Source organism: Melospiza melodia, chromosome 3, assembly GCF_035770615.1.
Source record: "Melospiza melodia melodia isolate bMelMel2 chromosome 3, bMelMel2.pri, whole genome shotgun sequence".
NCBI classification, from domain to species: Eukaryota; Metazoa; Chordata; class Aves; order Passeriformes; family Passerellidae; genus Melospiza; species Melospiza melodia.
Window position 1 is genome coordinate 51,741,695 of NC_086196.1, and position 576,716 is coordinate 52,318,410.

General features: G+C 40.3%; 8 protein-coding genes, 3 long non-coding RNA genes and 1 pseudogene across 15 annotated transcripts; 9 read left to right on the forward strand and 3 right to left on the reverse strand.

The window, feature by feature from the left end:
• Nucleotides 1–2,763: 2,763 nt before the first annotated feature.
• On the reverse strand, nucleotides 2,764–31,661 carry LOC134416584 (centromere protein J-like; annotated as a pseudogene).
• A 16,090-nt stretch (nucleotides 31,662–47,751) lies between these two features.
• CCR6 (C-C motif chemokine receptor 6) lies at nucleotides 47,752–54,078 on the reverse strand. Its single transcript, XM_063153477.1, has 3 exons — nucleotides 53,980–54,078; nucleotides 50,800–50,872; nucleotides 47,752–50,160 (listed from the first exon to the last, which is right to left on the reverse strand). Exons 2-3 carry the CDS (start codon nucleotides 50,806–50,808, stop codon nucleotides 49,075–49,077), a joined length of 1,095 nt encoding a protein of 364 aa, XP_063009547.1. The 5' UTR covers nucleotides 50,809–50,872; nucleotides 53,980–54,078; the 3' UTR covers nucleotides 47,752–49,074.
• Nucleotides 54,079–72,224: 18,146 nt separating this feature from the next.
• CEP43 (centrosomal protein 43) lies at nucleotides 72,225–95,485 on the reverse strand. Its single transcript, XM_063151750.1, has 12 exons — nucleotides 95,329–95,485; nucleotides 87,047–87,100; nucleotides 85,130–85,184; nucleotides 84,425–84,513; nucleotides 83,177–83,311; nucleotides 81,548–81,631; nucleotides 79,858–80,075; nucleotides 77,122–77,228; nucleotides 76,505–76,573; nucleotides 75,735–75,774; nucleotides 74,986–75,079; nucleotides 72,225–74,516 (listed from the first exon to the last, which is right to left on the reverse strand). Exons 1-12 carry the CDS (start codon nucleotides 95,416–95,418, stop codon nucleotides 74,442–74,444), a joined length of 1,110 nt encoding a protein of 369 aa, XP_063007820.1. The 5' UTR covers nucleotides 95,419–95,485; the 3' UTR covers nucleotides 72,225–74,441.
• A 5,423-nt stretch (nucleotides 95,486–100,908) lies between these two features.
• On the forward strand, nucleotides 100,909–122,694 carry RNASET2 (ribonuclease T2). Of its 3 annotated transcripts, none has more exons than XM_063151752.1 (10): nucleotides 100,909–100,944; nucleotides 105,313–105,427; nucleotides 107,339–107,405; nucleotides 112,475–112,530; nucleotides 113,461–113,518; nucleotides 114,355–114,425; nucleotides 116,753–116,866; nucleotides 119,055–119,100; nucleotides 119,316–119,390; nucleotides 121,478–122,694. In XM_063151752.1, exons 2-10 carry the CDS (start codon nucleotides 105,339–105,341, stop codon nucleotides 121,667–121,669), a joined length of 768 nt encoding a protein of 255 aa, XP_063007822.1. In that variant the 5' UTR covers nucleotides 100,909–100,944; nucleotides 105,313–105,338; the 3' UTR covers nucleotides 121,670–122,694. The 3 variants fall into 3 exon arrangements, with proteins under 3 accessions (XP_063007822.1, XP_063007821.1, XP_063007824.1); XM_063151751.1 differs by having other exon boundaries at nucleotides 105,323–105,427; XM_063151754.1 differs by lacking the exon at nucleotides 100,909–100,944 and adding an exon at nucleotides 101,180–101,221 and having other exon boundaries at nucleotides 105,323–105,427.
• Nucleotides 122,695–146,728: 24,034 nt separating this feature from the next.
• RPS6KA2 (ribosomal protein S6 kinase A2) lies at nucleotides 146,729–421,904 on the forward strand. Of its 2 annotated transcripts, XM_063151755.1 has the most exons (22): nucleotides 146,729–146,821; nucleotides 149,968–150,012; nucleotides 328,305–328,421; nucleotides 332,262–332,343; nucleotides 353,907–353,987; nucleotides 354,760–354,839; nucleotides 357,772–357,878; nucleotides 365,667–365,704; nucleotides 366,409–366,551; nucleotides 373,493–373,563; nucleotides 374,389–374,477; nucleotides 381,794–381,858; nucleotides 389,629–389,731; nucleotides 394,347–394,477; nucleotides 396,140–396,265; nucleotides 410,377–410,466; nucleotides 411,938–412,096; nucleotides 413,258–413,419; nucleotides 417,334–417,410; nucleotides 419,936–420,053; nucleotides 420,975–421,112; nucleotides 421,489–421,904. In XM_063151755.1, the coding sequence occupies exons 1-22, from the start codon at nucleotides 146,759–146,761 to the stop codon at nucleotides 421,612–421,614; spliced, it is 2,211 nt and encodes a 736-aa protein (XP_063007825.1). In that variant the 5' UTR covers nucleotides 146,729–146,758; the 3' UTR covers nucleotides 421,615–421,904. The 2 variants fall into 2 exon arrangements, with proteins under 2 accessions (XP_063007825.1, XP_063007826.1); XM_063151756.1 differs by lacking the exons at nucleotides 146,729–146,821; nucleotides 149,968–150,012 and adding an exon at nucleotides 265,608–265,819.
• A 20,225-nt stretch (nucleotides 421,905–442,129) lies between these two features.
• On the forward strand, nucleotides 442,130–452,941 carry MPC1 (mitochondrial pyruvate carrier 1). The gene is made up of 5 exons (XM_063151757.1): nucleotides 442,130–442,275; nucleotides 447,161–447,164; nucleotides 449,406–449,502; nucleotides 451,113–451,245; nucleotides 451,941–452,941. The coding sequence occupies exons 1-5, from the start codon at nucleotides 442,205–442,207 to the stop codon at nucleotides 451,957–451,959; spliced, it is 324 nt and encodes a 107-aa protein (XP_063007827.1). The 5' UTR covers nucleotides 442,130–442,204; the 3' UTR covers nucleotides 451,960–452,941.
• A 6,024-nt stretch (nucleotides 452,942–458,965) lies between these two features.
• SFT2D1 (SFT2 domain containing 1) lies at nucleotides 458,966–479,598 on the forward strand. The gene is made up of 8 exons (XM_063151758.1): nucleotides 458,966–459,077; nucleotides 465,143–465,229; nucleotides 466,976–467,058; nucleotides 470,435–470,516; nucleotides 472,926–472,961; nucleotides 473,720–473,778; nucleotides 475,142–475,171; nucleotides 477,370–479,598. The coding sequence occupies exons 1-8, from the start codon at nucleotides 459,015–459,017 to the stop codon at nucleotides 477,407–477,409; spliced, it is 480 nt and encodes a 159-aa protein (XP_063007828.1). The 5' UTR covers nucleotides 458,966–459,014; the 3' UTR covers nucleotides 477,410–479,598.
• A 772-nt stretch (nucleotides 479,599–480,370) lies between these two features.
• PRR18 (proline rich 18) lies at nucleotides 480,371–481,593 on the forward strand. The gene has a single exon (XM_063153478.1). It carries the CDS (start codon nucleotides 480,416–480,418, stop codon nucleotides 481,226–481,228), a length of 813 nt encoding a protein of 270 aa, XP_063009548.1. The 5' UTR covers nucleotides 480,371–480,415; the 3' UTR covers nucleotides 481,229–481,593.
• An 18,874-nt stretch (nucleotides 481,594–500,467) lies between these two features.
• On the forward strand, nucleotides 500,468–513,672 carry LOC134416753 (uncharacterized). The gene is made up of 5 exons (XR_010027363.1): nucleotides 500,468–500,506; nucleotides 502,979–503,172; nucleotides 507,261–507,376; nucleotides 512,037–512,172; nucleotides 513,417–513,672. It is a non-coding gene; the product is annotated as an uncharacterized LOC134416753 (long non-coding RNA).
• Nucleotides 513,673–526,991: 13,319 nt separating this feature from the next.
• On the forward strand, nucleotides 526,992–530,472 carry LOC134416754 (uncharacterized). Of its 2 annotated transcripts, XR_010027365.1 has the most exons (4): nucleotides 526,992–527,290; nucleotides 527,930–528,153; nucleotides 529,710–529,854; nucleotides 530,114–530,472. It is a non-coding gene; the product is annotated as an uncharacterized LOC134416754 (long non-coding RNA). The 2 variants fall into 2 exon arrangements; XR_010027364.1 differs by having other exon boundaries at nucleotides 529,710–530,472.
• Nucleotides 530,473–538,458: 7,986 nt separating this feature from the next.
• On the forward strand, nucleotides 538,459–545,901 carry LOC134416755 (uncharacterized). Its single transcript, XR_010027366.1, has 3 exons — nucleotides 538,459–538,618; nucleotides 539,436–539,515; nucleotides 543,718–545,901. It is a non-coding gene; the product is annotated as an uncharacterized LOC134416755 (long non-coding RNA).
• Nucleotides 545,902–556,776: 10,875 nt separating this feature from the next.
• On the forward strand, nucleotides 556,777–564,686 carry TBXT (T-box transcription factor T). The gene is made up of 8 exons (XM_063153479.1): nucleotides 556,777–556,982; nucleotides 557,062–557,326; nucleotides 557,823–557,957; nucleotides 558,712–558,773; nucleotides 558,868–558,929; nucleotides 559,853–560,029; nucleotides 561,281–561,410; nucleotides 562,713–564,686. The coding sequence occupies exons 1-8, from the start codon at nucleotides 556,777–556,779 to the stop codon at nucleotides 562,978–562,980; spliced, it is 1,305 nt and encodes a 434-aa protein (XP_063009549.1). The 3' UTR covers nucleotides 562,981–564,686.
• Nucleotides 564,687–576,716: the final 12,030 nt, after the last annotated feature.

A 576,716-nucleotide genomic window follows, 5' to 3' on the forward strand; every position in this document is an offset into this window, starting at 1 on the left:
AACTGAGGGAAGTGGAAGGTGGAGGAGAGATGGTGTGAGAATCAGCCTGTGAAAAACAAAGTGGGATGTGTCAGAACTCATCTGTGAAGGATTCTCAGTTATACCTGACAGATATTGTCATTCATGCAGGTGAATTTGCTGCCTCCTTGTTTCCAAACCAAATGTGTGCCCTTTGTGTCAAAAATCCATTTATTATTATGCTATAAAATAACACCTGAAAAAAGCGCGTGTTGGTAAAACAATGGTCGGACACAGGTTGGCAAAAAGCGATCAAATTCTTCAGCAGGGTCACCCTTGTGCACAGCTCTAGGGACTGCCTTGCACATATTCCCCATGTGTCACACATCGTGCAGGGCCAAATTATTCCAAAATGTTTCCTGCGAGTAGAGTCAACAGTGCTTAATGAATGAAGCAAGCAGCAAGCAGCATGATAACAAAATTGTTGCTTGTTTAGTTTACAATTAAGAGGGATTACTTATCCACAGGATTCAAGGATTCAGTAACAGGTTATTGAATAGTAAACAGTGATTTAAGGCTAAAAGCTGTGAGCAAAATCTGTTTTCTGATTTACTACAGAAACAAAAAGAATGTCAGCATTTTAACTGGAAAACAGGGACCTTTTGTTAGAGGAATTCTTGGAAATAAAAACAATGATCCTTTATAGAACATTGGTATCATATCTAGTTTCTCAACCAAACTGAAAACACCAGCAACATTCACTTTTTTATGATGCTTAACTAAGGAAAAAAATCAACATAGATCTGTTTTTGTCAGCATATGGTAGAACAAACTGAAATTCTTAGTGAAACATGGAAAAGAATGATGTTTTGATTTTATTTTAGTTACACTTTTCTTTTGCAAAACAAAATATATTAACTATTACAGTAGTTGAAAGCAGAAGTACTATGAAGCAGTTAAGGGAAAACAATACAAGTTTATCATTACACCAGCTGATATCAAACTGATTACAGCTTCATAATTAAATTGATAAACTGAAGTATGTGTATGATCAATATCAGCAATGCTTCTTGCTCTTTCTTTGAAAGATGCTCTGCAATTTGAGTGGTGATTTGTTGATTGTCTGTGCCTCTGGAAACAGAAAAGAGGGAGCAATTCCATAATGTTGCCATTTTTGCACTTAGGCGTGAGAAAAGGCTAAAGCAGATGCTATGGGAGCAGGTTTGTTACTACAGGAATTTGAAGAGCATAAGGAGATAATCAGATATCTCAGTCAGTGGGCAGGTAATGAGCTGAGCTCTACAAGAGAAGAGTTTCAGTGATTTGGAAAAACTCACTTGACTGGAAATGTTGAAGGCCAGGTTGGATGGGGCTCTGAGCAACCTGATCTAGTGGAAAGTGACCCTGCCCATGGCAGGGGGAGTTGGAACTGGATGATCTTTAAGGTCCTTTCCAACCCAAACTATTATATGGTTTTCTGACAGGCAGTCTATGGGGAAGGCAGTTGAAAGCAGCATCTGATAAATTATTAATCCCTCTAAGTATCAAGTGCCATCCAAAGAACCTTACAGATGGAGAGATTCACTGACCAGAAATATTTTTGCACTATGGGAACAATAAAAACAATAGTGGGAAAGGTTATTTCAAAGACAAAGCAACACAGAGGAAAGACTGTTGGAGGAAGAAGAAGGATTCAGAAGATCCAGATCTTTGATCCAGAATAATCACTAGGATGCAATAAATGTTGCATTTTATTTTCAAATGTATGAGGCAGAGTTTTTAGATTATGATCATATAATTTTTTAATAACTTTGGTTTCAAGGAGCATCCAGAGCTGTGACTGTTCTCCACACTCCTGCTCAGGTTTTGGTCTAATGTCCAGCTCGGGATAAGCCTTGATACATGCTGGAAAATTTTGCTCCAAAGAATACAAGCAAACAGAAAACATTAATCATTTCCACAAAAATTTTGATGATTAACTCAGGAAATAAGTACCCCATGTAGATTTATTTTGGTCAGTGTGACGGTGGTCACAAGGGTTGCAGATGAAGAGAGAGGCGAGAATGTTGGTCCATGATCAGAAGGCTTGATTTATTATTTTATGATATATATATACTACATTATAACTACACTAAAAAGAAATAGAAGGAAAGTTCTCAGAAGCTAGCTAAGCTAAGAATAGAAAAGAATGAATAACAAAGTTCCGTGTCCCAGCAGAGAGCGAGAGCCAGCTCTGCTGTGAGTGGTCAGTAAATCCAAACATCCACAGGACACCAATCACGGATCCACCTGTTGCATTCCACAGCAGCAGATAACCGTTGTTTGCATTTTGTTGCTGAGGCCACAGCTTCTCAGAAGGGAGAAAAATCCCAAGAAAGGATTTTTCACAAAAGATGTCTGTGACAGGTCAGCATAAGGCAGCACTGAATATATTTGGGGTCATACAAATACTGTATATTTGGGCTTTTTACAACATAGTTTTTCATTGTAGTCACTTTCACAACAAATTGCAGAAAAACTAGAAAAAGTGTGATCAGTACCATGAAAGAAACCCTTTGGTGAGAAATACTGTGGGCATTTGTTTTAGTGTTGACTGCACAAAAAGGGCATGACTGCCTCTCCTTCAGTCTTCATTTCATTCAGGTAATGTTATTCCAATCTAAGCAGCAGTTGCTGAGCCAAAGTAATCTCAGCTCTATGGATCCATCCATTCATTTTCACAAGTTAGATCATCCTAACAGTTCTGACCTGCCAAGAATATGCCTTAAGCTACATAGGTGCAGTGCAGCCTTCTGCAGGGAAGAATCACCTCTTATCTCGAATGAGATTACCCTCCTCATCTTTGATTTGGAGTCGTCCAGTGGAGAACTTGGTTCCCTGTCTGCCATTGCAGAGCAGAGTTTTCACGGTGCCATCCAGGCACTCCCTCCTGCTGAACTGTGCAGTGTGACTCTCCCTTTGGCCATCACTGAATACCACTAGTTTATCTCTGTTCCTGGAAGAAGTAGCAATGAATTAAGTGATGAGAAAACACTGTCTTTTATAAACCTGTCTTGCAGAGCTGTCTAACACAACTCAATGAAATAGGAAAATAATGTCAGGTGGAAAACCTCAGGGTTTACATGGAATGGCATTAGAAATCTGGTCTCACAAAAAGACTTCAATACGTAAAATAATAGCTAATGGATGGTGAGATCCAAATTTTACATGACTTCATGCAGGGATCTCAAGGCATTTTGCAGGCAGAAAATCCATTTTACAGCAGGATCCTTCCTCCTCCTCAGAAGAGATTTGTAAGAGCCCCAAAGCTGTTTTTCTCATTTTGCATGGAGGAATAGAGAGACAATATAGCTTCACAGAATGTGACTAGGAAGAGACCCACAAGGACCCTCAAGTCCAATTCTTAAGTGAATCCCTTAAGTGATACCTTTCAGGGATCAAACCCACAGCCTTGGTTTTAATAGCAGCACCATGCTGTAACCAACTGAGATAATCTCAGTCCTTGCCCAATATTAGAGGGGGAGCCAAACACCTGGGGATAGAGCTCAGAAGCCCTCATCCTGAGTCCTTTAGTGCCCACATTGCTAACACTGACAACTGCTGATCTCCAAGCTATTGTAAAGCCAGTGTAAAGTTACATAGAACTAAATGAGGAATATTTTACAGTCATTTTGCCAGTGGTGAATTGTCACCTATCATTCAGGTGGAAGTGAATTTTCAGTGCTACATTCTTGCAAAAGCCTTGTTAGATAACAAGGGTTATCTCATCAATCCTTTTCCCCTTCATCTGGAATTTTCCCAGCTATTCAAAATCCAGCCACAGTTCTAAATGTCAGTGTTGTTGTACCTGTGTCCAAAATGTGGTCCCTGTTAGTTACACAGGACTTACTTTTCTACTTTTACTACTGTGCCATCTGGGAAAGAAGTTTCCTTCAGTCCATCACTGTAGAGGCATTTCACTGGGTGATCTGGGAACACAATTTCTTGTGTGCCATGGGGATGATGTTTTTCTGTACAGAAGATGATGTAAAAGTCTGTCTAGTGTTCTTTCAGGTTGTCTTACACAAAGCTAGGTCAGGATTTTTTTTTTTTTTGACAGTGTAGTGAGGATGTAAATTATATTTACAATACTGGTAAAAGAAATTAAAGAATTGCATAATCAGATAATCAGAATTGGAAGAACTACATTTACATTTCATTATTATATTTGCTTTGTAGGAGGAAACTCAGAAGTGAAGTGATGGAATATGCTGAAAGTGAAATGCAAAAGACAATGTGAAATGACAAGAAAACATCCAATCTGCTGGAGTCAGAATTCAAACTACACTTTCATAATAGAAATAAATCTGCACATAGAGTTCACATAGTGAGGTCTTGCATACCTATCTGATTATTAGGGAACTGCAGCACCTCCAGGCCATACGGATAAGCAGTGTGAGTTGTCTGTGCATCTGCATAGTAATAAATCTGGAAGGAGAGTGAGATGATAGCAGCATATTCACAATATTTGCATAAGCAGATTCAACCATAGCAATGTGCTCAAAAGTAAGCCATCTTTAAAAAGTCATTTCAAGGTCATATTCTGCATCTGTCATCCCTAAAAGTAGCTATGTTCACATTGCTGTTCCTTCCTCTCGCTCACCCTCATGGTTGTGTCCAGATGATGCTACTTTCACCTCTGTAAAGTGCAAGAGAACAGTGTGCACATGAAAGTCATCGTCCAACCTCTATGCTCTCATCCATGAACTATTAATTTTTAAAAATCCCAGTGCTGCAAAGGCCTCACTAATTTCCACTTTAGTCCACACTGTTATTAGCTATTTTTATTTACATAATGCCCACATGGAAGAAACCTCCATGCTACCTACTCTACAAATGATGTACGAAAAAGTATAAAAACCAGTCCTTGCTTCAGATGGCTGCCCATGCCCCTTGCCTTTGTTCAGTCTCCTGCTTGACTACCTACCTATTTGTTCCTTCTTTGACTGTTACCTTCATGGCTTTCTACTTTGTCTTTGTAGATGCAGTTTCACTGCTCAGGGTTGTTAAACACCCTTCCTCATCAGTTACTCTCAGAATTGATAGATATAGATAAATTATAGAACCTTGCTGGAAAACCAGTTAATCGTTTTATTTTCCTTAAAGAAAATGAAAAGTTACCCACCACCTGGGTCTGGCATGATCTTCTTCACATCTCTATTGGAAAAGCTGATCATTGTCATGCTTTCATCAGCATCAATTTCCTTTTTAGTACTGTTGTGGAAAGGGAGGATTAGGTGTCCATCAGAAAGCTCCTCTTCTACCTTCAAACACACAAAGCATCCAATGCAGATGAAGTCAAAGGAAATGAGCAGCACCACACTCACTGCCTTCCAATTAAATTGGATCTTGAAGGAAGTCATGCTACATCTTTGTATTTTGAAGGTTATCTCTGCAGAACAGCATTATTTTTGCCTCCTTTGTGTGTAAAAGAGGACAAAAGAAGTTTTCTTTTCACAAGATGAACTTACTTGTAGCTCAGGTTCCAAGTTCCCACCCCACCACTTTGTTTTAATGTTAAGCACGATAAGGTGCACAGCCCTGTGGCAAAAGGGAAAACAGTCAGGTTTGTTCTTGACCAACATTAGTGAGTTATTGACCAGACTCATTTCATATATGCTTGTACATCTTCCACACAGGTACACAGATCACTTGAGAGATGCATGGTTCTGGACTGTGTGAATCAAAATGACTGAACTTGATGAATTAGCGCAGATTGCTGATGTGGTAGGTTAAGAACCATTTATTTCCAAGTAGTCCTGTATGGACCTTCAGTACTACAGAATTAATTTTGGCTGCACGCACAGACCTAATATTTGCTTGACACTTCTTATCGACAGCAGGCAATAATGTCATTAATATGCTCTTCTACAAAAAGGGCACTAGTCAGAGAAGACTTCATACCAAGCATAGCCTCTGGTTAATAATTTTTCCTGATGATTCTGTAGCAGTTGTTTCTGTTCAGGATATATCGATTACCATGGTATAACTCTTTTGGTAATATTCAAAGAAGAAGGCAACCAGAAGATGCACTACAGCTTTGTCATACTGTTCCAATCTAATCAGAATTTTCACAAAAAAGGGAATATCTCCCAGCCAAAAATAAAAAGCTATTTTCTCTTACCTTTCCATCATAATATTCCATTTTTTCCTGCACCTCTTCCCCATGCTTTCTCCTTTATTGATGTAACTTTGATGTTCTAGATAATATTGATTTTGGAGGTTGTATTATGAAAACTTCAAGGTCAGTGTTACATAAATAGAAATGTTTTAAAAATATGTTCACTAACTTAAAACAATGATGCAAAAATTTTATTTACTTTCACACACAGAGGAAAGATTCTCTTCTTTCTGGTATTGCCTTGTATTTGCAATGAATTTTTATATTTTATTTGTAACTAGAAATGTTGCACATTAATTCTAGTTTTCTTCCATTTGCAAAGCAAAAGATAGCAAAGCAGAAGTCAAAAAATGAGGTGATAAAAGTGCATTCTGACAAAATTCTGCTGCACAAAATGGAGAGAATAAACACAGGAACAGAGAGCAGAACTATCTCTGGGTGTTGGGTTACTGATATGCAAAGAAAGGTATTTGTATTAGCTAGAGTCACTCTTCCAAAACAAATTACATGGCTGTTAGCTGTGAGGTGGTGCTATCTCTGTAACTAAGGGCTATTCTGGATGCTACAATTCCAGTTTACCATTACCATAAATGCTCTTTGCAGTCTGGCAGTGTGAAGGAGCCTAAAGTCAAGTGACATCTGGCACACAGCATCCAGGGCAGTTACGAGCTGATGTTAATTACAGTTTAAAGATGTGGTGAATTTTGAATTATGGGATCTGAAGGCATAGGGAGAACTGCTCCCCACAGGGCAATGATATGCTTCACTAAATAACTATAAACACCATGCTTAAAGTTGCCAGATCCATCTCTAAAGCTGTGTCTACTGCATAGCATAGGAAGCGGGAACAGAATACTTTCTTTTTCTTAGTGTGCTTTATTTCTCCTCACAGATGGGAAGAACACAATTGCTGCTCATGTAAGAACTGCAATTTTAAGTAGCTCAAAGCTTTATTTCATCATCCAGAAAAGCAGGAGGACTGTCTGTACATACTTTGTTTTCATAAGCAGTTATGCCATTTCTCTAGTGTGGGGTCACAAAAGCCACTTTATTCTGAGCTCTTAGCAATTTTCCTGTCTTTTTAAGAGCTTCTTCTCCTTCCTGAGACAAAATTAAAATGTTAACTAACAACATAAATCTATTAATGTTCAACAGCTGTGCAGAACTATATTGACAAAGGAATCCAGCCTATTATTTGAAGCCATTGCAATATTGTTTTTAAGACTGCACTTATATAAGGAGTAAAGGCAAAAAAAAAATAAAGACAGGAGAGTATTGCTGCCAAATGAATGGGAGTTAGCATGCTGTTTATGAAAACTAATACCACAGACTCACTGTAACTCTATTTTATAGAGTTAAATGGTGAAATACCTCTGTTTCTTCATTGTTCTTGCAGGGTGCAAAGCTGTAAGTGTCTTTCCTGAGGAAGACACTTACAGCTTTGTGAGAGGAAGATGTCTTCTAAGCGATATGAAATGGGCAAAAGTGTCCCTGTAAGAAAAATCAAAGCAAAAAGGGTCATTAAAAGCACATGAAAATTGCTGAATAGTATTTCCATACATATCTCAGAAAGGCTTTTTAAAGATGCTAGCTCTCAGAATCTTGCAATATATTGCGACTTGCACTGATAAGGTTTGCTAACAGCTTGTCCATCCTCCCAAAGGTGCTTTGTCCTTGACCAAAAGGAAATGCAGTCCACATCCATAGTCCCATCTCCTGAACCTCTGGGACAAGAAACTCAGTAAGTAGGTGGCAGCACAATCTGCTTTCTCTCTCTTGTAAAATACAAATTTGACAATACTTCTAAGAATCATAGATGTGTTTTAGTGGCTCACATTCTCTATGAGTCAAGAGCTGGGGGACCAGTTTCTCCAAGTCATTTGCAGACCACTATAAGCAGGCAGGTGATTTCCACAGATCTTACCTTTTACACAGGAAGGTGAGCTGGGCTCCTTAAAACAACCACTCAGATGTGAGAGAGCTCCAGGTGACTTCCTACCATTATGCCTTCTTCTAGTAGGAGAGGTCTGATGTACAACCTGAAGAAAAATGAAGAGGCCCTGGCTTACAGTCGTGCTTCACTTCAGTATGGGAGCTATCAGTGATGTGGCAAGAGCATGCTATACACTTCTTCCTAGGAGCTTAGCTCTCTGTGTGTGGATATTGTACAGGTATCTAAGCTTGGTTCAACTTCCACAGAGAAAGAATGGAGGATGGAAGAGCTGGAAGAAGCCTCAGACAGGGCCAAGTCCCCCTCAGTTCCTCCATCCCTTCTCTTGGGAACTGCGTTTCATTGGCTCCATGGTGGATTGCACTGTAGTAATGTCTGTGCCTGGTCACACACCTGGCTAATCCAAATCCCAGCCCTCACCCATGGGATGACTTCCTGTCATGACCCCACGTCTGTCTCATCACTATGGGCTTTGACAATTGGGATTTTGGTCTGGCCCTTCCTTCCACACCCAGCCTGCCCTCCTCCCAGGCTGTGGGAAAGGCAGAGCCCTGCTGGACTCCATGAGCTGCCCCTGGTTCTCCAAGCCCCTGGCCTCGCTGGGAACCACTGGCCCATGCAGTGCCCCAATTCTTGGTGCATGTGATCACCCCTGAACTTGTTCTGAGACAATGGGGGCAGGTTTTAAAGCATACACTCACACTCCCCATGCAGGTGTCTAAATAGCTCAATGTATGAACAGCCTCTTGGATAATTACTGACAAAAAATCTGCAGTTCCAGGGAAAGAGGGCCAAGCAGCAGCCATGTGAGGATCAGGATCCCAATACAGATTCTAAAAGATATAATAAAAAGGAAATAAAGGTAGTTTAAATAGACCTTGCTGATGGCTTACTTTGTCTGTTTCAAAAGGTGTCAGTCTTCCCTGATGAAGAGTCCTCCTGCCAGCTGGTACTGTGCTTCTACCAATGGAGCAGTTAGATGTTTTCTCTTCTTGATGTTCCTTTGTCATTGATCTCAAAGGATCAGCTTTTTGCACAGAGCTATTTATGTCCTAAAAGGTGTAAATACATTTGTATTAGGTTAATATAAACATCTTCAAATCATTAAGTGGTTAAAACTTTGGGAAAATTTTTAATTGTGTGTGTGGGTGTATCCACAGAGACACACTCAAGCACACACACACATTTTATGCATAACTCTGCATTTGCTTCCCACATTTCTCTGTGCTTGGACAACAATGCAAGTCAAATCTAATCCAAGGGGCAGAGTGTGAGGCCAGCAGCTGCTGAAAGGCTCTCATCCCTCAGTCCCACCACCCTGCCAGCTCTCTCTAGGTTAGCACAACAGAGCTGAGCCCAGTAAAATAAGCACAACAGCTCATTTTTACTTGCTGCATGTCCAACCTTTCTATGTTTTGATCTCAAACATCTCCATTAATCAAGGCTGATACAAGACTTGTAGGACCCTAAGGGGTGTGTGAGCCACAGAAGGGAAATGAGATGCAAAAATTTTCAACCAAACTATAGCAGTTATTTAGACTGAAAGATCAAGGAGACTCAAAAGCACTTCCCCAATTTTTTATGCAGACCTTAGAGCAGGGCACAGAGTAAACAAAATATTCCTGCATGACCACCATGAGATACTTGGGATTTACAGGACTTACACAATGACTCTCAAGTGTTTGCTTGAGAGTGCATTATGCATTTGCATAATGCATTTGCATTATGCAAAGCTTCCAAGTACATTATGGTAAGAAACAAAGAAACAATCAAAAAAAAAGTTGGAAATGGCACCAATAACTATGATTTTGAAATTACTCACACACTGAAGAGTGGCTGCTTGAGAAGATGTGTGTAAGCTATTAATGGAAAGAATATATTTGCCATCAGCTTAATTTTTTCAAGTCCATGAGTTATTGCTCAAGGGACATGGGTCTAGCAAAGCAAAGACAGGAAGACTGCACTGCTCCTTCTCTGATAACAATGGTCAATGTTTGGTAGCTGTAAAATTTTCTCCATGTGATCAGTGAAATTTAGGGTATCTGCTGCTGCTGTGGTTGGTGATGCCTTATTTATATTAATAGATGACATTACAATTTAATGTATGTTTACAGGGAAGAAGCCAAGAAAGCAATCCTATTGCAACACCAGAAAACTGTAGGATTTTAAAAGGCTAAATTTTTCCTCCAAGCATAAAACAGTTTTCAGCAAGAGAAAGGCAACTGATTACCTCTTTCAGACAAGGTTGTTGGAAAGTACATAAATTAATAGAATTTATTGTTAAAAAGAATATCGTTTATATTTGACATTTGGTGATATTTTCTCCAGGCAGATTGTGTGGATATGCCTGAGTTCTTCAAACATAATCAGGTTTTCAAATAAAAGTGGATGGACAAACTGTCAAAATATGCCTGGGACTTCAGCTTGAGACAAAAGGTATAGAACTGAGGACCTTTAAGACTATTTCTGATGAAGAGATATTAGCTCAGAAATTGCAGAGAAGAAAGAAAGAAAGAAAGAAAGAAAGAAAGAAAGAAAGAAAGAAAGAAAGAAAGAAAGAAAGAAAGAAAGAAAGAAAGAAAGAAAGAAAGAAAGAAAGAAAGAAAGAAAGAAAGAGAGAGAGAGAGAGAGAGAGAGAGAAAGAAAGAAAGAAAGAAAGAAAGAAAGAAAGAAAGAAAGAAAGAAAGAAAGAAAGAAAGAAAGAAAGAAAGAAAGAAAGAAAGAAAGAAAGAAAGAAAGAAAGAAAGAAAGAAAGAAAGAAAGAAAGAAAGAAAGAAAGAAGGAAAGAGTACACAATCATTTCATTGCTAAATATCTCGAGACTGAAACTGCCAAATCATTTAAAAGAACTTGAAAAGCCATTGCAGCAGTTTCACAGCAGCCCAAACCAATTTCAGCCCAGATTGCTGGAGTCTCACTCCTTTTCTTCTATCCCCAGCTACGTTTTTCCAGTCACTCCTTTATGAGGCAAGAGCAGCTACAGAAGGAAATTAACCTGGTTCATTGAGTAGAATCAGGCAGAGATGAACTCTTTTCCTGCTCCCTGGTTAGTTTTGAGCCAGCTGGATGACCATCTTCAGAAAGTGCCAATAGGGCCACAGCAGCTCAAATATTCATGAGCTTCAGAGAGACACAAACATGTGGCAGCATTTGTTTTCCTTGTGGTTTGTTATAGAAAGAATGTTGCAATGGAAGCTTGTAAAAACCTTACCCACGACTTGTAAATAGAAGATACTTTATGGCCAGATGTAGTCAGAGAAAGTAGCACTGTTTCCATGAACATGATGAGATGTATCAGCCAATTCAGCTGATGGAGCATCCATGCAGAACAGTTCCTGTTACATATGCCATTGTAAAAGCCAGATTTCATTTTTTATGCATTGCATACACTAGTATACCTATTTTTAAAGCAATAATGTCAAAGGAATCCAGACAGGCTTACATGAATCACATGCAGTCTCTGTTTTCATTCAGAGGAATGTCAGTCTAAGAGATCATTTGAAAATTCAGAGCCATCACTGTACCCCGGGCAACCACTACAACTTTGCTCTGCACTTTTAAAGAAACTCAAATACTAAGTATTTGGACTAATCACATATGACTGGTTCTTGATAAAGATTCTTTCAATTCCATTGCTTTCATAAACAAAGCCATCAAATTATCTCAATTTTCTTCATTAGAAATATGTGGATGACTAGTAAATGCAGACCCTTGATGCAAAGGGGCTACAGGGTTAGAGGAAGAAGGAGTGTCCCAACATGCACAAGGTAGATAGGGTTTTTTCCAATCTTCACAGAAAACAAAAAATATTAATCACCATATCAGCTGGTGACGAGAAAAGAGGTGTAGTTTAGTAATGAAACTCAACTTCATAAAAGAACATACAGGCAGTTCATTCTGTATCTTTGTCATGGAAGCTTGAATTGCCACCAATGACACTGATCAGCTCTTGGCAAAAGCAGGGACCTCTTGAAATTCCTCTAGTTCTACAGATCTATGCTATCAGGAAGGCAGTGGAGAGCAGGAGGAAGTATTGTTACCGAGTGTCCACCTAGACCAAGAAATTCTAAAAGTATGTTCTCCTGGATCGTCATGCTCAACAATAATCAGTTACATTTTGTAATAAGCTTTTGCCTCTCAGCTGTTAATATCTACAATTCTTCAACAAATTGTCCCAGAAATCTCTCACTGGTCAATTCTCATAAATAAGGGCCTCTTATTAACTTCAAAAATCACAGTTTGTGTCATGTAAGATTCACATTCCCTCTAACAAATCAAAAACCTGAGAAAAAGCAGCAAGTACTCATGGATGAAGCAAAGTTCAAATGCTGTGAAAGTCTGTTCACATATTCACAGACCTTTCCTACTTGAGGGTTAGTAAACTGTCAGAAGAATGTTCACAGGCAAGGAAATAACATGCTCAAAGGTCATCAAAACCCCTTGCAAGATTAGACAGCAAAATCCATCTAAGGCTGGAAGTAAGCATATTTGACCTTGGCTGAAATGTTAAAAAGTGCTATCAGTATACCTTTCAGTGGAATTCCCCATCCCTCGCACTTCCAACCTGCCAGGCAAATAAACTCATCTTTTTTCACAGAAATAATGAAAATCTATCCACAGATGCATGTTGGACAGGAAACTGGCAACTTGCTCTAACTAATGAGCTGCATTCAGAAATCAAGTTGTTTTCAGAGTATACATGTTACTAAGCATTAATAATTAATAAATAATAACTATTTTGGCCCATCTGTTCATAGTCTGAAAGAATCATTAATGATGTGCAGTTAAAATGGACATTTCTCTTGTCTCACTAAAGCACAACTTGAATTGGACAGTTCCTCACCAGCTAGGTCATGTTACAGCACAAATAGAGGTCTTCCTTAAAAGTATTATAGGTAACCAGAATACATATTTTTCAGAGATGTGGGCCAGCTCTTGGTTGTTTTTTTCTTTTACTTCATAAAATCATGTTTACAAACTATTTGTACCTTTAACAAAGATGAAACATATAAAAACTGATAATTATTCAGACTTGATCACCAACTGTTTTTGTGCATATCCTCAAATTCTATTAGATTTGACAAAAAAAAGTCAGATGGCAATTTTTTTGTGGTTACAGCTGATTAAACTCACCAGTCCAAGCTAGCTTTAACTTACATATGTTATAGAAGACATGCACATTTTCCAAGCCTAGAACCATAAAATTTTTAGGTTGCAAAAGACTCTCAGATCATCAGTTCCAACCATTGACATAGAACTGTCAAGTCCACCACTAAACCATGTCAAAAAGTGCCATATCCACCCATTTTTTAAACAGTGCCAAGGATGGTGATGCCACCACTTCTCTGTTCAGCCCATTCCAATCCCTGACAACCCCTATTCACTTAGATGTGTCCCTATGCTGTTTCTCAGTTTTGGATAGAAGTAGTATGATAGGGTTTTTTAATCTACATCCAAAATTCAGAATTATCCAGATTCACAGGGTCTGTGAGGGAAAGCATCCACCAGCTCGCAAAAGAGCTCAAATGCAAAGAAAATGCAAGCGAGTCACCATGTGCAGCTCTATTGCTATGACATGGATTTTGGGCTTCTGTTTAATGTTCCATTTACCTGAGACTTCAATTCTAGAGTACAACAATTGGCAGCCACTCTATTAACTGTAAAGTCTTTCTGTGCCATCAGATCAGATAAAGAGCATGCGTCTCTGTCAAACATTTTAGAGTTCACTCAGGACATCTGGGCACTACGCCCACCAGTCTAGCTCATGCTTGTGCTGGATTCCAGTTGGACTGGATCCAACCCTGGCTAGATGGCGAAAGCCCAGATAGCAGTGAGCCCAAACGTCTGCTGTCCTCAACTTCCCCCTTCTCAAAACTGTTGCTGAAGTCACAATTTTTATTGCCCGTGGCTGTGTGCCACAGGAGGAAATCATCAATATCTCTTTTCATATCTGGAACCGTATAGAATTCATTGAAATTACTGTCTAGTGACTTTCAAACACAGACACGCTGTCATGCTCACTATGGTGGAACAGTTGCCTCCCTTCTCATCTGATATCTTTTACATTTTATTTCAGTCCCTATACAGGCAGACAGCAGAGTGTGTTGGCTAATCCAAGTTTTCCTGTAGCCAAAGGAATAGTTTCCAGTAGAGAAGATTAATTTCAGAGAGATTTTACACTTGAACACAGCATAGATTTCAACCAAACCTGACCAAAAGTGAGAAAAGGGACTTGTAATATCCAAGGTGTCCATAATATGAATCAAGAAATGCAAAGCCAAAAGAAAGAAAAGCATAAAGAGATATTTATATATCTAAATTCTAAACAATGAGATGTGTTAGAATTGTGGTAAGCTGGCTGTGGAGGAGCAGTCATGGGCACACTAGCCTGAAATAAGCATCTGACTTGACATACTGAGCTAACTTGTCACAGCTTGTAGAAATCAGAGTGGTTTTCCCACTGAGTTGAACTGGGAGAAGGACACTGTTACATATTGGCAAGTAAAGCCTCAAATGGCAAAATACTAGATTTATGGTTTGCCAAGGCTAAATACTAGATTTATGGTTTTACAGGGCATTCCCTGTAAAATCAGCCTATGGAGTAGCAGCTGCAACAAGTTTGGAAAACTCTTTGAAAACAACACACAATTCAGTTAGGTCTAGAAAAGAGGGGGGAAAATGTTTTTTTCTCCTGTTACTGCAAAACCAAAAGAAAATATACAATTCATAAATTCAATTTATGCACAAGCAAGAAAATATGATCATGCTTATACACACTTACATTTGTGGAAATTTTGATTCCAAAGAACGTTCTCTTAAATATGTATTTGAAACTCTGGAGAAGTGACTACTGGTAGCAAGGATGCATATTTTATTATTCACAACATTAAGGAAGTGTTTTTGCAAAGATGTCTTCAGCCCCACATGAGAGATGATGTGGCTCTTGTGATTATCTCTCCATGAACTTTCTTCTGGTGTGGATGAAGATGCTGTCCCTCACAGAATAGCTTCTGAAACATAGTGGAGAATTTGTTATAAATATGTAATTTTAAGTTCAAGTCACACCTGGTAGAATCAGACCACCTTCAAAGCCATCTGACTCAAATTTAAAGCCATTGTCTTTTCATAAAAATTATGATGTTTAAACACAATAAATGAAATTCCACATGCTGTTCTGCTAGGGTCTGAAAGTCCCCAGTGTCAGACCAAAACTTTTAGGTGCCATCCTAGCATCTTCATATCGTGTATCTTAGTATTACTTTCACATAACAAAAATATTCAGTGTCTTGAGTAGTAGTTTTACATCAGCAAAGTGGTAGAAATAAAACAGAAATCTGGCCAACAGCAGAAGTTACTTAGCTTTTTTTATCCTTGCTTTGATTGGAATTTTTACATATTTTGATTTTTGTGCCTGTGACTAATCTTTTTTTTTCTGACCTTCACAATCTATAAAATGATGAGTCATAAGAGCAGATAAGTTTGGGAAAAGTAAAAATAGAGTGAAATTTAACTTCAAATTACATTTTAAGTGAAATGTAAATGTTAGGTGAAAAATTTCATTCACAAATCCATTACAATCAAATAAAAAAAGAGAAACAAAACTACACTCCAATAAAGCAAAGGATAGGTTTGTTGGTGGTTGTAACGTTTTTTGAAGATACCTTACTAGAAATTAGATTTAAAAATTAGAGAAATGCCTAAGAGAAAATGTCTCAATTTCATTTTATTCTAGGTTCAGCCATTTCATTTCTTCTAGGTTCTGCAGAAGTGTATGGTTCATCTCATCAGACTAGACCACCTAGGAGATAATTGTTTTTTCTAGTTTCCTTGACACACACAGGATGAAACTGATCCCTCAAAGCATGTATTTTTCTCCCTTGAATACACACAAGGGAATAAAACAATCCACTCAACCCAAATTTCAAGTTTCTTTTGAATTCTAGTGTGAACCATTTAATTTCACCAAGACTTGCTCTCTCCTGTGTAAAAAGTGAGTAACTTTCATTTCTTTAACTCCCCTACAAGAAGTTACTCAGTTATACACTAATAGAGCAAGTAAAACCCTACAAGTACATTAAACAAGTGAAATATTGAATAAAATATTACAAGACACTCTGTAAACCTGTGATTAAATCATTTTGATTTCCAGAGATTAGCAAAGACATTTACATTAGCCAGCTGTATTTTCCACTCTGTTTATTCCTCCTGCTTCATCCTAGTGTAACTCCTATTCAAGAATTCAACTTGTGCTTCTGTAAGGCAAGCCACTGATGGTGTTTCCTTCCAGAAAGTTTACAGCAGTTTAGAATTTACAGTTTAAAATAAGAACTAAGATTTAATAGAAGGTCCAGCTGTATTTTTTCCAGGCTGAAGAGATGTTTTATGGAACAGGTAAATGGCACTATATATATAAAGAGTAGAATTGTTTTCAGGAGGCTTTTTAGGAGGCTTTAATTTAGTCACTGAAAGTAAATTAGTTATCTAGAGTTCCTTCCTGGTTAGTGGAGGGAGATATCTGACCTAAGTGTCTATGATAGGCTGGCTGTGTCACCTGGCAAAGCTGCACACCTCCTGGATAAAAAGGCTAGGTGGAAGAGGGCCACACAAAGAGTACCTTTTAACATGGCTCACTGTAGAGCTGACTTTCCTACCTTCAGGCTAAGCAGGGAAGGAGGGACAGTATTCACACATGACAGCTCCAAAGAAAAACTACTGAATTTTTCAAACAGTACTAAGGAGAAGGTATCTGCCACTACCAGGGTCTCTGATTTTCTGTCCATGAGAGTTATAGCTTTGTGGGTTTTTTCTGCTTTCTGTCTCTGATATCCTGAAGCTCTGAGCTCATCTCAAAGCTCCATATTCTGCCTGGTCAGCAACTCAACCTGGTCTCTCAGTTTGCTGCAGGCAGCACGCCAGTAGGACTCAGTTCTCTGGAACTCTTCCTGCAGTCCAGCAATCTGCTCTTTTAATATCTGTCAGTGAAAAAATAGAAGTGTGCCATAACATTGCCTGCTCTGACCTAGGCATGCCCACCTTACGTATCCAGAAGCAAACATGGAGCCTTTTGTTCTACTTATAGGTCTACAGTATTAAAGTATGCAATTAAAAAAAAAAAATCACATTTGAAATTATTTCAACAAAGAAACCCACTCCCCAAACAACAACAAAAAACTACTTTGCAAACTCCTATATTTAAAACAAACCTATTGTTACAAAATGAGCAGACACAAGTCCGTGCTGAAGAAAATTCAAACTAATCATGCAAATAATCAGCATTAAATGTCAACTAATGTCTTTAAGAAAAGGCTAGAATGCAAGCTAGATTTTAATGACAAGAATGTCAGGTAATCAGATCTTCATGTGGTTAAAAGGGGACTGGAATACTTTGATCCTTCTCACAAACAGCAGGGGATTGCAAAGACATAATTTTCAATTGAATTGAAAATGAAAGTAATGAAATTGGGAGATGACATTTCCATATGCTTCCATCTCCATTATTTTTGCCTTCTCCCTTCTTCCTTCACCCATGCTGATGCAAACACTGGGTCCTTCTCCTTCAGGGCACTAATGCTGGATAGTGCAAAGAGAATACTGGTGGAGTCGAGCTAGAAATGTGCAGTTTGCTCTGTAGTCAACCAATTGTTGAATGCAACCCTTTCTCACTTTGCAGACACTTGTGTGTCTGCCCATTTGATCCTGATTACATTCCTTTCTTAGCTGTGAGCTGCCACCTCTGAATTTGGCACATCCAGCCATTTTCTAGAAGCAGCAGACTTCTGAAGTTGGGAATTACAGAGATAACTAACCTCAAAATATTTTGGTTTTGTTTTGTGGAAAATGCAATTTTTGAACCGGCCCTCATTACGTATTTCAGGTGGGAACAAAAAATTAAAGCAATTCTATCAAATTCCATCTCTAGAGCTAGGCATAGTTAAGAAACACAACTATTCCCTGGCAAAAATTCTCATTTTTTTTCTAAACCCCTGTGAAAAGAAAACTGATGTTTTAAAATATTGTGCAGCGAGTACATTCAAAACATTTAAAATCAAAATACTAAAATGGCCTCACTGAAACATTTCCTGTTGAAAATGCAACTTGTAGACAAATATGCAAGATAAGGAGAAAAAACATTTACTATATGTATGGTCCAAAAATATGTATCTCAAAAATGTACAAATGAAAAATAAAGTATAGAAATTTTGAACAAAGTACTATGTTGCCAGTTTTAATTGTTCTGAAACTTTTTTGATCATGAAAGTAATTCAAATTGTCAGTTTGCTGTCAGATATATCAGTTTGGTTTAGATATCCTTTTGCAGCAGAACATTGTTCCAGACATTTCTGAGCTTTACTATTGCCCATTCTTTTATTTTGTAAAAATATGTCTTTCAGCTGCCCCATCTCTGTCATTGGCTTCACATGGCTTACCTTTTTTTTCTCTGTTTATCAGTGATTCTTTTAGAAAATTGCCCCTTAAGTCATATTATGTCTAGTTTTTTTTTAATAGGGATAATGGCCACAGATAATCAGAGATGATTTTATCACTAAGAAGTCTGAAATAAAAATCTTTAAAAAATGGAAACCCCTAAAGGAATTTAGAAAAAAAAACCATAATAAATGACTTGGGGAGGTAATTAGGCAGGTTAGATTGTTAGACACAGGGCTAGATAGCATGTAAATACCTCAAAGCCAAAGATCAGGATAGTTTAAATAAAAAAATAATAACAAATATTCAGCACAGGAATAAGAATGATGGCAATTAACTGTGTTGCACATGGCATAATGAGTCCTAATATTTACAAGTAGGAAAGTTCACTATGCAGGAGTTGGAAATTTTTCAAGAGTCAGCTCAGCTGAGCAAATCAGTACAAGGAAGTATGAGGAATGTGGGAATATTTTAACATCCTTAAAAAGTGGTAGGCACAACCTGATTTTTTTTTCTTATACAAAAGAAAGGGATGAACATTTAAAACACGAGACAAAGCAATATATTATTAAAATTAAAATCTTCATTGTATATCTAACTATTCTAAAGAAGTGGCATCAATTATTTGCCATGTGTAGAAAATGGAAAGATACAGGCAAAAACACAGGATGTTTGTGTGGAAGGATATTAATTGATAAGAACTGCATATTTATTCTACAGAAGAGAGCTTACTTGCATTTCTTCTGATTTCACATGTTCTCCAATGACTCTAGCTGTTCCTTTCAACTTGCTCTGGGCAATTTTTTCTTTCTGCAGTAAGTGAGCTTGATCTCTATTGTATTCCAAAGTGCGAGTCAGCTCCTGGCTCCTGACAGTCTCGAGCTGGTCTATTCATGTTCTGTTCACAAAATAAACAAAGAGTATGAAATTGGCATATGAAACTGTAATGAAGGACTGACTTCAAATGTATCTTCTTTGGGCATGATCTTTGCAGGGCTTGGGCATGTCCCTCATATGCTGATACTGCTGGGAGTGGCAAGCAGTTATCAGCACTTGTCAAAATTAAGGTACTTCCTCCCTGGGAACACTCATGCATGCGTTCACCTGCAAAATTTCTTCTATTTAGCAGCTGGAAAGAATTCTAATTGAAATTTTTGACAATATAATGACTGTGAACTTAGAGGCTTTTAAGCATGTTTTGTATTCAGATAGCTAAATTAGGGCAGACCTGTGGAAGGCACAGCTTGTTGCCTGCCAGCACATCTTTGAAGCCCTGCAATCACGCAAAGCTGGAGATTGGGCTGTACTTTCATCTGCCCAGTCATTACTACAAGTCAGATTAGCCATGGACCCGAATGAAATGGGATAGAGTATTGACTTTCCACAGGTAAACATGCTCCAAGAGTTAAATGTGGGTGTTCAGAAGAGATTTGCCTTTGAACTCAATGGCTCAAAACAGGACTGATCTGGAAATGCACTAAACACTCAGAAACATGAGTCAAATACAAAGAAGAACACAAATCTTTCCATGTCCTCAAGCAGAGCTTATTTATTTGACTGTGGTCTAACTTCTTAGTTAATTTTTAATCTGACATGAAATTATTTGTGAGCTTCCTACTAACAAATAAAAAGTTAGCTTCCAGCTCCCTTCATGACGTACAGCCACCATGTGTCCTTCACTATTACTCAAAAAGAAACATGAACTACAGGCATATAACCTCAGCCCCGAGGCAGCCATGACCTCATGTTTCCCTCTCAGTAACAGAGTTTAGCATCTCAGGAGCAAAATGTGAAAGTTCTCACAGCTACTAAGAGAAAAACAAACTCCCTATATCCTGCTGCTCTTTGTAATTAATTACCTAATGTCATTGCTGTTGCTGTTTTCTATTCTAAATAAACTTGACTAATATTCTGGTTAAAGGCAGGATGGAGAAAGCCTCAGCAACAGTCAATATAAGTATTAATTCTCCTCAAAATAATCAAACTGAATGAGCAAATAGAGCCCATGTGTGATTATGTCTAGCCTCCATATCCAGACTAGTTACTCTGAAATACAATGCACTATAAAAACAGTAAGATGCAAGATCTATGTATGCCATTTTCCACTGCGGATTGAACAGTACTGTGTAAAGTCAAGGCTAGAAAACAGGCCCTGACCAGAGGAAATGCAATAACCAAGGATACCAGAAGCACTTGTTACACTTCTTTGGAGCTGCTGACGAACAGTTCATAACCCAGCTATAAATTACAAATAGGAGCTAGGTGCAGAACACAGAAAATACATTAGAAATGGCTAAGCACTTTGCATGGACTGAAATTCTTGCTTGCATGCCAGGCACACCTCTGCATGAGGAAAATTGATACAGGGCTGCCTGGGAAGCAAGAACATACGTGAAGCAAAAGTCTTTTTTCTGAGACAAGGTTTTTCAGTGAGATGCAGGTAGGAAAAAATTAACCAACCACCAATACGGTGGCTGCTGCCATTGGTCCAGAAAGTATGCAGATTCCGTAGTATAAGGAAATTGTGCATTAAAAACGGCAAATAAGCTGCACTTGTTGGAGGAACAAGAGAATAACCATCACAGAATCCTCTGGCTGACACCCAGTGCCAGCAGAACAGCCTCAGTGCTGCAGGGGTGGAGACACAGGCTATTGCCTTGAGCACTGTCCAGGCTCTCTTAGGCACCAGACACACACAAGACACTGCATCCCAACTGGTTTTACCCTCTTGCTTATATTTGTGCCTGGAAAGGTCTGAAAACAAAGTGCTTGGAAACAAAGGAATGGATAGGTTTGGGCAGGTTTGGGCACGCTGTGCTGCTCTGAAAAGGATTTTCATTGCTTCCAGAGAGCACAAGTTGTCACGCGGCTCAAGTCAACTGTTATCAATGGGCAGTCATCTTATGCTCCTAACAGGGTTACTGATTTAAAAATGCAAAGCAGATTCTTGGATTGCATAAATCAGCACGGGGCCAACACAGCCAGGGAGGACAAGCTGCCTTTTGCAATTAGTTTTAGCTCATAAATTAGAAAAAATGAGTGAAAAGATGTACACATTATACTGGGCGGGCATTTTTGGATAAACATCTGTGTGGAAATGCTAGAGGCTACTGTGGCTAATGACATGAATAAATCCATGCAAGCTCTTTTAAAAATATGTGTTATTATGAAAAAGCCAAAGTAATTGATTGGTAAGGCAGCGCAGTCAGCAGGCAGAGAATACAGTGCTGGCAGAATTTGGCACTGCAGTAATTCTGCACCAGCAAATCACTCCACAGTCAAAATTTACAGCAGTAAAAGTAAAAGCAGCACTTAATTTCATTAGTAGTTTCATGAATTGCCAGATCCCACAAATGCATCTGGAACACCTATCATGGTCAACAAGAGATACAGGAAGGATCTTTAATGGAATCATTAATTTTTAATACAGTGCGAGCAATTTGTTGAAAGGCAGCTAGAGGAGAAAATGATACAAACCAATAAATGTAAAATAGCCTTCTGCACTACTCCCATCATCTTTGAAAAGAAGAAGAATGGACAAGCAGATCTGAAAAATAACATTTTACTTTGCATAATTTACTTTGCTCCAAAAACTAAAAAAGCCTAAAAACTAAATACTAAATACTAAAAACTAAATACTAAATTATGCTAATTTTGCACCAGTTAAGAACTAATTTTGAAATGCAAAGAGGAAAAGAATCGCTCCTGTGTTTATAGTAGATAGCACCTACTAATTTCTAATAGATTTCATCACATTCAATATTCTTATTTGATTGTAAGTAAGCTCAATTTCTATTGAGGCATTTGTTTAGCCTACACTAGTTAGTGCTGCGAAGACACTTCCATTACAAACCCCATAATTCCAAAATTATTCATTGCAGGGATTTTGTGCTATTTTTCTTCCATGAAGATGTAAACAAAAACCAAAGCAAACTAAAACTTTTACAGCATTTAATAATTACAAATTACAAAAGTGGCTCTCTTGAATTTTCAACTTGAATTTATATGGTATCAAACACATCCTCATTCTGATCAAAAGATTAGTATTCCTGAAATAAGAATGCTGTTGGCATGGATGTGTGCTCTACACTTTTTGTTAACCTCAGAAATATGTGCTACCCTGATGTGAATGTGAGAAGTTTATCCTTTACTCTATCAGCAGCCTGATTTTATATTAAAAAAATTAGCATGACTTCTTACTGCTCTCACTGTAATCCAAAGATATTCAGCAAATTATGGGAAGCATTTGTCATTACTCAGCTTTAGACCCTAACTGCAGAAGTGTTTTGAGAGCTGGCCTCCTTCAGTGAGGTGCTTTACTTTTAATCTAGATGGCTAAATAAGTGTTTCAGTTCAAAAACAACACAGATGTCCCTGGAAAGAAACTAGCTGGTAAGTCAGAATTTAGCAACCTGGTTTTAAGGATACTAAAAGAAATATTTTATTCACTGCACACACAAATCAGTTTCTTGTGTGTACACATTTACCTGCAAAAATGTGTTGCTTCCTCGTGTTCTTCTCTCACCACAGTCAGTGAAGGGATTCTTCTGTGGCGTACATCAGTCTCTAATCCTCCCTAAGGTTGTTCCAGGTTTCTTCTGGACAGGTATCTATGATAATACCCAGAACCTTCACATAAAGGTTCTGGGTATTATCATAGATACCTGTCCAGAAGAAAAAGACTTCATAAGTGCAGTAAGATTTATTGTTTAATCTATCAAAAAGAATTGATGCGTTTTGCCTAATTATGCAAGTATTCCCTTCCCATAGGTCTTAGTAGTGCAATCCAAACCCTACAAATTCAGCAAATGAAACAGATTTGGTGTATATTAGTGTCAGTAGCTGAACTCCTTTTTAGCAATGTGAATGCCACGTGATGGGTCCTCTTTAATACGAATGTAATTTCCAAAGAGGCCTCAGGAAACCTTTCCTAACAGCAGTCTGACACAGAGTATAGTGTGCTTAGTGGATTGTGACAGAGCAATTGAGAGCCATCAGAAGTGAATATTTCTGCCCTGGTGATTATTGCAGGTAGGAAAACATATTCTGACTGATCTTACATAAAGAGAAAGCAAATGGATCTAGGATGAGGAATCAAGGTGTGGGAAATCATTCAGTGGAAACTAAGAAGTGTCAGGAACCTGTTTAATAAAATGGACTGCTGAAGCAGGATACCATTTCATTACCAGAAGTAAGATCAAGAAGCAAGGGTCCAAAGCTGAGAAACATGGATTGACCAAAAAGCTGGGACCACATTAAGGAAAAACTGAGTGAAGATGCTCTTAGGAAATTGTAACATTGTCACTGATCTGAAGCTTTCTGCGTCTTAGGAGAAAAAACATGCAAATTTGGGAGGTAATTTACCCATTTTTTTTTAAAAGTCACGTATGGTATCTCTGAGGAACTTAAATAAAAAATGTGAACATTTCACTGTCAAAGGGTGAGTCATACCTAAGCTACAGAGAAATCTAGCCCTGACTTCAAGGATTCATTCAACACTGCACCCATTTCATGGGATCAAAAGTCTGCACCTGAAGGTGAACCTCCAACAACAGACTTAGGAAGAATGGCTAGCAATGATAGAAAAGCAAAAACAACAAGGAGCTTGCAGATGTATTCTTCTCTCAGCTCTGTTTTTTCCAGTATTTCTGAGAAGTGGGCATATAGCTAGGGAGCACAGGCACAATGAGTCATAAATCCAAGACAAAAGCTTTTCCCCAATGAAAAGTAAACACGAACCAACACTTGGGTAGCTCTTACCCAATGTCTCTGTAAACAGGATTTTTCTGTAGTTCCTCTACTTCAGGGGTTTCTGTAATTTTGAAAGTAGGAAACTCCACTCTTGAAGATGGCAGATGTAAGCTTTTAACATTGCTGGCCCTATTCCCATTCTTTGACTCAAGCTCATGCTCTCTCCTTTTCAATCCTGTGAAATGAAATAGGGACTGCTGAACAGAAGAGCGAGCCTTGCTCCCTTTCAGACCAACAGCTCCCGCACTAGAATCACTTCTGCTTCTGCTGCAGGAGACATCTTGTTGACCTGAAATTGCTTGAATATATATTGTTTTCCTGGTGGTGATCTGCTGTATTTCCTAACAGAGATTTTTCTTCTGTTCCACTGGGTTTATTGCTAGGATAATCACCATCAGAAAGATCCAAATGTCTGTCAGTGTGATCTGCTCCCTGAGGCACATGCTGGGAGGGATATTGAGCATGGTGAGATTTGGGGTCATCATCCCTTTTTGGGGGTAAGCAAATTGACTCACAGGAGAAAGATGCAACTTCCTGTGTCGAGAAAACTGTTCCCTTCCTTTTCCACTCTTGCTGCAAGGTTGAGGATGAACTTTCCTTCTCCACAGCCTCAGGTGAGCTACAAGTAATTGATATTATCTTGTCATTTACCATCTTAAGCCCAGTACGGATTTGCCTTGGGTTTCTGAGTTCTGGCTCCCCAGAACAACTTCCTGTGGGCAGACCTGAACCCACTTCTGACCTTGTGTGAATGCAGGATCTGTTCTCCACTCTGCCTCCTGGATGTGATTTGTATCTACATCCTACTTCCTAGGGAGTTTTTGCTCTCTCTATGAGATGACCTTCCAGAGGCTGATCCCCCCTACCTAGGTCCTTTTGCAGAGTACCCTCTACAAATCTTCCAGCAGTTTTGCCTGCTTTTCCCAGAGGATTCATGTGATGAGTCTCTATTTCCTCACCTACTTGTAGGTTTGTGTCTGTCACTGTCTTGGGACATGGTTGCAGGATTTCAGGCTATCTTCTCTGTGGTGAGTCACCAAGATTTTCCTTTGAGTCTTCATCTCTCCCATCTTATTTTTCTTCTGCACTTTGTTCAACTACTTTTTTATCACAGTCAGTCTTAAACTTTGTCTCCCTGTCAGCCAAAGCACAGTCAGCTTTTTTTTCATGTGTATCCATCTGCATGGAGCTACTGACCTGCAGACTTAGCTGAGCACATTCCCCTGGCTGCAGTATGCCTCTGTTCACTTGGTCAGACTAGGAGAAATGACCCCAGTAATTCAAACAAGCTCTTCTGGTTTGGAATGCTTGCTGTCTTCTTTTAAAGGCTTCTGTTTAATTTTTCTGAGCCTTGCTATGCCTTCTCTCAATTTCAGAAAAAAACTATGGAGGTGGTTTTTTTTTGGCTTCCTCTGGAAGAAAATAAAAATTAAATCCTGACAATCACAGACAGAATCATTCTCCAGAAAGGAAGATATTTACAATAACTGGAGAAACTGAGACACCAGAAATCTGAAAGACTCTGGGTACAGATCACTAAGTACATAAGAAACAGTCCTGACATTCCATGGAAGGTGGGAGAAACACTGTTTTAGAAGCAGTCTCTATGTGATGCTTCCATTCACTCATTCATTAGTAGAGTCAAAGGGTTAAGATGGTGCTAAATGTCTATATGATAGAAGATAAGAAAAGTTCTGTCCTTCTTTGTTTTCAGGGGAAGTTTCAGTAGTTTTTATAATAATTTTTAGAGTAGTTTTCTCAGTAGTTTTTACAATAGTTTTTACATAAATACATCATTTTGAAATGTTGTTTTGCCAAGGAGACCTGGAGAAAATTTCTGAGTGATGAAACACACAAGTGATGAAACTTCCAAGTCACCAAGCTGAACCAAATGCCGAGTCTGACACCTAGAGGTGTCAGGCATAAGCTCATCTCAAACTGTACCCACAGCAAAAAGCAGAACACTCCCACTGTACATGACCTTTGTATAAAACCTGTATTTGGAAATGCCCCCATTCTCACAGCAGTGGCACATAAGAGACCGGTTATTATGGAGCAAACAGAGTCGACCTTGATGTCTAATTTAACTATGTGTCTTGAGACCTGGGCATAAACTATGACCCAGAAAATAGGTGGAAACAGAGGAATTCAGTGGGAAATCATGGAGGAATGGATTGTGATACAGCCTTTCTTCTTCCAATATCACATGAATGAGCAGTGGAAAAATGTGTTAGCATGTAATGAACCCAAACAGAGCCCCCGTAGTATCTCTGTCCATGAGGATTTGCTAAAAACCAAAGTGAATACACCAATAGCAACAGTCCCTGTTGTTCCTTCTGCTGTTTTTATATGAGAAAAGTTTTAAGTTGCTCTTCAACAAATTTTTCACAAGTCTTCTGTCTAAATACCAATTGCTGGTGTGATTTGCCTAGGCAAGGAAAAGAGAGGTACTTATTTGTAACATTCTTTAGTTAGTTTTCTTTTGATAATTTGTGTGGAGGTGATATGGAGTTAAGAACTGTAAGCAGTCTCTGCAATTCTTTTAAAATGGGAAGATTGTTAGTAAAATCTCCCTATTGTGTGAATCCACCTCTCACTTTAAAATATCTTGTCTAGACCAAGCATTAATTATGCTTCCAGCAAGCAAAAGTTTTTGACTGGTGTCAGCTGGTCCTTAGAAATAGGTAAAAAATAGTCGGAAGAAAAAACATTTCAGTCATTTTCTTCAGAGTAGGGTTGATGACAATCACAAAGAACTCACTGCATTTCTGATAGAATGGCTTGGATTAGATGGTGAAGAGTGATAGAGTAGAAAAAAATAATGTCTATAATGTTGTAAAGGGCGATAATGAAAGCTGGCTCAAAATGAAGCATAGTACAGCATACATGAACATATTTCAAAGGAAATGTACTTGACCCTTAATTTAGTCACTTATTAACAATTTCTACTAAATATTAAAAAATTATTGGGTTAACAGAAGTGCTGGTTGTGCAGCACATCACTGTCCTCCCTACACTCCATCTCTACCCAGCACCACTCTACCATGGACAGCCTTTTCATTTGTCAGTCTGTCTCTATCACCACACCATGAGCTAATAATATTAGATTTGCATGGAAAACTCTTGCTAAAGAGGACTCAACATTAGGCAATACTCATTTCAGTGAAGCTTGCTCCAAACCAAATATAGCCTGGTGGCACAGCAAAAATGCCATGAAGAGCTGGAGAACATTCTGTGCTTTAGCTTCATCCAGCTCACAGTAACGTCCCAATGTGAACCAAAGCACAACAAGTAGGGGTGACTGGGAGACAGACTTCAGAAGCTCACTGCTGATCCAAAAATGCATACATGGACAGGGCCACTTGCCCAGACATGCATATGGTCCTGCCACATCTTCCCAGCCTTCTGCTCTGGAGGTCTCTGTCTTCCTTCTCTGTCCAACTCCCCATATGGTTAACACATGAAAATTCTCATGACATTTGCTCTCAGTCTGTGCTTTCCTACAAGTTTGCTGCTTCGTTTTTATACTTGATGAGAGGCTCAGCATGCCAAACACCTGCTGCTTCTATGTGCATCGGTTGAGGAAAGATAATAACTCTGAGCATTTTTTCCATCACCAGTGCCAGCCGAGCTATTCTTGCCCATTGTGAGCAGCCCCACAGTGCTCTTTTGCAGTGTAGTGATGAACCAGATCAGAAAAGTGATCCAGGTTAAATGTTACACTTCTCTCCAGATAATCTTAATAAGGGTTATTTCACTGCCCTGTTCAATACATAGGCATATAAAAATTGGCCTTGGCACAGCTGAAGAGGAAGAAGAACGACAGGGATGAATGAGATGCCATCATAAACTGATGGCCACTGCAGAAGCAATGGCATATCAGTAGATTTTATCTCTCCCTGCCAACTTTTGCCTTCCTTCTATGCTTTGAAGGTCACAGTTACAACACCCGTTCATTCATATGGGCTAGATCAGCATTCCATAATACAGAAGTAGATCAGCTGCCAGGCCATAGACCTGCCCAATTTCTGCCCGTGCACACCTGCCACTCTCAAGCAAAGGAAAGAGCTGCTGTGTTGCATATATAAAACAAAGAGTGTATATACACCATCAAGGGAAACCATGTGTTTGCAGGCTGACTGACTGATAATTTCTCACCTGGCTTCTATATTTCCAGTCTTCATCTTTCTCTCTATGCCAGAGTGAGATGAAGAAATCTCCTCCTTTAGTTGTTCTCCTTATTCTTCTTTAGTAGCAGAAAAAGTTTCAGAGAAATGTCTGTCTTTTAATTGACTGCTCTCTAAGCAGCAGGAAAAAGGACAATGTAAACAGTCTTTACAGAATGAATAAATTTAAAATAAACATCCTAAAATAATTAGAAATGTTTGTGTTTTCAACAACATACACAAGGTTTTGGTTTTTGAAAACATTTTACAGAATGCAATTGAATTAAGTAGGTGGAAGGATGTAATCTGTGAGAAGAAAATAGGGTTTTGATCCTCAAATCTAGGGCTGGAGTCATGGAAAGGATAAGGTAAGATTCATGTTCCCTGCCTATAGAGATTTGTAGTGCTTGCTTAATGTGTTCACTACAGAATGTGGCAGTAAGGCACTGCTAGACCGTACTGAATGACTTGTGTGTCTGTAATTATGTGACTTGTAAGCCAGTTCATTAAACAGTTTAATAACCAATATTTGTACACATGAGAATTTCTAACCAGGAATTTTCTATTCTATTTCACAAAATTGTAAACGTTTGCATCTTCCTATTGAAGCTCACTGGCTATGTTCACCACAAGAAGGCAGCTTCTGCTTCAATTATTTTTTCTTCTGAGTGTCAGCTAGTGGTAAGTTGCTCTTTTAGGTCAAGTTAGGGCTGACAACTGGAGAAAAAAGCCTTTACTTGCTCATTCATACCACACATTGTTGCTTTAGCAGGAACTATATAACTCACTTCATCATGTCAATACAGCCAGTGCTATTGAAGTCCTTTGCAACATACTGGAAGGACTTTCTGGTCCAACAACAGGAATACAAAAGTTTGTGTTCATCCCTCAGTCTTCCCCAGCTACACACCAAATATCCCCAAACATCTCCAGTCCCATAGAAGAAATGCAGTGCTGTTTCTGCAACCTTCCCACCTGCCTTGCACCAGAATGTGGCTGAGGAGGCAGAGGTGACACAGGAGGTGGACAGCAGCAAGAGGTGCAGAACCCAGGTGTCCCTTCTGACAGGTCTCACATGTGGGGCTGTGCCACCTCCAGAATGCTTTAATAGGAGAGGTGCCCAAGCTCTTTATATTTCAACCAGTGCTTCCCAGTACAAGGCAAGAGCAATGTGTCAAAGCAGCTGTGCAATTTTCTCTTTTCTTTTTTTTCTTTTCTTTTCTTTTCTTTTCTTTTCTTTTCTTTTCTTTTCTTTTCTTTTCTTTTCTTTTCTTTTCTTTTCTTTTCTTTTCTTTTCTTTTCTTTTCTTTTCTTTTCTTTTCTTTTCTTTTCTTTTCTTTTCTTTTCTTTTCTTTTCTTTTCTTTTCTTTTCTTTTCTTTTCTTTTCGTTTGCTGTTGATACTAAACTGGGGGAATGGCTGTGCTGCCATTCAGTGGGACCTTGATAGGCCGGAGAGTTGGACAGAGAAAAACCTAATGGGGTTCAACAAGGACAAGTGCAGGGTCCTGCACCTGGGGAGGAACAACACCAAATGCCAGCACAGGCTGGGGACTGAGCTCCTAGGGAGCAGCTCTGCTGAGGAGGGCCTGGGGGTATTGGTGGATGGCAAGCTGACCATGAGCCACCAGTGCCCTTGTGGCCAGGAGAGCCTGAGAGATCCTGGGGTGCATCGGGAACAGTGTCAGCAGGTCCAGCCCTAGTGAGGCCACATCTGGGGTACTGTGTGCAATTCTGGTCTCCACAGTTGAAGAAAAACAAGGATTAACTGGTGAGGGTGCAGCAGGGTGGCCACAAAGGTGATGAGGGGTCTGGAGCATCTCTCTTATGAGGAGAGACTGCAGGAACTGGGCCTGTTTAGTCTGGAGAAGACTGAGAGGGGGCCTCACCAATACATACAAGTATCTCTAAGGCAGGTGCCAAGAGGATGGTGCCAGAGTCTTTTTTTTTTTTTTTTTTTTTTTTTTTTTTTTTTTTTGTGGTGCCCAGAGTCAGGACAGGGAGTAATGGACACAAGAAGTTCCACCTTAACATTTCTTTAGACTAAGCATGGCAGAACACTGGAACAAGCTGCCCAGGGAGGTCGTGGGATCTCCCTCTCCGGAGGGGTTCAAAAGCCATCTGGTTGAGTTCCTGCGTCACCTGCTTAAAGTGACCCTGCCTTGGTAAGGGATTCAACCCCAACTGTTCTGTGGATCTATCATTCTGTGATTCAATGATTAATCCATGCACAGGCTACCTCCCAATTCCCCTCACCTGGGGATTCAGAAATATTGTCAGAAGTATTTCTGAAGCTCTGCTGTACTCTTCACTGGACAATGGATCCAAGTTCAGTGTAAATCAGCAAGAAAATAATAGCTCCAAGGACAAGGAGGAGACCTGACTCTTTCAGTGAGAGTACCTGAGCTAGCTTGAAGAATATGAGATTAAAATTTCAATTGTACTGTGGGAGTGGCTCGTGGTATCACAGTCAGGTTTCACTATAGAAGTTCAAAGGAATCCAGGAATCTCTGTCTGGATTACATTTATATTCTCTTCCCTTTTAAGCTGTTTATTCCAACTTCTTTATGCTCCTCTTCCCCCCATTTTGAAATAAACTTTTGATTTCTTGCAAATTGCTCTTTTATTCTTTCTTACCCTTTGGTATTTTCCCACAGAAGACAAGGCTGGCAAAGTGTTGCCAAGAGAAGATGCCAAGTAGCAGCTTACATTGTTTTAATTCTCAGTGATGCAACTATATATCAGTGTGAGAAAAACCAAGCTTGCTGACAGAGAAAAGGCCTTCTTAGCTACAGAAACATGTTCTCATACCTTTGGAAGCTATAGCCACATCCTACTTATGCTTTTCCTCCTAAATATAACATATTCCTTGCTTCATATAACTTAGCTTCACAAGTTTAATGACTTCTCCATTTTTATCTACACGATGCAACTTCTCTGAATATAAGAGGCAGGATGACTGTGATTTGAGAAGTAAAAAAACCAAAACAATCAAGTTTACAGTACTTTAAAAGCTTTTATTACAAGCCACCATAAAACCCAAGCACATTCCCCTGACCTGCAATAAAATCAGTTAGAATCACCATCAAAGGCAAAGATTCACAGGAGTTGCACAATAGACTTAGGTTCAGATTTCCTTTCCAGCACTTTTTGCCCAGCTGGACCTGAAAGCTGCACGTGCTGTCCTGGGATTTCTGAACTGCTCTCGTTTGGCATGAACTCCAGGGATCTGCTTTGCCAAGCAGAGCACATTGCCAAGGGAGACCTCTGTGAGAATTCCAGGCTCCCAGCCTGGGAGCAATTTGTGATGGAAAGTAGACAGGAATTAAAGTATCTGGAAAGCATGGAAGGAGTTGCATCGTGGCTGCTAGGTGAGAAGGAATCCCAGGAGAAACAGAAAAGCCTAAAAGTAATCACCAGAGAAGAAAAATTAAGAGAAGCCTAAGACAAGTATTTTTGCATTGGACTAAAAATCTCTTGCTAAACTGTTAAGACATGAAAAAAATGTTGCTTTTATGTTTCCTGGTGGTTTGCATGTTCAGAATGAAATAACCAAAATCTGCTTTTGTTATTTTATTTTAATTGTAAAACCTGCTTGCTGTAATCATAACTTGTAACAAAAATTATTATATGATACAGGAATGTTGAATTAAAGAGAATTTCCAAAGTACTCCTGAGCATGCAAAAAACCCCCCATTCACCCTAAGTCTTCTCAAGTCCACTAGCAGGTAAAAGTTATGTATCTGAAAATATTTCTGAGGCATACATTAGTGCAAGAGTGGGGAAGGTTTTCCTTTTAGCTCTGGATGGAGCTAAAGAATGGCTGGTTACACATTCTGTTAAAGAATTACCAGGGGAAAAAACATAAGCAGTTCTGCATAGGGAACAAAGTCCACATTCACTACTTCCAGGAAAAAAAACTCCAAACCACCTTTATGAAATAGGTTGGCTTTTTATTTTCTTTCTTGATACCATGAATCCTCTCTGTCCTGTGACCTAACTTCAACAAGTAGAAAGAGAATGGCTAAGACTGAAAATGCCTCACCCCTCAGTTAAGGCATTTTTTGGAAGAAGGCTGACCTGTGGATTTGAAACCTGTCTGGCACAGACTCAGGAAGATCCCTACTCACCACTCTTGAATGCTGTCTTACTTCTTTAAATGTATGGCAATATTAAAGCAACTACCTTTACCTTGATAAGATACATCATAGTCCTACTAGTTCTTCATATTTTATGTCTTTAAAGCTTAATGGGACCAAATTAATGCAGTATCCTTTGCTATTCTAAACCTACACTACCTCCAGTAACAAAAGAGGACTTTGAGTGCAGTTTTTTCTTCCTTTTAATTCAAGTCAACATTTTGTCTGCAGCCTTATATGTTAGCTAAAGGTAGCTGGATATCTAAATGCACCCAAAGAGAATCCCATAAATATATTTCTTACTGTATGAGCTTTGTCCTGAGTTCATAATACTAATTGTACTTGCTTTCTTCAGAAATGCATTAAAGGATTCACAGCACTGGGAAAGGGAAGAGAAATTTTTATGATGAAGCATAGAAGACTTAAGACACTTTCCTTCTCACGCTTCAGCCCTTCCTGAGAACCCAAAAAAAGTGGCACAGCCACAGAACAGTTCTGCTCCCAATGAACTGCTGGCAGTAACAACAAACACCTTGATAATTGTGGCATTTGGGCAGAGATTAATGAGCAAAATAATTATTCTGGGGAGGTTCTGCTTTGATTAGAAAACTTGGAAGCCGCAGACTGTGTACTTGTTCCACCTGGTCACCCCAGACAGCTTGATGGATTTTGCCTGCCATTTCAAGCAGCCCTTTCTCTGAGGCAAAAGGAACAGGATGATGATCATCATCCTGCTCTTTTACTCAGAGAAAAGGCTTGAATTTGCTCAGCCCTAGTCTTCGTCCTCTCTCATTCTCATTGTCTCCCTAGTGTGGAGCAACGGCTCTTGACAGCTAATTCATAGTGGCAAACTCAATCAGAACATCTGGTAAAATGACAGCCAGGCCTGTTTGTGCCACTGCTGCTGTGGCTTAGCTTCGGGCTGCAGGGTCAATGGCTGAAATCCTGCTTATCCTACCGGATTGTCACACACCATCAAGTTTGAAAACAAGACTTTCAAACAGATCTGATGCTGTGTTCTTCCTCAAGTTTCTCATCCCCTTCAGTCTCATATTTCTTTGCACTGCTGGCACCATCAGGAAGTTCAGAAAGGGCCCCACAATGCAAGCAGACAGCCCAAGCTGCAGAAATCCTGGTTTTTGGTGATCTCTGTTGGGGTGGTGGTTGGCCCTTCCTTCCCACCTGGTGCATCTACCCCAGCATACACCTCCTGCCTGCACATGGCTCCACAGCTCTGACAGACACACAGCTTCTCCAGCTGCTGGGAACATGTTCAGTGATAGCCCCTGCTGACCCCAATGCAGCAATGATCTGCTTGTCCATTGTTCATCCAGCCCAATATTTTGTCATTCCTACAGAAGGTTCTCTGAACCCATGAGGCTGAGAAGAAATGAAGCAAAGCCCCTTTTATTTTGTTAGCTAGCAACAGGTATTATACTCATTAGTGAGGTAGATGAAACTTGCTAAAATTTCATTTTATTTTATGAAAGTAATAATGTAAGGTCATATTTCCCTGAAAAAGTGCTAGCTCCAAGAGTTTCCTGGATAGAGGACAAGGGGATGGCCATAAACTCTTAGTTTTTATTGTTACCTTTAACTGTGCCTAAAGTAATGCCTATTTTCTTGAGTGCACCTTTGCAAGATGTTCCTCATGTCACAACTGAAATAAATAGAATATTGATTATGAATTATTCCATCCAAACTGGTCAAACTAGATGTGCTATGAAGTATTTTTATATGTGCATGGGGGAACAACAAGAGACACGGCTGTCTGAGATGACTTAGTCACATCCTTTATGATTAGAACGTGGGAAGAACTTTGAAAAAAATACAGATTTTCAATTCTAAAAAGCTCTTGCTGGAGGACTCACTCATTCTCTCAACCCAACTTGGGTATAAAGAAGATAAAATCCTCTCAGTCATACTGGAAGATGGTACCCTGCTTGTCAGATCACTGGCAGTCTGCTGTGATGGATGATCTTCCTCTTTAAAAGTGTCTACTTCCATGCTCTTACTTCCAAAATCCATTCTAGGGAAGTGTGACAAAAGTCACCATGAACAAATGTGTCATACTGATACAGCAAAACCTGTGGTTTATTTTCTTTATCCAAGAGAGGTTTTGTTTTAGCCCAGGCTGAATGCAGAGTATCTTCAGACTACAGAAACTGTATGCAAGTTGGTTGTGATTTTGGGGGGAATTTTGGTGTTTGTTTTGGATATTTTTACATTTTTTTTTTTTTTAAGTACAGAAAACAACACATGCCCACAAAAAAACCACTAAACTGTTCATAGGTTCCAACTTCAAATGGTGAGCAGTTGTCAGCTGCCAGCATAAAGGTTATGGTGTGTAATAAGGCTTGTCGTGGCTTGTCACACTGACCTCACATTTTGTACCAGGTGCATGGAAATTCCATGTCCTGGTCATGATTTCCCCAAAGTATAAATGAAGGAAATACAATCTCAAAATTAAGCACAATGGGATCGGGAAAGACGGAACATTTGCCAAGAGTCTCTCTCAACAAGTACTTCTCTTTAGGCACCTCAAGTAAGGCATTATGACAAACTGGATTTTGTGAGGCAATTTCTTGACATCATCATCAAGGAAGAGTCCAAACTTGACATTGACAGGGAGCTGTCTGAGTGGCAAATGTGACACTCAGCTTTTATTCCAGGAAAAATAAAAGAAATTCCAGTAACAGTCCATCATAATTTACCTTCTTCATCCATTTAATGTATTTTAAGTTCAGGAAAGCAGAGGATGTACTCTTAAGACATGGGGTATCATACCTAAGAAATTGTTTAGGCTGGTAACTGCCTAGGCTGGTGGCTGACCTTAGTTTGCAAAAGAAACTGAGCACGAAAACCGGCTCTATGATGAACCTTTTCAATGTTTGCTTTCTCATTGTTGCTGGTTGTCAGGGAGTTATTGAATAAACAGAAGTTCTCTAAAGCCCTGATCCCTGCAGTTCTTCCTGGTCTGCACCTCTCAGTCAAAACCACATGAAGCCACTCCTGCTCCTGGCAACACAGTAGTTCCTCAGCAAATATGGCCAAATAAGTCAAAGTGCTCCCTGTGAGGCAGAAGTGCCACTTCTGCATGGTACTGAAGTGGTACTTGGCACCACTACCTTGGCAGCCAGCAGGAGCAAGCAAGGAAGAGTGGTACAAGATGATTATTGCCTTGTGAAGTGTTTGTGGGGAATATCTGCTTTAACAGACATTTTTTCATTTAAAAACTATCACAAAGAGCAACATGTTTTATCTCAGGCAGTTGCCTAATAAATATTAGACAAAGTAAATAAGAAAAATATTTTACACTTTCACAGGTCTTCCACCCTGGTGATTTTAAAACATTTGATGTGTTAACTGCAAGTGTTAACCAAGCCAGTATGTCCATGAATCCCTGTTCTTTTAATGCTGCTAAAACCTCACAAATTCCCCTGAAAAAAAAAAAAAAAAAAAAAAGTATAAATCTAATTCAAAGCCCTAACAGTATTAATCAGGTCCCCAAAACAGCATTAGGAAGTTAACCCCATGTACCAAGGCCTGCAGACCCCAGCAGAAGCTTCACAGCCAGACTCATAGCCCTGAAAAAGAAGTGACAGGGACACCCACAGGAATCCCCTTCCCATTCCACTCTCTGAAGGAGTTTTAGGAGAAGTAGCAGTTGCACAAGTTTCTCCCTACTGGAGACAGCAATGAGAAATTATGATTTGTAAATTGCTCTTTTTCTTTTTAAAATCATATTATTAACAGTGAAGTAGCAGCCATAAACTTAAGGCATATAGATGAACAGAAAAAAAAGGACATAAATCAGTAGTGGCAATTTTCTTCTAAGTAGCACAGAATATAAAATATCCAACAAGCATTGAAATGCTGGACTTAGCCTGCAATCACTACGTTCTCCAAAAATCTGATAAATGATTTATCATTCTTCATCTTCACCTTCACTGCTCTGATACCTAACAATCCAGGCACAGGTCTTGATCCTTCTGTGTTGATATCATGGAACCCCAAAACAAAATTACATTTTATTTTATTTTATCTGCTTATGTAAATAAGTACACAACAGCTTCATGTGTTATATTGCCCTTCTGTAAACATGGACGTGCATGGACTGTTGGAGCAAGTCCAGAGAAGGGCCACAAAGATGATTACTGTGAAGTCAGAATGACAGGGATGGGGCTGTTCAGCCTGGAGAAGGCTCCTTACAGCAGCCTTCCAGTACCTCAAAGGAGCCTACATGACAGCGGGAGGGGGACAAGGGCACATGGTGATGGACAAGGGGAATTTGCTTTAAGATAAAAGGGTTTTAAAAGTTTAGGTTAGATATTAGGAAGAAATAATTTACTTTTAAGTTTGGTGAGGCACTGGGACAGGTTGCCCAGAAAAGCTATGGATGCCCCATTCCTGGAAGAGTTCAGGGCCAAGTAGGATGCAAATTTGAGAAACCTGGTCTGGTGGGTGGTATCCCAGCCCATGGCAGGAGGTTTAGAACTTTAAGGTGCCTTCCTACCCAACCCATTCTATAATCTCGTACAATATAAAACTCAACAATAACATAAAACTGAAGAAGTCTGGCATTAATTTTCATTAACTTGTGTCTGCTGTGGGAAATGTCTAATCTGACACAATGAAAAATACTGACACAATGCACAAATACAAAAATCCCATTAAATATTTTCTCTTAATAGTACTGAATAGTTTCCAATAATACTTAGCTAGACAACTGCTTTCATAGAGAAAAACAGAGCTATCAGTAATAGCAGAGCAATATCTAGCACGTCACACCTCAGTGATTTTATTGAAAAGCAAGACTGGTATCAACTAAACAAAAGGGAGTTCCAGATGGTTCCTACAATTAATTAAATTTAGGATTTAATTATAATCTTCAAGTCTTTTGTCATAAGAGATGGACTGACGAATACATTTAGAAAGTGTATAGACTGGTCATGCTTTTCGAAATTATTAATGGGTTTGTGATATATTTTTAAGGTTTTGAGATTCAGTCTTCTTATACAATATGCATTTTTGATTACGTAATAAGAAATCACAATTTATTTAAGGTGAGGAACACAGATATTTATTTGTATAAAGTTGCTATTAGCTCCATGTGACCACAGTGGCTGGTGCATTTGAAAGCCACTCTTTGATAACTGATAACATTTATTACTATGATACTGTGACTACTGACATCAAAGAGTGGCAAATTATTTCTAACCTATGGCCAGTTCTGCATGTGTTATTTGTCTCAATATTTACTACTAGAACATCCATCATGCCACTGAAGTCAAGAGGAGCATCACTGGAGCCCTTCCTGTGTGGTGGAGTGATAATGTTCATCACTCCTAGCTGAGAGCAGCTTGGTTGAACTTGGCCTGCTGCAACATTTTTCTGCAAAGTGTGAGCACTTTAACATTGGCCTTACTAATATTTTTTATTCTTTCTCCAAGTGGATGACAGGTCCTCTCCTGGCGGGATGCTGCCCGCTGCTTAACTAGCAAGCTGGAGTCTTTAGAAGCAGCCACAAAGTAGAGCATAGACTCATTTTCCTCTTTATTTTTTTTAAATCCCTCCTTTTCACCCACCTGGACAGCTGTCTGCCCCAAACAGCCTGCTCAAGCATGAAACAGTGGTGTGACCTCCAAACTCAGCTTTATTCTGAGTAAAATACCCAATACCTTATCCAGTACTTTCTTCTGGCTTTTTGGATAAGCAATTTCAGACTGAGCTCACAACTTCCCCTGTTTGCGACAGCACAGCTTGAGGTCTGGCTCTTCCTGAATTAGTACTTGTTACTGTGATTTGTTTACTAGTTTTGAATGTACAGTACTAACAACTTAGTAACAGTATCCACAATGCAGTGTAATAATTCAGCTGACATGAGCTACTCTCAGTTAAGCACGGCTCATTTACTGTCTACCATTTAGAATACTCCAGGGTGCTTGAATTACATGTAATTTATCTTAGCCTCTGTAAAAGCTCCCATGGAGAGATTCCTGTTGCCTTGCATGCTGCCCATTCAAGTTTCACCACAGCAGAGTTATTGTGACAGTGGCAAACTTCCAAATCAGTTTGGTTTGGAACTTCTTTTTTCCTCATTTTTACACCATGCCTCCATTAATTGTAGGATGGTTTAACCTGTTAAATATTATCAACATTCTGAAAATGTTCCAAATTACATGAAACTAAAGAAGATCAGTCAGCATGTCCTAGTAAAGTTTTCTCTGGAAATGAAAAAGCACCCTACGTTTTTCCTATGGTCTCTTGTTGGATATATGCATTACATTTCTCTCGCTGCCTATTTCCTATCCAAGCTTCTGATGCCAATTTTTTGTCCCAGAGTGGAGCAGTGGCTGAGCTGCCACATCATTAGTATCCATGAGACTAACATGGTGAGATGTTAGCAATCCTCTGGTATTCAAATACATTCATATTCAAGAAGATAATATAATGAGTGATTATATAATGAGAGTAAAACTCAGTCAACAAACCACATGAAATCTACTCTGTTGTACTGTTAGTAAGGGGCTGACTAGCAGAGGAAGTGATCCTGAAGTGACCTGCTGTCACTGTGATATTTTCTGAAAAATCACTTCACCAGGACTTCTTCTCCCGGGAGGATGAGAAGCCTCAGCTTCTCCATGTTTTGCTGCTCTGGAATATGGTCTGGAGAGTGATTATCCAAACATGTGAATTGTTTTTAATTAATGAGCAATCACCATCAGCTGTGTCAGACTCTGAGGAGTCAGTCATGAGCTTTCATTATAACTCGTTTAGCGCTCTGATGTATCCTTTCTCTTTCTTTAGTATATAATTTCTTTATAATATAGAATTTCTTTATAATATAGAATATAGAATATAGAATATAGAATATAGAATATAGAATATAGAATATAGAATATAGAATATTATACAATACAACATAACGGAACATATAACATAAACATAACATAACATCATAAAATAATAAATCAGCCTCCTGAGAACATGGAGTCAAATTCTCATCTCTCACCTGATCCTGAGGACCTCACAACACCACAACCTGCAAAGCAAATAAATATGAAAGAGCAGGATGCTTAGGACTTCAGTCAAAGAAATTTATGGGAGATAAAAGCTGGATGAAAATGAGACCTGCAAATTCACACATTAGGAAGCACTACACAAGTCTACAAATATATACATAATATATAAATACATATATAAATATATACATACATACACTGCTTGGTTACACAGAGTTTATGAAGAGGCCATGAGTACCATGTACAAATAAATCTGGAGAGAAAATTCTACGCATACAGACACTTGCCTCTGCAGTGGACAGCCACAAGGTGAGTGCAATTCTTTCCAATGGTGCTGCTTAATCCCTGGCAATAAAGTTTATGTGGAATTTTCTGGGTGGAACAAGGATCAATTTACCTATTGGCCAGTGCAGCAAAACTAGTAACTCCCTAAGACAAAACAAGTAGGCGCTGCTCACTGAGTATGAGCAGGGAGGCTGGACCAGCTGACCCACTGTGGTCCCTTCCATCCTTACCCGTTCTGTGACTGTTATCATTTAACCCCAAAAGATAACAGTAATTAAAAGCAGTTTCAGAATGGATTTCAAACTTCCTCCTCTATTGTTAATTTGTATAAATTAATCCTAAACAGAAGAGGAATTCACCAAAGAGCTACCAGCAAATGAGCCTGGAATCGACCTGCAATGTTTTGTCCCTTTTGTTATATGTTGCTGTGTCTTAGAAGAACAGAAATTTACAGGTAAAAAGAAGAAGGGGCAGAGATTTAATTCTCTGGAGGCACTACTATCTGCTATGAGGAAATTAATTTCTGCTTACTGGACAATACTCTCACATCTGATGGAGAAAGCTGAACTAACTGGTAACGTGTGCTGTTATAACTGAGTTCAGATCCTCTGTTACACAAAGACAACTCCAGCCCACAATGAAAAAAGATCTGACCTGGGGAAAAAGTAAAACATGTGACTACATTGGGCTCTGTGATATTATTCTCTTCATTCAAGAGAATAATATTCCTGAATATTAGAGGTAATCTCTTCATTCATGATTACCTCTAAAAAGTAATAACATCTATTTAAGGTCTGACCTACATGTGCATTCTTTTGGTGTAAAGTAACAAAACTCTAAGATAGTACAGATACGACATTACACTTTCAGACACTTTGTGCATGTTGTAACCACCAGAGGGAAATCTTGCACCAGACTGAGTGTGCAAATAAACTAAAATCGAAGCACACAGATTATTTTTAAAAATGAAGCAATGAAAATAATTTTAGGCCTAAAAGAAATGTATACTCTCTGAACAAATCCTACGGGATTCTTAAGAAAGTAGCAGTGTCTCACAACAAGTTATGATATTAGATGTGAAATTTCAAAAGTTTGTACTGAATTGGTACTACTGTATATCCTACTGCCTACTAAACTCAAAATGAATCCTGAATCTGGGATGAGTTTGGGGCTAAAAAGCGCAAATGGTTTCCAAATACATCCAAGCATCCACCCTTGTGTCAAGACAGCAAAAGAGATTTGCAGACAGTTTTTAAGCTGGAGCAACTTTCTGTTTCTGAACTAAGTGATACCACATAATGGACTCAGTTGTTTCATACCATTGCATCCACTTTTCCATCTTGAGTGAAGCTCACCTTGAGTGAAGTTCCCAAGACAAATGCTTTGCCTGTGCACCTACACTGGCTGTAGCAGACAACAACAGTAATAATGTGGGTACAGCTCACGGCAACAAAACTGACTTTCTGCCACTTATCACTAACCCCTACTTCCTTTGCAAGACAGATTTCCATGAGCAGTACTACTTTGACAGCTGGATTCTTGATTCTTAATTAGATAAAGATATTTTAGAACCTCACTCTAGCATACTTTTCACACAATGCTTATGTTTATCTGCATAAGCTTAAAGGGTTTTTGCAGAGTTGTATCATTACTACAAAGAAACAATATGTGCCTTTATGAAAATAAAGAACAGAAAAAGTGAACAGGAATTAAATCCTCTAGTTCAAGCAATAAATCCATCTTAAAACCATTATTTCCATGTCTGTCTTCAGTAACATATTTCAAAGCCAAATTACAAATGAACAGATACTTATAGAAAACTTGAGAGGGATGAAAATTGTTTAGAGAGAACAACAGCAATTAGAAATAATTTTTTAAGGAATGCTGCCTCATGCAGCCTAAGACAAGAACAAGAGGTTAATGAAAACAAAGTAGAAAGTGTTTTCTGCATTGTCAAGTCTGTTAAAAACCCCCTGTTTTTATGAAAATCCCAGAGCACATAATACATTCAACAACAAACACTGTGCTCATGCCAAATTAACTTCAATGTAAAAAGTACATCGGGTTCTTCGATCTCTGCTTTCACTATTAATATGTCTGCTGATATGGTTCTTTTGTATAAGAAATTGTTTTTGAAATGCAAACCCAACATATATATCCACTAGCCTGAAAATACCATAGACTGCAAACAGTACTATTTTTACCACTGTTGTTATGAGCTGAATCCAATTTGAATCTGAATCAGAAAAAAAAAAATAGGAAGTTATTACAATTTTCTATTATAATCTTGTGAGAAAGATTGTTAAAATACATTATAACTCACCTGAAATACATTAATAAGATTATTTTACCTTTCATAAATAAGTTTCTCTTAGAAATCAAACTATCAACCATAAATACTTATAATTCATGCATTCTTCCCAACAGTACATTTTCTGTGTCTTAGTTTTCCATTCTGTATTTCTGTAACTGAATACAGTACCTAGAAATTGTTTTTATAAAAACATTCTTGATCTAGCAAAAAAAATAAATTACGTGGACTGGAAGCAAAACTTGTCGTGATACCTACAAGAAATTCATGCATTAAAATCTGAATAGCAAAAAGATGAGCAAAGAAAATCAAGAACAGCAATTAGAGTTCCAGTAGTAACTACTTTAATGGCTCCATATATTTGTAAAAGTTTTTCAGAAATGGGACCAGAAATCACAATAAAAACAGTATCTGGATGATCTAATCCAGGATAAGAAACAAACAAATGAAAGAATGACCAATTTTATGATAATTAGATATCTTTTTACTATATCATTCCTAAACACTAGAAAGGACTAAGCACAAATACTTCAGAAATAATACTACCATGTTTTGTCCTGAACATCACAGCTGTCTGTGGTTGCCATAAATACAGATCACTTATTTTCTATTTTGAAAAAACTTTCATTTCAGTGTTCAGCCACTGCTTCTTGTGGAAGAAGCTGTTGTTCTTTACTTCCCCTGATCCTCAGTGAATCACAAATTCATAAATTAAGTCCAGCTGTTGCAAACAAAATACATTAAATACATATTATACATATTATTACATCAATTTGTCTTGACTTTAATAAATATCCAGGAATGATAAAGCTACAGTAAAATGAAATAAGAGCTCCAAAGACTTTTGGTAGAAGAACATTAATTTGAATTGTTTAGCTGAGCCTAATATATATAGGCCAAATTGATAACATAATTTATAATAATTCAATAAATATTTCCAACACAAAGGGAGTAAATGTAAATGAAAGATGAAGATTTCATGAGAAATATGAAAGGTGCATCAGTATTTACAGTTGGGTTCCATAATATCATCAGTTCAAAGAAAACTGACTATGAATATCAGCTAGAAATTTGCACAGGGAGTGGGTTTTTTTGTAGGGAAAGCAACCCTGACTAGGTGGATAAGAATTTTTACCTTCAAAATAGCTTTTTTATTACTAGATTTTGTGTTCTAGAGTAAATAAAACTTAGATGCTTTTTGACTTAGATTAGGCAATGGAGTTCATTCAACCAAAAATGAAGAAATGGTTTTAAGGAACTCATCATAAAAGGAACTGAGCTATGCTCCAAGTGGTGAAGAGAGCAACACTGCTCAGTGGTCACATCGTTACCAGCAGGTCTGGTGTCATTCATCCACACTAGAGGAGCTGTAATTTAATTTCCTCTTCAGCCTGAAGGACATGCAGAAGAGAAAAATGATCTACTGGTGTAGGAGAATTTGATGGTGAAATTTTCACCTTTTTATTAGCTGTACTTTGCACAAATTTTTCAAGGAGGCTATGAGCCTTAACTCTCAAGGCGTAACAAAGGATTGGTGCCCCCTGCCATAGGAGGCAGTTGGAGGGAATTACCCTGATTACTTGACAGCAGCATAAAATGTAGGTTAGGAACCACTTTCAGTGGTTTTGTGAAATCATTTCCTTGGCATTTGTTATGGTATCTGAAAACTAACCAGAAATGTCAAAATATTTTAGATGCTTCATGAGACAAACTATTTTGACGATTTGAAACTGTTATCATTTTCGCTTAATCTGAAACTCTTTTTTCAAATTTGTCCAAATTTTTAAAGCTTCAAATACCATCTCTTGCTACTCTGTAGCAAGAAAATTTCCCCAGAATTTCCACAATTATAAATAACAAGATTGCCCTACAAAGATCTAAAGCAGTTTTATCTGTTATGTACTTAACCATCAATAATAATCTTCCATAGCAAGATGTTCTCCTCTAGACTGTTTTTTCAAGTTTCCCTTCAGTTTCCACTAATCATCACCAAATGCTATCTACCTTGCTGTATAATTTAGATTTTCTTTCCTTTGCCTTTCCTTGCTAGAAGCAAGGCACAGGTTGCTCTGTACTTATCTGCCCACTTTGACTCTCTTGCAGGCTCACCAATTTACAGTAATCACTCTTCTAAGAAATACAATATGTAAATAGAAAAGACACCACATGAAATTTAAATTTCACCCTGTGAAGAAAGTTGTCATTTATTGTGGGGAGAAGAATAATAAATCAGATTCACTTTCATGAATGATATCAGAAAACAGATTTAGCTTTAGACTGTCTGCACTGACTTTATTTAGCAGTGTGCACTGATGACCTATGTCCTTCTAAACTGCTAGAACAGAAAGCATCAAGCAAGGCCACCTAAAGCAGAATGGAACCTGCCAACAAGAGAGACCTGTAGGTCCAGCCAATACCACAACCCAGCCCCAGTCCCCAGCTGGAGGAAGATATGAATCAGCTTCTCAAAGCTTATCAGCCACATCTTCTTTGTGCAAAACATGGTGCAACTCTGCATATGTCCTTCTCTCTTTAGATGTGGCAGGAAACAAGAACCTGCACAAAACCAAGTCTTATCTTCCCAAAAAATCCCAGATGGAGTAACTGCAATGAAAATCTTTCCATATGTTTGTCATACACAGCTAAAACAGCACAGAGAAAATTATAATAAAATGCAGGGTGCATTGTAAGCTTTGAAATGTTGCTCTATAAGCATTAAAAGGAACATCAAGTTCCCAGGCTCCTCTAAATCTGTGCTCTTTTCATGCCCTGAACTACAATATCAGCCCCAGCTTATGAGCTGGTTCTGCTGACATGCCCACCAAAGGCATGATGGAATATCTGAGAGCCCACTAGCCATATCCACTTGCCAGCCTGCTGCTGTGGCCATCTCCTTCTGGACATTGAGCAGAGTAATCCTTCTCTTCCACTGCTTTTTCTCTGAACTGGTCTTTCTCTTTTGCCTTATGGTAGATTTCACAAAAATGTCAAGAAGGTATTACATATAAATTAAATTTCTACCCTTCCATCCTGTAGTTACCCTCAAAATGTATGTAAAAAGGCTGGAGCAGTGGTTCTCTCTGCACAGCAGCCCCTTGGGAGATGTATTGAGTTTGTGTGGTCAGGTTTTGGTAGTGTAGGAGCTTTAAGCGTGGCTACTCTGAGAAGCTTCTAGAAGTTTGTCCCATATCCAACCAAACCAATGTCAGCCAGCTCCTCCAAGATGGACCCACTTCCAGCCAAGGCATGATAGTAATGCTAAATAGGAAAAGTTATTGGGACAGAATTAATTGCAGACAGAGAAGACAGAAGTGAGAATATGTGAGAGAACCAACACTGTAGACACCAAGGCCAGCAAAGAAGGAGGGGGAGAAAATGATCCAGGCACCAGAGAAGAGATATTTGCAGCTCATGATGAAGTCCATAATCAGGCAGGCTGTCTCCCTGAAGCCTTCAGAGTTCCACAGGGGCTCAGAGATTTACCTGTAGACCCTGGGGGAGCCCCACAGGAGAGCAGGTGGATGCTTGAAAAAAAGTTGTGACTTTGTGACTCTGTGGGAAGCCCAGGCTGGAGCAGGCTCCTGGCAGGGCCTCTGGCCCTGTGGAGAAAGGAGTCTATGAGATCTGGTTTCCTGGCAGGACTAGTGACCTCACAGGGAACCCATGCTGGAGCAGCCTTTTCTGGAAGAACTGCAAACCATAGAAAAGGACCCATACTGAAGCCATTTGTGAAGAACTGCAGCCCATGGAGAGAACTCATGCTGAAGGAATTCATGGAAGACTGTCTTCTGTGTGTGAGGGACTCCAGGCTAGGGCAGGGGAAGGACTCGTCTTCCCGAGGAGGAAGCAGAGGCAGAAACATGTGATGAACTACCTGTAATCCCCATTCCCCTGTCCCTGCTAGCTGTGGGGAGGGAGGTAAAGCATCAGGAAAAAAGTTAGGTCTGGGGAGGAAGATGAGTGGGGGGAAGGTATTTTTAAGATCTGTTGTATTTTTCATTATCTTACTCTAGTTTTGACTGGTAATAAATCCAATTAACTTCTCCAAGTACCATGATAGCAATCAGTGAGTGATCTCTCCCTGCTGTTATATGAACTCATGAGCATTTCTTTACATTTTGTCTCCCCTGTCCAGTTGAGGAGGGGAGTGATAGAGAGGCTTTGGTGGACCCTTGGCAACCAGACACGTTAAACCATCACAGGAATCCATCCTGTCCTCTACCCTCATCTTTCCAGGGACAGAGCACTCATTCATGGCAATCAAGATTTTGGCTGCACCTCAAGCAGCACATTTGGCAAGGACTTGGCACCAGCAAAATTTGTGCTCCAAGCGCTGTTTTATTCCCACATGAGTACCATGCTGCTCTTCACTCAGCAGGACTTCTCTCCCATATGCATTGGGGATTAGCTGGGTACATTTTCTACTGTTCAATGTCATTTCCAGTGAACATTTTACCCTCACACAATCCAAAAGCTGTGCTGCTCCTGCCTGAGGCAGCTGTCCCACACCACCATTTCCAGCTTGCCTGGGTCCCTCACCATTACGAGGGGCTGGCAAGGCCCCAGGCTGACCCTGCTCTCTGGGGAAGGCCCAGGTCCTCCCAGGCCCAGGTCTTCCTGCTCCTTCAAAGCAAGACCCTGCTTTGTTCTCTTTCTCTGTCCTCCCCGTGAGGGAGGATGCTCTTCCCCCAACCACTTCAGGAAGGCTATGGCACACTTTCCCTGCCCTCTCCCGGGTCCATCAGCAAGTCACTGCTGGTGGGACTATAGCTGTGCTGTGAGGGCCCCAATAAAGGAGGAGTGATGAGGAGGACTCCATTGATATCAGAAGGCTAATTAATTACTTTATTATACTATATTATTCTATACATCTAAAACTGAACCTGCCAAGCACTCAACCCTGCACACAACTGCTCTGCACTGCACTCAGTCTCATGATTGTCACCCCACAGTCCCGACATACACACACTCTTGGCCCTGATAGGCCAAGGAAACAAAACACCATGACTTTGAGTAAACAATCTCCATGTTGTATTCCACTTTGGCACAACACAGGCACAGCAAATGGCAAGAATTGTGTTTTCTTTCTCTGATGTTCAGAGAATGTGAAGCCCAGAAATATTCTTCGGAAGACTCATGCCTTGCTTTTCTCTGTGAAGAGAAATGTGGGGCTACAGTGGGACAGTGCCCAGTCAGTGACTGTCCCTTGGCTGCTGTCTGGCCCCTGAACCCCACTGGGGCAGTGTTTGTGTTTTTCAGAGGCTGAAGGCCAATGCAGGCATGGCAGTGAGGTGGCAGGAGGTGGGGGATACACTTTGGAGCTTTGGGAGGTTCTGCCCAAGAGCTGCTGCAGCTGCTTCAGCTCTCAACTTCCCACCCCGGGGCACATTCACTCAGGGAGCCCATGATGGACAGACTGTACAGATGTGACAGATTTTGCATGGGGTAAAAGAATGTTTCATGGCAACACAGGTAGAACAGAACTCTTAGATATGAGGGGATTTTTTCCTTTTCAGTTACAACTTTTATTTGCTGACTTCTCTTCCAGAAAATCATCATTGCTATGTACAGCAAATGCATGCATCTGTATTTACATAGTTTTCTATCATATTCTTGCAAAATTGCTATTCGGTTATGATACATATATGCAATCTTTATCACATCTGGTACTGATATTTAAAAACCTGACACTGGAGTGGAAACAAGGATAGATTGTACCAGCCAAGGCAGTACTAGTTTCATGTGCCCTGTTAATGATTTCCTCAAGGGATCTTCATCTGCTTCTGTCTATCTCACTGTCCCACAGTGATTGCAACAGTGGTAAAGCTCACTCAATAAGCAGAAGATCCACTGAGGATTTGCTGAAGAGTCAAGGCTGAGTAAAACAAATTGCATTTATTATAAATATTCCTATATTCATAGTGAGTCAAATACTGCCTCAGTAAAAATTTTGGCTGAATTACATCAGATTCTGCTCTTTTTTTAGACAATAACTTCTAACTAACTTCTGAAACTATATATGTGCACATTTGAGCTGGTAAATGCATTCCTAAGGAATCTTTGCTAGCGGTAGCTAAATACAAAGAAATGCTTCATATTTCATCACTTATCACATCCCAACAAATTGTGTTGGAATAATTGCAGTTTTATCCAGTTAGTTGCCATTTAAAAGACAGAGTGTGAACTTCAGCTAGAAAGAGGCAACTTTTCACAGAGATATTCATCATGTTATCGGCTTTGTTGGATTCCAGCATCTGAATCCCGTGCCAACAATGAGAGGAAACTCTAGCAAAGCTTCACTCTCTGCTCAGAATAGCATTGGTCAAAGATTTATAAGACCAAGCACTCAGCTATGTCAGCAGTCCTGAGCCTGTTTGTTTTCATTTTGCAGTTTGCATTCCTTGTCATACTTTGCTCAAATGCCATCTCTTTGGGTTAGTATTGTCACAAAGTGACCTGTCTGCAATATAAGCCCAGTGGACAGCTACACTTCACTAGGATTTCCAGGCAGAAGTAATTAACAGAAACAACATAAATGTAAGAAAAAACCTAGACATAACCGTATTCATTTACTTATTATTTTGGGGATATTTCAATGTTGTGGGACAGATGAGATGCAATTTTTCTTTACACAATGACAAGGGTTCCTCTTTAAATTTCACTTTCTTTATAATTTCTAGAGAATGTAGTTTAGAAGAGCATTAAGAGAAGTGAATAGCTTTAGTTTTACACAGAAGAGTATTATTCCTTTATCTAAATTAATTTCCTGAAAGAATGGTGTAGATCAGTGGATCTCATTTAGAGGCACAGAGAAGCTCAGATGACTTTCTGTCACATGCACAGTGACATTGGTTTGGGTTCCTTGGTGAGAAGACTCCTTTAGTCCTAATGTTGCTCAAATTGTATTATATAGTAAAAGATGATCCATTGTCAGTCAGAATTTCACTAGTCTGTCTTGAATGATAAGTATCAGAGTTTGTCCTTGAACTACGTTTATTGTCTTTCTTGTGTCTCTTGCACCATAGGTCCTTCATTAGCTTCACAAAATAACTTCTGAACTTCACTCCAATAAACGCATAGAGCACAGGGTTCACACAGCAGTGTAAAAATGCTATGGCTTCAGTGGTGTATTTTGCGTAAGCCATTATCTTGTCACTGTCACAAGATTTGTCAATCTTGCCCATGTTGACAGCTGTTATGAGAAGAACAATGTTATAAGGTACTTGGCAAGCTAGGAAAACAGCTACAATTAATACAATCACACGAATTGCTTTGTTTCTTTTGGAATTCTGAGCTTGTTGTAAGGATTTGACAATGAAGGTGTAGCAAAAAAGCATGAATATGAAAGGTATAAAAAATCCAAATGCAACTTGTAGCCATAGCAGCAGCGATTTCAGCGTTGTGCTTTCAGACATTCTGGCAGATCTGTGATCACAAATCTCTTTGGTTTCATTCATGGAGAAGCTGTAACTTTCATTGTACAGAAAAGAGGGACTAGAGATTAAAATTGATGATATCCACACTGCCAAACAAATGAGTTTACTATGTGCGAGGGTCCTTGCCCTGAGTTTAAAGGACTTTGTTGCCTGTACGATAGCAATGTACCGGTCCACGCTGATGAAGGCCAAAAGCAGCATGCCACAGCTGAAGTTGATTGCATAGATACCTCTAGTCATTTTGCAAATGAAATCACCAAAAAGCCATTCATCAGCAGCGTAATTCACTGCCCACAGAGGAAGAGTAAGAACAAACAGTATGTCTGCTATGGCCATGTTGAAGAGGTATACATCCGTCATGGACTTGGCTCTTTCATAAAAAGCAAAGGTCATCACCACAAAGATGTTGCCAAAGAGGCCGATGATACAAATCAATGAGTATGCAATTGGCAGAAATGCTTTTGTGAAGTTCCTGACTTCCAGCTTAGAACAAGGTGGCGTGATCAGAGAAGCATAGTCTGAATAATAGGGGTAATCCGTGGTACGAAGGTCTGTCTGTAGCAAAGGAGAACACCAGTCAACACACAGATGGTAATCTTTATCTTTATGGTAGAAACATTACAAATAACTGGCCACACATTCCAATTACAAATGCATTTAACACTACAGACAAGGTTCGTAAGAACTATCTAGGCAATTTCATTAAATCATACTTAAAATACAAATGTGGAAATAATCCTTTTGCATATCCCAAAGGCCCTAATATTTAAATACATTGTGCAGAAAGGACAAGTCTGCTGTCACAGAAGACTCTACAGTGTAAAATTCGGAATTCAAATTAGGCGTCTAGTCTTCCTTTACCATCACACAAGGCAAACAGGCCTTTCTAGCATGCTATGCATTTCATACTAATGTAGCTGACTAAATCAAGCCCAAAACTGATTACTTCTCTCTACCAGCTAGAGAGGCAGTCTATGATAGCTAGCCTGACATTTACCTGCACCACAAACACCACACCTGTAGTGAAAATCCAATAAACAGTGTGCTTTGACAGTGAACTCTGCTGACAGAAACATCTTTTCAGATTTTCACTCCTGAAATTACAGTGTTTGGATCTGCAGCCTCAAGGAACTGGGTCTTATAGAGTCATTGTTTTATTGCTATACTAACACAGTTTATCAATTAGGTACTTACAAAATTCATTTTGACAGTGCACTTCTCAGAAAAATATGTTGAGAAGGACCTCAAAATATTTTCCCAAGTATTTCTGAAAAGAAAATAAAGTAGATTGGATCAGAAAACCAGCATAAGAAGTCTGAATGAGTAGAAAAACAAAACTGGGAATAAAACCTACTCAAAACAGAATCTCATCACTGGAGCATGTTAACAAATCACACATCTCTACAAAATGTGCAGTTGTAGAAAGAGAATAGGTTTTATCAGTATTATTAAGGGCGCAGACTTAAATATTGAATGTTTTTTCATAGGCTAATAGATGACATATGAGAATATGTGACCGCTATTTCACATTAAATTTGCACACAAGAAATTAGAATAAATTAAATTTTACTTTGAGAACTTCTGTATGACAATGGCAATCCATGTATTGAGGGAAATATGGAAAATATAAACAGCACTCCCTTAGTATACTTCATAACAGTAATGCAACAATTTACCCTTTTTCCCAGTCTGACCCTTTATCAGTGTCTCAGCACTTTCAACATATTATTTGTCCTTTTTTATTACACTAATGAAGTAATAGAAGAGCAAAAGAATAATATCTTCTTATAGTGCAAAGGATAGTACCCAATGTATGAACAGACCAAGTACTCCTATTTTATCTTTGCTCAGTGCACAGATTTACCGTGCAATGTTCAGTGTGCAGTTCAGACAGCACACTAAGAAAAATATTGGGTTTTTTATCACTGTGATACCTAACTGTTTTACAGATGGGGCTTACTTAATTTGCACAACGCCCTGTGGTGAAGAAGTATTACCACCTTTGTTTAAAAGGGAGAATCTGAGTCATTAGAGTTAAGTATCACTTAAGATGTTCAGTTTGAGACATGTATCCTCCTCAACATCACTTCTAAGAGTACTCAAAATTATGAAGGACTTCAGCTAGGTAAAGGATTAAATCCACTGACTGTTTGCATCCAGGATTAGACTTCTGCAAATCAGATCACAGAGTCTAAAGCCACAGAAAAATAAAATGGGGAACATGCCATTGGTGACCACATGCGGGAAGCTGGGCTTAAATAACTTGTTCCACCTCACACAGGAGCTCATGGACAGGAGATTTCATTCCTCAGACTCCCCTTGCATAAGTTCAGTCCTTTCCTTCTTTCCACTAGCTGCTGTCTGAGAGCTGCACCTACCAGAAAAGCAGTGTTTAAGCATTAATTTCAGGGACAGGATGACATGAGGTCCCATATTTGTCAAGGCTGTGAAGGCCAGTTTTATCTAGAGTTTTTCTGCTTTTTTGCTAGCTGTGTCACCAATTGGGAAGAGCACATGGGTCAGCTTTAAGTCTACAAAACCAAAACCTTCTTGTTTGGGAATTACCTAATGTTGAAAATGAGAGAGACTTTGTAAAAGTGGAGCAGATGAAGTCCAGATACAACGGGGAAATTGGGGAAGGGAAAGGACTGAACACTCTCCAAAAGCATAATGAGGATGACTCATGTGGGGATGCTGGCTTATTAACAGAGGGCTGCAACTGGGTAAAGACCTAAACTATATGATGCAGCTAAGGCATCACAGCTTATCTGGATTTCCTGCCCTTTAAACAAATCTTTAACTATCTCTCCAGCTTTGTCTGTTGGCTTTTCAAAACTGATTTTTAGAAGCTGCAGGAATATGACAGCCTGAAAGTGGTTGAGCACCTTCTGAAGAAAATCTCAAACAACTTAAAGGTGTCTGTCAGAAGTGCAGAGATGTATAGGGCCAGCAGGCACGTTATGCAATTAACCAGGGGCTGTGGTCCCCAAGCCCTTCTTTGCACAATTTTAGTCACTGTCCACTGCTTTACACTTTATGATCTCATCCAGACACTCATGATCTTGCTTGGTGTTTCTGTTACTCTTTGTACTTGGCAGCTACAGAAATTCTTCAGATGGACAGAATTAAAGGGGGACCTGTCTAGGTTATTATTTTAGAAACTGTTATTTTATTGTTGCAAGAAAAATATCATTCTAAGTGTGTGCCATTCATGTCTTTTTAAGACCAACATGGTTAAAATATACAAAGAGAGTCTGACAACATATCTTCTATCTACAAGTCACTCTTCATTCCACTTGGACAAAGCCACACTGAAACATGAGCATAACATACAGAAGGAAGGTGACTGGGTGAAGGCATTTAGGAGAAAGGGAGCCATGGGTATTTCCCACAGCCTGGAAGGAGGGCTAAGAAGGGAGCTCTCTTCAGATGATTACTAAGAAAAGGCTCTTTAGTTCGCAGAAGAGCTCAGCAGAGATCATATGGGGAACAACAAATACTCATTAAAACAGAGATGCATGTCCTCCTGATCCTACGGGAATTCAAAAAGGCAACACCAGCCACACACTTATTCACAAAAGTTTAGGCCAGTAGGAGCTTCCTGAGGATGGCTAGTATGAGAGTTGTAGCAAAGGACTCAAACTGAAATCAGAATTGCAGAGATCAGATTTAGACCTGATTTAAATCTCTTGAGTTGACTTCCTTTTCTGAATTTGAAACAGCATTCGCAGAAGTTGTTAAAAAGATGCACTGGCTGCTGAGGAAGTTGAATCATAGCTCTTATAAACAAAATATCCTTTTCAATTTAAATCTTTCTAACAGTGTTCCAGTAGGCACTTTATAATTTATAATCTGCATATTTACATCTTCATTTGGCATTAATGCATTAGGTAAATACAAAAGTAAATTTTCATATATTTATATATAAGATGGTGTGTCCTAATATTGGTTATATAATATATATGGGTAGTACATGTCTGTGCATGTGCACCTCAAAACCACCTTTGTTCTGAATATTAAATATATAAGCCTTGAATTTTTGGGCTTAGTATGTTTTCACTTTATCCACATCATCACATTTCTTTTCATTATGAAAGCAGTGTGCAAGTATTCAAACATAAGACTAAACCACAATCTTAAGAGCAAATATACTATTTGAATTATACAAACAAAACACAATGAATAAAGACTGACCTGGGGGAAAATACAGAATTCTGAAGAAAAAATGAAGAAAAAAATTCAGTGAAGAAAAAAATTAAGTACTTTTAAGAGTAGTCCATCCTTGTAAGTAGAATCCCATTTACATGTTCAGTTTAACACATTTGCCAGACATATGAACAGATTACAGATTACCTGTTTTATTTTAGTACTTACCCAATTTGAGAATCGTCTAATGGCCAGGTGAAAGAGGATGTGTGATTCTTTTGACTGCCTCAAGCACATTTACCATCAGCCTCAACAAGTGCACACTCTAATTTAGAAAACAAGAAATAACAGCATTAGTTAAAGGTACAGAGATAAATTGAAAATAACCACCACTTCCTCCTCACAAGCAACAGTAATAACCTGTTTTTTTATGTAAAGGAAAATTTTGCTGTGCTGAAAAAACTCAAGCTGGAGGCTAATATGTTATTAATTTACTTATTAGCCTACCTATGTAATGATATTATTTTTAAAGTGATCAAGCTAGAATCAGAATCATAATAAGCAGGATGTTAATTGTCATTGTGCTCAGAAATGTCCTGAATGATGACCTGGTTTTGCAAAGGGTGCACTTAATGTCATGCAGATGAGTAGTTTCAAGATCAATAATTTAAATCAACAAGACTGCTTAGAGTAAAACTGTGAAATGAGACAAGTAATAATTACCAAATTGATTAGCAACTGTTTTAGAAGAAAAAAAAAATCTGTTACATGTCAAGGTGCACACAACCCAACTGTTTGTCCAGATCTGCTAACACAAAATATGCAAATGCAGGTAGATAAGTAAAATGTGGCTGCATTTGCCTGTTTGGCACAAGCATTTGCTGTTCATTTTCATGCTGTTCAAGTCGGTTGCCAAAATTAGTTGGAACGAATTTTAATTTAATTTCATGATTCCTGAATTTTAAAACCTAGAAAAGTTTCTTTTCTAGACCTGGGTTTGAACACAACTTTGATATTTGCATTAGCAGGAAAGAGGAAAAAAAAGGAAAAAAAGGTAAAATGGCATGAATCTAGACAGTCTTGTAAGATTCTAAGATATAATTAAATTAATAGAACCCTGGACCTAAAGAAATGCAGGATGACAGATGTTCTGCTCACTCACTTTTTTCCTAAACAGACATAGCACAGGAGCAGTGGCTCCCTACCAGTTTCAGTCTGGGGCTTCTTTCCACTGACCACACCCAGTGAATGAAACAAAAATACTGTCTGGTGTCAAAAAGAGAAGTACTACATTTAAAGCCCCATGTTGTAATGGCTCATAATCATCTAAGCAGGCACATATCATTTTCTCAATTACTCATTTTCACAGGATCCAAGACTTTAGCTATTACCAAATACATGTGTGCATGGAGCAACATGTATAGAGATGTAACATGTACAGAGATACCTGAAATCCCTGAAATGACAGTCCTGTTTTACTGAAATGTGCATGCATATGTGGTAAAAGCATGTTTTGACTGTTATTACTGAACAGTTATCTTCACTGTTTGATGCATACAAAGCAAAAAAGTGTGAGATCTATCTATGATTCAAATAACTTCAGCAGGGTCAATATAAAATTAATTTGGCCTCCTTATCGCTGTGTGAAATAAATCACTCCCTGTCACCACAGATCTGGAGCAGGTTGTGATTAAATCACATAATTAACATAGTTAAGTCCTTGAAAATGGTTTTATAAAGTCCAGTAACACGGAGGAAAGAAGATGTGGGAGTTTCAGTGCAGAGACAAGTGGTGAAGACAGAAGTCCTTGTGAATCTTTCAAGACATCCTTAATCACAATGGAGAAGTACTCTTCACTCTTTAGTTATAATTTTATAATTCATAACAATTTTCATCATTAAAACTTCACAGGTTTTTAAGCCATCCTTTGAACCTTTCCTGAAAGGGGCTTTGACTTTTCTTTTAACTGCATTTTTGTGCTTGTTTGCTAACTTGTTATTTGCACATCAAATTGTAATAATGGAAATCTTCTAATTACCTTGAGATGAGGCTTGGAAGGAACTTTCTGGACTTTCTTAGAAAGAAAACACAAGCTTCATTTTGAAATCTCCTGTCCCTCAAGTGCTGCAAGGCGCCGTACATTTACTCCTGATAAACTGAGGCGCGTGTACTCTTTGTAGTAACATAGCTACATGTAGCAGCCTCGATCCTGTTTACAGAGAACTCAATTTCTGTAAACACGGTCTGAAGAAAACCACAGATTCCTCTTCACAGTCTCTGACAGTTTGAAACAAGGGCTCAAATCCTGTTTAAAGCAGCAAACTCAGAGGAGGAACACATTCTGTTGGTAATGTAATTTGCTGACATGTCATTGTGGGATATTTCAGTGAAGCATTTCTAGTGTTTCTTTCTCATAACTTAGTGAAGAGATGGAGCTGAGCAATCTTTGTGCACTGTCTTCATTGCACAAAGACAAATGTAACACATGGCAGTCATTTAACCAGCAGATAATGAGTAACAGAAGTAGAAAATCCCTCTCCATTACAAAACTGTCTGTGACTCCAAATCACCAAGTCCATCATGATTGTAATACATATTCAGAGAAGCACTCCTAGTAACAGCTTCCAACATCTCTCTGAGACAACAACTTACCTTTGGAATACCAAGATTAGCCTGTGAAAAAACTGAATATTATCAACATATTTTCACGGAATGAGAGCCATCAAAAATATACATCAGATTTTTAATGCTTAAAGATTAAGCATTAAAGATAAATCAGAGGCTGATCCTTTACAAAAACGATTGCTCACCTTGTTCCATAATCAGGTGCTTTCTAATTTAAATGTATCTTGCGTTTTTAGTCTGCAATACATTCAATATCCAGCTCAAATAACAATCTTTCAGAAGGCGAAGCATTCACTGTTTGGTGAATTCTAAATTTACCACAAGGTACCTAGTCCAACTTACCTTGTAAACACAGTTTCTTTCAATTAGCCAGCCTACTCCACAGGTGCTTTGTGCTTCACCTTCACACTGTGGCAAGTGGAAAGAGTTTGTTCCTTTCAACACAACTATTTGTTAATCTGTGTGTCAGCTATTTTTGGTTCATATGTTAGAACTCTGAAAGGAAATCTGGTCTCGCTTAGCTAATATGGCAATTGTGGTTTTTCAAATCTCACCGCATGTTAGTTTTCTGCCACCAGTAATTAAGGAAAGAAAATATTTAAAGGTCGGGAAAGCTAAGCCATTGTCTGAGTTGTTCCAGAATCCACAAGTTTCTTCTGAAATGACACGGTATGTCATCTTTTTTAATTCTAAAAGAAAGGCAGCATGCACACCTATGCTCTTCCATCCTGATTTCATGTTCCTTCAGTTAAATTTAGATCAGTCTAATCTAATTTAAAAAACTTGGCTATCAACTGAAATTTTAGTCTCTTCATTATTCTTTTGGACTATAAAATGTAAACTATCTATTTACCTTCGAGTTGTTTATGTTACCTATTTAATTTTCTCATCATGACCATCCTACATTGTCAATATATATTTTTTCATCATTAATTCTATCAAAATTTCCTTCTTTTGTTTGCATATAGCTTTTCACTTCTTGTTAAACATTTTTGCTGGTTTTGGTATTTCTGTATTTAGTTTTGTGTTCTCCCTATTTCTTCCTCTTTCTTTGTTCAACTTTTCTAGATTTCTCTTATTCCCATCCCTTGTTGTCTTTATAATACTCTTCAGCATTATATTTTGTAATTCCTCTCACTTCCTTCCCCTTTGATCATTTTTGTTCCCCTTTTACCTCACTCCCATCTGCTTCCATTATCCCCTTGCCAGATGCAGCCTTCCCCTCACATTCTGAGGTGCCAGTGACTGATATCCATCTCACACTGAGCAGCATCCATCAATGTTTTTGTCACTCGGTCGCCTCTGTCAAGCCAGTCAGGGAAGACAGAGCCCTCCTAAAGGCCTTCTACAGGGCTTTTCCCCCCACTGGAGCAGCTATGGCTCAGGGATTAAATGTGTGGCCTTGCAAACAGAGCACTTGGGAAGGAGCCTGCACAGTCAGTGCCTAGGGCTCGCCTCCAGCCCAAGGTGTGACTGTGTTTGGCAGGTATCACAAGCCATCACTTTTCTTCCACCAATGCACTCGATATTTATCTTGAAAATGAAGTGAGGATGAAAAAAAAAACCTGATGGGAAACAGTTTGCTGGTCAGGGTAAAGATTCAGATGTTATTTCTTGTCAGACTAAAGATGGAATTTCTGAAGGAGTAGCACAGTCATACTCAGAGCACTCCTCTGCTTCACTGCAGCATCACTTCTTAGAACCAGCTGAGCTCATAGTGGGCCTGAGTTCCAGAAAGAAGCATGAAGAGCAGTAAGTGCATCCTCCTGTTGATAATCAATGACTTCAGAGAAGTTGCTTAAACAGATTTTATTGGAGAAAACGTTGGAGAAAATGTTGATAAACCAAAGTTGTAAATTATAAATTTTCAGTTTAAAATTCAAAAATGCTCATTTATAAAATGCACCAAGATGCACAGCTGAGTTATCATATGCTTGTTTATATTTTTATCATATTTTGTAGTCTCAGCTTATCAGTCAGGCTAGGTTTCCCAGCTTTGGACAGACAAAGTAGGTGGTGAGTAATGTCATTCCATGGTCTAAGATCTCACAGAGGTTTAGACAGGAAAAGGAATAGAAATCATAAGACAAAGGACGAGCTTTTTCCAATTATCAATCTTAATTTTTCATCAGGATGCTTCTGGGATAGCTAAAGGCATTCTGAAGGAAAATCTGGTTTATTGAAATAATGGGGTTTTCAATTTAAGAAAAAGCTTTTTCTCAATTATGCTGTATTTGGTCTGTTTCTTACTATTCCCTTTTGACCACTTATCTTATAAAGGTTTAAGAACCATTTCTGGTAAAAGCATCTCCCCAGGTTATGCCAGAAGTAATGAACCCTAACAGTGATGAACACAATAACACAATCCTTGTACTGCCAAGGGCGTATTGAGTGAAGATGCCAGGCACTTTCCATCTCACTTTTTTACCTTTTCAACCCAAAAGAAATTATTTTATAGATCATAAAATACATTTGTTCCTGAAATCCCAAGAAAGAATGTGTAATATAAATCGCAGTCCCTTATTTAAGGGCTTAAGATCATGTAATGCTAAAGTGGATGCAAATTTTTTAAAAATTAAGTATATCACCTCAAAGAAGACAAAATATTGCAAAATATTTCCAAATAGCTGCCTTCTGAAGTCAATGGTCTACTGAAAGAAAATTCTGCTGAATTGTTTACAAAGTTCTAGCAGTGTTTACTGGTAGAACTTTGGTTCTACAGTAGAGGACAAGTGAATTTCCGTGTCAGAAGTGTTGCACACATGAGACAAAGATACAAGCAGAGCTGAGTATGCAGTTGCTGACATAATTCCTGTGTTTTAGATCCTGTAGTCAGATCATACCCATTGTGGTAACATTTCTTTATTGCTTCACTCAGTCATTCACTCTCTGTTTCATGTCTCATTGAAATAACTACCTGAAACAGTAGTTTCTCAGAGCCTGTCATCACTCTGTACTCCCAAGCATTTATATTTTAACCTGAATATGTTGAATTCAGTGACCTGGTTTCTTTTTATACTTGTACTTTCTTCATATGACTCTTTTTTGCAAGAGACCCACACCATGGAATGTCCCAATGCCATCTCTCCAGCAGTGGGTGTCATGGCCTGAGTAAGAGCTAAAGATGTTTTAAAAGTTGTTTATATACCTAATGCTGCAACTGGATGTGCAGTATGGAAGTTTTAAGGCATCTGTGATCCCAGCTCCCACTTAAAGCCACAGATGATGAAATGGAAGAATGAAATTTGAATTTGTGTCTGCACAATATGCAGTCCCTGCATTGTCTGGATACAGATCAGAGACAATTTCTTTCCTCCTGCATGGACCAAGTTACAGCATGTACCTTTCAGCATGTGAGCTGTGATTTTGCTGATTGCAAAGATAAACTGGAGGTGCTGGCTGGCCACTTCAATGAGACAATGACTCCCTCATTTTACATCTATACCACTAACCACACCAATGATCTGAGGCTACCCAGAGAGAAACTGCCACAAGAGATTGCTCTGCAAGGAGGAAAATCTCCTTCCAGGTCTTCTGGACAGGAGGAATTACTGCTCCCATACAGTCACCACTGAGATGCCACTTGTGCAGGCTGGTATAGGAAGGAAGCTGTGTCCTAATCATACATCCTCTCTATGGTCAGATACTAATCAGTGAGACAATCAAACATGTCTAAATAATTTTGCTTTTAACAAGTTTTAAATGTTTCAGGCACTTAACTTTCACAGCGGAAGAGCTGCACCGTGATCCCTTTAGAGCATTGAGCTTAACTACTTATTTCTGTGTGGATTAGGAGGGAAAGGAAATGCACAGAGCTGTGTTGTGCCAGGGAGATGACAGGGAAAATACTTGCTGACACAGGATCCTCTGCTGTGCACAGCTGACACATCTGTCTGAATTCATACTGCAGCAGAGAGATAACCTTTCACTTCCCTTCTAAGAGTGGGCAGCTGCTGTTATCATTTGATCTCTAGTGTGCATGAAATCACTGGTGGTTAGGGCTTTAATGACATTGATTTTTCCACTTTGATTTCATAGGTGGTAAAAAAAAATTAAAAAAAAAGAAACAAAGAAGTAATGGGAGGCACATTACTGAATGTTTCCTCCCAGGAACAACAAATTGGAAACTGCAGCTGATTAATTTTGTGCTACATAGAGAATGCAAGCACGTGCTTACATCCATTCCTGAGGGATGATGCATTTTTTCCTTAAATATAATCTAGCCTCACAAAGGCAGGAACTTGCTAATGCTGTGGGACAGGTATGTTAGAGAATCAAGCAGCACAGCTAAATCTATTGAAATTATACTATTGGGCAACAGCCTGGAGAGTGAAGAACAGTTAGCCCAGTTACTCAGTAGAACTGTCCTGGTGACACCAGGAGCACAAGGGGACAGGTCAGTTCTGTAGGCATTCTGGCACTGATTTGAACTTCAGTGTTGGTTGGTGGGTTGACCCTGGCTGGATGCCAAGTGCCCATCAAAGCATTTCTATCACTCCCTTCCTCAAATGGGCATGGGAGTGAAAATATAATGAAAGGATCCTGACATAAGGGGAGGGAGAGATCACTCACTGATTGCTTCACCTGGGCATCTCTAGACTGTTATGTTCTCTCATATATTCTTATTCTTCCCTTCTTTGTCTGCCATTGTTCTTGTGAAGTATTCCAACCCCCCTACCCCCCTTCTTAAATATGTTATCCCAGAGGCTCTGCCATCACTGCTGATAGACTTGGCCTTGACCAGCAATGCAGCTGTCTTGGAGTGTCTGGCATTTGGTCTGTTGGACATGGGAAGCTGTAGCATCCCCCAACCACCTCTGCCAAAACATTGCCATGCAAACCAAATATAACCTGGAAAACCAGAAACTTGTTTATGGCTCTTAGCCTTTTCAAGGAAATTTCTTCATCGGCAGCAAAATTTCTTAACAGGTTATTTCTTAACAGTGTATTTTCCTTACCCAGTGCAAAGGTACGCCAGTTCAGGTGGCAAGAAACAGTACAGCCCCCAAAGGATCTATCCATCTTTCTCCAAGTTAGATTATTTTTGATAACTGCCCAGGCACCTTGCTCATCTCTTCATGGTACTATCCCTGCTTGTTGCAGAGGGATTGGACTAGATGACCTTTGAAGGCCTCTTCCAAACCAAAATATTCCATGACTTTAGAATTATGTGATTGTGCTGTGTGGCACAAACATGTTCTTTACTGAGGGGGAAAGGTATATGTGTTTGTGAGGACACACTGGAGAAAGTTGGCAACCCATGGTCCTTTCTCCCCAGGATGTTTTGGTTGCCTCCACTGCTGAGATTTTGAAAAGTGAACTAGTATTAACCACGTCCTGCTTCACTTCATCTTCCTCCCAGTTTGTTGGCTAGGCTCGACAGGCATCTAAATTTGCACTGGTCCATCACTCATCCCCAGTGGGCTCTCACTACTCTGAAGCTTTAGTGTTCCAGAAAGCACCACCTGAATGCTAACTGGGACACCCTCACCAGGATCGGCTGCTGCTCCCCATTGCTGCTCTCTGTGGTCCTGCACAAACTCTTGGCTCTATCTGCTTCCTCCTACTAAGATGACCATCTGACAGACATGTTTCTTTCTCTTGCCCTCAAAATATTCTTTCTGTCCATGTTCGACTGACCTCACCAGTCTGTGTTTGGAGTGAGGATCACAACTCAGCTGGCAATATTTGGGACAGCATTCTTGTTCTTTCATTACTTCAGAGTCACAATATTCCTTTTACTATTTCCAAGCTCAGTTTCTTCCAAAACACCTCTAACCTGAGCCATTGCTACCTGAAATGCTGAAGTGAGACCTGGCCCAGCTAGTAATTTCCTTCTACCTGCCGTCAGCTGTAGGGGCAGAGGTGCTGCTCCTCTGTACCTTTTGTCCTTTTGTCTCAGGCATACCTGCTCCCTGTTCAATCCAGAGTGCCAGCACTAAGTGTCTTGACTCTCAAGGCACACACCACAAGAACCATTTGCCAGACAACCTTAGTGTCAAATACACAAAACTGGAATCCAAAAAGGCTCCTCAAAGCAGTGTTGGTTGCATGAGGTTTGTGTGATCTGTTCCTTGACTTCTCAACATTAGTGTGAAGGCACAGGGTCAACACACCCACAGCTAACCACTGCACTGCATTTAACACTGCAGAACTGACTCTTCAGCCCCTCCTGAGCCAGGAAAGGCTTCACACTAGTGAGGTGTCTAGGTCTCTGCCTACTTCTAAACGCAAGGATAATCTCAAAGATGTTTTCCAGTCTGGTTTTAAATAGCATATGGGCCAACATGTCAGCTGCCACAGACACTTTCTCCTGGGCTCTAGCACCTGCCTTTCTCTCCTCATTTCTGTCTTAGTTTGGCAAAACAACAGAAAAGTGTTCATTCTCTTTTTTGTTTTGTGCTGTGTTTTGTTGGTTTGTTGTTTGGGGTTTTTAAGTGAGGAATTTTCCCCATGTTTAGCAAACCAACTCTTTCCAGGATCAGGCAAAAGCCAACAGGAGCCGAGACCTCGATCCCAAATATGGTTGGGTCTTGCTTAACTCCTCTCCCGATCCCAAATATGGTTGGGTCTTGCTTAACTCCTCTTCCTGTGCTTGTGGAACAAGGGTTCTTGTGAGAATTGTCACTCCTATCTGCAACCAAGAGGGAAGGTCTCACCAATGTGACTGAAGTTTGTCCACACTAACCCGCAGTGACACATAAAAATCTGGAAAGGGTCCCTTAATCCTCACACTGATTGTGGAGAGAAAATGATGTCTTCCTGGCAGGACATGACGTGCCACGTGTGCCAGTCATTCCTGGGTCACCCTGCTGTAGATGGCACAGAGTAGCCCATCCTTCAGGAACACCCTTCAGCCTGTCCAACAGAAAGAGAATTCTGTTACACTGGCATCAAGGCTGGCATTCACTGCCAAACCAGGTCTCTGAGGATATCTTCATCACCCACCCCCACAGTGGAGTGTGTTTCTCGCATCCAGGTTCACACAGCAGCCTGCTGTCAGCCAGGGTGTGTCCAGGGGGGTTGTTTCCTTTTTCCTTTTTGACATACACAAGAGTTACATGATGCAAATTTTACTTACTGTCTTTTGGGAGGAAGGAGGGAAAATCTGCTTCGCTGTCATCAGGGCTTCAGCCTTCATGGCTGGAAAAGAGAAAGACGCCATTTCACAGCAAATGTAGGCAGCAGGACCAGAGGTGTTTGTTCTGCATCAAATGCTGCCAGACCTGTCTGACCAACCTGATCCACACCACCTCTGGCTTTAGGCTGGCTTGTATCGTCGTCAAATGATCCTTCCTGTTAATACTTCAGTGGGGCTAAAACAGGCGAGCAGTTTTCACTGATATGGGGTTTTTGCTACACTTTTCCCAGTGATTTTATGAGATGAGTACCCTGCCTCAGCTGTGCCAGAGAAAGGGATGGACTCCTACTTGTTGAGCTCAGTCAGAAGGTTCCTGGATATCCCTGAGTGATAGTTTTGTGGTCTCTTAAAGAATCTAATACAAACAAATATAACAAAAATGCTTGCACTGTGATGCCTCACTGAGTTGTATTACTGAAGAGAAACTATGAAAGAAGCCACACTGTAATTACTAGATTTGTGTCCTCTGCTGTTCAGATGCTACTGCCTGATAACCTTGAGTGACACCTCAGAATTCTGAAGTTACCTCAGCTCTACAGAAGTGGAACCAATAACAGAATTAATGTCTCAAACCCAAAATTCTTGTTAAGATATGGTATTGCAACAGTAATTTGTAATTTCCTCATCATCTGAACCAGCTGCAAAGTTTCAGTACTCAGGTAGACACTTCTTAGTGCAAGAGGCTGGTAAGAGTGCAAGAGGGTGAGAGAGAGGCCATGCCAGCAGCTGAAGAGAAGCCCTTGAGCACAAAATGAAGTTCTCAAATGCAGCCACTTTGCCTGGATAACTGAAATGGAAGGTGAATGTGAGACTGGTCCAGTGTGAGACAAGAGGTGTATTGGAAGAGTCAGTATTTTTTAGTTCTCCCTGAAGGCTTTTTTATGATTTAGAAACAACTTCTCTTTACACTAATTTTCTTTTTACATCACTGTTGACTGCACAAAGACTGAAAAAGGAAAGACAGAATGATAGACTGGAAAATTTTTGCAAGCAACAGGAGATACACGGTTAAAAGTTATTTTGAGCTTCTGCTGAGGAAGATGCCTCCTTAATGAAGGTAGCACAAGGCTTTATTTTTTAAAGCTCCCCTGTGATTGTAAGGTAATTTTAAAAGCTGCTGCTTGAATAAAGAAGAAAGAAACTGCTAGAGTCCCATTTTCTATAATCTATGAACTAAGGGTGCTTTTTTTTTGGAGAGGGCCTGAGAGAATTTTAAATGGAGTTAAAGTCTTATAATTCTAATAATTAGAAAATACCAGAACCATTGGAAAATACTAGATTTGTATCTTCTAATAGTCATATATACAGAGACTTTTGATTGTTTTTGACTTTATCTTGTTATATCTGAGGTGACATCCTACTCTAAAAGTCTTTCATCTTCTCTCTTTCTGCGCTCCTGCAAGGCCCAGGGTGGTTATCAGTCTGTGTTAGAGTACAGCAGCATCCAACTCACAGCGAGACTTTGAAGCTGTCGTAAACAGCAGCTTTTTCATGGGCCCGTTGCCAGCCTGCTCTCCCAAGAAAGAGCTCTTCTGTCCCTCTAGCACTGCAATGCTCTGAACCTCAGAGTGAAGCACAGCCCCTGCACGAGGGCAGTTAAGCACATTTCTGGCATGCCCAATTCTGCCTCACAGCCCCTCCTGAAAGATCAGCCTCTCAGTCTGCCTGATTCCAGAATTTCTTCTCACTACACTGCAGCTCTAATGTACCACCAAAAGTGCAACTTCTGTTGTTGATTCTTTAGGAGCTATACAATGTTCCTAAGGGGAAACCCAATTCTGCTTGATTTGAAGGCAATCAAAGGGTTTTCTTCCAGTCCCTGAAAGACCAGCAAATATATTTAGTGAGGCCCCTTACCCACATGCAGAACTATGTTGAGCTGTCTATACTCACATCGAGGGCCTGTTGTCTCTTTCTCCCCTCTGACTTGTTCTTACAGCTCAGAACAGCACCAGAGTAGGTTTTGTTTCCTTCTGAGCAACAGCATTGCCATCTCCTCAAACACAAATCAGTCACAGGATTTTTTAAGTAACCATCTTGCAGTTACCCGTGCTGTGCTTAGAGTGACACAGTTCCCAGTTTGACAGGCTTCACAACTAATCAAAGCAGAGGGCTTTTCTGAAATCAGAGGTTTCTACCTTTTCACAAGCCATCAAACTACTGGGAAAGAAGAATAGCTCAACTTCTTTCTAACACCACAGTGCAAATCTGGAAGTGAGGAATGTTCTGCATTACAGAGCTGGAGTGTGCCTCACCATGCTCCACCAGGACTTCAGTACTGGTCCCACACTGCCTCACCCCTGCCCGTTCCAACCCCAAATATACAGCAGAGGGTCCTCAACTGCCCTTCATCCATCTCCTTTCTGTGCCTGAGACTAGATCTAATTTGTGCTTGTGTAGCTTTATCTATATGTGCAGTTTTCTGCAGGTAGAGGTTAAAACTAGTCCATAGGACACATCAGTGTCCCTGCATTTAGTAGGTTTAATATAACAATATTAAATTCCACTTCCCTGTGCAACTTTGTGTACAGAGAAAATACTGCCCCTTCCCAGACAAATGATCAGTGGGGCCATCCTTTCAGCACCTTGTGCTGCTGGGCAATAACTGTGGCAAAGCAGCAAAATTTCTGTTCTCCTCAAAATGTTGGCGAATTCTACACCCCTGAGACTTTTCTGCACTGCCACATCTTGAGATGGAGCCTTAAATGCTGTTAAATATCATATTTACTAAAAATAAAGCACACAGTTCACTAGCAATCATTCCAAGTAACTGTGTACTCCAGGCTGGCAGCTAACAACAGACTGCTGTGGTTTTAGATTAAACCCCCAAGTTAAGTACAAAAACCAGGAGAGGAAAAGGGCAATGATTCTCAAGAAAGAAATCTGTCTTTAGCTATGTGATTAGCTCAACTTCTGCTCTCCTATACTGTTGGAACAAAGGAGGAAAAAAATAAACTCCAAGCAATTAGGTTTGATTGATTTGAATGATCTCTTTTATTTTCTTTCCTGTTGAAAGTTTGTTTCAATTTCCCTTCTTAATGCCTCAAGGATGAGACAATCAAGTAAATATAAAATTATTCATTAGCAGAATTTGATTCTTTCACACAGAAAAAAAAAAAAGGCAGGTAATCTGTGTAAAAACACAGTAGTGACAAGAAAATGTATAGATGCTATTTGTTGTCAAAGACCACACAACTGGACAGTGTTCAGTTTGCTTCCTATGACAAACAGATCCTTTTATTATACAACAGCATGAGTCAGGATGCATAATTTTTTTAAAAATTCTAACTACACTAAGAGACAAGTAAAAGAAAAAGGCTGTTCTGCAAGATTTCCTGTTCTGTGATGCATGGGCAATTGGCCTACATTTGTGACCCCATTTTTCTTTCAGCTCTGTAGCTGTACTGCACAGACCCAATCCTTTGCTTCAAAGTCTGCAGGAATGGGAATGGCCAATGCCAGGTCCAGACTGAGTCTGGAATGAGCTGCACTGCTCTCTGACCCACACGCTTTCTAGCTTCCACATGGCTCCAAGCCTGAACCAGACCTTACGTGCTGCTCTTCAGCAGAGGAAGACATAGAAAGAGGCAGTCTCCTCCCTCGGGCACCTCTGTGAATGGCACTCAGGCTGGAGCCCCAGGCAGGGTGGGGCCGTGGTGGGGAAGGCGCTGTGCCGCAGGAAGAGAACCTCTGTGGCTCTGCTCCCACCATCGACACGGGACAGGAGTCACTGCCCCGAAAAATCACGCGTTTCACAGGCCCTCCACATGGCTTGTACTGCTAGAGCTGCAGCATTACAAGGTATTTCTGTGACAAAAACCAGTGGGGCAGAGCTGTGAGATCATGTAGTCTACATGAGCTGCTACAGCCACACATCTCCTAAGCTTTTCCCAATTTGCAAGCTCAACACCAGAACACAGCCAAAACTAAGGTCCACCTTCTGAATTTTTGTTTACAAATGGGATTATGACCTCTTGGAGGTTTTGCTCCTGGTTTTTGGTCAGAGTGCTCCTCATGGTTAATCTCTAACGTGATGCAGTTATTTATTCAGATTTTAAAATTTTTTAAACTCAATCCTAGCACCTGCTTCTCCCTGCTGTAAACTGCCCAGCTTGATATCTGCTTCACCATCAAGAACACATGCCCCAGGGACAGGAGCACGGCCTCAGCCATCCCCTGTCAGTGCAAAGGGAATTTCCTGCACCAAGCCACAGCTCTTGTGCGGCTGCCAACACTCTTACTGTGTCAAACAAATGTGCATAACTTGCTCTCTACTACCACCCATTGCCTTCTCAGCTTCATTATTCTTTGGGTTAGTCTCAATTTGTGTGCATGTGCTTGATTTAATGTTCTGGATTGACTTGGGTTCTTTCAAAGTGGTACTTGGCACTGATTTCTGCCTATATTTTTGTGCCTCTCTGGGTCCCTTTGCATTTTTCCACAGTTCATCTTTAATACATTTTGATATTTAGAGCAAAAGCATGCATGCAAGGAATCAGTGCAGAAGAGCTTCTATGCATTAACATCACACTAGTGTATCCGAATCTCTCTTCCCAGGCTGGATGAGACCCATAGCCCCAAAGCATTTGACTGGCACTTCCAACTCCTTCAAATCAAGTGCCATCAAATTAGCACACATTCATTGAAATCAGAAACTCATGAAAGTATTCATTAATTTTCTCTTTCATGGAAGAAGACCATGAGAATTTGTCCTCTTTTTCTGAGATCATCAGCACCTCCCGACATCTGTGACCACAACTTAAAGAGATCTGCACTGTCAAAACCTGCTTAAAATTCAAACCTTCTTGTACAGTCAATAGTTTCTGTTAGGGTGACTAATTCCAAATTTTACTAGGGCTTAATTAGCATTAGTCTACTGAGTGAATGCAACTGACAAATACCAGGTTTGCACTGCTACAGTTAACAGTAACTCCTATATGTTTGTGTTGCTTTTTAATGACAGAGCCTATTACTTAAATCTACAGTTTATTCCATAAATTACTTTAAATTTCATATTTCTCCCATGAATATGTGCTAAATTATGAAGTTTAAGTGTATGTAATTCTCACCTCCAGGACTGCTTTAGTCTCTGAAACCCAGAACCTACATTTTGTAATTTCACCTTGCCTTGCTTGGAATGCTTTGAACTACTTACCTTTTAATTTTATCAGTTTCCTTTTATTGAACAGAGCACAGACCTCTTACTTTGCAGTGCAAAGGAGATGAAGAAAACATCAGTCAGGATGTCAGGTACTTAGCACCATAAAGGTGTTTTTCTTATAAAGGCTGCCAGAATAATATTGCAAAACCCAATCTCTGTCTAATGTTTCTAGGTAGCCAAGTATCACATTGCTTTCAAGGAAATTAATGCTCCTAGATTTTGCTGAAATTCATCCCTAATTTATCCTTAGATAGACAGGTTATTTAGCCTTACTTAGACAGTTTTAAGCATTTTATTCATGTTTAGAAAGAACTGGACAGAATTATCAGGGAGAGCAGACAGCACTGTGAGGGGTAGGCACAGCCAGAGACACTGCTGAGCAGCAGCCTGTTTGCCCACAACTGCCCCCTTCCCTCTCTGCCCACGCTTGTTCCTCTAAACCACCATGACCCCCCCTTTCTCCCCTTTGGGTTTGGCTCTAAGTATCCCAGAACAGGATTTATGCACCCCCCCAAACAGTCTTCTCTAGCATCCCATGAGCCCATGTCTCTGTAGATCATTAAGCCCATGAGGTGACCCAAGGGCTTGCCTGGGGGCACCTCCCCCGAGACGGCCCAGGAAGGGAAAAGGCAAAGGGGGCTCAGCTCCAAGAGCTCCAGTTCAGTATTGGGCTTCCTGTTGCCCTTGCTGTTCTGCGCTCCCAAGAGCTGAGCCTTAATCCCAAACCCACCGTCCAGCACTGTACAAAGCAGGTGGGCTGCACCATCCCCTCTCTTCACGGGCCGCGCTCCCCGCGCAGGAGGCTTGCTGCCACTGCGGGTTCTGAGGGCTTGCTGATGTGGGTGGCTCCAGCGTGCTGAGCACACAGCCCCACACCTCAGGAGAGGAGCTGCTGCATCACAGCAGCCCCCAGCAGTGGCAGATGCACCTGCACAAGTTGCCTCTTTCCTCTGGTGCGCTTTCTATTTGTGGAGCTGAGCTTTTAATCACACAGCCTAACACAAACCAGAATTACATGTCTGAAACATGATGGCAACATCAGTTTAAAAGCAAGTATGCCACAATCACCTAAGCCAAAATGATCTGGAAACACTGCTCTGCCACATGCCAGCCTTTTCCTAATAGTTCCCCTTGCAGCATGGCCTGAAGGACACCTGTCAGTCAAAACAAACTCTGTTGTGAGTGCAAGGTAAAAACTTTTCCATCTCAGAGAAAAAAAAAGCTGAAGCAGTTTCTTGCTATGAAAGTGCATGTGACACTTCTACATGGGAACAGGGCAAATGACCTGATTTTACTACCTTGTATCTGTTGTGGTTTCCCTATGGCACAGAGCAATTGAAGCAAAACACTTAAAGTTGTTAAGAAACTGAAAAACAAACTGAAAACTTCTAGAAACCTTATGGTTTGTTTTTAAACTTAGATCCAAGTGTAAGGATCAGCTGCAGTTATTCACACAGCACACTATTTGATTATGTTCCAAGTCCACATTTCCTAAGAGATTTCTTCAAGGACATAAGATATAAATCCCTACAGTAGAGTCAATGTTAAATTACTACATTTGGAAATGTTGGCCTTCCTCTGTGGGAGGGTTAGCATGAACATAAACACCTGCACTGATAAACTGTAGCAAAACTATTTCTACCTAGAGAGTGGTTTGCATGCACAGAGGCAGCCAGATGGTCTGTCTATCCCCTTAATATCCAGTTTTCCACACAGAAGTCTGTTTCTCTAGAATCATGGAATAATCTAAGTTGAAAGGGCTTGGTGGAGGTTGAGCCTACTACTCAAAGCAGAAGTGACTTCAAAGATAGATCAGGTGGCTCTGAGTCTGTCCATTTGAGTTTTGAAAATTTCCAGTGATGGAGACTTCACAACCTCTCTGGGTATCTGCTCTAAGTCCTGGACCATTTTCATGGTGATTCTTTAGACTTTATTTCATGTATGCAACTGGAATTTCTCTCACTGCAGATTGTTGTCCTTTTACTGGGCACCTGTAGGAAGAGTACAGGTCTCTTTTCCATATGGTAAGCATGGAAGTTCAGTTCAGCCACCCATCTTTACCTTCTCTTCTACAGGCAGAACAATCTCAGCTCTTCATGGATCACACACCCCAGCCCCCCCCCACCCTCTAAGCTCCTGTTCCAAAAAAAAAAAAAAAAAAAGAATCCATGGGTAGAACTCTCACCCTGGGGGAGCCAAGCTGAGCACAACACTCCAGGTACTGGCCTCACAAGGAAGGGGAAGTAACCACTTCCCTCAGCTTGCACACTGACCCCCACGTCCAGGCTTTCACTCTTCACACCTGCCCCCAGGCCCTTTTCTGCAAAGCTGCTTTTTATCCAGCCTACCTGTCCACAATTTGGCTACAGAAATGCTTTGGGAGATTCTGGCACCTAGCCTTAGAAGATTTAGCTTCAGTATGAATGAGATCCCTTCTTAATCTTCCAAAACTGCACCTTTCAATTTCTTTTGGCTCTGCCTTAAAGGAAAACATCAAACTAAAGGGCCTGCCAAAAGACATGCATCTGTGACGCCACAAAGTTCTACCCATGGATGAATTTCTTTCCCTGAGGAGAAGGCTGGTCTTCGTTAACAGCATTTCATCAGTGAAAATGACTGTACTAAAATGAAAACTAAGTAGTAAATCCTATCTTTACCAGGATCACCTAATCATGTGTTTCAGTTGTCTCAAGAGCTAGGTGTAGTGTCTATATGTTATCAAAACAGTCTAAAGCTGATAGCAATTTTATTTTATCTGGGGAAATCACTTGCAAGGAAATATTTTATAAGATGGGCTGTGGTTTCCCACAACTTAAAAAGAGGTGGAACACAGCAATTTCACTAAAAAAAAAAAAAAAGACAGGTATTATTTTTATAATTCATCCTTATTAAAGAGCCATGTTAATGCTATGAAACTGTCAGTCATAGTCTAGGTTTTACTTCTGAAAAACCACAGAATTTGTTAAAAAAATTACCAAGAGCATTTAACAAAATTTCTAACCAGACCTAGTTGATACAGAACTGCACAGAGCAGTCATCAGTGTCCCTCTCCAACACTTGCTTCTCTGCTCACAGAAATGTTCCCATCTTTTTATGACAGGCTCTGGTTGTCAATTCTAACATCTGAGGTGGGGTACCCAACTACATTGGTCCTTCTGGGAGAAGCCTATGTGAAATACTGAACAATATGGTTTGAAATACACTGTGAAACAAGCATTCAAGGGAGCTTAACTTGTCACTCATGTTTAAATACCTCTAACAATGGTAAATGAGACAAGATTTTCCCAATCAAGATTGTTGGGTTTCTTTCCTTTGTTGAATCATAAACCACCTGACAACTTGGGCTGATACCACTAATGTAATTATGTGAAGTCTTAACCAGATTCATCATCAGGAATTGCAAGATCCTTTGGGCTTAAAAGGATTCTCAAATGCAGAATGGACTATAAAAAGAGCATTTTTCATAAAACCCTCTCAAATCTCATAGAGCTTCCTTAATTTATCTAAATGTTAAGACTTCTGGATCAACGAGTCTCAAAACACAATTTAGCCAGCACAATAGCTTTATTTTACAATTTGAATTATTATACACAATTCAGTAAAAGTTCACAGGAGGAACAGCATGGAGACGTACCACTTTTTGGTATTTCCTTCAATTAGAGCCAAAGTGCAAGGTCTCCAATTAACTCCCAAGGTAAGAGAACAATACTTGGCTGTTAACACAAATCATGTTAACACTTAAAATGTCTAATTAGTTCATGAAAAGGCCACATCTTCAAATGCAATTAGAAGTATTTTAATAAAGTTTTGGTTTCTTTTGGTATGATAAACTGCCACATATCCTACAGCTAACAGGTAATGGAACATCATGTTTTCCCAAGGCATGTAAGAAAGCAAACAACACTGCCTCTGCATTATTCCATACACCTTAAAAATGAATGCCAAAAGCAACTGTTCATGTGAAATTTTATTTCCTTCAGACATGCTGATACTCTTAAGAAAAAAGAAAGGAAAAAATAAAGGGAAAAAAGTCTAATCCAAACTTCTCCATATACATTATCTTGAGGCACAGGTTCCCCTAACCTTAAATGAATTTTTTACATAGGCTATATCATATGTTACAGTATTGTTCCTATCTGAAGTTATGGCACATTGACTTCCTGGGGTGAAAAAATTTTCCTCTGCATTCAGCTGCTACAATATGGCACAAAGTTACAAGTCAACACCATGACTAAATATTCTGATGCTTTTTCGCTGGCTATTTTTGGGGTGCACATAAATAAAAGGCACACTTTTGCTGTCTCCTCTCAAATCATTTATGTAATGTACAAGCCTAACTTCATAGCACTGCTCCAGGCCTGCTGGCCCAGTGCAAAAAAAACATTTAAGTCAGCTTCTAGGGCTAGTAGCAGCTTTAAATGCTTAACCAATGGCTTTAGTTTAGCATGTTACTTCCACTGTGGTTACTACTGATGACAGGCCAACAGTGTTTCTGAAAAATAAAATTACAAATCTTCAAAAAAAGAAAACTAAGTTAAAAATAAAATTATTTATATTCACTTACATGTCTATTTTCCAGGTGTGTTCACAATGTTCAAAAAGTGCACATTTTGAAGTCTTGTTTCAATATTACAAATGTCCATGACCTGCACTTGCAACAGTATCATTGAAGAACTGTCAACCTTGCCAGGACCGACCCTGTTCGGCAAGAGCATCGTGAAAATACAAGAATTTGCTCTTAGCTTGAACTTAGTGTCCATGATGTCTTCAGTATGGTATTTTTAAATATTTGCATTGAACTTTGTACAGCAGTCAGAATCTGAAAACCAGAAGTTTAGTAGTTTCTCTTTTTGGCGCTCATTTTTACTTAAAATATTTTTCAAGAATGAAAATGATCTTACAGCACATGAAGAACCCTCAAAAATAAAAGCTCCACTAAGTATTACACACTGTTAAAAACTTACCCCATAAGATTTAGTTACTGATTTGTGAATCCTTACAAAATTACTTTTCGTGATTTAACAACAAATAACATTGATGAAATTATCATATATAAAAACAGCTTAGGTCTTAACATCAATGGTCTGACAAACATATTTAAACAAGAATATTCTGGGTTAAGACTAGTGCTAAATTTAGCTCCTAAATATAGCTAAATTTAGGTTAAAGAGTTTAGATACTCTCAACTTAATATGCCTTTAAAAAAGGTGAAGTCCAACTTTCAGAGAAGTCTGTAAAAGAACAGTTTCAAGTAAGTCTTGAGTAATCAGGTATTGTGGCTAGAGTTACCATAAATACGGACTACATGCTGACTTGACAAGGTTGTGTTAAAAGAAGTGTGAGTTGAACCACTACCTTTGAAGGTTCTTGCTTTGGTTATCTTAAAAAAAAAACTGACTGTTAAAAAAACAGTGCAAGTTCACTATAAAGCCACATGCCTCTTTCTTGATGTTCTCTTACCAGTTGATTTTTATTATGTCCACTGCCAGCAATGGACATTCCGCTTGGAAAATCCACCTCCTTCTGTGAAAGGTTTGGCTGAATCAAATGAAGAAAGTAATTCTGATATCAAACTCAAATGGGAACACATTATTTCATGTAGTTCTTGTTCAGAATATTTAAAAACCTTCTTCACCTACAGTATTTCTGAAACACAAGGCACAAATAGGGAGTGGACATTCCAGCAAAAGGTGATTGTCTGAAATTAATAGTCCACAGCAGTCTTCTAGTCCAGCACAATGAAAGGTTTTTGCTGTCCAATTCTATGCCACGTCTTCTAGATAATCTGCAACGTCGCTTAACTGAGAAATGGTAAGGTCTTGTGTGATGCTTTCGAGCTAGAAAATAAATAAAATTGCAAACTCAGAAATCACAAAAACAGTAAGTATTGTGTCATGTATTCCTTCATAAGCTTTCATCTATCTTTTAGCCTCAAGCTCTTTCAGTGAGATTACTCAATCCTTTAGCAGGTGCTCAGACAGATCTGGAGATACTGGGGTAAACCTTGGTATGCTGGGCACTGAGCCAGTTTAAAATACATTTTACACACCTAGAAAAGCCCAGTGAGTTGTGCTAATGAACAACTGTTGCAGGGTTTTTGTTTTGTTGGGATTTTGTTTATCAATATAGCATCTAACTTAGCAAGGATACTAGGCGTAAAAACCAGAATGTAACTAATAATGGACCTTAACATACAACCTAGGAACTAAGGATAACAGCATGTTACTTCACAACATAGAAGGTTGGAAACAAAGTCAAGAAAAGATCAGAAGAATATAAAAACCAACAATTCAAAAATAATCATACTTTATCACTGGCATTTGACTCTTCTGTTCCCACAGAAAGTTCATCTATTTCTTCACCAATACTGATGTCACTTTTTTCTGAGCGATGACTTGTACTAAAGAGAAAGGAAACCATAAGCACAGAAATAAGACTTCCTTATTAAACATCCAGGTATGATATTTACTTCATACCAGGCATTTGACTGGGGCTGCACTTCCTAGCAAGTCAGATGTGAAGTTACTTAAAACTTCATAACAACTAAAGGCTTTCTACCTAAACAAAGCCATAATAAATAGTAAGAAATATTTAGGCCTCAATTGTGCAATTTACAACACCAATACCTTCACATCATAAGCATGAGGTTATTAAATATTTGTTACCAACTACTCATGATGCCTTATTTTACAATTGAATATCTCAGCAAACAACATAATTATTGACTAACTGCATTAATTGCTAAAACGTTATTAAGTGCACAGTTCAGGAAAAACACCAAACCTCTTCCAGAAAAAACCCAACATAGTATCATGCTGAAGTTAGCAGTAGGTTTTAAAGGAACTCATTATCCCTATATAAAAAGATATATAGCTTTGTTTTTTTTTTTTAGCTGGTAACTAAATCTATTAAAACAGCAAACTGAAGTTTAAAGGAGTTCAGAAATACCCAGTGATAGTGACTGTCTGCCATATTATGAAATAATTCAAATATGCTAGTGGATATGTTTATACTGCATAAAATACTACCTTACTGAAGTATGATCCTTCTCTTACCTGTTGAAATCATCAGCATATTCATCATCATCTCCATTTCCTAAATAAGATTTAAAAGCTATTAATCAAACAAGTTTCCTCTTCAGGAAACACAAAACCCCCGAATCTATTCCTGCACCAAAACAGATGGTTTGATGACCAGCAAAAGTGGGAGCAGATTAAATTACTTACACTGATTAGGAAGAGTTATGTTTGCCATTATTTAATCTCAATATTATCAACATAAACTGTTTCAAAACTGAACATACATTTTCAGGAAGTTAGCTGCATTGCTGAATACAAAACTTAAATACTTGACAGCTCTATTTTGAGAGAATTCTTCCATCACACCTTCTTCATATTGCACCAAAAGAAAGGCAACTCTCAAAGGTGTGAAGGGCCACTAAAAATGCCACTGAAAAGCAATAATACTTACCAGGCTACCTTTTACCAAAAAAATAAACTTGCTTTTTTCATAGCAATCTCAACCACAAAATTCATCACTTCGTATTAGTAAATGCATGCACAGAATGAATCAAATTTTTGCTCCATGTGTAAAATATTAACCCATGTGACACCAGTTTTCACTTTTCTGGATTTCTTTAGATCACATCTTGCTTTTAACTTGCTTCACAATCTATGTTAAATAAAATAATGTGAGTAAAACTGAAGATTTTAGCTCAATATGTGCATTTGAGTTTCTCAAGATTCCTTTAAGAATCTGGGCCAGAATTTATCAGTTATGGCAAACCAAAAATATCAGAGCTTTCTCATGTTTAGCAGTTACTTGCCTAATTCTAGTGATCCCAGCTTTGCGTTTACCAACCGCAGGTCTTTTAAAACAGAGTTTCTATCCAAATCTGTAAACAAAAGCACTTATATCAGAAACTGCACTTGTCACTCATCAGTAAGATCCAACTTACACATACAAACTTACAATTTATAACACTTGTTCTTTTATATCAACCTTGTGTACTTTTATAGTATAGTACAGCAATATCATATTATATTTTCATAGCTGAACTCTGATAACATTTAAAAACTTGAGGAGTAAACAGGAATAATCTCCCACTACTCAGGGATTTACAACATGAAAGCAAACACCTCTAAAGAACTGGTACAAATAATTTAAGATAATGCAAAGGAATAAGCCAATTTCAGTTTAACACTGAGTAGTAGAATTATATACTCCTTTATATACAGACAAAAAAGGGATGTAAGTAAGTATTTCATGTTCCAAAGCATAAAATGCCCCAGTGGTACAACATATCCAAATCAGTATGCCATCACTAAGAAAGCACTACTGTAAAGCACATTACAACCAGAAGGGGGCCACATACTCTATCATTCTTCCATTACAGAAATAACTTCTACAATCATCAAAACACAAAAAGATATGAAAACTTACTATCAGAATCCTTTAGCAAAGGTGCACCAGTCAGGGAGCTTAAGCCACTTTTTAGAGCTGGTGCATCAGAAAGGGATGCGAGACCTCCTGCTTTAGCCTCAGTTTTCCTGTAAAAACCAAAGAAATAAGTACTCCACTCCCAATAAGAGCTGTAAAATATGCATCATTACTTTCCTTTCTGTTATTAAATTGTCAAAAAACTAAAATAGCAATACTACAGCAAAAAAGAGCAAGGAAAAAGGCCTATTCACTCTGCAACCTTAAAAGCAGTAGCATTTCACTGGCACAAGTGTCAACCACAACACTGACTGAGAAAGCCACTTTCTCACCCATGCAAAGACTTCCGTCTGTCTTCTCCCACAGACAGAGCACCTTCATCGGCATCACTATTTATGTCTAGGGGCCTTTCATCATCCCCACAGGTAAATGCAGCCAAAAGAAAAAATATTCAGACATAAATCAGTACTTCAGCTTGTTTTACATCTTAACGAGATTACGTCTGATGAAGCTATTAAATCTAAGAGCAGTTAGTTCACAGAATGAAAACCTCTTTGTTACAGGAAGATAGATCTCACCACATGTTAAAGTTCATTTGGTACTACCTAGTTCAAAAGGATTTGAACTTGCAAATAAAGAATGAATAAACACAAATTAAGAGACCAAGATTTTCACATTAAGTATTGCCAGAATTTTTTGCTATTTTGATTCCATTCCTATTAATAATGGGCATCATTTAATCATTCATTATATCTAGATCACCAAAATATCATGTATAACATCACATGTTAAAGTGTTTCAAAATTTTGAACAATGGGTCAGAGACCTAGAGATAATGAGTGCCTGGATCATCTCCCACACTGTCATTAGCAACTGCTTGCTCTGAACCTGTCTTAAATGAACAGGCAAGATTTCCATAAGGAAATTACCTTTTTGCAAAAAAAGCAATGCTGGCAGCTGTCCTACTTATTTACCCCTTGGGACTCCAGCACAGCAGCACAAAGTACCACAAAGGGGATTCTACATGAAGAATATGGGGGTTTTTTGCCCTCTAGAAGAGTTGTCAGGAAGGTAAAAAGGAGCAATTCAGCACACACAGCTCAGCTACAAATTCTAGCTCATTTGTTGTTAACACATTCCGCATACCTTATTATGGGATGTTACTAGAATAACTGCATCACAGTAACATTATGTGCTACAAAATACTACATGCGGACTGTGACTCTACTACAGACAGATGTAATCTGGAAGCAATTTTTTCTGTAGGGAGTTTCTCCACTAGGAAAAAAAAATCCTTACTTTACTAAATAATTAGTCTTGTCTTTTGATTGTCTTTTTTAAAAGAAATTTAGTTTACTCATTTTCTTGCTGTCATATGAAAATGCTAAAAAAATAAGAAATTAGTAAATATTATTATTATTACACAAAAGTTTTTACAGACTTTTCTAATTTACCCAACTAATCATTTAGACTACCTCCTACAATGTTAACTTTGGTTAAAGGCTAGCTAAACAAGCTCTCAAGCAAGGAGGTGTAAATGCATTCAGATGCAGTTTTAATCTTGGTATTAACAATTAGAAAATAAATATTATAGTAGGGTTAGTTGTGACACACAATATTTTCCAGAGTACAGTCACTGCTCTTTGAGGAAAAAAGTCTACTTCAACAAAAAACATCCAACAAAAACTGTATTATAAATTATGTTTCACAAAGAGTCCATTAATTTACTAGAGAGAAACCTGGTTTACCTGGCATGATTACTTTGTGCTCGAGCAGAAGGATCCTATTCTAAGACTAAGCATCTCCACAGCAGTAATACAAAAAACCTTATGCTGCTCTGCTCACTATCAGCATAGCAGGGGAAAGGTCAACAGCTAAAGCAACTTACAAATGATCCTGCAACCTCTTCCTAATGTCTGCTAAGCTGGAGCAATTCTCTGATTACTTAAGCACAGCAAAAGAACACCATGAAATGATCCTGCAGCATTGCTCAATACAGTGCTATCTAAGCTAAGCTTCAAGATAACTGAACCTGATAACACAAAGATAAATTTTTCAGTTTTATAACAAGGGTGCTATATAGTTCAGTCACTATAGTTCTTGTTTCAAATGGCATTTTTCAGTCATTAGACTCCATAGATGAACGATAAAAAACATCCTTCTCGTGCATCTGCAAAACTGGCACACGCAGAAGTAACAACACTTCACCGAAAACACGAAGTCTTGCAATGCAAAGAGAAACTCCTCTGCTCTAAGGAAACTTGCCTTATTATTACAGCCTGTGGAGCCTGTTTAGAGTGGTTTTTGTATTCCTTACAAGGCTGTATCAATATTTAATGCACTGTCCCTGTCATTGTCCACTTCCTTTAGTGAAGATCACCACTGCAGGTCTGTTCCAAGAAGAAACACTGATGTCTGTGCATCACACATGTTCATTCCACCAAAGAAACAGGCAAGGGACATTGGACACCCTACCTGATGCACCTTAAAATAATACACTCATACTACCACTCATTCCACTCATACTACCTCCAAGAGATACCAGAGGACACTATGCATAGAATAGAACAGAATCATGGAATAGAACAAAATCTGAGATATGAATATTTTGGAAACAAAATGCTCCAGATCCGAACACTTACAAAATAAACAATCAAATAACAAACAGCTCTCAAAGGTCTGCAAGCATACAGAGGACAGAATAAACTATGTATTAAGAAGAACATCCTCTTTACCTACCAGCTGAAAGTTTTTTCTGGTTTGGGTACAGGGTCATCAAAGAAAGAATCTCCCTCTACATCATCCTCATCCACAACTGGATCACTTTTTTCTTTGGTATTCAAGTCTTTGTTTTCTAGTTGAGGATCTAGTTTTGTTTCATTAGGCAAAAAATGAATACTTTTTTTGCTTGCTTCCCCTGATGAGATACTTGTATCACTCTGAGTGTTTTCAGCAGCCTTGAAAGATAAATACAGGAGTGAGTATTCATGTCATGTAATACTAATACTGTAGTGTATACATAAATGCACAACACAACATACACCAAGCATCACTTCTTAAAGTATTACCCCAAATTCCTGAAAGTATGAGGAAGTTAATTAGTATCATCAAGAACCAGAAAAACACTGTTTTATAACTTTACAAAGTTTTCTTTAGTGCTGCTGCCATTAAAATCTTTTGTTCCATTCTGTGCATTCCTATGCTATCTACATCACTTCTATTATAAAAGCAATTTTAAAATATCTTGGTTATCAAATAAAGAAATTACAGACAGACAAATTCCTATGCTTTATTCATGTTATTTTGTAACATCTCTACAAACAAAGGTTCTTATTTATAGCCACTGTCTTCAAAAGAAATCAACTTAAACCCATGAAAATTACTCTAAATTTCATATTAAATGGTAATCTTTGCAATATAGTATCAGGTTTTAAAGTAATTAGCATAAGAAAACTGGATTTACTGACACATTCTCTTAAATACTAAAACCAAAAGTGACAAAAGTGAGACTTTAAAAGTACATAATTTTCAGTTTTCTTCTCATGTTCATGACTCAGTCCTAAAGTCTGTAACATAAGGACAATTCCATGTGCAACATTTCACATCAAGTCATACAACTCAAGTGTAACTTTGCATGGCTTTGTGGCCCAAACAACAAGATTCTAATTTACCTAGATAATCGAGGTGCTGAGAAAGAAAAATGTTTTTATATTATTACCTAGCAAGGAGTACTGTTACTTTTATTTTCTCCTAGACTTATTAAAATTAAGCCAGTAAAAGATTTATTACATTAGCTTCCTTTCTACAAACGAAGAGCAGCACAGTTTTGAAATAAAACAAAAAGTATTATTTAATCCAGATAGCCAATATGTATGCAGGTTGTACTGCCTGAAGTATTTTTTGTCAGTCATTAACTTTTTGTTCAGAAGGCTGAAGCCAAATTTTCAAGGCCATGAAAGTTAAAATCACCTTGGGTAGGACTTCTTCATACCAAGGCTTTTTTATCTCAGTCACAGAACCACATTCAATCGCTGGCAGTAGCTCAGTTTTTCTAGGGCAGGAAAAAGTACTTAAACCCACAAGTGGTAGTAATAAAAATATTTTGATTTCTTATCCAGAGGAACTGAATTGTTTTTGAAAATTAAGAGCTTGATGATAGCCTGGCTACAATAAAAGGGAAGTTACAGCTACTTTTCTATTTTGGGGCCTGTACTATGTCACGCCAGGAAAGTATAAGCACAAAAGTCCATCTTGGAATCAAAGTTGAAAGTTTTGCTGAGTGGAATAAATATATTCAAACTGCAGATCATTTAAGTGAATGCTGCAGTTTCATTGGAGTCATATGCTGTCATATCTGCAGTTTCATAGGAGTTCTCTCTTTTACTCATCTCACATATGTTACAAAACTTTTTATTATGTATAGTCTTACCTTATTTGGTATAGAGTGTGCACTTGACTGTCCATCAGATGATTTTGATGTGGGGCACTGGCTGTCACTTAGAACTGGTGCCACCTAAGAAGATTCAAATAAGCATTTACTAAAACTTATATTTAATTTTGTAATAACTGGAACTGCTGAGGTTGCATCTCAACTACTGCGTTCAGTTTTGGGCCCCTCCCATTAGAAAAGATATTTTGGTGCTGGAACATGTCCAGAGAAGGGCAATAAGACTCATGAAGAATCTAGAAAGCATGTCCTAAAAGGAACAGTTGAGGCAGCTGGTCTAAACAAGAGGAGGCTCAGGGGGCATGTAGAGATGGGGACCAGACTCTTCTACTGTGCCTGCAGTGAGAGGTCTAGAGGAAATGGCCTTAAAATCAGACAGGGGGGAATCAGATTATATGTTAGAAAAAAATGTTCCACAGTTACAGTGGTCAGGCACTGGAACAGGTTACTCAGAGGGGTGGTGGAGTCACCATCCTTGGAAATGTTCAAGAGGCATCTGGATCTGGTGCTGGGTTCTGGGGGTTAGGGGTTACAGTGATGGTGCTATGCTGATACTTGAACTGGACGATCTTTCAATCTCAATGATTCTCTGATCCTATGATAATTGCATCCAACAAGAAACAAGGCTACCACCCTCACTTGGACAGTATGCAAACCTTGACACTGGGAAGAGAGCTGAGGGTAGTACAAGAGAAGATTGGGAAGTTATAGTCACACACAGTATGGAAATCACAGAGTTAAGAGATCCAGGAGGGGCTCTCCTTTCTAAATTGCACTATGGGATTTGACTCCAATACACTGCTGGCACATGTACCTCAGCAAGCTATTCAAACACCCTCCAATAGAATGGACTGCTCAGTGGAGTCCCCATAGCAGGACACGGACAGAATGGCAGGCACAAGGGTCTTGGCTTTCCTAGGGCATTCCCAGACAAATCAAACACAATGAAATACAAGGGTTCAAGGAAATCCTGCTTTCATGTGACAGAAAATTGCTATGTTAAGAAGTCTATGGCAACTACCCCTGAATTTAAGCTTTCTTTGGGACCCTGGGTACATCCTGGTGTAGAGAGCTTTCTTTTAAGTCACAATCAAATGCTATTGGTTGGGTTTAATTCACCTAATCAACATATTTATTATCTATTCCATTCAAATACTACTGTCATTGCCTTCAAATAGTTCAATACTGATATATTTAGTTTTAAGTACATAAGTTTTCAGTAGAGCTTTAAAGCTTCTGACAAAATTCATTCAAGGCTTTTCAGGTCATATTAAAATTATAAGTATGCCAAGGAAAACAGGTATAGATAAGAGTGTTATCAAACCACACCAGAAATGAGAAAATAAGTGACAGTTTTGTGTCATTTATCTAGATTCACTCTGTGCTACTATGTTGTAGTAGAATATTAACAAAGAGCCCTTGGGTGGTATTAAAAGTAATAGTCAAAGTTTATCTCTTGTCTGTCTGATTAAGCTGAAGGCATAATATAATAAAGACCTGAAACAGTATAATAGTACAACAGCCAAGTGTTCATAATTTCAATTTCTTTTTCATCATTAAAAAAAAGAATAAGCAACTATAAGAAAGAAATTTCAATTTAGTATTACTAACTTCTCCACCACCTGAAGTCTTCTTCTGCTGACACTTCCTAACAACCTCCAACAACAGGGGGCCACCCACAGTACTTTCTGCTTCCATAATTCCCAAATCTCGAGCTAAGTTTTCTCGACCATCAAGGCCATTTAGCTGGGGAGATAACAAAAGAAACAAGAATCACAACATCGAAATAATTGCCAGAAAACAAAAGATAAATTTTGCAATACAAAAAAGTCTTATTTAACACAGCTCCACCTGAACTAAACAGTGAAATGGACACATTTACTGGATAACAGAAGGAGGTGTTTCAAAGAGCATAATATGCCTTTACAATGCAAATGAAGCACTGCCCCCAAGAGTGGGTGGCAACACAACACAAAGTGTGGCTGTTTTTATTTGTTTCTATTTGGTAGCATGAACATGAATCTCTGTACAGATGTGTTCTAGTAATAGCTTAGAAACTAATTTGGCTAAGGATATTTGGCAAAGAACAGAGTTGTATGGGATTTTGTTTGAATAAGGGCCTAAAAAGAAACATGAATTTCTGAGAAACAGAAGTCAACTAATTGATTGATTTGAAAAAACTGCATTTTTAATATATTAACTATTTAAACCAACATCAAGAAAAAAAAAGTACTTCAGAAATAATGAGAAATTCTGCAGTGAAATGAAACTGCCTCAAACACAAAATTATTATTAAAACCTTCATATCATAAAAAGAGACAAAGATGGTGAAAACCCTCTAATTCAGTACTAAAGCCTTAAAGCAATTAGTTGGGCCACATAATCACTGTTGGTCCCTCCCAACTGAACTATTCTATTCAATCACTTTTTGTCAAGTATATCTGCACAAAGTCCTTTGTGTCACTGAATTTCTTTCAGAGCAGATGACTGACATTTTAGTTTTCATGTAACAATACTAACTTAATATTATGACATAGTAAAGTAAGTGGTAAAAAATGTTGCAGGCGTATGAAGGATTCATATACCATTATATGATTCCATAAAAATTATCAGCTTGTTAATTCAAAATTAAATTACTATCTTGCATTGATTTTGATAAAGAGAAATATTCACATTAGCCCACTTTCCTGAAAAATGTATTTTCATGACACTAAAGCACCTATTACAGACAAAACATAAAAACAACATTTTTAATAAAAACAAATAAGTGGTTTAAATAAATCTGCCACAGCTTCAGCATTCATTGCCATGCACTTCAAACAGTGAGCATTGCACACAAACAAACAAATCAACAATTACCGTGCTTGATTCAGGCTGAAAAACAGCTAAAGTAAAATCAAGATTGAAAAAACGTAGAAATTCTGCAACAAGACCTGCTACCAAGCGACCTAAAAAAGAAAATAAGAAGAGTTAAAATACACCAGAGACAGAAGCAAATCAAATTTCAAAGATTTAACACCAGCACACATGGCTTAAGTATGGACATAGCTTAGACATTCAGCAAACTATCACCTCATAACAAGCTTGTATACAAACTCCCTCATTTTGAATTGGCCATCATATAAAAATCATTTAAGCCAGTAATACTGCAAGAGCTTCACAGACTGCTTACAGAATTTATGTGCAGCATTTTTTAAACTATTCAGCTGTTTTAAAAAAATAATTTTGACATTTGTCACATATGTGCATTTACTCCTGCAGCTCTACTCTTAGTTTTCACTGGTTTCTATTGGTCTAGAACATCTCTGAGTCAGCACAACCATAAGGCATTGTGAAATATTAACTTCAATGCCTTAATCACCTTAATTAATAATATAACTTCAGCAATATTAACTTTAAAAAATATATATTTAATTCTATTCTGAACAAGTAGCAATTAGGACATCTGAAAGGAACAAAAGCATACTTAGTGTAATGGAGACTGCAGTATTAACAAGAGTCAAAGATTTAATCCTTTGTCTCCTATTTATATGATCAGAAGTACATACTAAACAAAGAACTTACCATCCTTTGTACCTAAAAAACTTTTCAAGCTTTCATTTACCAGAGGTGCTTTGTTCTGTGAAAAAGCAAAAACCAAACAGCAATTAATGTCATCTACATGCTAGCAAGAAACTGAAAACCACAGCAAACTAATGTTTGGGTGTACTCTGCTGCACAGTGATGCCCTGCCCATGTAATCAACTTCTTAAAACTCTACCTTTGTATGCATTCTATAACTACAAATAAAAGTTATGCAGCAATAAATTTGTTGAGGCAAATTAAATTTGTCTTGGAGCTAAAGTAATTTCACCAAAATTCTTAATAGCATACTGATTTTTATTTATCTAATAAAGACTGAAGAAGTAAGCTAAGCAGGTAACTACCCCTGTTCCTCCTCTAATACAGTGCAAAGTTTAAGGCAATTCAGTCCAGCCTTTTAAAAACTGGAATTTTACAAATCTTCCAGACGAAGCGTGGACGATGCTAATTATTAGAACACAAATCAATACTAATCATCTATTAATTAAAACACCTTCAAAGATATTATGAAAAATGCTTTTTTCTCCCTTGTTAGATTTGCCCTCTTCAATTTTTAAACAGAAATAAATCAATATGCTATGTCTGGGTTTGTCAAAATCGTTCCGGGATTTTTCAAAACAAATTCTAAATGCCATTCCTAAGATAGAATGGGTATCCTGCGTAAGAAAAGGATCAGTTACAGGTGTTTATCACTGCAGTTGCAAATGCTAACACACAAGAAAGTGCTACCTGAAAAAAGGAAATATTGCTTAATATTTGAGAATTCAGAGTCATGGTGAGTATTAATATGTCACCAGTATTAGCAGTGTAAATTTAAAATATCATGATACTTCTGAGCTTTTTGAGAAATGGTGAGCTGAAATGTACTGCAGCAAATCTCTCTTCACGTTACTTGAACTATTGCTGTTACTCTCCAGGTAGTGTGGGAGGTTGTTCTCTGGGTGCTCTATAATATCCTGAAGCTGCCCATAAAGAGATGGCACCGTTCTTCAACATTACTGTTCCACCATATCTTCAGCTATCTTATGGTAAATTTCTGGAATATGGAATCTCATATCCTAGAATAACTACTTCCCATCCTTACTAACATCCCAATATTGTCTGTTTCAGTAAGCATTTTTTCAGAAAGAGCTCAACCATCTAACCAGCATAGGAATAGAACATTCCTCTCCTTTTGAAGCAGAGAGGCTGGACATAGAGCACTCTCTACTCCCAATTCTAGAAATTGGAAAAACAGAGGAAATGAAGGAAAGTCAGCAGTAGGAGAGATGACAAAACTGGTATCTGTATACCACAGCAGTACTCTTATGCAACCATGGATCAGTATCTCATTCCCTTAATATTAATGTATTGCAGAGGTGTCAGTACATAGTCCATCTCTTTATTAAGAATTCATCCCTAAGTATTAAAGCAAATTATCCTGAAGCAAGCCTACAACATCCTTATGGGAAATACCATAAGCATTAGCATAGTTGGCATTTTACTGGACTAAACTGCTTTTGAAATACACTTGCCAAAACACCCCAGTAAAATATTTTCAATTCCAAAAGAAATTATTCTGATTTGATAAAATCTTGATCAGTCAAGTAGATATCTTTTTTAAAATATGTATTTGATGGAGAAAACATTTAGCTATTCTGGTCAACTGGACAGACGTCATATAAACTCAGCAGATACAGACACTTAAAATCATAATTTCAAAAGGCTATTTAATAATTCCTATTTTTAAACATCAGGAAACACCCTGATAGTCCTGTTTTGAGTTCTTCATACATCTTATGCAGAAATAAATCTTTTTATCTTGTTACATTTTACAAATAGAAAGCATGAAAGCGATTATATTTAATTCTACACAAAGGATGTTTTTTGTTTCTGATTTGTTTTTTAACGTTCTCTTACCTCGACTTTCTCTTGTTCTTCTAAAGCCAAAAACACAGCTGCTCGTAACTCTGCCTGCCAAACAAAAAACAAAACAAACAGCATTTCTACAAGCACTTTTTTCCTAAGCAAATAGGATGCAAAGAGCTAGCAAGTAGCTTTATAGCTATTTGTTTCTCCTCAAGCAACTTGGCACGGACTGTAATCTATATCAGTGCAATTAAAACACTTATGATTACAGGCAATGTTACTTGAGGCAGAGAAATAATAGTTTCCACTCTGAGAACAAGGCAGGGGCCAGCATAATTTGATACAAGACCTCCTAAATTATTTCTTTGTACATAAAAAGATTCCAAAGTACTTAAATTATCTTGTATTAGTTTCTTTGACAGTTAAACATCCATGTGTTTCAGGCAGCTCCAAAACACCTACTCTTCATTTACAATTCACTTGGGAAATATGAACAAATAGGCCATAATAACCTGTTAAAAACTAAACATTAAGATATACAAATTGCTATGATTTCTTGTCAGATTACACTCAAAATCCCAGAATTTCTCAAGGAAAAGAACATGATCACAGTCATTCAAATACTCCTGGTAGTAATGGTTTACCTACCTGATTCTAAATGTATTATAATAAAGAATCAGAATTCTTCTAAGGACTACTTTAAATATTGAAGCTTAAACCTTGCCTACTTTTTAAAATTTTTTGTTAAGCCCTACAATTCTTCTACTTTGAATGAACATGTCAAATGGACAGCATACATTTGATGAATTAGTCTGCCACTTTAATCAACTCTTAATCTTGACATTTTGAAGTAAGTCAGTAGATAACACTGCAGTAATAAACTAGAAAAGACACATATTAAAGTTTTCACCACAGCAAGAAAAAATACCAGAATTTAAAAGAAAGATTTCTTTACATAACTAAGAATAAGACCAATACAAATAGTGTCTGGACTTCCTCATATATATTACAAGAGGTAACTAAACATGAAGTAACTGGTCCCTCCCACCAAAAAAATAAAACCAAAAGGAAATGCCCACCCATAAAAAACCCAAAACAAAAAACCCCAAACCCCACCAAACAAAAAACCAACCCACCCAAAAAATCCAAACCCAAACACCTCTCATGGGAATAACAAACACTTCTTTTTTAAGGAAACTCCTCATTGGACACCTTATTGAAAGACAAAAAATAATGCAAAAAAGCTAAAAGGATTTCCCACCAAAAGAAGAGTAAAACACTAACAACAATATGCAATGTCATACTGACACTGTAATCACATTTTTTCAGTTGCTGGGATTTTCAATCAGAAAATCCTCTTATATGTAATTCATTAATTAATTATTCTTACCTTTTTTACAGGTGTTGGGGTACAGTTCTCAATCAGTGAGACCCTTTACACACCGCATTAACTTAAATATTGCTCTTACAAAATCAGTTTTCATTTACCTTTGCAACCAACAGCTAACAACTTGTTTATTTAGTCTTACCTCACTAAGACAAACCTGAAAGCAAGGCTTTCTTTGTCACTTAGGCCACAGAAACCAAATATATTTACATAAGAGGATAATAAAAATAACAAAGCATTCCTGACTGGCTGTTACAACCGTTCAAAATAAAACACAGCAGTCAATGCATGTGGGTAGGGGTAAACCCCCCTAAGGGTCTGGTTCATGTGACTGGAGAATTAAGTTGTCTGAACATAGTTGCCAGTACATCAGCTAATCCAAAATCTGACCTGTTTTAAGATTTTGGAACAACATCAAACTGTCTTTTTTTTTTTTTTTTTTTTTTTTTTTGGTTAATTGGGATTGTTTGCCTGCTCCACTCGTCTAGATCCAATTCACTGGCTTTTAATTACTTACATACTATCCCCACAAGGGAAGTTTACACCACTACTACAACACACTGACCTTCATCCTTTGTGGTGGGTGCTGGTCAGATCATAGCACAATACTCTCAAAATATCACCTCAATAAATTTAGACAAAGAACTACACACTGGAATTTGTGCAAAGTTAAAGCAGTAATGCTCAACTTCATGCAGAAGAAAGTAAAAAGCAACAATAACAAAGCTGAGGCCAAAGGAATAATCACCCTACTACAAGATGAATCATACTACACCAGTAGGATGGACAACGTCATATCGGCTTCTCAGGACCTGAGGCCAGCCATAGAGAATTTGAACACCAGAGACTGAGATCACCATCATCGGGTACGGCCACAGCAATTTGCTCCCACCAGCAGATAGGAAGGTTATAACTACACAGATGAACACTGTAAGTGGATTAATCTCACACTTCTTTTGTTTTTAATTGGTATGAACAGATTGCATTTCTCTTTGCCCTAGTACCCTTTGGCATAAGCCCAATACTTGTCTCATGCATTGTTACAATCAACTCTTGTCATTTTCATAACTTCACCATTCCACACTGCTTCATTCTGCTAGCAGTATTCACCACAATCCAAATAACATTCTGAAGAATTTTGTTCACCATCTAGTAGTAAAGCAGACCAAAGCCTGATATTCTAATTCCCCGCCCATATTCTAAGTCTTCAATAAAACAGGATTATGTCAACAGAGACAGATGTTGATGAGTAAGTGTCTATCACTTCTACATCCATCAAGCCTACAGACTTCTTTCTCATACTGTGAAAGACACCCATTCTCTTCTATCTCTAAGAAGTTTTATCAGGCAAGAGCTTGTGTCAATGAAACAGCAATTTGGTCTCACTGAACTTGGCTAAAACAAGTAAAGCTATCATTGTATTTGACAAATACTGTCTGTGTTAGAGAAATGGATGGGTCAGTGTTTTGAAACAAAATTAAATTTTCCCTTTTCCTCCCAGGCATTTACAGCTCATCAGACAACACTGGTTTTTACTGATTGTTACTGTACAGATCAGAAATTGAAGTCCATGAAAAAAAGCATGTTTTCTGCACTGAGCTACAGTATCCCTCTTTAAAACCTGGGTAAATTTACCCTATTCCAAACACAGACCCTTTTGCATGCACCCTAAGCACTGTCCATGAAAAGAAGCTCCCTGGAAAAGAGGATAGCAGCTCTCACTCTCTCAAGAGTTCCCCAAACACACTTTTTAGGTGGCATCTCAAAAATGGAAATATGCTTTTAATTTGGAAATAGCAAATATTGGATGAAAAGTGAAAGGATAAGACAGAGACCATCCAGGACTGAGTAATTACCTGTAACCACCTCCCACTTGCAGACTCCAATATGTATAATATTTAGCAAGTCCATGGAGTTTCTAGTTGTTTTTTTGGGGGTTTGTTTATTTTTTTGTAGTATTTGTCTTTGATTGTGCTAGACTTAAACAAGAGATCTGATTTTCCTAAGACAAAACTTGAGACAATATTTTCCAGCAGGAAAATACTTGTAAACTTCAAACACATTCCTACACCTCAAAGCACTTAGGCACATCAGTGGCCAAGATTATTTCTTATAATAAGGAAAAACTATGGCTTGCTCCTTGCATCCTCTTTTGTACAGCTACACAATTCACTTTCAATCCCAACATCTTCCAAAGAGACCTCATCAAAATATTTTTTCCTATCAAACTTTACCCATATTTTCTGTTGCTGGGGCAATATTTTCTATTGCTGGGGCAATACTTCATATGAATGGGCAATAGTTTCCCAACACTCATCTCCAAATGCTGTGGAATACTAGGTAAAAAAGTGAGAACTTCAGCTTCATAAACTGTTTTGTACCTATAGCACAGCTGAGTAGGATGCTGTCTGCTAGCTAACAGAGCCTTGCTGTCTGCTTTGTTCATCTCTCAACATTTCTACAAACCCTTAGAGTTCTGCAGCTTTTGCAGAGGAAGTTCTGGGCTTCTTTTTTCATCCAAGACTCATTAGCAGAAACCATAATAAAATTTCAGCCTGTCAAACAAACGCATATGCTACCACTCTTCTCAACCCACTTCAGCAAGCTGAACACAATTTTTGAAGCCATACAGGCAAACGTTGTGTATTCCCTAAGAAACAAAGGGTAGGCAAGTTCAGCAAGTGCCAACATGGGAGACACTTTAGGGATCTGCTAAAGGTGGGCCAGTTGGAGGTGCAAAATCTCCTGCAAGCTTGCACTCACAAGATGTCCATCAGAGGATGGTGTGGCTAAATGTGTTGTTTAGGGAAGTGAAATGATTAAAGTAATGTATAAGATTTCTCAAAGACCTTCCAGCTAAAGCCCAGGAATGTGTAACCACCATCTGCTCCAGCACTGTGGAACAGCCCCATGTAAGCCCAAGCATAAACAATCTCTTGCATTTGTAAAGTTTGGTAGGGCACGTGGGCACCTTCCTGCACAGCTTTCAGTATCTGCACTTCCTAACTCCAAAACAACTGCCATACCCCTTCGTAGATAGAGAGCAGATGCATTGCTCTGGAAAGAAACATGGCAGAATGTTGTATTCTTCTTGTATTCATATTTCTCAAGTCCCATAGTGTACCAAGCTGTTCTTCTCTGCAGCACAGTCCTTTGTGTGTCTTCTCAGGGGCTCCTCCTGGGCTCTCGACCCACCCCTATTTATTCCAGTTACCTTCATGAGCCACAGCTGCTGCCCAACTAAGGACTTGGCAGCTGCAGCTCGTGTGGAGTAACTAGGACCCACACAGATCCTACAGGGACTCTCTCCATAAGGACACACTTATTTAATACACAGATCTTACAATACATAGATCTTAACAGAGACTCTCTCCATAACAATACATATATTCAGGCCCCCACAGCAGAACACTGACCTGTTTAACTGCTGGTGATCAACCCCGGCTAAACCTCTGTGTGCACCACAATAAACACCTCTCCCTGTCTGCATGCATCACAAACCCAAGGCTGGTGTCAAACCATAACCAGGAACATCTCTGCCACCATTACTCAGTAATACCCTCCCTGTAATCTCCATCTGCAAAATCTGTAAGGGTTCTCATCCTTGAGCACATGGTGGGTATGCTCTCCCCCACTGCCTGCCAAACCTTGGAACCTTGGCTGAGTGACTTAAAGGACTGATTGTGCACACAAAATCCCCTAGACATAAACAAACCAAGTCCTGGACTAGGAGTAGAACCACTCAGACTCCTCCCTGAGAATATGATGAGGACCATATTGACATTTAAATGTTAAATTTCAGTTAGTTTATTTGAAATTAAAAATGGTTCTATTTCACTTGACTTATAAAACTAAAAAGAAATAGATATTAGGTTGGCTTTCTGTTATGAAGTGCTCCAAAACAAACAACACACCACAACATGCAGAAAACAGGAGGTTACACTGCAGTGCACAGCACACTCATCATGACAGTTAATAACTAAGACATTTAAAAGCACTATTCATTACCGTACATGGATTGAAGATGCAAAAGCAAACAGGAGCACGTGCACACGCTCATAGTAAAAAATGCTACTTTTACCCTCTCTAACATCACAGCACTTGCCTGTACCTCAGGTGTCCAGGTTTTGAAGCAAATTAGTAAGAAATTAGCAGAACCACCTGGCCAAAAGCTTTACTAGGCATGTGACATCAATGCCAACCCTCCTCACATAACTGTAGCAACAGTAAATTCCAGAGAAGACGCAAAATTCAGGTAATATACAGTTAAATTATTCCAAAGGAAGAGATTAAAATATATAAACAAAAACAAGAGGATAACAAAGAAACACACAAGAAGCATAATGGCTCCTCTTGCTCAGATGATGACAGCCTCCCTAGGAGAAAGATCACATTCTCTTCAAGACAGAACACCCTATTTGTACACTATCACACAAAAACAGCGATAATTTTTACTGAAATACAAATATCTACAGTTACATTGTGTGTTTATAGAATTCACTTGAAAGCTGTTTCATTCATCAGACTAATTCTAATGATCAACAAACTATATACAGTATACATCTGTACTATGTGCATATATTAATGTGTGTGTAAACATATACACACATATTGCATTTTAGAGAGCACAGGAAATTCTCAACTGCAAGCAGTAAATGCATTTATACAACTTCCAGTTTTTATGTTACTTTATTAATTACTTCAGTGCTCAAACTTTAAGACAAATATAAAAATTATAAACAAGTTTTTAAAATGTCATAAGTACATTTTTTCAGCTAAATAATTTACATCAACACCAATGCACCCAAGAAATTAATCCCAAAATAAGAATAAACTAATAAACTGCAAGCCATTATAGAACTGTCTCTTATTAGAGAATTAAATTATGACAGTAAGTTTCTTTCTAAAAATTACTGTCATTATGTTACAAAACGGGACACCCTGATACATTTCATCCACTGAAATAATTCCCCTTGAATTCTAACCCTTCCAATGCCTCATACCAATGCAGCTATACATTCACCACATATTTTTCTCCTTAATGTAGATACTTCAATAAATCACAAATACTTCATTTTAGCTTTCTAGCCTCATCCACCTTGAAAAATGGTCAGTTCTCATTCTAAAGTATGAAACAAGCATCATTTTTGATAACACTTAAATCTTCAGTCCTACCACATAACAAAAAAAATACTGACACATAATAGATAAGCACTATTGAACAAAATCAAGTTAAACTAATTTTAATAAAAGGATGACTGCAACTTTTTTAAACGGATAGTATAATCTAATTTCAATTAAAAGATGAAAGTTTAAAAAGCCTTGTTCAATCTTAATTCTTCCAGCAACAGGATTTTGTCAAGCAATAGAAGAACAAAATCTCTAAGTCATTAACACTGCCAAGCAACACTCAAACTCCCATGCCAATTAAGGTTTACTGCTAAGAAAAAAAATCAACACGAGTTCTTCCAGTCAAAAGCCTCAGCCATAAGCATACCAGTCATTAAACAGTAACACCTTGTATTAAGGAGAGACAATCTGGCAAGGAGGCTGCATTTTGTATTTTTCTAAGTCATTTGCTAATTTGCCATAACAGCAAAACCTTGCACAGTATTGGATACTGCACACTCTAGGCATTATAGAATAGTGAACTACAATACATTGACTCACATAAAACTCAATGGACTGGCAACCACAGTATGAAATTTTACATAATACACAAAGACAGGAATTAAGAAATTTCATGAGGAATTAAGAATTTCAAGGTTCATGAGCTCAAGGTGACCCAATTGCCTTTCCATGCTTTTTTAAATTACAATTTTACTATCACCATACTTGCATTGTTCAATAGTAGGTGAGTGGTTAACAGCTAGGTCTATCTGACATCTATTAGAAAAGCCTCACTACTCAGAACACAGTTACTTGAGCTAGAATCATCATTCTCTTACAGAACTTAAATAAGGATCATCCATTTGAAAGGGAAGAACAACGTGATTTTGAATATTATTTTGCTGAAAAGTCTGACTAGTTCAAAATACAGTAAACTTGAAAGTAAACGCACAAAGATGCTCTCACTTCCATAAACCACTTCACTAGCTAAACTGTTCTTGAAATATCAGCAATGACCATCCATCTCCGGAGACCTAAAACAGCACTGTGGATAAACACCACCATCCCTTATCTGAAAGCTACACTTCATTTCTCCTCCAGCCTTGAAGGAAACTTGCTCTCTATTATACACAATAATAATTCCTACAAGAATCCACGGAACTGTGCACCACAGACTCAGTAGTAGCGTGCACTCCACTATCATCCGTATATTTTCTTAACATAGCGCTATTTGTTCCCTATGAACACGCAGCATCCCCCGAGAGTTTCCAGACTTAGCAAGCCTTCAAGGCACAATTGAAGCAACCCACACTGAAGAACAAGTGCTTAAATAGCGACCCACAACTCCCATCATTTCCCCGCTTGAAATTTTCAGTAAGGGCTTTCCCCATCGAAGCGGGGATTAACTTCACCCACCGCGTCCCGCACCCCGCTGCTGCCCATTGCTTCCAGCCAGCCTGGCGGCAGCAGGGGAGCTCCCGCGGCCACTCGCTACCGGAGAGCGAACGCGCACAGCCGGGGCCGGGCTCCCCGCGCTCCGCTCGCCCTGCCCGCCCGGCGGATCCCCAATTCCCGCGGCCGCGGGGCAGCGCCGTGCCACGCTCAGGCCCCGGGCCCTCGCACCGGCTCCACCACGAGCAGCCGGGGAACACCACGGGGAAAGCAGGCGCCACCACCAGGCCGCGACGCCGAGGGAGCGCTCCAGCCGGGAACTGCAAGCGGGAGTGAGAGGGGACGATACACGGCAAGCCTCGGTCCTCCCACACTCCGCAGGGCCGCGAAGCGCCGCCAGCGCCAGCCAACGCTCCCCGGCGGCGGGAGGCTCTTCTCAGCCCACCTTGATCTTATTGAGCACCCCGCTGCTCTCCAGCGTCTGCACCAGCAGGTCCCGCAGCTCCGTGTCCTCCTCCGTCGCCGCGGCCGCCATCTTGCTTCTCCCTGACAACCGCCCAAACCGCGCTAGCGGCGGGACCGGCCCGGCAGATTCGCCGCCGCCGGAGGCACAAGTCTAGGGCGGACCCGAGGGAACGGAGCGGACCGGGACAGTGACCGCCCTCGGCACCACCCCGAGAGGGGACGCAGAGAGGCCGCGGCCACCCGGCGCTTTCGCCGCCCGCTGGCGGCCGCCTGGAAACTGCGGCGGCGAACGGGCAGCGCGGGCGGCGGCGGGAAGTTCAAAGCGGGGGGGCGGTAACGGCTGAACCCGCAAGCGGCCCATCAGAGGCGCCCGGTGCGCCCCCGTTTCTCCCGCCAGGCTCCAAAGCAAGCAGCCGTACGAGGAGCGGCTGTGCCCATTTGGTGTGTTCAGCCTGGAGGAGACTGAGGGGACATCTCAACAGTCTACAACGTCCTCGTGAGGGGAAGCAGAGAGGCACGCAGCGATTTCTTTGTGGCGATCGGAGACAGGACCCGAAGGAATGGCATGAAGCTGACGTTTAGGTTAGATATCAGGAAAATGGTTTAATCCAGAGAGTGGTTGGGCACTGGAGCAGGCGCCCTGGAAGTGGTCACAGCGCCGAACCGGTCAAAGCTCAAGAAGCGCTTGGACAGCTCCGGCAGCTGCAGCTGCTCTGTGTCCGGGCGAAGGGGCGAACAGGGCCCCGATCCACGGCCACGCTCCATCCAGCAGCTCCTGACGGCAGAGCGGGCTCCGGGAAAGGTCTCACCTGCCTGCGCTGCTGCCCGCAAGGGCACCTGACGCTGAGCAGCACCAAGAGGTGCTTCTAGAACCCTCGCTTAATAGCAAGCAAGTTCCTTGTTGCTCCTTAAAACAAAAGTAATAAAGCTTGGTAAATTCTGATGCCTTCTCTGCAGAACTACATGTGGTTTTTTTTTTTCCCATGGTTATGATTTGTCCTGAATAAAATTCCAATACATGAAAAATAATTTCCTAAGTTAGGAATACTCCAAGGGAGCACATACTAACCTGGGAGAAGCAGGTAAGGCTGGTTTTAAAACACGGGGTCCACTGACTGTTCAGGGATGCTCTAAAGACTTGGCCAGGCCTGTGAGGACAGGTGTCCATCCATCCTACGTCTGCTGAACACATGAGAGGTACTGCTGACATCCTACACCCCTCCTGGATTTTTTCCCCCTACGTTTGCAACAGCTGTGACGTTACTTTTGGCATATTTTGGTCCTTTGCACTACACCTCATTTCCTCCCTCCATTTTCTTGTAGTCACTCAATCTCCCTATTTTCTGGGTTTTTTTGGGATTTTTTCTATTGCATTTCATTTGATTATATCTCCTTTCCAGAATGTTTGGCAGCCTTTCTTTTCTGTTTCACAAGATTTCATTTCCCTTCCAAAAGGAAATCTCATTTCATCAATTTTTGCAAGCTTTGGAAGACACAGCTTGGAGGGGGAAGAAATGAGAGACATGGCATGAATAATCAAAAAAAAAAAAAAAAAAAAAAAAAAAAAAAGAAAAAATCTTCACCAAAGTGAAAGCCATCAAAAGTCATGGCATGCCATCAAGTGCAGGGATGTGCACCAAAGCTTGCCAAAAGTGATCCCCACTGAAATCCTGGAAACAGAAAGTAAGGACTTCCAAACACTCTGGAATGGAAATACCATCAAAGAAAATGGAATTGAAAGGGGGGAAAAAAAAAAAAAAACCAATAGCAGGAAATTTAGTAAATTTAGTGACTACAAGAAAATGGACTGAGATTACATCAGGTGCAGTGCAAAGGACCAAAATGTACCAAAAGAGTCAAGGAGAAAAACACAACTTGGAGAGGATATTGTCATCTTATTGCAGGGGTTCCACACTGTTGTCTCCTTATTACAGAAGTTTCAAACCCTCTTGGTGTTTCTTGTGGGCTACTCCTTAGAGCACTGACTCTTTCTTCTTTATAAAGTAGCAACCTGACTCCTTTTAACTTCTCAACCAGCCACCCCACTCTTTTATAGCATTCTGCTTCTCATTGGTTACAGCTGTGGCCTGTTAAATTCAGGCCTGTTTCCAATCTTTGATAATTGGCCCAGCTGCAACTCCTTAGGGGTAAGATTTCTTTCTATATCATCTTTATTTTCTTATATTCTATCCCCCAACAAGGGGAAGAGATGAGGGACATGGCATAGATACTTAAAAAAACAAAACTAAACAAAACAAAAATAAAAAATAAAAAAAAAAAAAAACCCAAATCTTTGCCAAAGTGAAAGCCATCAAAGGCATGGCATGCCATCAAGTGCATGGACATGGCCCAAAGCTTGCCTAAATTGATCCCCATTGAAATCGCAAGATTTCATTTCCCTGTAGGGGGATAGAATATAAGTAAATAAAGGTAGTATAGAAAGTAACCTTACCCCCTAAAGAGTTGCAGCTGGGCTAATTATTAAAGATTAGGAGCAGGCCTGACTTTACCAGGCCACAGCTGTAGCCAATAAGAAGAAGAGTGCTATAAAAGAGTGGGTTGGTTGGCTGAGGGAGACTAGAGTCAGCTGGCTGCTGTGAGGGTAAGGAAGGGCTAGTGCTTAGAGGAGCTGCATGCAAGAAACATTAAGGAGGTATGAAACTCTAGCAATATAGAACCCTTGCAATATAATGATAATAGAACTCTTACACTATAATGACAACATTTCCCTTCCCAAAAGGGGGAAGGGAGACTAATGGGGATCTCTCTCTTGGCAAGCTTTGGTCCATGTTCCTGCACTTGATGGCATGCCATGCCTTTTGATGGCTTTCACTTTGGTGAGGATTTTTCTTGGGTTTTTTTTTTTTTTTTTCAGTATCCCTGCTATGTCTCCCATATCTTCCACTCCCATAGCTGCCCAAAGAATAGGGTTTTGTGTTTTGAAGTACTGAAGTTCGGAAACATTAGCAGTCTTTCACTTCTCTATAAAATAAAAAGTAAAGTAGTCCCAGAACACTGTACTTAAAACAACAATGCTTTCCGTTTAATTTTTAAAATCATAGCACAAAGAAACAGTAAATGTTGGAAGATAATGTCTGGTACTACAGTTATTTTCATTTATTCAGTAGATCTCTAAGCTGAAGGGAAAGACAAAACCCACTTGATAAAATAATTCATGAAGGAAATATAGAGCAGAGGAAGACAAATCAATACACTTAGAAGATAGTTTATAATTTGTAGTATTCATTTAGCATTTCATAAACAGTGCCTTTCAGCTTTCAAATACCTGTAGAATACGAGTCCATTCTACAGATAATGTTTTTTGAGCTCTGCAAAACAGCAGACTATTACATGACTAAATATCCTTCAGCTTGAGGGCTGTAAAGCACAGTCTGGCCTTCTATTGCAATGCATTCCTTCAAACTGTCTCATGTTTGAAGCAAATGTTTCCATTTTGAATTTATGTAATTCCCGTCAACTCTGTGGAATTCTTCTTAATAGCTACAGCCTATTAACACAACTTAAATCAAATTTAAGCTTTCAAAATAATCCATGGATTAGTCTATTTACCTAAAATTAGCACATGAGAATATACATATATTCCAAAATGTGTACATCTGCCCAGAGTATTGTAAATGTTTCTTTACTACACTTTTAGGAATAAAGTCAAGCGGGATTTGTTTTTTTCAATTTATGCAATGGGAATAATCAAAGCAAAACAACAAATTTTGCTATGGAGAAAAAAATTTGAAAGTTGCTATCGTGATTTTTAAATCCTAATGTAAACTGCTGAAAGCTGGAAAAATGTATTCTTTTGAAGCATTTCAACTCAATTTGGGTTGGGTTTTTTTCAGGCCACATATTTCAGCATATAAACATATAGAAATCTAGGGTACTACCACATTTATTCAGAGTTTTTTGAGAAGAACATAATTTTCATGAAATATAAAAGAAACTTTTCAAACACTGACATTTCTTCATTTTTTTCATTGCATCATGAGGGCCAATAGGCAGCAATCAGGAGATACAACAGAGAAATAAAAGATCATAGTAGACAGATAAATATTAAATGGAAAGTCTTAAGGAGATAGTTATCCAATGTAGCTGTCTATTGTGCATCTTTGCATATTTCACATTCTTTTTAATAACAGCATCCATTAACATGCACTATCTTATGATATTGTAACATAAAAATGTGGCCTCTTTGTCCTAATATATTAAAGGCCTACGTTATTTCTGAGTAGTTTTGGATCTCTCTTTGTAATCACCCTAATGGGAAATTTGTCATTGAGCTTAGTTTTCACAAAGTACAAAGCAGTAATTTGGCACCCTCAGAGAGCAAAGTTGCACCTCAAACATGATTAGCATGGAAGCACATGACCCTGCAGGCTGGAGAGTATGTGCAGTACAGCCCAGTGTTTCCCCCCTAGTATGCAAAGATAAAATCAGTCTGAGAGGCCAACTCAGTGTGCTTATCTTCTGCTTTAATGGGCAGTGACAAAGACTTTAGTGCCACGTGGAGCCCTGGTGTCCTCAGCAGCAGGACATGCTGCACTGCTTACAAGGATCTGGAGAGCTTCACTGTTTTTAACTCTTGGAGAAAACTTCAGAAACTTTTGATACCTCTTAGACACCAACAGATGGATCACTAGTTGCCTCCAGCATGTTTTCATGTTTCCACAGAAAGGTAGGCAAAGAGATTATTTTTGCCTCATCCTCCTTCCTAGCATGTAAATACAAAAACATAATTAATTTTTTTTACCAGTTAATAAAACCGAGACGTTGAACAAAGACCTTATTACAAAGACTGCAATTAATCTGTTTAAAACAAATGTTGTTTTGCTTGTGGAAGCAGATCTGCCCACATATTTCTTAAGTGCATTAATGTAGGATGGTTGTAACGTACCCCCTGTAGTTCAGAACTACATAATAGTAATTAAAAATCACACTTTGTATTTATGAGTCATGCATCGGCACAGAAAGAAGGGTCAGAATATGTTTCACAATTTAACATACCGCTGAGAAAATACTGAACCAAGTTCTGACTCATCCTTTTTGATTCCTTCCTCGGAGACTTCCTACTGCTTCCAAACACGGGTTGGTACCATTTCAAACTTCTCTATTTGGAGAAGCACGCCACAGACGCCTGTGTCAGCTCCTGGCCTTGCATCAGTCAGTAGACTCCTATGTAGATCCCCATCGCACTCCCTAAGACCTCTGTGCCCCGCAAATGCTCAGTATGAAACCATCTTAACTAAATCTTTGACTATGCTAAAGAACCAACCAAAACAGCAGGACGAGCCAAAACATCCACATAAACTACTTTCCCCGCAGCCCGCCGCTCCTTTCTTGCCCGCGCTGGCAGTGCCCTGCTCCCCTGGTACCCGGCTGGCCGCGGGGATGCCGCGGGGCCGCTTCCCCCGAGAATGGGCGCTCCCAGCAGCCGCCAGCGCCGGGGCAGGCCGCGGGCAGCCGCCGTGCGAGCGGCGGTGCCGCCCCGAGCCGCCCTCCGGGGCGGGGCCTGGCGGGCCCGGGGAGAGGGCGGGCAGCTCCTGCGGGCAGCTCCTGCGGGCAGCGCCGGGGCAGCGGGCCGAAGGTAACGCGGGCGGGGGGGTGGTGCGTGCTGAGCTGTGGTGAGATCTGAACGCGAGGCAGCGGAGGTCGGATTTGACGGTGTCCCTGCTCCGGCCTCTCTCGGCTCCCTCTTCCCGTCTTCTGCCCGCCATGGGGCTGCGCTCCCGCCCTGGCAGCTGGGCAGGCAGGAGCTGCGGTTCGGCCCGCCCGAGGTGTTTCTGAGTAGGCTTTAATGCCTGGCAGAGTGTCTGTCAGGCAATCCTCTGCCACTGGGACCCTCACACGCGCGAACAGCTAAGGTGGGACTTGCAGGCCTGGCGCGGACTCAGCTTGTGTTTGCTTTCACTTCTTATGCTTTAAATTCCACGCGTAGCAAATCGAAAGTCAGCCAAATAAGTGGCAGCATTTCCCAGAGGCGGGAAAACTCTTAATATTGTTTTTTGGGTTTTTGTTTTTTTTTTTTTTTTTTACACTTTACATGGGCTTTGGCGTCCTCCTGTCGCCTGGAGGCCTCGCGCTTCCGGTGCTTGGGAGATTTGCGTTGTTCACAGTTTGGGCAGACGCCTCTGTAATGATTGTTTATCTGCAGTTAGGGCTGTCTGCTGTGGCAGTGACACCGGTGGGAGCCGAGCCCTGCGCTGGTCGCCGTGCGAGGAGGGCGAGGAGTCGCCGTGCTCGGCGCTTCCCCGGGAAGCCGGCGGGGCAGAGCGCGGCCCCTGCTCCCTCCGGGTCATCCCGACCCCGCTCAGAGAGAGCCCCCATCGCGCTGAACGCTGTGGGAGGGGCGCTGCTGAAATCGTGCCGTGCCGGTGGGCGTGAGAATTGGCTCTGAAAAGGCTTCGAAGAGCCTTTTGCAGTTACTCGAACCAGTACTTGGGCTTGGGATGCACGGCTAGCTGGGAGTGGGCAGTGGAGGTAAAACTTGCCGGAGCTAAGAGTGTTGTTGTAAGTTAAGTTAATGCTTCTGGCGCACAGTGTTGTAACTTGGCTTGTCTAACTCGTTGTGGCAGATGCAGCGCATGCTGATTTATTAGGGATGGTACCAAAGCCTTGGGTGTTCGTTTTTGTGGCTTTAGATGCCAGGCTAACTGTCCTAAATCTTATCTCTGAACATTGTTCATTTAGCTGTGTGCATGCTGTGCCATAACCATGGGCATCTCCCGTTGATGCTTGAATGCTCTTCTGCAGCATCTTCTCTTCTGATTTTACATGCTGAACTAAACTGTAGAGCAGGAGATTTTATATTAATGATAGGCTTGCTAGTCAAGCTAATTGTTAAAAGCAGAACGGAAATAAGGGAGTAAAATAAGAGGTGACTAATTGCTAGTGTCCAAAGGAAGCATGTGCTACATCATTACTTCCCTCAAGATGGTATTTTAGAATTCAAACTATAATGAATGTGTTAAAGGAGGATTTCCTCAATGTTTATTACAGGTTCTCTCTAGTGTTTGATAAGCCTGGGCAGGTAATTTTGAAAACAGCGTGGAACAGTGCTAATATTGTTAGTGACCTTGCCCTGACTGGGTTACTAACACATAGAAACATACATAGAAACACGTGTTTTGCATTCCTGTTCTAGGTACAGTAAACTAAGAGTAATCCCAAAGCTGTTCTTGCCCTTTGGAATTTTATACATAATACAAGTGAGTTGATAACCTAGTGTCAAGTAATAATTTTATCTATGTGTGCAGGTTTCGTTTTGAAGTTTTAAGTTTTCTACGTTATGAAATCTTTTGGAAGGTCTTGACTTTTTTTTGTAATTAACTTTCATAATACAAAATCCCTGTTTCTTACTAGAGAAAAGTTGGTGTAAAATTTGTTAAATCTGTTATTTATTGTATTTGTGAAATTAGTAATCTAGTGTATTTTTAGCAAACAGAAGCAGTTTTTATTAAAAATGTATGTGCTCTATGCATTTTAGTTGTTAATGCAGTTTTCATTTGGATGTGTGTATTTCCTCAAATGCACATCATTCAGCTGCCTTTAAGGTGAAATTGATGCATTTTTCACCCCCCACCATCAATGTCACAGACAAAAAGTCAGCTTGAATAAATCACTCAATCTGTCTTGATAGCGTTGTGGGACCTGCAAGGTTGTCTTCTGAGCTAAATCCTTAGAGAATTTATGTATTGCTTGTCAGTGGAAAAAAGTGAAAGTTACAGACTGGGGGCTTTCAAACCTGCTTTGTTGCCCTATGTTCTGGTTTCAGGGCTCAGAACAATATGTAGAATAAATCAGCACCTTCTGCTGCTCTGATGGCAGCATTTTTTTAAGCCCCTTTCTGTTCCTGGTAGTTACTTGGTCAAACATAAGAGTCCAGTGAGAAAGCCAACAATTACCTTTATGCTTTTTTTGCTGCTTAGTCACTGAAAAAAAAGCTTCTTTCCATCTACAGACTTACATCAAAAGAAATGCTGTAATGCTTGCTGGGTTGTTTTTCTTTCATAGTCCACTTCCTTAAGATGTTTCTTCCACACCTTTGTGGAGTGCAGCTTTTTTTTGGTGATGTGTGATGTTGCTGTCCTTTAAGTGGTATTTCCTGCTTGTTGTAGGTGGGGCAGAATTTTACATGAATCTTACACTTCTTATATCTCTCCAAATTTTGCCTTTATAGTTTTTCATGCAGAAGAGTAGTCTTGCTTGGTTGGTTTTCAGTTCAAAAATAACAGAAGAAGAAACCATTAAGCTGGTCTGTAAGGCAGAATCTCACATCATTAATTCCTGTTGTTCAAATGGTGAGACTGGAGATCACTTAAGGTGCAGAACTCTTGGGGAAATTGGCTATCCAGCGCTTACTTGTGACTTTTTTTATACACTGTACAACAATATCAATTTCTTTAATACAGCATATATATCTTTCTTTGGCTAGCTTTTGCTGAAGATCAGTTCTGCATTATTGTTTACTTTTCCATAGAAGTAGCACTCTCCAAATGATCTTCTAAAAATTATTATTAATTTTTTCTTATTTTACCTGGTGAAACTCCTGGTATTTTAAAGAAAGTAGATCAGGAAGATAACAGTTGGCAGCTAATATTTATCTGATTATATCTTCTGTTAGGCTGAGTACCTTGATAATGTGCCTATTACAAATTAGAGAGGCATTTATGTATGAAATAGAAGAATGTCTTAAAAGTGTTAGCTTCCTCACAATTTAGCAAGACCTTGTGATAAATTTAGCTGGTTCACATTACAGTTATTGCCCAAGCCCCTCGTGAGTTTTGAAATCCCCACAGATTTTGCAAGCGGGGAAGCTCCCTCCTTTGTACTTCAGCTCTGGCACAGCATTTGCAGAACTGTGGAGTTCTGCAGGCTGAGTCCAGAGCCACATAACTGTGGGAAAATGTTCTTTATAATGTGCTGTGAATATGAATTACGCTGAGTTTTCTCAGTGTAATGGCTGGATCAGCCATGTCTTTGCTGGTGTCAAAACAGGCTTTACTTGACTGTGGTAAGAATGAATTAAAAAAAAACATCCATAGGAAAAAAAAATATGGCCAATGTAGTAAGAGATCTTTGAAAGGTCACCTAGGTTACACACAGTGTCTTATGGTGTAGGGTTGTCATTTTAAGAAGGTTGGGAAGTAGTTTTGGTGAGGCTTTAATAACTTGCATTGCATTTAAATATGTGCATGTACATCCCTTTGTAGAAGGTAGCGTTTGAAATGCTGTGAAATGGCTGGCAGATCTGGGAGACACTTGGGATTTTTGACCTGTGCCAAGTAGAAGTCCTTCTGTTTGTGAAGGTTGATTTTTTTTTTTTTTAAATTTTTTTTTTTTTTTTTTTTATCCCCTGACTTCTAAGATCCATGAAGTATTAGGCAAATTGTGCGTGGTTCCATCGAGGCTATTTCAGGTTCATAACAAGAACAGAAATTTCATGTCGTTTTAGCAGCATTTAAAAAAAATATTAGCTTAGCAGTCAACTGGGAGTTAGGCAGAATTTCTGCTTTGGAAATCATCCTTGGCTTCCTGTGAGTTTCTGATTTCAGCCTTGGCCAATCCAACACGAATATTCAATATTAAGTTCAAAGTTTCTTTAATGAATCACTTTGGACATTTGAGCTGACTGCAAGTGGAGTCTTCAATTACAGAAATATAGGTCTGTAGAAGATTTATATATTTCTGTTAATTGGAAGGTGGCTCTGTGGCAACTGTGTGCAAGCGAAGGATAAAAAGGAAACAGTGATCTCATCCTTGATGGCATTAGTTTATGAAAATTACCATACAAGCTGGGCAATCAGGCACAGCCCTGAAAGACATCCCTATTTACCCATGGTTGTAAATCTAATCTAGAGTTACCATTACCTCCTATTTCTGGCATAGTAGGTTTCTTTTGCATTTTAACATTTAAGTGTGTTGGATAGGTGTAACAGATTTCTTCTTTCAACACCTTTTTACAGCTATTTGGATAACAAAATGAAACCTGCCAAGCTGCACAATTGGATTTTGGGTTGGTTTTTCATGGCACTATGTTGTTGGTGTACTTCAGATACTTTTACTCAAAGGTAAGTTGTGCTTTTAAATGAAACATCTGACAACTCACTCTTAAATGCAGATCAGAATGGTTTAACTTCTATGTAAATTTGTTATTATGTACTATTTTTGATGTGTTATTCTACCCTTAGATGATTTATAGTAAGGTGACTACATTAACAGGAGGAGCAAGGATCATGCCTGAGGAAACGTTTAGACGTGTCTGCATGAAGAAAGAGGGGGAACTTAAATTCCGTTTGTTGCACTTGAAACTTTTCTCATCTTCCTATACATACATCACTTGGAGTTGTGATGTGGTAATGACGAAAACTGAAAATTATTTTGACACAGCAAAAAAATCTGGAGTCATCCCTGTGGCATGAACTGCACTAACTGTTGCATTGTTTACTCTTATTTATATTTTCTTTTCCTTGCTGTTTTCTCAATTCTGACAATATAAAATTATTTTTCATATGGCATCTCAACTGAGGCTATGTCAGATTGCTGCACCACCTTTTCATGGTTGTTGCCCCTTGGCAAAATCTGAGTTTCAATACCAATGGGCCATGGGAGAAACCACACCCCAAGTCACATTTCTGTGGTCAGAGTTGAAATTCCTATTGCATTATATGAGGAAATAAACTTTTCTGCTTCCTTTTAGTGCTTTGGCAAGACAATGGTTAGGGGTGATCAGTTCAGTGATGAATTTTTCAGTGCCTGCATTGCACTTGGTGGGTAGCTTAGACACTGTGCTGATGTTTCTTCAATCCCCAGGATTTAGGCTCTAGCTTGGCCATCTTGGCAAAGAGTCAGCTCTAGAGGTGCCTTCCTGAGCTGCACAGAGCATGAGAACTTAGGTCCTGAGAAGGGAGAATATCTCTGCAGCTGCATAGGTATTGAAAATGGCTTTCCTTGGATTCCAGCTCTGTTTAATGAGCACAGTAATAAGTACAGTTTTCTGATCTTCTTTAGCCACAAAGTGTGTTCTGGGAGAACTCTGGCATGATTGACATTGCAGAAGTTCAGCTGCTATTTCAAATACAGATGAAAGATCAAATGAAATGTCTAATGATAGATCATTTCTAAGCTAGGGCTTTTTAAAACCAAGGAAATAAATTGCTCTGCAATATAGGGCAATTCTGCTATTCAGGTTTCTACAGCAACAGTGAAGACCCCTATAAAAGTGTTAATAGTTTTCATTGTGGCTATGCCTGGTAAGCTGCATAGCTATTCTTCTAAATTGTATAGAAAACCATAGATACATGTGAATGCTTAAGAGAAAATGTGGCCATTGCAAAGTAGAAAAACTAGAGGAAAAAACTGACATGTGATATAACATGGAAGCATCCCTAGGTTGTCCTCAAATTGAGAATTAGCTTGGTCTTTTATTCTTTTTTTTTTTTTAATTTTTCTTTTGGTAATATATCCTCTAGCAAGAACTAATGACTGACAAGTGGCTGTTAGCTTCCAGAGAATAACAACTTATTTTGACAGTTCTGCATGTAATGTTGTCAGTTGAAATAATTTGTAATTCCGTTTATTTTTTCCCATTTGCTGTTCTATTTATTCACTTTGTCTGGTTGCTTAATAACTAAATATGTCTACTGTAGTGTCTGATGCAACAGGTTTTTTATTTATATCTGCTTAACCAGAATAGATCTGCTCCAAACTGTTGGAAAAGGCCTCTATAGAAATGATGTGATACAGGCTTCCAACACTTCTTGAACAAATTTTTGAGGGTTTTTTTTCCCCTCTGCATGCTGAAGAAATGGAAAGCATATGGAGATAGGGTGGCAGAAGGAGAATTTGTTTAACAATGTGGATATTAGCATGTTTCCCTATGTGTTGTTTCTCTCTGAATCATTAGTTTGGAGTTTGTGCCTGAAGGTGTTCCTCTTTTTTAAAATACTTGTAGAAAAATAAATCTGTCTGTCTCTCTCCAGTGACATCCACCCTCATGCCTGGAAAAAGCTGTACTTTGCTCATCATTGGCCAGTGACTGTATGTAAGGTGAGATTTTTGTGTTTCTCTTTTTATCCTAACAAAGGTAGCAATGGATAATAAATGTATGAAAACAGAGTGACTAAAGCCCATTAAATGTTTAATCTTGGTTATGCCTTTATAAAGGCTTTTCCTGATCTTAATGCAACTTTTGCTGTTTCTCCTGTGATGCAGGGCAGCCATAACAGGAAAGATGGTGGCGAGTTACAGATAGAGTTGTCAGTGTAGGGTGTACTGTACCCTAAGCCTGTTACAGGATTTGTGACATTTTATTAGTTATAAACTTAATCCTAGACTTTCATCAGACTCTGTAGGAAGACTTGCCTTGTTTGGCTGATGACAGTTCAGTATTTGAACTATCTGCTGCACAATAAGTCTTTTAGCTTTGTAATTATGACTCCAGTATTTCTATGATGTCATCAAATATGGATTCAGTCAGGAAAGAGAGCTATAAAGGTGTTGTGGCAGGTGTCTCTGAGGATTTCTGCATTTTTTGCTGTATTTGAGGTGTATGAACCCAACCTTCCAACATGGATCTGTCAAAGCACAGCTAAGAGGGGATACTGTTGCTATTAAGTATCTACTACCATCTGATAAGTAGAAGACTTTTCCTTTACTGGAAAAACTCAAAGGTCTCTTCCTGTGCAGTTAAGTAAAAAATATGATCAGATTTACTGACACAAGGTAGAAGAACCTTGTGGATAATGCAATAGCTTCAGGTCCAGCCTGATGAATGTGGAGGGTAATATCAATAACAAAAGTCAGATGTGTGTGACTGAGACCACTGTTCTGTTTTTTGCCTGTTTTTGAGTGGAAATAAGGAAAGATTTGATGCAATTTGTGTCTGATTTTCTCTTGATTAAACATCGCTGTTACTGACTTGAAGCAGGGATGTTGGTGTTGAAGAGTTTGTAGTGCCTAGCACGGGTCAGTGTTCAAAGTCAGTAGCAGTGAATGAGCTTGCTTACAGGAATGAGATGAGAGCAATTGGGGAAAAAAAAAGAAAGATTAAACACAAAATAAAAAAAAAACCCTACCAACCAGTTTTCCCACTGTATATTTATGCTGGTTACTCCTCTGAATTCCAGGGTAGAGTAATTGATAAATTGACAAATAATTTGCATAACTTGCTAGTGAAGTTGAAGTGAATAATTGAAGGTATTGAGCATCAGAAAATGTAGGCTTCCTTGCCCTTTGTTGATTTCTTATAATATTTTGTAGTAAGAAGTGGACAGAGGCATTCAAAGAAGTGCAGAGAAAGAGATACTAAAATCATGTTAAGTAACTTTTTCCGTAGTTTACCATCGAGTCTTATGACGACACAAGATCTCAACTGTACTCCTCTAACAGCTTTCTTGTTTTACATAAGAGGAATTCCTAAATTCAGGAATTAATTTAAGTATTAAATTAAATTATTATTAAGTATTATTAGGTATTAAATTAAATTATTATTTTTAAGTAGGTAGATTCTTCTGTGTGTTTGGTGTATTTATATATGATAACTGGTGTTTTTCTGGGTGTAAATATTTTTAGTATTATTATTCAGTTTAAAACTCTTGACATGATTTTGAAAGGAAAAAGCCATGAAAGAAACAGCAAAAGTCATTATATCATTTATGGCAAAAACCTGTGAGATACTTTTTGTTCTGAAAGTACTACTTTGTTTATGTCTCCTGTGTAAAGGAGTCTTATTAGAGAATCTTTCATACACAGTGTGTTCTTAAGGTATGTGGATGAGCTCCTTCTTAACTCCTGTCTGTTTTGGAGATCTGTGCTTGAAAAGTTTTTTAGGCTTTTGAAGGCCCAAAAATTTAGAGGGCACAGATCAGCATGCCAGGAATTTGAGAGTACATCTCTCCCAGCTCTTCCTGGGCTTTAAAAAGTAACTGTTCAGCTGATGCTCTTTAATATTGAGTGTGATTAGCACAATTAAATTGGAAGGTGTTTTGTAATCATATCTTCCAAACTATCTCATTAAAATAAAGTGATACCATGGCAGCAGTGATAACCCCAGGACCTAATTACTGACTACTACAGTGAAAAGTGTGAAGGAGGAAGAGAGATTTTCTTCCTTGTAATGTGATTAAAAATTCCAGTACCATATAATTGACCTAAGGTGACTATGTCTTATGCAAAGATATCTAAGCTAGACTCACAGACCTCAAGTGACTATGAAATTCATGTTCCCTTAAAAAATTGTGCCTGTGGCTAATTCATGCCACACTTTTCAGTAACAAATGAGTGTGACTTAAGAGCAACTCAAGGCCAAGAAGAGGGACTTTCCTGCTCCCTTTTTATAGAGTTGTGAAAACCTTTTATTCCAGAACTTACAAAGAGAAATATTATTTCAGCTTTTACATCCTGGGGATTGCAAAAAGATGAATTTTTTAATGTGGTTGGGCTTTTTTTGTGTGTGTGAAATGTGGAATATCCAGTGCAAGTTTGTAAGTTCCTTCTCTCTTAGGAATGGGAAGGACAATAAAGAAATGGTACCTGCTGTCATCTGCCTTTTTCTTCACATGTGTCCTCATTGAAGGAAAGAGTCAAAAAAGGACAGTAGAATAATGAGCAGAAGAGCCTGAATTCAAATTTGAGTGTTAAGTAACAGATTTTTTTTTTTAATTTTTATTTTTCAGTATGAGATAAGAAATTTTCTGAAGTTCAGGCTTTAATAATACTTTTATAGAAGAGGCTTAAATGAAGAATAGAAATACTAGTTTTCCATCTTCTTTTGGTAAAAATGGAAGTAGTCACATAATACAGGAATAATTAAAGTGACTAAAGGAGGAAGGGGAGTAATTGCACACTGTTTGAGGGGAAGTTGCTGAGGAGGTGAACTCTTTCCACAGTTTGAAAAGCAAGAATTTTTCTTTGCAGTTGCCATGCTTCATTACAAAATAACTTATAATTTATCTTCATTAAAGAGATGACCTACTTAAGTAAGATGGTTGGAAGGGAGAAGAGGAGTAAATATTTCACTTCCCAGAAGCTGATTTTTTATTTCAATTTGGTGTATCTGTTTGTGATCCAGTAGCACTACTCTCACATTTACCAGCTGCTGTACCAAGGGATTTGTAACTTGGGCAGCTCAACAGGTGACACTTCTGGGACACACCAATAGTATTTCATTTTTTTGGCATTTCAGAGATGATAAAAGCTTCCATGCTTCTGGCACATGCTGTTTGGGCAATGAATGACTTGCTGTTACAAATAGGCTAATCCCTCTGCTGAAGTGTTCCCTCTCAGCATGGTGGGTGCTCTGCAGCCTCACCAGCCTTTGCTCAGTTTTATAGGTCATGTATGGCTCATTTGGATTGGTTTGATTATCAGATTGCTTTAAAACAGGAGAAAACAGTGCTTCTTTTTCAGTTGAATCTAGATATACAGGGCTTTCTGGGATCCAGTGCTCCCTTGAAAATAAATATTTGTACCTCTCTTTCTAGTCAGTCAATCTCTAGAGATTGAATTAATCTTCCAGCAGTCTGTGATAAACAGGAAGGATGACAAGAAGTGGTTTTGCCCCAGCAAGCAGGGGTACCCAGCTTTGCAGACCAGCATTTGCATTTTTTATGATACTGATTTAAAACGAACATTGGAGTGATACTAAGGTTAGAGTGAAATAGGAGACTGAGTGAAGCTGGCCAAAGCATGCCGAGTGTGAACTAAAGTGTTGGAGGTTGCACTGACCTCCCAGTTCTGCCAGGGCACAGGGTAACACCAAGAGTGATGAAACAGATAGAAGAAACTGCTAGGAAGGTTAGTGCCATGATTTTAAATCTGAAATACTCTGGGTGTTCCATTAGCATGTCTGAGAACTGCAGTTAAAGGCTGAATAAAGAGCACAATTGCACTGTTCTTGTTGCCACCTCAGTTGAGCAAGCTGTTGACTATTAATTTGCTGTACTTTGGGCTAGATAGCCAAACCCCTCCAGGCCCACAGAGCTTGTGCCATGACAGAGCAATACTAATAGGCATTTTCAGTGTGTGTTTGTTCAAAATATTCCTTTCAGGAAAGAAAGCTTTTGCTGGGTGTAAGTGCTTGTATTCTTGGTGGCAAGAGAGGAGAAGAAGGACATGGACACAGAACAAGAAAGTCTTGCAGAAGTTGCAGATTGGCTGCCACTGGCCTGTGGCATGTGGAAGGCAATTAGTGAGATTACAGGCCTGTCTCTGCTCCTCTCTACACTCTGCTCTTGCTCTGGCATCACATAAAAGGCATTGTGGCATAATTACAACAGAATGCAGAGCCAAAAAGGAAAGCTATTATTATGAGGAAGGAACGTCTGGGGAGGTTGTTAGTTAATGGCAAAAAGTGTTTACTAAGAATAATAATCAGGGAAAATACAGTAATGGTGTTCTGTGATGTGTGACATGGATTTTTTTTTTAGTTTGTTCTTTTCTGGCATATGTCTCTGCTCTAAACAGTAATTAAAGTGTAGGCTATTTCTCCTGTATTATCAGCAGTTTTTATTGGAGGCTCTATTTTTATGTTTTTGTAGGAAGGTATTTCATCTTTTATTTTTTCTCCATTCCCTTGAACCTCAAGTCAAAATCATTAAAGCATAAGTCTGTTTTACTTAGAATAAGCAATATATTTAATCTCTTCTTTGTATTTTTCACTTTTAATACAATGATAAAACTAGTCCTGAATGCTTAAAGAGTTTTGTCCTTGTCCAACAATATAGTTTATTTTGAATGTTTTCACTTTAATGGCTCTGCACTCCTTGAAAAGATGTGGTTATGAGAAAAATACAGAGCTGCCACCTGGAGAACTATAAATGCAGATAAAGCTCTGTTCATTCAGCGTGGATCAGGCTACTTTCTGTTACCTCAGAACCTGTCCTTATGTTTTCTCTTTACCCTGTCTGTTCAGATTTCACTGATCTGATTCAAAATTCTAATGCCAGTGGTTCCCTACGTGGCATAATCCATGACAGCTTCAAGTAACTGGAGTTTGCCAGTTCCTGGTTTGGCAAGGAAAAGTTGGCATGCCACAGTAGAACCTCAGACCATCACTGAACGATGTTTTACTTTTGCCTGGATACATGCAGCAAATACTGTGTTTTTGTTTCCTACAGATGAATGCTAATGATTGTCATGACCCTCCAAAGTACTGGACAATCCATGGATTGTGGTATGATCAAAGAGTGGTTTTATTTCAGCCTGAAAAGGAAAAATTTTGTACCAGGATATTCAGTGATTTGGTTTTGTTGGGTGGGGATTTGTTTGTTTGGGGTTTTTTGTGTGTTTTGTTGGGTTTTTTTGGTGGTGTTGTTTTTTTTCTTTTTTTTGGGTTGGGTTTGTGGAGTTATTTTTGGAGATCTTAATCTGTCTCTTCTTATGATTGACACAAAAGTGAAACCTTATGGTTTGACATGAAACTGAAATTCACTTCTATATCTCATGACTTGTTGAAATCCTCTGGCCACATAAGCATTTTATTTACACGCCTCCTCAATCAGAAATAGCCTCAAGCACAAAGGGAACTATTGTTTCCCTTCTTTTCTTTTGTCTCTCTGAATAAAAAGAATTTGTTACTATCTCATGACTGCTTGTGGCTTTAAGTATCTTATCACCACACAAATATTGCACAAGTGGAAGAAAAACTAATTTGCTTCAAAAGAATCACCTCCCTGGAATTGATGCCAATGGCAGCAATCCAAAAATTTTTCAGACAGATACAGGTTAAAATCAGTACAGGAGTTTAAGCTATGCCTCTTGGAAAAGTGAACATCATTATGTATTGATTGCCTGAGAGTGTCTTGGTGACACTTGCATGAACATCAGATGGGACAGCAATTCAGGAGGTGACGTCAGTAGTGACACCAGTGACATCATGTGCAAGACCTTTCCAAGTCATTGGCACACCCAAATGACTTTTACATAGAATGAAGGGGACCAAAGGTTTTACTTCTAAACCACTGTAGGTTCTTATGGTTTACTTGCATTTTTAAGTAAGATCTTCAGCTCTAATCCTGCATACTTAAAATTTAGGATAATGATATGTTAGTTACCCGTAGTGAGTTAAGAGACCCCTTTTTTCAATTTTATTTTGCTTCCCCAGGCCTGACAGAGCTGAAGACTGTAACAGAACATGGCATTTCAATGTCACCGAGATCAAGGTATTTAAAACAAAAACAGACGTACCAGGCAGAGCTAAGTGCAGTTACTTTTACACATCCTATATGCAAAATCTGCAGTTCATAATATCACTCCTAATGCTTACTGAGGGGTGTGGTTTTTTAAGGACTCCTGAAATTCTTTTAGTGCTTCTGGTACTATTTGAAGTTGCCATCCTTGTGATCATTAGCATCTGTACCTGCGTGATTTTGTGAACATGCAGTTTGGCTCATTCAGCCACATCCTCCTTAATAAAATCTAGAGGTCCACCACCACATAGGTGCTGGATCTGCAGTGACAAAAAGCACCTGTGAAAAGAAAGAGATTCAGTCAGTTGGTGTTCTCCCTTCACATTTTCTACTGCAAAATCAAAATAAAGAAACTAAGAGCTCAGAATACTGTTTTCTGTGTGTTTTCTCCTAGGCCATTAGTCCTCTTTTTGTTCTTTTTCTACTTAAAAAACACCCCAGTGTACTTAATTCAACAAAATTCATTTAGATTTTATAAATGCAGATAAGGATAGGGGACTTGAGCCTGACAAATATGAAATACTGCATGATTGAACAACTTCTGCAGGTACAGTTGAAGGAAAGTCTTGCTTTGAGGCAATGTGTCAGTAGTAGTATGTTCAGATATTTAGGTAGGTGTACCTGTTACCTCCGACGACAGCATTTTCAGAATATGGGGTAAAAAGATATTTTTTTCTTCAAATAAATGTTTCAGTCATGAAAACTGAAAGATGAGGCTTCAGTTGTAAAAAACTTATCAATATATGTAGATTGTATAAGAAACAGCTTTTCAGTGCTGTAGGTGCATTTATTAATTGTGGTATTTTTAGGATCTTTTGTCAGACATGAGACACTACTGGCCTGATGTGCTTCATTCATCTCTGAATCGCACTCAGTTCTGGTGAGTACAAAAAAGCCCTAAAAAGCATTTTGGGTATTATTTTACAAAAATCTTTCTGAGTAGTTCTTCAGGTGCACTAGAGGAAGTGTCCAGGTGGCCACTGAAGCAGTGTGTCTTGCCAGTCTCATTTATAGTATAGATCTGTTCTCTTATAAAATACAGCTGTTGAAGAGAGGGCTATAGCAGAAGTTTTAGAGAAATGAAGCTTAGTGAGAAAATGTTTCCTCCCTTTATCCCCAGGGAAAAGAAACAGCTGCTGTTGACACATTAAATCTGAGTAGCAGTAACACTCCTGGGATGTCACAGGTAGCTGCAAGAGCGGCTTCCAGATCTCTTTCCCTAGCTAGTTTCACTGTGTTGCTGGTCTTGAGACAGCTTTCGTTTTGGGCTTCCTTATAGAAGAGAAAATAGAGAAATAGAATGCACTGTGCCATGGTAGCCACTTCCCTTTCAGTGAAGTTACTGACAGCAGCTCTGTGCTACCACCAAGCTCATTGGTGCAAGAGGTGCAGAAGGATGGAGGCCTTGATGAACACCTGTAGCTGTGGTCAGTATCTTTTTTTTTCCTTTGAAATGGCTGTGCTGCAAAATAGTGTGACATTGTGAAGAGTATAATCTTAAAGTCTTGGTAACTATTTTGTGGAAACTGAAGTCTCTGTCCATTCTGGAAGCTCACAGGATTGATTAAAACACATGGGCCTGGTGCATTCTTGGCTTGCTGCAGATGATGGTTCACAGGCACTGTCAGTGCAGACTTCCCCAAACCACTCCAACGGCAGTTCCATGGTAGCAATAAAAGGCTTCTTGAATGCCAACAGGTCTTTGGCCCTCTGTTTTTTGCCTTCTTTATAGAAAGAGCAGGACACTTCAATATAAGTACTACTGAATGCCTTCAAAAGGCAGGTACATCACCATTAGTTTTACAGACATGCATGTATACACTCCCTCAATTGAAATTGTCATCCTTGTCATTCATGCAAGGCCTTGCTTCTAGCTTGCTGCTGTTTTAGTAGCCCTTTGGATCTGACTATTATCTGCTTCTGATCCAACCTAACTATATTTCTTGCTAAGTTTACCTCTAAAAGAGCTTCTGTTTACTTTAAAACTGTGATGCCTTTTCTCATTAGTAATTTAAAATCCCTTATGGAGAAGTCTGCCCATGGAAACTGGATTCTTCTAGGCAATAAACAATTCATTTGACATGGAGTTGTTTTGAATGTTACAGCCAAGATGAGAACTCCACAAGGCTAAATTTGGAAAGATACAGTGAAAATCTTACAGTAAAGCGTCTTCTCCCCTGCCTCAAATCTCCTGACACCACAGTTGCTGTATTAATTTTTTGCTGAGAAATAGTACACTATTTCTCTAGATCCAAACATAATTTCTTTTAAGGTGTTTTAATTCCTTAAGAAAAAACTGAAGTTTTTAGTATAAATGGACAATTCCAAGGTAGGCTTTCAAGTGAATAATAGTTGTCCTTCTCTGCTTTTTGGTGATGTACTTAAGGCATCATCAGGTCACAGGATGCTGTGATGATGGCAGGAGTTTGTGATTAAGTAATCTTTGTGTACATCTGCTGAACTGATACCTGTATAGTACAAATGGATTGTGAAAATTTGAAAATAATTTTTAAAAAAGACATCTGCAGGCAGTGTCACTAAAGGTTATACTGCTTAGTCTTTCAAAGGACTTTAGAATTGATAAAAACATTTGTCTTTTTCCCAATTTTTGTCCTGTTTGAGTTTGTCTGCTGTGCACTGCAAGAATTTCTTTTGCTCTCTGTTCCTTGCTTTTAGGAGAAAGGATAGTGGATTAGAAGCAAGACTTGAGAGGAGACCTATGAAAATTCTGCCACAGGCTAGCATAAAAGCTGGTGCTAAAATCTAGCAGCTTGTGCAATTTCACTGTTTCACACAAAATAAGGCTTAATCCTCTGAGTTCAGAAAAAAAAATTAATGCTTTGAAAGTGCATTTAACACAAAAAGTTCCACTAAAACTTACAAAAACCATAGAGGTAGTAATTTTCTAGGCAAATTCTGTGCATTCTGACCTTCAAATGTCTTTGTGTAAATCCACTGATAGGGCATTGTATCATAAGAGCGTTATATGTCTTTACTTCATGAATATATAGATGTTGCTGTAATTGAAGTAGTGGAAGTGATCTTGTTTGGGTTTACTTTTTACATGTGTGATACATTTGAATGCAGTATCCTACTCCACATGTGTAGCCTTTTGGATACATGATTTAAGTACAATGGCTAGCTTGTACAGCACATATATCTACAAACAATGTGTTCTAAAATTTACATTTTGCATTTCTCCTGTAGGAAACATGAGTGGGACAAACATGGCACTTGTGCAGCCACACTTGAGGTCCTTAATTCTCAGAAAAAATACTTTGGTAAAGCCATAGAACTCTACCAGCATGTTGATCTCAATGGGTACGTAAATGAACTCAATGATCTGGCTTTGATTTCAAACAGTTCCCTAAAGGTTTCAGATCTAGCCTCAAATGAAAGTCTAAAAATCTGATGGCAGAGAGGAAATGAGAATTAGCATAAATTATTTTCAGTACTGAAGTTCAGAGGAAGAGTTGTTACCCTCAGAAGCAGTCTCTGGTCATTTCAGTCAGATAAGCCAGCATTATTCTTAGCAGCATCCTTCTAGACAGCATGAGCCAATAAATTTTTGAGCAGCTTTACAGGCTGTATCTTGATACCAAAAGCTATAGTACCTGTAAAGTTCTAAATCAAATGACAAACTCCCCAAACTTCTGAATCATGCTGAACCCCAAACACTTGTTTTTAAGACAGTGCTCTGCTCAGGGGAAAGGACAAGCTGCAGGCAAAATCATGCAGGACATTCTGGGAAAAGGCTGAGAGGCAGCTGCAAGAGAGGAGGTTGTGAAGGGGTCAGTCACTGCAGGCAGTCCTCTCCTGTTCTTTGTGACAGCCCTGATGTGACACCCTTGCTTTGTTCTAGAGGCTGATTTCTCCTTGTTCCAAAGCACTGGCCATTCCAGATTCAAGGTCTTGAGGAGGCACTTGTGGCTTGTCCAAGTGCTGGATGCATGTGTTCTGGCTGCAGTTGAATGCCAGAACGTTAGAGTCCTTTCCTGATCAGTGCTTGGTATGGGTGAGAGGATGTTTGACTTAGATTTGTTGGCCATGAGGGTACAGTATCTGAGAGAGGAAATAGTTTCATAAGAAGAAATATAACTTTAAAAAATTCAAGAAAACAACCCCAAAGAAACCCCAAACCAGCTCATCCTGTTTATGCTCTGCCAGTATCCTTTTCACAAAGAAAATAAGCCTTTCTTCCCTCCCATCTTGGTTTAGAAGATGTCTTTTAAAACTGGCAGATTTTTCTAAAAGGGTTTTCAGTGTTTGAGCATGTCATATGTAATGTTAAAATTAATGATGTCTAAGTCAGTTGCCTAAGTAGCTGTGATGGCGTGACTAAAACATTTACAGATGGCACAGTGACCGATGATGTGACTCTGTATCAGCTTGTGCAACACTGCAAAAGAATAGAGACTGAAGCATGTTGAAATTAATTGCTCAAAGCTTATTATCTATTGTGAAAATAAGTATAATTAATTTTATCTTTACTGAAGAGAAAAATGACTGAAAATGTTCTCATTGTATATAATTTCTACTTGAAAGACAAAAAATGTCAGTGTTAAAGAAGCTCTTTCCACAAATCAAATTATTAAAAAGAGGACATCATGCAGCCTTCTGTAAGAATTAACAGAACATCATCTATTTTATTGGTCTCCTTATATCCAGTGTAAAACGACAGTGAAAAACTGCTTGTCCTTTCGTCAGCTGGATAAAATCTTCCTTGTGCCAAAACTGACCTTGGAAGGGAAGGGTTGAGCATTATCAGCATTTATGGATTAAATCTTGCAATGTACTGACCATTCCCACTTCTTACAGAGGAAGCTGTAGGGACTCACAGACTCATCATGGGTCCTGAGTCTTGTCCGCTTGTCAGGAAATGTGAACTCCTCTCAGGACTGAGCCTAAAGGAAGGGGTACACAGGCTACAGGTTCTTGAGCACTTCCTCATTTCTCATGTGACCAGCTTTTCCTCTTCAAAAATGTATCTATTAGGAGCAGTTTCTGCCCTGACAGTAACACTGATTCTGATTGACATGCTGTATCCCTCTCCCAGTGTGCTGTGGGTCTCCCACCACAGGAAGCCATCCTGTGTTTGAATGTGAGGGTGCCTGGAACACCCTCACAAGTCTGCCCTGTGCCCTCTGCAGTGGCAGGAGCACAGGGGAATGACTCAGGGCTGGTGAAAGTAAGCAATTAAACTGCATTCCCTACCTGGCACTGAACAGAGCACTCTGAAACTCCCTTCCCCCTAGCTGTCTGAAGACTGAACTATCCTAGTTCCTCATGTTAAGGTGTGGGAAAGTGTTCTTTCTGACCCTTCCAAGTTGGATGGGAAGTGTTCTTTCAGAAAACAGCCTTTCCTAGGCTGGCAAAGAATGAAAGACAAGATGTCCTTGTTTCCATGGACCATAATGCTTGACAGGTTCTTAAGATCTGTTTTACCTAATGGTTATGAAGGTGTCTTTGCATAGAGGAAACATGGAAAAATGTTTTATCTTTGTTTCAGTTGTCTCTTGAAAGCTGGGATAAAGCCAAGCAGTTCATATTACAAGGTAAGAGGCAGTCTTTAATAAAACAAAATAATGTGCATAGACCTTTTTTTTGATTAGGAGTCAACTAGTTTATGTAGACCAAATGATCTTTTGAAATTTTAAAGTTCTTTAAGGTTGTGCTTTTTATGAAAGTTTTTGAGAGCTTAACCAGTGTGGGAGCTGTTGGAAGATGTGCTTGTGACCTATTCATCTCTATAAGCTTTTTAATTTTTCAGATGACTGCTATAAAGGAAGCTCTTACAAGATTTTATGGTGTAACACCAAAGATCCAATGCCTTCCTCCAGAAGAGGTAAAAACTCCCCTAACTTCCCAAAATGGAAGAAAAACCAAACAAAAAAACAACTTACTTTTTTTAAGGAGCACTTTCTATCAAAGATACAGCAAAAATAGAGTGAAAAAATTTTTGGTATGGTGAAATTTAAGTCTAGGTGTTCTTTGTGTATACAACTGTTTCCACATAGGTATTGTTTGATTCTTGGCCTTGGGTTTGAAGGTCTCTTTGTCTTAAAAGATTTAAACCTGCATCTCTTGCATGAATGCTGTAACCACCCTGCTGGAGGTATTGCTGTAGCTGGACACTTTCCACCATGCCTGCTAAAGTTTAGTTGCTGCATGGCAGATTCCTAACACCAACAAGAGTGAGCTGAATGGAGGCAGTGAATGTCAGCCTTGGTGAGGGTGCTGCTGTCAGAATCCTTCTGAAATAAGGCAACTCAGAGGCTTGTCTCTGAGATTGTTCCAGAGAGCCCATACCTAAAGAGGTCACTGTAGTCTTTCCTTTTGAACCAAGCATGTCTCAAATTTCCATGTCTTTTTATTTTTCCTTGCCAGTAATTGTGCTGTGCATCATGATGCAGTGGACAGGGTGCTACCCAGAGACAGTGTTCTGTAAAGCACAGGTCACCATATCTGAACTAAGAGTGCCTCTGAAGGAACAAAATAGTGTTCTGAACAATTACATGTGTAGGTTGTAGAGCTCTTTCTTTCCTTTTTTTCAGCTAGGTTACTCTGTTCTTATAGAAAAATAAAGCAAGAAACAAAACCCACAAGGTTAGCTTTCACTCTTGTAAGTGGTTCCTTCTTATCTCAGCTTGTTCAAGGTGATTTACTGCAGAACTCTTGGCAGAGTTACTGCCCATACGCAGGCAACAGTTATGAAATCCTGCTAAGATACAGTTGCTATTGGAGCGTGTTGTCAACTCTTGCTTTAGTAATGCTCTGAGGTTTTTCTACTCATATGTTTTTTAACATGAAAAAAATCTATACCTTACAATATTTTTAAGATGTGCTTATAACTTAGTTTAAGGAACAAAGGAATTTTCGTTGAATGTGGGTTGTATACTCCCCCACCTTTTGATATGAAAGAAATACAGAGCTAACACAAACCCCAGTTTCTAGCTCTGTTCACTCTAGTTCTGCCATTGCTTTTAGTACACTTGAGATACTGTTCCAATTGCATGAAAGTAAGGTACAGCTTGGGTGTCCTGTACTTAACTGCTGAACGTATTGGGTAATAAAAATGAAAAGTTACATATCAGGTATTTGAAGATAGGCCTTTTTCAGAGTTCTAGACTTGTCCATGCCTGAAGTGCATGATGGAGGTACTTCCATGTTTGAAATGGATTAGACACATTCTCTGTTCTTATGTTTCTTAAAAAAAAAAACCCCAAAATAAACAGCCCTCCCAACGACACAAATTCAAAACAAACAAAAAAACCTCTCACCTCAGTTACTTTTATCTTGTATGTATCTTTTTGTCCTGCTTAATTGTTTCAAAACCATTTTTTTCCACATTTTGTTAGACCTGAGCATTGGGGGGGATTTTCTGGTAATCTTTTTACCACATGGAAGGTCTCTATGCCTGCCTGCTTTATTCGTAGTCAGCATTTTTCTTCCTGGCCTGTTCTGTAGTCCAAAAGTGACACTTCTGCTCCTTCTGTCAGCTTGCTTCTGTATTCTTCTGTGTAAAAGCTATTATAAAATTTAGTTTCTCTTCTCATGTATGGAGAATTTTTTTTGTCTCAATCCCTGTCCTGCTATGAAGAATTGGTGAAAAGTGTCTTTCTGGTCACATGTGCCCTTCAGTATTCACAGAGTTCAGCCAGAGTTCATCATTGTGCAGATGAGTAAAGGCCAGGATAATGTCACGGCATTTCACAACAAGGCTTACTAGTTAGACAAGTCCCAGATTGGTACTGAGTTACAGTATGTACTATAAGCTGTTCAGAGTGCTTGCCTCTTGTACTTTTCTTTGCATTTTTCATCTGGTAAATGTACAAAAAATCACTTCTGTATTGTACAGATAGGGCAATGTAGCTGAAGAATTGATTTATTGTCTCCTTTCCATGAGGCTGATCTTACCCTTCATGTTTCTAGGGTGAAAATGCACAAACAATTGGCCAGATTGAATTCTGCTTCACCAAAGAGCTGCAGCTGGTGAACTGCACAACGCGGGAGGGTGGATCCAACGCAGTGCACGCTCACTTGAAGCTTGGAACTTCAGAGCTGTCAGTCTGCAATGATACTCTCCCAACCTATTACCCTTCAGAGGTCCAAATTCACAAATGAAGCCATGGGAGTTTGAAAAACTTTTTCAACAGCAACAAAACCCACACTCATGTAACATTACGAGCCCCTGTCCACAGACCTATAGTGAAGATTTCTGCTAGAAAAGAGAGTTATTTTGCTATTAAAGAAGAGTGGTCCACATTATGAGATCAGCATCTGATCTACAGCATGGTCTGGATTTTTTGGCTTGCTTATGGTTTGAATCAATGTTCAAAAGAGAACTGTGACTTCTGTTTGTCAGGCAGTTGTCTGCCACTTTATCTGCTTTCTGGTTTTTACCAGTGAGTCAGGGAACTTAATTCTTTGTATTGAAAGGATGATTGTCTCTCTGAGATGAGGTGGCAGTTTCTTGAGAGGGAAATATTGTAAACAGAACTCTTGAAACCTGTCTGGAGGTCCATTCCCAGAAGTAATAGCCACTGCCTTGCATAATTGCTCTCCAGAAGTGCAGAACAGAGATCATGTCCTCTGAGGTGTTGAACCTTTCTTTGCTGATAGATCACAGTGGACCAAAGACAACTTTGCATAACTTCTTAATGAAGTAATAATGTTCTCCAAGTTTGGGCTTTTCTACCTTAAAGATCTCAGGGAAACTGTATTTGTAGCCTTACCTGTTCTTTGAGTATTTTCATGACAATAACTCTGTACAGACTTGGGGAACAACCAATTCTACAACTTACATATTAGTACAGGAGAATGTTAGGCCCTAGAAATACGTTGTTATTAATTTTGTGTTTGAGCATTCAGCATTACTACTTGTGAGTGCCTGCACTTGTATATAAAAACAAGATTTTCACATTATTGCTTTGTTCCAAGAAACATCTTTTTATAGATGAAACAATAAATACTGCCAGATTTTCAGTAAAAAGTACAGATATTGGCAAAAGTGCTTTTCTACCCCATAATGATGAGTAACATGCCATGAAGATGGATGTTTCTAAAGGGAACCAAATTTTGATGATGTCTTCCCCGAAGTGCTGTGTTGATCTGTGTGTCCCAAATAAAGACAATTATGGCTCAAGGAACCATCTGTTTGTTAGAATAATTTACTGTGAAAGCTTGAAATGCAGTATTAGAAACAAATTTGTTGTTTTGAGGGGGTTAGAAACCATTTACTCTCATTTTTGACTGTCCCTATTTCTCTACCACCTTTCATTTAATGCTCTGTTAACTTTCCATTCCAAAATGCTCTCAGTTTCTTTGGTCTTTCTTGAAACTTAGATATTTATTTTAACAGCCAAGAAATTATTATGGTCTGCCAAACAAATGAATGTTGGGTTTGCCTGTTTTTCTGCAGTTGCTTGAATCCCTCAGTCCTGTTTCTCAGGCACAGGTAAAGCTGAGTCTTGCCAAAAGGAGTCAGCAGCTATGCACACGAATAACAAATGACCAAACTCTGCAGCAGAGTAGATAGAATGGATTCCATGCATTTTTCAGCCTCATTTTCAGATGCAAGAAATGTGAAGGAGCTGATAAGTCTTAAAACTTTGAGGAGAAAATAACATAATCCAAAATGAGTGAGGGAGACAACATGCCAGCAACTGAGTAAAAATCGACTGAGAAAAAGTAAAAGCTTGGGTAAACAACCTCACATACTCTGAAGTCCCATTTAAAGGGACATACCTGAAGTACAGTGTTTGCCTTAAAAAACCTGCACCCACGTACTTTTTATTACAGATTAAATAATTAAATTTTTGATGGTGAACTTCTGAGTAGTAGCACTAAAACACTATATAATTACTCATGCCTGGGTTTTGGCAAACCCATATGGAAAGATACAAATGTCTTTTTAAAGCTACCTACTGATTTTTGTAGAGAGATGTGCCAAGACATTATGAAGTTTGAAGTGATGTATTTAAGGGATGCTTCAAGGTCTGTATCTGGGCAGCCAGGAGAGCAGATGAATGAATGTTACCACTACTTCAGACCAAAGACCATGTCCAGCTCTTTGTGTTCTTTCTAGCAATGGCTCACAGCCAGGTGTGAGCCTTGTCCATTGCTTTCCATCAAAATGTGTATAATTTCAAGGGTTGGATTAAGGCAGTTTAAATAAAAGAAGTAAACAAAGGTATATTGGGAGCCATAAAATTCACTTCAGTTCTGAAAAGCATCACTTCCTTGTGCAGTATAAATTCTGTCAACCTTGAAAATTCAGCACTGCATGGGGATGATCGGTTCTGTATTCTTTTCTGCACCATTGAATAAATTAACTAAATTCCAGCAGAGATGTGTGCAGTCTCAGTGGTTTAAAACACTGCTCAACTCCACAAAGGGACTTAGCTTGTTTATACCCTTAGTCTGTGTGCTCTCTCATGCAAAATGCTTAAGCATCCCCTGGCATGTAGGTTAGAGGGTGGGTGTGTGTCCCTTTTCCAAGCACAGCCCCTCTTCCTGGGCCATGGGCAGGTTCTTTTCTCTCTGTTGTTTTTTTCTCTCTCTCTTCGTGGCCTGCACCGAGCCTTTCTCAGCTGCACAGAAGCCCAGTTTGAGCCAAGTTTATGGTGGGGTGGAATAGGGGATTGGGAAATCCCAATCAGCTTCTGCTCAGCTTCCTGAGGTACATGCATCTTGTGCTTAGGGGCACATCTGTCTCTCCCTACCAGCAGACAGCTGACCTGCCACTGCCAGCCTGAACAGGCGATGGGAGAAGCAGAGAGGACCTGTCCCCATCACTCTTGTTCTCAGTGGGGTCAGCAGCTGGCAGCAGTTGCCCAAGGGATGGGCAAAGCTACCTCTGCAGGCTGGAATGGAGGTGGCACAGGCCTCTGGCTGAGTCCCTGCTCTGCGCCCTGGTGGCTGGAGAGGGCTGGGCCGTGCTACTGCCCCAGCTGCTGCTGACTGGAGGGAGTAATGGGGGCAGGACTGCCATGTTCACACAGCTTGTCAATAGCTGCAAATTAAGTCCCACCAAGGGAGGCAGGCTAGGTATTTACAGCTGGGAGGTTGGGAGGAAGGATTTTGACCAGAATGGGTCCTTGAATTTGGGCTTCTTGGTTCTGGTGTGGTTCTGCTTCAGTCAGCTGTGCTCTGGATCTGGCACTGAGCACTGTTAAGCCAAGGCCACAGAAGGTTAATGGTGCTGCTAACAGTGTTATTGATGCCTGATGATGCAAAGAGAAATTGTCAGGACTTTGCAAGTTGCTTTCCCAGGAATGGAGCAATCAATGATGAGGAATGTTGTACTTATTGTAAATTCAGAATCATGCTGATACGGCAGCTTCTTTCACAAGGGTTACTGCATGCCTCCTGTTCCTGTAAATATTTCCTGTTCCTCAAAGTTGCCATAGATCACCAAGAGTTGATACAAATAATTAATTTTAGAAAGAATTTAAATTTCTCATGCTTTGAAGAATAAGAGGTTTTGTATACAGGCTAAGTGATCTTCTATATAAAGTGATGTAGGAGATGGGCAGACTATTTTGTGTTTGTGCTGCAATTTTCATTATTCCTTACCCCAAAGTACACTGGAACATCAAAGACTGTTGGAGGAGGATTAAATAGACCTCGGGGTCAGCCAAACCCAACCATGCCCACAGATTGGTGGTGTAAATCAATACTTCATTCAGCATGAAAAGCAGAGTGTTGACATTCATTTGCAATGCTTACTCTAAAGGACTGATATGTCAGTAATCTTTTATAAAACAAAAGAAGTAAAAATTACTGTATTTGATAAGAATTTTAAGGTGTTATATAATTCTTAAGCAATCTGGAGCATAATGGTGTTTTGCAAGAAATACTTTTCTGAGTACAGCTGATTTACCAGAAAAGAGGCTGTTTGCTTAGGTTTTTTCCATAACTCACACAATTTTTCCTGTTAGAGACCTGTGCTCTGCATGCAAATCAGGAGAGAGGAGCCAAAACAAAATTACCAAGAATTAAAAGCACAGCAATTACCTTGTAACAATTACAATCTCTGTAAGTAAGCATGATGCATCCCAGCAGGTACCTGCTGTTGCATCGCTTACTTTTGCTTAGTATTGAATAAAACTTGCTGCTGTCAGCCTTGGAGGGACTTCTCTCTATCCAAAGTGCTCAGCTGAGGATAGAGAAACTGTGTGTGCTTCTAGCAGAGGTTGGAAGAGCTGTCATGTCACCTGACTGCTGGGATTTTGGCCCATCAGCCTTCCACAGATCCATCTCCCTTCCCAAGATTTCATAGGTTAGGTTATGAAGGCTGCACATACCCAGCTGGCTTGTGCTAACAATTCCCAGTGCCAGCTGTTGTGGGCTTGTGTTCCAAAGAACATTGTGAAGGGACTGCCCCTCCTCATAAACCCTAATTTGGAGATATTTGCTAAATGCCTGGGCTATGCATTTGTCGAGGATTTATTAGCCAGGAGGCTGACTGGCTGTTGTGTGAAGTGGGAACCACTTTGTTTTCTCTCAGACTCCCAGATGTTAGAGGCTTAGAATACTCATATCCTGCTGAGGGGGTTGTTTTATACATAACAGCTGGCCCTGACTTATTTTTTATCCTTCTGCCCCTGGATACCTTCAGAGATTTTAGTCTCACACTTTCTGTGGGATTTAGTGAGCAGCTTGTCATTTCTGAAGCCTACTGCAGGATAACCACTATAATAAAATAGCTCTGGGACAGAAACTACCCTCTCATTTCCAATGCCTTGTGTTGCTTTCTCTTTGATTCCCTTCATTATCCTCAGTGACTTGAGAGATGAATGGACCATGCTTTTGATCTTGCAGATTAACTGAAGGCACAAATTTTGTAAGAGAGAAAAATCTCTTGAATCTCATGGACAAAATATTCTCAAATAAACACCTATTTTCTCTCCCCATTTTTCCCCCTCTATGATTTTAAAGGATTCTGACTGCAAGGAGCCCTGCAGGTCTGGAAGAAAGTAGGTGTATTGATGGATAGCTCTTAATCCTTTATTTGTTATGTGTTTGGCACCTGGTTTTTGGCCAGCCTAGCTGATTAACAGACTTGCTGTCACACAGCTGACCAAGAACAATGTCTCAAAAACTGAATTTAAAAAGGTGGGGAAAATGGATATTTATTAAAGTAGTTAACAGTCTTGAATCCTCCACAATCACTTACACAGAAATATAGCATGACTAGCCTGGTCTGTCTGGGCACATGTGAGAACAGGGAAATTGGGGTGTGTTTTCTTACTTAGCTCTGCCACCATCCCCCCTGCAAGTGAAATTCAGCTTGAAATCTGATGACAATCTTAAATCTCACAAATTAAATAAGACTTCCATGTACTTGCTGTCTGCAGAGGACCATTTCATCCTCCCTAGCTCTGGATAAGTATCTGAAGTCTAAATGCTTAAAAATATCATGGCTCTTAGAGGTAATAGAACATGTGGTCCCTACAGTGGTCAAAAGCCTGTTTCAGCAGCTGAGCTCCTTTTGCTTACATGGTGTGAAATAAGCAGCACTGCAGAGAGATGCCTCTTGCAATAGCTGGACTGCGTCTTAAATCCCGCTTCTTCCCAGGGTGGCAAGGATGAATGTCCTGCTGCTCTGCTGCAACCCTTCCTAAGCCTTTTTGAGATAAAACTGGTACGGCATTCCTGGCGGGAGTGCAGACAGCACTGGGTGGTGCAAACGAGCACTGCTTAGTCATGTGGCACAGTCACACTCTTCCAGTCACCCCAAAGAGGTTCTGCTGCTACAAAAGGCCTCTGGAGAAATTGCTGAAGCAGGTTTTGTAGCAGAGATGAGAACCAAGGGCTTCTCCCCACTTCAGGCAATCTAGCCAGTTTTCTTCACAGCTTCACAAGGAAAGATGTGGAGGAGACCTGTGCAGGAAAAAGCCCTCAGTCTGGTGGTTTGGATGCTCAGAGGGGAGGAAGAAGTCCCTGTCCCTGTTTGTTCCTGCCAAAGGGAGAGTGCAAGGGACCTCCTCTCCTGTGTCTGGGACTATTGCTTCACTTGCTGGCTCCTGCAAACAGCTCCAGCTCTTTTAGCTGTATGTTAAACACAATGGGTATTGTAGTTTGCAATGAATTCTATCCTGTTGGGATAAGTGACATGGACTCTTAGAAAGCTGCCTGAAAAACTGATAGGTGAAGGAATAACCTACCTGGAGAGGAAGGAGTGCACTGGGTGCTGAAACTCCTCCTCACCCAGATGGATGAACCTCAGCAGTACATATCCAAGTGTCTGGAGAATGTTAGAAGAAAATGATGAGAGGGAGGACCTTGCAGAACAAAGTGCCAGGTGAAGCAGAGTCTCATAAAATGAGATTTTATGCTTTTCATGCCTCAATTTCCCCAAATTTCAAAGAAGCACACATGCTTTTTCTCATCCATCTCTTAAAATTTGCTTAGCAGTGTTCTGTGCATTTCGCCTTCTCCAGCTGAATTCTGCTGGAAGCCACTAGTGGTCAGTGGTGGAAATCTTAATTACTGGCAGCTTATTTTATAAGCCACAGGGAGCCAGACAGAGACAATTCCATAACCCTAAATTATAAATAATGTATTATCTAATAGAGAGGCTGAAGTCCCTTTAGGCTTGCAAATCAGCCAGTTAATAACTTTTTGGCTTAGATGTACTGAACACTGTAATAACCTGATGTCATTTTGAACACAGCAATTAAGTATTCAGTTTACAAGACAAATTGAGACTCATTAGAGTCAATCAGGGAGAATTACACAAACTTAAATTGCAGCTATTTATCACAGTTTCTCAGAAGAAAATTTTATTAGCTATTTTGAAAGAAAAAGCTGATGCTTTGTTATTCTGTAAAAGTACTGCCTTCTTTATAAAGAGTTTCTAATATCTCCTGTTCCAATCCTAATGTTTTTTGTAATCTGACTGCACCATGTCATTATGCATCATTGTGAAATTAGAAAGTGAGTGTGACAAGTAGATCACACTGGCAATTTCTTAGCAATTTATTTTAAGATTTTGCCATTGTGATGGCTAGAAGGAGGCAAAACTTTATTTTAGATAATGCAATAGGAACTGACTCAGAAACCAGTGACTTCCAGTATCCTGGACAGAACAAAACCAAATAACCAAATAAACAAAGAAAACACCAACAACTCAGAAAAAGAAATAGTGAGAATTTATATACTTAGTTCACCATGTTTGCTTAAATTAGAAAATGTTGGGAATTTTCTAGTAATTTAGAACTCAGTAACATAAGTTATTCAAAGACCACTTACTTAAATACACAACACAGATATTCAATTATTTATGACTGCAATTTTTAATTATTTTAATACCACCCATCTCTGTAAGCTTTGTACTATATTTCTTTTTTTTGCAAGATTAACTAAGCTGTAATAAAGCTGCCAAAAGTCAATTACCAATTGGGGTAATACTAATACTTTGTAGCAGAGGAATCAGAATAAAAGTATTTCCATTTAGCCAAGGATTTCAGATGAAATATTAAGTAGCATCATGGCTAAATTTACAGAAAAAAGAAACCAGGCTGAGGCTGCTTTTCAGAAACTTTCTTAACGTATTTTTCCCCCTCAATTGCTTTACAACACAGGAGCCCAATGCTATTGGCTCCACCTATAGCACTTGGGAGTCTTATTGCATTAAGGCTAATTTTTATTATCAGTTGAATAAATCACAGAAAGACTCTGTTCATTCCTAACCTTGGCATCATTATGAATGCCTGACAATAATGCTCCTGTTTCATCTCTCTGCTTTCAGTAACAGCATGTTTCTCTTCTGGGTTAGTTGGCATCATTCAAGTTTAGGCTGAGAGGTTGTGTTCTTTGTGAAGACGTAATTTACATGAACATTTCTTGAAATGTCACAGTCAACTTCAGTTCCATTAAAGAACATTGGTATTATAGAAAACTGGAATTTGCATTCAAGTAACAGTGCAGAAAGGTTTGCAGAGAAAACTATCTAAAATGAGGTAATTTTACCTTAGAAAAGTAGTTATCTTCCATAGAAAGTTTTGTCTTCATTTTCTTTATTCCACACAGAGAATTAGATGTAAAGGCTCTGAGATAGAAAACATGCTATGATGCAGCCTGACTGCACCAGACAGTTTATTACAAAATTTTATTCCGGACTTTATGTATTTTCTGGAATTAGCTACCATGTAGCCTTCTCTCAGAAGCATTTCAGGGTAGTTTATAGAACAGAAAAAATTATACAAACTATTATAAAAAAAAAAAATAAAAACCAAAACCATTTGGTGTTATTTTTATGAGACAATAAGCATTTCCAGATTCTGCTAGTTGTGACTTTTTGGGAAACATTTTACTTTTGAAAAATCTTTTCCAGTTTGTCAAGTGAAAAGTGGGATTTGGTTAGAAGAGGAGACTGTCAATCCAGCTAACATACTGGATGTGTCCAGGTTGGCCAAATAGATGATTTGTTCCAGGATGCATCCAGAACATTTCAGAATCTCAGTTATCCATACTGTGGTCATTGGCTGCATTTCTGTCCCAGGAGAACACTTTTCAAGCCAACCACTTTCTACAGATCTGACTTTTATTTCCCAGTGAGCCTTTTTAGACTTCAGCTACCACCAGAAAATATCCCTAATGCAGCCAAGATACTTGCAGCTCCAAGAATATCACAGTACACAGCTGTGCATTGTTCTGTTGTAGCTAGATCAAAACATTAACATTTCAGACAGTTCAGTTCCAAAATTCTGAGACTACTTGTACTTCTAATCTGAATTTCTGCCTTGTTTACATTACCCTTCCTAGTCTAGATTTTACAGAAGGGGGAAAGAAACCAAAGGACCAAGTGACTTGCTGCAGATTACAGAGAAGTAAAATCAGCCATGACCAGAACCTCATTTAGTGCTGCCTGTATTAGCTTAAATTAAATTTGCAGCATTATTTGCTCTGTTTTGTTACACAGTATTGTTAGGGATTTGGCAGAGGATTTGTTTATGTGACAGAGAGCAGAATTATAAATAGCAATGTTTTGTTCCTACAGGTGCTGTTTCACAAATATAATGACTGCAGGAGAAACTGAGTCTGAAAATAATGTGCCACGTATCTGCTTTCAAAATATACTAATTTATAACAACAAGGCAGGTCAGCGTGCATTTTCAAACAGTTCTTATAAGACTTCCAATTCCCCCAGACAACTTGCATTGCCCATGTGGAGATGAATCATTGCTGTCCTTGAAAACCTTGTACGCCGGAGCTGGTGGGAAGCTGTGCTGCCAGTCATCCCAAAGGGCTTCTTTCTGTGAAGGACCCACCAACTAAGAACACTGGCCCCTTAGAAAGCTTTCCTGCTTCACAAGTTTTCCTATCTAGCAAGCAAAACAACCTCTTTTATCAAGTTCTCCCCAAGACTGAGATGCTCCCTGGAGCCTCTGTCTGCAAAGCCTGATGCACATGTCGGCCTTTTTCCCTAAAGCTTTGTTAGAGGTGTGAGATTTTCTTTGAAATAAATTCTGCAATCTGAGAGCTGCTGTGAGGCAGTACTTTGAGACTTGGAGGGACTTCTTGGTGGATGTTTTACTCCTGGTTCTAGGTCTCCTGAGTGTTAGAGACAGTGTTAGAGTGTTAGAGTTTAGGTGGCAGACTCACAGGGATTTATCCAGTCAGTTACATCTGGAGAGAAAGAAGTAGAAAGAAGAACTGTAGAAAATTTTAATTGCTATTTGCTTACTTTGTGAAGCAGGCATGACTGCAATTAATAGGCTGGGCCAAATGTAAAGTAGTTAATTGACTCCACTGGTGATCTGTGGTGGAATTTGTATCTATTGATCAAGAACAGAACCAAGCAGAACAGGAGACAAAAGAGGAAAATTGTCTCTGTTAAAACTGTTTGGAGAGTGCTGTCTGAGAGGTCTAGTAATTAGGTGTACATCTGAGTGGGGGCAGCTGTTTGCCTGGTAATGTTTTTAGCTCTGTGACTTAGCTACTTGGTCATGTTATGTGGCAAGATAATACACTCACAGAAATCCTTTAAATTGCTTTATGTAGGAAACTTCTAGTCAACCATGTCACAGCAGTGTCTTAAGGTAAATTGCAGCAAAGCTTTAAATAACATTTTGCAAATTACTTAGGATGTCATAAACAACAATTTTCTGGTTTTAATGATACTGAGAAATCATAATTATTCAAGTAAGCCTTTGCCTCTCTGGTGGTAACCGACAGGTGATTGAGACACTCTTTGAAAATACTGTCTCATATACTACTCAACATGAATAATATTTTTTTTTCTTTCAGCAATATATTGAGGAGCTGTGTTATTGCTCATAATGGGATTTGTGATATTAGAATGGAAATTGTACCAGTAATTACTCAGGTCAGAATATCCTGACATGAGAAAATAACATTTCTCAAACCCCAATTAACTGAACTGAATGATGATTCAGAGCAGTGTACAGGATATTATTGGTGACCTATAGAAATGAAAAATGTATCATTATTTCTAGAACATTTAAGCCATCAAATACTCAAGCAGTAGAAACATATTTATGACTATTTCCAATAGGAGCAGTAAAAGGAAGTATTTAAAACAGCAGGTTTTAAATATGAGGTAGACCTTAGGGGTTTCAAAAACAGCAAAATTCTAAGATAAAACTACTTTTGTGGAGCCATTTAAAACCTGAGATAATGCAAATTCACTATTAACATAGCTATAGCAAATATAATTTTTCCACATTACACAACACACAGATCAGCAATCATTACAATATTAAAATCAAAGGATAAATTAGAGATAATAACTTCATGTGTATCTACTTAATTGAACAAGGTGCCTATGAACATGTATCCTAACACTAAGCGTGGCAGAATTGTTGTGGAAACCATTGCAAAATGACATGCACATATAACTAACTGTTATTAAAAAAACCCAAGCAAAAACCCTCAACAAAAGCATTAAGAGTAATACTTTTTAATAAGCTGTGGGGAAATGACACAAACCCAATTTCTGAAAAACTGCCCTTATTTGGAAAAGGTCTGGATTTCATGCTTCAGTGTATCAAAGCAATTAACTAAACTAGGCAGAACAAAATGTGTCCAGGAATTTTATAATTGGGCCTATGCCATCTGCAAAGTAGTTCTGGTCCCTGTGAAACTTTGTCCTCCTACAGCTTTATGGGCTAGAAATAGTATATGTAGCACATATTGGTTCCTAGCATCAAGTTTTTATCAATGTAATTCCAGATTTGGTTTCATAGAAGTGCACAAACTGCTGAAACATTTGAAGGTTGTTTGGCCAGTCCTGTTCAGCTGCAAATCTACAAATCTTTACATACAAGACTGGTTTACTAGTGAACTTTGACTTCTATTTTTCCACTCCAAAATGTGAGGAGTGAAACCAGCTCAGGTTGTACAGGTGACCCCTGAGGTCACTTCAGGAGTCCATTAAATGCAGAAGGTTACCACAAGGGCTAATGATTGTCTTGGCAAAAGTATAATCCTTGAAGCATCTCAGCAAGAACAAAGGTTTCTTTTGGTTTTAAAATGGTTGGCACAGGATATCTGGTACAATAGGAAGGGAGTGGAACATGAGCTTCTCATTGCATCAGTAGAGCTTCAAGAAAGATCATTGAGACATTATGAATCTGTACCTAAATGGATTTCTAGAAGCAGTGATTCATACATCTGAACAGTCCCTCCAGCATATACATGAGTCTCTATTCCTATTTTAAAAACTTCTAAAGTGTAAAAAGGTTTTTTCAACAAATCTGATTTATGCTAATATATTGCAGCATTTGAGGAAATCTGTGCAAGATATAGACTTGTCTACATAGGAAAAAAATATTTCTGATTGCAGTGTGTTGGGTATGTATGAAACGAAGCAAACCATGAAAACATAGTGCATTTTCCTTGCTGTATTTCTGTCTGAAACTGAAAATGTAGATCATGTGATAAAGGTACTTCTGACCTGCACTTTCAAGTTCTATTTTTAGAATCCTCAGGCAATAATTAAATTCAAAAACTTTTGAGGATCCCTTTGTTGTATCCTTATGATACTAGGAAAGGTCTAGGAAAGTTTGAGCATGTGTAAAACCAGTCTCAGTCCTAACTGGACACTGATTTCAGACTGGATTACAATGATTTACATAAAAGTTGGGAATGAACAGTGGATTGAAGAGTCTTTCTTTACTGGACAGAAATTCCTGCTTGCTCCTGGTGGCTAACCTCATTTTACAACCTTCTAATTGTAATATACTCTGATCCTAATGGTCTTACTTGGACTTAAAGCTCATTTTCAAAGCCAAGATAGATGGGATGTAAACTGGTTTTCACTATTATGTAATACTGTGTGCAAATGTTCTGTGAGATTTGGGATGTTAAACTGACATTTAAATTGTGACTACTTTGGTAAGAAGTCTGAAGATGTGAGACAGAGTAACACATTTGATGCAGAGATGTGGAAAAATACTCCAGCTAATGTTGAGTGAAAGCCATAGGATCCCAATGGCTTCAAAAATAACAAATTCCCATAGAAATCTGGATATTAAGAAATTGTGCAAAAAAAGTAACACAAATACTAAAAGAATCCCCAATGAGGCAACACTTTGTTTTAGTTAAGGGATCACTTTGTTTAGTTAAGGATCACTTGAAATGTTGGGATCCTTTATTTAGCTCCATTTTTTGCCCAAGAGGACTCACATTTCCCACCACTCATGAAAGTCCCTCACCTGACAGAACAGTCTGGTTTGGATTGCATCTACTGTTTTTATTGCTCTTTCCTTTTGCACAAATCAGCACTCTGCTGACAGGACTGGGTCTCGGGACTCCTATCCATCTGCTGAACTTTTGAGACACTACACACAGTCATTAGTTGCCTCTTCTCTTCATCTTGGTGAAATTTCAGATCTTTTATGAAAGGCTAGGCAGCTTTTCAGCAGGACTGAGGTGATTCTCCATCCAGAAAATAACAATTAAGGACACGTGGTGTGGAGAGTGGGAAGAATGGGTTAAAGTGTCTCCAGGGCAAAAAAGTGGCAGTGAATCTTCAGCGCTGAAAAGGAAATGCAAATTCTGCAATACACTTCTGTCTGTTTGCTTCCTAGAAAACATTTTAATATAAAAGAATACAGTATGGGGTAGAAAAGTACTGGGGGTAAGCTCTGTATATTCTGGATGCTCATTATTTTGTAATTATTTTGTTAGAGGTGAACACAATTTTTCTGTCTTCCTGTGTGCTTGTTTGCTTGTTTATTTACTTGTTTTAATCTTACAATGGATGTCATTCTGCTATGCAAATAGTTTAGAATTCAATTCCTCTTCACTGACCTTGATAACTGCCTTCAGGAAAAAAAACTTCACAATGCTTTCTAGTTGAGAGGATGGAAAGAAACTCAATGCATTTATTGAGAATTTCCACAGCAATGGGCTGGGCACTGTGCACTTGTCACACGAGGTGTCAGACAGCTCACACCTGGCAGCCACCTGAGGAGCACGAGGGTGGCAGCAGGTTGGTGTGCCGTCCTTTGAGGTGCCAGCTCGATGTGTACAGCCCATAGAAGCAGAAAACTGGAGCTCATTCCAGTGAAAGGCTGTATCCCAAAGGGATCAGCTCAGTCTGCTGTTGGAGAAGGCAAGGGGATATTCTCTGTGGAGAAGAGTTGGTTGAATACGGAGCTCCAGCAAGGAGGTGCCCAGGACTTTTGTCAGCATTATAAAGGCCCTAAAAGTCCTTACCAGTGGCACTCATGGGATGGTCCAGGTTAGCTGAACAGATGAACATTCGGGGTTAATTCCCAACTTCAGCCTCCAAAAATCAGCTGAAGGCAATAATTCTGTGTAGGAGTTAATTGAACCCTGAAGACCCAGATAGGCACAACAAAGCTAGAGAGTGGGGAAATACTAGACCTCAGAGAGAATGAACATGAGTTCATATGTTAAGTGAAGTTGAGAAATGAGGGAGGAATTATCCCTTCCATTTTGTTTTATTGCTTATTGAGTATAGATGAAAATGTGAGGGACTTTTACCACCCTGTTCCAGATTTGAATTGACTTGAGAGACTGTGCAATCAGCTTGAGAGACTGTGCAATCTGTTGCTGCTCTTTCTGCTGCTACCTCAGTCTTATACAAGTCTGCTAAAGTTTAAAAAGCAAATTGCAGCTCTAGTGGGTAACAGCAGCCAAGAGCCCTGTATGTCTGTTTGAAAGGCTCTAATAAGGCCAAGGGAGCTTTGTTTTGAAAACTAGCAGCATGACTGCTCTTGCAGAGCTCTCTTTGCAAGGAGAATTGTGTCTCATTTGCAAATCTAAGACTGGTTTGCCTCTGGTCAGCACTGCTCTGCGCTCTCTGGTTGAGTACTGCTGCGGAATGCCTGCAACCCCGGTTTGATTTTTGTCCCTTTTAAAGTCCTTGGTCAGCTGGTGGTCAGGCTCATTCAGCCACCTGTGTGTGAGGCCCTGAAACTTCTTTGGAAGCTGCTTTAAAAGTAACTCATGATAATGAAGTCTGCTATTCTTGTGGAACAACTGCTCTTCTTTTCTAATACAAATAAAATTTATTGATTAGTACTCATACACTGAGTTTGGCAAGCTTTTGCTCTTCATGCCTTGCTCCATAAATTGGGCATTAAATTCTTTTGAGAAACACAAAAGCAAGTTAGGAACATATAATGGTTCTTGAAGCAGAACACAGAAATCATGACATATAAGGGAATATCAAATATAACTGAAATGAAAAGTTCTACTTCAGGCTTAATTTTATTTACAGACAAGAAAAACATTCATTTTGGAACAGAATAATATACTATACTTGTTTCAGAGCTTTTCCCTTGATGGAAAGATAGCAAATGGATGATAAAAGAAGACCCAGGAAATCCGTATCTTGAAACATCAGGGTCTTTCTAGCTGAGATTTATGCTGTTGTACCTTCCTTCTCTTACTCATTTTTTCTAGCAACAAAACCCCACTGCAAGTAAGTTACCACAATTTAATACACATCAGAATCAAAATATCAGTCAGCCAGTGCTGATCTGACTGACAGCCCCATGTCAGATGTGAGACCACAGGGCTCTCTGCATTTCCTCCACTACAAACACTCTGTGCCTTGCTCAGGGCAGGATGTGTCTGCCCCACAACAAGAGGTCAAGAGCAGAAACTGTTCTCTTCTTGCCAGAAAGCCACTCCTGGAGGGTCCTCCCAGCACTAACAAGAACGCTGTTCCTTCCCTCTGGAGCCTAGGAGCACCTGGCTCTCCTCCAGGTGGCCCTCACCCAGGTGAGCCTTGTTACATGAAGGAGGGGCTTTAAATTAGTGCAGGCTGGGTGTATAAAACCCTTCTCTGCCTTTGTGGCCCTGGGGTTTTCTGTAGTCTGTGTTTCTGTATTCTGGGGAAGCATCATTATCTAGATGGTGAATATGGAAGTACACCATCCCTGTGCGCTCCTAGAGCTATGGTACTGCTGCACCTGCACCTGTGAAGGTAGGAAGGTGGCCTTGAGTAACACAATTTTCTTACTGCTTCTCAGGAGGCGGGAAAAGGGCAGCTAGAGAGAGGCTGCTAGCACATACCTTCCTGACTTACTCTTCTTGAAAAGTGATAAATGTTATGGAAAGTGTATAGGCAGGCTTTTTGTTTCTGTCTGGGCTTTCCTGCTGTGCTTTGTGCAGTGTGGCAGAACAGGCTCACCTGGGGACACCCCATCCCAGCCTTGTGTGTTTCTGCCTCGCCAGTATGTGGGAATTCTGGTTTGTGTGTGTAACTCATCTCAGTGATGCTGCTATGGAAAGCACTTGCTTGAGCTCCAATGTCTATTTTGGAAAGAGTTGCATCTGGTGTCTCTCTGCTAGTGGGCACTGGAAGTGTTAAATGGTTTGGTCCCCTGTGCAGCTTGATTTTAACTTGCCCATCAATCTGCTTTTTTTGGCCTTTTTAAAATCTTCCTGAAAGGGATATGAAATGTGAGTTCTGTGGGGGTGGTATACAGCTGTGCTGTGTAGCCTGGCTCTCTGCTCAGTCTCACAGCATTAGAGGATTTTAGCTCTGGTCTATTGCTTTCTGTCCCCAGCTCTCCCCTGTGCCCTTGCTAATGGCAACTGCCATGATGAGGGGGAATTTTTTCTGGAATTGCACAGTTGATAGATGCTGGCTGGGCTAGAACCAAAAGACCTTTAATCATCACCCATAATATACTTCATTTCTTGAGCTCAGATATTCAAATCTGAATCTCAGTTATCTCATACTTGTCTAGAAAAATAAGCAGCTACTGTGGTATTCATTTGGAAAAAGTAATGAAAATACAGTATGTCACATGCTTAAAATAGCAAACTAAAAAACTGTTACTTCTGCCTGCTTAAAATTCAAAACACTGGAGAAATTAACTCAGTTTGGGGTATGATTTGTTTTTTACCAGAATTGGATATCAAGCACCTGCAGAGTCAATCTCACCTTCAAGCTAAAGTCATCTTTAAAAAGATGAATGTGAACTGATTGAAGGGGAAAAAATCATACTATTTAGTTTTGGATTAGATATTCTTGGTTCCTGATTTAATTTGTGTGTATGCTTTCTGAAGTCTTTATTGATTTGAATGTCCTGTTTGAGAGGTAATAATTCCTTTTGATACTAAAGACACTCAATGTTGCAAAGTTCCTGTAATAATGGAGGATTGGTGCTGTTTATGTTGAATAAACTTTGTTAGTTTCCAAACTATAGGTTAGAACCCTTAAAGAAGAATTTATGAAGCTGAAGTGTGTCAGCTTCAGTTGGTGCTGCATTCACTCCTGTTCTTAGTGTGTGAGATCACGATTTACTGAGTGAAAACCTAGCAGCATGCACAATCTTTCAAAATTAATTGTAAATCTTCTGATCCTTTCCTCTGTTCAAGGTTGTGGCTTCCTCAGGCTCTGTGGGAATCTTATAAATGGAGGTGTTTCTCCATTTTTTCTTCTAATATCTTTGCAGTTGCTGAAAATCTCACATGTATGTACAGATTTGATAAGTGTTTTGTCTGAGTAGACATACTGAAATAATAAAGTCCATTTTTCTTGTTATTTATCAATTTTTTATTCAATTTTAGGGGAAAAAGCTAATTTAGGAAGGCTTTAATTCAGTTATTACATATGTTTAAGCAGATCTTTAGCAGGATCTGAACTGAAAGTCTGTCTACAAATGAACTAGTGACTTTGTCCTCAGTCACCTGAAGTGTCTGTGTCACAGCTGTTGGGTAGCTTACTGTGAGATTTTCTATGATGTGTAACCTTACATCAGATTAATGTTACTCTTACTGAATAATGCTTGAAATATTGCTTAGAGTCCTCTCTCTGTATTTTTAGGCAATCTTAATCTATCTCCTATCACAATGTTTCCTTATCTGTTACAGAAAGAAAATTATGGAAGTAAGCTTTTTAGTTGTAATTTTTTTTTTTAATTTAGAGAGTTTTACTCACACAAAAGAAGTTCCTGAACATTCTGTCACTAGAATGCTGTTCTAGATCTAAAATAATAATTTCATTATGTACTTAAGTTGACAATTTTCTTGGACTTCTAAACATAACCAGTGACAGAAACAGTGACCTGTATGAAAGTAGCCTGTTTTGTCAATGAAAGCTAAAGAAGGCCTAAATTTATTTCTTGAGGACAATTCCCCCTTTGCTGGAGTAGGACAGGTGCTCTTACCCTGTTCAGTGCAGCCACGTACACCCTAGTGAGGTTCTAGTAGCAGTGCAGCCCTGTTACCTCTGCCTGTTGGTGTTTCTGATACTTCTGCACAGTCTAATTGAGGTACCAAAGCTGCTCTTGCTCCTTTTAGTGAGGAGCTGTTTAAGGAGCTGGAGAGACTAAGTCTCAGCTACCATCTTTTTGCTGAGTGCCCCACTCCCATGGCATTGAGGTGACATGTGGAGGGATAGAATGTATGAAAATAGTGCAGAAGGTAATCTCACACCTGAGGAGTTGCAGCTGTACCAATCACCAAAGCTTAGGAGCAGGCCTGCCCTTATCAGGCCACAGCTGTGTCCAATAAAGAGATGAGTGCTACAAAAGAGTGGGTTGGCTGGGGGAGAAGGGAGCTGGAGTTTGTTGGCTCTGCTGTGGAGGGAGTTGTTGTTTGTTGGTTGCTTTGTGAAGAAGAAATCAATGCTGTGAGGAGCTGCACATGAGAAATCACTGAGAAGGTATGGGACTTTTGCAATAAGATCACAACAGTGGCAGGGAAGAGTTTTTCCTTGGTTTTTTGGGGAGGGAAGAAGGGTATGTTGGTGCAGGGATTGAGAGACACACACTATGCTGTGCAAGCAAAACCAGTTTATTACACTAGTCACCAGTATTTATAGTTCCCTAGATTCCACACAAAATTTTCCGCTGAGAAAATTTTGCCCTGTTCTCTTAGTAGCACAATCTCTTTGGTTATCACGTCCCTGTTACATTCTTTTGTGCCAGCAATGTCCTTGTTCCATCTTCTCTCATCAGAGCGGTCAGAGTGACCAGACATGATTTCTTCACTTTTGTTCTTGCCTTGAGTTTATCTCTCCCATGGCTTCCACTGTACCAGGGCCAAGAGGTTGGTGGTGTGACCCAGCTCAGCCTCTGTAGCTCTCTGATCTTCCACACATTGGGGTGGTATTATCTCTGGATGCAGTGAGTGCAGCAGGTCAAATGAAGTGTCAAATGTCCTCCCCCATCATCCTGAATTGCTGTATTGCCTCCAAATCAGTTTTTCTGGCCCTGAGTTGAGGGCAATGCGACTGTCCTCCTCCTTTCCCATCCCCTCATTTTGGTTGTGCTAAGTGTTCAAGCTGTGCTGCAGCTGCTGAGAAGCCTTGATCCAGCCTGGCTGGAGCTGTTTGTGTTCAGCTCTCCAGCCTCTGACACAAGAGGCTGCGTGCAGCAGGCAGGTGGAAGCCTCTTTGTTCAGCCAAGGTGCTGCTGCTGCAGTAGGAGCTGGCAGAGATGGGAATGTGTCCTTGGAAATCTCTGCTCTAGGACACGTGAGCTTCTCCTTGAAGAGCTACATACAGTGCATTGTGGGGGAAAACAGTCTCTTCTGTGCTTGTAAAATGACAATAGGAAGTCAAAACAGTCTAACCTTGCCCAGCAGGAAAGCTTTTGCTACAGCTTATCTTTATTGAACGTTTTTAACTAGTGTTTACCACCATTTTTAACTATTTACCAGAGTATTATGGGGAATTACTGATTTAAAGAAGAATATCCCAGAAGTTTGCACAGGGAATTGCTGTGTAGAACATTACTTGAGTAAATGTTTTTGATGGTCAGCATCTTTGCCACAAGAATCCTTTAAATTTTTTCAAAATTAGGTACCGGCTGTAGCAGGAAAGGCTATTCTGTGTTTGGCAGCTCAGCCCTGAGAGGGGTTAATGCCTTGCATGGTAAGGAGACTAACAGGCTTTGGATTTCAAGCAAACTGTCAGGAAATCAGAGCAGGCTTCCTAGCTGTGCAGGCTTGCAGTGCAAACATGATGCAGGTGCTCAAAAGGCTTCTGGTAAAAACAGTCCACACCTGGTTCAGTGTAGGTGGCCCCCAGGTGGATTGTGGAGCTTGGCTGATGCCAAGTGATGCTGCTGGGTGCTGCTCCCAGTATTCTGCACTGGCTCAGCAGCCCCAAGGCACTCAGGCTATTGAAGCCAGACCCACTATTATACTTCAACTAAACTGATGGGTCAGTGCAGGAACAGAGTGAGGGCTTTGCTGTTCTAGCCAATTATCCCTGCTGGGGACATCAGCTAAGCCATGTCTGTACTGAAGGAGGCTGATCTGCTGCAGATATCTGAACTAGGTTTTCTGTTTTCTAAGTTAAATCCTGCAATATTTAACTATACCATAATATTAAGAACTGATTAATGTAGGATGTGCTAAGTAGCTGCAGCCTTAATGCAGATAACTAACAAACGTGAAAAGTGGTTGTTTTTCTACAGCTCCTAATAGCCCTCATCTGTGTTTGGAGAGGCACTGGGATGGCTTGTAATAGCTCTGTTGCCCCCTTTAAGCTGAAGGAGTCTAATTACTCTTGCTGCTCTCTAAGCATATCGATTTTAATGTTCAGTCTAGACCTTCTCATTAAATACAAATGGTGAAGCCAGACCATTGTAAAGGTTAGGAATTAAGCTGACTTCCTCTCCAGTTTTGAGCATTTCTTACTTCAGGGGACTCATCAGACGTGATTTTAATTTGAAAATGTTAAGTTATGAGCTTTGTAGGGGAGAGATGCACACTGCTCTGATACTGACCACCTTACCTGCCACTGTTTCCTCTTGTGCTTCTCAGGCATGCACTTCTCAACTAAACAGTAAATTGTTTTAGCAGCACCAGGGATGCCTCTCCTACTGTAGCAAACACTCTTTCCCCTGTGTGTGGCACAATAAGCAGTGGGTAGATACTGTTTTGTGTTTCTCTCAGGTTCTGCCCAAATGGTGGTAGGCTATCCAAATGCTGAGCTTGAAGTACTTAATGCTGAGACACTGAATAAATAAGCTGAGGAGAAATGTATTCATCTTGTTTAGGAATGAGCTTAAAGGATTTCGACACCTGCTCTCACAGAGAAAAAGTAATGTGAGGGATTTTGCTTTCAACCAGAAAGTGTAGCTTTTTGTAACTTTAGTAAAAAACCAAAGAAAAGTTTAGGCAATTTAGACTTCCCTCCATCAAAGAATCTGTATAGATCCTGTTTAAAACCTGCCCTACCTTTAATAGTTACTTCTAACATTTGACACTTACCCATTTGCCACAGATTTCATCCATCTAACCCAAGTTTGATAATACAGATGTCAGGAAAATAGTCATGCCTAGTGTGTTTCCTTCACATGTGGGATGGTGCCATGAAAGTTCCATATGAGCCTCAAAGACCATGCTTTCTACTTCACTGCCATAAGGCTGTGTTTTAGGGTAAACTAGAGCAGCAGCTGATGGATATATCATGATGGATACACATGATGACAATGGTCTGTGTGGATCTAACACCATCACTGGGATGTGCCCTGGCCTTTCCTTTGGCTTGTGCATGGTCTCTGTATGTCACCTTCTGCCACTGTGTGTGGCTAGCAGTGTTTTTGTCATCATGGGGTGCCAAATCCTTTAGCTGAAGGGTCTCTATCAACAGGACTTCTAGAGTGATTTCCTTCAGTTTATGCCAAAGATGTACTCTCAAGTGAGATATTTTGAAGTATTCTTTCAATGTGTCTTGGTCTTTTTATGTTTAGGACAATAGGAGGAATTTTTTCACAGAAAGGGCAATTAAGCATCCTTCCTCGTGTACTTATTCCATAGTTCCAAATATGCAACAGAATACAGAGACTGCAAGAAGACAACTTGCTTGGAATGTGTTTATGTGCTGCATGACAGAGTTCTTTCTGCCTCAAGTCCATCCTTTTTTGCCTACAGCACATAGCAGGAACCATTGGAAAGGACCAAAGAAGATCCTTTTTTGTGCCTTGGGAAACTGGACAATATTATCCAGTTATTAATTAAAATATTAATAATATTTTAATCTGCAGGAAATGTTGCTGGTCATCTACTCTGATTTTGTTCTTAAGGGACCTTTGGGGGAACTTCAGTGCACATTATACAGTCTGATTTCTTTGGAGGTTAGGGGGTGATCAGTGGCTGGGTCTCTTGTAGCTGAGGATTCAAGGCTTTCCAGGAGTCCTTTAGCAGCCAAAAATGGCATCAGGCAAGTAATGCACTCTACATATTCTCTCTAGTGCAGCATGTGAAAGGGACGGTGAAGTGTTACTACTTTGCTCTTGGCAATTTTTTCCTAATTCACCAACCTTTTTTACTAATGCTACTGGCATTTCAGAGACCTGATCTCTTTTCAGCACTGGCATTTGGGGGATTCCATCTTTTAAGACAATGTTCTGTGTAGCTCTTGTTTGCCTGGGAGTTACTGAAAATGAAGCTTAAATTTCGTTTGTGTAATGCTGCAGATGAGCAGACAGGCAAGTGGTCAGTCCTGTCCCAAAAAGTTATGTGTAGGAAAGGAGTTTTCAATTGAGTCAAAACTTGACTGAAATTAGAGAAGGGGGCAAAAAAATCCCAAAAAGGTGGGCAGGTGATGCTGGTTTGGCAGTGCAGCCAGCCTAATAGCAGGTGATGTTTGTGGCTACCAGGAAAAGGCATTTAAATGCAGATGAGGGAATGCCTTTGAAGGAGAGAGGATTTTTTGCTGACTTCTGCATCAGGTAGTATCTCTTTTGGTTTTGGACAGGCAGAAAGTTATCTAGCTCAAGCTTTGAGTGAGCTTTGGGCTCAAGCCGCATGCAGATGAATGCATGTGTTTGGCCTGAGCTGATTCCATTCAACTCAACACTGGAGTCATGAACTTGGAAGTGTGTTGAGCTAGTGGAAGAGAATTTCTCTGTGCTTCTGTCTTGTGCATCAAATGGAGAAATAGCCCTTTCCTTTTCCACAAAGCAGCAGATATGTGAGTTATTAAAGTATCTTAATGGGATTTGTACACAATGCTCTTAAGAAACTTTCTTCTGTACTTGTGTATCTTCTGGTAATGGAGGAATTACTATAACCCAGCAGGATATTGATATGTCTAATCTCCCATGCTGTATCTGGCAGCAATCATTAGCTACTAACTCAGGAGACAGGTAAAAATAGATGAAAAATCACCATGCAAGTAGTCCAGTGCTTCCTGACATAGGAAATAAAAATGCTTTTATTCTCTTGATGCAGCTTGAGCTAATCTCCTTACAATTCTCAGCCTAGCTAGCATATCTGCAAATATTACTTCTGTTAGATTTTCAGTGTGGTTAACTAGCATTTTTTCTTAGGGAAAAAATCTAACTACTTCTTGCTCTGATCAGATTTCTTGTGTGTTCTTGGAGACCAATTTCTTTGAATTTGTCTGCTTTTTTGTGTATGGGATTTTTTTTTTTTTTTTTTGCCGCTATGTTCCATCCCTCTCTTTCCTTCTATTTCTTTATTCTACTTCTAATGAGGTATTTTTGGAAGTGGACTACTCCTGGTTTTGTGATGCTGCAAAATAAAGGGCAAGGGAAAATAATGCAAACCTGTATTTTCATCTAAGTTGAGGTTAAAAACTTTGGCATTTGGTTGGGTAGAGATAAGAAATGGAGTATGAGATACGTGCTCTGGCTAGTCCAATTATTTTTGAATCTATAATTTGGGTCCAAGTCATCTTGGTGCTGGAAGAGTATAGGCAGTCTACTGCACAGTCTATGTATCGTGCTTATAACAGAGTCAAAGCAATGTATGTATGTCAAAGCAACAACAAGTTCTTATCACTTGTTTTTCCCTGCTAATATTTTATGCATGTTTAGACTGATCAACCAGGTCTGGAAATAAACTTGTGAGTTTTGATGTCCCAGTTTGATAGATTAATGCTTAAGCAAGCATTTAACTGCATGTCTCAAGAATTAAGTGAATTTCATGGAAAAGTTGTAAAAACATTAGATCTGCGTGCACATGTTTTTTACTTGACTGGAGTGCAATGACCCCAAACCTTGGATTTGCCTCCCTTGGGATTGTCTGGACCTCCCCAGTTCCCTGTTGTCACAGACACTTAGCTCTTGCTCTCAGCCTGAAGCATCCGAGATTTCTATCTCAAAGGTTAAAACAGAGTCCTGTAAATTGGAGTTAAATGTTTTTTTAAATATAAAGGTGAAACGTGATATAATCATGTACAATCTTCTCGGGGTTGATGTGTCTGGTTGATAAAGGTCGTGGGGTTTGTGCTCTGAATTTGTTGTGCTTGGTCTGGTTTTGCCCTCACAGTTGTTGGTGCTGTGAGGCTGTTTGGGAGTGCCTGGATGTCAAGTTAAAGGCAGGAACTCGAGTGTGGCTGGGAGCAAACAGGGACAGGACACGAGAGCCAGGGAGTGTGTTACAGCTGCAGCTTCTGACCTGTGTCTGTTGTGTGATTAACATCACTCCCACTACACTTTTTTGGTGAGCAGTGAGTAAAGGCAGTAATCTAGATATTTAATTGCTCAAACTGTAAAACAGATGAAACTGCATAATTGGTGTTACAAGTTGTTTCTGAAGTGTTGTCACGGATGTCAAGAAAAGTGTTCATATTCTAACACAATTAAAAGACTGAGTTCTCACAGCAGTATCTGAATACATGGCTCTGTTTGTAGCTCTGGTTGAGGACTAATTTTTTTCTTTATTGTGGTTGGTGAATTTGATTTTCCTAGCAGTGTTTAGCAATTGGACTCACAGGAAGCTTATTCATGTTAAATAGAATTTGGGAAAGCTGAGATGGGACTGGAGGAGGAACACTTCTCAAACGTTCCTTTGTAGACTGGTAGAAGAATTTTTGTTGTTAATGAAAGCTTGTGTTGGATTTGTACAGCACTGCTTATATGGAAGCAAACCATGGCATTTTGAGCATGGAACAGAAGAAAAATGCATGTTGACTCTTCATTCCAAATGGCTCTTTGAAGAGCACTGATTTATTTAGCATAAAACCTTTTGGTCCCTGATGAAGTTGCCCCAAGTGAAAATGCATGTTTTGTCCTAAATTTGAGGGGAATTGTAATTAATATCTGCATTACAGTCTCTGGCAGGTGGTGTGTTGTCATGCTTAGTAAGGTTGTAATAGCTTATGAGAGCAGAAGGAGAAGGGCATGTGAATAAACAGACTTTACTACGGGCTTTGTAGTACAGAGATAAAATAGTAAAGGAAGTGATAGTCAATACTTTCAAGACTGGAATAACACTGGGCTTTGTAAACCCCAGATATCCTGCTGTCAGCTGCACACTGTCACGATTCCAGCGCTTAGCACGGTGCTTATGAACGGGCTGATTTCCTGCAGCCCCTCCAGCCGCGGCTGGGTCTCGGCGCCGCTCTCGCCCCCGGCCCCGCCGGTCCCGGTGCTGCGGGCGGGGCCGGCCCGGTGAGGGGGGGATGCCGCGCTGCCGTTGCCATGGCAGCGCCGCCGCAGCATCCTCCGCAGCAACTTTCCGCGGCTCCGGAGCCAGCCGCGGCCGTCGCGGCGGCCCACAGGGACGGGACGGGGCGGCGAGGCTCCGTCGGCGGCTGCGGAGCGGCGGCCGCTGCCTTGTCCTGCCCCCCGCGCCTGCGGAGCGCCCGCGCCCCGCCCGCGGCTCCCCGGGCGCAGCCCGGAGCCATTTTGCCGAGCGGGTGGCTGCAGGGTCCCGGTCCCACTCGGCTCCGCGTCCCGTCCCCCCCGACGCCTTCCCTTCTCCGCTCCCGCCGGCGGCCGACGCGCGCTGCTTCTGCTTGATCCCGTCCGCAGGCAGGAATCGCTCAGCATGCCGATCGCCCACTTGCTGGAGCTATGGAAGGGGATAGAGGTGGAGCCCATGGAGACGGAGGTGAGCGGGGGCGGGCGGCAGCGGCGGTGCCGCCGGTGCCCCTTTCCCGCCGGGGGAGCAGCGCGGTGGTGCCCCAAACCCCACGAAACGGGGTGCGGTGAGCATCCCTCGCCCGCTCTGCTCGCCGCTGAGGGCGGGCAGCCAGGGAGCCTCGGAACCTGTTGCCTCCCAGGCGGAGCGGCTCGGAGCGGCAGCCCGGGCAGTGCGGGATGTTCGGATGCTGATGCCCGGAGCGCTGGGGCAGCTGGAAAGGAAAGCGCGTATGCAACAGATGGAAAGCCCACAAAGCGGGCTGAGTCGGACTCAGGCTCGCGTTTAAGCATGAAGTATGTGATCTGTAATTTGAGGCTCGAATAGGTCCGTGGACCTCGCTTGGGTTCTGGTTACCCGTTTGCCCATTAGCTCTCAGCGTAAGGCTATGCTTTCCGGATCGCGCTGGAAACACGATGCTGTGATAATTAGCTGGCTGCTGTGCGGCGTGTGCTCGCAATTTGTCTTGCAGCGTTTTCATTACCTTCAGTCTAGGGTTATCTTGTGTCAGGAAAGGCATCGTTCAAGTTCGAGAAGTGTTTGGACAGCGCTCTCAGTCACATGGTGGGATTCTTGGGGATGTCCTGTGCAGGAGCTGAGCTCTGTAATCCTTGTGGGTACCTCCCTGCTTGGGTTATTCTATGATTTTATGGGTTTTGTACTGTAAGGGGACAAGGTAGGTTCCTGAGTGTTTCTGGGGCTATTGAGCAGTGCAAAAACCCCAGAGTATTTCAGGTCAATTTTTCATAGCACAGGGATGCACATTTGTAACAGACAGGTGGTCGAAAGAGATGAATGAAACTTGTGAGGTGGGGGGTGTTGGTGTTTATTTTTTAAACCCCCCTCACCTCGTTTGATTGAAATAGTGTAAAAGGGTTTTGGTGAGAGGGAAAGATGGGAGTGAAACTGAGCCAGACAGGTTATGGAGAACACAAAACACTTGACTCAAAAGGAACTGCTGAGCTGCAGGAAAGGTTTCATGCAAGGTGTTGGTTTGTACATGCAAACAGTACAGCAGAAGTGATAATGTCGTGTATTATACCAGCACTGATAATTCTGGAGTCCCTAGGTTAAAAACAAGCTCTGGGGGGCTTGCAAAGCTTTAAATCATATAATTCACTTCTGAATACTGTCACTCGTTCTACTTTGTGGGATACAAGGAATATGAGGGTTAATAAACAGGCTATAGCTGGGAAACTATGAATCCTTCCTGATTTTGTTTTGAAGTCAGCTGACGCCTTGTTAAATCTCTTTCACAATGACAAGACTTGTATAGCTATATTTATGGAGAACAGTTTTCTGCTGAATATTGTAGAAATGGTGCTCCCTTCCTGTCTACCTTTCTGTTGACTGGTATTCAAAGTGCATATACATGCCTGGTTTTTTTCTTCCTCCTTCCCTCCTTTCTAAAATGTTTGTTTTTTGTGGGCCCAGTGTTTTTCTTTCTGGTCCAGAGAGAAAGCACTTCAGTCATTGCTTTTTCTGTTGTCAATTTCTGGGAAAAACTCCCCAAGGTAGATCACAGGGTAAATCCTGCACTAAAGCCCAGTGTCCATCACCTGGAACGATGTCATTGTATTGTCACCTCTTTTGCTGGTAGAGATTTACCCAGACCTTTCTTTCAGAAGAAACTGTGTAGATCTCCTTACCAAGGATATTTGACGTACTGGAATTATAGTTAGTCAGATGTGTGGGTTTGTATGTTTTGGTGGGGCTTTTATTTTCCTTTCCTGCTTGAAAGAACAGGATAGCTGAGCTACACTGCTCTATCAGCTCCTGAGATTTCACTTGCAAGAAGTTGAGGATTAAAGAATTGAAGGCATAAGCTCCTGCAGTTTAAATAGGAACAAGACATAAAACACCATTTATTTGTTTCATTTATTGCTGTCTCTAAACACAATAAAGAGATGCTATAACATTATACCATTTTAGATCATGCTGTAGATAGAATTGCTGAGGTACTGTTTGCTCAAATCTAGTAAAAGCACATGTAAATTAATTTCATCTCTTGTGGGCTCTTGTCCATGAAGACATTTTCAAACAGCAGAAACATTTAGTCTTTAATGAGCTGAATGCAGCTTAAACACTAGTGGTTGTACTGATTCAAGAGAACTGTCATGGTCTCTGAGTCTGTGTGGGATAAAATGTTTTCATGATTGTCTGCAAGTTGTTCTTTTTCACAGAAGCTTTCACAGTTAGTAGACAAGGAGGGAGACAGTTTAATTCTTTGATGCACATGGACCTCCTTCTCCTTCCCCTCCTTAATGCCAAAAACCCTTTTAAAACAGACATTTATGAGTGCCTGTGCATGACTCAGGTGAATGACTTGCAGATATTAAAGACAGCTTTTATAGTAAATCAATCCCTTGATAAGGAAGAGTGCATCAAGGGCATGTTCTATATTATGTTTGTGAAGAGGAAGAGTAGGGTGAAATACTGCTCCTTTGACGTGTTGACTCAGGAGGTCATTAGTTGTGTTTGACAGGTAAGCAAGAAAATTGGGATATTTGCTGTTCTAGAATTTCTTTGAGAGTAGGCAAAGCTATTGATCCCAATCAAGCTGGATGGATAGGATAGTGAATTACAGCCTTGGGAACATTTTTCCTGAGACAGGGTTGTGTGATCAAGCTCTATGTAATCTTTCTACCTGTTTTCCATTGGGTTCATCACTTAATGATTTTAGGTAAGCACAGCATTTAAATGGAAGCTGAGTGTTTAGAAAATTTGCTCTTATATTTACACACATATTCTCTCTTCCCAGCAAGAAATAATGTTTCATTCCTCTACTTCTTTCCAGTAATAATCTTTTGTTCTTTATTGATTCTATGACAAATGTGGCTTGGCTTCAACTATTCATCAGTAATTTTAATAGTTCTTTTATTGTGCTTTCTTCTCTTAACATTTTGTATATCTTGGAGAAAGCAGGTCCCTATGGATTCAAAAGTTAATTTACCTGTGCAAAGTGTGAAAAATTGAACAAGCCTATTATAGTAGGATAAATTGAAAGCAACTTAACTGCCTAAACATAAATTGACTAGGTCTTGGCTTAAAATTTACTTTCTTGGTGGCATATATTTACAGGATTTTTCTTCTCTTTTCTCCTCTCTGTTTACTAGACTGTAGTGGAAGATGCTGCCCAGGATGAAGAACCTGTAAAAGAGGTAAATCACCTGATTCATGGATCACACAAATGTTAAATTATTATTATAGTCACCTTCCGTCTTCATGAAACAAAATGTCTCTGGTGCATATTTTCCACATGCTTGTAGCTGTCAAGATACAAACCAACCCATTTTTGGTCTCTTATTACGAGGTCAAGTGAGGAATATAAAGATGTGTTCAGCTAGAGCTTAGAGAATTTTATTTTGCAAATGTTGGCTGTGCATTCTTTCCAAGAAAGAATGGTATATAGTTTTCTTGAGGTATATAGTTTTCCTGCAGAGAAGATTTTGTAATGATCTTAAAAGGAGTATCTGTCATAGTAACAAGGTTTGTGTATTGTAAATTGTGCATGAGTTAATTCCACAAACTGTTAAATTGAAGTCATTACTGCTTGTTCCCTTGGCTGGCTCTTCACCACAGCAAGACTGAGCTAACCCTTTGCTCCAAGTGAATCTGTTGTTTATATTATTTTGGCACTGTGCTATTGTGCTCATTAGGACAAACAAAGCCAAACCAACAGCAAAAGGTAAGTCTTGCCTCAGAGCATTTAAATGCCAGGTAAGTCATATGAAGATACAAAGCAGGCAAGATCAAATCATCTTTCACTACTGTAATGAGCTGAGGGCAAGGCTGGACCCTGGTCCTGCGTGTCAGTGCAAGGTGCTGCTGGTTTGTGCAGAGCCCCAAGGGGTGCCTGATAGCTCATCAGCCTTTTGCTGATGTCCAAAAGCAAAGCAGGCTGAATCCCTTGAGGAGTGAAGGGAGGCTGCAAAGATGCATGTCAAAGTAGCCACCTTTTGAAGATCAGCTTCCTGGTTATCTCTTACCCCTTGAAATCTAAGACTTACCTTTGATGTCTGGGTTTCTGTGCAAGGATGTGTTTTTGTTCACTTTTATTATGTTAAAGGCATTGTTTAACCCCCTAATGATAGGAAGGAGGAAGAAATCTCAGCTTTGATCTCTGAGATGAGTGCAACTTCCAAATGGATTTTTTTTCCCCTTCCATTACAATTTCTTAACAAGAGCAGTTAATTACTCTTGAAAAAGCTTGGGCAAGAAATTACATGCAGGTAGCTTGGCTCATCACTTTTTTTGAGGCTGTGGCTGACAATAAAATTTCTGGTTTGTGGGGTTTAGGAGGATTTTTGTGAATATAGCCTTCATTTCCCAAATTAATTTAAACCTAGTTAATTTTCATTAGGGATGCTTCTTATACTTTGTAAGGTTGAAATTTGGCAGAAAAAAATGGCATGTAATCAGTTCTTGAACAGAAGCCTTAATCCTGTGTTCTCATTTTCTGATGTCAACATTCCAGTGTACAACTTAATGTCTGTAATCTATTTATTTCTGATTTTTTTCTCCCTTTTTCTGCTACAGCCATGGTATTTCAGCCCTTTGCTGGCTCAGTCTGTAAGCCTCTTCCATTTCCATGGAACTTGTATCCTGCTGTAGTGATATTGTAAGGAAGATCAGTCTACTCCTCAGGTGACTGATAGCTGTACTGCGCCCAAACCCAAAGAAATTTTTTTTTTCTTCAGAGACATTGAAGAGTGACTTAACGAGTGAATTTAAATCGTGTAATGCAATTGTTCATACCTGCTTAAAATATGTTTTTTGTAAATTGTCTGCCTTAGGCGACATTGGGCTCCTGCTGTTTCTCCCATGCTGTGTATAGTGTGGAAAAACGAGATGGTGGTAAAATGCATTGTAAAACCTGCACTTCTCATTGTTTTCCTAGGTCTGATTTTCCTGTTGATGGATAATTTCTTTAAACGTCTTGGGAGCATAAATTAACAGGCTTGTTGGATAGAACAAGTGTTCCTGAGACACATCTGTGTCAGCTCTGCTCTAGAATTGTCACCCAGATTACTGAGGGGTGCCACTGGGGCTTTTTCCTAGGATGAGAAACATCCCACAGACCCTGTTAGTCCTGCCACAGAAGCAAGTAGATTAGTGGATGGAAATTTCCTAAAGGGGATTTTATACTCCTGCAGCAGTTATTGCTTAGACCTGTGGGATGCAGTTTTTCCTTAGGATGTTGTTTTTGACAAAATGGCCTTTTATTGGTAGAGAAGGATAAGTCTGACCAGCTGTGTTGGTTAGAGGCTCCAGCATACTTAAGGGTGATGTGTCTCGTGGGCTAGTCTAGGTTAAAGTGTTGACATCCTGTCTGAACTTCCTTGAAGGTGCAGCTGGCAGCAAAATTTTGTCACATTTTTCTAAAATAATGAGTATATGTGCAAAACAGCTCACAGTCCTTTGAAATTACAGCATTCAGAAGCTATCTTGTAACATCACTTTGAACTGTTTTACCCTGTCAAGGGAATTTGTCAGCTCTAGTTCAAACATTGCACGGGGCTCTTGGGGAAAGTAGGGCAGATATACAGTGTAAGTGCTGAAACACAAACACTACTGCACAGCAAAACTGAAAATAGCAGTACCTAGGCTTACTCCTAATTCCTGTGCAGTTTCCAAAGACATGTAACTTCTGCTGATACTGTGTGCACTGGTGAAAATGTGAGTAATAAAATTGGAGGGAGCAAAGGCGGATGCTCTGTGTGTAGGTCATGGCAAGCACGTGTTGAAGGCTCTGCCACCATCTATAGCGAGGATTTGAATTTATTGGATTGTCAATGAAAGATTGAGTTCCTATAACTAATGGCAGTAACAGCTCGTGTGATACTTTTTAGGAAATGAAGGAAAACTTCATTGAATGATCACAATGAAGAAAAGCTCAAATCTGCTCATCAGTGGAAATTTTTACTTTTATTGCTCTAATGCTACTGTTATCAAGGCAATAATGTTAATGGCAACATAGAAAACTGATGTTGGAATGTGCCTCTGGAAGCCCAACTTTCCCTTCCTTGCTGAAAGCAGTGTCAGTGGTGGGAAAGTGTTTGGCACTGCATCCAGCTGTGCCTTGAGTGAGCCCTACAAGCTCTCTGGGACCTGGTTCCAGTGTTTGATCACCTAAAGAGGAAAAGAAAGCATTCCTGGTTCAAATTTCCTGTGTTTTGGCTTGTGCTCACTGCCTCCAGTCACTTCACTGGAGATACCATTGCAAATAGTCTTGTTCTGTCATTTTTATTCTCTCTCTTGGGTATTTATATACATGAATAAGACGCATTCTCCATTCTTTCCTTGTCTCCTGCATTGTCTTCAGGGAGTACAATTCCGGCTTTCTCAGAATCATTTTTGTAGGTCAGATCTGCTCCTCCAATGTTTATTTTTGTGTGATTCACCTTCTCTTGCTTCAGTATGTTCATGTCTTTTTTTTTTGAACAGCGTAAGCCCAGAACAGGGCATCACTCCACATGTCTTAGCAGTGCTGAGTGGAAGAGAAAGATCATTTCACTAGACCTGCTGGCAACACCTTCTCTAATACAGCCCAGAGTGCTGTCAACTTTCTTTGCCAGCTGGCTCAATTTAACTTGTCCACCAGGATGCCCAGGTCCTTCTCTGCAAAGATGAATTCCAGCTGTGTAGCCCCTGGCCTATAGCATAGGGTTATTTTTCTTGAGGTACAGAACCTTGCATGTTCCTTTGCCAGACTTCAGGATAATACTGTTGGCCAATTTCTTCAGTCAGAAAAAGTCCCTCTGGACACAGCTCAACTGTCTGGTGTCACCAGCTGTTACTGCATTTTGTAGCATCTACCAACTTGTAAAGTGTGTACTCTGCCCAGTCATCTGAATGATTAATGAAGATGTTAAGTAATCCTGGGCCTAGTCTTGATCCCTGGAGTCTGCCAGTGACTGACTCCAACAGATCTTTGTGCTGACCACAACCCTCTGGGTATTGTAGTTCAGTTTTTGATCCATCTCACTGTTCACTTACCCGATTCAATCAGTCCTTCATCTGTTTGTGTCTGAGCTGATTTAGGAGACACTGTCAAAAGTCTTACTTGAAGCCTGCACCTTCATTCTTCAAAATTGTGAAGGCTGTCAGGTTGTTTAAGCACAATTTTCCTCTTTGCAGATCTATGGTGACTACATCAAATAATTTTCTTGCTATTCATGTGCTTGTGAATTCTTTCTAGAGAGATTTGATTCACCACCCTTTCAGGTATTGAGGTGAGCCTGATTGGCTTGCAATTTGTTGGATCTTCCTTCTTGAAGAGAGGAACTACATCCTTTCTCACACCTCACAAGAAGCTTTTCTAATTACCGTGTGTCTTCAGAGTGCTGAGAGTGGCCACCTACACAATTATATTGGTCAGTTCCCTCAGCATTAATGGATGTGTCTCATCAAGTCCCACATTCTTTTCATAGAGTATGTTGTGTTTGTTTAGATGCCCCCTAACCTGACCCTCCTCCACCAAAGCCAAATCCTTCTTTCCCACCCTTTTTCAGGGGCTTGGGAGTCCTAAAGGCTCAGAATTACCAGTAAAAACCATGGCAAAGAAAGTACCAGGTACTTCACCTTTCCTGTATCTTTTGTTACTTTATCTCCTTCCCTGCTCAGTTGCAGGACCAAAGGTATTCCCTTTGCTGCTGCTGGAACTACAGCAGTCCTTGTTACTCTCTGCCTCTGTCACCAGATTGAATTGCACATGGGCTTTGGCTTTCTCGACACCTCCACTACATGCCTAGTAGTCTGCCTGCTGCTCCTGGACACTCCGGTGTCCTTCATTTAGATATACTTCTCTTGCATGTCTGAGGTTTTTCAAATGGTCCTTGTTCATTCATGCAGGCTTTTGGCTGCCTTTGCATGAGGCAAAAGTGGTCAGGGTGGCCAAATCCTGAGCTAGGAGGAGTGGTGATCTTTGAAAATTATCCAGCTGTCCTGTACCCCTCTTTCTTCCAGGGTCATCTGCCATGGGATTCATCCAAGCAGGTGCCTGAAGGGAACAAAACCTGTTCTGATGAAGTTTGCAATTGTGATCTTGAGTTTTGCTTTGCTCTTTTGTCTTGGGATCTTGAGTTTCTTCTCATGAAAACTGCTCTGGAACTTCAGTCTTGATCAGTTCTTTCTTGTTTGTAGGGATCAGGTCCAGCAGAACAACTTCCCTTATTGGCTTGTTTATCACCTGTATCAGGTACTTGTCAATGCAGCAATCTCTTGGATTGCTTTTGGTTTTCAGAAGAAACCAGAGTGGATAAAGTGGATTCTTTGAGAATTAGGATCTGTGCATATGAGGCTTCTTCCTGTTGTCTGAAGAAGGCTTCTGCTTTTTCCTGGGCATGTTGTCTGTAGTAGGTATGCACTACTGCAGATGTGCTGAGGCACATCTGTGCCAGTGTGATGTTGAGCCACCAGCAGCAGCCTCTCTTTCAAAGGGGCTGGAATCATATTCAACTAGAGATAAGAGGGAGTGCTCCTAGGCTGTTTGTTGTGATTTTCACTAGGATTATGTCAAAATAGCTCAAGCAGTGCACACCAACACTACAGTTGCTGGTGTGTCTATGTCTCATGAAAAAACCAGCAGTGAACTTAAAGCAGTTCAGAACATTCTGGTTTGCCATTGAAAGGGTTGCTTTTCTGGTGAAGTTGGAGAGGTGTTTTTTTTCCAGTAGTTTCTGGTGAGCTTTCACTTGTCTCCTAGCTCAATTAATTAAAGGTTCTCAATACACCTGGTATGGAATGTTCAATTCTTTATAAAACTAGATGTATGTTGGTGATGATTTTTAATTATAAATGACTGCACAGCAAAGGAAAAAAACTACATCTCTGTGGTTGAGCTTGTACGTCACGGGTTAGCATGTGTATTGAGGTCCTTCAAACAGAAGAACTTTAGTTTTCTGCTGCTTTGTGAGTTGTGTTTTAGTTGTCAGGAATGGTCACAGAACACAAGACATTTCTTGGTGTATATATGTTTATACACAAGAAATCTGTAACTTATTAAAAAACTTGGCCTGCAAGAGGAGCTTTTCCTTTCAGAGAAAAACAAATAGGAAGCTTATTTGATAAGGAGTATGGCACAAAGTGTAGAGAAGTAAAATTTCATAATATGATGTAAAAAACTTTTGAGGAGGGAAGCCTGGCTTGGGTTGATGGATGACAACAACATGTTTCCTGAACATACTGGTATTTTTCTTCCTTCAAAAAACCAAGCAACCAAACCAAACAACAACCAAACACTCAGAATTAAGGAACCTTGTTTAAGAAAAAGGTTTGAAGTAATGAACTTTTTTTGTATCAAGTAATGTTTTATAATTACAGTATGTAATGGTAAGTTCAGATGTTATGCTACAGGTCTTTCTAAAAGAAGTATTTGTAGGCACCTATCTGGGATGACTATTTGCTCTCTATACAAATAGATGCTCAATGAATTCAAATACAGGCCCTGACTGGAAAATTATGGCCTTGCATAGATTCTTACAAAATTGCTCTGGTGATGTATTTAAGAAACAAATTATTTCTTTTTTCCACATTCTTTGAGCATGTGTTGTAGGCAGTGTAAGCTGTTTTACTTAAAATTTTTCATTTAAAAAAAATCCCTAGTATTTAGCTCTTATGAAGGATTTGGTAGGTAATAACTTTGTAAGTTGATTTTTAGAAACTGTTTTAATTCCCAAAATGTATTCCTCTACAGTGCCTATTGTCTAACACTTTTTAGAGTGAATAACTGCAATTTACATTGGAATGAAATTGATCAGGCAACCAATAGAATATTGGTTTCTATTTAACTCCATAAAAAAATACTGTATAATAATGTGTGTCTTTGATAAAGGCTAAAGGTTTTGTCATTGACTTTGTGTGGTTAAAATGTGAGAGGGGACAGCTGGGGTCATGGAATGAATGAAATGTCTCCTCCTTCTCTTGCACCCCAGAGCCTGTGTTCAGAATCCCAGCAATGAAGGGGAAGCTGGCGGGGTGACAGCTGTGCTACTCTTATGGAAATAAAATTTTGTTACTTCTGATTATTTGTAAATTGGTTTCTTCTTGTCACTGTCTCAACTGAATTAAAACAGACATAGGGGAGATATCAATATAAAAGGAAAGTCTGTTATTTTTTCTGTCTGTCCCCTTGTATGTTTCATAAAGCAAATAGAGACGTAGAAAATTTCCAATTTTGGCAGTAAGCAGTGTGTAGAAAAACTTCTTACATTATCTGAAAGACTTGTGACATTTGAGCCTAAACATGTAGGTTTAGCAACATTTATATATGATATCCCATTCACGTGACACTTATGGTTCTAGCTGTTGTTATTGCACTGTCACAGCTGCTTTTTGGAATTACTGCTTTCAGCAGTGTGCTGCTATGGCTCTGATGCATTAGAGAGAAGACAAGAGCACTGTAAAAAAAACTTCTTCAAAAAAAACTTCTTCAAAAGTCTGAACCCTTTTCAGGAGTTTTCAACCTCTCTGGCTCTCTGCAGTGTTTGCTAAATGCTGCTGTCTGTGGTGAATGTGGGTGAATGGGAACCTTCATTGGAACTCTTCTGTCTGTGGCTAAAGGGTGGCAGATTCTGTTTCTCAGAAACCTTAGTCTTTCACAAGCAAAAATGAGCTGTCTCCATATCTCTGGAGACCCTCTACTTTGTCTGGTCTCCATCCTTGGACTTTCTCTACCAGCTAAAAATCCATCTCAATGATGGATTTTTAGCTGGTAGAGCAAGTCACTGATAATTACATTTGGCAGAACAGCTTCCCTTGAGAAAATAGCTGGTGCTCCCTCCTACTGAAGTGTAACTTCTACCTGTGTTGGCCTTGATCTTCTTGAACCTGTATTGAATCAGGGCCTTGGTGTGATGGTGATTCCATCTCTGTTCTGGTACTCCAGGAGGTACTGATGCAGTGGGGTGGTGCAACCTGCAGAGTTCAGGGACCATGCAGGGGGTGTGTGAGTTTTGTTGGTGTGTTTTCTGCTGTGTGTTGGATTTTAAAGTTTGCAGTGTTTAGCAATGGAAAAAATAGCTAACTAACCAAATGTTTTTTTGCCAAGTGGACACTAAAATGACCAACTCCGATTTAATTAATTAGACAGGCATGTAGCTGCACAGAAAATATATTGTGTTCGGAAGCTTTTAACATGAACATTGCAGACTGCACTGCAGTGGTCACAACTGAGCAAATGTAATGCTGGACAGGGAAAAGAGGTTCTGACAGCATTTGCAAGATGTAAAATGCTTCATGGCATTAGGCTGCTTGATTTTGAACAGGGGTAATTGCTGAAGACAAATGAAAGTTCATCTGGGGGAAGCCATTCCCTCAAGAAAAATAATCTTACACCGTAATGGACATTGGTGCCCAAGAGCGTGCTGGCTGTGAGTGAATTGTGTCATCAGGAGAGATGAGTCACTTGGCAGCCCCTAGAGCCAAGGATAAATTGTTTCTGTGATGAGTGTGGTGCCTCCTAGGGAGATGCGTTATTTAAAATGGAAACAATCTACAATTTACACGCAGATGGTTACAACTCTATAGTGGAAAAACAAAATCAATTTTTCTTCATTACAATGAATTTGTAATTCATTTTAGAATTGTTTTAATTTTTTTTTCCTACTAGATTGCTCTAATTTTCTTGCTCACTCTGTGGTTTGTTCTCTCCTTAGAACATGATGTTTTGTATTGAAATGAGTTATTTCTTTGAATTTTCTACTCTTCTTTCCTGCTACTTCCAAGGTTAATAAATAAATTTCCCATAAAGAAAAGTTATGTGACACAGAAGCAAGATGGGCACTGTTATTTTGGAAGAAAGTGTTTCTCTGACTGCTTTATTCCAAAGATTTCATAGGAAAAATCAGAAGGTAGCTCTAAATTGAAAAAAATTGAAAATATATTCTCAAAGGGGCATGGTTAGAGGCAGAAGAGTTATGTTGTTATTGGAGATGTCAAGTATTAAGCTTCTTTTTCTAAGTAGTTATGTGCTTCATGGTGTAGTTTATTTTTTTCAAGACTTGACTAGTTTTCCCTGCTGACTAGAAAGGGAACCTTTTGGTAATAAATTAGTCTGGCTGCATTTTGAATGACAAATGAATTACACTTGCACAAGTTTTGTGTTTATAGAATGTGTGATCAGTTCTCGGGCATGCTTATTGCACTCAGGGTTTCACAAAGGTTATATTGACAATTACAAGTGGCATGTGAAGTATTCAGAGCAGCAACAAAAACACCACTGCACAAGTTTTGGAAGTCAAGAAGAAAGGCAAATTACCTCTTCTCAGGCACCTGGATGCTTAAAACTGCCAGATGCTTTGCCTCATTCAGGGAATTATTTCTGAGAGGTGGCCACAAAAGTCATGTTGTGTATTGCCTCTGTGGAAGAGGGTTGCTTCAACAACTCTGAATATTAAGACCTGTTGTCTAGGGTTGCAGGCGGGTGTTTTTACAATATTGTGTCTGTGAAGCTAACTGCAAGTTCCCAGCTGTTCAAAACTTTGATCCAGCATCTATGTAGAATTCCTGGTACATCTAAATTTCTTGAAGTGTTGGTATCATGAGCAAATGACCTTTTTGTAAATACATAACGTAGAAACTTGAAGTCTTCTAAACGTTTCAGTTTTGGGATGTAAGGAGTTCTGTAAATGACAAATTCTGCCTCTGCTCAGACTTGTCTCATCAAAAGTGGATGTGGATTTCTTGATTGCTATTTTAGTCTTTATTTTGTACATGTTTTCTCCCCTTTTTGTGTGAGGTCAGTAATTACAGTTATTACTGGATTTGTTTGGCCTGGTCTAGAAGTATTGTTTCTGATAACAAACATCAAACAAAAAGAGGGAAAGCATAGTGGATTCCAATTAGCATTCACATATATGATGGATGATTGAAGTACAGTCTCTTTCATTGGTGTTTTCATTGGTACAATCTCTTTCATGGGTGTCTTCTGTTATTTGGGGTGGTCTGGGTTTTAAGTGTGCAGATTAGGCATATTTATTCATATTTAGCACTTGAACAAGTAGTCTGATCCTTTTGTACACTAGCAACCACAGTTCTCACCTCCAGTAATCAGTAACTGAGAGGTCCTCAGTATTTACTAATCAAAAACTTTATCTTTTCAGTCCAATTCTCAATTTTCAGCTGAGGTGAAAAGGAAATACATAAATTTAACAATACCTCTTATGGAAGCAAACATTGCAGACAGAGCAGTGAGCAGTAAGGTACTGTTAAAGCAGATACACTCTTGTACATGAGACCTGTTATTTGAGTGGATTGCTTCCTGCTTTGTGCTATTAATCATGCATGTTTTATTGGTATAATCTCCTGCATTTTCCTATAAAAAGTCTTCTATTATGATGAACAGTCTTGAGAGACTTTTTGTACAGTATATATTACAGCAGCTTTTAATGTGTTTTGCTTTATTTCTTTTTTAAGAAAGCTAAGGGTTGTGAGTCACCCTTCCTATAAAGGAAGCTGTGACAACAGAAATAAACTGCATTAAGTAATGTTTTGGTTATGTCAGTGAGCCACCTCGGAGAGTCTGTCATCTGAAAACTGTTTATGAAACCCTGCCTGAAATGCTGGAGGTCTTGAAGGCTGCTCTGAGCACTGCACAGCTGAATAGGCAGGGCATGGGGAGGGAGGTGTTATTTATTTATTTATGATTACAGTTAAAGGCTTTGAAATGCTTGCTCCCTTCATCTCTTTCAAGTCAGTTTGGGAAGCTCTGTGGAAAGGGCAGTGTAGCAGTAGAAGGAGGGCTGACTTCTGTTCCTAAAATGAAAGCTAGAGCTAGGGGATGCTTGTTGAATCCCAGCTTCCTAACTGCAGTACTCCTGACTGCACCTGGCACAACAGAGCTCTGAGGTGAGGTCTGCTTGGAGCTGTCCTGCAGCAGCACTGCAGAGAAGGTGCTTGCAGAGGTGGAGATGATGGGTTTTCTCCAGAGGGAAGTTTTCCCAGGGCAGCATCCTGTGGGCTGCCCTGCCTGTCAGAAGGAGCCTTGGCCCCGTGGTGGCCAAGCAAGGGCAGGGCTGTGTGCTGGGTGCCTTGATAGCACACAGGTGTTTTTGGGAGTTCCTTCTCCAACAACTGTCCAGGTTCTCCACAGAGGCCTAAAGTGGTCTCCTGTACTGTTAGCACCAAATACTAGAGGAAAATTACAAACCTGAATGCCTAAGCCAGGTATGTATAATGCTGCTAACTTCTAGGAGAAAACAGAAGGTTTACTCATTTCTTTGGTATTTGTTAGGCTGTAGATTAGATGCACAGGGCACATCTGACCCAAAGGATAGAACTGGAAGATCTGTCAAGGTAGGGGATTTTAGGTGTGTGTCTGCATTTATTTCTATAGTTGATTGTTTTATTCTCTTGAATTTCCTGCTGTTGGTTTTTCCTAGCCTGGCATAAGGTTTTATCACACTTCAGGGAGGGGAAGGCAGCCCTAAAGCTCCAGAGTATGCATCTGGTTTCACAGAGAGATTTCCTCTGGAAATGGTGTATGAGAAGCAATCTCACTGCAGGTATTAATGTGTTTCTGTGGGTGACAGCCTTGTTGAGTAAAGGGAGATTAACTTAGCTCAGAAATCTAAGTAGTATTTGTCAGCTTGCAGTCTGTAGTTTTGAATGGTATTTGTCAGTTTGCACTGTGTAATATGTTTACTTCTGTAGACAGACAAGATAAGTGATCAAATGCTATAAACATCTGATTCCAGTATCCAACAAATATTTAAGCAGTAAAACACAATACTAAATAAATATGACTTGATATCCTGGCTTGATGTATATCTTGTACAACATTGTTGTGGAAGTAAAGGTGAAAGAAAAGGTATAAGAAGGTGACAGCCTTTGCCTGAGTACTTACTGGTTTGAATTGTGCTCAGGGTTGCATGAAGAGTTTTGCTATTTGATAGCTCAGTGTTGGTAGCTATGGCAAGGAGTTCAACATTGTTCAGATTAATAGTATGGGAATGGTTGTAAAACCTCTGCCACAAATACCTCATTTCTGAGCTACATATTTAACCCTGCCCTTTGACTAGTGGAGGGCAGTAACTGCATCTGGCAGGTTGTTTCTTAATGGTCTCAACTTGACCAAGGATCAAATCCAACCATGCCTGTGAAAAACCAAATCTACTGCTGTAATGGGGACTTCTGATCTTCTTGTACCTCTGTTCTGCAGAATGTATGCCCTCATCTGTACAGCTTTGTGCTGGCTGAAATGATAACAGTGAGATCCTGACTGTGTGAGGATTGTCTGTCTGTGTCCCTTTGTCTAACATGGTAAGCTGGTCATCCTGCTGCAGGTCAGGATGCTGGGGATGGAGAGGAATGCACTAATAGATCTGTGGGTGTGTGGGAATTTAATTATACACTGCTGTGCATATTTCATATTGTAAGAGGGCAGAGGACAATGACTGTGCTTTACTTGTATATCCTTGCAGCCAGCTAGTCGTGTGGTATATGTTTTTATATGCTGCTTTTATGTGTTCTACGTTTTTTTAAAGGCATGATGGAGGCTGATTTGTAGCACATCTAATGGATGTTCTATACATCCTTCTAAGTGTCTATTGTACATTTTTCTGTGGTCTTGTGAGGCCTCAGAACTCTCTTCTGTGTTCTTATTTACTTTAGCTCATTGTTGTCAGCAGTGGGAGTGGGCAACCTGTGGATAACAGGGTAACACATATATGTGCATAATGGTTTTTATTTCAGCATCAGGACTGTTTTGAGCAAGTTTGATCTCTTTTACTAGTAGTCTATCTCAGCAAAGGAGCTCAAGATACTGCAGTGTGCAATATGCCAGTTGACAGCATGGTAGCCGCTGAGTACATGCTGTGGCGTGCACAATGATGACACCAAAGTTGTGCTAATGACACCATTACCACTGCCTCCTCCACTGTCATTAATGTTCCATCCTTTGTTGGAAGAAGGCATCTCTCTTTGTAGAAGACAGGGAAAGGGGGAGCAGTAGATGGGTGTTGCAGTGTCAGTGGCAGCGCAGGGAGGATGAGCTGAGGATTTGATGTCAGTGCCTCAGCAGGGACTGGTGGGTGCAGCCTCTGGGCTTTGAGCCATGGCAGCTCTCTTCTGCCCCTCCTTTGCTTCCTATCCATGCCATGCTGGCCTGTGAGGTGAGGAGCATCCTCCTGGATGCCTGCCTCAGCAAGCCACTGCTCAGCTCCAGAAGTAAGCAGTTAAGTTCTTGTGTTGCCTTGAGTGTGCTCCTGTAATCTGGCTTCCATGATTCACACTCCTGCTTGCCAACTGGAGTTAGCGTAAGGCTTAATTAAATGTGTAAAACATTTTGAACTTAGTGAGTCATTTTCCTGAAATATGCTGCATGTAATTGGCAGACTTGCCCACCTTTTTGGTTCTCAGAGCCAGCTTTGAATAAAGAATTGACTTTAAGCAGGTGAGGTATTTGGTGTGCATACTGACAGCTTTGAAGCATCGGTGTAAAAAGAATATTTAATAATTTAAAAATGCTCAAGATGAACAGGTGTATACTTAGTGGGCAAATGAAGAACATGGGGTTTTTTTGTTTGCTTTGTGTTATAAAATTTGAAAATACCCCAGAGGCTTTGATGTCTAGGTTATTCAATCCTATTGATGAAGAAGCTAGGCTGAATCCAGTTCTTGTCCCTGGAGCCATCCAGGCTTCTGGAATTGAAACAGGAATTGAAAAACTGATCTTGCTTCCAGACAGGTAAGCAGGAGTTCTTGTGCACATTAGAAGATCAGCCAGGAGTCTGATATTGTTATACTTCGATCCTCATTTTGACTTCTCTTACTCTTTGGTTTTGCAGTAAGCTCATTTGTAAAAGTATCTCTGTGAATATTTTCAGATGTAACTGACAAGGAATAAAAAACTTTCTGGAATTGGGAGAAAAGAGATTTTAAGTTCAGCTTCTGTTTATCTCTTTACATGATGAGTCACTGTTGTGACTGATGAGATCAGTACAAAATTATCCTTCTTTAGTCTCATTATTACAGTGTTTGCCCAGTCCTACCTTTTTTTTTTTAACTATTCTCCTAAGTTGCTCTATCAGCTTTGGGGGAAAATTTGACCAAGCTTCTTTGAAAAGCCTGTAATATGCATTTACTTCTAAATCTCATAGACTGGAACATACTGGGGGGACCTGAGTTTTTAATATTTAACTTTTCTAATAGTATAGATGCTAATTAACAGTACACTGGGCTCTGATTGCAGGTACAGAATGGTTTGGTATGGCAACTCTTTGCTTCTCTTGCCCATGAAATGCTTTATCTTTAAACCAGAGCTCACTTTCTGGGATGTCTATGAGCTATGGGAAGTTCTTGCCGCACGTTTGAAGTGATGACTTCATCAGTTTGCCAGGTTTGGTGCTGTGCCTGTGGTGGTTCTGGGAAGGTGCTGCAAGGGCATTGGCACAGCATATTCTAACCTGACTCCTAACTCCCACCCACTGTGCCTGGAGTTGGAGATCTCCTGGCTATTGCAGAATGGGTTGAAGCAGGCTTAAATGTTGCTTTTATGCTATTTTGTGTGGGGTTTATGATTGTGTGGGGTTTTCTTTATTTTTGGGAGGTGTGTGTAGTTTTGGAATTTTTTTTTTGCAGGGGGACAGGTTTGACGTTTTGTGGTTTTTTTAAGTAGTCTGTATCTGGTACCTCCTCTCTAAATGTTACTACCAATCTTTGCCTTCAAGTGTTGCAACTCTTTCATTGTATTTCTAAGTATCTTGGTGGCCTTTAAAAGCACATTGCAAGCATAGTTACAGGCAACAAGTGGCCAAAACAACTGTTACCATCTGGTTAGTAGCTAAAACAACTGTGACTCTCAGAGACCACTTTGTGAGCTTTCTTTTCCTCTGGCTTTTCTTATGACTCAGTTATAAATGTTGGGTACAGGTGCTTCTGGAAGCTTCTTGTTTGCTGTAGATCTTAAAAGAGAAAGCTTGTCAATCTACAGGGCCTCCTCTTAAATTTGATAATTGGTGCCTGGCATAGTGTTCCCTACACTTGGTGAAAGTCTTGGACTTCAGTTTGACTCTAGAAGGCCAGCAATACACTTACTTACATGTCTCGGACCAGCAAGAAGAGCATGTGTGCAGACCAAATGCTTCCAATGTACTTGTGGGGCTGATTTTAGCAGAGAATTTTCCCCTTGAGAATCATACAGATTCTCAGCTGTACAGCTTGACTGACGTGAGGCCCTGGGAGATAAATGGATCATTAAAATAATGTTTTGCCAAGCTTGTTCCTTCTGCCTGTTTTTTTTATTCTTTAACTAATATGGATGGACCTTGCATGAAGCATTGGAAGAGCTGCTTTTTGTGAGATGAAGCAGCTCTGGGTTCCTGGCTGACAGCTGGGGGGAAGCATTTAATGGCACAGTAAGTGCTGTATGAGGCAGATGCTGACAGCATGAGAAGCAGAATAAGTCTCTAGCTGTCTGGAAATAATGGCTTGTGCAATTCTGAACAGGAAATCTAACTTGGATTAGGGTGTTTCTTTCATAATAATAAAAAACTCTGGAGGATGGGGGAGCACCTGCAAATTCTCTTCAGCAAAGAATACAAGTGCTGAATGCCTTCCCTGTGGTATCTGCAGGGTGATTACAGTCTGAATCTCTCTCTGCAGCTGAGAGGGAAATTGGACTTTTTATCACAGGGGGTGGAGAAACCCTCTGAGATTTGTGATATCGTTTTTTTTTTTTGTCAGAGTATCTGAAGATGTATTGGAAAAATTGGGGGAGTTCTTCCTGCAGTGTTTCTTTCAGCTGCAGTTATTTCTTTGGGAGTTATACTTAGGCATCATGCAATGTCCAGATATACTGTTGATCACTAGTATTTAGGGTCACTAACTTGCTTTGTTAGAACTCTTTCACCTCTCTGCAAAAATAAAGGAAATTTAATATTATGTAGTAGAACTGATAACTTTTTTTTCTTTTAGGCTTTCCACAGATGAATAAGATAAACAGTTTCAGAAAATACAATAACTGGAGTTTGACTTGATCTTGTGACTGCATAGTTTAAAGATAAGAAATACTGGAAGATTAGCTTATTAGGGATGGGAATGCATAGAGGTTTTTTCACAAGTCTCCTTGCTTTTGTTGTCATCAACTTCAAACTCCCCTTTAGCCCTGTCTCTGACATAGGATCTGTTTCTGGGCCTGAATAGCAGATTCTTTGTGATGACACTCATGTCTGAAGACTGTGTGCTGCAGCTTTTTAAGGGAGAGATAGTTGTTCTCTCTATGAGGAAAGGAGACTTGCCTTGGGGCCCAAAATGTGACATGGAAACTTCAAGAATAGCTTTTCCCCCTTCTGTTATTGTCCTTATGAATTAGGAAAGTCAAGAGTTTGGCATGCTGTTCATGGGCAGTCAGGTGACTGCTGATCTGAGCACCTGAATCTGTCTGCACGTTGTGGATGGCAAGTTATTGTGATCCAATGATCTATTCAAGACTGAAATGAGTAACATAATGGGTTTTTTTTCTGAAACATTTTTTTCTTCATACATAGCAGTATAAATACTAGACTAAATCTGAGAAATAAATGCAAAAGAGATTGCTGTGTGACTTTTCCAATTCTTGCAGCAAAGCCAATGTGTGAGAATCAACTTTCCTCATGTTTTGAAGACCTGGAATGAGCATAACTCCTTCCCCCTGTGAGCATCTGGAGGAGACTGACTGCCCTTTGCTGCTTCAGTCTGTGTGGATTAGCAGAAATATCCAGTGACTGAAGATGGTACCAGCTCTATACAAGGGATTAAATAACTTTCATCATGTGTTGCTGTGGCACAACATGAAATTTCACAGGCCTACCAAACTTAGTGTTCTGACGGTTAGATGTGAATTTTGTTTAAGGAAAGCAGAGATTTGAGGTTTCTGAGTATCACCCTGATGACATGAATTCAGACCTACTCAGGTCTGTGACCTTTTTAGCATGATGTGGTACTTGGAAACATTCATAGGCAAGAGGGCCAAATGAAGCCAAGTGCCTGCTGGGCACCTCTGTCTGTGGTGTAGGACATGTTGCCTCTCTTATCTTCTGTCTATATTAGTCACAAACATCTTAAGTAACTGGGCTGTGGATTTTTTTTTTTTTTTTTTTTTTTTTTTGTGGGGATGAGGTAGAAATGACTCAGGTACACTGTGTGCACTTTGTCTTTTATCTGAATACATCATATTCTTGTAAAAGTGCACACGGAAATAATTTCAGATAACATGATGTGCATTTCCTACCAGCTGCTGCTCTGCAGCTGGTTGTGATATTTCTGCAGCTGTGAGACAGAAAAGTTCAGTCTCAGGAGCAGATGAGTGATGACAGCAGGAGCTTTAGCTAATGAGTGTGTACTGTGTGTGGAGACCCTAACCCACACTACTTAGGATGTATTGCAGCATTTTCTTGAACTAGCTTGATGAGCTGGAAGCTGGCAAATGAACTGCAATCCCATCTCCTAAGTGGGCTGGGGAATGGTTGCATGACATGACAAGACCATCCCAGCTTTACAAGAACACATTTTAAAGACAAAGCATGCAGTTTGTTAATGTTTGTCCATGAGAACAGAAAGCTGATTTTATTCTTGTTCTCTGTCCACTATGCAAGCTTGGCCCTTAGTAATCGCGAAGGAAAATGCAGTGCTTTGGGAATACCTGTTCCCTGTATCCCTACATGCCGGCCGTGCTGGGGCAGGACTGACACCTAGTGTGGGCTGGGTAGAACTGAACATTCAGCTCAAGAAGCTACTGCAAAGCTCAATGGAATTTACTTTAAGCTTTGGATGTCACAAAGCTTTTGTTATGTAAGTTTTCAGTCTCGACATCTGAGAGCTCATCTTTCCAGCTGCTAGAAGAGATGCTGCTGTAGTGAGGAACCATGGCAGCTCGAAGGTGTGGTCCCTTTTTTACCTGACTTCCTTTCTCAGCTGGCTGATTTTAGGCCATCAGACACATTTCTGCGTTATCTAAGACAGTAATTCACTATATTTTCTACAGATGGAACTGCCTCAGTTATGTTACTGTCATACTTTAGGCATTGAAAATTGCGCTTATGCTGCTGGCATTAATGCAATACTGTGCCTTTTAATGAGTGGTAACTCTGGAGTGTCTTACCCTCCTGAAGAAAAGAGAACAGGTCTTGGAAGGTTGAAACAAATCCAGAAAGCAGGGTGAAACTTAAGCAGTTATGTATTTCTAGTATTGAACTTAAGCTACTCCAAAGCTTCCAGATATTTTTTTTCATATCTATGTTTTGAACTGCTGTCATGTGTCTTGTATCTCTACACCATAATAAACTGGATGTAGTGTAACTTTGTTGCAGATGGTAACACTGAGTTTTGTTGTAGAAAACAACTATTATAGGTGTAATTATTTACTTTTTTGTAGCAAGACTTTAATTTTCTGGGTAAACACACCCCAGCCAAGTATTCAAAGAAACAGATATCCCTTACTCCAGATCCTGCCTCTGAAACATGCCCTAGCTTATAATTATCTAATTTCTGCCACAGAGTCTGAGTCAAATCTGACTTTGGACTGACTCCTTTGAGCTTGTAGTTTATCCATTTTGCCTGGTTAGTGCTTGCTTCCAAGCCAAATGATGTTATCAATGAGGATTCTAGCCTGTTTCCCTCCTGCTCTTGCTTTGAACAGTGAGGAAGGCTAATTCTGTTTCTTAAATCATACCCTGCTATTTCAATGGAAGGCTTAAGGGGAGTGCAGCTTGTTTCTTAACCAAATAAGAAAGCACACTTTGAACTCCGGTGTTTGGATCACCATCACAGCAACGCTGCAGTCCACAGTAACTGTGGTGCAGCACGGGGATCTGACAGGGAGGCTGGCACTGGGCAGCCTGAGTACAGCTGCAGTTTAACTCTGACAGGGTTGGTATGCAGTTTGTGATGCTGTGACTGGCAGATATATGTTAGTCCCAGTGTCATAGACCTCAGTTCAGGTCAATGGAAAGCTGACCTGAAAGCAGGAATTTTGTTATTTATGGAATATGCATTTGTTTTAAATCTTTAAATTTCTTAGTCTTGGCAATTACATCTTTTAGTTCTGCTTGTGGGATCTATAGCACCTTCTTTTAAGGAGCAGCAGCAGTGCCATGAAGGGTAGCTTTTTATGACATTCTGAGCAGGTTTGCTTCCATGAGATGGGTGCCTTAGGAAGAAATGTACTAGGAAGGAGGCACTGGCCACCTCATCTTGTGCTTGGCAACCTCTGCCAAAAAAGCCACCTCAAGTGCCACTAGGGTGCAGCAAGAGCCATGCTTTGCACTGCAAGCCATAAGCTATAACCAGCCCAAGGGAATTATTCTGAGGTAATGACGAAGCTTTGTGAAGCCTGCAGTAACTTCATCCAACAGCAGAGGTCTGTCTTGTTTGGGAAAAGGGTTTTCATCACTTAAGAAGGAATCATTGTATGAGAATTCGGGTGGATTTTCACTCGTTTTTAGAGTGACGTTTTCTTTTTGTTTCTTTGAATATCAATTTAAAGTTATTTTAATGATAAGAACTGACCCAAAAGTGCAGCCTGCACTTAAGTGAATCGCATCTGCAGTAGCTGGGGTACTCTGGCAATCACTGAGCTGCTGTGAGAAAAGCTCTAACTGGAATCTGAAGCCTGTGCCCCCTCCCCAGACCCAGCACTGACAGCAGAGATGGAAACTGCTGGCAGATTTTTGGGAGTGTGGGAAGTGATATTTTAGGGGCTGGGAAATGAGTTTATCCTTCTCTTGTAATTTTCAGGTCTGAATTCAATTCCTTTCTAGAAAATTTGCTTTAGTCAGACCCCAGATATTTGGCTTCTGATAGGCCCAAGTTCATGGCTAATGTTAGACAGGAATTAGAGCAGGTGAATGTAGGATTTTTTTTTCTTCTAATGTTAGCTCATAAAACTGCAAAGCTTCTACCAGAAATTGTCTTTCAACCTGAATTACCTCCAAATATTCTCCATATCCAATTATCTGTTACATCTGTGAATGGAGGGATTCTGTACAGTCTAAAAATGGTTTCACAAGATTCTAAAAGCACAGGTCTCTAATGTGGGTTTTCTCTTACTTAACTCAAACCATCTCTAGTTCATCATTATCTATTAAGGCGTGCAATGTTTTCTTCAGGTATTTGCTTGCACTGTTCTGGAATGATATTTTCCTTTACGTTGTGGTGCTTTTATCATCAAGCTATTGGAAGCTTATGTTTGATTTTGCTAAAGCTGAATGACTTCAGCCTAAACACATAATTTACCATTTATGAGTCAGAACTATGGTAATTTCTGCAAATCATCCTGTAAAGCATCTTACAGCTTGAGTAACTGCACAACCTGCAGATGGTCCTCTTGTTCCCTCTGTCCAAACTTAATGCAAGTTTGCTGTTAATCAATATAAATTTCAAAGTCCTGTTTCCACATTCCTTTGTAATTTTGTAGATAAGAATTTGAGAGGCAACTGAACTGCCCTCTTGCATCACAGACCAAATTAGTAAAGTCTTAATGGTAGTTCTTTGGGTACTTGTTCATATAGAAATGTTGAAAGGTAAACACAGTAGTGTAAAATTCTGCATAAACTCAGTTACAAAATACATCAAATGTAGCGGAAAGTTATTCAGTTAAAATACAGTCCTGCATTTGCTGATCGTTAACAAAATAGATCTTGCAGTTGCCTAAATCAAACTGCAGCTTTTGTAGCTCTTTTCTTTTCTTTTCTTTTTTTTTTTTTTTGCTTTAACTGAATGTTGTAAATATAACTTTAGCATTGATGCTGTACTGACAGTTTTGCTGCCTTATTGCTTTTAAAATTCTGGATCCTCTGCATCACCTGAAAGATAAAACTCCTGTGAGAAGCTCTACATTTTCCAAGCATTAATCCTCTAGGACATTGTTTTGAGTGGACTTTTTTTAGCCGAGTTTGTTTTACAATAAGTTATGATCAACTGCAGAAATTACTGGAATTATGACAAAGAGTGTTATTGTGCTACTATACATGAGATGAGATAAGATAATAAAGTCAGTGAGAAGATGGATTTTCTTAAATCCATGAGCAAAGATCTTTTATGTTGTCATTGTGATATTATATTCTACATTCAAGTTTTTGGTACATCCACATAATGTCTTAATAAAAGAATAATAGCATCTTTAATCAGATGGAAAAGCACTGAATGTGAAGAGAAAATGGCTTTTTTTTTTAAAGTCAGTAGCGTAGCTATTTCTAGAAATCTCTTTCAAATGCTAGCAGTATGCAGGGAAGGCATTGTTGTGCCAAGTACTGTGCCACTGTGGGAGATGCAGAACACAGGCTTTGGAGCATCAATTCTCTTTCTGTTTGTGAAGTCACTGGGGGGGTACTGTGGGCAGGAGGAGGTGAATAGGCAGTACCAGCAGAGCTGTTCCACTGTGCTGATTTTTCTCAGTTGGAACCCTCTCTTCAGTTCCAGGCATTTCACCTTTGAAAAAATATAGAGAAACATGGTTATTGAGACCAAAGAGTTGGTGGAAAATTATTAGAGCAGTGGAGAAAAAGGTATATGAGGAGATGGGAGGAATATTAAATCACTTTTAATTAAACGTGAAACAGATAGGAGATGGTTCTTTTGGTTTGTGTGTTTTTGCTGTTGTGTGGGGAAGTGAAGATCAATTCATGTAAGGAATTACAGCTTTTTTCTTCCTTATATGTATGTCTAAAATGTGCTAGAATCACAAATGAAATTAAAATGCAGGAAGATTCAATTGCATACTAATAAGCGAAGATAATAGGATCAGGCTTGTATTTTATTCTAAAGAAAATTTGTGACATATTTCCAGTTGTGGGCTTTTCTGCTTTTCTCCAAGGTCTCTGGCTTAAGTAATGTGTTATTTCTATTTTTATATTCTTTATAGCTATGAACAAGGCATAAGAGTCACCAATACAATAAATGTTTTTCTAAATTTGGAAGTGTATGCTTTTAGATACTCTATAAACTCAGGACATTTAAAATGTCAAAAAAACCTGTCCAAGAGACACACTTGTTAGAGCACTCTAATCACAGGCTGAGATCTTAGTCTGGGTCTGAGGCAGTCACTTTGGGAAATAGGCTTTGCTGGTTCACCATGCTAAGAAATTGCCCTCAATGTGAGTTAATCTTTACAGTGGTAATTGTATTGTAATAAGAACAATTTATGGTATGAAAGCTTTTCCATTTTCACAACAACTTAACTACACAGGTTATTCACTTGAATTTACTCTGTCTATTGGAAAGGTCAGGTGAAGATATGAATCTATTTCCAAAACAATTTGCTACCGTGCCATATTTCTAGTATATATCTAAATTGCAGATCTACCATGAGGATATGAAAAACCAATAGAAACCCTAGGCAATTTTAGGTTGCAGCCATAGATGAATCATCAGTTACTCCTCCTGCAGCCATCTTGCCTTTTTTTTTTCTTTTTGTCCAGTGACTTTGTGTTTATGAAGACATTTTGAGTGCTTCCTCTTTTTTTTTTTTCCCTGCTTTGCTCTGCTTGTCCCTTTGGGATGCTGTAAAATGTATTGGGTTGGTGTAAAATGTATGCCTAAAACTTGAATCTGGAAGTAGAATGTGTCTCCTTCCCAAGAAGCACTCTCTCTCCCTAGAATCCTGGCTTCATGTACATGAGTCTGCATGTAAGAGGTCAGAACCATCATACTGGTGGGAAGGTAATGATTTGACCTGGTACTTCATGAGTTTCTTTTTGCCCAGATGCTTCTGACTTAAGTTCTCACTTGGAGTTTTGGAATGATTGTATTTTTATTAAAATTAAGAAAATAAAAGCATGCTGATTCCTATACCTAAGTGAAAGAAATGGAAATGCCCAAAGTCCAACTTATTTTGTAAATTAGGTTCTCTTTTCCCAAGCCATCCTAGCAGTGGGCTGCAACAATGAAAGCACTGGCTCAAAGTATATGCTGCTGAAGGTGCAAGTCCAAAAAATTCAGTGCTTCCTCACAAATGTTTGAGCAATTTCTGTCTGTGATCAGAGCTTGAGCTTACAGTGTTATGTCTCCTTTGACATGCTACTTGTTGGCATGTTGTCCTGTTCATCACGATGGCAGTGGTTCCTCTTTGTCTGCTGAAAGTGCCAGATTTAACTTTTTTGTTGCTGGAAAGTTAGTTCTGTATGTAAGATTAGGATGGAAATTAACTATCAGGGTTCCCCAAATTGGAATTTAAGTGTTACCTGTAGACAGAAATAATGCTTTAAATTGCTCTAGGTTGCTGAATTATAGTCTCCATTGTTTGTCAAAGAAACCTCTACCTAGAGAGAGATTATATCATACTGAGTAGTGATCTTAAACTTAAAAACAGAGAGAAAAGACAAAGGTAGGACTCAAAATAAACCCCCAACAACCTCCCACCAAACCTACCAAAATTTGTTTGTCAAGAGATCAGAGTCCTTTGCATGTTCCCAGTGCTCAGAGCAATTCTGCTAACTTGGGTGTGGTACTTATCTGGTGGAGATGGTGCATCACAGGCTTGATAAGAGTAACTGCAGAACCACAGCGTGTGTGATACTGCAGAGCTGGGTCATCAAGAGAGCAGAGCTCATCAAGGGTGCATCTGAGCTTTAAATCTGGCAGAGCTCAGCCATCTGCATGCAGCCTCCTCTGGAATGTGCAGCTGCTTGTGTGGAAACTGGACCTTTGCTAGGGACTCCTCATTGTGGGTGAGGAGTAAAACTCTAAAATGTCAGCTGCTTCCTTGATGCTCTTCCTATATGTGAGAAGATGTAACTTGTTTCTGTTCAGAGGTAATTCTTTAAAAGTCAGGGTCCTAAGTGCAAGTAATTGCAAGGTTTGTACTTCTCAGAAACTAAATTGCTTTGGAAGCTTGATAGGCATGTAACCTTGTCCATGAGTGACTGGTCTGAGGGTCCTTCTCTGAAATGTTGTCCCATGATTCACACTGAACCCTTACAAAGAAGCCCTGGTTTCAATTTCAGGTTGAAAATTTAGGGTGCTGTCAAGACTGAGCTCTCACAGCATGGCTATTGGTGTTGTGCTGCCTAAATCACACTAGAGCTTCATGACCTGTCATCTGATCCCACATTTTGATACATCTTGACTCAGGCGTATTTTAAAGTGCAGACCTTCACTTAGAGGAAGTCTCTGACAATTCTGTTGAAGGGCTCTCTAATGAGAGCATTTATAAGGTGACCTGGATTAGGTTTCCAAATGTAAGTAATTTCAACTCTATACAGTGTTACAAACCTCACCTCATCAGTGGAGGTGTTTGATCACTATGGGTCATTTAGTGGCAGTTATGAAATGAGAGCAAATTAGTGCATTAGAATATACTGAAAGTACAATCAGAACTTGTAATTTCTCTTCCTTTTTTCCACTGATCAACACAATAGAAACTGAAGAGTAAAATGTGACTGGGAATCGCCTATGAACATGTGTGGCTTTTGGTAATCAAGTAAACTGCATGTAGAGAAGCATGGTGTCAAGGACTTATTTGTGCCTACAGCCTTTTGTTTTCCCGTTGCTGTGTTCATAACTTCCATCCCTTTGTTCTGCCTCCAGCAGGGATGTTTCTAGTTGTGTTTAAGTGAAGTTATAGGGAGAGGGAGACTGAGCAGAGCTGCATGTGTATGGACATGGATATTTCCCTCTGCTAGGCTCCTTAACCCTGTCACCTGCCTTCTCACCAATGCAGAGGTGCCCCCCTCTCTTCTTCCAAACTTGAGCATAGGCCTTGGCTGTGTTGGAAATAAGGGAGGGTTATCTAATGATTTAGCTAATGTGAGTTCTTTGTAACCAGGTCCACAGTGTAGAGTCTGAAATAATTTGAACTTGGTTCAAAGCGGATCAAAATCTCAGCAGGGCCGTGAATTGTTACGCCCCTTTTTAGGATAATCTGGTTTTTGTCTTATGAGGAGGGGAAAAAGAGTATGGATTATTGTGAGATTGTGTGAAATAATCCCCCTCCCCCCCGCCCCTGCCAAAAAAAAAATCTTGACTCTTGGAAAGATTTGCAAAAGACTAAGTTAAACTTTAATAGCTGCTGTGTACTGATGTTGCTTAAAAAGGATTCTGAACAGAAATCAACTTGCAGGTGGCTTGCATTTATTACAAAGATTTAGAGAAAATGCTGGTTTACCCTCATAGAAGTATAATAAAGAAAAATCTTGATTGGACCTTGATCACAGTATCCAAATTCACAGCAGAACTTGAAATGAATCCCTTAAAAACTTTGGCCATAAATCTCCTTAAGCTTTGTGCTACAGTAAGTTTCAGGAAATAAAATGCACCTCTTTTCTAAAACATTGTCCTCCTTTCCCATTTAGTTACTACTACATCTAGATCTTTCTTAGCTGTGATGTAGTCATGTGTCTTCTTTCTGTTTTTAATTGCAGAGAACTGTTGTTTGTTTCTGTTATAAAGGTGATGCAGTCATTTTCTCAATGAGAGCATCTCAAAGGGTAATTCAAGAATTCCTCGGGCAGCAAGGAGACAAAGCAGGTTCTGTGGAGAAAAAAATTCCTTGCTTTTATTACAATAGTCTGTGGTATCAGTCCCCCAGGAAACTGCCTTGGTGTTGGGCAAGGTGTCAGGGGAGCAGGGTTTACATGAGAGTTGTTTTAAAGGCTTGAGCAGGATCTGCCAGGCAGTGATGTTTGCTAATGGGAACAAGAGGGGAAAATCAGGCACTCTTGCTGCTGCCTGAAGTGGGCACTTCCAAGCCTAAACTGCTGTGGGTTTTGGCACCACTTATTTTCCAAAGGGAGTGGAGTTCTGTTTCCCAAGGTCAGTGCTTTTGACTGGCTCTCATGTGCTCAGTGCTACCCAGACCACAGGCACTCCTTGTTTATCCCTCAGCGTGGCTCTTGAGGAGATGGGGTTGGTGTATCAGGACCAAAAAGAAGATGATATGATCATACCTTTAGGCTTTTGAGGAGTGGGAGGAGAAAGAAAATTTTTTTTTCTGTAATCCAAACTTTCTGATCAAATATGCTTAGTTATTTTTAGGTTTGGGGGGAAAAAAGTGTTGGAATTCACTTGGAATCTTTCCTGATCTAAGTTACCAACAATCTGTAAGAGAGTTGGATCAGTCATTTGCTGTGCAGCACCAGGAAGCTTAAACAAATTTGCATTAGCTAGTTGTCTGGAGAAATACTTTCTGCATCAAAAAGGAAAAAAAAAAAATCGCTTCTCTATGTAATGACTTCAAATAATTGATGCGAAAAGCAGACAGAAACGGCAGTATTGATTTTTGAGTATGCAGAAACTAACTAGTATTAAACAATTCTCCTGGTGTTTTCCAAGTCTGAATTTGTAAATCAAAACAGGAGGCAAAATGGAAACCTGTCAGTTATAAGACTAACATTTAGTTAGAATTGCTGATAAAACCACTTATTTTTTTTCAAATTGTGCTTCTTATTCTTTTTTATCCATGTGAGTTAAAGCAGTGAGGTATTTTATCTTTTCAGATTTGAGTTACTAAGGAAAGTTAACTTCAGTGGGTGTAGAAAAGAGTATTTAATACCACCTACATTTGCATGGAACTCTTTAATACTGGTTCCAGTCAAGAGTAATACTGTATTGAAAGAAAATTCTGAGTTATATTGTTCTTTAATAGAAAATGTTGTACATATGTTTTCTATGAAGATCTAAATGTAGCCACAGGATGTTTTATTTCTTCAGTCTTGAAGAATTTGCTTATGGATAGGCTCCTTGGGATGCTAACAGCATCTTTCTAATATTAGTGAGAATTGGTATTAGATGGGAGCAGGCCTGCTATGAACAGTGTAGTTCATAAACAAAAAGAAATAAACAGCAACAAAAATCTGAAAAATGGTGTTCCTTTTCTTGGTTAGGTCAGAAAGAGGAGGTAAGCATTCATCAATTAATGAAGAATATTTCCTTTAAATTGCCCAGCAAAGGCTGTATAACTGACTTGAAAAGGGCAGGTAGCTGTGTCTGGAGGGAAAGGTGTTTGTACACATGGAGTTTGGAGGACTTGTTTGCATGTGAAATGTTGCTTTTAGCTGAGAGGATTGTGGATAAGCAGGGACTGTATGTGTTATATCTGTTCGCTGTCAGATTTAACAAAAAGCAATTATCTACCATAGTAACCATGACAGAACTCAGAATCTATTCTGACATCCAGACATAGATAAATACCTAAAAATAATGCTGAAGGTGTGTCTTCAGTCCTCAGTGTTTTTCTCAATTTTAAAGAAACACTAAGAAATGCAAACAATGAAACCACAGCAATTCATAACTACAGCCAAAAGTCTACCTTTGACCTTTGCTGTAACACAGCTTTTTTCCAAAATCTGGTTATGTATTAGAAGCCATGGAAGTGTCTTTGTGGTATTTTCAGCTTAAATCTAAATGTTTAGCTTGAGCTCAACTTTAAAGAACAAGATGAATATAGAGTCTGGGATGATTATGTGTTATCTCAAAGGAAGGAAGTCTTGAATTCAAGATCTCTTCAAAATATCTTTATTTGCTCTTATATAGGAAAATCTTGCAACTTTAGTGCATGTGAATGAAGAAATGAAAATGCAGCCAAATAATTACAATAGGAAAAATGAAATTCTAAGTCACTCTGTTTGGCTCTGGGGAATCTCCTTGACAGAAGTTCAAATCCCAAGAAATTGCAGAGGCCCTGGTGATCTGGAGTAAGACTTGTTAGTTTTAAAAGTAATATGCTTCTTGGTAATGCATACCCCAACACCACAGGGTTTTTGAAACTTCAAGGCTTCAGGCTGCAAAATGAAACTTGCCCATTTGCAGCAGAGAAAGATGATAAGGGCTATATAGTATATTAGATATACTATAATATTTCTGCTACATGCATCCAGGTGGGTTTTATGGTGCGTTCATCATCCCTTTTGTACCAGGATCTTGAATTCTTTTCTACCTTACACAGTATCCAGTGAGAATTTCCCAAGAAATATTTTTTCTAACTTTTATTAAAATTGATCCCAAAGGCTTCAAACATATAATGCACCAAATAATTACCTCATGTCTTGCTTCTTGTGTTCCCCAGTTGTCAGTTTTGGAACAATTTCTTGAAATTGGATTTGGAATTATCTTCTCCATGTTGTTTTGATAAATATCCTCATGGTGCAGAATGTTTCTCAGAAAACAAGTCTGGAATTCTCCATCAGTTTGAATGCCTGATGGTCAGAATAATCTAAATACTAGGTCTACTGCTTATCTTCAGCTGTTGGTTTGTCACAGTAATTGTCCTGGGTCTCTGTCTTTCCCGACTGATATTTTGACACATGTTGTCCTTCTGGTCTGTGACATTTTCAGTGTGCTGCCTCTTCAGCTGGACTTGGGGTGCATAGTGGCACTGGTCCTCAGAGTTTGGTTCTGCATTTTACTGCAGTTGTCATTTACCCGCAACATTTGGCCTTGCCTTAAACACAAACTTCTGGAGCTAAGCTGAGCTCTCTTAAACCACCTTTTTCCTTGGCTTGCCTCAGACCTTGCCCCTTGCTGGAGGTTAAGCAATTTGGTGGAGTGAGAATTTGCAGTGACATTTGATAGGGCTTGTGGTACTGAAGCTCCTGCAGAATGGGCAGTGAGAGGAGCAAAGAACAAACGCAGTCCTTGTGGTAAGAAGATTATGCAAATAGCAGAAAAATGATACAGTTGGAGATGTACTATTAGAGATTTGAAGCTTGTGTGAAGTAATATTTATAGTATAAAAATAGGAGATGGAGATTTGGGAGCTACTGGTAACGTTTGGAAGAAGTTCTCATAATACATTTCTGTGTATTCTTACACAGACTGACTCTTCAAACGCTAGTCAGGGAGTAGCTTGATCATGGAATGATTTTTTTAAAACTGATTAAACTAGCTGCTTCAGCATGTGCTTAATTCTTGAACATAGGGATTATCCCATTGGCATAACTGGGAGTGAGCCCAGTGTCTGAGATCAGATCACCCGACAGCACTTGCTGTTCTAGGACAGCAGCGGCCCAGGAGTTATGTAGCATTGCTTGTGTGCTGCTGAGCCCTGTCCCTCCAAACATGAAGCTGAGCTTTATTTGCAAATTCCCAAAGGGAAGGCAGCAATGCCCACGATTGCTGGTTCCTATGGTATTAAATCAAACCCAGCATTGGTGTGCTCTATAAATACCTCCATGCGTATCTGTACATAACATCTTTGTGTGCAATCTCTCTGTCTAGAGTTTTTTCTGAAAACTATTCAGAGGAAATAAGTCTTCCAATGATTTGAAGAGAACACAAATGACAAGCTCTTTCCTGTGCTTGGCTGAATCACATACAGTGTGCTTAATTAACAGGTGCACAGTGACAAGCTGCACTCAGCAGGCAGTGCTGGGTTGTGTTCAGAGTCCTGGACACTGAGTTTCTTCTGTAGCATGGGATTCGAAAGGATCAGTGGGATACTGAGCATCTCTGTGTGTCTTTCATCTTGCAAATTCTTGTCCCTGTATAAGCACCTTCTTTAACTTTGCAGTGGTTTTTTTTTTTTAGGGGGCAATTCAGACCTCAAGCCTGTTCTCTTACTCCTTGTGCTGTCAACACAGCTGAAGTATTCAGCTGGAGCTGGAGTGTCTGTATTAGAGCTTGCTTCAAAAATGAGATCCAGCCTAGCTCTTGCCTTTTAATCTGTTTTGGGGCTGGGCTGGTGTTTGGTGACGCATTGGGCTAAGCTGACTGCAGCGAGTTAACAGAGGAGGCAAAAGGTGTCAAGCCCCTGCAGAATGGCTCAAGGACTTGCACTGCCTGACCTGTATCCTGGATGGTGAAAAAAGATGATAAAGCTGCCTCACAGGAAATTGCAGAAATTTTTCCTTAAAAAGGTAAAGTGCATCTTTTTTGCTTGCTTGCTTGCTTTAGTTAGGTTGGTGACAAAGTTTGATAATTGTATTGTTTTTGTGCTGTCAGCTTTGTGGTTTCTTTGTACTGAAGTGCCTCAAACTGTTCTCTCAATGTAATGTTATTCTTGGCTTGTGGTCTGGGACACAATTAATATCCATCAAAAGCAGACTTCAGCAGCATGCTGCAGGGGTTAGTTTGGTTACAGATACCGTTTACAGGTTCTGTCACCCTGTTGTATTATGCTGGCTTTTAGCAGTGCTCCTTGACTCAGTGGCACTGTATATTCTGAATCTGCCAAGCCATTTAGTGCTAAGTTTTTGCAGTGTACAAGACAGAACGCTGCTCATTGACTGGCTTTCATTAAAAAAAATTGGTATTACAAGACATATGTATATGTTAAGTGTAGGCTGTATATTTCCACTCTTTTCAAATATATTCACAGAAATCAATTGAGATATGGATAAATCTAACAGAAAACTGTATACTTTCAGGTGGGACTCTACTTAAAACTGGGTTTAAAACTATCCCTAGATCAGATGTTTCTGAAAAGCACTTTACCTAGCTAGGTATTGAATGCTGTGGTATTAGCTGTCTGAAATACCATTCTTTAATTTTAATGTCTGCATTATCTGGATCTTGTGTTCTCAACATACAAGGATTTATCCCATAGGTTTTGAAAACATAGTGGGTTTTTTTTCCCTCCCCCTCCTTCTCATCTTGGCTACTTATGCCCAGGGTTTATTAGTGGTTGATTAGAAGTGCAGTCTCTTTATTCTGTAGAGCATCTCAATTTTCAAGCAGGACATTTGCAGTTGTAGTCAATTGGAATTTTGTATTTTTACCATGCTGTGTAATTTAACATATATGATATTTCATATTAATGTCTGCAATATGGTTCTTCAAAATTAAATACTCAACTTGGTTGTATACTAATTAAAACAGTTTTAAAAGGGCACAAGAGAAGACAGTTGAATTTCACTGCAAGTTAGATCTGGCACACGGCTCACTGATTTTTGGCTCGTTCACAGATGCAGATGGCTGGTTCTACCTTTTTCTCTGAAGTAAATTTTTAGTATTTAAATGTTGATATCACCGTTGTGCTGTTGAACTGTCCTTTTAGAGTTTCCTATGCTGCCTAAGAAGAATTTTGCCATTTGCTAGTTTATATATGCCTTAATGATGGCACATCTGATCCAATGGCTGTAGTTTCACTGGTATATATTAACAATGGTGGGGTTTTTGTTATACTCTTCAATATAGGACTGAAAACATCCAGTCAGTTAAAGTGAATTAAAGTGCAAGAGAGAAGAATTATACTAGATTTTAAAGTAGCTATCAGAAATTTAACTGAGCTACTAGTCTGAACTGACAAAGTGGAGGTGGGTACAGCCAAGGTGGTGATGAGTGTAAGTTAACATGATATTAACAGTAGGTTATTGATAGTCTCTGGAGTCCTGTAGCAACTTGCTCTCTCAAAAGGATGTCTGTATGGTCCCACACAGCAGAAATCATGTATCATTCATGTACTCATCTGTGTTGATGGTTCCTGGTATTTCTCTGGAGGTAACGTGAAGTATTTTAAACAACCCGGTTTTATTTGTGATAATGTGCAAAAGAAAATTTTGGATGGAAAACATCTGTAACCCTTCCAAGAGTTATGCACAGGTTCAGTTTGGAGAGGCCTATTTTCAGATCCTGGGAAAGGGAGGCACCACAGAAAAGTGGTGCCTTAAATCATGCGTGCATACTTTGTGCTCAAGTGAGTGCATGAGCCTATTATGACTGCATCAAATTTCTGTCCTATGCTGTCATTTGAATCACAGGAATCAACAACCCATGTCATCCTAGAGTGCCTGAATATACCATAGCTAGTTAGTATAGAGAGTTTTGTTTCTCTTATTCTTTAGTGAGGTTGTAGGGCTGTGGTTAGAAAAAGTAATCTGCAGTAACTAGAAGATGAATCAGATGAGCTAAGTTTTTGCATGGTGACTGGGAAGAAATTATGGATTTTTTTTTGGGGGGGGATGTTGCTGTGATAAATACAGAGATCAGCTAATGATATCTCTTTAATGTGGCCACTTTCACTGCAATATTTTTGAAACAAGTTTTGAAAGGATCTATAGGTCCCTTCTTGCTTTTTGAATATAGCATCTACCTGATGGCTAGCCTATGTGAATATTGTTTAGATGTTGGTGCAATTAAGTAGCTAAAATAACATGCTCTTAATCTTACATATAAAAGAATTCCCCAAATCGACAAGTTGCTTAATATAAGTAGAGCAGAATTAAGCACAGTCTTGTATTTTCTGGGAAAAAAGTATCTACTGAAGAATGACATTGATTTTGATTATTGCAGTGAACACCTTCAGAGCTTACTCTTCAGTATTATATACTGAAGCAGCAGCCAGACACCTTATCAGATATTATTCAGCTTACTGTTTGTGTAGGTACCAGCAGCCCTTAGACAAGTGAATGATTCTTCTTGAATACACGAGGGATGGTTTCAGAGCTGGGTCTTCAATGGCTGTGTTGAAAATATGACTTTGCCCTGGAGAGTGAATGAAAAAGGACACGTTTCAAGCTCCCAAAATCACACTGTGGTTCCTAAAAGAAGTTTTTTCAGAACCAGAAAAAATTAGTTGTGAAGAAAACATTTAACATCCTTGTTGCCTACTGATCCTTGAAATAACAACTGTCCTTCCAAAGAAAGGGCATCTGCTTAACATGTGAGAGTAAATTGTAAATTACATTTTCACGTAAACTTAACTGTGCTGCTCAGTTTCTTCAGAAAGCTTTCTGTGAAACAGTCATGTAAAGACACAGAGGTGTTCCTCCTGTAGTGCTTTATCATTGAATTAGTATGCTTTACAAAATTGGTATGCATAGAAAATACAGTATCACCAAAACTGTTTAAGGAGTTGATCTGAAAACAGTTGCTTGGAATAAATTATAATTCAGTAACTGAGCCAGCATGAAAATAAAAAGCTAGCAAAAACCATTTTGAACAGCATTCTGACAGGAAAAAATAGCTTTTATTAAAAATGGTAATTTAGAGTTTCCCTATTTAAGAACAAGATGTAATGTCACCTAATAAGAGAGAAGCACTCAAGGAAAACAAATTAAGACTTCAGCAGGTGCATTCTTTTATAGGGATCTGGTGCTGTAAATACTGATTGCATGATTTACGGAAATGCGTATGTTCTTTGTAGCATTAAAAAGGAGGACCTTTAATTTTTTTTCAGCATTGTGAAAAACAATTTGGTAATGACTGCAGTATTGGCAGAATATTGCTCTGTTGTAGCTCGTGATAAATGCCTCTGCCTTTTCCCCATTGCCACCAATAGAAGTTTCTGTCCTTAGAGAATATGTGACTGAGTCACTGATGCAAAGGACAGCAGAATGAAAAGATGCCTAGCACCAAAAGAATCTGACAGCACGGACCTGTTAAATGTCTCTCTGTGCATTCTCACATGGGAGAATCATACACATGGGCAAGGTATTTTGTGGTTTTTGTTTCTGGTATTTGTTTGTATTTTATGTAGAACAATATATTTCATACATGTCTATAAAATTAGCTGTTTGTCATGTTGCATGCTCATCTGTTGTGTTCCCAAGGACCCAGTCAGCCTGAGGGAACTGCTGTATCTTGGTGATGATGCCTGTCCAGCTTGGGTGGAGGGCTTGAACCCCTCATAATGGAAGGGTTTTCAAGGTCTGTCCCCCATCCTGCATGGACACCACCTGTAGTATTCAGTGTCATGGTTCCTGTCCTCAATGATGATGTTGTTCAGTACAGGGTAAACTCTTGTGGGAATGTGGGGCATTCTAGTCAGTTTAAGTGACTCATATATTACTGTGTGATTGCTGCAGGACCTGTGCGTTGAGGTTGGGAAATGTGCCTGATCTGGCAAATAGCCTGCCTCTGTCATGACTGGGACAGTGTTACAGAAAAAGGGGGAGATAGTACTCCCCAAATATGTTGGAGAGCATAGAAGGCACAAGAATTAACTTGAGGAGCTGTTTCAAATGTCTGTGTGGGGTTTCTCTTATGCTTTGTTTTGCATATAACTCACTAATAGGGGGGGTGTGTGTGTAAGGGATTTCTGGTATCTGGTCCAGAGAAGGTACAGGTTGCCTCAGCTGGAGACAGCCTTCTTGGCTTAGGCTGCAAGGACCTGAGCTGTTTGATTCATGAGGGCTTTGCTTTGTTCATGAGGTTGGCACACCGTGACCTCCATTGATATTGCTTTGTCTTGTGAGTACATGCTAATGAATCTTCATTTTACTACTGTTAGGACTCAGACAGCCAAGCAAAATTACTTCTGGCAGTTGTAGGGATGCTTTTGAAGCCAGATATGGGAAAGGATTCTTTTGTCACACTCAAATTACAGTGCCTCAGACTGCTAAGCTGCCAAGAGCTGTTGTAGTCTGGGGCCAGCAAGGCTGCTGGGTGGGTTTTGAGGATGACTGTTGTCTCTGAGTATGAAGATCTAAGGCTGGTCAAGCCAGGCATCTTTCTCCACATGGTAAAGGGAGAACAACTGGTTGGAGCTGGGGCACCAGGTCAGGGGCAGAGCTTTGCAGAAGCAGTCTTGGCTTGTTGCTGCAGCTCCTGAAGGACTTGAGGGATGGGACAGGTTGGAGAGTACTCCATTTGTCACTAATGCAAATATGAAGCAAACTGATGCCCTGTGATCCCTATCCTGCATTTTGCAGGAACATCTGTGTCTGGCTGGAACCATGCTGTAGGCAGGGTTGGGCAGGAGGGAAGACTGTTTTGCTGCATGCACTGGCCTGTTTCTCTAGGCAGCTGCATGCCTTGATTATGCCTAGAGCTGACAGCAATGCTATATTGTCTTCCACATGTAAAACTGTGTTAAGGAATAGCTGTAATCTTTTGAACATGCCGTATTAGCTGTAAGTCCATAGATGTTTTTATAAAGAACCTTGCTGAAAGTTGTGCTCTAGAAAATATGTAATTATTTAAAGTAATCTAGGTCCTCAATTCCCGCAACAGGTAATGGATAGGCATGATCACTTTGAGTAAGAAATCACAATATACAGAAAAATCACTGTCAAACTAATTCCTGAAGCATGTGTTTTATGAGGAGAGGAAAGAAGGAAAACCTGCATATTATTTCTGGTTGGGCTTTAAAAAGAAAAGTTGCAAGCAGAAGCAGTTTGGATCTCTTACTGTTGGTGTGAAACATTAATGATCCATTAAAAAGACTTGCCTACTTCACCATGAGAATACAAGTCTTGGACTTGTCTGTGTGGCACTGGTGGGAATTAAGGCTGAGTTTTTTTGGTTCATGTGTTTTTGTAGCACTGAGTGGCAGAAAATGTAACTGTGTTTTGTTGTCAGCTTATTGTGAAAAGTTGCAGTAGAAGATTTCTGAAGTGTACAAGTGTCTTAAACTTCACAAGACACCAATAAGACAAGTATGCTTTTGAATGTGTAGTTCTTGTAGCTGAAGTACTTGTTCAGTTCTTGGTGTCACAAAGAATGAAGCAGGCTGTTCACAAAAGAGGGAATTTCTATTCAAGTCAAGGCAGAGAGTTTTATAAGGAAAGCAATATCGTTCTGAGTTTAGCCTGGCTGCAGTTGGGTATTATAATGCAGATAACATACATACATGGAACTAATATAAAGACAAATGATATATTAATATGGCCTTCAGTCATGTATAAACACTACACCTGCTTTTGCATGTTACAGCCAAAAAGCTGTATCACTATATAAAAGGAATACTAAGACTGAATATAAGACTCATGAATTTAAATAGTTTGATCACTTTTGAAACGACAATGGGAGCTCACCTTTATGCTTCTATTCTTTTTCCTCATGGAACAGATCCTGTACATATTTCCTGCTCTTTGTACTCATCTCAGTGTTCCAAAGGAGTATTTTATTCGAGGGAAGCAAGGAATGGTTTGTTTTTGTCCTAAGCAACACCTTATTCTCAGAAATAGCTGAACTAGTTAAGCTTGAATGTTTGCAAAAGAACTGAGCCTGAGGCAATATTCTGGCATCAAAAAACTTCAGTCTAGATAGACCTGAGTTGGTAGAAATAGAAGCAGCTGAGGCATAGCTCTTTGCTAGAGGTGCGTCAGTAAATTCTAGAGGAGGTGGTGCCTTGTGGAGGTGTTCTGGGAGCCACAACACGGAGGCACAGCGCAATCCAGCTCCTGAGCGCTGTCTTTGCTCTTTCCTCCTCCCCCAAGCTGTGTCTCGAGCAATGACATGCCCAAGTCTGTGAGCATAGCTTAGAAGTATCTACTGACACATATCACTAATATGCCAGTGAGACGGCTCCTGCTGTCCATGGGTTATGTAACTGGATTGAAAATGAATTGAGAATTCATTTGAGCTGAGAATTCATTCAGTTAAGAATTTTTTGTGGTGAATGGGCATCTGTGCAACCTGGGTGGAGTTGTGTTGGTATGTCACTTGCTACACATCATCTAGCAATTATTTCAGGGCCTAGAAACAATAGGAGACACAGACAAGAGTAGCACATGGACAAGAAACTTTTTGTTCTTGGACTTGATGTGGAGGAAAAATAGGTTGCTTTTTAAACTGGCACACTGGTCCTAAAGAAGGGTTTGGATGGAATAGCAGTAGGTATGTTCAACAGATCAATTAATAATAATAAAAACTTCCTAGATTTATGGTACAAATCAAGGAAGTAAAATATTAGCTGTACTTTCCTAGTCCAAAGGCTGGATGAGGCTGATCCGTGGTTCTTTAATGATCACTCCCTGCAGGCTTTATTCTTGCTTCTCTTAAAAAACAAACAAACAAAACCCCCCAAACAATAGAGAGAAATAAGTGCAACAAAAAAAAGAAAAAAACACAAAACCAACCCTAAAATACAACAGTGACACAAGAGGATCTGTGGAAATGCCAGCAAACATCCATCTCCTAGATGTACCTGTTGACCTATAAAATTGCTTATGTGGAGCTTAACCCTCTCTTAATGCTTCAATAAGCTTGTGATCTAGTGAGACAGACCTTGGCAGTGCTTTGAGCAATGAACTCTTTTGGCCAGGGGAAAATCCTGGAGATGCTAAATGCTACCAGGTGATCTCTGCATTCAGCCTGCCACAGCTGCTCTGTGTTCCTTGCTTGCAGCATGGCTTGGGCTGTGTTGCCAGCCTGTTTCCTGCCTTGCTGTGCTCCACTGGGCACCTCTCCTGGCTGTGACACACTATTGCCTCCCCTGGGAGAGGTTCTGGGGAGAGCAGGACCTCATGCATGTGCAGAATGGGGATTGGCCATTGAGATTTGTGAAATTGATGTGAATTTCCTGGCTATTGCTAGCCCAATATGTCTTCTAAGTGTGTCTTGTAGTTTAACTTCTTTAAAGAATTTGTAGGTAAAGAGACACTACTTGAAACTCCACTGTAAGATTAAATGCAAGAAAACAAACAAAAATAATTATGTGTAGTGTCACATATTTACATACACTAAACTTTGCCTCACATAGATGTGTATCAGAACAATATGATGTGTTTCCCCCCAAATCCTTCCTGCACAGCAGTGACATTCTCCCCTGGAGCACAGAATTGTAGTAATATCCTTGAAGACGATTTGCTAGAAATACTGCCTGAGGGCTTGCTGCTGAGTGTGCAGAAAACGTACCACTTCTCTTACATGAAGCTCTCTGGTATTGTGCAGATTTTTGCTCTCTACAGCAATTTCTTGAAATCTGCAGTCAAAAGTTAAAATTCGTGTGGAGGTGTACAGTATATCACAGCTTCCTCTCCCCTTTGTTTTCTTACACATTTCTCTCTCCTTTATCAATGTACTTGTCTTTGTGCCTCATCTCTTTAAGAGATTGTATGACCAATTCACTGTTAGTTCAGGGAAGTTTTCTCTGAAATACCTTTTCCTTTTGGCTGGAGGCAAGCACAGGTGCTTTAAGCTCCAGGTTCTCCTTTGGGAAATACCTCATGGCTTCAAATATGTCCCTGTACCCCATGTGTTGGGGCAAATGCTGGAGCAGTGTAAACCCTTTAAATAACATTTCTTCTGAGTTTCAGGAAGAAGCTCCCTGTGTGTCACTCCTGGTTTCACTCTGCTGCCTGCTGCCCACCCCCAGGAGCACTGGCTAGTTAACTTTTACTGCAAAGATATACACAAAGCTAGATGTATGTTTTTTAAAGTGAAATCAATACTGTTTTTACTGCTATGAATATGCTTTGAATCTCAAGTAAGAGAAATGTGCAAGAGAGGAGGACTTGGCAGTCTGAAAAGTGCTACTGCCTCTGTCTGCTCAGCTACCCAGGATGAAATACCTCTGAGTCTGTGCTGGACTGTAATTGCCTTCTGAAAAGCTTTTCCACATACCTGTGTGTAATATCAGATGAAAGCACAGAAACCAAGGAAATATTGGATAAGAGTTGTTCTTCTCCCCAGTATACTTGATTTTGGTGTGTTAGAAAAATGGTAAAAGTGGATTTCTTAGTGCACGTGATATGGTGCCATTGTCACTGTACTGTAGTCACTGGGTGTGTTTCTGGAAAACAGCTGACATGCTTTCATACCAAGTTGAATTTCTCCATAACTTTCATTATTTTTTGAAGGTTTTTGTGAATGGATATATGACTCTCTGAGAAGAGAAGTTGTCATGGTTTGACACTGGTGCAATGCCAGTGGAGCCTTTTTTTATTTATTTCTCTTAATGACTCTTGATTGTGGTTGTGCTCAGGTCGGTTACTGCAGCTTGTTGCAGAAGATTCTGAGGCCCAGTTCATAGCAGAAATGCTGAACAGAATTCAGCGTAAATTTTGTCTTTTGCCTGCAGTGTGTTTGGCCTAATTCTGCACCTCTCATGGCAATTTTAGAATAGCCCTATGCCATAAAGGGCTGTTCCCCTCTGTAGCTTCTATGGATACCAAGGCCAGAGCATTTCTTATGCCCTGCTCTGTTGCAAGGTTTTGCAAGGGTCTTTCAGGGTGAGAGAGATAGACGAGAATCTTGATCTCTTGATCAGAAGGCTGGATTTATTATTCTATGATATAAGTTACATTAAGATTATACTAAAAGGAATGAAGAGAAAGTTCAGAAGCTGCTAAGCTAAGAATGGAATAGGAATCAATCAACAAAGTTCTGTGTCGAGGCAGAAAGCAAGAACAACTCTCCTGTGAGTGGTCAGTAAATCCAAACACTCACAGAAGACCAATCACAGGTGCACCTGTTACATTCCACAGCAGCAGACAACCAGTGTTTACATTCTTTTTCTGGGGCCTCAGCTTCCCAGAAGAAGGAAAAATACTAAAGAAAGGATTTTTCACAAAAGATGTATGTGACACTGCTCTTCTGAGCTTGGCTGAGTGCTGTACTTGCTCAAACTTCTGATGTACCCCTAAATTCTCCCGTTGCTGAGTAATCCTATGCTGTCCACTTCCAAAACATTCGCTGAGAATTGGTGAGGACTTGTGATGAAGAGGCATTTGAAAGGAGCACAGTGAAGCAGCAGAACTTGACATCAGGACATGCACAGACTTGGTGTTCAAGAACCTGACTCGGACTGGAGTAATCACCTTATTCACTGGGGCTTCTGTGTTTGCCATGGAAGTACAGCAAAGGAGTGCAACTTGTCTGCAAAGAACAGCTCAGCAGCTTTTCTGGGGACAAAGTCAGTATGAAACAATTGATGTACTTTCCTCCCTCTTATTCTGCGCCCTTTTTCTTTCTGAAGCCTATTATTTGAGCTTGATGTGTATAGTGCATTTGTATCACCTTTCAGAGCAACAAAATGTATTATGGCTTGGAAAGTCTTAGTAGAAAAGTTATCTTCAAATGATTGAGAAATCTGCAGCCATGGAGGAGAAGTGTGAGGCAGAAAACAATGTTTGTGTAAAAGATTCTTGAAATAGAGAAACTCTTCTCCAAAAGTGTAACTTTTAAGGAATTAGAGATATTTTAGTTCAGGGGTGTGCACATTTCTGCATAAGTTCTGGCAGTGTTGGCATTAGTGAGTTCTTATTTTCTGCACAGGTAGTATGCTAGATTCTTGGTTTTAACTAGGCATAATGATGATAAATATCAGTTTCTTGTTCTGAAAATCAGAGCATTCCCACAAATGACTTTATCATCAGTGGTTCTAAACTGGTACTTTTCCCTGCATGGAAATTTGTCTGTCAGAAAATGTACCTGCAAGTCCTTTGTGCTCTGTTGTCATTCAAGTTGTTGACCTGCAAAGATCATAGTGTGCTTTAGAGAAGAGAAGGAATTAGCAGCTTCAGAAACAATTATTACCTTGTGTGAACAAGTTTTCTTTGCAGAACTGCAGTTTCCTTTGCAGGTATCTTCAGAAGCAGTTAGTAATGTGGTTTTGATTGTTTTTTAAATCCTCTTCAATTTATTGCTCTACTTCTTGGCTGACTTTTTAACATATTTTTCTCCCAGCTTTGCTATATTATACTTCATATGTTTCTTTATCTTGATCTTTTTAGCAAATGTTCTTCAGCTTTAGAAAGAAATAAAGTTCTAATAGCATAGTCCAGTGAAGTGAATTTACATTAATACCAGGATAGTATAAATGTTCTCAGTTGTCTTTGAGCCCTTTTAATTGCTCTTCCTCCTCTGATAACTTTATTTTTAACTTTAGGATTACAGTATTGTGCTAAGCCAATGGTTGTTGTAAATGATGGATTTTATCACACGAAACCTTCAGAGCCACAATATTCCACTTGTCACTGGCTATGACCTAATCCAGATCCTTTTCTGTTCCTTTTCTTGGCATGCTAGAAAGTCTTTCAGGAGTTTGTTGGTACCTGGTACAACATATGTGACCATTCCAATACTTCACCCTTTGTATGTGGCGCCTGAGTAGATTTTTCGAGCTACAGAACTATACTAATGGAGGCTTCAACTTTTTCTTTCTGTTCTTAATGGTAGCCCTTCTTTAGCTATCTTTTTGATTATACCTGGTTCTATGCATCCATTAGAAAGGAACCAGAATTTGTACCTTGATCTGGACTTGTTGAAGACTTACAGGACTTGTTGAATAAAATGGGGCAGACTGAGAAGGGGAGAAGACAAGAAACCTCAACTGCTGCATGATGTTCAAGCATAATCATTTTGCACACCTGCACTTAAAATTCAAGTATTCATAGAACTAGATGCAAGCTAAATAATGTGTGGAGAAAAACAGTGTCAACATACAGAAATTCAAAAATTGATCCTGAGGACATTTTTTATCTATTATATGCAAAATCATTTAAACACTACTTGTAGTTGTGGTGCAGCTGGATGGCTACTTGCACAAAATTTCTCATCCAGTACAACTCCTGTTGAAATTTTTAACAATAACTATGTCTGGTCATGCCAGTTTTTAGCATGTCTGAAGGCTCAGGGCCTTAAATATCATTGGTGCCTTTGGGCTTACTCAAACTTGGAAATGTGCAAACAGCAGGGTAATTGCTGGTATTGTAATAAAGCAATGTTAAGCTGACCTTTTATTTGTTTGTTTGCTTTTAAAAATAATATTTGTGGAAAACCAAAAGAGAGGAAAGAATCGTGAGCTGAAGTGAGTCATTGTGGTGTCATTGCTAGCTTTGTTCTATTTTGGTTTAATGCTTTTGCATCCTGGACCAAAACCTCCTTATCTTTTGGCTAGTGGTGGTTGTGCTTTTATGAAATTAAATTTATGGACGAAACTGTTAAAGAATAGTTCTTGTTGTTTTGAAGCGTTGCCCTTCTTCTCAACTTACTTTTCCAGGTATCTTCCCTAGCTAAAATTTGGCAATGCAATGTCAGCAGCATCCTCCAACATGTGTTCAATGTCAGGTCCTCTGAATGGTTTAGATTCAGTCTTGCATATGTTGTGGTTGATGAAGAGTTGCTCTTTTGATGTGCAGCAAACACAGATTTTGTAGGATTCTTGTTTTGCCAAAATCTTTCTAAGTCCAAGCAACTTTCTCCTGCACTCATTCAGTACTGAAGCCTTCTCACAGAGACAGGTAAAACTTGACTCCTTTTTGCTTAAGACATAGACTCTTTTGGAAAACTTGTTTCTCTGATTTAAGAAGAAACATTACTCCCAGAATGAATCTCAAAGTACCAGTGTTATAATTTATTTTTTCTTAAGGAAAAACTAGTGGCTGAGCATGGAGATTTTTGTGTCAGGTCTATTGTACCTTCTCCTTGGATTACACCCAAGGGATGCTGTTCTGAAAGATGGAGCTCCCTTTTCTGCACCTAAATGAGGCTTTAGCTTCTTCCTTTGCGGAATATTCAAGTTGTTTCTTGTCCTCTGGCATAATCCCTGAATTCTTTGCATTGATTTCCCATTTGTTTTGTCTGTATCCAGGATTCAGTACTGTTGCTAACAGCAAAGCACACATGCTGTGCACCTTCTGCTGCAAGCACAAGTCATCCTTCCTGTTATTAGCTGTTTCAATATTCTGAATGCCGTTCAGGCTATGTTAATTTTTCTTACACTTTTGCCAGTGTGATCTGCCTTCACCTTTCTGCTTTAATTAATGTGGTCTCCCACTTAATTAATGCATCCCCTTGAACATGGGTATCAAGTGTCTGCAGCAAGTATAATCTATGTATATTTTCACACAGGCAGCTGCATTTTTTCCTTGCCATACTGGGACCAGTAGCACTGATGTGTTTCACCTTCTTTGTAGTTTTCCAGAGTGATGCAGTGTCGTCTTTCAGCAGTCATTGCTGACCTTCAGAAATTATATTTAAAAGGGTGAAACATGCACATGTTCAGTTTTCAAACTCTCAGGAAGTAAAAGCAGCAATCTTGGCAGAGATCTCTTCTCAATGACTTCTGGTGCTGCTATATAAAGGAAGGTATGAGTCATGCAATGAAGGTAGGTTCCTGTACATTTCCATGCAGGCATAACTTGGCTTGTTTCTCACCTGTCCTAGGCTTGATGCAGGCTACCCAACTGGGTGAGTCTTAGAGGGAATATAAGCATATATACTGTGTTTTCTAGAGAGTAATAAATCTATACTGTAGTTGTGCAGGTGTAGAGCTAACTTACCTATTTCTTACTAGCAGTTGTGTCAGGTCAGCACTGCCTAATTTAACCTAAAGAGTAAGTCTGAGCTGTATCCTCATTTACAGCTCCCTGATGGATATTAGCTGCATTCAATCTCTAACTGGTCTCCTGCACCAAGCAAAATAATGTTCCAACCAAACCAGCAACTTTCAACATTACATTTGGAACTTTGCATATAAACTAGGATTTAGTGTTTTCTAACTTGTTCAAGCTTTTTGGTCCTGTAAGCTGTATTTGCAAGACTCTACTAGTTTCCAAAAGGCACTGGTAGAAGTGAGTAATGATAAGATGTGAGATCAACATTAGATCTCCAGTGACGCTCTGTGCAGAAGCTGTGGGATGGGTCTTTGGCACAAGCTCCCACAGTAGGTACCTTGGGAAAAGCTGTAAGACAAACAGTCCCTAGAGGGCAAAGCTGGGGTGGATGCAAAGCTGGATGGTGTGAAAGAAATGTAAGATTGTTATTTTACTAGCTCTAATCCAGGATGCACTGTTTCTGAGTTCATATTGGCAAGATAGTTAACTGAGATTTGAAGCATAGGTCATATATTTTGTTTCATGTGAATACCCCTCCCCCTTTTAATAAATTTGGGGGTTAATTTCAAATGTTTCGGCCTTTGGCTAGAGTGAAGTCAGTGCACCATGACATGCCCTTATATGAAAAATAGCTTTCTGGCCAAGTGGAAATGGAATTATTTTCTAAAGGAGATTATTACAACACCCTGAGTGGGTCGCTGGAGGTGAGAGAGAGACGGTGAATCTTGTTTCTAGATCAGAAGGCTGAATTTAATGATGTATGATATCTAATACATTATAACTATACTAAAAAGAAATAAGAAAGAAGGTTGCAGAGCTGCTGCTAGGCTAAGAATAGAAAGAAAGAATCTAAAACAAAGTTGTGTCCAGGGACTCAGTCCCCTAGCTTGCACTGGTGATTGGCCCTTAATTATAAACATAGAAAATGAGCCAATCAAGGTGCATCCCATTGCATTCCACAGCAGCTGATAACAATTGTTTACATTCTCTTCTGATGCCTCTGCCCTCCAGAAGATGCAGAAATTTGAAAGAAAGGATTTCTGTGAAAAAATGTCTGCGACAGGACATTATTTCCCTTCAGGTCTGCCTACAGGCTGGTGAAAGTTGTGCCATTCCCAAAATAAGCAGTGAAGCCCTTTTCAAGTAGGCACCCAGGTCATGTTCAAAAACCAGCTCAGAAAAGTGTGTGGCCTGGGGAGCTCATTAAGATGGGGGGTTGGAAGTTTACAAGTGTGGTTTTTCCTTTGTTTTTGTGATTATCTCAAAATCAGGGATGTTTACTTAATCTTTAAAAACATAAAGGGAAATAGGCAGAGTTGAAGGAAAAGCAAATCTTAGTATGTCTTTTGTAGCCATCTAATAAGACAGTCTTAAAATGGCATGGCAATACTTAACTGCATTACAATACTAGAATCCAATAGATGTATGAAGTTATCAGTGAGCTACAATGCATGCCTCTAGCTTGAACTGTAGTTAGCTTTCTCTTGTTTAGCCATAAAGTTTTATGTTGCAGTTTCCTGCTTTGCTCACAGATCTCAGGATTCAGGTATTCCTCAGCTCTGCTTTCAGAGACGTAAACTAGCAGGAAGCCATACAATTAGACAACATGACTTTTCCTACCCCCTTTTCTGACTGTTGTAGTTAAGTAAAAAAGGGAATGTGGATGGGCTTCACTGTGGCTTTTTACTTACATTTTTTTTTTATAATTTGGACTTGCCTTGTCTGTTTTTTCTGTGGTAGATTATTTATTCCCCTCTCCATTATGTTGCACTTCTAAAACACACAAAAACCCTTGAAGTAGTCTTAACATATCTTTGCTAATAGAAAGTTTCTCTGTTGTTCTTAGTCCACTGCTTGATGTTGTTTGAAATGAGATTCTGTAAACCAGGTGATAGACTTGTATTAAAAAAATCTTCTGTATGAATGTTTTCTCATCCCAAATTGGTTTAAAATTCTGTTTTATGTCCTCTATATTATAGATATAGAAATATATTTATGAATCACTCTAGCAACCAAAATGGGAAATGAATCTAGTCATTCAAAACAAAGCTCTTGCGTGAAGTTAGTCATTTGATGGAGCTCTTAGGCATCAGCTGCAAGGTGTTGGTTCTGTAATACCACGGAAGACTGATGCAGCAAGCAAATAGTTCTGCTTCTTTATGCTGTATGTTTATAGGATCTTGTTCCCTTTTAGTCTCCCTTCCCTTTCTGCCTTCTTATTATTCATATTGTTTTTCTCCTTCCTCAAGGGTAAAAGTTGAAAAAAAAACTGTTAAAAAAAAAAACACAACAAAACCAAAAATAGTCTTCCTAGCTGCTTGCTCAAATATAAGAACTCTAAGTCTGGAAAATAAAGGTACATTTGCATATGTCATGAAATGACCAAGGCAACCATTACAGACATTGGCATTTCCTTAAGCATTTTATTCAAAAAGAAAATGGATGCATGTTTAAATTTTATCTCAAGGGGATTATTTCTGGAGTCTTTAGCTGAATATGTTGTTGAGTTCTGAAAATCAAGGAGATCTTGCAGCCATGTGCCCTTTTCCTTTTGTTGCCTCCTCCTCAAAGAACAACTCCTTAGCATGGGAAGGCATCCACTATATCTCATTTCAGACCCTGGTAGTAGACAAAGTCATCTTAATACAAGACTAATAACTATTGTAAGCAGAAAGAAACCTGACTAGAAAGTCTAAAAATAATATTTTTATGCTTCTTGCTTAGGGAATAGTAGTTGTTTTTGTTTAACAGAAAACAATTGAAGGTACAGACTGTGTGGGGTAAAATGAGCTATTTGTGAAGGCATTAGAAAGTCCAAGTGCATATCAGCTTGAAGAGCTGTGAAATACCATGGCTTTGTGTGCCTGTTGTGCTGTATATGTATTCATAAGCAATACTGTATGTTTATTGTATGCTTAAGATTCAGCCTCTAGTATTGATTTGTCTGAATTATCTTGCAGGATGGAATTGTAAACATCTTCATTTATCTGGGAAAGAACTATCAGCTCAGGGGCACTGCAGGGATAAAAGGTAGTTATGAAAACAGCTTTCCTTCTATAGATGAACATGTATAGTGTGGTGGAGGGGGACAACAGAACAAACAACACCCCCTCTTCTTCCTGCAAATATCTAATGAAACAAGAACAACAAAAAAACGACAAAAACCCAAACAACCTCCCCCCCCCAAACCAAAACATGTAAAAAACCAAACAAAAAAACCCAACAAAACGTCAAAGCCAGAAAATCCCCTAATGAACTTTTGAAACCTCTTTTATTATCCCTGGAAGGCAGATGATTTTCTCGTGCCTCAGATTGTGTCGGAAGGTATCACTGAAATATTTAATCTTTCGGAGTTATATTTACATAAGAGTGTATTATTTACACTCTTATGTAAATAAGAGTGTAAATACACCAGTATTTACATAAGAGTGTATTATTCATTGAATGACACAAAACATCTGTAAAATAGCTGAAGATGGCTCTAAGAGACCTGTTAAGTAAAATAAGAAACAGGGATAAACCTAAGTAAGATGTTTACTGTATTTTGGTCTTGGCTCTTCTATTTGATGGAAGAGAAGGTTTGACTCTCCTCACCTGAAATGCTTTCTGATTTATCACATTTAACTTTATGTTCAAAGAGTTTTTAAAATAACTTTTTCCTACTAAAAGCTGCAGCTGTGTTCTCCCTCTTAGTATCGGGCTGTAGTGAGAGAGACAAATACAAGTGCAGAAAACAATCTGCTTGATTCAAAGAGTCCTTCACATGGTTGTGCAGTTGTATCTGCCCACTTAAGTAAGTCCAGGCTAACAAAACCTATGATTTCCCCTAGCTCAGAAGCAGAGTACTTACTGTCCATGTCCCACTATTGAATGCTTCTGAGGAGGCAGTCAACTGATGCAGGTGATAAAGTTGGTTACCCAAGACTGGTGTGTGCCTCAATCCTCATGTATAAATGTTCCACTAAAAACTAGATGACAACTACTGGTCTGCAGCTGACATTTGTCAAGTCTGTGCTGAAAACCTTGCAGTTTAATCTTGGCAAGTAGCCTTATGGGCACAAACAAAAAGTGGATGTTCTGTCTGAATAGGTGGAAAAACCTTTACTGTGAGGGTGACAGAGCACTGGAACAGGCTTCCCAGAGGAGTTGTGGTCTCTTCTCTGGAAGTAGTCAAAACCCAGCTGGATACATACTCTACAACCTGCTCTGGGTGAACCTGCTTTAGCAGAGGGATTGGAATAGATGGTCTCCATAGATCCCTTCCAACCCCAACCATTCTGTGATTTTGTAATCTAGGACTGAGAGGTTAAGGCAAAGGGGACCAAACCTCCATTATTAAGGCTAGGCATTTACTTAATGTAAAAGAAAGTAAAGAAAAGAGGTTAGGACTCTTTTAGTACTGTTTTCTCCTCCTGCCTGAGAAGTTTGTTCCTGAATCAACTAACACTGATCTATATTGATAGACTTAGAAAAAAACTCCAGCTAAATTAGTAAAGCATTTCCAGATTTTCTCGTTCAGTCTGCTATGTACACGAATTTGTAAGGAATAAATAGAAAGTGAAGTCCTTCCTGTATTTCATGTTCAGAATTCAAAATAGAAAGGTTTCTTTTAATATTGGTCAAAATTTTGCATGATCATGATGATAGAGAAATAAAATGGGAAACTATGTCAGGATGCTGTTGAACATTGGTGTTTTCAGATCATCTTTTCTGCAGTAGAATACAGATTGAGTATTGTAATAAAATCTCAACTTACAGCTATCATGGAGAAAGTTAGGAAGCAAATACAGTCATAGTCCCTGATGAAAACTTTACCCAGGCTCCTTTTGTGACTTGGCAGCAGCAGCCTGTCACAAGCATTTTACCAGCTCTCTCCTGTTAGACTCCAGCACTCAGTTTCACTTGTGATCAGGGTAGATGTGGTTCTTGGGTCTGAAGCAGTGTGCTGTTGCTGGTATGCTAGGGGAAGAGTAATCTCTTGTTAATTTTCATGTTAACATCTGATCCAAGTGCCTATTCAGTATCAGCAGTAATGAGGAGTAGTTGCTTGCTATGCTCTGTGTGTGCGTGTATGGGAATATCAAAGCTGCTCTGTGGTTTGGTGCTGATCTTTAGGAGAGAAGTTAAAAGAGCATAATAGACGTTCTCCTCAAATAGCTCCAGAGCTGGCAGGGCTGCATCAGCAACCAGGCTCGTGGACAGAAAAGGTGTGAAATGCAAACAGCCTGCTGAATAAAAAATATGCCCAGCTCCTGGTTTTGTCCTGTGTTTCTATGGCAGCATGGGGCACCATGGCCTGGTGCCGCTGAGCAAACTGGTCTCCTCAAACCTGGCTAATAACTCTTTTAGCTTGCCAGGGAGTAAAAGGAGAGGCTTCCCCTTTTGGGCTTGTTGGCAGCAGTGCTTCTCATGGAAGCAGCTTCAGCTTATAGAAATTATTTTATGGGCTGTTAGAGAGGAGGAGTGAGAAAAGATAGTGAAAACAAGGCAGAAGGGCCATCAGAGACACAGGTGGCTGACACTAAATATCCACTCAAAAAGACATAAAAGTAGGAAGAAAAGGTGCAAAGGAAAGATGTCAGCAATAGTCTTCAGAGGACTGAGCTGGGAAAAGAAGGCATGGTGACCGAAGTGGGGATGAATGTTCTTTTTGGGGAAATGAAAAGGAAGGTAGGAAGGAGGATCTGTAAGCTGTTGTGAGGATTGGGCTGAGGTTGTGGCTGTTTTTGTAGCCTCCTGGGAGCTCTCCTTTCTCAGGGACATATCACCAGGCAGGGTGTGAATGGAGAAGGGGAGCCAATGCTTTTACTTGCTATTGCTTTACACACCCCCACCCTGCATCACTGTATGAGGATCAGTATATCTTTAATGAAGAACTTGGGTTTGCAGTCCTACAAGCTGATTTGAAAACCAGTAATTACAGATGAGTGACTTTAATTTTCCTCTCATGTTCTCAATGAACAGCATATGAAAGCAGAAAGAAAAAAGATGCTCTGTCCTGCAACTCCAAGTAATGTTATAGATGTGGGAAGAATGCTTGTGATGAAATTTCTAGTGAAATTTCATCTAGTGCTAGAAATTTCATTACTAGTGCTGTTAGACTGAGACTAACAAAATTAGAAATCCCACATAATTATGGTAAGGAGTAAATTTGGTACTATTGTAACTTAATGTGTGATAAGGTAAAATAACCAAGTCTGCCTGTTTGAGAAGACTCCAAACAAGGCAGATTTTGACCTTTTATTACTTGCAAAAGTTTATTCACCTTTGCAAATAAGCAAATGAAATATAAAGTGAAAGTGACTCCTAGTGATATGCAGTTACTTGGAGGTCAGCAATGAGATAATGTTTCACATTAACTGAATTGAATGAAGGATGAGTACAAAAACATAAAAAATTTGCTAATTCCTTTTAAGCCCCCACTAATCTATGTGATTGTGGATAATCCTTCAGGATGGCACTAAAATGAGTATGTGGAGTGTAGTCATAAGTATGATGTTCAGCCTGCAGCATTGCTTGTAGCCCACTAAAGATTTTAGGACACTGCATTGCATATAAGTTTTATTTGACCAAAATAGGAGTGTCTTCAAAGCTAGAAGTGTCCCTATCAACCTCTTCTCTGCTTTAGGTTTCTTCAAGATTAGATTGGATGATGCAAAGAACACAAACGTGTTTTTCCAAATCTAAAGACACAGGTTTGTTTAGGTCCTGGAGACATTGAAAGCAGGAAAGTTCCTAAATTACTGGGGAAAAAGGCAAATTAACACCTGCATATCGTCATACCTCCTTACAACTTATGTTCTGGGGCTATGTACTTCAGAGTTAATGTTCTTTACCAAAGACTAGGAATGCTCTCTCTAGTCCAAGGATCATTTGACCTAACATGGTTTCTTCTCATTCCTTCTGTTTTCTTTTCCATTTCTGCAACTTAGAAATCTTTCTCAAGACAAGCAAGCTGAAAAATGCAAACCCTCAGCTTAGCAAGCAATTAAAAGATGCCTCAGTTATGCCTAGACAAGCTGCTCTTGTTACATGCATGTCATTCTTCCTTCAGTCTCTAGGTTTAATAGTGAGTATTGTTTTTAATAAAAAGATGGAAATGTACTTCAGAGTAGTCTTGAATGTGTGACACAGGAAAATGAAGGGGTGTAGATAGGGGGAAAGTTCCTTACTGTTGAAATATCCCATGCTTCATTAGGAATATAATTTAATTGAAAGTCAGGTTTTTTTTACAGTTTAGCCTCAGAAGCTTTATTTACTCTGTGCAGCACTGATTTCTGTGCAAACTGCTCCTTCTAAGCTTTAGCAGCACTGCCACTGTGACTTGTTCAGACAGACAGATGGTGTGCTATTAAATCCACCTGCCTGCCTCATCAACAGGGGCTGTGGGCAGTGGATGGTTTATCTGCTTTTAGGGAGGGGGAAGAAAAATCCAGCATTGATACTAAAGCAATTTGGTGCAGCATTGTTTATGACAACCCTGAAAGTGATAAGGGGAACTTCTAAAGGACTTGCCTAGATTTTTTTTTTTCATTTAGATGGTCATTTATCTTCATTGTTGTTCTTATTTTCATTGTGGACCTTTGATTGTTTAACCTTGACTAGAACACCGGAACACTTGAACAACAGATGAAAATAAGCCTTGTGCTTAAAGACAAAAGCTTTTATTCAAATGAAAGCAATTGGTTTCTAAATATGATATCAAACTGAGTAAGAGATCTTAAAAAAGTTAACAGCAGCACTTAGAAGAAAAAAGGATTGTTCTTGTATGTATGAATAGTTTGTAATGACTCATGCAGGTCACCAAATAACCTGATTCAAGAACTTTGTTTCTGGCAAAAACTGGCCTATGAGAAAAGCCCATGGCTATTAATCACTGCCCATTCTTGACTTGTCAGGAGACCTTAAGGCAAATGTACAAACAAAGAAGAAAAAAAACACCCCCAAATCATAAGTCTATTTAGTCTTTTAAAAAAGTGTAATATTAACTTGGTGAATCTAGATTAGTTCTTTGTTTGCCCCTTCTGTAAGTGGTTGTTGATATTTGCCTGGCAAGCAACTAGCCCTGTTGCAAGTTTTGATTAGCAGGGATGAAGGGCTTTTGTTTTGGTTCTATTTTGTTTGCTGTACTGGAGTTCAGTATTATGGGGAGGAATGTTTGCCCAGCACACATTTCCTATGGTCTGGGAGCTTGGTCACATTTTTACATGAAACTAGTGATGCAGGTTCCTTTTTTCTAATAAATTATCACTGAATTCTACAGCAGTGCAATGTAGAGCAAGAAATGACATTGCACAGATTTATGGGATTGTTGTATCTTTTAAAACCTAAGAATTAATGTGATTCTTACATCTACACATGTATCAGTTATTTCTGTCTGGTAGCTCTCAAAATTTCCTTTTCTTTATGTTGGAGAAGAACCCTATTTTATCATTCATAAAAGATTGAAATTTCATGATTAATTCTGAGATAAGACATTTTTGGATCTATTGATGGATGGCAATATGTGAAAATAAAGATCAAAAGCAAGTGTCATGATATGGAAGAAGGACAGTGGGAAGAGCTTAGGTTTTCTTTATTGAATGACTAAACCTCAGTTTTAGTGGAAGAATTCCCACTACTTTCCCATGATCCCTTAATGGTGAGGCAGGATGGAGGACTTAAAAAACTGGATGGTAAAATGCAGTACATATGAAAAACCCACAATAGCTTACAGAGATATTGTTCAAGTATATGAGCTCCATAAGTAGAAATATTATGGCCAGATATTCCTATGAATTTAGACATTCATGTTCAAAGTAATAGCTGATGGTAAAACAGAGGGCCAGAATGACTCCAAGCACGTAGGACTGCAGCATTTTCAGTCTGTGCCAAAGATCACCTCTCCACCCACTTCCTCATGCCTCTAACTTGACTATTTTGTGTTGGTCTTGGGGTTCATATACATAAAATGTCTTATGGATCTCAGCAGTGATAGGTCTCCCGCTGTGCGGGTACAGGGCAGTATCCTGGACTTGAGCAGAACACAGGGTTGATAATGTGGAGATGTTTTTATTATTGCTGAGCAGGGCTTGCACAGAGCCAAGGCTGTTTCTGCTGCTCTTATTGCCACACTGATGAGGAAGCTGGCGCTGCATGGGAGGCTGGGAGGAGACACAGCCAGGGCAGGTCACCCAGACTGACCAAAGGGAAACTTTTACTCTTCCACTGCTGGGGGAGTGATGAGTGTCTGCATGGGCTTGGTGGTTGGCTGGGGTTAAACCACGACACACCCTTAAATGGTTTCTATGCTTCGCCCATAGTCTGCTTCACCCTTAATTTCACTTATTGGCACACTGTCTTGCACTATTGCTCTCCATTACCCGAGTTCTCTCCCAGGTGTGTGGTTAAGAATGTGGATAATACATGTCATTAACTCCCTGACCCTGGGTTTGTGATGTATAGAGATGTTATTAAGGGTTTGAGGTATTAACAATCAGAGATGATGACAACCTTTCCAAGTAAGTGCTGACCTGATGTACAAGGTTAATATAACTGTTTGATCTGCTTAATGATGACTGATAACATTAAATATTTGCTGAGTAAACTTCCAGGAATCTAAATGGCTATTACAGATCGCAGGTAAAATGTGTGCAAGGAAGCGTAATTCATATTGGTTTAAGAGGATGGCCATGATAAATGGTCTTTTAGTTGTTGCACTATTTACCGGCCCTTGGTTTGGGGCTTAATATCAAACACCATTGTAAAAGACACAGTCTTCTAACCTGAATAATTTCTCAGATAGTGTTAAAAGATTTAGCTGTAATATCTATTATTGAGGAAGCTGTGTTCAAATCTAGCTGTGGTGCCTCTTTTGCTTTTATATCCCTTTTTATGCAGTTCAAGACAAGTATTTAAAGAAATCAGCAGCTTCACTATGGCCCGAATGGCCAGGCACTTACTCAAATACTTATATTCCGCTTTGGGATTGAAACACATTGTGTTTCCAGCTGGAGACGAGATTACAGTTCAGTTTCCTCTGAAGGAATATGCTATACATGCATCCAAATTGCTAGGTGGTCTAAACCAGCATGAGTTTTTGTGGATGATGGCAGGACTTGCTTCATGGCCCCACTACAGCTCTTAAATAGAGCAGCAGCAGGCATTGCAATGGGAGCAGATGAATGGGTGTTTTCTAATCTCAGGGAATTAATATTGTGTTGTCATTAGTGCTTCCCTGCCTTTCACAGCAATGAGATGATAATTTGTTTTCTACTTACTAATATGGGCAGAACTGTCCCATCATAACTTCTATGCCTTGGTCTCCTTTTCTTTGCAGCTCATTTGTATGGAGCATGTGGATTGATGTGGTTTGTTCATGCACATAATGGTTTGAATTGACTTGTTTATTCCCCGAATTCTCTTTATGGACTCATTTTAAAATAAGTTCCTCAGCTACTGATCTGAGAAGTTTGTGAGATGGTTGAAACGCTATAATTTTCCATTTCAGAAATGGAATGGAAAGTGCAGCAGCTGGACTGAAAATGTTCAGGTATGTTCACAATCATCAGTTTGCATAAACCAAAAGCTTGACACTGATGCTCTGCATCTGGGGATCTAGGCCATTAGAGAGATAATGTACAGTGAATAAAATTTGATTGAAGTGTGCTGTGAGATTCACTTGAGAAAAAGGTGTTATTTACATAATACTCCAATACTACAACCATGCAGAGCTGAAAGTATTGCTTAGGCAGATTGTTTTCTAAACAGATTTAGTAGCCAGCAAATGTGAAGCATAAGTTGTAGGGTTTTTTTTTATTTTTAAGAAAAGAAAATGTACTTTCAAGAGCCTCTTTTTTTTTTTGTTATTGAATTTTATACTCGTTCATAATTTTATTTTCGAGCTTCATGGATGTGATGTCACTTCCCATAACAGTGATGAGAGAAGTTCCCGAGCTGCTCCTTCTAACAGTTTTATAGGACTGATAACTACCTAAGAGCTTTGCATGGCTTTCTTGCCCCCCACCCCCCCCCCCCCAATAATTTTCTTCATTTGTGGAGGAAACTCATTTCTCTCACTGCTACATTCTTCCTTTGCAAGGAAAAAGTGCTTTGGAGCCTGGTGCATTGCTTTTGGGAAATTACAGCCTCCATGTCTGGCTGATATTTGTTTTCCATGCTCTTTCAATTTTTTTTCTCAATCTCTGACAGCAGACTATTGTGGTGCACATAAACTTTTATGTTCCTACTTAATTCAGTTGCACCTAGAACAAAGTAGTGCTGCTTTTGTTCAGTCTTATTGAAAAGCTTTATGCTATCAGAATGCTGTGTAGATGGTGAGGAATATGATACTTGGCTAGCCATAGGTATTTCAGCTCTCAAGAGAAGGAGGAGATTTGAGGTGCCAACAGTAGAGAGCTTTTAGAAACAGGTAGATATTTCTTGTATTTCTGATTTGTGTTATTGGAATGCACATGCATGCTAAAGAATATCCATTTACTTATTTAAATAACCCAAACACCTCTATTTAGAGGCTTTTTCTGAATTTTCTCTTTTACCTTACACATTTCAGCCTAATGCTCTGTTCTGAGTAAACCTTTCAAGCCTGCATGAAGAGGTAATGCCACTGAGGTGAGCTCAGATCTAATAACACCGACGTTGTGGGTTTGATGCCCATATGGGACATTCATTTAAGAGCTGGGCTTGAAAATCCTTGTGGATCCTTTCCAAGTTAGAATATTCTGTGACTGTGTTAATATAAATATTCTCTTGTATTTCATGCTTTTGAAATATGCTTCACTGGCTAGCTTAACTCTTCAGCCGCCAGAAGAAACAGCTTTTCCCTGATGGGTGGAAAAAGTTCTATACTGACAAGTGCTGAGATGTTCTTGATTTATTCATGGATTGGTTGCTTGATTTGAACTGTCTTCTATTACTATAGATACTCAGATCATAGTAATTTGTTATCAATCATCAAACTAATTTTGGAGCATTTCTTCTGCATTTTAAAATAATTTAACAAATAGCAAATAAGAATTGCCATTTTGTTATCCTACGATAATATTTTGATACAAATGTGAAAATAGGGACTGCATAAAGTCAGAGTTACATTATATTTTGGGTTAATTAAATAGCAAAAGGTCTTAAGGGAGAGTATAGAAAATTGCAGTGTGGTTGTGTTTGTATCCCCCTCTTTTCTCCTTGGAAATCTGCCCCAATTTGAAAGTCTCAATATCTTTGTAAGATTGCACCTTAGATAATTCTCTTAAATGCTGTTCGTAACTGTGTGAGCACTCTGATAGGGTTATATATATATACATATATATGCTTGAAAAAGTGTAATATTTGTTTTGGTTTAAGTGTATTGTAAGCCTCCTTAACAGGTTCTTTACACTTCAGCATTTCACAGTTAATTTTCTTTCTTCAATTGCACTGCATCAATTTTATTGCTTCTTCATAAACTGGAACTTTTCTGTTTAAATATATAAGCATTTTTTAAAAGATTAATTTTGCCTACAGATTTTCTTGATCACAAACCTTCATCCAATCTTAATTTTCTGTAAGCCAAACCAATTTTTCATAAGAGTTGAAAGGCACATATATCATGCGCCTTGTAACTAACATATAGTTATTGAACATATCAGCAAACTTTTAAGAGGGGAACTCAGTAGAGTATGGAGTACTGTAGTATTACCTGGGTAGATGACTTGTGTGGCAATGCTTTTTTTGAATGATTTCATGCAATACTTAAACTATGCAACTGCTTCAAAAATTTTTGAGTGAAACACTCTTGAGCAAAGCTAATGCCTCACTCTTTGAAGGCTGTTTGAGCGTTGCTATTTGAATTTGCATGGCAGGACATTAAAGTGTTCCTTTTGTATGCTTCATCCATTGAAGTAACTGGTGTTTTCAGAACTTTATTATAATTATAATGACTTTTTTCAGTAAAAAAGGTATATAAACAGTACAGTCATTTGTATATTGTCAGAGGGATTTTCTACAATATTAATCACAAACATGAGAATATCCTGGGAAACCTAAAAAGGACCTGTCAAGAAATCATACCTAATACCTACTTGAATGATTTTGTATTAGCTGATGTACCTGACAAAACTAAAGAGTGCCTATGTAAACTAGAGGATAATGAGGCTTCCCTTTTCTTGTTCTTTAGAAGTTTTGGTGTGGTTTTTGATTGTAATGTAATATGCATTTCTCACTTGTTGTTTTTATTTGAAGTTTATGAGCTGCAGATCTGATAGTGTTGAACTCTTGCATCCATTTTCCTATTAGTGATGATAGATATTTTTAAACTGAGTGCCAGTAATGATGCACATCTATGATGATAAATGAGCTTTTATGAATGTGGGATTTTACAAGGTGGGGATGCAGCAATCACCAAGCACCTCCTCGAGTCCATGCCATGACAGCTCTTGAACACTGCTCTATCTAATCTCATTGCTGCTTTTTACAGCTTCCCTCTTTACAAGCCTCTTAACTTTGTCATCACACACCATCACACACCTGCTCTTGGAAGATTGCAGGTTTTCCTAACTTCCTACCAGCAGAGCTGCATATACATTTTGTGACAAAGGATGCTCTGCCCCTAAAATGCATGTGTAATTGCAAGTACTTCTCTAAGAATGCTGAGCAGTACTCAGTAAACCAGTGTATGCCATAGCTCCTGCTGCTTTGGGCAGTCAATTGACCATTTGTTGTTACAACCTGGGAAGTTCTGGAGAGGCTAGGGGCAGAAAGGTGCACAGTGAGAAATCTGCATATTTCCAATGTTTGTTATGCTACTTCTCCCAACAGGTTGTATGATCATCTCTGAGGCACATGTTGGCCTAATTGCTCTGACCCAAGATGATAGCCTCTTGCTTTTGTGCCTGTGTCCTATTTGCTCATCACATGTGGCTGCTTCACTGGGATAGTTTTAAACACAAGCCTGAGGGAGACATAACCAATACAGCCTTTTTGAATAGCTTTTCATTAAAGTTGCTGCTGTTGCAATTTAAGTTCATTGCTGTTAGGCATGGCTTCTGTTCAGTGTGTGCTGTAGTGATATGTTGCTTCAAAGTTGACTGTACCTTTAAGGGCAGCAAAGTTCTTTTACTGCCTACCCTGCCCCCAGCCCCCACATTTTCTTCAGGCTGATGTGGCTTTTTTCCTGATTGAAAATGGCATCAGACTTCTGTTTCTGTGGCAGAAATACACCTACACAAGAAGTCTGCATCCCTTAATTTCAACAGGAACCACTACATAGACTTGCTTGTTTGTTTGCTCTAGCAGCTGTGTTTGGAACCTCAACTATCTGTATCCTACAGTCCTTAAGGAGAAGTTTTTATTAGTTTTAAAATCATATCCATTATTAATTTTGGTTTAGTATTATCTGCTGTAATGTAACTAGAAACTAATCCCTTCTCACTACCAATGTAATCCCTCTATTTCCTCTGTAATAGATGCCTTTCAGACTACTATTGCATGTAATTAGAATGGCACCATTTGTGAGCTTGAATCACAAGTAATTGACGTTTACACCATATGTTGTTTGGTGCTCTATTTTGGGCAAGCAATTTAAAAAAGCATTTCTGTCTGAGTATGCTATAGAAAGAAAGAAAAAAATCAGCTTTCATTACCTGTTCTTCTTACCCATTGTGAATCTATGCTGTTGGTCAGCAGGCTATTCTGTACAAAAAATTTTTCAAATTGTTTTCTACGTCTCCCTATGTGAATTGTTTAGGCTAAGTTAAACAATCTGTCAACACATGCAAGGAGTTTCCTTCAGAAAACAATCCATAAATCTTTCAGCCCTATTCCCACTGCAGTTTCACAGTGTCAGTATTGAGCAGAAGAAATTGTGTTCCTATTTCTCTGTTCTGACTTAAAATTCAAGTTCAAGACTTAAAATAAAGTTCAAGCTCCATGTTCAGCAGCAGCAGTAGGTCCTTGCTCTGAGAGGCCTCTTGGCTGTGTTCACAGTGCACCCCCTGAAGCCCTTGTGGGACAGGAACATCACCTGCAAGCCCCTGATCCAGGCAGGCAGTGTTCCCTCAGCCCATGCAGAGATCCCAAACACATCCACCTGTCCTCACAGCACTGCCTTGCTCCTCCTGGGAAGCCTCATACCAATGGCCTGGGAAATCAGAATGTGAGCTGGTGTTTCCAGCCTTCTGCAGGATGATGTGCAGGTGACTGGCACTGCAATTCCGGTATGGCCAGCTGTGGCTCTGAGCAGCAGGAGCAGGATCTGTGCTCTGTGAGCGTGGGACAGTGTGAGCAGTGGGGTGGGATGGCTGGAAGGTCATCATATGTGACCAAATGGGCAGCTAGGCATCTATTGTTCATTAAGTATATTTTAGGTAGACATACCCCAATTCTGACTGTTTGTGAAGGGAAAAGAGCACTCTATAAAAAAACTTAGACATCTGAATGGTGATCTGACAAGAATTTACCATTAAAATAAAATCAAAACAACCTGAAACCACTAGTACCATACTGTAGATATTTAAATACACCGATTGCAACTTCAAGTGCTAATTTTGCACTCAAAACAATTGAAACAAATGGACAAGAATTGTTCATAAATTCTAGGAACAAATGGAAATTACTGCCTGCTAGACTACCTGGGCTTAGAGAGCGTATCTTTTTTTGTCTAATGGATACACTGAAGCCAGTATGATTCCAGACTGATGTGTTTGGCTTTCTAAAATCTCTCAACAGTTTAAACCAAAACCAAATCACCTTGTTTCTGTTACCTGTCCTGTCAATCCATGTATTTTCTCCCCACATTTCTTCTTCCCTCTCTCTAACCTTTTATCTCTGACTTTGTTATTTCAAGCTAAGGAATGAGTTTGCCTCCTTTATTTTACTGAAGCAGTGCTCCTGTCAGATATCTGTGCAACAGTAATGATGGTAGTAAAGTGGTGATTTTAAGAGGAGTGATGTTTGCTGATAAGTGCTAGGAACCATTGTTCTGCATCTTACCTTACCCAGGGTTACCTGGCAGATGTTCAGAGCTCAGAAACTCATTTTTACTATTTGGCTTCCAAAGATGATGGATGAAAAACATTTACACTTCTGAGTCAGAAACAGATGAATTTAGCTCTTAACCTCAGTACTTATTGCTAATTATTGAGTTTTACAGTGCTATCTTTAAAACCTTAGCAACTAGTATTGTGGTAATGCATTAGAGGAGTGCCTTTATCTTGTTAAAGTAAAATATTTATTTGCCCATCTAGAAGAAGCTTTAAAAGTGAAATTGGATGTGTTATAGCCTGAAGAGCTGGAAGACACATAAAAAGAGTGCAGTATTAATTTCAAGAATACTTGGTTGTTTTTAGGGGAGTCATGTGGTTTCTGGGAGACAAGTCTCCCATTTTGAATTTCTGTGTTGAGCAGCTGAGCAGGCTGAAGGCACAGGAAGGGGATGAGGAAGCTGCACAGGGCTTTCCTGTGTCCCTTGGAGCTGCAAGGGCTCAATCACTTTTTCCCTCCACCCCTGTTACGTGTCTGAGCCCAGTGCTAGGAAGAAATAGTTTTAGAACAGAGACTTCTTTTCCTGAGTGATTCAGTAATATGAAATGGCAGTATTGCAAATAAAGTAGCTGTCATCATCAATAAAATTTTGACTCAATAGAATATTGGTCCAGGACTGGTGTTTACAAAGAATGCTGGCAGTGCATGTTGTATCAAAGCAACTGATATCCAGTTCTTATTTTACAACAGTTAAACAAATGTGTATCTTTATTTGTGGGAAAGATACAACTCTTTACTAAATAAAATCTCATGTTAGAAAAGGGATATAATTTTTTTAATCCTTTATCTTATAATCCTTTATCTTATATTCATGCTTCACAGCTTGTACTGTGCTAGAAGGTATCTAACATGATTCTAGTCTCAGTTATTCAAAGAACATTGAGTTGCAATATATTATTTGACCACTAAATGTCTCTGAAAACCATGTAAAGTGTCAGGAGCAAGCAGTAAGTGCATCACCAGTAGGGAGAAGAAAACCCACATAATTCTATTGAATTCCACAATTGTCACTAGTGCTGGCCCTCCAGCAAATCTCACAAATTACACTTCCTGGGATGTAGCATATTCTGATAATTTTTTTAGAGTTATTCTGCTTCTTCCTACTTCACAGCCAGAGTATAAGCCTGGAATCATCTACTGCACTGTATCTGGCTCTCCCTGGGTTATCCTGGATAGCTTGCAAAGAAAACGTCCAGAATGCAGCCAGGCCTCACTGAAAGACTTCAGGGGACAGACACATTCTTTGGGTCTCTCAGCAGTTCATTCCTCTGTGTAGTAACTCTAGCTCAAGATGATTTTTGCTTTGCTGGAAGTATGAAAGTGGTGGGCTTTGGCTTCTGCTATTGTTTTTTGATGTGTCTTCCTCATTTCAGGTACGAGTATTTTGGAGCATCAAGCTGTCCTTACAGTTATGAAACCTTCCTTAAAGAGCTTGTTCTATCAAATTTATCGAAAAGGGGTTCTTGGGAGTGTTCTCTAGCTCTTCTTGCATACTTTCTGCAACTTTCTTATGTTCTCTTAGACATGTGGAGACTAGATCTGGACCAGACCCATTTGCAGAAGTAAAATTCTGACTGCAGAGTAGTGGCAGAAGCAAGAATATGGTGTTGTGAATTTGCTACTTAAATTTCCTTCTGAGTCACATATTCTTTCTTATGCAGTGGTGACTTTTCCTTTTGTAATCTGTTGTCCATAGTACTGCTCTATCTGCTATATTTGTGTGCTTCTTATTCTCTAAATTTTCTCCTAAACTTCTCCACAGAAGATCCAAAGTTTCTTGTTTCCTGAGATGTATTTGTAGTAACCTGAGTCCATTCTTTTTGATCTAGCAATTGTTAAGCACCTTGAAAGGCTTTTCACTAATATTTTGTCCTAAACTGATCACCCCCTCCAAGGTTTCATTTAAACCTCTAATCAGGTGTAATCTCCTTGTTTCAAGTGTGAAAGTTTTCATCAAGCCTTTGGTTTGGAGAGTGACACAGTTATGATGTATGAACCTGGGCTGTCTGTCTCAAGTCTTCAGCTTACAGGCACATGCCTATCTCAGAAGGGTATTGAGGTTTTTTTATACAAAAAAATGTTTTTGCAGATTTTAAAGGTCTTTGAAATCCCATGAGAATGGCTCTTGTATTTTCTTATTTCTGACAAAAACAGATTAGAAATTCCTTTTTTCTTTATTTGAACTTTGGACGTTATTGAGCAGTTTTGTGTGAATTGTTTAATTGCTTAAAGAATGATCTATAAAGTAATGAATAAAGAAGGAAAAAAATATCCCCAACGATAAAAAGAGACAAGATCTAAAGAAAATTGTTAAACATTGATAAAAGGCATGACTCACTGTGCTTAAAAACATAGTTGACATTTACTATTGAATTTTAGAAGAAGAAGTTTTAGTGGAGCTGAGTTTGTTACCGAATTTCCAACTTTTCATGTTGGTTGCAAGGGAAACATGTCTATTTTGGTTGATTTCCCTGAACAATCTCCTCGGAACCAAAGCTTTTCGCACAAGCATTTTGTGAAGAAAGCTTCCCTGGGGTCTAGGTGGGGAAGTGTTTCTGGGGGCTGTGGTAAGGAAGGTGAGGAAGTGTTTCTGCTAGAGCAGGTATATATGGAGAGATCCAAAGCAGGGGCCCGGCAGAGGGCACAGGCTGCACTGGGCAAGCCGTGCTCACCTGGTCCCTGGGATCAGGGCTGAGGCAGATGGCACTCGGGGCAGGACGAGTTCCTTGGCCAAGTGTTACACGTGTTATGGTCTTTCAGTTGTTTGAAAAAATGTAGGGAAAGGCTTTACATGCCTAATAATATATAATTTCTGTGTGAAGACTGTTGAGTTGCCTCTGATGGATGTTGCTGACAAGTGTATGTATGTTTGTAAAGGCTTTTGGACACCGTGGTGTGCCTGACTGTATTTCACAAAAGACTGACTGCGGTTTATATCCTACCCTGTTTTTCATGTGTGTTGAGTTCTTTGTATAAAATACCTGAATTGCTGGTTTCAGCAGTGACAGTAAGTCCTAATGCTGCTAGAATAACATCCTTCAATAAAGTTTTTCTCTTACAAATAAATCACAGTTGCATTTGACCCCAGTCCTTGGGAGGCAGTGGTAGTGTTTCCATGGCCATGTAAGTGGAAAATATGTAGAAATGATCCATGTGTGTAAGTTCATAGAAGGGTATGTGGGCAGATACAGCTACTGGGTAGGATTTTCTCTCACTGCAGTTCTAAAGGCCTTCATTTTTCTGATCTATGTATGTTATAAACACTGAAATACAGATTGAAGAGTAACTGCCACAGCATTAATGATTTGCAGTCCATGATATACAGAATTTGGCCTAGGTTGGGTGGGTTTATCGTCAATAAAAGGACAATATTTCTCTAAAGGTTAACTTTTTGTGTTTGCACATGACGTTAATAAGATGACAACCTTCTTGCTCTCTGCCTCTACAAGACCACTGGCAGTAGGTGTTTCCTGGGGCAAGAACATGCTTTAGGAAAGCAAGGAACATGCTGAAATCATTAATATTAAATAACTTAAGCTAGCAAAGCTTAATTTGTTTGTACTGTGGTGGTGTGGTTTATGAATGGCACTACAACGTAGTGCTCCCACTAAGACTCTTCATACCATGCTGCCATGTGCTTGCTCTCCCTTCTCACTGGGGTGGCATGGAGAGGAGAACTGGAGGCACAAAAAGGTGATGGTCGTGGATTGGGGTGAGAACAATTTACTGGAAACAGCAATGCCACAAAAAAATGAACAGTAACTGCAAAAGTGTATAAAAGAGAGAGTGAACCACATGCAAAAATGCTCACCCTAGCACTCAACTTGTCCCTCACCACAGCCATGTTACCCTGGGTGCTCCCTCCAGCTCAGAATTGGCGTCACCTCGCCTCTTTCTCCAGGCTCAGGTGTCTGTGCAGGGAACATTTCCCTGCCTGTCCTGCTTCAGCAAAACTTAAGTGAAAAGAGCTTGTGCTACCTGCTGCTGCTGAGCTGGCAGAAGTTTCAGCAGTTAGGAATTTATTTCTTTTGGATAATTTATACAACAGCTGCTATTTATCTATCCCACTCATTACGCAGGAGACTTTGGATGGAATATGCTGTGTAAAAACAGTGCCAAAATAAGAATTGTACCAAGTATTTGGTAGTTGGTGTTGCATGAGTAATAGCACTGAACTAGAGTTGTGTAGAACAATGCTCCCTGTAACTCTTTTGATCCTTTAGAAATTGTTTACAACTCTCTAATTAGATGTATTTGCATCTAATTTTAATTTGGTAATTTATAGAGCTAGCTGTAACTGACACAAGCTAAGTCACTAATAACCTTGATTTTTGGTGCTGCCTCTTTCAGTCCTCATGATAAGCAGCTCACTGGCAAAAGTTATGGACCTGTGCTTGCCAAGAGACACGTTCTTGTAGTTTTGAGGAAGGTACTTCTAGATGTGATCTTGAGGTGGGGGAAAAAAAAGATGCCTCATTCACTATGAAGTTTGTAGCTTTACATATTATATGTTTCAAATTTATCAAAATAATAAATTAATGAAGGCTTTAGGGGAAGAGCTTGACTAATAAATGTTTTTTCTGTCTTGTTTAATTATATTTCATCTTTCGGTCTGAACATTTCCAAAAATATTTTCTATTTCTGTATTTAGAAAATACAGAAAAATTACTTCATAAAATGATGGTGGTAATTTTTGGAATTAGGCTAGGCACATGTGTATTATTTTAGATGCCTCAATCCCCTGTTATTTAGGCAGGTATCCCATCCTTATGTCACCATTACCATATTTTTAGAGACCAGCAATTCACAGGAAGATGGTGGTTTCTCAGTGTTGCACAAGGAGCTGGTGTCTGAGAGGGAATTGAATTCAGGCTTCTCAAAGTCTGAATTTGATGCTGTTCCTCCTGCCATGGTAGGGAGAGCAAATATAATGCATTCTGCCAAAACTAAAGAGACAGGGAAGAGTTATTCTATTTATATATAATTCAGAGAGCAACATCAGGGTTTTGCCCTCCTCTAGTGTTGTGAAGTTTAAGAAATCTTTCAGAGCTCTGTCTGGTTTTGGCATTTATTGTGCAGAGCAGAGCTGGGCCCTTTCCAGACATACTGGGAGCAGTTGAGTGATATTGTGTAGCCTTTTTTTCTTCATTCTTTCCTTAAGAATATCTGAAATAAATCTAGTGTTCCAGAACAAAGAGTGAGGATTTGCAAGAATTTGGAGCCTGTCAACACATAAAAGTCCTGTCACTGCTACTTTTGCCATGGTTTTGCCTAAGCAGCGCAAAAAGAGTAGCAAATACTTGTTTTAAACATATGAAAAAAAATTCAGAAATTTGTGACTTGGCACTAGGACAGAGATCCATGTTGGTTCCAAGATTGTAGTCCTCCTCTTAACAAAATGTTGGATTTTGCTTTCATTCACACTGCTGTAAATCTTAACTCTGTGGAAAGCTGTTGATTTATTCCAGAATTATGCAAGTGTGACAGAGTAGAAGTTCCTTCATCAGTTTTGTCCAAAAGCAAAGGCTGAGTGCCCAGGTAACTGAGTTGTTGTACCTGAAGAAGCAAATTATTCTCTGTATTGTATTCTCCCTCTAAGAAAACCCTTGTAAGAGGTTGTTTTGCTTGTTTAAGATTTGGAAGGATTTGCATCCAGCCTCTCTGTGTCAGCTGTGTGACACTCACTGCTAGTGGCTTATGCTGTGGAGCTGATGGCCAGGGGGGTGATTTGGATGTCTGCACACTGGCCCGGGTCCCTCTTTGTTCTTGCCGTCACTTTTTCCCTTTGCTTATGCCAGAATTATCCTCTGTGCTGGGTATTGGCTCTCGTGTCCCAGGGAAGGAACAGTCACCCTGAGGCACCTCCTTGCGGGCTGGCACCAAGCGTGGTGTGTGAAACACTGGAACAAGCCACGGGGAGACTTGGGTGCAAGCAGTGAAGCAAGTCTGCAGCTCCTCTGCCCCTTTGCCCTTCACTTCTCTCTGTTCACTTACAAGTTCAGAAGAGCAAAGCTTGACTTTTGCATTTCATTTTATCCAAGGGAAGTGGAGCCTTGCAGTACATTCATATTACCTTTCTATAATATCTCATCTTCACTCTTGTTACCCAGGGTTTTTGGAATGGCTTATCTGTATAAATGTGTTCAAGCATTGTAAGCAGTGATTTTCCTCCTAACAGTATAATAATCTTTATTTATTCAAACATTTTTAGTCCTTAGTTAAAACCTTTTAAATTAACCACTTTAATAATTGAAATAATGTCTGTGTGACAGTGTAAAAGTGCCTGTTAGGCTCCTTTCTAGCACAATGGGAAATTAAGGAAGTGAGCCTCAGCTTTTCCTTAGAAGGATAAGAAAAATAATGCAAATAAAATCAAGTTAATAAAATTTGAAAGTAAGCATTGACAACATTCCTGTAAGTGATGCCTGTAAACTAATGCAATTACCTCCCAAGTGCTACATTTCATGCTATTTGTTTCCTTTCAAAGCAAGCAACAGGGAAGACAGATCTTGGAAATAAATTGCAGTTTAAATATGTGGCTTCTTACATTCATCATTTTCTTTTAAGTCCTGACAGTGTACCTGAACTGTTTATGATACAGCATGAATTTGACAGCAGAAAGAGATGACAAGATTTAGAAAATATGTTATTTTCACCAAGCTATGAGGTTATTCCCTTCAGAAGGGTAACTTGTTTCCTTCAGCATAATTCTGTTTGAATCTTTGACACATCTGTTCTTCTTAGTGTTGAGGTGCTTTTACACGATGATTTATATAATAATTGCAGAGTGCCAGGGCTAGATGCTGCCACCAGCTGGGTGTAAATGGTGACAAGGACAAGCAATCTGTATGAATCGCTGCTGTCTTGCCTTTTAGCTTGGTGCACACATCCTGGGGAGTCAGAATGGAAAATGAGATCTCCCTGCCTGATAAATCTTTAATTCTCTTGGCATGGAGGGATTGGTGTTGCATCTTTCACTTTGTGATCAGTCCAGTAAAATTGTAGCTTCAACTAGAGATCATTGAATGAACCTGTTTGGCTGGGGGAGCAGCTCTGCCTAACAATCCTAACTCGTTCCTATTTACCAGGACAAGTTTGGGAGCTTCATTTTCACTAATAGGATTACTCATGAAATAGTATTTCCTTTTGTGAGAATTCAAGTTATTTTCCATCTGTATGCTCTTCTATGGCTCATAAAAAAGCCCTTACTCATAAAGACTTAGCAAATATATTTCAATGATCTTTTTGGCCTGCAGAAGAGAAAATGAGGGTAGCTACAGTGAGCAGAAAAATTGGTGTTGAGGAGTGTATAAGCTAGTTGTGCTTTACATGAGTGAGAGCTAGGTAGTTGACTGAAGTACTTTTCAGGAAAAAATGTTTGAAATACAAATATATTTTTCCCCTGTAAAGAAGAGAATAAAACCAGCTCTTTAAAGGTTTGTTAAGCTTGCAGCTCCTCCTTTATACTGGAGGAATTTAGATGTAGATTACCTTAGTATATGCACTTGTCACTGAAAATACATCAGTAGGAAAATATTGGGATTTTTAATTAAAAATTGTTTTACTAATTATGGCCATTTACCTATAAGCTGTACTGTAAATGAATAATTAAGGAGTACAGAAATAAATGTATCTTGTTGATTTAAGTGAGGAGCTCTACAGCATTGAGTGTGTTTTAGTTCACATGATTTTATAAGCTGAAGCATAACTTAATATATCTTACATTGGGAAAAGATACTCAGCTGTTTCTTAGCTTGGACTGAAGGAAGTGCAGTTTTTCCAAAACCCTGACTAAACATCTGTCCTGAGTATGAAAGTATTTGATGAAGCAAAGCCACATAAGATGTGAATAACAATGCCTCATTAGCTATCATTTGTTTCAGTTCAATTTTGTCACTGCAGTCTGTTTCAGTTCACAAATTAGCATGCCAGTGGCCTTTTACTGCATTCATTTCCATTTTTTCAGGGAGTAATAGCCAACTGATTGGGAGGTCTCAGACCAGATGGCAAGAAACTTGGAACCAGATTCTGATTCTGCTTACATAAGTAGAAACAAGAAATAGTGTTTATATAAGTGAAACTTCATGTAGAATAAAATCATTTCACAGGCAGCAGTAGGAAAACCATAGTGTTTTCCCTACTCTCCAGAAAGTCTCACAAAGTCAGGCTTCCAAATTTATTCAATTTGAATTACATTAACATGCATTTGAAATTTCTAAGTGAGCTCAACCTTTCAATGCTTCAGTTAATGTTCTGAGACAAATCTTACCCTGGTGTAACTCCATTGAAATTGGTAGACTTAAACTCAGAATTAAATTGGCTCCTAAATTTTAATTTGTTTTAGTCTTTCTAGCTCAATGTAAAACAAGCTCCTACAGAACTGGTATGTTACTTGTATTTACATTTTCTTTTAAAATGAGCTTGAGTTGTAATGTAATCTGGATTTTAAGTGTACTGGTTTTGTTTTCTCTTCTGCTTTTTATTCTGTTCCCTTGTCTAGTGGTATTTGTCCTAATGATAGTTAGGCTTTATGTGATTTCTTGCAAGGCAAAACATTTCAAAAGCTATAATTAAGCTGTGCAACATTCTTTCTTCATAATGATGAAAGTGCTGTCAAAACCTTTGGGAGTGATCAATGTATCTGCTCAAAACAAAGATTGATTTTTTTTTTCCTGTATTTTAAGATCTGGGAAGTTCAAGCATTATCTCAAAGTAGTAGCTGCTGATCCGGATATGAATTAAAAAGAACTGAAATTCAATGCATACATCAAAAATTGTTCTATGAAGTAATCTTTCAAAATTGTAATTTGTATATTTTATACCTTTCAAGTGTGTAAACTGGTGAGAGATTAACCAGGTAATTGTGTTTCCAGCATCTTGATGCTGATTCCTGTGTGGAGCAGCTGAGATGAGGGAAGCTCCTGTAACATCTCGATGTTGCTTGAGATGCCCACCCATAGAGACAGGCAAGACTTGTGTGCCCCACCTGAGTTACAGCCAGTCACTGCACATGGGTGATATCAGTTTTTTGGGAATACTCAGTAAATCCCTCTGTTTGTTGAGAAGAGTACTGGGGAAAAGAAAAGACATGAGATGTTTGATTCCACTGAGAGCTTTGCTATGAGTTCTTCTCTTGAAGGCTTCTGTTGGCCTGAACTTACCTACCCAATGTGTGCTTTTGTCTTCCTTCTTCTTTCAGTCTGTAAAATGAACTGCCAGGCCAATAGTGTTGCTATTTAAGAGCGACTTGGAGGATCAGGGATGTGTTTTGTTGACACTGAGTCAGCAGTTGTCTCTCTGTACATATGTCAGAATGACTGAGGCGTCGGCAGGCAGCCAAAAGCCGTTTGTAACATATTTCTTCACAGAAATCTGACGTGGTAGGAAAGAGTTGGTAGACTTTAATTGCCAGACTCCCAGTTTGTGAAATATGTCTCCAATGTTTTTTAACTCTGGCCTTTCATAGTAACTTTTATTCAGCTGTCTACAAAATCCAATTATTAGTGATTTAATTAAATGATAAAGAGAGAAACCAACACAGAGTGACTTCGTGAGAAAGAAATCTTGAGTAGGTTTGCCCTGAGCAGATATTTAAAGAGAGCTTGTGCATGCCATAGCCACCTCTCCATGAGGGCACCCGGCTCTGGGAGCACAGGCAGACTGGTCTCACCAGGAAATAAGAATTCTGCTCATGCAGACATGGATAGGGATAGGTTTTAACAGCTTGTTTTGACCTGCAGTGGAAGTAGGCACAGACATACAGAAATATTTATCAAAAGTACCTGGATGGAGAAACACTTGATGCAGAGCAGGCATCAAGTAAGAACCTGGCTTCTCCTATAGTCCAGGTAAGTAAGAGTCACAGGATTTCACCTATGCTCAAAGAATTCACCTTAAAAAAATAATACTTGGTAAAGTTGTCCCAAATTTAAATGGTGCCAGAAAAACTGTAGATATTCCGGCCCTGCTTTGAAACTACAGTGGGGTTAACTTTGAATGAACTCATAGATAAAAAGGGACAAATTAAAATGTTGTCAAATTCCATTTGAATTACAAAAAGGCACCAGAAGGAAGTAATTTTATTGTTCTAAGCCGATACTTTCAAAAGGTTAGGGTTAAAAAGACAAACTTGTCATTTTTTGAATACTTGTGACTATGTGGTCTGATACTGCATTTAATTACATAGCCACTAAACACTTCTATTGGAAGTGTGACATTGATTGAATGGAATTTAGAGTGCTCAGTTAATTGGTGTATGCTGGTTTTTTCGTCCTCTTGCAACATATTTGTGAGGTTGAACATACTACATGTTACTGCTATCTGCTCTGAAGGTCATATTCATTTCTTTCAGGTGCATTTACATACTCTGAAGTTAGAATCTGGAATGCTTTAGCAAAAACACAGTTATGAGATAAATGGGGCTGTTCTGCAGCTTGAAGAAAGGGAGACTATGGCATTGATATGAAAACAAAAATATTCTGGAAAAAATAATAAATAAGCTGAAACGTTTCAATTCAAACATGTACAGAAGACCTGTGGCAGGAAAATGACTCTTTGGAGGGGATCTTCACATGGCAGTGTTTGTTGGTTAAAATGGGCTGAAATAAGCTCACATAGAAGAAGCATCATTCCCAAATCTAGAAAATGTTGTAGCCCTGCCTTATAACAACAGCACACCTGCTTGTTGATGCTTTTAACATACATAGTTTTTCATTCAGCATTTCCTTCCCTTTTTTGTTTGCATATTTTATCTAAAAAAAAAATAGAGTAATATTGAAATTATATTTAAGGAAAAAAACCCCAAACCCCCAAATATCTGTGGGGGTATGGCAGAGATGACTCACAAAATCATATGTCAGTTTATGCAGTGCATACTGGAGACACTTTGAGGCCCTATTGAGTAGCATATTTTTACAAGAGGATTCTAGTTGAGTGACCAGTGTTGTAAGCTATGTTGTACTAAGCTTTTAGCATGGAGATGGAACACAAGTTGATAGCATGGTTATGCTATGCTGTTTGCAATACTTGTTGTATTTTGCCTTGAATCACATCAGACCTGTTGCTGTGCTGCTTTCTATGCTTTTTCAGCTTTTAAGAGAAGGGTCACCAAAAATGTATTGGTTCATTTGGCTGAATTAAACATGTAATATGCACAAGAGCTGAACTAGTCCTAGCAATTGCATGAAAACCTTTAGTTTTTCTAGTCCTTTAAGGTGGTGAAGGGTCTAAGCAGTTACCATTTGGTCTGGGATCCTATTGCTTGAACTCTGACAAATCTGTTCACAAGAAACGCAAGAGGGCTGGTACTGAAAAAGATCTCTTAGTGTTGTTACATGTCCCAGAATACTTTTAGATGTCGATGGAGGTGTTACTCTCAAAGGTGTTTGTAATAACAGAAATCAAGATTAAACGCTTCAGTTCTTCCCCCTAAGAACAGAGGCTGTTGACAGTGGTGCCACAGTCAAGCCCTCTTTGGGTAAACCATTTGGACTGAGGTTCATTTTCTTTTAATGAACAAAGACTTGCAGTGGTTTGTTTCATGAAGATTTGTGGGAAGAAGGATGTTGGGATTTGCCCACATAAGGATATGCAAGTAACTGTCATGGTTTACAGGGGAGTCTGTGGCAGAGCACTAAGTTGAATTTGGGCTTTCTGAGGAAGTCTTGAGTCCTTTCCATAGAAACAGCCTAGGTTTACTCAGAATAATCTGTAGAACTGGAGGAGACCTCCTCCTAAATGTTTATTTTTGATTGTCAGTAGTAGAAAAATGGTAAAACTTAGAGCACAGCCTTTAAAAGAATCTCTTGGCATCTCCATGGTGCGTGTCATTTCTGACTTACCAGTATCATTAAGAAAATTCATTATCACAAAGTAGCTGAGCCTTTTTCCTGAGCAGCTGAATAAACTGCTTTCGTGAGGCAAATATTGTTGTACCGTGAATGGAAATCTTTATCACAGTTTAGTCTGGGGCTTAAAGATTTCTTGCCTTCCTTTCCTCTTCCCCTCACCCCATCTGCTTCCATTCAGCCTCTTACCAAAAGGCTTTAGTGTAGCAAAATATGTGAGATAAGCAGTCTTTGGAAGCTGGTGTGTGTATCAGAGCAAAGGCAATGTTTTCAGTTGCTCCATGTAGAGCAGACCACTTCTGCAAATCTGTAATGAAAGGGCAAGAGTGTTTCAAACACCCTGACACTCATTTTCCTGACAAAAACCTATTTTTTGTCTGTTTATAAGAGATACTAGTTAATGGCCATTCTTCCTTTTTGGCACAAAACTTATTGATTGTTTCTTCGTGAAGTCCATCTGTGGATTTGACGAATGAAGAAAGGAGCAAGGGAGACCATAATTTAGCAACTGTTAGTATGAGAGAATACAGGGTTGCTGGAAAGGCTGGGGAATTACTAAGAGCAGGATGAAATACATTTGGCAGTCCTTGACACCCAGTGTGTTCTGAATATACCATTTAGCCTGTCTCCAGCCAGCTTATGTGCCTCAGCAACTTTCCCTGACAACCAAAGCTGCTGCCTTGCACACACCATGACTCTGTGGAAATGGACACAGCAAGCACCCTACTAGATTTGGTGCTTTTACACACAGTGAACTTCACTTTCACTGGTTCAGTTTGATCCTTTGAAGCTGAAGATGGGTCTGGGTCTTCAGAGTTGGAAATGAATATCAACTTGCTTTCCTGGAACAGCTGGAACATCATTCAATAGGATGTCTCTTGTTTTTCAAGAGACCCATATGCCAGAGAGCTCTATATTCTCAATTAAGCCACAACCTCTCTCTTTTTCAATTTCCTCTGATTAGTGAGAGGTGGTTTTTTGGTTTTTTTGTTTACTTGTTTTCATTTCTTTTGTTTAGTTTAGTTTTCTTCCTTTCTTTTAATTAACTGAATTCCTCGTTGAATTTGACTGTGTTAACTTGTTTGCAGGTATCTGGATAAAGTTGAAAGGTTGTTTATTTTTAAATCATTGCAAATTAGCTGTGTTCCAGTTCATTTGTTGACTGGGATTGTAATTAAGAGAAAAGAAGAAAAATCCAGAATGCAGTAGTATGAAAGTGGGGAAGACTGCCACACCTGCTTTTTTAGTTACCATCAAAGTAACACATATGAACACCTGGATCTCCTTTACTCAGAAAAGGGACAGTACAAAATTGTTAGTAAAAGAGGCTCCAGGCCTGGAACTGCTTAGAGAAAATCCCTTCTGCAAGGAAGATACTTTTGTCCCTTGGTATCACATCTCAACAGCCTTCAATAGCACAATGTGGGTTTGTGTTCTTTCCACTGTTCTTGTTAGGCGTTTCCTATACTGCAGAGAAATACTGATTTTTTTTTATCCTATTTTTGTTTAGTCATTCTAGTTTATTTTTCATTTAACAAGTTTTGATTACATTTTTTTCTTTGAGCATATAATTCTTTAGCCAAAAAACCTCAAAATGACCACAGTGTGGAGTCCCTGTTCATCACTCACCCCAAACCAGGCTCTTCTCAAGGTGCGTGGTGTGTGCTCATTTTGATCAAAAGTCAGTCTCATATATCCCCTCTGTACTCGCCCACTTGTCTGCGTTGGTGTGCCAGGGAGGAGATGTTTTATTTGGCAGGCTGTATTTGAGGGCTTTCCCTGCAGAGGTCTTCACAGCTCCCTCCCCCAAACAGTCTTTTGCAAAGGTGCTGCTCATGTGCCAGTAAAACTGTTTTCCTTGTGGTCCTTCACAGGGATGTAGGAGCAGGCTCTGAGGAGATGAGCAGAACTAATTTGAGTGCAAGTGACAGCAAATCTGTGGCTACAGAGAAACTGAGGCGGGAATGTGACTCTCTGTGACTGCTGAGAGGGCTTGACAGAAAGGAGGGACCTGATAAAAGTCTGAGAACTCTTTACCACAGTTCAATATTTCTGGAACCCAAATAGCGATGGTTGCGTCTTTCTTTCTCTGGGTTAAATACAGACATCTGTAACTTCAACTGCAGAATGAGGAACTACTCAGGCAAATAATTAAAAATACACACCAGACAGAAGCAATTCAAAACAGCTGTCTTCCCTTCTGAGGAACTTTGAATGAGTCTCACTTGTCAAGGATTACTTGCCATGAATAGGGGGCAGGTAATGCAGAATACCAAAAATATTGATGAAGCTTGTTTGTTGTGTTATTAGAAAAAAGAGGGTGAAGTGGAGAACCAGAAATGAAATTTAAAAGGAGGGCTTCAAATTCTACATTGAATATTTTTTTATTTAATAAAATAGTATTTTAAAAATGCTATTAGAGGAATGTAAAACATTGAGCTGGGAAAGGATAAGACAAGTAGTTTCTGAATTTGTATTATGGCTATCAGTCCAACAAAGTCAAGACAACACCAGATAAATCAGAACTTCATGGACCAGTAGTAAAGGAAATGTTTCTTATTATTATGTGTACAGAGTTTCTGTAAAGATAAAGTATTAATAATCTCTAGGTATCAAATTGTGTTATTTGAATACTTTTTACTTTCGTTTCTTTATTTTGTTGTGAGGCAGGATGCAAATATTAGTTTTAGAGAGCAGGAGACGAGTTGAAGTGAAAGCAGGTTCCAACCAGGTAGATCAGCCTTGGGATGGGAACACAGTGTGCTGCATTGCCCACACAGTGCTGCCAACGTATGTGAGTCATGAGCACCAATGCCACTTCCATTTATAGATTCCTTAGGAACAGAGGCAGCTATAAATGCCATGGAGTGGCAATTTTTTTAAAAAAGGGCTTGGACTCAAAGTGTTGAGCTCCACAGAGCTAATTAAATCAACACAAGATGTCCAAAGTAATTCCCCTTTGAGAAATTATTGAAGTTGCCAAATACAGCTCCCATCCTCTAGGGAAGTGCCAAGGCTTCAATAAATGCTTTCATCCCCAGAACACTCAAGCCATCAAAAGTGTTCACATAAAACATTAACAATGAAATATGAAGTTTAGAATATCAATATTTTGGAATACAGACTTGAAACAAAATGTTTGATTCTTATTTTTCTAAGGGAAAATTCCAAAATTTCAATAGCAAGTTGTATCAGATTCACCTTCTGAAAATTCCCAGTCTAAAAGGTTGCTCAGTTAAAGTTATTTCACCTGTTAAGGTGGTCATATATTGAAAGAGTACGGTACCTTGAACTATATGCATATACCATATGTGGAGTGTAAGCTGTGAGTAACCATGTAATATAACACACTTCCACCATATATAATGTGCATATATTAACTTATTATTTATGCACATACTTCATATATATGCATATGTTTTGGGTAAATTAATTTACATTTCTACACAGCAAGTTTTTATTGAGAAACCAAGGAACTAACAGAGTAAGAGTCCCAGATTCCTCTTCCATTACCTTACAAAAAGAATGGTCTTCATGGTCTACGTAATTCAGACTGCAAAATATCCACTGTAGATGAGACCTTTGCGCTTGAAATAATTCTCAGGGACTCCAATGGGGTATTTGTTGTTTCTATTGTTTCCATTTAGATGAATATTCTTCTTCCTTCCACAGTAAAAAAGAATTTAGGGCATACTGCTGTTCATATGCAAATACATTTCTGTATATCCATATGTATATTTTTATAGTTATATCTACATCTAGGATTGTCTCTCAACATCAAAATTTATTACTTCTCAACAGAGAAAGTTTCTGGCATCCACATGGGAACACCTGTCCTGGCAGAGCACACAATTTAAGTCCTGTGGATGTAGTTCAGGTTAAGAACTTGAAATTGTCACTTGTGTCCTATATGAATGTCTTAACCTTGAGGCAATTTTTGGGATGTTAAAATTTCCGTCTCTCTTGTGAAAACAGCTCTGCTTTATGTAAGTAATTAAAATACTAATTGAATCTGGATCTTTCACAACTTGAGATAAGTCCCATAACTAGTGGGCTTGGAAAAACAGCCTAGTTAGCCCTGTGAATGTGTAATTAGTTATACAAGATGAGGTTACTCCAGTAGAAAAATTGAGAGCAGCTCACTTGAGAGTAGCAGAGAAGCTGGTACTTAGTGCACTCACCTAGTCTATAGGAGAACCACTTATTCCTGGTAGGACTTAGCCTGTGCTGGGGTTTGAGGTATGGCATCTTGGATTTCCAGTGAGGCTGTGACTGGTTAAATTGTGGGAGAATGCTTGTCTAGATTTTCATAAGAATTTTCAAATGCTGTGGGGTTTCTCTGGATGAAGCAAAAAAGAGATCCCTAATTTTTTTTTGTAGCAGAAGAGTTTCTTCTTGCATAGCTCTATTAAGATTAACAGCATAAGAAATTCAAGAACTTTAAAAAAAGTATCAGTAATGGCTCCTGAAATATTCATTTGTTAATATTATAATTTATGAAGATGCATAATGAAATTCATTCCTGTTGCTGATAGAAGTAGAAAATGGGAAACATGATGTTTCCATTGGCCTGTATTTGTGTCTTGACTTCTCGTAGTGTTTACATGTTTTTCTTTCTCCTGAGCTACGGAAAAGCCTTAGCACTCTGTTTATAACAGATTCTGCATACAGCAGTTCCTTTGGGAAAACAAAACTCAAATCCCTAGGAAATGTTTCAACCTATCTTGCCTTCCATAGGATGTGACAAACTTCCTCTTCACGCCGTACGTGGTGTCTGCCTGCAGTCCTGCAGTCAGGTCCCAGACACTTGTGATATGGGCTTTTCCCTTCTATGTGTTCCCTACCCACCAGGATGGATCAGTGGGGAGTATTGGCAAAACATTGTGGAGTAGCTTGTGCTGCCCAAATTCTTAACTGTATTTGTTCCTTGGAATGAAGAGAAAGCTCCTCTGCAAAACAGACTGGGGCTGTGTACAACGTATGCAGTGACAACCTGAGTTCCAAAGTAGATTAGCTCCTTACAGTACTTTGGCAAAACACAATCTCACAAAAAGTCTTTTTGCCCTCTCTAAAGGTGCACTATTTGCACAAAATCTATCCTGCCTTACAAAATAAGAGGGTAAATGCTCCTGCAGTTAATTGGTAGCTTGGGAATTTAGTTGATAATATAATTCTACTTATGCAAAATTGTGCTGTAGTAGTCCAATACCTTAAAATGCTGAATCTGTCTATAAAGCTGATCTGTTCTGTTACCTGCTTTGCTTGTCTGAAAGTGGTTCGGCTCCATAATTTATTCGAGGGAATGGATACATTGAGACTGATTTACGTTTCTGTTATCATGTGTTGCATATTAAATCAACAAATGTTTGCTGTCCTTGACTGCAAACTCTCTTGGGTCTATAGTCTCCTCTCTTTAATATTTTTTATTGAAAATTCCATTGTGTTGCCTGGTGCCAGTGAATCATCCCAAAATGTGCTCTGTTTCTGTCACATAAGCAAAACTCGGATGCTGTGCCAGACTTGACTGGAGCAGCCTTCTGACCACGACAGAGCAATCGTAGATGGCTCCTTCTGCGACAGTACATTAATACTTTTTGGCAGGTCTTTTGGGCACTGAGAGGAAAATATTACTGAAGAACTCTTATTCTGCTCAACTGCTCTATCAGTATTGGAAGTAATGGAAGTATTCAGTAATGGAAGCACTAAAGGGAAGCCTAGATCCATTACAGTGGGTAGGTTGATTGATGTTCAGTGGTAAGATAAACTTATTTTTGTCGTAACTCCAAGTTTTCTCATGCCTGCGTGTCAGTATCCTCATTTGAGATATTTTGAAGATTTGGATGCAAGTTGTTTCTACTTTTGCACCTGTGGGCCAGTCAGGAGACCAAACAGTTTCTCCAGTGTCACAATCCCGTAATTTTCTCTTTGTCAATTAACTGAAGAGACACCTTTCATTCTGTTATTGTTCTTGTTCTCCTTTGCACTTGCATTCACACTTCAGGCTATCGCTTGACATTCTTAAAGCATGAACAAATGTCATCTGTCACTTCCTCCTTGTTAGGCTTTAACATTTTATGTTCATGTGCACAGCCTGTAATACCTGACCCCTTTTCTATCCAAGGGATTCTGAACTTCTTCCATAAGGTTGTTAAGTTCATCTTTTATCGAATGCAGTTGTAGAGTTCCGTGACTTTGCATTGGCAGGGAGAACAGATCTGACAACATGACTAAATTTTTTTTATTTACTATCAATTTTGATTCATGCTTCTAATTTTATTCCCCTCCCTAAATTTTTAGAAGTTTATCAAAGACTCTTTCTGATCTTGGTTTGCATTGCTTGAATTGCAAGTGAGTTTGTTCATCATCATATGGTCTGCTTCCTTAAAGATAAGATGATACAAATGTAAAAATATTTCTTTATCTGCTGTGGAGTTGATTTGAAAAAAATTAATAGCCATGGGTTTGGGCCTGACTCTCAATAAAGTGACCAACATGTATTGCTATGTCTGCTAATAACTGATTAGTTTAGTCTGTTTAGTCTGCTTGGGACATGAAGTGTGAAAGTCACCCAAACGTGCCTTTTGTCTGTGCAACTTCTCAGTTGCTCACTGGGCTAATTTTGTTGCACCCCAATGATGACCAGTATTAATAATAACAGGGATATTATACATTCTGGTCTTGTTCCAGTTATGGTAGCAAACAACTGGACTGTTTGACAGCACAATTGCTATCACAGGCTTTTGAAAATCTTTAATATTTTTCATGAATGGTGCTTGTCACTTTACATTAGCTGTATAAAACAAGAACAGCCACTTGACACTTGGCTTAAAATCTGCTTGGTGCTTTCTGGCCTGGAAACACGCTTGCTTCTAAACAGGTTGTAGAAGGAAATTGCTCTTGATTTTTATTTTTCCTGCTCCCTGATGTGGACAATAATACAGGGTTTTGTTAGATGTTGAGGCTGACAATGCTGCCATCCATCTGAAATGCCTGCTCTGTGTCTTAGTTCCGTTCCATTGGTGTCTTCTGTATTTTCCATGTTCTTAAAAGCATGAGATGACTAAAGGTTTATTTGCCCCTTGTTTAGCAAATGCTCTCTATTTTTACTTTTTGTATTTGCTCAGTTTTATAATTTCTGACACTTTGAAGTTTTTAAATTTGTCTGTCAGAAGATCTGTATTACTGAATCTAGTCCATCATTTAGCCTTGATCAGTTAACAACAATGTAAGCATATTCTGATTGTTAATTTTCATTTGAGCTTGTTATTTTGAGAATTTTCCTGCTCATGTGTTGGACAGGCATGCTGATTTAAAAATCACCCATTGGCTGTTTGGTCTTTTTTTTTTAAATAATTTGCCCTTTCAAGCTATATTTCTCTAGAGTTTTTGTCACTTGCTTTTGGTTTGGGGTTGTCTTTTTTTTTTTTCCTCCTATATTCTTGTTATCTAGATTTTGGTGGTTTTTTCCTTGCTGCTACTAAATAAACAATAGAAATGTATTCCTTCCTTTTTCATTTAATTGTCTTTGGAAAAATATTTTTACTTTTCTGCTTGTACTATGAATAATTGTGGTTACCACAAGAGGCATAAATCTTCAAGGTAATTTTTACCTTTCAGGCTTACAGCTATGAATTGTAAACTTGAATTAATTTTTTTGAGACTATTGTCCTTGATTTTCACTTTAGCCGTGCAGTGATTATTGTTGCAGCCTGTATTTGCTTGTTTATGTGCATAAATATTTGCTGAAGGATTGTGGAGTTTACTTTAAATGAAGTCATTTATATGAAATGTTGTACATGGATTACAGTTTTGCATTCTATTTTCCTGCAAGAAAATAGAAATAGACTTGTGAATTTTCTTTGAGGAAGTCACATAATTTTTTGTGAGGAAAATATTTTCATAACCAAATTATCCAGTAAGTTTATAAAATTATCCATTACTAATAAAGGCAGCTTGAACCAAGAATATCTGCACCACCTTGGAGGCACCAGCTCTTTTGTCATGACGGAAATAGACTTCAGTGTTGATGATATCTAAATGCATTTCAGCTTTTTTGTAAAGTGAATTCTTTAAGTCTTCCAGTGATAAACATTTGGAAACAAAATCTCTTTCTTCATTGGTGTGCTGGAAAGGTTTTGTTCCTGCTGTATAACTGAATGTTAGTTTAAGCTGTTGTGCCAGGGTGTGTTCATATTGATGTTCTCAAGTGCCATTATAAAATCCAGCAAGTTCCTTGCTTTTTCTGGCAACATTTCTAGTTATTTAAGATGCTTAATTTCACATTAAGGCAATTGAATTCTGTTCCTCCCTCATACCTGGTATTCGATTTCTCTGCAAAGAATTTGCAAGTATAGACACTCCTGTTCTAACAACAGGGCAAGGTCAAGGAATTTTTATGCTCCAGCACCAATTAAAGTCTATGCAAGGATGCTTAGTATTTTAGAGAGAGACCTATTTTGAAAATCAATTAACTGCTGTCACCTCAACTCACCCACCTACCAATGCTCCCTTTAGTTCACTGCCTGAGAGAAAAATAATAAAAAGGAGCATGGTGTTTCTACTGGGAAATACAGTAGTTTCACCCTTTCACATGTTCCTCTTCATTGTGCCTGGGCCTTGCTGCATTATGATTTTTTAAATTTTTATTTTTTAAGTATGAGAGGTGTGCACTGTTACTAGGAATTCACCCACAGTGGCAGTGACAATGCACAGGCCTCCAGTTCCACAGCCCCTTGCAGTGAGAGATCACCTTAAGCCAGCTCAGAGCAATTCCCTGGATTATGGAAGCAGCTGCCAGAGCTAACAAGCCTCAAGTGCTCATTCTGACAGTCTGCATACACACAGTGCCGAGCTGCTGCTGAGGCTGTGCTGTGCTGAGGATGCCTTTCTATGGATAATGCTATATGTGGGTCAGTTGCAAATACTCAAAATCCAATTAAGACTGAGGGATTTCAATTTGCCCTTCAGCTACCATGAGGGCAAAATAATCTCGTTTTTGCAAAGAAAACTGTCATTATAAATGTTTGTCTTGGCATTGTCTGTGACAGACATTTTTTACAGCAAACTGTACCTTCCTCATTCTGTGCATAAGCAAAGGTGAACGTCAGTGCAACACTGGGGTTTGCGTACTTAAAGAAAATACACTTACTTGGCAATATAATTAAAAAAAAAACCAAAACCAAACAAGAAAATTTGGTAGTAAATGTTTTAGTGTGGATTTTATCTATCTAGACTGCTCAGGTGATCACATACAAACTTAGTACACATGTAGATGGGAACATGCAAATTCAATGTTTTGTTGTTGCTTTTATTATTGCAAGCCCTAACCACACCATCCTTAGCCCACTCAGCTTTTGTATTTTCCCATTAGGTATGCACCCAGAATGTGGTGAATGCAAATGCTTAGTGAATGGCTACAGTAATGCAGTATACTCCAGCAGTAATGTCCTTTTTGGTCTCTTGAAAACCTCTTGATGCAGTCGGTACTCATGTTACAAGCATCTCTCTATCAGAGACAAATTGAAGCATCCAAGCCACATGAAAGCTTTCTCCTTATCTGTGGGTGAATATTGATACAATCCAGAAAGGTTAGGATTGAATTTGCTCACATAAAAAAAAAAAATCAACACACAAGAATTTCTCTGGCTATTACAATAGCTCATAAATGGATTCAGAAACCTGATTTATCTAAAAATTCAATATAGAAGAGGGGAGTTATATTTCCATTTGTCTTTGTCTATAATAATTGTCTACTATGGCCAGTTGAAATGTTTTACATTCAATAAAATGAGTATGAGAGTGTCAGCATTTGCAGCACTTCCTACGCTTCACATGAATGGAACAGCAAATGTTACAGTAATTTGGCTGAGTTGTCTGAGATATTGACTGATCCATGGCTAGGACTTCCAGGTGCTGTGTGATATAGTTAGTAATAAGCCAGTTTCAGGTAAGGTTATATCCCAGCTGTACAGATAACTTTCCATGCTGGATGTTAATGGTAACCCAGTTCAACTGATGGTTATCTGACAACCAAAACAAGGAAAAAGCTCAGATGAAGTAAGACTGGGAACAACTGAGAAATTAGGTGGACTGTTGATTCAATAGTTAGTTCTTTTTTTTATGCAGTTACCAGGATTATCTCATTATCTCCCTTAATAACATGAACTTAAGATATGAAGCTAATGAAGTTATGCCTTCAGGGATAAATGATGTGAAAATCTTGCAAATGGCTCCTAATGCTTCTGACAGTCTGACTAGAGGTTTTCCCTTGGGGTAGTAGTTATGGTTTAAAATTGTGCATTTGGTGCAAGTTCTGCAGTAGGAGAATCATGTTTGAGCTAGTGTATGGATAACAGAAGAGTCATGATTGTTATTACTTGAAATCTGTGACTGTCTCTCAGAGGCTCCTTATAAAATTTAGTAGAGAGAATAGCAGTAAGAGGATCCTTTCAATAAGGAAGAAATGTCTGGAAAATGAGGAAAAGCAGTGAATTAAATGGTAAACTTTCTCAGTATAGGGAACTCAGAGCTGAGACCTGTGCTATTTATAAATATACAAAAAAGAGAGACAAAGGAAAACAATTGTTGGCAATGAAGAAGTGGCAGGACCTTCATGTGCAGTAAAATGGCAGATAACGTTGAGTACAGATAAATGTAACCTGCTACATGTGTGAAAAAAATAGTACCAGTTTTATTTGCACAGTGATTTGTCCTGTGTGACTATTGCGACTCAGGGGAAAAAAGGGTGCTGGTGTTATTGCCTCAGTTCCATGAAAATGTCAGCACAGCACATGGTAGCTGTCCAAAACACCACACACTACTAGAAATTATCAGTGAAAAGCAGAGAACAAAATGTCTTTTTGCCATTGTAGGTTGCCATTGTATGGTGCACCTGTGGATCAAATTATGTGTGGATCTCTTGTCCTCCTGTACTTCAGCAAAGAATGGTACAGAAGTGAGAACAGCATAGAGCCAGGCCATTAGGGTAATCAGAGATGTTCCCTGTGATGGACGACTAAATAACCCAAAACTCTTGACTTGAAAAGGAGACAACTGAGGGAGATGAGATAGAAACCTACAGAATCATGGTACTGGAAAAAGGTTAACAGAGGCTGGCCAACTTCTCTCCTACTGCAAGGGCGGGGGGCTGCTGGGTGAAAGCAGTGAGGGCTTCTGTAGAGCAGTGAAATAAGTCACTGATTTACTGTTTTGTGTAATTAAGTTGTGAAACTCCTTGCTACCAGAAGCTAAAGAGTATGTGGGTTCAAATGGGGCTGTACAAACTAGAGGCATAAGAAATTGTAACTGGCTGTTGAATTTAGAATGATTTTGTCTCAGGAGTTCCCTGACCCAGGGAAAAGTACAAGAAGGATATTCAGGAAATATCAGAACACTCATGCCATGTTCTCTTGCTTTTTTGACTACTGTTACAGCCTGCTGTGGGAGAGGAAATACTCATCTATGTGGGTCTTTGGTCTGAGCCAGTGTGTTTTGTTCCAAGGCTGATAAATCCCTTGCTTCCATCTTTGTTGACTCTTGCCCCAAATGTAGCAAGCATCTCAAGACTCCTAACCCATTTCTACATCTATGCATTTACCTGGGACTTTTAATACCAAGATTACCAAGGGTTCCTATTTTGACTGCAAAAAAAGCTTAGAAAACCTAAGATGTTTCTGAGAAAACATTAGGGGCTAAAAAATGGGTGTCTCTGGATGCTCAGTTCAGCAGAAAACATTCACTCAGCTCTAGTCTCCAGGTGTTTGTAAAGCTCAGCAGCTTGTATGCTGATAAAGGGCAGAGAGGTAAGGTGGATGGTAACCCTGCCATGTGTGTCTGTAGGCTGCCCTGGAGCTGAGGCAGGGCAGCAGTGCCATGTAGCCAGCAGTTCTGTTCTCTGCCCTGTGGTGTGAACACCTGCATCACTGCTTCATCCTGTGAGTGAATGGTACTACATTTTAGGCATTTTCCTTCCATAACAATGCCCTTTAGTACAGCTGTTGAAAATCCCTGAAGCAGTAAACCTACCTGTTCTATATTGTTCAAAGCTACCTGATGGTAACTATTCCATCCACTGTTTCTTTTTACTGTAAAAATGTGGGCATAATGTTTGAAGCATAGACTAAGTGGAAGTCTAGTAAAAAGAGAGAGACTGTGGGGTTTACAGGTAAAGGAGAAAAAGAGAACATGTGTCTACTTCACCAATTCTGGCCAGTCACTTTATTGGCACACTGTGCATCTGAACCTGAAAGCCCTGACTGGGAGCGCATGACTGGCTGCACAACTATTCAGATTGTTCTCTCTGGAGACTGATGGCATATTCCTTGTGACCTGAAGCAGCTGTCTGCATCCAGTTACTATTACTACTGAAAATCCCTTGTTATTAATTAAAGCAATGGATTCATCTTGGTGCATCTTCTTGAGCAACTTTTAGAGTGCTGTCTTTGGTAGAGTTATTCCTGATTTGCTGGAAGGAGAACTGAATCATGCCCAAATTATTTTGTTTATGTGGCAACATCACAGAACTGTTCCCTAGAAAACCTTTGCCTATCTTACCCATCTACAACCAGACTTGAAACTGTAAACACTGTACAACTCTTTTGTGGTATAATTCTCTTCCATTTTTTATCCCTTCCTTCATTTTTCTGTCAATGTCAGTTTTGCTCAGGGTATTTCGAAGCCTGATCAGAAAACAACTAGGGTGGAAGATTACTTAAAATAATGTGCTGGTATTTATTTCCCCAGTCTGTGCTTTACTGGTGATGCACTGTATTGCTGCTGAATTCCCTACATTTTGTGTGCAAATATCAACCCAGCATCTGACCCATTTGTTTCTACAAAAGTAACTGTGTTAACTCAGTATCCTGACCAGATTTCAACCTGGTAATTTCATACTTCTCTCTGTAAGTTACCTTTTGACTTTCATTTCAATAGATGTCTTGTTCAGCCTGTTGTATTTCAAGCCCTTTTAGATTCCATTTTTGGTATTCAGTTGTCCTCTGTTACTTGAAAGTACCTTCATTCTGAATTCCGTGGCAATCCATTAAAATATTTTCTCTTGACACACAGTGCGTATTGAAACCTTCAGGTAGGGAACGTACTTCTATGTGTCACTTTATTATTATCTCAATTACAATTATATAAGAGAAAATATGAGCATATTTTCAAGTTAAAACCAAGGTGAAACAGCAGAGGACAAACACCAAGAAGAGCTGTTGTAATTAAAAAAAAATACAGGGCTATAATAATTGAATATTAAATGTTTTCAGAATTTCATAATACACAGAGCAAAAGAATAGCACTTTCCTAAATAAAAAAATTTAAATTGTATTCATTTTTTTCTTTTTGTTTTTATACTATTCCACTCTCATCCTTGTACTGTTGGCCCTGAGGAAAAGAGTAGATTCCACAGAGATTTTTGCTAATTTCCAGTTAGATAATTTCCTTTTTTCAGGAAGTCATATCTTTCCTTTAGTTCGTGCAATTAGAGAAATAGGAAATGGTCTCTACTTCCAAAATCCTTGTCATTGTTCATCATTAAATTTGCAATTTGCTTCCAAAGTGGATACACTTCCTATCAGGCAATAGTCATCATGGAAAGTGTGCTGTGTTCAAGGGCTGTTATCTGTTATTTGGAATTAATTACACTTATCCTCTCATATTTTTAGCAGATTATTTTGTCTCTGTAGCAATAGATCTCTCTACCATAGCATGTGTACACATAAAAATACACAGCTGTAAAGATGAACAGGCAACAATGTGAAATCAGTATCTGTTTTTACCTTGTCTTTAATTACCAACCTAAGGTGCCCGAGGATATTGTGTAATTCCATTTTGTCTAAGGTGTATTGCTCCACTTTTTCATCTGCTGTTGTGCTTTCTACTTCTTCAATTTGTTCTAGACTTATGCTGATTCACTCATGCACCTCAGATGTTGATGAACTAGACCTATTTGTTTTCTGGTGTATATAAGGACTAAACTTTTATTCTAGACACTAACAGCTGGCATCAATCTCTTTTGGGGGAAATATCACCTGTCTGCAAAAATCTTCGAGTTATCTGCCTATATCAAAAAATCACCGGATAGTTGTTTCTTTCTCTACCAGGAGATTATAGAACGGTTTGGGTTGGAAGGAATCTTTATAGGTCATCTTATTCCAGACCCCTGCAAAATGCAGGGACATCTTCAACTAGATCATGTTGCTCAGAGCCACATTCAACTTGACCTTGGATGTTTCCAGGGATGGGGCATCCACTGTCTCTCTAGGTAAACTTGTGTCAATGTTTTACCACCCTCATTTAAAAAATTTCCTTTCTTATATCTACTCTGAATCTATCCTCTTTTGGTTTAAAACAATTACCCCTTGTCCTATTGCAACAAGCTCAGATAGAAAGTTTGTCCCTTATGAGCCTCCTTTAGGTTTTGAAAGGGCAAAATGAGGTCTCAGAGACTTCCCTTTGTGGGCTGAACAGCCCCAGATCTCTTAGCCTCTCTTCATAAGAAAGATGTTCCATCCATCTTTTTTCTGGACTTCCTCTAGACCTGCTCTGACGGGTCCATGTTGTTCCTGTGCTGATGACTCCACAGCTGGTTGCAGTACTCCAGGTGGAGTCTCACAAAAGCCAAGTAGAGGGGGAGAATCGGTTCCCTCCGGCTGCTGGTCAAGCTTCTTTTGATGCAGCCCAGGATGAGGCTTTCAGAGTCACAAACTCACAATGTCGGCTCAGGCTCAGCTTTTCATTCACCAGTACCCAGAAGTTCTGCTCAGCAGGGCTGCTCTCAAACCAACTTTCATTCCTCAGGCGTTATTGATTCTGGAAGTTGCCCTCACCCACAACTGCCCTCACAGTTGCCAGGTGCAGGACTCTGCCCTTGGCCTTGTGGAACCTCAGGAGGTTCCCATGGGCCCTTGAGCTTGTCCAGGTCCCTCTGGATGGCGTCTGATTCCGCAGACATGTCAACTCCACCACTCAGCTTCATGTCATCTGCCAACTTGCTGAGGGTGCTCTTGATGCCATTATTGATGATTGATGGAGATATCGAAACAGTCCCAGTATGGACCCTGAGGGGACACCACTTGTCACCATTTGTCATCTGGATGCATAGTTAGTGTCTACTACCTTCTGTATGTGATCATCCAGCAAATTCCTCATCCTCTTAACAGTCTGCCCATCAGATTTATATCTCTCCAGTATAGAGAGGAGGATGGGGGACTGTGTCAAAGAGCTTACAGAAGCTGGGATAGACAACATCCATACTTTTCCCTTGCCCACTGATCCAGTCACTCCATCATAGATTGGTCAGTCAGGATTTGTCCCTGCTGAAGCCAGCTGGCTGTCTTGTATCATCTCCTTGTCCTCCATGCACCTTAGCACAGCTTCTAGGAGGTTCTCTTCCATGACCTTCTCAGGCACAGAGGTCGGGTCAGCAGTTCCTGGGGTCCTCCTTTCTACCTTTTTTTTTTTTTTTTAAATAGGTGCAGTGATATTCTTTGAAGTCTAGGTAAGATGGGTCAATATTCATTTGTGACTATTTTATGTCCCTTTAAAACACTATGCAGTGGTGGTATTGGGGCTGTTATTGCTAAGAAATATGATACTGAGAAGGAAATGTTGGCATCTGAGGCCTTGTAACCTGCAGAGGCAGATTTCATGATTTAGACCAACAACCACTGAAAGTGCATGGGGAGCAACCAGTGCCTGATGGAAGAGAATAGATGAGGTTCCTTTGTGCCATGCAGAATTTGTAATCGCCCACATACTTCTCTACTTAGGAGCTGCTTTCAGTCCTGTTAATATGATCACTAAGCTTTAGAATTTCATACTGGTATTCTCCAGGCTGTTCTTTAGTAGAACCAAGTGCATCAATGCTGACCCTCAACCAGAGCTTTTTGCTGAGTGTTGTGCTGGGAGCACTCAGTCTGTCACCAAGCTTGGTAGGTATTTTATAGTTCCCCTAAGGAACTGTTGATTATGTAGAACAAAAGAGTAAGGCAATCATTCATGTTCCTTTTGGCAGGTTAATTTACATTAAATGAACATTGGATGGTACCTTCTGGGCACATTTTATGTGACTTGGTGGTAGTTGAAATTCACTGCCTTGAGGCACTCATCATGACCTAGCATAAGCAAGGGTGTATGACTCAAGGAATGTGTTGGCTGCCATCTGTCCTGGCTGGTGCATGCTTTCAGATGTGTCTCCTAAGGCTAAGCAAAGGAATAAAGCATCTGGAAGGTTTTGCCCAGTTTTAAATGCCCTCCTATTATCTAGGCATGACTTAATCTTTTGACCATTAATTTATTATGCCAAAACAGTAAAACATCTGTTGTTAAAATTCACTGGAATTCACATGTTGTCTATAAACTTGTTTGAAATAGTAGTGCCTTACTTTGAAGCAGTTATTCTTAGTAATTTTCTGTGAAGAAGGAATTGACCAATCCACTTTATTTACAGTTGCATCAATGTTAGGATATCTGTACAGTTTACCACCACACTCTTGAAGCAAACCATCTGTCAGTGTGATTTACATGAGAAAACTGCTTCCCCTCTGAGCCACTCCTGTAAGGAGAGAGAGAGAGAGAGCAGTACCATTGCTGCAGTGAGCTTTGTACTGTGTCCCAGAGTCTGACATAGCTCACAGAAACTCACTGTCATGTGTAGCTGTGCATGCCTGTCCTTCATCAGAGCCTTCTTCCCAAATCCCAGCAATTTCCTCTGCCTGTCTTCCCTTTCACTTACCTGTGATACCGGGCACTCAGGCTGTAGAGAATGCAGAGGCAAAAATAAAAGCAGTGTATGTACTGGGTTGAGTGAAAACTGAGCTCCTCAGCCTTTCTGGGAAGACATATATTTAGAATTGTAGTCATTTGTCAGCTTTGACACTTAAGCAGCACTGGCAGTTACAGTCTGAGGTACCAAATTATAGAGTTACATTTACAGTTTTCCTGTTGCAGGTAATTTCCCTCAGTTTGTGAGGAGAAAGGGAGCCTGTTTTGAGGATTCGTAGAAAGAGACTTCACCAGCCTTAGGGCACTGTGGACCTGGTTCTTTCTGTCCCTTGGTCCTTCCATATGTGCTCTTCTACAAATTACTTTTCTCTTCAGGGAATAATTCATGTAGCAGTAGGTGTGATTAAAGGAGCTAAGCAGATCAAGCTTAGGGTGATCTTGTCTGGCCCTGAAAATGATTTAGGTGCTTTCAGGTGCTTGATTGAAATTCTGAACTGTCTCCAGAGTTATTCTTAAAATAGCTGCTCTTGTTGAGTGGACATCTAGATATCAGTGAGTACTGCTGCTATTTCAGTGCTCTTCCTCAGACAGATTTTTCTCACCACAGAGTATCTTTTTATTTTCTTCTTCTCTACATATGCATTTCATATGCTTCCACACATTGTGTTGCAGACTCTAAGGGCAGGAAAACTGTTTTGCAAGAGGAAAATTCAGCTGTTACTTGTTTTGCACTGTAACAAGTATTGTAAAATATGTTTCTAGGTTTTACGAAAAGTCTTCAATTTACAAACCACTTGTATAAATATGAATTACTTTCCCAACATATTTTTTTTAAATTCTGATTTGAGTTTTGCCTTTCTGAATAGTGAAGACAGTGGAATGACAGAATTAATACCGGAAGAGCCATGAACAAATACTGCAGTCCATGAATATTGCATTGACTCTGAGATGCAAGTTTACAGAGTCCCTGAAGATGTTATTTTGTAAACAGTGCTAGTGTAAACCAGGTTTAGGAAATGACTACTGTTGCTTAATGGCTTTCCAGCAACATTAAGTGCTCTTTTACCCAGAAAAACAAATGCACAGCAACTGGAAATTTAGAGTGGCTTTTATTTATATGACTTCTATCATTGTCAAAGCAGAATTTTTTAAACATTTAATGATCCAAGCAGTTATAATTTGATGTAAAGTATTCAAACCTCCTGTTGATGTAATTGGCAAAATCTGATATGCCTAAGTACTCCCCATTAATTTAACCATATTTATCAGTTCTGATACACACATTCTTCCCTAATATCTCCCTATTACCATACCAATGAGTTTTGTCTTGTTTTTGTACATTTTAATTCTCTGTCACCTATTTCTTAGTTGTCTACATATGAAGAGAAAAGTAAAATAGAATTGCTGTCATCTCATTTAATTCTTTGTGCCAACCTTTGCTTTTGGAATAGCAAGTAAGGGCTGCCCTGGCCCAGAGAGAAGGTGTGTTCAAGGGCTTGCTACCCTGTGCGTTTCTCCAGGGCTTCTTGGGAGCTGCAGGGCTGTGGTAGTTTTGTTGGGTAACAACACTCAGGATGGTCAGCAGTGGGTAGGTTTATAGCTTTGCCCTGAGAATTTAACCCATAGCAGCAGCAGCTTTTGTCAGAGATGCTTTTTCAAGGACTTGGGAGAGGGTGATGTGTGCCCTCCTCAGATGCTGCCTAGAGGCTGCTTAGCTCTTTTTTCCAGTTAAAAGTTGGAGTTACTCTCCAAGAGATGGTACCCCAGCTCTCCTTAGATTGTATGATCTTACCATGCCACCAATGCATCGTAAAAATGTTGCAGAAAAAGTCCTGAACTAAATAATTTTGTTACTTGGGCCGGGATTTTTAGGTTTTTTTTTAGTTCACACAGGCATAGAATAATAATTGCAGTTCTAGGAAAAGAAATGTACTACAGATGTGCCATGCTGAACCTGTATTGCAGACTCTGGTAGCTGTGCCTGTGCCACCATCCCTGCGTGGGACTCCATCAGCCACCTTGCTTCTGAGGAAGAAATGATCAGGAGATAGTTGGTTCTTTATGTGGCGTCTCTGATACCCTCCTAACTGCAGAAACCTCCCTATTAAAAACACCCCATACCTGTCAAAGTAATTGAAAAATGCATATAGCTCAGTATCTGGTAAACTGTGTGTGTCTAGGTACCTGGCATTTCTTTGGAAGGAATCAGCAACAGCAGAGCCATTTTGTCTTGTTAACAGCTGAAATTCCTTCTGCAGCTTGTGTGATAGCTGTGACTCTGCACACCAAAAGAAGCAATCTGCTGCTCCTGCTAATCCTTTCAGCCTCTCCTGAGTAATTCTGGGGCTACACAGCTTGAGTTCATCAATGTTAACATGAAATCAAACATTTTTCAGAGAGTATTAAAAATGTTGTTTATAATAAAAGTCCCGCAATTCCCTTCTTAGTCTGTTTTGAATGTGCTAGCAGATGGAAAGCTCTCCATGCAGGCTGTGCTGGGAGAACACCATCTGCTTCGCTGGGCCACCATCTCTGTGCCTCTCTTGCCAATCTGGTTCTGAAGTGTTTTCTGTGGTCTGAAAACACTTAGCTTTTTGTCTCCCTTTTGTGGATCCTATTCCAACTGTTGTGTTTGGGTCTCTTCCTCCTGCATCTCTGTGATTCTGTTTATCCTCCTGCATCTACAGATCACAGCTCTGTGCTCTTGGTGTCATATGTCCTTAGCAGTGATGACAGTCTTGACTCTCCAGTAGTTTTCAGGATATCCTCTCCTAGGACACATAATACTCCTGGTAAAGCAAAGCAGTTTTGAGACTTTTCAAGCTTATATAGGCTGTACAAAGTTGAAAATTATTGTATTCCTACTTTGAGTATTTGGTTCTCTAACCTGGAAATGTGATGGAGGTAGAGAGTGTTGCCAGCAAAATCTGAAGTACAAATGCAAACAATTTGGTGTTTTATTTCTAAAATGTCAAACTGTAAATTGAACTGGCATTATATTACCCTGCTGATGGCACAAGAAAACATCACGATAGATACTTGCTTAGAACAATTCCCTGTCTCAGAGGTATCATGCTGTGCCCTAAGATCTTTACTGATATACTACTTTACTCACCACATCTACCAAATAGGGCATGAATATTAGTTTCCTTTTCCAAGACATTCATTAAACAGCATAAATATTAAAATGTATCAACAAACCGAGTCCCCCAGTTGTACCCATAGCATTGCATATTTTCATTTCTCTGCTCTAGAGCAGAGCAGGGCAGCAGTAAAATTGCAGCAAACTGCTGAGATTCAGTTTCTGGCAAATGACCTTGCAGGGATGCATATTCATTAATTTTCCAGGATTATGACCTATATCCCTGCTTCGCCTGTGTTGATTGGGCTCACTTAATCACATCAGCTGTCACCCAATTCCTGGTGTCATCACAGGTTGATCTGACCTAAACCCTGTTCTTGAAACAGGTAAGTAAAATGAGCAGAAAAGAGCAGCAACTGGAAAAAGACAAGCTGGCAGAGATCCTTCAGCTTCTGTCTCTTTTCAGGAGTGTAGTTTTAGAATGTTTAAGGAAGAGGCACAGCTCAAGGAGTAGCTCTGTGGGTTTTCTTCCCTTCTTTAAATGGTCTTGAATCTACATGGTCTTCCAGTATCTCCAGCCTCCTTCCTAGGGTGCCTGCCTAGCTTCCCTCAGTACCACCAGGTGCAGGGTATATGACTTGGGCACTGCTCTCTGGTGTAGCAGGGTGGCCTAGATTGCACCCTAAAGGCTTGGAGACTTCCATCATGTGTTCTTGTTGCTTTGGCCCAGGTGTGAGGAGGGCTGCACGGGGTCTGCATCCTCAGGAAAGCCTATACTTACTTTCTCAGGTGTAGTGGTCAACAAACATGTGCTAGTGGTTAGATTGGAAAATTCTCATTTTATTCAAGGGAAAAGGCAAGCCTGCACCTTCAGAAGTAGTCAAGGGAGTAGTAATTTTGATGTGAATTCAAAGTGTACTGCTTCATTTTCCACGGTGTAGATAGGCTGCCTGCAAGGTTTCTTCCTTTCTGTGAAAAGTATGGAAAACAATTCAGTTCTTCTGCTGCTCTTCAGCCAGTCCTGGTCCTTTTCCTGCTCACCTGTGCTGGGGCAGAATGACAATATCCACTACAAGATTCTCTCTACCTAGAATGGACCCGGCCTGTAAGAAGCACATGCCACAGAATGTGGTGTTTAGTTCTGAAAATTATTGCTCTTGTTATCATCTGTCTATATTTAGAGTATAAATTCTTGAAAATTAGTTTTCTAACTAAAGTCAGGAAGAACTATTTAAAATTGATTCAATCTGTGTGATGGATTTATAAGTTGATTTGGGATTTTGAATAGAGTAGGGTTTAGAGGGAAGATAGTTAAATGCATGTATGTATACTTAGATTACTAGCTATGCAAAATTCATTTTGTGCTGCTTAAAGTTGAAAGGTAAGTCTTGGAAACATTGGTTTAATCTTTTTCAGTCGGAAAAAAACCATGATTGTTCTGTGTCCAGAAAAAAAAAAGCAACTGTGTGCGAATTTTTTGTCACTCAGGGTCACCAATTGTGGTGGTGTTCACATGGGTCCCAGGATAACAGAAGGGATAAGAATGTTGACTCCATGTTTCAGAAGGTTTGATTTATTATTTTATGATATATATATTATATTAAAACTATACTAAAATAATAGAAGAAAGGATTTCATCAGAAGGCTAGCAAGGAAAGGGGAGAATGGAATGATAAAAAAATCCTGTGACTGACCAGACAGTCCAAGACAGCTGGACTGTTATTGGCCATTAATTAGAAACAACTACATGAGACCAATCACAGAGCACCTGTTACATTCACAGCAGCAGATAATCATTGTTTACATGATTTTGTTTCTGAGGCCTCTCAGCTTCTCAGGAGAAAAAATCCTAGCAAAGGGATTTTTCAGAAAATATCATGGCTACACAACTGAAATTGCTATGTTCATAAATAGTGCATATCTGGTAGAGTGTTTATTGTACGAGGGCCTGTCTTCATTTACAGTTTCATGAACAAACTAGCTGGCAGAGGGGAGAGGTCTGTAATGCAGGCATTGCTTTTCCTTTTGTATTTAGCCACGAGACTGTGCATTTCCTTCTAAGCTCCATAAATTGTGCTGGGGCTCTGCCAGTGGATGGCAATTCTGACGAGCCCCAGCCGGGTCAATCGCTTCCAGCAGTGCCCATTCCCGCGCGCTGTGCTCTCATGTGTGGCTCACCACTGCTGGCCATGGTGTGACCCACATGGACAGGGATTCTTCCCACTTCCCAAGCAGGAAATCCTCTTTTTGGCTGCATCTTTTGGCTGCAAGGCCACAATGTCGTTCATGACCTCCAGACTGAATTTTTATGTTTTATAATTTGACTCTGAGTCGGTGAAGAAAAAACCCGGGGTAACTGCTTCATGCCATGATGTGCAGTAGGAAAGTCACTTGAAGCTCTCTAGACAGATGATTTTTAAATGCCTTTTCAGTGTGTATTAAATAGTAATTCAGTATGTATTTAACTTAATTCCTTCATTGATTGTTTTACTTTTGAGTAAGAGGTCAGAGTCCTTGAAGCAAATATTGGTTTAAGCTATTCCTTTCATCATGTAAGAAACAATAAGGAATGGTCAGGCCTAAAATTGTCAAATTGCAGCTTGTTCTCAAATTTTCTTCTGCTTTGGATTGGAGTTGATTTGATTATGTATCAAAATAAAATTTAAAGATATTGCATGCTGTCTGCTAGTTCACACTTTTTCCATTTTGACCAGCTAAAAAGATCTTATTATAGCTTCTGGCTGCACGTTGTGTGTTTTAGTGTGATACATACTGCAGCATTTTACAACATCTTGGTTACCTGTTACACAGTCTACTCTTGCTTTGTAGTCTCTGACCCCTGAACTTCTTCATACAGATTGAAAATATTTCCAGCAACAGTGTAAGGTCAGCTGGTTACTACTGGGGCTGTGCTGGGTTTGCTGAACAAGCTGAATCCCACAGCAAGAAGAAATTGCACAAAACAAGTGATGTCAGATCTCCGATTCCCTGTTATACACTGTAGCTAGTCCTGTCATGAACAAGGTTGTGGAGTCCTGAGGAGCCTGTGAAATATTCCTGGAGCTCTGCCAGATAAGTAATAGGTGCTGTCTGGACTTTGACCATCTGCAGATTTTCTTTTTACAAGTTATTAGGTCATATATAATGCCTGACCCAGCCAGGTTCTGTAATAACTGTTTCCAGCAGTAGAAACTTTTATGTTTTAAAGTTGGGAAGATATTACTCTCCTTAAGTTGCATTGAGGAGAAAAGGGGATAGTGAGCAAACTGAAGCAGTTTCTCCAGTTTCAGGTTCTGCCTCCTGATTTGCAGAGAGGATTGCTGGTGTCACCCTCATGAGGTCATAAGTGTTTCCCAGCTGCTGGTGTTTGGCCAATTTATTTTCACTTCTGATGATTCTGTGGGGGGTCATCACAAATACCTTTCTCCTTCTCCTCATCCAGTGGCTCTGCAATGCTCTTGCTGCCAATTGAATTCACTGCTCCATTTTTTAATCTGACAAAATATGCAAACTGCTGTACTCTTCATTAACTGACTGGTACTAGAGGAACACGTCCGAGTTGGGGTACAAATGACAAATATGAAGTTAGCATATTGTATACCACATGTTGATGAATGTTAATGATCTCCATGTTTTCCTAGCCTTGTCACCTCTGATTCATTCAATAAATGACAAGACTCCAAAAACTAAAATAAATCCAGAGTACCAGCAATTTGTTTTCTACCATCAGAGAGGATTAATCTCAGTCCATCTTTGGAAGAAAATCAACTCAAATTAAATTTTGTATTTGTCTTATAGGGGATGAAATTACAGCAAGTGGTAGTATTTTCAGGACAAGGAGGGACACATCCTCCTGCCTGGAGCTGATGTCTGGGAATAGAGCTTATGTGTGACCCAGTGTTCTCTGGGGGCCCATGGCCATTGTGGTACTTCCCCTTGTCCTGTGTATTTGCTGCTTCTTGCCCTTGCAGTCCTTTAGAGAGGGAGAGTAGGCTGTGTGGTTTGCTCTTTGAAGTTGAGGTGATACAGATAGGTCATGCTAATGGCTGGAGTGATCCAAGCCTTTTTTCTTTGTCCCATGTGCTCTGGGTCTGTCTCTGCTTCAACACAGTTTGCTGGAGCTGCTTGTGACCAAAGACAGGACCTGGAAGCAGGAGGTGGCAGTGAGGGGCATGTCTGTCAGCAGCCTGGGCAGCTGTGAGCATGGTTTAACAAGAGAGAAGCCCCTTCCATGCCCTGGTGCCCCTGTTGGGGACTGGCCTTTATATCCATCATCTGCAACAACACAGGCAGGCATGTGCAGAGTCAAACACAGACAGAATCTTTTTGTTTTCCAGTCACTGTTAACTTTATACTACAGTCTTAGGTGAGGCCAAGGCTTTCTGTGCTTTGCCTTAGCCCAAAACTCAGTGTTTCTGGAAAGCTTGAGCTCAGGCACACAGCTGGTCAAAGTATTGTTTTTCTGTCTTTAGTTTGGTTTTGTCTGTGAGTCTGTTTGAATACAAGCTGCATTATCAGCAGCTCATATTGACACTATTTGTGACTAATATATTATTTAGGATGAAGATGAGAGTAAATGATCATGCATTCCCTATATAAATTAGAATTCAAGTGTATTAGATTATTTCATTATTTTAGGAATTTTAATTACTGTGAGATAATGATGTCTTAACACTATGAATAAAACCCTAAGTAATATGCAAAAGAAGTTATATTTGTTTTATATCACTCTGATAGATACTTGGCATAATGTAGAACATAGCCCAAAGCAACAATTCTCCTTCAGTGGTGGGAATTCAATTTCACATAATTTTTCAAGGTCACACTAGCTCTTCCACTTGGGATTTTAAAAAAATAAATGAGGGTGAGCTCATAAAATCATATTGAATTCATATATATACAGGTTTTATACAGATGTTGGATGACTAGATAAAGTAATTGTAGTATATTAGAGATGCTATCATTCTTTACTAGTATTCATAATCAAAATGGGGAGTATCTTGAAAATGTTGTGTTCAAATTCAAAATTTAGCCTTTATGGTGCGCCTGTTTTGGATTTGAATCTCTTGATGCATAGTATCCACATATCTCTTTACTTTGTTGCATGTCTGCAACTAATCAATAACTTAAAATTTGGCTCTTGCATTTTTTATACTTCCTCTTTGATAGAAACTTTTGAGAAACACATTATGCAGTCTCTCATACTCCTCAGAAAGGCTTTTCCACTAGATTTCTGAACAATAAGGGAAGATATTAAAATTAAGACATGTTTTTGAAAGACAAATTCTCTCTTAAAATTGTGAACCGTTGCTGTTGAGCAGTTTCTGCATTCAAAGTGGGGTGTGCTCGTGTGCCCACATACGTGAGTGTCCCAAAAAAAGACACGGGTGTTTTCAAAGGCACAGATGGCAGCAAAGCTGTTCAGTCTTTCTTGGCCCAACCTAGGACCAAATGTTCTGCCACAGCTGTGGGAATCGATAACGTAGCAGGAAAACTGATCAAATGTTATAAATGAGTCAGTTTTCATTTCTAAGACTCAAATAGAAAAGAGAAATGTCTTTGTGAGTAGTGGAACTTCATCTATTTGAATTGGCTTTTTACTTTCCTTCTGGTGATTTGGAGGAAGTACAGGGTGCAAACTGTTGTTCCATCCACTTTTAGGTATCCTTTTGCTGATGGGGCGGGTCAAGGGAGGTTTCACTTAAAGGGTAATGGTCCTATTAATTATAATGTTCTGCCCTGTGTTATTTTAATGGAGAGAAATTTCACATGGGAGTGCGAATTTGCTCAGCTGTAGGGGATGTCATCTTTACTGCCCTTTCTTGAAGAATAACCATGGCTAATGTATGTAAAGTGCTTTGATTAGGGAAGGGGCTAAACTTGGAAGGTGCTAAAAAGCACTCTTTGATGGATGTGGCAAGTGAGTTTTATGAAGGCACTTAGAGACCAACTTCCCCGAACATCACACACCTCATTGCCTTTGTGTGCAAATTATTTTTTTCATTAAAATTGAGGTGCAAGGGGGAGTAAGTGCAATTCAGGATCACTTCCTAAATCTGCAAGCAGGGAAGCACAGAAATCTGAGAGATCTGGTGATAGGGGACTGAGTACTAACCCTGTTTTGCTTCTGAACATCTCTGTAATTGTATAGCTGTCTTTTCAGATGATGTGCGTATAATTCTGCTGTGTCATCTGCATCGTGGTTCAGGGAATTAGAAATAGATTACAGTATTACAGGACTCGGTGCAGCAAAGATTTATGTGGAACGTTTTGCTCTCTTTCATTATGGGGTCATCTATGTCATTCTGTAGGAACAAAATTTGCATTTGTTTTCCTTAGTAGGAGACTATTGCAGGAACAATAGTGAAGAGTTTCATAAGAAAGATACTTAGTGACTGATCCTCGAGTTTTGTTTCCAAGACAAACAGGCTTAAGTACTATATTCTGAAATGAAGTTTTATATTCTGATATTTTCTTTTAATGTGTTTGTACTCCTCGGTCTTTTTAAAATTTGTTTTAATTTTTTTTAATGAAAAGTAAAATCTGTAGTTTCATTCCGGAGCAGAAATCAGTAACCCAAAATTTTAATGACCTAGAACTTATCCACATATTCTTCTCTGCAACCCTTTCTAATCTTCACTGTTCTTCTGCCCCTCTCTGAGATGCCTGGAGAAAAATAAAAAGCAGTGCTTTCTCAAGGACTAATAGGAAACTTGCACTTCTCAACGTTTCTCTAGCAGAAAGTGAAATTTGCTGCTGGGTAGCTCCTGAAAGCTGTGGCATTGAGAAGAAATCAGTCTGACTTCCTGAGTGAGTGCTAATACTTGTTGGGTTTAGCAATCTAGTAAAATGAAATTAATATTTGAAGGTGCCTGTATTGCTTATAATTACCTCACTGACAAGAAGTACATAAATCACATGGGAAATCCTTAAGCTATTTTCTTTCTGTGATCTGTTTGGATTGTTTTGGGTTTTTTCCCATGAAAATACTTAAAACTGTAAGGAAGCCTCAACCTGTGCATAGAGACTTGCTGGTTGCATTGGCTTCCAGGAGGACTCTCTAGCTTCTGAGCACAAGCACAAGCTACCCTGCATGCCATACCTTTTCTGACCTTGCAAATTTATGCCCCGTTTTCTGAGCTGGGAATATGCCTTCCCCCATGGTTGTCTATCGAGTAAGTCCAGTGATTAGCATATGTCAAACTTCTGTGACTTAGAGAGGGAAGAATGCTGCAAATGGAAATTGTCATTCCAGCGGAGGAAATTTCCAATGGAGGCAGAAGACACTGTCCTTGGTACAGAATTAAAGCATTGCTTTAACTGAAAGTCTCATTAAGCTTGAGAACAATGGAAACCTGAAGCAGAAGTGACATTATTTTCACTCACTTTCTGTCTGCAGCAGACTTTTGGGGATTGCAGAGGAAAGAGGAATATTTGTGCATGGCTTTCCATGCAGTGACAATGACATGAAATTTAGATGTGTTGGTCACTCAGAAACAAAATGAGTAGCATTACTGCTCCCCTGCTCCCTTGCTGGTTTGTTGATTCATGTTCTGTGGACATGAACAATGCCCTCCACTGCACTAGCTGACTTTGATTTCAAGCAGACTGTTCACAAAGTTATCTACTTAACATAACTGCCCAGCTGGCAATGTACTCAGACTGAAGAATATAAAGCTAATTCTTCTTGTGTGTGCTTTTGAGTCATTCAGCCTAATAGATTCCAGTGGTGTTCTGAGCCCTTTATAGAGCCAATTAGTGTTAGTGAAAAGTGAAAACTGAAAAACTTAGGAATTTGTCTTTGAAAAATTGTTGACATTATGTGAATGCTTAGCAGTATTGCCCAAGCAGCAAGTGTGACAGCTGTACACTGGTCCAATTAAGTTTTTCAGGCCAGGTGTGCAAAAACAAAGTATCAAAAGCTCATATATTTTAATGAGTAAAACATCTTCTAATCTTGTGTTTACCAGTCCTGTGGGCTGAAATTAAAGGGTTACCTTTCTTTATTCTGGACTCTGTCTGATCCCCTCCTTGTTTAATTTGGACATGTCTATTTTACACATTCAGCTGTTGTCATTGGACCACATATGGCTGCATATAGTGTCTGTCATATCTATATCACTGGGCAGAAATTCCTGTTAAAGGAAGAGTCCTTAATTCATGGATCCTTCACAACAAAACAGAGTAGCAGTAAAGTCTTTGATGTGACAGAGAATGAGGACTCCACCCAAATCCAGCTTTCTCTTTGGAAAAACATAGTTATACAAGGGCAAAGGATGATGGTGGTGGTTTTTAAAAATTGTCCTTAGATGAAAACAAAGTAGTAACTGGTAAATGTGTGTGTGATGTTATCTGTTGTTTAATTATTGGTATCAAAAGACTCATCTTACCTAGACCCAGGAAAGAGTCTGGAACTGATAATGTGGACAAAAGTAAGACAGGGTTTCTCCAAGGGGAATTTTAAACAAAAGGTTAATCAAACTCAGCTTTAAAATTAAGTGTTACCATTCCATCTCATTCTCTAGGAGTGAGAGATACTATTTATCACTTAGAGTATTTTGTGCTTTTTCTGACCTTTTTCAAACCTAAATCCTTCTGAGCACTGAATCTTTAGTGCCTGGATTGTTAAGAAAGTCCCACAGGAGCTGTCATGAGCTGAATGCTGTGATGACATGAGTCGGGCATGGCAGCTTTAGAGTGACTCTGCATCTACTCAAACACCTTGGTGGAGGTCACATGTAGGTATCTTGTTATATGAAGAGATTATATGCTAAAAACACAAGAAAATAACAGTCCTGCAAAAGCTAATTCTTTCAGGAATTTATGTTTGGTCTTTTTAGTGTGTCCTGACAAACCTCTGTTCATCCATAAGCAGTGACACAGGAAATCTTAAATATCATGTCCAACGATAGAAGTACTCATGTATAATGATTTCTTGTGGTAGATTTAGTATTTTTGTTCTTTTCTTTTTTTTTTTTTTTTTTTTTGTCTCATGGAGAGATTAGGAAACTATAAATATTATTTTGGACTCCATGTTTACTCAAAATTTTTATAGACTGAAACATAAGGGTACTTACTACCACTTTTCTCACATGCAAGCTTATTGCATCTGCAACAAATTTTGGAAAATGGTTTATAATGAAGCTGAATCATCAGTTGCTTGCACAAACCTTTTTAAATATAAAATGTATCTATTGGAAAAAAATATTTTCAAGTGGCAGCACATAAAGACATAATGATTTTTGAGAGTTGAGGGATTTTTCAGCCACCTAAACTTTTCACTGAAAAACCAAAGTCTTCAATTGAAGCTTTAACAAAGTTCCAGTGATAAATTAAAAATACAGTGATGATTATGGTGGTTATTGAGCATTAGGTGTGCTTGAAAGCTGAGTAGAACTTGCACTCAAGCATGCTTTCATTATCTTAGACTTCCCTGAATTTTATTCAGTTGGCTGTTAACTTAGGTTAAAGAGAGATTTTCTTTAATTTGGGATCTAGTAAAATTCAGATCAATGAATAAGACAAAAAAGCATTTGAAAGCATAATCAACTGCTATTCTAGTGAGTGAAAAAAAAGAGATAAGCTCATGCTATTAAATATAACATGTCATTATTAGATATACAGTGAAACCAGCTATATGAAAATTGTTGAAACATGCAGTTATTAAATAATCTGTAACTGTTTTCCCATATTTGAAATAATTAAAGGTTCTGATTTCTTTATCTGCGCTTTTCTGCATTAGTGGTAATCTTTGATTAGTTGTTTCTGTGTGTTATGAAATGTTGTAGTTTCTCAAATTAGGTTGCAGCAATTATTGATTTTTGCACTGTTATTTGTGCATTACTCAAGCAGCTAATATGTGCTTAATGCTGATGCAGAAAACATGTGTCCTCTCTGAAGAGCTGACTGTAAAAAGGCCATGATCCTGGGAACACTGAATGATGCAGGTTGCTTTTGGCAAATGAGTAATTCCTTCCTGACCAAAGTTCTACTTGTTTATATTTCACTCCATTGAATTAAGTGAAAAAATACCAATGTGTCTTGCTATGAGTCCTAAATGAGAAGTAAAAAGTGTAAATATTTGCATTTATGTTATGTGTACTCTCTTTCCTGTCCACTTAATTTATTCCAAGATTTAAATCTATGTAAGTTTTGCGGGGAGGGGAGGTGGTGGTGTTTGATGGTTGGTTGGTTTGGATTGAGGTTTTCTTTTGTTTGTTTGCCTTTTTCTGGATGCACTACTGGATGTGGAGATTGAGAGGGATTTGGCTTGGAGGTTTAATTATTCAAGATTTTCATCAAATAGTGCATTACTTTTCCCCCAGTAATTTGTAATATTGAATCCTGTAAATTTATATAATGGTAAGAAATCTTAGAGAATTTTGTGGTGAAGTTTCAGAAGACAAAATAGGAGTCCAGTTAAGCCTACCCCATGGGCAGCTGCTCTGGAAGGGCACAGACTTGCCCATCTGCTCCTGCATGCTCCCAGGATCTCCTTTTGCTCAGGTACTGAAGCTCAGGGGTCAGTTCAGAGGAGCTAAACCAGCAGAAAATGTGTGTGTGTAGAGTATCTCTGTCCCTTGGACCAACACACTGTAAGCTCCCCAGCAAAAGGCAAGAGAATGTGTTAAGGGAAAGGAAGAGGGACGGTGACAGAGCATGGGAGTCCCTTTATCAGTAGCATTGGGTCATTCCATGTGCCACTGGAATGATGACAAACTGTAATGATCACAACTAAAGCAGGGAATGCCCATCAGTGTAGCAGATGGTGCTCTGTGATGAGGCATGGAGATGTAAGGGGATAATCCTGTATTTAAAATGAACTTGGTTCTGTTCATAACTCTATCACAGACTTACTGAGAGGCCTTGAGCAAGCAGCTTCTCTCCTCATTGTGTGTTTCTCCAATCACAGAGACAATAGTATTGCCTTCTTATCGACAGCTGCTATTCAGGTGCTTAGCTGTCCTCTGCCAGAGAACATTATGAAAGTAAAACTATAAAGTGCAGAGCTCTAAATATGGAAAATCAGTAAAAGATGCTAATTTTCTGTGCTTCAGTATTGCTTGGACCTACAGGCTTAAAAAAAAAAAGAGCTTTTTCTTTTAATTAAAATTAAAGCTTCATTACTCCTGAGTACATAAGAGCTCAATATGAAAATATCATTGCTATTCAGAACTACCATAATCTATTGCAAGTCATCTGTGAATCATCTCTAATTAACAAGGTGCTCTATTACAGGGCTTTCTGAATAATGGCAGGCTATTCTTTGCAACCCTCTAAGCTAAAGCCTATTAGCTTTTCATTATCTAAATTACTTATAATATTCTGAAAAAAAAATGTTTGTGGGGTTTGCCTGATGAAAAACTCCAAAAAGCAAAGTTGCCACTGGAAAATCACGGCATGAAATTTGTCTCCCAACTCTCCAAGAAGGATATGCAGGTTCCCTTACATGCAAGTTCCCAAAGCTGATGTGAAGTTTTTGTAGAATCTTGATGTACAAGCCCTAGACCCACTGTTTATTTTTAGATGTATCATCAGAAGGTGGGCTTTGGTCACTGAAGGCTTAAGGCAGCTGCATTCCCACTGTTACCCATTTGGTAGCTGTCAGATGTACCTATATATGTTGTTTTTGTGTTTTCCAAACTATGTTTGCCCAATCCTCATGCTGTTGTTCATAGCTGTTCTCAGTTTCTGAAACTTTACAGGACATTTTGCAAATGTCTCTTTTGACTGCCATCTCATGCATATTTTTAATACCATCTTAACCAACTCTGACTCAGAGTGTTCTACTAAGCCACTGGCTTTGAAATTTCCAAGTTTTAAGAGTGATTTAATAATTGTACATTTATCTGAGAAATATTAGATGGTATTATTTATACTGTAATTGCTTAGCTTCATTCTATTTCAAATAAAACTCCCCAGGAAGTATCCAAACAAAACTCAAATCAGGGTTAGGGGAAAATTCAGATTATGCATTAGTGGTTGAGCGGGGGAGTTTTCTCACAGCTATGTTGGAGTTGTCACCAAAACAAGCACTGCTATGTTCCAAGCTAATAGTATGCTGAAAAGATCTGGTTATTTATCAAGGGAAGAGAATGGAATCATAGAATGGTTTGGGTTGGAAGGCACATTGAAAGTCATGTAGTTCCAGCCCTCTGCCACTTCTAGAGGTGCCACCCACTAGATCAGGTGCCCAGGGACCCATCCAACCTGGCATTGGACACTTGTAGGGATGAGGGAACCGCATCTCTGGGCAAGCTCTTCCTGTGTCTTATCACCCTCTGAGTAAAGAATTTCCTCCTAACATCTAACCTAAATAGTCCCTCTTTTAATCTAAAAGAGCTTTGCTTTCTCCTATCACTACCTGCTTATGTAAAAAGTCACTCTCCATCTATTTTTATCATCCCTCTTTAGGTACTGGAAGGCTGATGTAAGGTGCCCCCAGAGCCTTCTCTTGTCCAGGCTGAACAACCCCAGCTCTCTCAGCCTTTGGAGGAGAGGTGCTTCAGACCTCTGATCCACTTAGTGGCCCTCCTCTGGACTTAGTCCAAGAAGTCCATTTGCTTCTAATGCTGGAGGATCCAGAGAGAGGATCAGAGAGCTTTCTGTCTTATTCCATTGAGTACACAACAGGTTTAGAAGTCCCAGTTAGCCAGTCTTCCTTGGTGGTATACTCTAGGTTTCCTGATTATTTTACAGGGCCACAGTGAGCTACAATTTTGAAACAGCAATGGAAAATTTGAAGAAAATCCTAAGGTATTTCTTGTGTTGAAGAGTTACTAGTTATTGCTTCTACTGAGGCTCCAATAAAAACTCTTCTTTTCATGACATCTACAAAGAAAAACATAGACATCATGAAGTCTAGGACAGGGCTGTGTATTGGGACACAAGCAAGGAGAGATGGTGGAGTGAGGGGAGGTTAAAATCTCACTCTCATTTAGTACAGCCAGTCAAAGCTGTGAGGAGATATGATTACCCTTTGAAAAAGAATCTGCCTGCAAAGGTGCTAGTATAAGAGCAAAGTATTTTAGCCGTGGGTGCATCTAAGGCAGGCACTATAGTGAATAGGAAGGTGGTTTTCTAGACAGCCTCTTGAAGAGACCAACAAGTACTGAAAACTTAAATAACTGTATGATGATTGTGTGATGTTATTAAAACAGCTTCATAGGAGTTTGAGAATGTTGTGTGTTGACTGGCTGCCTGTGGTTCCACCCGTGTTGCATTTGAAAGGGGTTCTCAAATTCACTGAGCAATGTGCATCAAACACATCCAAGCTGTGCAGCTCAGGTCATGCTCTTTGCATTCACACAGGTGTCTCAGACCTGCAGCACCCAGCCTGAATTCAGGTTCTGCATATGTGCTGGCATCAATACTGCATACCTACAGAAATTTCTAAGAGGTGCGTACTTGTGTGTGCAGTTAAATGGTTCTGGGAGAACATGTTGTTGCCCACAGGAGATTAAACAGAGAAGTGCCAGAAAATACTTTCAGAAAATCAGTTGAAGTGGTGCCAGTTAACACCACTGGAGCTTGCAGTCTTAGTTCTAGGAGTCTCACCACACTCCCAGTGGGCTTCAGCATTAAAGGGGAGCCCAGTCAGTTCTAGCAGGGTTCTTGGCTTTAAACAGTCTGAATTTCTGCAGTGCAGCTATGGGTTACTCTCTCACCCATTTTGGGATCCTCTTCCTTTTAAACAATCCAAGAACCTTTAATAGATTCAACTTGTTGGAAAGCACATTATCTCAAAGCATAATTCCAACTTTTGCATGTTTTTAGCCAATTCACCTTGGCTAGCTTTATAATAATAATAAAAATACTTCAGGACATTTTAAAATGTCCTTTCTATACCAGAGCTGTTATTTTAACTTTCACTATGATTGAAAGGATAGTTTGACGTGGCCTGCTTGGTGATTCCAGCTGTGCCAGGCCAGGCAGCTGCAGATGCCAGGTCTGTGTCAGGGAAGCAAGCAGGCAGTGTTGGCATCAGCCATCCCTGCCAACGGAGGAGGCAGAGCCGCCACACAAGTGCACACATTCCTGTTCCCTCCACTGGAAAAAATATTGAGTAGGCACAGATATTTGTTTAGCAATTCAGATCAGGGAACTGAACTGGTTTAAAATTAGCATTCTGGGCTGGTATTTGGACCAGTTCTCCAGTCTGGTTCCTTCTGTGGCTGTGGGAATACTTGTGCCAATAGAGAGGAAGTAGGAAATGATGGCCTGGAGATGGCAGAGTGAGGCCACAAGCGAGGGCTTATGCCAGGACTAATGATATTCCTTTAATGAGCCAAGATACTTTTTCTAAAATACAACAAGCCTCTACACAGCCTCCAAACCCATGTTTATCTCTTGAGAAGCAGGTGGCTTTAGCTCCACTCCTCCTTCCCATGAAGAACCTGTTTCAATTCCTGTTTCCCAGCATCTCTTAGAACTGCACCCATCTTGCAACAGGTTAGCTGGGCCAGGGCTGTTGTATTTCCATTTCCAGTGAAATCATAGAATCATTTAGGTTGGAAAAGACCTCCAAGATCATTGAGCCTAATCATTAACCTGCTACTGCCAAGTCCAGAACTAAACCACATCCTAAGTGCCACACTTACACATCTTCTAAATACTTTGAGGGATGGTGACTCAACCACCTCTCTTGGCAGCTTGTTCCCGTGCTTGACAACAATTTTTTTGTGGAAATTTTTCCTAACAGCCAATCTGAATCTCCCCTGGCAGAGCTTGAGGCCATTTCCTATTGTCCTATTGCTAGCTGCCTGGGAGAAGACACCATACAAATCCTTTCTTCAGGTACTTGTGGAGAGCAGTGAAGTCTCCCCTGAAGCTCCTTTTCTCCAGGCTGAACATCCCCAGCTCCCTCAGCCAATCCTCCTAAGCTGTGCTCCTAACCCTTTTCCAGCTCTGCTGCCCTTCTTTGGACTCGCTGCAGCACCTCAATATCTTTCTTGCCCAAAACCTGACCACAGGGTTGGAGGTGCAGCCTCACCAGGGCTGAGTACAAAGCACTGCCCTCATCCTGCTGGTCACACTATTCTTGATATAAGCCTGGATGCCCTTGCCTGTCGCAGACATTTTTTCACAGAAATCCTTTCTTTGAGATTGTCCATCTTCTGGGAAGCTGAGGGCCCCAGAAAGAGAATGTAAACAATTGTTATCAGCTGCTGTGGAATGCAATAGGATGCACCTGTGATTGGTTCATGTTCCATGTGTACCATTAAGAGCCAATCACAGGGCAAGCTCTCTGGAACACAGGGACAGAGAATTCTCTTGTTTTTAGATTCTTTTCTATGCTTAACTTAGCAAGCCTCTGCAACTTCTCTCTTTATTCCTATTAGTATAGTTATAATGTATTATATATCATATATCAATAAATCCAGCCTTCTGATCAAGAAACAAGATTCTCGTCCATCTCTCTCACCCGCAGCGACCCCCTTAGGTAGCTGTAATACTTGCCCTTCTTGCCCACCTGGGCACAGCTGGCCCATGTCCAGCTGGCTGCCCACCAGCACCCCCAGGTCCTTTTCAACCAGGCAGCTTTCCAACCACTTGTCCCAAAGCCTTTAGCAGTGCAACAGGTCAACACTTCCCCCTGACTTGGTGTCATCTGGTGCAAACATGATGGGGGTGCACTCAGTTCCCTCATTCCCAATCATCAATAAAGATATAACACAGGATTAGCCCCAATACTGAGCCATGGGAGACATCACTGGTGACACAGCTGGATGTTTCAACTCTGATGTTTCCCCTGTAACACTGTGACTCCAGAAGCCAATAGATTTTAAAGCTTTGTGTGCTCAAAGACACACAGTAATGCTTTAAGATTCAGTCATGCTGCTAAAAGGATTTCTTTCCATCTATTACCATTGTAAGTGTTACTACATAACAGGTACAGCCCCTTGAATAACCCTTTCTGATTTGTTCTGTCTCATATTTCTTCTTGCATGTTTTTGGGTCTTCTGAAGTCCATGTCTCTGGACTTCAGAAGATTTAGGCACAAAATAGTGCCTAAAAATCAAGTATCAGGAAGTAATCCTCTTTTGAAGCTCAAGTTTTACTTTTTAATTTTTTTTAAATTGTTATTTTTATTATTTAAACTTTCTCGAGTTAAGAGGAGTGAGTCATACGTTTGAAGAGAAGATTTGGGGAGTAGGAAGTAAGAACAGATGAGGAGAGGACTCTGGAATCAAGGGAGCGACTAAATATGTAAATATTAAGAACATAAAAAAATAACAGTGGAAAAAAGAATAAACCATTTTTCAGTCCCCAAGGCATACAATAGCAAGGTTCTGCTGTGCCTTTTTGAAATGCTCCTTGATGTCCTTGCTTGAAGTTCCTAAGCAGCCCAGCTAGACCAAGATGCCCTTGAAAAGCTTTTAGGAAGCTGTACAAATTCTCTTTTTTCTGTGATGATGGGAGGGAGAACCTTATTACAAGTTTGTGTAGTAGTTACATTATTTGTTCCTCCTATCTGACATATACATCTGTTTTCTCTTTTGGGAGTTGAAGCAATAGAACAATCTCAGTCTCCTAATTGGTACCTGTTCTGCCCTACATCACAGTAAGGTTTCAAGTGTTTCAGGTGTTAAAGGAAGTATCAGAAATATGAAATCAGATCCCAGTATCATATTAAGGCAAAGGTGTCCCGTTCCAGTGGATGTATATCATGTGAATCACGCAGTATTCACTGCAAACTTTATGTATTTGGTATGACTGCTTTGTGACACTAACAGAAGTTTATGGTTCAAAGGAAAGTGGTTCTTACAGGATTTTTGACTGGTTAAAGAAAAAATGTTGGAGTCAAACATCAGCATTGCTAGTGAAATAACGAATTCAATATTTTTGTTGTATATGTAAAGATGTTTCATTTTGTTTGAAGAAGGTCACTGTATTTAGGCAGACAATATCACTTGGGAAGTGTTTTTTATCATCTTGGCGACAACTGTATGTCTTCCCTGTATATTGAAGGATATGAATAAGTATTTGAACCTTTATCAAGTACCATGGCTTACTTTAAGATATAATTAATTGCACACTTTAATCTCTAGTTGATGAAAAGCAGATAAAACTGCCATTTTTGTGTTGTGCATGTGGAGAGTTAGATTCTTGCTTTGTGTTGTGCATAGTGTTGCTTATTTCTCTGTATATCTCAAAGTTCTTTCAGGATTTGAAAAGATATATGAAATTCACAGCAAGATGTCAAAGGATCAAATTGAGTTAATATGATGAGTTGCCCTTTTTTTATTGTCCATTAGGTTAATCAAGAACTTGGATGTTGAATATTCCACATGTGCTCTTTATAACAAATTTTGCACACTTGTTAGGTGAGTAGGAAGACATATACAAGATGTTGCAATTTCTTGCAGACATTTGATGATGCATCAGCAGGGCAGAATCCCTTCCAGTGTGGGCAGGCTCAGTTACGCAGGAAGAACCTCATGCACTCCCTGGTGACTTTGGTGAGAGAGGTGACACTACACTTAAGAGAAGGTGATACTTTGTGTATCTGAAATTAAATAAGGAAAAGGTCATCTAACATACTAAATAAATCCAAATAGTAGTGCAGTCTTATGACAACAATCAGTCCTAAACTGAGATGTTTTATGGTGTCTTTCTTTCCTTTACTTGTCAGCAGTAATATAGGACCTTGGGCTATATTGTTCTCAGTGAATTAAGAAATCATTATGTGTCTTGGTGAACAGCACTGGAACCTAACTAACTTTTTGAGGGGTAAAATGATACTGTATTTTTTCCAGTTTCACACTTCCCGTGTTGCTGTATTAGACACAGAATTTAGACTTTTTTTTTTTTTTCCTGACAGTTTCTTCAGGTTCTGTTTCAAAAACCGGCAGAGATAGATGTGCCTGTAATCTGGAGTTAAGTACTGTCACTACATTAATTTAATGCGATTCTTCAAAATTTTTCTGAAAAGCCATAGAAGACCCACAAGAAGGAAATTAATGCTGAAGATTTCAAGAGTGATTAATGATTTTTTAATTTACAAATCTCATTTTTGTTGTGTCTAGCATGCTGTAGGTATTCATACAACCTTAAGCCCAATTTCCAGTGTGTTAAGTTTGTAATATATTTTGAAAATATTCCATATGCCGTTTGTCCTGCTAGGTATATTGCCTACCCAGTAAATTTGCATGTCCCATTGGTTTATTCTTTGACATTACTCACAGTTAATCTCTTTCTGTAAATAAATCTAGCAAATGTGTGACAGCCTTCAACTAAAATTTCAGCTGTGAAACCCATAATATCAATCATTGTGTTTTCTCTGAAAGAGCTGTCATGCAGTGGCTGAATACTCCAGCCCCATTTTATGGGAGGAGATTTGAAGCAGAGTTTTTTCTCTGAGTTGCAGTTCAGGTGCAAACCTTTATGATCCTGAGTTTACATACCCACTTGTCAGAGTGCAATCTGTCTCCTTCCTAGCTGAAAATACCAGGAGGTACTTTCTTCACTGGGGACAGGAGATGCCAGTTGGGAAGAATAAGAGGAAAACCCCTGTAAAGGATAAAGGATCCAGGATGTGGCTGGATTTTGTACAAGCCCTGGAGCTAGGCGTAGCTAGCGAGTTTAAGGTTCTTCAAGGTCATACAAGTAGTTTCAGATATAAAAGAATGGCATTAATTCAGGTCACTCAGTTCAAGTAAATATGATGCTTTTATATATCTTGTTAACCTTTGCACCTTACGTGTGTGATTTTATGAAATAATTAAAGAGAAAAAATGTACCTAAAATTGGTACTTTGCTGAATAAAATTTGCAAGCCCCATTATACACTTTTCTATTTCTTAGAGTTTCAATGGCAAGCAGTGGTCTGGTTTTTCTGCTCACTTTAGTGTCAGCTTGCTGTGTCAATGATTATTAGAAGAAGAAATGGGTGCTCCAGTAAATGTTCCATGCTCTATTTGTCCTGTTAGGTGTAGGATATCTTTCAGAGCCTGTTAAGGGAAAATTGCCTATTAGCAGATTTTTAACAAATGCCTGTCTTTTTAATATTGTTCACAGCTAGTCTGAATAAACAGTAAACATATGCTGTGCATAATGAAGTTCTTCCATCCAATTTTCTATTGTATAACGTTGGCTCAAAGTGATATTCATAAATATTCATGCGATAAGACCGTTCATACTTCAGTTATCATCCTTCCTTCCAGAAAACTTCCAGTCCTTCATAGCAGAAAAGTGTGACTGTCTGATTGTCCAAAGAAAAGAAAGCAGAACTGTATCTTCAGCAATCTCCTTCATGTTGGAGTAGATGCTTACGTAATATGAAGGAAATGAGATTTTTGCATTCTTTGTCTTACATTTCTATCTAAGCCACCAAAATCCAGCAACACCAGTATATATTATCAGCCAAGAAAGTAAAATGCTCAGTGACACTGCTAAAAAGCAAAAAAAAAAAAAAAAAAAGATAATTGAGGCTGATACTCTTCCATGCAGATTGCTAGATGTTGTAATCTCCATCCTAAAAGCAGCCCACATTTGAGTGACGGGTGTGTGGCCAGTGAAGCTGCTGCACGTTCCCCTGAGTCTGTGAGCAGCCAAGCACATATGGGGGCAGTCAATACAGCAGCTGTGACACCTGCCAATCTGATGGTCCAGCACTAACACAAGATGCTTTTGTGACAGTTAAAATGTCTGTCCTCTGGTGAAAACTCAATCAAATATTGTTTTCTTATTTCTGGAACTGTTATTTCTGCAGCACTCGTGAGTCCCCCTGCACAAATAAGAACAAGCCACATGTTCTCATAGTGCAGCTCATTTGGTAGTCTGCAAGTAACACTATAACCATGTGCCTGGTGGGTGCTTAGGAAGGATTGAGGAAGATCTTTGGGCTACTGAACCAAGGAGACCTCAATGGCAGGAAGCTCTGTCAGGGGAGATTTAGCTTGCACATTAGGAAAAGGTTTGTCACCCAGAGGGTGGCTGGGCACTGGAACAGCTCCCCTGGGAAAGGGTCACAGCACCAGCCTGACAGAGTAGAATAATAATAAGTGTTTGGACAATGCTCTCAGGCACCTAATGGAATTCTTGGGGCTGTCATATGCGAGGCCAGGGGTTGAACTCAATAATCTGTGTGAGTCCCTTCCAACTCAAGACATATGATGGTTCTGCTCCAGCATGGCACAGGGATGGTTCACCATCTTAGTGCAACTGTGTATTTTTTATCTTACTGTTGATGTAGTCTATTGAAAATTCTTCAGGACTTTTGTCTCCCGTCTAAGCCACTTGCATCTCTGCAAAACACTGATTTCAAATCTGTCAAGAACTTATTTTGATGCCCATTTTTAGGAATGTTTAAATGTGTTGAAGAGAATCTGCTAAATGGAATATCACCATATCAAGCAAAACAGGTCTTTTTAGAGTCACTCTCCTGGGGCTGATGCCCTTCTATTTATACTAGTTTCTCTTCATACAATTGCCAGTGTTGGATGTTGCTTTTAGCAACAAGGGAATTACATAGATGTGGATATAGGAGATACTCTGTTTTTGCCTTGAGTTTACAAGTGCAAGATTAAACAGGCAGTGTAGGGCTGTTATGTTTCTATTGGGATTAGAGAAAACTGTGTCCAGGGAGCCTGTGTCCTGCGTTTGTCAGACCCAGTTAGACAAGGTGACTTCACTTTCTCCTTCCTTCCGAGCAGTGATTTTAATTTGCAAGATGCCTGAAGGGGCCTGCAACTCCACTGGAATAATGCATATACAGAAAAGGATCAAAATTGCTGAAGCTTGTGATACACAGCCAGGAGGTGAGAGAAAGGGGAAAAAGCACTTTCTTTCCCTTGTATCCTCATCCAGCCAACGTGGTTGATCACTTGTCAGTGCTGGTTTGGTGAGAGATGTTAAGTCACTGCCTGTATTCTGCGGTGCTGGCAGGGCAGTGTGCCTTTTTGAGAGAGAAAACTCCAATGATGTAAGTGTGTGATAAACAGGACAAGGTACTTAGCTGTGTACAGCAGCTGGAAAAGCTGAGACCCACATTGATGCAATGAGAGCAAAGCCCAAGCACCTCTTTGGGCAAAGCCCATCCATATTATTGAAAGAAACATCAGTAAGAAAAATAGCCACCTTACGTATTCACGGAGGAAACAAAAGCCATATGGCAATTTGTCCAGCATTCAAGATGAGCAAACAGCAGTCACTGAAAGAGTCATGCACAATCTGACCACCGGGGGGAAAGTGCTGTTCCTTACTCAGCTGATTGGTGTCCCTTGGAAACATCTGCTTTGTTCCTGAGTTTCTTTGATGACAGCATAAATGGCGCTGCGTAATTCACCTTTTCTGTAGCAGTGTCTCTTGGGCCTCCGTTGGGGGAGTCTCATTTTCCTTTTCTCTGCATGTTGTGTTCTGATAATCTTATTTGTTCTGTCTGTGGTGTCTCTGCTTCTGATGCTTCCTTATTTCTCTCTGGATTTTTTTCGGTCTTTCTGATAGACTTACTGAGGAAGGATTGGTAATACTGATTGCATTTGCAAGGAAGATACTATCAATTCATAGTTTTTACTTCTACAGTGATGGCTAAATTTACTCAAGTAGCAGAGTCATTCTGGGTTTGCTCATAAATTGTTATTCACATAAAAAAATAGATGATCTGATTTCAACATGGGGCTTGATGTTCTGTGTAATACAGTAATACAAAATTTCTCTTGGTTAATTTTATCTTCCAGTTTGTGGTAGATATCTTGGACTTGCATGTTCTATCATTTAGAAATCGATGACTCATCTGGCATTGGCTACTGGCATCCTTCTCACTGGGGTGCTGTTCAGGCTGTTGTGCTGCCCTCTGTTAATTTTCTAAGCCTGGGTCCTTCAGTCTGTTCTTGGTCCTGGTATGGTCTGTCTGTATGAGGAAAGGATCTTTGGTTTTCATTACATATTAATTGGGAATTCTCCATTTTTCTTGTAAAAATCAAACCTTAAGCTATGTAATATTTAATTTTGGTGATTCCTGGTGGAGAGTTTGTCTTGAATCTTGGCTATGAGCTTTTTGGTTTGGGGTTTTTTTTAAGCCTTTTTCCAGCTGAAGTAAACTTTATTTTGCTATTTACCTCACTGGAAGAGGGGCAGCCATGATATTGTATTTATTTATTTTGTGTTACAGCATATATGAGTCTAGTTTTAAAAAGCATATTTCAGAATACAGATGAGTATTACTGGTTGATGTCAATGTGCCATATGTCCCCTCCACCATTTTTGTTGTTTATTGTTGTCTTAAACAGAGACATTTGGAGATTTTTTTTCCTCCATTAAGTTCCTCAGCAGTTAAAATTGCTGAAAGAAGATAAATAATTTTAAAACATGAATTTCTAAGTCCAGTTAATATTTCATGTTGTAGATTGATCTGACAGTAGTGTGTTTATAAATGTTATGTGGAATGTTCCAATTTAATCAAGCTTATTTTTTGCCTTGCACCTTTTAATTAGAACCACTGGGAAAAGTGGTTATTGTCTGACTTACATGAAAGTTTCAAATAATGTTTTTGATGTCTCTTATTTGTTTTTCTGAGAAAAAGTTAAGTTCAATGTCTTGAAGAACATGGAACAGTAGTAGAATTTGCTTTTCACATATCTATCCCTATGCTTTAATTTTACATGCATGTCTATTTTGTTTAATTATTGCATTTGTAATTTTATGTAAATTGTGCATCTCAGTTGCTTTTGCTTTTTTGCAAAAACTGGAATATATTCTGCAATATCTCTGCTGCCCAGTAGAGTGAAGGTGGTTGGTTGTCCTTCAGCATTTAATCCCTAATTCCCTGTCTGAAAGCAGAATAAGAAAACAAGAAGAGCATGCCTATTTCCACACCTGTGTCCTGTCAGGGATGTAAGAGAGTTACTTCCTATCCCTGGGCATGGTGCTCAGTGTTTTAGTCTAATCTGTAGCATACAAGGCTAGTTTCTGCTCTGATGTGGACAATAACTTGCCAATACATTGTGATGCATTTTAAAAAAATTTATTTTTGTGGTAAAGAACAAAATTCTGAATGTAGTAAGTGTACCTGATATTTAGGTATTAAGTCATGGCCTGTGTAATTTTACTGGAAGTTTATTACAGTGCAGGCACATTTAATGGTGAATGCAAGTCCCTGTGTGTGAAATCACCACTGATGTAATGAAAAGGGAAGGTTGTGATAAATCCACCAGTGCAATTGTAACAGGCACTCATATACTTCATGTTGCTACACACAGCCTGTGTATTCAAAGCTGGGAAGTTATCACCTACTCTGCATTAATAAAGATGTCAGTGACCAGGGATGTATCTGGGACAGGAAGGGTTCAGGGACCTCACCCTGGACTGGTTTGTTTGCTCTTTAAGGCTCAAGTGGCTTACACAGGTGGGAATGTGTGAGGCTGCCAAAAGCCAGCACAAAGCCTGGTCCAGCTCGTGCCAGGACACCTCTTTGCCAGGGAAAAGGCAGCACAGAAGCAGCAGCAGCAGCTGTGTGGTGTGTCAGGACAGGTGAGGGCCAGGTAAAGTAATCAGCTGAGTGCCTGAGGCCTTTGTGACACTGCAGATTTTACTGCAGCAAGGTTGTGAGGAGACACAAAACTTGACTAGAGAGACTGCATCAGCAAGTAATTTTGGCATTGACCAACTAAATTGCCTTTTAGCCTGTTCATTGTTTCTCCTGTGTAGGGTTACCTATATATACCTGAGGTTTTCTTCTTGGGCACTTGCTTTTGCTCCAGGGTCTTTAGTTGGGGAAACAAGGGAACTGTAATGGCAAAAGGCTCCTGAGCTTGACATGGGGCAGCACTGGGGCAGCACAGTGAAAGCAACGCCCAAAGGTACTTTTGTTGCAAACCAAGAGACTCGGAGAAGCATTCAGAGGGTGTGCTGAGAAGGGATAAGGAAGAAGCAGACTGTCACTGTGAAACAGTCACCTTAGGCTGGGGTAACACTGGGGTCCACGCACAGCAGAGTCAGGCTCTATGAGGTTACAGAGCCCAGAACTAATGGCAGCCTTTCCCATCTAGCCTCCTTTTTAATTAAACCATAAATGCCAAAATATTATTTTTCTTTTTTCTTGTTAGTACTTCTTTGGGTGCATATAGACCATTGTGAGTCTGAGGCAGAAGAATAGGACAGGGAACCTCAAAAAAGCAGATATTGACTGGCATTACTAGCCAAGAAAGTTCACAGCCCAGATACACAAGTAAAGCAAAATACACCTCTTCTTTTAGAGCAGATGGACTTGAGAGGTGTTGTCATTTACCCTCCATGTCTTCTCAGGCTGTAGTGATGTCTGAGGTTATGTGAGAAAGGCATGTCTAGGTGCTCCTTGGTAGCTAGAGAGGAAAGGCTGCCATGGGAAAAGAACCTGAAGTTTGTGCAATAGGCAGAGAAAGCTCTTTGGTCTCTGGAACACACTGAGAGTCATTATTTTTTGAAGAACAGCTGAAAAATGTGATTTTGTTGCGGGGAGGTGGGGGTGCAGCTGTAAGTCTGCATGCTTGCCGTGCAGCTCAAAATTACAGCCCCTAAATAGATGTACATACTCAGCCTCCTAGAAGGGCTGTAGCTCCCCGCTGTAGTACAATAAGAATAGTAATACTTACCATTGAGATTGTGCTTGCTATTTTCAGAGCTGTGCCAGTGTTGGGTATTTCAATGCAAAGCGGGCGGGCGATTGTGAGCAGGATATGGTGAGCTTTTCAGTTTCGGGGGCGGAGGGGGGACAGTGCTGTTTTGCATACTCCCCGGAATAAAAGGAGATTCAAACCTTTCTATTCTGGCACTGGGGGCACGACATCTTTCAGCTTTCTTCCAGGAGCGGCTCTCACAGGGGAGCCGATTTCTTCTCGGATCTGACCACCACAGCCCTCAGTAATTATAGCAGCGTCTGAATTCTGAGCTAAAAACAGAAGTGCAGCATGTGCCCATTCCCCATGTGATTCAGAAAGCAGGAAATTGAAAGAGCCTGACTGAGAGAGGAGAGGGAGCGCAAAGCAACAGACACATGCAGTATTCGTCTGGAACCTGCTCCGCCCGGGACGCAGGAGCTGTCATCCGCCGCCGCCGCCGATTCTGCGTGCAGCCTCCGCCCGGCCCCGTTGGGCGCAGCGGCCCCGGCGGCGGGCGGGAGCGGCGCGGCCGGACTTGGGCTCGGCGCTGCCGAATGTAAACAGAGCGGAGCGGGAGCTGCGTGCTCCGAGGGGCCGGCTCCGGGCTGCCCCGGCTGCGGCGGGGACCGCGCTGTGTCCGGCTCCATGAGCAGAAGCAGGCACTCCGGAGGCTCTGCTGCCTGTGGATATAAACAGGGGGCAATCGGGATGCGCTAGCTTCCCCCGCCGGCGCCGCTGCTCCTTCGCGCTCCGCGCCGCGGCTGGGACAGGGCGATGGACATGAACATGAAGAAGTTCACGGTGCGCCGCTTCTTCTCCGTCTATCTTCGCAAGAAGTCTCGGTCAAAGAGCTCCAGCCTGAGTAGATTTGAGGTAAAATTCGCCTTAACTTTGTTAAACGTAGCAAATGCTGTTAGGTGCAGGTAGCGGAGGTACAGGAGAACGCCTGCATTTACTGATGTGGTAAGTAGTTAAAGGTGCTCTTTCCCTGGAGGTGGTGATACTCGCACCTAATGTTCTTTGTTTCAGTGTAATTCAGTGCCCTTTCTCGGTAGCATTCAATACATTGCATAATATATTTAGTGTGTTGCCAAGAGTCCTTTTATCAGCCTTGCAGGGGAGGAGGAAGCTGGTTCAGGACATCATGAAGTTGTAGGAAATAATGACAGATCCACTTAAATTAGCCCAAATGACACCACGGTGTGAAATAGCCTCATATTTTAGTCTTCCCCTGCACACGTACCATTCGTTCTTAGTGCTAGGTTTCCACATAATTAATCAGTTTGCTAGTGCCTTTCATATATATGTGGTATGTGAGACATGGATTCTCTTGATTATTTCTCTGTACGTTCTCATGTTTGCACATATTTTTTGCATTTATCTTCTCTCCCATACATCTCTCCTCGTATCTTTTCATCTACTCTGTTTTAGGAGAAGTTGTTCTTTGGGAGCTAGGGGGACAATGTCAAACCCTTCAAGATTTAGCAGTGTGGGGAGATGAAGGCAGTTAAAGTAGGAGGTATTAGCAAATTGGAATGTGTGAATGGGTTAGAACCTGGATTTCTGCCTGCCTTCCTCAAACCATTGTTCTTCAGCCCTCTATTTGGAGCTGTGAATAGTCGGCAGGATGCGAGATCAATTGAATAGATGTCAGTTATATTTATGTTGTTCACTTTACCATTGCAGATGATCTGCAAGCTCTGCATTAATATAGAGGTAGATGGGGCCGGATTCCCTTCTGTCTCACGTTTATTTTGTGCTGGTGTACTTCAATTGACCTCTGAGGAGTTACTCTGATTTGCACTGGTACTCCCAGGAGGAGGATTTGTCTTATGCTGTGTGAATACATTTTGAAACGTTATTCCCTTAGTGTCCTATTTAAAGCACCAGGTAATTGTTTGAACATAAAGTTCTTCATGTGTCATTGCTTAAACAGGGCATGCTGAAAAGCCAAGTTTTTCACCTGTGTGTTTTGTTGGTTGTTATTTTCTTTCCTAACTATTTAAAATCAACTTCCTTGAAAAATGATAATGTAAATTTTTATTCTCATCATCAAACAGACATGCTATGCATTTAAAGTAAACTAATAACTCCCTCCTTGGAACAGTCGCATCCCAGTAGGATTGAGGGGAGAGATGGGGATACTTTTCCTTTCCTGACTGTGTAGTCAGAATCAGAGAGCTTAAGCTGGAATAAATGTTCTTTGCAACACATTGTAAATTCTCTAAGCTCCTGCTCCAGCAGAGACAAGTAGACCTGGAGTTACTTGAAGGAGTTCTGACACAAATGAGTGTCTTCACAGGCCACCAGTGGCAGGATGGGATGTTAGGAGGGGAGTTGGTTTGGGAAGAGCAGAGCTCCAGCAAACCTCATGGAGAGAAACAGATTCCGCCATACTAAATGTTTAACTTACTGGATAATCCAGTGTGAATGACCAGTACGACTCAGCACTTAGAAAAAAAAAAGTCTTTGCAATCCCTTTGACCACCAGTGCTGGATTTACTGGGCTTTCTCAATAATTATGAAATAGTTGCCCCTTATGTGAGTTGTATTGTAATGATTTTTTTCTGATTTTGAATAATTTGCTTCAAGAAGCAACCTGATACTTACCCGGTCGCACATGTAGCTTCAGAGCACTTCATCCACTTCCCTCCTTTCTTCCCTGGCTCGTCAGTAATGACCAACTTGATGCAAAGTGACTCAATATTATAATGGAGTGGAGAATAGGGGCTGTTCCAGCTATGAAGAAAAAATTATTCATAAAATCTGTTCTGCTATTTAAGTGTGAAAATCATCAGAAATGTTACTTCTTTGGACAGGGGGTGACGGCCAAACATGAACATCAAGTCCCCTCTGTGGTTCTCATCCCTGAATACTTCTGTGTATAAATTTGTAATTGCAGGCTAACAAGTGCTTATCAGACAAACAGAAAGTGTGAGGAAGCCTGTTAGATGGTTTTTTAGAAGTGAGAATTTTCTTCATCCTAGTAGGTAGATATTTTTAAAGATGCAGTAAAAAGATACAGGGTGTTACATCATAGAATGAGTAAAATTAAAATAAAGAAATTTGGAAAAAACACATGGGGCATTGTTTTGCTTAGTGTGCATTAGCTAATGTACCTGGCAGAAATTGTGTTGCACAATGTCATTTAAAACTTGGAAGGGAACTGATTTTACTAGGTTGTGTGGGATTTTTGTTATGCTGTTCTTTTGGCAAGTCGGGAAGGAGGATTGAAGGGTTTAAGATAGATACTCCTAGGCTCAAGCATTTAATATTCTTAAAATACCACTATTAGAGTAGATTCAAAAATAATGCTGTATTAGTTATTAATATCATGATTAATTACTTTTTCTACTGTGTATTCTACACCTCAAATTCACTTGTAATGAGAGTGGTAGCTTACAGGGCCAGGATACAGCTGCAGAAAAGGACTTAGGAAATCACAGCTTGTAACCTGACCTTTACTTGATTGTTTCAGATGCCAATGTCATTGCTATACCTGAAACAAGATGATCACCTTGTGTAAACAGCTGGGTTTCACACTTTGTCCTGCTAAAAGAGGCAGAGTGCACTCTGGTAAATGAGATGGTATTAAGGTTTCATTTCATCTTGCCTAAAATTCACGGTCTTTTTATTATTCTGGAAAAATCTGGCTGAAATTTGAATTTATTTGGCTACATTTTACGGGTTTCAGTTTATATTATTTTTCAGTATGGCCTGCATTGCCCTTCATTTAAAAAGTATCTAGTGATGTAATTTTATTGAATGTGCAGAGCCAAGTTTTGCCCTTCTACATGCGCAGAGTTCTGATTGAAGTCAGCTGAAAATCCAGCAAAGTCAATGGGAACTGCATGTGTGCATCTGAGAAAGGGCTTTGTTTATGGTTCTTGCTGAGTGTTGATGAACATGAATGTGAAACCATCAGGATAAAGTACACACAATGGGGATCTGCTAAAGACTTTGTGACCCAGCGGAATGCGTCTTAGGGCAGTGAGCAATATCTCTTAATTTATAAATCAAAATTTAAATATGCCATTGGAATAAACTAGGAAATACCTAAGCTTATAAAGAATTTGGTAATATTTATTCCAATTACGCAGGAGCATCTTTTCTTTTTTTTCTTTTGAGAAAACAATCAATTAAGACATTGCCTTTTATTCTTTTTGGAGATGCTTGTGAATTTTGTGTTCCTGACGTATTTTTAATTCATTATTCTTCCACTTTAATTCTTCTAATTCGTTTTTAGTCTTACTGATAATGATGAATCCAAATTATGTTTAATTTATGTATGGGGCTTAGAGCCTAGCAGAGTTCTTGGAAATTAATTCAGAATTAATTTGGAGCCTGATGTGCCTTGGCATGGCCAGTTTGAGAGGCAGGATCTCCTGTGGATGATTCAAGCTTGGGTCCTCCTTTGGTTCCAGCACTGGCACGTAGGAAATGGAAGTGAGCCTATGCAGGCTTGTAAGTAGTAGTAGTGCAGAAGGACTGGCACTGGCTTTGTGATACTTTGTTATGAGAGATTTTTGGTGGCTCTGATTCTGGTTTCCTACAAGCTAAAGTTACAGCAGCCTTAGGAAAAAGCCCACAAAATGCTGAGCTAGACTGCTTCTTTTCCACGCTGGGCTGGAGCAACAGTGCTCTGCTTGTGAACACTTGTGAATTCTTCTGCACTTGTATAAGGAGAAATTCTGTTCCTTATCAGCAGTATGTCCTTTATTCTTTTTTATTCCTTTTATAGTTACTCACTTGGTAGAGGAATAGAGTCTTTCTGTCAAATGTTAGCCAGAATATAAGCAAGTTAAAGAAAGGAGATGGGCATTATCAGCCCAAGAACATCTCTGCAAGGTGTAAGTCCTGAGGCAGCTTTAGTTTTCACTTTTTTTCCTGCTGGTAATGATCATCTTTTTTGATGTGTGTTCTTGTTACAGCAGAAGGCACAGACACTGTTGTAGTGTCTGACTTCCCCAGCTGCAGGCAAGACTTTTACGTGCACTTCTGGAAGTCTCACAGCTTGCTGGGGGAAGGGAGGCTGGGAGGGTAGAGACAGCAAGAGCAGGAGGAGCGTGTAGTCCCTCAGATAGGTCACTTGAGGAGCCAGGAAATCCATTTCTCAGGCTCATTTTGACAACCTGCTGTGTCATTACAGATGGTTCATACCTTTGTGCTTTGCATTTCCCATTTGAAAAAAGGAAAATTTTGATAAATATTGAAATTTGAAAATTTTGATAAATATTCAAGTCCTCTGTTACTATTCTACCTATTTACCCTGGGTTTAGGGGCAATACCCATATGTGTACATTTTCTTAATAAAGGAATTGCTTCCAATTCCCTAACTGCTTCTGACTTTATCCCAAATAAAGTTTTATGTGCCTCAGGCTTGATATGTGCTCCTTCCAACAAGCCTCAAATTAACTGCTGAGGTACAGAAAGGGAAAATTAAGCAGGTAGATGTAGGGATAACTTGTATACAGGAAAATCACAGAAAATTGGGACTGGAAGGCATCTAAAAACCCTTGGTCTGGACTCCTCTTCCTCCTTAGGCAGCATCAGCTATATCTAAACTCTTCTACCAAAGACATTTTTCTAACCTCTTATTGAAATTCCCATAACCTCTGTATATGGTGTATTTTGCATCATTATCCTTAGCATCTAAGGGTTTTCCTAATATCTAACAAGTTTCCTTAAGGCAGTTCAAGCCTGTGTCTTCCTATTCTCCCCACTGTAACTGTGAAAAGGAGTTTCCTTTTCTTTGCAGCATGATTTTTATGCATTTGGAATCTGTTTGGGTCCCTTTTCTCAGTCTTTTTGGAAGGTTGGGAAAAAATGTATTTTCTCCTTTCTGAAAGCTAGGGATTTCCAGGAACAAGACGCTGGGCCAGTTACAGTGACATTGTGAGGGAGTATCCCTTCCTTTTTTGGATGCTAGTTGTCCCTTGTAAAAATCAATTATATCTCAAAGGCCCCTACCCTGCCAAAGACCCATCCAAATTGTCATTTCATGCTCCATTTCCACCATCTCAGTGTCTGCATGATTCCTTGATCTGATGGTATTTGGCATCCAAGCCAACGCTGGCAGAGCTGATCCATGGGCTCTGGTGTCAGATGAATTCTGACATGGATCACACAACTAAACGCAGGCTCTGGTCACACAGCCAGGGCACACCAGTGTTTGGGCAGAGAGAGGGGCATGGGATCATCGTATGACAGAAGAGGTCTTATTTCTTCATTTGGTTGTGGGATGAGTCCTGATGATGTCTGATCCACAGATGGGGCCCACACGTGCCTACAGACCAGTGACGGAATGAGTGAAAGGGCGAGGGCAGTGCCCTTCCACGCTCTGCGCCACGTACTGCCCTGCTTCCCTGTGCCTGGAGCATCTGTGTGTGGGGGTGCAGGAGATGAGGAGCTGAACTCAGGGACTGGTTGGAACCTGTGGGCAGCTGAGCACTTATTTGCAGTAATGTGGCTTTATGCAAGTGTAATTTTATTTGAAGTTTCAGCTCATAGCATGATGACCTGTCTGACCCTGTGGCACAAAAAGTCCGTTCTCAGAGGGTTTAGCTCTCCTACGTCTATTTTTGTTATTAGTGGCATTTGCTTCATTCATTTTTCTGCTAGTCTCAGGAGCAGACTCCTTTTGTCTGTGCTTTCTGCATTTGTGTCATCACAGGTAACTGGAAGTATTTCTAAAGTAAGATAGAAATCCGAACAAAAGCCCTCCTTGATTTTCCAGTTATTCAAGTACAAATATTTTTCATCTAAATATTTTCTAGTAATTTCCTTTTGTTCACTTAACAAGACCTACTGTCCCAGTTCAGCGAGGATTCCATGAAAGTGTTTGCTGTTAATAAAGTCTCCAAGTACTGCAGAGAAGCAGTAGCTGGTTCTGCAGACAGGACACACTCTGTGTGTGTGTGTTACTATCAGCTCTTACATGGAGCTTTCTGTTTTGCTTCCTGGAGAACAAAGTTTCAGAAAATGAAAAAGAGCAATGGGATTACTAAAACTGCCTTGAAAATAGCTTTCTGACTGAGGATGTGTGAGGAAGCAAGGGATCCATCTGTTCAAGGTCCTTGCATGACAGCTAGGATTCACATGCAGGGAAGTGCTTCCAGGCAAACAGTTTGGGGTGCACATTTCCTCAGTGAGTGCATGGATGGTTATGGAGTGGCCACAGCATGGCTTTGGAAGACTTGGAAGGGAGCAGTTGTCCTTTGCTGTTCAGTCTCTCTCACTACTTTGAAGTGCACTGTATTTGAAATGTATCAGTATTTCAGCAGAGCTGCTTTTACTGTGGGATGTGGGAGAGCTTACAGCTCTCTTCTAGCTGGGAGCCAGGAGATCAAGGGTACTGGAAATGCAAACCTTTTAGAGCACAGGAGACAAAACCACAAAGTTTCTATTGAAGAGAACCTTTTCCTCAGATTGCAGTGTATTATTAGACATTGTGTAGCAGTGTATAGGCAAGAAGAGAAGATAGAGTTTGCCAGTGTGCCTTCAGGTGGTAGGTAATGATATTAATTGGTAAAATGACAGTTGACTCATTACACCTTAGCATGTGAACTCATATAAAGTCCAGATGTAATTCAAGAGTGTCACGCCTCTTTCCTGCAGGGCCAAATCTGATCCTGGGTGTGACTGGCAGAAAGCAGTAAATAGTTTTACTTTACAGAATTGTTGTGAGTAAACTGGGGGTGAGCCAAGTGTGTGGGTTTATCTATAACATTCACCTTTCTTTTCTTTTGGTAGAAATTTCTGTTCCTTTTTTCTAGTGAGTAACAAAGAAAACCTACATCACTTCAACTTTTTCTCTACTTTCACATTGCCAGCAACTAGTGAACAGGTTCTGTGACTCTCAAAGATATCTTAGTCTTAAACTTCTGCATCAGCGGACCTCCATGGCAATCTTTGGTGTATTATGCAATCTCTGTGCCTAGAACATCTCTGGGACAGCAATTAAGCATTGTAATTGTGTTAATTGAAAAGCCATCTCTAAGTATCTGAAACCCTGCTGGATCTGCTGCTAGTCTGCACAGTTCCTACTTTATCCCTGTATGGTTATGCATTGCAATTATCACTAAAGGGTAATCTGACAGCAAGCCTTTATGTTAGATTATTTCTGTGATGCAATTCAAAACCAATTCATATCACTAGATTTGAATTTTTTTAGTGTTTAGTGTGTGCAGATGTTAAATAAAACATACTTCAGAAGTTTTTTTATAACATTTCATTATGTCGTAAAAACTTGAAGCTCTTTTCTGGCAAGTAAAATCACTTATTTTTGTTCCAAAACAAACTCCTTAATATTCAGTTAAATCAACACTATTAGGATAGCTAAACCAAGATGTTTTCAAAATGCAAATGATGTTCATGTGTTGGCATTGTATGGCTGATTTCAAACACATTGCAGTGCCTAAATTTGAAAGAATGGAGAAGATGATGTATCTGTTCTTGATTTCCAGATTCTTGTACCCTTGAGAGTTACCTTCTTTGTATGTGGCAACCAGTGAAATAGGCATAAAAGGAGGGAAAGAAAGTGTGCTAGTTAATCTTAGCTCTTACTTCTGCATTCTGTCAACTTCTCTTCAAAATCTGCTTCCAAAGAAGGACCACATGGCTGGGCTTACTCAAGAAATGGGTGAAAAGTGTCTGATATGAGTCCACACAGGAAAGTGCTGTGAGTTGTAAAGGCAAGAAATCCCCCACTGAAGTAGGCATAAATTAATCCCTCTCAGTCTCTCCAGCACTGTGAAGTTGTCCAGGTTTATGATGATAATACTGTTCTATTTTTGTTATTAATCCTCTTTTGTTCATGGTGAAGTTTTAGCAATTGTAAGGCAAAAAATACATAAAGCTAATAAAGCAGGAGTTGGGTCAAACTAAGCTGAGAGAGATTGAGGGGAGGCTTTGCCTTCTCGGTTAGAAAGTTTTAATGTGCATTATCCTTAGCTTTGGGGCTAAATCAAGCTGTTATGTCAAAAGGATAAGCACTTTGGGAACATTTTATCTGGTCTGAAAAAAGACGGCTGTGCATACCATGTTAGCTACAAACTGATCCAAGACAAAAATTCACCCATGTTAGCAGAGCTGGAGACAAACCAGTTTCCCAAAATCAGTTGCTGAGATTTGTTTTTTCCCCCCATGATTTCAAGTCTTTATGCATTTGTGGAATTGAAGAATCTGTACTAAAAACATACTTCAAGTACATCTACCTTTTCTTTTCATAATTTTGCAGAAAAATTAATGTCACAACATAATATACCAAGCAACAATGCTGATAAGGATGGTGGGCCACAGAACTTAGTCTACAAAGTGGAGACAATTTATTCACCTGCTTTCGCCTGTTCCACCAGTACAATTATGGCAGCATCCAGATGTTTTCTTTTCTCTTCCTACAGCTGTTAATGCCATTTGTGCTACACCACCCCTTCTTACACACCAGAGGAACTCCATCTGTATTTGCTTTTCTCTGAAAGACTGTGTGCTGAAAAAAAAGCCTAACAGCATCTTTTGCTTGATGGTATGAAATGAATTTCTGAAAGTCTTCTCTGCAACAGGGATTTTTTTTATTCTAGAAAACAAATTTTTCATTTTTCCCAGAGAAGAAAACCTATATGGGACATTAGAAGGGACACCGTTAATGATTCTGAGGATTGTCACTTCCAAAGCACAGACTACCTCTTGTGATTATCTGCCAAAAGATACATGTGTTATCCCAACTGCCTTTTTGAAAATCTCTCCCCACATCAGGATAAAGCCTACATACCAATTTACTCTTGGAGATGGGTATTCTGTTGTGAAAGGGTGTAAGTTACCCATAACAAAAATAATTATGTGAGTGGTGCCAATTGCAATTTTTCCCTTGCTTGGTTTAAAAGCATTTTTTCTCCCTTCTCTCTCTAACAGGTTGTAAAAGAAGCCATAAAATTAATTTGAGTAATGTTTGTATTGAAAGAAATGCTATAATAGGCAGACGTTTGTGATGTTATGGGAGGGGTTGTTTCCCTGAAGTTGTAAGGAAAGTTTTAAGGTTTTGACTTAGTGTCATAACATGCGTAAAATGAGTGAATTAAAACTGTAATCTTTTCCAATACAGGTCATCTGGGTCATTTCAAAAATATAACTTTTATGAAGAGTCTTATTTATGCAAAACAGATCAGTCCCTCGCTTCTGCTCTTGACCACTTTTTCTTCTATTGATCAGTTTAGGGTTTGCTTTGTGCCTCCTTTTTTGTGTCCATCTCTTCCTCCTCCTTGTTAAATGCAGGCACAACCATGGTAAATATAACCCATCCCCAAGGAAGTGGGGACTTAGAAAACATTTAACAGGCTGTATGCACCACAGCCAAGAGAGCGTTTGCCCCTTTACCCTGGCTTTTAAAATCCTTCTGCTGTGTGAAATTCGTGGGACAGAGAGAGAAATAAGAATGGAGCTCTCTCCATGGAGTACCTCTATGGTCTACAAGCTCTCATTTATCTTTCTGGTCATCAGAGCTGCTGTTGTCTAGGATTTTGTATCATCTCTTCAGGGAGACACATCAACTCCCCATTTTTCAATTACTGAAGAGAAGAAATTAAGTTGTTTTGCCCTCCTGGGATATGATTCTTTACTCTTGTCTGCAGGCTTTTCTTCCCTCTTGTAAATAAAGGTTGAGGATTTGAATGTGCTGTGCTCTGGTGTAGAATCGCGCAGCTGGGCTGCGGAAACGCTGAGCTCCACGCTCATGGAAACTGTGCCCTTGAGACCAGGCTCTTGCCTCCTGGTGTCTACTGAAACTCACTTTGCCTTCTCAGATGTTTCCCTTGTAAGGTAACAGTTCTGCTTTTTCCTTCTCCCTCACCCTATCATTCATCTCATTCAGCTTTTTTGTTTTGTGCTTTCGACTCAAACAATGCAATCACGTGTTTTTGCTTTTCTTGTACTGCCTCCGTTTTGGTACTTTCCACCCTCACTTTACTGAGGTAACAACTGGGCAGTCGTCAGTAAAAACAAAACTTTGTGTGAAGAAGTGCTGATTCAGAGATGATACCTCTGAGGCTGGGCAGTGGTCAGATGGCTCTGGAGCACATCCCAGATGCAGCACTTAGTGTGCATCTCAGAAATGTCCCCATCTCATATACTTCAGTCCTTGCCTATTTCTCTTCAAATGTCTCTGCATTCTGGCTTTCTGTAGTTTAAATGTCTTGCGATCATTTCTCCTTCAGGGAGAGCAGCAGAAGAAACTCTTAGGGAGTCCCCTTGACTCACAGCTCCTGTGTGTGTAGCTGAGGGTTTCATGCCTCTGACTCAGCTCTGCTCCCAGTTGAGCATGAGCGTCTGTCTGTCTGGGATTTCAGCTTTATATAGTACAATTTTCACAGCACCTCTACTCTGACTTTGAAGCATGGTTACTATGGCATCCTCAATATCTTAGAAAATAGTGAAACAAAGACATCAATGTTAACATTTTGTGTTGCATGACAGCTTTTGTGCCTGTTTTGCCTCTACGTATTTTACCCTCTGTGTTTTCTTTTTGATGAAAAAACTCACAGTGAAAATGAGATGATGATTTGGTCCCTTCTCATTCTAGATACCATGCAAAGTCTCATGACTCTGAAATCATGCAAAGTCTCATGGTTTCTGCTCAGTCATCATCCATTTCAACTTCCAGAAAGAAGTAAACAACTTGTGTAGTTGTTCATCTTGGGATTTCTGTGACAAAGTTAAAACTAGCCTGCATTAATTTATTCATTTATGATAAAATGATCTTTGATTGAAAGCACCTTATCCTTGCAGTTAAGGGCTACTTCTGTTAAATTTACAGTGCCATAAAGCCTAAACCAATGCAAACCTACATGATTAAAAGGAAAAGCAAATCAAGTTGCTCTTTTTCCCCCCCTGGAACTGTTCAGAAGATCTGAATGAGAAGAAAACTTGTATTGCTTTTGTTGGGCCATTTAACACCACGGTAGGCTGGCGTTGTTGATCATACAGCATTCCTTCATCACTTCCAAAATTTGAGATATAGCAGAATGCTGTAACAACCTACTCTAGGTAAACTTCCTTGACTTCTCTGTCTTCCGGCTGGTGGCTTCTAGTTACCAACAAGGACTATAAAAAGGGGAAAAAACCAAAAACCAAGAAAAAACCCCCATGTAGTTTAATGTTTAAGCACATCTTGTATTATTACCAACTTTTGGGCTAGCACAAAATTAGTGTCCTCATAACTGAATGTGTAAAAGAGGGTTGTCCCCTGGCCAAGCCTGTGAACCTAGAAGCCTAAATTCGATAGTGTTGGAGGGCAAAGTGCCCATGGCAATACATCTGGATCTGAAATCACAATATTTTATCCATGTGGCCTCTAAAATATATTGAGACTGTGAAATCAGGAATCTCTAATTTTCTCAGTGTAATTCAAACTCTTGTCTTGGATCTTAGAGAGTGTCTTGGTCTTTCCTCCTAAACTAAAACCTCTTCAAGGCATATTTCCTGAATAAAACCAGCAAAGCGAATCTTGAACTGCTGACGTTCCCAGCTAGTAGTGGATGAACGAGGTATTCTGTTATTCCTGCAGGGATGCAAACCAAAATGTCAGAGTATTACTCTGGTTTTCCTTTACTTTTCTGAAATGGTGATGTGTCAGTGTTCTGTGTGTCTCTCATGTAATCATCTGTGTGAACACAGGAAATTGACTGAAAAACTGAATTGTTGATTTGGATTCATTTTTAGCCCAGGTTCCTAAAAATATGAGGCTTTATACATGCCCCCACACCCCTTTCTGACCCTTTGCTTTGAAAGCACTGTCAAATTTAATAGAGAAAGGAAGAAAAAATAGTGTTCTTGAAGACATAATGTTCCTGTAAGATTGTTGAAAATAGGGACCTAGAGAAAGGACAACACTGCTACCCTAAAACGAAGGAACAGGGAGTGGGAGCAAATTTCTTTGCCACTAAAGAAACCAAACAGAGGGATGTGGTGGGAGAGAAGGGGACAGCTTGATAAGAAATGGGGATTTCTCACTCCCCTCTTTTCAGAACTTTACTAGACTTTGATGCCAGGAAGCAAAATAGGATTTTTTTCATGAGAAGTGTGTTTGGATTTGTTGCAGAAACAAGTGGGTTCGTCTATTTACCTGTGTAAATATTTGGGCTTTGAAATACTATAGTCCCAGCAATGATGTCATTTATTGTAATAGTGCATCTTTTACTGATGTTTTTCCCTTAGAATGAAGTAAGCAAGCTCTTTTGTTTTATCTATTCCTGCTTCTAATGTAATGGGTGAGGCAGAAGAAGTTACTAGCAGTGCTATTTTATCAAGGTTACTGAGATGATTTTGCTATATGGGGAAGGCAATGTAGTATAATACTGAGTTTTTTCCCCTTTAGAATCCAGTGGTCATCTTTGCGTGGAAATATATTAAAGATATTTGCTTGAAGTCACTAAAAATGTGATGTACCAAGCAGGAAAAAGAGGCATTTGACTACAATTTATGTAGTAAAAAACTCACAGAACATTAAAAAAAAAGACTGAGTTATCAGTAGAATTATTTCAAAAATCCTATAGAAGTTAATAGAAGTATAGGCTGGTAATGAATTAATCAGAAAAAATTATCATAGTATAATAACTTACAGGGTTTTAGAAACCTTGTCACAGAATTATAGTAGAATATCAGTGTTTGCTTGAAATGTCCTGTCTTGATAGCTCATTGTTGCTTTGATGACATTAATAATTAATTTCTTTGGATAAATGTGGATATTTAGACTGGCAAGAGAGGCTTTGCAGGTGCAATGATGAGTCCTCAGGCAGGAATATTTGAAGTACGGGAGTCTGGGAAGAATATTGGTGTTTACTGATGCTGTAATTGAAATAGTACATACTAACAATTGCTTTTATATTTTGTTGTATATAACTAACCACTATCAAATTACTTAGTTTGGTGTCTCATATTTGCACGCTGGACAGTCAGAAGGGTCAGTCTGCAAAATTTTCTGATGTTTTCAGGATGTGTAAATAGCAAAGCAAGATTTCTGCTTGGTGACGCTTGACATGGTGAAGCTGCTAGTTTTTTTAGCCAGGACCTGACTACAGACCTGTACCCCACAAACTGGAGTTAAAACTGATCATTTCTGCACAGCCTCCTTACAATTTGCCTCTGAATTGCAAATGAGGCATCAATGCATACAGGAGAGAAGGGGACTTGTGTGGGCACGTATAACAAATGTTTTACACTAACCAGATTATGCACATCTTTTTAACAGACAGTCTGTTGTTGTTTGCCATAAAGGGATGATAAGCAAATAATGTCTAGTGGTCTTTGCTCTTTCTCAGGCCAGTTTCTGAGCAGGATTCAGATGATACAATTTCTAAGGAATGTGTTGTAATTACAGCTGTATTTTGTATGTGTATATATATGAATAATGCATTTAGTGGTGTAAATACATATAGTATGGCAGATTTTCCATGGAAAATACTGCTAAGAGGATTAGAGTTTGATCTCATAATACTGTACACAGCCTCTCATTGACTCAGAGCAGAGGATTGTTTAGTTCTGGTGGTCACCAAACAGATCAGCAGCTCACATTCTTGCTACTGGCATTCTGTTTGAACTGAAATTGCTAAAAAGATAACTTTTTTTAAAAAAACTCCTGAAAATCTCTCCCCAGAATGATATTGTGCAACTTATTTTAATTTTTTTTTCCGTTTCAGGGTTTAAATTCCTCTAAATATGATTTTTAATGCATAAATGAACAATTTCTGACCTTGTTCCTTCCCTTTTGTTTTCAGGGTTGAGCCCTTTTTCTATATTGTCTCCTGTCCCCACAGGTGTGGATTTTTTCCCTTTTGGTCTGAAAGAGGCTCTTCCTGTCCCTGAAAAGTGCTGCTAATGAAATCATCTTTTTCCCAGCTGCTTGAGATGCATCTTCTGTTCCACTGCTGAGGCCCATCCTGTAGACTAAGCCACTTACCTCCCCTTGTTTAAATATCTTATAAACAACCATTCTTGCCACTAACTGAAGCAAACAAGCTCAGCAAATCATTTCATGCTGCAAATGTACTGTCCTTGAAACTTCTGAGGTTTTTCTTCTTCCCTCGCTTCCACTCTGCAGCCCTTTCCTTTCTCATAGAATGGCTTGGGTCGGAAGGGTCCTTAACCATCATCTTGTTCCAAATTCCCTGCCATGGCCAGAACACTTTTCACTAGACCAGATTGCTCAAAGCTGTATCCAGTCTGGTCTTTAACATGTCCAGGGATGGGGCATCCATAACTTCTCTGAGCAGGCTGTTCCAGCCTCAGCACCCTCACAATAAAGAATTTCTTCCTAATATCTTACCTAAATCTAGCCTCTTTCATATTCTCCCTTCTGGTGTTGTGCCAAAGGCTGAGGATCCCCTTTGGCCAGGAATGTCTGCAGGTCAGGGAGGGCATGACCTCATTTCATCATTCATATTTAAGTCCTAACCACTGAGAGATGTTTTTGCTTTTGCACTGAAATCTTCTAGTACACACTGTGCACCATCTACTAGTGACACACATGGCTTAAATATGAAATCACCAGTTGCCTACCTCTTTGGTTTTTCAAATATCTGTGCTGCTTTACAAAGCCTTCAAGCTTTTCCTTTCGCAGTTCATCACGCTGGGGAAGTGAATGGCTTGCACCCAAAACACTCTCTGGGTTGCCAATGCATTTATTAGCATAATGTTAAGAACTATGAGTTTTTGATTCTGTATGATAATCAGAACTATCTGCATGATTATAATAGTAAAACTCCAAAACACAATTCAGACATTCTTTTGGTTCAAATAATAGATGTGTGTGTTCTCCACTGGGCTCCATTTCTTACTGATAAATAGCTCTCACTTACAGACAATACACACATTATCAATCTTCCCCACTGTTACTACGCCAGTGTTTCATTTCACAACCAGTCCATTCACAAGCTACTTATTTTTCTTAGAAGCTTGAAGATGGGAAACACTCCATCTATTTGTTGTGCAAGTGTCCCTCAGACCAGACGGACACTCCCTGCTCACTGCACTGGAGTTCTTTGCTGTGTCTCCATGGTGAGCTCCTGTGCTCTTACCTGTCCTGATTTCAGTGGCACTGCAGCCACCTTCTAGAGAACCAGGTTTGTGCTTACTATTCAAGCTTTTCATACTCTAAAAGCACTTTGGGTCTGGACCAACCAACACTGACCTCCCCAGCAGTCTTTAAGTACACTTTCCTAGAGCTTACTTCATGTATGCACTCTGGATTAATATTTAGGGGTTCCTGGTAGTTTGAGCAAAGAGACACAAATATTGTAAGGTTTCCAAACCCAGAGTTTTATCTTATGGAGAAAAAACCCCAAAACTGCAGTGTTAGAATAAATTCTGCATGTGTTTGCTTGCCTTTGTTTCTTCCCCTGCCTAGGTATTGTTGGGTTTTGATCAGGGTGCTCTAAGGGGTCTTATGGATTTATATTCAGATCTCTGCATCTGATTAATCTTAAAATGGTTTTTATCCTACCAAGTCCTGCACAGCTTCCCATCCCAGATACTCCTCTGAAAATATTTGTGCTCTGACCACATTGTTTCTCTTCCTGACTAGTCACATTCAACAATACCCCTCTCTGGAGGGGTGTATAAACAGGAAAACAACTAAATATAGATCATAGAGAGAGAAGGAAGAGAATGCAACAGTGTGCATAAAGAAAAGGACTGCTTGCACAGATGGTGTAGGGCCTAGAGGAAATGTGGAGGGGGGGAGAGAGAGAGAGAGGCATGAGAATGAACAGAGATGGGGAAAAAATTACCAGTGGCATAAACTGTTTATGAGAGAAAGGAGGCAGGCAGAATATATCCCCCTGTTGCCTGGAGCAATCTGTAATGAGCTGGGTTAGCATGATCAGAGAGCAGAGGCCAAGCTAGACTTGAGATCTTGTTTCCTGCATGATTATCTGCTGCCTTGATTAGAAGCTGGTCAGCAGAACAGTCTTGAGTACTGCAGCCACCTCCTTGGGGGCAGCCTGCTTTGATGGAGCAGAAAGCAGGGGAGGTCAGCCTTCCTATGAAACAGAACATAAATATGATCTCATGGAATGGCACACCATGAGAAATTTAGGGAGGTGCTATTTCAGGCAGTTTCCTGCCTTGGTCTATTACATTTTTTAGTTTTATTCTCTTATGTATTAACACAAGTTGCTGACCCAGAGCACTCTAACAGCCTCTGGTCAACAGACTGGCTTACAGGAGAAAGAGGAACCTTACATCTCTCCTTCTCCTTCCTGCAGCCCTTACCCTTCCTGCCCAAGCAGCTGAGATGTGACTGTGGCACACTGCTGTGCCCTTACACATATGCAGCAGGAGCCATCTGTATTCCCAATTTCCACTTTCTCAGCAGGCCTGCATTGCTTCGAGTGCCTCTATAAAGTGGGAGGATGAAGTGCTTCTCAGGTAAATTACCCCCTGTGCAGCAGTGGCAGCCAGAGGGAATGGGTGGCCGTGCTTTGCGGACAGTGCCCTGGTGTCTCAGCTCAAACCATGGACAAAGCAGGGCTGACACTGATACCCCGGGCTGTGGACCAGGACAGTGAGGGCAGATCTCTATCTCTACTGCCTCTGACACGGGAGCAGTAATTTTCTAGGGAGATGGAGGAACACATTTGATTGGGAAGCAGAAACATATTAGATTGCCATTCCTAAATCTGCAAAACCATAATGGTTGGAGCCTTGGTTCATTTTTGGAAGGATACAGAGGGATCTGTGTAAATGAAGGCTGGATTTAAAACCTTCTGCTGCTTCGTTCTGTGCACAAATAGCTTCTCTACAAATAATATGTTGTTTGTCTTTCTCTTCCCCAGCATCCTTCCAACAGTTCTGCACAGGCTAGACTGTTAGTTGCTGATGACTTTTTTTTTTTTAATTGATGGTTATGTGGGGCTTTTTATATTGCCAAGCAATTTTACACTGTTTTGTTTTCTGGTTTATGTATAAGTCTGCAATTACTCATATTTTTTTGTTTAGAAATACATTTGGAAAAAAAATATAATGACAAAAAATAGCCATCTAAAATCCCATTTCAATGTTAAAACCATTCCTCATTCTACCTATTATTTCTGAAATGAGACACATGTTCATTTGAGGAAATTTGTTCTTGTTTGAGCAAGAATCAGGTAAAAAAAGACCAATGTAGAAAAGCTGTAAGAGGTCTATTTTTCTGGAGATTAAACAAACAACACATTTTATAATGTTTCAAAATGGGGAATAAGTTGTGGGGTTTTTTGGTTTTTGGTTATTTTGTTTGTATTTAACCAACTAATTTAGAAGAATATTATTTGACAGATAACTTATTTTTACAAATCAAATATATGTGTATTAGTATTGTTGGATTTAAAGCACCAGAGAGCGAAGTCTGATATTAATCTGTTTGTGGAAAGAAAATGTTTGAAGAGATTACACTGCTAGTATTTTGGTGAGAAATATCACTTATTATTGAGAAAGAGCAAGTAACTGTATTGATACTACAGCAGAAAATTATGGGGAGCAAAAGCAATGTATACCAACTGTTCATTTGTCTTCAAAATACTGCAGACTGACTCCATTCTTCATTCTCCTGCATGGTAGAATCCATTGTACAGTATACCTGCATGGTTTTGCTTTTATTTTGTTTCTTTTTCTGACTGTCAGTAAAGGTATCTTACTGTTTGGAAAGATTAGACTGATTATAGCACAGTACTGAAAGATGACACATCTCACCCCTTCTGTCCCCAGCAAGACCAAGGTGGCCCAGCAGTAGAACCAGTGCAGAGAAGGCTCTACAGAGAGTGCTGTACCCATCCAGTGTCCAATAGAAATATCCTGTTGGTCCTTTTTTAGAAATGGAGGTCTGCTGCAGACTTCAAATTGTTCTATGAGTTTTGTTCTTTTTCTTCTAACAAGGAGGTTCTATAAGGAAAAATTGGATTGTTTTTTAACATCTACAGGTATTAACTGGCATTACTTCTCAGGTGGAAGCTCTTTAACGGCAATACTTGCCACTTAGGTCTAACCTAATGTTGGTTAGACAAGTAACTATGAATTAACAATAAGGTAAATGGTTAAGAATCTGTTTTATATATGCCAAATGAAGGCTATTTTCAGTTATTGTTAACAGATATCTGCATTTTTGTTCCTTTACATATTATCTGTTATTCTAAAAGTATGTAATGTATTATGCAGCTTTGAATGTTCTACATTTCTGAGAAATCACAATTCAGACGGACAATTGGGTAATGATGAGTTGATGCCTTCAATTTCTTTATTTAGCACATACAGAGAGCTGTAGATTCTCCATGGCCCCTGCCTCCTTTCCCCAGTCCTGGCCCGTGCTGCAGTCGCTGGATGTACACAGGTGTGTGCACACAAACTAACACACACATATACACACACACATGTGCCTGTCCTGCCTTGTCCGTGCTCCAGACAGCTCATTTCACAGATTTCAAGCTTGTCCCCACCTCGGGACCACAGCCACCACAGCCTGAGCCCTTTGGTCCGTACCTGTACCTTTGGGTGTGTCTGAGAAGAGGCCGTGATGCCTTTCTTTTTGGGATGTTTTGCCACACCAGAAATGCAAGAGGAGCCATGGCCTTTCAGTGCATTTGAGGAACTATTTCTGTAGCTGCTCTGTGTTGGTGCTCACCAACAGGACGTGGCTGTGCCAGATGCTTTGATTGTGAGTTAGAAAATGCCCTGTGGACTTTGTAAATAAGGGGTGCGATGGTAAGGCTGGCAGTGAGGGGCTACAGCAGAAAGGGGGGAAGTTCAGCAAAACTCAGAGCAAAGATGAAGTGCTTCAGAAGGGAGGAAGGCTCCCTTTGAGCTCTTAGTTAAAATGAGAGGAGAAAGGAGGAGAGAGGAACATGGCAGAGGGAGGAAAGGAGACACACTGAAATAGAAGACAGAGAAACAAGGGTGTGGAGATGATTGGAGTGAACACTCAACGCAAGACTGAGATGCGTGTCAGAAGCTTGTGGAATGCTGGATGTCTGGAAAAAGCAAAACCCTGTTTTGACTGTTTCAGCAGCTGTTCCTGCCAGCTGGTTTTGTGCTCTGCAAGTCTTGCCCCCCTCCCCCTGTGCCTTCCCCAAAGTGCACTGTGGTGAATCACAGCTGGTAACTCCTCCAGCTGTACATGCAGTTTGAACAGAGGAAGGCTGATATCCTCTGGTGTTTCCACTCTTTGGCTGGAAATCCTGTGAGTGATAGACAATCTACAGGCTCCTGGTTTTTCTAGCACAGCAAGGTCCAGCGCAGAGCATGCAGATTGTGCCTGCAATATTAAGGAGGAATGCATCAAAAATCTCCCTGGAAAAGGGAAGCAAACCCAACAGAAGGACTGTGTTTGGTCAAAGTTACATCTCTGTACCAGACAATGTTTCTTTTTCATGTTCATGAATAACAAAACTAGGCCAGCAAAAGCTTGGTGTTGCAGATAAGACTTAAATAATAGTGACATAGCCCAGAAAACTCAATTTCCCCTTTTCAGTGACATGTTTTTCAAGTTAGATACTGCTGTTCTGTAACACCTTCAGGAGAGCATCACAGGCAATCTGCCATTTGAAATTTGGTTTAAGGGCTTTGCTGGAACAATAACCTGTCTTTTACAGCATTCACTGCATGTGCATGGTACTACAGTCACCATGTGGAAAATATCACTATCATCATGTTACTAGGTTACTGTCCACCTGTGTTTTTCTAGATTATGTTGTTCTGTAATGCAAAAATGCTAATAATATTTGCAATCTCACTTGCATTATTCTTTTTGCATGGTTCATGTACTTTGCATTCCCCAAAACTTGGATAATGAACCTAAGTTGACAGATCTGGGGTTCGGTTCGGTTTGGTTTGGTTTTCTTCAGAGTCAAAAGCTAATTTTCTGGAGAAAAACTGGGCCCACAGACTGAAGGGCTCATTTCTCAATGTGTGGTCCATGCCAGTTTGTAAATAGATGCTGGGCTAATTTCTGTTGAGTATATGAGACTAGAGAGAAAAAATATTTATGTACCTCCACTGCTACAAAGTGTTAAAGATATGCACACATGCAAAAAAGGTCCCTTGTTTAACTCTTCAATAATTATTTCATTTATTAAAATTACCACCAAAACTCTGAAAAGTAATGCTCCTCTTTTCAAAGCCACTTCTACTGACTTTAAAAATCTATTTTGATATAACTGCAATTTATTATATGTTTAAGCCAAGCCTTCAACATACAATTTTAAATTCAAGGTGTAAATTTTAACATGCATTTTCAAGACTTAGGCCAAATTTACTTGCTGAGACCAGGCTGCATTTAACATGGGATATAAAAGTAGTACTTTAGAGCGCAATGAAAGCTGAAGCTTAAGCTCAGCTGTTACAAAATCAGTCTGAGGCCCTGAATGAGGCTTGGACCAATATGATGGCCTTTGAGATCAAGTTTTCATCTGAGGGCAACTTTTGTCCTCCTTTTGTGTAGTACTGCAAACTGTAAAACAGCAGCAGTAAATTACAAATGCACGCTCCCAATCCTGCGTTTCCAGCGGCATGCATGGCAGTAAGCAGCTGATCGCACACTGGAGTGTGTACCGAGTAATGCTTGCATTTTCAAGTGGGAAGAATGGGTTACTTTTGGTGTGCATGAGGTGTGTGCAGATGATCAGTTTTCTGCTGGTTCGGCAGGTTAGGGTGCAGTTGTTCGCTGTGCTGCCCAGGGAAGAGACTTGGGGCTGCTGACCTGTGAGTTCACTGCCAAAGGCAGCATGGGCTGGGCTTTTCTAAACCTTCCCCAGCACTTCAAGCAAAATATGATTCTCCTCCTTTGAGCTCTATGTCTGTGAGATCATGAGGTCTGTAGTGTCGTGTGAACTTCGAATTAATGTGGAGAAACAAGTCAGTAACACACAGCACACTTGTGTAAGCAAACGACTGCCCAGTTCTTAGGCTGTCCTGTGCACTAGTTTTACACCAGTTAATGTAAAAGCCTAATGCATCCTCTTCCTGGTGGTTTTCTCCCTTCATTGTCGACAGGATGTGCTAAAAATAGTCTCTAGTCTATAGATATCTAAACAATGAAACTACAAATACAATTTTGGGAGTGGGGATGTTGCCACTAACTATTTATTTACACTAAGCAGTAGCAGCAGGAGGCAAAACTAGTTTCTGTAGATGTAGCTTAGTAGTAATGTCTCCTGAGGTTAGAATATAATTTCTTCCTCATTTTGTTTTCAGAGAATAGTTGAGATAGGGTAGAAATATACTTTCCCCCTGAGGAGTGGAGCAATTTGTTTTAAATTTCCATGGTAATCTGTACACAGCTCAGAAATTTATCTAGAAGACCTGATGGATAACTCAGCTCCAGCATGCTGAAATTAATGGAGTTTCAAGTTGTGCTTTGGACAACTATGGTTTTTCCAGTTATGGTTCCTGATTAAAAGGCTATAAGTCCTAAGGGGTACGAATAAGTTTACCCTAGAATTAGGTGAGTTGTTCCTGGTTCATATTCTAAAATTAAATAAGGTAGGGATGAATACCTCTGCTCACCTTGAGACAGAGAGCAAGATTCTGCCTTCGTGTACCAGTCTCTGTCAAAGAGGTTTATACTCATTCCACTTGTCGTATTCCTACTACTTGCAGTGAGCATGATTAAGGCTTGAAAGCTCTATGCCAGTGCTCCAAAAATGGCTAAAACTGAAGTCTTTGGCCATTTCCCACCACTGCAGGTCAGTGCTGTGGTATGTCAAGCCATTATTATTATTCAAGGGTGGGAGGGAACATGGGAATGGAAGCTGTTACCTGCTAACCCTCTGGAGTGATGCTCGGAGTCCAGGCAGAACTGCAGAGTTACCAAGCTGTGGCCATGGGACAAATGCAACCCATATTGAGCAGTTTATGAGAGAGGCAAATCGGTTTTTTCCCCATCATATTATAAAAGTGGATATAATGTATGTTGGAATGTATAATCTGAATGTATAATCTGATGGTGAATGGGAGATGGGAAAAATGTTTTACTAGGAAAAGCAGTCTGTGCTCGTGTAATGCTATTTTTATGCGTATTATTAATGATATTGCCTGTTGCATACTAGGAAAAGAATGCAGATTTTACACTGCTGCATTTGTCATACAAATCATAATCCCTAGGCAAGTCCAGGCAAAGATTGCTAATACTTTTATGAATAATGCAGAACTATGTCTTATTTGTGTCTGTCTCTCTACAAAAATTTTTACTAGTTCAGGAAAGTGAATGAGCTTCCTCTTAAATAACACTTGCTGACTCTCAGAAGGAAAAGGATTTGTTGGTCTGCACATCCTGTAGCTCTTCTTGCCGTCACCCACTACTTTGTCCAAGGGCTGTTTCATTTTATTGTTGGTGGGTTTTTTTTGTTTTGGCCTTTTTTGGTTGGTTTTGATTTTGTTTGGTTGGTTTTTCGTTGAACTCAGGCTGTCTTTTCTGTTTCGTTTTCTTCTTCTGTTACCTTCTGAATGGTCCCCTGTGCATTCACCACTGCTGATTTCTCTGTATTTCCAGTAGGTCAAAAACATTTTCCCTCTTGTGTGGAGGCACATGGTGTTAAAGCAAGGAGACTTTATGTGGCATGCAAGCTTCTTACTATCTGTACCCGTGAGTACCAGTGCTAGGCATGAGAGGGAGAAGGATGCCTGAGCATTTGTTTTAGATACACAAGCAGTTGCAAGCCAGAAGCCTCCTCTCATCAGTTCTGCTCCCAAATTCATTTATGTCATGAGGCTGAAGAGATGCAGTGTCACCCTGTGCCCCAAAGCCTATCTCTGGCCATGACTGTGCACAGCTTGATGCCATGTCCTGAGACAGAGGCAGGAAATCTCAGGAACCCTCTTTGCCCCAATGCAGTAGGCATACAGGCTGACCTTAAAAATTCTGAGCTTTCTTTTCAGGCAAGATAGTAGAAAATTAAAACTGAAGAGTTTATTTTAGCAATAAAACATTAATCTGGATGTAAATGAGACTGAATTTTGGAAGCAGCCTAAAAAAGGGAATTTTACAAGAAGGGATTTACATCTTGATGTTAGGTCCCAGTGTTCTCTCTCTCTTTCTTCTCTAGTTGTTTAAGGGATTTCCTGCAGCATGTGTCAAAAACGTGCTTCTAAGCACTTGGCTGGTGAATTGTTCGTTCATGATGAAGTGTGCCTGGAGTGTTTTACTCTTCTGCTGTCCTTTGGTAGAATGGTGATTCTGGGGAGTGGGTACAAATTGTGATGAAAAGCCAACTTGAGAGCATCTTTTAGTGTGTCTTAGAGTTGGTCTCATTTCACTTGACCTCATCACCTCTGGCAATGCCTTTTGCAGCTCAGGCTTTTCATTCAGGAACACTTTGCCTCTGGTTCTCACATGCTTTGCTGTGCTCTCTGTATGGATTCTGTATGCTGTGGTGGGGTTCCCCTAGGGGATCATGAGGAAGGAATCCAAGTCATGGGCTGCTTCACGCCTTCTGCCCTGAGGAAAAGTACTCAATTCCTAAATCAAGTGACAAAAATCACAGTGAAATGAAGGACAGTAATTCCTATTGACAGGTTCCCATGGGAGATGAAATGATTTGCCTCTTTATCTAAAGCTGTGTACAGCACTGTGACTGTTAAAAAAATCACATGAACTAACTTTAAAAATATGTTTGGGAACATCTTAATTCTGAAATGGTCAGCTATTACTTGCAAGCTTCATCTTTTTTCTGTGTTACTGAACTTTCCTCAGTAATAATTGTCATGAATCATTGAATACAGGGATTTGCCTGGCAAATAAATATTTATAGTATTTTCATCAATAATAAGGCCCATTGTTTTCTACTGTGGTTTTTTTCTTTTTTTTCCTCTTGTCCCTTGTGAGGACTGCAAGCAAGAAGAAACATTTTAATTTAAATTTTTGAGTGCCGTGTCGCATCTAACTGCCTTGCAGCATGTTGGTTCCAATAGACATATGAGTAGTAGCATTGTCCAAAACTGCCAAAACAGAATAACACATTTTAATACATCATTTGGGAAGTGTGAAAAGGGCAGCAGTGTGTGGAGCGCACAATCAAAGAACTTGGGGTTTCAAAGAAGGAATGATCTTTAGGCAACCATGCCTATTGTTCTTGGAAGGAGTTGGAGTGGGGAATGTAGCTATTCAAATAAGTTGGAAAGTGCAGGAGATTTTTACTCTTGCAATTTCTTTTCCATTCTTCATCCCTTTCTTGGCATTTTTGCTCACCCCCATCTTTGTGATGCCTTTTACAATTGGAGTTACCGTCTGTTTAAAAAAAACCCCAAGCTAAAATGATGGTCTCAAACAAGCAACTGCTGTGCACATAGATACTGGGTGCACAAAAGCAGCACCTTCAGTAAGTCCAGGGCACAGGAGACCTAGCACAAATGTGCAAACTGACTTGCATGTTCCTGGATTAACAGGCTGAATCCTGTGTGCCGACCCAAAAATCAGCGTGGCTGAGTGACAAATGGCGAGGAGGCGCCTGTGTGTCGCTGTTACAGCTCACGTAAGTCAGCGCAAGTTGCCTGCACAGGGGCCCTTGTACTTCGTGAGTACACGTGTTGTTTGCTTAGAAAGTAAGCTGGTGATGTTGGGAGCTTTTTCTCTGCCTTACAAAATATGCAAAAGGCACCGAAGAACTTTGCCAGCTACAACAATGAGGTGGAATTGCCACTCAAGCTGTCCCACATTTCTGGAAGTGATGGATGAAAATCAGGACATTTTGAATTGATCTGAATGTCCAGCAGAACACAAGGAGGATGTTGTAAGGTGCTGTAAGTTGCCTCAGCTCACATCACTTCCCAGAGGTTTACGCAAGCCTTATGAACAGTGACTGTTTTCTTCTCTCCTTGTAGGACTTTAGTGTGGGGAGGGAAATTCATGGGTTAACAGCTTTAGAAACCAACAAATAATTTTCTTTATGAAGAGCAGAAAAAAGCATCTCTTTGCTATGTTACCATTGGCTTCTAATAGAAACAAGACAAGATAGTAATTAATTTTTTATACCCAGTCGTATACCTGCTGCTCATATGCCATGTGGTAGTAGTGTTTAACAGACACAAAAATTTACAAGGAATTCATTGCAGAGCATAAAACTCATCTCCACAGATCAGTTTGTTTCTGATAACTACAATCTGTCAGCATTTTATGAGTGATAAAATTAATATCATCAGTCAGTTTTGTAGGCTTGGCCTCTTAAGGTAGCAGTCTTGCTTTATATATTATATTTCTATATTCAGAAAGGGGGAGCTGGTTCTGAGTCTCAAAAATAGTCAGCAGCTGCAGCAGAAAAAAAATCAAAGTATTGACACTGTTTTAGAGGATTTTATTCTCAATTTTTTTTTCTTCTGTTTCCCTGCATGTTGCTACTGTCCTCCCTCACTATGGTCTAGGGAAAAAACAGCTGCTTATAGTAAGCTGCGCGCAAACTGCAACCAGGACCTGGAGGCAGCTGCTCATAAACATCTGGGGGGGTTATTTTTTAATTTTGCTTTTATTTTCCTTCTTCTCTTTTTTTTCCTTAATCTTCCTGGCAGCTTGAAAGTTCCACAATTTTATTTCAGAGGGTCCAGGATAGATAGCAGCTCATTAACAGTCTTCTTTTGAAGCAAGTCATATGCTGCTGGTGACCTCTGTCACAACACTTTTGTTCTTTGTGACTACTGTCTGGGCTTGCTAATGAAATAAGGCCTTTGAAGGTTCATACTGTGCTGCTAGCAGTGCTTCTAAGGTGGCAGCAATTACAATCACAGAGCAACAGAGTGCAAAATTTGGGGATTTTTTTTTTTCATCTTTTGTTAGTGCCTCTTTAATGAAGTAGTTAAGAGAGATTCGCAATTATGAATAAGGTTGTTGTATTTGGCATCAGGATCCAAATTACAAAAAAACCCCCAAAAAAACACAAAAAAAAAAAAAAGAAAAAAACCCCCCCCCAAAAAAAAAAAGAAATGTGGAAATACAGATCTTTCATGTGGGCCAGGGCATGAAGGAATAACAGAAGCCAGTTGTGAGCCATTGGACAAGCACAGTCATAAAACTGGAGAGAGAGGGCCCTCAGTTTCCTCTTGCGTCACTGGAATTCTTTATCTGCTTCATGGCACTGAAAAATAGTGAAAGGTCATGGAAAAAATGTATCCCAGCTCTCTGTTTCTCTGTTCCGTAGATGAGAAGGATGAATGGGAGGTGCCCCCTCGGAACTGATGACTGAATTTGACTCATTGTATTTACTTAATTTTTTCAAATGTTGGTTTAGTGGTGATTTTAACAGCTTACTTGAAGCATGCAGGAACTAGGGATATTCTGTCAGAATTGCTGAGCTGTGCCTCACCCTCTTGGTTCCCATGAGATTTTGGTGTGCTGAACATTTCTGCCTCTCAAATATACCAAATTAGGCAGAATTGGGGAACTGTTTCTCAGTACATTTTATGATACAAGTTTATCAAATTTGTATTATAAAGTGTTGTTTCAACGCTGTATCTGCCATTTCCTTTTATGTGACAATATACCATCACACTCGTTTCCACCAATTGATTTGCAATTGATTGCTTTCTTTCCATGAGCTGGAAAATGAGCATACACATGAAAGTAACATTTAAAATACAACACATTTGTACTTCAGTGGATGGGAAAAAGGCTTTTGGTGAAATTACATTGAGTATCCTCTGAACATGTCTTTTAGTAAATGCAAGGCCTTTGTTTTGTTGCAACAAAGACAAATTTTGCAAATTTTTTGCTCCCTTGTTAAGGCTGTGGATGAGGAGGTGGGAGTTAGGCATTCTGCTGCAAGGCTGTGATAAATATTTCCAGGCATATATAGCAGAAAGCACAGTGTGTTTCCATGTTCTTGTAGTGGCTGGAGTCTCAAGAACACTATAAATCATCAGCCTAGGCCTGCACAGTCTGGTGTAGAGACAGGATTAATGACCCTGGCAAAGCGTTGGCAATAATGTGATCCGTGCTTTTCAGTCCCAAGCTGGAGTCTTTGGTTTATCTCCACGAGGTACTCGTGTCCCTAATTGTCATGCAGTTGTTCATAGAGTGATTTGGCGCTCTGGTGTACTGTGAGTGACCCGGAGTTATTTATTTTTGTTCTGAAGTATGGATGTGAAATATGAGTGGATTGAAAGGAGGCTGGGAATTAGGCCCATATCCTGCAGATATTTCTGCAGATGTAGCAGATGAGTAGGCATGCTTGTATTTAATCATGTGCATAAATGTTTACATGAATAGTGCTTCAATTTCTATTTTTAAAGAGAGGAGGAACTTCTAAATTGTTGCCTTTTCTTAATTCAGTACACTTATTACAAAAATTTAATATCTTTATAGCTTCTTGAAAAATCTGCTTGTTGCCATAAAAAGACAATTCAGTTTTATTACAATATCAAAGGAACTAGAATAGAGCAATGAACATTGTATAGTTCTAAATAAGTAGTGGAGATATCAAAATTATCCAGTATAGTAATTTTGGTCAAATCAAAGTCAGAATTCAGATGCATTTCAAGGAAAAGGGTGTACAGCGTATACTTACTGACTTTCTAAATGAAAGCCCTAAATACTTGCAAATACAGACACACAAGATGCAGGTAAGTTGCTCCCTTGAACTTCAAATTACTGCATGTTGCTTTGAAGGAGTCAGTTTGGAACGTCACAAATATGTGAATGTGGTGGACTGACCTGGCTAGATGCCAGGTGCCCACCAAAGCCGCTCTATCACTCCCTCCTCTGCTGCACAATTAAGAGAAAATACACTGAAAAAACCTTATGGGTCAACATAGAGGTAGTTTAATAAAAGCAAAAGCTGCTTGTTGAAGGAAAGGAAAACAGAAGCTGTGGTCTCTATTTCCCATCAGTAAGCAATGTCCAACCACCTACTTTCCTGGAGGCAGCGCTGCAGTACACGTAGTGGTTGGTCTGGAACACAAATGTCATTATAGTGAATATCCTAGGACCAAAGTCTAGTGTCTGCTCTTTTGTGACTACCTTTGTAGGTAGAATTGCGCAAAGTAGCTAGTTCCATACCTTCTTCCAATAGAACTGGTTCTAAACATCTCTCATTACTTGGTGGAAGAGGTTAACAGGTGGGTTATTAAATAAACATACCAGTTTTTGATCAGACTGCATGAGCTCAGAAAGTTGATTTTGTCTAAGCCTTTACATCACAAGTGATCATGGGGATTCACTTACTCTGCTGGCTTGAATCAAATATGTATGTATAAAACAGTCTCTGAACTTCATTTTAGGGTTGGTGGGCAGGCAAAATACTTGTAGAATTTATTTGGTTTTAAGCATTAAGTTTTAAATAGAGGGAGTTGACAGCATGATTTATTTTCCTACAAATGATTTCTCAAAGATATGAAAGATAAGGGAAAGCAGCAGATTTGAAGCAGGAAAAGTATGAGTTATGATAAGCAGACACATTGCCTGGAATTTACAGAGGACTCCCAGGAATTAGTTAACTCCATTGAAAATCCTGGCCATTGTATTTATATAAGCTGTTGTACATTATATCACATTATATTTTTTTTTTCCAAATGTGCCTTCTGTGACTCATCATTCTTAAAATAGTTCATCTCGTAATTCAGCCAAGACAATAGATCACAGAGATTTTTTTTTCCCTGCAGGTCTGCAGGATGATAATGGCAATATAGTGTTGATTTGGGGGAAATTGGCGAATTTACTGATCTGTCTACAGAAGAGAGGAGAGCTGAGGCTGGCTGCAGGGAACAGTAAAAGTTATGTGTCCTGGATAAAACTCACGTAGAAAAAATGTCTGTTTCAGTATTTAAAAGAAGAAAATTGAAGTATTTAGCCAATAGGAGACTGCCAGACAAGTGAATCAATATTTACTTCTGGTATCAGTCCATCTAAAGGAAGAATATGTGGCCAGAAAAAAGAAAGAGGACTTGGGCTGTTTTGTGATTTTAATTATCAAAATACCACTGAAGAACAAGCCCAAATCCTGCTGTACTCTAATGAACTGCAGAGGACAGCAGAAGCAGTAGGCAGAGAGAAAGCAAACAAGGGCAGAGAAGCAAGTTACAGGAATGAAAACTATTTTCAGAATCACATATCCAGTGAATGAGTTCAACTCATACAGAGACAGGGGAAAACCAAAGGATAGAAAACCTCTGTTTATTTGTTGTTGATACTGTGCAGGATATTTAAATTTCTAGCTTGTAATAGGACCACAGTCTTGATGTTTAAAGCATGCAAAGTAACACATATATCTATCAGCATGTATAACTTTTACGTTTCATGTTCTGATTTTACTTGGAAGGAATTTTTTTTGATGAAATCTTTATGAGGAAGTAAAATCCGGATTAGAAATTACTGTCAGGCAAATGCAGGGAGTTAACCAGATGTCCAGCTGCTGCAAGAGGCTTAGAGAAAACTACCTAGTGTGCCAACTTGGAGTTACAGGGTTGGCCTTTTGTTTGTCTGCAAGTTTAAAAGCTCAGGAATTTAATTGAAGTAACCTACTATAAATTAAAATAGTGAAGCTACTGTCAAATGTTATCTTTCCAATATCAAATTAAAATCACTACAGTGTGCAAATCATAAAATATATTAAATATCATAATTGCCACTCTTTTCCTCCTTTCTGTAAGATGTAGAATCTGTCAAAAAAACCTTTGCTTGGAACTCAGATGCATGGCTGTATTTAAAGTATGGTCTATAGTTTCCTATGTTTTGAGGGTATTATTTGAAATAATACTGTTTTTAAACAGCATTGTTTCTGTTGGATAAAAGTGTGTAGAGTCTTCTGAAAATCTTCAGGGCAGCAGAAATCTAGGTAGTAGTCACAGTCAGTTTCAACATCACTTCTGAAGGCACAGTTTGAAAACCTATCCACCCTTACTTTTTTCCTAGCTGCACGTTTCCACCTGGCCACATTTTGAGATACAGTGAGTAGTTTTAACATAACAGAATATGTTATTTGAAACAAATTGAACTGTGGAAGTTATGACATTCAAGGCTTGAACTGCCCTAGTCTTGACTGTCTATTGGACGCATTGAAAAAGACTATGAGAATGTGTTTGTGTGTCATCCACACTTTGCTGTGGCTTGTATTTCTCTGGAAAACAGTGTTGGTGCAGTGAGCAGGGGTGTGTTGAGGACCAGTTTATAGTGGTGTGCTGTAACTGAGTGTAGTGCACTGTCTTCTAGCTCTTGTGAGCTTCAGCACTCCTAGCAGGTAATAATAATGCAGAGTCCTATGGACTTCAGCAAGCACTTGAATCGGACTCTAAATCCCTTTTTAGGCACATGTTTAAAGACAGACTTGACAGTAGCAGCAGTTATCTCCATGTAGTTAGTTGTCAAATGTATTTTATATTTGCTTGGCTACAAGTACAGCGTTGCTCTGCATATTGCTTCCTCTTTCCCCACCTCCCCACACTCAAGAGAAGTGGCAAGCTAAGTTATCTGTCAGACTGTAAACAGTTGTGACATTTTTGTGAAAAGATCTTGCTTAAAGGATGAAGCTGCTACTTCACAAAACAAAGTATTTGAGTTCTTTATCATCAAAATGTTGGATCATTTTGTGGATTGACTTGCCAAATGCATTTGTAAGTGTGTATCTCTCACTAATAATTCAAGCTAGCCTGCTGTTGTTGTCCTACTCACCTGTGCTTCCAGTGTACAGGACAGGATTTATATGCACGTCTCTGGTGAGGAAGTGTTAGGTCTGAATCATGTGATTGTCTTCTCTTTCACTCTGTAGAAATGTGCTGGTGGACAGCATACGCCTAAGTGGTTTATTCACTCTACATTAATAGCATATTTGCATATACGCAGGGTGTAAATGAAAGTTGCCTGACAACATTGTATGACTATAATTTCCCATTCCAAGGTGGGAACCTTGAAACAAAGTCAGAGCTGGAGCTTGTAAATTCAGGAGCTCTGTATGACCCCCCAATACAGATTAGGTTTTGTTTTAATAGTGTGGGATTTCTTTACAACAGAGGAGTAAAAGAGAATTTAAGAGGTCTGCAGTATGTGTCTTCCATGGACGCCAAAAGGAGTACACAGTGGAGACTTCCAATGTTTTATATGCTGGGAGGGTTTGGGGCTTTTTTTACCACACTGAGAAATGCAGTGCTGGGTGTTAGTTCTTACAAGTCATAGAGCTTGTTTGGCTTTTGGATCCAAGTACAATATTGCCACCTTTTATATATACAGAGTGATTCATGTAGTTACTTCTTTATCATCATTCAGAAGTGAAAATAAAATTAATGTTTTGTCAACTGATTGTACTCTCTCCAGGAATTCCTTGGAGTAATGTAAAATACTGAGGTGTTACTATGTATATACATATATATATGATTGTGGAGAAGGATCTACAAGCTAACAGATGCAATGGCAAAAGTTAGGAAGTGTTTTGCACATGGTAATTTAATTGCTCAGGTGGATTCCAGGAGCACCGAGTGAAGTACCTTGGTTAGGCTGCACAGCCAAAGCAAACAAGATTGCCAAATACAGTCCACCTTTTTTTAATGCTTTTCAGATGAAAATCAGCACAGCAGAAAGAACACTAGAAGATGAAAGAAGACTATTCTAGGTTTTGTTAATCACTGGAAAAAAAATCTTTAATGTTTTAGCCTCTGAGAACTACTTTCACCTTTTAAAGAAAGGGAGAAAATCTCATTGATATGGATGCACAATGACTCTAGTTTTCTATTTAAATATTGATATTTTGTCCAATTAAATCAAGACCAAGAGCCGTGCTTGGATTGGGATTTAGATCTGTATGTGAGTTTCAGAGAAAACAAACAAAATAAAAATATTTAAGTAATGTAAAGTTTGGTGCTGGCCATTTGGGTTTTGGGCCATGAGATTTTTATTTAAGAAAGGAGATGCATAACGTTGTGGGAGGAGGAATAAATAGTAGTTGACCCAGCAATGACTGAAAATAAGCTTCATGGTGTCAGGTTAACAAAGTATGTTAGTAACAGCTGCTTTTCATGTATGCCAGAAAGGATCCCTGACTATCAGCTATCGACTTTTCTAACAGGCATCTGGACTTCCAAACGTGATATGCAGCATCCCATTACTATTTTGAACAAGACCTCATATTTCTTCTTCTGGTGATATATGAGAAACTGCAGTTCTGGTGACCTCTAGGAGACCTGTATGACTTAAGCACCCAGGATCTCATTTCTTCCCTGATAATTGTTTTTCTGCTCCATATCTCCCTTGAAAATTGAAGGTATTAGCTTGTTTCAATCATGTGTGACAGTGGTACTCTCTACGCTCTGCATTAGAAATCAGTGATCTGAAGCCAGCCTGGCCTGTCACATAAGAGGGGGTCCTAGGGGATGGAAAGTGGAGGGGTCTTGGCTCAGAGTCCCTCCTTAGTAATCCCAGTTTGTAATGAAGAACTTGCTGAAGTGGAATTTGTGTATAAATTAGCTAAGTTTTTAGCATGGAGCATGTGCAGCAGAGTAATACCAGAATACTTTTAGAAAGTGCCTTACAGCATCTACTTCTATAAATCTATTTCTTATTCTGTGCTGGAGTAATGAGAGAAGATGAGGGAGTTGCAGCAAAACAGGGAAACATGAGTTGCTTTCCAATGGTTGACTCTCTTGAGGCAGCCAGTGAGCTCTGTTCTTGGGCCCAGACCCTACTCAGAAAAAAACATTTTGTTGACTCTGGCACAGATGTGTGTCTGTAGCTCTGGGAATAACCTGGCCCTGAGTGGCATAGAGGATTTGCATTCAATTTTTATGAACCCTCATAAGGCCATTGTTCTCCAGTTTCTGATTGATTGTCTTTATGTAATAAGGGCAACTGATATAGACTTGTCAGAGTGACTGAGGAAGGTCAGCTGTCACTGGTTCAGTTTAACAAAGCTGCTAAGGTTGCAGGATGAATTACGTTTTGTTGCCTGCTGCAAAAAGCACATTATTTAAGTGGAATTTTTTTTCACTGATGCCTGATTACTTGTGTTTTCTCCCTCTAAATCTTATTCTGTTGTACAATAGTCCTAATCACAGTTTAATTTATGTTGATGGAAGTCCTCTGGCCACAGTCTCTGTCAGTTATGGAAAGCTGATGTGGAGTAAATGTTTTCAAATGCTTCAATGTTTCCTGATTAGGGGTTCTCATGAGGAGGGGTGTCAATTTTCAGAGCAGGTAATCAGTCACAGCTTTGAATGAGCATGATCTGTAAGTATTCAGCATCTCAGAAAGCTGAGTCCAAGTTTTTTCTTGTGGGCACCGGATATTATTCATTATTTGCTCTGCCAGAGTGCAGGGGTTGGAAGGTTGAGAGACCACAGACTCTGCAGCAAAGTCATTGTAATGCCAGCAACTGGACTTTGTACCATCCCCAGCTCAGCTGCATTGTATTAATTAGAGAGTAATGCCAAAGGGTGTTTTGATGTGGGTGTGACAGTGGTGTCTGAAACACCTGTCTGGACTTCTGCAATCAAAAAATTCCTCACCTCTGCCAGACTGTCTTGGTCACAGACCCAGAGCCCATTGCATCATCCCTCCACAAAACCTAAACACAAAGTAAACAGTTCTGCAGGAAGTAAAATAGTCTTGGGTGCACCCTTGTTCCCAGGCTGGAGTAGCAGAAGGAGGTACTGGCTGCAGTTAGCTCTGACAGGATTCCCAAATGTCTTCTCATGGAGTCTCTTCTGTTCCTTCCCCTTCCCCCTACCAGTCCCAGAGCCTCCCAAAACTTCCACCTGTTGTGAACTTCCCCACTGATCCTAGCATAAACCTATTCATAGTCCTTGAGCCACCAAACTCAGCCACTGTACGTTCCTCCCAATGGTTTCCATCCACTATTTCCTCTTCCAGTCCCAAGTCCTTGTCCACCTGCACCATCATCCCAATGCCAACCTTCCTCTTGCATTCCTCTCCATCCTCATCTCTAGGTCCCTGGGGTGCTACATCCATCTTACCCCTCTGCTTCTTTGCTGCTGCTGCTGTACTTTTGGTGCCCACTGCTGCACTGCTGTGGCCACTGTGAATTCTTTCTTTGCCACCCCCATTCTGGGCTTCTCTTCCAGGAGAAAACTCTCTCTCCTGCTGTGAGGCTGTAGGAAGCCCAACTGCACCCACCAAAATCGTACAAGACAGAATGCAGATTACTTGGAGGTTTGCCTTTCTTTCCTTTTGCTCTGCTTCCTGTTCATTATCTGCCTCAGAGAACTTTGTTTGGTGGGCCAGTTGTGACTGTGGAACAGGTCATTCAGTTATTGAGGCTCTAGAGCCATCCCATGGGTCTCCCCAGTTGGTGAGTGTTCTTTATAGCCTGAGAGTTTCCACTCGAGCCTGAGTCTGCCTGTCCACTGGGCAAAGCCGCCCCTTGGACAGGATGAGAGGCACACAGCCCTAATGTCTTAAAGGGAAGGGACTCTTCCTCACTGAAACTCTTTCTTTCCCTTGAGGAAAGGACTCTTGATGACATCTTTCTTTGCCTAGCAGTTCTTCACACCAGTAGTGGAAACAGCAGCTCTTCATGACTGGAGCACAGACAGAGAATGGTTTGGGGTGTTTTTTTTTTCTGATTATGACTATAAATGTCATAGTTTTGTGGGCAGCACTCAGCTGTTTTTAGCAGAAAATTACACTTGATGTGGCAAAAAGTACTGCCCTTTGCAAGCAGTTCGTCTTTTTCAGGAGTGGCCAGATAAATTTGCCTCTCACAGTGCATAGGAAGGATTTCATTGCCTTCTCTGGTGATAGGCTGCTAGTCTTGCGTAAAGCATAATAACTTTGTCTTTCCACACTTTAAATATATAATTCTGAGACTATTTCTGGTGATCTGCTTGAGTTTCAAACCCTCAGAGTAGGGAAACTGGAAAACCATTCATGGAAATCTTGTCAGGGAAGGAGGCTTTTTATGTGGATGGAGAGAGTTCCTTATGAAAGGCATGTTATTGTTTCATTTTTATGGCTGACTGGATCTTGGTTCTGTTGTAATGTGAATTACTGTTATAATCTAAAATCTGCTATCAGAGGTGGGTGCATATTTTGGGGTAAGGTGTAGCACTTAAGTTGGCTTTTCCTCTGGGTCTGTTGCAAGGAGGATTTAGATTTATTGCAGTGGTGGGTAGTGACTGGTATCCCAGGGTTTGGTGGAAAAAGGTTCAGGAACCTTATTGGACTCTGCCTGTACAGCATGGCTGCATTTTTTTTGACGCCTGGTGACCACAGCACTTCTGTCTGGACTATTTCTCTGTCACTATAGAAACCTTTGGTGGCAGACCTGTTCACACAGGTGAATAAGAAGCTTAACTGCATAAAAATGAAGGATGAAATAGGTGTTGCCTGTAAATGAAACCTCTTTTAAAATAATGGCATTGATAAATCCATGGATCGCTGCTTGCAAACAAAGCTCTGAAAAAAACCTGCCTGGATTAAAGTACTGTTGCATAATCCATGGGTGTGTTGTGATAATTTTAGAATGAGGTGATGTGTTCTGTACTGTCCTCCTTTACTCTGTAAATAATGTATGAAATTGTGAAGATATATGTAAATATCTTTATCATGTGTAAATATGTAAATATGTAAAGGACAAAACATTTCTAACAGTAGGGAAGAGATTATTGTGTGGAAATTGGTGTAGTTTAGATGGTGGGTCTGGATTCCTGTACTTGTTGTTGGGACCCATACTGAGAAAAAAAATAAAAATATACATATGTTCCTGCTACAGTGCCTTTTTACATTTCCATGTAAATGATGAGGAACGTGATAAAACAGTGTGTTATTAACTCTGAAGTAAAACTTTCTCATAGACATTAATTTTCATTTATAAATAAAACAAAAAAATACTATAAAAATGCAATTGAATGTAGTAGAGGAGTTGAGAAGCTGAGACTGGGAAAGGGAGAATTTATTTTAAAAAATCCCTTTTCCTTACAACACTGCTGTCAATGTCATGTCCATTCCAGCCTGTGACCCTGTCTGGTCACAGAGACTGCTTCAGTGGAAACAACTGTATTTTCAGCAATATTTCACACCGGGAAGCTTTTTGGTTTGTGTTATTTTATATTTCTTCTGCCTAGAAGGAAATTTAGTTATAATTCTGTTGATAAATTTATTTTTAAGTTTTCTTTGAAAACGAATGTTACTATTTGGTATTGTTGCACTCTTCTGTTCTGCCATCTGTGGCTTTTCTATGCTGGCAGGATAGAGGCTGACTAGAAAATCTGATTTAGGATTAGGGTCAGTTTCTAGCTAAATTTGACTGGATGGCACTGAATACTTTAGGACTCATTGTTAACAAAAAAATGATCACTTTTCTTTGCAGAATCACGATGAACATTGTCCATCAGAAGATTAATTAATTATTTTAGCTGAAGAAACTTGTAATAGAAACTTTGAAACAAAAATTCAAGTATGTTTTATCCATCCTCTATTTCTACAAAAATTTAAGAATTTTTTTAACTTGTAATTTTATCATTCAAAAAAGAAAATAAAATATTTGATATTGACAAATTGGTATGAAGTGGTTTGCAGCTTAGCAAACCTAGCTATAAAAATAGTTAAAAGGTAGAAAACATTGTAAATGCAAAGAATATCAAGTACCCTCTCTAATATTGTGTTGTCTCCTTGAATAAAATCCATGCATTTCAGAAAAGTGTTTTGTCACTTGATGTGACTGTTGCTTTGTGCCCAAAATGCAGTTTCTGCAGCACAGGGCCTGTTCTGCACACGTGACTGTGCAGTGTTTGTAGGTGTATGTACTGTTCTCAGTTTTATCTCTAATAGAGTTAAGTGCCTTTGAAGCACAAGGAGAGTTTTTTAATGAGACTTAATCTCATTATTTGCTTTTATCTGATCCTATCATTGCTTGTTGCCTACATAGTAGGAAAAGAAAGGTCCCTGGAAATCTTGTTCTCAAGTGTGGAATTGGTGTGAAATCAGTCTTTCTTTTTAACAGGAGGCTGGCAGGGAGGGAAGGGAGTGGATAACAGATCAGAAGCAGAGTGCACCAACATTTGGCTTTGGTTTGGGGTTTGTTTGTTTACTTTGTTTGCTTTTCCCAAAGCTGCATGGGTAGAGGATTTCAGTTTTCAGTGTAATTCTCGTTAATTGCATTGTTAATCTCTCCACTGTAATTTAAAGCTCTGGTTCCCCTAAAGTTACAAACCAATTTTTGATGTATCCATCGTGCCTGCTAAGGATCTAACTATAGCAATTTTTGTGTGATATTACTTGCTTTAGTTGTGCTGAAGCCTACAGTGGAACAGATACATTACTCAGCAAATGTCTGTGGCAACAGTGGGTTGTAATTGCTTAATTAGGCAAATGTATAGTCATTTAGCCAGTGAAATATTTTAGCCATCCTTGATTTAATTCTATGCTGTATGAGTTTGAATAGCACATTAAGAACTGAGGGGGAAAGTGCATCACAAATTGATCAGAATGCTTCATTAAACTGAGTTTAGATTTTCCTGAGGATACAGCTGTAATAAACCAGTTCAAGTAGACTATTTCCTCTAGGAATTCAAGCATAAGTCACTGTCAAAAAAATGTCATTAATTATTCACTGCACGTCTCAGTCATTGCTGCACTTTGGTCCCTGCTTAACAGGGTGCTCTCTTTCCATGTGTTTGCATTGCTAGAATTCCTGCATTTATTTTTCAGTAGGCAGGGAGCACTGCAGATTTGCTGAATTTATTTATTGTTATTTCCTCCTTACATGTATAACCTGTGAAATACCTATAATCTCTTTAAGTAGTGGGTGTATTCTTTTCTTCCAAAATATATTCATGGTGTGTGGGGGACAGGAGGAGGAAGAGGAGAAAAGCAGCATGATCCATTTTAATTTAGCAACATTTTTTAATATAGTGAGCTGGGTACTCCAAGAAGTTTCTTTGCAGGACACAACATGGTGTGCAAGGAATGTGGAAGACAAGTGGAAATCCTCATGGAAAACTTCCTTATTAGGGGCATGTCCATCTATGTGGGGTCTCTTCTATGGAACATCTCCTTCCTTCCCCCTCTTGCAATAGATGAGGCAGACGACGTGATACAAAGATATGGTTTCTCTAGTGGGGCTGCTCTCATATTTTGCCAGAAAGGGTGTTTAGAGCTCAGGAACCTGCCAGCAAACCTTTCTGCTTCTGAGGCTGCTGCTTGCTGGGTTGGAACACAGCTTGGGCAAAGCAGAATTGAGTGTGTTGTTAACTTCAAGTGGGTGTGAATGTTTTCTAGCCATGAGGTGGCATGCAGAGATGATGGAGCTGCACCTGCCAACACGGCTGCATTAGGGCTTCTCACATCACAGCGAAGTCCTATTCTCGTGCAGTACAGTATTGCTACCTGGATCTAGTGGATAAAACATTTTTATTTTTGTCACTTTTGCTGGGAAGTCACAGCAGAACAGAGACAGCTCAATGCCTCACCCTCAGTGCCCCACACTTCAGGTGCCCTTTAGGGAGACCCAAAGCACTGGATTAAGCATGGAGTCTCAACTCAGGGCAGGAAAGAGGAAATTGAGAACAGATTTTTGATCTTAAGTTTCCAGAAGGTAACAATATATCATGCTACTAGTTTTATGTTCCATGAAACATATGTCCTGTAAAAATTTGTTATAAATTATTTATTGCAGAAATCTGTTTTCCCAGAGTTGTATTCTCTTCCCCTTTGCTTTTCTCTGCCTGATGTTTCATTCTTATTCATAAGAAGCATTAATGAAGCAGGTGTATAATGTAATTTTGTTTGCACAAGAAATACCTGCCTGTAGTACTCATAGTTCATTCTAGTGAGGAAGAGGCATGGAGGTAGACTGTTGGAAATGAAACCTGTTCTCTCTGCTTCTGGAAGGCGTAAATAGGTTTAAGCATTAAACAGAAGAACGTGATTTCATCAGGTTGTAGCAGTAAATAGTGGCTGCAATCAACCATGAGAAGCAATTTATTTATCCAATAATTAGGAATCACTTTCCTTTATATGGAAATCAAAGGTTAACAAACTTTCCCAAACACTCAGTGATCTGAATCTTGGTTTGAAAGACAACTTCCATGTCCCAGCTTCAGGCAGCTAAAGTTTTCTGTAGCAGGTTTGCTGCCAGACACTGAGGCTGAGTGACAGCTCCTTATTGGCAGCAGGGCTGCAGATCTGCGTTTTCTCTTTCTCAATGTTTTCTTTTCTTTACTTTCTCAGTCATACTTCTGTTTGTGCTTCAACTTTCTGCCATCTGTTTGTTCCTGTCTGACAGCATTTGTTGGTCTTGCTGGCAGGTCACAGGTAGATGGCTAAGGGGTACTTAAGTGCATTCAGCTGGCTGTTTTAGTGGTACAATTTTAGGATTTTGAAAGGTGTTTCAGTACTTGGAGCTTGGTGTGGTATTTTCAGGGTCCTCCATGGCAGGAAGGAAAGATGAACCTGACCCCATGTTCTTAGAAGGCTAATTTATTATTCTATTCTATTCTATTCTATTCTATTCTATTCTATTCTATTCTATTCTATTCTATTCTATTCTATTCTATTCTATTCTATTCTATTCTATTCTATTCTATTCTAGAATGCTATATTAAAACTATACTAAAGAATAGAGAAAGGATACTTACAGAAGGTTTAACAAGATACTAATGAAAAACTCATGACTGGTTCCAGAGTCCTGACACAGCTGGACTGTGATTGGTCATTAAGTAAAAACAATTCACATGTTGGATAAATCTCCAACTACATTCTTAAGCAGCAAAGCACAGGAGAAGCAATCAGGTAATTATTGTTTTCATTTTTCTCTGAGACTTCTCAGCTTCCCAGGAGAAGAAATCCTGGTGAAGGGATTTTTCCAGAAAATATGACAGTGACAGCATGGGAACTGAACTTTTTCAAATATCATTACACATCTGTGAAACATGACACATAAAATCCTGATTAATGATTCGTAATTGCCAGGAGGTTGTGATATTAAAATATAGACATCTGTATATTGTCAAATGTGTGTAATTTTTATAAGGGAAAAACCCCCAACTAGGTGCCTAGTGACAATGCTTCATTCAACCTGTACTGCATAAAATCAGGTCGTATTTATTTTAGATTGACTTCCAGAATGATGTCTCTTGGAGTCTTTCCAAAAGATAATCAATACACATGATGTGATAGACTGTTTTAAAAATGTGCATGACCATTTTTCAGTTTCAGATTGGTCATGATAGGCAGATTATTGGCTCTCAGTGAACTCCTAAGCAAACTAAATAATGTAGCAAAATAATGGGGGCAAATTCCTATGACTGGGGGCTGGCAAAACACAAAGTGGTTGCCCAGAATGTTTGATGGGAATAAGCAAGAAGTTTTCCAACCTGCAAGGTTCCTTGTAGGGACCTTCTCCCTTCCTGCTCCTCTCAGCTGTACTCTGAATGGGGGTTTGGGCAGGATTTTGCCCGGGGACAGAAAGCAAATATAAACACAGAGGAGTAACAGTCAGTGGCTCCACTAGATGGAGTGGAATTTTCCATCATTGTTATTGGTTGCTGCACGTACTGCCAGGATGAGCAGCATCCCTGGCCAGCAGCCATGGTCCTCCACTCTGGGCTCCCAGGGGACACTGGATGACCCTACCCGGGGAACTTGCCAGGCACCCACAGCACACGGAAAACAAGGCAAGACACACAGACACTGCAGCAGATGGGAGCAAAAGGAAGCCATGAGAGAAAACTGAGCAAGCTGAAAAGCAGCCACTAGCCCTAGTCATGCGCAGTTTTGATTTCCTTTCTTCTTCTTTTTTTGCTCTTTTTATTTTTCTTTTTAACCATAAAATAGGTGTTTGATAATGCTTCTTATTTTTCACTAGTGAAACGTTAATCCTGTCAGTAAATCTTCCTCTTCGTGTCGGCTCCTACGAAGTAAATTTTGAGACTTTTCCAGAGCACAATGCCTGTGCTGGAAAAATGAAAATATTAGTCTGGATGTGGGAAAAACTTGCATACTTGACATTAAGAAAATTAATAAGAAGATGAAAACCTCAGTAAAAAAAGGATATCATGGATGGCATGTTTTGGTAGTTTTGGTAGTTTTCTGAGAAAAGGGTAGATTGTCAAGAATAGGGAAACAATTGTTTTGACTCTCTGCATCTTAACATTTTCTCATCAGTGGTTTGCCTGAATATTTCCCAACATGTGTCTGATGCTGTTAAGGGCTGCCACAGTTGCAGAAGAGCTTGAGGGCTGTTCTGTTTTGCAAGTGATCTTTCAGTTTTGACAACTTTTGAAAGTCACACAGAATTTATGACGGCTTGTAAGGAATGTCAATAGTAAATATTAAGAACAAATTTGGGGATATTTGAGGAATTTCCTCCGGGAAGGGTAGCTGCCTGCTGTGGAATGTTTTATGCCAATATTTCTGGGCAAAAAAATAAGTCCAAGGACAGTTAAATGGTTAAGAGGCATCATACAGGTGTAAAAGGCAAAGAGTTCCCATTCTCTTAATTTGATCCTTGATGAAAATTGCAGATTCAAATATTAAAATATTTATTCTTAACCATGGGGAGTCTCATAGATCTTTAAATTTCTTTAAGATGTTTCTGTGAGGTGCAGTAGAGATTTTCAGTGGTGAATTTTTATTTCATGTTCAAAATGATAGTGACCTATATGAATGATCCAAAAATGTAACACTGTGGATCTTTTCTGCCAGATTCTATTTCTATTTCAGTTTCAATTAGAAATTCTTACTCAATATATATTTGGATATGCATGCATTATTAAATAAAGAGACTTTCCAAGATGCTAAGGGCACTTGATAGTGAGCTAATAGATATTGTTAGGAAAAGTTCTAAAGTCTGAGGGAGTGATATGAAAAGATTATAATTTTCTAAAAATGAGAAATAAAACTTGCTCATAGCTTTCAGCTTCTAACACTGAGGGGTACTCATTGTGTAGGTGTGATTATCAGCATAATAAAAGTCCATTTTCTATGTAGAATGAAAAGGCAAGTTACTTTGCCCTTGATGATAATGCTGCTAGACATGAGTAATCTTTAGGGTTTTATTGAATTTATGAACAATCATCTGAAGTAGCTGTACAGAGCTTTTAAAATTCAGTAGAAGTTTTTAATTAGCTTTTTTAAAAATTTTGGTATTAAATTCAATTCCCTGTGGAGAAAGCTAATATGAAATTGGCATTTGTGTGTTATTGAAATGTTACTTTACTGAGAAGTTACCCAAATATTTAATTCTGCCAGGAGTTAAGACAAATCACTTTGATACTGGTTGACTGGAACAGATAAAGGATTACAGCATTGTGAACATTGTGCTACAATACCTGTAGTAAAATTTAGACAACAGTATTTGTCAGATGTGTGCCACGCTTTGCTTTCTGCTTGTTTATTATTTTCTGCATACTTTATAACTCTTAGGGAAAATTAAAAGTTTGATTGATTCTTCAGGAGCTCTACTGAGTAGAAACCACTGTTGTGCCAGATTCTTTCCTATAACTCCAGTTCAGACCTTAATTCTCTGACAGTGCTGGACTTCCCTTGTTGTGGTGAGCTCTGCTGTGAGCTGGGCCGTGGAGCACCTGCCCCTCCAGGCCTGGCTGGAGGGGATGGGGATATGGGGATGGGGATGGGAGGGCTGTGTGTGTCCTACACAGCCTGGGGCTCCTGCAGCCAAGGCAGCCCCTGCTCGTCTCCCACTCATCCCAGTGGGAAGGAGCTCAGGGGTTCAACCCAGCAACACAAGCTGGCCTGGTTCACGTTGCTGTCAAAGTGCACGTCCTGACTTTATTTACTTTGGGCCTAATGTGAGGCATTGCATAACTTTAATTTTGTTCTTTTTGCAGTGCTCGGCCAGTGGCACTTCAGGCTGGGCGAGACAGTGTCCTTAGCTGCCTTCATATGTAGGTTTTAGGGCACTGGTTTTTATGTAACCCACTTAAAGGAGTTTTTTTTTCCTTATATTGTTGCCAGATGGCACCCCTTGTATGTATTTGCCCTTTCCAGCTCATTTAGCTTTGCTAGATTGGGGCTCTGCCTCTCTGCTGTGCCAGCAGGGCTTGCCCCCACCCCACAGAGGGCAAACAGCTCAGGAAGGGAAAAGGGATGGTCTGCTGCCCTGAGAAAGGGCAGTGAGGCAGGGTCCCACCAGTCCTGGCAGTCATTCCACAGCTCTGGCCAGTTTGTCCAGCTGGGAATGAGGAGGCTCTGAATCTCCTCCACGCTGTCACGTTCAGACTTGAGCAGGGAAGAGCTCCCGTGCTTTCCACAGTGGCCACTGACCCACATCAGTTCTGGGGGAAAACAAACCCCTGTATACGAGTTTCTGAGTGCATTGACTCCTGTAAAAAGTCTGTCAGTTGTGAGCAGTGCATTTTGTTTGTTTTAAACAGGTGCATTGTCATGTCTAAAATGCTGTCACAAAATTTTCCAAGAATTTGAACTTTATGGAGGGCTTTAAGATTGTCCCTTCAAAAGTCCATGCCTGTGTCCCTGTCCTCAGCTGGTAGGGTGGCTGTGTGCAGGGCTGCCAAGTGAACACCCACTTTCCTGGGACAAGTGTTCAGTACCTGCACCATTCAAGTGACTCCATCGGCCCCCAGGTGTGTCCAGCAGTGTGACCAGTCTGGTCTCCCCCAGGGTGGCTTGGTCCAGTCTTATTTTTCTAATTTGGGAGTGAATCGGTGCTGTGCTTGCATTGTGCTGTTTCCCATGTACAGAGAGGTGCTGTGAAGTGATGCCATTTGAGGTAACAACAGAACAGGCCTGGCAGATTTGTGTATGTGTGGCTTCCATCTCAGCCATACCCATGTCTCCTTATCTTTACTGATACAATACCTAATTTAAATTGCAACTACTCAACCAACATGATTTTCTGTTCAGACATTTTTTCATTTAACTAGCAGAGTCACCAAGTTAAAGTTTTTAAAGTCATCAAGTCAATGTATTTCTAACAGTTCAAGGTTATTTTAATTTTGCAAACACTTCCTCAGAATTTTTGCTTCAAAATTTTATCATGATTTTTGTATATAATTCTTCAGTTTTTGTCTTAGGATGTTCTTAAAAAACAACATCCTAGTTTTTTCACTTACCTTCAAACTGAGATGAAAATAGAATTTTAAAGCAGGAATGAAAACAAGTTTTTACAGCATCTTTAAAAGATTTTTTTATAAAACTGCAGCTCAAAAACTGTTCTCACAACATGCTTGATAAGAAAAATCTAGTTCTAGTTTTGTATATCTAGATCTGTATATCTCAAGTAACTTTTGTAATGAAATCCAAGATAGTTAAATAAAATTTGCATCAGAAAGATTCCATCAGCTGAATACAACATTCTTTCCAAAAAGTAGATGTTTCAAATTAAAAATGAAACAGGAATAAGTCTAGTAGCTGTTAAAGAGTTATCTAACATGAAAGTTGAGCTGGAGTTCCTCAGGAAGGAATGTCTTTTTTTTGGCATTGTCCAAGTAACTGGGATAACTGGATGCCTCTGTCTCTGGTACAACTGTACATGCAGGTATTCCCAGACATTCATGGAGAGGTGATTGTCATTAAGAGCATAAGGTGTTATTTTCTAGATGTCTTTTGGTTTTCTTTCACTTATACTAAGTTGTCTCTATTCTGGTTAATCCCTAGAAGTATGACATAATTTACATTTAATGGCATTGCAAGCACTAATTTCACTGTTTATTTCCTGAAATACAGGAGCTGACATTTTTGGAGCTAGAGAAACATATTTCACTGTGTGTTCTACTTATAAGATTAAAGTACTTTTTCTATGCAAATACTGCCTTCCTCTAGGATTACTGTAACTGATGGCTCTGTCCACTGGATTTGTGGAGATGGCTATTTTCAGAATGTCTGCAGGTAATGACTGTTCTCTGACTTGTTAATCTCTTCTCTTCTGATTATCTGAGCAGATGTTGCTTAACCCCTAAAATGGATGGGACCACTAAGAGCAACAAACCATGCAAGTCAGGGAAAAAATTTGCATCACAATGTGGGGAAGCTGCAGTCAGTTAGCAAGGGAAATGAAGGAACAGTGAAGACAGGGAAGGTAAAAAGAAATTTTGAAACTGTATTTTTTATGTGATAAACTTTCTGGAATGGCAGTCTTTGGTTTTGAGTGAATACTGGAGGTAGTTTCTGGACACGGGAAGGGATTGTCTACTTGTATGGTGGTCTGAGACATGTGCTTCTCTGTGCTTCTTCTGCAAGTGGTGTAAATGATGAGTTTCTGAAGTGTGGGTACCTACAGCTCGTCTTAGCTCTCCACATCTGGATGCTCTTGCATCCACCAGAAGGAAACAATTTGGAGTTCTTCCAGAGATGTGTTGAGCACACACTTGCGTCAGCAGAAATGGGGCTGGGGAATTGAGGCAGCTGAGCCCTCTGACAGTTCCAATGAGCCACTGTTTGATCTGCTGGAGCCAGAACATCCTATGCCTGCAGGCAGCTCCCTGCCAAACCCACGGGAGACCCTCCCACCCAGGTAGGGTCTGCTGAATCTAGTGGGAATGACCTCTCTTGGTGGCATTTCAGGCTGAGCCAGCAAGGTTGGGTCAAGATTACCCAGAGAGGAGCTGTGTGGAAATGTCCCAGGGCAAAGCTGGCCTGGGCATTGCCTTGCCAGCTCTGATGATGGATGGTGGAACCCATCAGCATTCCCATACAGTTCTGTAAGCATCAGCATGCTCTAAACAGCTCAGTGGTTAGAAATGGGCCAGTTCATTTCCATTAACCTAAAAACAGCTTTTAGTGTTTGTTGTACTTTTGAACCTGAAGTAAAGCATTAATACCTGCTGGTACAAGCTCTGGAGAATTAGAAACATGAATTGTACAGACCATTAAATTAAAATAAAGCAATTACATCAGTGTTGCCTTATGATGGGGCTGGGGAATGAGGAAATTTGGCCTCTGTTTCTGGTCCTGTCAAATTCACTGTGTGACCATAGGCAAGCGGCTTAACCTCACAGCATCTGAGGTTAATACTTACCCAACTTGCAGGGTTTTCTGAGGCTAGATTAATGTTTCTGTTGTTTCTTTGGCATCCTGAAATTGATGGTGTTTGCAGTGCATATGCTGTTGACAATAGCATGAAACAAAATGAAATGTAAATTACTTTTTCATTTGTTATAGGTGAGAAATGCAGAACTCCCGGCCCGTGTTTTAACATTTTGAAGAATGCTGCAATGATTTGATAAAAATAATTGCAGACAGTCAAGCAAGTAAATTTACATAACAATTTTTTGTTTGTTTGTTTAGGCATGTGATTAATCCCAGGTTTTTGATGACCCAGATTAGGTCATCATTGCAGTTACTTCAGCAATGCAGTAATACAGAAACTTTCCAATGGAAAATTATAGCAATGGATTCCCTGAGGAAAGAAACGTACAAAACAGCCATTTCTATGGCAGTCAAAAGGAAACCATGAATTTTTCATTGCTTTATAGATGCAGCTCCAAATTGCAAAACTCATCTTCTTTCAGTGTAAGTGGTTTTGAGGCCTTTGGCATTAGTGGTCAGTGGAGTAAATCCTGTATGTAGATTGTTGAAATGTTTTTTTCAGTGGCAACAGAAATGCTCAAGGGAATTTAATTTCTCTTTCACAAAGAGAGAAAGCAAGATGAGGGGACATTGCAGGACTAATGCACTGCTGGGCTGTTCCTCAGGCATTACCTTATGCATTTATCAACAAAGGTTTTATATTCACCCTCTATAGTCAAGCGGTTCTGTTTGGCAAATCATTTTGCACTGGATTACTGAAGGTTCTGAGTCTTTCATAAACCAGGTGAACCATGCAGGTTCTCATTTGGCTTTCAGCTGAATTACTGGATTTTATAGAGCTCTATATTATTGAAAGATTTTTGTATAGATTGCCATGTCTACTGGCATCCTTCATAGGAACCTTTCAAATCTGGATGAAAACCTAGATTTTCTTAGTCATTACCTGTATAAATATATAGGCTTCGGTTTTTTGTTGTTGTTTAAGTAATTATGTGTTCAGACCTGTATCACTTAAAGAAAAGTTTCTTTAAATACCTAGGCTATTTTTAATCCAGTTTGTTTTCTTGTTTTGTTTTGTTTTTTTAATGGCTGTTCTTTGCAAAGCATTCTGTTCTATTACTGAGGTTTTTCACACTGAGGAGTGCCAAAATATAAATGGATATGGTTCTGGAGCTCTTTTGAGGGGGCTGGTGTATCAGGAGCTGTGGAAATTCTCCCTTGAGATTTTCATGTCAGAGATACATTGTCCAAGCAAGGTGCCACCTTTTGAATACCAAAGAGTTGGCATTTAGTTATTTCAGAGAAGATTCACATTCTGAAGGAAGATAAGCTGTTACAATTCTAGGTTTTCATTCTGCTCCTTTTTACAACAAGAGGTGAAATAACACAACATTATCTGGTTGTTTAGTCAAGCAACAAGTAAAATAAAAGCCTAATTCCTCAGACTTTGATTTCTTCATCAATACAGTGAAGTCCCACTGTTGAAAATCCACAATTAGGATCTAATCATTTACTATTTCTCAAATAGCTTTTAAACACCAAGTGATGAATCTCCTCTTCATTCCTGACTTTTCTTCATGGAGTGATGCTATTTATGTGTTTTGATGATGCTCTGAAGTCTGTAGGAAGTCCTTTGATGGTTGAGCCAGTGTTTTGTTAACAGGATGTTTCCATCTTCTTTTACTGCTTTAAACTTACCAAAAACAAATTTAGAAACTCTCCCTGTTTATAAAGGAGATGACAGTGCTAGCTGATTAAAAGGGGCATAATTTGTTGCCCCACTTATCTCGTGTTGTTGATTAGCTGCAACAGATACTGATGCCAGATTCACTTTTTATATGAGTTAGTTTGGCACATATGCATGACAGTTCTTCCTCTTGTACCGTCATTAGCAGACTCAAACTAACTGGCATTCTGCCACTGGGGAAAAGGAGAATTGTTTTTCACTTAGGGTGCATCTTGTGTTCACCATCTGTATCCTCTGTTTTTAGGGTCTGATCCTGCAAAAGTATTGCAAGAACTGTTAGTTCTCTAACATCTCCTAATGTTGCTGGCAATTAATTATGCCTGTTTATAAAGAGAGGGGTTTTAAGAGCTGGGGCTTATATTTGTAAGGTGGATTCTGAATATCTCGTATAAATCTTGTAATGGTCACCATTTGTTAATAGGATTTGTTGTATTTACAGCCACGTGGAGATCATTGTGGGTTCTTGAAAAAAACACAACAAAAGAGTGTAATATCAGATAGGACAAAACAGAAAAGAGGCAGTTGAAGAGTTAGGACTCAGGTTAGTAACACATAAATGGCATCTTTTCTGATGTTTTTCTGCCCTTCCCAGGGACGGATATTGCCCGTGTCTAACCTGAATTTTTCATGCTGTGGTTAGGTTTATTGCCCCTGAATGTGTCCATAGTATAATTTAGGTTTGATACAGTCCAGTCTTGCACAACTGACAAAATACTGCAGGTTGACATTATATCAGGCTTGGTTTAGGGCTTGTGTTTCCATGCACACATTTGATGGTGGAAAACAGCTTTTGTTTAGGCCGCCATTGTTATCCCCAAGTCCCGCAGTGGCCTGGGGGGGGGGGGGTTGCAAGACCCAGTCTGAGAGCCACCCATGTGCCTGTCGGCAGTGTTCATGTGGGTTGCAAACTTGTTTCTTGCCTTGGCTCAGAATTTCTGTGGCCTTTACCCTGCAGAGTTGAGCAGTTGTGTGGCTGTGACAGGCTGGGAGATTGTCAGCTCTGCTCAGTGTGGCTTGCCACAACCCAAGCCCTCCTGTCCTCACTCTGGGGGCTCGCTGCTGGAATGTGCCCTGCGTGTTTTGCCTTACATCTCTCCCAGAGCTGGCCACAAGTACAAAACAACCTGGCTCCTTCCATTACACCTTGTGAGAGCTACCACCTCGCTCACCCATGGCTCACTTCCAAACTGGGATTTAAAAGATTCCTTATAATTTCCCAGGAGCGGAGCAGCTGGAGACCTTCCTGAGGCAATGCCTCTCTGGGTTTGAGGAGCTGAGGATGGGCTGAGGGGCAGCAGCTCTGTTCATGATGCTGGTGTGGATCCCAGGGATCTGCAGCTGCATCCCACCCCAGTTCCTGCCCAGCCCAGCCCTGTGCTCCTCCTGGCACTCTCCCAGACTTAGCTTGCCACCCAAGGATTCATGATGGGGTCACTGGAAGGCAGCAGGAGGTTTCCAGCTGGGATGGGCAGTAACTTGGTTTGCTTCATGGTTGAGAAGAAAATACTGAAAGGGATTTTCCTTTCATAGGTGACTTCTGAGGGAGAGAGATTCAGTAGCTAACTTGGCTGATAGGTGCTGTTTAGTGTGCAATGGACTTCTTAGGTCTTCAGATGAACGTCTGTAAAAAAAAGAAAAAATTTTTCTGATTTTGCTCCAGACAAAACCCAGCATATTCATGTGGATATGCATCACATACTTTTTCCTTGTTAAAAATGGGAATAATGTTGTGCACTTTCTATAATATTTATTTGCATCTGGTACACATCACCCTGGGTCAACTTGCAGCAAGTGTATTAAAGTGTTAGATTCTTCTGCTCTCTGCAGTTCCAGGAACCTTAGTTATAGCTGCACCTAGTCAACCTTCAGTGTCCTTAAAATATACAGTTACAGCTTGTTGGCATAGCAGTTGGTACAAAGATGAGAAGCTGATATGAATTTTTTGTTTCTCTTTACTTTTAACCTCCAAATGAAGGCTATTTACACAGCAGTCTTATATGTCAACCAGCTTCACTTGCTACTTCATAGAACTGGAAGTTCAGATATTGCAACTATGCAGAACTGTAATTCTTATGTTACTTGACATTTTAGATGGTTTCAATGACACAGTTTAATTCAGACTCACTGATGACATCCATCTGTATTTTCACAAGCATAAGGAGTTCTATGAAAACAAAAGAATTTGGTATTGACCTGTACAAAAAAGTTTCAGTTGTAGGTTCTGGATAAAATTCAAAGACAGTAGATGACAATTTATTCAGCCTTTGTGGGTAAAGAAACATTCTGAACATGGAAAAAAAATCAGAAAAAGCACAGTCCAAAAATAATGTTTTATGGACAACGGAGCTTTTTACAAAGCGAGCTGGAACTCTGCTTTGGCATAGCAGGACCCTGCAGTTTAGTCAACAAGAAAAAAAGAATGCTTTTCAATGCAAATAAATTTAAGATGACAAATCAAAATTTATGGCAAATTGATAATCAGCTTTTCACTGTGTTTTACATTAAAGAGTTTTTTCCTTACCATATTGTCTTAAATTGCAGAAACTTTACCTCCCATGATGTCTTTGAAACACTTTGGAATTACTCTTCTTTTATCACAAAATGGGGAAAAAAATGAGTGTTGGACTTGTGTGTTTGATTAAACACTTCTTTAAAGTATCACTTTTGTGTGGTTTCAGCTTTCCTCTTTGGCTTTCACTTGTCATCTTCTGGTTGTGTTGTCTATTTTTCCTTTGTCCATAATATTAATTTCAGCTTCCTCTCATTACTGGTTGATTGAATTACTTCACTTACCACTCAGTTGTCTTCTTGCTGTTGTTTATAAACATCACTATAGTTACGTGTGATACAGATATGGTTGGCTGGCGAGGGTTATAAAGTCTCAGAAAGGCTATAATATACTGTAGCCAAAATTTTCTAGGACTCCCTGAGAAGCACCATAAATGCCTTATCTGTAAAGGAACAGGAATAACTGTTCCTTGGTGTCCTGCATTTCATACACAATTACTGAATTCAAGTGGTTTTCAAATTTTCTATGTAGCAAAAAAAAATTATTGGCGATTATAATGTGTCATCAGATTCTTCTTCAGAATTCTGTCTCCCAGCTTCATTAAGGATTTCACTGATATTGCAGCCCAGTGGAGCCAGCTGGTGATTCTGAGTTTCAATGGGATAGCATCCACCATATGGAGCACCAAAATGCTTTTTTATTTTATTAGCCTGATATTTTAAAAAATTGAGTAACACCTGTGTAAAGTGTGGCACTGTATTTTGATGTTCATTTTTCTTTGTTCTGGTTACTAATAGAAGCTGTATCCAAAATGAATGTTAAAAGTCAAATAGGAAGAACTCATTTAATCTGTGCCCATTCACTTTTCTCTGAATGGCAGGTTAGTCTCTTCCAGGAGTCCCAGACAGCTCTGTGGCTGCTCTGAGCACAGGAACCATCTCACTGTTTACTGTATAGTAACCTTTAACTTCTGCAGCTCACTGGGGATAAACTTGTGAGAGAGGTCAAGATGTTGCACTGCAAAGATCTTTATCTGTGCTCTGGACTTTTTGTAGTTCTGTAACCACTGTCATTTCAGTAAGATGCCAGATATAAGTTTGTCTTCTCTTTCTACCTTCTCACTTTACAGTGTGCAGCAAACTGATTTTCAGCAAAGCCGTTTGGATTATCTTTTATTTAAAAAAACAACAACAAAACAACAAAGCCTTTACCAGTTAAGATGCCATGTAATTTTTTTAACAGTTTCCAGCCAGAACAGAAAAATATTGAAATAGCTGCAGATCAATGAAAACTGCCTAGGCAGGAACTTGGTAATCTCCATTTGACCTTTTTCTTGCTTGTCTATATATTAAAAAAATACTTGTAGAATGGAAGCAAAAGCAGTAAATTTGCTCTAAAACTGGTATATTCAATATTTTAAAACCCCAGAAGCTTCTGCACAGAAATGGATTAAACAGAAAGAGCTCCTTTCCACTGCCTTCCTTCATCATCATTGTCATCATATACCTTTGTTTTAAGTAGGGTTTTTGTGAATAAGGTGGCTGAAGATAAGAACCAGGACCACTTGATGTAACTGTCCCTTTACACAGCTGGGTGAGTAGAAGAGCTGCAGGGCAGGTGGAAGCCAAGCCTCACAGTCTGCAGGAGCGTGGTGATGAGCACTGCAGCTGGGCTCAGCTTTCAGTTGTCTTGGCAGATTTCTAAATGATGCCAGATGATCTAAAGGGTCAAATGGTACAAGGACTGTGCAAATAAGTAAAATTTATTTTGAATTAAGGGACTGAAGGCGCTGTTTTTTCCCATACCTGTTGAAGTTTCTCCCTGTGTAAAAGTTTGGCATGACACCTGACACAGGGTTGTGGGTTTGCTTCCAGTTTCATGGCCAAGAGCCCTGATTTCCCTGACTTGTGGTGGCAGTGATCATGATAGTAGCCACAGGGGGTAAGAGTGTCCCTGCAGAAGGATATTGCAATAGTTTCTACAAGTATACATCAGGCCAGAAAAATGAAACTATGAGAGCATTATTGCCTGCTGGAGACTGTAGAAAATCCGTAGTGAAAAAGGTGGGTTGATCAAAAGCTGGCCTGAAAATATCCAGTATAATGCAGTGTATGTCTTTTGCAAAGTGCATATGCTCCATCTAATGCTAAAGGAGTCATTGAGGAATGAGGGAAGGAAGAATTAATATAAAGCTGAGCCAATTAGCATAGACTTCCTTTACAGTCAGCAGAAAGAGGCAAGCTTACTAAAAGAAAGAAAAGCCTAAAAGCACCCATTCTTTTGTCAGCTGTACAGAAGTTTAGACAGCTAACTCAGAGTTTGGCTGTTGAACAGAGTTCAGATACATGCTTGGATTAATCCTACTCTGGAAATCATTTTCAGTAGACTGCAGTAGACTGTGGATCAGCTTTGACTGCTGAAGTCTACTGAAAGTTTTGCTGCTGCGACACTGCCATGATAAGTTTGTCAAGATCCTGGTCAGCTGACAACCAACTAACTTACCACTCTCCCCGCCTTTTGTCATACAAAATCATGTTATCCATTGTAAATCTCTGCAAAACAGATTGGTGCAGAAGTTTGACCTCTTTGAAATAAGAGAGTCTTCTAAACAGTGCTACAAAGGTGTTCTTGCATCCAGATGGATTTTTTGTTTTGTTTATTCTCATTCTCAAAATACGCATCTTTTCAGTCAGTGTGTGTACATAATGTGTGCTTCTGTTTAGTACAGTAATTGTAAACAATTATTCCCTTCACAGAAAAGAGAGTGTGTGATAATTATTTAGCAGCTTCTTCCTTGGAGATCGGCTGTGTGAATCTTTGAGGGACATGATCTAAATTAGAGGTTTCTTAGTAGTTAAAAAACCACAAAATGTTATGGGGCTTTTCCTGGGCCAGATTTTCAGTAGACTGCTGAAACTCTGTTTAAGAGGTACTTGTGGTACATGGTAACAGTCCTTAGGCACTGAAATATGAATGTCTGCAAATAATGACCTAACGACTCTTAGCCGTGGTTGTAATAAAAGTATACAGCTGGAGAGATAAGTTTTAGCATTCCTTGCTATATAGTTGTCCATGAAACTGGAGCCAGCATGAGATGAGGTATTGTCAAGTACTTTTTGTAACTATTTTTAGATTTTATCTGTGTGTTTTTGTATAACTTAAAAAATTGAAGCTGCAGTCTACATAAACAAGCAGAGTCTGGATCCACTGCATTCATAGTGTGTTTTGGAGGCCCAGTTGAGTTACTGGAGGAGGCTGGATGCCTAAGGCCATTAACCAGCTGTGCAGCAAAGCACCTCTGGTCCCCATCACACTCTCACCCTTTGCTTTGGGAGCAGTTTTGAGTGTGCCAGGACTGCTCACCAGCTTCCCCATCAGATCACTCCAGTACATACATGCATGCCTGTACTTTTTCCTCATCCCAGGAAGATGGTTAGATATTTAAACTGGATTAAGCTGCTGCATAAACGGGGTAAAATTTGCATTTATAGTAATTTAGTATTGCAGTTCTTCTCTTGGTTTAATTCTCTGTTGGCATAGGTGCAAGCGAATTGCCCTTCTCTAATGTCCTTTTTGATACCTCCTTTTCTCTCTGCTCTCCAGATCTTACTCCTCTGTCCATGTTGCCAAATTTGTCATATCATCTCTTAAAATTTCCTTTTTGCCATTTTCTCTCTGCCTCATTCCGCTGCTTGAGCCTCTCTCCTTCAGTGCCTTCACTGATCCTCTGTGTTGTGAACAGCAGCATTAAAATTAATTTGTATTTGCTTTGATTCCATAATGACCTCACATTAGTCCATTTCCCTGTTAATGCTCTGCCTGCAAAATGCCACTGAGATAATGAACGTCATTACAACTCGTTTTTCCCTAACATAATGCCAGCAGGACTCCAGTTTGTGAAGTACAAGCTGGTTGAACCCTTAGTGGATGCTTGATTTAATTAATGGGAGGACACAAAATGTGCAAGCAGGTCAATATTCCTCTTGGAGACAAAATGATAATTACCAAACCCTACAAGTGGTTTGCAAACAGCAGATGGGTATATTTCCTAAACTGACTAATCCAACACTTCAGTAATGTGAATATCTCTTATTACAGCCTTTTGTCGACTCTGCCTCACATTTCAAGATGAAACCTGGTATTTTTCCCTTAGTATGCATATTAAAGATGATTCAGTTCTTTAAAATCACCATCCAAATGCCCCAGGGCTTTGTATTTTCTACTTACTGTGTTGTGGTGCCATTTACACTGCTGTGGTGGGCAGTGTTTTATTTGGATAATGAAACAGTGAGGAAATGGTTCAAAATATGTTTTGCTTAAGCAGTTTATCTTCCTAGTGCAGCTGGAGTTTTTATTTCACACTCAAATGCTCTAGTAAAACATCAGGCACCTTTTTTTTTTCTAGTCTGTGAAGCAGCCGAGTACAGCAATAAGAGAATTGGAGTAATTTAGCAAGTATTTATATTCTTGCATAGCACCCTTAACATATAGACGTTCTTTTCTGTCTTCCTTCTTTTTCAAGTCTAATACCACAATACCTGAACATTTGGTATCTTTCCAGTGCCTAACCACAAAAGAAAGAGGAAGATGGCCTTACCCGCAGTTCACAGATGGGAAGGTGGGACACAGGGTTGTGGGGGCTACCTGTAGTCTGGAGATGCACAGAGCAGAGGTTGCCATCACACGAGGACTGTCCCTTAGGGCTTTCCTGGGAGTGCTGATGCCCTGCAGCAGGGCCTGGAGTTCTGGTGAGTGGCTGCACTGGTGATGGGTGGGGGCATCCCTGGGGCGGTCTCTGGCAGGAGTCACCCAAGCAACTCGCAGTTTGTTCAGACCAGAGTGCACAGGGAACAACGCTGACCGGGGAACCGGCCCTCAGGTATGTTATAATGTAATTATTTTTCAATGCAGTCGTGTATATTGGCCCCTGCCATTGCATGTAGCCCTGTTCGGGTTCCTGTTCATAACCCTGTTCAATGGGGACATAGAATCATCATAAAGAAACAAGAATACTTATCCTTCTAAAGAGGCATGTTTTCTGCCATGCATTGGCTCCAGACACACTGGGACTTAGTTCCTTGATGAAAGAGCAGCAGTTCTGATGAAAGAGCAGCAGTTCTTCTTTTGCCTGTTCACCAGCAGAAACAATCAACAATGGACCTTATAGCTCTTTGGAGTTGTAGAGGCTAATGGCACACGTGGAAAGCCATGCCAAGAGGGATGTTGGTGAAAACCTTCCTGCTCTTATTTACTGTAGAAAGAACAATATTGCTGAGTTCTTTGTCCTTTAATGGTGTGACTCATTTTGAGACTGTTTTTGGTAAAGTTCACAGATGTATTTGAGTATTTGTAGAGAGCTGCCGTATGAGTAAGGCTGGCCAACTGTTTGTTTTTTTGGGGTTGATTTTTTTTGGTGACCAGATGGTTCTGCTTTTGTCTTTTTAACCCCTTGCTTTAACATTTTGTTAGGCACTCTTTCTACTCACCACTCCTCATAAACTATCACAGTTTGTGTAAGAAATACCATAAAAATTAGAGTTACTCTGGCTAGTGATTCATGTCCAGGGCTGAAAGTTAGATCAAGAGTTGGGGTCTCCCTGCCTCCCCTACTCACTCAGTGCATATCTGCACTTGGAATAGGCCACAAGTTACATGAGTTCTCCTCGTGTAACTTTTTAGTCATAGTGTTCTATGTATTTGTCCTAGTCAGGGACTGGGTCTGTGAGGACACTGCAGTCATCAGATAAAGAGCACCAGGAGCACCAGACTTCAAAATACTTCAGTCTGAGCTAAAGAAGTCCATATACTGGATACATTGCAGATAATTTTTCTGTCTATTACTGCAGTATGGGAATGCCATTTTTTTTCTATTAATTCTCATGATGCTCCCACAGGATAGCAAAAAGCAACTATCCCTATTTTTCGAGTTAGGGAGGAAGTAGAAAAAATGCCTAATTTACTGAGCTGCAAAATACCGATCAGTGGACTATTTCCAACACCTGAAAGTATTTTTTAATTTTCTAGATGTTTCAAGTGTATAAGTTCTTTTGAAAAATCTTCCATTTCAATAGAAGTTTCATGGCATTTATCAGCAAATATCTCTTTCATGAAGACATTACAAATCTGGCCACAATACTTCTCTATTTAAGTGTGTTTCAAAATCAAATTATAAATGTGAATTCATCTCATGCGACTGCAGAAGCCCCCAGCTCAGCAAACTATCTTCAGCTTCCTTCATAGTCATCAGACAGAAATGTGCACTTTTAGGATGTAATTTCTTTTAAGGATCTGATCTCTTTTAATCATGAATTCCCAGCTTCCCTCTATTGACTGCAAAGTAAACCTAGTTCAAAATGTTGTTTCATTCTATAAATGCTTGCATTTATTTAGCTGAATTCAGCCTCAAGTGATTCATCAAAGACACACAGGATGCCTTGTAGCACAAAAGATTTTACCCAAATCTCCTGGATTCTCAAGCCTCCACCTCATGGACTTTACTGATATATCCAGGAGATTTTATTCACTGCCTTTGCTCTCTGTGAGTCATCTCTTTCCGTTTAGCTGGTTGGACTTCAGCTGAACCCCAGCTGTATACAGTCCTGTCTTTGGGAGAAGAAACTAAAAATGTAAGATAAAAAATTGGAGCTGGAGAGAAGTGCTAAAGCGTTTTAAAGAGAGCTTAGTAGTTACCCCCTCTAGAAAAAGGTCTGCTGAATTTAACGACTGATTTCCACAGAAATTGCTCATTTTCCCCAGTAATGACATACTTGTTGGCATTTCAAATTGAAGATAACACATTCTGTTCACCTTTGTGAAAGATTTAGGAAAGAAATCCCAATCTCTCTTAATATTTTAATGTGTTATTTAACTCCATATTACCTTTTGAGAAGATAGGTAAGTTTATGCTGGAAAGCCAAATACAGACCTGGCAAAATGACCATCGAATTCACTGTGAGTTCCACATTCTTCTTTAAGGGTTCAGTAAGTCCAATTCATTGTTGTTAAAGCAAATGTTTATTTGTCAGTAGAGAACAAAGCAACCAGGCCCATTTATGGCATTATTGCTGTTTGCATCTTTCCAGATGACAGTAGAGACCAGAATTTGGATTATAACCCATTTAAAATAGACAATTTATTTTTCAATTTTTACTCCAGCTGCTGGACACTTGCTTGGGAAGAGGCTAATGAAAATGCTCCTATACTTTCCTCTTTAATGTAGATACTTGTCCTCAAAGAACTGAATGCAGGCCAGCAATTCATTTCCTGCCCTAGGCAGCATTTGAATAGCCTGTTATGCCTGTGACACAAATTACTCTCCTATGGGCTGAGCTAGATTGGAAACTGTGAAACAGAGGTAGAAACCTGGCCTCATCTTTATCAAACACATCCTGTCCTAACTATTCCCTTATCACAGTTTTAAAACATGCTTTCTTAATGAATCATATTGTTTTGAAATGTTGTGTTCCCCCTGATACTTGGTAGTTAAATAATTGTGATTTGGGTTTATGGTAGGTGGTAACCTGCCAGATTGGAAGATTGGCAGCAAAATAAAGTCTGTGTCCTGAGCATGTGCTGTAGACGAATGATGACTGCCTTGAAGAGTAAAATGTCTTCTGAGTTACCATAATTTCTTATGTCCTCCTGCCACATTTTTGTTGATTTCTTCATTGACCTCAGATCCTAAAGCACACAAGGCTAAAGACTGTAAAACTTGCACATCAAACGTGCACATATTTTTGTTGGAAAATGAAGCTTACCCTTTACAGCCATGCCTGTACACCAGTCTTGGTCCTCTGCAACTGAGGAGATCACCGAGCAAGGAATAAAACTGGGAATCCTTTCTTGTTGATTTTTCAAAACAATAATCATATAAAATTAGTACCATGGCTTTTTTGCGTATGATATGGTAGCATACATTTTTCTGTTGGTAAAAGTAGCTGATTCTTGGACTTCTGATATTTCAGGAAGTTTTGGTGAGGAAAGTTTTTCTGTGTATGGGTGAAATATATCTGGCAGTTAAGGTAGTCCCTCTGTTTGGTGACCTTAGCTCTGCTTGTTCAGAAACGAGTTGTGGAGTAGCCAGACAAGACTCCAAAAGCATTTTGGAAACCTGTGCATTTTCTAGGGGTATTTTTTCCATAATGTTTGCTGAGAGGCTGTGGAACAGGCAAGACAGTAAATTGAAGAGTTGCTCTCCAGGAAGGCCTGCCATTTTGAGTGACTTTTTGTACTCCACTGCCAAATTCAAACCCCTACACTTCTTGATCGTGCCTCTGACATGACAATGGATTGGGAAGTATCATTGTAGTTAGAAGAGTTTTCTGTGATTGCTGTCAAACAGCCACTGAGCATTAGTGCCTCTCTTTCTTCAAGGTTGCATGAAGAAGTCTTGGAGCTGAGACCAACGCTATAGGGACCTGTTTCCCTCCAGAAGCACCAAAAGCAGATGTGTCTGTGCTATCCACAGTCACAGGGCAAGAAGAGAGACTCTCTTCTCCTGTGTCCCAAAGGAAAAGAGATCAAAGTTGTCTTTCTGTTTTAATAGTGAGTTATTTTATTTCCAGACCTTCTGCCAGCTTTAGGGGAAGCCTTTAAGTGAGTAATGCAGTGTAGAACCAGACCCAGAATTAGGTCTTTCTTGTATTAACATAGAGAAGCACTCTCTATTTCTCTTTTATCTTTCCAATTTATTGCCCTCCCTTCTCTAGTCTGTCCTGCCTGACCATGTGCTTTCTTCAAGCCACCAAGAACACCCATCTCACTTTTGTCACAGGATGATGTTTTTTGTGCGAAGATAAATATTTAGAGAAGTTTACAAAAGATTGAGCTTCATCAAGTCAAGCATTCCTGCTAATGCAGCATGGGACAAGTCAGCAGGGAGCAGGAGCCTGGGCTGGTGTGCACAGCTGTTGCAAGACCAGACTGTGGAACATTCCCTTTTGATTCCCCCGACTTCACTGATCAAAACCAGTTTTGAGGCTGGATGGTTGTTTTTTCCCAGAGTGAAATCTTTTCCATCAAAACAGCTTCTTCAGTGTGCAGACTTTGTCTGTATTGTGATTCTCTTGTCTCAGTTTTATGGTTGGTATGCAAATTTCTGATGCAGATATGGTGCACTTGCTGCAATAGTGAGAAATAAATCCAGAGAAGTATTAGAGAAGTTTCTAGCATGCAACCCAGACCAAAATAGTTGGGAGACCTGCCCAAATATAATTGTGCTTTGACAGTTTGGCTTTCACTCTGATCATCAATACCTGAGAAAAATTATGCCAGATTCCATATTAGCATAATACAGGAAGACTTCAAATGAGAAAATTCCATGTAAGTAAGAATGCAAATAAAGATTATAAGACTGCTTGGTTCATGCTGAGTAATAATTAATTTATAAATTAATTTATAAATTAATTATTAATTTAATAATTAATAAGTCTATAGAAATACATTCAAGGCAAATGGGTGCATTTGTGCAAACACGCCAGCATGTATTTCCTTTAAGGATCTGTGTCTGTCTTCACTCTCAAGCACTGCCAGTTTGGCTTTCTGCTCCACGGGGAAGTGGATTTGCCATACCAGCTAAAATATTATCTACCTCTTGGACAGCTCACAAGTGACACCACTGTGGTGTTGATGGGTGAAAAACCAGCTGTCTGGCATGCCTTTTCTTCAGTGCTGCCTTGCTGCCCCTTTCTAGCAAGGCAACCACAGGAAATCCACAGGAAATCCTACCTTCCTAGAAAAATATCCTGCTTCCTCCTAAGGGCGCGTGGAACAGCCAGCTCAACTGGACTGTGGGCAAATTAGAAGAGAATAATCTTTTGTAGGAAGTGGCTCAAGCTTCAGTGTTTGAAACACTGAAAACCACAGTGGACAGAAACCAGGTGGTTGGTCTGATGAAGTGTCAGCGATATTTTGGGCAGGACTGTTGAACTAGATGACCCCTAGAAGCCTCTTCCAACCAATGTTTTTATATTTTGATAATCACAAAAAAATCATCACAAAATCTAGCATTTTTCTTCTGTCTTTAAAATCTGTGCTTCTCTGATAAACATTGCTAGGCCTTGTATTTGGTTCCAATTTTTGTAAATACTCTTTTTTTTTTTGCCCTGAGCTTTTAATTAAAGATGCATATAATTAAAGTACTGTTTTATTGCATATTATAAATTTATTTATGCTGTTCTACAGGAGTGCAAGAAATTTTTAGGCATTGTCCCAGCAAGCTGATTTTTCATCATTGTAATGCTTTCAATATATTCCTGTAACTGAACATGTTTCATGAACCTAAAGAGGTTATATTAAATTTAGTAATAGAATGAGAAATGTGCTTGGGGTTGTAGGTCTTTGATGAGTAGTATGAATGAGTGAATTGAAACTCACTCATCATTTAAATTGCAAATGTAGTTGAAAGTGACTTCATGGTTCACACTGGAGTACAGAATAATTGAAAAATATTATATATTTAATATCAGAAAGTTATGCTATCTCACACAGCAATTAAAGTAAAAAAAATGCACAGAGGGATCTTGGCAGTTCTGTACTTGGAAATCCTTTAAATCTGTCTGTGAAAACTGTTCATTGGTTTCACGCATTTCCTTTCAGGCAAACCTTTAACTATAGGAATTAGGATCAGAAAAAGGAGTTGCTCTGAGATGATGATTATTTTCCATGATTGTGGTAGCATGAATGAACTACAGGAAGCTTTCCAAACCAAGGAGAGGATATAGTCCACTGTTCCAAAGTATGTAAGAGGCAGGGTAGGGAAGAGGAGGGTTGAAACTACAATACAGAAAGCAATCTGGGTAATGCAAACCATGTATCTAACAAATGACAGCTAGTAGAAAGTGATAGCAATTTTTCTGGAGAAAAAATTATTCTTATTTGGCACAGAATGTGTTTTGGCCAAATGTTTTGGGGGTTTTATGCATTTTTATTTTCAAGATATTATTGCTATTTTTCTCAACATTACTTTTTAAGAGTGGGAAATAAATGTTATATTTTTAAGTCTTATAAGGATTTTTAGGGGGAAAAAGAAAAATTGCAGGAAAAGTCCACATAAAAATGTTTGTGAGATTGCAAATTTTTTTGCTGGATGGAGAAATATTCAAGCTTAATCCTAAATGAGTAAGTCCCTTCAAACTGGGAGATGATAAAAAAAAAGGTTTCTACTGAAAATCTATATTTTTGTTGTGGAGAAGTTAGAACAGGTAGTTTGGGGAAAACAAACAAACAAACCAAAAAGCTCAAATGTAGGTGTACAAAACACTACAGAAATATAAAGGTGTGTAAGTATTATCTTTCCTTATCTTTGTGTCCTTGAGGAGCAGGTTCTTTCTTCCAGGTTTCTTTTCAGCTCAGTGACTTTCTGGGTTGCTGCAAACTCTTTGCAGTCCCTCTGGGTCTCATGTGACCCAGCTGCTCTGTTTTTAGAGGAACATGCCAAAATAACGTGGAACAAAAGCCTGAAACTAATGCCATATGTCACAGCTTGCAGGATGAAAGTCCTCGTTCTACTGATGTCTTTGAGGAATGTGCAGCTATTGACAGAGGAAAGATTTTCACAAAATTACCTGGACAGACCCAAAGCATAAAAAACTAATTCTTGCAAGCAACAAAGTGTGTGTCAGTCTTCTCCCACCACCTCTTCATTTTACATCTAATCGTTAATTTGTTTTCTGTTTAAATGGTTACCAGCAGTAACTTTCCAATTTCTGAGGTAATTAGGAAAGGGCTCTTTTAGCAATGTACAATGTCTTTCCTTGTTGCCTGCTCATTAGAAGAATTACTGCTTAAGACTAAGGAAGCTTTTTAAGATTGACTTAAATGATGATTTGAGGGAAAGCTGAGAAAGTATGTAGAGAGAAGCGTGATGGAGCCTCTCCCATGCAGATTTGAGTACATGCCGCTCTGCTATCAAGGTCTCTGATGGGCACACCAAGCTCTGCAGTGTATTTTTGGCTTCAGCTTGTGTAATCTGTCCTTATCTAGTCATATCTTGAGGCTTAATAAACAGAATTGCCAGGTCTGGATGTCCTGACAATTACTCTCCCCAGCTGGTAAAAGGCACGAGGACTATTTAGACCAGCATTTGTTTCTATTTTCAAAATTTGCTACATGACTGTAGCATTACAGAAGACAAGATTTTAATAAACAATATGTTTCCTTAAGATAATGGCTCTGATTTGGGGGTTTTGGTTTTTTGTTTATTTTTCCTTTGCAGGAAGAAGGTATTGTGAAGGAAATAGACATCAGTCATCATGTCAAGGAAGGTTTTGAAAAAGCAGATCCTTCTCAGTTTGAGCTGCTGAAAGTATTAGGACAAGGCTCATACGGAAAGGTAATTCTAATTGTCATCTAATCACCCAAGGCAGCACTGAAAATGTTGTGTCCTTTCTCTGAGTTCATTTACATTGCTGACATTGTCCATATATAAATTATATTGTAAAGGCAGATAAGGAAAGCCCTTCTCTCTTCATTTTAGTCATGCTTCAGTCTTTTAGCTGGGTTTCTGCAAATGAACCAGTTTAGAAAACAGCAGCTATGGCTCTGGACCTGGACCAATGAGCACGATGATTGTTAGTCAAGCATCACTGTTTACACACAGTGATAAACTATATTTATGGATTATCTATCCACCAGGGAGGTGAGTGTGCCACTGCTGCTTGGTTGGAGGGTGTAAATAGGAACATTCAAAGACTTAAATGTTAGCTGCACAGTTCCCACTGAGGGCACCCTCAAGGACATTTCCAAGTCCCAGATTTCTGTTTAGTTCACACTCAGAGGCTTTGTAAACTCCTGGAGATAAAGCCCAGTGCAGAATACAGTAATCATAGCAAGAGCATGGGGGAAAACCCTGCCTGTATGGGGTAACCGCAAGCTAATTTGTGGAGAAGTAACATTTGCCACATATCTTAATAATAAGGATTTTCTTAATTCCAAAGAAAGTTCTTCAGCAGGACATGTTGGTTGAAATGAGAACCAGAAGGAAAGATGGTGAGAAAGGAGGAAAAGTCAATTCAGCCTTAAAGTCTTTCTAATGTCGTTAAATAAGGCATTGAAACCTTTGGAAGAGTGAACCTAGCTGAAGCTAGGCATCAAAGTCCTTATATTATTCTGTAGAGTTTTAAGGACATATTTTCTAATCAGAACCTTTATTTTTATTCCTAAAGGAAGCTATATTAAGAGTGTTTATCAACTTCCTGGTTATTCTAGAATTAAATTGATAATTAAACCTATTAGAAGTTCCCTGAGATGAGAGATATATAGAAAGTTAACATTCAATACCAAGTCTTGAACTCAATAATTTCTTCAGAGCACAGTATATTTAAGTTTTAAATATTAAATGAATACAAAAAAGCAAACCGATCAAAATTAGGTTTACTATGGGACTCAGTGTAAGAAAGTAAAGAACAACAGAAAGAAACATCTTTGATAAAAGTAACAGAGTCAGAATAGTTGATTTTCATACATAGGCAGTAAAGATTTTAGGAATGGTTTGCTGGTTATCTTAGATTTTATTGATGTATTTTCAGTACTGCTCAAGTTGGCCTTCTAGCCTTAGGCATTTTATAAGCAAAATGCCTGGTCTGTGCAACCACTTCCCAAAAGGAAATCTGATTTCTTCAGTGGGAGTGTGGACAATGTACCTGTCTGGAGCTGCATGTAATTACAAATCACTTTCCATACCTTATGTGAGAAACATGGTAAACTCCCTGGAGCAGCAAAGACGTGGGGAAGAGAGGTTTACTCTGTGTTTCTTATGCAGTCCCCAACCACCTACATTTTCATCACCTTGGTATTTGAGCTAATGGTTCAAATCTGTGTCTCTGAGGATGCAAACCATTAAGTTTTCAAATTATTCACTCAAGAACTAAATTAGAGAAGATGTCTTGGTGTCAGAGGGAGTGCCCCCAGCACTCTGGAGACGCAGAGCACTTGCTTAGCTTTTTATCAGGCTTTGGGTGATGCACCAATTGCACAGCAAAGGGACTTCTGCTAGTTCAAGTTAACCTTACAAACATATCAAACTAGAAAATTGAAAGTCGTGCTCAGCCACATGCACATGCTATTCTGGCAAACTCGTATAGTTCTGCTAATATAATCTGTCAGTTTAGCACTTCAGGGTTACTTGGTGGTTTCAAGAACAATGGGTAGCATTACATTTAAGAATAATCAGAAAGGTGACATCATTTTACAATGCAACACATTTTCATTTGTTCTGTTCCTTTCTGGTTTGGTGGTTATTTTGATGTCCTCTGAAATAGAACACAGTGTTCGTGACTCATCTCTTTTGGAGGGAATGCAGGCAAGTGCCCTGTCCCATGCTACAGTGAACAGCTGACTAGTGACTGGTAATGGAAATTGATAATTTTGCTTATTACAGCAATGTGGATATTACAAGCTTTGCAAGATCATAGGGCAGACAAGATATTTCTACAACTGCAGCCTAATATTTCTGCAGATGCACTATGCTGTGCTGTTTTATGTGCAGTGCTACTGAAAACCATTATCTTAAGGGTTTGGATTTTTGGTTTTTTGGGGTAAAGAGCCCATATTTTTTTTTTTTTTTTAAATAATAATACAGCTGAAAATCTAGTGTCTGGAAAAGCTTGCTTTTGACTTCCTCCTCCTTTTCAATGTAATACAAAAATTAAATCTTTTACTTGACCTGGACAGAAAAACATCCCAACTTTCCTCTGTAAACTTCTGAATGAATTGACTTCCTGTTAGTGCTGGAGCAGCTGAGCTTAATTTATCGTTAATAACAACAAAAACCACTTCAGAAAGTCTTATGTGTGCCCGTTGCATCCAGATTAAAACCCTATCAGATCATGTCATACAAGTGTTGCAGCTCTGGTGCTGTCAGATGTGGGAGTCCTGATGAAGCTGTTCAGAGATTCAGAGAGAAATGAGAATTTACCTTCGAATTTACCTTCTTTTTTTTTTGTTTTTGTTTGTTTTTTCCTTCCCATCTCACAGGTCTTTACTCAAATGGGTTTGAGAAAATCTAATTTGTTTACAGATTGAAGTCTTTTTGGAGGAAGAGTCTTTCAGTGTGCAAAACTTGTGCTAGAAACATACTCCTTCCGTATTTTTTGGCTTTTTATATTTTAGATGGAGACAGTTAACAAGGCCTCATGGTTCCTGGATAGGCAATTAATAAAATAATTGGAATTTTTAATCCAAATAGACACTTATTAGTTAGATCATTTCACCTGGCCTCTGTCAATTTGTATATTAATGAGTATATGGGATTGTATGTATGTGGGACTATATTTTCATTTCTACATTTGGCTTTACTTCAGCTTCTGTCCAGAAACACAAGTGCTGAAATTAAAAAAATAAGAGACACTGTTGCCTGACTTCTGAAGATCTGAGAATTTCTAAGGTCACACTTCTGACCTCAGCAGACAGAGTGTGTCCTGAGAAGCAGCTAAAAGAGTTGTTTATTTTATTTCCAATTGATTTATTTTCCAGTCATTAAAAAGTCTTGTAATGACCAAACTGAACCATTGATCCTGTTGTTCACTACCCCTCCAATGCTCAGATGCACTGAGGGGCAGATAAGAAATATTTGCATGGAGCACAATAAAAAGAGTACAAGTTTAACTACAAATTTTACTTTATTTTAATTAAAATTTCACACTGTCAGAATACAAAGCATAGGAGACTGTAACAGGAAAAACTGTCTTTTTTTGTAATAGCAACAGATTTTCAGCTGTATGAACTTCATTCTTCAGCTGCATCTTAGGCAAGTTATTCATGACTTATGGCATGAATGGCACCAAATTGATTCCTTTCTTAAATTTAATTGATGGCAATAATTTTAAGACACTGCACATTCCTAGACACAAATGAGACTTTTTTTTCATGTAAAGCTGGTCAGAATATGAAGAGATATGTACTCACTGATTCTAACTTTTCACCCATCTTTAACTGAATATATGAGGTCAATTAATAACATTGAAAATGGTTTTTTTGTGAAGTGGTAAAGGCTTAAAAACTGAAAATTTCCAAAGCTAGCTCAAACAATTGCAGGTGAAATAGATATGAAGTGCTTTCAGCTAGTAATTTTCATTAGATTTCCTGAACCATAGTATCTGTTCTCCTGTTGAATGCAGTGAGTCTTGTAAGCAGAAATCCAGTACTCACCTATACAAAACATCTGCTTTTACAGGTATTTCTAGTCAGGAAGATAAAAGGTTCTGATGCAGGCCAGCTTTATGCCATGAAGGTACTTAAGAAGGCAACTCTAAAAGGTAAGGATTGTGACAGTGGCTGCCGTCTCTATTTCTATGCTGCATAGTAATTTATTTTTCTTGCTATTTTCTACATTGTTACTGCCTTGCAGTATATGAATGCATAAATGTGTCTGCCATCCTCCAAAATTCTGCCTCACTCTAGGTGAATATTCTAAAAAGAACTTAAAAATATGCTACCTATACAATGTGAGAGGAGGAAAACAGGTTTGCAGCTTCCCAGCTGCATGCTTGCTTTATTTTCTAGGTGTTATTTTTAGGACTTCTATTTGGTATATATTCAGTTGTATTTAAGTGTCACTATCTTTCTGTTGCTGAAGTAAATGAGAATATTGCTAAAGTAAAACCTGGCTCCTACTGGGCAGAATGGCCTACCCAGCTGGTGCTTCTCTCTGTGTGCCTGAAAAACCATGGGAACATGTTCCCAAGTGTGAGGAGGCATTCTGAGACCATTTAGATCATGCTGTTTCCTAGCTCATGGTCTGTAGGAGGCCAGGGCCAAATGATTCATGTTTAAAGCTGGTTCTTCTCCTCTGGGGCCACTGCCTGCTACAGACAAAAAATGAAATTGGTAGTCAAGCCCAGGACTGAAAAGCAAAGAGGGTAAGTTCAGTCTCAGCTGAAGTCCTTAATGATTGCTCCTGCACAGACTAAGGAGGTTGCAGTCATCTTTGTTTCCCTGACTTAGCACTGTTCTGATCTTTCCCTCAAAGGCCTGACACTTCTTGCAGGTAAAGAGGAGAGCATTCATTTTGTCTGGAGCAGATATTTTGCTTTGTCTTGGAGAGTGTGGTTTTGTGCAATGCAGTGTAGTGACTAAATTCCTGTCCTAATGCAAAGAATAATCATTAAGTGACCAGATAGTTCTGATCACTTAAAAATACAGATTTCTATAGCATGCCTTGCTTTGGGGAACCAAAATATGAATAAAGCCACCAGTTAAGCAAGCTAGAGCTGCTGCAGGTGGTGTCAGGCAGAGCCAGCCCCTCTTCTGGGTACTGGTTTAGATGGGGAATGGGCACACCAGCCCTTTAGACAGTCCTTTCCCCTCAGAAAGCCTTTTCAGGAAAACATGAGTTTGAAGCAATGCTGGCGTGCTTATCTTGTTTGGGATCCAGAGGGGAATGTTTATTCCAGCAGAACGACCCAGGGTAAATAAACAAACAGTGCTGGACACAAGTACATGCAAAGGAATAGGTCAGGCCTGTGCACATCACGTGTATGGCAGAGTGATTCTCAGGCTTCTCAACCAGGAACAGCACCCTGAAGTGCCCAAACCCAGCTGAACTCAGCTGTCAGAGTCTTCCCCACTGGGGAATGTCATCTTCTGATGGTGTCTGAGCAAGGTCTGTGTAACCCCTCAGGCACCAGGATGTACCTGAAACTTGCTCCTGTTTCTTTTGATGATACAGCTTTTTTACCAAAAGGGAAAACTGTGTATTCCCTCTTTTTCTGTATAACTCTAAGGAGTATTTAGCAGGAAGAGCTTTGGCACAGGGGATGGATTTTTTTTTTGCATCCCCATACACTTTATTGTTACTTAATATTTGATGGCGAAATATGTAAAAACACTAGATTCCACTGTAAAAGAAAAGACCTTTATTGTGGCAGTATTTCAGGAAATGTCAAAATTTAGGTTTTAAAGTACCCAATGTGTTCCATCAAGTTTCTCTTCTGTCGAGAACAAGAACCTCTTTGCGGTTCTGTGGTTCTTTATAGCACAGAAAGGCTATTCGTTGTCTTCTCAAATATGGATCACAAGATCCAAAAATTGAGGCTACTTTGTGATTTTGGTGGATTGCATTTCTCTCCCATTCAGACTACTTACCCCTCTGACTGCTAGCTCTGGATTTCCCATTAATCTCAAGATAAAACCAGCACAGGGGTAGGAACTAATTTGCCTGCACCAGTTTCTACAAATAAGTTGAAACTGACAGCTAGTTAACTCAAAGTGCAAAAATAAAGACAGAACCCCATTGGCAACAGGGTGAGTGAGACGAGCAACAATGAGGATTGCTGTCAGTAAGCTTCCATGTAAACTTTTGGCACAGAGATAATATTTCTGACAGCTTAATTTCATCTTTTAAGTGAGAGTGCTGTGTTATTGCTGACTACCTACACTCAGACTGGAAGTCACTCCAATTGGAAGTATTTATTACCCTGTCTAGCAGTGGGAGCAAAGCTACAGCTATGTTAGCACTGCATTCAGCATTCACTGACACAACGCACACTACCAGGCAAATTTCTGAATGATTTTGCTTCCTGACCTGCAGCCTGCACAAGTACCACACAGAGCAGGAAATTCAGAGCTCTCCATGCCCAATTCCACTGGCAATGGCCAGACAGCCCTAAATGTAACAACAATTATTTTCTATAGTGAAATAAATTTGCAAAGCAGGTAAATGGAGAATTCAGAAAGAAAATAAAAGAGGATGGGATACCAAAGTTGATTTTTTTTCCTGGATTAGTCTGCAGAAATAAAACCTGGATAAGTAAGAGACCTTCAGGAGTGATGGTACTTGCTCTGAGGAACAACCCTAGTAGGTCCTGTTGGGGGATTTCCTGCCCTGGGCGCCTTTCTGTGGCTGGTAATGTTTAGGAAGAAGCAGAAGTACAAAATGGTGCTTTCTCCAGTGAGCCTGTTGCCTCCTGCCCCTTTCCAGGGTACCTGCCCCTTGTTAGCATGAGCCCAACTTCAGCAACAGCAAAAGTAAGTATAAAAGGGCACAGCAAGCAGCAGCAGAATTCTTCAAGCATTTACAGTTCAAAAATGGCTTTTTATACGAAAGAGACTTTGTAGATCAATCACATGTGTAGATTTGAGCTTGAAAAAGATCTGCTAATCAGCAGGACCACTCCTGCTGTGAAGGGAAAATTAGGCTCCAGAATATTACAGTTTAGATTGTGAAAGTTTGCAGAGGCATGTGCTGTACAGACGAATATTTGTGAAAATAAAATTATTCTTAAATTAATGAAGGTTTATTTTAAAATTAGGATATATCTGAATAAGCACCTGGAACAGCATGGATCCTTGAAAGAAAAAAAGCCACTGTTACTTTTTGTTCTAAATGAGAGCATCACACATAAATTTCTTTCCTTTCTGCCTCATTTCCATTTTCAGGAGCTTATGGGTATCTGATTTTAAAGCAGAAAGCTTTCTGAAGAAACTAGATGAACATTTCATTCTAATTATTACCTTTAGGAAAACCTTGTTCAAAATGTTTTAGGATGTTATGTGTGTTAGGTGCCAGATATGGAATACATCAGATTTAAGGTTGCATCTATGTGTAACTGTAACTTGTCTCTCTGTCAAATAGTGTGTATTACAGTACATTACTTTAATAGCTTCCTTTGCAAGTATAAGCCCTTTTGGGACATCCAGGTGCTCAAGGATATTTAGGCATTTAAAAAACTTCCAGGAGTGAGACTTTTGCCCTTCATGTCATTAAACAGTACTCTTAAAATGCCGTATTAAAATGCTGCTTTCAACATTCTACTTTTTCATTAAAATCAGAGTTTTAGATAAAAAGTTGACAGAAAATAAAGTTGATCTATATGTTTCAGTGCTTATAGAGATCTATCAGTGAGTCTCTACTGCCCATCCTGATAACATTGTAAATCTGAGGGAACCAGAAATCAACCAGGGTGTGTTTATTCTGTGTATGTGTGTCTGGTATTCACCAGCAAAGCTGGAACAGAGGGACAGGGCAAGCTGACTGTTCTGATTCATTCAGTATTTGTCTCGAGGTATCTCAGGCTCCATCAGCTTTACTGAATGTGCTTCAGAATTCCATGATGAAGAGTTGTTTAGATTGGTTACGGTGCAAGCCTCATTAAACACCCATGAAATGCCCATAAATCCCCAGCAGGTTGCTCTGCTGGAATGTAAGGGAGCTTGAAAATCAAAGACGCGTTCCTGCAGCAGACATGCAATCTAAGAGAAAGGGGCGTGAAGCCATGATTCACTGACATAATGCTCATGAACTTCATAAATATTGCAGTGATGATGTAGGGAGGGTTATGTGATGGATCGTGAGGATGCACTTTGCACCTGCCCATCTGGTTGGCGGTGGTGTGTGTAAGTCTTGGCACTGGAAGCTGTTTGACCCTCAGAATGCAATCTACCTTTTTGTGATTATAGGGTTTAGAAATGATAATCTCTTTTGTAAAAACCTCTAAAGTGCTTTGCAGCTTATGATCCCCTGAGTTTAAGCCAGCAGGCTTAGGGGATTGCTGGTGTGTGGTGGTTACAGGTGCAGCGAGCTGTGAGAGCAGCTTTGGTGGCTCTCAGAGAGCTTGGCTGTTCTTGGGGATGGAGAATCGAAAATATCACTTGCACCCAAAATCCAACAACTAACTTAGATGTTACCAGGGAAAGTGGGATTTCTGTCTGAACCACTGGTAAAATTGTAGTGCTGGTTTCCCTGGCTGGATGCCAACCAAAGTGGCTTCTTCAGTTTTTCTCTGGATGTGACTTAGTTTCCCTGTAATAAATGTGGTTATCAGATACAGAATCTAGTGGTTTCCCTCTGGTTTGAAAGGAATAAAATGTCAACAAAATGAGAAACTGTAGACAATTTTACCCTATAAAGCAGGACTCAGAAAGAGTCTTCACCTCAGGTAAAACTTGCTCCATTGTGCTGAGGTTTTCAAGGTGTCTTTTTCTATTTTGTACAGTCCTTGTGTTTTGGTGAGAGGCCCTGGTATTTAACCAGGTTCATCATTTAAATTTTGGTTTGTTAAAGTATTCTGCTATATTTTTTATATCTTCTTGGACCTCTTATTACTCGCTTCTGAAAAATTCTTCAGGGAAGTCCTGTCCCCTGGGCAGTCCAGACCCCGCAGCAGAGATATCCTTGCCCTGAAGTTTGGAGGAAAGTTTATGTGCTCTGCATCCTTGAAGCTGCTGCTTATGCATGGCTTCTTTAGTCTGAGAATTGTAACCCTCCAAATGTCAGGGCTCTGAGCTCAGAAAAACATAAACATTGCTGGACCTGTAAGTGCCCTTAAAGATCCAGCTGAGACATAGACTCTTCCTCTCCACAAATAGCCATACACTGATTTTTCAGTCTTGGAAAGAAATAGCAACTTCTGTGTGCACAAGCACAAAAATATTTGATTTCTCTGTATATTTCCCAGTGGCTCTAAATTGTAAAGATCAGCCTAGTATGTATCTTTTTGTGTGGGCTAGGAGTCAAAAAGTGCTGTGGAACAGGCCAACGTTCCTCACAGTTTAGGAGTAAATTGGATTTAGTAGCTGCCATCTGAGGAAGCAGACCTTTCTTTCTTCTCTGGGAGTTTTGAAAATGAAACCAAGAAGTTCTTCAACAACCAGTGCTTAGGGCTCCCTTTTGGGCTGTGTTTTTACTGTGCCTTTGCAAATTTATTTGCAGACCACCTATTCCTTCCTCCCCTTAAAAGTCAGCTGGGCTAGGGCTTGCTTTCTGAAGGAAGAGAGGGCTGATTCTAATGGGCTGTGGAGAGTAACCTCTGTTTTTGTATTATAAGGAAAATGAACTGTGTTTGGGCAACTCATTGTGTGTCAGTAAATATTATAGGGAGTCCTAGCCTGAATATGCAGCAGACTGAACAGGTCAAAAACCACAGAAAGCATTGCTGAAAGTTTGTTTTCATAGCATTTGCTGAAGTGTTCATTGAGCTTGTAGCTTCTGGGTTAGATACTTAGTACTCTTTAATGACTCTGTACAGTGTTTGGATTCAGATTTGGATGAGAAGGGAAAACTTTTGCCTATAAATATAAACAGAACATGCATCACTTAAAGATTTTATTATCTGTTTAATTCAAACCATGTGGGAGTTTGCATTGTATGAAGTCCTGATTAAATTATAGTGTCTTCATAATGCCAAGTGCATTGTGAAGATCCTGTTAGGAGGCAAAAAAATTCCCACTGCTATTATGTTGAAGAAATTAACACTGGATGTTAAAAAAGCTCTCTATTTTGTAGCAAGGGGACATTTTGGCTCATTTGTTTTTATACAAAAACCTGTTGTTCCTTTTGGGGTTTTCTTAACTGCCAAAGAAAATTGAACTTTCTCCTTGTGAAAATATTGGCTCTTGAGTTCTGTATAGGATCCAGAGAGGGACAGCAAAGCTGGTGAAGGGTCTGAAGCACAAGACGTGGGAGAAGCTGCTGAGGGGGCTGGGAATGTTTAGCCTGGAGAAAAGGAGGTTCGGGGGTGAACTTATGACTCTCTACAACCACTTTAAAGGTAGTGAAAGGTTGGCCTCTTCTTCCTGGCAGCTGCTGATAGGATGAGAGGACATGGTCTTAATCTGCCCTTGGGGAGGTTTAGGTTGGACACTAGGAAGAATTTCTTCATAGGAAAATGCTGAATGTGGCACTGAATGCCATGGTCTAATTGACATAGGGGTCTTCAGTCTTAGGTTGGACTCTGTGATCCCAGAGGTCTTTTCCAACCTGGATGGTTCTGTGATTCTGTTAAAACTGCTGCTCACTTTGCTGAACAGCAGGTTCTTCCTGTTGTCCAAAGCAGGGCAGAATTATCAAGTCTTTGCCTAAATATTGGTAAAAAATTAAAGTAAAACTCTCTGTCTTTCTCCCTGTCAATCAAACAGACTGATTCAGATAGGGGCACACACTTCTGTGCTTCTGATTTCTGCTGTAGGTAAATGCAGCAATATTTCCCAGTCCTTTCCTGTCCAGACTTTTCTTCCAGTGTAACTCTGCTGTTACAATAATATCAAATTATAGCTCCATGCACAGTTGTGTGTCCCCTTGGAGTGCAGCTTCAGCCACTTGGTATGCTGCTGCCTGAAACAGCTTTGTTTTATTCTCCCCAAAGAGCACACAGGACAGGACTCAGATGCAAACGCCAGCTTTCTTCATGAGCAGTTCAGCAGCAGAAAGTGTGGTGTGGTGGGTGTCCTAGCATCCAACAGCATTGGTGCTTGGGTTTGAGCCTTTGAAGGAATTGTTCCAGTCATCTCCCTTTGCCATGCCGTGGTTTGCCAAGCACAGTGGTTTGGGAGCACACAGACAGAATTCCCTCCTGATGGAGCTCACTCAGGAGCCCACCCAGTGCCCTCCTGCCTCTCGTGCCCGTTCAAGTCACGGCCCCAAAGTGCCGCAGAAAAGGTGGGGCAACCTCAGGTCCCAGCACACTCTGTTATTTTCCCTAGATTGGAACCACAGTGCTTATTAGTGCACCCAGAGGTTTAAGCCAAAGTTTCAGACTTTGCTGTGAAGACATAGAATGCAGCCATGTTGTGTTTTTCACAAGGTATAGCACAGAGCTGTCTTAAATTTTTCCATCTTTTTGCTAGGCTAAGGTGCCCACGCCCTTGACTTCTAATCCTTGAGCAGTTCCATGGGCCTTAACAGTATCTCAGGGTTGCATTATTCAGGTTTTCCTGTGTAGAGAGGACAAAGGTCATTCAAATCTGAAGTCAGAGGAAGAAAGCACTGAAAAAACCTGCTGATTTCTTTGGCAGAAAATATATATTCTTTACCTGTGATCACACTATATAAGATTGTTCTAAATGTTTATTGAGTCACTCTTCTGTCAGTGAAATACAGAAAGAATGATATTTTTAAATAGAAGAACCTGCAGCAGCTCATGCTGGTTGCATCTGAATTTGCTCCCTGGCTATCCTGGACAGTAAAGGAATGGTAGCTGGTTTTTTGGGGTTTTTTCCAGGAATGAGTAGTTCATCATACTTATGGCTTTTCTGATGGTAGAAAGCAATTTTTCAAATCATCTTATAATTTTCAGTCAATTTGCCATCTACCTCTTTCAAGTTTGAATTGATCTGTGTACTTGCCATGGTGAATAAGCAGCAATGGAGATAACTTGAAACTGCAGCTCCTGTAGGTACCACTGTTAAAAGGTTTTCAGACCCAAACCCATTTTTCAAACTCTCTATCATAGACTTGATCAAGAGTTTCACTATGGCTTGTCTTCCATTGGATTATTCTTTTTATCATATTGATTGCATTATATATCTAATGGCAGATATTTGCAGTTACTCCCAAATTGGCTCTTGTTTTACAGAAAAGATCACAATTGATTTTTTTTTTTATTGTCGAGTAGCAGATTGCTGTTAATTGCTTTTGCTGTGGATTCAGGAATAGAGAGACTACACAGGCAGTTGCTCTGAAGCCACAAGTGAAATGTTTATCCTGTTTGAAAATGTGATGCAATCCCACTTTATCTATAGAAAAAAATCCTTTTACCAGGAAAGGAGTGGGAGGTGCAATGGCCTTTGTGAGCCCTCACACCCTTCATCAACACTAGCTGGAGAGCAGAGAGAGGAGAGAAACACACAGCTTAGTTTAATTGGAACAAATCTATGCAGACTGACATGAAGCTTCAGCTAAAATAATGAGGCTGTCACTGCTGTGTACAGTGTTCTGCCTGAGCCAAGAACCTGGGAATGAGGACTAGATGACCTTCAGGACAGTCACAGAGGCTCAGTGGTTCTCATTTGGAAGCAGGCCTCGTGTCCTTGCCTGGATCTGTGCCAGGTGACCCCACTGGTGTGGTGCTCTGGGAGGGAGCCCTGTGCCTCGCACGGCTACTGAGGCATCATCTGGAAGGCACCTGAAGAAGTCCATGGCCCACCCCTGACCTAGGGTTATGCTTTTGTGTCATTCCTCACAGATGTTTGCCTAACGCATTCTAAGACTGTCTCTAGCACTGTATTATTGCAAAATGCTTCCTCACACATCTGTCCAGTGTCTGCCTTGCCACAGCTGGAGCTGTTAATTCATCTCTTCTCTCTCAAGAACAGTTTCCTTTTTGCAGTTTTCTTCTGCATCTTGAAGTTTCCATCTTCTGTAGGCTGAGAATCTTTTATTTTCCTTTCTTAGTGTTCATTTTTCCTAGATCCTCATTTTAGAAGATTTAGTTATATGCTAGGTAAGTCAGGGGTGACATTATCTGCTCTAGCTGCATGTCCTACCTTTCAGGTCCTCTGTGAGTGCTTTGTTATTTCAGAGCAGAGATACTCCTACTCTACCACAAAGACTATTGAAAATTTAGGGGGTGTAATTAAACTGATAGAAATGTCTTGCTGCAAAGACAGCAGAGTGGTCAGATTGTTGAGATGTTTGTTCCTCTGAGGGGTCCTATTCAGAGAAAGTTCCTAGAAGAAGCGCTTGGGTGGATGGACTTATAAAATTGTGTGATTCTTGGGGTGTCCTGTGCAAGGCCAGGAGTTGGTCTTGTGCCCTGATGGGTCCCTCTGACTCTCAGCATATTCTGTGAGTCCATGGTGCTGTGAGGATTTCTGGAGGGTGGTTGCCTGCAGCTGACTCCTTCTTCCATGTGTTTAGTTTAAGAATGAAGCACATTATGAGTGGACAGGGTATTCCCAGGCCAGCTGGGCTTTACCAGTGACAACAAAACACTGGTCACTGTTTTACCTTCCCTGCTGCCCTTTTTCTTGTGCCTTTCTAGCTGGTGTTCTGTAAGCCAAATGGAAATCATATGAAAGTCTACTTTTCTGGTTTTCTTTTGTCTTGTCTTGAGGCTTGAATTTTTTTGCATCTTATTTGTCTTGCACTGTCTTAAAGGAGCTTTGTAAGCTATGTGCTTGCTTGCAATGCTTCTAATTTTAAGAGACCCACTGCCAAAAAAGAGAAGCTATTGCTGGCAACCCATTATGTCAGCTGTGCAGCATGTCAGTGAACCTCTGGAAGTCTTTTAATCCTGCCTGACGTCCAAGAGCTTGCTGTTGGTACCACAAGGCTGTGAATTACAGGAAGAGAAAAATTGCTCTTTTGGCAAATACAGACTGAGATGCTCTTAGTCTTCATCTCCTTTGAATTATGTCATGTAATCTGTTCTTTCATGGCAGGCTGTGTCTAGCATGGGAGCTGGTACCTCAGTTTAGGAATTACAAGACTTCGGCTGTGCTCACATTTCTGCTGCCAGCCTGCTTCATGAGCACCACCCAGCTACCCTTACTGCTGCTCCTCTGCTCCATCTCCATGGCTGGAATGCTAACCCAGTTATGCCAGCCTGCTCTTCACAGTGCTCGCTGCTCTTTGGAGGAGCAATAGTTGGATATTAATGGAGATGTTATTTACACCCCTCCTCATTGAAGTGCCATCTATTGCGTTATGGAATTTAATGGCTAAAGATTCCAAACAAAGAAATTGTTAGGAAATGTGTCTTGTGTATAATGCATTGATTATTTGGAATAATCAGAACTATGAATCAGCTCTGCTTTTGAATAAATTTACAGCTGTAGTGGAAAGCTAAACTGAAAATACAATAGCTAAATATCCCTGGGATTTTTAACCTCCCTGATGGACTCTGCAAGTCTTTGGCTGTGGTACAAATCCATTATCTATATGACAAGCATTTGTTTGTTCTCTTCATTGAATAAGTTGCACCATTTGTAACAGCCAGGATAATTACTATTTAACCAAGTTCAGCTGCCTGCAACTGCAGTGCATTTGTAGTTGGTTGGAAACCAAATTCGTAAGCATCATCTGGGAGTTGCATCCAACTGCTTTTATTGGTTCCCATAACAGCAGAAAAACCTTATTTCCTTTCAAGCATGAGGACAGATTACCAGTGAGGTCAGCGCTGTCACTTGATGCCATATGAAGTCAGAGTGACAGCAGAGGAGGGGTCAGTTGCACTGGTGATGGTTTCCCTCACAGCACTGCAGTTGGATCCCTTGTAAACCTTCACCAAACAGCTGGGCAGGCATTCTGTTCACAGCTGCTCCTGGAGGTGTGCTAGCACTTGGCTGGCTCTCCATGAAAGTTAGATGGCACAGTGTGGGAGATTACCAGCTGGGATTTGTTTCTACAGAAGCGCAATTATTCTGTTTTCACATTCTTCATGTAGGTCACACATGTCAGTTTCAGCTTCCGCATGGCAGTGGCGTTTGCTCCAAAATGAAGGTTTTGATGATTGAGGAGAGACCAGCAATCAGCATCAATGACAGCCTCTCCTTTCTGTTTTCTCTATAGCATTTTCTGTCTGCATGCAATAATAATTGACACACTCAAAAGGTTTCCATGGCACATTAATTTAACTGACATTTTCTCAGCAGCAGTAGATTACTTTTGTAAATTCAGGCAAAGCCTGAGTTGTTCAGACAATTGTAGTGTGTCCCTGGTCATCTTTCAGATCTTTGTATGGGTTATGACATAGTTGCCATTGAGAAGGAATTGTCTTCATCAACACTGTAAACTCAGAACTGACTTTTCTGCTGAAAGAGAGCCTACATTTCCTTTTTCTGTTTCATATATCCCCTTCTAATTATATTCCTTTCTTTCCTTTTATTTTGATAAATTAATCTTCATCCTACATTTTTATATCCTTTAAATATTTATCTTCTATATAGATTTTGTCAATGCTTATCTGTTCAAATTTGGTTTCATTATGAATATAATAAGCTCTGAAATGTAAAATGTCAATGTCATACAGCTAGGTAATATCCTGATCCTTGTATGCTATCATAAGAAAGAAATATTTGCAAGTGTACATTTAGAAGTATTGTTTTGTATTTTTGTTTTCACATGGTGTTCCCAGCACAAAGAAAGCAACTTCCAAAGCAAAGTTTTGAGGAAGCCTGGAAGTTTGCACTGTGTTTGTGAGGGGTATGGTTTGCTAGCAGTCACTGGAAGGACTGGTGGTCACAGGGCTGGGTGGCCCCAGAGGGGCTGCATTACCCCTCTGCCTTACCCACAGCTATCACCCACAGGGTAAGAGCCTTAGAGATCAAAGATTCTTGATAAGGCTCTCTAAGACCTCAGAATTAAAAGCACTGTGTGGGAACTAAACTGCTTGTGGTTATTCAGAGGATTTGGGCGACAACAGATAGAACAAGAGGACACAGTCTCAAGCTGCGTCAAGGGAGATGCAAGTTAGAATTAAGAAGGAAATATTTTACAGAAAGAGTGGTCAGATACTGGAATCATCTACCCAGTGAGGTGGTGGAGTCATCATCCCTTGAGGAGTTCAAAAAAAGACTGGATGTGGCACTTGCTGCCATGATCTAGTTGAATAGTTAGAACATGGGTTGGACTTGATGATCTTATAGGTCTCTTCCAGCCTTGAATTTCTGTGATTCTGTGATTTTCAACTTCACTTCCAATATGAATTTTTGGTTTCTGGTATTTTTGTCACTTTGGTGGAATGTTCTGATATAATGCTATGGGCATTAATCCTGCTATAAATGCTGTGTTTCAGACAGCCTTCCAAACAGTTGTGCATAATAATGTAATCTAGATTGTTCTGGTTTTTTTAAGATGTCCTTTATTGAGGTGGAGTCACTGCAGCAAAGTAGCACATAGTGAAAAGTGCAGTCTCATTCCCCTGCAGTCATGGAAGGCTGGTTTCTTACTAAATAGTTATTTAACTTTTCCTGTTCAGTTTTGTTTTAAAACGTGTCAGTAAGGAGGTTCCAGTCCCAAGCCATTGCTCTGCTCTATAGGGGTTCATGCAGTTACAGTTTGCCCAATACAGCCTACATTTCCTCTTTTTCTGTTTTACTTGCCTCCTCCTATTTATATTAATTTTTCATTTTATTTTGATAAATAAGTCTCTTTTGTCCATGTTTATATCCTTTAAATATTTATCTGCTCTCCCTGTAGTCATTGCTCAGTACTGTTTATGTTTAGCTTTTGGCAGTTTCTCAGAAACATAGGAGAAAAAATCCAAGATTTCCTTTTCTGTTAGGTATTCTTTCAGAGCTCAAGCAGCTACATATATTTTTAGAGCTGTATGTAGGGACTGAGATGTAGCTGGTGAGATCCTATTAATGTCAACAGTGGTTTTACTATTGACTGCTTTAGGGCCATGATTTCACCCAGAAACTCTCTGAACTTCGTCACATCTTCCACAACAATCCCTATACAGTAGTGGAGTCCAGGCTGAAAACCAAGTCACAATTGTTTGAGGACTCTGTTTCTCTTGTCAAAGGAGAAAACAATAAATCAGCCTTTTTTGTTGTTGTTGTTGTCTGCGTGACCAAGGCTTGCTGATTGCAAAGCTTTAATGAGCATGTTGATAACAGCAAAAGAGCAGGCTTTTTTCTTATGCTCTAATTTAGGAAATGACCTTGCCTTGACTTCACACCCTGCTTGCTGGTGGGACTGGAGGCTTCTTGAGTGATAGACAGCCGTCTCACAGATGCTTTTTCATTTTTATGAGGCAAACATATCAGCAGAGCTGTATTAAGTATGTCTGCATCCCATCAGGTCCTGGGCAAAGCAGAGGTTTGTTTTGTCTGAATGTTAACATTAAATGGCACAATTTAACAGAACTATTTAAATTCTAAATTCCTGTCTCTTTTGTGTGCAGGTAGCATGAGTAACCTGACAAACCTCATCCTGTGTGGTTTGCAGACAGAATCTGCCTCAGGGCTTCATATCTCCTAAATGAAGTGTGCCTTCAGTGCTGGATGATAAGCCATTATACCAGCTTCCTCAGTGATGCCTTAAATACAGTAGTTATTTGTTTTGGAAACCAGAATCTTTGCAATTCAGTAACTGAAATGTTCATCCAGAAATTTTTGTTAGAACAAGTTGGATTGGACTGGCCCTGTGTTTACCACATCCAAGCAGCCTAATGGAAGCAGTGTTTAGAGTGAGAAGTCAGCATAGTGCAGTTGTGGTCTGGACAGCTTAGGGAGAATGTTAACATTTGCCTCCTGTCCTTTGACCAAATCCATCCAAACCCTCCCTTCTGAGAAAGGAACCTCTCACTGTCCAGCCACTGCCTCATGTTACCCATATCAGAGCTAAGCTGGTAAACAATTGCAAAAACCTCGCTTCAAAACTTTGCATGTTTACCCTAAACCTGGAAGACATAGGGAATCTGTTTTAAAACTTCCTCATGGGTTTCTTTATTAATCATCTTCTGAATTTTTGTTACAACTGATAAAGAAAAGATGATTTCTGATAGTGTCTATCCATAGGAACAGGACAGTTGAGGGAAATTTTGCTTGACCAAATATCAGTATTAAACATTTCAGCAGAATTCTTTGGTTTGATTGTATATATTTTCAAACAATATTTTGTAGCTGTGCATTACAATTAGAGTTAAGAAGGAGTAGATAAAAAGATAAAATAAAACCCTTAACAAAGAGTACTTTGATGCAGCCAAAACAATTTTTCTCAATTTAATTTTGGCAAAACTTGCCGAATTTAGGCTTTCTGTTCCAGTTAGAGAACAAAAACCCACAGCAAAAACATCTTCAAAAATATTCAAAATTACAAGTTTCAAACAGACCTACAGAAAACATTTACTGGAATTACTTCAGCCTATGACTAAAACTGCCCTGGTGGTAAATGACAGCATCCCAGTACATATATTCTACACAGAAAGGAAATACCACATTTCCTCTCCTTCCAGGAATGCTCACTTAATATTTTATAAAAGACTATTGGTCTCATCCTTAACCGTCTGAACTGGACCAGGCAGAAGGTTTCATACCATGCCATTAAACAAAGTAGTAGGGGCTCACATAATGAAAGAGAAGGGACTTGGGTCCCTTCACTCTCACACAGGGACACTTTCCCCTGAGTTGGTGTGCCAAGAGTTTTGGGGAGATCCTGTGCCACCCTCACCCCCTTTCACTTCTGCCAGGTCTTGCAAGTGAATTAGTAGTTACTCAAAGGTTCTGAAGGAGAGGAAATGCCCCTTTCAATACAAAAGGCTTTTTCATCTGGTGGGACTGAATAAAGGGGAAATTTTTTTCCTGGAGAAGGGCTGGCATAAGAGGGAATATCTGCATTTTCATCCCTGAGCCAGTGTTCACTCCTCATACTTTTCAATCATAAAAGCTGTGTTTTTGCCTTTGATGATTTGCTGCAGGAAGTATTTGTGGCGAATGCCAAAGCACAGACAGCTTTCACACTTCCAGAGTAAGGTGATGCAGAAACTTTACTCAGCTCTCCCTGTAAAACCACCAAACAGGTGTGTTTTCAGAGCAAAGGGCAGCAGGGTTTGATTAAACCATGCTGGGCTCCAAGCTTAAAAGGCAAGCAGCAAAACTCATTGCCCCGAGAGACCCAGCAGTTCCTGGACATCTGGATCATCTCCATCTCAAGGAAAAAAACAAACTTCTTCATTGCCTCTCTTGGCTTAGCAACTTCTCCATAGACAAGGCAGACACTCATTTGATACTGGAATGCCCCATGGATAGGAAATATGAATCTTGGTGCTGCCTCTTCTTTGCAGCTGCATGTGAGTTAGCCAGCACTGCAGGGCAGGGGCTGCAAGGGAAAAAGAGTCTCCCAGAAGATAGGAGAAAAATTTGATGGAAAGAAAATTCATCCCTCTTCAGACTGTATTTAAGAGTAGGATTGAGGACTGTATGTCCTGGTCATCTTTGTGTTATGGTTTCTTGTATGCTGGAAGTAAATCTGAAATATCTATTTTGTGTGGGGATAAAAGGCCAACTGTCTCATACATGTTTCAAACATGTTTTTTTTTATTGCAAAACTATATGAAACCATTTTCTTCCTTCAGTTCATCATAATTTCCAGAACTGCTGATGAATAGTGTTTACTGGAACATCTGAAGGCCAGCCTTCTTATTAATCTGACATTTTGAAATTATGCCTATTCCTAGAGTATAGGTAATTATTGCCTGTCAGTAAGACTTAGTACTGAAATTGTTATTTCCTGCAATAGTAGTAATAATAATAAAAATAGTTATAAGTCCCACTTCAGTACCACTGAAGCAAATGGAGCACAGGAGCATGTTACACTCAAATTCAGGAAACAAATACTTTATTGATGATTTCACAGGATGTCACATCCACTAAGGTAAATAAATTTAAATCAAACATGATTTCCATAAAAAGAAAAAAAGTTCCAGGTGCAACTATGCAGAGGTGTTGAAGATTTTCAGTTTTGCACAAGTTGTGAACAGATGTATTTCCAGCTGTAGCTTTTGGATCTTTAGAGGAAATTCCCTTGTAGCAGATGGCAGCTTTCTTTTCTCTTCATCAAGCTGCTTATTGAGTCTGGTTTTAATGAATTTAGTTAGAACTGGTTTATGCGGTTGTGAGGGGTGTAATTCTCACTCTGCTGCTGATATACATCACCATAGGATTTGACTTCTTGGATACCATTTCACATCTGCAGCTCCCAGACTCTGGTGAGAAACAGTTTCACCTGGGAGCTATGCATAAGCAAATCTGTGGCTATTCAGTGGCCCAGTTCTGATTAAAAATACACAAAATTTGAAATTTCACCTCTGCATAAGGACATGAGATTTATGTGATTGTCTGGCTGGTCTGTCAGTCAGTGTTTCTCTAATGATGGGGTTGAGCCCAACAGCTAATTTCAGCCAAAAATCTAAGACACACTTAATCTCCTGCAGCATATGTGGATTTTTTTGGTCAAGCAGAGAGATCCAAGTTGTGTCCCAGTGAGAAAACAGCAGGAGGCTGCAGCTGCCAGAGGCTCCATGGGATAGGGAGGAGGCAACTTGTGCTGCACCTTCAGCTCACCAGGCTGTGTAGGGATTAAGGCTGCTCCTTGCTGGTCAAGGTTATGAGGAACACATGACAAAGGCTCAGGTTACTGCTCTGAGGTTTTATTTTGAGATTGAATGTCCCAGAAGCCATGTTTGCTCCTGACAAGTCCTATGTGATTTTATTTTTTTAATTATTTTTTCTGTACCATCAGACTTCATCAATCTGTCTTTAATTCTCTTTGTTGTAAAATTGAGCAGAAGTACTTCAGAGGGATAGTGAGAGATTTAATTAACTTTTACAAACAGAGAGGATAATGAATAGGTGATAAAGACTAGAAATGGAAGTTCAATACTAAAGTGTTGTATTGATTTAGAGACATCTGTCATTCCGAATCTCAACAGTGGAGCATCAAGGCTACTTTAAAATACAACAAACAGAGGCAACTCTTTGATTTCTTTAAAGCCAAATGTGTTGTTTCATGTAAAAGGAAAAAAAAAAAAAAAGGGGGAAGAAAGGAAGGGGGGGAGATAAAATGACCTCCCCAAGACTCTCAAGACTCTGGACTCCTAAAACCCAGTCTGCATTCTTACTGATTTCTCAGAGTGCCCTTCTACAAAGAAGTGTTTCCTGCTCTGTAGATCTGTTTTTCTGCCTTTGCTGCAGAAGCACAGGACTGGGTGGTAAAGCTGTGATGTAATGGCTCTTTCCCCAAGTCTAAAAGGTTCCATATTTCGTGCCACAGAGGGACTTTCTTCCAGAAGAATCACCTTCACAGAAGGATATGCATTTCAAAAGAAAAGCACATGGAGTCCCTGTGTGACATTATTGGTATGCTTCTGCATCCAGTGTGTCAAGAAGACACTTTGCTGTTTTTTTCTTTATGTTGTAATAATGCTCTGCTGATGAAGGTGCAACGTGAAAGGCTGCTCTTTAGAGGATTTGAGTTTAGTACTGTGTGGAACAAGAGCACAGGAAAGCAAATAGTATTTCCAAGCAGAAGCATTGAAGTGAGACTGTGATCACTTTTAGAAAGCCTCTATTTCTCCATATCTCAGGTAATTAGGCACCACACACATACTTTGTCTTATGGACATAGGCAGTGTGGATTTGAATTTCGAATTTAGCTCTCTACTTTAGCCTATAACAGACAGTATTAAAACCAGATTAAAATAATAGCAATAGAATTGAAAAGGATGTTGCAGAGACTTTTATGTATCTATTCTATTTGCCTTATCTTATTTGTGTTCCTGTGCTATGTGAAGAATTTAAAATTGAGTTGCAAGTTCCTAACCTGAGTCCTATTTTGCTTTTGCTCCACTTGAGGCAAAATGATGAGTTTTAAAAAAGTGAGGAGGGTAATGTGTGGTGGTGTTTGCAGGGGTCCCAGGATGAGGGAAGAGACAAGAATGTTGACTCCATATTTCAGAAGGCTTGATTTATTATTTTATGATATGTGTATATATATATTATATTAAAACTATACTAAAAGAATAGAAGAAAGGATTTCATCAGAAGGCTTGAAAGGAAAGGAATCAAATGATAACAAAGCTTGTGACTCTCTGAGAGTCTGAGACAGCTGGTCTGTGATTGGCCATTAATTAAAACAACTACATGAGACCAATCACAGATGCACCTGTTGCATTCCACAGCAGCAGATAATCATTGTTTACATTTTGTTTCTGAGGCCTCTCAGCTTCTCAAGAGAAAAATCCTAGCAAAGGGATTTTTCATAAAATATCATGGCTACAGTAATGGATGAAATTTAAGCCATCGTTTTGTTCACTGATTTATTTCTCCAGCTGCAATACTTTTTGATGCTGATTTAATTAACTTAGTTTGTAGCTCCCCTTATTCCTGCTTTATCAGTTAATTAATTAATTCTTCACTCCTGGTTAAGCAGTGACATTTCTTACTGAAATGTAGGGTTGAGCAAATAATTTGCAATTAATAATCCTTTTTGCCAAACATCTCTGGGCAGATTGTGAAAATTTTTTACCTTATTTGTGTATTTTCTGCATGTATCTTCCTGCAGAAACAGCTTTCTGTAAGTGGCACATAGATGCTTTTGTCACACATGCAGAGGGATTTCTCTCCCTGATGTTTCAGGTCAGGGGAATCAGCAGCACTTTGGTTAGAGTTGTCAAAAAGGACAAAAAACCATTGAGGAAAAAGTCACTAAGACAGCAAACCTATAATCGGACAACCCATTCCTAGTTTAAAAAAAATAACTTTCAGACATCAATTTTAGCCTGGTGACATCAAGAAGACTGTTTCCAAAATTACTAGACAGAGACTGACCCACTCCGAGAGGCAACCACATCACCAGGTGCTGTCCTGAGCCACCTCCAGAGGACTCTGGGCAGGGTCCAGGCTGCTGCACCTCAATGCAGTCTGCAGCAATTCACACTGGCACTTTGCTGTTGGTCACAATTGCTTTACAGCCCAGTGCCCTTGGCCAAGGCAGTCCAGTAAGGTGTCTGTATTATGAACTGTCTTGCTGGATCTTTCTCTAGGTAAGATTTTAAAGAGGAAAATGGTATCTGCCATGGGAGCACTAATTTGGAGCATCCATGCCCTGGCAGGACCCAGCTGGCCCCGAGGGAAGCATGGTGGGGCACCAGGGGGGTCCCAGCCCAGGGAGCAGAGCCCGTCCCACTGCCACATAACCTCATTAGAGCTCTTGCCACCCAATGGTGCCTGAGAGGCCCTGGCCCAGGCTGGCAGTGCCCAGGTGGGGACAGTCTGGCCTGCTGCTGAGCCTCCAGCTTCACAAGCCTCATTTCTGCTCCCAAAAGACAGGTTTGCAAAGGGAAATGTGGCCCCATAATGCAGCAGCTACAGGTTCAGTGGGTACAGGGCCATGACTGGAGAGTGACATGTCTTCTGTGGTGACACCACCTTGTCTTTAGGTCTGTGTGCCTCTTGTGTGTGCAGGGGGAGAAGGTGCCCTGTGGATTACAGGTTCACACTCAGTGACCACCACAGCAGCGAGCAGGGCACTATTGGAAAAAGGCTCCCAATATTACCAGTTAGATAGTGCCTGGGCCAGTCTGACCCTCGCTGCTGGGCCAAAGGCAGCAACTGTGGTGTAATCACCCCAGAGATACCTTGGCTTGCTGGTGGTTGCAGCTGGGCACTGAACAAGTCCAGGCTTGTTAGGAATCCTGTTTACCTCAGGAGGAATAGCTTCAGGCGATGGTGAAGAGAAAAAGGAGAGGATTCTGCTGGAGGGTTTAATGTCCAGAGGTTTATTCCATGGTTACAGAGGTCTGAACATGAGGACCTGCTCCAACAGAACTCGGACCGCATGCTCTGATCGCCTTTTTAAGCTCAGGGACAGGGGGAGGGGAGGTACAGGTGAGCCACCAACCAGGTGAGAGGGGCAGGGTCTCAGGGGAAGATGACACCCAGACAGGCCAATGACCTCTGGGCATAGGGGCATCCTTTGAACTTGACCAACCACACAATGCCTTGCTGGAATGTTAAGCCTGACTGACAGGACTCACTCAGCATGGGGGCAAGGGGGAAGGGAGAGACGTATAGGCACACCTGGGAAAGTGACCTGGAAGGCCAAAATGGGACATTACAGCACACCACAACAGGGCATGGGGCTTTGGCAGAGCCCTGGGCTGCACAGCTGGGCCTGTGCCTGTGGAGAGGGTAAAATGATGGCTGGAGGAGGGTGTGCTGCTGTTCTGACAGCCTGTTCTCAACTGTGCAGTGCAAATGCAGGGAGGCCCTTCCTTAGGCTACCCAATGAAGCTTAATGGGAAATGCACTATGCAGAGCGTCCAGCAATGCCCAACTATCCAACACGAATTCCCACCTGGCATCATCCCTGATGGGCAGCACAAGAAACAGTCTGTCTTCACATAGGTTAAGCATTTTGTGAGTGTAGGATGTGTGATTTTTACTTATGGGGTGAGATTACCATTCTGCAATTCCATCTGTTTTGAATTTTTCTACAAGGTAGTTTGAATGACCTAGTAAAGCTTACATCACTATTGACTTAAGTATCAAAATAGCAAGAAACCCAAGTATGTCACCTGTGCTATTTAAGGTTTTCAGATCAGCTGGTTTGGACCTATTTCTGTGCATCAATTTTTGAAGTACAGCAATAGACAGGGGTTTTGTTATGTATGTTCTTTACTCGGGGACTGAGAGTACTCAGCTTTTGAGCAGCTCCACAACACATGCCTGCCATGACAGATCTCAGGCTTTGCTACCTGAAATAGTTTTATAATATGTCTTGTAGATGCTTTCATCTGAAAAGCATATTGGCATTGTGAAGAGAACAAAGAAAATGTCAATATTTTTCAATAAAGTAGTGATTGACTGAAAATGCAAATACATCTTTAGGATCAAGATTTGGTAATGTGGGGACCTGAATCCTCTTCAGTGTCTGAATAGTCTGCTAAATGGCTTTGGTTTGAAATCCTGAGCATTAGTTTTGTTTAGCTTGAACTCAGCTCACCTCTGAAATTATGATTTCCCTTACTCTCTATTCATCTCAACCACAAGAAGTATTTTTCTCTCTGCTATCACACAACAACTTTATCTCTACGCATAAAAATAATTAGTTACTATTTTTATTTGGAATTTTTCTTTGTTACTGATTGTTTGGGTGGTGGTTTATTGGAAGCTTTGAATATTGTAAATATATATAACTTCCAGAAAGTGCTATTCAGTGATACGTCATAAATGCTGCTAACATCAGCAAAATACAATAACTTAATTTAAGCAAGATTAATCCGACTTGGTGTGGGACTGGTACATTCTGTTTCATCTTAAATGAAGTAAAGTAATTAATTTTGTGTAGTTTTCATTTTCGCATTAACATTCTCTTCTGTGAAGTGTAATTGCCTTCTTGTTGTTTGCAATGCTGTAGTCATTTTAGTTAGGGCAGCTCTCTGTAGGGAAAGACACCAGTTCTTCTTCCTGTAGAACTTGCTACACAGACCAGGCAGTCAGAAATAGAGGACACTTGAGTGGTCTGATTGGCCTAAGGTTATGCAAGCCATCAGCAGAGTGAGAATCAGAATTCAGACTGCCAGAACCTTATTCCAGTACTGTATCCAGGACCATGCTGCCTCTTAATGTCACTGTTCTTATTGTTCTTTCTTTATAGTTCGGGATCGGGTACGATCTAAAATGGAGAGAGATATTTTGGCAGAAGTGAACCATCCTTTCATAGTCAAGCTTCATTATGGTAACTATAATAAAATATAATTTACGTTTGTTCTTAAGTCGGTTGGGGAATTGTGACTAGATGTGTTACACTTTGGTGCAACACAAATGCCTGCCTACTTATGACTCTGTTGCTAACAAAGTCATAGAGGCTTCCTGTGTGAAATTCTTCATTTATGCTGAGGGGACATCCAGTACTTGTAAGTTTCAGTCAGTCTTCCATTGAAATAAGTCTGATGTGGTAGGTAGTGCTGGTGGGGTAACTGCTGTGTTTACGTCTGCCAAACCCTCACCTGCTGTCAGGTATTGTTTTGAAAGAGAATTTAAATAAAATAATCAGTACCGGCCTAAATTTGTATAGATGTGTACATGAATGTGGTGTCTTGCTGGAGTTGCCTCCTGCCACGCCAGCCCCATTACTACTGGAACAGGTATTCTAAGAACATTTGGTGTGTGGGCTCTTCTCTCACACAAACATGGAAACTTCTCTCTATGCCTCACTCTCAGTGACTCCTGATACCCCATGGAGTGGGAAACACTGTTAATTCATAGGTGCTTAATGCAGAAAAGAATATATCAGTAATGCATAGTTGTCTCTCAATTGACACTATTTTTTTCCATACCCAAAGCTCAATTGCCAAGTTCTATACAGAAATGGGGTTTTTTGGTTCTCAAAGTTTTGAAGTGACAGTGAAGCAATGGCATGAATGATACACTGCTAGTCAACAGGACTTACTCATTGGGAGCTTTATCTTGATTCAAACTTGCAACATCTTCATCCTTTTCTAATGCAGCATTTCAAACAGAGGGAAAGTTGTACCTAATACTAGATTTCCTGCGGGGAGGGGACCTTTTCACCAGACTCTCCAAAGAGGTAAGCTGATAGATCTATAACTCAGAAATCAAAGACTGTCTTGGATTTTCAGAACTCAAATTGAGTTCAGGGGAATGAAAAATGGCCTTGGGAATAGTCATCTATGTAATGGAGCTATCTCATCTTGCATGCTTAAGTGGGTTCTTAATAATTGTATTTGAATTATGCCAGAGGTAATGCAGTAGATACCATGTAGGCATCACTGCCAGAGAAAACTGCTCCACTGCTAAGCCATTCCCACAGCAAAATATCCCCAGACTTGATGCTTTCAGACTAAGTCTTGGATGTGATGAGAAACAGCCTGATAAATCAGTCCCCTATACATTTTGCCCTAGGGATGAGCGCAGAACCACTGGACAAACACAGACACTGCCAGCAGAGGGAAGAGATGGCCGTGGGTCAGGGCCAGCCCCTGCTGGGAGCAGGTTGAGGGCCACCCACCAGCCCGACATGGGAGAGTGACTCTCACAGCCCTCACCTGCCCTCCTCCTGCCTGCCAGGGGCAGCTGCTGCTTCCATGCCCTCCCCAGGCTCTCATCCCTCCCCTGTCCTCTGCATGCCGTGCCTCTGGAGAGGGATTGGCAGGCAGGGAATGTCCCAAACCCGAGTCTCGCTGATGCCCACACAGAGCAGTCACAGCAGGTTTTCTAGGTTTGTTTAGCTCTTTCCTGAATCTCCAAACCTCTGTGAGCCAGCGGTCCCACAGAGATCCCTGCAGGAGTGCAGGATGCTCCAGTGAGACAGGATGGTGCCCTGCAGTTGTCTGTGCCCAACATGATGTCCCCAGCCCTTGGTACTTCTAAGGGTCCGGGGTCAGGGATCTACTTATCACAGTCTTTAATGACAGGAACCTTTCAAATGCCATCTTGAGGGGAAGCTCTGTAGCTCTTCTTGAGTTTGGGGAGCTACTGATGGACTAAGAAAGCTGTGAAAACAGTCTTTTCAGTCAAAAGTTCCCCAGCTCTTCCCCACCCCCGTTCAATTCCTGTTTCAGTGACATGCTGTGTGCACTGCAACTTGGGACCCCAAGCTTTTGCTGTTAAGGCTTGTTTGCTAATGCAAGAAGACATTGGTAACAAGTTAATTACACTGCTGAATAATGATCCTTATATAAATATTCAGTCCCTGGTAGCAGTTATTTTTAATATGAGGAAAAAGATTTTAAAATTTTTGATTTCAAATGTCCTTCTGCTGTTGTCATGAGACCAAGCTTTATTAGTGAGACAGTGCTGCTGTCTCAGCAAGGGCCTCTCTGATTTCATGGAAGAAGACAGAAAATGTGGCTCGTGCCTAAGAGGGCAGGTCCCTGTTCTGCACAGGCAGGGAACTCAAAAGTGGAAGATAACAGCTCAGTCTTTGTACTTCTCTAAAGCTTCATGTTTTCCCCTAAGCTTGTCCAGGGCAATTCACCAACTCCTGTGCTGTACACCATTGTTAATGACTCATTAAGCTGACAGTGAAAACATCTCTTTTTTCAGTGTTTGCAAGCTCACCTTGCCTGCCTATACCTTGCAGCTGTTTAGGGGCAAGGTATTGCAAGGAAAGAAGTTCTAGGAAAGCGTGAACTGTTTGCAATTGGTTGTTATAGATTTGGTTGAAAGGTATTGATTTCAGTGGACTTCAAGTCAGATCCCATATATATATACATATTGCATGCATGCATGCAGAGCTTGCTTATTTCTTGCTCTGTCTTTTTGAGACATCTGACTTTTACTATGTGTATATGTATATTTTTCCTGGATTCTATTGATTTAATTTCTTGCCTACATTATTTATTTTAAATCTTATAAATAATTTGAATTTCTTCTAAAATTATTTTTACATTTAATGCAATTAAATCTGAGAGCTTTCACTTGTGTATTTATTTTTTTCCTTGTGTTTTTGTTTCTAGTCTTTGCAGTGAAATAATTAAATTATGTGACATCTGTACTCTGAATCATCTCTTTTTTCTCTCAGCTGTCTGCAGCTTCTCAAAGCACTCAGATATTTTGGTTACCCCTTTTTGAGAGCAGAGACTTAATTTTAAAATTAAGCTCTACAACTTCTACTGCAGAATTTACATTTACATATGACAAGTAAATTTGTATTCAGCTGACTCATTTTACTTCTGTCATGCATAATCACATTTGTGTATCTAATACATCAGCTTCTTTTTCTGCATTATTATCTCTGTGACTATTGAAATTTAATTGAAGAGAAGATCTCAAATATAATGGAAGTTGAACCAAAGGGGTTTCCTGCCATCTGAGTTTTTCAGAGCTTATTGGTTTTTTGATTACAGAAGTTTTTTCTCACCTAAAACACAGCTTTCAGTGTCCATATCAGCTGCAGAAAACACTGTCTTCAGTTGGCACCTCCTCAGGCCTTGAGTGTCTGACAGCACATCACTGCTTAGAGCATCTGCACGGATATTCCTTGGACCTCCAAGGCATGAGGTTTTAAATCCACCTCTGATTCTCTTCATGCTGTGTGTTCTTCTCAGATGTGGAAGTATTCCACTTCCCCAAAAAGGTTTCCCATGCTATTTAATGGGAATTTGGTAACCAAATGCCAAGACTGTAGCAAGTTAAGGGATATGAAAACAATGGGGGCTGCACTGAATGTGTTTAATTTTGCTGTTCATTTCCAAAGCTGAAGGAATTATAATTTATTCCTAATATTGTGGCATAATGTCATCTAAACAGGTCAAACAGATGAATGATAGCAGCATATTTTAAGGAATAGAGGTGCTCAACAGATCAAGTTTTGTTTTATAGAGAGAATCTGGTAAGAATTGTTGATGTCAGTTCAGACAAATTATGGAAAATTGAACCTGATATGGTGTTCCCTTCCAGCATTCTGGGTTAGACAATTCCTTCCCTGTGTCTGTTTAAGGCAAGCCAGCCCACCACTATCCAATAAATAGATGTGGTCTTGTCTTCCTTCTCTTTAGGTGATGTTTACAGAAGAGGATGTCAAGTTCTACTTAGCTGAGCTGGCCTTGGCATTAGACCACCTCCATGGGCTTGGAATTATTTACAGGGATCTTAAACCAGAAAAGTAAGTTAACAAGGAAAAGATAACTGAAACATAAATACATGAACTTTTAGGCTGCTTCTGCTCCTTGTCACGCTGCTAAATGAGAAAGGTGCCAGGGGCTCTGCCTTCCTTCTTGTGAGACTGTATGAGACCGTCACTAACAGCAGCACAGCTTTCCTGTCATACCATCTTAGCGTGAGGCCAAATGTTTTGACTGTGCTCCAGTATGATGGGACCTCTGTGTGCCTGGCCTTCAGTTTTGTGAATGATTTCAGTAAAGAATTCAGATCCCTGTGCACTTTAACTTTAGTGGCACCATTCTCTCTTTGCAGCTTTAATCTGGCCTTCCCCTTGATGCAGTGTAAACCTCTCAAAGCAGCTCCACTTCCAGCTCACACAGAATATGGAGTGCCACTGTTCAGTTTTACTGGAGCCATTGCTTAAAGTAAATGAGCGTGTCTGAGAACTTGTGTTAACTCATGAGAGACATGATAATTGGGGCTTTTAAAATACTTGTATTAACTGTGCAAAATATTTTCCAAAATGTTTGTTCTCACTTATATTTGCAGCTATTTTTCACTCATAATGTGGTCCTAATTTTCCTTTCTGTTTTTTATTTGTAACACATCAGTAGAGCAAATGACACCCTCAGTGCTGTCACTGGAAGTGACATTATACTGTTTTTATTCTATGCCCTATGCTTGGTGCTTTGATAGATTCTGTTGTGACAACTCAAATAAATCAGGCTGCAACATTCCAAAGTTCTTTTTTAATGTAATGGTCACCAGCATTTATAAAAGATAACCACTGAGCAATTTTTGGCAATTGCTTACGCCTTCAAAGTCTAACAGCACAGCAGCATTTTCCTTCTGTGACATCAAACTGAAAAATATGCAGCTCTTTCTTTATGATGGAGTGTTATCACTCTCACTCTCACGGGCAAAAAAAAGTGATGGAAGGTGGACTTTGTAGGTGAGAAGTTGAAGGGAAGGAGACTGTTTAACTCTGTTGCAATTCTGTGTGATTTAAATTTTAACTTCAATTTTGTGTTTTGGTTAGAAAAATAGTAGTAGCAGTAGTAGTACTGTGTGAATTCAACAGATGTACATAGCAAGAGCTCTCAGGGTTTTGGGCTAGCGGACTTTTTGTAAGTCCGCTACCAAATTTTCCAGTCTTGCCCATTTATGCAGCCAAAATTGGAACCTAGAGTCTTTGGCAAATATGGGAAGTCATCCTACAATTAAAGAACTGGAGAGAGAAAAGTACCAGTTAGTTCTGATACGAAATGCAGGTAGGCATTTGTGACACCCAGCTGCCACAGCCACAGGCTCTTGCATCGTTTGCCAGCAGCTCTTGGGTTTCAGTTTCGTTCTGAATTGCTGTTTTATCCAGTCAGCATCAACAAACATGTACACAATAGAATAACTCCAGGTGTAGGTTTTTTGTTTTAAACTTTGATTCTAGTGAGCATTCATTTGGACCATGCACTGCTTTTCTCTTTGATCTTAGATGTGGCTGATTTTTGAGATTACACATGGTGTGTGAATCTGCTGTTAGAAGGTATCCAGACATGAGCTTGTATATTCAGATATGTCACAATGCCATTACATTTTTAGGCATATACTGTAATATTTTGCTTTAGAAGAAGTTAGAAACTAAGGGTAAAATTAAGTGTATGTCAAAATTGTTCATTGTATTTGAGATACTGAGACCTGGATTCTTCTGAGTTCTCAGCAGGAGGTGTCACTTAGCATCTCAAAAAACATCTCTCAATGACTCCAGTTGCAAGTGAGAGCACTTTATATTACTGCAGACCAAGCTGAAGTGCTTCCAGTCAGGGATCAGTGAATTGAGAAATTGGAGCTCATCTAAGGAAGGAAGGTGTCACTGATTTGTCATTGTCACACAGAAGCATGTTGAAAAGGTACAGATGGAATCCAGTTTTCTCTGTATTTTTGTCTGAGCTGAGATCAGCCATCCCCTTTATTGTACTGCTCTGCTAAAATCCCTCCCTGAGTGTTGCCGGTCTGCCAAGTGAGACAAGATTTCTTTGGAAGGAAATAAAAAGTATCCTCACATAACCGGAGACCTATACACAGAGAGATCACTGAGTGAAGTTAAGTTGGAAGCCCTCACTCTTGCATTTTCTCACTGTTGTATATACAGTGTTTATGGCCTTTGATCTTCAGTTAAATGGATTACAATGTGATACAGTTTAATTTGGAAGCAATTGAAGTAGTGTAAAATTAACATACATTAATATAACTGTTGTATAGGAAAGGGAATGACCCAGGAATTCATACCTGGAGATAAAGCAAGGCCTCTGATTGAAAGCCATATCCTCTAAAAAAAGCTCTGTAAGTGCAAAGCCTATGTGCAGTCACACCTAGGAGAGCAGAGCATGACAGCCTATGATTTCTCTGGATCTTTAGGTTTACATTAAAGAAACACATACAGCAGAATGAAAAAATTACTCTCCGGGGGAAAAAAAATGCTAAATTTTTTTGTTACATCTGGGAAAGTATATCTTTCTAAATAAGATGATTAAAGAAAATTAGGACCATCTCAGGATGTTCTCATCCTCCCCTTGCCCCCTGGCAGGATTGAGACCATAACAGGTGTGCTGCTAACCCAGGTTTAAAGCTGATGAAGACTCCAAGCTCTACACGGGAAGCCTCTTGGCAGTGCTCCAGCAGTTGTTCATCTAAAATGTTGCTCTTAATACCTAGTTTGAAATTTCTGCACTGGCCCTGCAGGCCAGTGCTCCTTGGCCTGTCCTCCTGGAAGCCCCAACCTGCTTGTTCTGCTCTCAGCAGCAGCCTCAGGGGTTGTGAGGGCATGTTTTCCTTAGACCCTCTTCTGTACCCTAAACAATCCAGGTGCTGAACTCTTCTTCACTAGTCAGTCTTTACAGGGGCTCAGTCATTCCCATTACTCCCCTTTGGTTTCCCTTGATTCATCTCTCCTTTGAAGTGCAACGTGCAGAATCACACACACATCTGCAGCAGAGGCATTACCAGCATGATTATAGCACAAGGTTTGCTCTGTCAGATTTGCAGAACTGGAGATAAATTAATTAATTCATAATTTCCCCAATTCTCTCTTTCTCTTTCCCCTCCTCTCTCCCCTTTATTAAAGATAGGCACTGCATTAGACCTTTCATTGTTCAGTGCTTTTGCTGTTCTTCAGATGCTCCCAAAATAGCTGCTGATAGGTTTGAGTTTGCTTGTCAGCTCTGTGAGTGTGCTGAAATAAAGCTCATTCGAGTTGTTTATGTTAAAAAACAAAACAACAAAAAAAAAAAAAAAAAAAAGAAAACCCAAACCAGCACTGTTAAAACCACTTGGAACCACTTGGAAGAACCCTCAGTACATTAAAATTTAAGGTTCATGGGGGTTTTTTTGTTAAGATTCCCTGAGCAAAAATCCATGTTAACAATTCAAAACGATGAGTTAATTTCAAGTGCAGCTGGGAGTTGTTCTCAAGTCAGCTGTACTTACTTCAAAAAGACAAGTAATTGAGCTTTCTGGTTAAAGTCTTGTTTAGAACATGCAGATGCTCCTCTTGAATTGTTGCAGACGAATTCTTCTCCTTGAGTTGTCTTGGTGATTTCAGTGGCATCCCTTGTGGGACAAGGTATTGTTCAGTCACACTGGAAGCCACTGAGTTCCTTAAATGGTGAGGCATGTTTTTACTTAAGAACTGCACAATCAAGCTATACAATATGGTGTATATACCATGGAATATGGTAAATACCAAGATGGAAAAATGGGAACTTACGATAAGGTAGTATATGATGCATATTTTATTTCTTATGCTGTGGTTTAAGGACATGGGTGACTTAGAAATAACTCTACCATCTGAAAATGGACAGACTGTTACTAATTTTTACCATTTCTCTTTTCAGAAAGCTAGATGCACTTTGAGTTCTGGAACAGGGGCTTAGGTTAACAAGGAGTGATGTACATTTTAAGGCCCTCAGTTGTTTACACAAGGGACAGTGTAGAGTCTATACTCTAAAAAAGCCAAACACCGCTTTTTAATGCAGCATGTTGCCAACCATTAGTGATTTATGAATGTAACTGCCCTGTGCAGAGAGGGGAGACCTGAGAATCAGTAAGAGACAAAGGCTTATGGTGGAAAGCCTCCATTGATGTAAGCTGTCCCTTTTTGGCTTCATGGTGTCAACAAAGCTACAGCAGAGAGGAATTTGCATTCAGCAGGGTGAGATAGCATGGGGTCATGTGAACACTGAAATGTCACAAAACACAATTTGTGAGAATCTTCATCCCTTTAGTAGATATTTGACTGCTTCATCTGGTACTTTCATAACAAAATGAAATGAAACACTCTTGATAAAGTCTCAGGTTTTATCTCCCACCTGAAAATTTAGCTACAGTTTCTGATTAACATAAAGTGTGGGTTGAATCTTCTGCAAAACTGCTCTCACTTAGAAAGAAACTTGTATCATCCAAAAAAAAAAATTCCAAAACCAAACTAAAGCAAAAAAACCCCAGAAAAACCAAAACCCAAACCAAAACAAACTCCAACCAAAAGAAAAAAAAAAAAAACAACAACCAAACCAGCCCCAGAGTTCCAGCTTTATTTGATTTGGCAGAACATCACATTGATTTGGGGATGTTGGAACTCAAAGTAAAGCCCAGAAGACATGACTCAAAACCAAAAATAAAGAGAGCCAGAGAGAAATGGGAGAGAATTGTTCCAACCTTGATTTAAGACATGATATAAAACAATGCCAACAACCCACAACAAAAGCTTTTTTCCCCTGTGATAAAGCTGCAGCAGAGAAGTTGATAAGGAGTCTGCAGTCCTAGCTCTGCTATGGGACTTCTCCTGTAACTCGATCTGTGTCATTCCTCTACTACAAATTTAACTGTCCCAGCCTCTAGCATGGAGATTTCCAGCCTTTATCTTCTCAAGGCATACTTTTAAACCAAGTTCAGTGAAAGTAATTTGAATGTTTGTGGGATGGTCTTGATGATAAAATGTTAAATCATAGAATAATAGAATATCCCCAGGACAATCCCAAGGATCACACCCTGTGTCTGAGAGCATTGTCCAAACACTCCTTGAACTCTGCCAGGCTGGTGCTGTGACCACTTCCCTGGGGAGCTGCTCCAGTGCCCAACCACCCTCTGGGTGAAGAGCCTTTTCCTAATATCCAACCTCAACCTCCCCTGACACAACTGCAGGCCATTCCCTAGGGTCCTCTCACTGTCACCACAGAGAAGAGATCAGTGCCTGCCCCTGCTCTTCACATTTTGAGAAACCTGTGGACTGTGATGAGGTCTCCTCTCAGTCTCCTCTCTAAGGACACCCTTTTTTTGTGGCAATTTTTGTTCCAAGCGTAGGTGTGGTTCACTTATTTATGGTGTTGGCATATTTTTCACCTAATAACTGTTATTACTGCTTTGAAGACAGTGACAGTATCCTGTAAAAGCACTCAGACATTAGACTGAAAGAATAAAATGAAAAAAAAACTCCTAGCTGAAGTTTATCATTCAGTATGATTGTAACCTAGCTTTGCATTTAAAAGCATTCTACTTCTTTATGGTTTTTATAATTTCAAAACATTAATTTAGATGAAAGATTATTCTCAAGCCTGAACCATATTAAGAGCTTCTGGTTGTTTTTCCCCTTCCATAGAATAATACTATCTTATTTCAGATTAGTTTGTTCTGCAAACCATAGCTAAAGTAATTGTGATTGCCACAATAGAATGTCTGCTATGGATATTGTGGGATAAAAAGGAATTGTAAGGTGACAAAGATAAAGAGAGTAGAGAGTATGATCAGATAATTAGTTTGCTTCTACTGTCACAGGAAAACTATTTGTCTGTTGTTACAATTTGCATTCTTAGAAGCAGGTACTTTGTTCTTTTCTTCTTAATTTCACCATGCAATAATTCAGTGCAACAGTTGTCCTTTTTTTCCCCTCACTATTAGCATATTGTTTTCTTTTTACATGAAATATAATCTTTGGTTAGTGGCTGTAGCATTATTTGTGCTGCCAGATGGCAAATGTGGAGGCACCCAGATGTCCAGAGGGCGCTGCCAGGGGCCACAGAGGAAGCTGCCAGTGGCCAAGGCCATGGTGGAAGGGTGATTAGGGAGCATGAGATGGAGGAAGGAACTGTAGATCACATTTTAGGGGATATGAGATACACATCCTTTGGGAAGCCAGGATCTGTTCATTTTGCTGCTCAAGCAAACAGCGTGAGACAGAGTTGCTGTATGTCTCTGACTCAACCTCAGGCAGTATTATCAGTCTGAAAGCTCTGTTGGTGTTGCCTTTATCCCTTTAATGAGGGTTAGGTGTGAGCCCTTTAACCAGGGCAAAGTATGGGGAGCACACATCGTGTGTGTACCAAAGTGTGTGTGGATTTTCAATAGGAAATTATGAAATTTAAAACCCATTAAGCATAAAATCAGTGCTTCTGGGGAAATTCCCTTTGAATTGCATAGTTATTCACAGGGGCTTCCTGGGCATGGGGCAAAATTTTGGCTGATTTCTGTGAGCTCTATTCCCCCTGCTATTTTTCCAGGTCCAGGTCTGGGGAGTTCACACATTCATGCTCACTCACACTGGCAAGTGTTTCATTCTGTTCTCTTCTGAAGCACAAGTTTAGGGGTTGCAGTCCCAAAAGTACATTTAACCATGCCTGTTATAGACTAATACTTGAAAATTGTGTGTTCAAAAAAAATGTGGGGAAAGAATAAAGGTAAGATGCTTTTATTGAGATGAAAAGGCTTTAGTTATTGGACTCATGGTACTGACTTAGTTGCTGGCCTTTGATGACTTGCACAACAGATTTTTCTAAGCACATGAATGACAGAAGAGCATATTTTTTCAATTATGTTTCAGTTCAGACACAACTTTTCACAAAAAGTATAGCCCATTATGTTTGGTTCACTTCTATCGTATTTTCTTCCTGAATAATTATATCAAATTGATTCTCTAAGAGAAGAGGAATATAAAAATAGCTAGTACCATGGTAGATCAGTTTAAAAAGAGAAATATACTGAGTGTAACTAGGACTCAGAAAGAAATGACCAGAAGAAAGATCACCTTCATTAGTATGTCAGTTTCTATTTACCAAAATCATCATTTTTCAAAGTCAGTGTTCCTTCTTGTTTCCACAAAAACTAGCATGGCTTTTTGTGATCTACAGAAATGTTGGAGTGCCTTTGTTAAGAAAAAATATGTTGGCAGGTGGCAACTGTGAGAACACTTGAATTTGGCTTCCAGGCTGAATTTTCATCTGTGCTCTGGACTGAAAAGCAGAGGCTGAGATCCATGCAGTTGGGCTGTGACTAGTCACTGTGCTCTCTGATGACTTTTATTACTTCAGCATGAATCTTTGGACTTAATTTTATGTCCAGTGAGTCCAAGCCTTGATTATTTGTGTGATTGCCTATTCTTATGACAAGAACAGGAAATGTGTAGCTCCTTCTCCTGCTGGAAGCATTAACCCTGCAGCTGCTGGCTTTGAGCACCCTGCTCTTCCTGAGCTCTGTTTGCATGCCCACCTTGATTGAACATCCTGTGGAGGACAGAGGAGGCTCCTCATGGAACTGCTTCAAGCTGTGCATGCTTCAGACATGAGATTAAAAAGAACTTTGAGGTTCATTTTTCTTTCTGGAGCCATAGAATCCACTAAGGTTTTGTGGACATAAGTATTTGAATCTTGCAATGTTTCCTTACCTGACTTAAACATCTTTTATTCATGTTTTTTAACTGCACTTTGTGCCTGGCTAATGAATGAATGTTTCTTTTTTTGATTTATAGCATTCTTCTTGATGAAGAGGGTCACATTAAGATAACAGGTATGTGAGAAACAGAAAACTTTATGCCTATAAGCTGATTTTTTTTCCCTACAGTATATTGTATGCATCCTGGTTGGAAGGAGTTTGCTTACGAAAACTAGAAGCCAGAACAGTTTGAGTGTTGAGCTTCTCTGTCAGTTTGTCAGCCCCCCTGCTGCACAGCACATGGAGAACATAGCATTTTCTTGGTAAAATTGTGCTCTTGACTGATGTGAAGCAGACAGGTTTGGCTGCTTGCCACTGTGGATGGAAGGATGCTTCCAATATGACTATTTGATCCAGGCAGAGGATGGCTGAAAGACATCCCTTTCCCACTCTAGAGGCACTGTCCAGCCAACCTTTTCACTGGTGTAATCTGGGATTATTATTCCTAGTACTTTGGAATATAGCTGCACAGGAATCCTTGCTAGCATTGCCTTCACCAAACCTGAGCTGTATATATCTGCTTATTTAAACTACCTTCTGCCTTGAGCCACAGCCTCATTCTGCACAGGGAAAATAATATTCATATTTTCAGGGTGTATTAAAAAGTGCCAGGCACTCCACCTAGGCAGGGCTCCAGCACTCTCGTGCCTGTGGCACAGGGACAGGAGGGCACTTCACCAGCTGGTTGGCGTGTTTTGTTCAAACAATTTAAGCCAGCAAAAGCAAAAATAATAATTTTTAGAGAGCTGACGAGCCCTGTTCTGCTTCAATTTGTGTAGATTTTGGTCTGAGCAAGGAAGCCATCGACCACGACAAGAGAGCGTACTCGTTCTGCGGGACGATCGAGTACATGGCCCCCGAGGTGGTGAACCGGCGCGGGCACACGCAGAGTGCCGACTGGTGGTCCTTTGGTGTGCTCATGGTAAGGCACAAACTCTGCTCATCTGCTGCAGCGGGGGCTGGGGGAGGCTTCAGATCCCTCTGATAAAAATTACAGTGTCAGGGAGGTTTTTCAGAGAGGTTTTGTGTCACTCTAGGACGTGAAACAACACAACGCGGACTTGCCGCTCTTCCCGAAGTGTCACAGACATCTTTTATGAAAAATAATTTCTTTAAGATTTTTCTTCTTGAGAAGCTGAGAGGCTTCAGGAACAAAATGTAAATAATGATTATCTGCTGCTGTGGAATGCAACAGGTGGATCTGTGATTGGTCTCATGCAGTTGTTTCTAATTAATGGCCAATCACAGCTGGCTTGGACTCTCTGTCTGAGCCACAAGATTTTGTTATCATTCTTTCTTTTGCTATTTTTAGCTAGCCTTATGATGAAATCCTTTCTTCTATTCTTTTAGTATAGTTTTAATATAATATATATCATAAAATAATAAATCAAGCCTTCTGAAACATAGAGTCAGATCCTCGCCTCTTCCCTCATCCTTGAACCCCTGTGAACACTGTCACACCAAGGTAACAAGGGGCCTTTATTTTTCTGACTCCAGCATTTATAGATTTCCAAAAGAGACAGTGGATTGGAGGGTGCAAGTCCCACCTCTCCGATCACAGTGGACAAACCAACAGTTTATCAAATTTTTTCTCTTCTATAAAGGAATGCAAAACAATAAGTTATTTACATAAAGTGTATGAGAAAGTTCATTACAAGAATATAAACATCAGAAGGGTTAGAAAATCTTAAAACATCAGGGCGACAGTATTGCACTCTCCTCAAGCCAGCCTTTTAAAATGACGTGTTCAGGTGCTAACCTGTCCCCCCCTCAATCTGCACCCCTCCAGCCTCTTCAGTCTGTGTGCTGTTGTTGCTGAGGTAGATGAAGGAAAGGTCAGGAAGTTGGTTTGTGACGCTGTGATGTTTTTTCAAAGCTGTATGAAGACTGTAAGTTTTTGGAAGCGTTGTTTTATCAAGCGTGGTGCTGTCCCTTGAGCCCAGACCTCAGGCACCTGCTGCTCTCACAGGGATAGCAGAGCTGGTGCTGCTGTCTCCTGAGGTGTGCAGGCTGCACATCCCCCCTGTGCTCAGGGCATGGCCATCCCCAGCCAGCTGTGGCTCACAGGGCACCTCACCATGTTTGTCACAGCAGAACCAGAGGCAGAAATTAGCATAGCAATGTGCTCTTACAATACAGACACATTTCCTGTGGTATGGGGGCTGGTTTTGGTAGCTATGTTTTGCACTGCATACCAAAGCTATGTTTTGCACTGCATACCAAAATCCATAGAATATGTTTAAATTTTGTTCACCTGAAGTGGGCTACTCATGCCACCAGAGGAAGCATAGGAAGCAGTGTGAAAAACAGTGAAAGTTTGGGTTGGGGAGGGCCTACATCACTGATCTAGCAGGTTGGCAGCAGTAAATCTACATAAATATTGTAATTTATTGCCTGAATTATAAAAGGAGTGGAATATCCTTACCTCCTGTGGCCACAAATCCATTTGGGGATACTCAGCACTCTTAAACTATGTACATTTATTCACAAAAATCAATAGAGTATGTCTCACAGAATAAATCTATCCCTACCCTTTAACTTTTTTATTATATATTTGTTTTTGGTGAATGGCTGAGTCTTCTCACTCTTTGTCTCCCATTAAAAGATGGTGCATGTGGTTGTTCTTCTTTCACCAGCTAATAAACTCTTAATAAACGGGACTGTTCTTCCCTGGGTTTTGCTAGGCTTTCTTTTTTTCTTTTTTCCTTTCCATTCCTCTTTTCAACTCTCCCCTAAGGATTCAACACATTAGAATCCCTATAAAAGGAGATAAATTAAAGGAAGTAAAACCCTTTTAACTCCAAGCTAATGTTTTAAGCCTTTAAGTGTTACCAGACATCTTAGAGAAAAATATGTCAATCAGTTCAACCTTTTTTCCTTTTCAACATTTATCTGGTTGGGACCAAAAAACGTTTATTTCCACACACTGAACAGCTGGGAGAATTTTCTGATTCTGTCTTTCCCTGTGCTCTTTTCTCCTTGTTTTCCTTGTTCTGTCACATGTATGTTCTATTATGGAAGCTTTTTTTTTGGTCAGTCTGAAAAACTGAATAAACTTAAATTGTATTCAAAATATTTATTAGCTTTTCTTCCTAAGCACTTTGCAGTATGGTGTAAAATAGATGAAGAAAATACACCAGTTGATGAAATACACATAGATTCAAAAGAAGTGTATGTGACAGTGTAATTTTCATGTCTAAAATTGTTAATCAAAAAAGGGAACGTATTATGCCTATAGTTATAGCATGGCCTGTATCTTCGTCATCATCAGAGCCACCAAACACTCTCTTTTCTGTTCTGTTCTGTGAAGAGGAATTGCTGCTTCTCTTGCCAACCCCCACTGACCAGGGCACAGACTAGAATCAAACTGAATGATCCTTGCACACTCCTTAAATGTGGCATGTTGCGATTATTAATAGCAAAACAAACTTTTCTGAAAATGATGAAGTCCTGGTCTTATTTATTAATTTTGTCATTAATTATTTTGTGAACTGCTATTCACCAGGATTTTTACTGTCAACAACAGCACAGCTTCATTTACTGCCAGCTGGTCTTTGACACAGGCCACACAACTGAAACTGTTACCTGCTCTGTTTGTTTGCTGCTCAGTTTATTTAAGTTTTTTTTTATGGTAGGTTACTGTATGTGAGCAGGTACATAAATCTTAAAATGCGCCCCTTCCAGCATTCCCAAGGACAGTCCCTGCTTCTCATTTAGTATGTGGTGATGACTGCTGAAACACTTCTATAATTTCTGCTGGTGAATTTATGTGCTTTATCATGACCAGACAGTTTTTCTTTTCTGCCTTTCTGTATCTTGCTCACTGCATTGGAGGTTTTGGATAGGATATACTCTGCAAAAGCATTGCATCAAGGGATCTTGATGTACAATTGTTAAAAAGTTGGATGTCGAACTAATACCTTTGAAGCTCCACTGCAAGACTCTTGAAGCCCACGCTGCCATCTCTGAAGCCCAGATAAACTGGTCTGCCTGATCTAACATGTACAAACCCCTTGGAAGGCCTCACAAAGCAGTGCTTCTCTAGTTCATCTACCAGCTGATTTACAAGGTGACAGACCTCATGGAAGTTGTATCTCTTTCTCTTGAGAAAAAAACCACTCTACACCTTTGAGAATAATGTGGGCAGAGAGGGGAATGTAATTAGAGAAATGGCTGTGATGACTTGGTAGCAGTCCCAAACCAGAAAAAATGTGTTCATATGTGTCAGCAAGTAATTAAGTCTTCAGAAGAAAAAAAATGTCCCTTTGGTATCCAGAATATTCAGCTCTGTACTAATTTTGTAGTAACTGTACTGTGACATTGGACAAATCAATGCAAGACATCAAAGTATCAATCTTCTTTTACAAAATTCTATTATTACCCTTTTTTTATTCCCAGTGCAAGAGATTGTCTTCCTGAACATTATTTTGTATGTTATGCTTGTTGCTATGTTAAGGGGTTCAACCCTTTGTGAGCACTAATTCATTATGTTTCACACACACAGATAATGAAAAATATTCAATGCATTTTGCAAGTATTAAACTGAGTGCTTGAGCAGTTCTCAGATACCTGGAAAATGGCTGGAAGTGTTGAGAGGACAACCTGACCACTCTGATGAGAGTGTCTCTTCCTGTTTTCCAAAACAGAATGGTTTCAAGTTTGTTTGTAACTCTGGGTTTTATCCTGTGCTCACAAACTTCAGAAGACTTGGGCAGAAAGTAATTTGCCCAACCTGCTCTCCTTCCATCCATTAGGAAAATTCCTGTGGTCGTTACCCAGGCTGAGGATTTTTTTCTCACTCATTATCTTCTCCAATAACCTTCTTGGGTCACTTCTTGAATCCTGAATTTCCTCAGTAAATGCGGCATTCTTTGCCAAGGTCTTCCCACTTGTATATCTTCTGGGAGGTGCTCATGCTTTGCCTACTGAAATTGGAGACTGCCCTGAAAACTAGAGAAAGGGGTCACTGCATAGTATATTGAGATCTCAGCAGGGATTATGTGACTCCAGAGGCCCATTGAGCCTAATTCTGTGATTCTCTAAATAGGCATCTGAACTGGAACAAAGAATATTTGCCTTTCTTGCACTTGCTTTGGTAGAGAAAGAAAGTCAAGGTTGGAGAGAGGCGCAGCCTTCAGAAGTCTAACAGAAGATGGCCCTCCAAAAACACCTGGGAATTGAATTGGTGGGATGGAAGGAGCAAACAGATGGTTTCCACAGATTGGGAAGTAGGGAAAATGAAAATTGAGTCCCCCAGCAAAACTATAGGGACTGCTTTAATAGACAAAAATACTGCAGAGTTCATTCACCCCTAATCTCAGCTTCTTGTCAACCTTCTGTGACCCCCCCTCTATTTGTGTGCATGAGTGTGAGCAGCATACTCTCACTTCTGTTTTCATTTTCAGGTTTAGCAAGATTTTTGACTTTCTGGAAAAATCAGCAGGAAAACAGGGCACTGTGCAGTGAAATGATAGCTTTAACTGATGAAATGAACAATTTCAATCTTTTTTCAGTCTTGTACTTTCATTTTGAACCTTCAACAGATTTAGTCAGGACTGCAATTGAGAAACTAGTGCTTTCTTGCAGATGCTGCTTAGCTAAGATCATTAAAGTAAAAAGCTCTGGTACACTTCACTTTCATGGCTGCCTTTCACTTTAAATATTGATGCTAACTGCATTTCTTCTGAACCTGAATTCATCTCAGCATGAGGCCTGCACAATTGGAGATGTGGTAACAAAGTGCTGGCCATTACAGCAGCACAGTGAATGTTTCCTGCAGCCTCCATAGCAGTCATTCCCCCTGCTCCCTCCTGCACCTTAAGTTTCTTCCAGATTCCTTCCTTCTTGTTTCCATCCCTTGCAGCCATGGTGCATTTGCAGGTCTTCCTGGGATATTGGGGTGGGTGGGAACTACAGTCCTTTCCCACATAGTCACAGACCAAGCTGTTGCTTTTATCTGTATCACCTGCATCAGCAGCATCAAGCCCATTTATGCCAGCATAAATGAGACATAGCAGCCATTGTTGGTGCCACTAAATTAGATTTATTGTAATAACAAAGTAATGTGAGCAAGTGTCAGTGAACATTAGGTACTTAGCGTGAGCATAAACGCTCTAGAAATCATGAGGAGGGTTTGGTACAATCTGTACCATTTCTGCTGCTGCCCTGGGAAACCATGTTCCCTGCCCTTCAGTCAGAGTCCTATTTTATCAGGACTAGGCTGTAATAGGACAGAATTACTTTGAAAATGGTATTGAAGCTCCAGTGGCATCTAGGCAGGTTTAAAAATTCTCCCTCATTATGTTTCTTTGTAGAAAACGAGCTGCTTTCCTCCAGGTCCACCAGGAAGGTCTTTTCTTGCCTCTCCTAACCCAAGCAGAAGTGAATGCATTTGTTTTGCCAAATCTTGTTTATATTTGGCAGCCATATAAATTTGTTTAAAGTGGTTTTATTTATGTTACTACTATGCATTTTAGTGCCTTGAGGTAATTTGTTACTAATGAAGATTAATCCTTCAATTAACCATATTTAGTTAGTTATCTGGCTTCTAAACATCTCCTCTCCCCTTCTCCCAAAATTAGCATAGCAGCTTCACCATTAGTTTTCTTCTGTTTTCTATATTTTTCTTCTGGTATAGCTGTATTTAATCTGGGCAAGAGGAAGGGTCAAGCTGTGGGGCAGTCTGACACAAGTTTTGGTAATGAAAGAATCTTTCTTATGACAAATGTGCTTTCTGGGAGCGCTGTGATTTCTTGTGGGATAAGGTACAAAAAGTATGTAAAGCTAGAAGAATCTTTCCTGCCTTAGCAGGTATTTGCTTATAGCAGTGGGTATTAATTATTAGATTAATTAATTGCACTAATTAATTAGCTTACTATAGCAGAAGAGATCCAAAGCCTGAGTGACAGACACAAACAAGTAACAGTTCAACTTACCCTCAATGGGCACAATTTTCCTTTGTGTCCAAGCTGAATTATGTTCTTGATGTCTTTATGTTTGGTGATGCACAGCCTTCAGCCTCCCTCAGTCAGAGAAGGCAGCTGCCACTCCATAAAACACCATGGTGAGAGCTGTGTGAAAGACCTGGTGCTGAACCCAAGTTAGGCAAGCTTCTTCAGCTGGGGTTCTGTCTTTTTTTTCACGTCTTACAGATGTGAAATTCCTGTCAAATTTACTGAAAGCACTAGTGTGTCTCCAAGGAACCATAACTGATTGATGTTTCAACACTTGACTTAGGCAAATAATTGATGATGACTGTTGGGTTTTGCTTTGAGATTTGGGTTTGGTTAAATGTGACACTTATGAGATTCATCACTGAGTACAGCCAGAGGAACCAAAGCAGGAGAGAAAAGGCACACTCAGAAGCCTTGAGAATGTGAGGTTTAGTCTTGTTTCTCCTGCAAAATACTGGAGAGGCATCTCTAAGCGTTGCAAATACACAATCAGAGAGGTGGTTTGACTCAACCTAAAAAGGTGGGGGGTGGCATATCAAATCCATTTTCCTTGCATGGTAGAGCATGCCAAACACCTAAGAAGAGCCTACAAATCCATGTAGGATAAGAGTCCCTCCAAGCCAAATACCTCATTGGTCATAAAACAGATGCTGGAGGAAGCACCATATGTGGCACTTCTTCCCAAACATACCAAAAGTTGACAACAACAATCAGTGTAAACAGTTTGTAACACATCTCTGGAATGGAACAGTCATCCAGACTTGCTGTGACATTTTTTTGTGTGCATAGGTTGTTGGATCATTTCTTTTCCTCTAGTTTTCAGTTGTGTTGGAAGTAGAAGATGGATGTGGTCAGCTATGCAGACCATCCCCATGCACATTTGATTTACCATTTTGTTGCTACTCCACAGTTTGAGATGCTGACGGGATCATTACCCTTCCAGGGAAAAGACAGAAAGGAGACAATGGCACTCATTCTCAAGTGAGTATCAAAACTGCTTTCATTCTTCTAACTGTGAGTTAACTCTACCCTTGGGAGACTCCATAGGACCCAAGTATTTGATGAGTAGAGAATAATGATGGGTGTAATGAGCTTTCCAAAGCCATGCAAGGTGTGAATTTAGTAAGACCTGCAAAGCTGATGCCTGTGTTTAAAATTGCCTTCAGATCAAACAGTAGGAAGTGAATTACTGAGAGGACCTACAAAACAAGTTTATCTTACTTTTTGTGGCAATGTCAGTATCCTCAGAATGTGGGAAAGTCAGATTTCTGCAGGACATCTTATATTTTGCTGTTGCCAAGTTTCAAATCTTTTCCTTTGCAGTGTCCCATTCATTTAATGTTAAATGGAGACAAAAGTATCTGAAGCTCAGCTTTGCACTCTAGTGCATTTTTTTTGTGCTGTGGTGAATGGCCAAGACAAATATTTTATTCTCTTTAAACAGTATGCAGTTTAGTATACGTTTTTTTCATTGTTTGATTGTTTAAATTCCTCTTGATTCCCTAATTTATTCTAGCAAACTGAAAAAGTGAAAAAATTCTGTAAGAAAATTAGCTGTTGAGGTTGCAAAAATTTTATGAGATTCATTCAAGCTGCTCTACCTCTAGAGACATCAGTGGTATAACCTTCCTTAAGATCAGCAGAATAAGATCACCTTCTCACTCTGCATTATGCTTAGGTAGACTTTGGTCACGGATTTCGTGTGTCTGCCCTTCCTGATTGCTACAGTTCAGCTGTTTCCACCACATTGGGATGGAAAAAAAGCTTGAAAAATCTATTTTCTTTTCAAGTGTTGTGTTCTTTCAGAGCCAAGCTGGGAATGCCACAGTTTTTGAGCATAGAAGCCCAGAGCCTGCTGCGAGCCCTCTTCAAAAGGAACCCCTCCAACAGATTAGGTACGTGTGGTTTGGTCAGCACATTCCTTATGTGCTCCCTGCCTTGTCAGGGGGTGAGTTGTGCCTCTCAGCTCATCTTTTCCAGTGGTTATCCTCCTCATTAGGTGGCATTTGGCATTCCTTGCCAGGGCACAGTGAGCCTTCAGCATCACTAGAGGAATTTGTAAGGAGTACAGGCAAAGCATTGAAATCTAAAACAGGATATATTAACTTGTGTTTAATTGTTTTGGTAAAGAGAGTGAGTGAACTGCCAGCTTTTATGAATGATTTAAGGTACCTGATGTGTATGATAATACAGGGAACTGAGAATCAAGTGTGGTTTAAATCTGTATAATTTAGCTGCAAATCTCAGGTTTCATCTCTCCCATTCTCAAATGCATTTCAATCCTGTCTTGTTCTGTTAGCTCTTGCAGTTGACTTTATTCTTTATTACCCAAATACATAATCTCCTTTTTACTGATGTTGATGCCTTGGAATGGCTACCTAGAACAGAGGCTAGACAGAGTTAAGAGAATAAAGTGGGCATTTATTAAAGGTCTTCCATAGATACACCTTGGGCAGTGCAAAAGCCTGGTGGCGGCTACATCCAAGATGGACAATGGTCACGAGTTTTTCAGACAGTATAATTTTGGTCTGTTTGTATATCAGGGGTTAATTCTCCAATTACAGCTTCAGGTACTGAAGCCATATTCCCCCAGCTCACTCCCCACAATTCACTTTTGTTTATACTTTTTGGGGCCTGAGGCTATGGTGTGTCCTTGCATCTCAGGACTACAGGGATTGTTTTGTTTAGCAAAACATGAAGACAGTTAACTGCACTTTATATGGAGTTTAGACCTATGCACTGATGCAGGATAGGACTGAAAGATATAAAAGCTAAAATCTTAGGGCATCAGTGTGTCTTCATCCTTTGTTTAGATTGTGATAAACTTAATGTATATATTGGGTAATGTATCTGATGTCATCTGTACCTTTGTTTACAGGTTTTATTAAGAAATTAATTGCATTTGATGAGGTCATGGACAGTGCCTATGGCATGACTGCCACTGCAGATTTTGTCCTTGTACCCCACAGGCATGTGGGGACAGCCCGCTCAAGCCCAGGGCTGCTGGCAGTAGGGAGCCAGTCCTGCAGAGTGTCACTGTGGCCCCTCTCCTGCCAGGGGGATCCCTTGTGGCCCAAGAGGGAATGCCTTTCCATTTGTTTTACCTCTTCATCTAAATGGTAGCCTTGTATGCTGATATACTGCCAACACGAGAGTAGAAAAACACATTTTCTCAGCAGTTTTCAATTGCTCTCAGGAAATTTGTTTTACACTGAAAAAAATAGAGTATTGGGATTTCTAGGTTTAATCTCTCTTCAAAAAATTAGATGCTGCACCAAATATGAGCTTTTTCCCAGTCCCTACCTCTGTCTCTTTCTGCTGTTTCCTCCTTGTCTCCATCTCTTGGATTTATGCTGCTCTGCATGTTTTGTGGCTTCTTACAAGTTGCTATCCATCCAAATGGAGCTCCAGTGAAGTCAGTGGGAGTGTCTTAATACCAGTCCTTAAAAAACTGCTCACTAAATTTTTGTTTTAGCCAAAAAAATTCTAGCCCTCATATTTTAATAATGGGGAATTGCTAGGGGTCAAGTTTTTAAAATCTGAGGTGTATTGAAATACTGGGAAGGCTTGAAGGAGAGAGAGAGAGAGAGGAAGAGAGAAAGAAAGAAAGAAAGAGAGAGAGAAAGGGAGAAAGAGGAGAAAGAGAGAAAGAAAAAGAAAGAAAGACAGAGAGAAAGAAGAGAAAGAAAGAAGGAAGGAAGGAAGGGAGAAAGAGAGAGAGAGAGAGAGAGAAAGAGAGAGAGAGAGAGAGAAAGAAAGAAAGACAGAGAGAAAGAAGAGAAAGAAGGAAGGAAAGAGAGAAAGACAGAGAAAGACAGAGAAAGACAGAAAGAAAGAAAGAAAGACAAAGAAAGAAAGAAAGAAAGAAAGACAGAGAAAGACAGAAAGAAAGACAGAAAGACAGAAAGACAGAAAGAAAGAAAGACAGAGAGAAAGAGAGAAAGAGAGAAAGAGAGAAAGAGAGAAAGAGAGAAAGAGAGAAAGAAAGAAAGAAAGAAAGAAAGAAAGAAAGAAAGAAAGAAAGAAAGAAAGAAAGAAAGAAAGAAAGAAAGAAAGAAAGAAAGAAAGAAAGAAAGAAAGAAAGAAAGAAAGAAAGAAAGAAAGAAAGAAAGAAAGAAAGAAAGAAAGAAAGAAAGAAAGAATACAAATGCCCAAGGAAATAAAATCTTAAAGGGTAACAAAAAAATAGATCTTACTATTTCAAGGATAAGAGTGGAAAGCTCCTAAAGGCATTCTCTGTTTCAACTGATCAAGAATCAGCACAAAGGAAGATGGGAAGGAACCTGTTGATAGCAAAAGAAGAAAAGCTTGAATAGTTGGCCTAAATACTGAACTGCAGTTAGTAGATAAAAGGACTGCTTCAGCCTTGTGGTTTTAGCTTTTTCTGGGAAAGGAATAAAAATATTTAAAGAAAAGTAGATCTAGACATCCCAATTTGAAAAATCTTACAAAAATTAATGAAGCATGCTAAAATAAATGAACCATATTCTGGATCAAACACTCTATTTCAGACATTGTTTCATAAATCTGCAAATATGGAAAGTGCATTTAGTTCCAAAATCCAATTTTAAACATTTGCAAGATAAAAGATGCTCTTTTTGCCATTTGATTTTGGTGTCTTAACAAACAGAAGTAAAGATTGATGATGTATTCTGAAATTTTGCTTTGAAATTGTGTTTTGAAGCTTTGAATTATTAATGGAAGAAATATTAGGGTTGAAGCGAGTTAGACAAGACTGAAAAGAAATTTAGTAATCTGATTTACCCGCTTCTCTTTTTAAGTCTGATTCCCATATTAATATTTGTGAGGAATTTTTAGGACATCTTCCTTTGGTATCCCTGTTTTTGGGCACTTTTTGTTCTTTTCTGAGCCTATTTGCTGTACAAATAATCTGCACAGCACTGCTTTAGTAGTATTGCTCTAACAAATTTCAGATTATGGATAAGCATAATTTTAAATTCTTAAACTAACTGAATACCCAGACAAATAAGGAGTAAGCACTCAGAAGTAAAACTTTAGGATAAAAGTGTTAGTTTGTTACATTTCCAGGAACTAGGTAAGAGACTTGCTCTAAGGCCTGGATCTCTCAGGTGGATAAATGAGTTATTTATTATTTAACATTATTATTTAAGAAATAAAAATTAAAATTTTATTTTATATAAAAAACATATTATCTAACAAACTCCCTATGCTGCTGAGCAGTATGAAGGTGTCCAGGGTCCTTATAACTGAGAAGCACAGCCAAGAAAGTTTAAAATAAAAGCATATGCCCATAGGCTCAGAGTAAAAGCCAAGGAAATCATTACTATTTTCTTAATCCCATGTTCTCAGGTAAGATATATTCTGCTTAGGCACATAGAAAACTTCAGGGTTTAACTTTTTAAAATGATGAGTTCAAACAGAAAACAGCTTTCACCTTTGTCAGAGTGACTGTAAAGCTTTCTTTTAAACCTTATAAAAGCACCTCAATAATTCTAGCTCACTAAAAAGATTCTTAAGCTGTAGAGACACTAAAATTTTATCATCTGAAACTGAAAAGCTAGAAACTCTTTCTGATGAATTTGGATATCCAGATAATCAACCTTCAGGTTTCTTAGGTCTTCTTTTTCCCCCTTAATATTTCAAGGCTCGTGTTGGCCATAATGATTCAGTAATCAAAACTAATTAAAAATAAAACATTCTACTCTTACTGTTTGCAGGCACTTTTATTGCAGGCATAAAACCTAGATAATTAAGTTCTCACTTAGTAATGTGAGCCTGCTTTTATATAAATGCACTCTATAATACATTTAAACTGGCAATTTGATCTGAAATAATTATTTATCTTCTCAGACCCTCATGGGACTGGATTGCATATAAGAATATTTCCAGGCAATAGTTTGATTGTGCTGATTATTCTTGATTTTGATAGGTATTATTACCAAATTGAAGTTGAAGTCAAAAACCCCAGACTCACTGGAAACCTTGAGGAAGGTGAAAGGTTTGTGCTCGTGCAGTGTGCTGGTGCATGCTGTGCTTCAGATGTTTGCTGAATGCCCATCTGTGTGCCAGGAAATGTCCATTCCCATGCAGCAGGCCTTTCCAGTCATGGCCTCTGCAGTGCTTTTCTTTTCTCCATGAAAGCACATCTCTTCTCAGTACCCCTGTAGATCTGCAGGTGGTAGATGAGTGGCTGAAAGACACTGAGCAAATCCAGAGAGACTCCACTATAAGCACTGGTGCCCAGTGTCTCCCAAGGACTTTTGCAGTGGGATCAGGCTGTCCCAGAGCTGTTCCTGAATGCACCCTTGGGCCACAGGTGAGGAGAGGGCCCGGCCACAGGCTGCTGCCTGCAGCCACAGCACACAGTCCAGGAAGGGCTTGTGGGCTGCACCAGCAATTCTCGTGGCAGGGAAGGTCAGGAAATAAAAACTGCAGGAAGTGCTGAACCTTCTCCACAGCCTAAAATCAGTTGCTGAGAATTGGAAGTGAGCCACTCCTTGCAAAATGAGGCTATTAGCATCCTAAATCTCTTTAATATATTAAGCCCTTGCACTTTACAACATATTCCTTATGTGCCAAAGTTGAGATAGCCCCAACTGGGAAATGAAACTTTTTCAAACAAAGGTCTGCCTCAACTGTCTGCTTGCATTTCTTACCAAACATTGCAGCCCCCACTAAAAGAAGTAGCTGAGGGTGAACTTTTTTTCTTAGTCCTTATTTCTGTAGGTTTGTGGGAAAAGGAAGAACAACAGTGGCAAAAATTGTGTCTTTCAAATAGATGATCTGAAAAAAAAGCATGTCATTCTCAACACACAATGACATGTCCATTAGGCTAAGCAAGAGAGAAAACAGAAGCAGTGGGGAAGGGGCAGAGCAGAGAAAATGGTATGCATTAGCAATTATCCTCAGTCTAGCTTATGCTACGAGTGTCTTACAGTGTCTGAACATTTATCCCAGCCCTGCAAAATCAGTCTGGCACTTGGGTTTCCTCCTGATGTGGTAAAGGACATTTACTGCACATTGCAGTTTCCAATTGCCACCACTGAACTCAAAGCACTTTTCACAGATATTTCTTTTCAGAAGATTTGCTTAATGTAATTCTCTTCAGAGTAACTCTGTTGGTTTTGTCTTTCTGTTGGCATTGATAAAATCAAAATGAATCTGCCAAGGGAATCTTGCAGACTTCAGACTGTGCATTGAACAAAAATATGCTAGGGAAGTAATAGAACAAGTCCTATTCTAAGACTTCTTCTTTTCTTGTTCAGTGCCCATGGACCACAACTGCCTAGGGGCAAGTAAGAACAGGATAAACATATGTTGCTTCACCCAAATTTTCTCCTACCCCATTCCTGTTTTAAGGTCAAGCAAGGGGTTTTTTGAGCCGCTTGTGGTTTGTTGATGAAGTAATCTTCAACAGATTTCTTTTCAACAGACTTTCCTGGCCTCCCCATGAACCCATATGGGTATTTTGCACCACATCATCTTTTCCAAGTAATTCCACATCACACAACTGTCTGTTTCCTGAGGAAACATCTCCAGGTTCTTCTGAACCTCATTCCTGTTGGCATCATTTAGTGATCTGTTTTATACTTCCTTGGTCATCTGTTTCCAGGCTGAAAAGTCCTGATTTACTCAGTCATTCCATAACATTCTTTGTTGGCCTTTTTTGATTTTTCATAACTTTAATCAGTATACCATTTTACAGGGTGCTATGTCAGCTGCAATCTATACTCCAGTTGCCAAAATGCAGCAGACTTACACAGTGACAGTGCAATGATGTTGTCACTTTTGTCCTCTTTTTCTAAGGTTTGATTTCATGTTGTGTTTGCCTAGAACTGTGTCTGTCACAACTTACAGACTCCTCAGTGGGGCTGATCACCTCTGAACACATAATTCTATATTGCAGGCTAGGATTGTTCATCCTCATGTGCGTCACTTGTGTTTGCCTGTACTGAAAGAGTACTGGGATGGGGAATTAATCAGGAGATCATCCCTCTTCACTGTTTTCCAGCAGGCCTGCATGTTATGTTTACAAAGTGTTTGCTTCCCATATCCACTCATCAGTGAATGTTAAGCAGGTTGTAGGGAGCAGTTCCTGATCATTGAATTTTGACAAACATTGATAACAGTCTTGTACACAAGGAGAGCAGACATCACGATTTACCAAGGCTTCAGCTGACAAGGCCTTTGTAAAGCTGCTTGTAATGTTGATCTTCCCAAAGTACAAGTATTGTATAAAAAGCTGAGTCCTCTGAGGTGCTGAGGGCCCCCTGCAAGGTGCTTAGCAATCCCAAATCCTTTTGATAATCAAAGTTGCTCAGCATGCTTGAGAAGAAGTAGGCTGGGTGTCCTTCAGGAACTGATTCCAGAATTGCAGTGCAAAGCCTTTGCTTCCAGAGTTTAATTCTCCTTGAAATGAAAATGAAAGGTGCTAATAATAAGGTCAAATCCACAAAAATGGCATTCTAAATCCTCTCTGACAGTTATTTTAATTATTACTGAGTACTGGTTTGGTTCTCTGACAGCACTGAAGCAAATAAATTGAGCTAAAGGAATAAAAAAGTCAATATTCAGTGAAAACATAAGGCAAAAGTAATGAAGGAATTAGATTCATTACCAGATCTCAGAAGACTTTGCCAAAATTTCCTACAGTAATGTAACAGAAATTTAGTAGTGAAGGAAACATAACACTGAGTGATGATTTTGGTACTCTTTGGTACTGTGAAGAGTGGGAACCTAAAACCCTGGCTTACCTCAAATCATTTTGGGGCCTTTTGGCATTTTGAGTCTATACTTGCCTGTAGTTCAGTTTTCTGTGCCAGTGGAGAACAGTAGCTAGTCAAGTTTTGAAAGTCAGTGTGGGTGGAAAAGCTGCCACTTTAGGTGGAGCCTTGCCAGAATATTGGGATACCCTGGGGCCATTCCTGACCGTGCTGATGCTGGCACTCTGCTGTGGCTAAAATCCCATGTCTCACCCAAAGCCTCACTTAGAGAAAAGTAAAAGACCCTTGGAACCAATTAATGTCTTATTAATGGCCTTGTCTGTATCTATGGCACTTTATATGTGATGGCACTTGCACCATTCAGAGTTTCTTGACCAGAACTGTTTAGATGGGGACTCTGACTTTGTCAGAAGAAAAGTGAGGATGGGGAGGGAGAGAGGAGAAGAGACATCATGCAGCTGTCTTATAAGCATGACTTAATTTTGATTCTTTCATTCTCTTCTCAGGCGCTGGATTTGATGGAGTGGAAGAAATTAAGCGTCACCCTTTCTTTGTTACTATAGACTGGAATGTAAGTGCAGCAGCATTATTTTATTTTTGGCTACATTTTTTGAAAACAAGCTGCCATGCTTAGGAAAAGGATTACTTTCTCTAACATAGAGAGCCTAACTTCTCTAACACAGAGGAGTTACAGCCTTTTCAGTGGGTGCCTCTGTCTCTCTTGCATGCATGTTGGCACCAGTACTCAAAATTGGAACAGTTGATCAGATTAAACATGATTCAAGTAAGACATGTCAGATGTGATTAGCAGAAAGGTAAACAAGGATTTATTTTATTGCTATCAGCCACAGCTCATAAAGGTGGTGGTGCAGATTATCTGAATATTTGATTTGGACTCTTAAGAGGTTAAATCTCACATTTTCAGCATCATAATTGTTCAAATTAACTTATTCTTAGACAAACCTGAAGGCAAACATTTTTCATTCTTGATCTGGACATCTGCCAGTGCACTAGAGCTGCTGTTTGCCACATCCCTTAGCATTTTCTAGTTTAATTTTATCTGACTTGTGTTATGGTATTACTATGTCTCTTCAGTATTTGATGCATTCACTCACAAGTGATAGTACAACAGGTAACATTGATGCAGTTCTTACCAGAAATTCTAGTAAAACTGTGTGAATTTATGTGACAGAGCCATTCTCAAATTGCTGCCTAAGACTTTGCAGAGAAGCTCATTTCTCTGTGAGAGAACATTTCGTGGTGCCCAGGTAGACTTTGAAAGGCTCACAAACCTATTTATTTTCAAAAAACTCATTAGAAAAATCTAATTTGCGTTGCATGTTGAAAAGTTGTCATGACTCATAAATATATTAGAACATAATTAATGAAGGTGGGTTTTGAGACTTTCCTCTGTAGTCCAGCTGACTTTTAGAGCCATTAAATATGCTGTGAAGTCTGTGTGTCTTTCCTTTTCTGTTTCTTACTAATCATGAGATTCTGTATTAAGACTTTACATTTAGGAAAAAAGTAAGGGAAAATTTAAAAAATAGAGAATGCAAAGACTGGGCTTGTTGATGATGATGATAATTATTAAATCTAATATTAATATCAATAACAATAATATTGTTTTCTATATTACCCCAATATCTCTGCAGTCCTCAGCTTTTCAATCAAAATACAGATCAGATAACTGCATCTTGATGTAATAAGAAACATTAAACAGTGAGAGGGTTTTTCTTCTGTATTTGCTAGGGAAGCAGCTCACTAACTCATCATAAATAAATGAGACTCTGCATCTTGGAAAGGTTTTCAGAAAAGTCAGTTCAGTCCCATGATAATACTCAAGACCACCTTCTGTCGTGATAATTGGTGATTGTTTCAAGCTCTGTTCTTTAGGGAACAATTTCATGCCTGTCCTAAGGAAACTCTACTGTCCTCTATCATTTGAAAAAGCTCTTATGGACAGGAAAATATCTACCATGAAGAAGATAGGTGTGCTTGAGCATGCCTTGGGGCTAGAGAGGAAGGTGAATTTAATTGCCTTTAGATGTGTTATCCAGGCCTCTGACTCTGCTGTGAAATATAGCTGTTAAAATCCATTTTAATCCAACATAATTAGTGCTTATTGCACTCTCTTGGAGACAGATCACTATTACACCGATCAGCTATCATCTTTGTAATATATTTCCTCATTTTATTCTAATTTTGAAATCACTCAACGAGATCTTGGGAGGCTTATCTGGTTCCTGCAGTACTGTATGTATTTCAGAGCAGTGTGAGCATGGCCCTGAGCTGAAGCCAGAGCTTTGACTCTCAATAATCATCCAACCAGTTGTTAACATGTTGTCCATGTGCAGAAGGAGACCAGGGTCATAGAACAGAAATGGATCAGACATAGATGTTTCTATCTATAGCACTGATCTCTGTACAGCTGGGCTGGAGGAGAAGAGTCCCTGGTGCCCTCATTTTGTTCTCCCATAATGTGTACAGAATCTCCCACATCACTTTGCAGACACTCAGCAAACAGCACTGTTGAGATGGAACAGAAATGATGATTTACTTTATGCCTTGGCAATATGAAGACCTCAGAGAGCAAGAGGCAAGCTCTTTTGGAGAAATTCTGTGCTACCTTAGCAGCTATGGTAGACAGGACTGCTGTGGCTGACAGCACAGAAAATTTCAGCCACTGTAGTAAAACCAATCCTCCACCAAAAGCCCCCTTATCATGAAGGGTAAGAATGTGTCAGTGTCTCCCAGAAATGCAGTGTGAAACAGGTTTGCTTTTAAGCATGATTTTTCCTACAATAGCGACATGATAACCAGGAACAAAGCACCAGGTTGCATCATCTAATTTTAAAGAGAGATTCAAAATAGAAATGAGTTAGCTTTTTCCTTCTAAGTCACGTGTGAAGTCTTGGTGTTGCAGTGATACTAGAACTGCAGACAGAACCCTGTGACTCAGGCTTTCCTTTCACAGTATTTTCAGAGCTGTTCCCTTGGGGTTTGGATTGGAGCTGGTTATTTTCTCTGTCCCTGAAGTGTTTACCTGTCGGGGAAATGATTTCCCATATTTTATTGCCTTCAAACAGACACAAGCAGATGCAGTGTCTGGTTTGGATGAACACCCAGTGGCAATAGCGCACACAGTGCAGAACAGCCCCTGTCACCATGCTGCAGATGCTGCTGGTGCCGTGTGACCACTGCAGGCAGAGGCACCAAGGGCAATCCTGGGAAACATCCATGTGGCCAGGGAACCCTCCTCCTCCTGGCCTTTCCCAGAAGCCATTCCCATGTTCCAGGGTGCCATCCTTCAGCAAAATTGCCAGCCACTTTAGATTTAACTTCTGGCTAATTTCAGCACTAAATGAACTGTGGACAATATGACACAGTTTTTTGCCCAGACTTAAATGGTGGCATGAGACTTGCTAAGACTCACATTTTTACAGCTGTTACCCTGTAACAAAGCCCTAAGTTCCCACTTTCCAGAGTGAAAAATAGCTGGAGGTTTCTGCAAATACCAGTCTTGCTGCTCTGAGGCATTTAGCAGGCACCATGACGTAAATTCAATGGATCTGTTGTTAAATGAATGGACTGTCTTTCATGATCAAGGCTGGGATGCTCAGGAGAGAGATGAAATGTCCAGCTCCTTGACAGTTTTACCTGCTTATTAACCTTGCACCTCATTTTCTTCTTAAGACAAGCAGACCCAAAACGAGTTGACCTCAAATAATTTAAGTGATTGGCTCTGAGAAAGCACAGTCTGCTTACTGATTTTTTTACTACTGTTTCTTCTTTCCAGGTCATGCATAATGAATTTCTGGCTTTTCGTTGAAAATGAAAGATGAAATCCCTTTTTGCAGACTCCTGTCTGAGGAATGGGTTATAAACAGTGGTTTATGTTTGGATGACAGACTAAATTGGAACTAGAGCAAATGACATGCTTGAAAATGATTTGTCAAATGCAGCTGAGGAAAGGAGTGGGAAGACAGTGGATTCCAGTTCTTGTTCCTTTAATATTAATCAGAGATCAAACTGAACTGAAACTGTGAATTATTTAATTGCCGATTTTACCAACAGCAAAAAATTATTCCTAGGGTCTGAATTCTGCTAGCTTTTCAGTCATTTGCAGGCAATAACATTGAGTCGTTAATCTAGGAGAGGACAAGAATTTCAGAATGTAGTTCATCCTTTTGTCTGCTTATTGGATTTGCCATGACAGGTATATGTATCAAGGGAGTTCGTTCTCACACTACAAGTGCACCACTGTGGAGGGCAGCATCTTTCTATTTCTAGAAGGTGTCTAAGGAATAATTCAATTCTTCATCAAAGAAACTCAGCTGAGGAAATGACTAAATAGTTTTTAATGAAATTAAACCATTTTCTTTTTCTTGATATTTGTCAGGGACACGTACAGAGCATTTACATCTCTGGGGTTTTTAGGAGTGTGGTTTTTTTTTTAAATGATGAAAAATTAACTACTTATAAATAAGAAGAGGAGGAAACACAGTGTTGCAGCATTTTATTACTAGTCTCTCTTGTGTATTACTTAAGTTCCAGCTGAGGAGGTGTTCAGATGAAGATCATGCTAGGGATGTGGGGGTATATTTTTAGAAAAGGTCAGTGGCACCTGGATGAAAATTAGTTTTTTCAGATAAAAGGGTTTTTGTCTGAAATCAAAAGGGAAGTCAGTAGAAGCTTGTAGTTTCTTAAACTGCTATAGAAATAGTTTCTAGTTATTTCATAGGTGCTTATTATGAAAGTCAGGAGGACATGAGGGGTTGATTAGTCAGGAGCATGGATATGCATCCAGGTGTGAATATCTAAATCAGTGTTTTCCTGGAGCCCATCTGCCTCGTTCTGTGGATTATGCACTCCCTCAGCAAAGCCTCTGGATCACTGTGTGATACAGTGATTCTTCATACCTGTCAGTCACATTTTTCTGTGCTGAGTCAATGCAGTTTAAACTGTGGCAGTTTAAAAAAAATGGTGATGGAATTGTTGGGAGCTTATTCTTAACTGGGAAAGAGAAATAAATAGTATTCTCCTTAAAACATTGAGGGCTAAGGAGTGCAATTCTCCTTTGTGGATGTGGAAACAATGTGGAAGAAAAAAAAATCCTCAGCTTCTTATACCTCTGCAAGACAACGAACATGTAATGTATAATGTATAATTTCAGCCTGAAATTTAAATGCTCCAGTTATCACTATGATACACAAATTCTATTTTAAATAGGAACAACAGTAATAAGATGCCCCAAATAAAAATTGCCTAATAAGATGCCCCAAAATAAAAATTTGGATATCAAAACTAGAATTTAAACCAGGAAAACTGGGACCCTGTTCCCATTTAAACAGGTGATGGAACTCACTGTAACTTGTGCACACAGTACTAGGATTACTATGACTTAGAAAGTACATAACTGCTTAAACTTCACCAAAAGTTATGGACAGTCTGAAGAAATGGTTGAAAGCAAGAACTGAAATTTAGTTTGCTGTCATTTCCCACTCTGGTTGGTTTATGCCAGAAGAAGTCACAGTCAAGGTACATCATCCCTGAATAATTTGGGGACCGTGGTAAGAGATAATATATCCATACATGTCCTAAAATTAGAAATATTCTTGAAATATCCAGAAGGATCTCAATTCCTCCAGGAGATTCTCTGTCTATGTGTATACGAAGCAATGGCTGTGATTCTCACTATTGTTTAGATCAGCTTGTGCCACATTGAGTTTTGCAGTCTACAGGATGCAGGTTTTTAAAGGAAGAGTTGCTCTGCCTGCAACAGCTTTTGTGTTTAATTGTGTTGGGCTGCTCTGTGGTCTAGGGGTTTGGCTTGGGAGGCTCACTCAGAGAACTGGAGCTAGTGTGGGATGGAGAAGTCCACAGATGATGCTACTCTGCTTTTCCTGGTCCTCAGTGATTTCCTTTAGTTACCCTATGCAAGAGCTTGGGGAAAAATGTTTTAGACAGCTTACCTTTTGCTGTTCTGTTGTCTAATTTCTATCACAAGTGGGTAAGGAAATGGAAAAGGGAGTCATCAGGGTTGTGCTCAAGGGGAATGCCTTTCACTCACACAGGCAACTTCTTTGTTTCCATCCCCTCCCAGAAAGCAAATTTGTGATTATAAATCTTTTGATGGCGTGTGACTCACGATCAATCTTAAATCCTTCCCTAGTAGTGGAGGATGTGGGTTAGGGATTCAAAATACAAATGTAGCTCCAGCAGCCCTTAAGAAACTACAGATGGGGGAAGGAATTAAGAGGCCAGAGAGAATATGGTTACGATAATGAAAAGAGAGTGCAGTTCCTGAATGATGTACAGCTCTGAAGCATTTTCCAATTTTTGGACCTCACAGGATGAGCTGTGCAGTTAATTCCGTGAGGAAGCGTGTGCATGTGACCATATTGCTTTCTGCAGTAGTGAATTAAGACAAATAAAGGGGAGCTGGGAAGCAAATAGCCTTCTCAAGGTGAAATCCTAGCAGCAGAAAAACCTTCAGTAGGTGCTGAGTTCTCTTGTAAAGTTCTGTGCAGGCAGAAAAAGATGTATGTTAATTACTAGGTTGATACTGTTCAGCTGATGAGTGACACTTCCTGCATAAGATTGCAATTGGCTTTTAATTATTTGGAAGACTGACTTTCCATTGTGGCTCACAGCAGTTATTCATCTCCTTTCCTCTCCGAAGACATGGAGCAGTTTTACGCAAGCAGGAACTTTTTATGGTGAAATGGCCATTAATTATTGCAGAGTCATTTCCAACCTCACTGTTTCACTTTCCCAAGGAATCACAACTCAACCACAAATATATCCTTTATGTTAAGGTTTATGTTAAGACTAATGCTATGCTACAGAATCTTCTCCTTCAAGAACCTTTATTTATGCAAAATCTTGAACCTTTATGCAAAATCAAATTCAAACTATGGTGATGGGTATATGTCTTAGATTTGACCACATGCTTTGTATTAAAGAAGTTAATTCCCCAGAAAACACACAGTTAAAAAGAATCTTCCTGCATGCAGGGAGCTGGAAAAGCATTTAGAAATGTCCATTAAACATTTTGAAAAATCAGCTCATTAGGAAGTTGTTTTAAGAGCTAACCTAAAAATACATATTGCAAACAGTCATAAAGTTGAACTTTTCTGTTCTTATCATGACTTGAAATTTTGCATTAAATGTATTTATGCTCAGACATGTTAATTATGGGGAACTGTCTGTGGCAACTAATTCAACCTTTGAAACCTGAGAACAAAAGCATTGCTAGAAAGGAAAAGCAGTCTAGGGACTGCAACACAGGGCAGGGAGTCAAACTGGAGTTCTGTTCCCCATGCTGCCATCAGCACGATGTTTGGTTTTGGCCATTTCAGGCAGAGATGATGCAAAAGTGGCTGAAATCAGTAGGGCTCTTTCCATTCACCTCTACAAGCTTTGGATCAGATCTAGACATCCTCACCTCAGTGCGCTTTTCTGTGTGTGTATGAATGCTTGCAATGGAGCACGAGGTAGCAATTTCTTAAAGATCTCGGAGAATGAGTAGAAAGGCCACGAAGTCCCTCATAACAAAGGCAGGATGTATTAGGATGAACTTGTGGTGCTGTTACCTAGGTGATCCCCTGCATGGCTCCTCAGTCAGCAGCAGAAACACACACACCTAGAAGCAGTTACCTCTTATAGACCTTCCTGTCTTTTGTTTTTTGTTTTGTTTCTCACTTCAAGCCACATGTAGAGCTTCAGTATGGTTGCCCACCCATCCACAGTGCTTGCTCCCTAGCATTTTTGATGAGAATTTCATGTAATCATCAGCTGTAAACCCCCTTGCCTTTTACCAGATATGCTAAAAGAACAAGTCTCTTGTTTAGGTTGTAAGGACCAGGCAGCCAAGCCTGTTGCTCAGCTCAGTCTGGCAGCACATCAGACACATTTCTGGTTCTTGCAAATAGCAAATGCTAAAGCAGCCATGGCTTCCTAGCAATTATTTGTGCTGGTTGCCATTGCTGCGCTGCTGAAGTTCCCCTGCTTCCTGGTCTTACCATTGCACATTCTAGTCCTGCCCTTAGACCAGTGAAATTCCAGATGCCCCAGCTTGAAGTACTGTTCCAGCCTATGGGCTAAGTTTTTTCCAGGAACATTTGTGTTTATATTCAGGATTTCGGCAGCTAAAATGTGCAGGGACCATCCAGGGCACTGATTTTAAGCCGAGCGGTAAAGCAAGAACCAGAACCACAGCTTCATCATCCTTGTCTGTCAGTCCTGCAAGGATAGCATGGAGCTGAGAGGGGACACCCTAAATAATACTGAGGGTGTGCACAGTGATGCTGATGGTGGTCTGTTTTTCTCCTTGTAGAAACTGTACAGAAAAGAAATCAAGCCGCCTTTCAAGCCCGCAGTGGGGCGGCCAGAGGACACCTTTCATTTTGACCCAGAGTTCACATCTCGGACCCCTACAGGTTAGTAAGGTGGCACGTGGGTAATACATCTTCTCAGCTGGTAAATTCATTCTTCCTTTCCCCTCTCTAGTCCAACACAGTCTAAAAGTCTGATCACCTGTGGCATTACAGGGTTTTGCCATATCCAGCGGGAAGCAACGACTGGTTTTGCTTTTCCACCAAAAAAAGCTCATAAGTATTTCACCAGCTTCGTATTAACTTGTCTTCGGGAAGAAATGTCACATTTTTTAAAGGAAAAAATAACTATTGTTTTGCTGTTTTATTGTTCATTTTTGCTTACACTAGCTGAATTTAACTGTTTTCAATTACCTTGGCTTCAAAGAACTTTGTATCTCTCTGCAAGTTAGTATGTAATTATGTATTGCATAGATGTTTTATTTAATTATGACATCTCACAGACTGTGGACTGTTGGAAGTTAATGTGTGGTTAAAAGAAATGAAGAATCATCAAATTCTCAGGTCAGCAGAGTTATGCCAACGGGAAATTTGGCTCACAATATTTAGAAAATGCTTGCAGATAGAATGTTCCTGTAACTTCTGTTTCCTAAAAGAAATACCATACTTTGTACACTATATATGTGAAGGTGACTGTTGCATAAAATTCAATCTTTCCACTATTTTAAGTGGAAAGCAAGAACATCAATAATGTCAGTGGTAATCCCACTTGTAATGGTGCCTCCTGCTAGACATGAGTAAGTTACATTACATTTCTGCCTGTGATGTACCTGTGTCCAGAAGGACCTGTTTATACTTTCTAAAGTGTAAAAATTGAATTAGTGGTTGTTTGTGAAACACTTTGAAGGTGGTAAGCACTGTAAATGTCACATAGTATCACGGTAATAAAAAAGTATAAGGTCTCAAGCTTCAATCCTCAAATTGCCCCAGAACTGTTGCAGTGGGAGGGAAAGGTCTGAGCTTTCATTATGAAAACACCTACATTATAAATGAGAATCAGAGTTGAGGCTTCCTGCAGTTTTTGTTCAGGCTTATCATGACCTACACCATTTTTTCTTAAAACTAGCTCAAACTTCTATTCAAAACCTGGCTCAGATTTCCTTTCATGGGGTTTGAAATAAGGGTATATGCTCCAAATCTTTCCTCAGTCAGTTCCTCTTTTTTCCCCCCAAGCATGTGCTGACTTTTACAAGCTATAAAAATATTACATTTTTGTTTTTTCAACTGCAACATCCACCTGTCTCCAGTATATGTTAGTCATGTTCTGATATTCCTATTCCACTGCATGGAAACATGATCTTTGGTTTCCAGACATTTCACACATCTGATTTTAGCTGTAATTTAGGTTTCAGAAGCACTAATTTCTCTGAAATATTGGAGACTGCAAGTTAATCTGGTCTTTGGGGATGTGTGCTCTGGTGCTGCCATGGGAAGTTTCAGTGATGTGCAAAGAAGCATTGAAAGTTTGGATTGCTTTGCAAGTTCACACTTCATTGCTTTTACTGATGCCTGGGGCTATATTTTACACTCTACATGTTACTACTGTTGCCTAATTAAATTTGTTATTTGTTATTTCCTACAAGAACTGACTTGAAGGTTTGTTTTGGGGTGGGGAGATGGCTGGCCTCAATTCTGCTTTGGGCTACCATGGATAGTGGCCTGAGAATCAAACATTTCAAAATAGGTGTAATTGGAAGTGTGAATGCATTTACACTTTCAGAATGATGGAAAAGCCCCGGCAGACTGGCAGAATATTTTGCAGCCCCTGACTGTTAACTGGTTGTGTCAAACAAATTGGGAAGAGTATCACAAATGTGTTTAATACTCTCTCACATTGCCAATGGAATAGAGCAGTAACCTTTTTGATTTATTATTTTGTCTATCAGGACAAAATAAAACTGACAAACTAACCCTGTTACTGAGAACATCCTCAGAAAGAAAGCATTTTAATAATTCCCGCTTCATGATCATGCAGTTGTGTTTTAATGAAGCTGTCAGTCACTATTTAGCAGTGTCTTTATGAATGAGTTCTCCTGTCTGAAAGCAGGTTTATGTCAAAGTTTTGGATCCAGTAAATCTTGTCAGTCCAGTGATTTTCTGTACTTTAGAAACTTCCTTTACCCTGGAGGGTGAAACCACATTCTGTGGATTCTTGACTTCAGATCTAAGTGTGCCAAAGATGTGGTTTCTGACACTGACAGATTATGTGGGTATAGTTTCACATCACTTTTTCTCAGAGATTCATCCAAGTTGGAGTTGCTGGTTTTGGCCATTTGTTTCCTAAATTCACCACTGTGGCCCCACATCTCATTTGTGGTGACTCAGCTCCTTACATGGAGCTGGAGGCTGAAGCAGTTCAGGTTAGAAATCATGATTTGGACAAGGATCAAACCAAGATCATTCTTGTCACCCAACTTAGACTTCAGTCCACAAATGTTTGTACTGTTGTAATTGATGAAACAGCAGGCTGTAACCAGCAGGGATGTTTTAGACTGGTTTTACTGCTGAAAAAAAGTATTTAAAATTTCACCTGAAATACATAAATATCCTCCTTTGCAATTAAGATGTTTGTTAACCCCAGTGAAACAGATGAAGGAAATAACTTAAGAGTTATGAAGCCTTTGAAAACCCTTAAACATAGGTGCTCTAGTGGAACAAAGCATTATTACTTTTTACAGGAAGAAAAATAACCATTAGATAAGATTAGTGCTTGTAAGTGGTTCTAATTCAGATATGTGAAATTATTCTGATTTATAAGGCCTGGAAAAATGATTTAGGTTTCTGAGCTATCAGTTAATTGACATGATTGATTTATGCATAATTTTGCACTTAGCAGAAATGTTTTAATGAGTAAATCAGTTGTTGGTGATGAATATTTGATAGTGAGCAGCAAATCATCAATAGTTCTTCTGCAGTATTTGCTGGAGCAATTGACAGTGAATTATGAAGGAACAATTTTTTTAAACGGATCTGACCCACCACTTTAGTTTTAGAGCTGGATCACAGCTTTTCTGAGGTTCAGAATTGTTCAGATGTGAATTATTGTCCTTCCTTTTTTAAAACAAACATTCTTTCCTCTTAATTAATCCCTTGTGTAACAATCCCTGTTATAGATATGCCCCGGTAGGAAGTATCCAGTGATGCAAGAGGTCTGGTGTGATTCATCCACGTATTTGCAAGGAGAGTGCCCATCAAAAACACTGAGATAAACAAAAAACCCACGTCATTTTATCAAAAGACAATCTTCTCCATCTGAACTCTGCTTGCTGTGCAATAATAGCACACCGACTCCTGTCAAAGCTGAAAGCAGCTTTGTGATGAGAAATGGAATTAGCTGAAGTCTCAGTTTTGTTTATTCCCAAGTAGATATATCTTGGTTTTATCAAATTCTGACTTCAGTTCCTCTATTCATTTGACCAGTAGATTTATACAGGATATGTGCACGCTAAGTACACATTCTTACATATTTTCAGGGCATCAGGCAGGTGAGTCAGATATAAAGCTCCGTGGGGATGTATTTTCTTTAGATAACTAGGTATTTACACACTTCACTACAAGGAAATAGTTTGCTAAAGGAAGTTTAACTCTGTAATTTTGTCAGTAAATCACATGGTGCATTGGAGGAAATGTGAAGGGAGAAAGAGATAAAAAACCCCACAAGCCCCCTCCAAAAAACCAAATAAAAAGTTAGCAAATTTTAGTAATATAGGTTCTATAATACCCAGCCTGTTGCCAGGGGATGATTTACAAAGTGATTCTTCTTGCTGAGGAAAATACCCAGGATAAAACATAGACTGGGGAGAAAGATCTCTTTAAAGCTTTTCAGAATTTTAATTGAAGCACAGCTCTACTTGCTTCGTCATGCTGCTCCTCTCACTGAGCAGTGGTGCAGGTACAAAGAACTGCTCTCAGCTTATTGCCTTCCAAAGGAAGAATTTCTAATTCAGGATTTTTTGAACTTTAGCCATTCCTTCCCTCCTTTTGCCATATCAGGGGAAGGGTGGGGAGAAAATCTCCATGAAGGTTAGTTAAAACAATCCTTTTTGATTTTCCACCTGAGGATAAGTTAACCCTCTCTTCCCTGGAGTAGGTCCCAGCTCCTAAAGCTGCTCCAGAAGATTCCTATAAAGCCACTACTGGAGTATTGTGCTTTTCCACTGGTTTCATGCATTCTCTGTATTCTCCTGATCCACACAATTTGCCACTTCATCCTTTGTAATTTCTGTAGTTAAGTTGTGCTGCAAAAGACAGATAAAGCAGTCTGTAGCTTTTTTCCACTCCCTGGAGAACCTCTGATAAGCCCTGCAAGGTTCCCTGCCCTGAGCCTCCTGTCTCTCACCGAGCCTCTCTGCCCTGTGCCTTCTCTCTGGGCACTCTTGGCACAGGCAGTACTTTGCCTAAGAATGCCCTGTGAAAAAAGCCTGTATCCAAGAGGAGACATCCTTGCAAACAATACCCCTGCACTGGTCAAACCCAGAGGAAAGCAATGGAGAAGGCACACCTAAGCCTTGATAGGGAGGTGAATTATATTCCCCTGTGTGTGCCAGTTTATCAGATCTGCTGTTGACTGCCAGGGATGGCTTTGTCTGTTGTACTGCCGTGCTCTTCCTTTCTGTTCTTCTGTGCAGCTCATGAGGCCATTTTCTTCCTTCTCCTACAGATTCCCCAGGTGTTCCTCCAAGTGCCAACGCTCATCATCTTTTCAGAGGGTTCAGCTTTGTTGCCTCCAACTTGGTGCAGGAGCCTGCACAGCAAGATGTGCACAAGATCACTGTTCACCCAATTGTGCAGGTACTGATGCTGGTTACATTTTCCATCTGATGTGCACATCCGTATGTGTGTATTTAAACTGCCTAATGCTCTCACTGGTATTTCACAGCTACCTAGTGTAGGAAGGAGGTGTTTCACATGCAGCACGTAGGTGTTGGAAAATGAGAATTTTTTTGCAAAGGCTTTTATGTATAAAACGTTCCTCACCACCTTTGCAAAGGAAATAGGGGCTGCTCTTTGTCACAACTAAAATGAAAAGCACTTCTCAATACCTGAAACAGGATTCCAGTTGTGCATGCAGGGCAGGTAATGAAATACTGGTTTGTCACTGAATGCATTTCATTCCCAACAGTTTTGTCTTGGATTATATGATCCAGTCTGTGCTGGCAAAGGGGTTTGATGAACAACTGCTATAGGCTCCCAGAGACACCGAGCCCAAGCTCCTGGGTGTAAGAGGCCACTGTACTCCTGTTCTGTTGCACAAAAGCCTGGGTGTGCTCACCTAAACCAGGGTGCTTGATGGGGGAACATGCCAGACACTTGGTTCTTTGCTGCCATTCTCCTAAAAAAATCTATTCAGTTGTACTTTAAACCAGAAATAAATTGCTACAAAAGGTTTGATGCATCAGAGGAGAAGGGAACGGGGAGAAAGAACAGGGCTGCTTAAAGATGCAGCCAGTTTTCTCACTAGGAAAAAGCTGCCTCTGCTACCCACAGCCACGGGTGTACATGCCTCAAAGAGGGGAGACCCTGCCTGTGGTTTTCATAGGTTTTCATCTCTGTTTTAATTATTTGCAGTGGAATGTGTCGTACTCTTAAAGATGCTCTTATGGCACAGTAAGTGAAATGTTAACCAAGCCCAAGCCATTGCATCTCAGAAATGTTATATATATATATATGTTAAATCAAATTCCTGTGATTTGCTTTGTAAAAATGTATTGAATATTGACATATGCACATCTTAAAATTTAGCAGGTTATGTGTGGACTTTGCTGGCAAGGCTATGTTTTTAGAGAGAGGATTCTGGAGGATTTTTAGAGGTGCTGGTCGCTTCTTGAGTCCTGGGTTGGAATTTGCAGCAAATTTCAAAAAGCCTCAGATTTGGGGTTCACCATTGAACTGGTCTACCTGCCCAGACATTTTCCAAAGAACATATGAATTAATGGCTGAAAATATTAACTTCTCTCTCACAAAGAAACTGCAGATAAACATACTCTAGACAAGACTTCCAATGATCTGGAGGCACTCCTCATATATGGGGTATCTCTCTTGAACACAGTGAAACTATGGAACTTAATATTTTATGTTATCTGCCCCTCAGTACTTAGAAATCAGTTTATATTGTCAAGATATGTAGGTTGGTCAGGAGATTTGGGTCCACAGTTTCCTATGAATTTCTAATATATGGTTATTTTCTGCATTCCAAAAATAGTTTAGAAAAGCGCAGCAGTTTTGCCACTACTTCTACAGACAATTCCATCTTACAGACTGGAAAAAGGTAGAAAGGGAACAGACACATTCACTTGTTTACGTAAAGAGCTTCAGAATCTTTTCACTGGATTTAGAAAAGCTGCTAAGGACAAGAGAGCTTTGTGAAGGAGAGGAGATCAAGGATGTCCTTCAAGAGGAGGCTGGTCCTTGCCTTTGCATACCCATCTCCTTGTTTCTTTTGTCCCCCTGTAGCAGTTACATGGGAACAACATTCACTTTACTGATGGATACGAGATCAAGGAGGACATAGGAATTGGCTCCTATTCAGTGTGCAAGAGATGCGTTCATAAAGCTACAGAAACAGAGTTTGCAGTGAAGGTAAGAAAGCCTCTGGCAAATGCCAGAAATGCAGCTGAGGCTGCTCTGCTTCTGGATTGTTTGTTGGCTTATTTCTTGTTGCTGGGTGTTGCTTGGGATTTTTTTCTGTTTCGTAAGATGGCAGGTTTTATGATAAGTCTTCCCTACTTTTCACACTTCAATCCCACCACGTAGAATTCCTCAGTGGAAAAACCCTTTGCTGTCTTGCATGGAAATCCTGTTAATCACTTCAGCCATGCTCCTTGCAAACTGAATAAGATTTTTAACATACCCTAGACTGAATCATCATAATTTTTAAAAAATTACATATAAAATTATTGCAAAATCGAAACATGATTTATTCTTCTTTCTCAAGTTGCTTAGACCTGAGTTTCTTGTAATTAGAGAGATTTTTCAGTGAAAACCATGATCACCTAGAAAAACTCAGATTTCCCTGTCTTCTTCATATTCAAAATGAATGCTATCAAAATGAGTGAAAGTCAGTCTTCAGCAGAGATAAAATATTGATTTAGTTGGGCATTGAGGACAAGTCAGTGAACTTCAGACTTGGTCAAGGAACGGTGCATAGAACACAGTCACTTTGTGGTATTTTTGGGGTCCTGCGTTGTAGGGAGGAAAGATGAATCTGACTCCATGTTCTTAGAAGGCTAATTTATTATGATATGATATATTTATTATGCTCTAATAAACTGTACTTATGAATAGAGAAAAGATACTTACAGAAGGTTTAACAAGATACTAAAGAAAAACTCGTGACCTCTGCCAGAGTCCCAAAACAGCCAGACAGTGATTGGTCATTAAGTAAAAACAATTCACATGTTAGATAAACAATCTTCAACCACATTCTAAAGCAGCAAAATGCAGGAGAAGCAAATGAGATAATTTTGTCTTCCTTTTTCTCTGAAGCTTCTCAGCTTCCCAAGAGAAGAATCCTAAGCAAAGAAATTTTTCCAAAAAACCTAACAGTGACATCACATCTGCCCCAGAGGCCAGGCAGCTGCTAGGATGAGGGAAGAACTTCAGTAGAGCTACTTTGGAAGGCCATGCTTGGAGAACTGTCATCAGTTCCATTCAGTGCTATTGAATAAACAGCATGCAGCCATTGCAGCAGCCAGTAGAGAGAGACCAGTGACAAGTGATTGTGCGATAACAGCTCAGAGGAAGAGTTTCAAACATGCACTTTTTTTTAAGGAAAAGTTTAGCAGTGAAAGCACTCATGTGTTAGCAAAGTACTTCATGGTTTTGTTCTTGTACCAGAAAGGGACAAGTTTAGATTATAACACGGAATTTGAAAAAAAAGGGGAAGTTAGGTCAGATCCTTTCACTTCTGTGGCATCTCATAGGAACAGATTGCAGTACACAGAGAAGAGTATTTAGCAAACTTGCAGTAAATGAGGGGATCTAGCCAACTGCTAGTCTACTTTTACTGTTTTAAAATTTTATAAAATAAATGTAAATTTAGCTAATAAATGAGATTGTATCTTTGCTATTAAATGAGATGATGACAGCTTAAGGAAGTGATCCAAATTGCAGTTCCTGAGATAAATGACCTCCAGTCAGTAGAATAATATGAAACATTTTATTCAGTCTTATTTTCCGCTACTAGATAGGTGGCAATGCAGTATCCATGAAAGTCCATGAAACTTTTCATGTTTCCTCATGATGGCCACAAAAATCTGGAAACCACTATTAACCTACAATCTGTTGATGTCACTGTTCAAACAATGGTTGATTTTTCTAGGCTACACCATAATTAGGAGCATGGACTTACCAGCAGATCTCTGGGCTTTCATATGAATGTGCTACTATTTTCATTTCTAATGAATTTGAAAAATCAGAGCTTTTCAGTGCCCAGGTCATTTATCAACAGATGGCATTATGTTATAGTAGGTGTGGATTCTGTATAACTGAAATACATGCATGATGAACAAAATGTATACTAAATTTAATTAATAACTTTAATATTTCATTTATATCAAGTATTATGGACAGATTTATCAGTGTAATACAGCCAGTGTGAACCCAAAATAGAAAAACCTAATCCTTTGAAGATGTCTGAGTGCCCAGATCTGACAGAGCAGGCTGGCTCTTTGGGGCACCTCAGAGGATCCAGAACAAAGCCAGGGCATGGAGACACTCAAAGCTCCAGCAGAGTTCAGCACTGTGATTGCTAGGTTTATGCTCTTTCCCATTTTTTAAATATTTCCTCATTTTACTCCTTTCTTCTTCCACTTCTTACAACTCTTTTCTTGTCATGTAAATATGTCTTGATTTTGACTGCCAGTGTAGGCAACATGTGCAGCATCTCAGTTTCTGACACAGTGTGAGTCAAATGTGTAGCACAGATTTGGGGTTGGAGACAGTTGGTGGGTTTCTGTTTGTTCTGTCTTTCCAGCACATTTAGTGCTGCCTCTTTGGTTATTACTCTTACCAATATATTAATTTTACTTTTCTTTCAATTTTATTGTAATTTCATAATACAATTATATCCTTTTGTTGTCAGAGTAGCTCGCTTTCAAAAAAACTGCACAATGCCACCCATTTCAAGTAATTAGATAGCACAGGAGTTGCAACTGATATTATCATAATTATATATCAGTCCCTTTTGACATGCATCCTTTAACTCTCTCTTTAAAAATCACTGTAATTAGGCTCTTTTCATTTCTGTTAGTAAGTATCATTTTCTCAGTGTTCTACAGCATGTAACATTCAGAGGGAAAAGTGTCTGCAGAGATAGTTTGTGTGATAGGCAGCAGCCCCATTTGCTTTGCACCACCTCATTAAATCTCCCTCTTTCAGAGGAGCTGCCAACACCTCAGAGAACATCATCCTGTCTCCCTCAGGGGAGGCTGCTGATAGGGAAGGAGTTAAGGAAATTACGTGGTGGCATCGCTGCAGGAAGACACACACCATGTCACTGTGGAAATAAATAATCCTTCCATGGAGCCTGCCACTCACCTTGTTTACTATTGTTCCCTGGTGTTTTACTGAGACAGGAGATTGCCTGGCCAGAGTAACTTGAGTCAGAGCCACTGCCAGAAAAGCAAAACCTTTCCTAGCCCAGAAGCAGAACATATTTAATAAAATGCAAAACACTTCATCCCTTTTCCTTTTGCTGGCCATCTGCTGCTAATTGGAGGGGCGTATTGTAGAGTAATTAGATGTCTAGCAGTGCAAAGATAGTGTTTGCTGGTCTTGTAAAAGCATTTGAACAGGTCTGTAATTTCACTCTTTTCGGAGCTGATTGAGATTAGGCACGTGTCTCACTGAGGAGCTTTTGGAATTTCCCCCAGACACCTCTCTGCACCTGTAGGCAGCTGTACTGCCTCTGTAAATCCAGTCATGGAGCTGCTGAAGAAGAGAATTTTCTTACCACCTATTCCCTGTTCTTCCATGTCATCTGTAAAAATGAAATGCTAATAATAAACTCTATTTTAGACATGCCCTTGGGCTTCTAAGTGCAATATTTCAGAATTCAGACGTAGCTCCACTTCTGAGAGCATTTCAATACCCTGCGAGAGAAAACCCTGTAGACAGTCAGATTTCCTGCAAATTGAGTCTACCCTGAAACTAGTAACCACCTATGTAGGTCACTGCAGGTAGATGTTGGTTTAGCAAGTCCATGTGTCATATTCTACTTGCACGTAGAATATGGGAGCTTTTAAAATTTTACTTTTAACTTTTTTCCATCTCATTCCCAAGGGAAAAAAAAGTAAAAAGCTGTAAAATACAAGTAAGGATTTATTCATTCCTTTGAATTACAGAATATTCTGAGGTGAATGCTTCATAATACTCTGGTAGAAAGAAGAAAGATGGGAAACAAAAGAGTGTTTCTCCTCTGATGGACTTCTGCTGTGTTTAAGATTCTTCTGCTATAATATTGATCATCTTGACTACAGCAGGCCTAATGGTTTTTAATAGCAAAGAGAACTGGCATTTTCAGTTGCAGTTACAAACTTCACATGGATATAAATGTAATGATGAGGTCAGAGGCAAAGGAAAATAAGATCAAAGTATTAAGTCACATCGGTATCTATAGAAAATAAGTTAATTAAGTAAAAGAATTATGCTAGAGGAGCTGGTAGAGGTTTCTGTGGGTGGAAGAAAGTTTAAAATGGAAGCCTAAACAGATTAAGAGCTCTTGTTTGGAGTTCAGAAGACTTGGTGAATCAGATTTTTCAAAACCTTCCAGATATGTGATGCAATTAGCATATTCTGAATGTTTTTCTTGTCTTAAAACTATTGCACAGCTTTCAAGCTTGGAGCACAAGTGAAGCTTTCAAGCTGGATTTTTGGATCAGTGCTTCTTACTGATGCCAGATTAAGTAAATTAGAAAAGGACTTCATTTCATCTCCCTGTTTTTAAAGGTTTGTCTATTCAGATTGACTCCTGACCCCCAGCAAAGATTACTGGTGGATAACAGACAAGTAGAAATTTCTGCTGCTGAACCAGTTCTACTCCCAATACTACCCCCAATATTGCAGTGGTAGGTGGTTTAGATGCCAGATTCAACACCTTGATATCAACTGCTTTTTCTTCAGAATATCCAGCTGGTTAATTCTGGTGGGTTTTCAGTCCCTCCATGCTGTTAGAGGCAAGGTGGAAAACTAGGTTGTATATCTTAAAAACAGGATATACATTTTTTCTTTCCTTTGAAGAAGAAAAATATAGTAGAGATAGTCCAAATTGACAAATCCAATTTTGCAGATGCCAATATTACAGTGGAATTTGGATCTTGAAACACATGTTAATCTTATGACTTTTTCCTATCTCTGTAATGTACTAACCAACTGTTTGGCTCCAGATGTTCCACAGTTGTGAGCAAAGCCAAAGTTTGCAGTCTGTGTCTGCCTCTGGGATACAAGTTAGACTCTGCTAGAATCCGAGTGAATCCTCGTGTATAATTCTGGCAGCTGCAAAGCACTGAGAGCACATCCATCTAGCATGTTTTGGTGTGTGCAGACTGGAGAGAAGGTGCATTTTAATTAGCTGCAAAAATTTGATACCAGCAGATAAGTGGTGTCAGCATGCCATCAATATAATAGAAATCAGTATCTCATGAGAGCTAGTATTAGCAGGCCTGTGTAATCAAACTGGTTGTATATGTCTATTTATTTGCTAATGACAGTGAGTGACATAGTCACCAAAACCCATTTAAATTCCAGAGTTTTTTCATAATTTTCTTAAACTTCATTTTCCACTTCCATTGATGTTCATGATCAGTTTGGTTGTTTTTAGGTGGTTGGTGTGAGTAGATAAAACTGCACACTGATCTGAAGGCAGGAGGTATTTAGGGGCTCTGCATTTTCTCCTTAGCCTGTAGTATGGTTAGGTCAGGTGTTATTACTGAATGCAATAAAGAAAATAGGAATCTTAATGAAATAAGAGAAGGAAAAAAAAAAAAGAAAATCAGTCCAAGCATCATTAAATCTCCTTGAAAGTTAAGGAGTCTGTAGATCTGGACAGATTTGCTTAAAATTGTCTCTTCTTAACCATAAAAAGTAACTAAAGTGAAACAGACAGTGGAAATTTCAGGGAAGGCTTTGTATCTATTTTTGTCTGTTTGAGCTGTACTTAGTGTCTGGCAGAAAAGGGATAAATATATCAGTATTTAAATAGGAAGGTCAGTGGAAAGTTTGCTGGGTGACCTCAGCTTTCTTGGCCCTGAGTCTGCCAGCTTGTTAAACCAGAGGTACTCAACCAATGCTTGTCCAACATTGCCCCGGCAGAACATGGCACAGAGGTCAGGCCCCAGGATATGTGCACCAATCTCCAGGTCAGAGACACTGGTAATCCATCCCTTTGCAATTTAGCAGAAGTTACCTGCTGCTGGAGCAGAGCAGTCAGCACTGTCAGGACTCTGCCAGAGAGAGGATGGGCTGCATGGGCATGGATCAGATGCCAAGGTCCTGTCTCAGTTCTTGTTGAGTCCCTTGACTTTGCTGGCTGGCTGTCACAGTTAGGTTTGTGTGGGTAAGAGGAGGCCTCTATCACATCTCACACTTGGGGAAAAAGTGGCACCAGGAAGAATATATTGTCATGTAAAAGGACCTCATTAGTCAGTCAAGTGATCGGGAAATAAGAGTGCCAACTTAGAGCTTCCAGAAGCCTCTAACTGTCCTTGTTCTTCTTCAAGATGGTTTATCAAATTATCTATGAAAAGCATATATTTTTGCCTCTGCAAGATCATAATAATGATACCTAAAGATAATTTCCAATATTTTATTGAGAAAGTGTTTCTGACTGCAGTCTGGCCAAAAATTTTCATTACTATTTGCTTTCCTTCCCTGAATATGTAATGCAGCTATTAGGTGTTCTCAAATAATTCATAGGATGGAAATACAAATATTTGAATACCTGCATCAGACAAATATTTCATAAATATGTTGCTAGTGTAGTTACAGTTTTATTAATACAATTTATATGCAGACCTATTGATTTCTATCTTATTTACATGCTTGCATATAAATGAATTTTTCTTGTAGTACCTGAGTAGGAATACTAAACCCTGTGAGATCATGTGCTCTTTTGATATCTGTGGTTTAAGACAGAATATAAATAAATTAGAGAAAATCTATAGCAGAAAATAGGCAAGAATTACAAGGCAAGCTCTATCAAGAGAGCTACAAATACGTGTGATGTAAGACAGACAAGAGCTCAGTGGGATGCGATCAAAATCTATAAATATCTCTAAGGTGATATAAATGATGGATGACAACCATTTGGCTGCTAAAGACAGCAAGGGAAGACAGAATGTCTTGGAGCTAAAAAAGGGAGATTCAGGGGAAAAAAAGTCTGATTGTGAGAGCAGTTGGTAAAGCAAACTCTTCAAGGAAATGTCTGAGATGTCTTCCCCTTCACATGCCAAGCAGTTGGTTTGTCATGTTAGTGGAAATGTAGCCTTGCAAACTGCAGAGTAAGAGGTACAAGACCCCTTCTTACCTTGATAAACTGCAGAAAATACCAGGTTTTCCCATTAAATCTGTTTTTTAAAGCTGGGCATCAGGCAATAACATGGCCCACACACTCAGATAAAAGATGGCTTTGAGTGTCTGAAGCATACTCAAGCTTTTTGGCAGTGGGGCACCAAATTCGGTAGACTGCCATTTAGGAGATACAGACTTCAGAGCAGATTTAAGCACAAATCTTTATCCTTCTTTGAATTGGCATAGGGAGGGCTGTTTTTTAGAGTGCTCTGCAAAGAAACCAGTATTAATAGTCCTAATAAGGGCTCATTGCCATACTATGAGTGATTGCAAACAGCATGGAGGATGTCCTCTAGCTATCATGGAAAATTATTTACAGTAAAATGGATGAGCAGCAAGGGGTGATGGATTATTACATCTGATCTGTGAGAGTATTTTTGAAGGCTTTCTTGGTTTTCCCTTTTCAAAAACTTAATCAAAGGACCTGACTTCCACCCTGGACCAGGGTCGTTCCATACACTCACCATAACAGGATACAGCATAATGGTGTCCTCATTTTTGAAGATTTGGGTTTTCCAGAATACCTGCAAAGCTTCATTGGGTCTCACTTTTCTGTTGTTTTGAGTGTGTTCAGATAGGAGTGGGACTCAATGATCCTGATGGGTCCCTTCCAACACAGCGTGTTCTGTGATGCTGTGCTTTCTGCCAGATAGTCTCCCCACAGAAATAAGTCATTTCTCCAAGGAGGCACTGCTTGAATGGCTGCAGCTACAGCTTCAGAAGGGCTAGGCCAGAACAGAGTGCTGGGCTCTGCTGGAAGGATGTGGGAGAAGGCAGGGCAGAGAGGCAGGAGTGGCTTGAGCATTTCTACACTTGGCCAGCTTGTTTCTAGCAGCAAGAGTCCTTGCTGGCTTTTGGGGTAAATGGGGTCAAAGCATTGCTTAAATTCTTAACAAAATAATCACAGCGGGCAGGTAGAAATACAGAAATGTGTGCAGGCCACCTCTTAATCGCAGCTTCAAAGCAAATCTTAAATGTGTAGTGGTTGTACATCTCTGGCTTAAGAATTCCTGCAGCCTCCTTCCCCTTTGATCACAAAGCTCTCAGTGTCTCTTTCCTTGGCATGGCTGAACCTCTGAAGAATGTGAGAATATGGTATTTCCCCCTGCTAACTAGATCTTTTCTGAGACTTATGATCAAGCAGCAGTTTTTCTACAGCTTAATAATATCATGTTTCTCTTCACTAATTTGCTTGCCAAATACCTAAAGTATTTTGGACAGAATTCAGTCCTTTGTGCCTCTGTTTCTCTTTTGGGGCCATTCAAACTATGTTTCTTGCATTTGCCTTCCATACTGATGTCATAATTTTTCCCCTTAGAAAGTTCTGAATGATTCACTGGTTTCCATCTCTGAAGCTTTCTGTAGAAGGTGAGAGCAGTGTTGCAGTTACTTTATGGACTGAAAACTCATCAGTCTGATCCAAGGCTGCGTGCCGAGCAGAGCAAACTGAAACACAGCACAGAGCCTTTCCCAATCTATTCTGCTTCCACAACTGAATATTTCTCCCTAAAATGAGCTTTTCTGTTTCATGGCTGCTATTGAAATAAATTTGTTAATGTTTCTGTTCTGCTTAGAAAACGTGTGCTACCCTATAAGTGCTAATTAACAAGAGCAGTTAATTAACACTTCCAGCTGACAGCTTAGGAGTGCTAAGTCAGCAAACGGTGTCAGCAAGTGGGCATGCTCTGTGTGCAGAAATATTTAATGTCTCACCTGCACAGCTTGATCAAATGGGCAGTCCTTATTTCAGAAAAGTATTGCTAATTAGGCCTGTTTCTTCTTAATAGTCATTTTTCACTATTTTCCTGGAATATTTAAGCATGGATAGAGGGAAGGAATTTCTGAAGCTAATCAAAACTAATAGCACAGCAAATAGTCCCTCAGAAACTATTAGGCTTGGATAAGCGCTCCTTGGAGACCTCTTAAATTTAAAATTATACCATGTTCTTTTAAATAATATTAGCCTTTCTGCAGTGATTTTCGTCCAACTTGAGTTATTTGACATCAGAAAGGAACCAAATTAAAACAGATGCTTGGCATGAATAGACCTTATTTTTAGAAGGAAATATTACTGAAATGGAAACATGTACATTTTCCAGCAGCACAGAACTGCAGAACTCTCTTTTTGTGACACTTCCATTGGAATTAGTATTGTAGATGAAACTGTCAAGTTAAAATCTGTGTGTTGTCACACCTCCTTTTTCAGAAGAGAAGCAAATCCCACCTATAGTCAGTTCCATTAGTGGTGCCCTGAATTTTCAAATACATCACAGTGTAGATATAATGTGCAAAGGGACACAAAATTAATTCTCCTTTTGCTCATCCTTCCCTTCCCAGAAAAGGAGGGGATTTTTACAGAGACTATCACATCACACTCTGTAATGAATCTGTTCTTGAAGGAGATTATTAACCCATGCTTACTCTGCAAACAGACTATAAAAAAAACCTGTGTATAACAGAAAAAAAAGCAGCTTTAAAAAACATATTAAATTCTCCTCCTTCTCCATGCTTTTTTCACAAAGCCATTCAGGGTTCCCTAGTGCTGGTTAAAAGGAGCTTTACATCATCCCAGTGCCTAAATGCACTGGCAGCCTCAGGTGTGGCTGTAAGAGGTACGAGAACGCCCAGGTGTGTCTGCCCTGCCTTCTGCTGGGCTTTGTGTCACTGCAGCTGGAGCAGCAGACTGGGGCTGTACCAGCAGCTCAGCTGCCCCAGCTCACACTCTGGCATCTCAGTTTCAGCCGCCAGGAAGGGTCACCTGGGGTGGTTGAAGACAAGGCAGATTAAAAGATCATTTAATTGTTTGGTCATTAAAGATGCCCAAGGTCCTTTGTCCCCAGCACAGACAGACCCAACAGAGCAGTGTCCTTGCTGCTAGCTCGAGCACAGCCTGGCCAGAGCCCCATCCTTTCTCCTCAGGCTCATGTCACTGCTCTTCCCATCAGTGTATCTCCTGTTTCTTTTCCGTCCTTTTTCTCACTCTCCTGCTTCTCTCTTTCACCTTTTCTTTTAGGCAGTTCATTTTCCAGACAGCAAAGGCAGTTAAACTTAGCTTTTCCAATCTCACAGCTGTCGTGATGGAGAACTCCACGTGAGAAACACAGCCATTCTCCATTCTTCTCATGCACAGTCATTCAGGTTAATTTCAGTGCTGGAAAAGGCAATTTGTATTAGCAGGGCTGCTTCACTGAAAGTGGATTAGGGAGTGCTCACACGTACTGTTCCTTTGGCAGGGCTGTAAGGGCTGTAAGTCCCAGCTGGTGGGTGATACCAAACAGCTGAAGGCTCCAACATCTGCTGATGGTATAACTAGGTACAGAAGAAGAGATTTATCTACACAGTTGGAAGCATGCAAATACCTTCCAAAAAAGGCAGCAAGCAAATATATATACTGTCTATTTAGTTGCTGTGCCAATTTCAGCAAGGCTTTACCCACATGGAATTTTATTGATACTGCCTTTTATACTCATTAGTCTGCTCTGACAAGCTTAAATCCATTGAAAACCCATTAGTAAAGGAGAATTAGATGATTTTTTTTTTCATGCAGAAGACTTGTAGAACGACTTGCAAAAACTGGACAGATGCATTAATTGGGATTTTGAAAATATTCCGTCCTGCTTCTTTTTTCCTTAATAAAGAAGGTGTTCAGTATTGTCCTTTAAAGGAGCTTGACACATTTTAAAATATCATGATGTTATTACCCTAAATCCCACTGAGGAAAGAAAATGCACCTTTTGCTTTCAGTTAGTCACACAAATGATATGATAAAGAGCAAACAAATCCCCTATGAGAACAAAGGACACTATTGACTGTGCTGAGCCCGTTTTACTCTAAAATCCTTTCATACACTGACACAGATGAGATTCTGAGCAATCCCTGGGTGTCCAATGCACAGAAAAAAGTCTGTTTGCTTTATGGCTCAGTTTCTTTCTCTTCTGAAGGGCAATGCATGACCCTTGTGCATCACAGCTCTTCTGGGCCAAGGTACAGTAAAGCTCATGTTACTTTTTCATTTAAGTTACTTATACATTATGGTGAATTTTTGAGTTGGTCTTCTTCAACACACATCTAAAGAGAGAAATGGAAAAGTAGCATCGTGACATATTACTCAAATTCTCAGGACTAGTAGCTGAGATCTTCCCTTAATTCTGTAATAGAGAGTGTTCATAAGTACATTTTAGTTGAATTCAAATCAAAATGAGTTTCCTAAAGAAAATTCATCATTGCTTGCACAGGAAGAGCTGCAGGAGGTTCATGGGCTCTACCAGAAAGGAACAGAAGAGTCTGTATTCATGCAAAATACAGTGTCTCAGAGGAGACAGGGACCGGGGTGGCAAATGCTCTTTTTACCACAGGAAATTCTGGGTGGATTTAACAGCACACCAATAAACTCTCTGGAAGTGTTGTAAATCACTGCACAGACTGCCCAAGGAAATGGTGAAGTCACCATCCCTGGAGGCATTTAAGAGACATGTAAATAAGGCACTTGGGTTTTGTGATGGACTTGGCAATGCTGGGTTAATTGTTGAACTTGCTGATCTCAAGAGATCTTTCCCAACTTAATGATTCTATGACTTTGTGAAAAGGAAGATCAGGAATATCACAGGAGTGGAGCTGTGGGGCATATTTATTTAATGGATGGCCACTGCCACATACAAAGAAACTGTTCATACTGCAGCCAGTCTGAGCTGCAGGGGGATTTCTGGTGAAGTTGCGGTCAAGGGCCAAGTGTAAGTCACGGGCACACTGAAGAGAGGCACTGGCAGGGTGACAGTCATCTTTTGCTGTGGAGGAGAAAAGTGGTTCTGGTCTGTCCCATTAGACTGCCCAGGGACTGAGAGGAATTTTGCAGGTCCCTTCACAACTCTGACAATGATTTGTGGTGCAGTTTGGGGCAGTTTGTCCATGTAATCAGTGTATTGCAGGTTGCACACACGTTAAAACAATAAACATGCATATTTAGTGGGACTGTCTTGCAGTTTGTATTTACATTGCATATTGTAAATTAGAAGCATTAAATGTCATCTGCTGCTGTTGCTACTACATCAGTAGCAGAGTGCTTCGGGTTGTGTTGGTTTTAGTTTTGTCAATAGCTGAGACTATTTTTGGTTTGGATTTTTTTAGGCCATATATATGCATTTATAGTCCTGCATTATTAATAGTCAGTTAAAATTTTCCACAGCTCTGGATATTTGCTTTCACAGGGAACTGCAACAGAAAAGGAATCTGGATTATATAGCTTGCTACAGCAGCACAGTGGTAGTGATCCTCCTCACTGGTGGTAATACTTGGCACAGTAGGTTCTGCTGATTTGTACAGGGCAGGCAGATGCTAACAGGGGCACATGTGAATTTCTCCAGTAACTTGACAAGAGGTTTATCAGTGTAGCCAAGGAAGTGAGGATCTTCGTGTATGTTGGGCTTACTGGTTGAGTGGGACACATTTAGTCATTGTGGTTGTGCTCACATGGAGTGTGTCCATCAGGACTTCATTGGTTTCTTGATAAAGTCTCAACTAAACTGAGAGAACAACAGCAGAAATCTTTATTTCATTCACCTGTTCTTGAGGTTTTACTTTATTTATTCAAAGGTGGGCAACAACCATTTACCTGCATGTTGCACTTTCATTTGTCACACTTCCATTAATTCAGAATCAAATCCCTGATACGGCCTCAGAGGCATACCTGAGCCATGGACAATTTCTGACCATCATTATCACTACACATACATACCAGTCATGATGACTGTGAAGCCTCTGATTTATATTCAGTTATGCATTATTATGGCTAATGCATAAGATTCTACTCATGTACTTGAATTTGTATCACCATAAATAAATCGTGAAAAATGCATATATTTTATTAAAAAGCAGGCAGGCATTTATCTTCATTAGCAAAAGAGGTTTTCAAAAAGCTATTTTTTCCCTGCTAACATTGTAATTTAAAATTTGTGCTCTGTGCCTAGCTCTTGGAGAGAACTAACCACATTTAAGTTTGGAAGCCTTGAAATCCAAGGCAGTAGTGGAAATAATTTTCTGAAAATGCCACCCATTCCACTCTGGTATACCTGTTATTCAAAAGTCCTGCTGTTGTTTTCTAGCAATAAGAAATAGAGACAAAATAGTGTACTCCTATGAGTTTCTAGTAGAACAAGTCTTTCACCATCTTCTTTGCAGTTACTTTTGAGATTCCAAAATGCAGAGATTTCCCTTAATATTATTTTTTTTTATTCCATATTTATGATTTAAATCTGTGAAGTGAGAAACATTAATCAGTGTTCTCAGCTGGACAAATGACTAAAGCTCTTTGCCTGACATGGCAAATATGGTTACCAGAATCACTGAGGAGAAGTCAGTGCTCTCCTGCTAGCTGGCTTTCCATGCAGTGATGCTCTCTAAGCAGCAGCTGTCATGTTTTTCTAAGACCTGGTGCTACAGGCTTGCTACATCCAAAACTAAAAATTTTGCATGTCTTACTATATTTTTTAATAAGACAAAAGATGCTGACTACATAGAAGTGTTCTATGAAGCAGATTTCTTTCCAGTTTAGGCATGGGTAGACTTTGGTTACATGGCCAAATACAATGTCTGGTCACTCTGTTGGTTCACTACAACAGCTTGGCCCAAAGAGCCAAATTATTACCAAAAGTTTCAATTCAAATCTCCCCTGACAGTAAATGTCCATACATTTACATTTCTGACAAATACATATGACAATTAATTTCTATTAATTTATCAGCATATATACAAGCATATGCCAATATTACGATTCTATCATTTTTTTATATCAAAAAGGTAATTTTAAAACTACGATTATTTTAAAACTCTCAATGTTGTTCGATTTCTAAATGACACTTCTTGTTACTGCCATTATTTATGGGTAAACAGAACTGCAAGCATTAAAAAGAGGGCCTACACCTCCAGAATCTAAACTAATTATTGCTCCATCTGCCTTTGGCAGGCAGTCAGCATGGCTGTCATTTGCACATGGTTTGTGCTGTCCTCTCATGGAATAATGATTAATAGAAGAATTTTGAATATTGATTTGTTTAAACTGTAGGAATTGGTTGCTTTGTGCTTAGTGCTGCTAACTGATATTTGACTACACTGTCCTTCATTTATTCCAGATAATTGATAAGAGCAAGAGAGACCCTTCTGAAGAAATTGAGATACTCTTGCGATATGGACAGCATCCAAACATCATTACTCTTAAAGATGTGAGTAGTCTTTGAGCACTTCAGCATTAAATGATTTTCACCTTCTAATCACGCTCACTTATCAGTCCAGGTCTGGAAAATTGTTCAGCTGAAGGTCCAAGCTAAAACCAGACCCAGTGAAATCAAGGAGAAAAACACGACTTAACAACTTACTGGATAGCATTTGGAAAGACTGGTCAGGTTATGCGTTGTCCAGTTACTGTCTAACAAACCTTAAAAAAAACCAAAGGGGCACAGTGGTGGAGAATGAAAAAATGGGTTTGGGTTTGCAGCACTATTTAAAAGGAGATCTCCCTAGCTTGGGGCACTGCTGAATACACACAGCAGTGTGGCTGGGCAGGGGGATGATCTTTCTCAAGCAGCAGCCACTCCTGTGCAGCCTTGTGCTATCTGCTTTGCTGGGAAGAGGAGAGCTCACAGAGTCACTAGAATTCCCCCAGTAGTGTTTTAATGCCAGGGACTATTTGCCTTCTACTCCAGCAGTCATTAAGGTATTTTTCTTCAGCATTTCATATGAAAAAATAGTCCTTCACTACGCTTATATGAAGTAATTTAAGTAATTTAATTGGTCAGAGCTGCTTTTAGCTGCCTAAAGACTCACCTAAGATTGTCCACATCATGTCAGATTCAGAGTTTACAGAACATATCCTGCTAGTGTCAGTGGCCAGTACATTGTGGTTTAGACCTTAGGAAAGTATATAAGAATCTTCTAATCACATGCCCTCAGGAAAGTCTCACCTAATTCCTAAGTGTTAAAGTGTATCTAAAAAATCTTAATAAAATAAGTTTTTATATTCCTTTCCAAAAACATTTAGAATTGATGACTATAACACTGCCTATTATTGCAGTCCAGATAAAGGACAATGACATGAGAATGGTTGTCCTCCAATTTAAATGATAAAATTTCTTTTACCAACTGCCATTGACATTGAATGTAAATATGTCTTGCAGCTGATATCAACAATATATTCACCAGAATTGAAAATATAAACTAAATAATATCATTAGATGCAAGTGTTGGCCAACAGCATAATACAGCTCTTTAGCTGATCATGAGTCAAAGGGAAATATTGATATTTGAAATGGCAAATGTTACCCTGTGGAAGTGGAAAGAGAGAACACTACTGAGAAGAATGCTTGGGTGAGAGCCAGCAGGCATTTGAAGCTGTGTGGAGTGGTGCTGTTTTTAACAGCTGAGCCTTCTCTGTTGACATGATAGAAAACCAGGAAAGCTACATTTCTGTGAGGACAAATCAGCAAGCTGCTACAGACACCAGAAAAAAGTGATGATTTAAGTAATTTTATAAAGTTTTCTTTTTAGTTGTTGAGTGTAAGGAGCCCATTTCCCACACATTTGCTGATATTTTCTTCTTGCAACTTCCCACGCAAGCAAGCCAACGCTGTGGTTGAAGGACCAACCTTTACCAAGTTGGTGGGTCCAAGACATGCATTTCCTGTGTTCCTGTTGCAGGTCTATGATGACGGGAAGTTCGTGTACCTGGTGATGGAGCTGATGCGGGGCGGCGAGCTGCTGGACCGCATCCTTCGGCAGAAGTGCTTCTCTGAGCGGGAGGCCAGCGCTGTGCTGTGCACCATCACCAGGACTGTGGACTACCTGCACTCTCAGGGGGTAAGCCTTGCTTTTTTAAGGCTTCGCTGCACCAACCTTCTTAAAATTCAACTTTCTGAAATCGCGAATAGCTGTGATTTTGCTTCTCTGAAATGTAAATATGTTTTCCGCAACCCTCCAAAAATCCTACCTCAGTATTTATAGTTACATTTGGTTTGTGAAATAGGGTCATTAGCTTTTTATCCATTTTCCACTGAACTGAAGCATGTCAAAGTAGTATTTTTTTTCCCACACTACAGTGATTTTTAAGTTCATGTACTTTCTTGAGATATTAGTTGTGTGCTTTTTATCACAATCATTGTTGCAGGATCTGAACTTTTAGCAACACTTCAGATAGGGTAGCTGAATCAGCAGACAGGTAGAAAATCAAATGCTCAGCTCTCCAAATGAAGTGACAGTTTGAGCAGCTGATGGGAAAGACTTCTGACATGCTGTTAAAATCTGACTTTTGGAGTCTAAGTTGTATATACAACAGTTTGAAAAATCTCTCCTTTTCTGCGTTTCAGGGACAAGCAGTTTGGATAACTAGTCAAATATTTATTGCTCTTCCTGTTTCATGTTAAAACTAAGTGCATTTTGTCCTTTAGCTTCTATGCTTCCATGGTAATTTGTCAGTCTTGCTGTAACAAATAAAGGCTGTTTTCCTGCCACTGAAATTCAGCATGTCTGGTAAAACACACAGTCACATCAAATTGTGTGAATACATTTTGAAATTAAGAAAGAATGTAATCCCTCCTTTCAGATGTGAGCCACTCACATGGACAACCACAAGAAGACCCTTACATACTTTCCTCCCATTATGTGATTTATTCTTCACCTTTCAGCTGGGTATTCAGGGCCATCAAGCTCCAGGAGATTCTGCCACCAAGATGTTTGTACAACAGCCCATTTTGGCCACCCTTGGGAAGTTGTCTCCTCTTAGAGGAGCAGCTCCATCCCAATATACTCACAGAGGCTGTCAAATATTTTGTCTCTCATTTTAACAGACTTTCATTTTTTCCCTTCCTTTCTCCAAGGCTTTTAAGTAACTTTTTTTCCAAAACTGAAATATTTTCGGCATGAGCTCTTGACCTACCCCAAGCAGCAGACCAGAAATGGCAGCCAAGCCCCAGTGCTCCCTGACCTCCTCTTCTCACTTGTCTCTCACTGTTCTCTCTTAAGGTCGTGCACCGAGATCTCAAGCCAAGTAATATCCTCTACATGGATGAGTCAGGAAACCCAGACTCTATCAGGATCTGTGACTTTGGCTTTGCCAAGCAGCTGAGAGCGGAGAACGGGCTGCTCATGACTCCCTGCTACACAGCCAACTTTGTTGCTCCTGAGGTAGGATCACATTTCAAAGCCTGCAGTAGTCTGTGTGTCCTAGGAAGCAATCCTTCCTCCCTTGCTGCCTTTGTGAGAGCAGCAAGGCACAAACCAGGCTACTGGCACTTGCACAGCCTCTATTACCATAACTTTCCTATTCCTGCTCCTGTCACAGCACTTGTTTTTCTCCTGACAGAAGCTGGTGTCTGTCTTGGACTGGTGCACACAATGCTTTGGCTCATTACTAGGATAAATATCTTTTTTCTCTAGCTGCTTCTGATCAGACTGCTTTTCCTCTAGTGCACTGCATCAGAACAGGATTAAGGCTCAAGAGGGAAATCTTGATGTCAGGTCACCCAGAGACATTGTGAAGTCTCCTTCTCTGGAGATATCCAAAAGCCGTCGAGACACAATCCTGAGTGTTCCAGGGGATCCTGCTTGAGCAGGGAGATTGAACTATATGACCCTTCCAACCTTAACTATTCCAGGAGTCTGTGATAAAACTGAAAAAAAAATCCTTGCACAAAATCCTTACTGTGCTGAAATCAGTGAGAGTTTTATTGTTGAATTCACTTAGCTAAAGAAACATCTCTCCTCTTGGGCTTTCCTAGTACAAATTCACCCCTGTTCTGGGGGATGTCGGAAATTCTTTCTCGTTTTTACAGACAGGAAAGTGAAGGACGACCAAACAGTTTATCCCAGGCACAGGGAGAGGTGGCTCTGCATCACTGGCAGGGGCTGTTCCTCTCATGCAGCCCTGCAGGAGTGGGCATGGCTCAGACAGTGTTTCATGGCTTGGGCTCTTTGCTGTATTTGACTCATGAGATATTCATATCTGCTTCCTCACAATGAAGGAGCAAGAAGTTAATTTCTTGGGTAACTATCCATTTCTTGGAGGGATGAAGATAAAAAAAAATTAGTATTTGCAATACACTGCTTCAAATGTGTGTCTTCCTTTGCTTGTTTTGGTCCATATGAGAAAAACAAAAAACTACTGTCTTTCCATACTTCATCTGTTCTCTACTATCAAATACCAGTATCTCTCAGATGGTATCATCTAGCAGTCTTTTTTCTCCCTAAGTTTTCTCTTTCTCCCATGCACTGTTCATTTGTGACCGGGAAGAAAAAAAATAGGATGATCTTTCTGTACAGGGTCCTTTCATGATACCAAAAGTTATAGGAATCATAGCCTTCCAGCATCAGAATTTGTTATATAGAGACAATTGCCAGGGCAGTATAAATTCAAAACAGATTTTCTTCAGGAAAAAAAAGCAAACCTTCCATTGCCAAGATAGATTGCTTTGGGGTTTTTATTGAGGTTTTGTTAGGCTTCCATTTTAGAAATGGGAATGAGCTGTTTAAAATTATCAAAGTAGATTGAAAAAGTTGTGTGGCACCACAGCCATTCAGTTTCTAAACCACAAAAAAAAAAAAAAAATCATGTTTGCAAGATTTGAAGCACTCACATTTCCTCCAAGGTACAAGATGCTTAAAATAGGTGTAGCTATTTTTCATGATGGGCTCTTCTCTTTTCATTATCAGACTCTTCTGATTTGAACTGAAAGCAGAAATCACACTCCCAGACATTCGTGATGAGTAAGACAGGTCCTGCTAATGCAGGAGACACTGGAGATTAATTGAAACATTACCAGAACTGGCAGAGAGCTTACATAAAGCTTTAAGTGCTTTTAGTTTTACCTGTGATATAATGCTGTCCTCCAGCCTAGATTTGACTTTCATGTTCCCTGTCTGAATCCAACTGCAACATCTGCTCGTGAAACCAATTAAGGAGGCAGAAAATCAGCTGAGCTGGTGACAAAGAGGGCGGTGACCGAAGGAGGAGGACATGTTTGCCCACTTGGATCTCCTTTATTTTGGAAACAGTTAGTTTGGGGTTTAGGTGATAGCAAGAGCGAAGATGAAGGCTGTCTGAAGGAGGCACGCTGCCACCTAGTGCGAGTCGTGCTGCATGCGAGGAGGGAAGAGCCAGGCTGCTGTACTACCGATGCAGTAGGGTGCTTCTGGATAAAGTAAAAATATTTTATTCTGCAGGTTTCCTACAGAATTTGTGAAGACTTACTGCTTTATTATTTGAAATGATGAGGTTCTTTATTTGCTTTTGTACCCATTTGAATCCCTGCTTGTTACAACTGAGAAAAACCTCTATTTGAAACACTGTTAACCCAGTAAGTCAAAGACTACAGAAATAGAAGAGGTTGGACAAATATCTGAGCCATTCTCAGAACTGGATGGAACCAGGGTATCATTATCTCGAGGATACCCATTGTCCCCACAATGTCCTGCTATGGTGTGGCACTAAGAACCAGTTTCTGCCTCTATTTCAGATCCCACTAAGTTCTGGAAGTGACCTAATCACTTTGGGGTTGTGTAACCACTTGCTCACTGCCCTGTTTTTCCATAACTTACCTTAGACTTGATTGTCCTTGGTTATTGGAGGAAAAGAGAGAAGAAGTGAAATTGTAACTGTTCAAAATACCACGAGAACAACCACAACAAAAGATAAATATTGGGTATTCAGGCTCACGGGTGAAGCAAGAAACAGCTGAGTTTGTTAAATAGCAAAGAAGTTTTTCCCATAAAAACTAACATTAATAGAGAGGGAATGAATGCAGGAACTAAAGAATAGAAATAAATAAGTCAGCCAGAAAGCCTGCACCTTATGTGCAGGAGAGAGAGGCAGAAGCACGATTTTACCAGCTTTGTCAACAGGAGGAACTGCAGCTTTCTCTCTGGTTTTGTTGCTGTGGGAGTCTTTTTGGCTTGTTGGGTTTTTTTCCAGGTAGCAAATGTTCACTCAGCAGTATACCTGGCAGATGGTTGCTTTGCCACTCATCATTTATAAAATCTGTTGAGGCAACATTTCCTCAAACTGTTTTTCCTTAGAAGAATTTGATCTTTTCTGTGATAGACTTCAGATAGTTAAATCACTCCTGGGTAATAAGGAGGTCAGAGGAAGACTTGCTGAATTTTTACATTCCTTTTTCATGTGCTTTGCAAAAAGATGTATCTTCTGGTCCATCTAAAGAGGACAGAACTTCCTTTGTGTCAGAACTGAATAAACAGAGGGTAGTTTGCTTTTATGGGAAGATATGGAGGTGGTCCTTGAGCTTAGGTGGTGACTTCAGTTTCCCTTGGACCTGCACTGACTCACCAGGCATTTCTTCTAGTGTGCACAAGCACAAATGAAATCTGGACTGCACCCTTACTGCTACACCTTGCCATCCTGTATCAGGGCTGAACCTGCTGGTCAGATCTCTGCTGACTACCATGGGTCTTGTTTGCCCCATGGAAAAAGGGGTCAAGTTTTAGCCTGCTGCTAACTCCAGTCTAAATGTGCCCACTTTTCTTTATACAGAAGTAAGAGAAGCCTTTTAGCATGCATCTTCATTAGTCTGACATTATATATGCTTCAGTGTGCATCCATTTGCTGTATCAAATCCAAACTGAGCTCAGCTGGAATACTTATCAGTCATTTATCCCTATGAGGCATCCACAGGGTTGTTGGTAACTTTTATGTTAGGAGGATATGTTTTGAAGTAATAATGAGCTATTTTTTTAATGAAACATTTTAAAGGGAAACATTTTAAAGCAGTGAAATATTGTTCTGCTTTGCTGCATGTTGGATGATCAGAGGAGCTCCCAGCCTCCCCAGCTCCAACAAACTGCACTCATCTCTCACACTGTGGAGGGGAAAGATGTGCTGAGTTTAACCAGCTCATTTCAGCCTGGGCTTTGCCTTGCTCCGTAGCACATTTTGATCCCAAGGCAGCCACCTGTTCAAGGCAGATACACAGCTAAGCCCTGGGAGTGTCAGCAGACACAACCACTAATCGGTGCATTTTGTAGATCAGAAGCTAAAAATTCAGGAATGCAGTTTGCGCTGTTTTCATCTCTCTCTTTCCTCCCCACAGGTCCTCAAACGCCAAGGTTATGATGCAGCCTGTGACATTTGGAGCCTGGGGATCCTGCTGTACACCATGCTGGCAGGGTGAGTGGTGAGGTTCCCCTAGAGCAGCAGTCTCCAGTGGGCTCAGCACTGACTAAGCCTGAAAGCAGTCACAGATAGGGATTCTGGCCTCCTTGAGAGGTGTGTGTTCAGTTGTATAAAGTAAGAAAATAGATGTCAATGCTTAAAATTAGAATAAGTTTTTTTCTAGAATGTGTAAATATCTTTGACACTTGACAAAGTGTTTAGGTTTTTAACAGAAAGCGCCTGTATGCACTGAGACCTAGACTCCTGAAGGGTTCACTCATGGCTTAAGCAGTGGGGAAGTTTTCTATTAGGAGAGGTGCATAGGAATATGAAGAGCTTCGTGTTCACCTTGTCCATGAAAGAATGTTAATTCATTCTGTTGATAGATAGAATGAATTATTCAGCTTCATTGTTCTTCTTCTGTTACTGTTATTGAAATGTCTGAGCATCTTTAAAAGCTAAAAAAAACCCACCCAAACATAGTTTTCAGATGCAGTTTGAAAAATAGGATTCAAAAGAGATAAACTAGCAAGAATAGCAACAGGCAGCAGAAACTTTTGAGAGGTACTTGGCAAAAATACCCCTACCAATGTGTTGGCTAAAATAAAATATTAACACAAGAAGATCCAGAGAAAGGCACAGATTGAAATAAGCAGTGAAGGACAAGAATAAGATGGGCTGGGATGATTGAGAAACAAAGTGCAAACCTAGTCTAGAGTTACCAGGCCTTGAATTTCGTTTCTCAGACTATGGTATCTGCACATCTATCACACCTAAGCACAGCTTGCAGCTTTCAGTGACCTCTCTAAATTGTTTAATCTGCTTCATGATCCTTCATCTATGACAAGAAGATTGGATTAATTCCTAGGTTTTATACAGAAAACAAAGATTTGGACTCTGACTTTCTGTTATTCTGTTATTTGTGGACTGTAGAAAAGATGCCAGGGGGTCTCTATCTCATCTGTTTTATTCTTGACTACACATGTTCAAGGTCAGCTGAAATATATAAAGACTTTGTGGGAAGTCTCCCAGTCTGCTGGATCTCCAAGAACCTATTTCTATTTGGCTGATGCCCATGGCTGCTACACAGCTGGAATCAGTAAAATAAAATTAACACATTATCTACAGTTACATTTGTTTGGTTGATTATATTCAAAATACTTCTTTCTTGAATATGAAGAAAAAAAAGTCCAAATATATTTGAGTCAGAAATACAAATAGCACAACTTAGTGGATATTCAGTTTACTGACAGGGGCCAGTAACTTGCATCTCTCTTTTTCTGCACACCAGAGAAAATAGTAGTAACACAATCAGTTAAGAAATGCTTTTTTTAGATGACACCACTGCATTTATGAATGGTCTTGTTCTTCCTCACTAGAGGAGATTAGTAGGAGCTGACAAGTATTTACATCCAGGACTTCTTTCTCCCCCTATAATCACTATGAGGTGAGAGGATTCAGACAGGACTAGAGCACCAGCCAGGGATGATGTTAATGGAGCTACTGATAGACCTCAGAGTTTTTGCCAGTCCATAACTCTTACTGCTGACATCCCTCCTGATAGCTATAGATTGGACTAACATCACATATCTCTTTGGGCTGAACTGCTATGAAGACTGAAATGTTTTTGAAAATGAGAAAATACTGCATGAGGAATTGAATTTGCTACCAGAAGCCAGATGGGATAGGAAGCTGTGGCCAAACCAACTGTTTAACAATCTAAAAACTGCTCTGGCAAGTTTGAAGAAAAGACAGATTGAATGAAAAATATAAAAATCCAAAATACCTACTTCTTCTAAACTTAGACAGCTGTTCAAGATTGCAGAGTAAAATTTGGCCTGGTAGTTGTTAGTCAGCTGCAAAAACCTTATCTCTTGTCACTTTCTGAAGACAAAAAGGGCACCCTCTGCCTATGACACTGACTTTGTCACAATCTGGGTGCTTGTTAAAAGTAATTTCTGACTGGCTGGACAAGGAAATTACTTATTGCAGGTAATTTCTTTTGCCCAACTGACTTGCACATTATGGTTAACAAAGCATTTCAAAATAGATTACAAAGCTCTTTTTTCTTTTCCTTTTTTTCTGTTTCAGATTGCATTTCTTCTGCTTTATAATTTTTGTCCTTTCTTGCTGTTACCAAGGTATTGGTATTGGCAATAAAGGTGTTGGCAATAAAGCAAGGTTAAATCAAGAGGTAAACACTTGACTATTTTTATGAAGAGTATTTAATTCCTAAAGACTATAACAGAACAAAATTTTAAAAAACAGTTAAGGAATCTATGTTTTCCTCTACAGACCAATATGAGGAACCACCAGGCTGTATAGTTTGAGTGAAAATGAAGCAGCAGTATCAGTGGTACATTCTGGAACTAAACTCCTGTTCTAATCATTGGCAGTTAATACTAGAACCTAGAAATCGTGTACTTGCAAATTATATAGATTCTTTCTCTCTCTCTCCTCTCTCTCTCCTTTTTTTTTTTTTTTTGTTTGGTTTTTTTTTTTTTTTTTTTTGTTTGTTTTTGTTTTTTGTTTTTGCATAGGTTTACTCCTTTTGCAAATGGACCAGACGACACCCCAGAGGAGATTCTGGCCAGGATTGGCAGTGGCAAATATGCTCTTACAGGAGGAAACTGGGATTCAGTATCTGATACTGCAAAGGTCAGTGAACCCTTTCTCAGATTTTCTCTCAAGGTTTAAATACCACAGAGCTCTTTTTTTGGTGCAAATGCACTTCTAAAAGAAGCATAGGTTTGTCAATGCCACAGATGTATAGTTGTACCTTCTCAGTTAACCGGGAGCAGGCAGTTTTAATTTCTGTACAGATCACCGTTCAGGCTGCCCATCTGTCACAAAGCAGGGAAAACACTGAGAGAAAAAACTCACCTGGTGCTCAGATCTTTAGGCACGAAGCTGTGCACTAGCCTGTGAGACAGGTAAATGGGCAGGAAAGTTGCAAGCTTCCAGTTGCCCACCATTAATCAGAAGCTTTGACAGGCTTTAAAGATTCTTGCAAGAGATTTCATGTTTAGAAACTGTTAGTATCCAATGGAAGAACATTGATACTTTCCACCACAAAGCTGCAAGCAATCCTAGTAACATATTAATCTTGCTACTAGCACCTATGAGCCTCACCGTGGATTTTGTATCAGCTGTCCTGTTTTGAAATTAAAATGTTTAGATGTTGTAGAACTAACCTAATTGAACTTCAGTTACCCGAGTGTTGAATTTCTCTTTTAAGTTTCTCTTGTAAGCATGCCTTGAGGTCAGTGAGGAGACGCCTCCAGATGGCATCCTCTCCCTAGGTGTTTATCACTCCACACCAGTAATTGACAGTTATTCAATAAGATTAATGCCCTCCACATTATGTTTTGATTGTATTATTAGCTGAGAGTTGAACATAACACTTGAAAATTTTGAAGATAAGAGCTGACACTTAAAGAACATGATGCCTGTCTGAAGTGCATCACTCTCTTCATTGGACATGCTAATGATGACACTGACAACAGAAAGATATTAGTTAAACCTGCACAGCCATTAATTACTTTCTCCCTTGTACTGCTCTCTTCCTTTTCAACCCAGGACATTGTGTCTAAGATGCTTCATGTAGACCCTCATCAGCGCCTGACAGCAGTCCAGGTCCTGAGACATCCATGGATAGTGAACAGGGAGTACCTGTCTCAAAACCAACTCAGCAGACAGGATGTTCACCTGGTTAAGGTATCTCCTGCACCCTTCCCTCATCCTTGCTTGCAGAATGAGCTGTCATTTGTGGAAATAGTCTGAAAAGTGATAGAGGAGTTGGGAAGATTATTTGCCACGGAGGCTAAATTTAAAATGGCACTGTACTACCTGTATTTTTGACTGTCACCTGCTCAGTATTTTTAACTTCAGGCTGCATTGTAATAACCTGGTGGCACATACTGCTCTTCACCATTTTGAATCCGAGACAACTCTAGCTGTCTGCCAGCCTAAATGGTATCATTTCATGGAAATTGTGCGCGTGTGACAATTTTTTAGCATACTGAATAGGGGAAGGGAAAAGCATCAAAGACATTAATTTCAGCTCAGAGTTTTCTCTTTCTCTGTTTCGCAGGGTGCAATGGCAGCCACTTACTTCGCTTTAAACCGCGCACCTCAGGCACCAAGGCTGGAGCCCGTGTTGTCCTCCAGCCTGGCTCAGCGGCGAGGCATGAAAAGACTGACCTCTACCAGATTGTAGCAGTATCCCCAAAAGGCCTCCTTGAAATCCCTCAGTTTATTATTTGAGAAATTCATCTTTACTTGGCTAGCAGAACCTTTCTGGACAACCTGCACATGAAATTGCCAGAACTAGCAGAAGCCCACGTAAGGCAAAGTTCTCATTTGCTACATCTTTTCTTTTACATTCCAGCCAGGGTCCCGAGTTCAACAACTTCACAAAGATGTGCCAGTTTTGCCAGTAGCTCTGTTTCTTTTTAAAGATAAAGCCAAATAAAATAGGCGAGCTCCATCCTTTCCACCCTAGGAAAACTATTTTTGAGTCTGTAAGATGTTCCATGGGAACAGTTTTCATTTTGTTTCTCAAGAAAAGCACTTTTTGCTATGAAGAATGCAGTCGGGTTAGAATGCTGTTCCAGCATGCATCATGATGAAGTGACTTGGCACAAGTAGACATCTGCTGATCTCCACTCACCCCAGGAAGAGTGAAAGCTCCAGAGACACATGAGTAATACCTTATTTGAAACAAGTGCTGAACAACATGAGGTAGAGAGAGCTGGTGGTGGTGGAAATACCTTCTGTTCTTGAGGAATCTTTTGCACTTTGCCCCTGCCTTCTCTGGAATGAAGCTAGCACCTCTCAAGGAGAGTGTGCCAACAGCTCTGATTTGCTTAAAAGTCTCAGAGAGCAAAAACCTCTGAGAAGCTTGGTCTTCTGAAGAAAAGAATGGGTCTTATGAGACTGTGGGGAGGCATTCATGTAGAGCAGTGTGAGTAGAAGCCTGTGGATCAGGCAGGAGAAAAGTGTCTGGTCTTGGCCAGCAAGCCAGGTCTGGGAGGATCGGGTGAAGGGGCTGGGGAACAAAACAAAGGCAGGGGAAGATGTGAGTGGCTTTGAGGACAGGAAGCAAAATAATGCAAAGGCAACTGGCATACAAGTGGCTGGGGGCAGACTGTGACTCCCTCTCAAAGCAGGGGCAGTCCCCCTTCAGTGACTGGTGCAGAAGACAGTGGGTGGCTGGGCTGCCCAGGGGCCACGAGGGTCGATGCAGCCATCCATCCTCCCACACCACCACCCAGTCTGCTCACTGAGAGCCGTTCTGGCAGCCCAGAGGGCCACGCTGGAGCAAGAGAGGCCATTTCCAGTCACTGTTCCCTGCCCTCCCTGGCTGATCACCCAAATCTGCCTCCATCACCCATGTCCCTGCCTGGGTGTTCTGCTCCAGCAGAGCTAAACTCCCCATGCCATGTGTGTGCAGAGAGTACCCACTTCTGAAGAGTTCAGCCAACTCTGTTACAAGCTTTAATAATAATAAATTATGAGGAGAAATGGGAGGATGCTCTGCTTTTATATTTATATGAATATGTACATGTGTATTTATATACATATAAAACAAAAATTCTGTGCCCTAATACCTGGATTTTCCAGGTCCAGGGAAAGGAAACTTTTGTTGAAATGGTCTCTGCAAAACGGACTTTTTTCTCATTCCCTGGTTTCAAAGAAAGCAAGCAAGGTTTGTGGTGCCAGATGTGAACTATTTTTTTATTCCTTTTCTTACCCATCTTGGCTTATTGGTGGTCACAAGCTGACCAAGATTCTTCTTTGTACTGCTTTTGTTAATTTTTTGTTTTCCGAGTGAATTTTGTCACCTCAGATGCTTGGTGGGAAAAGCTACTGTGCTGTGTTGGCTTTTTTCTGTTGTGACAGGGGAGGAAAAAAAAAGAAAAATGTGAACATGGAGCTTCATATGCTAGACATGGTAATTTTTGCTTGCTGGGTAGTTTGTGCATCTCGGTGCTGAACTGGAATTACCAGATCACTGCCTCAAATTGTCCAAGGGGTTATTTGTTATAGTAATATTCTTCCTAAAACTATCTCTGCTTCAGTGTTGACTGAAGTTTGTTTGTTTGCATTAGTCTATTTTTAAATTTAAATTTATTCTTAATAATTTAAACTGATATTTAATGTTTAAGTTTATGTGCTGTGCACAGAGGATCGCTGCAAAGCAGCTCTCCTTGAAGCCCTTCTCTTTTCTAAAATAAACAATGCTGTGAAACTTCACACAGAGGCTGAGTTGGCTGGGACTGATGAGTGCAAACACACGGGTGGGTGTCTGTGCTTGTGTACAGCCCACATTCTCTCCTCTGGCTAAGCTGTGCTCAGTGTCAGCTTTTTGCTGCCTTAAGAATGTTCTGCTGGTTAGAAGTTAAGACTCCCTCGTTTCTGCTAACAGCACACCGTGAGGATATCCACTGGCAGGGATGTCCTGGCTGGTGCAGAACAGCTCTGGCCAGGCCTTGCTTCCCTTGAAGTGACTTCTGTCCTGGAAGAAGGCAAGGTGGGCATAGGGATGCAAAGGGCAACCTGGAGGGAGGGCTGGATTTTCTGGGGTCCCAGCTGGCATGTGCTGTTTCAACAAAACATAGTTTTAGTGGTCGGAGTAATTGTATTGTATTGTATATGGGCAGAAGGACTGTTGGAAATGTTATGTACAGTTTTTGTCTCCCTCTGAGGTTTCCTGGTCATCTTACATTGCTTCAGTTTGCTTTCTCTCACAACCGCTGGAAAAAGTCTAATTCCTTCTATACATACCCAGTCTTAATTCCTTGAGTAGCCTTCTTTTAACTGAATATTACTGTCGGCCAAGCTTACAGGATATTGTTCTTCCCAAACTTTAAGGGTTTTAATCTCTTCCTGACTTTCCTCTTGCTAACCCACCAACTATTAACATAGAGACACATATGGACTTATACATCTTAATGATCATTAATTACTTTATAAGCCTATTAATAATTATTAGCCCATACCTACAGTGAGCTTTGTTTATTAAGGTTTTATTGCCAGTGCATCCAGATGTGTGCACATATGTGTCTGTATGTAAACACATGCACAAAAGGTGCTGTCCCAGCTTGTAAAAATAAAGGTAGAAGTGTAGTCAGATGTGTAGGTGATACTCAGAGGGTTTTGTCTGCAGTGTTCTTTGAAATCTGTCATTGATAAAGGTGATACTCAGAGGGTTTTGTCTGCAGTGTTCTTTGAAATCTGTCATTGATAATGGTAATGATTACTCTGGGTGTAGAAAAAAAGGCTGTGCCCATCCGTGGAAGAAACTTCTCCATCCAGCCCCCCCTCTGTCCCAGATGTGCATCCCCGTGCACTTCCAAGGGCAGATCAGTCTCCCCTCTGCAGTCCTGCCATGGGAGGGGATTTTCTGAGGGTTTTGTGACCTGCTCCAGTCAAGTGAATCCAATTACACCTTTTCCACTGTCAGTCTTGCTGATCCAGCTCACTTGGACTGAAATACAAGAGCCTCCATCAGCAAATCCAAGGGAAGCAGAAAGGGAGGAATATGCCACTGGCAGTCATTATTTCAGACTGATGGCACCCACTGGTTCCCCTGGCCCAGCTGGATCCAGGAGAGGATGCTAGGCTGTGGTCTAATTACTGCAATGGCTGCTTTTACACCAGCATCTCCTTTCTAGACTCCTGGCCATGATGTAGCTCAGCAATAAGCACTTTTTCTTTTTTCTTTTTTTTTTTCTTTTTTCTTTTTTCTTTTTTCTTTTTTCTTTTTTCTTTTTTCTTTTTTCTTTTTTCTTTTTTCTTTTTTCTTTTTTCTTTTTTCTTTTTTCTTTTTTCTTTTTTCTTTTTTCTTTTTTCTTTTTTCTTTTTTCTTTTTTCTTTTTTCTTTTTTCCTTTTTTTTCTTTTTTTCTAGGAGAAAATTGAAAAAGGCTTAGCCTCTTTCTTCACTCTCTATATAACCTTAAGAGACATTTACTAAATGTTATGTATAACTCCTGAAAGTCTAAAAATCTCTTTGAGTTAGAACATACCATCTTGCAAGTTTTTAGTCCATAAAGTGACCTAGTGCCTTAGGCTATTACAAATATTATAGTTACATTTTTAACCATCAAGCTGCACAATGCAATGAGTGTCCAAGGCATACCCCAGGGTACCTGTCACAGACATAGTCAGCTCATCTGGAGGCCTACTTCAAAATCAGTCACAGAATGGTCCGGGTTGGAAGGGACCTCTAGTGCCCATCTAGTCTAATGATTCTGCTAAAGAAGGTTCACTTGGAGCAAGTTGCACAGGACCATATCCATGCAGGTTTTGTTGCTCAGTCCAGGAGAGAAGTGTCTGCCCAGCAAGGAGGAGGCATATCCCCACATTTTGGAGAGCTGGACCCCGCTTCTGCAGCTCCAGGACTCTGAAGAATGAATATCCCACAATATTCTTCATCCCTGATGATTACCCCAGTTCCAACACAGCACCACAGCTTGTCTATATGACAGGAGTGTGGAGATGCTGCTTAAAGGGAGATCTGACTTCTGCCCCAGCCCCTCATGAATTTTCATTTATTTAAAATCTGTTTAACATTTTCTAAGCAAGTTTTAACAGCAGGTAGCATTTATAAAGCCTGACTGTTTCAGCAAATGACAAGTGACCCTCACAGACACGTTGTTACAAATCTCTACATTTGATAAAGAAGTCTACCTTTAGAATAGGTTTTGTTTCCTCACGAAAAAAATCTTCTTCAAATCCCTGAGAGCCCAGGGTGCTGGGGATAGCCCAGGCACAGAGAGCTGAGTGAAGCACACCATGTGTGACACGATGCCATGAGATCACGTCATGTACCTCTTACAAGGTGAGGATTGTGTGTTCCTGTACTTCATCTAACCCTGGATGTAATACTGGGCTCTCTTTTCAGCCAGACCCTTTCAGCTCTCTCCAACAACTTGTACCCAGCTCTGGTACCTCTGAATACGTCCAAACCTCAGTCAAGTGTGCAATTGCTGTGTGTCTGTGATACAAATTATGACAGGGCTTGGCTCATGCCCTGAGCCATGGATGGCACAAAGGTTTCTTATGCTGCTGCTCTACTGAACTTACACCAGCAAGTGCTGACACTAAAAATGGCAGGCAGTCACTTTCTCTTACTTCAGCTGTTCATCTGTCATTTCACACCTCCCTTAGCCAGGTCACCATGGGGCAGAGCAAATGTTTGTGCATCAGAACAAATGGCTGGGGACAGCAGGAAGGCAACAGAACTAGTTTAGCCAACAGTGCTGTCAACACATTGGAATGGCTGCAAGTTCAGTGTCACCTCTGTCCCACTGTTGCTGCATTATGCTGAGCAGAGCCCAGGTGTGGCTCAGAGTCAGGGCTATAAATGATGTGATGTTTGAACAGCAGCAGGTTCCCAGTGCCAAACCCTGTGCACAGAGAGGGAGGACAAGTCCAGGCTTCTGAAAACTGGCCACAAGTTCATACAAACTCCCTGTAACCAGAAGGTGTAGGGCCACAGATGACATCTCATGGGGAAGTAATGTTGACTGTAACCTTAATAAAAGTGATAGAAAAACCCCAGGGTTTGTTTTTAAATCATCCATTTTTGCAGAGGAAATTCTTGCTTTTTGGGCATGCTACAGCTTTCTTGATCCCTAGAAGGAGTAAGCCAGTCAAACACAGAAGATACAGCAGATTACTATAGCAGAAAATATATTGTAGCTTTCACTGGAAAAATATTTTTATGCAGGTGTTTTGAAGCCCTGTCTTAGGATGTGTGTATCAGAAATGCCAAAGTAAATATTTAGGAGCAAAGTTCCCTTGTTGAACATCCAGAGATGAAACCTTTAAGCAAGAGCCACGTGAGCTCCACATTCACATATCTGAATCCTAAAAGGCAAGCAGCACAACCCTTCAGATATTCCTTACATTAAAATAAAAAGGCCTAAAATAATGTCAGTAAGATGCTTTAGAATAATACATTAAAAAAAGAAAGAAAAAGTAAAATTGCAAGCCCATTTTTCTTTTCTTCTTTTGAAGTATACATAATTTTCCTTTAGAAGTGTATATTCTTACCTCCTAGCTGACCCTGATCCTGAAACCTTGTGTTGCCTGAAAACACTGCAGCTAAGCTGCTTCGAGTACCTCAGGTCCTGTGTGAACACAGTCCCACACTCCTTTCTCTGTGTCTGTCCACAGCAGGCACACACAATTGTACACCCTGTCCTATTCTGAAAGTTGGCAAAACCATGAGAATTTAAACTCAGAATATAAAATGAAGTTAAAAGAAAGGTAGTCAGTGTGAACAGAACTAAAACTCATAGTATCCAGGAGAAGGATGGATTGAAGCCTGTGCAGAACAAAAATGTTACAGAGTAAAGTTACAGTAATTCTTACAGCCAAATTTTATTTAAACTCTCTTCGTAGGATTTTGTGAACCTAGACCTTGCATTTCCAAGTGCAACTGGGAGACAGCACATGTGTGTTAGCCAGCATCTGATCATGCATGTCATCACAAGGCTTGCACATGAACATATTTTGCAGCCTGAAGTTTAAAGTCTAAAATTAAGATTTTGGCCCTTTTTGTCATCCTGTATAGTGTAAACCATGATGTTCAATGTTGAACTGTTCAACCACTACTTCTTGCTTTGGTAATCATAGTTACAGAGTTAACTTGTGCTTGGACATATTTTCAGAGATGCTTTAGCCTGACAGGAAATAAGGAAAATGCATGCCCTCGTTGATGAAGGTGAATTTTGAAAGGAGAGGCTTCATTCACTTGAAGTGCAGAAAATAAAAACAGTTGCTAAAAGATTGTTTCTGATTTGCTACTCAGAGCTAAATCTTGCTGCCTTCATTACTGTGTCAATTCTTTAATCCACATGCACCTTCAGTGACTCTGGTAGGAGAGCTCAAAGTCCTCTTTCCTGTTGCAGTAATGGAGTCTGGCCATTAGGTGATGATGTACCTAAGGAATTTACTTGGGTAGTACTAAATTGACAAAATATGAACCATGATCTAGCACTTTGTTTACAGGCTCCATATTCATGTTTACAAAATGATGATTTCTGAGGCTCATGCTTTTTATGTTTCCTGTATGAAAAAGGCAGCCAGTGTACAGATATTTGTTATGTTTACCAGCGTTTCTGAATCGATTTTTTTTATAGTACATGGTTTTATGAAGTGTAATATTTTTATAGCAGAATGACGATCTTTGGACTTTCTATATTGTTACCTACAATTGTTTGCAAACAAGCTCTTTGCTCCTTTTTTTCTGTGCACTGTATCCCATGTTGCTGCTGCTAATGTTGCTGGCCTCAGCTGCTGCTGCCCCACCATGACGTGGGCTGATGGTATTGTGAAACTGTGCAAACTAACTTCCAAGAGCTGTGATTGTGCTGAAGGGCTGGCTGCATGCTGGGCTCCTCCTGGCAGGAGGGATGGGGAGCTGAACCCCTACCAAGGCAAGAGTTTACTGTGGATGGTCCCCAAGGAGAAACCTCAGTGCTCATCTTTGTCTGTATTCTGCCATTTTGGTTTGGCATGCCCATCCTTTCCTTTCTTTATAAAGAAATAAAAAGAGAAACCAAAAGGATCCTGCTTGGTTTTGCATAATTTCTTTCTAGTCCCCGAGCACTGGCCATATTTTAATGCCATGTGTTGGTCACAGTAAAAGCACATGGTTACTTGTTCAAATTGTACCTGGAACTGTTATCTCTGTGCAGCCTGAGTACTCAAACCTGTGTTTTGGGAAGCAACAAGTAAGCCTTTAATGCCCATCATTCACACAGTTCACCCACTAGACAAATTTAGGATTTCAGTGCCAGACAAATGAGTGCTTTCACACAAGTTGCCTCAGCATGAATTTCCCTTGCCCCCTTGAGATCTTCCAAGGTACCATTCCTCTGGAAACTGCTGCTCTCTGGCAAGCAGCCTGCATAGCCTTTTCTGTTTGCTGGACTTACAGTCACCACAAAAGCAAAATCAACCCCTCCTGCTCTGAGGGATTGGTTCTGCTTTCATGGCATTATATCTGAGCTTACACACAGTTACACTGATGTTCACATCCGGATTGTCATCAGACCTGGCAGCATCACAAAGGTGGTGAGTCTGGCTCAGGGTCCTTGCAGGAACAGCACGTGGTACCAGAGATGTAGAAACAGCATGTGAATTAGGTCCAAGCAAGCATAACTGAGCAAACTTGGACTTCAACAATGTTGTTAATAGGATTTCTGCTCTGACCATAGGCAGTCTCATGCTTCTTTTCTCCTGCCAGCTGCCCCTGTCCTACTCCCACTGCTGTCCTTCCTGTATTTTCTCTATTCATGAAAGTTCCTGTTCCTTTAATCCTCGTGGTCCTTCAGCTATTCCACCTTTCTCTTACCACATTTCTGCCCCACAGGCCCATCTTGTTGGTTTATAGCCTCTTCTGGCTGGAAGGCAAATAAAGCCAGCACACCCATCTTTATAGGTCCAGCAGTTAAAAAAGGAGGCTTCTCTGGAGAACCACAGTCATATACAAGAGCATGCAAATAGGAAAACTGAAGAGGGAAAAGAAAAAAAAATGAAAAACCAAAACCAATCTAGGCTTTCTCTTCCATTTCCACTTCTAGTTCCTCTTGTAATATGACCATGACCAGGAATGAGCCAAGTTCATCCATTGCTGGACACACATTAACTTTTCAGAGGACCTGGTTAGGAAGCCATGGGTCAGGCCAGGCCCTTGGGAGGTGGACGATAATTTCCCTCCAATGCTAGAAAATTAATAAATGAGATATCTGAGAGGAAGGCTTTTCAGAATACACTCAAGTGTCTAATCATGACACAGCCCATTTAGGAAGCTTGCTTTGGCAACCATCTTAAACCTCTGCACGTAATAAGAAAATAAACATGTTTTTTTTCCCCCTGAGATACACACTAGTTTAAAATAAAAATAATTTTAAAAAATTTGCCACTTTTAATTTTGCTCTTTAGTCAACATTCATTTCTTTCTTGTATCTTTCCCCTCCTTTACCACATCCCAGTTCACTTTACCCCTTTTGTATGTCCCATAATGATGTACCATGGGAATTGTCCTGAGGCTCAGAAAGTCCTGTTATGTACCTGAATAGCATCATCTCCAAGGGCAGCACGACTGCTGGCTGAGCACCTCAGGCAACACAGCAGGGCAAACAAGAGGCAGTAACAATAACAACTAATGTCTGAAAATCACAAGCAAAGATTTTGCATTAAAAGCTGTGACAAAGAGCAGAAGACAAGGATTTTAGGCTATGTCCAACTCTTCAGGTTACTCATAGATAACTTCAGTGCATTGTTTGTTAAAGGTGCTGTACTCCAGCTGTCTGGAGACAAGATAGAAAGAACAGATTATCGGTCCATTCATCTAGATGGACAGGAGCACTTTGGGGTTTTTTCTAAACAACCAAAGCTGGCCTGAGATCAATTCCATTTTTTGTTGAGGAAATTAGTTTATTAAGAGGCTGGTGACTCACCATCTGTGGTAAGTCTGTGCATTGTTTTGGCTTGGCACCCTCCTGCCTAATTGATTCTTCCTGTCCTTCATGGTCTGTGGTCACTGGTAAAAACAGCTGCAGCTGGAAAGCCTAACCCTTTCCCTACTGTAGAATTTTGCAGCTTCAATTTTAATGAGAGTCTCCTTGCTAAGGCATGCAAAGGAAGACTAAGGAGACAAAGGAAGAAGATTTCACAAATTTACCCATATTTTCTAATTGTCACCATCTTATCTGGGCTATTGTCTCTGTTGTAAATTCTTTTAGAACCAGTTATTTACTCATCCATTTATTTATTTCACCTGTTGGTACCAAAAAAATTTACCCTGTAGGAACATCAGCTGTTACAATGGAGGCAAACACAGAGAACAGAAACAACCTGCATTTCACTTTAGAGAAGTGACAAGGGTGACCCATCAGCTTTAAGAAACTCTTGGCGGTGCTGATCTTTTGCTATCTGGTCTCACTTCAGCCACCAGCCTGCTGCCATATGAAGAGATTAGGAAATGTATGTTAAAGGTGAGAAATTGTCATGCAACCCCCACCATTCAGGCCTGAAGTATGATTTTTAAAATGGCACCAACTAATATATCTTCAATATATTTAAACGGTCCAGAGTTCAGATGCAGGGGAAAAAAAACCCAGAATGCGTGCCATGGAGATTATTAAAGACCCTGATCTGTTCAGCTTAGCTTGGAGATGGCTAAGAGGTGACTTGATTATTGTCTACAAGAACCTTCACAGGGAGAAAAATCACATGTTCCAGAAGCAGAGACAGACCAGAGCAGAGAAGAGGCAAATTTCTGGGTGCAAAATTCGTGCAGCTGCAGAATGGAAATAAGGTAACTGTAGTTTTAAAAGTCAGGCTGTTATTCATTGGAATAAAGCATAAAAGTAAAAAAGAGGTTTGTCATTCCCTTTGTATTACATTTAGTAGTGTCTCTTAGCAGACAGAAGCTTAGTGCAGAAGCAAGTGGATGAGTTCAATAGCCTGCAGTAATCTGGAAATCAATTTTAAATGCTTGTGATGGTCTCTTTGTGCTTTAAATATGACATGCATTCATATCACCCTACCACAAGCAGTTGGCACTGAATGAGCAGATCAAGACTGATGGATGAACTCTAAAGATTAAAGACTTTTAAGCCACAAATAACTGAAACAATCAACTTTCTCTTTTTAAATCTATCTTTACTATAGTACATGTGGAGAATATTTGCTGTCTTTTGACAATATAGAATATCACTCTGAAATTTTGTGATGTTTATGAGAACCTACAGTGTTAACTTAGAACAACCTGTTCCCCACAGTTGATGCAATATGGTTAAAACCTGTAACAAGATCAGGCAAATGGTGTTCCCCAAACATAACAAAAAACTCACTGCCTTAAAATCCAAATAAATTATTATAGTATAATTTTATATATTTATATATAAATATTATTTATAATTTTATATATAAATACATATTATATATATAATAAATATATGTTTAAATATATATTTTATATATAAAAATATATATTTATATATAAATCTATATTTATATAGAAATTTATAAATAATATATTAATATTATAATATTAATAGTGCATTAATAGTGCACTAATCCTATGAACCACAGGAAGACCTTACAGAAATAGATCTCAAACATCAGTGATACTTTTGCAAAAAAAAGAGATATATAAGACTTTAATTTGAAATGAGATCTTGAATTATAATTAAGCTTTTAAAAGATAGTGAAAATTAGACCACAAAATCTTGAATTTTTACATTACCAAGGCCTGGAGCTGAGTGGCAACTTGTGAACTAACTGGCTTTACACAGCTTCTGAAAATCTATGAGATGTATCCTGAGAGATGGTGCAAAATGGAAGGAAGGAAGGAAGGAAGGAAGGAAGGAAGGAAGGAAGGAAGGAAGGAAGGAAGGAAGGAAGGAAGGAAGGAAGGAAGGAAGGAAGGAAGGAAGGAAGGAAGGAAGGAAGGAAGGAAGGAAGGAAGGAAGGAAGGAAGGAAGGAAGGAAGGAAGGAAGGAAGGAAGGAAGGAAGGAAGGAAGGAAGGAAGGAAGGAAGGAAGGAAGGAAGGAAGGAAGGAAGGAAGGAAGGAAGGAAGGAAGGAAGGAAGGAAGGAAGGAAGGAAGGAAGGAAGGGAGGGAGGGAGGGAGGGAGGGAGGGAGGGAGGGAGGGAGGGAGGGAGGGAGGGAGGGAGGGAGGGAGGGAGGGAGGGAGGGAGGGAGGGGGGAGGGGGGAGGGAGGGGTGGGTTTATCAAATGACAAGTATAAATTCTGTTCCTAATAATGCCTAGTGAGTGTTAAAGGTGTTTTTACAGGGAAAACACCACCCCACTCCTCAGCTTCAATATGGTGAATATTAGCAATTCCCAGAAGAACTATTTTTGCTGAACCTAAACACTGTGGATTACATCTAGTGAGACTTTTTCCAGCTCTGTGACAAACACTGCTGTAGCAGCCTCCTTGAAGAATGATGTGGCAGAAATTTGTGCAGAGCAGCCACTCAGTATGGAAGTGCTGCATAGCAAACCCCATCAGGGCACCCTCCTGCAAAGTGACAGTCCCTCTTTTAGTCCAAGGAGCATTAAATGAGCCTACACTGCTGGAAGCTTGCATCATGCTCCCAGGAGGTTGTTGTGTGGGTCTGACCAACCCAGCCTAAGGAAGGAGCTGACCGGGTTCCCTACCCTGATCTTAGCAAGCACTGGGATCACAGGGTTTCCATGTGATACAGAGATGGTGCTCCCACTGCCTCCTCCTGAGCTTTCAGAGAAAATAAAGAACTGCTTTCAGTAGGTTGTAAAAATGTACTTCTGCACAGCCTTCAAGAAGGACAATCTGAACAAGAAATCAGCACCAAAGTCACAGAGTGGGGGTCACAGTAAGGGCATTGATCTATTCCACATAACTTCTTGGCTTGGATTTGTTGAACTTCCTGTGTGAGAAGTTTGGTTTCCACTCTGCAAGGGCTAAACACTCCCTCTGTGTGCACGGCAGACACTGCTGTCCAGCCCAGGTGCCAAGGATCAGTGGCTTTTGGATAGAGTATTTAACTTATACAGCACTTGGTGTGAAAAACAAGATATCTCTTGTAAAAAACAAGACAGCTGTAGTGAACTGAAGATGTAGCATCACCAGCTAACATTAATGTTTATTGGAAAGATCAATACCTGTGTAAGGATGAATTCAGACATCTGTGGGACACAACTTCTTAAATCTTTCTAATAAGAAAATATCCTCTCTACATAGTTTAGAGGTTGTCTATAACCACCCAATTCAATTTGGGACATGCATATTTGGGTACATGAGGAAAGTGCATCCGTTCTTCTATAAGTATACACACTTTTTTTTGTCTGTTAGGCCTTGTGCAAACCTAAATGACTCTGAGTCCTGAATGACTTTTTAGAAGCCCACTATGACCTATTGCTTATTTCACTTTGATCCCAGTAGCTTTGGAAAGGACTTTGGCATGTTTACCTTCCAGTTACTCATCATGTATGCCCATGGTTTGTTTATACACTGTAGCATACTGAAATGTCCCCCTTTTCTTTTACTCAAGGAAATAGGCCAAAGGTGATTTCAGGGTCCCTGTTTGGATATGCATTGCCAATTCAGAGACCTTTGGCTTCCTCTGGTAAGTCAGGGACATCTTAGAGACCATCTTGCTCTCCCATTTTTCCAGTGAGCATGAGAAATGTCAGTCCATTGTGAGAAAAACTGACCTGAAGTTTAAAACAGCTGAGGATACTGAAATTATACTGAAGTGAGCCGCGGTGTAATCACGCATTTCTGTCTCAAACATTATAATCTACTTTTTTTTTTCCTAGAACAATATTTATGTTCAGTTTTCCATTGGCAGTAGTTTAGGTGGTTGTTCTTTAACTGGGGAAGGGCTTAAAGAGGAGAAAAACACAGAACTGTACTTTTCTGTCAGGGACAATCCCCTGCTCCTGGCCATGCTCCAGCCTCACTTAGGTTGTTTAGACCGAGAAGAGCAAAGGTTCCAGGAAAGAGCATACAGTAAGTTAATTTATTAGTAGCAAACCATGCCAGAAACTTGTATTTTTATCATTTTCTACTAAATTTAAACTATATGCAGCTCAATAAAGATCCATGAGTCCTGAAGAAAAGATTACATAGCTGAAATGATTGTCATTATTCACTACTGTCTCTCAGCTTTGACACCTCACTTTCTGCCATCAGTCAGAACCCTGACTCCTTTTCCTTATAATCAGTGGGATGTTTGTATTGGTTAAAGCACTTCAGGAAGATATACAAATCTTGGGAGAAAATCAGTGACAAAATTTCTTCATAAAGCACAAGTGTTTCAGCACGCAGATTGCTAAACAGCAATGGAGGAAGCAAATCTCCTCCTAACCTGAGAAGACCATGTCACATCGCTGATAGTCCCTCCTCAGAAACTGGAAAATTTTAAAAAGAGAATAGAAAAGTATTTTTTCTTTGTTTTTTTACTCCTGTTGGATTCATCATCAAGGCAGGTTTTCCAGGATGTGAAAACAAACTCTGCTTTGCAGCCCAGTTTGGCACCTGCTAGGAGGAACAGCCTGCTGAGAGAGCATCACCAGCCCTCCCATTCTGCTCCTCTGGACATGATAATTACAGCAATGAAGTGATTTTATGTCATTTATCTCTAGCAGAAGTTTTCCCAGCTGAGTGAAGGAGGTGAATTTTCAAGGCAATTTTACAAGAAAAGGCTCTCTTACCCCAGCTGACCTGATTTAGGAGTATAAAGTACAGAGTGCACCTGACTGAGCAAGCAGCCCTCATTCCTTCCTTCCCAAACACAAGTTAATCCTCCACAATTCCTTCAAGGATACCAGTAATGCAGTGGTGTGGTAGTAGAAACAACAGTTTGGTGCTTCTTCTCACAGAAAAGTGGGCATCTACATGACTATTAAAAATGACCAGTTATTGTAACAACTTCTTTACTTAAGAGAATTTTATGCCTTAAAAACAAAGACGCTTTAAAGGTCCGTTTATTGCAGAGTAATCAACATACCCATGTAGCCCAGTACCTGTATGTACATTACCAACTGCAAGTAGAAACAATTTGTGAATAAACCCATTAATCAGACTTTTCCCTATGTTTAAAAACCTGATTTCTTCTAAACAACCCTAGCAATATAGCTTTATGTTTAAAATTTGAATCTAAATTATCTAATTTGAAGCAATATTATATATAAGTAAACTGCAAGATGAAGTTCAGCCCAGAAAATGCCTTTAAAACACTTAGTATCAGTCTTCATGACAGTAAAACACACATCAATATAGCCATCACTGCTACATGTATTTCAGCAGGAAGTTGGCGTATAGGATTTCAGTTTCAGTTTTGTCTGTCTCTTTACCATGCTGACTGAGGACTAAAAGCAGTCTCATCATATAAAGGCCTCATCCTCCAGCTGCCTGAAAGTCCTGCTGCCCTGAATCTATGCAGTGCTACTCATGCAGGGGGCCTCCTTCATCTACAGCTGGTTGACTTCTAGGGCAAAAAATCCCATGAGAAAACTTGCCCTTAGGAATAGCCGTGCTGTAAGTTTCAGCAGGGGAAGATACTGCGTGGGTTTTTTGTTTCAGGTTGGTTTGGGGTTTTCCCACCCCTCACACAAGGTTTGGAGCTGGCTGTGAGCCCAGCAGTGGGAAGCTGCCCCACCCTTGAGCAGTGGCCTCCAGCCCTCTGGGCTGCTTCTCAGGCACTGAGAAAAAGAACAGCCTCACTACAAACCCAGCTGCCTCTCTGCCACACTGTTGTACTCTGCTTCCCCTTGTCTATACCATTTTGGACATGAGACCTTTTCACAGCACAGGACTAGCTGTTTCCCATGCACGTGTGTAATAGACCAGAGCCTTGAGCTTGTGTGGTTTCTACCTACAGAGTTTATAATAACTCTGTATTAGTTAAGGAATAACTATGCTAATAAAATATAGCATAGTTAAGGAATAACTATGCTAATAAAAGTTTCAAGTGTCCAGCCCCACCCACCTGTAATCTAATCACGACAAACAGGTTCTTTTCATGTAAGGCAGGGGACAGCAGTGATAATTGCAACAACTGCCTGAAACGCTTGTCCTCTATGCTGACAAAATACTTTCATTTTTCGTTGTTATAGGTAGCATCCTTGCTTTAGTTCCTGCTGCCCAACTGTTGCTTGGCTTGCCTACAATCATTGTTAATCACAATAGCTGTGAATTTGCAAATATTTGTCTTGGCAACCCAAATTTTTTCATAGAGGAGAGTCTTTTTCTAAGGATTTTGTAAGACCTATTGTCTTATTTGCCGGGCCTCAGCTGGAAATATATGTTTTATTTTGCTGTTTCATCCTACTCCAGATCCTACTAAAACTACAGATCATGAAATGCATCTAGCTCCATAATGTGCTAATTTATCCTAATTGATCAGGCTTTACCCAGAAACTGGGAATCTCTCACATGATATATACTGGTTTTGTGCAATAGTGCTCTCCATGGTCAATCACAGTGAGAACTATTACCTTCAGAAGCTGAAGTTATATTTTTCAGCACTAAGTGCTTCTGAATTTCAGAAAGTGTTTTTTTAAAAGAGGTATCAACTCTTCTTGGGTTGCTTCATTTTTAGGCATTTACTTCAGGTTTTTTTTAGACTAATACTCAAGTCATATTTCTACTAGGATGCCTTAGCAAATGTGTCAGCACTGAACATGCATTTTACAGATGTTATTCATTATTTCTGTAACACAGACTCCCTTCTTAGCATTCTCAGGTGTTCAATCTACTTAGTTACTGCTGTGTGCTCCACATGGAATAAAACTGCTCAAGCATCCTGCCAGCATGTAGGGATAATGTATCCATAATCAAAGATGCAAAGAGAAGTGCACATGTCACATCAAGCTGTGCTCTCACTTGGCTCAGTTTGAGATTGCAGCTGATTAAATGTCACAGTGGCTCCAGTCAATCTTGTGTACCTACCATGGGATTTGTGCCCACTCTAATGAACAGGTATTTCAGTACAAAGTCTAGGAAGACTGTCCAAGCAGTGTATCTTTTCTTCATATTTTTCTGCAACTTTGGAGGTACTACAGCAGGGAAATATTAACTCCTTCAGTCCTGAAGTCACAGTTTCTTCAACAGCTCATTTAATTGTTGTGCCCATGTCTGTCAAACAACATTGCAAATAACTTTTTATTGCAATTCTTTTCACAGATGAGAAAGGGCACCACACTTACCCTCCCAAAAATATTTGTTAATAATTGTATTAGATACATCCTTTAGCACTGATTTTTATTGTCAAGCTTCACTACTGCATTAGCAGCACTAGTAGATTGCTCTGCAATGTCCATTACTGCCAGCCAGGTGGAACACCACCATGCATGTGCCTGCAAAGGCAAGTCAAGAGGAAGACAGGAGATGCCTGAAAATGAGAAATATTGCAAGCTGCTTTACTCAGCAGCTGGATCTGAATCCACTGAGGTCAAGAAATACTGATTCCTGAGGTGCATTTCTGGGATGACAACAGGAAGTGCCATATGTCCCCTGCAGCTAGGAGGATTGTCCCTGCCACCCCCACACCCAGAAATGGGGAATGGGATATGGAGACTCCCTTCTGAGGGAGACGCAGCATTCATTTGCTGGACAGACCATGCATCCAACAGCTCACCTTCTCAGTGGGCAAAATTTAGATACTACTAAATATTATTAAAGCTCATCCAGCCCTGACTTCCTTATGTATGTGTCCTGTGGGCAAAACCACCAGCCCTGGGTGCGCTAGCACTGAAGACTTGGGGAGCCAGGAATGCTCTCCTGCACCCACCCAGCTGCAGATAGCAGTTCAGGAGAGTGCAGACATGCTGGCAGCAAGGGATGAGGGGCTGCTATCTACAGAAAGCCTCTGTTGTTAGAGTATCCCATGCAGAGTAACTGCTGCACAGTTTAGAGTCCATCAGACAAAAACCCGGAGAGGAACTCCAGCACAACAGCTTTCAAATCCAGCAAGGAAAAGTTGCAGCTTAATGACCAACAGTAACAAAAGTCAGTAAGTGAGTTAAAAATGTAGCAACCTGGCCGAAGTGTGAGGGAAAATAGGGAGAATAACTGGACAGCCAAATAAACTTCAGAATTATCTCCTTGCAAAGGTCAGAAGTACAAGGCTAACAAGAAACAAAAGAAAGCAATGAGAATGTCAGGAAGAAATTCCAAGCAAGGTATTTGTGAAGATAATCTAAGGGATAAAACATTGCAGAGGTCCTGTCTGTTTGAAAACCAAACCAGCTACAATTACTTGCTCTGATTAAAAGAAACACAGGAGCCATTCTTCCACTTACATGGCTTGTCTTATTCACAAGCACATAATGACCTAAAAATTAAAAGGGGACAAGTAAACAGCCAAAAGGACATATGAAGAGATGAAAATAAAGAAATAGTGTCAGCTTGCAGACAGAATCAGAATCAGCTTGCATAACAGAATCAGAAAGGTTGAGCTATGAAATCAGTTTTAACTATCATGGGACATAAAAGACAAGTAAAAGACTTTCATAAAAGCATTAGAGAGACAAAGGAAGTTGCAGTCATTCAATAATGCAGAAAGAGTCCATGACAGATAAAAGCAGAAGTGTGGTACTAATAACCCAAAATACGTATGAATTTAGCATGAAAAAATAGGAAGAAGCATAGTTCAGACTAGGAAAAAAAAAAAAACAGGTGGAATATATTTTAGGAAAAAAAATGTGTGGCAAAACCTAATGAAACTTGCTCTGAAATCCACCAGGCCCTCACAAATGCAATTTGAAATTATCAGCTTGAGATGATTAGTGATTTTCCTCCAGGTCATGGAAGGACAGACAGGGCAGTCCCACACTGGAGAAGAGCACATGTCTGAAAAGAAAAACTCAGCAAATTATAAGTAAAAAACCAAAACAAAACAAAACAAAAAAACCAAACAAACAAAAAAAAAAAACCAAACCAAACCCAAACAAAACAAAACAAAACACACCACAAAGAAAAACCTGTTTCACAATTTATTAAACTATGAGTTAATGTTCATTCAGGGAACAACATGCTCAAAAGTACACTTAACATGGACTTCTCAAGAGCAACCCATGTCAAATCCAATCTAATTTCTCTATTGAACAGGGTAAAAGGGGTAAAAGAAAAGCTATGGATACATTAAGGGAATCTTTTGTACAGTTTTTGATATCCTTTTAAAAAGCTTCAAAAAGTATGCAAATAAAAGCTCTATAAATTCATACAGAACAAAAGCAAACTTCAAATCCTTGCTAGCTGGTTTTGTTGTGTAACTGGTAGAGCCTGTCATGTGGGACTGCCTTCTTCTGGACACGTTTCAGGTTAATGATTTTTCCATTAACTGCTTTGAAAACAAAAAAGTAAAGTGAGATACTCTCAAAATTGGAGAAGAGTACTGCACTGCTGGTAAGGCTTTGACTGAGACATGGTGACCCTTGGCTATGCCTTAAGAAAGCTAAACACAAATGGAGTAGGCAAAAGGTTAAAAAATGTAATAGGCACAGCCTGTGGGAAAAGGCTAAGAGAACTTGTTTACTCCAGGAAGAAAAAATGCCTCCCAATATAGACAGATTATTGTTTTGCTCCCTACATGGAGTTAAGAAAAAAAAAATACAAATTTTCAGTAAAGGGGAATAAGACTACATTTTAGCCTTATTATGTAAGGCTAAAAGTTAGTTCTATAACTGTAGCTGTAATATTACTGACTGAGCCTGGCCATCTAAGATATGTGAAATCATACCACATGAGGATTGTTTGAAAATACAGGACTGATTTCTACACAGCTTCTTTGTGTCAGTGGATGCCAAATCAACTGGAATAAATGATTCCTTGAGATCTCATTCAGATTCACACTCCTACTTTTAAATAGGAGTCTAAGTAGTCTACAGAAGTATGCTGGGCTCCATTTTGGCTTTTCATAATGCAATATGCCAAAGGGATTAAAATTCTTCCACTCACACAGCAAAGCGAGGCGTTGTTGCGGGGTGTCATGTCATATGCTGAATATATATAGAAGAAGGAGAGGTTACCCAATGCTCTTCCTCAAACCTGCTCCTCTCTAAGCAAGCAATGAGGGAGGATGTGTGAAGAGAAGCTTTTTGTTGGGACTTTTTGGTACAGTTTTTGAGCATTTTGGGTTTGGTGTCTCATGGTGAGGTTTTTTTTCTGTTGTTTTCATGTTTTCGTGTTTGTTTTGTTTTGTTTTAACCTGAATTCCTGCAGGGAAGAGGGATAACAGAAGGAAACAATGCAGCCACGGCACTGAGGGCTTCTTGTACAGTGTAGCTGTGCCCCAGGCTGCACTCTCAGCCCAGCTCTGGACCTTAAAAACTGAGGCTGCAAGTCTTTGGAAAGCACAGGAGATAACCATCCATTTTCACTATCTCTAGTGCACTGAGCAAAGACATAAGAATTTGTTTGTACGGCCCATATTTTCTTGAGATAGCATTAGCAAGGTTAGAGTTTATCTTCCCTCCTACATAAGTAACCTCTGCTCAGGTATGAAATAGAAAGTGCTGGTCAGAGATGGGATCTTAGACCATTCGAACTAAAATTATCGAAGTACTTGTCACAGAATCACAGGATAGCTGGGGCTGGAAGGGACCTCTGGAGATCATTTAGTCCAGCTCCCCTGCCAAGGCAGGGTCACCCAGAGCAGGTGACGCAGGGACGCGTCCAGGTGGGTTTGGAATGTTTCCAGACAGGAAAACGCCACGTCCTGCCAGCTCAGTCCGTCCCGGAGCTCTGCCGCCCTCACCGTGTCACCCGCTCCCTCCCGCCCCCATTCCCCCTCCGCGCCCCGTTTTCCCCTCACGCCGCGCTCGCGCCACCGGGGGCGGAGCCCCACGCCCCGCGAGGGGCGGCGCGCGCCAATGGGGAGCCACCTGCCGCGGCCCCGCAGCCAATCGCGGCCCGCGGAGCCGCCGCGCGACGCATCCCCGCGTGCTGCGAAAGAACGCCGGCAGCTCGGCCCACGGCGACCCCTCCTCGCCGCGCTTTGCGACGCTCTCCCCCCTCCTCACGGCGCGTTGCTTTACGGCCCCTGCCTTTCCCCCTGCCCGTGACCGTCTCCGCGGGCCGGGCGCGCGCGGGGGGCGGGGCCGCCGCAGCCAATGGGCGGCGAGAGCGCCGCGGTGACGGGGCGGGGCGGGGCGGGGCGGGGGGGCACGCGCAGTGCCGTAAAGCGGGCGGCGGGCGGCGCGCGGGGCAGTTGTCACCGGCGGCGGCAGCGTCGTCAGGCGGCCGGGCCAGGCGGGCGATCGAGGGACACCGCACTGCCGCCGAGACGCCATGGCGGCGGCGCTGGGCCGCAAGGCCGTGGACTATGTGCGCAGCAAGGAGTTCAGGGACTATCTGATGAGGTAAGCGCGGCGCGGAGGGCGTCATCGCCGAGCCCACCGCCCTGCCCGGTCGGACGGTAGGGAGCAGCGTTCGGTCCCCGCACCCCTCAGCTTCCCGCAGCCTCGGGGCGCCCCGGACGGTTGGCACCGGCTGACCCCTAGCGAGGTCGCCCTCGCCGGCGGCTGGCCGGGGGGAAGGCAGCGAGGAGCCGGCCCGGGGGTGTCATGCGTGTCCCGTCGTTCCCCTTGTCTCGCCCGTCGTCACCTCGGCCCCCGGGGGCAGTCGGGGCTGTCGCTGTCCCGCCCCGGCCCGAGCAAGCCGGCCGTGACCTTGAAGTGACGCGGCGCGCTTCGAAGCTGCCGCGGCAGCTGCGCCCCTCCGTGACCTTCCCGTCCCGGCTGCGACAGCCGCCAGGGCCGCCCCGCCGCGGGCAGGCGCTCGCTGCGGCACAGGAGCCCGGCACCGGGACAGCCTGACACAAGGGCAGAGAGTGCTCCGCTCCGCCTTTGGCAAAAGCGAGCCTGATCACAGATACAGTCTGAAGATCGGGTATTTGAATCTCTGAGTACATGTAAATAGGTGTCTCTTTGCAGAGTCCCGCTGTCGTGGGAGCGTGGCTTAAGTCATTCCCGGACAGCTCAGTGCTTGTGTCAAGCACTTGAGTGAGGGATATGGCAGTCCGCACTGCAACTATAAGACTGCCTTAAAGAAGAGTTTTGGCATACTTAAATCTTGTTGAACCACTGTGCAGGAACAGTCTCGGGTAGGCAGGCTGAAGTTTCTCCAGCTGACAGGCTGTTTGACGAACTAAACAAATAAAAATAGTCTCTTCTAATAAAGGTGGTTGAGCAACCTTTCGCTGTAGCTGTTGCTTGCTGTTTTGCCTACATCTATTGCACCTTGTGTTTGATGTTGAGCAAGCATGTAGGAGGACATCTGTTTATCTGAGAAATGTAGTCTTGGCTCAAGTAGCAGGAGGTGGTATAAGGCTGCGTGGATGAGGGATTATAATGTAAAGCCTTAGACTTCAGGAGGATAGACTTAGATTAGATATTAAGAATAAGTGCTTTGTCGTGGGCATGGTGAGGCACTGGAAAGTTTGCTCAATTTGTTTGGCATTCACAAAATCAAAATCCACAGAAACAGTGGGGCAAAAATATGAGAAGCAAGAGAACAACCTTGAAGCAAAACAAAACTCCAGAGCAGGCTTCTGTGATTCCTTTTGAAAGTCTTGAGGAAGCCATGTAAGCTTGATAGATGCATATGAGTGGTAACATTTAATTGATTGTAACACTATTCATGTGAACCATGTAAATAGCCATTAAACTAGTAATCTGCTTCATAATTAGAAAAACAAACATCCAGGTGAGATAACAGGTGCTTCCTAATGTCGTCACAGTCACTGGACATATCTCTATCCTCGCCCAAGACTGAGAAGTTTTAAAAAAAACCAAACTTTCAGATGTGTTTCACCCAGTTTTCAAACAAGCTGTGTATGTGGCTGTATCTCAGTAAAAAGAGCATGCCCCAGGTTTCTGCCATTGTGGATGGAATGTGTTCTGCCTTGCTATAACGAAGGTACCTGCTTAATTTGTACTCCTGTTACTGGGTGTGTCATGAAGAGCTAAAGCCAGTTGCTCCATCTGCTCTGGCCTTTCAGCATTGTTTCTTGCTCACTAGGAGATGAGTGTCTAAGTTACTGGCTTTTTGTTGTGTTTAAAATTTAAATAGCTGTCCATAAAGACTTGTCTGTCTTCTGCATGAGAAGAATTGGAGAGCTATCTTTTTGCATTTCTTCCTGAAGGTGATTTCTTCCCCAGACAACAGGACTCTAGCCTGAAAAAAAAAGTCCTTTCTTTGCTCATGCAGAAAAGGTGTCCCAAAAGCTCTGAGACTGTGGAGTCTGTTCCAAAAATCAGCATCTAACCACTGCAGGGAATCAAGGCTTTATAAACATGAAACTTGTTTGTCAGAATTAATGAATTAAGGTGCTGTTTGGGATACCGGTGATAGGCTTTGACCTCAATAGAATGACTTAGGTTACCCAAAGTGGTGGATTAAGTGCTCCATTATTATGGCTCGGGGCAATCAAAAACTTGAAGACATCTTTTGGAATAAGTAGCTTCAATTTCAGCTTCATAACCTGCAAACATGAAAGCAAGCAAAATGATTGCATGCTGCTTTGCTCAGGTGGATATGTCTGGCATTAGAATTGCATTATGTCATGGGTTGGCTTTTAGATCTTGCACAAAGAAGCAGGAGAAGTTGCTTTTAAAACTGTCATTAAAATTAATTGTTCTGCCAGTTTCACATCTGGCTTTTCTCTAGAGGTGATTAATAGGGATCTGAATAACTGTAAATCTTATAAATACAAATTTACCCTAACTGCATCCTAATGCTTCAAAATGAGCATAGTAAGAACATAAGCTGTAGGTAGACTTTTCCTGCTTGTAAAATGCAGCAGTAATGTTATTTAAAACTAGCTGATTAGCATGTTAAAGCCTGGCAGCTCTAGATACTCTGAACCTGAAGTTGCTTTTTTTCTCCAGATTCTAAAAATGACAGCTGTCACTATAGTCATATTATCCAAGCCAATAATAGTAGGCAACTGCATCCTCTTATTTCCTATCCTATTGATTTAAAACATCTTCTGAAAAACATCTAATAAAACAGCTTCCCTCCTCTTTTAAGACAGAACACATCATTCTAGACAAGCTGTCATCTTGTGGTGGAAGCCTAAATTGCTTTGATCACATAATGAATAGCAAGGAATGCAAAAATCTCCTGGTAACAGGAAAAGAGGCATGGACATTGCAGGGTGCTGAGGCACTTCTGAAATGCCTCTTCCTGATGACTCAGCAATGCAAATGTTAATAGAGAGGGCTTTGAAATAGAGGTAGTGCATTCCCTGGAAAGCCTGAGCACTTAAACTGATGTGAGCTGTCTAGGAATTCTCTTTTAATTTAAACAAACTTCAGAGGGGGTAGCATCGGTAATAGAACCAAAATTAGCTGATCTTCAGTTGTCTTTAGTAAATCTTTAAACATGAGGACATAAAAACTTTAAATAGAAAGTTCTCTGTGATGCGTGCTAGAAACTGAAGGATACACACCTGCTTGCCTTGTGTGCTCTCAGAACTGAACAATCTGCCCTTCCACTTAGGGGATGGCAGTATGGGGAAAACACATGTGACAGTTCTCCTATACTTGTGGAATGGTCCCTGGCCTACTAATATTCTTATTGCCAGAGTGAGGAAAATACATGCAAAAATTTTAGAGAACTAAATCTTTCCCACTGTAGTCTTTTTGGAATGAACTTAGTAATGATACAAGGTATTGTCTGGGTTCCTCTTGTCTTGTCTAGACATTTATACACAAAACTGATACTTGGAAACTGAGTAAGTCCAACAGTTGCTGTTCACAGTTCTGAAAACATTAGTTCAATGTTTTCTTTGTCAAGGACTGAATTTAGTTCTTGGAAACTACTAATTTGGAATGGAGTCACTTCAGAAATAGATGCATGCACATGGGGCAGTATCCTCGCTATTGGATGTGGTGCATGTGTTGCAACTCTCTTGGCTGCAGAGCTTTGGGGCTGGATTCCTGTTTCCTGGGAGAGTCTATGTGCCCTTGGTTTGCCCTCTTCTATAAGGATGTTTTCCACTCTCATGTGATTGTAAGGATAACCTTGTAAGACCTTAGCCAGAGCTGTCTACTCTGTTAAAGTAGTATCAGTTTGATTCTATTTTAGGCTTTCGCTTCCCCCGAAACAACTTACACTTTAAAAATTAAGGCTGACTTCTGTTGGCACAAAACGTGGTGACAGAAGACACATCTGAACTTGTTTAGTTAAGGTTTTATGAAGAAATTTAAGTTTACATTTGTCTTGTGAACTTCAGTCAACTGTTGCTGCAGGTCAGTTAAAGAGAAAACAAACAACAAGTGGTTAGACTAGTCAAGGGCATTGAAACAAAGCACCTTGAACCAGCTTGTAGTGAAGCCTCACTGAAACACGCATCCTTTGTGATTTCCTGAGTGGACCTGACTGTTCCCTTACCATAGCTATTTATAAAATGGCCATCTAAGAACATGGAAATCATGGTGAGGGAAGTGATGGTTACAAAGTGTTCTGCAACTCAGGCTTTCTATTAGCCTACCTATTTCTCATAAGAAGTGCCTTCTTGTAAGTCATAAATCACAACTAAGTCTTGTCAGTACCTTTATTAGAAAGAAGGTGTTTAAAAGTTAGTAAGCTTTTGTTAACAGCAAACAATATTAAATGTATGCTGTAGTCTATCTTTTGTGCATAGATCATTAAGTTATTACCTAAATTGGTACCTGGATTATCACTGAAATGAACCCCATACATGACAGAAGTGTAATTGCATATATCACTGAGAATGTGTTATAGCTCATGTTTGGTACAGCCACAGTTGGCCCAAATTTAGTGACAGGAAGATCTCTGGCAGTCTTTGGTTTGACCTACTTACAGAGGTATACAGAGAATTCCAAGCAACTTCAAAGCTTTCACTGAAGAATTTTAGCTGTTTAGCTTTGCCATTACAAAGCTTGATGTCTTTTGGCATCATTTAAAGTCGTTGGGGTGGGATCTTGGGTGCTCTGAAGGGTTGAATGTCTTCCACTGACCATAATGGGATTTTATGTAGCTGGGAAAAAGAGCAGCAAACACTTGTCACAGTGATAGCTCTTGTGGGAAATGGGATTTTTTTAAACACCAATGCATTATTTAAAGTTAATGCCATGACAGCTTCCTGACTTGTGCCTATTTTCTATTTGTGGTATGCTTTTGTTTATGTAGATTATGAAAGAAACTCATGTGTTGGTTTTTTTCTTCTTTCTTTCATGTGCTTTTTGAATGGAAAACGATGATGGTGCACTTGAACAGTACGGTAAGAAAAGGGAGGGGATTTCTGACTTCACATTCTTCCTAACTTCAATAACTTGCTGTCTTTTTCCCTTAGTACTGTTAGGTACTGCTTGTCTGCACTTGAAAGGCATAATACAAACCTCCAGGAGTGATGCACTAGGAACATTTAGTTGCAAGTTTGAGGCTAAGATGACCAAGTCATCTTCAGAATGTCTTAAATTCAAGGGGCTTTGTCTTTTCCATGCTCTTTTGCTAAGGAGATCAGAGCAGTGTGAAACCCTTTATTCTACGTAACAGCAATACTGTTACATAACCAGACTACCTGGCTTATCTCTAACAGCCTTCAGGCCAGACAATAAATGTACAAAATAACTCATCTTGCACTCTTCTTCTGTCCTGGACCCTTTCAGTTTGCCCCTGAAACTGGAAGTGGAAATTTTATGCCTGTTGTACAGTGAATTGTAATGCTATGGAAGAGTGGCTCTTCTACCTAGAGAAAAGACAAACTTAGGGATGTATTTTTATTTTTGTGAGACTTCAAAGGGCTGCCTGCCTGGAGACCGTAAAGCCTGATAGCCATCTCAAGGTTCCAGATAAAACTCCTTGTCAGCAGAGAAAAGCTACTGCTGCACTACTTTTGTTTACTGATGATTCTTCAACTTGCACAGCCTGGATTTGAATGGTCCAAAATCTATGATGTGTTATTTGGTTATGTTCTAATGGCAGTTGATTAAGTAAAAATACCAAATTGATTTAATTTACTTTTCAAAACAGTAGTTGTCAGTCATATTCTTAAAAACTGCAACTGTTTCAGAGATTCAATAAAAAAGCTTATTTTTCATAAACTGCAGTTGTTCCAATGAGACCCCTAAAATGACTAGAAAACCATCACCAAGTACAGGTAGTGTCCCTCCATTTGAAGTTTGCTTTGGTGTGGTGGTACATTTTATTTACCATGTAGTCATGTAACTCTCCTCAGTTGTGCCATGTTACCTCTGATGCACTTGAGAGGCTTTAACCACTGCAGATGTCAGTTTTCCTATCACTAGGAATATAGCACACAAATGCTTTTACTCTGATCTTCAGAATACTGTTATATATCTGAATTTGCAGAAATACTATTGCACTGAAATTGAACTATTGTGTGTGTAACTTAAACTCACTTTTTTCTATTTAAGTTTCTTCTATTGCAACTACAGGAAGCAAGTGTGGCTTTTAGTTTGGCTGCACTGTTACAAGCAAGACTGGCAAGATTAACTTAGAATGAAAATTGCAAAAAATTTAAATAATAATAATAATATAATTCCTGATAACTCCAAATCATTAAACATGTTATAGTTACAGGAAGTGTCCAAAGAATGGATATAGCTGGTATCTGCAAAGCTTTTTCTTGTGAGGTGCATCTCTTTTGTTGTATCTGGCCAAGTTACTTCTGAGAATGAGTTTCTACTTAGAAGAAGCTGAGGCAAATACTGTGTGCATCTTGTGTGGAAAGAATTCTGCTGAAGCCTTTTTGCTCATAACAGAAGCAGAAATTGAACTTAAGTCATTATTTTGCTCAGTTTAGAGTCTTAGATAATTCTCATCAAAATAAACTTGTTAGTTTTTCTGATTTGATCCTTTGCACTTCTTGTCTCTATTCTATCTGTGTACACACCTGTTGCTAACTGCTCTCCTCTGACATTTGTTGAATTACTGAGTTTTAAGTGATCACCAAATAGTTTCAGCAATTGCAGGTGTAGCTCAGGGTAAAGTTTGCTTTGCTTGCTGGCCCCGTTCTATCAAAGAGAGGGTGTAAGCACTCACAAGATGCTCGCTGAGCTTTTCTTCATCCTCAGCATTAAATGAAAACACCTTCAGTTCTTCACTTCATCAAGTCCTTACATTTTCATTATATTTTTGAGTAGCCTTAATTGAAAGAGAGAAATGCTATTTCTCTGTGCAGAAGTGAGCTATAAATCTGACAACACCAATCAGATGGTTAATGACTGCTAAGCCATAATTCTATTTCAGTGACTCTAGATAGTTCCTCTCTGATATGAAAGAAGATCCAGAGTAGGTTCCTTTACCTTTCCTTCTGAAGAGTAGATGCCACTAAAAGAAAGGTTTGGTTTCTCTCTTACATTAAAAATAGTCTGTATTTTCTTGGAATTTTACCAATAACCCTCCCTTCTAGTTTTGTGTGACCAAGAAAAAAACTGTAAGACTACTGCAGGTGGTTTTTGTTTCTGTTTAACTTGATATTTGTTTTCCCTCTTCACAGCACTTTTGGGGGCCAGTTGCCAACTGGGGTCTTCCTGTTGCTGCTTTTAATGACATGAAGAAATCGCCAGAAATTATTAGTGGCAGAATGACATTTGGTAAGACCTGAGACAAACTTCTTGTTAGGAAACTGACTCCAGAACACAGTTTCTGTCGTTTAAACAGTGATATGTTATTAGTTGTCTGCAAATTTGTGATCAAAGCAGATGTAGATATCAAATATCTTGTTACATAACTTTAGATGCCATTTAAATTGAAGTACTGAAAAACTGCAGGGCTCTTTTTTGGAAAGCTTTCCACTAATTTGGGAGGGAAGAGTGAGGCAGTTCTTGACCCTTGGCAGTTTTCAAGATCAGATTGTCTCCTGAAGTGTAACTCGTATTATCTTAAGCTATTGCACATACTTGTTCAAAATGTATCTTTGCTCAGTTTTATTCTTTGTATAAAGAACAATGATCCTTTGTGGTTAGTGTGAGATTTAAGTATTTATCAGCACTGACAAAGTGAAGAATGGTTATGATTGGTCAGGGTGCAAGAAGCAGCAAAGAAAGCTTTAACTCCTTGCAAAGTAGTTGTCTATAGGAGACTATTGTGACTTCATTTTTAATGAAAAAATTATTTTTAAATGCAATAATAAGCAATATTTTCCCACCTCTCTTTAGAACATGTATAGTTTTTGCCTAGATGTCTGTCTCTATGTTCAAATTATTTTCTAGGATTAGAAATCTTGCAGTTTTAATTTATTAGTTTAACTTTGGCATTATATCTCTTCCTTAATTCACTTAACTTAATTCTGAGTAATGCTTCTTCACACAAGCAAAATACATTTGGCTTAAGAAATTTTATAGTCCCAATATCATTAGTCTCTGCTTAGATTAATTCAGTCCCTTAATCAGCTTCCTTGAGACAGAAGAATAGTTTAAATAGTCTCCAGTACAGCAAAACTGTTTTGCAAATAGTGTTTTGGAGGCAGCTACCCAGCTCAGCAGTGTTGAGACACTTTTTTAAATTTTTGCAGGTATATATAGTTTGTGTGTACAGAAGCAAGGGGATGAAAAAAGAATATTTGTACTTTTAAAAAGTCTGTTTTCCTTGAACAATTAATTTACCAATTTTTCTTTGAGTCTGTCAGAACGTTACAAAACTAGGGAATTCTTGGGTTGTAGTTTCCTATATTTAAATTATGGTAGGAGAGCAGATCAAAATAGTTTCTCATCTTTCCGGAAAGCAGATAACAAAGCTTCATGTTTCTGAATGTTCATGATTCCCTGGACACTGAAAGCTCCTGATCTTAAAATGTACCCAGAAAGAACTCTATTTCAGTGATTAGTGTCTTTAAAAATACTTTGTCTTAGAAATTGTCAGAATAGTAGTATATGACAGACTATGTCTCATTGAGGTAAACTCCTATTTTCTGGCTGAGGTAATTTAGATAATAAACTAATAAGACTTCAGTTGCATCCCAGGATAGTGTATGAGTAAAATGAATTTTTATGGAAAGCTGCAGCCATGTAGATTTTTTTGTGTAGTAGAAGTGGGCACTGTTTTGTCTTCTTGCATTGGATCCTCAAAGTTTGTAGGGTGGTTGGAAAACTCATAAGCAGCAAGAAATCTTCTGCCTGTCATTACATTTTACTAGTAGGAAAATTGTGACTCAACAAAATGCAGATATTTACAGTCTCTTAACAAGATCTATCATCCTTTGCAGCACTGTGTTGTTACTCCTTGACTTTCATGAGATTTGCCTACAAAGTGCAGCCAAGAAACTGGCTTCTTTTTGCATGCCACTTCACTAATGAAATTGCACAACTTATTCAAGGAGGACGACTGATCAAATACAGGCAAGTCACATTTTTAAATGGGGAAGTCATAAACTGATGGCTCCTGGAATATTCTATTAGTGATTTTTAATTGTGGTGCAAAGCTCTGCATGGTTTCTGAACTTGTTTGACTTCATTACCTTTTGCAAACCTGTTAACAAGTTTGTCAGTAGGCAGAACTTTCTACTTTGCACCTCCTTTGAACCTTCTGAGGTCTGTACACAGAAAAGGCAGGAAGCCCTTATGGTCGTGAGGGAGTGCAGACAGGGCCTTCAGCAGCTGCTGGCTATTTTGGGGTTTTTTGTGCAGTCTGTTGGTAACTAATTCCTGAGATGGAAAACATCCATAAAACTGTGAAGGAGGTGTACATCTGGAAGAGAAGTCACACAAAACCTATCAGAGCTGACTGTTCCATACATGAGGTGGAGCCAACTGAGTGTGCCTGGGGAACAGACTGTGATCAGTGTCACACTCTGGTTGTGTAGCAAGCAGTGCAGACACTGCCCCAAGCAATCCTGGTGATCAGGATTATGGCTTTTCTCTCTTCTGCCCCAGGAAACTACTGTGGAGCAATAGAGAATGAAACCTTCTGAAATGTAAATTAAAAAATGAGACTGGTCAGTAACTTATGCGGAGACACATCTACTTGCAGTTTTGCACCAACAGCAATTGTATTTCAATATTCACTCTTACAAAAGCTGTTTTTCTTTTGGCAGGCTGGAGAAAAAGAACTAAATATATTACTTGAAATGAGCCAGGGAATGTATTCGTCCTGAATGACAACCAAGGAAGACATGCCATCTACAGTTGCTGTGACAATTACAGTGGGGATGAAACAGAAACACCCATTATGAATATGACCCCACCAAGAATTCTTCTAATAATATTTTTATCTTGCCTTTTAAAAAGTACATTCAGTGATGTAAACCATTACATTTAAAGTCTTGCTGCCTTACTGATCTTTAATAACTACCCTTTTAATAAAACATTAGCCACCCAAATAACAAGCAATATTTGAACACCAACTTTTTTATCTAACAGTGTACAAAAGTGGCCCATGATGGTTTGACAAAACTCATTTTAAAATCAACATGGACAGAGGTCAGTAAACAGAACTGTAGGTGGTATCATTGTTTGTATTAACATATTCTTAAAAGCCATTTAACTTGAGTGCATTCATTCCTGTTCTATTTTTTTTTAACTTAAGCAGTGGCTTGCTGATCTACAAGAACAAATGTGTAGATAGGCAGCCTGAGGTGAGCAGCCATCCCCCTTCCCTCACTGCATGCCTTTTCTCAGTAAAGAGACTTCATTAACATCCATTTTATGTCGCACACTATTTAAAGAAGGCTTGGGAAAACAAAAGCATAGCACTGAATGAAGGAAGGCAACAAAGCCTGATACTGTTCTTTAAGAAGTTCAAGTGGATTTTATTTTTTCCTACTGTTTGAGTTATTCTAGATGTATGTAATTCTTACACAGGCAAAAACTGAACTTGTTTGGAGTCCAAGATCTGAAAGATGCCAAGTGCCTTTCAGCAGTTTTTGACTTCATTGTGAGAGTGGTTTTTCTGCATGATCTGCCTGAAAGTTACATTGCTGTAAAGGTAAAATTGACAAAGAATGTGAGAACATATGTTCAGATTTTTTTTCAGTGCAGTGTTTTTGAACAATAAACATATTCCAAATGGCAATAAAACTCTTGAATACCTGGAAAAGTTTTGTTTTTCATACTGTGGTAACAGACCCAAAAGTGAAATTTTATTATGGAGTGTCACTTTATTACTGCAACATCATGAAGTAAATCAGGCCGAAAAAGTAAATGGTATGTACTGAATTTAGGTAAGTGTCCTGTGGATCCCAGTACCTAAAACTTCTTCCCCAGCAGCAAAAAGTGTGTGTGTGTGTACTTAGACTTAGTAGTTCTAGTGTGATAGGGAGGGTTGAATTCAGAGCTCTCATATAACTAAAGTCAGTATTAGCTATTGTCTTGTAATTAGAGCAAGTCTTAATTGACCATCTTCTAATTCTATTGTGATGGTAACTTTTTTTGATGGACATAGATGCAAATAGGGCACATCTGCTGGATGGCTAAAACTGGTACTGCCTGCTGCTTCTTGCTTTAGAAAACTTACTGCAAAAAGCTGCCCCTTCAGTACTGCTGTTTTGTCACAAAAGTAGTCATCTCCCTATCTCCTGGAATAGAAGCACCTTTAGACTTCTGTACAAATGAGTAGTGAGACACGAGCAGATAAGGACAGCTGATTATTTTGGCACCTTATAGTTATTTTTCCCTCCAGAAGTAATATAATAAGCTACAACTGAGTTTGATCTTCATTGGTGTGAAATGTTTTATGCTGCTCTTGCATGAAGCTTGCAGTGCAGGCTGTACTCTACCCTTACCTGCTTTGATCAATGTTCATAAGCTCTGATTGTCTTAGCTCCTTTACCCAGAGGATACCATTTGCAGGAGTCCCTTCTCTCATTTTCCTGGTAGTTGCACCATACTTTATTTCCTTCTATCTCTCTCCTTCTTTCTTCCTCTTATCCATGCACTGTGATAAGGCTCAAATTCTTTCATACTGGACTAGAGCAAGAATGAATTGCAGGTGGAAAGTGGGCTTTACCCTGCTTTAACTACATGTTAAACCAGGGATGCTTCCTGCAGCCCATACAAACTTAGAAAAGGGGAAGGGTGGCAACAAACCATTTTTTGTGGGACTTGAAGGGACCTGGCCCTGTTTGGGAAGGGAAATCCAGTGTGGGCTGGATTTCCACTGCCTGTCAGTCTGCCTAGTGACAAAAATAGTTTATATGGGCAGAGTGCCACCAAGTGGCTCTGGCCTGTGTCAATCAAAGCATTAATTGTCAAGCTGTTTACATACCATTTCTTTGTTTAAAGGTGCTGGGTGTAAGGGGATCAGTGCAATATTACTAAAAGGAGTTCTTGAAATAATTAATTCTAGAATTAGTCAGCACCCTGCTCCTCGGACGCAGAACACTGAAACACACTGGCATATGGCTGTTTTAGGATGGGGCTGCTTGGGATAATCCAAAGAGGAGAACAATAGCTTAAAGAGGACCGGAGATGGTGTATTCTTGAGTTTGAAAACCTTAATGGTGCTTCCTTTTGTTCTTTTCTTACTCCCCTCAGCTAGCACTGGATGAAAGAATGGGGCTATGTGAGTTTCACTGATTAATTATAAGTTAGAGCTCAGTATTTGCTTTGGATTTATAAGATTATAGGGCTTGTCTGTACTTGCTATTGTTCTGAAATACCTGCTCGGTTTTAATTTCACAGCTTGGTTTAATAACAACTTTCATCTGTAGGATATGTCCTGTCACTAGAAACCTGTGCTGCTTTGCTCCCAGGCACTGGCCTGTGTGTTCTGCTTCTGTTCCACCACAGCGAGCTGGGAACCACGTGGCCTTTCCTCTCTTGCTGCAGTGGTTACTGCTATAGCAACAGCTGCTGTCTTCTTTCGTGTCTTCAGACAGAAAAGAATTTCTCATCTTTCTGAGCTACACTGCTGGTAAGGAATGCTACACTGCTGGTAAGGAATGCAAGGCCCTTAGGAATTCAAGTGGGAGAGAGTACCAGCTAAGCTCTCAGTCTGTCCCTTCCCCCTTTCTCCCCAGTTTGAGCTGGAGATATCTTCAGTCACTTTCGAAAGGGAAGACTTAAGACTAATTGACTATGGCATCAAAGTAGCTCACAATCTCTTCTGCTATTGCAAGATTGAGTGTCCTTGATCTGGAAGCTTGATGATTTATGATTCAAATGTGGAAATAATTTGGTGGCATGGTAATTACATGACAGAAAGCAATAACCATAATTGTGTGGTGAGAAGAGAGGGAATTACTTTGCAAGGATTCTTTAATGAATGTAATGATGTAATAACACCTACTGATAGTGAATTTTGTTCAACCTCACACAATTGTCTCATGTTTTATAATCATTTTAGCCAATGCTGATGTATATGGGTGGTGGGATTGTTTTGGGGGTTTTTGGAGTTTGTTTTTGTTTGGGGGTGTTTTTATTATTTTTGTTTTATTTTGGAGGATTTTTACTTCTAAGGCTTCTTTATAAAGTGAATGTTCCCTACTCTAAAACCAGCAGAAAAATCTCTTGGCCCCAATGCTACCAATGCAGCCTGCCAGCTCTCAGAGAAAACCCATTTATAGTAAAATGTAGTTCTTCACAGCATTGAGGGTTACCTTTTATTCTCCATACAAAGCACAATGGTGTCATCTGAGTAAGGACAGCACAGCAGAGAATTGGGTGGGGAAAGTCTCAGTAAGTTTAGAGACAGAGGAGGCAGTAAAAAAAGGAGAGTTTTCTCCTTGGGACCAAGACAGGTTTTGACATGGAAATAAAGTGCTTAGAAAATACATTTCCTAGACTAGGACAGACCAGTCTTATAACTACTCCAGTGTTTTCCCTGAGTTCTTGCATGAATGCTGATACAAACTCTGTTATGGTCAAACTAATATGTAGAGCATCAAACTACCAAATGCATTTACTTCAACTGTGTGTGTTTCCAGTGAACATGAATCTGTATTACACTGGTATGGATGCAGACACAAGTAATTTCTTTACATGCCAGTTCTAAGAATGTGAAGGCACTTAAAAAGATCAGGAATAAAAATATGAGATCGAGACAAGTAATAAAATAACCTATTAGAGTAGTATGTTCATATCACTTAGTCCCAAGCCCTTAATGAATACAATGTTTCTTCATGCTCACCATGACAGACTTCAAAGTTATCACTAGAATATAAAACAGTAATACAGGAAATATTCACAAGCACAGTTACCAGCTCTCTTAGGTTTTCAGGCTGTGTCTCACAGGGTGCCTTGGTCCTATCTGCACTGGGGAAGAAGAGTGCTCACTGCCTGATGCAATATGACTGCAGTTCTGCTTCTGCAGAGCTGGACTATTTCTGCTGCCAACTTACACAAAGGCTAAAAAGTTTGTTCTGATTAAGCAAGACATTGCTGCAAGTTTTACAATCTCTATAAAGTAGAAAGGCAATCAGTCTGGTGTTTAAAATTAGGCAATTTCTTTATTAATTGTGGAGAAATCTGTCTCTCCTTGCCCAATCCCTTTCTGCTTTTGCAAATCTAATACCTACCAGTGCACTGCATTTAGTCACTGTGGTAACCACTTAAAAATAACCAGTGTCCATTGTATAGCAACTCGATAGCAGCCAGCAGGCAGAAATATTGGTTTTCTGGATAACCTGCTCTGAGTGTCATCACTGGGGTCCTGCTCCTTCCAGATCATCGCCTCTCTTTATCACATGGTCTAAGCCTGACCATACTATTGCTCTCTGCTTTTCCTACTCTTCATCCTTTCCCTGTCTTCCCACCTTCTTTAACAGCAGGTTTCAAGTAACTATGGCAACAAGGCTAGGAATTTTACGCTTATTCGTTTTGTCTGAAATCTGGGTCATGTCTTTCTCATTAAATGAAACTTGTATGGAGATAACTGGTCCAAACCCAGCCTTTGTTGCAAGAGAAGGCAATGTCAGTTATGGCAGCACTTACATAGTGGCTATATTTGGTCCATTGTGTTAGGAAAATGTAAGGTACAAAGTAAGCCACTTAAAATTTGGAAAGTATTTAATAATTTCAAAAGCATTTAGTACATAACTTAGTCAGAGGAGAATCACTGCTGTAACTTGCTCTAACTGATGTTGATTTATAGGCTGATGGGAATAATTTCATAATCGTGTTTCTAGTCCTAAGGTATGTGTTAACTAAAGGAGTGCCTTCTCAGAGTGGTATCGAGTGATGTAGATTATATCAGTACCCTCTTTCAAGAGGAATTGTGGTAGTGTGAAACCTTAAAGGTGTCTTCTGACAGGACAAGATATTGATCTCCTCTAATCTGTCACTGCAGTTGGGCTCTGGCTGGATCTGAGATCACAGTTTCAGGACAGAAAGATTTCCAGATTTTAACTTCAGTGCCAAGGGAGTAGCAAGATTATCTCAAATGTTCCTATCTTGAAGATTCAGACATACCACATCTCCTTGCACCTAGGATGACTTAAAATCCTTAAACAATTGCTATGTTTGTTCATGGGGAAGCCATGCAAAGCAACGATTACAAAGTACACTTGATTCTATGGGTCATCTGCAAGCAAAGCAGAAAGCCAGCAGTGTGATCAGTAACCTATCCATTACTTTGTGTGTCTTATACTGTAAATTGGTAAACATCAGCATCAGCTCTCAGCCAGATTATTGTTAGTACCAGGAAAGGTTCAAACATTTGGCAGGGTATCCAGTAGTGTATCAGCTAACCCAAGCATCTGCACTACCTGATCTGAGTGTATGATGCCACACAGAGAACAGCTCACAAGGCTGTTTGGTACTTCCTTGCATATGTGTTGTTTTGGCCTCAGTAAGCCAATAAAGGCTTTTACCTTTCCCTCCAAAGCTTTGCAAAAGCTCAGTGTTCTGTGAATCACACACACACCTGACTACTACCAGGTACCTGCCAAGCACACTGGGTAGTAGCTCATCTGTAGCTGGTTTTTGTATGCTTCAGTTTTCTAGATCAGAGACCTATGAGAGGTTGTGTCCCTAGAGAAGTGATGACTGGATCTGGGAAGGTTTGAGTCACAGCAGAAACAATTACCATGAAGCTGGATGAAGCCACTGTGTGGCTTGTGACTTAGGCTGATCTGCAGACAAATTAGAAGAGATGGGTTTCCTGAACTGAGGTGTAAGAAAGGAGATACATTTTCCAGCTTTTGCTTCCTTGTTCCTTGCTTTTCCATCACCACTACCTGTCACCGTCAGCAATGCAGGCTTGTTGGAAGATGTTCACAGTTGAATTTTCAGAAGCACAGGATCTCTTCAAAATGTACGAAGGGCATTCATTCCCCACTGTTGAGCTCCGTTCCCTTCAGAGGCCTGCAGAAGCTGTTGCTTTGTGTGATGTGAGCTGTTTGCACCTAACAGCAGAATTGAGGTGGGGTCTCATCAAGTGGAATAGGCAAGTCCCCAAAGCAGCTCTGCATTTTGTTTTCTACCATGCTCCCAGTAGGTATCTGTAGGACCACTTGTTTAAGATTCCTTATAACCCCTGAACTTAACCTTTCAGCAGTATTCATTCAAACATCCCACTTCCAAAGGTGAAGAACACAAGCGTGGGGAGGAATACAGGACATTAGAGCCCTACGTTATGATCAGAGCAATCACAGAACAGGATCACATCCAGATGGTTCCTGGACACATCCACTGAGGGAGACTACACAACCTCTCGGGACAATCTGTTCCAGTGCTGGGTCGCCTGCATAGTACAGACGTTCTCGCCCGTATTCAACTGGAACTTCCTGCGCATCATTTGAGGAGCCAGGCTCTGCTCGGTGCTTCCAAGCAATAGGACCACAGGCAACGGGCAGAAACTGATGCTAAGGAAGTTCCGCCTGTACGAGGTACCCCAGCACCAGCGTGTCCCAACGCGGTTCTACCGGGGCCCTGCGCACCCGCTGTGTTCTCTGTTCTATGTCCTGTGTTCATCGCGCTCATGCAAATCACGCTGCCGTGCGAAGGTCTATTCCGCGGGCGGCGATGAAGGCGGTTCTGATCAGCCCGCCCTTCCTCCCGCCCCGGCGCTGCACCGCCTCTGCCCGCCGCACCGAGACACGGCCGGCACTCTGCGCAGCCGCGGCCCCGCCGCCGCCCCGGGACGCGCGTCACTTCCCGCCTGGGCCGGCGGAGCGCGCCCCGGTCCCGCCCCGTCCCGGCCCCCGGCGCGGCCCTGCCCTGCGAGGGCCGGCATGGAGAAGCTGCGGCGGGTGCTGGCCGGGCAGGACGATGAGGAGCAGGGACTGACAGCGCAGGTACGGCCGGGTGAGAGCCCGCTCTCCCTTCTCCTCCCCGGCGCGGGGCGGCGCGGGTCTGTGGCTCAGGCGCTGCCGTGCTCCCCCCGCCGCCTTCCCCCGTGCCCGGCCTGCGCACACGCACCCCCCGCTTCCCGGTGCCTGGCAGAGCGGGGCAGGCATCGGCAGGCAAAGGACAGACCGAAGTTTGCGGCGTGCGCCGAGCCACGGGCGGTGTGGGCAGCAGGCTCTGCCCGGAGGATTGGGTTTTGGCAATTACTCATGTGTGAAGCTTTTGGCTGTGTTGGTGGTGGCTTGGGGTCCTTTCTACAAGTTTTTCTTGTGCTTAAACAGGGAGCAGAAAACATACTGTGCTCATTTCCAGCCCGACTGAGTCTGCTATTCAGTGTAAATTGCTTCTCCATTCCCGCATGCCCTTAAATTTGCACAAACAAAGGTTTTGTTTAACAAACAAAACGTCGTTTTGACTGCATTCTGCTGAAGTTACTTTTTGCTCGTTGCTCCTTAAGTATGGCTCAATTGTTTTATTTCCTTCCCACTACCTTCCTCATCGCCAGCGAGTTTTTTTTTTTGTTTCGTTTTTACTGTGTTTGGAGACCATACATTCCTGAGAACTAATCTCTGGGTTGAAGCAAAGCTGAGCATGCTTACAAAGAACCATTTATTCCTTTAGCTCCCTCTTAACTCATGTGACTGCAGGTCAAAGTGCCCCACATCGAGGAATATCTTGCTCGCTACTTGCAGGGTGCTGGAGCATGGAGGAGGAGGCTGGAATGTAGCTGGGGTCTGAGCTGTGGCTGACAAACCTCGGGGAACCAGCACAAACTGAGCGTAGCTGCGGTGATCTTAGTTCTGGCAGCTTGCTGCTGGCATGCTTCACTTGGTTTTGCACCGAGTTGCCATTTGTCTTCAAGGTTCGAGATTTTGGCTTCTGCCACAGCAAAACACCTAAATTGTGTCCAGTGATTCTGGAAGTAGTGTAGAATCTTTGCCCTTTCACACCAGAACTGGCTGCCAGCATTTGGGAGGGGTGCTTCACCTTCTGCTCTTCTCAGGCTTATCAAAGAAATACTTACATTTCTGTTAATCTCTGTTCAGTTCCAAGAGAATTGATTATTCTGATTAATCACTAGGCACATTTCACACAAGGCACATGTGTGCCTTAGTGTGACATAGTGACATAGAGTTTTCCTTTACTTGGTGCTGTAATAGTTGTTTTAAGGTGGCAACCAGTAGATAAATGCCTACATATTTAATGCTTTCTTATTTGAGCTGTATACCCTGAGGAGAGAACTCAGCTAAGAATGTGTTTAGTTTATTAAATGTCAGTAATTAAACTATATAGGATTTCACTATTGCACATAACAATATTGTCACAGCCAGAAAATACTTTAAATAAGAGAAATCTGCCTATACTTAAAGCCTGTCTGGTACACATGATGGAAGAAAACTTAAAAATGTGTCTTTGGAGTGTCATGCTGAGATGAACCAGAAAGATCTTTAAAATAAATAAATACCCCTTGACTTAAAAAAAAAAAAAAAAAAAAACAAACCTCAAGTGTTTAGGTCAGGCAGTTTCTCAGCTGTATTTTTTCTGTCAAGATACCAATGTGTTTGCAGAACAGTGGAAATCAAGCCTCTTTTTAGAGAGGAAATTCATATGTGACCTTCACTAAAGCTGGAGCTGAGTGGTGCTGACTATTTTTAAAGTGTGTGTATTAGAGCAAAAAAAGTATGTGCACCCATGCAGAGAGGAACACTTGGTAAGAGGTGGGGCTGTGAAACACAGTGTGAGGTTATGCACTGTGTGTGTAAAATCTTCAGCTGTTTCCATGATCTTTCTGGAGACAAGTCATGTGTTTGGCTGAAAACAAAGGCCCTCTCTTTAGAATATCTGGTAGTTGTGCAATAGCCATCATATGGTTCATGTCCATAGATATCTCTGGATTCTTTCCCTTGGTTTTTGCAGAACCATTATCATGCAGTCACAAGTCATTCCTGCTAAGTAGAATACAAATCTATAATGAAAGAACTGTGTGATGATTCAGTGAAGGCTTTCTGTACTTTCTGAACTTTTCAGATGACCAACTGTTGTCTCTTGCTGCAATTAGATCCATTATTCTAAAAATATTAAAAAAAAAAAGAATGAATTACCAAAAAGATCGATAATAAATGTAGCAGTGCGATGATGTTTTCGGGGCAGCATTATGCTGTATAGTTTTATCAACACCAAAACTAATGTAAAAGCAGTCCATGTGACACATTAGATGTTGCATGAAATCTGACAGCTGCTTAAAGCACTCAATAAGATTTCAACAGAGGAATAGACCGGATATTTCTTATATTTTTATAAGAAATTGTATATTGCGTTTCTTATATTACATTTCTTACATTTAATTTCTTATGTTACGCTTCTTGTATTTTAATCTCAACTGGTGGTAGAAATACATATAAGGAGGCTTGTTAGGGAAAGATGAAAACATATCACTATAAATATTGTTTCACTGTGGTTTAAAAACTGAATTCTGCAAATTTACTCAGCATTTCTTTGCATTTTCTCCATTACTTGGATATTTAACATTGAGAGAAGATGTAATTGTTAATTTCTAGATTAGTAAAATAAAGTGCTCCTGTTTTTCTGTTTGCCCGTGTGGAAAACTGTTATAAGATCAATAATATATGGAAGGAACCTAGGTGGATGCTCAGAGCCACAAGAACTATTTATTTTTGATCAAAAGCAGCCTTGTGGATTATCATTCATACCGTTTATTGTGTGTCTATTGTAAACTCTTCAGCAGTGATGCTGTTATTGCAAGCCTGTTCCTTATGTTTCAGAAAGTCTCCATTCCAGATTCTGGTTTCCACTTGATGTTTCCTCCTGATTTTTGGAAATCTTGGTCATTTCTTTCCTATACTATTAGTTTGAAATAGCCTGTGAATAAAAAGCTTCTTGCCCAGGAGTTTGGCATTAAAGCTTAGCAATAGAAGACTAAGGATTTCCTTTTGTTGATTTCAGTTTAATTTTTCTTTTTCTTCTTAGAAACAAGCTGATAAGCAGTATAGCAAGAAGGGTTGTATTTTACAGGAGCTCCCTTGCCACCATTACTGTTGTCCACATGAACTACAGATGTGGAACATGCCTGGAAATTATTTCAGCCTCCTAAGTATAAGCTTTTGCTTTTGCCTATGCAAATAGACTGCAGTGACAACTCTTTTTCTGAAATCTGGGATTAGCAGTATAATTTGTGTTAGACACACAAAAAGAATCTTTAGCACCTTTGCGTTGTTTCCTGCTTTTGTTGCAAGGGCAGCTTAGACTTCCTTTTTCTTAGGGTTCATAGTCTCTGTTACCTCAGGGTGTCCCATGGTCCCTGGTACAGAAATTGCTGCCTGCAGCACGTGTGGCAGGGTTCCTGCACTGTCAGGTCCTCAGCTCCTAGAGTGAGCCTGGCACTGGAGCACCAGCTGGTGTCTGGTTTACACAGCTGAACTGTGTATCTGTAACTCAGCTTTTGCAGCAAGTGCTTCTCTGCAGCAGTGAAAACAGGCGTCTTGGAAAGGCAGTGAGTTCCATTGCTTCTGTGAAACCCAAAAATAGAAATTGTAGAATACCCTGACTTGGAAGGGACCCACAAGGACCATTGAGTCCAGCTCCTGGCTCTGCGCAGCACCATCCCCAAGAGTCACATCCTGTGCCTGAGAGCATTGTCCAAATGCTTCCTGAACTCTCTCAGGCTTGTGGTCATTTCCCTGGGAGCCTGTTCCAGTGCCCAGCCACCCTCTGGGTGAAAAGCCTTTTTCTAATATCCAGCCTAAACCTCCTTTCACAGCTTCAGCTGTGAATTCCCTCATGTCATGTCTCTGGTCACCACAGATAAGTGGTCAGTGTCTGCCCCTCTGCTTCCTCTCATGAGGAAGCTATAGTGAGGCCTCCCCTCAGCCCCTTGAGGTATTAGGGACTAAGAAAATGCATTACTAGATCCCCAGTTTCAGGATTTCAAACTCTGTTAAATAGGTTCAGCTTGACAACATAAATGGTGATATCATTGGGAGTGGTTGGAAGGATGAGCCTTCACTTTAATACCATTTAATGTATTTAGTCTTATTATTACACAGAATGCACTAGCAGCCCTCATGCCACAGCTTATCTTCCTGTAGTTCATGTGCATATATTGTCAGCCAGTTTTTAAGAATTAAATCCATAAAACGCATCAAACTTTTTGGGGTTTGTGGTATTTTTGGCTCCAAGCCTTTGTGTGATTCTCTTATTTCTTGTGCTGTTTTTTTGTTTGTTTGTTTGTTTTCACCTCTTAACTGTTAGGGATTTAAATGAAGATAAAGCTGTTTTCAAATTTATTTGAAGAATGAAGTCTCCTGGTAGTCACTTCAGGAGCACTGTCAGATAATAAGATTAGAAGTAGAAGAGCAGTAAGTGGCAGCAATGACCTGATGCACCTGAACAAAGGATTTATCTTCATCCTTTCCCTGTTTTCTAGGCAATCTGAAATGTGTGTGCTGGATTTACTGATATTATTGGCCTATCTACCCTTCATTTCTGAACACAGATGGAAAAGATTTTTACTCTTTATTTTTGTGTGTATGTGTGCTTGTGATTAGTTGTATGAATAGGTGTAACTAAAGGCATGATTGAAATGGGTATCTTCTGCTGTTCCTACTCTTCTTAAAAATGCAGGCATTCAGGACTCTGTCAAATATGTTTTAAAATACTAAACCATCATTCAGTTACTGCTTTTGTCTGTTTCTTTAATGCATGCATAAGGATAAAGTGTTGGACTTAGCAAGGTAAGTTACATCTTCTGACCTTTGGGTAGTTCTGTCATCACAGCACCTTTATGTGTGTGTGCATGTTGCAGTTTTTTATTAAACTAGGTACAGATTCATCATTTGTATAGATGTGAAATTGTTCTAAGCAGTAACCAGATTTCCTTGGTTAGCTTACCACTGCCTGAAAGAGAAATTTCTCAGGAGATAAGGAGGAATATCAGACTCATTGGCTGGGGAAAGTATATAATGTATATTTGGTTAATAAGTCTTGATTAATATATCTGTTGACTAAATAACAGGAGAGCAAGTTTGCCTGTGACATCTGAACAAATAGGAAAGTTGTTTATTTAAAGTAATTTTATGTAAGCTGAAGCAACACTTCGCTTAATAGACCAGTTTAGAACAGAAAGTACATTTAATTGCAGTGACCTGGAGTAAGATGAAATGCATTGTTCTTACAGCGTGGGTGGAGATGAGCTGAGCCTATCTAACAAATCACTTGTGCTGAAAGGGGCCTTTCTGCCAGATACATGGCCCTGCCTCTTTCCTTACATCAGCCCTGCTGCTTTCCTGACAGCTTGCAGAGCTGGCTTGGCTCATTAGCCAAGTCATCAGAATAGAAGGAACACTAATTCTGTTCTCATGTCAGGAGTAGCTCAGCTCATTAGGTCCTGGACTCACTCTGCAGAAGGAGGAAGTGAAATATTCCCTTTCAGCAAGTTAGCTTAGTCTGATGAGACAAACTGTGTTAATTTGCCTACACCTTCAGGAAGGTAATTGGAAGAGAAACTGGAGTTGTAATGCTTGCAGTGGATACTGGCATTAATATATGCAAGGGATCCTCTCTAGTAACAGGAGAAGGTGGTAATGTTTATAGGAACCTACAGTGTTGCACAAATGGATTAATTCCTTTGCAAATTGCTGGGAGGTCCATTCATTCTTTTAATTTGGTACAACTCTGACTATTTTCAGTTGTGTGGTGGTTAAAAAAACCTGTTTGAAAATGAAGTAGCGTTGCTTGCATGCCAGGCTGTACCTTTATGGGTTTTGGTTTTTTGTTTGTTTGTAAATATGTTTCCATATGTTCCAGATTGATAATATGATTTTTGTGATAGGAAAGAATTAATACACAAATAACTGTTAAGCAAGGTAAAATAATTATTTCTGGCTAAAAATTATTTTGTTTGAAATTAAGGGCTTCAGTGGTAGAGAAAAAATTGTCCTTTAGATTGTTCTAAACTGGGTGTGTAATATCCTCTTTTTGCTCTCTTCTTATGAAGGTCCTTGATGCCTCAACACTCAGCTTTGGAACTCGAGTCAGATGGTTTGCCATATGCTTTGTTGCTGGCATTTTATGTTCTTTTCTTGTAAGTAAAGTTATTTTTTTTCTTGGGCTTTATTATTGTTCTACAGTTAAACCTCATATTCCTCTTTTATATGTGATTCTGTGTTTGCTTTATCCTGCATTCTAAATAAACATTTTATTTAACTGGACATTAAATACATAATTGACTATTGATCTCTAAATTATGATTTTGGCCATTTTTCTTCCAATTACAGAAGTGAGCATTTTTACTGTAGCATAATACATTTTCTTACTAAAAGGTTTGAACATGACAAAATATGCTCTACTTTTGTACCTGGTGTATTAGGAAAGAGGTGCATACCCATACTATTTTTTTTTTCTCTCTAATAAAAGGGAAAGAGACGGGGGAAGCTTGAAGAGTTTTTAAAGGCTGGAGAAACTACAAGTGTAGCATGTCACACTCAACAAATCAGTGGGTGTGGTTGTGTGTTGACACTTGAAAAACCTGCTGCACTCCTGGTGGTTTTACAGTCAGCAAATCATGTGTTCATTCCTGAGCTTTAGGGGCTGGCAGGAGTCTGCAGCCTGCACTTAAAAGCTGAGATCTATTAATTGCTTGGCTCTGTCAAAATCTGACACAGGTAACTTGCACAAGAAGGCAGTTTTTCAGCTGCATGGAAACTCCCCGAAACAGCTGCAAAAACATTGGGGAAGTCCTCTTCTTTTCCTCCTTCTCTGTTTTCCCATCTCTCCCTTTTCCTTCCCGTCCCTTCCTCCCTCTTTTCCTTTCTTTTCACCACAGATTTCTACTGAAATTGCAATTGAGTTAGAATGCAGTTGCTTTTTTGTTTGGTTGGGTTTTTTCAGGACGCAGTGTGCAGATCACAGTTTGTTTTGCTTCTAGTGGAGGCTTTCTTTAGGCTCTGACGGGCTGCGAAAGTTGGGTCTGTACAGCCTGGAGAAGAGAATGTTGTGTAGAAACCTCATAGCAGCCTTCCAGTTTCTGAAGGGGGTCTGCAGGGAGGCCAGGAAGGGGCTCTTTGTTAGGAACTGTGGTGATAGGACAAGGAGTAATTGAGAACAGGGATATTTAGGTTAGATGTAAGGAAGAAATTCTTTATTGTGAAGCACTAGAACAGGTTGTCCAGAGAAGCTGTGGATGCCCCATCCCTGGCACTGTTCAAAGCCAAGCTGAATGGGGCTTTGAGCAGCCTGGTCTAGTGGGAGGTTGTATCTAGGTGGTCTTTCAGGTCCCTTTCCTATGATTCCTTTTCTCCCTGATCATCACAGGGAGCTGTGATCAGCAGAAGGCTTCAGATTTTTTTAAGTTCAGTGAAAAGAAGAGATCTGGAAGAGTACTAAAATGTTTCTATTCAGCCTCAGTGTGTATTTAAGCTGCAAGTCTAAATGGTTGATTGGAGGAGAAAGGAAATGGTGAATATTAGTGCAGCTTTATGACATTTTATCTTGTGTGCAGAGGTGTAGGATGTACAGTGGGGCATTGTAACAAAAGTGGAAGTGTTGTGAAATAGGATGTAAGCAGTACAAATAAATGTGTTCAGTAATATAAATGAACTGCCTAGTTGTAAAAATATCCAGCAATCCATTGAACCAACACATTGTTTGCCAGCAGGTGGCAATAGAAGTGTGCTGAGGAGTGATTGCTGCAACTCGGAGAACAGTGTGCTCTGCTAGTGTATACCAGATTTGTGTTCTTCTTGTAGTATGAAATTGTATTTATAGACTATAAAATCTAAATAAATTGAATTAACTAATTGCAAACTTGCCAATAACCTGTCTTTTATAGGGAACAGCATTGCTATGGCTCCCAAAGGGCATCAAACTTTTTGCAGTGTTCTACACCCTGGGAAATATTGCTGCTCTTGCCAGGTATCATTTCTTAGTTATTTGTTTTAGAAAAGTACCTTCCTTTTCAGCTACATTTCCATTTGCTTTTGCTCTAGAGTGCTATGTTGTGTGTAAACAGCATTGTTTTATATTGCATGCTAATAACAAAAACTTGTTTGTTTTACAGTTTTGTTGTTTATCAGTTACTTTACACAACTGTTTGTGGCCACATCACAGCTGGTGTCTGGAGTATGAATAACCAATTGCTAGCTAAATGTTTTGTACTTTTTACATCCAAGTCCTTCTGCCAGGTACAGAAGTAACTCAGGTTCAGGAGCAAGCTGGTAGTCTGCCCTCTGTGTGGATACTTTGTTACTGGAAGGAGCTTTTTGCTTTTAACAGAGAGATCATCCTGTTTCCAAGAAAACTTTCAAAAAGGAAGCATTCAGGAAATCCTTGTTTTGACTGTAAGGCTGAAAGCAGAATCTAACGTTTGCTCATAGTGTATTTTTAAACACTCTGATTCTTTGAAATGTTCCACATAGCAGTCCTAAAAGATTTGCCTCTAAAAGGGGCCCTCTTAAGATTGAAAACTTTGCTTTCACAGTTTGAAACACGCATAAGAAACATAATGTCCCTAAGGTATTTTCAATTTCTGTTTTTCCTCCTTCTCTTATTATCTTAGTGTAGTCGAGGCATGGTCATAGGACTCACACCCCAAGTCTGGTCTTGACTTTCATGGACTCTGACTTTAGTCAAGTAACTTAACTTCTGAGTCAAAGCATTGTTAATCTGTTAGAACTCATGTAATGTGACATTAACATTTGAGAAATGTGAAGGTACTGCCTTTCCCCAACAAATATGTTAGGAGACAATAATGTCTATACTGACATTGAGTCTCAATTGTAGAACTATTCCATCTCTTTCTAAAACAAGACAAAAAGTGAATGCTGGAGCTAGGCAAAGCTAAGTTTTTGCCTTTCTCTCCCTTAGCTTACTCTTTATTCTTTGGTTTTGGTTTGGGGTGAGTTTTTTTGGTTGTGTTGTTTTTACCTGGTACTTTGAGTGTGTTTACACTTCTTCAAATTAAATGAGCATTTTAGAAACATACTACTAATGAAGTCTAATTGAGTTAAGAGGGAAGTTTTTCCAGACTAGTATTTCTTTCAGGAGAATGCTGAAAAACTTTAGTCTGCACTCCAGCTAAAATTAGAAGAAAGAGGAGGCCCATTTTTCATTCAGTACTCCTTTTGGATATAAAAAACAGGCAGCTGTGTTCTAAGAACAGTAGGAGATGACAATGAAGTCCCAAATTGACAAGCAGATTTAAACTTTTCCAGGCTTCTTTGCAAGTCTGTATTTAAAGCAAATGCAGTCACCACTCTTACTAGCCTGGTTAGTCCCCTCTAGCTTGTTTTTACTATTGTTCTCTAACCATGCATGTGAAAAAAATGATACTTACTTGATTGTTCTCAGGGATGATGAGTGTGTCTCCACAGAATGATGTATCTAAAAGAATTATTCTGTTTAATTGGAGGATGTCTAGAATTTATTTCCAGCCTTTTTTTCTGCTTCATATGGAATCTCTTCTCGTCTCTGGTGCAGCTCTTGTGATGTCAGTCTTCTCAATATGAATCAGATTACAAACAATGAATTTTGCTTTCTATATTTTTTTCTGCCTACTTTATGTGGTCAAAATGTGATTCCTTTTTAGCACTTCATTTTCCTCATCACTACCCTTCCAGTAGCTAATATTTCCTTCGAGTTCTTCATGTCCCCTTTTTTTTGGAATTAATTTAATTTTATGGCTCAGCAGACAAGATGAAAAAATACTGAGAAGAAATTATTTTGGATTGCAGTGAATATAAAACTTTTCTTTTTCTATTGAATTGTGAAAACTTTTTTTTTCATTTAATATGGACATTTGAAGTCTGTCTCCATAAGATAAAAAATGTGAAGGAGATACATGTGCAGAGTTGCTGGTAGGAGAACATTTGGATGTAGAAGATTGAGTTTTATTTGCTGCCTGGAATGTGGATTCCCATAGTTCTTCTGTCATAGAAGGCTTAATATTGGTTTCAGGAGGAAACTCTATCAAATTCTTTCCTGCTTCATTTCATATAAAAAAGAATTACTAGAAAATGAGTTAGACTAGGTTTTCTGCTCTGTAGTAAAGCATTCAGACCACCACAAGATTACAGGCATTTGAACTCTCTCATTAAATCGTTGTGTTTTCTACAAAGCAGAATGACAAGGAAGAAAGAGACTCATCTCAAATATTTGAAGCCAGAGAAATACTCCTGAGTTTGTGAACTGTTAGTTCAGCTGGCATTTCTTTGCATAAAAGGTACAGCATGTGGTGTTGCTGATGGTTTTCATTCTCCCTTCTAGTTAACTACAGAGTAGAAAAAAGCAGGAGGATTAATACAAACTACTGAACTTTTTCTGCCTTTTTGCTTGCTGAGTTTAACTAAAAGAGTTAGAACTTCCCTGTAATCTTGATTGTAGCTCCTTGCATTCTGCCTGGGTTAAAGTGTGTATTATTAAACAAAAATTTTCTACAGCAGGTTGGTCTTTGTAATCTTGACATTATTTTGGCGAGTCGGTTGTTATAAAAACTTCAACACAAAATTCACTAGACTTCAACTTGATAAATCTGCTATACTTAAAATGTTTTGTTTTGGTAATGTAAAAAGCTCTAACCACTATATTTGTTCCCATTATGTTTCCTGAAATCGTGCATATGATCTTATTTACTTCTGCAGTTGAGTTTGCTCATCATTTTTTTTCCTTCTTTTTTTTTCTATTATGGTGCTTGCCATCTTAAAATAACAATCAAAACATCTTTGACCACCCACCCATCTCTAAATTCATGTAGAGCTACTTATAGTCATAGTTCAATCTCCCCCCATTTAGTATCTCTTAACATGGTTTAAATTTAACTGTAACTGCACTTCTTTCTTAATCGCCTTTATTTATAAATGGCATTCAGCGCCATCAAGCAGATTATTAGTTGAAATGTGTTTTTCCTTATTTGATGGAAGAGTTCATAAAAACTGATTTGCTTCAAAGCTCTTCTGTTATTCCTTAAGTATATCCTTGTCACACTCTGTCCTATCTTATCTCAACCAATATAAGTATTCTTGTATTTGCCTGTTACTTTTTTTTTTCACTATGGTAATATTTTGGAAAGAATTTCGTGACCAATGGTTGACTCATAGACTGTTTCCAGGGCTAAATTCATGGAGTATTTCACCTTCTGTTCTAGTTAGTCTCTGTTGCTAAGCACTGAAATATCTTTTTTTAAAGCCTTTGTAGTCATCTATCTGTTGGAAAACTGGTTAATTACCTACTGTCTTTTAGAAAGAGTTATTTGAAAATGATTTACAATTTGTTTTGGTTTTTTATCTCCCTTTAGTACATGTTTCCTGATGGGGCCACTGAAGCAACTGAAAACAATGTTTGATCCGAAACGATTAATAGCTACGATTGTGATGTTGGTAAATATACTATCCTTCTTTCCTTTTCTTAAAAAGTTTTCCTTTAGCTTCAAAGCTAAATTTGATGCTTTTCTAAAGGGAGGTTATTTCTCAGTCTGCCTCTTCCTTCTGCAGAGAAATGACAGTCAAGCTGTTAAGCTCTGTATGTCACAAAGATCATCTAGCTCCTTTCTCTGAACATGTATGTTTTTGTTCTTTATGATTTTTTAAATTAATCATTTGGAGTAAAATATTCCCTATGAAATCTTTCTTAGTAAATGATAATGGCAGGTTAATTATTTTTAATTTATTTTCTAAAATATTTTCTTCAAGAATAAGGGGAGAGACTTTTTTAGCTACTGTGGAAAGTCAGTGACCACCAAGTGTAACTTGACAGTTGTTTTTTGGCTGCAGCTGGTTTGTAAAGGTCAGTGGTTCAGCACTTTCAAAGCAATGGAGAAAATTAATTATTTCCCCAAAGTCTGGGAGGCCACATGTTCAGCTTTGAGATTCTCCATTGTGACAGCCTTGTCTCCTTTACTTCCATGACCATAATTTCTTCTTCCAGGAGGATGGAAAAAACCTTCTCCCCAGTATCAGAATTCCTATCCCTATATTAAGGATAGGAATCTCTATATTAGGTAGTTAAAATAAATTTCTCCCTTTGCTGCTTCTCTGTTTAATACTTTTCTCTCTTGCTCCTATGATTTGTTTCAACTTTGATTTTTGAAATGTAGTTGGCTTTCCTATTCTCTCTATCATATAACTTGTTTCTCTAGTTTAGTGAGTAAGAAAGTCTTCATAAATTCTTTCTGGATGGCTGTCATATGGAGGTTGTATGTTTTTTGTCTCTCACACTCACATGAAAAATAGTTATAATCTCTTTTGAGAAGCTTACATTTGCCCCTGTCTTTTGGGGAAGTCACTTGATCATTGCTTGGACTTTGCTTTGTTCTGCAGAGGTTTGTTTTGTTTTGTTTGAGAGTTCTTGTTTTGTTCTGTCACTATTTCCAACTCATACCAAGTTACAAGTCCTTGGAAGGGTATGTTTGTAGGAGTGAATTAAAAACGTCCAAGAATATCTCCAGTTCTGCTAGAGTGTGTTTGCTGAGCATAAATTCTTTAACATTTTACAGCTGTGGGCTTTTTCCAATGAAGCTGAGAGCCTAGGCCAGATTCTTAAAACAGCAGGCACAAAAATCATTTTGCTCTGATGATCCTGTCATCCACTGTGCTCAGACATGGTGACAAAGGGAATAACTTTGAAGGCTGTAAAAACAAAACACATCAGGGAAATGGAAGGAGAGCAGAGAGCAGAGCACACATCAGAGACCTACCTCTGCAGAGAGGCTACCAGCAAAGTTGGGAAAATGAGAATGAAAGGTTTCATCTAATAGTGAGTGTGAACATTGGATGAGAGCCAAGACTTTCAGTATGGAAATTTGAGTAAAACACAGAAGAACTGGTAAATTTCAAGTTTTGAAAACTGTGGATGAATTTGACTGTTTTAATCCCCATGCTGACACAAAGCTAGAATTGTGAGCAGTTCAGGAGTCACAGATGTGTTTGGAAAATTTCAAGCGTGTGTTACTTTTCTTCCTTTCAATAAAACACCAACAAATTTTTTTTCAAGTGAAAATTGATTTGTGGTTTTGTTCTGTTTTTTACTATGTGTAATGAAAAATGGAGGGAGCCAGATAAGATCTAGTGGAAAAGTTCTAAGTGATGGTTAAGCTTGCACAAATTGTATGATTATTTGGCATGGTAAACTATATAATTGTAATGTTCCATCCAAAGTGTTTAAGTACCTCGAACAAAGCTTCATGTGAGCTTTTTCACTGTACCTGAGGCAGCTGCTCCCTATGGACTCTTCATTAGTGTCAGAAGATGAAAAAGCACTGGCAGATGAGGCATAGCCTGTATTTGCCAGATCCTGTAATTGAGAATGGATGTTTTTAATAAAGGATTGTTGGTAGCGATGCACACATCTTTCTTGTCAGAGACAGGTGTTATGAATACCAGTTCAAAATGATGGTATGTACTGGAAGAAGAGAGTAGCAGTTACCAGGCTTCTTGATTCCTTTCAGTAAAGCTTTGTCATCTAAGCCCACCTCTTAATAGAACCAACAAATATGTGTGCACACACCAGCTTATACTCCTGCTGGTTCCTCAGCTCAGCTCCTGCCTTGTCTTCCTTTCAAGACTTGTCCCAGCCCTTCTGGCCATGTGTACTTCATGTGTGCTACTCATACTGTGCTTTGAAAAACACCATGGAGTTCATCATACAGTCACTGTGAGACAGCCTTTGTTTCATAAGTCAGTTTTAAAGTGCTGATTGCCCATTGAAAACATGGGAGTGATTACTGTACTTTCTTCATTGTGTATTTGAGTATTCATTCTTTTTTTTTCTTTCTCTCCTTCACACCCCAGCTTTGCCTAATATTGACTCTGTGTGCTGTATTCTGGGTAAGTGAGAATACTTTTTTTTCTAAAAAGCAGTCTCAGTTGGTTAGTTTATTAATTGTATTGTAGCTTTAAGATACAGTTCAGGGGTGAAGGAAAGGCGAACCTGTGTGTGGTGTTTTTGTTGTTGGCTGCAGCTGAGCTCAGGTGGAGTGATGAGCCTGCTGGCTGTAAAAGCAAATGCATCCTTCCACCTGCATGTGATGTAGATGAGAATGCAAAATCTAGAGCATTGGGTTCAGTCTGCAAACCTCTAGAATAAAAACTAAGAAAACCAAGCTCAAATATTGTTTTGTTTCAGTGATGCATACTTATGTCAGAAAATACCAGAGAGTGTATAGCTGCCTGCAGAAGCCATGGATACAGAATATTAAGCTGGTTAAGATAACGGAAAAGAACCAGAAGTATCTGCAGGCATCTTGGTTGAAAACTAACTGTAGTTGCATTCCACAGAAGTAAAATATCTCACTGGAATGAACTTCCATATTTGCAGAAGTACAGTGATTGTGATGTGAGTGAGTGTTAACACTGATATTGTTAGGTGTTTCCAAAGCTAGAAAAGGTTTACATAACATGGTGCTAATGGAGTTGTGAATAAAATGAATAAGAGTTGTTGGGAAAGAAACAGCAAACTAAGACAAGGAGATTTAGGCATTGTTAGTCTCCTCTATTTTTGATTGATCAGTCTGTGCCAAGTGTCAGTATAGACTGGTGTGGTGCAAAATGAGCTAATTTGCAGTATTTGCTTTATTTTTGTTTAGTGGAACAAAAAAGGTTTGGCGATGTTATTCTGCATATTGCAGTTCTTGGCAATGACCTGGTAAGATTCTTAAAATTCCTTTGAATTTCTTCTCCCTGCCCCTACACCCTCATGATTATAAACCTATATATATATGATTCACATATAAGTGTGCCCAAATGCTAGCCTCAATCTGTTTTTTCTCAGCTAGGTTGTGTAACTCCAGCAAAATCTATATTCAATCGTCTTGCAAAAATGGTAATTTGAAGTATATTCTGCAATGTGTGAACTTATCTGAAGCCTTATGAAAGGAATACATATGCAAAAAAAAATTGTCCTCCTTTTTCTGCATTGTAGAAGTATACTCTCCTCTTTTTTGAATTCTAACTAGTTTTTTGTTTTTGAAATGAAAGAAACTAAAAAACATTTTCATAGGGTGTGTCCTGCCCCAGGAATATACTGGGTAAAGAGTGGGTGGATGTGAGAGGGTGAATTTAGTGCAGCAGTTGCTGTGATGACCAGGAGCTTGGGGGCTGGGTTTGGCAGTGTGTGAGTGCAGTCAGGTGAATGCTTGCAAGCCTGGCAGAAGTTCTGGAAGTTACTGCCTTTTCCACAGAGATACACACTTGATGTCCTTGTCCCAGGTGAATTTCTTGGTGTCCTTGTCCCAAATGCTCATTCTCAGGCAGCCCAAGGTGAGCACAGACCACAGTTCTTGCTTGAACTTGCCCTGAGTACACAGAGTCTGTACTGAACGTGGGTCTGAGGACAAGGAACCATTTGTTCAGGGACTGCTGGGCATGGTGCTAGATAGAGGGAAGGCAGCTAGCTCAGACTGTGCTCTGTGTGTTTGCAGCAGACAGTTCACGTTTGTTAACTGTCCTGGGGTTTGATCAGGCTGGGCATGAGAACACAACACTGCCTGGAGGCTTGTGAGAAACCAGTTTCAGAGAATAATAGAATTGTCAGCTGTCTGAGTGTCACAGTTGTGGAATATTATTCATCCTGCAGCATGTATCTGTATTTAGTTACATAAATAATATGATTAGATGTATATTTGCACAGTAATTTAGATTGTCTTTTCAACTGGAAGAAGTTGTCTCTATCATCTTGAGCACCATTTTCACACAAATTTTCTATCCCTTTTTGATTTGGCAATAGCAAATCTGTTTTTTAAGTTCATGTGCAATGGAAGTTATGAACTACATTAAAATCAAGACAAAAACCCAACCAAAGAAAAAGTAAACCACCAAATCCATGTCACTGTTTAGTTCTTGTCCAAACATGTCCTCTTTTTTCAGGTAAGCATTAATTTGAATAGGTCATCTTGTTTAAAATTTTGTTACAACAGTTGCTTTTATTAATGCTGGCCTAAAGTGAAATAATTTGGTTCTAGGAGAGAAATGAGCGGTCTGCAAATATACTTTTCTTCTCTTTTTTTCAGGTATAGTCTGTCTTATATTCCTTTTGCAAGGTGAGTCTGCATGATTATTTCCATCTTAACAAAAGTCAGTTACCTTTATGCTGGGGAAAGGCATAAAGTACTTTATGTGTGTGGAAAAATATAACTTCTTAATTTTTAGAAAATGGCATAGCTGAACTTAAAATTCATGCTTAATATAAGCTTTAAATAGAAGTACAATACATAGTAATTCTCTTTAATAAATTTCTCAAGTTTCCACCACTGAAAATGAATCAAAGTTTTGTTTAAATAATGTCTCTAATGATTTAACAATACAGTGATGCAACAGTCACTTTTCTGGTACTACAATTAAAGGCAACTTATGGATCTGAGATCCTAGTTAAAAGCAAACAAGCAACATAGTGACAGCTTCTGTTTCTATTTCTGAATTCCTCCATCATTTTTAGGAGGGGCAAAGGCCCTCCTAAAATAAATGCTTTATTTTCATTTTGGCAAGCTCCTCTCTTTTCTTTCATTCTGGTGTGTACAAAAAGGGAATGAAAGCAGACCAAACACAGTGAAAACACATGCAAGTAATCAAATGTAAGAATCTGTTTTTTCTATGATTCATGTAAAATGCAGTTTGGTCTTCTTGACAGTGGGTTGTTTTTTTTTAAATTAAGCATTTCCATATCATTTAATGAGGCTTGCTGTTGTAGAGGTGTGAGGGAAAAGAATACAAAGCATTGTCTGTCCCTGGTATTTTCCCATAGCATCACCAAAAAAAAATTTTAAAGTTTTTTAAAGCTTCAGATTTCATCTAGGAAGGATTTTTTTAAGACAGTTGTTGTTAATTACAGTGAATAAAATAACTGAGCTCCGGCTTCAAACTGTCATTTTACTATTTCTGACAATTCACATTAACCCAGACAAAAGTAGTATTCTGAATTCTTATAGGTCCAGTGGCCATGAGACAGTCTCAGGAGGCTCATTCCTTTTTTTGGTCTTTTTTCTTTTTTTATGGCTTTCTCTGTAGAGGAAGCAAGTTGAGCTTCAGGGCTCTCTGACTTTTTCTTCCCTATCAACAATACTTCTAAGTTCTGGGCAGAAAAACATTAGGTTATATGCATCAGTTAATTTCTTTGGATTTATTTATCTATTAGATTTTATGAGCCGAAGAACTGAATTTTATAGAGACTGCTTTTAGTAATACCGTGATTTCTTTAGGGATTACTGAGTTATTTGCTCATGTGGAGTGATATGATAAATTTATTATATAGACTGCCTTTCTTATGGGAACAATGATCTAAACCATGCTAAATGCCAGAGAATAGTATTATGTCATTTGTTTAAAGTATGCATTTCTCTTGATTTCATGAAATTATCATTCCTTGGTTTAACTCTTTTCATGGTTTTCTCTTCAGAACATTTTACTTGTTCACGGGTTTGTTGGGGTGGGGGTTGTTGGTTTCTGTTTCTTCCTAAATTAATGCTTGCTGTCCTGTTGGCCTGGCAACAAAAAGCCCCACCAAACCAAACCCATATTAAAACAACAACAAATGCAACAAAACCAAAACCCATATAGCTAAGTGACTTTAAAGAGTGATGATAGTATGTTTCTTTCTTTTTTTTTTTGAAACTGACTAGTAACAGAATAAAAATTCCACTCCTTATTAAGTTGGTTACTTTTCTGTGAAAAGGAAAAATAATGGAGACTAAAGGGAATGATCTGAGTTTAACAGTCAGAAAACAGTTTATTGTTGATTGAAAAAAAGGAACCCTCCAGAACTTCCAAACCTGAAGGCTGAACCAGCTCTCTCCATCCTGCACTGTCAGTGCGTAATTCCAGCCCTTCAGGCTGTGCTTTATTTCCTGCACTGTGACGCTCCAGCCCCAGTGTGGCTTGGAGCCCTGGCAGCTGTGCCCTGCTGGGGACTGGGCGCTCCTCAGCTGAGCCCTTGCTGGGCAGCCTTTGTGAAGTCGGGCTCTGCCCTTTGCTCAGCCTCCCAGAGAGCTGCAGAGCACCTCCCAGCACTGTGCCTGCCTTTCAGCAGGGCCTGCAATGCAAACAGCACGGAAACCCCGGCACCGAGCTGGCCTGAGCGTGGCCTTTAGCTGGGTGGTGGAGTCACTCACACACAGATCCTGCGTTTGATCAGCTCTCGATACGTCTTTAGTTTCTGCCGTATTGTAATTTTAAATAGGTAATGGTTTAGATGTTTATAAGCAAAATAACAAATCCTAACTGACTTTTTTTTTCTTTTTTAAAGGGATGCTGTGATTAAATGCTTCTCATCCTGTCTAGGGTAAATTAAAACCAGGAACCACTGTCCACTTTAAAAGGCAACTTTTTTCCTCTGTAAATTTTACTCAAAAAACTCTATACTTTGCCACTTCTGAAAATACCCAGTAGCAGCAGAGTATTTTCCTTGCCTTTTACACTTGGGAGATTAAATAATTTTTACTAGAAACAGTTTTTAAAATAAATTCGGAGAATTATTTGTGTTTACCCTGGAACTTCCAGGCTTTTTTCTAACAAGAAAGTACATTTAAGTACTTCATACAGAGTGGTCTTAACACTACTTTGTATCCAGTAATAGTTTATTCCCCAGTGGAGGCAAGTTACTAAGGCCTGGGTAGTGTGCATAAAGGTTTCATTTACAGTTCTGTCTAAAACTTGCAATGTGCCATTTATGTTTGTATATTATCCATTGTATGCTTTTCCAAAGAGAGTTTTATAAACATTGTAAAGATTTGGAAGGTTTGTAATTAACTGCTCCTTTGAAATGTCTATACATGTGCCTTGTGGAAAAAACTTAATGAGAATGTGAAAGGAATGTTTAAAACCTGTTGGATTTTATTAAAAAAGTTGTATTTTAAATGTTTTTTTTTTAATTTCATACCTAAATACTTTTTACTGCAAGAACTTATGACTAATGTATAAATGGGACTTGTGAAATAAATTCATTTTAAAAGTGCCTTATACATTATTATTTAGGAATCAGCTATAGAGGGCTGAAAATTTCAGCATTACTCTTGAATAAAAATGAAAATATAAATGTTTGTATATGACTGTATCCAAATTTGTTTGATAGATTTTCAGAAGTGACCTTAAAGCTGCTTTTAGTATGTAGACAGACTGTTCATTCTGACTTAATCTGGTAATAGATTGAAGTACTGTAACACTTTGCCTGGCTCCAGTAAGAGATTCTCATTTCTGATTTTTCAGCTACAAACTCTCCAGTTATTCTGGAGCAAAGTTAAATCTTTAATGTTTGGTTGATATTATATTGCAGGAGGTTCTTTTTTGCACAGGATGGATATGCTTATATATGTGTGTTCAAAACTGAGTTGGTTTGGATTTTTTCTTCCGTTCATCCACAAATCTAGAAGAAGGAATTGCTTTGAAAAGATGTGATCTGCAGTGTCAGGAAGGAGAAAACCTCAGTGTTTTCAGTATTCAAAGTTCAGGCTAAAGAGACAAATTGAGGTACAGTATGTTCCTGTTGAGTATCAGTGGTTGTTGCAAAATATAGCAACAACTTTTGGGGAAGCTGTGTACAGGGTGATTGCATTACTTTGCAGCTAGACTTCCAACTAAGCCACGCCCTTTAACTGGTTAGTAACAATAAATTGCCAGGGAGGCATCGTCCCTGCTGGTGATAGCCAGGGGCAGGTAGTCCTGGCCTCACAGCAGGGCTTGCTAGAGCTGTGTGATGTAGGGACAGCTATTCCAGCTCTGCCCATGGCCCTTGGGTGAATTTTTGGCTCCGTTTAGTTTTCAGCTTGCATTGAAGAGGAAGCAAGATGTGCGTGGGCAGTGATGGGCATCATCCTGGAAGTGACTGCCCCTTCCCCAGTCGCTGCTGCTGACCTCAGCTGACTGGAAAGATCCCGTCCCATCCTGTCCCATCCCATCTCGTGTGCCAGGCTTTCATTTGCTCCAGAGCTGGTTTTGCCCATCACCCACCAGTTCTGGTGGTACACAATCACCTTCACTATAGTCTTTAATTAGAGTTACATTGGTTATTCAGAATTTATTTATTCATTTATCCACTGTGGTAAATGATGAAGTTACCATTCATGTGTTAACACTTAGATCAGCAGGAGAGAATGGGTTCAAGAACCAAAATCTCCATGTACTGGTATGCTTCCATATGCACTTTGGTCTGTGTAGTTACATCATGTGCCTTCCTTGTTTTTTTTTCTCTCCTGAACATTTAAGGGTTTACTTCCTCCATCTGCATACAGAGCACACACTCTGTGTTGTTTTGCCTGTATCTTTTGCTCCTTTGCATCCTGTCTTTGTTTACTGTGTATGAGTATTCCAAGAGCTCACAGTTGGGGAATCTTCACAGTATAGTAATAACCATGATGATAGTGTACAACCATAGGCGTGAAGATCTGTCCCTGTGGATTGCATACATGCTACCCATTTTTTGATAAAGTTTTGGTACTGTAATTAAAACAATACTTTGAAATAAATACTGTAGAAATTACATGCCATGACTTCTAAGGCTAAATTTTGGAGTGATGGTAATCATCTTGGATCCATAGGAAATGTTTGTTTACTTATTACTGCACCATGAAACTTCTCCAAACCTCTGTTGGACAGCAACTTCCTATCTTTTGAAAAGATAGGAAGTTGCTGTCTTGGATATCACAAAAACCCAAACCAAACCCCAAACAAACAACAGTCCTCCAACGGGGGTGGTAGCATTAACTCTGCCACAGAAGGCATTGACACTAGAAGGATCTCTGCACTGTACTCTTCATTACCAAACCAGGCAGTGTTTGTCCACTAAGTCCGAGGCAGCCAGCCCCTAGGTCTGAGTGTGTCTGTCTCTTGGCCGGTGTGCCTGCCCTTATTCATGATACTTCAAGTAATCAAGGAAATCAAAGTATCATTCTTGATTTTAAGATGGCAAGAGAATGTAACATGATTCGAAAATACTGCCTCTTCACGTTTGGACGCTTGGGGAGAAATTTAGAGCCTTTTTGCCGTCGGGGCGCGAGCCCCGCCATCCTCTTCTTTAGTTGGGCTCTGCTGTAGGGCGGGCGGGAGAGGAACGGGAAAAGGCTCCGGAGTAGCGCCGCACCGAGCCCGACCAGTGCGGCTCGTTCGGGAGCGCGGCCAGTGCCGGCACGACCCCCGTCCCCGCCCGCACGCCCACCCCGCGCTGGGGAAGGGTGTTCCCGGGGCGGGCGAAGGGCGGGAAGGGGGACGGGTTATCGAGAGGGAAAATCGGCGGCTGTCTGCGCAGAGCGAACTCGCATTCCGCGCCGGCAGCTCGGGCTCCTCGTCCGCCCGTGGCCATGGGGCTGCAGCCCCGGCGCGCCGCGGGGCCCTGCCCGCCCGCGGGAAGGAGCGCCGCCCTGCCCGGAGCGCGCTCCGCTCCTCCCTGGGCCCGCAGCGACGAGCCGGAGGGAACTCCCGGGCGGCCCGCAGCGCTGCCGCCCCTGCTGCCGGCCATCCTGCCGACCCCCTCCGCTTCCCCCGCTGCCGCCCGGGTGCAGCCCAAGAAGCCGCCGGCTGCCGCCTCGGCCCCCAAGAAAGCAGCGCCTCGGCCGGCAGAGGAGAAGGCGGCGAGGAAGGCGCGGGGGGCGCCCCCGGAGCGGCCGGGCCCCCTCTCCAGCTCCTGGCCCTGCTCGTCCCTGCAGCGGCCGCCTCCGCGGAGACCGCCGGCCGAGCGGGCGGCGCGGCCCCAGCCCACCCCGCCGCAGCCGCGGGGCCGTCCGGGGGCGCCGGGGGCGGGCAGCCGCTCCTGCGAGAGCCTCGGCGGGGCGCCGGGCGAGGCGGCGGGGCGCTTCTCGCTGAGCCTGCCCCCGGAGGCCATCCGGGTGCTGCAGCGCCGCAGCCTGGAGCGGCAGCGGGGGCAGCCCGCACCCTCTCCCGCCGGCAGAGCCGCCCCGGCCCGGCGCGGCGACCTGCGCGCTCTGCTGAAGGTTTCGCTGCTCAACGACCGGCACCGCTACGACGACGAGGAGTACGAGGAGGAGGAGGCGGGGGCCACGGCGGACGAGGGGCTGGTGCGGAAATGCACCGAGTGGCTGCGCGGCGTGGAGAGCGCGGCCGGGCGCGACCACCCCGAACGGCTGGAGACGCTGCCGCACCTGGGCACCCTCTGAGCCCCGCCGGGACCGCGGAGCGGCCGGACCGGGGGGAGCTGGGGCCGCCATCCGCGATGTCGCGTTCCGTGTTGTGTTGTCGGCTCCCTGGCAGCCCGGGCGGGTGGCGGCAGGGGCCGGGCAGCGGAGCCGATCCTCGGGGCGCCGCCGCCGCCGGGGCGAGGGACAAAGGAGCGGCGCCGGCCCCCGCCCGCCGGTGCCCGGGTGCTGGGAGGGAGGGCACCGGCTGTGGGCGTCCTGCCTCCGCCCTCGCGGTTTTTTTAAAGATTTCTGACTACTTTATAAAATGTGCGTAATGGTTTTGTATATTTGTACATAAAAGTTCATTTTTATTTATTTGAATAAAGGACTCTTGTGTTGCGGTAGCCTTCGCGCCTTGGTGGCTTGGCGTAGGGCTGCCCCAGCCTGGCGGTACCCGCTGTGTCGGTGTCCCTAAGGTAAGGATGGCGGGCTGGTCGCCGTGCGGAGAGCCTGTGCCCTTCGCACGTTTGCTCCTCGAAGAGCCGCCGGCAGCTCGGCTCCAGGGATAACGCAGAGCCGCGGATCCGGCGCGGCGGCGGAGGCAGGGACCGAGCGGGCGGGGGCGAGCCCGGCGCTGCCGGGGCAGATGGCAGCAGCTCCGCTCCCGGGGAGAGGCAGGGACGGCGGGAGGAGGATGGGGAGGTGCGGGCGGCCGCGGCGTGGGCAGAGCTCCGGTTCCCTGCGCCGGCGAACCGGAGAGGAGCGGCTGGGGTTGTGCATGGACTTGGCCATTTCATCCCCTCGCTGATAGTAATTCAGATACATCCGACCTTTCGAGCCGCTGCCAATGTACGAGGTGGAATGGGAAGGAAGGAGGGAGAGAGAGAGAGAGGGAGGGAGCACAGAGGCAGCATCCTTTGTCAGCGTCCCTCGGCTTCCCATCCCTGGAGCCCACTGCAACCTTCCCCCCTCCGGGCTATGGCCATGCCTGGTGCTCTTCCGAGCTCTGTGTGTTGGGAGAGGCGAGGAGGGGGCTGGGAGGCCAAGGGTACAGAAATTATGGGCGGAAAGGGAAGGGTAAGTCTTTACCACGCTTACAGTGTCTCGGCCACCTACTGTTGCTCTTTTATTGTTGTTCTCCAGCTTCCCGGAACAACAGTCAGACCTGAGCATTTTGCAAATGAATGTTCGAACATATGGGAACACGTTCAGCTGAATTTACTTAGCGGTGTAAAACAAAGTTTAGTGCCACAAATTGGATATTATAAATTTCATTAAGACATCAGTTGTTTACACCAAATGAATGTCTGTGCTGACTTCCATTAAATCCTGTCAGATAAAAAACCTTTCTGTATATTAGTTGCACGATGTAGCCATGTGCTGCATTTTGTTTTGCTCCATGTTTGTTCAAGCACATTTTTCTTTTTTTCCACCTGAAACTTAAGGAATGACTGGGGAGATAGTTTGAGAAAATAAATATTTATTAAATGCATTGATACTGCCATTAAAAAAAACGAACCAATATAAGGCAATTGTGAAATAGGTATGTTCAAAGGGCAGAGACAAAAGCACGGGCATGAAAATTTATGGAGACTAATTCTATTTCATTTAAGGAAATGTAGAGTCATTTGTAGTGATAGCTATGAAACACATGCATTTTCATATCATTTTAGCTGAGTTTGCATGTAGTTCTGTCATATTACCAGTCTTCATTAACATCTTCAAGTCAATCTGCCTCAACAATTGCAAATTTCATGTCAAATTTAATACATGCTGGATTGATGTCAGAACCACTTTTTGTTGTTGTTTTTCCCTCTTCTAACAATGATGGAAATGCTAGTAGTTGAGCTGTTAGCTGAGTTTTCCTTTTGTTTCACTTTTGGGAATGGGAGTTTATAAATGAGCATCCTGGACTCTTAACATTGTTCCTTAAACTGCTCCATGATTTCATATTAACTCCAATCAATATCTCCAGTTGCAATGAAATGTGATTCACTCATTAAGGACTGAAGTATGTTAAAGCCTACTTGTGAGGCTGAAAGCTGCTTTGTTCAGAGCCTGAAGTGTGGCAAAAAATTCAATAAATTTGAATGCACAGCTGCAGCAAATGCAGTGTGAACTGGGGGTAAGAGGGGCTGGAATTGAAGGGCTGCCAGCTCTGAAAAAGAAAGAACCTGCTCCTAGAATGAAGAATTTGAGAACTGATCACTCTTCCTTTCCTTGATGAGGGGGCAAAAACCTTACAAAGTGTTGAGAACCCAAGCTCCCTATCCCACTGATCCCCAGTCAGCCTCAGCCTTCCTCCATCTCTCACACACATGGGTTCAGGACAGGTTGTGGTTGGAAAATTCAAATGGGATGCTGTGAAACACCTTTTCTGCCCCTCTGCTGCACTGTGCTCAGTCAGGGTGAGAGATCTTTCCCTGGACAGATAAGGACACTGCCAGCTCCCCCCAGTTCTCAGCCCGTGGAGCTGCAGCCCAGTGTAAGTATTGCTGTAAGAACCCTTCTGGGTCTGTACTGGTAAATGGATCAGGCGTCTTCAGGAACACTTTTCAGGTGGCACAGGTCTGATTTTGCCATAAGGACCAAGAAGCAGCCTGGAACTCGCTACATCTGCTTTTTAGCATTTGTATATTAGCCATCTTCAAATTGCCTCAGCCTAAGCCTCCCACTCATAACCCTTTTAGCTGTTGGAAGTTAGGAGCAGCTGGTGCTGTGAATGCTTAAAATAATCAATAATTCCTTTGGGGTAGATAGCTTCTTCCTCCAAACATATCAGCATGATTTACAGTGGAAAAACACCCCAAAGCAACACTTATTCTGGGTATTTTTTTAAAGGTAGCTAATGAATAGTATTGCCTTCCTGCTGCTCCTGAGCAAGGCTGAGAGGCCAGACACAGGTGAAGCCCTTGTTTTTCTAACTCAACAACCTCAGCCCTGTGCATTGCTGAGTTTTCTCTTGGGTTCTAGCCCAACTCTCAGCTTTCTCACTTCACTGATACAATAGGTACCTTTTCTTTTTATTTCAAAGCTAAGGGGGAGCATGCCCAGCTTTTTGCCCAGCTTTTATTTTCTTTTGTGACCTCCCTCACCAGCATACTTGTAAAGCCCTGACAAGCAGTATTCCCTGAGCTGTTGTCAAACATCTCCATTATCTCACACCATTTCCAGCTGTGCCTGAGGGATCTCACACACAGCTGGGGGAGGGCATCAGTCTGGGGGCTGCTGTCCTGAGAGGACCAGTGGGTGGTGTCTGTCTAGAACACAACTGTCCTTTTGGTTGGGGGGGCTCATTCTTTGGTTTTGTGGGTGTTTTTTTGTGAGGTAAAGGCACATTCTGTTTTCCTTCTTAAGAAAAGCCTTTTCCTATTGGTGGTTTTGTGAAGAGAGGAAGAGATTTCTGAGAAGGTTTGGCTTTGGCAATTTGTGGAAGAGTAGTCACCATCATTTTGCAATGACCAGGTGTGGCAGTGTGTGAGCTCCTGGCTGACCCTGCCGCAAAGAAAGGAGCCCAAAGCAGTGCCCAGTCACTACAAGAACCAAAAGTTACTGCGGTTCATTGCCTTCAAGAAAGATGTGAATGTTTCTTTTCCCTTCCCAGGGAGGAAAACCTCCAGCAACAGTCTCTGGAAATAGTGCTGGCAATTTGGTATTCACAGGTGCTCTTGCTTCTTCTGAGAGCATGGGGAAAATGCTGTAAGCCTCAGTGAATGAATGCCTGCAGGTGATGGGCCCAGCCTGGATCTCACCCTGCTGCAGCTCCAAGCCAGCACATGGATGTGCTAAGTGTTAGGAGCCACTTCCAGAGAGAGAAGCTGGCAGGCAGTGATAACAGTAAGTTGAGGATATAGGATATTGATGATGCAATGAGGTCTTTTAATCCCTTTTAATTTTATTTAAGGAGTGTTGCAGGTTATATTTGAATGACATTATTTTAGAGCAATGTTTTCTTCCCCTTCTTTACAACATAAAATACGGGATTGAGAGTTTTAGAATGGCCTAAGGATTTCTTGGTTTGTTTTTATTTTTTATAAAATTAGAAATATAAAAAAATGCAGTCTGTGTTTTGCAGTCAGCTGTCTTGAGTGTCCTGGTTTTGGTTGAGATAGAGTTATTTTCTTCTCAGTGCTGTGTTTTGATTCAGCATGAGAATAATGTTGATAACACACTGAAAGCTTTTGTTTTTTGCTAAGTTGTGTTCATCCTAAGTCAAGGACCTCAAGGAGCTTTTTTTTGTGTCTTATGCTGTGCCAGTGAGGAGACATACAAAAGGAAAACTGGGAAGGAAAATTGCTGGGACCAGTGACCCAAACGGGCTAAAGGGATGTTTTCATACCCTAAAACATCATGCCCAGTATATAAACTGGGAGAGTTACCTGGAAGGAGAGTGGATCTGGGTTTGGGGATGGAGTCTGGCATCAGTCAGTGGGTGTGAGCAATTGCAGGGTGTATCATTTGTTTGGTTTGGTTTGGTTTTGTTACTATTATTACTAATTTTTTTAATAAAAAAAAAATTAGTTATTTAACTCTTCCTATATCAACCTACAAGTTCTACTGTTGGTTGTCCTCCCCACTGCACTGGTGGGGGTGGGGAGGGTGGTGACTGAGTGGCTGCTGTGGTGCTCAATTGCCAGCTGCAGGACAGTGACAACAGGCCATTCTTGTTGTGAGGGCTCACATTCTGGGTGGAAGTGCTAGGTGTGATAAAAACTCTAAGAATTACTTCCACGCCAAAGAAGAATTACTTCTACCAAATTAGTTTTGCTTTTTGGATAAATCAGCTCTTCAGAGATGGTCAACTGATGTTCAGCTCTCAGCATTCTGACTAACAGGAATGTAATGCTTCCATTATTTTTCATGTTGCCATTACAGTTCTGAGTGCTGGTAGAAGCTGAAATTTGAACGAAAAGGAAAAAAAGGTTCCTAAGCAAACATAAAAATAAATTAGCACTGAAGCTGTTACCTTCTTATCAATTAGCAAAGGAGAGAGCAAATTATAGTAAATTCTGGTATTCCAAATCCACCAGCATGGTGCCAGCAGCCGGGCAGGTGCGTCACACAGTGAGGGGCTGGGGAATGAATCACAGCACTTGCTTTGCCAGGGAGTTTTCAGAATAGCAAAACCCGAGTGGGAACAGCACTAAGCGACCGAACTCCAAATGCTTTAAATTAAAACGAGTAGAGGCTGTTTAGGACTAGGACAGAAATAGGAGCAAAAAAAAGCAAAATTCTGCAGAAGAGGCTCTGGGTGCGTGAAGCACCTGAGAGCAATTGCAAATGCAAAAGGTAACAGTCTCAGTAAGAACCCGTGGCTTTAATTTTCTCCCTGGTTTTTCTTTTGCGAGTATTTTCCACAATCCATGTAGTAATTACGGCTCTGTTCTCTGAAAGCGTTTTGCTTACTGCCTAGTATGTGAAGATCCTAGCAGAGATCCAGCCATCTTAATAGATGCTGATATAATACAGTCCTCCCTGTGTTTTTCTCCTGCAGCAACCACTATTATAACTTCTCATGAAGTTCCTGAGAGTGAGCTAAACCTCCCTCCCCTTCTCACCCTCACCCCCAAAGTGCAAAGTTTCAAAGCAAAGAAAAAGAGCCACCAGTTAAATAAACGTTCTGGTGAGGCTGTTGTGTGGGGCCAGGTGTCACTGGGATTTATTCTTTTACCACCATGTGAAGTGCTGAACAGGTCTTGAGAGTGAATTTAAAGCCCCTGACCAAGTGGTCTGTCTTACACGTCCACGTGCCTCCCCCATATCAGTTTGCAGTGCTTGAAATCTCTTCTTGGGACAGGCACAAGCACTCTGCACAACCACCATTCAACAGGAACATTAATGCCCTGGTGTCAAGTGCTTGTTAGGAGGATATTTTGTACTCCTCACTCCATTCAACCATGTGGTCTATAGAAAATGGATATTTTTCAATTCACAATGGTCACTGACCTTCTTTAGCTTTGAGGAACATGTGTGTAGACTTCACTCAGGTCATTTTAGGGTAGAAATAATTTGGCTTGGCAATTGTATCTGAAGGACAATGCACAAGATGTCCTTAGCAAGCGATTCCTTTAAATTACAAGTACATGGAAAACATTAATCTATTTTTTTCCATCTCATGGCTTCTTATTCTTTTCCCAGTGCAGCTACAAAAAGATTCTGTCAAAATGGAAGATAGTCTGACCCAGATACTCTTAACAATCACCATGATATCTTAATTTAAACTGGCAATATTGCAGGATGCAATTACTGTGAAACAGCAAATATTGAATTTGTATTGATGCTTACAATGCCTTTTGGGCTGGTTTTTGGTTCCTGGAATGTTGGGAAAGTTTACTGTGCAATATAATTTATATGATATTCACATGCCTATTGATAACCTTGTTATGGGTCATACTGACAATTTACTGCTGGGATGTCTTCTTTTTTCTTTTTCTGGAGTTCTCATGGAATATGTGCTGCTATATTGCTTCTCTCAGGTGGCTGAGACAAAATCTTGCAATTTGTTGAATATGCAAGTTATGTCCAAGAGTTTGATGAAATTTCTGAAAGATTAAACCAATGGCCGATTTGCTTAAATGGTAATCAGAAATTTCTACCTCCACTGGCAAGATATTTTTAAAATGCTGAAAGCCAGAGGAACATACATTGAAAATGTGTAGCTGTCAAAACTATAGGCTGAGACAGAGAAGAAAGAGAAAATTGGGCTGTCTGGGGCAGTACTGAAGTGTCAGTGGAACCATGGATCACAAAAAGTTATCTGCCAAGCGGTGCTTTCACCAGAATGAGCAACTGGAGTGTATCATGTTAGAAATCCTAAACATACATATCTTGCATTTGAAGAGTTGATTTTTTTCGGGAAACTGTTCCATGATTTTCCTTTTTTTTTTTTTCCTTTTTGATTAATCTGAAAAGAAATTTGACGGCACTAGCTGCATCTCTAACCTCTGGTGGATGAATACAGATGGTAAGCAGAACAAAAGGAGCTCAGCGAGCTGGCTGTGGCCCCCCTGTGCCACCAGTGGCTGATCCCCAGCTGTGGCAAAGCTCCCGCCTTGGCTCAGCCCACTGAGCTGCTTAACGTGCCTGCCTCCCAAACCATCCCAGCCCGGGAGCTGCCAACCTTCCCTAGTCGTTTGCTTCGGCTGGAGCAGCCAGGGAGAGCTCCCACAGGGGGTGGAGTCAAGGGATGCAAATGAGATGTTTGCTATAAGCCTTGAGGGGAGTTAGGGCGGAGGGCTTAAACCATTGCGGGTTAGAGACAAATGAATAGAGATGAGGTGGTGTTAGCAGTCATGCAGGAGCCTGTTTTTGTTACCTCTCGGATGGGGTCACATGGGGAATGGGATTTCCTTGCAGCTGACACAGACAAATGTGTCTCCATTGACTGGTTTGGTTGTTTTCAGGGGAAACAGCCAGTTGTGTGAGTGATCCTTGCCTGGGTACAGCTAAAGAGCAAAGGGGCTCAGCTTCGCATGAGAAGCAAGCAGAATGGGTCACTAAACCTTCTTTTTTTTTTTTTTTTTTTTTTGCAAGAAACAAAAAGAAAACACTTCATTTACAAAACATATCTGAAGGTATTTGGTGTTTATATCTCATTCATAGACCTGTAATTTATCCTCAGTTAATATAACAACAAAGTTAATAAAATAACCTCTGTTTTGATTCTCTGAATGGTTCACCATCCCTCTTTGTGGCTGTTTTGTTCAAAAATAAAGGAGGGGAGGGGGAAGTGAGCATATTGTAGGTACAAAGGGAGAAGATAAAAGCATCAGCCTGTTTCTGTACCTCCTATGTAATATTGCCATAGTAACGAGGAGCTGGCTGTGGCTGTTCATCACTGAAAGCTGAGGTAAAGCAGACACTCTTCTTATTCAAAGGAATATTAGTAAAATACAGATTTTTAAGGTGCCAATAAAGAATTAGGAAAAAATGATCTGCCTTACATAGCACACTCTGAAAGCTAATAATAAAGTGCCACTTTGAAAGAAGACAGGGCAATTAAGGCATTTAGCAAACATCTATAATGCTGTAAATCAGAGCCTTTTATCTCCCACACAATGCCAGGCTGAGGTGTGATGTGCAGTCACAGATGATATATTTTGACATGAAATGTGCATGAGATGAGCAGCTCTCCTCTCTTCTGCCTAATACATTTCTGGCATGGCAGCTGGCTGTGGCCATTGCCAAATATTTGTACTGCAGCATTGACTGGCCATGCTCTAATCCAGATTAAAGTGGGTAAAGTGATTTATGTATTTAGAACTGCAGGATGTCTCCTAGATCCTGGTACTATTTTTTAACCATTAAGCCAGTTCAAGAGAGAATTAAATTCTGTTCCAGGTGTGTGCATCAAAAATACCTCTATTTTTGAAATTCCGGAGAAAAGAGGAGTAGTTCAATTGCTCTTGGGAAAAATTTGTGAATGATAAAAATGTGCGGTGATTTTGGTGCACAATTGCTAACATAACTTACTGTTAATACTGCAACTTCTCTGTGATTTACAGCAAGAATTTGACATTTAAGTTGTTGCACTTTTGTGTCCAATATCAGCCTTTTTTCCCCCTAAGTCTTCTGTATTTGATCAAATGACAGCTTTAACAGGATGTTTTACCCCGCACACACTCCCAAAGGTCATATTAAATTGCAAGTTGCAGGTTCTGCTTTTCTTTTCTGAAGGCCTTTTCAGTCTGAAGCACATTTAAAATGAGGGCTTGAAGCATGGAGCAGAGCTTTGCTAGCAGCCACGGCTGCCTTCTGGGATCAGGAGGTCAGAAGGGGCTGCAGGAACAGATTTTCCTACAGCACCAGTGTTCCCTGCCAGCCTCTCATGCCTCTGGTCAGGGTTACAACAAGGACGAGAGCTCGAGGCAGCAGCTCTGGGCAAAGTGATCTGAGCTCAGATGCTGGGGAAAATGATACAGATTCAGGTCAGAGCCAGGCTGAAGGGATGGAAAGACTCAGCCAGGAGGAGCAATAGCTGGAAGCTGTTCCTGCAGGAGCTTGCAGAAGAGGAGACTGAGCTGAGCATGCTGGCAAATCCCTGTGAAATGCCAAGGAAATGGGTGTCCCAACTCTTGCCATGATGGGCTCAGGTAGCAGGTGACAAACTGGCTCCACAGACAGAGCCACTTTATTCACTCAGCTCTGTGCTGGCAGGAGGAAGGCTGGCATTCACTATTTCCTCTTTGGGAAAAGCACATGGGAATGTCACAGATAGCTGCACACCATGGCTGTGAGGCCATTCACACTGAAGTTAGGTATGAACTAGTTTATTTACCCCCCTTATTATATGCTCATACAGCCTTTTTAAAAGTGGTTTCAGCATCACTTACTGCTCAGGGTTTGCTCTTCCTTGTGCAGCCTGGTTGCATTTCTAGAAGTTTGTTTTGCTGTACTGTGATGGGTTTTATGACAGCTCCCTGCAGTGGCCGCTGGAAAACGCCAGAACCTGCCCAATTATGCAGCCTGGGCTGCACATTGACATGTTCTGGTTGATGCTGCTTGGTAAAAGGCTGGCAAACCTGAGCTTTCACCTCCTGGGCATACTAATGGGGTCTTTCTTGTGTTTCGTCTGCCAGGGAGCCTGTGTGTGGGACGGGAGCAAATAGAGATCATGTAACTTGGTCTCTTTCCACAGTTTGCCTGAATGGTGTTTTTATTGCTTGGCCATGGGTAGTAAACACATTTTTGTTTTCTGTGAAACTCTGTCCTATCTGACTTGTGGAGTTCCACTTTCGAAAACAGTTCTTAGGGTTTCAAGGGCAGCTTTCTGTGCGTGAGAAACAGTGTGTTCATGAAGGAGGTAGGAGACAAGGAAGAGGGAAAATTTCTTTGTGGATTACTGTTTCTTGATAGACTATTGTAGTAAAATAAAAAGCTGAGAGTTTTAGGAAAAAATAAAGTGCAGGATTCTTCTTTACCTGGTTCATATTCTTGTTTTAGGGAAGAATTATTGCATCATGGGCGTCCTCTTTGCCTTGTCTAGTAAGCTCAGAAAAGAAGTTTAAATTCTCCCTCAGTGTCATCAACAGCCTGGTTGTGTTTATGTTGCTCTCCTGGAAGGTGAGGGGATGTGGGTGTGAACTCCTTCATGCAGAGGGTGTGAGGGCAGTGACCACCACTAGCATGCTACACAAAGTTTGCCACTTGGTAGGAGAGTTTTCACCCTCAGAGAGATGACAATGAAATGTTTCTGCTTGTAAAAGAACCCAGTTCTTATAGCTAGTAACAAATTAATAGCTAATTCACTACAATAATGTTGAATCTAACATTTGAGTGCAGATTTAAGAAACATTTTTTTCTTGGGTACTTCTCTGTTACTTTAGGGGTTTTTAAATTATTTCCTCCCCACCTCTGCAGCCAGGGTATGAAAAAAGTCAGTGCTCCTGTGAGAGGGTAGATCTTCAGCCCTTAAGCCCCAGGCTCTGCTGGATTTTGGTGTCTGGACTCGTGAATGCTGTTTTGTGAGCTGAATACCTCAGTAGGATGGGGCAGTGCCAAGTGTTGCTTCACTGCAGCTACATCCCTCTTCTGACTGCTGTGGATTCAGGCCCTTGTCTTAGTTCATATGTGTTGTGATGCAGGTGCTTTTCCACAACAAAAACCTTTTTGTGTGGGGGGAAAAGATAAAGGGCTGAGGTTGGTTCTATAATGTGTGCTCTCTGTGGGCCTTTTTAAAAATTCTTTAGCTAAAGCAGACAATGCATAGTCTAACTGTAGGATGAAGCAATGTTGACACAAGAGGTGTTGGTTCAACAACACAGCGTCTCATGTGCAGCCAGCAATTAATCCAACAAGTGAATGGCTGGCTGAGACCATTAGCAGACGGGCAGATTTGGACTTGGGTTTATTAGTACATTTGCAGTGACTTCTCAGCAGTTGTGTTCACTTGGAGTGAGATTTGGGTCACACATAAAGGAACACAGGTATGCCAACATGGATCCCTGTGTGTCCCTTCCAACTCAGCATATTCTGTGATATGTCTTCTATATGACATTCTTCTGCTGAATACTTTTTCTGCTTTTCTTTGTGTACATGCCAGGATGCTGCACACTGTAACTCACTCCTGTGTGAGGCCAATCTTGTATAACTCATGTCCTTTCCTTTTCTTTTCTTTCAGCAACCACCTGCTGATTTATTCCTCACCTTATTCAGGGCTGAATTACCCTTGACAGGTGCTGCAGGAGGGATGGAAACTCGTGGTACAAGATATACTGCATACAAAGCTGTGCAAGTGGAGAGTTGCATGAACTTAAATGGAGTCTTAAGAGTGTCTTGAATCAAAAAGTTTTCCCATGCTAGTTAAATTACTTCTTTGTTTCTTCCTGCACTTTTGCTGTGCTACCTTCAAGCCCATTTGAGGTTGGATCAGAAATACACTTCAGACCTGTGCTGGCAGGGAAGAGGTGAACAGCCACTGACCCACAACAATGCTTCTTGACCTTGGCTTATTTATCTTTATTTATCTGTCTGTTCTGTGTGTTCACTGTAGCCAGAGCTGCGAGCTCAGCTCCAGAGAGCTCACTGAATTCTCTCAGAGTGATGCTGCTCTCTGTGGAAAAAGGCAAATGGGATGTCACCAGGGAGCTGCTGCTAGATGGAGAGGGGGAGGGGGAGATAGAAAAATAAGGTTGATGTGAAGAGGAGTAGACAGGAGCTTAGGGACATGGCACAACAACAAAATACCTCAGTCTGTGGCATGGTTCCATTTCTCTCTTATAAATCTTGCAGTGCAGACACAATTCTCAGTAGCATCATCTTGCCTCTAGAGAACAGGAGCACCTGCACCATCTGTCAGCCTGGTCCTGTCTGAGGCAGGAGGTCCCTGTGCTGTTTGCTGGTACCTCGGCTGTACATTCATCTCAAGCCACTGCACAATCAGTGCTTTTCCTCTGCTGCTTTTGACAGAACTGGAAAGGTTTGATTCACTTCTCTGCTCAGGATCCCTCAAAGGTTGGATTTGAAAATGAGAGGAGAACTGGCATGGGTGGAATTACTGCTGCTGAATTAAAGTTTCTCTCTTTAGCCCTCTCACTTGCAAAACACTATCAGTGCCATAAGGCAGCGTTGCTGTGGCTCTTTGCCCCAGGCAGTGCTGCTGCCTCATACTTGCAGGGTGAGGGCTGTGAGGTGATGCCAAGGCTGCCTTCCACCCTTCTCCACACTGTGAGTGCCTGCAGGCCTTCCTGCAGGGTGGGAGCCACCAGGATTATGTGTGCTTGTTCCTGTCCTTGGTAGCAAAGGATTACCTGCAATGAAAGTGGGATTCTTCCCACTGCAAGCAATGTGCCTCCTGAGCAGTGCTTTGCTGTTTAAACAGAGAGATGGATTTTGCAAAAAAGCTGGAGAAGGAAGTAGTGGCACTTTATGCTTATGTTTTTGTGTTTTGTTTTTTGTTGTTTTCCTTTAACAAAACTGAGCTTCTTTTATATGTCAGTCATTTTTATTGTACTGTCATTTTGTTTGTTGTCACATCTGTCTCATTTTGCTGCTTATTAGACACACATTAGATATTCAAAATCAATCACTGGCCTTCTTGAGATTTCATAGCAACAAATTGTACTACAGAGAGAGAAAGAGGGAGCAGCAATGTTGTGCAGGAATAATGTCAGTAATGCCAGGTATTTCTGTGAGATGGCAACTATTTTCTTTGTAGTTGTCATTCTCCCGCAAACAAGAAAGGTGTGCTCAGACTTCATCTCGAACAGCACTTGGTAGGGGTGAGGGAATGTTTGTGTTAACTGTTCTGTGCTGCCTCTTGATCTCTGGGGAGGGAGATTGTGCCACCTCAGAAGCCTTGCCACAAGCGTCTATGATTTGGACTGAGAGGATGCTTTCTGTATCATCTGTTTCTTGGAATGGCACTTGGAAACTCTGTGAGCCCAGAAAGGCTTAGTCAGGCCTGGATGCTGAGCAATTTATAGTTAGAATAAACAAAAAAAACCCAACATGCCACAGATAGAATATGCTAAATAACATAAGATTTTTCTTATGTTATCTCATATATCAATACTTTAGTTCCTCAAGCCAGCTCTGAGGTCACAGATCAGTGAGGGACAAAGAGCTGATCTGTTTTATGCTCCTGCTTGCCTGGAATACTTGCTATTTCCTAAAACTTAGAGAGGGTCTGAAAGATACCCTCTTCTCTCAGGTAGTACAGCTTCTCTAGAGTAGTCTAATTTTAGTGAGACCTAAATGAAATATTTCTAAAGACTCTGTGGGTTTTTTTCGGTTTTGGTGGGGGTTTTTTTTCTTGTTTTTGTTTTTTTGGGGTTTTTTTGGTCCATACTGATAAGAATTGCTTTGATTCTTTGATGTCCTAATAAAATCCAGTGTGTTTTTAGACATGTGACAGGCACTCAACAAATTGCCATAGTTTACTTGTTAGTATCAAACCTTTGAGCAAGTCCTGCAACCTGTGAGCTGCCAGAGCTGTTGTTCTGCTCCAGGCCATCCCTCCAGGCTTCCAGCTCTTGTCCATGACCTGCAGCTCATGAGTTACAGCTGCCTACCTGGTATGGATGTCCCTGACACGCTAATTGCATCACACCTTGCGTTTCAGCAGGATTTATAGGTTGTTTATGGCATCTTTGTGGTTTGCTGGTGCAGCCGGTGGGTTTTGGCCATCCAGTTCTGTTCTGTGCAGCAGAAGACTGTGTCTGCTGAGTGTCAACTTGTCAGTAAGGATGCACAGCTTCCACTCCAGTTTACTGGAGATGTCTGAGAATGAGATGTTCTTGATATTTAGGTATGTGTAGTGTGGATAAGTGGGTTATGGCCAGCTATATTCTAGCTTCATCCATGGTTTGAATTATAGTTGGCAAAGATGACTCAAAAGTATCCATTGTCATAATTGCACAGCTTCTCCTTTGGCATCAATTTATCTTAGTACAGAATAACCACAGAAGGTGACTGGCAAAGATGGCAAACAGAGAGGATAAATGTCAAATGAGCATTCAGTGAGGAAGATGAAGAAGGTGTGATGAAATAAACCCTAATGGATCAGGTAATGCCACTATGGAAGGCAACCTGGTAACAGCCCTGAATTTTAGGACTTCTGATCAAGTAATCATTCAGTTGCCCAAGGGCTGATACTCCCTTTTTAGTGTCCAGGTGCCAAGACAGTTTCTATATTGGAGCACCTTGGTTTCACTGGTAAGAGAATGGAATCTGACATCAGTTGTGGTTACTCTACCAGCATCTTTAATGAATTTATTTTTATTCTTTGTTTATGTCTGTGTGGGTAAGAGCAAAAATTGATTATATAGCCTAAAATGCTGAAGGCAGTCTTCACAAAATGTCCCATATACTAAGGGAAACGAGATTTTTAGATGTGGTGTTTTGCTGTTACTGTGCTGCAGTGCCCATGTTTTCATCGGCTAGCAGGGGAGAGTCTGCAGAGCAAGGCTGGAAAGGAGTTCCTTGGTCATTTTCAATACAGAGTATTGAAACCAGAGAGTCCACCCTGGTTAACCTAGATATTAGAGGGGTGGTATGGATAGTATTCAACAGTATTTATTTGCATGATGGCATACAAAAATATATGCCATGTCAGAAGACTCTTTTCAAAAAAGCTTTTGTAGTGATTGTTGTGAGATACTCTCATTATTTTCTTACAGCTCCAGTGTTTACTCCATCAGGGTTCAGTTTGACATAGTTATCATGCCTTGCTGACAACTGAAAGAGATTTGTTTTAACTTCAGGAAGCATGGTGTCCCTTGCAGGACAGTGCATGCAGCAGTGGGACAGCTGTAGCTCTGCAGTGCCAGAGACTGTGCTTGTACACAGCTGAAAGGACACCTTGTATTCCAACCAGCTATCAGGGACTGTCGAGATAGACAAGGGGTAATGGCTGCAAACTGGAGGAGGGTCAATTTAGGTTAGATATAGAAGGAATTTTTTTACAAAGAGGGTGGTGAAACGCTGGAACATGTTGCCCAGAGAAATGGTGGATGTCCCATCCCTGGGCACACTCCGGGTCAGGCTGGACAGAGCTCTGAGCAATGTGGGCTGGTTGAAGATGTCTCTCTTTGCAGTGGGGTTGGATGAAGGGACCTTTAAAGGTCCTGCCCGACCCGGACCGTTCTATGATTCCACAATCCCGTCGCTAGTTTGAATGCACTTTTCTTTCAGCAAGCCGGCTCCTGTGGCTTTTCTTTTCCTCCTTTCCCCGTGTTTCTGAATATACCTCGCTGCCTGGCACATTCTGCAGCCGAAACCTCTTCTCTCCGCCGTAAGGCAGCGGCTGATCCCGGCTCCAGGAGGCTCCTGCAGTGCACGGAAACACGAGCATCTCCCAAAGGCGCTCCCTGCACGGACTGCGCTGCCCAGGGACACTCGGGTCAACGGTGCCACCTGCCGGGGCTCTGCTGGAGCTGCCAGCCGCCTCCTGCAGCTGGGAATGCTCCCTCCTGCAGCTGGAAAATGCTCCGCCTGCACTGGGAATGCTCCCTCCTGCAGCTGGAAAATGCTCCCTCCTGCAGCTGGGAATGCCGCCTCCTGCAGCTGGAAATGCCGCCTTCTGCAGCTGGAAAATGTTGCCTTCTGCAGCTGGAAAATGTTGCCTTCTGCAGCTGGAAAATGTTGCCTTCTGCAGCTGGGAATTCTCCCTCCTGCAGCTGGGAATGCCGCCTCCTGCAGCTGGGAATGCTCCTTCCTGCAGCTGGGAATGCTCCCTCCTGCAGCTGGGAGTGCTCCCTCCTGCAGCTGGAAAATGTTGCCTTCTGCAGCTGGGAATGCCGCCTTCTGCAGCTGGGAATGCTGCCTTCTGTGGCTCCTGGTCAGCGGAGAATGAACGGTGTGTGCTGTGCCGGCAGCCGAGCAGCACAAGGCTCCCGCCAAGGCTGTTTTAAGATGAGCTTAGAGAAAAGAGGCTTCCAGAAACTGGGGAAGGAAAAGGATTCTTGGACTAAATCTGCTGTCGCCTTCTTGCCCCAGGAAAAAGGCCACCATTGCTGTGGACATTTGCTCCAAGCAGATACCACTGGCCTGTGCTTTACAATAATTATATTCTGTACGAGGTGGTTTTGCTCATATTCGTTCCTCTGCGCCCTCAATGTCTCAATGTCCAATTTAGCCAACCCATACTTGCATCAAATAGAAGTGTTAGTATCTTCGTGCTCCTAAGAGGTCCGCAGCACTCTGAGGAAAGTTAAGCATCCTCTTCTTTTTTGCATTAATTAATTTCTTTTATATATATAATGCAGGTAAATTTCTTAGGTGTATATCAAAGATTAGACTGTCTTAACACAAGTAGGTGAAATGGCATTTCAAAGGACTTATTATTTAAATAGTGTCAACTTGCTAAACAGCTTGAGTTCCTTCAGCTTTTCCTTTTATTTTCCATCTATCCACGATGGATATATATGTGTCTGTGTGTGTATAAGGTGAAAAATACACTTTTTTAACAAAAAGAAATCTGCCAAGTGTAAATTACTTCGTGAGACTTCTCCTTTCTCCCATCCCCTCAAGTGCCAGCTTAAAATATAAAAGGCTCTCTACAGGCACAGAAATGCTATTTATACTCCCAGGAGTTGCTGAATGGGGAAGTTCAAAAGCAGATAAATCAGATCTCAATGTCTGATTTTAGTGTCAAACAAAATCTTGAACAGCAAAAGAAGAAAAAGGTGTGAAGTTGAGGAGCAGGAGAATGTTGGGAAGAAGGGGTAGCCAATATTTATTCATTATGAAATTCTTTGAATTACAAGAAGAATTTTTTTTCAGGAAGATTTTGTGTTTTCTCTGAGAGCTTCCTTGGTGCAGGAAAGGATTTTCTTTCCCTGGTTCAGCTAAAGTAGATCACTTTTTACTGTGGGCTATTATTAAGGTGCAACTTCAGCATAGATGCATAATTGCTATTATAATGCATTAATTGCTTCAAGAATTCATTCATTATAATAGTAACTCACAAGTTTAAAAGAGGAAAATAATGACTGTACAAAAATCATGATAAAAGCAAAATAAATAAGGTGTAAGGAAGACTATTTGTAGTATAACTACAAAAGAAATTAATTTTTTCCAATGATAGGTGCAAAGAAACCTGAGATATTAAGATCACTTTTTTAGTTATACAGTCATTAAAAAAAAAAAAAACAAAACAAAACCTAGTAATAAGTGTGATTTGTTCTGTTTTCTTGCTTTACTTTGATTCAGGAAGAAATTCTGAAATAAATAATATAAATAAAAAAAGATCTTTTAGTAACAGACAGAATTAAATTGCTGTCCCCAGAAACTGCAGACAAGCCAGCCAATCTCCAGTTTTTATAGCTTGCAATTCACCAAATGCCAGTTGAGGAAATCTCCTTCCTGTCTGTCACTCAGGTTGCTAACAGTGACATCCCTTTATGGACTCGTACCCTTTGCAGTTGCTATTTTTTTTTTTTTCTTTACCCCCTCAGAAGAGGAGAAAGCTTCCAAAACCTTCATGGCTGAAACATGCCATATTTTCAGGAAGGAATAATTCTGCCTGGAGTGAAATAACACATTTATTTTGGTGACTTGCCAATCCCCAAAATCCCTGTGGGTATCAATATCTGAATGTTAGGGGATTTTGTAGAGGTTTTGTAGGTTTGGTCTGTCAGCTTGGCTGTACAACAGCTTTGCTACATGGTTAGAATTCTCCATATTTGAATCAAAGATTTTGCTCCTGATGGTGTTATTTTGTTTAGCTATGGATTTCCACATGCTGTCTTGGTCTGTTACTGCCCAGCCTTCGATTCTGTTTTTACACAATGTTGCTAAGCTGGCTCTCTGACAGGAATACAGTCAGAGCTGTGGGCTGAATTCTGTTCCTTCCCTGCTAACTAGTCTGCAGAAAGAAAGAGTTCGCACCCTCTCCTCTCTCTCGTGTGCTCTGGCTTCTCTCAGCCCCAGGATTTTGTGACGAGGTGCCCTGTTGCTCCTTAGCAAAGCTTTCCCTGGGGTACCCTCACTTTAATTTATTCCTCCAGCAGGATCAGTGAAGGCATGAATGTGCTGGTCTCTGGACAGATGCCACAAATCAGTCTAGCACTTCTTTCTAATTTTAATGGAGATGAGCTACTTGTTGTAATTTCTTGAATCTCTCATTTAGGATGTAGAGAGACCATAAATCTTAAAGCAACAAACATTCCCAAATCCCACACTTTGAAGTGAATGGGAGCTCCTGGCTCATCAGCACTTTTCGGAAACAAGCTGCTTAACTAGGTGTCCGAAGCCATTACAGTCTTTTCTTTTTTTCTTTCTGAAAACTTTGGTCTCAATATTTGAGGGAATATACAACAAAAAGTTTACACAGTGTGAGCAGTGCTTCCCAAAAGAGCCTCAGACAAAGCTGTTGGATACTGTAGCATCCAAACTCAGCACTCCTGAGTGCCAAGCCAAGAGTTTGCCTTGAAGATTACATTACATTTATTATTAGGTTTTGTTTGGTGTGAGAGATTTGGGGTTTTTTGTTTTCAGTGTTGTTATTAAAAAACCACAAACAAAACCAAGAAAACCCAACCCAAATATCAGGCTTGTTGTGATTTCTTTTTTTAATTGGTTGGGACATTGTTTGTTTGTTTGGGTTTCTTTAAGTTTATTCTATCAGTACTTTTCATTCCCTATCTTACATCTTCTCTTTTGAAAACTTAAAACTCCTTGACTGTGATGTGGAATAGTCTAAACAACTGCTATAAATATCTGCTAAAATGTTTCTCTGCAGAGTCTAACATAGCTAAATGTATGCAAGACATTATTATGTTCTTATTCTTGCTTCCTCATTTTTGCCTTGAGTTGAAAATTCAGTTTAACTCCGTAGTCTCTATAGATGAATGAGTTCATCAAGCTGTCTGCTGTGACTTGAATTGGAGACTAATTTTAAAGCACAAGTACATTTTTTCCATAAACTATGTAGGCAACATAATGAAACATAGATTAAAACCAGATCGATTTCTGAAGAATGCTTGCAAGTGGGTTAGGAAAGGAGGGGAACAAACACGAAAGTATTATTGCTTATCATCTATTAATGGATCATATCTTGGCACAGGTGTTTACATTTCACCTCAGGGTAAACTCTTCAGCCTGTTGGCTGACTTTTGAGGGCTGACTCATCCTGGCAGCAGCCTTCAGCAGCCTGGCCTGTTGGAGCAGCCCATGTGGTATGGGACTGATGTTTAAATGGCACAGAACACTTCCTGTGACAGCACTTTGTGGTGATCTCAATGATCTCATTGTGGGCAGGTGCTCCTGTTTTGTGTTGGGGGTTATTCTGCCTGAATAATCTGGTATTATTATCTGTGTGCTCACAGAAGCACAGGAGTTTGGGGGGCTTACAGGTGCCCTGGCACTGCAAAGTAGGTAAGAGCTGAACTGCACTGGTGGAGGAGGTGAGGGGTGTTCCCTGGGCTGGAAGTGTGGTGCTCTGCTATTGCTTGTAACCCTGCAGCACTATTTGTGTGTTGGGCCTTTGACTGCTGATGGCCCTGCTGCAGCCTGCCAGAGTTCCCCCTTTGTAGCCAACAATCCACACCTTTATAAAGTGGATGCTGGAGCAGCCTGTTCCTGAAGGACTGTGCCAGGGCCCCATGCTGAAGCAGTTCATGAAGAACTGTAACTCTTCTCATGAAGAGAACTTCATGAGAAGGACTCACCTTGGAGGAGTTCATGGAGGACTGGCTCCTGAGGAGGGGATCCATGCTGGACAGGGAAGTGTGAGGAGCTCTCCCACTAAGGAGGAAGAATTAGAAGAAGCAACAAGTGATGAGCTGACCACAGCCCCCATTCCCCAGCCAGGAGTAAAGTTAAGCCCGGGAAGAAAAGGTGGGTGGGGGAAATGTATTCTTAAGATTTGGTTCTATTTGCCATTATCCTACTTTGATCTGATTGGTAAGAAAAGTAAACTAATTTCCCCAAATCAAGCCCGTTTTTCTGTGATAGTGGGAGAATTGAAAAATCAAAGGAAAGACAGTCAATATAGGGCAAGACAGACAAAATTCATCACCTCTCACTGGCAGCCTTACAGAGGTCAGCAAAACACGGTTAACATCCGTGGGAGGCAGTAAGACAATTAAATAGATTTAAGATTTGGTTTTCTGTTTGAATGTTAGATTGAAATGTGAATGTTTGTCACAGAAAAAAAATTACATTTGTGGGTTTCACTTATCCACCATTCCCACAAGGGAAAAATATACTTCCATGTTGCAGGTGAAGGCAAGATTGTTGTTGTAAACCTAAATATCCCAGATCAAATAAGTTGAGTTTTTGCATCTTGGGGTATCCGTTCTCTCTTCTTTCTCTCTTCTTTCTCTCTTCTTTCTCTCTTCTTTCTCTCTTCTTATTTAGCTTTATCTTAGAACAATACAGTTGTCAGTACTGCTTCTAGTCCCTTTAAGATTCTTCTTCTGGGATGCTAAACTTTTTCTCCACTGGTGAAAAAAGTATGGGTTTTTGTCAGGGCAGTCAGCAAACTTACATTTTCTTAAGGTGCTGTGAAGAGAATTTGCCAAGGTTAGTTTCCTTGCTGACCTCATCACGTTGACCTTAGGGTAAATTTCATCTTCCCAAAAGGAATGGTTTGTTATTATCTTGGGGTGAGCCCATTCTTGTGGTTAACACTGAGAGAGTTCTGAGCTACAAACCAGTCCTGAGTGGGCTGATAGAGAGAGGAAGATGAGGGTGAAGATGGCTTGCTTAGGTGTCAAAACTGGTGAGAGGCAGCAGGGCAGAGGACTCGGGTTGTGGCTGGTGATGGTAGGATACACACAGTGTCCCAGAGGAGGTATCACAAATTTCCACAATGGTGGAATTGTTGCACCACTCTGATATTTGGCACCCTGACAGAAGAGATCAAAATTAACTTGTGTTTCCACAGAAATGCTATCATTTCAGTTTTGATAGGGTTCAAATCACTTCAGTTTTGCAGGGTTGGCCATCACCTACAGATCATCTGTGTTTCCTAATAGTTCAGGTATCTTGGACCCCTCCCAAAAGGCATTCAGTGGATTCTGTTACTCGCATGTGATCTTTAACAGCTGCCACGCGTCAGAATTTGAACTGAGCCTGTCAAGGTTGATGTGAATGTTTGGTAAGCCACTAGAAGAAAGCTGGCTTAATTTTACATGTGTGGGAAGCGCCTGGGCAGAGGGTCATAAATGCTCTGCTGGTTTCAAAGACAGCGCTTGAACCAGGAACACAAAAGGGCTTTGGAGCATTGTCTGAACAGCACCCAGAGGACTGCAGGATATTTGCCCAAGGGCTGCAGGCACGCGTGCCCTTCACATCTCACAGCCTGCAATACAGAATGTGACCATTAGTGCATTTATTTGTGCAGGGGAATAGAATATAAGTAAATAAAGGTAGTATAGAAAGTAATCTTATCCCCTGAAGAGTTGCAGCTGGGCTAATTATTAAAGATTAGGAGCAGGCCAGACTTTACCAGGCCACAGCTGTAGCCAATAAGAAGAAGAGTGCTATAAAAGAGTGGGTTGGTTGGCTGAGGGGAACTGGAGTCAGCTGGCTGCTGTGAGGAGAAGGAAGAGTCAGTGCCTAGAGGAGTTGCCTGTGAGAAACATCAAGGAGGTATGAAACTCCAGCAATATGGAACCATTGCACTATAATGATAGCAGATTTGTGTTTTGTATGTTGCATCATTTATATCTGTATGTAGCCTGCACCACAGCGCAACAGGTTGAGCTCTGGTTGGCTTATGGTTTTTCCACTTTGTGAAGACTTAAACGTTTCTCTTTTGACCCTGGCTTTTTAAGTCCTGCAGCTAGGAAACCCAAGTAGATTTTGCAAGTGTACTTACTTGACTTGCTGCTGTTCTTTCAGTGTCACTGTAACCAGATACACAAACATCAAGGCCCAGCCTTCAAGACCCTGTGGAGGTCCCCTAGGCCTCCTCCCTCTGCAAGACAAGCCGGTGCCTGAAGCTCTGGACCTTCCTACTTGTCATCCAAAGCGGGATTTCCAGCCTTGTGAGGAGGATGGGCAGCTTGTGTCCAGCACAGAGACCATGTGGGCAGGTGAGATTTACAGAAGACTATCTCCATGGGAGCTGTGGTGGTTGCAGTTGTGTGAGAGAGGAACAGCCCCTTGGAGAAGCACAGGTGCCCATTTCAGAGTGCCCTGGGTGACTTTCATGAGAGCCCTTTGGAGTCAGTTGCAGGGACACGAGGGCATCTTGAACCATTTGCAGGCATGAGACGTCTTTGGGGGGCACTTTGCTTCTGCTCTGCTCATTCCCTTGAGGAGAAGGTCAAGGGAACAAATGGAACTCCCTAAGCAGAAATTACAGGAAGGAGGAGGGGAATCTAATTTAGTCAACTTTCAAATTAATGGCTTACTCTGTAATTTCAGAACTATACTCATTTATTTCACTTTAAGAAATAGAAATGCATCCATGTCTTCAAGCTGACAGATAAGAGCAACTGATGAGTGACAACTGTCCATTTTTTTTGTTGATGGCTGAAGTCATTGTCAGTAAAGCCTTGAAATGACAGAAATAAGTTTGAAGCTGAGATTCATCCCAGAATAGGAGAAGATATTTGACACAGTTTTACAAGTAACTGTATGCAGACGTGCTGGTCAATTGACCAGACTGAAAATATATTTATATTGAAAAATATATATCTCTATCTATCTACATATATTTTTTTGAGATGTAAAATGCTTAAGCCATATAGAATTTTTTTAAAACAACAAGAAAACTTCTTGTTGTAGTTTTTTAAGTTCCATCAAAGCAAACATTAAAAGGCAGAAGCTTCTGTATCGACAGGTTAAGAATAATCACAATTTTCCAGAATTTTTATTTCAAATTAAAATGAAAATAATCTGTGCATTGTGAGGGTTTTTAAAATTATCTTTTAAATTCCATTTTTCATTGCTGTTCAAGTAAAAGGCCTTTTTTTAGTGTCGGACGATGAAAAAGGTCTGTTCTAATCTCTTTTTGTTGTTCAAGAAATATGAAAAAAATCCCCAAGCTGAAATGGTGAAAACAAAGTTTGTTTGGGGGAGAAAGTATATGGAAGCCTTGCTTGAATGAGTGGCTAAATTAAATTTTAGGATGTGTGGCACCAGATACAGGAGATGTAATTTCTGGATTATTTTTTAAATGATAAAGAGAAATTTGGATAAATACATAGTTGAGATTGGTTTTACTACTATTTTTTCATTTTTATTTTTATTGCTTTTATAAATTTTTCAGTGTTGTTTTAAGAAGATTTAACTTTGAAATATCTCTGCAGTTTACAGCTAGATAGACTCTCTTTCCAAGTTTTCCATGGGATGCAGCAAGCTGTTGAAATAAATGCTGCCAATTTCTGTGCTTTTGATAGCAGGATTGTTTTTGTGACCTAGTAATTTATGAGGGCTTGCAACTGAGTGGCCTCATGTTGCTTGTAAGGTTACCAGTGAAGAGCAAAAGCTGCTCCTAGTTAGTCTCAAAGGCTTGGGTTCTATTTCAGTCTTTTGAGGGTTTACTTTAACAGAGAAACATTACAGCAAAATTAACAGCCTAACTTTGCACAACATTCTCATCTGAGCTTGTAATTAAAAAATATGTTGTCTGATTGACCCCCTGTGTGAGAGGAAATAAATCTCCTGCTTAAGACAGCTATTATATCTGGTGCCACATATCAGGTTGTCTCTACAGGTCCCCGTCAAAGCAGAGTTGTAGGCTTATTAGCATCCTATTAATATGTGCATAAAATGTAGTCTGTGTCTGAGCCCAAATACACAAGCTGGGAAATCAAAGAGAAATCCTTCACACCTTTTGCTGGCTTCATCCTGAACTTTTATTTAGCTTAAAACAACTTCCTTAAGAGAATTTCCTCTTCTAAAGGAAACACTTTTCTCCATACTTAGCAGGGGAATAGTGCATTGAATTATTTTTGGAGTGACACAGTCACATTGGGAGAGAATTGCTTTAATCATGACATATGAATCTTAATTTTATCTTGTGTAAAATATCAATCAATTTGAAAAGTATTGATGCATCTGTGCCTTTTTTTTCTTTATAGGTAAAGGTTAGGGAAATGCTGAGCAGAGAGTATTTTCACTTGTATTCTATCAAAATCTTATCAAGAAAGTGCTACAAAGGCTGCTCTGTGCTACGAGTTTTGCTTCATTTATACGAACAATAGCAGCATACTTGTTTCTGAGTACTTTAGGGCTTTATTAACTACAAAATTACCTCTAAAGATTGGGTCAGTTTCATACAGACTTAGATATTGCAGTGGGAAAACCTTGTTTTTAGCAGTCATTCTAATTTAGAATTCCCTCTGTTTAGCTTATGTTGGTAAGCAATGGATTTAGACTGAATTAACATAGGTCACACTAAACTGAAATAAAAGGTTTGTAAAAGTTTAAAATTCAGTGATTAGTTTAAGCAAGAGCTGAGGGTTGCAGGTGGGGAAGGAATAGGATAGATCCTTGTATGCACCCTTTTTCTAGTGCCTAGTCCCAAATGTGCTTCATGAACTGTTAGGAATTGTTTTAAAAAACTTAGGTGATTCTGTTAAAGCTTGAGGGCTAAGAAAACCTTCCTATGGTAATGGAGTCTGATGCTTTTAAAATCAAACCAACTATTTATGTTCTTGAAATAAATCTAATGCAACAGTTCAGTCTCCAGTAGCTTCATGTTGATCAAACCATCAAAAGTCTATTTTTAAATTTTGTGTTTAGAGCTTTTTCTCCAAAGTATTTTTCCCTTTATTCTCCTGACCTGTGGCTGCCAGTGAAAGTGATCCCTGAATTGCCTGCAGCTCCTGTCCTGCAGAACCAGCAGCCTCTAGGCAAGCTCTTCCCACACTCATGTGCCAATAGGTCTGGAAAAGTTGCTGTATCCAATTACTAAGTTGTCATAACAATTTGTAAAAGTATGTTAATGCTTCTTTTTGCAGGAGTGCCTCACACATTGTTGCTCGGGGCTTCCACAGCGTTATTTCCCATTATATCTTATGTCAAACAAACACATGGGTGACTGGAAAATGCAGACCTCCTCTGCCTGGGCCTGCACCCACAAGATGGTTGAACTTTTGTAGCCTTGTCCACTATGTCATGTGGGCCTCAAAGCCTAAAAAGAAGCAACAGATAAAGTTCTCTTCTAGTATCTTAAGCTTGTTAAAATTGTATGTTTTCCACAGTGAGTTATATACATGGATTTAATATAAGTGTGGAAATTAAGTTAGATTTAAGATTAAAAACAAGCAATTTTTTTTCTGCACAAGATGTACCTGTGAGGGAGACTACACTTTTAGAAATGAATAGCTCAGCTCTTTTGTTGTAAAGGCCTGTGGATGTCTAATTTCATTCATGTCCATTTGCAGGCATGTTTGCATGGCTATGGTGTGCCCTGGAGTGTTTTGGGTATAGAGCAGGAAAACAGCAGTGGTGATGAAAATAAGAATATTTAATCAAGTGACCATGGCTACTGACAAACTTTAAATTGGCTTTATGCCAACTGTTTTAAACTGGAAGTATTTGAGATACATTGAAATATTGCTATTGATATTTATGTAGCAAAAGTCTTTAGAGCTAATTGCCTCAGACCAACTTTGAAGTGAGCCTCCAGCTCATGATGGAGGCTCCCATGATGGAGTGGGGCTGAGGTGGGATGGATGGACTTGCTTTCCCCTGTGTGTACCAGCTGCCAGTGGGTGTTGTGGTCCACAGCTCCATGCTAGAGGTAGCTCAGAGTAAAAAAAAAAACCACCTAGGTGGGTGCTGGGTTCTCAGCACTGACTTTCATTCTGCATGTTCAGCCTCCTCTGTGCTGTGCTGATGCAGATGTGGACAGGGATGTGCACCCAGCTTCTGCTTGTTTCATTAATCTTATTGTGTCCTTAATGCATCTTTTGAGGTGTGACACTCCTGGTCCTCTGGAGTCATTTGTACTGATGAAGTGTGTAAAACTTAAAATCTTTAGCTTGGGCATGCAGTTCATTGGTATATTAGCAGATAATCACTCGTTTTTAATCTCAATAGCTATTTATTTTGAGAAAAAAAATAACCTAAAGACTGCAGGCTTGGTTATGATAGACTGCATTAAAAATGAAAGTGTGTAGGATTAAAGGATGGTAATTTTGTATTTTTTCTCAAATGCTTTCTTCAGAAGAAAAGAATTTGGAGAATGTTGAGGAAGAGGGGAAAAGTGACTGCAGGAGAAACGGAGAGCTGGATTCTCATCTAACAGAGGACCCGCATCTGCTTCTCTGTTGGATGTAGCAGGTAGTACAAGAAAACCCCCATAACACCTTATGTCTGTAGTGAAGCAATGCACCAAAAGACATGCTTTAATGCTTCAAAATCACCACCTCTGTGAACTGCAATCTCACAGCTGCTCCGTGTGGGAATGGGCGTGCGAGACGGGTTATGGAGAGTGGAAGCAAGCGGGTGCATCCAGGGGATGAGGAGCACTGCTTTGCTCCTCTCCCTGCCTGCAGAAGGCCAGGCTCTGGCTGCCTGTGAGCTGGTGTGGCTGCAGACTGGGGCTGTAAAACTGTGCTGTGTGACCTGCTGATCTCCCTGGAGTCTTCTGGTGTTTCTGTTTTACGGTCCTTTCACACCTGCCCAGCCTTCCCGGTGCTCGCACGACTGGAATGCAGCACCAGACTCCAGGCCAAGACAGGTGAAATGCTTGCTTGTAAAGTAACTGGGAAATGAAAGCTTTTGCTCCTCTCCTCACCCATTTTGGATTTCCATGGGATTGTTAGCATGACAGGAGTATAGTTATATTTGAAGGAGCACAAGATGTGAATCACTGTGTGTAGGCTGGCATTTCAATTGTGACTGTGACAGTTGCTTTTCAACACTGGAATATCAATATAATGCTGGTAGGTATCTGTGAATCTTTTCAACTGGCCACAGCAATGCAGAGAAAGGCAGGTCTCATGTCCATGTTCTACTTGCTTTCTGGTATCAGACTCTAACTTCTGGAATTTAGAACCACTTTTAGTCATAATGTCATTTAATCATGTCTTTATGCTTTCTTCCCCTTTTGTAAATAATTGACATGAGAAAGGAAAATACTAAAGAGGGTGATGGTAGAAAATGAACAGTGCAAAACAGTAAATGCAATGTCTGCCCCTTTACCTATTTCTGAGTTTAGTTTATTCAGAGCATGTAAATTAGCACATTGTTTTTTCCGTGCAGGGAGAAACTGTGACTGAAGGTTATATATGTTACTAGTACGAGTCTGAATTTTTCAATTTCTTTAAGAGTTAGCCTCGTAATAATGCCAGGTGTGAATCTCATCTAAGTATTCAATATTTTGCCCTATTTAATGTAACTATTAGTGTTTTAAAGGAACTTGCAAACTGTGTCCTGTTGTGCTGAGCAGATTTTTGTTCTGAGATGTTTGCCTGTGTGGAATGACCTGCATTTATAGGCAGCAAATGCTAACACACACTTAGCTGGCATGGAGAAAAAGAAGTGGTGCCACTGGTTCCAGCAGTGCAGGAGACACCATTGACAGACACTGCTGGTGAGAGCTGTTATTACTGTCTGCAGGGATGCTGTGCAAAACCTGAACAGAACCTTGAACTGCTGAAGAGCAGCAGATGTGGAAAACTTTTGTCTCCAACTGACACTGTGGTGTCAGGTGAATGGAAACGGTGAGCTAAACAAGTGCCTTCCCTGGGTTAAATTTCATTTCTGATCTCAGGAGTGATGGCATGTTCCCACCTTTCCTCTTTGGCAGTACTGACAGATCTGTCCTTTACTTGGTAGCATGCTCCCACTAACTGTTACAAGTGTTTTTGTATGTGTTCTGTTATACTTAAATGGCTAACAGGTTTGCAACAGACAATTTCTTAATAGTCAGAATGTGAACCTCATTTTCTTGGGAAAATAGAACAGCATTATTTCTTTATGAAAACACACAAAACTTCCACAAATCTCTGACTATAATAGACATAGTGATCTACAGTTTGAATGAGAGTATGAGCTGGTTTTTTTTGCATGGGAAATTTAAATTTTGACTTTCTTTGTAAGCCTAATATAATGGGAATTTTCACAAGCATGTGAATCTTTATAATCCTCCCTAATCTTGTAGCATGGGATTCCTCTCAACATTAGCTGCTAAAAGTTAAGTATCTCTCCTAAGGGAGTAATCTAGGAAGTAATTCCCCACCCTCCCCCAGCAGATACCATGCCAGGGATTCATCTCACCTGTTTTACTCACCTATCCTAGAATGGGATAAATGGCAACCTGGAGACACTTATCTCTCTTGCCTGACTACAGAAGGAGCCTAGATGACTGGCTTGGAGAAGCCACTTGATTTCTAGGTGGCTGTAGAGCAGGGGCACTCCCTATTTTGGCCTTAGAGTATAAGATGTAGTTTTGAAAGATATATTCTTAGTGCTGAAAGGGTTGATAATATATATGCACTCAGTTGTGCAAATAACACCTTTCTTATTAGTTGGTGTTTTGTGCATGGATTTGTGTGCACTGAGATGATCAGTATTTAGGTGTGTTATTGTCTGTCTCAAATTTCTTTCTGAGAAGCACCAAGGTAAAACTGAAATGCGTGCATGAGAAGTTACACAGGCACAACTGCTCCCTTCCCAGAGATGAGCAGGGAAGCTCTCATTGCAATGGGTGAAACTCCTCAGTCAGTGTGGTACCTGGGAAAGGCCAGCCTAGACTAAGCTCAAATGGAACAAATAAACCTCATTGTGAAAATTCTCTAAATGTCCGCAATAGTTGTGGTCTTTTAGCTGTGGAGGAGGGTGTTTGAGCTCACATGAATTCATGGAGCAGCACATCAGCAGAGTCCACGCAGTCCAGTTCTTTGATAAGTGTAGCTCTGTAGAAATGGGCAAGCTGGTTTGCCTTCCTGTTCTCAGGCTTCCTCAGGTGTCATTTTTCTGTATTGCTGAGGAATATCAGTGCCTGGGTTGTTTCACTCCCTTGTGGCACACAGTGCTCCTGTCCCAGCATGCCAGGAAACAGTGATGTGGAGCCTTCAGCACTTGGTTCCCTTCTGAGCCAAGAGGAATCAGACAGGTACTGAGTTTCTCTACCTTGGTGGCCACAGGGTCTCCTTAAAGTGCCGAGCAGCAGCAGTGAGGAGTGAGGAGGCAGTGCAGGGAACAAAGAGCTGGGTAACTGGGCACACCTTTGCCAAAAGACAGTGGGAATTTAACATTTAGTACAAGTGGAAAGTAAACTATTCATTTGCTGATGTTTGCTTTGATTTTTTTTTTTTTCGAACAGCAAAAAACAGTGGAAAAATTATTAAAAATGAAGGAAAATCAAAGAGAAACACGGAGAGCTCTGAATTAGCGCAATTTTGATCTGCTTTCCTTGTAGTCTTGTCATGCCAAAAGCATCAAGAAACTCTCAAGCTCCAACTGGTAATGTTTTGGTTAACTTGCATTTGGCAAGATAGAAACAGAAATGGTACAGGAGAGCACCCTGGCTGTGGATGGTTGTAAGACAAATGTTGATTTAGTGGAGTTGAATGGGTTGTTTCACCCACATTGTTTTATATCATGACATGCACTAGGAAGATCCCTCAGTTCTATGGGCTGGACTCTGATTTTCCTCTGCTTTTTGCAGTGCTATAATGCCATTAAAGTACTTTTTCATTTCAGAAAAATAGTGACAAGCTGGTAAAATCTCAGTTTGGGAGATTGTAGCTTGCTTTGTTATTTTCTATTTTACAATCTCAATGTAAAGATGAGAATCTTAGTTTGTGTCACATTTCAATAAAACTCTGTGCTTCCTAAGGGAAAAAGTAAGGCACAATCTGTGAGTGACTTTAAAAGACTTGGGTAATTTATTGAGGTTTTTTTGGATAGGAGATACAAAATATTTTACAGTTGATATAAGGATCTCAAAACTCTATTTTGTACAATGGTTTTGGCTGAAGTAGAATATATTTTTTACTCTTTTTTAATTATTGTAAACTTTGACTTACTTTTGAGAACAGTATGCTTTTCACTCTGTTCTACTGGAAAATTTGTGATTTGACGAAATAGTGTCCTTGTTGCAAAAATCTGAGAATTCACACATATTTTCCTCAGTGAGCCCATTTGCCTGACATCAGCCATTGTGCTATGCATTCTCCTCCAAGAGAGAAGTTGAAAAGGAGTGAGAGAGAGACAAAGAGGAAAAGGATCACAGTATCTCAATTTTATTTTCTTTCCTGAAGAGTATTCTCTTTGGACAGACAGTAATTGTAGTTTCTAATGACACAAACTTGAAGGGAAACAGAAGAAGACTACAAACAGGTTTATGGGCCTATCAGCAGGAATATGTGGCTACAAATTGCAGAGTAAATGAAACAGCCTGTTGTTTCCTAAGCCTGAGTTTGTGAGTGTTATGCCAAAGTATTTGAGGAGGAGCTAGAGCACCAGGCGGTGTAAAGGATACCTGCTGGGCCCTAATTGGTGCCCACTGTTGTTAATGGCTTCCTGTGGCTGAATGTTTACTTGTCATTTGTTTTGTGCTTTGTTTCCCAGCTACTGGAAGGGGAAAAAAATACTGACCAAAACTTTATTTTGCTTTCAAGCGGACATCCTTGGACATCAACTGCCCCACTGCAAATTGTCTTGTACTTCAGACTACTCCTTAGTCCTTTTAGGCTTCTAAAGTTACATTTTCTTTGAATATTGTTTTTGAATTTGAAAAGGCAGCAGACATTTTTCAAGATATATTTATATATTTTATATAATAAATTATACATTATATGAAATATATATTTATTGTATACAAAAGAATGCAATAACCATGTCTGGGATTTTGCCTACTAGAAGGCTTTGCATGGTTCAACATTTGAAAAATACTACAGATAACACTGGTTTATTTATAAGCATCTGTTTTCCTAAAATGCCCATTTCTCTTATAAATCTCAATTTTTTTTTTTTTGAATGTCTGTTGAAGATGAAGAAGAATGAAACCTTGCATGCTCAGAACTTCCATGCAGAAGAGTGCCCCTTATGTGATACAGTTGCTGTCTGGTTTAGCGTTTTGTTTTGTTTTTCTTCTAATCCAAAGAGACCAAAAGAAAACTACACAGGTCAGTGTCTCAGACCCTTTTCTAACCCTGTTCTTGGTTTCCCTAACCAGAGAGCCTGTTAGTATCAGTCACAGTGTGAACACTTCCCTGCTGTGAAAAAGGAGTGAAACCTCTGTTTTTAACCAGGACAGTGAATAGTTTGGGGTGAATCTCCACATATACATGTCAGTGATGAAGAAGGAATTAGAACAGTAAAAACATCCTAATCCTATAATCTTAAATCCTCTGCTTCTCCTACATGGGGTTATGGTGTTGGGGTATCTCTTGAGTGGTGTCAAGCGAAATTTAGTTTCAGTAATCCTAGAGAGCAACACAGACTTCAGAGAAAAAAATACCTCTCTCGATTTAGCAATTAATTACTACTGTGGGAATGTTTAGGTATTTGTCCTCTGTTCACAGGGGTGTACAGTTTGATATACACAAACATAAATGGTTGCAAAGACCCAAATCAGTGTGTGATAAGGCTGTTTTTGAGAGCCAGTCCTCTAGCAGGTTGCAGACACTGTTTGAGATGCTCTCAGAGGCAGACCAGACAATGTGGGAAAAGCTTTCATTGAAGTGCAGAGCACTTTGTCTGGGCATATAAATCTAATTCCTCGATTGCCCCTGACTCTGGTTTCAGCTCTGTTTCACCCACATATCTCTCCCATATGCATTTGGCTCATACACCTTGTAGGTGCACTCTCCACAGTGTATTATCTCATGTTATTTTGTGTTACCAACCTAGATAACACGGTCTGGAGCTCCTTTATCAGGCAGGGGGTTTGGAAGCTACTAAGACTTGAAGGAAATTTTACACAGTGTAGAAGATGAGGATTTAGGTATGGAGTTTCAAACATTTAATCTGTGCTGACCTAGGTACTGAGAGAGGGGGAAGGAAGCAGGCTTCAAAGTGTCCTTAACATATAGCCAGGCAGTTTTTCCACTTTGCAGACTGATCTCAGGAAAAGCACAACTAATGTGGGAGCCCTTTCCTGTAATTCCTGAAGGATCTTGATGAGTAAGAAAAAAAAAGCTGCTTTCCTCTGAGTGGAAAGATGATGCTCAGAAAACAGCAAAGGGAGGAATAAACAGATTTGACCCATCTTCAAGGGGAAGCTTAGTATATTTTAGGGTATTCTCATTCCTTGTTATATCTCTAGAACTTCTTCTAAAATTTAGCAAGGTGTTTGGTATCTTTTTTTTTTTGTTGTTTTTGGGTTTGAGTATTTACTAATCTAATATTTTCATATCATCTTTCTCAGACTGGAAGGTTGAAGAATAAACTACAGAACCAACAGGATTGTGAAGACTTTTGGCTGCTGTTTCCACTGGGCTGTAATAGTTAACAGCTCAAAAGAAAACCTGAGGACACAAAATCAAAAAGTTGAGTTTCTTACACGCTTGGTGGTAGTTGAATATTTAGGCAGTTTAGTTGAGGGGAGGAGGGAAAGGAAACCCCAAACCAAAACTGTCTGTAAAAAGTGAGAGCAAGAAGGCAGCAAGAAAAGAAGCCGGATCTTTAAGTGTTGTAGGAGTGTGTGACTCGTTAGCATCAATGGATCAGTGCTCATTTGTGTCACTTGAGAATCAAGCCCAGTAATACGGTGTTGTCCCTTTAGTGTAATTCTTCTCTCACAGTGTTTTTTCTGATTGTTAAACCAAAAGCATCCCAGTCTCTAGAAAAAGGAAAACTGAACTACATTTTGAAAAGACACATGAAATTCTAATTCCAAACTAATCCAATCTTTCAATTATTTAAATTAAAAAAAAAAGCTTCTGTGACAGAATATGTAGCGAGTCTGATTAATTTGCCCAACATTAACAAGTGAACAAGTGGTTTTCATGACTGATTGTACTACAGCCTGATTATTCAAGGACATTATTCTTTGGGTTAGCATGAGAAATACCTTGACTTTTGGTTTTGACAATTTATGTATCACTTGCTCATTTTGATCCTCTTAAAAGTGAAATAAGGAGATCTTGCTCTTGGCTTTTGCTATCTTTCTCCTTTCTTAAACTTCCCTATTTTTTCACACCTGTATGTTGGTTTGTACCCTAATTTTTGCAACAATCCTGCAAATATGGACTTGGTTTACCTCAGCTCTTCTATTAATCTAAATTTGCCGGTTGAATCAAGGCTGCCAGATATATGAAATAAGGTAAAGGAGTATTAGTTGATTAAAACTGTTCTCTTGTTTTCTGTAGAAATGTCTGAATCACCCTTGTAAACACAAGGAGAATTTGGGGTGATCCTTTCATTTTACTGTAAATTTGAGAAGGAACTCATGTACATCTGAATACCTTGGGAATAACATAGGTTTCTAGACTAGGAAAGTTCCCTGTCAGGTTCAGGGACCTGCTGCTCCTGATAAGGGTGAAGCCAAAGATCTAAGGGAAAGGATTTTGGTCAATATATCCAGGTTTTCGATGTTCCACACGGAAACTAAGTGGCATGAAGGCGGTGAGAATGTTTGGGGGTGTGCAAGTTGAAGAATGACACAGAGATAAGGAGAGGAAAAGTGCTTAGAAGAAATTTCATTGGCGTTTGCCCCAATCTTGCTATAACACCTTCCCTTCCAGTTCATTATGTCCCTATGCAAAAGTGCTCTAAACTGAAAATGCAAAAGTGGCAGGTTTAAAGGATGGTGATGAAGAATGCTTGGAAAGACTCAGTAGCACACCCAGTTTTTAATTACATTAATCAAAGGGATTCATTCTGACATCTGAAAACTATTTTGGTAAAAAAAAATTGCTTTTCGTGTAAGTTGGCGATGAAAAATGCTTGGCTGAAATAGCAGCAGGATATGAAGGAACCCAAAGCATCTCCCATTTTTGCTTTAGGCCCCTTCTCACCTCCCCCCCTCGAGGGCCCTTGTTTCCCCTCTTTGTGTACAGTTCCCTGCAGCTGTGCCCTGCCAGATGAGCCGGGGCGGGCGCGTTCCTCACACCTCCGTGCGATGCGCTCAGCACTCTCCCTCCCTCCCAGCCTGCCAGACTTGGCAGCATTTCTTGGGCCAGCCTGTCAGGTTGCTGAGGATAAGTGAGGGTTTCATTTGCAGTTTGCATTCTTTTCCTAAGAGAAGTCAAAAGGGGGTGTATGATTATGAGCTCAGTGGTTCCATCCATCTATCTTTTCATGAAGTCAGTTCTGTCCAGAAGGTATTTCACATGTTGGGCCTACTAAACTCATTTATATTGCAAGGGACAAAAATAACATCCCTTTATTACAGCAATAAAAAATATGTTGACCCTTTCTGTCTTGTAATCTTAAATCCAGATAATTTTTATTGTGCATAGGTGATCATTTTATCTTTGAATTTACCTGTTCTGGGCATATGAGTTGCTGTATAAATTGTCAAGTTTTTTTTATATAAATTAGGACACAGTTCTAGAATAGAATTTTTATTTAATGTCTTTTACAAATTTAGAGCCTATTTACCAAATGTTAACCCATGAATAACCAAATTAAGCGGTTTGAAAGAAAAGATGTATGGGTTGTTTTTTTTTGGGGGGGGATTACAGAATAGGAATATTTGCATATAGGAATATATTTATATATAGGAATTCCTATATTTGAATATAGGAATATACTTTTTCCTGTATATTTGACAATAGGGCTGAAAGTTTTATTTGTAAATACAATAAGTGTATTACCTAACCCTTAACCTTTCAGCAATTTGGAAAAGCTTAGTATTGATAAATGCTGGCAGTATTACTACCAGTTAAAGGTGTAGTTGTATAAATGGGGAGTGGTCTACTCAGTTTTGAAGACCATTTTGCAGTAAAGGAAGATGAGATTTTGAAATTATTTCTGCTTTTATTTTCCCACATTTTTTCCCCATGATTCTAGTGATGGAACAGGAATCAAAAGTTATTTTTTCTTTTTCTTAAAGAAGATAATTTGGCTTGAAAGGAAAAAAAAAAGGGAAATGGTTAGGGAGTGTTGTGAGATGAAACTTTAATTATCTTTTGGCTTAATTTTAATATACCTTTTTTTGGTTTCCTTAGCATGAGGCAGGTGTTCTTAAGTGATGTTCTTAAGGTGTTTCATTTGACATTGTGATGTGATACAACTTTTTTCCTCTTTTTTAGAAGGACTCACACCAAACACTTAAGTAAATGATCATCAGAACCACTTTTTCCCCATCTCCAGACTTGTGGTGTATTCATCACACAGACAAGGTAGCTACATCAGCAATTTTAAGTGTTTGTGTAAAGGACTTTTCTCCTCCCCATCACTCACCCAAAATCTGTGGGTTGCTTTCTGGTTTGGCTCAAGAGAGAAGGCACAAGTTTTGCCCCCATGCCACAGAGGTGGCAGAGCTCCCACACTTGTCTGATGCCCTCATCTCCAGTGGTGAAGAAGGGCCTTGTCAATGCCCAGCTCTTCCCTGGGCCGCTCCAGCTGGGTCCCTTGCAGCTGATGTCACTGTCGAGGATGCACATTCCTCCTGTGGCAAGGCTGCAGGTGACAAGCCAGATTTGAGTTAAAGGATTTGAACTATAAGGCTGAGGCTTTTAAGGTGGCTTCTAATGTGAGAGGAAGAGATGACTGGTTTGATGTGATAAATGCTTTTTATTTGATCAAAAGAGGGCTTCAGCCTCCTTTAGTCCAGTTTCAAACCCAGTCCCTCTCCTTCCAGTTAGACCAGAGCAAACGTGCTGTGTGGAACTCTACAATGCATCATGTGGAGCTCTTGCCTTTGGCCCACAGCATCCTGGATGATAACAGATGGTATCTTTGGGCTGAAGGCTGGAAAATGGCTTGGATAAGCAAATTTCGCTCTGTTTTCTCTCTTTGCACCTGCCAGCTACATTCTCCAAGCTGGAGCAGGAGTAGCTTGCAGTGAACCTCTCTGATGAGAGGACATCATACACAGAGGAGGGGGGCTCGGGCCACTGCCACTATTATTCCACTGCCACTAAAAGCATGTTCATTTCCACTTTTACTGTCTGGGCAGACATCTCTATAAACTTCATCCATTCCTTTAATTACTTTTCATAGACTTCAGGCACCAGCAGATGTCTTTAGGAGGATTTAGATTAACTCTTGTGCAGTGTGCAGAGCTGGCAAGGAGAGTATGAAAGAAAGTTGAAATTGCCCATTAACAGAGCAAAAGTGAAAACACACAAGTATAATTGTTCTTTATTTAAGATAAAACCCACATGTGAACTACTGCCTAGTCTGGATTAGCTGCCAGGAAGCCAAGTCATGCACCCGGAGAAAGTCCTGGGTGATTTCCCTCCATGACAGGGCCCTGGGCTCCCAGCAGGGTAAGTGGCAGCAGAGAACAGGTCCTGAGTGCTGGCAGTGAGAGAGCAGCCTCTCTCAGCTCATGGAAACAGGTTTATTTGCAGCCACTTTTGGGTGACTCTCTGTAATTGCTCCCAAAGGAAGGGAGGGTTGGCTGGGGTGTCACCAAACCGTGAGGGGGCCTGGGTGGCCTTTCATCCTGCCCCAGGCCAAGGGTGGCCACACAGACCCTGTTTGCCCGAGCCAAGGCAAATATGCCTTGGCTCAGTGCTTGTTTCTGTGTGCTTGGCTGGGGCTGAAGGGATTGTTCACAAACAGGTGAGAGAAAAGTAAAGAGGAGAAATGAAGGGGCAGCCTCTAATGCATTCAAAGGGGAAAAGGCCATTTGAAAATTACTTGAAAACCCCTGAGCCTTTCAGGCTGTAATACTGGCAGGATGAAAGATGAGCAAATGAAGTGCAGTCAAGGTATTTTTAGAAAGTTGTACTCTATGGAAAATAGAAAATTCAGGCTATGAGTTTAGATGGAATGGTTGCAATAAGTCTGCTTTTTTGGCATGTCCAGCCTGAAGCAACCTAGCTGTGGTCCCGGGAGAGGAGTGGGGAAGGAAAAGCAAGAGGGGGAACATGGCACATAGACAGATTGGCTTCTGGATGCTGGCTTTCCTTCCTCCTAGTATTTTGCACTTTAGGAATATATTTCTAGTCACACAAGGAGCTGCAAATACTTATGGTTCTGAGCCACTCTATAGAGATAACCTCTGTAATGCAAGTGTATAGGCAACCACCTGGGTTGGGTGCAAGTCTATGGAGAATCAGGCCCAGAAAGCTTTTGTTTTTCTCTATGAAATGCAAATGGAATTCAATCAAAGGCCTGCCCACAAACTGGCACTACTTTAAATGTATCTCTGTTTTTTAACTGATACAAGCAATTGATGTGGGTTTTACATAGACATTGCCTAGAGCATTTCCTGGTTTTGTATTGTTGCCCATCAGAGTTAGAGATATATTAAACCACTGTATTAATATTTGCTTGCACTCTTAGGTGCTTATGCTCACAGAGAAAATATCCATAAATGTTAGTTCCATTTCATTTTCCTTTAATTCTCTGCTCCCATTGTAAAAAGACAGGCAAGTCTTCTTTCAGTTTTTATTTGATTCAGCTGTACTCTTCAGCTTTGGTTAAATGAGGATCCTCTGCCTCATGACGTTAAAAATAATTCTTTAAAATAATTTTTCTCTCCAGTTCTTGTTCTCCAGTTTACAGAAAGGCCAACTTCTTGTTTTTCTGAGAAAAGAGAATTTTTATGGGATTGCTGCAGGGAGCAACCCTAGACTAGAGGAGAACCAGATCCATAGCTCACATTTCAATATTTCTCTTGAGTGTTGAAATGAAAAACAAAACAGAATAGAATAGCTCAGCTGGAAAGGATCTACAGTGAACATCTGTCTACCACTATGAATAACAACAAAAAAATCTATATATGAAATATTTTACAAAAAATCTGTAATTCTTGTGAATTTGTCCCAAATAGCTATTAAAATAATTACAGGGTAGGTAAGGAGATATTTTCTGTTATCTTGAAAGATGCTACTAAATCTAATAAGCTTTGGAAGTGAATGAAATTTGGCTGAATAGCAAGAAAACAGATTACTTTTTCAGATGTAACTTACATTTGGAACACTGTTTGTGTCCAAGCAGAATTGTATGTATTCAACTGCTGAATGTCGGAGCTTTAATAAAACCCACCTCAGGCACAGAAGTGCAGTCTGTGATCTTGGTGTAGGTGAAGAGCCCGACTTTGCTGGAGACTGAAACGTGCCAGACAGCCCTGTTGTGGAGAGCAGGGGCTGCAGAGGAGCAGCTTGCCTTGGCCTGGAGGCAGGAGACTTTCCTGGCATGGGCACCAGCTGCTTCACGCTGCTGAGCTTCTGTGCTAGAAAGCTTCCCTGGGCATGGCTGATTTGCTGGGGTTGGCAGAGCAGCAGCTACCCCTAAGGAATGGTTTGTGGGTCTGGCATGAGAAGAAATCAGTGAGAATGCTGAGAGGAAACAAGTGTGGCTCAGTTTTCTGAGGATCCTGCATCAGTGGCATTCATGTCACTCCTGCCTTTGCTTCATGCTTCTCAAAAAATAGATCGGAAACAAAGATGATGGCTTCAATACAATGATTGTGGCTTCTTCCATTGTAATTATTTTAGCTGAAAGTAAGCTGAAGGAACTAAAAGTCTAAGTAAATTTCTTCACTCTTATTCTAGGGAAATTTGGTGTGTTTGTAGTTCTGTTGTCTGTCCCTCTTTCTGCCCTTTCTTCTGGGTGTGCTAGATTGATTTGTATCAGGGTTCCAAAAAGGTTTGTGAAAACTGGTATTTAGGAACAGGAGTGGGGGTCAGGCACAAATCTGAAGAGGAGATTTTTAATACAAGTTGCTTTTCAAAATGTCACTTTGAGGATGTGTTCATCATTGGCACTGCAAGAAGCCAGCAAGTGAAAGCTTTTACCCAACTTTAGCACACAACTTAGGTATAACAGGGCAGGAATTGAAAATTCAGCAGTACAGGAAGGAGGGTTACAGAGGAAATAGAGCAATTTTTGTTACTGCTGCTACATCTTTTTTTAATGTAATTAAAAAATGTTTCTATGAAGTGATTACCTTACTATATCTGAGTGCAACAGGTCCTGGGAGTGTGATGTATTTGAGTCATTCAGTTCATCACTGGTCCAAAAAGACAGAAACAGTGAAGAACTGAGGAAGAAAATACTTGTAGTAGATCAAGATGGACAAGCGTATTGTCTGGATTTATATGTTTTATTGAACAGAACCCACCACAGGAGGAGATTTTGAAAGGTAGGAAATACTCCAGCACTCCTAGGTACAAAAAGTAGGTATTAAAAGTAGGTATTGAAAATTGAAGTTTTAGAAATGGGAAGAAATTTGCTAACAGCAGTGGAGAAGAGGAAATAACATAAAAGGAAATAACATCAAAGGAAAAAGACAAACTGCTCAGTAATAACTGCAAAGTTTAGTTTTAAACAAATAGTCATCCTTCCAGGGCAGTAGATCAGAAGTGTTATTAAATGTGTAGTGCTAAACTGAGGCAGATCACTTTGGTATTGAGATGCAGATTTGTGAGCCGTTTACCTAAAGGTAATAGTTATATCAGTGTGAAGAGGAGAGGCTCCCTGAGGATAAGATACAGAAAATGACATGACACCTAGGATAGAGCTTTGAAGAGCTTTCACAGTCAGGACAAGAGATAGTGGAGAATGAGGAGCCATTCCAGGGTGCTGGGAAATCCATATTTGTGCTGGGCTGCAATGGAATATAGAGTGTGTTTTTTTTTTTTTTTTTTTTTTTTTTTTTTTTAGGACTGGGGGCATTAGAAGCGCCCACATTCTGCTCCTTGCAGCCCAGACCAAACTTATGACTCTTTGAGTTTGTATGTTAAAATAAATGGAATATCTCTCCCTTTTAGAATAGACATAAATCCCTCAAAAGTAGGGGCCAAAGCCAAGGTAAGTTTTAAAGGAAAAAAAAACAAAAGGATGACAAGGAGGGCTGAGAGTCAGGAAGGAGAAATTTAGTGCAGACTGTCACAGCTGAGAAGGGGACAGAACTGAGTGAGGTGCATATAGTGCTCAGCATAGCAGAGGAAGAGGAAAAAGAAAGGGGCCAGGAATGGGAACACTAGGCTTCAGAGGGATGAAGTTTAAATACCAAGGAGGGCCTGGGACCTGGAGTTTTGTGTGTCTGGTGACTACTACAAAACTTGAATCTTAGTAAGTGAAGACTGTGACTACCCTCTCTTCCCTCCCACATTAGTTTCTAATAACAAAATAAATCCCCAAACTGGTCCGCTTCATGCTTCAGGCAGCCTTTCTTTCCCAGAGCACACTTTATGTGCGGAATAAACTTTATGTTTATTTCCTGAAAGAGACCCTGGGTTTCCATCTCCCAGCCATGACTGCTGTGCAGCTGCTTTGGGAGAAGCAGGGCTGTGGGTGGTGCCTGGCCCCCAGTGCAGGGACAGGAAGAGAGACTCTGCCTCTTGATGTGGAATTTTGAGGAATTTTCTGAGGACCCACATCAAAATTCTTTCACTTCTTGGTAAAAAAAAAAAAAAAAAAGCATTAAAGCAGGCCCTGGTAGGCAAGAAATTGACATCAGTCATATAAACAAACTTCCTTCTCTTTCCAGGCCACCTTCCTCTGGCATCCACAACTCCCAGAACCTACTGAGCACCAGCTGCTCTTGTTTTAGCTCTCTCCAGAGCAGCTGAAATTTATGTGAAATTCTGCTTTCTAAAGCTAAATGTGTTAACATTCATTTCATTCCAAAATTAGTCTGAACTTCAGCAGCAAATAGAGTTAGATGTGGAGCGGGAGATGCCAGAGAATCTATGTAAAAACCAGGTACCATATATAATTTCTAGGAATGAAAAGCAAGTGTATAAGATAGAACTCTAAAAAAAGAGTTAGGAATTTAAGAATGAAAAAAAAATCATTTGCTTAGACCATTTAAGGCAGTTCATCCCAAACCAAAACAGTATTTCAGCAGAGACTGATTTGGATTTTTTTCCCAAATCAGAGACAAGGCGTGGATTTGAAATTAATTTTTACCCTTCACTAGGATCTTACTCTGTTTTTAGAAAAGTCCTTGAGGGGGATCCCACTGTCCACTGTAGAGGTGTTATGGTTCTTATGCAGGTAGGTTTTGGATGGGAACATTCTGTGAGGAAACTGGTGCAAAGCTGATAGGGTGTGCTGTAAATAGACAGATGACTCTTCTGACAGGGGCTTTTCCTTTCACACACTTAGCAATGCTAAGGAATAAGCTTCTTTACACAGAGTGGATACAGGTAGATAATCTGAATGGATGTTCTGTAAGACTGTCCCTTAGGAAGTTATTTTAAATGAGACATTTCCAGTTATCTCTGGAGTGAAACTTGATAATCAGGAAAACATCTAGAGTTCTTAAGCACAAATTCTTTCATGAGTGGAGGAGCCTCAGATATGATATTGGTGCTCTCTTGACATCCCAGGGGGGGTGACTGATGCGTAGAAAGATCTCTGTTGGCTCATTTTTAGCAGCATAGATAAGGAAGGCTGGAAGCACCACAGCTCTGTGCTTTTCAGCAAACTCACAGTGAAACACAGCATCACTTCTCTCTTTGAAAACCTGGGGTTGTTGAGCCATGTTTACAAATAATAATGGCTGAGGTTGTGTGCCAGTGTGATCAGGGAGTTTAATATTTAATCTGGCTGTCTGTGGAGTGCCCTTGGAGCTGTGTCACTGAGACAGATACCTGCCTGTGGGAATTTCAAGTGCTCCCCAGGAACTGCAATGCCTTGTGCTGACAAGTCCTTGATGAGTGTGAACTCTCACTGGTTTTTTCATCAAGGTGGCGGCTGGGGAAGCAGCTCCTGTGAGCAGTGCCAAAAGACAAATCCTAATTTATTTTAAAATGTGTTCAGAATGTAACATGTGAATGGGGGTGTTTCAATGTTGCTGTATATATCAGTCAATATGAAATCGGACTCTTGTAAGTCTGGTGTATAAAATGTGTAATTTTTTACATGTAATTCCACAGCGTTTATTAGTATTGCAGTGTACAGTAAATCAGACATAGTGCAATATATAGTTTGCTCTGGGAGAGGGTTGCAGGTGTGTTTGGCTGAGGTTAGACATTGCAGACCTGTTTTCTCTCACTTTGCTCTTGTGTTGTTGTTTATATCAGTGCAAGTAGGTGTAAACTGTGGCTAATTCAAGGAGGTGGCAATAACTGCCCAAAGTGCAGAGACTCAGACTTTGTATCTTTTATAGTGGGTATTGCACTCTGAAATATATTCCTGTTAATTTATCTTCCAGAGAGCATTTGAAAGAATACCTCCATTTGGGGGAAAGGGGTCGTGGTGTGTGTTTCCCTGTTTGGATGTTTTGTTGTGGTTTTTTTTGGTTTTTTGTGTTTGGTTTTTTTAACAGAAGAGCAGACAGAGTTGCTTTATCAAAACTTTTTTTTTAAATTTCAGAAATTTTGTTGAAGTCATATGGACAAAGGACATTTAAATGAACAGTTACTAGAAGTTGTTACGGTCTATTTAGTTCCTCCTTGAAAGCATCCTCAGTTTTGTCTGACATGGACCTAAGACCCCACATCCCATTGTGAAAATATCCCTAATGATGTGCTAGTTCTCAAGGATGTATCAGAGTGCTGCAGCTGACACCCGGTAACACTGCTCACTCCAGTGCTGGCACACTTTGCCTGCTGGGTGCAAAATCTCCCCTGAAACAGATCTAAGGCCAGAAGTCAGGATCTGCATTGACTTGCAGGACCATGCAGCAAGCAGCAAAAGAATTGATTCTCACTGAGTCAGGAGGCTAGGCTGAATGCCTGATCCTTTTCTCCCTTTGGATCTCTTTCCCCATCCCCCATTTTTTCATGTGGGAAATGGAAGTGTTGCTTCTCTTACAAGAGCTTAGCAATTTTCTTTTATTTTAGATGATAATAGCTAAGCATTGTGGCAAGGTTTTCTTTTTTCTCTTTTTTTTTTTCTTCTCCCCAGGACTGAAATTAAAGCAGAGCTTAATTAACAAAGACTAGGGGAGTTATGATGAATATCTCTGCTCTGAGACTTATCCTTCCTTAAATTTTATTTTATCAAAATTAATGTGCATCTGACAAAGAACTATAGGGTTCACACACTTATGGGGGTTGCTGGAAATAACTCCCTTTGCTTGCTTTAACTTGCTTGCAGAGTTTGTGCAGGAGAAGAGCTACAAGAACTTGGTTGTTTACCAAGTACACCATAGAGCTAACCTCTGCCACCAGGTCCAGGAGCTGCTCTGCTGCCTTCTCTCTTTGCTCAGCTGGCCTCCTGCCTAATCTTCCTGCTGTCACTGGGATGTTTGCAGTTACTTTCCCTCTCAGTAGCAGTTTGTGTTGAATTGTGTGGTCAGAAAGACACAGACAAGATTGTTTGTAGGCTTATTAAATTACACCAGCTGCAAAAAGGAGACGGTCCCTGAAGTACACAAGTGTTCTCCAGGCTAAGATTAATAATCTTGTAGTTTGAAGAATGCTAACTAAGCTTCAAAGAGTGTTTTCTCCCCGACATCTCTTCATTTACTCCTGTATTTATTAATTAAATTTTAAGCCCAGGAGGGCCTATCTGATTATTGACCCTGTCTCCTGTTCAAGGGCCCATTATATTATATTGTCACACAAGGCAGTGGCTGATATATGGCCAAAGCAGAGGGTCCAGAGAGGTGTTTGGTTTTGATAATGGCCATGGCTGTTACTCCTTGTAAGCACTCTTGGTTAAGTACTCAAGTGAAGCAGGATGCCTCTGTTACAGTGATCAGACCAAACCTCCTGCTGTAAGCACTTTAAAGCGTTGAAAAGAGAAGTTGCACAGGATCTCTGGAGGTTTCTCATGCAACTTCTGCCTCAACTTCAAATCTAGATCATGTTGCTCAGGGTCTTTTTAATTTGAACTTGACCTGTCTCAGTGTACTCATTCTGACTCCTCCTGTGCTGCCAAGTACAAAATCTCATGGGAAAATTTTAAATCGGATCCATTAAAAATTCCAAGTGTATCACATCCACACAGTTGTTATTGCCAACCCAATCTGTCAAATAATGAAAATCTGCTGATGGCATTCATTGTTTTTATTCAGTAAATCATTGTCATAAACTCTTTAATCTAAGAGCCTCAAAGCTGACTGAGACATTGATGTGAACTTTTGTGTGACATTTGCCATCAGTGGATCCCACTGAGCCTCCCTCATGGCTGAGGTCTCCTTTGCTGCCTCAGTTGTGAACCTTTGCACCTCTGGCACATGCCTGGAGATGAAAATGTGTAAATACCTTACACTTGGGCTGCTTCCAGCAGAGCCAGATCTAGGCATTTCTGAAACACCAGTGCAGCACAGCCTGTGTGCTGCTCCTGGGAGGGCACAGAGCAGCTGCCTCATCACCAGTGTTTGAGGCAAACAGAGGAAGATATGGGAGCAAACAGTGAACCAAAGTAATTGCACTTCTCTAGGTCTCATGGAATTATAATAACAGCTTGAAGTAAAATCTCTGTGTTTGAGGATTCATCAGAACAGCCTTTGTGCAAAAATTAATTGGGTCCTTTCCATCCCCTCTTTTTCTGTTCAAAGATGGGTTAGGGTGGCTTAAGCAAAGCTTTAAACCTGTTTCAGTCCTTGGTCTCTGAGAGAGGTTTTGTATCGTCATGTATAACTTTCTTTTATGACAGATCTCAGAAAGAACCACTGTAATTTTTCTAGCCGGCAAGAAAAAGAGAGAAAATAATTTCAAGAGTTTCCAAGTTTCACTCTTGCTAATGATCAGCTTGCCACAGAAGCTCTAAATGATGGGTTGGTGCAACAGATAAGCTGACATAACAGCTATGGCTGCTGAGTCAGCTCCCCTCCCTTTCCTGTCCTTGGTCTCTTGCAAGTGCTTCTTTAACACTGGAGTGAGCCAGCTCACAGAGCTCAAACAAAAAGAAAAAATTAGCTCTTTTTTTTCCTTTTTTTTTCCTTTTTTTTTTTTTTTTTTTTTTTTTTTTGTGTCTGTGTGTCTCTTTACTCTTAATCGTGAACTGCCAGGACTTCAGTTTCTCAATAATTTTGGTTTGATGTAAGTGTGCTGTATAAAGTGAAGTTGTCAATTCCAGCTCATCCCTGCTTGTGCTCCTGCTGGACCTCATGGCCCCTGTGTTGGGAGGCAGATCTTGGTTCTGATCTAGAGGAAAATCATCTCCCCACTCCACTCTCTAATTTTTTTTCAGGTTACTTTAAGGATGCTTGCTTGATATGGCTGATTACATAGCTACGCAAATACTAGGAGGAGGGGACAGGACCTCCTTTAGCTGCTGATTTCCACTTGTTTTGGCTGAGACAAAACAGGGAAGAGTACTTCAGATATCCCCTTGTAAAACTGTACCTGTTTTGCTGACACTAAATCATTTAATCTCCACTTTCATTGAAGGTTGATTAGTGAAGAGTACAGCCTGATGGAAAGAAAATATATAGGATGTGAAGAGAGTGAAGTATGGATAAAACATAATGTGATCCTCTTCAGAAGCCTTTTTTCTTTCAAAGAAATGGATATTGGCTTCAATAGGGAAAACGTAATCTCTAAAACATTCCTGCATTTTATGTTAGGTTTTTTTTTCCCAGGGGAAGATGAATTTTAGGATGGCACATCAAGGGGCAAATAAACTATCATGAGTTGAATATCCCATTAAGAAAATGCATCCTTCTGACTTTGCTTTCTTTCTTCTGCCCACAGCACCCAGCCAGACTGGTGGGATCAGCACCCTGCCAAGAGCCACCTCATCCTCGTGAACACACAAAGCCCCAGAAAGAAACGGAGCAAATATTTCCTATGGTAAGTGTGAAAACCCCAGCCCTTGCTGGCTGCTTTCAGCTGAATTTTGCTCTATAATTACTGAGCTGAGTGTAGGAAATTAAAGCTGTGTTTATCAGCAGCTTTTTCCATTGGCCTTACCAAAACTGCACTTGGTAGCCATTTCTACAGAGTCATTATTGTTGTACTGCTGTCATCACCAGAGAAAAGAGTTGTGGTGCAAAAAGATTCTGTAGCATGCACATGGCTGAAGAGGAGTCTATGGCACAGCAGATAATTTACCACAGCACTCTGCAACATCTCCCCCCCTCCATGTCCTGTCCCCCTCAGCTTTTCAGTTTCTAATATCCTTTTTAAAAAAAATTGTTTTCTCGAGGGAGCACTGGCGCATGACCCTCCAGAGCTGCAAGGTTAGAGCTTCCTTCTTGTAAAGCTGATGGCAGAGCAGTTGTCATGAACTGTGATACATGCAGTTGGGAAGGCATTTTGTGGCATCACAAAGGTAAGGAGAAAGGCCAGTTCATGTTATGAGGTGACTTGTGAGTGCAAAAAGGCTATCAAGATGGTTTGATTTTAAAAACTATTTTGTTTCTTGTCCTTTGCTGTAAAAAAAATCTATCTGCTGACACAGTGGGGGTGTTATTACAGACTGCTGCAGGATGGATAGCTCAACATTAGTCTGGTGGTCAAGGGAACCTGCAAAGGCAATTATTCATGAGCACACCTTACTCTTCCTTCTGACAGCTGGGAAATAAGTTTCTAGTAAAAATATGGAGGGTGGTTACCTCCTCTATATCTCTTTCCTTATTTCCTTGCTCCATGTGAGTACTCTGACAATTCTGTTTCTGAGCTAGGTTTTGAGCTTTTGTTTTTTTAGGTTGCAGACTATTGTTGTCTAGTCCTGGGTTGAGCAGTTTGTGTTCTATTTCCATGCCAAAGGTACTGGCACTGCTTCCACAGCACTTACTGGAAAATAAGAGAGACAACATCTTATGTGTACTGAGTTTCCTTCGAATTCTGTTAACATGAATTTACTGAATTGAATTGAATGAACTGAATTTAGGAGCAGCATGAAATCCATGCATATATATTTAAATCCCTAATTGCTTTAGAAAAGGTGCTCAACTCATTTGTTTGCCAGCAAAGCCATGCCATGCCAGCTCTGACTTCAGGCTGGAGAAGACCACCCTGCAGTTCTCACTGTTGGAGACAAAGAGGTCCATTCTGGATCCCACTGGTGCCTCTTGAAGAGATGTCCAGCTACCTCAGAACTTCACTGAGTGGCACCACCATCTGCTGAAGCACTCTCAGAAGCATCATGCACCCAGATTCAGCTCATTTATGGCTGGCACTGCTTGAGTTCAGGTTTGTGACTGCACCTAGTCCTGCTTTGAGTTTCTAGGAATTGGTGCAGCAGAAATAGTTGTTTGTGAAAATAAAAGTATTAGGAAAAACTATGTGAGCAGGTCAGGAGCTTGAAATTCATCTACAGCTGCTTGTCATGGGGGGCACATCCATCATAGAGGTTGTGTTGGTTTTGGCTGGGGTAGAGTTAACTTTCTTCACAGTGGCTGGTGTGGGGCTGTGTTTTGGATTTGTGCTGAACACAGGGTTGATAATATTGAGATGTTTCTTTTATTGCTGAGTAGGGCTTGCACAGAGACAAGGCCTTTTCTGCTTTTGGTATGGCCATGCTGATGAGGAAGTTGAGAGTGAATGAGAGGCTGGAGGGAGACATGGCCAGGACAGGTGACCCCAACTGATGCCTAAGGGGACATTGCAGACATTGTGGCATCATGCTCACAGTATAGAGTAGGGGAAGAAGGACATGGGGGGATGCTTGGAGTGATGGTCTTTGTCTTTCCAAGTAGCCATTGCATGTGATGAGGCCCTGCTGTCCTGGAGATGGCTGGACACCTGTCTTCCTCTGGGAAGTGAATTAATTTCTTGTTTACCTTTGCTTGTTTGTGTGGCTTGTCCTTTACCTATTAAACTGCCTTTGTCTCAATCCACGAGTTTTCTATCTTTTACCCTTCTGATTCTCTCCCTGATCTAGCTAGTGGGAGAGTGAGTGAATGTGGCTGCATGGGGTTTGGCCATGGCATAGGTCTAGATGGATAGGCAGCTGCAGAACTGAACTTGCACCTTTGAGATTTGGGCAATGCCCAGTATCTCTGTGTAGATAAACCTTTCCCTCTCTAAACTTTTGCTGTATAAGCAAACAGCAGAGATGGCAGTGCAGCTGACACTTTTCTGACTCACTAACTACTTTTAAACCTCCCATCCCCTTGAAATATGTTCCTCACTTGCTCCTTCTCTCCGTCCTTGTTTGCTCAATCTTTTCCAGCACCAAAATGCTGCCCAGCATTAAAACATTGGTGTAAAGGCCCAAGGTTAAAATGCAAATGCCTAAAGTTTGGGGTGGTAGGGAACCTGGGGCCTAGTAATTGCAGAAGTGCTGGCATCCCACATTTAATTAGGGGCTCAGGGACAGATTTAAAGCCCACAAGCAGCTGTTCATGCTCTCTCTCCTAGAGGGAGGTAGGGACACTTGCTGAAGTCGGGCACTAAATATTTTGTGAAATCCAGGCCATGCCTTGGTGGTTGGATCATCCAAAAATTCAAGTCCCATTGATTCTGAGTGGTGGAGAATATCATGTGTCACTTGTGTGTTCTGGAAAATGGCTCCTGTAGGCTGTCAATTTCAGGCACCCATTTCTAAAAATCTTGAGCTGGAGTTGCTAGAAGTTGTTCTTTAGGCCCAGTTCACTGCCTGAGGACTATTTAAAATAAAGCAGACTTTTAAGTGACTTTTATAAGATCAGAATTTTAGATATAGTTAATTAAATTGTTTAATTATTTTAAGAACAACAGAAAATAATGGTGTTTTTTCCTGTTTTGTTCTTTTTCTCTCCCAGCAGTTGGTCTCCTCTGCCTTCATTGCCCAAATGTAAATGGTTGCAGAAATTTCCAGATGAAAGTTTATGACATAAATGAATTCTTAGTGATTGATTTTTGTTTTCCTCTGTGAAGTCCACACAATGGGAGACGGCTGCTTATCACTGAGTAAGATCATTGAATGATTTAATGGGGGGTTAAATGAAAAGTAAGAGTTTTCATACTGGTGTGATGTAAATCCTGCGTCCAATTAAAGCCTCAAAGCATTTTTTAAAAGCTGTATAAAAGGTGAATCATTTCTGTAAACAGCCCTTAAAGTGAAAACCCAACACCTTTGCTGTGGGAGAAGTAATACGCTCTCAAATACCTCAGCAAACAAAGAGTCCCTCGCCTTCTGCGAGCTTCTCTCCTTTTTTTTTTTTTTCAGCAGCTCAGCATGGGGTGCCAGAAAAATCATTAACGGGCCCATCTTGCACTTCTGGCTTTTCCACACCTGCGGGTCCCCATCTCTGCCGTAGCTTTATGGACCGTGAGGAGGCAGGTTTGACGCCAGGAAAGACAGGCTCAGCCAACAGCTGCAGGAGGGGCAGAGGGCCAGACAGTAAAATGTAAAGAGGAGGAAGGAGAGGGAGCACCTTTGAAGTTTACCAAAAAAACAAAAGCATGACTTTGACCACTTCCTTTTTTAATTAGCTGTCTCAGGTACATTGAGCCACCAGTTTGAATGGATACTGGTAGGGGGTTGTTGGAAATGTCGAAGGCAATACTGTAAGGGCTTCAGCACAACGTGACTATTACTTTTTAAACTTTTTTTTTCTTTTTTTCTTTTTTTTTTTTTTCCTTTTTTTTTTATTGTTTGTGGTTGGTTTGTTCTTCGGTTTTGTTTTGTTTTGTTCTGTGTTGTTAAGTTAAACATCCTAGCACAATGTCTGGGAAAAGAGTTCATTTCACTTGGGAACGCCTGAACTACAGCCAAAATCTGTATCTTTTACAAGTGTGAAAAACAACATTAAAGCTGTGTTGAAGGGTACTTGGATCCCACACTAGCCAGGAAATTGATGATTACCACTTCCATAGCAACCAGGACACACCTTCAGCACACACAGGTTGAATTTTTTCATTATATGTATATATACTGTTAACTTTTGCTCAGTATCCATGCCAGCACCAGGAGGCTGCTTTTGATTTGTACTACTCTAGCTGAAAGCTGAATGGGAGGGATCCTGTAAAGGAATTGCAGTTGCTGCAGGAACCAAACTTTGCTGTGCCCCCCAGAGGCCAAAAGTTCACTTTGAACTAGTATGTCCCTACTCCTGTCTCTGCATGTTAAAGTGTGTTCAGGGAGAAAATGCAAACTGCTGCTGTCATCCCTATAGGAACTATATGCATTTCATTTGCAAGGCTTAAGAGTAAGTATTTTCATATTTATAATCAATGTTAGGGTCAGATCCAAAGACAAAACTCTAATAATTAAATTCTATCTAACAGGTAGAGAATTTTTATGGGGTGATGAAAGGATGATACAGTCAAATCCTGAACAAGTTCAGTGAGTATTGCTCAAGCCTCAGAAACTTAATTTGGTGATTTAATGGAGATACAAAAAATCCTTCAGATTGAACAGTGGAAAAAAATCAACACAATTACCTACTGTGCTGCTGTAAAGTGCACAGTGATCTCACAGTAAAATCCAAAGATGTAATATCAATAACATAAAACTTCATTGTGCTTTGTAACTGCAGTAGTCTTGAGTCTGTTCTCTGCTTGAAAGCAAAAAAAAAAAAAAAAGAAAGAGTATCATTAGATATTACTATTTTATTACTGTAAGTCCACCAAATTGAGGTAGAAATCCAGCTTTTTATGGAAGTTGAATATGGTCCAGTGTGTCAGTGTGTTTTAAAAGCCTCGAAGAAGTTAAAGAGGGGACACCAAACTGAATTGTATTATACACAGGTGATTTGTATAATTTAAAGAAAAATTGTTGGAGCATGAAGTAATTATTCTCAAGTGATTTTTCTATACAATATTTTAAAGCAGAAAGATAAAAATAATGCTTAGATTCATGTTGATTAACTGCAGTCGAAATACATAATTTGATATATCATAGGTAAAGAAAAACACTTATGTAAATTAAGATATTATTTAATTTATTTATACAGAATCTATTTTTATTAATCTAGTATATACTCTCGTATAATAAATCAGTCAGTCCGTCCTTGATGATTTTTTTCCCATCTCTGGACATAAGAATTAACAGAAAAGCATAGTAGAGAGCATGCAGATTGATGGTTCTGTTCAGCTGAAATCACTCCCAGTTTAGGAGGGTTGATTTAATTTTTTAAGATCAGGTACTGTGGATAGACTTCATGGTGTTTTCAGAAGTAACTTCTACACACTAATGACCTTAAAAAGTCTGTCTACAGTTTATGGCTTGTTGCACTCTCTGCTTAGTTAAGCACAAGACAAATTTTTTTTCCCAATACATTACAATAAAATATGAACAGATAACAGCTTTTTGTAGAGGATGGTAAAATACAGGCGAATCAATAGCATAGCTCATAAATGCTTTGGTTTATTTTTATGAGATTCTTGTCAAAACCTGTACATTTTTTAAGGGATTGGATCTTGGAAAATTCTGTTGACTGCAAATTTAGGCTTATTAGGTTATTTGAACTGTAGAACTGGAAGGTTCTTTTCTTTTGAAGAAAAGGTAATCTAAACCACTCATCTTCCCAGTGCAGCCTCAGATAATACTCACTCATCATTAATAGATGTTTATATAACTTTTTCTCAGGGACCTGCTTTCCCTGTCAAACTTGGTCCAGATTCTCTGTCTCCTTACCTTTAAAATACGTATTTCTCAACCTGGAGCCTTAACCGTCTTCCTGAAATTAGAGCCATTCCTCTTTTTTAAAATTATTTTTAAATTATTTTCCCCCAGTAACTAAATACAAAAAAAAAAAAAACCCTATAAATTCCTTTACACAGGCTTGCTTATAATAATTTCTTCAGTTTTTTTTTTTTTTTTTAAGCTATCACCATTTTAATTACTTGCATTTTCTGAACTTCTGTTGACCTTCATTGTTCTCTTCAGCTGCCCATTGTCCCTCTTGGAGCAGCTCACACACACCTGGATGTGGTACTGCCTCGAAGATGTAACACAGCATAATGGCTGAATTGTTTTCTTTTGTGATTTCCAGTCTGGAATTATGCTTCTGGTGCCTCTTGCAGTGTTTGGGTTTGCAGAGCTTGCAGTCCTTGGTAGTTACTCAGCTTTCATCTCACGCTCTGAGCAGCTGCTTGGCAGCCTGGCTCCATGTAGTGCATTATTCTTGCCTGTGTGCACTGTCTTGCATTTGCCTGTGCTGCATAGCCTGCTGCTGCTTCAGACCATGCTTTCAATTTGCCCAAATCACTCTGCATTCTAAACCCAGCTTCTGGCAGTCTCTTCCCACCTGGTGTCATCCACAGGTTTAATAAAATTATCCCCTACTCTGTCGCTGCATGATGTATTGTGGACTCTAAGATTAATGCAGGAGGACTAGAGAAAGAGTTTGTCAAAAGGATTGAAGCTGCGTCTAGTGGCTCTAACAGTGGTCCTCAGAATACTAAATCAGGAGCCTCACTGATGAAGAGCATGGATGTACAAGTACTTACAGCCTGGAAAAGGAGTTGGAAAGCAATGGGAGAAAAAGAAATGTTGTCTATCTTCCAGACAGAAATACAGCCTGACTTCCTGATAATGCATTAGCACCTCTAGTGACAGAACTAAATATTGAATTGGTGATAACAGAAATAATTACTCTGATGAGGCTAGGCTCAGTTTTCCCATGTTTTTGTTCCAGGTGATTTGCTAATGTCAGCAGGGTAAAAGTCTAACCCCTGTCACAGCTCTCCTTTTTACACTGAGTTTGGGTGATGGCTGTGTTGCCCTCCCTCGCTGACTGCCTTTTGTTGTACTGACATTAAGAAGAATGTCTGTAAACCACCCCCAGGTGAACCATGACTGAAATCCTGCTGCTCTCAGGGAAGTAGAACTGAGTTCTGTCGTGACTGGATCAGAGAGAACATTTCATAAAGGGCTCCAGAAATAATTATTTTGGTACCTTTCAGCACTAGCAACATGGCTGTCAGTAAATCCTACAAGCTAAGGGGAGTAGGTTGGTTTGAGGTTTGGGGACTGCCCAGGAATTCCAGTGAATCCTGGAGATGGGGGGGGAAACATTAAAGGGCATTTTTGTTCACATCAGCATCGAATGGGTGATGTAGCAGACTGTGAGCCACCAGGCTGTTTCACAGTGTGATGCTTTGAATGAGCCTTCACATGGGTTTTTCTTCTTTTTAGAATTTAGTCTGTTATCACATTTTTTTTCCTTAAGGTAAGAATCGTCAAGTCTTATTGGGAGAAATCAGAGTATTGCACACTGAAAGATTTGTCAGCCTCCAATTCCTGTTTATCCTGTTAGGTTCACGCTTTGGTATTTCTGTTTTATGCTAAACCTGGACGTTGGATTATGTCCCACAGCTGCAGATTTCTGGGCCCTCAGAATTGCAGAGAGGACCCGAAGAGCCTTGGGAGGAGGTGAGTTCTCCCAGCAAATCTTCACAGCATCACTCTGTTATCCATGCCTTTTCCTCACTCCCTCGCCTCCCAGCCCAGCAGAAACCCCCAAGGTTTACTTGAACTCTTGTAATTAGATCTGTCTGGGAGAACGACCAAAGTGTCAAGGTTTCAAAGAGAAATTCAGAAAAGTCAAGAGCAAGTAGAGACTTGAAAAGGGAAGTCGGGAAAAAAAAAAAAAAAAAAAAAAAAAAGAGCTGGTCTTTATCATGGTAATAGTAATGAAGCCAAGCTGGAAAAGCCCAGACGAGGGGCTGGGTTACGGCACTGGGAAGTGCCAGGGCAGCATCCCGGGACAGGGCATTAGGGAACCACGCATTTGCTGCGGGGGCTGCTGTCCCTCGGGCATTTCTGTGCTCGCTCGGAGCAGCGATGGAGCGGGAATAGAGGCAAAGCCCTGGCTGGTTTCGGGCGGGCAGAGCGGGATTTGTGCCTGTGCTGCAGAGCGGCCGGGAGCGCTGCCGGCCGGGATGGGCTCGGGAGGCGACACCCGGGGCTGGGGCTGTCCCCGAGCCAGCCGGGCGGGCCCGTGCCCGGGGACACGCTGGGGATGGCACGGTGCCGATGCAGGGAATAATGGGTGGAGGGAAGCGGTTTCTCAGGGCAGGAACCCCATTTCTGTGGGGCCGCCGCCTCTGCGCGGGCACAGCCCCGGGTCCCCTCCTGCGCCGCCGCAATCAGGCTCTAATCAATTAGGCAAATTGACTGCGCGAGTGAGCCATTTCCTACTCCTGGCAGCTACACCGGCTCCTGTTAACTCCCCATTTCCCAGGAACTCTGGTCTTCTCCACCTTAGGTTTTTGGTTGGTGTGGGGTTTTTTTGTTTTGTTTTGTTTTGTTTTATTTTTTCTTTGTTTTTTTTCAGAGGTATAAATGATGAAAAATCAGAGGAGTTTCTAGTAAATGTGAGCATGCTCTGTTCCTGCAGACACCAAAATAATTTCGCCAAGTGTGGGAGGATTTTGGTGATCCTTTAAAAAAAATTGTCAATTTAAAAAAAAATTGTCAATTTAAAAAAATTGTTAATTCGGATTCAAAGGGACTAATATTCCGGTTAAGCAGGTATGGGAGCATTTGCTCTTTAAATTCCAGTCGGCCAAAGACACGGTGCCCATGAGCAGATTGACATGTACCCAGAGAGCTAGCACTGGATGTAGTTAAATCTGTAGGTGCTACAGGAGGATATGATGTGCCACTTAATAAATCCATCTTCAAAAATCCTGAGGACAGACATTCCAGATGAAAGTTAAGCTGATGTTCTTCATAGCAGGGAATTATTCCTACCGGGCTCTGCAAGGAGCTCTGCATTAACATGTCACCAAAGTCCCCAGGACTCCACTCCATCCCTAACAGGCACAGGCGTACTGGGGTGTTAGTGCCAAAGGATGTCACGTCTGTTCTTAATCAATATTTTACTATATAAATCAGACTACTGGTTTCTCAGTTGTTTCCAAAGACATCACCAGGCTGCACTGTTCTCTCGATTTCATTTGCTGTTTCAGGAGTTTAGCTCACTGTAACTTGTCTAGTGCTAGGTATGGGGCAGAAGAAAGCATCTCTCACAGTGCTGTGTCAGTTGCTTTCCAAAATGTGCAGCTGAGCAGCCCGCCAAGCACATGGCCCTGCTCCTGTTTCTGTGCACTCCTGCCCATTGCTTGGTTCTCACTCTAGTGGAACACAGAATGCTGAAAGTGATTTAGAAAGAGTCACCCCCTCCAGTAGTTTATAAATTGAAAGTGGACCCTGCATTAAGAAAGATTCCTGAAATCTTATCAGCTCCAGAGCCTTAGCTAACAGTTGGTCCTGAAGTCACTCAGGAATTTTAGAGATCAAATAAAATAACTCTCATTAGAAATAAAATTACTTTTTTGCCCTTTTTTTTTTTTTTTGCTAGATTTGCTTCCTTGACAAGGCAGGCAAATAATTCAAGCCACTGAATTCACACAGAAGAGCAAAATTAAGACCTCAACGAATTTGCCATCATACATATATACATATAAAAATTAAAGATTGTTGAGATTAAAAATTGCTACTCAAAGTAATTAATGACAACTTATTTATTTATGCATAGTAAATTACATGTAAATATACATTTCATGCATGAGGGATGCTGTCACACAGTAAAATAATGAAAAGCAGACAGTGTTAGTGACAAGCCATGTTTGATTGCTGGACCAGTCAGCAGAAGAGGAGAAGTTAAAAGCTATCTATTTTCAGATACATAATATAAAAATGATACTTTGTAAAGAAAATTACATCTCCCTACAGCTATTCAAATACAGTAAAAAACTATAATTAAACTGAAGAGTTTTTACATTGGATCTTTTCTTGTTACAGCATTTCTGAGTCCAATGCAGTGCTTCATCAAATTAACTGAGTGAATAGGAATTTCAGAAGGTCATTAAATGTCCATTGTTACACAGTATTATACAGACAGTGTTTATCTCCTGATTTAAAGTTGAATTTTCCTTTGGGTAAGCTCAGTTTATAATAGAGTGTCTAATTTTTTTTTTTTTTTTACTTACAGTACAAAATCTGTAAAAGAAGAAATATTTTCAACATGAAAGGCACCTTTTCTATTTGCATTCTTACCATGGCATTGTCCAGGAGGTCAGTTACTCTTATTATGTATGAACATATTTAATATTGTATTAAGATATATTCAGGTCTTCTGAACTTTATCTAAAAGAGCAAGCAGCTCCACTATTTAACAGACTTACGTAAAATTTTAAAGGATGTTATTATACTAACCTTTGATTTACAAGTACTTGTTTTTGATTCTCCATTTGCAAAAATGATGGTAGGGTGTAATTCACAATTGTTGACTACCCAAACAATGGCAAAAAAATGTCCCAAATATTAAAAATCATTAAAATAATTGACACTAGTGCTCCCATGTTAACCATGTATGTTTCTGGTAGGTCAGTGGGAAATCTGCCCAGAAGACTGGAGGGGCGAGAATTCACATCAGTTTTCAACCTCTCCCTGCTCTGCATGTCTTTTATTGAAAGAAAATGAATACAAAGAAATTGGCAGCAAGCATAAAATAATAAATTTAAAATAGTTTTTGGATGTAGATTTCATGTTTTGGTTACCCTACAGGTTAGAAATGCTGTATTCTCAAGTATGAACCATTATTTTTTTTTTTCTAGATCTTCTAGGCTTTGAAAATGGGGTTTAATATCTCATGACATCTAAAACCTACAGATCAGCCTTTCAAGAAAATGATACCAGGAATTTTGCAGAATACCAGTTTTCAGATATGAGGTCAGAACTGTAGTAAAACCCGGGGCAGTAAGCTTTTATTATTATAGTACACCATAAAAAGAAATTCTGAATATTTACTACTGAAAAGGTAAATGAAATTCAAAGGGAAAATCTGAGAGTAAAGGCCTATTTTTTTTTAATTAATTTCTGATTTTTTGGTATATCAATGAGAGATATTTGACTAACAAACCATTATTTCAAGAAATAAAATAGAATAAAAAAAATAAATATTTCCTTTATTTAGCTAATACATTACTGAATATGAAAACCAGCAAAAGCCATGAATGGCTTATGATAATCTCAGGCTGTGGGACATTTTTACTGAGTTTGGGGATGTATGGCTCTTCTTGAGAGACAAAAACTTCTTTCACTAACTTCTTTTGCATTATTCCTTCAACTGCTTCTTCATACTGTGTACTTAACTAGCAGTATGCATGGAGGTATTAATTGTAAGTGTTACTCTGGTACAGGAAGCACACACAAAATAGTAGCGAATTTGGACAGCATTTTTCATACCTATTGTTATGCACCTACTTTAAGCATCTCTCCTTCTCTATCGTGGCTCTCCTCTGTCACTTATGATGGTTCCAGGCTGGTGAGCTCAGAACTGAGTTAGCCATGAAACGTCACTCCCCACACCAACTGGCAGAAATGTGCTTTCCTATACATTCCAAAATCCAGTCTAAATCTATGATCTGGGCAAGAGGATGGGGAACAGTTCCAGTAGCTAACAGAAGTTTCCAGCCAAAACTTGAAAGGTGCATTCAGTTCTGAGCACGTTATTGATTGTGACTGGATTTGATGCCCTTTAGCTGTGTCCACTATTCTGTTAGGAGGGTGTAGAACTGTTTTTCATTACTCACTTTTGCTTTTCCTCTTATCCCAAGGCAGATTATTTGTTTCCAAGACAGCATAAATCACCAAGTGTCACTGAGAAAGTGAGGAGGAAAACAGAGGGGAGCACCAGGGAGAGCACTGCAAGAGATCTTCCAAAGCATGCAAAGCTTTCTATGAATTGTGAAATTAAGATGACAGTGTTACAGAAATGTGAGTATATGTTGTCCACACAATGGTTTGAATCAGCATATTTCCTAGATCAGAGCCTTTCTCTATCTAAAGTTTATGTCTCCAGGAGTAATAGTAGTTCCTGTGAGTAAAATGCTTATATTCTTTCATTCTCTTGTACTTTCTCATTCATCTTCTGAAAGCAGAAACATGATTTATTATAAACAGTAAGGTTTCTAATGCCCTTTTCTTTTTGTAAATGGCTCAGAACAATGCAGTACTGAAAGTAATCACACATTCAAATACAAGTAGGTGTGAGCTTTCAAATATACTGAAAGTGAATATTCAGAACATCACATCCTGGTGTTTGCTTCTGATGTTAAAAACCTGCTGTGCAAACCAGGATGCATGTTTTCAAAAGTCTATAACTTTGTCATTTTGAAGCCAGATTTCTTCAAACAGAGCAAGGCACATATTTACCATCCAAGGATTTGTGCCATTTGTGCTGACTTTGGTACTCTTAATGGAAACTAATTTTGAATTTCCTTGAATGCAAAAGGACATGCAAATAAAATTTTCACAGCTCATTTTTAGATAAATTTGTTTAGGTGCTCTGAGAAATATTTTACTAATAGTTTCTCTTTGCTTGAGGTCAGGAAGGTTTGATGTTGTCCTACCAGAGAAGAGATGATCTAAGAACAGGAAGAGACAGAAATTAATTTATTATGTAATAAAAAAATGTATGTATAATAAAATTGTATTGCCAACATAGCACTATGCTGTAAATATTTAAATTAGGTCAATGAAATGAATTGTTTATAATGAGCCTTTTCAGAGGTGTATTTTAAATGTCTTGCAGAAATCCAGTGCCAGTGTTTTAGCCTGACAAGAAATAAACCTTTGACTGCTCAGGACATGGCTCTGAAGCATCCAGTGCAGGTATGTTGCTCCTCCTCATTGATTCCACACAATCGTGCTTGGTTCCATGAGTGTCTTGACTCAAGTTTGGAAGCTTTGTCTAATTTGAAGAGAGATTTGGATTTGATTTTGTACTCAAGTCTGAATGCAGCAACACACAGACTTCAGCTCTGTGGCTGTATGGAGGAATGCACATACCGTTATTAACACTTTTCTCCTAAAATGTATTACTGGGAACTTTAATGGTTTTGGGAATCTGGTTAGGAGTAGATCTGATGAAAAATGAGAATTCATGAATTTTTAAATATATTCTTCTTCCCAAACAAAAAACCCCAACCAACCAACCAAAAAAAAAAAAAAAAAAAAAAAAAAAAACACCAAAAAACAACCAAACAAGCAAAAAAAAACCCCAAAAAAACCCAGAACACCAAAACCCCCTCAAACAAAAGTAAATATTTTTGTAAAAAACAAAAGTAAATAACCCCTCAAACAAAAGTAAAATATTTTCATCCCACCCAAAAAGAAATCTCAAAATTCAGTCTGGCAATAGGCAAACTTAATTTTGACTAGAAAACTCAAAAAGTCCCTCACCAAATCACTAATGTTCTTGGCTGTGATGGTATTTTCATTTGCTGTAAGGATACCAAGTGCTGTGGATCAGCTCAGTTAACCTGTATTGTTCTGACTCAGAGGGGCTGTAACTCAAAAAAAGGTAAGAAAGAGAAGCACAGAGTGCCTCTGTCAGGCTCCATCATCACCCCATGCTCCTGTGGCACACTCACTCAGGAATTCTCCACTCACCATTGGGGGCAGCTCCTTGCATCATACCAAAAACAGGATGTGCAGTCCAGCCACGGAAGCCCCATCAGAAATAAGCCACCATCCTTATTTAGAATCCAGCTGCAAGGCAGGTGTTGTACTTGGCTCCAAACATTTAGGCTGGTTTGACAAACAGTAGTACTGGGACTCAGATTTGACTTAAAACTGGATTACTTTGTATTGATTTTTCCAATTCAAATTATACATATTCAGTGAAAATGTTTGTTTTTGCAAATACTGCGTTTTTCTCCCTTCTTAATTAAGTAGCAAAGTACTAAAGTATTTTTAAATGGGCTGATGTAACTGTGATGATGACACATCTCTTGTTCAGGACTGACTGATACTATTAATTTACATGGCTTAATTCTTCAGTGTAATGGTGACATTTTGTTTGGTTTTTTAACTTTAAGTAACTAAATCAAGACTTACTGATGGGGTTAATCAGCTAAAGAAAAATCTCCTAAACTGGAAAGGAATTACTAAAATATAGAAACAAGAAATTACCTTTTTATTACTTCCCCAAAAGCTACATCAGATACACTATCTAGAAGTACTATCTAGAAGTACTTGGAATTTCTGGTATTAACAATCATCCTGGACTTACATGAAGACAAGAATTTTTGCCACTCTTTTATCTTCTTTTCCTGCAGCAAATCTCTGAAGCAGTTTTTCAGAATGGTTGATATTGCTGCAACTCAAAGCTTAAACTGCTGTAATGAAACTTGAGTTTCTCCATTTGGCTAACACACTTCCAGCACTGAAAACCACAATACCAGTGACTTTTTTCTTTATTTTGTACCACAACTAAATTGGAAGAAAAAGTGTAAGACCTTCCATGTATCAGTGCCAGCAACAAAACTGAGTATGAATCATTAAATTCACCTTTCCAGGAAACAGTAAAAATAAGCATTTTTAGAAGTATGTTCATGTTCTTGGTATGTTGCAAAACATGGTTTTCAGTTTCAGATTTTGGAACTCTTCTTACCTCACGCATGAGTGGTTTGTTTTACACTCGCATGGAAATAAACAGACCATGGTAGCAGAGACAATACCCTCAGCTGTATGGGGGAACAAAACTCTCCCAATGGGAGAGATGAGAGCACTTTAAGGGGAGAAGAAAAAAACTCTCATAGGTGAGTCACTATTTTCAACCAGAAATATCCACTGAGAGCTAGGAGTTTTAAAAAAATAGAAAATTAATAATTTGTGATGGAGAAGAAAATATGTAAGCATCAGAAAGTTGTGTGAGATAAAAAACCCCCAACTTTAAGATATGTGAAAACTGGTTCTCTCAGTCTTCAGAACATGAAAGGGACAGGGAAAATATTTTTCCTGTCACAGCTGTAAATTGCAAGGTAAATTTAGCCAGGTACCTAAAGCACCTTTTTGGTGTCTGAGGACTGCCTGGCCAACTCTCAGTTCATTTAGGCAAGGATAAAGTCAAAGTGCCAGCAGCTCCCCCTCAAATGCTGCAAGGAAAACCCCCCCAGCAGGTATTACCAGCCCGTGTTTGGTGGCCACTGCTACATGAGCAAGCCTTTGGAGGGCACTTACCACACTGCAAAAGAGATTGAGTTTGAGGCTTGGTCACTAGAAGTGCAGGGATGAGTGTGTAAGGGCAGTGCAACTTCACTGCAGCAAAATGAATCTACAGGACAAGTTCATTTTTTACTTCCAGAAATCGCTGCTTGTTTTGTTTTTCTTGCACAAGAACAAAGCATGTCTTAAAACAGAGCAAGTGAAATAATAAAAGTGTGAAAAGTGAAGCCAGCAGTGAGTACTCACAAAAGAACAAAAATGGGAATGGGTCAGCTTGTTTTGCAAGAGCATGGCTATTCTGGTAATTCATGTTCACAGGAAGAATCTTCCCAAGTTTGATAGTGCTCTCTTTTGAACCATGTTTTTTTTTTTTTTTTCAGATTTGATCAAGAAATTGAAGTTTAATTCAATTTTACAACTGAAGAGTTTAACCCCCAAGATAGCTTCATTTCCAGCTACCAGATTCAGAGTTCCAAGTACAGCAGATAAAGAGCTGAAAAAAAAAATTCATCCATGACCAGTCAAGAAAATTTTCCAGCTTTTACTAATCTCTTAAAATAAAACTAAAAACCCCAAAAGATTTAGCAAAAGAAGGTATCCTGTTTCTTTGCCTCACTATCCAGGCAACAAGTCTGGGAATAAAAATGCTGTTTACAACAGAGATGCAACCTTACAAAAGAAATTAGTAAAGACGCATTTTGTGGAAGTCACCTAAAATTCAGAACAAAGGTTTTGAGATTTTTAAATGGTATATTTCTGCACTTAACTGCTAATAAAAGTGGGTACTAATTGTTAGGCCCAAGAGTTATATGGGAGGGACAATTAACATGTTGTTCTGTTTTTGAAGTATCTGTCTGCATTAACATAGGGCATTGTAGTGCAGATTACATTGAAATGCTGACTACTCTGCTGTAATATTGCTAGAGAAAAAAAGAGCTGATATTAGTTAACTTAGAAAAGGTGAGTATTGCTCTGGTTTTGATATTTTAGATGGTCTGCTTGATAAGTAAATAGATATATTAATTTCTCACACAGATTTGACATTTCCTTCGACAAATAAATGGTTTCCATTTGGAGTTTTTAACTTAAATCAAGGCAGTTTTGTATACAAACAATGCAGAAGTCGTGACATTAATGCCAACTTCTCCCTGCTAAATCTCACGGGATACAAAAAAAGTTTTAGATTTTAGTTTTAGAGCAAAATCATATTGCTGTTGGTCAGGTTAGTTTTCTTTGCAGCAGTCAGCCCTGTCTAAGAGAAACCAGTGCTTCTGACCTGCTGACAAATTACATTTAGATCAATGTAGATCAACGAAGTCAGTCTTTTCTATAGCCTTGGCCATATTAGATTTTCAACTTCACAATTTCGTATCTAGTTGTTTTTGTCCAAAGTGCCAAACAAAGAGAGGAAAAGGGGGCAGTTAATTGTCACAAGCAGAGCAAAGGAAGCATGTTTGCACATGCTAATCAGTTCCCTCTGAGTGTTTTCGTTTTCCACTTCGTGGGTGCAGGCAGAGTGGGCAGGAACAACAAGGAACAACTTCTAACCCCACAGCTCTGCTTCTTCCATCATTCCCCCTTGCCCTTTGTTCTCCCCTACAAACAAAGGAGTTTCTCCTACCGGGCTTCTCCTCAGCCTACCAGGTCTGGCTCCTTTCTGCTCCCATTCCCCCACTGCCCGTGGTCCCTTCCCCCACTGCCTTGTCTGTCTCCTGCCTGTTCCCACTGCTTTTCCATCCTGCCTCCCATCACTGCTGGCTCTTTGTTCCCACAGGGCTCTGGAGATGTGCAGCAGGAGCTCAGCTCTTTCTTTTTAATTAATTTTGTTTTTCTTTTTTTCTTTTTTTTTTTTTTAATTTTTTCAGGGAGAAAACATGGAACATTTGAAGGCCCACTGACTGCATATGAGAAGATAGCAGAGAAAAGCAGCAACCATCATGTGCCTTAAGAAAATGCTAGCATTAAACACAGCCACGTTTTCCTCTAGAAGATGCAGAAGTCCCAAGAAAGACAGTATGCAACTTGCATGCAGCTGTGACAGATTGCTGTATAAGTGATCTGCGCAAGACTAAGAACTTTCCTTCACAAGTTTAACAACATTTTAAGAAGCACCTTTATACCTGGAAAGGAAAAAGAAGAAGGTGGGCTGAAGCTGCCTTATAAGGTTTTCAGGGAGCTCTTACCCATAGAAATAATGAATGTATTTTCAAATCTGTGTGCAGATGTTTCACAAGGAGCTACAGCTTTCTGTAGTGGAGTACAGCAGTGCCTCACTCAGGTGCCCAGTATTAACCTGCTGCCATGAAGGAGGTCTGGGTTAGAGTGCTATATTCTCTTTGAAAAGGAAGAAAAGGCACTGCTATCATCTTCCCAGCTTTGGAAGGGCAAATTCCAAATTTTTAATCAAAACCATAAAAAACAACTTTCACCATCACCATATTTTGATTAGGAGCATAACTGCAAAAACAAGTTTAAGCAACCAAGAGAAAATGTTTACAAAATGCTGTGTCAGTTCTTACCTATTTAAAAATTAACTCTATCCAGGCTGAATCCAGGACCTAAAGAAAAGTAGGATTGGAAATGAAGCCCTTTTTATTTCTAATCATGTTCTTCAAAAGTCCTGCCTGCTTCCAGGCCATGCTTGAGAGAATCATGTGTTACCTAAATCTGAGTTAATGGAACAAGCAGCAGTCAGACCAGCCCAGCTTAGATTGAATGGCAGTGCTGAGGAAGCTGAAGGTGCCTACAAATTTGTTATCCCTAATATCAAAGATCAAAAGAGTAAAGTTCTGCTCTGCAGCACAGCACGTAAATTACTTTATAAGGGAATTCTCACACATCCTGATGGGTCTATGAGAACTGGCAGACACTAATAGGCAGTAAAATAATTTCTCTAGAAGTTCACTTCTGCAGTTTGTTTGCATACCTCTCTGGGATAGAAGTGAAATTTGCTAGTGTTTCCCCCTGAATCCTCCTCCCATGCCTTGAAAACAATGAAATTCTATTTGAATTAGGACAACAGGAGAGGCAATTTAAAGGGGCCCTAAAGATTCAGTCTCTTAATCACAACTGTGACAAAATGCTGTTATCCTTGCCAGCAATTCCCTGGCAATTTACAGTACTCTAGTGTAAAAGGAGACCTTGCATTGCAAAGAAACCTGACTAGATAACCAGGTCTTCATCCATCGATTCCCCTTTCCTGCCCCCATTGCACACATCCTGGGGATCACCAGGCACTCTGCCATCCTGAGGCCATTCAGGAGCTACATTCTGACCCTGACATTGAATCTAAAGTTATTTAGAAAGTGAAGTCAGTGCAGAGGTTGGCTTCTGAATAACCCATCTAATGAGGAGGGCATTTCAGTAGGACTGTGTGAATGCACACCAGCAGCCCCATTAGGCTGCAATAGCACCTCAAGAGTTTTTAACATAGGGGCAACCTAAAACCACTCTGCCTGAACTGTGGTTTCTGCTGCTCCCCAGAAGGAATTCTCTTCCTGCATTTAGGTCAGAAATTAAATTGTTGGGCAGGTTTCCCCTGCAAGGTCCTGCAACCCTAGGTTGCCACAGGTCTAGCAGTTGTTTTAGGGTATAAGAAAAGAAATACATAATTAAGAATTTTGGAAAGATATGAGGGCTTTGAAGATAATATCCCAAAGCAAAGAAGACCTCAAGAAGGAGTTAGAATTTTTTCTTTTATGTCACTGATGGGCTGATTTCCTGCTGAACAATTGCTCAAATGTAAAAAGAAAAAAATTGTTGGGCTGATAATGGTAAGTTAAATAGAGTCAAATAAAGGCATATTTTTATTATTTGCATATAACTGAAGCTAAGTTAAAATATAAGGAAAAGCAGGTTGTGTAAAGACCAGGAAAATACCCCAAGGATCAATATGAGCTTCAAAAGATTGTGATGTTTTCAACAACTTGTTAATTGCTGGTATATGAATAAGTGCCAAACCCAAATCACTGTTTCAAATTATGTTCCAAAGCAAAACACATTGAAATTTCCAACCTCTGTCAAGCAACACAAATAAAAGGCTCCACATACTTGTGGGTGATTTTTGAATTATTGTAATTCTTATGACTCTCATAAATTGCATTGACTCTCAAATGAATCTCTGCTTTCATTACCAATCACTGCTGCTTTCAGGCCTTGAATATTTGAATCTTAGCATTCTTCCTGTGAGATGCTTAAGTAACCAGAAACTGCATATATGTGTCTTTAGCCTTTAATCTGGACACTTTTGTCAAGAGAAATACTGTTAAATTACCATAGCTGTTCTTTGGGCAAAACTCTTAAGTAAATCTATTACCCATGTTCCTTTAGGGTGAAAACATTCTCAAATAGGTTTACCTATTTCTTTTGCTTCTCTCTTTATAACTAGCTGATGGGAAAAGGCAGAAGAAATGTTAAGTGTGGTTAACTTATTTTGAAGCATATTGCTAAGCCAGCATCCCTTTCCAGAGCAGCACATTTCTGCTGACAGCCTTTTTACACAAGATCTTCAGCCAGTTCTCCACGAGAAGTTTCTGTCACGCTGTAAGAATAATTTCCTTTTCCTATGAAGTTTTCTAGAGTTGTTAATTTATGTAGAATGAAGAAAGTAATTTCAAAACAGATATGAAGTGGGCAATTGCTTTTCCCTTCCTGAGGCTGCCATGGGTTTGTTCTCTGGAAGCAGAGTCTCACCTTTCAGCTGAGGACTTCCAGCCACAGGAGATTCTCAGGAGAGCTCTTCAGCTGCAAGTGGAAGGGAAGATAGAGCTCCTGAAGCCACTTCAGGATTTCTACTTGGAAGCCTAGTAACAAAACACTGAAGTGAAAATAATTGGAAGTATTTGGGATTTAGTGTCAAAGTTTCTCAATTGAGGCATCTCAAATATATCCATTGAAAACATCCTCCTATCCATTACTGTCCAGTTACTGTTCAGTATTTCTGATCAAATGATGTATTAGTTGGTCTGAGGCTGTTGAAGCATCACTTCTAATAGGTCATAGCATCCTTTATAAATAATTTGGTTTCTGTAGAATTTCACATTGCTTTCTTAACTCTGAGATAATTTACAGACAATTTTGTCTTTTCTGAAAGATATTTAAAAACTGTGGCTCTTGTTTTAAATCATGCTTGAAGTTTAAACCAAATTTTTATGGAGAGAGACAAAACTTCTCTCCACCAACACTTTAAATATGTTAGGGATCACTGTTTTCCTCTGGTATCTCTGAGTCAGAACATTGACAATGTCAGGAAAACTAATATTTTTGGAGAAAGACTCAAGGCTAAGATTTTATTCCGTTTGCATCCTTCAGGTTGTTTCTGCAAGGCTCTCTGAAGAATGAGCACTTGTCTTCTCTGTCCTTCAGGACAGCTGGTTGATGTCCATAAGGCTTCCTGGAGCTCTGCTTCCTCTCGGAAGGAAATCTGGAATTCTGTCTGTATTTAGTTGTTTTCTTCTATATTCTTGGGGTTTTTTTACTGGAATGTTTAAGCTAAAAATATATCAAAATTCTGTGGTGAAAATTAAGCAATTCAATAACTTAATTTCTGCTTAAGATTTCTTTAGCCAGTGCCATTGACCATATCACAATGAGTTTTGTCAGTAAAGCTGAGAATATGCTTTCTGTGTCTGAGGGCAGGTGGGAAATGGAGTTTGTGAGGGCTGCATTATCCTGGTTTTCAACAGTTCTTGGGGAACTGTAGGTATTTAGCACCCCTGATTAACAGGTAACTTATTTAGGTGTTTAATTGTAGGCAGTCAGGCTGAATTTTAAGTAGTTTTTCTTTCTTGAGTTTGGATATAAGCGAGGAGAGGGTGGCATTTTATGTCTTGTAAGATGTAAAAGCATGGAGGGAAAGAGCAGGTTTGAGGCTGCATATCAGGGTTTGCCTGGAAGGAATGGGGTTAAAGTTAAGCAGAGTAGTATGCCTGCCCCATAGAAGAAAAAAGTTTGCAAACAAGATACATTTGTCTGTAAGAGTGTTTTCCTAGACAACCAAAGAAAATGCTAACATGCATGGACTTTCAAAAGTACTATGGAAAAAAAAAAAAGGCATTTGTTGGGCCCTGGATAGAAACAATTTTCATCTCTGGTATTGTCTCTGAATATTTGGTGTGAAACACAGTGATTTTGCTTGAAAATACATGGGCAGCCAAAAGCTTGTAGCCACTTGTGCCTTGCTGGGAGATCAGCTTCCATAAAACAGAGCTCCTTTAAAGGAGGTGCCACGCTGTCAGCACATCTGTCTCGGGCAAGGGGAGGAAGCACTGGAGGTGGGGGATTGCTGTTCATTAATTGCATCATATTGAGCTTCCAGGCAGACTTGAGACAGCCAAAAGGTGGAGATTTTTAGGTTCCTCCCCCTGCTTTTCTATCTCCTCCCCCCTTCCCAAAATAAGTGTTTTGCCAAAACCTCCTTGTGGCAGAGCAAGGGTTTTAAAAGGAAAGTCAGGAACAAAGCAAGAATTTTGGAGACTGGGTTATTTCCAGTCCTTTCTTTTCTGAAAGGAAGACTTGTAATGTGTGCAGTCTGTCAAGTCACTGCTTCTCAGGGTGAAAATCCAAAAAAAAGTTAAACATATAAACAATAATATAATAGGGTCACAAGTCATTACTCAGCCTTGTAAATACAAGAGTTTTCAACTTCCAATCATTGATCTAAGAACAAAAATGGTAAGAACTGGGGACATAGTCACACTTTGTTCTGTTGTATTCATGTGTGGATTACTCATGGAAAAATTTCCTATGCTTTCAACAGAAATATTTCTGAGGTAAAATCTGTAGAAACTAGCTGATACTTAAAAAATTTTATGGCATTAAGGATTCATTAATAAAATAAGCTCATGGATTTTGCAATTTCTTTATTAGAAATGTATACTTGACTAATTTACTTAATATTGTGCCAGTGTTGTGCACTGTAATCTTGTATTTCGAGATGTAAAATGTGGTGAAGACTTTTCATCACAGCAGTTGCTTTTTGAATGGAAATATATTTACTGCAAGTGTAGACAACTTAATGTGTGAGACAAGACATCTGCCAAGGATAAAGTCTTGAATTAAATCCTATTTTTATCAAAGCTGTCAATGTGTTATGGCTTGAAGTGTTTTCTTCCTAAAAAAATGGTGCCTTGAAGTTATTTTTCTACTTCTTAGATTGACCCTGTCCTTGACATCTGGACAGAAAGAAACAGGAAATTAATTCTTGGGGATACATGGCATCTGCCACAAGATTCTTGAAATGAAATGCCCCTGATTTTACTGACTTGGACAATATTGAAATCTTCCTTCTGGTTTCTTTAAAAAAATTTTTGCAAAGCCAGTGTTAAATGCAAATAACAAGCTGTCTAAGGATAGAATTGGAGAAGACTTCCATTAGTAGTGTTTTTTTACTAGTATAAAACAATGAATATAACATGATTGAGATTGGTTTGAATTTGTTTTAATTCAGTTTGTTAAAAAAAAAAACAAAGCTGAAGAAGGCGAATGAATGTTTGCAACATGTCTGCAAGTTTATTAATGTACTGCATTAGCAGGGATGTAAGTGGAAAGTCCGTGATTGAATGGAGAAACTCCCATTTCTGCAGTGTCCTCAGGGCATTCCTGGCACTGCCTCCTATGGCACAGGCAGTGATGGTTTTACATGTTGTGGTCCCCACACATTTGTCATTTGCTCCTTATTTATCATCTCTGTTGTACCTGCACATGGTACTGACAGCACAGATTGCTAGACAAAAAGGTAGGGCTTACATCATTCCTTTTTACTGGTTTGGAGGTTTTTTGTTGTTTGTCTTTTTTTTTTTTTTTTTTTTTTTTTGTGGTTTTTTTTTTTTTTCCTTTGGTGTTGTTTGTTTTGGGTTTTTTAACAAGTTTATTGTGCAAAATGAACCAATGTCTGCAGCATGGTGAAACTAAGTGTACTAAAATGAGCACTTTGATATAAACATCAGTGCTCCAGAAACATCCAGCAGGAAAAATGCAGCCTTGTTAGAAAATCAAACTGAATTTGCATTACCAGACATCAAAGGTTGTGAATTTTTGTTTTGACATGTAATTACTCTTCATTATGTATTATTAGCCTATTGGATGCTTGCTTGCATCAAAAATAGTTCTAGAGAAAATAAGGATGGGATATTAGCAATGAGACTTTCTGTGTAATATTTTCACTCTGAAGGTTGCTAAAATGAGATCCTTAAGACTTGCCTGAAGTGAGACAGTGAGTCAGTAGAGCCCAGAACCGGCTCTCCTGTCATTAAAACACTTGTGCTGTACATTATATCAATAATTTTCCCATATCTGAACCTGTTAGGTGGCATTAGGCCAAAAGAAGTGGCCAAGACTCAGTCAAGAGAACCTTGGCTGAATTCAAACTAGGAAACCATAAGGAACATTTGTGTTTGCCAGAGCTTGATGGGTCCAGTTAATGCAAAAAGGCTGAAGTTAGCAAAACATTCTGCATTCCTCATGGAGCCACAAGCAGAGAGCCACAAGCGTGTCTGTAGGTCCCAGAAGGTGCTCTCCAGGTCTGAGCCCTGTGTGCCAGGCAGAAGTTTTGCCCATTGTGTCTCTAAGACCAACAGGAGCTTCTTGAAGGAGCTTGGTGTCAGCAGCTTCTGATTTCTGTGCAATTACCACTTTCCAATGAGTCTAGCCTCCCTTATTTATTCCTTGTCCAGATTTAAATTTAACTTAACTTGTCATTGGTTTGACAGTCCTGTTTTTCTGCTCTGTGGGGTCCTTCTCCCACGTATTTTCCCTCTGAACAGACCTATCCAGCATGGTGTGCAACATGAGCGCTGTGCACATAATGGGAAAAAGATTAGCAGGGAAATATGGTGGTGGCTTGATCAATTTGTGGATATTTCACTTTCTTAAAAGTAATAATAGGAAAATAGTTAGATGTGGAGATGACCTTGTTGGTGAAGTGAGTGTGGGTAAGATGAAGAGTTAGGTATAGAGAACAGAGGTGTGTCACATACAGCTTGGAATAAATAAATTCATTGTGTTCAGTCTAAGAAAGGGTACAGTGGAAGGACACAGAAAGTGGCTCAGTTGATATAAGACCATGCTACACGTGAGTTTAAGATGACTTAACTCAGACTGACTTAGTTAAATTTCTGTCCTTTCCTCTGAATCTGCTGCACAACAGGATGAAAACAGCATCAGTTGTACAAAACTGTTGCTGTCAGTTAGTGGAGGTTATCTCAAACCAGATAAAGAAAACAGTTTTCTATCTGAGAGCTTCCTTGCTGATGAGAGGCAGAGAATTTGTTTTCAGTAACCCCTCATTGCTGAAGCTGTCCAAACCCTTTTATTTTGTATGGATGAGGGAGTTACTTAGTGCAAGAAATGGGGAAATAATCTTGGCAGTAAAGAGTTCAGGAAAGGCTGTAAGCTTTGAGGCCACATTCAAGGCAATTGCTAATTCCAAAGCACGAGATAATCTAGATTTAGACAAAATTGACAGATTAATACTAAAGTCTTATCCTTACTTATGAAATACAAAATAGTGCTCATTAACACTGTTTATTTGCCTTTCCTGTGGACTAGTGAGGAGAAGGGGAAAAAAGCACTTAACTGAAGAGGAGGAGGAAAAACCCCCCACAAAACAATGGAGAAGAGATTGATTTGGTTTTAAAAATTCTGCAGGTACAGATTAGGACTTATGTCTCTTTATGTAGAGGTGTTAAGATTCTCTAGCTATGAAACACCCAGTTTGTCTTAATCCTTACAGTAATATTCATGACATGTTCAGAATGGAGGAAAAATTGATAGATTTCCAAATTCCTGAAATCTTCTATTGATACTAAAAGAATTGTGAAAGAAAGACTGATTCTTAGCACTGCATACTTTTATAAAGAGAGGCATATGCTGAGGGAAAAGATGAGTATTTCCAGTGAAAGTGTGTTTTGGTCATTAATGCCAGCAAATCTGAGGACTTTTTTACTTAAGACCTGAACAGTAGCTTTTTAACCTCCTCCAATATATCTCAGCAAGGAAAGGTGAGTTTACATTAGTGCCCTTTGGGAAGTATATGGACTGAAGTATAAGAAAAGGTGTTGTTTATGGTAGGGTTTCCCAACAGGACTCCTGCTAGGACATTTATGACAACATTAGTACTTTCTGTCCTCAGATCTCTAGGGCCCGTGTTTGAAGCAGAATATGTCTTCAGTGTGGGGTTGGGTGGTTTGTTGTGTTTTTTGGGTTTTTTTTGGGGGGAGGGTCCTTTTTTTTTTTTTTTGCATGTTTGGGGGTGCTTTGCTGTTTTTTGTTGTTGTTTTGTTTTGTGGTTTGTTTTAGTTTTGTTTTGTTGTAGTTTTTGCTTGGTTGGAGTTTTTTAAATTTACCCTTTAGGCCAGGATAATGCAGTATCTATTATTCTACTACTTCTCTCTGCATCCCCTGCAGTCCCTGTTGTGCCTGTCCCTCTTGGCAGCTCCCAATGAAACGGCCTGTTAAGAGTGGTGAGTGGCTTTTGTTCGTGTCATCTCCTTGTTCCCACTAGTTCACACAGGAAAATTTGGTTTAAACAGCTCTAGTCATCTAAACAATATTGTTAACATATTGTAAAAGATATTCTAGGTTAAGATATTCTAGTCCCACGTTTGCTGATTTCACCTCTCTTTGTGCCAGACACTCTCTTAAGGACTTTCATGGGAGCTCCAGTTTATTTTGTTGGTTTTCCCCGGTTGGTGCTGTCTAGTGCAACAGGAGCTGAAGTCCCTGGAAGTTTGGTCATTGACTTTCATGAGAAAACCTCAGGATCTGAGCATTTGAGCTGGAGAGAGCACTTAGCAGTGCTCAAGCAAAGATCTGACTAAGTCAACGGGAGTTCTGCCACCTTCCAAAAATGCAGGATGGCACTCTGCCTTTGCCTTGCCCTCCCAAATGGGGGGGAAGCAAAACAAACAAACAAACATCAACATGCTGTGCTCCGCTCAGACTACTTGAAAAGGAAAAAGTTTCTCAAATATGTGTTTGCATCAAAACCTGTGGAGAAAATAAGTTCTATTAAATACTAAAAGTGGAGATGCTGAAATGTACTTATCCCAGGGTCTTAATACCCGCATTAATATGGACAAAACAGCTATGTTTTCACAGGCTATCCTGTCCTATGTAAGTATATGTTAGCAAGCTGGGGTTACAAAGCAATGAGTTCTTATAAAGAGCTCTGCTCTTCCAACACAGTCTTTAGGTTTTGTGTAAATCTTATCTATAAGAAAAATTATATGCCAGGGCAAGCAAGATCCAGAAACTTCCTAGGAAAATGACATTTACATGCACATCAATGCCTCAATAGTAGCACCAGTAGGGCATTCCTCCCCAGTGTCCAGGAAAAAGCAGCTGACAAGTAGCACTGTACATCTCAGTTACACATATAATGACAAATGTTCATTTTTCTTAAGGGGAAAAAACCCAGGTGGTGGGAAGGCAGGTGTTTGCTCTTCAGAGAATTAGGAGTGGGAAGTTTTGACCCTTGGAAGGTGGGTGTCGTCCCCGGGCTCAATGGGTGCTGGCCCAGCCCGGAGCGGGCAGGGGAAATAGGGGACAGCGACAGGAGGGACACGGATCTGGCCCCAAATGTGGCGTTAATCGCGCGTGTTCCCCCCAGAGCTGCAAGCTGAAAGATTTTTAAACAAACAGCTCCGATACTTAAAGACACTCCGGCGTTTTGGCACGGCATCCTCAGGCGGTTAAAGCTGCAGAGGGACAGCTGGCACCCTGGGACCGCAGGGACGGGCTGGTTCCCGCTGGGAAGGTGTCTGGGGATCGCCGCGTCCCGGGGAATAAGGCAGGGAATGACGGACACGGAGCCTTCTGAACACGAAGTAACAGCTGGAGGCAGCCAATCTTCCCATGCGAGAGGGAAAGTATTGCTATAAATCGGGAATCTTTATAGCTGTGCGGCTGGAGGAAGTTTTTTGGCTGTAAACTGTCATGCACGGCAGCTCCCGCTGAAAAGACTCTGGAAGTGGGGAGTCCTCTCTCCTGAGAACCAAAGTGCAATTAAGATCAGAAAGAGGTGGGAGGAAATAAAATAAAGACGACAGGAATCCGAGCTGAGGAAAATCTTTACGGTTTGGGTCTCTTGGTTCTTTTGGAGCAGTTGTTAGGTTTTATTTTAATTTTTTATGGCATTTCAAAGATTATACATAACACCTGGAAACTTTTTTTTTTTAATGGCCATTTCAAAACTTTAAACTGGAAAGACTTTTTTTTTTTTTTTTTTTTTTTTTAAGACTAGCTAAATTGGAGAACATACATTATTTTTCTGGGATGAGCAGGTCACTCATTTGCTAAGTATTAAGTAAAATGTGATATATATCAAATCAAGTTGAACTTCAACTCTCCTCTCTCTGCCTAAAGAGAGTGATCAGTGCAAAAAAATATAAGCCATATAGGTAAGTGTCTGCTGCCGAAGGGCTTCTTATTCCTTGAGTGCACGTATATATTTGGATATAGGAATTGGATATAGAACTACTGGATATATAGATTGGATATATAAAACTATTCCTTCCTTGAAGCATCCATCTGGAAGAATTAAATGGTGTTTTAAAAGCTCAGATCACAGAAATACAATTTCAGATCGTCTTTAATTATTTGATTTATACATTTTCAGAACAGTTCGTATTCCACCGAAACCGCTCCGTTGCTTTCAATTCCGGCTGTTCCCGCTGCTTTCGGCTCTCAAACACGTTCATTGTCAGGTGGCGTCGAGCTGAGGAAAAGCTGAGGCAAGAGAGGACCCACCACCATCCCCACCTCCTCCCCTGCTCTTGTTCCCTTTCCCTTGCGACTTGTGCCAGGGGTGAGCAGTCCCTTCTCTCCCTGTCACCTGCACGGAGAAGACTCGCTGTCCGTGTCAGTTCTTCTTCGGGGCCAGCCCTTCCTGGCACTCGGCTTTTTCAGGACTGAGACGCTCGAAATGCCGCCTTCAAAGCACAACCCCGAAGTTGGGGCTGCCAGGGCTGCCGAGCTCATGCGGGGCTTGAGCGCTCCTGGGTTTTGCTAGGTCGGGGTTGCTTGTTTAGACCGGAGCACCTCCAGTGAAATAAACACCTGATAGCGAAAAGATCATCTCCAACTATGGCTAGCAGGGACCGCGCATCCACTTAGTCAACTTTGCCCGTAATTTATTTGCGAGTGCTGCTTTCCCCTTCCGAAGAGGACAAAAAGCAGGCAGTAGGGGCTCAGGCAGAAAGAGCTTTAAGAAACTTTAAAGCAAGAATTCATCTGAACGGATAACATTTTTTCTCCTGGTGCTGCACAGCGGTTGAAGAGAGGTGGCTTGAGGAATTCGGCTTGTCAGATTGAAGGAGAAAAAAGGTTGAGTAAGTGAACGATGGTGCTTGTGTAGCCGCAGCTACTAAACCAAAAAGGACTGAATCACCGTCTGCATCCCGCAAAAGGGACCCTCAGTGTGCCTTCCCCTGGCAGCCCTGACTTCCAGCTCCTTCTGCTGCCAGGCAGCTTGACAGTGTATCCCGGGCAGCTTCTCCTAAAAGTTGAAAAATTCTGGCAGCCATGGTGCGCGGTGTTTGGAGAAGAGGAGATGCTTGCTTTAAAAACAACTCTGATTTTTACACCGCTCCTCTTCTTTTTCCCTCTCCTTTGCTCCCGTTTAAAGAACTTGTTATTGTTTAAAGAGACCCCATTGAACTATTTCCTGCTCATTGTCACCTCTCTCCCCCTCGCCCTCTATCCAGGGATTCTCACGGAAAGGTAATAAACTTCCCTCACACCACAGACCGTCGCAGCTCCGGAGAATGCAAACTATTACAACACCGGCCGGCGGGAGTGCTTCAGAGCATCCCTCTTTTCCCTCGTCCCGGCCCTTGTTTTTGCGTCGAGTAACTTTAAATTCATCCCGTTGAAAAGTCTCACCCATGAGTTTCTCCCCTCTTGCCCGCAGGAACTCGCGGGCCTTTCTCCCTCCTACACGAAGCAAAGCCTTTGACTATCGATCTGGTTTTCAGAAGTATGTTTTTATTTAGGTGGGATGGCGGGCGGCTATCGATCTGACTTTCAGATTTTAAAAAAATCACTTAGGTGGGATGGCTCGCAACCATCGCCGTCGAGCATCTCGGCTGCGAAGGCGCAGCCTGTGCTGATGCTGAGGCAAACTCTGCCGCTTTTCCCAGGGGCGGCTGATGGGCTCGCTGAACGCGGGGAGTGCCCGGCTTGTGCAGCCGCTGGACAGCGCGGTCCCAGCGCTCGGGCTGATTTTCCCCGCAAGGTTTGTCCCCGCAAGGTTTCCCCGCGGTCCCAGCTCTCGGGCTGATTTTCCCGCAAGGTTTGCCGCTGCCAGCCGCGCCCTTCCCTGCAGCAGAGGTTCCGCCGAGGGGGCAGGGGCAGGTGCGGGGGAAGCGGCGTGCGGGGCGGGGTGCTGCTGCCAGCCTGCTGGCAGACTTCCCGTTTTTCCCCCTAAATATGAACCCGCGGCGGGAGCGCCTCCCGTCCAGCCTGCCCGCCGGGAAGCGGACCGAGGGTCTCGCAGCGCCGGGAGGCGGGAGGGTGCCGCTCCGGCCGGTTGTGAGGCTGTTGCCGAGATGGGCCATTTCCTCCGCGGCTGCCGGAGCCCCGGCCCCGGCGGCTTTGATAGAGGTGCAAACATTTGGGGGCAGATTTACATAAAATAGCCGCGTTTAATCCCGCGGGCCGCAATTAACATCACAGGCTCCCGCGGGCCCCGTTCTGATATGGCCGCGGGCGGCCAATGGGCAGCGCCGCGCTCGCCCATCAAAGGCGCCGCCCGCCAATCAGCGCGGCCCCCCCGCCGGCGCGCTGATGTCACCGGGGGGGCGTTTATGGCGGGCTATAACTGCGGCCCGGGCGCTGAGGGCGCGGCGAGGCGCCCCGGGCCCGGCTCGGTTCCGCTGCGGCCGTGCCAGCCAGCAGCCCCGCGGGCGGGAGGGCGCGGGGCCGGGATGAGCTCCCCCGGCGCGGAGGGCGCGGGCAAGCCCCCGCAGTACCGCGTGGATCACCTGCTGAGCGCCGTGGAGAGCGAGCTGCAGGCGGGTAGTGAGAAGGGCGACCCCACGGAGCGGGAGCTGCGCGTGGCGCTGGAGGACGGCGAGCTGTGGCTGCGCTTCAAGGAGCTCACCAACGAGATGATCGTCACCAAGAACGGCAGGTAGGGACCGGGCCCCCCGGGCGGCGCGGGGGTCCCGGCGGCGGGACAACCCCCCTCGCGCCTCCGTGTCGCCCCGCAGGAGGATGTTCCCGGTGCTGAAGGTGAGCGTCTCGGGGCTGGACCCCAACGCCATGTACTCCTTCCTGCTGGACTTCGTGGCGGCCGACGGGCACCGCTGGAAGTACGTGAACGGGGAGTGGGTGCCCGGCGGGAAGCCGGAGCCGCAGGCGCCCAGCTGCGTCTACATCCACCCCGACTCGCCCAACTTCGGCGCGCACTGGATGAAGGCGCCCGTCTCCTTCAGCAAAGTCAAACTCACCAACAAGCTCAACGGCGGCGGGCAGGTAAACGCCGGCACCGCGACCTGCTCTCTCCTTACTGCTCGTTTTCATCCTTACCAAACGTGTCGGGATGGGTCGCGCTTCTCCCTGCCCCCGCAATTCATTAGTTCATTCATTCATGGGAGCGTCTCCTTCCACCGAGGATGAGTGCCTTGATGTTTTATCACTTACTCTTTTTTGAAAAGCTCTTTCTGGTCTGAATATTTGCTAGTGTCCGTGGTGTGGTAGATGAATCTTTCTAAGGCTGACTTATCATTGATGCATTTGTGAGTCTTCGAGTGCTTTGTCAAGTAACAGGGATGAGGATAACTTGTGCAGAAAGTTGTGTCTGTCCTCAGTGTGCCTTTCCTTCTCTCACAGCTTCACTTTTAGGTTTTTTTCGTGCTTATTGCTTTTTCCACCTCTGATGGAATGATGGATACTTGAAAACCTGAGTGCCCTTTGCCTGGCAGCATCTGCTGCCACCCTGTCGCTGCTCACCTGCTCTGTTTGTTCGCAGATCATGTTGAACTCCCTGCACAAGTATGAGCCGCGGATCCACATCGTGCGGGTGGGTGGCCCGCAGCGGATGATCACCAGCCATTCCTTCCCAGAAACGCAGTTTATAGCTGTGACAGCCTACCAGAACGAGGAGGTAAGCACAGCGGGGAAGGGAGGCTGCCACTGCCGGGGGGGGGGTTCCAGTAGCAAAGCGTGCATGTTACAGAGCAAAATAATGGATCTCCTTTTGCGTTTCTCACTTCTTCCCATGCTCTTTTTGAAGCTAAATAGAAAAGATTAAATTAAGGCATGTAAAAGCCCTATGAATGAGCTATAGAACAAAGTTTTGAGCATTGTTTGTCTCAATATATACTGCAGATTCATTATAGAGAGGAGTAATTTTAAAAGACTCTCTGGGGGCAAACAACTATGGTAGAATAAACAATGGTCATTTTGAGCTACACAGTGAAATGACTGCACCATTTTTGGAGCAGCCCTTTTTCGGTTACTCAAACGCATGTGTGTGTTGAATGAAGTTGTAATTATCAGGTTTTCTGAGATTTCTTTGATGTCCAATCTGCTCTGGCTTGAAATGTGAAGTTTTTTATAGCTATTTAATTTACTACCTTTCTTAGGTGTTTCCTTACATGATCAATGAACTCGGGCTATTTGGTGTTTCAAAATTTGACAGAGAGACTAACTCCTAGTGCTTTGATAATACTTTGATAAGACCCTTAAGGAGCTGTTTAATTCGTGCCCATCAGTTGCTTTTATGAGCCTACTTTTATTTCTTAAAAAATAAAGTGTGATTTTACCAACTTCACTGGATAGTCCTAGTTCAAATCCTAATATCAGTGTGATAATGAATGGTGATACATGTGAATAAAGATATTTGTTGTTGTTTTTAGATCACAGCTTTAAAAATTAAATACAATCCGTTTGCAAAGGCATTTCTTGATGCAAAAGAAAGGTGAGAGCTCTTAACTTAATTCTAAAATGTCTGTTTTTGAGATAGATTTTTTGAAGACAAATTCTTAACTAATACAACATGGTTTCTTTTATAGGAGTGATCACAAAGACATGATGGAGGAAGTGGGGGACAACCAGCAGTCTGGGTATTCACAGTGTATGTTTCCGTTCATTGTGCATCATGAGCATGACTTTGGTTTCTTCCATCTACTCTGTGTGAAGTTAAGCTAAACTTTGAGGCCAGTGCTTGGTAGCTGGCTTGTTAGCTCATAGAGAGAGCAATGTTACCAGTCTCTGTGGTTGTGGTTCATGCATGTTGATGTTTGTATAAACACTATAATCTCTGTGTGTGGTTAGGATTTATTGCATTCAAAAGCATTTAACAGAATCCTGCAGAGTTGCCTTTGTGTCCAAAAAGACATCTGCTTTCTTGTACAAGGACAGCAATGTTCACATGGACATGGAGACAAAAGTCTATTTCATAAAATTTATTGGGATAGTACTCATGTTTTAATTACTCTAAGAAAATTATGGGCATTTGCTTAAAGAAATTATTTCAGACGATTGAAAAGCAGTTGTGTCTTAATGACTTCTGTTTTAATAAATTGACAACAAAATGTAGCCTAAAAAGGATGGGAGAGTTGATTTGCAGCAGGAATTCTTTTGTTTCAGAGAACATACTTAATTTTTAATAGGAGTTCTTAGCAGTCTGAGAAACTTCAGAGCTTAGCTGTAGATTGAGACCCCCAAAAGCAGTTTAAAACTGAATACTATGCTAACAATTACTGAGCACACACTACCTACATATGGGAGGGTTTAATTTCAGTATTTCCTTACTGTGGTTGTGGTTAAATGGTGATGTAAAAAACAAGTTAGCTTGACACAAGACTTTGTCTAAGCTGCTGTCTGATTTTCTTTCGTAAGAGCATTTATCCGAGTCGTAACGATCCAGATTTTTCAGCTGTGTTGACTCTGTTTCCTTTGCCGAGCGCGCATTTCCTCGCTGTCGCTTGTCTCGTGGCTGTGGTTCTGTGCCCGGCTGCCCTGGCCAGCGCTCTGACCGAGCTCTCGCTCCCGCAGTAGGCAGCTGGCTCATTCCTGGCGGCGGGGCTCTGTGCCCCCCGGCCGGCGCCCACGCGCAGTTCGGAGCCGGGCTCTCGCCGTCCCCTGCCCACAGCTGTGACAGGTACTCCTCGCTGAGGAGCCACCGCCCCGCGCCCTACGCCAGCCCCTACCCGCACAGGAACAGCTCCCCAGGTAAGGCTGAGCTCTGGGAGAGGGGGCCCTGAGCCCAGGACGTGCTCCCAGGGCCTTTGGAACTGGGGGGTCAGGTTTTGGCAGCTTATCTGACCTGGGGCTGTGGTGAGTGTCTGTCTGTCAATGTCCCACCGCTGCATAGGCAGAAACAATGAGGAGCTGAGTGAACTGCAGAGCTTTTAGAAAAGGTGTGCTCAGAAGTAGCCAAATATCTTTCACCCTTAGTATCTCAGGCACCAGATACTTAAGGGTGAAAAGGGGATTTTTAACAGTTTTTTTTTTGTTTGTTTGTTTTTTTTTTTTTTTTTTTAATTTCTTTTGGCAAAGAAGAATGGCTAACAATTTTAGCTTTCAGGCTCTATAGATATTGAAGGTTCCCATTTAAAAAAATATGTATTATTTTGAATTATGAAGTAATACATGGGCTTCTAGATGCAGCCTGACCAGTCTTGTATGTAGCCTTGTAGTTAATTTTGAAGTGGAAAACTAACTCTCTGTGAACGTTTCTTGTAAATTTTGAAAATTTTCTTGTAAATCTTGGAAATTTTGCACAAGACTTATAGGATAAAAGAACAAAACCTCTCTGGTATTCTTTCTTGTCCTCAGCAAAGAACTTCCTTCCCTTAGTTAGCTACCATAGCAGCTTCTTTCTGACCATGGGTGGCTGTATGGGACTCCCTTTATAGCTTCCTCGTGCCCCTGCTGTGTGGGCCAGGCAGTTTGGGTCACAAGCCAAGCAGTCTAAGCCACACTCCAGTCACTCCTGATGGTGCCTAAGGCAGGTTTCAAGGGGGCATGCTTGGCTCAAAACTGGGATGTGTGATCCAGCGGTAGCCTTGTTATCCAGCTGTGCCAGACTGTTACAGCCAGTGTAGGGGATGGAGATGGAAGGTCTCCAGGTGACAGTGTAAATAAAGAGCTCTCCTTTTCCCACTGACTGTGTAAAATGGCATGTGCTGAATTAGCAGCTGGCTTGCAGACCGCCTTTTGGCCATAGGCCATTCACAGAAATAAGATTTTGCAGTTATGAGTGGAGCAAAACAATACATCAGGGCAATGCCAATAAAGGTGTGAGCTTGACACAACTGGTTATTTGCTTTGTTTTTTTCTCTGTGTGTAATTTTGTTTTTATTTTTTTTTTCAAAGTAGTAGTGATGAAGGGTGGTTTTTAAACCTCTTCATTGTATTTGAGTACAAGATTGGTATTTGGCCTGATTCTAGTGTTTGTAAGAGATTGTGTTTTCCCAGCAGCCTATGCTGACAACTCCTCTGCCTGCCTGTCCATGCTGCAGTCCCACGACAACTGGTCTTCTCTGGGAGTTACTACACACACAGCCATGGTGCCCATGGGGCACAGCACTGGCACAGCTACCAGCTCCAGGTAGGAGTCCAGCCCTCAAAGCCCTATATTGGTACTTCCTAGGAGGAAAAGGCTGAAAAAGGAGGTAAAGAGTTACCAGCATATTAGAAGTCATTTTGGCCATTGGTGTGAGCCATTAGCACTCTGTGGGGCACTGAGAAGGACTGTCCACAAGGAAAACAGCTTGAAGAAACAGATTTTTTTTCTTTTTCATGTTTTGGTTCTAAACATGTAGATACCTATGACAGCAGTATTTGATAAATTAAGGATTGCAAATTGCTTAGACAAACATAGATTGAATTTGAGGATGCTCTCTTAAGCTTCATCTCTATTATGCATAATGGTGTTTAAAAAGTTTTTTTCTTGATCCCTTCCATTTTGGCTGGTCACAGCTTTCCCGGACATCTCCATAAACCTTTATTCTGCTACAGATGATGGAGCAGTGAACTGTAGTGTGGAGAAGGAGTTGGGGCAGTAATTCTTTACTTAACCATTGGCACACTAACCAGCATAGCATGGGATTGTACATGTGGTGAAAGTCTTTGATATTTTGTGATCATAAAAAAAGAATCTTTCCTCCTCTTTGTGCTTATTACCTTAATTAAACTTTGGAATCCTTTAGCAAAAATTCAGCTTGCATTTAGTCCTTTAGAGCTAAACTTGAAAGTTCAAAGAGCTGCAGAAAAGATGGTAATATTTTTGCTATGAACTACAGAGGGACAAGATTTGGACCTCTCTTTTAGCAATTCAGACCTACCATTCTGTTCGTGGAAAGCACTTTTGCATTTGAACCATGTACATGGACTCTTAACTGTTAATCAGGATATGTATGATATTAATTCATACTGGGTAGAATGATATAACTCATACTACCCAGTATGAGTTAACTGTATTGCTGAACATATTTTTAGTTCTGGACATAGATTGATTGAGTAAAAAGGTCCTTCTAGCACTTCTTTCTCTGATCTGATTCCCGGGAAGTTGCAAAGTTCCTGGAGTTTCAGTTTCTGCACTGAGTTGTTCAGGAGGTAAAACCAGTAGAAATGGAACTGTGAAACCTCAGGGAAGGCATTTCTGCCACCCCTGTTGTCTAACCCCCTATCTGTTGGAAAATAGGGAAGTTCAGTTTATTTGTGGGGGTGCCATGAACCCAGATTGTGCCTGGGGGTCCTTCCTGCCTCGCAGTGGCTGGGAACTGCCTAGAGAGCGTCACTGTTTGCAGCAGGAGGACCTGGCCTGGGGGCTGTGGTGTGAGCTGAGGAGCTGCCAGCAGACCCTAGAGTCACTAATAGCTGCTTTTGCCTGTGCCTTTGCCTCCTCCAGCCAGTACCCCAACCTGTGGTCGGTGAGTAGCAGCAGCATCACGCCGGTGTCCCAGCCCAGCGGGATGTCCAACGGGCTGAGCTCGCAGTTCCTGCGGGGCTCTCCGGGACCCTACTCGGCCCTGCCCCACGCCGTGCCCGCCGCCTCCTCCGCCTCGCCCCTGTACGACGGCACGGCGCCCGCCGACCTGCCCGACAGCCAGTACGACACCTCTGCACATGCCAGGCTGGCACCCACGTGGACACCTGTCACCTCCCCTTCCATGTAAACACAGGCCTCTTCCTCTGGGACACTGCTAGCCGCCACCAAATTGTGTTAGCTGCTCAAATCCTCAAGGAGGAGAAAGAGGAGACGTGAAGGAAACTGCAGCCAAAAAGCATCTGTACTGCTCTGCACAGAGCATCAATATTATACCTCTTACAGTGAACTGTGCATCACTGACTTCATGTAGAGTTTACAAACCTGGTGAGTGTGCAATTCTGAGAGCAGATTCACTGCTTTTGATATTTTTTTTCTTTTTTAAAGTTTGATAGACCTAATTTTTTAGATTTTTACTTGGATTCCAAATTTCTTGGTGTTCTGATATATTTGGACCTGAAATTTGGCATCATTCTTAAGTAAGTTACTCCTAACTGTTTTTCAGTTAGTGTTTTTAAATGGCAAACTTAGCTATAGACATGAGAAGATTTTTATTAACCATCTAGTTAGAAGCATTCTGAAATATGCACAAATGTAGCTGCAGAGTGAAGTTTTTGGAAAATCATGTGCACTAACACGTATTTGCTTCATAAATACGTTGTGTTTTTAACTGTATGCTTATCTTTCTTGCTGCTGAATTAATGTTGAGACAATCTTTGAGAACTATGTTCTTCCCAATAAAAACAGTATTAATGTTTGGGCTGGAAAGTTTTACCCAAAAGACTTCTTTAGAAGGTAAGTTTTGCTGTTTGATCATATAGGTTTCAAATACCCACCAGCTTAACTAAACATCTCCTTTTCAAACAGTGTCTAATTAGAAGTCCTATCCAAAACATTTTTGAACCATTGGAAATATATCACTTGATGGGGTTTTTTTTTGCATCTTTGGCTCAGGCCTTAAGAGAAGGAATTCAACACCTTGGGGAATCATTCTAATTTATTTTATTTCGGTCTTGTACTCTGATCTGTATTTATTATTTGGTAAGTTACAACTTTATCTTCTACATGTTAAGATATGTAAATAATCCCTGAACCTACAGTGTACTCTTTTAAGACAATCATATGTGGGATGTGTCACTCCATGGCACACAGAACAGCATGGGTGTAAGTAGTTAACTTACTGGAAGAGGGAGATCTGTAGTTGGCAAGGTTTTGGCACAAAAGTGCAGATGTACTAAAATTTAAAACACACTGACTCCTTGACTTGCTAGAAGGAACAGGTCTTGATAAAATACTTGCTTCATCACTGATATGAAGTAATGTGATCCAAATTCATGATGCAGGCTTAACCCAAAACACTGGCTGAAAACGTGCCCTTAGATATGTCTCTGTCTCCCACTGAATCTGGCAAATACATATCCTGAGGAAAGTGAGTTCTTTTGCATAAGCCATAATAAATAACTTGTATAATGAAGTGCCTAATATAGCAAAGCAAATTCTGTATCAGGGAATTCCTTAAATAACTCATCGATGTGTGCTTATGTGTGCTACAGTGGCAGCTTTAAGATGAAAAAGCAAGTATTTGCCACCATTTTGGTCTGTTTGGTACCCTTTGGGCAGGTTCCTCCACCTAGGAAAGTTTTGGCAGGGCTTGTTCCCTGCAGAGACGAGTCTCCCAGAGGTACTCCAGCAGGACACAGCACCAGAAGTGGATGGCTGCACAGCCACATCCTCTGTCAATATGTAAATAGTGATCTAAGTGCTCCTATTTTATTGTGAAGGTAAATTGTGTAAATGATGTAAGTGCATTATTATTTAGACTATTTTGTAGAAATTAGCAGCATCTTTCATTGTGAGGTTTTATACTTGTATTTTGGAAGTATAATTTAAGTTAAAAAAAAAAAAAAGTAAAGATTCTTAAGAAAAACTCCATGCTTGATTTTCAGTTTGTGGGGGTGGTGGGAAGGGTGAAACAAAAGCACATCAGCCATATTGAACCTACAGTGTGCCAACCTTCCACTGAGTGGTTTCACAAATGATTCCTGCTGCACGTCACCTTCTGTCTGTGGGCGAAAGTTCAAACAGTTCTCATCCCCTGCTTTCTCCACCCCCGTGGGTTTCTCCCTTGTTTTGGTAAATCCTTGACTGACTGCTCTTCAGGTGGTTGCTGAATTTGTTGCTGGGTGGAAGCTCTTTTCCCTCGGTGACCAGTTTCTAGCTGGGGCTGGAAGGCTGTCACCTGCTGTGTTAGACCTTGATAACCAGATTTTCAAGAGTGTTTCTGAGTCCCTTCCCCCAGCTACAAATGCCAAGCTGCTGCCTGGTCCTTTCAGCTACTTCAGGAGTCTGTTACCAGCTGATCAGCACTGCCCTGGCTCTGTGTGCAGCTGAGCACCCACATGCCACTTCTGAGAGCTGACCTGGGGGAAGCCAGCTTTATCCCTTGCCCCAGAGCTGTGCCCTCAAAGCAGACATGTCAGGGGAAGAGCATGATCAATCTGCCATAGAATCATTTTGTTTGGAAATGACCTTTAAGGTCAGAGTCCAACCCTTAACTGAGCACAGCAAAGTCCATCACTCTACCACGTCTCTCAGTCTTACATGTCTTTTTTCAACACCCCCAGGGATGCTGACTCCACCATTTCCCTGGGCAGCCTGTGCAGGGAAGGGGACACATGAGGCAGGAGGGAGGTGCCAGGCCTAGGGCTGGAGCCTGTCCCTGGGCAGGCAGCCCACTGTGGATCTCTTTCCCCCACAGAGGCCGCTTGTGTGGAGGACAGCCCACAGCTGCTGCCCAGCACAGGCCCCAGTGGCTTCTCAGGTTCTTGGTTCTTGCAGACCTTGTACTGCAGAAGTGATTCCATGTCCATGTGAACAAAAATAGTTGAGGCTACTTATTACAGGAATAACCTATGGCCCTGAACTGAGCTGCCTGCAGCTAAGCCTCTGGGCTGTGAAGTGGAAGAGCTCAGCCTTGCTAAATGCTGATATCAGATGGATTTTACCTAGCTGGCTTTTTCTGGTGTGAGATTTTTTCCCCCTCCCATACTTTCAAATTAAAGGAACCAAAACCTTTCACTGAGTGCAATTTTTAAGTCACTTTAAAGCAGATGGGGCATTTCAATATCTATGTCTACACACTTGAAAATGAACTTCATGTGATGCATCTGGAGAAACTTTTCTCACCTGTGGGCTCAGGGCAGCAGTGCTGTGCTGTGCTCCTTCAGCTGCTGCTGGTGCAGTTCTGAGGCTGCTGGTGGAGGCACTGATGTGGTGACATTTCCAGATGCTGAGGAAGGCTGGTGTGAGATGGCTCACCTCAAACAGCCCCTACCTGTGAGCGTGGCTGTGCTGTTCCTTGTACCAGCTCCATCAGGGCTCCTCACCACTCCTGACTGCTGCACACCAGACAAACACTGTGGCTACAGACTGCTGTGAGGCTGGGAGAGGTCCAAATGCCCAGGAACGAAGCTGTCACCAAATGCTCAGAACTCTTAGGAAACTTCTACTGTTTGCCATCTCAGTGGATTAATGCTTTTTATTGTGATTTTCTTCTGGGTAACAAATAATTGCTGGGTATAAAAAAAATCTTTGTAAAACCCTCATCCCAGTTGTGCAGAAATGTCTTGCTTTGTTTCCAAAAGCCATGTCAATACTAAGCTCCAAGCAGGAATAAAATGTGAGATTTGGTATTCCCATGCTTCTCTCCAGCCTGACTCTTCCTCCATAGATATCAATTTGATTTATGAGTTGAGGTAATACATGTTAAGGCACTGCATCACTCATGCAAATATAAATAAAATAAAAAGTAATAGAAATCAAAAGTAAAAAAATTAAACTCCCCAAGGACAGGTGTAAAGAAGATGGAAGCAGAAACATGCATTTTTTTTTAAACCACGCAGAGTCTCATTCCAGAGGTTTGTATCTGTGCAGAATATAATTTCTCCTTTAGAGGTTGTGGCTTTAGCTGCTCCTGGATGTCTGTGCCTTTGGCAACTGAGATAAAGAAAATGAGGGAGTCAGTCTGAGTGATGTGTGGTGCAGTTCCAGTATTTCTCATAATGTCTAATAGCACCTTACAGACACAGTTATTTTTGGCCATGTCAAAAATCCTTTGAGAAGATAATCCAAACTCAGGCTCTCCCACTGTACACGCCGCTGTGATGTCTAGGATCTGGAAGACACTGTGGGGTTTACAGCTGAAGATTGTATGGCTGGCTACAGCAGTTGCTTTTGTAAACAGAGAAGACACAGGGCTTCTCAGGAATCTCCTCCTGGAGCTACCAGTGCTCTACCATTCACAGAATTTGTTCTTCTGTCCTTTGAGTTCACCTGCACTCCCTGCTCTCTGAAGTGGACAGTGCTAGTTTTATTCCTGGCTTTGTTAGCTGAAGTGCTGGCTTGTGTTTATCATGTCTCAAGTCTGTTTACAGTGCCAACAGAAGCAGGGGAGGTGCTGATGCCCATTCCCAGGGGTGGATGTTGGCTGGTCAGTATGGGGCAAACAGCGGTCTGGGGCTGCCATATATTGCTTATCTCCTGCATGATCACACAGCTCACTGCAATTCAAATTTCAAGCCAATCAAGGCTTCCCTCCTCCTCCACCCACTTTTTTTTTTTAAGGAATGGCACAGTTACCATAATATCCTTCTGGTGCTGCACTCCTGACATGTCTCTGAGCCTTGTCTCCTGAGGCACCACCTGAGATGGTGCCACAGGAATGTGACCAGAGGACTCCTAGGGATGAGATTCTGTTACCCTCTGGGCAAGCAGCTTGAAGCTTTTTCTTGCTTTTCCCTCTCCTTTCCCCATCTTGCAGCGGCACAAAAGTAGATTACTGTTTCTTGATGCTACTAAACTAATTAATTGCTTCAGTAACTCTGTCAATGCCAATAATTCCTATGTGATATGCAATTACCAGACTTGTACAACAGAGTTGGAAGGCATTTCCTAAATTTAATTCCTTAATTGTAGGAAATCCTTTCACCAAGACCTTTTGGGAAAGCACCGGGGTTTATCTTAAGAACAGTGGTTGAGATTCTGGGGAGGTTTTCTGTGTCTGCCTGTGTACCTGTGGCAAGTGGTGTTGCTTTTTTTTTGGCAGACTTTTGCAGCCCCCTTGCTTCTCATTGCTTAGCAGCTATCTTTTAATTGCCAGCTGAAATTTATCTGTAATAGTCTTATGACTATCTGATCTTGAGCCAAAACCCATTCCCAGCTTTAATGATTCTTCTCCCTTGGTAGTCTTTAAGCTGATATGCATTGTTAGAAAGTAATTTCTCAGCCTCTCTTTTGGAAGGTTATAAAAATCCTCTCCTCCCCTGGTAGCTTTCCCTCTCCTGCTGGCCCTCTATCCGTGTCTGGCTTGAAGAAAGGAAGATATGGAATGTCTGTGGTAAAAAGCATGGGCTTGCAGAAGGGCCTGGACAATTCCATACTGCTTCCCTATTTCTACTGGAATTAGCCATTTTGATAACTTGGAAAAACACATTTTCATTACCTAAAGTTACATCAGAGATTGACTAGTCATGGTGATCCACAACCTTCTTTAGCTATTTGTTGCTGATGAACTCCAATCTTCTGACAGAAAGCATTATTAGTCTCTTGACTGACTTTGCCCTTGTCCCAGTCAGTTTATACCACTTCCATTGCTCCCCAGTTTTCTGGTGTGTCCCGTGACACATCTCCCTTTTGCTCTCCATTAATGACATCTATTAACCTCACATCTCCAGGAGATTTTGTCAATGCTCTCCTTTGACATTAATGAAAGTGCTAAAGGTCCCATTGGCTTTTCTGCCTTTGCCTCCTCATTATATCCCCTCTTCCTCAGTGAGAACAGAAGCAGGATAATGAATGCTTGTTGAAAAACCCCTGTATAAGCCTTAATTTCCATCATGCTCTAATGGTACAGTGACCCCAGTCCTCTCTCTCCTCTCTTTGTGCACATGGACTGTGAGCATTCTGGTCCTCACTCTTGGCAGTGCCTGGGGTCTGGTTTGCAGCACTTGGGTTCTCAATATTCTTCAGTGACATCTCCTTGCAGTGTCATCCAAGGCCCACATTATGTTGATCAATATAAGAAAAGCTACACAGGGAACCTGGAAAAAACCCGTTTGCTGAATGGGAAAAACCCTAGAGAAGCCTGACAGAAAATGTAGCAAGGAAATCAGAACATTCAGCAGCTCATGAACAATATCTGCCCGTTTTTTCATCTTGGTGATCCCAGATCAGTACTAGTTAGCAGGGCTGGTGCAGGCTGGAGAGCTCGTGGTTATTGATGCAGGGCACCCTCAATGTGGGAGTTACGTGCTCTGACTCCATGATTCAGAAGGCTGAATAATGCTTTATTTATTAAGCCATACTATATTATACTATATCATACTACTAAAGAAAAACCCATGACCCCTACCAGAGAGTCATGACACAGCTTTGAGCTAATTGGCCAATCAATCCAAACAGCCCTCGCCAGTGTCCAATTAACAAATCACTCTTGGTAAACAATCTCCATAACACATTCCCCATGTGCCAAACAGGAACAGCAAATAGAGATAAGAACTGTTTTCTCTTCCCTCTCTGAGCTTTCTCACTGCCTTCCCCAGGAAAAATCCTGGGAGAGAGAGTGGTGTCTCTCCGTGTTCAAAGGTCTGTGAGTGCCCCAGTGGTGCCTTACAAACGGCCTTGTGGCCCTGCAGGAACTGCCCCAGCCCACGGAGCTGGCACACAGGTGGCACAGACACACCTCACTCTGAGGGCTCTCAGGGGGAGCAGGCTGGTTTGGGTGGGCACAGGTGGGGTTTGGGAGGAGGCAGACCCAGCTGACTGCGTGAGAGGTTGATCCACCCCTGGGGAAGAGAGGGAGTTGCAGATATATTTGGGCTGTGCAGGATAGCAGTGAGCCTGTCTTTTTTTCCTGGAAACAGCCAGCCTGGAGCTTGCAGGTAAGGTGTGGAATGTCTCCTGGCTTGGGGTTGTGCTGTGGGCCTGATGGCACTGGGAGAAATGAGCTGCTGTGGGTTGGTGAGGTCTTCTTTAGTGTGTCCTGCTGGGGCAGAGCAGCTGCTTGGCCACAGTGCTGTGGTGGGATGGCCCAGAGAGATGGAAGTGCTGTCCTGGGAGCTGCCCTGTGGTGCAGCCTCCACAGCAGCAGCTTTGCCCAGTGTGGTCTTGGTGCTCACTAATGTGCTTACCTGATGGTTGCTTCTGTCAAGAGGGCTGCCTTTAGCTGCTGGCAAGGCTCCTCTTCCTTCTGGGGGTCGAAAAATGCTTAATATTCTGTCTTTCCTGGGCACTGGGAGGCAGTGGTGATGCTGGCTGCTGCTTGACCTGCCAGTGCAGAAGGGGAAAGGGCATCCCCAGTGATGGGATGCTGCTGGCTGGAACCTGGAGACTCTGCCAGCCTTCAAAAATACCAACTTGTCTCAGTGTCAGAAAACCCTGCTGCCTCCTAGAAAAGGAAGTTCAGCTAAGAGAAGCTGAAATTGGCTGGTGACTGGTCTTGGCTTTATCTTGACTTCATGAATTTCATGTTATTTTAAATTCAAGGTGGCTTCTGCTAGTCACCCTGCATAGTCATTGGCACTGTTTTGCAAAAGGTTTTGGCTTATTGAGTGGGGCTCTGGCCACTGCACTTAATGTGTGAAACTTAATTCTGATCTATCCTTCACTTAACACAACACTTGTGGTGGAAATTGTGAAGCTTTGATAATTGTGAGAACTTCCCATATGGAAGCTCTCATTTCAAAGCACCAGAAGTGGTGTCCTATGCAGTGTCCTGTGCCTGAATTGCTGTCCAAAGGGGTATGGTCTGTGTGAGAGGTGTTTGTAAAACTTGTAATCCAGAATAGTTGTGTGTTCTGGTTGTTTTTTTTACTGGATGGCTCATGTAAGTTTCCATCATCTGTTCTTTGCCCAGCTGTAGGTTGACTATGGTGGGTGGGAGGGGAGAGAGAAATTTCCACTCGCCCCAGCAGCAGGTTTATGCAGTAAATTATGGTTAATTTACATCTCTGCAAAATGAAATGCAGTCTTGCTATTGGTGCCAGGGGAAACTTCTGCTTCATTCCTGTTCTCTTGGTTTGTACAAATGCAAACTCTCAAAACCACCCCAAAAAGTAGCTGCAGGCTGGATGTAGGCTTTTCTTACGCCCTTGGCAGCCAGAGAATCTGTCCCTTTTGGTGGCGCTGCAGCTGCTGGCAGGATGCTTGCAGGGCAGGAGCTGGGGATCTGTGCAGGGGGAAATCCAGGCTGAGGGTGAGACACGTAGGTGGAAGGGGAGCACTGAGTCAGGAAGCTTGAGAAAATGAGTCCTGTCTTGCACTTGTGGAAATTCTCTTCTCTCTCTGACTGGGTTATTTGTAGTGACTGTAGTGATCTCTTCTACAGAAAGATCATAGAGAATTGCCATGCTGGCACTGGGGTTTTCATGTAGATGGTAAAATGAAATTATTGAGAGTAAATGTGATTAGCCTAAGCTGGAGTTACTTCTTTAGCACTCTGAAAATAACAAGCAACTGTATGCTAAAACTTGAATATAAGGTTAGTGATACCTTCCATTCCAGTTTGAATAAAAAGAGATGAACTTTGGCAACTGGACATGAGCAGTTTCTCCTCTACATAGGTTTTTTTTGGTTGGTTTTTGTTTTTTGGTTTTTTTTTTTTTTTTTTTTTTTGTTTTTTTTTGTTTTTTTTTTTACTTACAAGCACATTTTTCTATGTAGGTGAGGAATGGTACTCATCTTGAAAGCACTTGCTTCTGCAAACCACAGAGCTGTTGTTGGGGCATGCCAGGGAATTCTGCAAATAAGCTGACTGATGAAAAATGGTAGCAATTAAACAGCCCTTGAAAAATTGCCTGTCAGAAGGCTGAATTTGTGTTTTAGACTGACCAGGGAGAGCAAACAAAACTAACTTTTAATTTTGACTTGCCTTGGTTACTGAATAAATGACAACGTTCCCTCAGCTTGCTAATTTGTCAGTTTAAGAAATGCATTTACTTGTTGAATTTCTGCTGTTAGGTAATTAAATAAGGCAAACTTCATCTGCAGAAGCTGGGTTTCAGCAGGTAGGTTCAGCCCACAACTTGGTTTTCTCTTTTTCCTTATATGAACTTGCAGTAGTGGAGCTTGGCTGATGGCATTCACAAAGTCCATGTTCAAAGGTTGCCAGTGTGATCTGTTTTGCTTTGACAGACTTGGTATCAAATGGATGTTACTTACCCTCAGTTTTATTCTACCTCTGTGTCATGTGATTGTGGTGGTCCCAATCAAATTAAGGATTGAAATTTATCAGTGAACTGTCCATTTTCATCCTGAAACTTGAATCTCTTACTTGCGTGCAGTGTTTTTTCCTATACTATATTTGTTTGTTTGTTTGTCTTTTAAGAAAAATTCAAAGGCTCTGACAGAGACATTTGTCTCTGCTTTAGCTTTTGTTCTGTCCCTCTGGAATGGGTTCTGGTGTACTGGTGCAAGTGAGATGGTCCCTATAAGCATAGATGTGTGTGTGCTGCCAGGCTCACTCTGTTGGCTCTGCTGGCAGCCTCATCCATGCTGCTTGCTGGTGGATTGCTGCAAGGAGGTGCTCTGGATAAAAATTCTCCAGAAAATCAGGATTTGGAGAATGGACCTTGTGCAGAGACTTGCTTCTGTAGGCTCTAGCACCTTGAAATGTTTAGAAACAATTTGCTTTCTCCTCAATCTCATGGTGAACTTCTGTAGGGTTCCACTGTTGGCACTCGGTAATTATTTAGAGTTAGAAAAATTAACGTTAAGACAGCTCTGTGCTTAGGCCCCAGAAAGGAGCCCTGCAGGAAGCCCATCCTTACACTGCCACCCAAGTGGGTGGTCAGGATGCAGCCCCAGCACTGTCCCTCCTTGGCTCTGTGCTCTGGATGTGGCCCATGTGCTCCCTGAGGCACAGGAGCCACAGTTCTGCTGCCTGCCAGGGGGTGTCAGGGTCCTCAAGTGACACCAAAATGCCACTCTTATTTCTAGAACAACATCAAGCAGGTCCTGCCTATGAAGAGCTGGTAGTTTCTGTTCTCAGACCTCAGTTCCAGCACATCAGGGCTACTTCAATAAGGAAAAAAATAGAAATACTTTGGTATATTTTGGATAGTATAAAACACTCTTGACTGACAACCTGCTGAAGCACCAGGCCTGCTCTTTGGGCTACTGTGAGCTTGAACATCTCCTTTTAGCCTCCCTAATCAAAATCTTTTTATCAGACTAAATACTAAAAATAAGGAAAATAGGAATCCAACAAAGCTCCAGTTGTTTTGAGCCCATTTTTTAATTTGCCTGCTCAGATTCCTTTCAGAATTTCAATGCAAGCAAGTACTTTATTACTCTCCAAAATGTTTCTTTCCCTCCCCTTAGCCTCGTTCTGCCCTCCCCTACCCCCTAGGATGCTTTCCAGGCTCCCTGGGAGGGAGGGAGGTATGGAGGAACACCTCTGCGAGCTGTGGCAGCCTCTTAGCTGGAGCTGTAGGAGAGGAAAATGCTTCACTGCTGGTCTGTGATCTCCCTCTTGTGGACAGACTTCCCTCTCCCTACCAGCAGGTGCGACTGCAGCGGGATGTGTGGTTTGGAACAGCTCCCAACTGTAAATTAATTGCTAGGCAAGCATGTTATATACTAATTACTAAAGCACACTGGGTTTCCCTTCTCTGAGGGTGTAACTTTGTAGTGGGAACCTCAAATGGGCCCTGTGAATGAATGCTGCTGCAAAAGAAACCAACATTACATTTACATTCAACAAAGCAGAACTGAAATTTCTAGAGCTGCCTGTCACGTTTTGGCTGTCAGTTGCTCCTTTTCTCTATTTCTAATAAATTGCATTTTAGCTACTGAAATACTCCTGATTTGTAGATTGCTGTGTAAGTTTTGGGTAACTTAACAAGGAGAACAAAATTTTGTTTAGAAGTGTGTATTTGAAAGCTGCAAGAACAGTAACTTCCGATTTGCCTGTGTTTCGGTCACTTTTTTTGGTGCTGTCTCACATATGATCAAATCCAATAAATCCATCCCTTACTTGTACACCTGCTCTGCCCCTGAGGCAGCACTGCCAGGATCACCTTGCTGAAAGTCTCCTTTCTACCTTTGCTTTAATGGCATCTGTGGTTGATGTTTTTGACCATTTAAAATCTCTTTTGATCGGAGTTTTGAAGAGAAGAGCTGAGCCAAAGACAGATGATGGCATTTTGCTGGCACTATGGATTCATAAATGCCACCAAGTATGGGCAACTCTTGCCATGGTTAACTGTTGAGGTTTGTTGTCAGATCTCTGAATAAGCCCATTAATGAGCCCAAACTTTTCCACTTTAGGTAATTTACTGTAAATCAAGTACACTTAAAATATGTCCTTTCTTTTTTGTATCTGTTGGCTTGCCTGGAATGCAAAAAGCCATGGGAGAGGAGACTGTGAATCAGTCCACTGACCAGCAAGCAAGGGCTCTCCCTTTGGGGCTCTTCAGTGCTGCCAAGAGGCTTTTCTAGTTTGGAAGCAGGCATCCTAGAAATTTTATATAAGGAAAAATCATAATTAAAAATAAAAAGAATAAGCCTATAGGTATGGGGAGGGCAGTGTGATGGATGAGAAGAGAGCTGCCTTCAGTGAACTTGGGTCTTTGCACTACTCTGGCTGGTTTTTTGGCTTAGAGCTAAGAATCCCTCTTGCAAACAGCAAATACACTCTCCTGGAGGGACATTACACTGAGACATGAAGCCAGGAGGCAGAGATGAATCATTGCAGTTACAATGTCCATGTTACAGTACAGTTTTCTATCTTATGTGTCTCTGAGAGTGTATGAGGATTCTTACTGACCCTGATAATGATGTTTGTGAGTGATACAGAAGTAAGGGGACCTATGCTCTGCTGTTAGCAAGTACTCCATACGGCATTTGCCCCTTAAATGCCCTTGAATGAATATGTTCTTTGTTCACTGCATGTCTATGTATGTTTCATCTGTTTTGGTAGAGGGAAATACACCAGCTTGCACTCAGTGCCAACACTGTATAAAAGTATATTCTGAAGCTAAGCTCACTGTTTTATAAAGCACAAACAGCTAGCCAGCTAAGTAAGATCAAACACACTCATTAAAATACTTTGCTAATAACTTAGACCTTTGTGTTGGATCAGTACATGGTTAGTTTAAAAGCTGCTTCTCTTGGACCTGACTCAGGTTTTCCAAAGGAGCACCTTGACAGAGGAGTAAATCTTTTGGGGAGTCTGGAATCTGGTTATCTAATCTAATGTTGTCTTTGTTGTTGCTTTTATTTACTATTTGGAGAAGGGATAGCTGCTTTACTGTAAAAACCTGCCATAGGTAGAAATCTGTGACCTAGGATAAAGGAGAGATGATTTGAGCTAAAGGGTACTAGCAGCATTTGGTGGTGGGGCAATGAATGCACATGCAAAACCTGTGTCAATATTGTTCCTTCTTTTTTGTGATGTTTCCCCTGAAGCCAAAGCAGGTGCTGTCACAGCCAGCAGTGCTTTCTGAGTCATGCTTCCACTGCAGGGGGGATCTGCTGTCATTCCCAGGATGTTTCTCCACCTTTCTGGGCATTAGTTGTTGCCAGCTCTTAAAGCTTCTTGGGAACAAACCCTCAACCCTTAGCACTGGTTTTTGGCTAGGAAGAGGTTGGAACACGGATCAGTGCTGTGTGAGACCTTGACGGCAGACTGTCACATTGACCTTCTGGCAGGAGAAAAGCACATGGGGGATAAACTCCTGACACCTTCTAGGGAGCCAGGTTGCCAAGGCACACTGACATCTGCCTGCGAAGGGCTGTGCAGGGCTCCCCTGGGCTGCGTGGATGGGCTGTAGTGCTGGGGCACTGGATCAGCCTCACACACTGAGCCCCAGGCGCCCCTGGGCTGTGTGGTCTGAGGTGGGGCAGCTGAAGTTCAGCACAAGCTCCCTGCCAAAGCAAAGATGTGATGATAGTTCAGGGTGTGGGATGTGCCCCATGCTGATGCAGCCTGGTCAGCCTGGCTGATCTTGCTCTGGGGGAGTGTGTGGGTGGCAGCCTGCCTGAGGAACTGATGTTTCCAGCCTCTGCAGGCAGCCAGGCAAAATCAAGTCTGCCACAGACAACTTTGTATGTTGTTCTCGCTCTGCTAGACAAGCTGTTAAGGGTATGTGTTTTTTTAATCAACAAAGAAATTTCCTCTTCTCCATGTAATGATTACTGCGGCTTTTTCTTTTCCCTGCTTTGTCCCCCACGTCCTTCTAATGCTCCCTCTCAGTACAGGTTTCCTGTACTACTGAGGGGGAGCTCTTAAACTCTGTTCTGGAGGAGAGTTGTTCATGGAAATGGACAACTAAACCCTTTTTCCTGGAAAACCAGGCTGGGCTTTTGAAACAAAACCAATTTATTCAGCAATCCTTTTGTCATAATTCCCTGGCCAGGCTCTTCAGAGCTGGGGGAAGAGTGACACAGACCAGAGCAAGGCACATCAAGGTAAAATGTTTCTGAAGTGAGACTTGTTTGTGTTCATGTATTGTTCTTGTCCTGCATGTTTTCTTTAAGGGACAGGAAGATATTTTTGTGAATAATAGCCTCTTCTTCTGCAGCTTTGACTCATAATGTTTGAGTTTCCTCCCCTGAGTTTCCTCGAGGAACTGTTTCAGCCACAGATGCTTTGCGTATGCGGGAAAAGCATGTGTTAGGAACGGAGCACCTTAGCTTTCAAAAACTTTATTGCTTTCTGTTGTCGGTGCAGCTCATGAATTTGTTTCTCATATGACAGAGAGGATATAAAACTTGGAAAAAGATGAGTTTTCAAAATCAGTAAATCACTTACTGTGAGAAACATATGTTTTTAGCAGCAAGATCAAAGAACAAAAAACATCCCTCAAA

Excerpts from the sequence above, each read along its gene's own strand:
- TBXT (XM_063153479.1), top strand. The coding sequence starts at position 556,777 with ATGAGCTCCCCCGGCGCGGAGGGCGCGGGCAAGCCCCCGCAGTACCGC. Across the intron at positions 556,983-557,061 it reads ATCGTCACCAAGAACGGCAG|GAGGATGTTCCCGGTGCTGA; the intron begins GTAGGGACCGGG and ends GTCGCCCCGCAG. Across the intron at positions 557,958-558,711 it reads CAGCCTACCAGAACGAGGAG|ATCACAGCTTTAAAAATTAA; the intron begins GTAAGCACAGCG and ends TGTTGTTTTTAG.
- CEP43 (XM_063151750.1), bottom strand. The coding sequence starts at position 95,418 with ATGGCGGCCGCGGCGACGGAGGAGGACACGGAGCTGCGGGACCTGCTG. Across the intron at positions 77,229-79,857 it reads CCAGAAAAAACTTTCAGCTG|GAAAACTGAGGCTAAAGCAG; the intron begins GTAGGTAAAGAG and ends TGGTTTTTACAG. Across the intron at positions 74,517-74,985 it reads AGTCAAATGCCAGTGATAAA|CTCGAAAGCATCACACAAGA; the intron begins GTATGATTATTT and ends TTTATTTTCTAG.
- PRR18 (XM_063153478.1), top strand. The coding sequence starts at position 480,416 with ATGGGGCTGCAGCCCCGGCGCGCCGCGGGGCCCTGCCCGCCCGCGGGA.
- MPC1 (XM_063151757.1), top strand. The coding sequence starts at position 442,205 with ATGGCGGCGGCGCTGGGCCGCAAGGCCGTGGACTATGTGCGCAGCAAG. Across the intron at positions 449,503-451,112 it reads TAGTGGCAGAATGACATTTG|CACTGTGTTGTTACTCCTTG; the intron begins GTAAGACCTGAG and ends CATCCTTTGCAG.
- RNASET2 (XM_063151752.1), top strand. The coding sequence starts at position 105,339 with ATGAAACCTGCCAAGCTGCACAATTGGATTTTGGGTTGGTTTTTCATG. Across the intron at positions 113,519-114,354 it reads TCAATGTCACCGAGATCAAG|GATCTTTTGTCAGACATGAG; the intron begins GTATTTAAAACA and ends TGGTATTTTTAG. Across the intron at positions 119,391-121,477 it reads AATGCCTTCCTCCAGAAGAG|GGTGAAAATGCACAAACAAT; the intron begins GTAAAAACTCCC and ends TCATGTTTCTAG.
- RPS6KA2 (XM_063151755.1), top strand. The coding sequence starts at position 146,759 with ATGCCGATCGCCCACTTGCTGGAGCTATGGAAGGGGATAGAGGTGGAG. Across the intron at positions 332,344-353,906 it reads TAAGAAGGCAACTCTAAAAG|TTCGGGATCGGGTACGATCT; the intron begins GTAAGGATTGTG and ends CTTTCTTTATAG. Across the intron at positions 354,840-357,771 it reads TCACCAGACTCTCCAAAGAG|GTGATGTTTACAGAAGAGGA; the intron begins GTAAGCTGATAG and ends CCTTCTCTTTAG.
- SFT2D1 (XM_063151758.1), top strand. The coding sequence starts at position 459,015 with ATGGAGAAGCTGCGGCGGGTGCTGGCCGGGCAGGACGATGAGGAGCAG. Across the intron at positions 459,078-465,142 it reads AGCAGGGACTGACAGCGCAG|GTCCTTGATGCCTCAACACT; the intron begins GTACGGCCGGGT and ends CTTCTTATGAAG. Across the intron at positions 473,779-475,141 it reads CAGTTCTTGGCAATGACCTG|GTATAGTCTGTCTTATATTC; the intron begins GTAAGATTCTTA and ends TCTTTTTTTCAG.